The sequence below is a fragment of the Elephas maximus genome, chromosome 17, assembly GCF_024166365.1.
Source record: "Elephas maximus indicus isolate mEleMax1 chromosome 17, mEleMax1 primary haplotype, whole genome shotgun sequence".
Lineage (NCBI taxonomy): Eukaryota > Metazoa > Chordata > Mammalia > Proboscidea > Elephantidae > Elephas > Elephas maximus.
This window is the reverse complement of record NC_064835.1, coordinates 87,763,767-88,247,121: the sequence shown is the minus strand read 5'-3', so window position 1 is coordinate 88,247,121 and position 483,355 is coordinate 87,763,767. Positions and strand designations below refer to the sequence as shown.

The window sequence follows — 483,355 nt, the reverse complement described above, 5'->3', positions numbered from 1 at the left end:
GCGCTGGGGACAGAGGTGAGTGGGGACTTAGGAAAATAACTTCCTCTACTTCCTCTGGAAAGAGAGTTATCAAAACCATCCACCTGGGAAGCTTTTCCCTTCTCAGCCCCTCCCTGCCACCACCACCAAAAAGGAAGCCGGAAAACATCCGTCATCACGGCCCCGGACGTTGCTTTTCCAACGGCTTCCATCAGGATGTCCCCTGGCCTCTTCCCAGAGGTTAGGGGTCTAGAAAGGTCAAAGGCCCGGAGGGGGAAGAGGTGACATTCCCAGCACACCGTGGAGTTCTTTGTCTCCAGGAGACTGAGTTTCTAACTGGGCCCAGACTTGTTTTAGAAAATCTGGTCAGCTCCCAGGCCAGCCCCAGAGAGGGCCCATTACAGGTCCCGGGGGACATCACACACCCTTGGGTGACCTTGCAGTGCACACCTCTGTTCAGGTTACAGCAAGGCCTCTGGAGGGACTGAGTGGTTACCAACACCTCTTCTCTACTTGGTATCTATTTCTCTCCTGTGGACAAGTATGCTTAGGGAACGCGTGGGGGGAGGGGGCAAGTGTACAAGGTCCAGGAGTGGGGAGAAGGGCCCCAGATGTCTACACTGATAGACAACCTGATCGCTGCCTCAGAGCTGGGTAGGCAGCTTCGAGAACTGGAAACTCCCTGGCTCAGCCTCTCAGACCTCCCTACTCTTTCTGCCCTTGGCAGTGAGAACAAAGAAGGGAAATTTCAAAGTGATTTCCAGGTTTCCAGAGTAAACTGTATGGGTGAGGGTTAACTGTAAGGCTGTTCAGTGCCAGAAGCAGGGGCAGCCCTGAGGAAGGGTGGCCTCATTAGTGTCTCACTCTTCTATCTCAGCATCTGAGGCCAACCTCATGCCACTGAGGCCTCGGAAGTGCCTCAGCCAAGGGGCATGTGATGCAGCCAGGAACAGAAACCAGAACTCTCAGCTGAGTTGCCTGGGCACCCGTCACCTATCACTTGGCAGAGTGACATTCAGTAGGGCACCCAGCGCAGTGCTAGGTGCCCGTCAGCTCTGAATAATACATAGCCCCAGGCTGCTAGCTTTCTGGGGACCCAGAGAGGGAGGCCGTAAACCTGATGCCATCAAGTCGATTCCTACTTGTACTGACACTATAGACAAAGCAGACCTGCCCCACAGGGTTTCCAAGAAGTGGCTGGTGGATTCAAACTGCCCACCTCTTGGTTGGCAACTTGAGCTTTTAACCACTTCGCCACCAGGGCTTGAGAGAGGGAGGTGGCAGTATCTCAAACAGGCCCAGAAGTGATGGACTCAGGTCTGAAGACCGAGCTACTTGGCTTGAAGGTCCTTAACCTAACCCCCATGGCATGACAGGATCCCTGGTGGCACAGTGGCTAAAAGCTTGGCTGCTAGCCAAAAGGTCAGCAGTTTGAGTCCACCAGCTGCTCCTTGGAAACCCTATGGGGCAGTTCTTCTCTGTCCTATACGGTCGCTGTGAGTAGGAACTGACTCAACAGCAACGAGTTTGTTTTTTGGTTTCTGGCATGAAAGACTGCAAAGAAAGATGCATAAAGAAAGTTGTATGCAGCCACCGTGGTGAAGCCTAACTGGTAGACACCCAGGGCTGGGCCGAGGAGTGGGCACAGGCCAATTTGGCAAGGGTAATTCTCTGCCATTTCCTACCTCTTGTGCCCCCATGAGAAACCCTGTCCCAACCCAGAACAGTCAGGCCAGAGACCAGGACTGGATTCTTGGAGCTGGGGTGGGCAGAAAGAAAGGGATACCCAGGGATCTCCTGGGTACAGAGGTCCCACTCACTTCTCACGGGGCACAGGTTAGAGACATTCCAGCACCCACTCCCATGAGTGGTCAGGACCTGCAACAGAGCTGGGCAAGGCTGAAAGCAAAAGCAGTATCTGGGATTGCCTTTCGGCACCGCCCCCGACTCCTAAGTCTGGGAGCCGATTTCAGAGCTTGACAATAAATTGAATTAAGTGTAATTACAGCCCTGATCCTCCATCTCATTCTGTGTACCCTCCCCCTGGGGGGCGGGGCGTGGGGAGTGGCTAGAGGCTGAGTCCAAACAAATGTTTCCCATCCCTATTTCCGGGGGTTTCTGACAGCTCTCAGGCCACTGGGCTGCTCCCTCGCTCCAAGGAAGGAGAGAACAACCTCCCCTCCCTTGCTGGCTCCCTCCCTCCCCAAGCTGCACAAACAGCCCTCTGCTGCCAGGTGGGCAGGGCTTGAGCCTGTGGCAGGACCTACGGAGGTGAGAACTCAGGATACAGCACACGCAGAGATAGCAGGAAAGGAAAGCTGGGCATGTGAACACTCAGGACAGGGATTCAAGGAAGTCTTCTAAACCACTGATGCTGAAATAAGCTTTAATATGCACAAAGAAACCTCACATTAGTGACAGAGAAAGAGCAAGGAGGGTGGGGAGGATTGGGGCCTGGGCCCAGGCCCAGGCGGGCTCTCGAGGCCCAGGGAAACCAGAGCTACGGAGACAAAGGGCTTGGGAAAGAGATGACTGGGAGGGAAGGAGAGCTGAGGGGTGGGTCAGGCTGGAGAGGCCACGCTCCTTGCCAGGTGGGGGCCAGGGGCAGTGGTGGAGGCAGGCTCTTGCTTCATCAGGCTGGTCAGCATCTGGTGGGCCTCTGGCTTCTGCTTCCTCTAGTGCCCTGGGCCCTGTTCATTTCCTGCCCTAGCCAGGAGCCCTGGGCCAGCCTCCACCCTGCTTTAGATATCTTCCCAGGGGCAGAAATATTGGGCCTGCGGCAAAGAGAGAAACATAGGCCACAATGAGCTGGGGCCCCGGGTGCACCCACTTAGTCCTCAGGCGCCCTGGACTCGCCAGCATCCATCCACCTTCCACTGCAGGCCTCCTCTGGATCACAGCAGCCTGATCCGCATCCGGCTGTGGGGCTGGCAAGGGATGGGTCTGTTCCGTTATGCATGGGTCACGGTGAGTCAGGGGCCAACCTGACAGCTGCTAACAGCAACATCAACAGACCTCCTCTGTGCCAGGTGCTGGTGAGCAAGGCCCCGGGGTCTCCCAGCCCATGTGCGGACACACTAGGTCAACAGGCCACTTGACCACAGAAAGATGAGCACTCTGCTGGGGTTGCCTGCTGCTCATGACTCCCTCAGGCCCCCGGAGTGGGAAAGAAAGGTGGTGCTGGGCCACTGACCACTTTCCGTCTTTTTCGTGACAAACACACTGTTTCCCACCAGAGGCTGGTGGGAGACTGAGGTGAGGTTTGTTCAGCTTTCTCACAGACTTGCGAAATCTGAGACCCAAGCCACAGCCTGTGGTCAACATGTCAGTCCCAAGTCAGAGGTTACAGGGGGAAGGACAAGGAGAGAGGGGTCGGAGGGGAAGAAGGCAAGCCGAAGGCTGAGAAGCCCTGGGGTGCGGGATGAAGAAATGGCTCTCCCCAGACTCAGCTCCCCTCAGTCCAGGGTCAGGGGCTCAGAGAGGGAAGCTCCCTCAGGCCAGCTGGTCCAGCGGGGAGGACCAAGGCCAGAGCAGGGGTCAGAGCAGGAGCTGAGTTGTGGTTCAGCAGGCAGGCTCTGCAATCACACTGGCTTCGAGCCCTGCTTCTGTGTAACAGGGCAAGCTCCTGAGCCTCTCAGCCCCTGTTCAGCTTCCTTGTCTGTGAAGTGGGGATGATAACAATGCCGTGCGGGTTATGACAGCTTGTGCAGAAAAGGGTCTGCATTCAATAAATGTTAGCTGTGGGTTGGAACTGATGACAGCAACAAGTTTTTGGTTTATTGCTACCTAGGGAATACTGGTGGTGTAGTGGTTAAGAGCTCAGCTGCTCCCTGGAAACCCTATGGGGCAGGTCTACGCTCTCCTATAGGGTTGCTATGAGTTGGAACCGACTCAATGGCAGTGGGCTTGGCTTTGGACGTGGAGAATACTGAGGGTGTGAAGGTTGTTCTCAGAAGCGGGGTGGGACCAGGGCAGCCTGGAGTGAGAGTTTCTGTAGCAGAGTCAGAGGCCAGCCTCAGGGCTGCAGGACAAGCGGGCAGAGGGTGGACAGCTGGTGGCTCTGGTGCCCCTTCCTGGCACTGCTCACAACAAATGGGTGCTCCTGGCCCAGGCTCTTCCCTCTCCAGGGCTAAGTTTCTCTGCATTTGCTTAAGAGTGGGCTCCTCTCCGTCCCCTCACTCACCCCCATGCTGGGCATTTGATTCTTGATAAGAAAAATGAAGGTTCCCCAAGCATCTCCATCCTCCCAACTGCCCCCTCTCCCGCCAGGAGCTCAGCAGCTGCAGTGGGGGTGGACCCGCTGCCGGCTCTGGTCAGCCCTGCCTGACCACTTCCCTCCCCTCCCAGGCATGGGGACGTGGGGGAGCACCACCTGGGGCTGGCAGTGGGCCAGCAGCTCCTGCCAGCGGATGTAGGTCTGGGTGGCCAGGTCCTTGAGCTTGGTCCGGTGCATGGCCTGGGGGCTCTCCCGGATATGGGTGCTGATGTGGCGATCCAACTGCACGCCCAGCAGCTGCAGCTCCCCCTGCGGAGGCAGGGCCGTGGGGGCATGTGGCATGAGCCAGCTGCACCCGAAGTGTGGAGGGGGGACAAAGCCAGAGAAAGAAATGGATGTATCTGAGTGACCACTCAGAAGTCCGGCAAGAAGGCTGGGCAGGAAAGGGAGGGGAGGGTCAAGGCAATTGCTGGGGGCACAGGTCAGTATCCCCTGGGAACGCCTTGTGGGACCCTGGAAAGAGGGAGAGACCCTGGCTATCCTTGGCCCACTTCTTCCTCAGCCTCCCGCTCTGAAGCTCCAACAGCAGGCTTGGCACCATCCCGGGTGATCCCATGCTGCTGGTGGGGAAGACACAGCAGGTTACCTCCCCCCACACCAGTCTCTGGGAGACTCACCCACTGGTCTGGGGTGATGTCCTGGGCGCTGACCACCACCCCGGCCAGTGTCAGCAGGCTGTGGCACAGGTAGCAGGCCTGGGGAGGGAATACAGTGGGGGAGGCTTCTCTAAGTCTGCCACAGCAGAGCCATCTTCTCCTTCACCTCCAGAGTCCTCGCTCTCAGGCCTGGGGCTCACTCCACCACTGGGCTTCCAGTAACAGTTCCCTGGGAGCCACCTTCAAGGAGGGCCTGGGTACGTGGGGCTACGAGCCCCCCAGCTCAGTGGTGTGAATCCCCCACCCCTCTGATGAGTGAATGACCACCTCTTTTCCATCCAAAGACCTCTCTGCCATCCAAAACCCACACTAGCTCCTAGCCCTGGGCCTCCCCAAGAGAAGGCCCACTGGGGAGAGGAGTCCGTCCACTCTGACCCTCTGCACAGTCTCTGTGGTCTCTGTTCCGTGTGTCGCACACAGCTGTGGCCACTGTGACTGGGAGCTGCTAGCCCGTGTGGATCCTTTGTGTGACTTGAAAGAGGAGCCCCCTGTGTGGGACCATGGACCCTGAACGCACGTCTCCCAGAGTCCACAGCCCCTCAGCAGGACTCCACCTGCAGAGACGTATGCACAACCCGCTCTGGGCAGTCCAGTCACGCTGACATAAGGTGGGTGGACAGAGGGAAACAGATGGCAGGTGTTTTGCATTGAGCAGTTATACACCCTCCCTAGCTACTCGCTCATGCCCACGGGACAGGGGCAAAAACAGGACACGGGCCACCTTCACCTGATCAGAGAATGGTGTGATCCCAGGGTATCCCTGGGCTCTGTTGTTATCCGTTCATTCACAGAACACCCTCTTACTGTATAAGGAACCCTGGTAGCATGATGGTTAAGCGCTCAGTTGCTAACCAAAAGGTCCAAGGTTTGAACCCACCAGCCACTCTGCAGGAGAAAAGACCTGGTGATCTGCTCCCATAAAGATTACAGCCTAGGAAACCCTATGGAGACAGTTCTACTCTCTCGTATAGGATCACTATGAATCATAATTGACTCCACAGCACACAACTCCCACTGTATGGAGAAAATGAGGTACATGGAGTGTCCCAAAGAGAGATGGGGTACCTGATGTGAGGGTGTCAGTGCACGCTCCCCTCCCCCATTCAGAGGTTCCTGCTGCCTTGTCATACTCCTTACCTCTAAGATAGGGAGGGTAGCAGAAAACCACCCTACAATTGTGCCCGTGGCAGATAACCAGCTCTGAGGCTGAGCTGGGATAGGAGAGACAGGCTCCAGAGACCGCCAACAGGGCCCAACGTTGGTGATAATGGGGCCTGAGCTCAGAACCAGCCCCAAAACGTTCCCCACTGCCTTCCCCTGCTCTGAGGCAGGTGGTACCCCAGAAACGGCAGAAGCCTCTTTATGGAGACCCAGGAGGCTGAGCCGTTTGAGGGTACCCAGCTTGGCACTACAGAGAAGAGCTGCCTTCTTGAACCCAAATACCACAGCGCAAAGCCCTGAGGACGGAGGCCACCTGGGCCTCCCCACCAGTACCACCTGCTCTGCCTGGGATGCAGCCTGCTACTCAACACAACAGCTCAGGCCCATAGATGGCCTGACTCCACAGGCTGACCACATTGGGTGGCACTGCACACAACAGCACAGAGAAGACACGGAGGGGAGAGCCCGCCAGGATGTGCCCCAAGGGAGTGCTGACTGAGGTTGGGAAGGTCTAACCCGTCTGCAGCCCCTACTCCACCGGCCAGGTCTCCAAAGCTCAGTGACCTGGCCAGGCCGGTGTGCTAACAGGCTGCTACTGCTCTCCCCGGGGATTCTGCTCCAGGGCTCCCCTGGACTCCCCATCCCCTCAGCCTGGCCTTGCTTTGGGGAGGGTCCACAGGCTTAACGACTCACTCCGATCTTTGCAGTCCCCTTCTCATAACACAGGCTCAAGCTTGTGCTGGGACTTCACTGCACTTCCACAGGTAAGAATTATAGGTGCTCATTCAGACACTCAACAGGTCTGTATGGAGAGCCTAGGTGGACCAGGCACCATGATGAAGACACAGTCCCTCATACTCAGGCATCAGAGGGAGACAGGATGCTTTAAGAAGGCAATTACTTGGATAACACACTGAATCTTAGCTTCCTGTGGACCAAAAGGAGAAAGGGCCCACTAGCTTTGGTGGTGGTGGTGGGGGGAGTATAGCTGAGGAGGCTTTAGGGAGGAAGTGACTAAGCTAAAAACTCACTGCTGTCCAGTCGATTCCGACTCATAGTGACCCTATAGGACACAGTAGAGCTGCCCCCACTGGGTTTCTAACGCTGTAAAGCTTTATGGAACCAGACTGCCACATCTTTCTCCCATGGAGCGTCTCGTGGGTTCCAACCGCCGACCTCTCGGTTAGCAGCTGAGCACTTTAACCACTGGGTCACAGGGATCCTTTACTAAACTCAAAAAAAACCCAAACAAACCAAACCTGTTGCCGTCGAGTGATTTTGCCTCATAGCGACCCTAGAGGAGAGAGTAGAACAGGCCTCAAGGAACAGGAGGATTTGAGGCAAAGTTGGTCCTGTGAGGGTGAAGGGGAGGGTGAGGCAGATCACAACACAAGACGGATCCCAATGGTTGATGCAACAAAACAGAACAGTGGCAGGCATGTCTGGGGACGGGCAGGTGGCTGGATGGGCCAGAGCAGGAGTTAAGGGTGGGGGCACCTTGGAGACAGGGCTGACAGCACAAAGCCGGGACAGAGGGCAGTCTGGGCCCCTTAAGGCAGTCCAGCAGGGAGGCTGCGTTGTGGGGGAGGATGTGGGGGCGTTGAGGGAAACAGGTGACTGAATGTGGTCACATTGGTAGGACAGACTGCACCAGAGTAAGAAAGCAGCTCTCCTGGGAAGTAGGTATCACAGGACATCCTTCGCCTTTCTGCTTTTTAAGATTGTTTCTCTACAATGTGTGTGTTTTACTTATACAACCAGAATACAATTAAAGTTTTTTTTCTTTTTTTAATGTTTAAGGTGACACTGCCAATGACAATCAGCAGCCTGAGTTGGGGTGGGGACATGGTGAGGGGATAGTATGACCAAGCTGTGGTTACCCCAAAGAGACAGAGTACTCAAGACCAAGGCCCTTCTTTGAACAAGTTGATTGGTGGTAAGATGCAGCAGGCATGCCAAAGAAAATGTCCAAGGGCAAGGGGGTTGCTGGGCTGGAGCAGGGGGACGGCTGTGAAAGTCACCTGGGGCCAATCTGCAGAGGGCTGGTGTGAAGACCCAGGAGGAAGAGAAAGGGGTGCAAAGCCCGGCAAGGCTTGAACCTGGAATGGGCCCCAGGAGACAGACACCCAGCACCTCTTACAACTTTCACTTGTAAACACTCAGCAGAAGGGACGGTGGCTGTGTGGCCCTGGAGGCTCAGAGGTGGTGGTCTTTGCATTTCAGAGGCTGTGTGTGAGGTGCACAAAGCCAGGGGCTCAAAGGGTCTCTTCACAGGAGCCATCCTGGGATTGGTACCAAAGCCAGTCAGTGTAGGGAGGTTGCTGGCATCCCTCTCTCCCTGCCTACAGAACTTGTTTGCCTAGGAGGAGTGGGAGGCCTGGCGAGGGGGTGCTTTAGGATTTGAGGGCTGCCCTGGAGGAGTACCCTAGGGGCAAATCTGTCAGCACGTTTACCCTGTGCAGGGCCCTGAGCTGCCCGCTCTGGGGATTTACAGAGAAAAGGCTGTCTGCGTGCATGCGGGTTTCACAACCTCGTTCTTATAGTGATTCCCAGCATTGACTCTGGAGGGAAAATCCCAGGAAAACTATTCTGAGCATGTTTTATTTTTGGGGGGGGCAGGGGGTAGTGAGAAGAAAATTGTAGTCATGAACAAAAGCCCTGTTAGTGTAGTTTATAAGTTGTCTTTCCAAACGGAAAAAAAAAAAATCTGCCCGCTGCTTGGAAGAAAGGTTGTACCTTTTCCAACACATTTGTGGGTGATTCCTGGAGTTGGGGCCTCAGTAAGGGGGACCTTTAGGGAGACTCTGATTCAATTTTAGGCATTAATGGCTCTGTCTGTGGCAGACCGGGGGCTGGGTCGAAGCCAGGTCGGCAGCTGGGGACCCAGCGCGACTTCTGAAGAAAGACTTCGCTATTGGCATAGAATAGAATGTGTCCACACAAACCACTGTCCTCCCTTCCCTGAGACCCGCTGTCCTGGAGGTGACGAGAGGTCAGGGAGGATGTGACCCCTGTCCTGACTGAGGGGGACAGTCGTACCAGGCGGATGGGTGGATTCATCGGAATCCCCAACTTCCCCCAAAATCCTCTCCCCTGACCTGTTTCTGTGAAGATTTAAAAAAAACAACAAACCCGTTGCCGCTGAGTCAATTCTGACTTATAGCAACCCTATATAGGACAGAGTAGAACTGCACCATAGGGTCTCCAAGGAGCAGCTGGTGGATTTGAACTGCTGACCTTTAGTTTAGCAACTGAGCTCTTAACCACCGAGCCACCAGAACTCCTTTTGTCAAGGTTAGAAAAGCAAAAAATTAGCAGAGGTGAAGGCAGAATTGCTCCTTCCTTGGAAAATCCCAGAGGCCGGCTCGGGAGAGCCAGGGGGCTGTTCCCGGTAGCTGTAGCTCCAGGAGGTAAACTGCCAGGTGCAAGCTGCACTTCCTGCTCTAGTCCTGCTGTGACCAATTCCTGAACTCAGCAAGCCCGTTCCTGTCCCGGCTGGTACCACACAGACACCCTGCTCGGTCTTCCCTTTCAAGGCTCAGGGCAGGGAGGCCAAGCAGAAGAGACAGGGCTGATGCACGTCCACACCATGGACCCCTGGGCCGTGGGAAATGCAGGGCTGTACTTCCACAAGCCGAGGCCGCTTCAAGTCTCCCAGGGCGGCTCAGGCTGGGAGAAGGGGCAGTGCAGAGGACTCGGGACAGGACGGGACAGGAGGGGGCTAAGCTTTCCCAGGGCTCAGGATCTGCTCTGAAAGCACAGCCAGCACCGCCCAGCTCCCCTCAGCTGGGAGGCGTGCAAGTGAGGCTGGGAAGCCCCCGATGGAAAACGGGACCTGGGAAACTTCAGTCAACAACTCGGGGGAGAGGCAGAGTCTGAGGGCGAGGAACGGGACATGCCTGAACCCAATACTGACAAAATGGAACCATGCCCTGTGGCCGCTGCCAGCGACCCGCAGCCTCCATCTCTGGGACTCTCCCCAGACGTTCTGGCAGGGCTGGCCCTTCTGAGAAGCTGTGCACAGCATACCCTATTCCAGGCTCCCCGGCCGGCCCCTGGGGAAGGACAAGGAAGGCGAGAGATAAGAGATACCCTACTGAACTTGTCACCCAAAGGGATGGGGAGGGGGAAGGTCAGTATCTCCCTGTTCTGGTTCAGCTGGTTCTGACCCCAGGAACCACCAGCCAAGTCTTCTGGGTCTAGTGGGATCCATTTGCAACACTTTTGCCATGAGACAAAAGGGAGAAAGGGTGCACTCTTCCCAGGGGCTTCATCACTGAGAAATTCCCCTACATCCAATGCCAAGGGCGCTGGCTGTAGCCTGGGCTTTTTGTGATAAAAAAGGAAGGACAGGAGGAGGTGGGAGGCCTCTCCCAGGAAGCCATTTGCTCTGGCTAGAATTTTATGGGTTCTCCCACCTCAGGTCATGACCAAGAATCCACTCTCCCAAACCTGGAGGCTGCCAGGCAGGGTGGGGATGGCAGAGCTTGCAGTTGGGTTGGCGTAAGGATGCTGTGGGGATGGGCCCAGCCAGGCTCTGGCGGGGCAGCTGCTGTGGAGGGGAAGAAACAGGACCGACCCAGGACACCTGCTGGGGAGGACTGAGACTGAATCACCTCACACAAAGCTGACCCTGAATGCCTTTGGTGCCTGGACCCCATGCTCACGTGGCTCTGGGTGGTGGCCGGCCTGGAGATCACGCGTTCACCCACAACCTGGCTGGAATAAACTCAGCGCCGCCCAGAAGGCCAGCTTAGACTGACTCTCAACTCCCAGGAGAATTCTGTCCTCGTCCTGTCATGGCCACTCATGGGTCCTCTCAGGGGGCCTGTTCCCTCGGGGACACTTAGATGCAGACATGTGCTGCAAGGGGCTCCAGACCTAAGCTAGTCTGGGAAAGCCTGAAGCTGAGCTGGTCTTCCTCAGGCCACTGCAGACCAGAATTCCTAAAGCCGGCCAAGGTCACCCAGCAGGGCTCTCCTAGCTAAAGAGTAAGGGCCCACAGGTCTTGCAGAGACAGGAGAGGAAGGAGCAGAGGACCTTCACCCAGGGTGATGGGGCATGTCCTTTTCAGCCTGCACCCCAAGGGCATGGTCAAGGTACTCCATCACAGGTTGGGCAAACAACAACAATAATTAATAATGAGTAATCCCGAAGTAGGGCTACTTGCAGGCCCCAGGCCAAGAGCCTATGCCTGGTGAGAGCACCAGAGCCCTTCTGGCTGCTGTGTCAGCCAGGACACAAGATAAAAGGCGATGCATTTCAGGGTTCCACCCTGATCTGGACCCGTCCTGGGTCCACCTGCCTTCTCTAGGATGCCACTCCTTCTCTGCCTCTCTGAGCAAACTGCATGGCCTACCCCTTCACCATGCTATTCCTGTGCCCCAGGGACCCTCCTCATGCCATTCCTGTGCCCCAGGGACCCTTCTGTGTACTAAAGAAGCAAGCAGAGGGCTGCGTCCAAAATGCTAGTCCCAAAGGAAAGTGGATGTCAGAAGTGACTCTGACCAGGACAGATCATCAGGCGTGAGTCCCGGTGAATGGGAAATAATGAGGACACACGACCACTAGGACATGAGGCAGGTGACGCATATTTCTTCCTGGCCCAGGGTCCCTGAAGGCACAGGACAGAGGCCAGAGAGTGGACATCACAGACGGGGCCTGCCAGACTCAGCTTGGGGTTTACAGGGCAGGACACCCAGCTGTGACTGAAAGTGCCGGGCTGGGCACGGGGCGGGGCGGGGGGTGGGGGGGGAATCCCTAAACATGGTGCAGGGAGGAGGCCAATTTAGGGTGATGGGAAACAGGCTGGCAGTATCTGGCAGGAACAGGACTTCCGGCTCAGCTGCATGGAAAAGTTGCTATCAGGGAGGCCCCAGCTGGCAGAGAGGTAGGTGTCTCTGCTGAGGAGGGGTCCACATGCACCTACAGCCTAATCTCCTCAGGATACAGGCCCTTCCCTGCGCTTCTCCCTCCCCAGAGAGAGAGGATTTAAAGAGCCCCTTAGAGTGGAGTTCTCTGTCGGACTCTGTGGGGACTTGGGGTTGGACCCTGGGCGCTCTGGCCCCTGCTCCTGGTACTGGGGACAGGTAGGGGACTGGGAGGCCAGGGCAGAGTGGGGCTGGGTGGGGAGGAGATGGAGCTGGGACAAAGGCAGGGGAGGTTGAGGGCTTTTGCTTCTGCGGACCCACCACCCACCGCAGGGAAGTTCTCTCAGAGTGTCTGACACACTCCTGTTTGTAAAGGGTCACAGGCAAACCTTGCTGGAGAGCCTGTGCCCAACCCACCCTCGTTCTCTCCCTTCCTGCTGTGGTGGGTGAGGGGAGCAACCGGCAGGGAGGGACTGGCTGGCTCCTCCTGCTCCAACAGCTAAGACTAGAAACCCTGACCCCAGGAGGGTCTGGACTGAAAACCCAGCCCGAGGAAAACCTCTCTGCCAGCGGCCCAGAGAGGTACAGGTCCTTACCTGGTGCACCTGTGACAACCAACGTCTACGTGGGCACAGGGGCATCAGTGCGCAAGGGTGCACGCTCAGTGCCGCGTGGGGGGGCAGCTGAAGGCCAGCCAGGCTGTAAGGCAGACACCCTCCAGGGCTGAGAGGCCTCACAACAGCCTTTCCTCAAAAGCAAGGGCTTCCTCCCTCTTCCCTCTTATCTTTCTCACTCACTAAATTCTCTCCTAATGTGTTGGCATAGCTGGAGCCTGGGAAGCACTGCCCTCCTTATAATTCCCACAGGTATCAGAGTGCGGGACCACTGCCAGCGGCTGAAGAAAGGTGGTGCTGTGAGCATGTGAGGTTTCTGCGTACCCAGGACCCATTCCCTTCCTTTGTACAAGTGTCCCAACCTCCATCCTCCACACTTAGCTCAAACTGTTCCACTGTGGTGACTCCAGCCCTAACTCCTGGGGACGACACATGACCCTGGCTGGCCAATCACTGCATGCCAGCCTGGCGATGTGATTGGCTTAGAGATGGGCACGTGACCCAAGCCAAGCCAATGAGACTCAACTCTGGGACTTTGGTTAGAACTCTAGGACAGCAGCTCTTGCTGTCCCCTTGGCTAGGGCTGCTGAGGGTAGGATGTAAACCTGGAGTTTCTTATCACCATGAGGGGACAGCCTGCCTGTGAACAGTGCCAAAAGGCAGAGCGGACAGGTGAAGAGAGCAAAACTGAGGTTTCATGACACTGTTCGGCCTCTGGATGCAGCAGGGCCTGACGAGCTGCCCCCGGACATTTTAGGGTTAGGGTTTGTGATTCTGTCACTGAGAATCTGGACAGGTACAGGCTGCAGGGACAGAAAAGACAGTGAGCACAAAAGCACTTGAAAAGGCCATGGTCTGCCTGGCAACTGTTCCTCAAGACCGAGGACAGTGCCTGAGAGACTTTACACACTTGCTCCCGGTCCCCCTCAGGTGTACAGCTGGGAGCGGATGCTCAAGGTGCTCAGATGCCTCACTTGGAAGGGACTGTTCCTCTCCCCACACTCTGGGCTGGCTCAGGCCTGAAAGGAGAAGAGGCAGGGTGGGCAGAGCTGGGGGTAAGGGAGGCATTTCAATGGGGGTCATGGGGAATGGGGTCCAGCTAAGACTCTGGACCCAGCCCTCAAAGGTGACTCTGTTCAGGCGCGTGAAACAATCTGTGCACAAGCCAAGGATTGACAGTACAGGTTGCCATGACCGTAAGAATTCGGGGACAGGAGGGGAGACAGGCTAGGAACTGCCAGGAAGAGGGCCGGGCAAAGGCTGCGCCAGGCCCTGAAGTGGAGGTGATCAGAAAGGTGGGGGCCAGGGAGGAGGCACAGACATGGACATGGGGGTGGAGGGCTTCTGTGAAGGTGAACCAGGAGACTGGCTGGCCTGGAGGGGTCCCTGTGGCACAAATGCTTAAGCACTTGACTACTGGCCGCAAGGCTGGCCATTCGAACCCACCCAGAGGCACCTGTCAAGACAGGCTTGGCAATTTGCTTCCGAAAGGTCACAGCCTTGAAAACCCTACGAGGCAGTTCTACTCTGCACACATGGGATGGTCATGAGTCAGAATCGACTGGACAGCAACTAACAACAGCAGCAACAACAGCTGGCTCGGAACGGAAGGAAGGCTGAAGTGTGATTCACTAAAGCAAGGCCAGCTGACAGAGGTCTGGGATCCAGGGGCTAGGGAATAAGGATTTCACCGCAGACCGCTAGAAAAACGAACAGATCTGTCGTGGAAGAAGTACAGCCAGAATGCTCCCTAGAAGTGAGGATAGGAAGTCTTCGTCTCACATACCTTGGGCAAATGATCAGGAGCGACCAGTCCCTGGAGAAAGACAACATGACTGGCAAGGTGCAGGGTCAGTGAAAAAGAGGAAGACCCTCAATGAGATGGATTGACACAGTGGCTGCAACAATGGGCTCAAGTATAACGATTTTGAGGATGGCACAAGACCAGGCAGTGTTTCATTCCGTTGTACATGGGGTCACGATGAGTCAAAATGGACTCGATGGCACCTAATAAGAATGGGAGGAAGACAAATCCAGAGAGTTATCCGGGAGGACTGGAACGACAAAGAGATTGAGGTCCAGGGCTAAGTCAGACATACTGAGTGAGTCCATAAGGACTAACCCCTGGGGGAGGCCTGGGCTGCAGCAGGGCAGAGAGCAGGCCCAGAGGCTGGACCCTTCAGGTGGGCTGGGTTTGAACAAAAGCTGCCTGAAGAATCCAAGGCCTGTCCTCCCGTCTTTACTCTGTCACTTCAGCCCCTGCTCCTACACTCACAAAGAAGCCAGAATTCCTGGGACCCAAACAACAGTGCCCTGGGCCCTGCTTAGCCTTCGACTCCTCACAAGTTCTGGCTCTGAGGAGGCTCACCAGCTGCTCCTGTGGGTGTGATGTGAGGCCAGTTCAGAGATCTCTCTCTCCTCTCCCCTTAGGTCATCTTCCCAGAGGCGACCTCTTTGAGGTTTGTTTCAGAAGACGCCTGGTGATCCTCAGCTTTAGAGGAAGTGAGGAGGGGCCGACCAACCACAGACTAGCCAGATCTGTCAGGGGAGGAACCCAGGAGTCCTGAATAGTTTTTTTCAGTTCCTCAAAGCCAGTCCTTCTAACCTTGGCCTTACCGAGGTCCCAAGCCCTGACGTACAGAAACAGGCATGTTCGGGGGGAGGCAGAGTGGGGGCCAGGAGGGGCTGGTTCCACACAGCTTTCTGGGTGCCACAGGCCAAGGGAAGGCTCTGCATGAGCCAAATCCGAGGGAAACCCGTTCCGTTGCTGGTGAGGGTGTTGAGTGTGCTAAGGAGAGGGGGCAAAGGCAAGCGCCCAGCCACCACGGACGGCAACACCCTCCCTGCCCAGCTCCCAGGGAGAGACCTGCCTCCCCCCACAACCCATCCAAACCACACCCCAGTCACTGAACAGTGCTCTTGGCAGGGCCACCCAACAAGCACAGCGACAAGACAGCCACAGCAGGGGAAAAGCAGTAAAACTAGTCTGCCGGCTCTATGAACACACAGGGGCACACCACAAAGACACCCAGGGGATGCATGTGAGCGCTCGCACACAAACACACGGCAGACCCACGCGCTGTGAACAAAACGTGCAAAGACACCTGGGGTGAGCTTAGCAGCCTCATGGGCGGGTTTTACACCAGAGCACCACCTAAACATAGGAGCACGTGCTGCTCCCCATAAAATCAACTCTTTACAAAGACGGCTTCTCCTCCAGTAAACGAGCCATCTCCAAGCCATGGGAGTGCAGAGACCAGGGGCCAAGACACGGTGTGCACTGAGGAGAGGCTGTCTGCAGCCACTGGACAGCCGTCTGGCCTGGACTCATCGGCTGCCTGCAGCTGGAGCCCAGGTGGAACAAGTGAGCTCTCACAGAGGTTGAGACCCTCACTGACCCGCAGCCAGTGTGTCCCATCAGCATGCTTGTCTGGTTATGACGGGCAGCAGGCGGGGGAGATAGGAGCCAGGCTCCCGGCACCTCAATTCTGCCCCAACTCCAGGGCTTTCTCCCTTAGTTTTCTTTCCACATTGTGGGAGACCATCAACCTCCTCAAAGTTCCCAAATTTAACCAAGCTAGGGAAAAGCTAAACAAAAACCCACTTTTTTTTTTTTTTTTGGTTTAGGTTCCACCATAAAGATTATGGTTCTCTGTACTTTCCAAGGAGCCCTGGTGGCACCGTTGGTTAAGAGCTATGGCTGCTAACCAAAAGGATGGCAGTTCAAATCACCAGGCACTCCTTGGAAACCCTATGGGGCAGCTCTACTCTGTCCTACCAGGGTCACTATGAGTCAGAATTGACTTGACGGCAGTGGGTGTGGATTTTTTTTTCTTTTTTTTGGGTTATAGTTTCGAAATCCCTCTGGGGAAGGAGGGAGAGGGGACAAAAAAAACAGAACAAAGAAAACCCTATTAACACAGCATAAGGCAGAAGACAGTGCAAAGTAGAAAACAGCTAGAACATAAGATAAAGGACAAAATTCAGAACGACAGGTTTAACAAGAACAAAACATCAATAATACCGATAAAAGGGAATGGACTGACTTGGAGACTGGATCCAGTCTCGGTCTTGGTTGCCGTTGAGTTGATTCCAATTCGCGGCGACCCCCTATATGTATGTCAGAGTAGAGCTACCTCCATAGGGCTTTCAACGGCTGACTTTTCACAAGCAGAAAGCCAGGTCTTTCCTCCCAAGCTTCTTTGAACGGACTCCAAACTCACTGGCCACCAAGCACGTTAACCATTTGCACCAACCAGGGGCTCCCTGAGGTTGGGTAGAACATAACTGAGCAAAATCTTAGCTAAAGGAAAACAAAACGCCCCAGGAAAAGCCTGGTTCTGGGTTGGAGGGCTGAGCTGGTGGCTCTGGGGAGACGGATATGTGGAACCAAGTGTTGCAATGTTTGCCTCAATGGGGGGCGCGGTAGGGGGGCAGGCGGAGAACAGAGGCCACAAACCGAGTCCTGGGAAGGTGGTGCTGGTCTCCTGCACAGACCAAAGGGAAGCACTTGGAGGTTATCTCTCGGACTTCCTTCAGTATTAAAACATCCTCTCCCACCTCTCTCAGCCAAAAAGGGCACCTGCCCCTCCCTGGGCTGTAAGAGACATCCAGAGCTCACTCTGACCTCGATGTTTTCTCTTCTCTGAGAGCCCAGCTCAAACCTGGCAAGCACAACCACCACCATGGGGCTCATCCAACATTCTCTTTATTCAAGAGCACTTTAAGATGCTAAAAGTATTCTAAACAGCAGGAACCCTCCCTAGGAAGCAGGGTTCTTAAATTCCACAGAATTCTGCAGTGATTTGCTAGGTGGCTTTGCTGGGACAGTCAGGCCCAGGAGCCCCCCACCTCCACCTGCCCAGCTGTAGCAGGGCATTGCTGCTTCTTTTGTTAAAGTACTTGGTGGTTAGCTTTCCCAGGAAGGGATCTCCCTAGCTTATAATTACAAACAATGCGCTGTGATCGGTCTTCTTATATCCAGGTAACCTCTCTGTACTCTGGGCACCCGACTGGAGAAACCCAGGCCACACACCCTTAAGGCCTCAGCCCAACAAGGATTGGTTGGACACGGGGGAGATTTCTGGACTGGGCAGGAGAGTGGAAGGCCCCATCAGGGTGGAAGAAAGCTGCTGTTGTTGTTAGCTGCCTTCGAGTCAATTCTGGCTCATGGCGACCCCATGTGTGGAAAAAGAATGCTCCAGAGCGTTTTCAAGGCTTGTGAGTGCCAGGCCGGTCTTCCAAGGAACCTCTGGGTGGGTTCGAACTGGCAACCTTTCGGTCTGGAGTGCTTAACTGCTTTACCCAAGGACTCCCAGAGAGGGAGTAAAATTGAACTCATTCATTCACTCATGTGTTCATTCATTCAACAGTCATCAAGTGCCAAACATAAAATGCAAAGCTGAGAGACCGAGTCTGAGCCCACAGTCTGGCTGGAGGTTTACAGACAGGTAAACAGAGGACTGGGAAGGCACAGGATCAGTGAGAGAGAAAGTCCTATTCTGGGTACTGAGGAGCAGCAACCCTAGCCTGGGTGGAGCCGAGGAAAGGGGGTGGAAGGCTGGGAGCTTCCCAGGGGAGTGAAGAGATGGGAAGACAAGGAGGAGAGGAGCCTGGCAGAAGTGTTTACTGGCTGTGCAGGACTGGAGGAGGGCTGTGACCCCACAGCCTCAAGCTGAGCCGGAAATCTCCCAGACAGGAGTGAGCAGGGCCTGGGGGATGGGCGCGTGTCACAAGGCAGGTGGCCCAGTACAGCAGTCCCAAGCCTTAGAAAAGGTGTCCTTTCCTCCACGCTGGGCCACCTCAGGCTGACCTCACTCTGGCCTCAGTTTCCCCGCTGTACCTCGAGGAGAAAGAAGTCAAGAGACTGAGCTCTTGGGATGAAAGGCCGGCAGCATCCCAGACCACCGCACCCTGTAAAACAGGGCAGATGACGCCGGCCTCTCTTTTTGGCTGGTGAGTAGCCGGATCGCCTTTGAAGATGAAACATGCTCAGGCCTAACGAGGAGTCCCCCGCTGAGGTGGGAGGGGGCTGGGGTGTAGGGAGCCTGTGCTTGTACACCAAGCGCTCCCTGCCAGAGCAGAACCCAGCCCAAGGGGAAAACACGCCCCATTTCTAGCTTCTCAGGCCCCTGACTACTTTTGTGCAGACCACCCATGCACCCCACCAGCTCTCCTCCCAGGCCCTCCCTGCTCCCCAGGGGCAGTGCCCTGTCCCTTGCTCTGCTACTGGTCCAGGGTGCAGCTAAGGCGCTCTGCCTCACTTGTCCCTGTTAAATGCTCTGGGCGGTTCAGTGATAGAATTCTCGCCTTCCATGCAGGAGACCCCGGTTCGATTCCCAGCCAACACACCTCAAGCGCAGCCACCACCTGTCTGTCAGTGGAGGCTTGTGGGTTCTTGCAACGCTGAACGGGTTCCAGAGGAGCTTCACAAACTAGGAAGAAAGGCCTGGCGACCTACTTCTAAAAATCAGGCAGTGAAAACCCGCTGGGTCACCATGGTCTGAGCCGCAGCTGAGCACAGGGTGGCACGGGGCTGGGCAGCTTTCTGCTGTGTTGTGCATGGGGTCCCCACGAGTCAGGGGCCAACTCGGTAGCAGCCAGGAACAGCAACAGCCAAGACATGAGGTACCCCGGTGTTTCCATGCCAAACAGGCCATTATACGGCAGCTGAACAGGGGAGGCTTTGCATGGCCTCCTTCATGTGCATGAAAACAGTTTAAAAATGAAAGAAACGCATCTCCTGCCTGGAGGGGAGACGAGAGGGTGGAGGGGGGTAGAAGATGGCGAAATGGACATGAAAAGAGAGAGTGGAGGGAGAGAGCGGGATGTCTCATTAGGGGGAGAGTCAATTACTCCAATTGGAGTGTGTAGCAAGGTGTATATGGGTTTTTGTGTGAGAGACTGACTCGATTTGAAACTTTCACTTAAAGCACAATAAAAATTATTAAAAAAAAGATACCCTCAGCCCACTTATCCCCCTCTTTTCCCAGGGCGTTGAACAGATGTCCTCTGCCACCAGATGAGCACTGAAATGAATGACGTCTGGCTCGGTAGTAACAACACCCTGCCAGGTGAGGTCACAGGTGGGGCCCCAAGGTGCCTGGAGGTCACACTTGGCCAGGCATGAACCTCTTCTTTTCTCTCCCACCACGCCCCTTCTTCTTCCTTCTCCCCTCCCCAGGTCAAGGCCTGCTGACCTGTGCCCTGTTCAGACAGACCAGCAGCCTTGGCTTCCCTTAGCCACACCCCCCAGGGGCTGACCCCCACCCTCCTTTCTAGAGGCCTGGACGCACCAGAGTTGGCCTTCATAACTGACTCTGGTTTCCTGGGAAATGCCTGGCAAAGGAGAAGGGAGCAGGCAGACAGCTTGGCCTCCTCTGGAAGGCAGGAGCCTATAAACGCACTAATATCAGGCACAGCTGAGAGATACCCTTCCCTCCGTGTTCCAGAGAGGAGCACACACCTGGGGACCGTCCTATCTTCTTGGCGGCTCATTTGTGTTCATTAAGTAATTAATTCGTTTATCTGATCTGCGCAAGGGTGCCCAAAGGTCACACTTCCGGACCATCCACACTTACCCTCTGTGAGCTTCCTAAATTAGGAAGGTCCTTATCTCCAGTCTTCATCCCCAGTCCCCAGGGATAGGAAAACTCCCAGGCATCCAGGCTTGGGATTCCCACTCTGAGGCCCCCAGGCCGCCATCCCTGCTCTGTCACCCCAGGAACCCACGGACCACACCATTCCAAACCCCACAACCTCCAGGCGTCTCGCTGCTCCTGACTCCCTCCCACCAAAGCGTGGCTTTCAGGAACACTGGGCAGTGCCTGGGAAGTCAATTAGGAAGAGCTGGGGAAAGGCCAAGGACTTGGCCTCAGTGACAACCATGACAGAGAAACAGGGCAGTCAGACCTAGCTCCACCCTAGGAAAACGTGCATCTCACGTGGAGGCAGGCCCTTCCCCTTCCTTCAAGCACCCATCCCACACCCACACCTGCGTCCAGCTCCTGCATCCTCTCTGAACTGTGCTACGGACTAACCGAGAAAGAAGCCCAAGCAAACAGGGCTACAGCCAGTGGTAAACGATGTGTGAAACACACCAGCAGGGTGAGGCGCACATTCAACCAGCAGGCCTGTGCACCCAGCACCCACAGTGCTGCTGTGAGGGTGTGGGCATGGGTGCTAATTACAGGCTGTGGGAGATAATGAACACCTCCTTGCCACAGTGGGAAGATGGCCTGTTGGTATCTGCCTCGCGTGGCCCTGGGGCAGTTTGGAGGACTGGCAGCAGTGAGGACCTGTGTGCCTGTGAGGTGTGTGTGTCTGCTCTCCTCCGCTACTCGCTGGGTGCCCTGTGGAGGCGGGATGTGCTCACCTTGTGGTCAAGCTCGGCACCGGCCCTTGGCTGTTGCTCCTGGCAGGGTGGCGAGGTCCCAGAGCTGGCGCTCAAGTACTGCCTGAGGGATGATGGCCTCATGAGGCTCAGGAGCTGGCTGAGTGAAGACAGCTGGGAAGGAGGAGGGAGCCGTCACTCACAGAGGGCGGCAGCCAGCACTCAGGGCACCCGGGGACTCAGGTCAGAGTGCAGGCTTTGCAGCCAGATCTCCGGCTTCCAAGACCCAGAGCCACCTTGCCCTTAAGAGCTGTGACCTGGAGGAAGCTATCAGCCTGTGGGAGCCTGAATGTTCTCAGTGAAGGATGCAGCCGAGCCGAGTGGGGCACCTTCTCGCCAGGACAGGAGGGTCACTCACACACACACACTCGCACACCTCACACAACGCACACACACACTCGCACACATACAACACACACACACACATTCACACAGACACAGACACAAATACAGACACACACACACACGGGCGTGCATGGTGCCTGGCACTCCCTTGAGAGGTGAGCTATGATGTGCCCCTTTGGCTGGAGGCTTAGTTCACTTCCTGGAGTAAACGGACAAACAGAGGCCTGGTGACAGGGTCTCCCCTGCCACTGGGCAAGACCCTTCCCACCCCAGGCTGCGGTCCCACATCTGCGGGCCCACTCTCCTTCCCACCCCGACCTCTTCATTTAATGTCTTATTGTGGGGATTTTAAACAAACACGCAAGAAGAGGGAACTAAGCCCCCATCGTTCCACCTTTCCCGTTTCGTCGCTTCTCCTCCCCCCTTCACCAGCCCTCCCTCCCCCCAACTTCTCTCCAGAGTGTTTTAAAGCAAATGTAAACATCGTAACATTTCACCCCTGAAGTGCTTCTAACAGAAAAGGATAAGGATTCCCCCCTCCCCATACAACTGAAATACCATTATCACACCCAACAAAATTACCAATTCTTTATCATCACCTAACACCTGTGTTCACTTTTCTGACTGTCTCAAAAATACCTTTCTACAGGTGGTTTGTTCGAACGAGGGTTCTCCCCACAAGGTCCACACACCACATTTGGTAGATGTTACGGATTGAATTGTCTCCAAAAATGTGTTGTAAATCCTAAACTCTATGCCTGTGGTCCTAATCCCACTTGGGAATGGGTTGTCTTTGCTATGTTAATGGCCAGAATTAGCGTAAAGTGTGTTTTGAATCAATTTCTTACAAGATGTAAAATGAGCAGATGAAGCAAACAGAGATGTGGGAAGACTGATGCCAAGCCACACGGAGATCTCCAAGAAACCAGGAAACAGAAGCTGAAGAAACGAGGACCTTCCCCAGAGCTAAGAGACAGAGAAAGCCTTCCCCTGGAGCCAGCGTCCTGAATTCAGGCTTCTAGCTTCCTAAACTGGGGGAGAATAAATTTCTCTTTGTTAGAGCCATCCACTTGCGGTGGTCCTGCGATAGCAGCACTAGAGAGCTAAGACAGTGGGTATGTCACTTAATCTACAAGCTCCTTCACCTGCACTGGCCCCCCACCCTTTTTTTTTTTTGGAGAAACTGCCCACCGTCTCTGAACAAACCGGACGTGGACCTCTCGGAAGGGACTGTAGCCTGCACAAACCCAGATGTCTACAGCCTGCCGCTTCTTCCGGCCCACCCATACGCCTGGTTGGGACAGCCTTGGTCTAGCCCCTGCAAGGACTGTCCAGCTGCCTGTTAACTCGTGGCTGGGTGGGGGGGAGACAGGAAGGCTCTGGGCACCTGGCTCCTCTCAGGCCACAGGGAACCTAGGGTGGGGGAGACGCAGGAGTGAAGGCGCAGAACCAGGGGCCCTTCACAAAGGCCCCTCTCTCTTTAGATGTGGCAGGTGTGGGGCTTGCCCGAGCCCCCCATCCTGGGTGCCTGATGAAGCCCAGCCCTGCCTGGCACACCTGGCTTCCTCGCCGTGATTCACCGCAGACACCTGCTCAGCACTGTGGCCAGCTGCAGGCTCAGACAGCCCGGGTCTCACAACAACAGCTGGGCTGAGGGCTGTAAGTCAGGCCCCAGGCATCAGGCTCCTGGAAGTGAGCCAGAGCTGCTCAGCCCAGTGACTGCTCCCTTAGGACGGGAAGGAGAGGAGGTGGCAGGGGGACGAGGAAAGTTCTGGGCCAGAGAGGCACCGTCTCCAGTGTCTCTAGAACCATAGTCCTGCCTGCCTTGCTCTGGCCTCGGAAGTCTGGGGAGTACTTTCCAAAACAGCCCTGCCCGTTGAGGGCTCCCAGATGTGCGAGAGCCAGGCTCAGCAGCCCGTTCCTCCCGAGCAGGCCTCCTCCAGGGCAGGGCTCACCCCAGCTGCTGGCCTCAGACGCCCAGCTATGGGAGCTGGGGGCAGGGCCACAAAGGGCTCAGCAACCGCCCTGCCTTGCCCCCGTGCACTCCCCTCACTCCGTGCAACAGCTTCAGGGTGCCTCTCCTCATCTGCCCCGCTGTCTTCTGAGGGCTTATCTTCTTCTGTTTCCCGCTTGGAGTGACCACAGCCAGCCCCTCCCCCACAGGCACACCCTCTCAGGGATCAGGGGCCTGTGGGCCCCAGGGAGACGGGAGCCTGACCAGCACCCTCCCCAACCCTACTGCAGAGAGGTGTCAGCAAAGACTCAGCCCACTGATGAGGGCAGATGCCCCCAGGCGCTGAGGAAGTGATCACCAGGGAAAGAGGCCCTCCAGCAGCCTCTGAGCTGCTCAGCTCTGCTGACAAGAGGAAGACACTGATTCCAGCGAGGCATGTCCACTCAGCAGGCCCATTCCGGGCCTGACGCCGGCAGAGCGCCTGTTCACCCAGGGGAGAAGGCAAAAGTCTCCTGTCAGCGAGGCCCTGGGTGGTCCGGCCGTTTTAGCTCCGGGAACGTTCCTCTCCCACTGTGCCCTGGCACCCCCCACCCCAGCCACGGTGACCTGCTGCCGCTCCCTGCAGCCCTGGCCCTGACTGGGTCTTCTGACCAGATACTCTCCTTCCGCCATCTTTGCTGCAGTCCCACCTTCTCAGGGGGGCAGCCCCAGCGCCCTCTCTACCCCCGCAGCTCATACCACCCCATACGTGCCAGGCCCCTCACCCAACTCCACTCCTTGTTCTTCCTCCATAGCATTTATTGTCTTCTAACATGCTGTGTAATTTCCTTGTTTATCATGTGTGTCCTCCTTCCCTCACTGGAATGTAAACACCAGGAGGGCAGTTTTGCTTTATCCTCAGAGCCTGGCACAGTGCCTGGCACATGGTATACGTTTAATAAATATCTGTCGACTGAATGAATGAAGGAACAAATGAATGAACAGCAGGTCAGGACCGCAGTTAACCTTTCCCTAGCAGATGCAAAGCGTTATCCTCCTTGATATAGGCCATCTGGGGCCCAAGTTTTCCAAACCCCAAACTGGAAGACATGGTCTGACATGAGGTTTGCTGTGTTGCAAGAGGTGGGCTGGGATAAGTGTGTCCAGAAACCAGCTCCTGACTCCGCTCCCCGCCCCGAGCCTCCTCCACCTGCATCCTTCCTGGCTCAGTAATGGGCATCCCCACAGACCCTGCATGCTTCTTGCCTCCTCCTCTCACTGTTCACATTCTGCTGGCTGTGCTTGGGAAGTCCATCTACAATCTGTCTACTTCTCAGCACCTGCTCTGCCAGCTCCCCAGGCCAGAACGCCATGTCTCTCACCAGGATTACTGCAATGGCCTCCTAGCTGGCCTCCCAACTTCCTCCCGCCACCCACAGTCTATTCCCAGCACAGCAGCCAGAGTCTGAGCTACGCGGACTATCAGCTCTCACTAATGGGGGCTCCCAGGGTCAAAGCTTTGTGCAGAGGGAGGGGTGGGCTCTGGCCTGGGAGGAGGGCCCAGAAAAGCAGGCAGGGCTGGGGTGGGTCGTGTTGAGGAGAAGCTGGGAAAGGGAGCCTGTGGACTTATGTGGGTGGCTGTGGGGGTGAGGGCAGGCCCTTTGAAGGTGTGTCAGGAGAGATCCACCCAACAGGACAGACTGGAAAGGGGAGTGGCTGGAGCAGACACCTGTGAGGAGGCTGTGGGACAACCAGGCTCCAGGCAAGGAAGGCCTCCTGAGGGGGTAGGGGGAGGGGTGCTTTGGAAAGGCCTCCTGAAGGCCTGGGGCAGGCCCATTCCAGTCCTTCCTCACTCTCACTGCCACGTGTCCCTCAGGACTTCTCACATCCCGCATCCTCCGCCTGGAAAGCCTCTCTGTGCTGTACAAGTACCTGCTCACCCTCCCTAGCAGGCACTTCTCTGCCCTCAGGTGGGCAGTTGGTGGCTGCTTTCCTCAGCCCTTGGCTCACTCCCCACACCCTCTCTTCTGAGGGTCACTTTGGCTCTGCCTCCCCTGTGAATGGTGCCCCCTCACAGCTGTTACCAGCGCTGAGCTCCTGACCTGGCACAGAGGAGGTACTCAGTGAATGTCTAACGGACAATTGGACGGAGAAGCAGACCCACAGGCAGAGATGGATGCGTGTCCTGGAAAAGCCCTGGAGGTGGGGATCACAAAGGCAGGGGTGGGCCTGTTTCCCGCTGCCTGGCTGTGCAGTCATGCCCAGGCTTCCACCCAAGCATGTGCCCAGCAGTGCCCTTCACACTTCCTTTGGGGCAGCTGAGAGCCTCTGCAGTCAGCTCTCTGGTAGACTACTCGCCTTCCTGTCAGCTCCCTCTCCAGGCCCAAGCATCCCAGTTCTTCCTCTGTGGTCCTTCCCCTTGCCCCTGTGTGGCCTCCACCAGGAACACGGCCCCTCAAACTCCCCTACACACAGGCTCTGGCCCAGAAAAAATCAAAACCCCAGACCTTGAGCTGACCCTGACGCTCTGAGCCATCTTGTCTTTCCAGTCACTGAGTTACCCCCACCCACCCCGTGCTTCCCACCCTCCTTTTTCCTTACTGAGACTCTGGCCTCTGCCCTCCACGCTGCTGCCACTGGGCTTTGCTCTCTGCTGGGCTGGGTCCCTGCCTCTGGCTAACAATCTCTCTCAGGCTGCCTTTCTGTTACACCGGCTGCCCACTAGTCTGCCTGTCTTCTCCCCTCTCTGCATGTCTCCAGCCCCTCCCCTCCTCTGCCCCTACTCCGGGTCTCTCTTCATGGCTGAGAAGCTCTCCATCATGTGACCCTTGTACAGGATAGTTCCTCACTGGCCCCTCCAAGGCCTCTGCCTGTCCCTTGGTTGGCTTGGGGTACATTCTCCCCTGGGCAACCCGACAACTCACCCTTGGTGTTCATTCACCCCACAGATGTGCTAGGTGCCAGGGGCAGCAGTGAACAGAAAAGACGGGGTCCCTGCTCTTAAAGAGCTTGTGTTCTACTGGGGGGTGGGCTGGAGTGAAGAACACAGACACTGAACAAACAAGAAAATACCAGACGGTGGAAGCCACGGAAAATTTAAAATAGGATGATAGTGACGGGAGATAGACACTTTGGGCTGCTAGGTCAGGAGGGGCCTCCTTGAGGAGGTGACATTTCAGCTGGAATCTGAATGACAAGAAGCTCCAGCCACCGTAAGTCCTAGGGGGAAAGCATTCAAGGACAATGGGGCAGCCAGGGCAAAGGGCAGGCTGAACCCATGCTGACACCCAGCCAATCTGCTCACCTTTCTGAGCTCTCTCCCTGTTCCATGTAGTCACAATCAGGATCTCAGGCTCAGCCAGTCTACGTCCTCCTCTCCCCTGGAACCCTCCGCAGCCCAGGCAGAGGGGGATCACAGGCACCAAGCAGTAGCGAGACACGCACAACCTTGTACCCTGGAGTGCCTTGCCCCTCTGATGTCGCTGGGCCTCAGTGTTCAGTTTTACCTGGCAGCTCTTCTGAGACCCCAGAAGGTATCGGGGAAGGTGACAGCAATCTCTGAGTCTTGGTGGTGTAGTGGTTAAGAGCTTGGCTGCTAACCAAAAAGTCGGCAGTTGGACCAGGCGCTCCTTGGAAACCTTACGGGGCAGTTCTACTCTGTCCTGTAGGGTCACTATGACTCAGAATTGACTCGAGGGCAATGCGTTGAAAGCATTCTCAATCTCCCTGACATTCATCCTGGGCTGGCAGTGACCCACGCTGCCTCTGGGCCACCGAAGTGACGTTCTCTCAGCTGCAAGGTAGTTGGAGCTTCTTGGAGGGAGGAATGGGGAAGGGAGACCAAACTCCAACACTCTTGCCGCCTAAAGAATGCCTAACCCTAGGGCAGAAGGGACACCAGGAGAGTACACTTCAACTTAATAAGTTTTTTTCCTTCACTTTTATCGTTTTTCTAGTTATAGAAAAGTAACCAATGCTCCCAGCTCGCTGCGGCATGCTCAGAGGCCAGCATGCAGAAGTATTTGCTGAACGGAGGACTGTGAGTAACAAACCAAACAGCCTAGCTCTCCTGGTCCCAGGCTCCTAAGCTTTGGGAAAGGCACCAGGAGTGCGCAGGCCGTGGGGTGAGCTGTTCGCCCACTCACAGGTATGTGCTGGCCCCGTTGATGGCCAAGACTCACCTGGGTCTTCTCTTGCCAGAGAGGGAATGTCTCTTGTTGGCCCAGCATCTGGGCAATGACCACGAGGCTGAGCTGGCTTCGAAGCTGCCTGTGAGAGAGGAGGAGCAAGGAAGACTGAGGCAGTGCAGCCATCTTCGAGGAGGGAGGACAGACAGACATCAAGGCCAGGCGCTCCTGCAGGGAGCAGGGTACATGCAGAGACTGCCCCTCCACCTGCGGACCCCTGCTGAGGACCTTTTCCTTTGGTTTAGAGCAGTCATCACTTATTATGTAAAGCAGTAAAATGTTCATGACAGGAAAGTGAAAACATAAGGAAACAACAAAACTGAAATTTCAGAGATTAGCAAATTAGCATCTTTGTTTATATGCACATACATATACACATGGAGCCCTGGTGGTGCAGTCGTTAAGCGTCTGGCTGCCAACCAAAAGGTCAGCAGTTCGAATCCACCAGCTGCTCTTTGGAAATCCTATGGGGCAGTTCCACTCTGTCCTATAGGATCATTATGAGAATCAACTCCATGGCAATGGGTTTTATACACACACGCGCACACACACACACATCTAGTAGTACTCAGATGGCACAATGGATTTTATATACGTATATACACACACATACATTCATACACACACACACACATAGGAGCACCTGGATGGCACAGTGGGTTTTATACACACACACATACACATCTAGGAGTACCCAGATTGCACAATGAGTTATATGTATATATACACACATACATACACACACACACATACCTAGGAGTACCTGGATGGCACAATGGGTTATATATTGTTGTTTTTAAGTGCCGTTGAGTCGGTTCTGACTCATAGCGACCCCACGCGCAACAGAATGAAACACTGCCCAGTCCTGCGCCATCCTTACAATTGTTGTTATGCTGGAGCCCATTGTTGCAGCCACTGTGTCAATCCACCTCGTAGAGGGTCTTCCTCTTTTCCACTGACCCTGTACTTTGCCAAGCATGACGTCCTTCTCCAGAGACTGATCTCTCCCGACAACATGTCCAAGTATGTAAGACGCAGTCTCACCATCCTTGCTTCTAAGGAGCATTCTGGTTGTACTTCTTCCAAGACAGATTTATTCCTTCTTCTGGCAGTCCAACACCACAATTCAAAGGCATCAATTCTTCTTCAGTCTTCCTTATTCATTGTCCAGCTTTCACATTCCTATGATGCAATTGAAAATACCATGGCTTGGGTCAGGCACATCTTAGTCTTCAAGGTGACATCTTTGCTCTTCAACACTTTAAGGAGGTCCTTTGCAGCAGATTTACCCAGTGCAATGAGTCTTTTGATTTCTTGACTGCTGCTTCCATGGCTGTTGATTGTGGATCCAAGGAAAATGAAATCCTTGACAACTTTAATCTTTTCTCCATTTATCATGATGTTGCTCATTGGTCCAATTGTGAGGATTTTTGTTTTCTTTATGTTGAGGTGTAATCCATACTGAAGGCTGTGGTCTTTGATCTTCATTACTAAGTGCTTCAAGTCCTCTTCACTTTCAGCAAGCAAGGCTGTGTCATCTGCATAACGCAGGTTGTTAATGAGTCTTCCTCCAATCCTGATGCCCCATTCTTCTTCATATAGTCCAGCTTCTTGGATTATTTGCTCAGCATACAGATTGAATAGGTATGGTGAAAGAATACAACCCTGACTCACACCTTTCCTGACTTTAAACCAATCAGCATCCCCTTGTTCTGTTCGAACAACTGCCTCTTGATCTATGTAAAGTTTGCTCATAAGCACAATTAAGTGTTCTGGAATTCCCATTCTTTGCAATGTTATCCATAATTTGTTATGATCCACACAGTCAAATGCCTTTACATAATCAATGAAACCTAGGTAAACATCCTTCTGGTATTCTCTGCTTTCAGCCAGGATCTGCCTGACATCAGCAATGATATCCCTGGTTCCATGTCCTCTTCTGAATCCAGCCTGAATTTCTGGCAGTTCCCTGTCAATATACTGCTGCAGCCATTTCTGAATGATGTTCAGCAAAACTTTGCTTGTGTGTGATGTTAATGATATTGTTCTGTAATTTCCACATTCAGTTGGATCACCTTTCTTGGGAATAGGCATAAATATGGATCTCTTCCAGTCAGTTGGCCAGGAAGCTGTCTTCCATATTTCTTGGCATAGACAAGTGAGCACCTCCAGCGCTGTATCCATTTGTTGAAACATCTCAATTGATATTCCATCAATTCCTGGAGTCTTGTTTTTCACCAATGCCTTCAGAGCCGCTTGGACTTCTTCCTTCAGTACCATCAGAGTTCCTGATCATATGCCACCTCTTGAAATGGGTTATACACACACACACACACACACACACTTCTAGGACTACCCAGATGGCACAACGGATTTTCTGTACACACACACACACACCTACGAGTACCTGGGTGGCACAATGGGTTTTATATACACACACACACACACATACCTAGGAGTACCTGGATGGCACAATGGGTTTTATACACACACACACACACCTAGGAGTACCTGGATGGTACAATGGGTTTTATACACACACACACACACCTAGGAGTACCTGGATGGTACAATGGGTTTTACACACACACACACACACACCTAGGAGTACCTGGATGGCACAATGGGTTATACACACACACACCTAGGAGTACCTGAATGGTACAATGGGTTTTATACACACACACCTAAGAGTGCCTGGATGGTACAATGGGTTTTATACACACACACACACACACACAAACCTAGGAGTGCCTGGATGGCACAATGGGTTATACACACACACACCCCTAGGAGTACCTGGATAGCACAATGGGTTATACACACACACACACAGACACACACACACCTAGGAGTGCCTGGATGGCACAATGGGTTATACACACACACACACACACACACCCCTAGGAGTACCTGGATGGCACAATGGGTTATACACACACACACACACACACACACACCCCTAGGAGTACCTGGATGGCACAATGGGTTATACACACACACAGACACACACACACCTAGGTGTGCCTGGATGGCACAATGGGTTATACACACAGACACACACACACACCCCTAGGAGTAGCTGGATGGCACAATGGGTTATATATACACACACACACCTAAGAGTACCTGGATGGCACAATGGGTTATATATATATACATACACACACACACCTAGGAGTACCTGGATGGTACAATGGGTTATACACACACACACACACACACACACACACATACCCCTAGGAGTACCTGGATGGTACAATGGTCAATGCGCTTGACCACTAGCTGGAAGGATGGTGGCTCCAGTCCACTCGGCGCTGCATCAGAAGAAAGGCCTGGAGATCTACTTCTGAGAAACCAGCCACTGAAAACCCTACGGAGCACAGTTCTACTCTGACATACACGGGGGTCTCCGCGAGTTAGAGCTGACTCCATGCAGCTGTTTATGTCTCTTCTCCCACACACACGTGTCTTTGGATAAACAGACACATGAATATTTAACCCTGTTTAATGGGTCTTCGCCTTTTCCTTGCAGCATTAGAATCTTTCTGCCTGTGTAGACAGGTGGGTGGGTGACCTGGCTGCTGAGGCCAAGCTTTTTTTTTTTTTTTTCCAACCAGCATCTGGTAATTTTCTTTTGGGGAGATCCCCACCCAAACCCAGGCTCCAAGGGCGGGCACGCCTGAGCCACTGAGGGGCGGCCTTCGAGTTTCGGCTGGAACCATCAGGAAGGTGTCCTTTCCACCAGGGCTGTTGATCTGGCAGGATATTGTCCTACAGCTGCTGGTGCTGTCTTTGCCTCCTTGTGGGGAGAGCCTGGAGGATGAAGCAACAGGCAGGAATGTGGAGACTGAGCCCTGACAAAACCCAGAGCTGCCTGAGCCTGAAGCTATAGCCTCTGGACCGTTCGGTCAGCTGTGTGAGCCAACGGAGTCTCTTTTTGCTTTGGTCAGCTTGAGTTGGGTCTGAGTCTAGGCACCAAATCATCCTGATTACCCAGGATCAACTACTGTCTCCTCTCTTCTTCAGGAGTGAAGGCGTCAGGTCAGCTTCTCAGATGCTAATGTTTCAGGTTCTCAGTTTCCTGGGTCCTGGAGGGCTGGAGTGAGTAAAATAAAGACAGGAAGGAAGTGGAGAAACCTAGAGATGGGGCTGGAGGTGGCGGAGGCTAAGGAAAGGCTAGAGGGAGTGACGGGGAAAGGGCTGGGAGCACAGTGAGACGAGAGCCCACAAAGGGAAGCACTCTCTCATCTACCGCTGCTCCAAAGGTGCTTCCTCTCACTACTGTCTTAGTTGTCTAGTGCTACTATAACAAAAATACCACAAGTGGATGACTTTAACAAACAGAAATTTATTCTCTCACAGTCTAGGAGACTAGAAGTCCAAATTCAGGGCATCGGCTCCAGGGGGAGGCTTTCTCTTTCTGTTGGCTCTTGAGAAGGTCCTTGTCATCAATCTTCCCCAGTCAAGGAGCTTCTCTGCACTGGGACCCTGGGGTCCAAAGGATACACTATTCTCCTGGCTCTTGTTTCTTGGTGGTATGAGGTTCCCATGTCTCTCTGCTCCCTTCTCTTTTATATCTCAAAAGAGATTGATTTAAAACACAACCTAACCTTGTAGATTGAGTCCTGCCTCATTAACATCATAGAGGTAGGATTTACAACACACCGTAAAATCACATCAGATACAAAATAGTAGACAATCACATAATACTGGGCATCATGGACTAGCCAAGCTGACACACATTTTTGGGGGACACAATTCAATCAAGACAACTCCTCTGTCACAGTCTTGGCACAGCATCCTCCCAGGGCCTGGGCCTTTGCCAGGCTCACCCTCAGAGCCCAGCAAGGGCCTGGCTTACTGTTAGCTCTCAGACATTTGTAAGGAAATGGATGGAATGTCTCCACAATGAGGGCTACAACTTCCCTTGCACCTCGACACTTGTTGTCCCCCAGTGGGCAGCAGCTGTCAGCACCCAGCCGGCACGGACTGTAATGTGCCATAACCACCAGCTTCTAATCCCTGCAGAAGGCCGCTCCCAGAGGATGCAAAGGGGAGGTTTTGAAGCTGGAAGAAAAGTAAGGAAGGCAATGGAAAACACTTGGGCTGGAACTGGATTCTGAGAAGAGAAATGCCTTCACTGCTGGGGGACTCCAGCAGTGACCTCAGCCACCACCCCGCAACGACACTACAAGGGACCGAAGGACCAGACAACAGGACAGCAAGACGCTGGTGGCAGACCCTCAGTAATGATGCGGAAGAAGGGCTTCACAGCAGGCAGAACTGGGCCCGGTCACGCCCTGGCCGGTGCTGAGGGTTCCCTGAAGCCTCCTGCTGGCCAGGCCTCACATGGCGTGGAGTTGGCCATGGGATCCTTCTTCCCCCAGGTGGTGGGGAACTGAGGCAGGAATGGCTCCCTCAAAGCTCCCATGGGGTGGGCGGGCTGGGACTGGAGCCCTAAGCTGAGGAACTGGCCTGGGTCTTAGGTTGGGTGGCAGTCACCTATTTGTTTTAAGCTTCCCCTCCTGCTGCTAAGTCCTAAACTACAGCCTGAAACTCTGCGGCCTTTTAATTTTTTTTATATAGTACTTAACCAGGAAGGAAACCCTGGTGGTGTAGTGGTTAAGAACTATGGCTGCTAACCAAAAGAGCGGCCGTTTGAATCCACCAGGTGCTCCTTGTAAACTCTATGGGGCAGTTCTACTCTGTCCTGTAGGGTAGCTATGAGTCAGAATCGACTTGATGGCAGTGGATTTTTTTTTTTTTTTTTGGTTAATCAGGAAAGTCAGGAATCAAGGAAGCAAGGAGCTCTGATATTTTAAAAAAAAAAGGCCAGGAGGCAGTCCCACGACACACCAGCAGGGCTAACATGGAAAAGATGGGAAATAGGGGTGCTGCTGATGGTAGAGGGGACTGGAGCTGTCACACACAGCTGCTCTGGAAAACTGGCACGAGAAAGCTAAACATGTTGTGAGGTTGAGTGGGCCCCTGACCCATGACAACCCCACACACAATGGAACCAAATACTGCCGGGTCCTGTGCCATCTCCATGATTGACTGTGGACAGGACCCCCAGGGTGGCTGATCGTTGGCTGACTTTCGGAAGCAGATGGACAGGCCTTTCTTTCTAGTCTGTTTTAGTCGAAAGCTCCTCTGAAACCTCTTGAGCACTGTTATGGATTGAACTGTGTCCCTCCAAAATGTGCATCAATTTGGCTAGGCCATGATTCCTAGTATTGTGTGACTGTCCACCATTTTGTCATCTGATGTGATCTTCCTGTGTTATAAATCCTATCTCTATGATGTTAATGAGGCGGGATTAGATGCAGTTATGTTAATGAGGCAGGACTCAATCTACAAGGTTAGGCTGTATCTTGAGCCAATCTCATTTGAGATACAAAGGAGAGAAGCCAGGAGAGAGACAGGGGTACCTCATACCACCAAGAAAGAAGTGCCAGGAGCAGTGTGTCCTTTGGACCCAGGGTTCCTGCACTGAGAAGCTCCTAGACCAGAGGTAGGTTGATGACAAGGACCTCCCCCAGAACCGACAGAGAAAGGCTTCCCCTGGAGCTGATGCCCTGAATTTGGACTTCTAGCCTCCTCGACAGTGAGAGAATAAACTTCTGTTTGCTAAAGCCATCCACTTGCCGTATTTCTGTTACAGCAGCACCAGATGACTAAGGCAAACATCATAGCAACACGCAAGCTTCCACCGACAGATGGGTGGTGGATGGCATTAGGCACACTGGCTGAGAATCAGACCCAGACCTCTGACATGGAAGGTGAGACGTCTACCACCAAACTACCTTCTGACCCAGCAACAGCCCTTCCTAGGTCCATATGTATTAACAGAGACGGAAGCTGGGTCAGTCACAACACAGTAAGCATATAACAACCCGGAAATGGCACAAATGGCCATCAACAACAGAATGCATCAACAAATTGGCCCAGAGCCATACAATGCGATACTAAGGGCAACTATATCCAACAACACGGATGACCCTCACAAACGTGAAACAAGCCAGACACAGAAGGAAACGTGCGCATGATTCATTCACACAAGTACAAAAAAGGCAAATCTGGGCTACTGGAAGTCGGGATATTGGTGACCCTGGTGGGGCAGGTTCTGGCCATGGTTCCCTTCTTGAGGAGGGAGTGGGTTTCGAGTACGTTCAACTTGTAAAAGTTCATCAAGCCACGCTTACGGTTTGTGCACTATTCCGTCTGTAAGCTGTAGTCCAATGAAACTTTGACTATAAAAAGAAATTCAGCAGGAGGGACAGATAGGGTTACCAGATTTAGCAAATAAAAATACAGGACAGCCAGTTAAATTTGAATTTCAGATAAAGAATAATTTTTTTTTAGTGTAAGTATGCCCCATGCAGTATTTGTATTTTATCTGGCAACCCCAGGGAGGGACAAATTATCCCCACCCCTTCTTGACCAACCGGGAAGACTTGACGTTAACCAGCATGGGGCCTCCCTGACCTTGTGTACCCTCAGCGCCCTCCCTTCTTCAGAGACCGTGGTACACCCCCGGGCCTTTCCCCAGCCCTTGAAGCAGAGGGCGGGGAGAGGCTGGGTAGCTTCCAGGCGGCCTGAGTCAGAACACCACAGCTGAGTGGCCGTGGCACAGAAAACGTGAGTCTCCTATTCTCGCTCTTCCCCTCCTCACTGCCTCCAAATCAGGCCCACTGGGGGTGCAGGTCGGGCCCCCGCCCCTCACCCACAGGGCCCCACTCTGTTCAGTTTTCCTCCTCATGCTCATGGCCTTCCCGTCCACCACACACCCCGTTTCTCCAGCTAGGCCTTCGCCCCTTGTCAGCCAGGACCTGCTTTCCAGCTGTTCCCTGGAGCCTCCCACAACAGCTGGGCTGGGACACAGTGGGAGGTAGATCCCCACCCCCCCCGCCCCCCCGCCCCCCCACCCCCCCGCCCCCCCGCCCCCCCCCACCCCCGCTGGCAGCCAAGGAGCGGGTAGGCAAAGTCCTGCATCTGGGGCTCGTTAATTCCGAACCTGAGGCCCAACAGGCGGGAGGCCCAACAGGCGGGAGGCCCAACAGGCGGGAGGCCCAACAGGCGGGAGGCCCAACAGTCGGGCCGGAGGGGCCAACCTGGGGTGCTGGGAGCCTGCTGGGGGTGGTTCCAGAAGGAGAGGGAGGGAAGAGGCGGGCCTGGGTGGGTCGGGACAGGAGCAGGGCTGGGATCCAGAAATGAAGAAAAGGCAGCGAGGGGGGAGGTGGATGAAAAGAAACCCACATCTGAGGATGTGGCTCCCCGCTCGCTGTCCCCTCCTGCCCACTGCCTTTCATCCCAGTGCTTCTCCAGCCTCTTCAGCGCAGTCCCCCGCATTCTCCGTCCACTGGGACACAGGGAGAGGGGGTGGGAGGGTGGGATCACTTTCCACAGAGGGAGAACTTCACTGCAGAGGAGAAAAACAAGACTCGCCCAAACCACCGCCCAAACTGTGCAGGGGGCAGGCAGAGGGGCCTAGGTAGCCCCCGCCCAGCCTGAAGGCCAGCAGCTGGGTCCAGCTGACAATGGGCTCTTCCTCCCCCTGAAGTGGCCTTGACCCCACCCACCTAGGCCTCCCCAACCCAAACCAGGCAGAGGAGGAGGACTCAGAGCTGCTCCAGCACTCTAGCCATCTGAGACACTCTCATATAAGGCAACACAGCCCTGTGTGCTCACACCAGCCTGCTCCCCCCAACTCGGGGCCTCTGGAAGACCAGGACACTGGAATGGTACTGAGGAGGAGGCCAAAGTGCTGGGGAAAATGACTTTTCCAATCGCACAGCATGGCGTTGGGGAGTGACGTGCAGGCCCCCTGCTTCCCTGCTCCCATTCTGGGTAGGAGCCCTCCAACTGTATAAGCAGCCCTACCTGGCCCACCAGGAGCGCCCAGGAAGGCAAAGGGCCAGCCTGGCCCTGCAGGAGCACCCAGGAAGGCAAATGACCCAACCTGGCCCCCCAGGAGCACCCAGGAAGACAAAGGACCAACCTGGCCCCTCAGGAATGCCCAGGAAGGCAAAGGACCAGCCTGGCCCCCCCAGGGGCACCCAGGAAGACCAAGGACTCAACCTGGCCCCCCAGGAGCACCCAGGAAGGCAAAGGGCCAGCCTTGCCCCCCCCCCCAGGAGCGCCGAGGAAGACAAAGGACCCAACCTGGCCCCCCAGGAGTGCCCAGGAAGACAAAGGCACCGACCGTGTGGACCTAGGATTTCAGGTGATGACACGTGTCAGCGTACCCCCTGACGCCCCTTGTCTTCACTCCTGATCCCCCTGATCCTGGGGAACTAGGCCTGCCAAAGCCAAACTACCCTAAAAGGCCACCAGGCATCTGGCCAAAGGCAGGAGCTGCCTTTTCCGTTTCTCTAGGGCAGCTCAGGAAGCAACAACAGTGGCCTGTTCCACCTCGGAAATGTGTCCCAGCACCCTGCCTCGGGGCGGCTGCCCGGCCTGCATCTCTTGCTATGCTCAGCTGCTCCTGCTCGTCCTCCATTTGGAGTCTTCTATCTCATATGTTAGCGTGGGCTAGCCAGGCAGGAGGAACCTGGAACCTTGGCTGAGAAGGTGGGGGACCCCCCCCCACCGCCACCACAGTCTGCAACCCCCCAGCTGCTCACATGCCTGGTCATCCAGGCACTCACCCAGAAGGGTGGGCACGGGTATGCCCACTCCCACAACACACACCTAGACTGCAACGCAGCCACAGGGTCAACTGCCAGACCACAGTGCAAGGGACAAACAAAATGTTGGGCAAAAGCCAGACACGAGAGAGAACGCTGCGTAGTTTCGTTTATACAAATGTTCAAAAACAGGCAAAATGGATCTATGCGCTGGGAACTGGTGAAGGGCTTTCCTTGCAGAGGGAAATGCCCCAGGGGCTTGAGGAGACTTCTACCCCATAATCTAGTGGAGGTGACAGTGATGGTTTCCTTTGTAAAGTGCAATAAAGGTGCACCCAGGGTATGCGTACTTCCTGCCTGTGTATCATAATCAAATACAAAAGGGACTACAGTGGGTAAGTGCGTGGCTGCTAACTGAAAGATCAGCGGTTCAAACCCACCAGCTACTCCAAGGGAGAAAGATGTGGCAGTCTGCTTCCATAAAGATTACAGTCTTAGAAACCCTGTGGGGCAGTTCTACCCTGTCCTATAGGGCCGCTACGATTGGAATCGACTCGATGGCAACAGATGTTTACTTGGTCAATAGTTAGAGTCCATGTGGACAATCATAGCTCAGTTTTTATCCTTCTTCTCTCTTCCTTTTTGATATGTGCTCAAATCACACAACCGTAGGCTTGGAAAATGCCTTCAAAGTCACGGAGTCTGATGTCCACATAATGGTCCATTCAACTCCCTTTGTCATACCCCAAACAAAATGTTCACTTCAGCAAAGGAAGAGCCGTATCTGCCAAATAGCTCAGTCCATTTTTTTGGTTTCTTTTTTTTTGTGGGGGGGGGCGGTTGACTTTAACTGTAAGCCAGCTGTTCCCACATTATGGCAGAATCAGCCCTTCTACGGCTTCCACCCAGCGCACCAGGGTTCTGCACTATGGGGGCTCCAGCAGGAAGCCCCCAACTGGTACGGCTCTCTGTACACTTGGAAGCTGCCAGGCTGCCCATGGCCACCCCTTCTCCAGGCGCAACCGCCACACTGTTCCATCTTCCAAAATCTTCTTGCCACTTTGTGTTGGGTGCTCCGAAGGCCCAGGCGACTGCCAAGTTCCCCTTCAAGTGTGACACGCAGAGCTGAGCTGATGCTCATTTTCTTGGCAGCCCTGTGACACTTCGCAGTGAACAGATTGAATCCCGAGTCTTCCTTTCACACGTCTTGCTGTCACGTTCCATTTCCCAGATCCGGCTCTTCATTGCGCAGCTGGGTCTCTCTTCCAACTCAGCCCATCAGTGTGCTCTGCTGAGATCTTTCCGGATCTTCACTTTGCTGTCTGTTGTATTCCTGTGATCTGTGAATCTGACCATTGTTCTGTTAATACCCTCATTTAAGACGACGCTAGTTCTGCCTGGCCAGCCCTTTCCTCGTGAAGATGGAGCCCTGGTGGCCACAGCCTTGTCCCCCGTACCCCACTGACTCTGATGGTCATCACACCTCCTAATCACCTAATTCTTCCATCCCATTACTCAGCCCCAGGAGCAGATTAACCAGCAAGCAAGGTACGCACCGGCTCACTTGTATTTACTTATTCATCTCTAGTGCACATTTCATGTGGTTTTCACCACGTCTTTGATGTGATGAAAAACAGGTAAAACCGTGCACTGGGATTAGTAAGTAAGCACAAGTGAGCCCGTACATACCTTGCTTACTGGGTAACCCGTTCCTGGTCAGCCATCATTTCTTCACCTTACCCACAGGACGTGAAGACAGTTTCTATCAAATGCCCTATGCAAAACCAGACACACGTACCCTCCAGCCCTCTCCAGAGTACTACTCCAGTTAACCCGTCAAAAATAAGGCGGCTTCAAACTCATTTTGCACAGTGGGGAGCTTTCACACACCCTCCTCCAGCACCTCAGGCTTCAGGTATCCCTGGCCAACATCTGCTTCCAGATGAAAAATCATTCTCCCTGACAGAGGGGGCAGGAGCCACATCCTGTCGTCCCCTCGTCAGTGTTAACCTTTCACTGTCAGCAGGAAACAGCTTCACACAGGACCCACCAGAAGCTGCCTTCTGTCCTCAGCATTTCCCAGGAGCACTATCACTGGTCCATACTGCCTGTCTGCTTGCCTTGGTGGTGCGCCCTTCTATTTTTCCTATCTTTCAAAACCTGAAGTGACACAAGAGCTCTGGGTAAAGCCTCGAGGTGCTTCCCACCTGTGTCTTCACTGGTCCCATTTCCAATCCACATTTCAAATTCTGCTGCGGGGTCTCCCAGGCCACCTGAGCCATCTTTTTTAGAATCTGCTACTATAACACCTTGTGCCGTTCTCCATCCTTTGAGAAATCTGTCCTCCAAAAGGAACCACCCCACGTGTGAACTCACTAAGCACTTGCTCCATGCCAGGCTCCAAGGACTCAGACAGTGAAGTCACAGCTCCGGGGCTCAGAGGCCCACAGCCCACGGGGTCAGCAAAGGGAGCCAATGCTCAGGGCTGGCATGCTAGGAGGTTCCTTGGAAGAGGAGATGCCCCTGTCTGAGCCTCGTATTGAGGGTGAGAAGGGATTAACCAGGTAAAGAAGAGGAGACGGGAGAGAGGCCTCTCTAGGAAGAGGAAACGGATGTGGAGAAATTTTCCTCGAGTTTAGGTGGGTGCAAGGTTACAAAATATGGCTGGAGCATGGAGCCTTCAGGGGACACTGGGAGAAGGCAAAGTTGGCACAAAGCCCTCGAACACCAAGCTGGGCTGTCTGAATTTTAACCTGAGGATAAAAATCTGAAGGATTTTAAGCAAAGGAGCGCGTTATGGATTAAATCATATCCCCCAAAAATACCTGCTGTAAATCCTACTATGCCAGAGGTCACAATCCCATTTGGCAATATGTTTTCTTTGTTATGTTAATGAGATAGTATTAGTGAAGAGTGTGTCCTAAATTAATCTCTTTTGAGATATTAAAGAGATTAAACAAGCAAGTGAAAAAGCAGAGATGGGGGAAGATAGATGCCAAGCCACATGGAGATCTCCAAAGAACCAGGAAACAAGCTGAAGAGACAGGGACCTTCCCCCAGAGCCGACAGGCAGAGAAAGCCTTCCCTTAGAGCCAGTGCCTTGAATTCAGACTTCTAGCCTCCTAAACTGTGGGAAAATAAATTTGTTTGTTAAAGCCACCCACTTGTGGTTATTTCTGTTATAGCAGCACTAGATGACTAAGACACCTTCTGAAATCTTGAGACTGTCTGGACCTGGGCTGCCTCCTTCTAGAATGTTCTGGCCTTTTCCATCCCAAGGGGCCTGAATGTTTGCAGTTTCAGGTGACAACTCCCAACTACAGTCCTAGCTCTGAAGAATCCAACAAGCGTCCAAAGATGGGCTGGATTCAGACAAAGAGTGAGCGAGAACCAGGGGATGGGGAGCTTAGAGATGCAGCAGGAGCTAGAGGGAGATGTGGGTGGTTTTAAGACAGGAGACACATGAGTGCATTTATTTGCTGAGGAGAAAGAGCCAGCAAAGATTAAAAACCTCCAAGTATAGGGGTAAGCAGGGCCAACTGCAGAAGGAAAGGTCCTGTACTGGGGAAGACGGGTCAGGTGGAAGGGAAGAAAGTGAGAACTGCAGATGTACCTAGGTTTGTGTGGGAGGGGTGGCAATCAGACAGAGAAGGGAAACTCTTGTCTGCAGAGATGTAGAGGTTTGGTGGCACAGAAGAGTGATAAAGTTTGGAATCTGCTGAGGGGCCCAGAGGAAGCTGACCAGTAACACACAGAATGGTCCCTGTGCAGCAGTAAGGGCTGAGGTGAAGACAAGGGAAATGGATCCTGGCACCACTCCATGTGGCAGGGCAGTTTTCAGAGTAGGCAAACCTAAAGAACAAGTAGGAAGGGAGTTAACAAAGGAACAAGGGCCCAGGAAATGATGCCAGGAGAGACTGATAGACTGGGAGGAAGTAAATTGAGCAGGCCCCTCCCCAGCAGCATGAAACATGGAAAGAAACAAAGAGGGCTTTCGGGAAAGCTATGAAACATGTCCCCATCTGCTGCTCGAGTCCCCAGTGCTCAGAAGACATGAAGGTTGACCAGGTTGCTTTCTCCCAAGGTCCCAGTTTCTTCCTGTTGGCCAGAATTGGCTGAACTGGGCTAAGATGATACTGGGGAGCCTCGGAATTGATGAGAAGCTGGAGAACCTGGCTCAAAAGAGTCAGTAGCCAAGGGGTGCGAGGCAGCAGTGACCCAGGCAAGACCCCTCACCAGGAAGAGCCTGGTGAACACTGCTGCTCCTGGGAGCTAGCAGTCTCCACTCCCTGGACCCTTCCATCTTCCCTCTGAGAATCCAATTAGTTAACACTGGATCCAGCTCCACAGAAGGGGGCAGGGGCCCAGTGGCAGAACTCTTGCCTTGCATGCTGGGGACCCTTGCATGCTGGGGACCCTTGCATGCTGGGGACCAGGATTCCACTTCAAGCCAACGCTTCTCGTTGTACATTGGTGAGTTACAAAAAGACCTCACTCTCAACCTGAGGGAACTTACATTCTAATGGGGGATGGGGCAGAAGGCACAGAAACAAATTTCAGGTACTGATAAATCAATGAAAAAAGAGAAAAGCAAGGTTCTGGAGAGCCCTGCAAAAAAAACCCAAAAACCCTCTGCCGTCAAGTTGATTTCGACACATAGTGACCCTATAGAACAGAGTAGATCTGTCCCATAGGGTTTCCAAGGAAAGGCTGGTGGATTTCAACAGCGGGCCTTTTGATTAGCAGCTGAACGCTTAACCACTGCGCCACCAGGGCTCCAGAGAGCCCTGAGGTGGGAGCTAATCCAGAAAGGATGATCAGCCAAGGTTTCTGAGAGGTGACCTTTCAGCTGAGGTGGGGGAAGGAGAGAGTGTTCTAGAAAGAGCGGATGAGCATCAAGACTCAAGAGGGCAGGGGCCCCAGCAAGAGGGGCCTCAGGGCCATCCTAAAAACTCATGACATTCTTCTAGGTATTAGCCAAAGCCAAAGGATTCTGGAGCTGGGAAGTGACTGAATTGATTGATTCAATTCATCCTTCTTCTAAATGTTTTAGATGTGATGACCTTGTTGTTATGCTAAAAAACAAGAGCCTGTAAATAAATAAACAACAAGAGCCTCATCGTTTAGAGATACCTGTGGAAACATTGACAGATAAACTGATCAAATGAGCTGGGTGGGATTTGTGTCAAAATAACCTGGGCGGGGGGGGCGGTGAAGGGAGTAGGGTAAAAATAAATCACAATGGCCATAAATTAAGAACTTAATAAGCTGCCCAAGTGGAATATGGGTGCAGGGAATCCACCACACCATTCTGTACTTCTGTGCAGTAAAACGTGCAAAAGCCAGAACCTGTGTAAGGCGGAAACCTGTCGGAGAAGGAAAACCCAAATATTTTCTGCTGAAACCAAGCAATACAAAAATGGTAAGACTGCACCCTGTCAAAGGCAGAAAACTCATCAGAGCCTGAAAAACAAGGCAATCCCATCGAGCTCCGGCTCTCACAGGTTTCACTGTATATGTCTGGAATTTTCTGTAACAAAACTTATGACCCCTCTTAAATGTAAGTGATCCTGGCTGAAGGGTGGGAACAGGCTGCGGGGATTCAGAGTAGAAGCGGGGAGCTCAGGAGGGTGTTTGGGAAACAGAAAAGAGCCCAAAGAAGAGAAAAGTCACTTATGTTAATCTCAATGTCCCAGGGTTACTTTTTTTCCCCCAAACAGAATTGGAATCACACTTTACATATGGCTTTATAGCCTTTTTTTCATTTACTTTTTTTAACATTCCCCTTCTTCCATGACATCATTTTTAAGTACGGGGTGAAGTATTCTGTGGAGCTCTGGGTGGTGTGAAGGGTTAACGCTGTAGCTCGGCTGCCAACCACAAGGTTGGAGGTTTGAGTCCACTCAGAGGCACTTTGGTAGAAACGTCTGGCAATCTACCTCCAAAAAATCATCCACTGAAAACCTCTACGGAGCACAGTTCTTACTCTGACACACATGGGGTCACCATGAGCTGGTGTTGACTCAATAGCAAGTAGTTTTTCATGTATTCTGTCATATGGGCACAACTAAATTTATAGGGGGCTACTGAAGCTGTTTTCAGTTTTCGACTACCATAAACATCACTATGCTAAACACCTTGTCCGCAGATCTTGGCTAACAATCTCTCTCTCCCCAAGTTCAACTGTTTCTTGAAAGGTTTGCACATTTTAAAGTCATTTACTTGATTTTTTCCCAAGCAGTTGCAAAGGCATTCACACCACACCCTTGCCAACTCTGGGCACCATCATTCTTTTTTATCTATGCCAGTCCACGAGGTGAAGAACTCTACATTGTTGCCAGGGCCAGTTTTGTAACCCACTTTAGGAAACAACCCTTTGTTCATCCCTCCATCCGACCAGGTGGTCTGCTTAAATGGGTTTCATCTTCTCCTGGACTTCGAAGGCCACGGTAAAGGAGTGTGCACAAGATGTTCAGCAAACATTCACAGGGGGTGAAGGAAGTGGTCCCCAGAGCCTGGAGGCACCTGGCTTTCCAGGGAGGTCAGGCGGCCCTCAGGCTCAGCTGCCGTCTTCTTTCTCACAGGGCTCCTGGAACGGCTGCAGGAGTTTGCTCTGAGCATGTCCTGGAGACCACGGGCAGAGCTGGGATGGCACACTGTTCTTCCCAACCATCCCCTAGAGCCACCCCAGGGGAAAAGTCAAGATCCTGAGGCCTCCAAGAGCCTCCTCTTCCTATGGCCCCATTCCCGGTGGTTTCCTCTGTTACTTACTTGAATCTTTCATGGTTAAATTCACCTCCTGCGGTATGATGGGTTGCTTTTACATGGCCTTTCATGCCATGGTCTTGTAACTCCCACCAAATGACTGGGTGGGAGACTATGCAAATGAAGTGCTTGTGGCCCACCAAGGAGACTGACAGCTTGCCAGTAACGCAAATAATGTGGACAGCACTCTTGTGGGGGTGGAACTATGCAAATAAGGTGAATGGAACCCTAACGAGGGGATTGGTCAGTTTTGCCATCCCACTAGGCTTAAAATGAGCCATCCCAGAGGTGGACAGGGGGACCTGACTACCCCCAAAAGAAGAAGCAGGAGTAGAGTGTATCCTCTGGACCTGGGGTCCCTGCACTGAGAACTTCCTAGATCCAGGAGCCAGAGAGAGAAAGAGTAACACCAGAGATGGTGCAAGACGGCAAGAAGTTGTGGTAGAGAAATGGTGGCAGCAGGACCAGGGAACCTGTGCTAGGTGATGCAGTGGGCTTCTTGGCCCACAGAGCAAGGCTATTACAGCAGGTGTGCCAACCCATGGAGCGAGAGAGCTGACAGTCTTTGGGCAGGAGGCTTCCGGGCCGAGTGGTGTGTCTCCAGGGACTTGTCAGCGGAGCTAGGCTTGCCAAGTCACAGCACGTCACGGGGCGAGAGAGCTGAGTGACTTCAGGCCAAGGCTTACTGGCAGAGTAGAGTGCCCCTGGGCACTTATTGGCAGAACTAAAAAGCTTTGTAACACTTGCCTGAGCAGGGCAGAGGCCAGGCCGAGGGACTGAGGGCCAGGGAGAGGCCTGCCTGCAGGCACGGCAGAAAAGAGGCTGTCCTGATGGAAAAGCTGTATCCTGAGCATTTCTGATCCTGAATTGTAACCTGCTGCTTCCCTAATAAACCCCATAACTGTGAGTATATTCTGAGTTCTGTGAGGCCTTGCAATGAATTACGGAACCCAGCAGAGGAGTACAGAGTGCCGTGCGAGGGCCAGCTGGTGTCAGAATTGGTAAAAAGGTTGGAAGGTGGAGGGATGTCTGACCTCTGCCTCCTAGGAATCAGCCTCGGGCTGTTGGTGCTGATGGTAATTCTCCTTCCCCTTGTGAAGTGAGAGGAGGCGGCCAACGCCCCCATGCCACCGTTTTTTACAACTTCTCTTCCTTAAATTTGCAGCATACCCAGAACCATGAAGGCTTGATGGACGAGAGCAGGGAGGGGGTGCACTGGCAAATGTTGATGGGATGCGGAGTTCTCTTTGTGCTTAGAGTCAAGCAGACTAAATGTGTGTGACTGCCCATAGTTCAATAAACCACCCTTCTTCCTGGGGTCAGTCTGGGCACTGAGCCCAATGGGCAGCCCCAGCTGGGGTAGAACAAGGCAGCCAGCAAGCTCCTGCAACATCGCCACCACCCAAACAAACTGGGGGAGCAAGGGAGGGGAAGGCTAAAGACCCACACCGAACACAACATGCCTGTGAAAAAGAAGGACCCAGTTTACAATAATTGCCAAGATATTCCGTAAAGAGAAAAGGCGGCACAGAATAGGTAGATGTAGGGGGTGGAACCGCATATACACAGATGCTCTCTGAAGTACTCAGAGACCCACACTGGAGTACACGGCTAGGCAGCTCAGGGCCAAGTATGAGACAAATTTTCACTATATACTTCTTGGTACCCTTTCAATCCTGTACCATGTGAATGCATTATTTATTTAGAAAAACCAATAAAAGAAAATTTCCAAATAAATGAATAAAGAACACCCATCCCAATGACAAGCCCTCTTTGCTATCAAGGGTCTTATATATTACCCCTGTTGACTTAAAAGCAAGGTGAAGATTGTACAGTTTTATCCGCTCCTCAGCATTTATGGGCCGTTTATCACAGGCCCTGAAGCTGTAAGGGTAGCCTGCAAAAGGCACTGATTCTTGAAATCACAGTTTTAATACATTTGGGCTTTGGTGAAGGTAGCTTCAGATCTAGTGGAAGAAGACATTATAAATTAAACCCAAAAGACTGGTGTTGGAGCCACTAGTTCTTCAGGGGTGGAAAAACACAGGTCCTTCCCCTTCTGTTTCAATCAGATTCAAGGCAGAGATTGGCTTCCCACCTCAGGAGTGAAGTTCGGCCCACAATACTTGTACTCTTGGGATGGAAAGACTCAACTACACAGAAATTCCAGTTCAACTCTCTCTACTATCTACACAACTCTTCTGTAAGTCTGTATCTATTTCGTAATTTAAAAAATTACTGAAAAAGTAAAATAAAGAAATAAAAATTCCAGTTGCTGAAAGATGATATACAAAGGTTAAAAAGTTTTACTTTTTAAACAGGACAGTTTACAGGCGCAGGAGAAAACACAATGTTTGTAACGTATATAAAGCCAAAAAACCAAACCCACTGCCGTGAAGTCAATTCCGACTCCTAGCGGCCCTATAAGACAAAGTGGAGCTGCCCAATACAGTTTCCAAGGAGTGCCTGGCGGATATAATAAGCAGTATGTAAATCAATATGGTTAATAAGAAAAATTACCTCACAGAAAAATAGACAAGGAAAACCAACACGTAGTTTACAGTATAGGAGACCTAAAAGGCCAACAATCACAGGAACAAATGCTCAGTTTCAATGGCAATCGGGATGATGAAAATTAGAACTACAGGGTGACATTTTTCACTCACAGGATTGACTAAAACTTACCAACAAAACTGACAATACACAGTGTTAATGAGGATGGGGGACCAGGTACCTTCCCCTCCACTTGGTGGTCTGAATTATTAATTGGTAGAGCTTGTTTTTAGAGGCCAAATTTTAGGTTTACATTCTTTGGGAATGCGTTTCTACTTCAAAAAATTTATCCTACAGAAATATTTGCATAGATGCTCCAAGTTCATTTACAGAGATATTCACTGGATAAAAAAACAAACTAAACCAAACCCGTTGCCATCAAGTCAATTCCAGCTCATAGCGATCCTTTAGGACAGAGTAGAACTGCCCCATGAGGTTTCCAAGGAGCGGCTGGTAGATTCGAACTACTGATCTTTTGGTTAGCAGCCGAGCTCTTAACCATTATGCCACCAGGGCTCCATTCACTGGAAAAATGTCTGTAATTAGAGGGCTAGTTGCACGCACACTATAAATCAAAACCAAACCCACTGCCGCGGAGTCAATTCCGACTCATATCGACCCTACAGAGTAGAATTGCCCCATAGGGTTTCCAAGGCTGTAAATCTTTATGGAAGCAGACTGCCACATCTTTCTCCCGCAGAGCCACTGGGTGGGTTTGAACCTCGGACCTTTACGTTAGCAGCTGAGTGCTTCACCATTGTGCCACCAGGACTCGTGGACGCTATACTACACAGTTATTAAAAAGAATAAGGTTCATCCTATATTCTTATATATATATATATATATATATATATATATATATATATATATATATATATGTCAGAAAAACAACCATAAATAATGTGGCCTGGCTGGAAAAAAATGGGGAATTGGGGCTGAATGACACAGGGCCTTGGAGGTCTAGCTAAAGCTTGGTCAAGCAGGCAATGCGGAGCCAGGCAAAGCACACACACGGTGCTTATATGGACCCACAGAGCGGGCTGACTTCTGGGAAGGAGGATGAGACAGAATGCCACCGCATCGTCCAGGTTAAGAGAGGACAAAATGAAAGCAGGGTGGGGCCAAGAGGATGACTGAAGGTTACCCAGACAAGGTAGCTACTTTTAGGAGCTGACATGGAGAAGAAAATGGAGAGGCAACCATAAATGAGGATTTAGGAGTCTGAAGGCAGAACGGGCAGGACTTAGGGATGAACAGGGGTAACGGGGTGGGGACAGAGAAGGACAGCTGTTTCTGACTTGGGCAATGGAATGCCTGAGGTAGGAGCAGAGGTTAGCATCTGCAGATCAAATGGGGACGGGTCCTGGGTGTCTGGGCTCAGTGGGGTCCGTTCCCACTGAGGCATGTTCTGATGTTCATGCCCAGTGGCCTGAGATGGTGCTTCCGGAAGCTCAATTCTTTCAAATATCATAGAGCAAACCTTTCCTTCAGGCTGTCAAGAGGTCTCTTCTGCTTCCATCAGATTCATAAGAGAACAGATTTCTCACCTTAGGACTGAAGTTCGGCCCAGGATGGTGGGACCTGGCAAGTACGCGTTCACTCAACAAATATTTACCCCAGTGGGTCCTGGGCATGTGCAGTGAATAATACCCCAAGCCTGCTCCATAACCGCCACCAGGGAAGGGTCACAGGTGAACAGCCCCCAGGGAAGGTAACTCTGGGGGCACCTGTTGAAGGTTGGGGGGCTTCCACAGAGGGCTCCAGGGCAGGCCTGGAGAAGAAGGGTGGGAAGGGGCACTACTCTAGATGGTGCTGCACGTGGAAAAGCCTGGAGGTGAGGGGAGATATTGCCTTGTCTGCTCAGGAAAAGGCAAGGACGTCCCTGCTGCTGTGGCCTAAAATATGAGGTGGGTACTAAGACAGGAGGAGGAACAGGGACAGGTTGGGCAGGAGGGTCAGTCTTGGACTGAGCTTGTTTGTTCACCTCATTAATTTGCTCAGGAAGAATTTACAGACCACCAGCAAGCAGCGTGCCAGCACTGTTCTAGACGTGGGATGGTGCGATGGTTAAGGTTGTGTGTCCACTTGGCTGGACCTTGATTCTCAGTGGTTTGGCAGTTATATAATAACGTAGTTTGGTAGTTATGGAGTGTTGTAGTTATCTTCCATTTTGTGAAATGATGTAATCATCTCCATAATGTCATCTGATATTATCAGCCAATCAGTTGTAAGGGGAATTTCCTCAGGGGTGTGGCCTGCATCTAATATATATGGACATTCTGGCAAAGCCCACTGGCTTTTGCTTGCTTTGGATCCTGCATCTGGCTCGTCATCATCTGACCTTGGGTTCTTGGGACTTGAGCCAGTGGCTTGCTGTGCCACCTGCCAATCTTGGGATTCATCAGCCTCCGCAGCCTGTGAGCCAGCAGCCCGCCATCTGATCTGCGGATCTTGGGTTCGTCAGCCCCTGCCACTACGCGAGTCAGAAGAAGCCTCCGGCCTGACACCTGACTCACAGACTTGGCACTTGCCAGCCTCTACAACCATGTGAGCCATTTTCTTGAGAGAAGCCTCTCTCCCTGTCTGTATGTACACGCTTCACTGGTTTTGCTCTCTTGAGAACCCTGCCTAAGGCAGGTGATGTGGCCACGACCCAAACAAGTACCTGCTCTGGTAGAGCTGACACGGAGGAGAGGCAATCATAAACAAGCAAACAAGATCTGAAATTTCCAGCAGTGATAAATGCCGCTTAGAAAATCAAATAGAATGATGAACTGAGATTCTACACGTGTGTGCTCGCTGAGGGGAGAGTGTGGGGTAATCAGGGGACACAATTCAGCTGAGATCTGAATGACAAGAAGGAACTTGCCAGCCAAAGACTGGGGAGGGAGCCCCAAGGAAAGAAGGGTGGGGATACCGCAGTCAGAAGTTAATTGTGCAAAGCAATTGTTTGGCAAATAAGACCATGTTTAGCAAATTAGGCTTTTTTTTTTCATTTGTGAAGAACTCATTAGTGACTTTTATTTTTAGTTCTTTCTCCTGGGTTTTGGAAGTTGGGAGGGAGGTTTGCTGGGCAGAGGGGGGAGGGCTCTGGACCCCTCCAGGACAAGCCCTATCACAGGTGGACTTTAATCCTGACTACCACGTGCCCCTGCAGATACCCCTGGGGACATAACCCATGGAACCGTGCCCACCCCAGACCCACGGGGATGTGTGTCAGAGGGAGGAGGCACAGGCAGAGAAGTGACCCACCTGCTCCGTGCCGTCAGGTCTGGGAAGAGTTGCACAAGAGCCAGCAAGTTGTGATGGTGGTCAGACACTGAGCTGAGGGCACAGCACAGCTGCCGGAGCTGTGGAACGGGTAACGCTGAGGCGGGGCTGCGGGGAGGAAGCCGCCCTCCACTCAAACACACCACCCAGCCCACTAGTGGGCGAGATCCTAGAGGGTGAGGGGTCAGCACGGAGGCTGGGGATGGAAAGCAGCATTCTGGGTACTCAGGTGACCTCCCCAGCAACGCCGTCCCAGCAAGGGCATGCTAGGGGCGACATCTGTCCCTTGTGACAAAGCTACTCAAGGCACCCTCAGGGCCTGGTGAGGGGCGAGGTTGGTAGGGGGCAAGGTTGGTGAGGGCGAGGTCGGTGGGGGGCGAGGTGAGGGTACCTTTCTGGGCCACTCCTGGACGTTTTCCAATAACAGGAGCAGGAGTTGCTGGAGATCTGTCTTGGGCAGCAGGCGGAGCCCCACGTCCAGGCCAGCCTGGCACAACAGCTCCATTAGGCCCAGGAGGCTGTCATCGGTGTAAGCCACTGGCTGGGCTAGAGCACACAGAGTCAGGAACTGGGGGAAGAGGGAAGGCAGCGGGAGCAATGAGACAGAAAGGGGAGAGAGAACTGCCCTCCTAGGGGACAGAGTCAGGGCAGAAGGGCTCAGCACTGCGGTTCTCTTGGCAATGCTGGCTAAGAGCTGAGGAAAGCAAGCAGCAAAGCCTGGATTTAAGGCTCGGTATGTGGGTCCTTCGGGGGCAGGGCACAGTGTGGAGACTGGGTGCTTTCTGTCAGGCCAGCCCTAGTGTAAGACTGAGTACTTTCTGTAGGGCCAGCCCTGGCAGTGGAGACTGGGTGATTTCTGTAGGGCCGGCTCTAGCAGGCAGCAGGGAGCACAGGAGATTTTCAACGACAGTGGCCGACTTAACTGTGGAATGAAGTCCCTGGGTGGTGCAAATGGTTAACATGCTCAGCTACTAACTGCAAGGTTGGAGGTTCAAGTCCCCCCAGAGGCTCTTGGAAGAAAGGCCTGGCAACTGACTTTCAAAAAGTCTGCCGCTGAAACCCTGTGGAGCACAGTTCTATTCTGACACACATGCGGTTGTCGGGAGAGTCGGAACTGACGTGGAACTAGATGTGGAGTTCACGCAGCGAGCGTGCCAGGGTGAGGGAGGCATTAGACTCACCTTACAGATGTAGCTAAGGCTAACGTCCAAGGCCATCTCCTGGGGGGCAGTCTGCTGCTCATCCCAGCTGAGGCTAACTTTGCTTTTAAGCACTCTAAGGTCAGAAACAAAAAAACACAACAGAAAGCAAGACATAAGGAAATGAGACAAGGCGGATACAACAGGAGAACGGAGACAGAGGAGGCCTACACTTGCTCATGAACAGACAGCCTGCCGACAACCTGCTGACAACCTGCTTCAGCCTAGTACACTGTTGCCGTGTATCAGTCACCTACCGCTGCCTAACAAGTCACCCGATGCAGTGGCTTAAGACAACACTTACCATCTCTCACAGTTCTGAGGGCAAAGAATCCTGGAGTGGCTTGGCTGGGTGGTTCTGGCACTCATGACCTTTCTGGTGAGGTTGCTGCCAAGATGTTGGGTGGGGTGGCAGTCCTCTCAGGCTTGGCTGGACTGGAGGATCTGCTTTCAAGCTCACTCATGTGGTCGCTGGCAGGCTTCCACTTCCTGCCACACGGGCTTCTCTGCTGGGTCCCTCAACAAGGGAGCTGGCTTCTCCCAAAGCCAGTGACCCAAGGGACAGAAGGAAAATGCTGCAGCCTTTTATAACCTGACCTTGGAAGCGCCAGGTCATTACCTCTGCTGATTCCTGTTGGCCACGGTGGAGCCATAACTTAGCATGGGTGGGAGCTCCTCAAGGGTGTGGATTCTACCAGGAGGGGGAGATCATTGGGAGAGGGGGGCTCCTGAGGCCTGGTTCCCACACCCTGCTGTTCAAGTAGGCCTCTAGCTTTTTATTTCTGGGGCTTGGAAGCTAGAAGACCACACTCCCAATCCCCCAAAAGGGTCTTCCTCAAAGGGGTTCTCCTTGTCCATAAGCTTATGGTAGCTCTTTGCATGTACTAAAGAGCACACCACAGCTGTAGCTTACACTGGGGTTAGCTTCTAAAGTCAGCAACTAAGGTGACAATCACAGAGTAAAAATGAGTCTTGAACACCCCTCCAAAAGTGTCACTTCTGAGTTCACATACGGTCATGTGGTAAGTTCAGCATGGCCCGCTTTCCCCGAGTGACGACGCAGGTCTGGCTGAGCACTGAGTGAAGTCAGCGAGGCCACGGCTGTGTTAAGGGCCAGTGTCACACTCGGGGGGGGGGGGAAGAGCCTCATACTGAGTGGCATGGGTAAGAAGCTGAGTCACACCTCCCATATCATGTGCTTCCCAAGCCTAAATGCTCGCTGGGTAAAAGCTGGAGCAGGGCCGCGTGCCTTCATCCAATGGTTGTCTCTCTCTGGCTGATGTGCATTGCTGATTTCAAGTATGTCAAGGGAGTTTATGACAAGGCTCCTTTGCAGTCTACCCACTTCTTCACTCTTATCAACTAGCTCAGAGCTCCTGATATCAACGGCTCTCAATAACCGAAGATACCAGCGATGACAATACTGCCGACAATATCACAAGTGTCAGCACCCTGGCTGCTGCCACGGGAAGAGCACTGGGCCCACAGGCTCAGGTGAGAAGTCTCTGCTCCTATTTATTTCTTGGCACTGGCGCTGCTCCTCAGAGGAGAGAAAGCCGGTCTCCTAAGCACTTGGGAGGTGTGCGCCAACAGACTGAAGTTGGTGAAAGGGGGACTGGGGCTGGGTTTGGCTATTCTTCCAGATTTTAGCATTTATTAGCGCCAGGGCAAGGAGCCTGGTGACGCAGTGGTTCAGTGCTTGGCTGCTAACTAAAAGGTCGGTGGTTCGAACCCACCAGCTGTTCCACAGAAGAGACCTGGCGATCTGCTCCTGTAAAGATTACAGCTTTGGAAACCCTACCGGGCAGAACTGCCCCACAGGATTGTTAAGAGTTGGAATCGACTCGATGGCAAGGGGCTCCAGGGCCAGAGAATAGGTGAGGCTGTTGTTTGCCAGCCTGGATGGCATACCTGGGACATGCTGGGGGCCTGTGCCAGTCTGTGGGGGGTGGGGGAGCTCTGGTTGGGACCAGCCAGTGGAGGTGTGTGGGGCTAACTGACAGGGGTAGGAATGCCTTCAGACTTCCCAAGGGTGGAGGCAAGCAGAGTCGTCTTTGTGAGCCTGCTTTTCAGACAGTTTGATGCGTCTAGGCGGGGAAGCAGTGTTGGAAATGTGAGCTGCTGACAGATCTTCTCTGAATTGGGGAGAAGTGTAGAGGCGAACAGGCCGCTCTCCTCCTCCCAAGGGAATGTCGTCACAAGGTGAAGAGTGAAGCAGCTGGGACAGTGAGGAGTGCAGACAGTCTCCTGCTGAGCTCGGGAATCTCCCTGCGCCACTTCATGGGAGCAGCAGGCAGGGGGTTACACCGTGACAGGCAATATAATGGGCTCCTCTATTCCCTGCCTTCCCGAGGAATCACTTGACTGAAACGTTGGTGTCTGTGACTGCTATTCTAAGACTCAGCATCAGCTGATCCCCAGGACCCCATCATCGCTCCCAGGAAGAGACCACAGAGCACAGAAAACGCACAGCCCAAAGTTCCAGGTCCCCTGCATTCCTCAGGTTAAGAAGGAGTTGAAGGTTCCACCAACTGACTCCACGAGCATAGCGGCTCCGTCCACACCATCTCCTCCAACCCAGCCTCCTCTGCACGGGGCTGGTGGGGTGAGGTTCCCAGTCTGGCGGCCACCATCAGTGAGCTTGGCTGTGGGCCTCAGGGACACCATTCTCCCCTCACTAAAAATCTTACAAGGGGCTCATGACGGGCCCCCAGAGTCCCCGGGTGGTGCAGACAGTTAACACACTCAGCTGCTAACCAAAGGGTGGAGGTTCAAGTCCCCCCAGAGGCACCCTGGAACAAAAGGCCTGGTGATCTACCACTGATATCAGCCCCTGAAAACCCGCTGACACATGTGGGGTCGCCAGGAGGCAGAGCTGACCCCACAGCAGCTGGTTTTGTGTTTTAACTGACCTACATACACCTTAGTTTCTCTGTTTTCATCAAGGGATGAAAAAACATAATAAAATTACTACCTATATAGGGCACCAGGCATTGTCAGAGTAAATGTGGTAGACAATGTGTAAACCATCACCATGACTAAGAACAAAACAGCAGCAGCCACTGCTCTTCTAGAGGCACCCCGTGGCCAGGGCCCCCACCGCACTGGCTGCTGTTCTGCAAAACCAAACGGGACCAGACAGCTCGGCTCCACTTAGCCAAGGTCAATGCAAGGAAGGGAAACTGACCCTGAGCTAAGGCAAGGGGAGAGAGAAGCAAAGATCTCCTGGTCAAATTACACTGCCCCAAGAGCGCCAGTTGCCAGCCACCCTTCTGCTTGATGGGGTGCCCTTTCAACCTATTAATTGCCACTTACCTGTTTGACCTCTGCACCTCTCAACAGCAGCAGGCTGCTTGTCTGCAACGACCAGTCCTGCTTGCCTGCTGACTAGGGCCCTCCAGCTGCGCTTTGTAATCAGGGAGCCTGGGAGAAGCAGCCAGAGCTACCAAAGGACCCTCCCGCCGCCTCCCAGGTGAGCTGAGGGCACCGCCAGGTGCGTTCCACGGAAGGCTGGGGCCCACACCAAGCCCCTTCCACTGAGGGTGAAGCTCCTGCTCATCCTTTTCCTTCAGTGCTCACGGGGGGCGCCTCCTCTTCTGCCCTTTCACCCCCAAACGCCCTCCTGATTTCTCCCTCCCAGCCTCACCCCTGAGGAGAGGCCACTTTATTTTCAACAACGTGGACATCAACCGATCCACACAGTCCAGCCTCGGAGGGTTGTATCTTTTTTTTTTTTAATCCCCCAATTCACCTTTTTACAGGTATGCGCCTACAACGATTGGCTGTGCAGCCTTACCGATAATCAATGTGATTTTTCATCACAATAAACCAAACTCAACACTCCGAAGCAATAACCCCCTTTTCCTCTCCCTCCTGCCTGCCCGTTGTTGTTGTTAGGTGCCGACAAGTTGGTTCCAACTCATAGCAACTCTATGTACCATAGGACGAAACACTGCCCGGTCCTGCACTATCCTTACAGTCATTATGCTTGAGCCCACTGTTGCAGCCACTATGTCAATCCATCTCATTGAGGATCTTCCTCTTTTTCACTGACCCTCTACTTTACCAAGCATGATGTCCTTCTCCAGGGACTCGTCCCTCCTGACATGTCCAGAGTATGTAGGATGCAATCTCGCCATCTTTGCTTCTAAGGGGCATTCTGGTTGTACTTTTACCAAGACACATTTGTTCGTTCTTTTAACACAGTGCATGGTATATTTAATATTCTTCACCAAACACCACGATTCAAAGGCGTCAATTCTTCTTCAGTCTTCCTTATTCATTGTCCAGCTTCCACATGCAGATGACGCATTTGAAAATACCATGGCTTGGGTCAGGCACACCTTAGTCTTCAAGGTGATATCTTTGCTCTTCAACACTTTACAGAGATCTTTTGCAGCAAATGTGCCCAATGCAATGTGTGTCTTTTGATTTCTCGACTGCTGCTTCCATGGCTGTTGACTGTGGATCCAAGGAAGATGAAACCCTTGACAACTTCAATCTTTCCTTGTTTACCGTGATGTGGCTTATTGGTCCAATTATGAGAAATTTTGTTTTCCTTATGTTGCGATGTAATTCATATTGAAGGCTGTGGTCTTTGATCTTCATCAACAAGTGCTTCAAGTCCTCTTCACTTTCAGCAAGCAAGGTTGTGTCATCTGCATAACGCAGGTTAATGAGTCCTCCTCCAATCCTGATGCCTCGTTCTTCTTCATATAGTGCAGCTTCTCGGATTATTTGATCAGCATACAGATTGAATAGGTATGGTGAATGGATACGACTCTGATGCACACCTTTCCTAACTTTAAACTACTCAGTATCTCCTTGTTCTGTCCAAATAACTGCCTCTTGATCTATGTACAGGTTCCCCATGAGCAAAATTAGGTGTTCTGGAATTTCCATTCTTCGCAGTGTTATCCATAATTTGTTATTATCCACACAGTCAAATGCCTTTGTATAGTCAATAAAACACAGGTAAACGTCCTTTTGATGTTCTCTGCTTTCGGCCACGATCCATCTGACATCAACAATGATATCCTTGGTTCTACGTCCTCTTCTGAATCCGGCCTGAATTTCTGGCAGTTCCCTGTCAATATACTGCTGCAGCCGTTTTTGAATGATCTTCAGCAAAATTTTGCTTGCATGTGATATTAATGATATTGCTCTATAATTTCCACATGTGGTTGGATCACCTTTCTTGGGAATAGACATAAATACGGATCTTTTCCAGTCAGTTGGCCAGGAAGCTGTCGTCCATATTTCTCGGCATAGAGGAGTGAGCACCTCCAGCGCTGCATCTGTTTGTTGAAACATCTCAATTGATATTCCATCAATTCCTGAAGCCTTGTTTTTCGCCAATGCCTTCAGTGCAGCTTGGACTTCTTCCTTCAGTACCATCAGTTCCTGATCATACGCTACCTCCTGAAATGGTTGAACACCGACCAATTCTTTTTGGTATAAGGACTCTGTATTCCTTCCATCTTTTTTTGATGCTTCCTGTGTCGTTTAATGTTTTCCCCAAAGAATCCTTCACTATTGCAACTTGAGGCTTGAATTTTTTCTTCAGTTCTTTCAGCTTGAGAAACGCCGAGCGTGTTCATCCCTTTTGGTTTTCTAATTCCAGGTCTTTGCACATATCATTATAATATTTTATTTTGTCTTCTTGAGTCACCCTTTGAAAACTTCTGTTCAGTTCCTTTACTTCATCATTTCTTCCTTTTGCTTTAGCTGCTCGACATTTGAGCCCAAGTTTCAGAGTCTCCTCTGACATCCATCTTGGTCTTTTCTTTCTTTCCTGTCTTTTCAATGACCTCTTGCTTTTTTCACATATGGTGTCCCTGATGTCATTCCACAGCTCGTCTGGTCTTTGGTCATTAGTGTTCAATGCATAAAACCTATTCTTGGGATGGCCTCTAAATTCAGGTGGGTTGTACTCAAAGTCGTATTTTGGCTCTTGTGGACTTGTTCTAATGTTCTTCAGTTTCAACTTGAACTTGCATATGAGCAATTGGTAAGTCTGTTCCACAGTCAGCCCCTGGCCTTGTTCTGACGGATGATATTGAGCTTTTCCATCGTCTCTTCCCATAAATGTAGTCAATTTGATTCCTGTGTGTTCCATCTGGTGAGGTCCATGTGTATGGCTGCTGTTTATGTTGGTGAAAAAGAGTTATTTGCAACGAAGTCACTGGTCTTGCAAAATTCTATCATTCGATCTCCTGCATTGTTTCTATCACTAAGGCTGTATTTTCCAGCCATCAATTCTCCTTTGTTTCCAACTTTCGCATTCCAATCACCAGTAATTATCAATGCATCCTGATTGCATGTTCGGTCAATTTCAGACTGCAGCACCTGATAAAAGTCTTTTATTTCTTCATCTTTGGCCCTAGTGGTTGGTGCGTACATTTGAATAGTGGTCATATTAACTGGTCTTCCTTGTAGGCGCCTATCACTGACAGCGTTGTACTTCAGGATACATCTTGAAATGTTCTTTTTGACAATGAATGCAACACCATTCCTCTTCAAGTTGTCATTCCCAGCATAGTAGACCATATATGATTGTCTGATTCAAGATGGCCAATACCAGTCCATTTCAGTTCACTAACGCCTAGGATATCGATGTTTACACGTTCCATTTCATTCTTGATGATTTCCCATTTTCCTGGATTCATACTTTGTACATTCCAGGTTCCAATTATTAATGGATGTTTGCAGCTGTTTCTTCTCATTTTGAGTCGTGCCACATCAGCAAATGAAGGTCTTGAAAGCTTTACTCCATCCACGTCATTAAGGTCGACTCTACTTTGAGGAGGCAGCTCTTCCCCAGTTGTCTTTTGAGTGCCTCCCAACCTAGGGGGCTCATCTTCCAGCACTGTATCAGACAATGTTCCGCTGCTATTCTTAAGGCTTTCACTGGCTAATGCTTTTCAGAAGTAGACTGCCGGGTCCTTCTTCCTAGTCTGTCTTAGCCTGGAAGCTCAGCTGAAACCCGTCCTCCATGGGTGACCCTGCTGGTATCTGAATACTGGTGGCATAGCTTCCGGCATCACAGCAACACGCAAGACCCCACGCAGTATGACAAACTGACGGACATGTGAGGGTCCTGCCCCTGGTAACTACTAATGAACTTTGGTATCTATACATTTGGGAAAGATTATATCTTCTGGAAAGGAAATCTTGAAGTATATGAGAGATGGCAAAGGATTTTAAGGAAAATCTGAGATTAAAAGCAAACAGTGAAAGAACTGGCTCTCTCACAGCAACTAGAAAGGCACCAAGGATTTAAGGTCACATGCAGACATCTCAGCCCCCCGATTCTAGTCTTGTCCGTTACAAGGCTCTGTGTGTAACCTGGGGAAGCTTCCAGAAGCACCGCTTTGTCAGGGGAAACCCAAGATGGAGACATCCTTGTAAGCCGATAGAAAAGTCAGAAGTGCCTGGCGTGGAATCCAGTGGCATAGGAACGGGTTTCTGAGTTTATCAGGAGAAAGGATGAGGACCACCGTGGGGAGAAGGCAGCCCTGAAGTTCCTCTCATGGCCTGCATATCCATGAAGGATGTTGTATCCTCCGTGGAGGAGGTGCTGGAACCTTCTTGGTTCTTTCTGAATGCTCCTGGAGGGCAGAAGTCCAGAACTTCCCCAAGCAGATGAACCAGGCAATGACCCCTGAAACCTCCCCTACCCCAGGCAAGATGCCAGAAGGGTTTCCAGGACCTGTTTTTCTGCTTCTCGAAAAGAGCCTGTGTTTAGGCAGAAGGATTTCCCCAGTCCCAAGTGTCTGGGCCAGTTGTCCCCAGCCTGGCCTCACAGACTCTCTGCAGCGGCTGTGGCCCCCTAGAGCTGCAAGCAAGGAAATGACCCTCTTGCATCAGCCGGAATTCTCCAGGGCGGTTCTGAATCCTCAGAGGGGAAGGAGTGCCAAGAGCCAGCCCAGGGTGTGCGGCCCAATGGAAAGGGGTTGTGGGGTCAAAAACAGCAGGTCTGGGGGTGCAACCTTCCAGTCTGGCAGCAGGTCTGTGGGCCCTGCTGCCCTGGGATAGCACGGCTCTCCCTTTCTCCCACACGGGCCTTCACTGAGGCCAGGTAAAGCTGCAGTCTGCACACTGGGGTCCGTGTGCCAGCATGCTGAGATGACACGTTTATAGGGCTGCTCTTCTCCTGCCCACTTGCCCCGCTGCCGCCTTCAGAGACGGCCATTTGCCCTGCAGCATGAAGGGCAGGAGGCTGTCAAACTTGGAAGAAGGGGAGCGGAGGGTGGTCCTCTACAGAGTGCAGGGCCACCTCCCAATCTCCAAGTCCACCCCTGATGCACGACAGAGCAGTGGCCACCAAGGGCCCCACCAGTCCCCTCCCACCCCAACACGTATGTATTTCTTCTTTCCAGTGTGATTCTTTTCCCCACTCACCCCGAAGGTGGGATGTGAGCTCTGGGTTAGGGGCAAGGAAAGCAGCTTTACTATGCCAGGTACGGAGAGGCAAGGGGCAGGGACGCGGCAGGCTGGCACATGCGTGGGGTATTTATAGCCAGAGCTGAATGTGGTTTAGTGTGGCTTGGCAGACAGTTACCAAACACAGCTGTGGAACAGGTTCTTAAGAAAGTGCTGGCCCTCCCTGCAGAGGTACCTCATCTACCATAGCAGTGGCAAGGGCCCCCAGCACCCCCTGGGGCCCAGTAATTCCTGGCAGAGTTGGGGGCTGCGAGGTCACATCCTGTCCAGGGTTCTAAACCAGTTGCCATCAAGCCAATTCTGACTCACGGCGACCCCATGTGTTACAGAGTAGAACTGAGCTCCACAGGGTTTTCTTGGCTGTGATCCTTATGGAAGCAGACCGCCAGGCCTTTTTTCCACAGCACTGCTGGCTCAGTTTGAGCTGCCAATCTTTCAGTTGGCAGCCGAGTGTAAGCCACTTGCACCATCCAGGAACCTATGTCCAGGGTTCTATACATCCTGTTATACCTCAAACCAACTGCTCGAAGAATCCTCGAGAAGGAGTTTGGATGTGTGACAATTTGTAGAACAAGACTGTGATATGTGACACCTTTGCAAGCTGGATCCAGTCCCCGCTATGTGAGTTATTTACGTGTTGAATGGCTCTGTTCCTAGAGGGTGGGGACAATGCTTGTGCAGATTAGCATCTCTGTCTTTCCCCCGTGCACCCAGCCCTGTGCACCAAGGAGGCAGCATGGAAGCAAGACTGAGCGCTGCACACAAGTGGATTCTAGGAGATGGGGCAAATGAGAGGCTTGGAAGTAGACTGGAAATACTGGAGCATGTCTCCGAAGACGCCAGGCCGAGAAGTCTGGGTTTCACTGGAGAAGAGGGGCCAGGAGGGGTCTCTGAGTAAATGAGTGGCAGAAACAGATGTTAGGAAAAGCAGAGAATTCATCCGTTCCCGGGGATTTGGTCCACCTGAGGGTGGACGCATGGCATGAAACACCATTCATGGCGTAATACTCGTGATATTCACAGACTCCCTGGGTGGTGCAAACGGTGACCGTGTAAAAGGTTGGCAGTTTGGGTCCACTCAGAGGCACCTTGGAAGAAAGCCCTGGCAGTCTACTTCTCAAAGATCAACCACTGAAAACCCTGTGGAGCACAGTTCTGGTCTGACACACACAGGGTGGCCATGAGTCAGAGTTGACTCAATGGCAGCAGGTATGCATATTCACAGGTATTTATGTGTGGTGTCTAGACCCTGAGCTGCTCAGGTAAGGGCTAGCTTTTTGTGTCTGATTTTCAGCAAGAGCGCCAGACACCTTGTGGGCCAGAGCCTGGGTTCAGTAACTGTTGAATAAATGGGAAAACTCAGCAAGGAAGGGGAAGGACTCACCTCCCCCCATGTGGGTGGGGCCCTGCAGGGTACAGAGCAGGGCTCTGGGCTCCCAGGCTCTGAAACACCTCCATGATCTCTTGCAATGTGGGGCACCACATATGAGTGTCCTCTTCACCTGTCGGGCAGAAGTAAGGTGAGAGTTAGAGCAGAGGATGGAGACCACGCCGCTGCTGTGGGGGGTGCTGGGCTCGACAACCTTGGGATTGGACTCTTTGGTATCACAGGAGCACCTAGAGAAATGAAGCAACAACCAGTCGTCTTCTGATACCTGCTGGAGCTTTGACGACCCGGAATTTCTCTCATCTGGTCTCCAAGGTCCAGCTGCACTGAAGTGCAAGGTCCCTGGGATGACCACTACCCCCAGTGTATAGGTTAGGCAGCCGTCAGGGTGCTGCCTTCTGAGAAATACCCAGACCTAAGTGAGGTGAAAGGCCCTGAGCCAGGGGCCCCAAAACTCTGAGACTCAGAAGATGCCAGTGTCAGCACCCCCAGGCTCTGCTATGAAGGGCTGGGTCTGCCCCGACTTGCCATAGCCCGGCTGCGACACCAGGTCTGCGTCCCTCCCACAGCCTGGGAGGTGGGCTGGGGGTCCCACTCACTCTTGACTCATTTAACAAAACACAAAAAACCTTACATACTCAGGGCTTTTTCTTCCGTCAGACTATTTAAGGACCAGGGGAGTTGAAAAATAAGATGCGGCTGAGGTGTTTTTCAAAGCTGGCAGCAGCAGCAGCAGCCCCGCTCCACACGCTCTCCCATTCTGTGAGCCCCACACCCCATCCTTGTTCCTCCCCGGGATCTTGTTCATTGAATTGTGTCTTTCCCCACGAGGATGTAAGCTCCCCGAGGGCAGCGACAGCTCTGTGTGGGTTGTCTCTGGTACCCAGCGCCCAGGAAAGGGGCTGACACGCAGAGGGAGCTGAAGAGAGCCCAAAATGAAGCTGAGCAAGCAGGACATGACTAAGAGGGAAGCGGAGACCAAGTCATAAGATGAGTAAGCTGCCAGTATTGAGAATGAAAATGTTCAGTTTAACAACTGGCAAGTGATCAGGATCAGGAACTGGGAGCCCAGGGCTTAGGACATAAATAGCATACACTTGACCTTCTCCATCCTGGAGGGTCCTCGGGTCCCACCTCAATTCACCTCACCATATGCCAGTGTCTTAGTCATCTTGTTGTTGTTAGGTGCCGTCAAGTCAGCTCTGACTCACAGTGACCCCGTGTACAACAGAACGAAAGGCTGCCTGGTCCTGTGCCATCCTCACAATTCTTGCCGTGCTTGAACCCACTGTTACAGCCACTGTGTCAGTCCATCTCGTGGAGATCTTCCTCTTTTTCACTGACCCTCCCTCTACTTTACCAAGCATGATGTCCTTCTACAGGGACTGATCCCTCCTGAAAATGTGTCCAAAGTATGTGAGACGTAGTCTTGCCATCCTTGTTTCTAAGAGGCATTCTGGTTGTACTTCTTCTAAGACAGACTTGTTCGTTCTTTTGGCAGTCCACAGAATATTCTTCATCAACGCCTTAATTCACAAGTGTCGATTCTTTGGTCTTCCTTATTCATTGCTCAACTTTCCCAAGCACATGAGGCAACTGAAAACACCATGGCTTGGGTCAGGCGCACCTTAGTCTTCAAGGTGACATCTTTGCTTTTCAACACTTTAAGGAGGTCTTTTCCAGCTGATAGGCCCAATGCAACGCATCTTCTGATTTCTTCTTAGTCATCTAGGGCTGCTACAAAAGAATTATCAAAAGCGGATGGCTTTAACAAAGAGAAATTTATTCTCTCTCAGTCTACGAGGCTACAAGTCTGAATTCAGGGTGCCAACTTCAGGGGAAGGCTTTCTCTCTGTTGGCTCTGTCTGGGGGAAGGTCCTTGCCCTCGGTTGTCCCCTGGTCTAGGAGCTTCTCAGTGCAGGGGCTCCAGGTCCAAAGGATGCGCTCTGCTCCCATCTGTTTTCTTGGAGGTAGGAGCTCCCCGTTCTCTCTGCTATTTTATATCTCAAAAGAGACTGACTCAAGGTACAATCTAATCCTATAGATTGAGTCCTGCCTCATTAATGTAACTGCCTCTAGTCCTGCGTCATTAGCATCACAGAGGTTAGGGTTTATTACACACAGGAAAATCACATCAGATGACAAAATGGTGGACAACCACACCATACTGGGATACTGGGAATCATGGCCTAGCCAAGCTGACCCACATTTTTGGGGACACAGTTCAATCCATGACAGCCAGGAACCAGTCATTGTTGCCATCTGGCTGATTCTGACTCACAGTGACTCTACAGGACAGAGGAGAACTGCCTCATAGGGTTTCCAGATCGCCAGATCTTTTCTCCCTTGAAGCGGCTGGTGGGTTCAAACCACCGAACTTTCCCTTAGCAGCCGGACGCTTAACCACTGCACCACCAGGGCTCCTTACCAGGAAGTAGGCCAGGTGCTAAGGATAAAAAGGTGATACTTTGTCCTCACTGAGCTCAGAATCCATGAGGGAGAAGAGACAGGCAGATGAATAAACACAAGACAGTGTGTCTGTGCAAAAGCCAGAGGAGGCAGAAGGCACAGAGCCTGCCCTCGGGAGGGGGACACTCCACAGGCAGCAGGAAGGGAGACCACGCCTGCAGAGGGGCAGCAACCACATGGGAGGCATGTGATGGCATGGCGTGTCCTGGGCCTGAGGCTAGAACGGTCCCAGAGCAGAGAGGGCTGGCGACAGGGAGGACGCCCCAAGCCACTGAGAGAAACAGCTTCTCAAGCTCACTGAGGAGGTTTCGGCAGCAGCAGTGCACGGCTGTGGGGCCAGGGGACCCTGGAATGGCAAGCATAGGGTCTCTGAAACCCGCCCAACGACATCTTCAGTCAGCATCAAGTGTCTCTCTCCGGAAATGTATTCGGGTTGGGGCTCACCAAACAAGTAATTATAGACTCTCGGAGGAGGAAAACTTTTCTGTTTTTTTCCTTTTCGGCACCGTTAACAAGTACGAGAGCGGTAATGACACCCCTTACCCATTTCACAAGCAAGCTGGGAAGAATAGAGTCAGCTGAACACAATGAGATTCCACTCCAGGAGTGAAGTGCTGGCAGGGCCTTCAGGGGCCATCCATGTACGTGCACACACGTGTGGGCAGCAACTTCAGGGACCGTTCATGTACGTGCACACACGTGTGGGCAGCTGGAGGAGCTGGAGGGGGAAGGCCTGTGTGCACACATGTGGGCAGCTGGAGGAGCTTTCCGGGGGGGGGGGGATAAGGCCTGCGTGCACACATGTGCGGGCGGCTGGAGGAGCTTTCCGGGGAGGGGGAAGGCCTGTGTGTACACGTGGGCAGCTGGAGGAACCTTCCAGGGAGGGGGGCTAAGGCCTGCGTGCACACACGTGTGGGCGGCTGGAGGAGTTTTCCAGGGAGGGGGAAGGCCTGGTGGAAAGACAATCAACTGAGGGCAAGGCTGAGCCAGCTGGGTGCGAAGGGCCTGCCATGTCTCAGACCCCGGGGCCCTGAGTCCGGCCCCTTCCCCTGTGTCTGGCTCCCTCACCTCTCGCCACCCAGGCCCACACAGGTGCCGCTGCTGCCCCTTGGCCAGTGAGTGAGCGGCAGCTCCAACACCCCAGCTTCCTGCCCCGAGTCCAGCATTTCCCGTTTTCCTTGTTCCTACCCAGAAATTGCTCCACACCACAGTGTAACCCAGACTTCTGGGTCAGGGCCAGTTCAGAGGAGGGGGCTCAGGGGCTCGGGTGCCTCAGGATACACTGGCCCCATCAGTGGCCCTGGAGGTCGGCTAAGTGACTAAGTGACAATGGTGACAGGAAAATACCACAGACAGTCCATAATTAACACTGTCTATTTTTTTTTTTTTATAAGTAGGTCATGTGCTCAGCTTTTCCTGAGCGCCGTTTGTCCTCAGAGGGTTTTCTGGAGAGCTGACACAGGCGAAAACGCCAACCCACTGCCCGGGAGTCCCTGGAGGCCTGGCCACCCATTCTCCACACAGACAACACAGCCATCTTAGGTAACTCCCCAGGGGGTGTCCCAGGAGCACAGTGCCTTTTAAAATGCCAGCACTAGCTGCCCCAAGTATCTGGGCACCAGCTCCAGCCCCACACCGCCCACCCCTTCTGTCAGGAGGCTGTGAGTCCGGAAGCTTCCTTTTAGGTTGTTCTCCTGAGATGGAACTGATGCTTGGGGGTGGGAGGGGAGGCAGGGGTAGAAGGCGCTAGCTTTAAAGCAGATGCGACTTTTCATCTGTGCCTCAGAAGAGCTGTTACTTCACGTAAGGCCGCAGGCCCCAGCGAGGCACTCACATGGAGTGGGAAAACCACACACACCCCCGTGCCAGCCCTGGCCACTCCCACACCTGGCTCTTGTGCCTCTCCTCCTGCCTCCACTCTGCCCCTACACTTCACCCCCAGGTCTCAGCTGAAAGGGGGCTTGAGCCTTGCGGGTGAGGTTGCAGGCAGCAGCGTTCACAGGTTGCAGGCCCCTGTCTTGCAGCCCTCTCCCCGCAAATCAAGGAGCTAATAAGCATTCCAGGGCTGCTGCCATGGGAAGGACCCGTCTGCCTGGGTCCTGATTCTCTCAGAGAGGGTACGGTGCCACAGGAGCAGGACGTCACTGCGTCAGCGTCCTGTAAGCAAGCTCCCCACCCAGCAGGTTGAGAGCCCTGATCCCAAGTGGAGTGTGGGGCTCACAGCATGTGTTGTTGTTGTTGGCTGCCATCCAGTGGGACCCCAACTCATGGCGACCCCACACACTACGGAGCTAACTGCTGCCCAGTTCTGCTCCATCCTTGTGACGGGTGTGGACTGGACCACTGTGAACCATAAGGTTTTCCTTTTCATGAGGTTTTTAGTGACTGATTTTTGGAAGCAGATCACCAGGTCTTTCTTCCTAGTCTTAGTCTGGCAGCTCCACTGAAACCTGTTCAGCATCATAATGAAATGCAAGCCTCCGCCGACAGATGGGTGGTGGCTGCGTGTGAGGCACGCTGGCCGGGGACGGAACCTAGGTCTCCCACGTGGAAGATGACAACTATACCACTGCCCACATCACACTGAAAAAAAGGAGGGCTTAAAATCCCGTCGTTTCTGACCTTCCCTACTCAAACTCCTTCCTTCCTTCCGCACTTCTGAGTTGAATTTTAAACTTGTTTCTACAGAGTCCTTTGGCTTTAGCTTCAGTGGTTTAACACTGTCATTCATTTGACAAACACTGATTAATATCAGGGGTGTTCTGACAAAGTCCCTGCTCTCATGGACCAACAGTCTGGCAGGGTAAGCAGAGAACACACATACGGAGAAGACAGACACAAAATGACATCTGGAGGCACAGGTGGCATGAGAAGACGGAGGCGAGACAGCGAAGTCAGGATGCTGGGGGTGTGGGAGGTGGGGGAAAGCCCCTACGAAGCAGGGGGGATGGTGCAGGCAGAGGAATAGCTGCAGAGCCTGAGGCCAGAGTGCGTTTCCTTATTCCCCTGGGTGCTGCAAACAGCTAACACACTCAGCTGCTAACCAAAAAGTTGGCGGTTCAGGTCCACGCAGAGGCTCCTCGGAAGAAAGGCCTGGCAATCTACTTAGGAAAAACCAGCCACTGAAAAATCCTATGGAGCACAGTTCCAGGTTGGTGGAGCAGGGGCAAGGCCCAGAGAGGGGGTGAGGGCGTAGGGGCCTTGCTGACTGGGTAAGGACGGAAGTCAAAGTTAAGCAACTGGGGTCTGTGAGGAGTGATGTGACCACACAGATACATGGTCGTGGTGAAAATATGAAATCCTAGCCAATTGAATCTTTTAAAACATGCACTTTTCGTTGCCCCAACTGTGGTGTGAGCACAGAAAAAAGCCCGCCTTTCTCTCTGACACGTCTTCATCCCAGGGAGAACTGTATGCCCAGTGGGACTTTGATGAATTCTCACATGCGTGCTCTTCTTGGCTTTCCTCACCCACCGGCTTTTCCTCCAGACCTGTTCTCCTCTGTCCTACGGGGTCGCTATGAGTCAGAATCAACTCGATGGCAATGGGTTTGGGTTTTTTTTGGTTCTACCCACAGCCTTCTGGAACCTTCCTTCATCCTTCTCAGTCCTGCAGCCACCCCTGCTGATCCCCTCATTTTCCACTTTCTCCCCACTTCCCCCGAGCCTGCCCTTTGGGACCCATGAAGACCTCCCTCCCTTGCTGAAGCCCAGTCCTCACCACTCCCCTCCCCCACACACTGTGTCTACAGCTCTCCGCTCATCCGTTTGTTCAACATGAGCACGTAGGTTAGGTGACGTCATCCCCAGGGCAAACTCTCTTCTCTCCTGCCCTCTGTAACTCACACCGCTGCCTGGAGTCACCTAACACCACCGAGCACTCAAGGACCCTGAGTACAACAGAGCTGCCTTGTGTCAACGTTGTACCTGCTAGAATTAGGTTCAGCTGCACATAACAGAAAGACTAAACCAAACCACCTGGCTTAAATAAGCTAGAACATTCTTTTTCTCTGATAAAGAAGTTCAGAAGTAGACATCCACAGCAGGGTGGGGACTTCACTGCATCTGTAGGACCTTGACGGCACCGGGTTTTGGGTAGGACCTCGGGGCCTCTCTTTCAGCATGTGCCTTCGGTTCTCAAGGACCTCTTGGTCCCAGGTGGCTGCTGGAGACCCAGCTCTTATACCCAACTCCAGGCCATCACTTCCTCACTCTGACTCCTGTGTGTGCAGACCTGGGCTTATTTGTTGCGTGTGTGATAAACACACTAAAACATACCATTAAGTATGCGTCAGCTTCTACATGTATAATTCAGTGACACTGATTAAATTCTTCAAGCTAAGTAACCACTCTCATATCCCTTTCCAATTTATCCCGCTACCATTAATATACATCCAGTGCCCTCTAGGCAAAAACTCCGTCTCCCCCTCCCTCTCACCCACTAATTACTTACGGTTTCTGCGTATTTGCTTATCCTATATAAGTGATGAAGAAGGACGGGGCATCAGGATTGGAGAAAGACACATTAACAATGTGTGACATGCAGATGACACAACCTTGCTTGCTGAAAGCAAAGAGGACTTGAAGCACTTACTGATGAAGACCAAAGTCTATCGACTTTAATACGGATTACACCTCAACATAAGGAAAACAAAAGTTCCTACAATTGGACCAATAAACAACACCATGATAAACGGAGAAAGACTGAAGTTGTCAAGGATTTCATTTTATTTGGATCCACAATCAACGTCCATGGAAGCAGCAGTCAAGAAATCAAATGAAGACCAGACTTAATGGTCTAAGACTGGAGGGACCCTGGAAGACACGGCCCCCACACTCTGTTAGCCCAGAACTAAAACCATTCCCGAAGCCAACTCTTCAGACAAAGATTAGACTGGACTATAAGACATAAAATGATACTAGTGAAGAGTGTGCTTTAGCTGAAGTAGATACATGAGACTAAATGGGCAGCTCCCGTCGAGAGGCGAGATGAGAAGGCAGAAAGGGACGGGTGCTGGTTGAATGGACACAGGAAATCCAGGGTGGCAAGGAGGAGTGTGCTGTCACATTACAGGGAGAACAACTAGGGTCACATAACAAAATACGTATAAGTTTTTGTAGGAGAAACTAACTTGAACTGTAAACTTCCACTTAAAGCGCACGCGCGCACACACGCACACACAAAGAAACCAAACGATGCACTGCACTGGGCAAATCTGCTGCAAGATACCAAAAACCAAATCCATTGCTGTCTAGTTGATCTGGACTCATAGTGACCCTATAGGACAGAGGAGAACTGCCACACAGGGTTTCCAAAGAGCACCTGGTGGATTCGAACTGCCAACCTTTTGGTTAACAGCCGTAGCTCTTAACCACTGTGCCACCAGGGTTTCCCTTAAAACATTAAAAAGCAAAGATGTCATCTTGAGGACTAGGGTGCACCTGTCCCAAGCCATGGTATTTTTCAACTGCCTCATACACATGTGAAAGCTAGACAATGAATAAGGAAGAATGCAGAAGAACTGATGCCTTTGAATTATGGTATTGGCAAAGAATTGAATATTGAACGGACTGCCAGAAGTACTTCCAAAAATCAGCCAATAAAACCCTACTGAGCACAAGATCTGATCATGGGGATGGTGCAGGGCTGGGCAGCATTTTGTTCCGTTGTACGTGGGGTTGCCATACGTCAGGAGCCGACCTGACAACAGCTAAAGACAACAGCTGGCCGTACTATGATGACCCCGCCGTGGGACGCAGGGCTAAGGTCAGGTGCTGAGTGCAGGCACCCAGCTCCAGAAGGCACGGAGACCACGGACATGCTGGCTGAGCAGGGGGAAGACAGGTGCTTGTCTGCACAGTGTCTGCTCATCCTGCATCCTGACCTTGGACGACCAGAAAGCACATCCAGGAGCCTGGCCTGCATGTGTGTACAGCTCCACAGCGAAAGAACCCAACAGGAACAGAAAGTGCCATTGGGAAAAGATACTGGGAGACGCCTACTGCTGGCAATGCCCATGTGCCTGGAGCTCACCACCCACTCGTTCATTCAGTCAACAAGTAACTACCTGAGTCTTACTGTGTGCCAGGCTCTGCTGCTAGGAAACCTTCTGGTCAGCAGTACCGGAAATACTACAATGCGGGTGTCTTAGTCATTTAGTGCTGCTATAACAGAAATACCACAAGTAGATGGCTTTAACAAACTTATTTTTCACGGTCTAGGAGGCTAAAAGTCCAAATTCAGCGTGTCACCTCCAGGGGAAGGCTTTCTCTCTCTGTCTGCTCTGGAGGAAGGTCCTTGTCATTCATCTTCCCTTGGTCTGGGAGCAACTCAGTGCAGGCGTCTCAGGTCCAAAGGACATGCCCTGCTCAGAGCCCTGCTTTCTTGGTGGTATGAGGTTCCCTTCTTTCTGCTAACTTCTTTTTCCTTTTGTTTCTTGAGAGATAAAAGGTGGTGCAGGCCACACCCCATGGAAATTCCCTGCACCTTGGATCAGGGAGGTGACCTGAGTAAGGGTGGTGTTACAATCCCACCCTAATCTTCTCAACATAAAATTACAATCACAACATGGAGGACAAACACATAATACTGGGAATCATGGCCTAACCAAGTTGATACACACATTTTTTGGAGGACATAATTCAATCCATGACAGCAGGTGAACCCTCAAAACATGACATTATGCTAAGTGAAAGAAAGCCAGCCAAGAAAGGCTGTGTATTACATGATGCCATTTACATGTAACATCCAGAATAGGCAAATCCGTAGAGAAAGATTAATGGCTGGCAAAGGGGGAAGGGAAATGGGAGTGACTGGTAATGGGTATGAGGTCTGACTTAGCTTCTTAGTGCTGCTGTAACAGAAATAGCCCAAGTGGGTAGCCCGAGGGAACAGAAGTGTGTTTTCTCACAGGTTAGGAGGCTAGAAGTCTGAATTCCGGGCACTGGCTGTAGGGGAAGGCTTTCTCTGTTAGCTCTGGAGGTAGGTCCTTGTCCCTTTTCAGCTTGTTCCTCAGTGCCCTGGCGATCTTCACTCTTCCTGGCACCAACTATTCTCCATTTGCTCTTCTTTGCTTCTGCGCCTAATCTGCTCCTTTTGTATCTCAAAAGTGATTGGCTTAAAACACACCCTACACCGATGGAGCCCTAGTGGCGCAGTGGTTAAGAGCTCAGCTGCTAACCAAAAGGTCTACAGTTGGAGTCTACCAGCCGCTCCTCGGAAACTCTATGGGGCAGCTCTACTCTGTCCTCTGGGGTCACTATGGTCACAATTGACTGGACAGTAACGGTTTTAGCTTTTTTTTTTTTGGTTTCTACACCTACACCCATAGGATGTACTGTGTTCATCTATTGGGAGATGCAATAGTGTTAAGATGTCAATTTGCCCAAACTGATGTACAGAGTCAGTGCAATCCCAATAAAAATCTCAGCAGGGTTTTTTTTTTTTTTTTTTTTTGTAAAAAATGAGAGGCTTATTCTAAAACTTATATGAAAATGCAAATGACCTGGAACAGCCAAATCAGCTTCAAAGAACAAAACTGAAGAATTTAAACTGCCTGACTTCAAGGCTTATTATCAAGCTACAGTAATCAAGATAATGGGGTAAAGTTAGGCATATAAATCTGTGGCAGAGAATAGAGAGTCCAGAAACACATGTATATAATTCAACTGATTTTTTTATAAAGGTGCCAAAGTAATTCAATGGGGGAAAGGAGAATCTTTTCAACTAATGGTGCTGGAGTAACTGCATACCAATATGCAAAGAAATTACATACCTTACCTCACACCACATACAAAATTAATTTGAACTGAATCATAGACCTAAATGTAAGAGCTAAATAACAAAACTTCTAGAAGAAAACAGGAAAGGGTCTTGGTGACTCAGGCATCTTAGTTATCTAGTGCTGCTATAACAGAAATACCACAAATGGATGGCTTTAAGAGACAGAAATTTGTTTTCTCACAGGTAAGGAGCTAGAAGTCTGAATTCAGGGCACTGGCTCTACCTGAAGGCTTTCTCTCTCTGCTAGCTCTAGGGGAAGGTCCTCATCTCTTTGGCTTGTTTCCTGGTTCCTTGGAGATCTCCATGTGGCTTGGCATCAATCTTCCCCCATCTCTGCTTCTCCCCCTGCTGCTTTAGTATTTTTGATATCTCAAAAGAGATTGATTTAAGACACACTCTACACTAATCCTGCCTCATTAGCATAACAAAGACAACCCATTTCCAAATGGGATTATAACCACTGGCATAAAGGTCAGGATTTACAACACATTTTTGGGTGACACAATAGAATCTGTAACATTCCACCCTTTGGCCCCCAAAATTCATGTCCTTCCCATATGCAGAACACATTCACCCCATCACATCATCCCAAAAGTCTTAAATCACCTCCAAGTCCAAAATCTCATCTTCTGAATTATCTAAATCAAATATGGGTAAGACTTTAGACGTATTCCAGGGGCAAATTCCTCTTCATCTGTGAACCTGTGAAATCTAGACTACAGGTTATCTGCTACCAAAGTACAGTGCTGGAACTAGCACAAGGTAGACATTTCCATTACAAACGGGAGAAAGTGAAGGGAAAGAAGGGTAATAGGTAACAAGCAAGTCCAAAACCCAGCAGAACAAGTTATGTTAGCTCTCAAGGCTTGAAAATAATCCTCTGTTCTCTGAGACCCTCTGGGCAATGGCCAAACCCTCCAAATTCTGGGTGTTGGCCATGTCCTCTGGATTCTGGGTGGAGGCCCCTTAGTCCTGGGCTTTAGCTCCACCTTCCAGGCCCTTTGGGATGGTATCTCAGCTCCCTTGGCTCTAGGTAGCCCCATTCTCCTAGTCCATCTGAATGATGACCCCACCCCTCACCCCCAGTAGGCCCCATTTTTCTTCCCCTTGGGCATGGCAGCTATGCCCCCCTCAGCTTTGGGCGGTGGCCCCATCCTCTTGGCCAAACCGAATGGCAGTTCCGCATGCCAGAACTGAGCTGATGAAGATCTGACTCTTTGAACCTAGAAGGTCATGGCTCTACCCCTGGACACTCCAGAGGCCATGTCTCCACCCTTCGAGACCAAGGCAGTTTTGCTTCCTGTGCTCCTTCCAACAGTTCTATTATCTCCAACCTGCTCCAGGGATGGTTCTTTTCTTTTCTTGGTGGACAACAGATGTAGCTCCTTTACCTGTAGAATTTCAAGAGACAGACCAGTGTTCGCTCCTTTCGTCCTCTGTTCCCTTCAGTCTAAGCTGATGGGTTTTCTGCTGTGGTAGCTGGTTAGATCCCTTAGTCACAGGCTTAACCTCTTTAACAAAAGATTGTTAGCCACCTCCTTGGTGAACATTCTAGGACATGGTGTCCTTAGTTTGTACAAGAGAATTTTCCAAATCTTTAAGTTTTGTTTTCATTTTGCACCATTCATTTTCAAGTCCATCTCTTTCCTTTTGCAATTTACTATAAAGAGAAACCATGTGGGCCCTTTAAGATATTGCTTAGAAATCTCCTCAGCCAAATAGCCAAGTTCATCACTTGCAAGTTGTACCTTCCACCAAATATCTGAACACAATTCAGGAAGTTCTTTCCTACTGTGTAAAAGTGTTACCCTTCCTCCACTGTCCAATCATATGTTTGTCATTTTTTTTAAAGCCTTACCAGAAGCACCTTCAACGTCATTTTTAGCAACATTCTGTTGATGGTGTCATATGTGTTCTCTAAGACAAGAGAGACTTTCTCTATAGCTCTCACTTTCTTCTGAGCCCTCACCAGAACTGCCTTTGACGGCCATAATTCTACCAACTGTCTCTTCACGGCAATCTAGGCTTTTACTGTTAAGCACCTTAAAACTCTTCTAGCCTCTACCCATTACCCAATTCCAAAACCACTTCCCCACTGTAGTTATTTGTTAGAGCCACACCCCCACTTTTCGGTACCAAATTCCGTCTTGGTTATCCAGTGCTGCTGTAACAGAAATACCATAAGTGGATGGCTTTGATAAACAGAAATTTATTGTTTCACAATTTAGAAGGCTAGGGAGTCCGAATTCAGGGTGCCAGTTCTAGGGGAAGGCTTTCTCTCTCTGTAGGCTCTGGGGGAAGGTCCTTGTCTCTTCAGCTTGTTTCCTGGTTCCTTGGAAATCTCCATGTGGCTTGGCATCACTCTTCCATCTCTGCTTTTCTTGCTTGCTTGTTTAATCTCTTTTATATCTCAAAAGAGATTGATTTAAGACACACCCTATCTAATCCTGTCCATTAACATAACAAAACAACTCATTCCCAAATGGAATTACACCTTCTCCTCACTTATCCAACTACCTCATTAACTGACATTTTGCATTTATGACAACAGTAAAAAACTGTTATCCAACTATTTTGCTTATTAACAATGTATGTCTGGCAGTAACAAAGGTGAGAGTAATGCTGGCTGTGATGGTTAAGGTTATGTGTCAACTTGTCTGGGCCATGATTCCCAGTGGTTTGGTAGTTATGTAATGATGTAATTTGGCAGTTAAGTAATGATGTAGTCATCCTCCTTTTGTGATCTGACGTGGTCATCCTCCACTTTTGCCTAAGGCCGATTTTTGCATAACTGCCTGGTCTTTGGAACCTAGCCATATCAATAGTGAGGAATGGGTGTATAGCCATAAGCATACAGATTAGGGTTTACAACACATATTTTGGGGGGGACACAACTGAATCCATAACAGCAGGTTTGGCAAATATTTCTTAATTATGAGACAAAAAGTATAAACTATATAAATTATCAATAAAATGGTGTTCATGAAATACAAAAACTTTCATTCTTCAAAAGATACTGTCACACAAATGAAAATGAAAGCCACAGACTAGGAGACAGCATTTGCAAACATGTATCTGACAAAGGACTACAACTAGAATATATAAAGAACCGTTACTGTTCATTAACATAAACAACCCAATAAGAAAATGGGCAAAAAAAAAAAAGACACTCCACCGAAGAAGATATACAGATGCAAACAAGCTCATGAAAAGATCCCCAGTCTTTAGGGAAATGCAAATTAAAATCACAACGAGTTATCAGTCTATACCTGTTAAAAAGACTAACCATACTAAGGGTTGGTAAGGTTGTGGAGCAACTGGGAACTCTCACAAACTGTTAGTAGGCAATGGCACCACCACTTTGGCAACTTCTTAAAAACTTAAACATACATCTGGCATGACTCAGCCATCCCACTTCTAGATATCCACCCAAGGCAAATTAAAGCATACGTACGTAACTTGTCCAAGGACATTTACAGCAGCTTTATTGTAATTGCCAAAAACTGAGAACAAGCCAAATCTGTATTAACAAATGAATAAACACGTTGAAGTATATCCGTACGACAGAGCGCTACTCAGCAATGAAAAGGTATAAGCCACTGATGTATGCAACAACATGGATGAATTGAAAATAATTAAGCTGAGTGAAAGCAAACAAACAAAAAAAACCCACTGCATGATTTCATTTACGTAAAATCCAAGAAAATGGACACTAATCTACAGTTGCCAATAGTAAATCAGCGGTTTCCCACAGGCAAGATGGGAAGGAGGAATGAATTATTAAGGGGCACAGGAAACTTTTGAGGGTGATGGATACTCATCTTGATTGTGATCAGTTTTATGGGTGTAAACATATGTCAAGTATATAAATTGTACACTTTAAATGTGTACAGGTTAATAATGTATGTCAATTATACCTCAATAAAACTTTTTTTTTTTTAAAAAAAAAAAAAAAAGGAAGGAGCCAAAATGTAAATGTTAAGCGTTAACGTTTTCCTTCTGCACCTCGATGGCTCATCCCGCCTCCAGGACCCCCCACTCTGCAGACTCCTGGCCCAGAAAGTCCTGCCTTGTTCAGCCGCTCCTGAAAGCCAGGTGGAGAAGGAAGACATTTCCAGCAGAGCGACCATCCCCTGCAGGTGCTCTCAGATGAGTACCCAAGTGGCCGAGGAAACACGGTGCAAATAAACACAAAGGTAAACACGCGAGACGTGTGGGTTCGGCATTAATTTTTTTCCCCTGAAATAATCACAAGGAACTGTTAATAATGATTACTTGGGGAGAAGAAGTGGCCATGGAGTGGGTGGGCAGGAAGGCTTTCACTTTTCACTTTGCATCTTTTTCTCATATATTTGAATTTTCCAAATTTGTACAAACATCACTTTAAAAAATAACAAGAGAGGTTACCTGGGTGGTAAGATTATAGGCCACCTCTTTGTTTTATTCTTTTTACATAAAGCAAACTCATAAATATTACCTGGGAGGTAGGGAGAGAGACGGAGGGAAGCAGGGGGAGAGAATGCAAGCAAGCAATGTCAGAAAGGAAAGTGACCCACAAAATGGGGGTCCATCAAAGACAGCCCCAAAGCCTAGGCACCACTGTGTGGGAGCTCCTAGAACAAAAGAACAAGCCTGGTGGCCAAGCGTGGAAGAACAAAGTGTCCAAAGACCCTGCTCGTGACACCAGAGCTACTGTAGTTTGTCCTGAGAACTGAACTTCTCGCCCACTTCAAAAATATCCAAAGAATGTACTGGCCGAGGTCATTTCATTTTATTCTCTCTCTCCTACACACATATTACAGAAGCTGATACAGAATGAAATAGGTAGGCAAAATGTACAACGTGGTTTTGGATGCTAACAGCAAAGAGCCTACAAGTACTCTGTTCCTTTTCTAAAGTGTTTCGATCTCGCTGACAGAGCTATTTTTCTCATGGCACCACTTCCTACTCAGAATGATTGGTGCTGAGTTAATGGCCCGTTCTACACTGGCTCAGAAAACATGTTGGTTAAACAAACATGAGGTAATTTCTTTCAAACAATTAGTTGCACAAGAATACGTGTGCTTTCAAAATCAAGTCCTGCCACACACACACACAAAAAAAACTATTAAAACTAATAAACGAGTTCAGCAAGGTTGCAGGGTACAAGGTCAGTATACAAAAGTTGCCTGTATTTCAATACACTAGCAATGAACAAAACAAAAATGAAATGAAGAAAAACATTCCATCTACAACAGGATCACAAAGAAGAAAGCATCTAGGGATACACTTGACAAAGGAAGTATAACACTTGTACACTGAAAACTACAAAGACTGCTGACAGGAATGAATGACCTAAATAAACAGACATCCTATGTTCATGAGCTGGAAGACTTTATGTTGTTAAGATGGCAACACTCCCCAAATTTACTTACAGCTTCAACACTACCCCTATCAAAATCCTGGCTGCCTTTTTTTTTTTTTTTTTTTACAGAAATTGACAAGCTGATCCTAAAATTCACATGGAATTGCAAGGGACTCAGAATAGCCAAAACAATCTTGAAAAAGAAACAAAGCTGGATGACTTATACTTCCCAATTCCAAAATTTATTACAAAGCTATGGTTATCAAGACAGTGCGGTACTCACACAAGACAGACACACAGACCAATGGAACAGAACTGAGAGTCCAGAAATAAACCCTCATATTTACGGTCAACTGATTTTTGACCAAGGGTGCCCAGACAATTCAATGGTGAGAAGAATAGCCTTTTCAACAAATGGTGCTACTAAAACTGGATATCCACATGCAAAAGAGTGAAGTTGGACACCCGACCTCACATCATACACAAAAATGAACATAAAATAAACGTTAAGACCTAAATGTGAAAGTTAAAACTATAAAACTCTTAAAAGAAAACATAGGCATAAATCTTAATGACCGAAAATTAGGTAATAATTTCTTAGATATGACACCAAAAGCACAAAGGAAGAAATTGATAAACTGTATCTCATCAAAATTAAAAACCTTTGAGCTTCAAAGGGCCCTATTAAGAAAGTGAAAAGGCAACTCATGGAATGGGAGAAAATTTTAGCAAATCACACATCTGATAAGGGACTAGTATAAAGAATACTTACAACTCAATTAAATGACAAACAATCCAACTAAAAACTGGGCAAGGGATTTGAATACATATTTTTTCCAAAGAAGACACACAAGTGGCCAATAAGGATGTAAAAAAATGCATAACATGATTAGTCATCAGGGAAATGCAAATCCAAGCCACAAGATACCACTTCACACCCACAAGGATGACTATAATAAAAAAAGATAACATCAAGAGTTGGGGATGACTGGGAGAAATAGAAACTCATACATTTCCGGTAGGAATGTAAAATGGTGCAGCTGCTTTGGAAAACAGTCTGGCAATTCCTCAAAAAGTTAAGCATAAAGTTACCATATGACTCAGGCTTGAAAACAGTATGACTAAGTGAAAGAAGCCGGTCTCAAAAAGCCACATATTATACGACTCAATTTATACGAAGTGTCCAGAATAGGCAAATCCAGAGAGACAGAGAGGAGACTGGTCAGGAGGAGGTGGGAAACGAGGTGGCCGCTGAATATAGGGTTTCCTTCTGAAGTGATGAAATGTTCAGGAATTAGATAGTGGTAACGGTTGCACAACCCTGTGGCATCTTAAAAACCACTTTACAAGGGTGAATTTTACGTTATGTGAATTGTAACCTTAAAATATTCTAACCTGGTCTTGCAAGATATTAATTGAGTGTCACTATGCCTGCAGAGGCCCCCACTGTCCTCCAAGATCTGGCCCCAAACTCTCAGTCTTATCACCTGCTCTCTGCCTCTCCGGAAGCCCCACTCTTTCCACTTCATTGTCTTTGTTCCTCTACTGCTGTCTCTGCGCTCCCAAATCCATCCTCCAAGAGTGCAACCCGGTGGCCTGCAGTCAAATACAGTCTCCAGATGGTTCACAGTGATGGTGTCTGGTTGTTTTTTAAAAAACTGAGTTAGTTACTAGGAAGCGATTACACACGGGCAGCCACATCCCAGCCTGTGGCAGCCTTCGCCAGCTGCCTGCCCAAGAGCCCGGGTCGCCTTCCTCCTTGCTGAGGAAATTGCATTTTGCTCAGGCGTCCACTCAAGGAAAGTGGGTCCACCCCAGCAGATGAACCGAGTCATCCCAACTGCCTTTGCGGGGACTGGTCTACTGGTGGCTGTTGAAGCAGTCAGAGCTCTGAGCCACAGGCAACAAAAACAGGTTCTGGCTGTTTGAACAGAAGCCCATTTACCGAGAAGCTCACGATGCTTCAGTCCCAGGGCCCCTCACGGGCCCAGGGCCCCTCACGGGCACAGCGCCTGTGAGCCGTCCAGGCTGGGTAGGGAAGCCAGGCTGCAATTAGGACGCATTTCTACATAAACAGTCCCGGGAGAGAAGCACCTGAACCTCCCGAGGACTAGAACTTGGTACCATTTCTTCACTCACTCTAAATAAATGTTCACCTTTGTATTTAATTTTCCATCTAGTCAATGACCCAGATGTTAGCATTACAGACGAGGATTTCAAAGTAGCTATTTTTTTTTTAATTATAACTACTCTCCAGGTGGTAAAAGAAAAATGTGCTCATACTGAATGAACAAATAGGAAATTAGTGGAGAAACAAACTATTAAAAAGAAAAAAACTAGGAAATTGCAAAACTAAAAATGAAAATATCTGAAAGGAGGCTGGAGAACAGTCTTCTGGGTTCTACTCTGGAGAGGTGAGACTCATGAGGCTGGAAATTCCTCAGATATATAGCCAGGGTATTTAAGGAGTACCAGGTAGGCAGAAAACATGGCAAATGTCCCCTAAAGCCTGTGACCCAGTTCTGGCTAATGAAAAAGGGGAAATTCCCTAATAAAAAGAGAAAGTATGAGAAGAGATGATCTCTTACCTCCTAACCTTCCCCTTTCTGACTTGAACAACATTCTCATGAATACGTGATGATAGTTGGGGCAATGGCAGCCATTTTGCCACCATGAGGGGAAGCAGTGAGAATGACAGGCACAGAAGCTAACCAGAGCCCTGATACTGCAGATCATACATATTTTGGAACCACACACCTCTAAACTTCTTGTCATACGAGATAATAAACTGCTCTTGAGAGGATATTTGTTATTACAGTAAAAAAATAAAAAGTCCTGATTAAAATGGAGAGGTTTGGCAATACCAGATATGCATGTACCCATGGCCATCACTGGTGAGGTGCTCTAGTCTAGTTACTGGTTTCACTTGGTCCCTGTACACAACTGAATTTGCAATCCCTGCCCTACGTATTTTTTGAGAGATGGCTCAACTGCCCCTCCTTCCAAAAAGCACTTCCAGGTTATTGTCTCCCTCCACCCCAACCCTACCTACCTAGCTAGAAGTAATTTTGCTTTTCTTGGAACTACCACAGTGCTTCAATCGTATCATATGCACGTGAAAGCTGGACGATGAATACGGGAGACTGAAGAACTGATCCCTTTGAATTGTGGCGTTGGCGAAGAATACTGAATGTACCATGGACCGTGAGAATAATGAATAAATCCGTCTTGGAAGAAGTACAGCCAGAATGCTCCTTAGAAGCAAGGATAGCGAGACTATGTCTTACATACTCTGGGCATGTCTTCAGGAGGGACCAGTCCCTGGCTAGAGAAGGACATCGTGCTTGGTAATGTAGACGGTCAGCGAAAAAGAGGAAAACCCTCAACGAGATGGATTGACACAGTGGCCGCAAGGATGGGCTCAAGCATAGCAAGGACTGTGAGGATGGTGCAGGGCCAGGCAATGTTTCGTTCTGTTGTACACAGGGTCGCTGTGAGTCAGAACCGACTCGACAGCACCTAACAACAACCACTACCACCATCATTCTGGCGCTGACTCATTCTTATCTCCTACTGTAACTGCTTATCCCTCCTATCTGGCTGCACGCCTTCTGAGGGCAGGAACCCTGTCTCGGCCACCCCTTACCTGCCACATAGAGAAGTGCTTGAATACAGGAGGTACTTCATGCCTCTATCCTGAATACATCGAAGAACACTCCCTGCAGATATCCTACTGAGGCCACCGAGGAGCTTGGAGCTTTGCACCAGCGACACGTGGCGCTTCTCAATCCAGGAAAACAACACCCCATCACACGCCAATACACCAGTGTGCTGTGGGCTGCCTCAGCCTCTCGTCCAGTCACCCTGAGCAAATCCACAGCCGTGACGTCTCGGAAGCCCACCTCCTAGGCCCTGCCAGAGACCCTGGGGCAGCCTCAGTGCTCCCGACTCAGGACGCTTGCTGGGATAAAGATGATTGCGTAAGACGCTTTCCAGGAGAGTCTGGAAACAACTGTCAGTCGCCACAAACTCTAGGAAAGGACAGAAATTTACGCGCGCGCGTGCACACACACACACACACACAATCACTCCTATTTTACATACAAGAAAGGCTGGGGCACATGAACGTGAACGTGCAGATCACAGGTGGGAACGGGAGGGGGTGCAGCCCCAGGGGTCTGTGGCAGGCCCCACAAAGGGCACTCGAGCAGTCTGGTTGCCAACAAATCCTGAGGAATGCGGCTGACTTCTGTATTGGTGCCGATGCCGGATCCAATTCAGCCTCAGAAACGCCTCACACACTGGGGGGCTCGCGGAGGGATTTGCAGTCCCAGCTTTCAGTGGGTGGGCTCACTGACACGTGGCTCTTTGCTCAAGCCCAGCCTTTGACTCTGCCCTCATCAACCAACAGCCCGACCTCAGGTAGGGAATTCTCCAGGACAGGGTCTGTTCTACGGAGCAGGGGACCGAATCACATTTCACACCAGAGCCTGGGCTATCCTGGGCTGGGATCTCAGGTACTGTCCATGGGAAGCACAGGCTGGGACTCAGGGGGCCACCCCTGGGCCCTCAGCATGGACACCAGCCAGGGAGAGTGGGATGTCCCCTCTGTCTCTGCGGGGGCACTGTGGAGCAGTGCATGGAGGGAGACAGCAAAACAAGGGAGGCCTCTGTTCTCCAAAAGGGCAGGCATGCTGCAGAGGGGGCTGCAGAGGCTCCAAAGGGCAGCCTGGGCTGCGGGGGCAAAGGTTACAAAAAGGGAGAGGAGGCTGAGGCTGGTGCTGTTCAGAAGACAGCGGTTAGGGGGTTCGGGGGGGGGGGAGGGAGGAGTCTGGAGTGCTCTGATTTGACAGATGGTCCCCCAGCTCAGCCAATTCCTGAAGCAGGAGAGACACAGAAGCAGGATTCAAAGGGAGCGATTTGTGCATCATGGGCCCATAACCTTGGCCTTGAGAGCTGTGTGCTTTCACGCTCCGAGGGAGGGCAGGCTAAGCTGGGGCAGAGGCGCGTCTGGGCACGGCCGATGCCTCTCACTGTCTGCTGTAAGCAACTCTGACTGGTTACACGATAGTTTTGGTGCCAAAGTGTCTACATTCAGGTACCAAATGATGACAGACTAGGAAGGGTGCAACCACAAAGGGGAAATTAATTGCTTCTATGGAACTCTGAACATCATCAAAGAATAAAGATGACTTAAACACACCCCCTAACTGCCAAGACAAAGGTTCAGGCTCGAGGCTGTCACTCCAGTCTGACAAACCTTGGGGCTCTGCTGACCTCTCAGTGCGGAGGGCTGGCAGCTGGCAGTAGGTGGCAGCCTTGCCCCTCCCCCCCACCCCCCTCCCCCCACCCCGTGACTCCCGGCCAAGGAGCTTCCCTGATTTGACGGAGACGTTCCTGGAACCCTCCCATGCAAGCCAGGGCTCTCAGGGAGAACTTGGGAGAAATCCATCCATTTGGACCCAGAGACAGCCTCAGTCTGAACCCAGCTTCCCTGGCCTGCCCCTGGATCCCCAGATTCTGTGAGGTCAGCCTTGACCTGGCCATGGTGATCTGGATCTGAGGCCCAACCAAGGTGCCAAAGAGCCTGCTGGCTCAGCTTGTTACTAACGCTGGAGCCAGAGCCAAAGATGGCCTGATGTGGCTATGTCCCAAGTGATGCAACGTCTCTGCCAGCACATCGTCCGTGTGCTCGCCTCCCAGGGGTACCAGAGTCGCGTACCATCCAAGCTCCCAAGCCTGGGTATGCGGAGTGTCAGTCTCTACCCCACACCCCCATACTGACCGGGTGGACGGAAGAGCCTATCCGTGCTGAGATCCCACAGGAGACCAAAGGCTTCCGAAGAAGTTTCTGGAGGCCATGTCAGCAACTAGGAAGAGAAAAAATGAGTTAGCCCCATATTCCTATGGAGTAATAGTAGCAAACCTCTTCAGGGGCCACCATGGGTCAGTCAAAGTACATTATCCCATTTAACCCTCACAAATCCACGAGGTAGAAGGGTAACATTATTCCCATTTTACAGACGAGGGAACCAAACTGAGAGATGAAGAAACTTCCCCAAGGTGACACAGCTAATAAAAGCAGTCAAGCCAGAACTCAAGCCTAGGTCACTGTGATTTGACACCATCTTTGTTTCCTCCTACTCCATTCACCTCCCAGGGTGGGAGTCCTGGTCCTTCTGCCCCTCACTCTGTGCGGTCACACCATGCCTTCCGGGGCTGGGCCAGCATCGGGGGAGAGTGAGCTCACAAGTACTGACCATGGTCAGCTGACAATGGCAGGGTCAGCCCCCCTCCGTGATCCTTGCATTGTTGCCAGGGCAGCCTCTTAACTTATGGTTGTCTAACACCACCAGCTCAGGGAGGTCCCTGGGGCAGAACGCACCCCCTCACGCAACGTGGGGGCTCACCCCCTGACTCGAGATCACTGGGATCCTTGTTTGGATACCCCTTGAGGCCAGGGTCATACTGGGGATTTAGGATGTGGAAAGAATACAGCATGGCATGAGCAATGGGACAGCACCTCCCCACTACTGCCATCCCGTCGAGGGACACACAGACAAGGCCAGGCCTCAGAGGAGGGCCAAGCACCTTGGCAGCACCACTCCTGTACACAGTGGGCGATGCTATCCCAGGGTGTGCCAGCTGGGCGTATAACCACCTGTACTTCCCGCTGGGGTCAGGAGGAGTGGGAGGTTGCCGACCAGGTAGAGTGGAAGCAGTGGTCCGCACCCCTTTTCAGGTCTGAGGCTCTCATCCCCTCTCTGTGGGCATTACCCTAGGAGGAAAGGAGGTATCTTGCCCAAGGTCACGGCCCCTCCCCAAGTGCAGACTGCATCTGATAACTGGTCATTGCTAGGGTCCAAAGGCCTGGACCTCTTGCCTCACTGTGGAACAACTGTAAAGGATTCAGGTCTGATGAATGAATGAATGAAAGAATGAACAAGTATCACTGCTATTATGGCAAAACATATTCTAAGTTTCAAAAAAACCAAAACCTCAGAAGTGAACTTTTAGGGTTCATTCTTGCTAAGGCCTGTGCACAGTCACTGAGCTTGGTAGCTATCAGGCCCCTCCTCTACCCCTGCCCCAGAGACACTGGGCAGAGTCCGTCCATGAGGCTCCCAAAGCCAAGTACACCCCTTAACTGATCTGGCTTTAGTCGTGGGGGACGGAGGAACATTCGTTTCTTCTTCCTGAAGAGAGTGAACTGAAGCCTCTGTGCTAGCCCAGGCCCTGAGCAGAGCTGTGGGAGGACCACAAGGACAATTACAGGACTAGTCAGCCAACCCTTAGGTGGTACTAAGGGACCCAGTTAACAAAGTAAGAAACTGAGGTACAGTGGTGACTTTAAGGAGCTTGCCCCAGGCCACGCACAGCTAGTAAGTGGCAGAGACAAAGTTCAAACCTGGACCATCTGACTCAGAGTTCGGTCCTGGACTCCTGGTTCTACAGCAGCTTGGAGGTGGGAAGGGGCAGCAGGGAAGGCTCACCCACCCCTCACAGAGACCGACCAGCAGAGGAGGCGCCCACGCCATGTCAGGGTCAGACAAGGACTCTCTGTGGGCGAGTCTCGGCTGACCTCTGTGCCTCCCAATGCCCTATTGTGCATTCTGTCACAGACTGTGCAAGGAGCAAAGAGAAGCAGCAGTGCCGGGGACAAAGAATAATGGCTGCACTGTTCCCTGTTACTCACCCAGGACCCTGCCACGCTGAGAGGAGGGGCAAGAGCAAGAACCACGAGAGGGCCCCAAGAGCTGAGGACGCCTTCTTCCCCTGGGGCAGGGTGAGGCAGTAGGAAGGACCCCAAAGGAAGGAGGAGAGCCCCAGAGGGCTCTTCCAGAAGGCGGCCAGCCTGCCAAGGCTGACTCCCTTGAATAATCTGCCTGGGATGGTGGCTCCAATTTACAGCTGTGGTCCAGGCTCCAACTGGCAGGAACAGTACCAGCCAGGACTTGCGACTTGCCCATCCCCAGGCAGGGAGGTTCCTGGATGGGGGTCAAGGCCAGCATCCTCATGCCTTGCGTTCAAATCATAGCAGCTGGTGCCTTGGTGATCCCTGCCAGCTTCTGTCATTCTATGACAAAGGTCTCAAACCCCGGGCAGACTACGGGTTCCCCCAAGGCTAAAAGTGCCGGCAGCAACCAGGACGGAATAAACTGGGGCAAATGGTGCAGCTCTTCTAGGCTTTTCCAAATTCATGAGGGTCCCCATTCCGCCATCATTGCAGGGCTGCAGGGGCCCAGAGCACCACTCCCCTGCTCATGGGATGAGGAGTAGGGGCCAGGAACTGAGACTGTCAGAGAGATGAGCTCTGACATAAAGGAAGCACTGACAAAGTGGCAGGGATGAGATCACTGAGATTAGACTGCAAGTCTACTTGGAGTGCCAGGCCCCTTAGAAAGCTTAGAAGGCCAGCAAACCCCTCATGGCAACACGCCCTGGGGGGAAGCAGAGGCTCCTGGCTCGGTGCCAGTGCTGTGAGACCCCCCCCCTACAAGGATCAGTGCTCGGTAAGCATTACTCCTTCCGCTCAAGTCTGGGATAAGCACCCAAGGCAAGAAGAGGTGAAGTGTGCAGCCCTTCCTGCCAGCTGCCAGCGGGGACCTGCAGGGCTATCAGGCTGGAATGCCCCGCCCCCTAGTGCTGCCAGCGGGGACCTGCAGGGCTATCAGGCTGGAATGCTCCGCCCCCTGGTGCTGCCAGCGGGGACCTGCAGGGCTATCAGGCTGGAATGCTTCGCCACCTAGTGGCGGGTCTGCGCTCCTCACCTGGAACAGCCACTGGAGCAGGGGGACCGGGCAGTCGGGCCTGTGCAGGTAGAGGTTGCTCAGGAGGCCCCTGTGGAGGAAGGACAGCTGCTGGGCCGGTGGGGAGCTGTGGGGACAGAGCAGGTGAGGTTAGGGGTGGACTCCAGGCCCTGCCACCTGCCCTGCCCATGGTCAGCAGCCTCTGCTCACAGAGACCACTCTGCATCCTGGCCCCCTGAAGCTGCAGGAGATTCTCATCGTTCAGCGTCACCAGGACGCCAGGAAGCCCTTCGGGGTTAGGATTGACAAAAACGCTTTTAGGGCCTTGGAGGCCAGGCGCTGCGAGGAGAACCACCGTCCCCAGAATCAGCTGCTTTTCCCTCGTGCCTCCCACGAACGTGCTGCAAGGTGTCCTGAGCACATGACTGGGTAACACGTTTTGTCTCTTCCATTTGGCAGGGGGGAAGTGAGGTTTGTACCAGGATCACAAAAGGACCCCAGGCCAGGTGGGGAGAGCCCAGGAGTTAGCCTCTTCACAGCCGGCTCCGGGCCGCACAGGCAGGCAGGACTGCCACCTGGGCCACAGCCTGCGCCTGGGGTCTGGTTACACAGAGCATTTCTGCTGCAGCCTGTATTTTTCCAAAACAAATGGGACACCCAAGAAGATGGGGAAATAACAGAAAGGGGCCCAGAACGGGGAAGTTCTGGGAAGGAAACAGCAAATGAGGATTCCATACGGATTCTTCGGAAGCCATCTGAGCAGCAATTGTCCCAGAACCGACAGGTAGCAGGGCCTGGGCTCCTCACACAGCCGGGGCCACAAGCGGCTTTTCTGTCAGGACATCTCACTGCACCTCTCCTGTCTAACAAAGCCAACCAAACCAACCCGCTGGCGTAGAGTTGACTCCGACTCACAACAACCCTGGAGGTCAGGGTTTCCAGGGCTGAAATCTTTACAGAAGCAGACTACCACATCTTCCTCCCACAGAGTTGCTGGTGGGTTTGAGCCACCAACCTTCTGGTTAGCAGCTGGGCATTTTAACCTCCGTGCCAGGAGCCCTGGTTTCCTTCTAATAGGGGCTCTCAAAGTCAGACTGCTAAAAATTTGGGAATGGATAGTGGGGCTGGTCACACAACCAGGCAGATGTAATTAATGTCACTGAATCGTACACGTAAAAATGCATGAACTGGTAAATGTTACGTATTTTGCCACAATTAAAAAAAAAAAATCAAACTGCTGACATGGAAAGGCGCCACACTTTGATCGCCAGCTGTGGAGGACAGCCTGACTTGCAGGGTGAGGAGCTAGACTATTCCATGTGGTTTCAGGACCTCTGGTGAAAGATGCTTCGAAAGTCATTTTAGAGGGGTTTGCTGGACTTTCTCACCAACCCCCCCACCCCTGCCGGCACTCCTGGCCATCCCTGGAGCCACTGGGTTTGGGGTAGGGTTCTTCTCCTGTCTGTTTTGTGAGTACTCTTTTGCCCTCACTCTAGATCTGTCCTAAAGACAGTACGGATTCCAGGAAAGGAACAAGTAGTTTCATGTCCGTTCTTCTTTTTAATGTCCAATCCATGCAAAGAACAATTCAGATTGCAGTCATGACCCCAGATAGAAATCTCCTCTGCCAGCCCCATCATCTTCCCCTCCCTTCTTCTTTCCTTTTTTAAAGGACATCATGTTTTATTCCACCAGGGACAGAATGCTCCCAAACAGAGATTTTCCCCCAAGCCAAGCTGCTGTCTCTCTGAGGATGTCCAGGCAGTTTACAAACTGTACTTTTTTCCCCCTAAATATTTTAAGTTCAGAGAAGAAAGCAGCTTTGTTCCTGCTGCGGTGGCGTTCACTCCTCTAACACAGCCCTCTGTTTGTACATGCAAACACACGTGCGCTCCAGGGCTGCTGGCACACCCTCCTCCACCCCACGTGCCTGGACGCACGGATGTCCGCGGGGACACGTGCTCACAGGCTGACCCTGAGGGCGTGTACCAAGAAGCATGGCTAAAGCAAGCACACAGCACCCAGGAAGCAGACAATCCCCAAGCAGACAAAGTGTGGGGGACCTCTCAAACGGGCAGTGACCCTGCCAGCGGTCCTGTGGCCAGGAGGCTGGTGCTCCAGGGGTTCTACGGAGAGACGTGCTCTGGCATTCTGGTCGGAGGGCATGCAGCCAGCTTCTCGGTGGGGGAACTGATTGTACAAGCCCCTGTTGGCTCAGATCAACACACTGCCAACTGCTGCGCTCGGGGGAGAAACACCCCTCCCTGCCAGTGCCTCCCTTCTGCTATGCTGGCCTGAGAGCAGTTTCTGCCAGAGAAGGGATCTGTCTCTGAGTTCACTGTTGTGGAGTGAGATTTCGGCTGCAACACCAGGAGCAAGAGATAGGAGAAAGGGCACATCCCTGCTCTGCCTTGAAGTCACTGGCTTTCAAGGAATTCTTTGTCTAGGGCTAGAAGAGATGCGAGCAGTCTCTTCTGCAGGCTCTGTCACAAGCCAGGAGCGTCTGCTCAGCACCAGAATCGTGCTGCCTCACCTCAGCTGAACCGCGAGCGCTTTCACACGGTCCAGGGGAAGAGACAAGGCCAGCCGCATAAGGTAACCTTGGGCTTGGCCAAGAGGACGGGCCACACGTGCAGAAGCCGCTCAGTCTCTGGGGCAGGGAGGAGCGTACCCCCAGCAGCACCTAGGAGGAGGGGCCTGGTGGAAAAGTGGGCCTGGGGGCTCTGGGGGGAGGGGCTGGCGAAAACTCAAACACTTAGATTGTAGAATTAACCACTGTTTTTGTTGTCAGGTGCCATCAAGTTGGTTCCAGCTCACAGTGACTCTACGTACAAAAGAACGAAACACTGCCCAGTCCTGTGCCATTTTCACAATCGTTGCTGTGTTTGAGCCCATTGTTGCAGCCACTGTGTCAATCCATCTCGCTGAGGGTCTTCCTCCTTTTCACTGACCCTCTACTTTACCAAGCATGATGTCCTCCAGGGACTCATCCCTCCTGATAATATTAGATTTACAAAAACCGACATCAGGGCCATAAATCAACAACACTGACAAGATATCAGGGTGTGGGCCTTTTCCTGCAGTAAAGCCAGCAGGCTAAGGGTCCCTACATATCCTGGAAATGTGGTGGGGGGGGCGGGGGGGCCTGGAGTGAGACGGGAGGAGCAGAGACTTCATCAGCAGTGGGTGCCAGGCGGGCCCAGCTGTCAGCTGTCAGCCCTGATCATCCCAGCACAGGGAAGGTCTCTTTGGGAGCCTGGGTCCTTTGCTTGGGAAGGTGACTAGAGCAGCCACAATCAGACACTGCTAATCCCCAACCGTTATCACAATGACACAGGGCAGATGTCTGCTTCTACCCCTCCTACCCACAGGAGGAGAAGGAAGGGAGGGGAGGAAATGAGCCCAAAAGGGAAAACATACAAAACGAGTAGAAAACCAAAGAAGGAACTAGCTTGGTTCAGCGTGTCGGGCTTCTGGAGCAGAGCCCCGGCCTCGTCCTTGCAATGGCTGTTCCTGGCAACGTTCAAATAAAGATTCTTCTAGCCTCTACCTCCTCATCTGTCTCACGGGCAGCTGTCCCAGCAGGCAGTCTCTAAATGCCTTGGGAATCCCAAACACTGGCAGAGGCATCGGCACCCACGTAGTTACTTATACAGGATCAATTTCTGCACATTTGCCGAGTTATTCAAACGAAGGTTTCAAGAGAATGTCGGAGCAGAACAGAAACAAAGAAAGGTCAAAGCTTTCCCTGCTGCTCACCATCTTCGTTTCCTCTCTTTCCTTTGTTTAAAGACATACAAGAACCACCCCCACCGGAACCCAGGGATCCTCAGGACCTGCTCCCTGGCTAACACCTTCATCACGCCCAGCAAAACCCCACTCAGCTGCTTCCATTGGCTCACTGCTTTCAGGCCGGTTGCGGCCAGGTGGGCAGCCCAGCCCCATCCACGCTCCCTAGAGGCTGGATTTATTCCACCCCTGTTTCAAAGAGCTAAAGGGTGGCTGCTCAGTGGTTAAGAGCTACCGCTGCTAACTAAAAGGTCAGCCATTCAAATCTGCCAGCTGCTTCTTGGAAACCCTATGGGGCAGTTCTACTCTGTCCTACAGGGTCGCTATGAGTCATTTCTTGCTGACGCGGCTCTGACACACCCACCACCTGCTTTCGCCTGCCGGCTCAGTCTCCACGGGGGCGCACCTGTGCTGTGTGTGGGACTCGGGTTCCTCGGGGCACACCCAGCCCTGCACCCCAATAGTGGCAGATGCACCTGCCCGGGGCCGGGAACACAGGGTGGACAAATGTGCATTCTGACACTCCCACACAGGGGCATTTCTGCAGCCCAGCGTCTGCTGGCAGTGAGCACAGCAGGGGGCCTGGGGGCCACGAATAATTCAGCAGGCAATCTCTCCGCTTCCTGTGGAAGAGGCGGTGTGTGGGCGTTGCTCCCAAAGCTGTTCTACTCGGGAAGGTTTGGTTTCCTTCTGAGGTGCAGTCCAGGCAGGAGGAAGTCGCTGGTACCAACAGCGGTCACAAAGGCATGTGACTTGGGGCCCAGGGAACTGCTATGAGGTTACACGTGCAGTCCATGATGAATGAGAGGGGGTCCTGACCATCACCGTCACTCTCACCTCTGTGGCCCTGGGCAGAAGCATCCTCGCACAGAAAACCACCGAGGGCCATTCCAGCAAGATGCCGCCTGGAGCTCCCTCGGAACCGGGTCAGCCTCTCCCGGCTGCTCTGTGGTCTGAGACAAATGCAGCTTGCTTAATCTGTGCCAAGAATTTCCTCTTCACAAAAGGGTGAAGAGAAGTCAATCTACTTCAAGAGGTGGTTAAAAACAAACAGCGCTCACTCCTTTATTCCCTAATGATAAACACGGTATGTGTTCACTGTAGAAAATCTGGAAAATAAACTTGCCTGTGATCTCACAAAGTGTTAACTTTTTGTATGGCAGGAAACTGAATCGACTGATTTTTTTAAAAGATCTAATAACCTTTTATTCTTAATTTTCACGTTTCAGGCTGGACGCACCAGGATTATTATTCAGCAGCCAGTACTGCCTCTTGTGTCTGGACTTGTCCTTGGCACCAACAGGAAATAAAATTCTAACCTTCACAAAGTCAAAGTGGCCCTTCCCCACTGCCTGGCAGGAGTCCCCGACTGTGAGTAGCACGGAGGGCACTCTTCCAGAAAGCTGCAGGAGTCCCCAAAGCAACGGAGCTTAGGCAGGAGCACCACTACCTCCCACCGTAGTCGTTATCGTATTTGCTGGAGGAGGGTCTGAACTTCTCACTCCACGGAAGCCGGGCAGCCACCTGGCCCCTTCTGGCTGGGCCACTCTGATCCCAGGTCACCGCTCCACAGGCCACCTCGTCTGTCAAGCAGTGCCTGCTCCTCCATCAAGTCGGTAAAGGAAAATGTGCTGTTAGCACAAACCAAGAGGCCAGACCAGCGCAGAAAACGCCTTCCTTTCTCCTCTCTCTTCTCGCCTTCTTTCCAGCTCTTTCTTTGTCCCTCCCCTTCCCATTTCCACTATCTCCTTTCTTTTCCCTTCATTTATCCTCCCCACCCTTTCTATTACCTTTTGATTAGATACCTTCTCAATTTGGCAATAGTGTTGTTAGATGCTGTCAAGTTGGTCCCGACTCATAGCGACCCGATGTACGACAGACTGAAACACTGCCTGGTCCTGCGCCATCCTCATAACTGCTACTATGTCTGAGCCCACTGTTGCAGCCCCTGTGTCAATCTGTCTCGTTGAGGGTCTTTCTCTTTTTTGCTGATCCCGTACTTTACCAAGCGTGACGTCCTTCTCCAGGGACTGATCCCTCCTGATAACATGTTCGAAGTACATAAGATGAAGTCTCGCCATCCTCACTTCTAAGGAGCATCCTGGCTGTACTTCTTGCAAGACAGATTTGTTCATTCTTCTGGCAGTTTGTGGTATATTCAATATTCTTCACCAATACCATAATTCCAATGCATCGATTTGGCAACATAAGCCCTTACAACGTTCATATACTCAGACCCAATAATTTCACGTCAAGGAATATCATCTGGACCTCCAGACAAATATTTATGCATGGAACATTCTCCACCATGTTGTTTACAGCAGGGAAAGGTTGGAAATAAGCTGTATGTCAAAAAAGAATGAAGACAAGTGACAAGCGCTGAAGCACCAGAGCAGTGCGACGTTACTCTGTCAGTGACGTTATTACCGTTTGACTGCAATCTGTGGGCCTTATTTAGTTTTTTTTTTTTTTTTTCACATCACTGATAGAAAACACAGAAAGACACATGAGGAAATGTGAGCATCGGCTGCATCACTGACACTAAGGAATTGCTATTATACCATCAGCACTGATGTATCTGAAAACGGAGTCTTATCTTTCAGAGCGGCAAACTGAAATAATCACAGATTAAATCATCGAGCACGAGATTTGTTTAAAATTAATCCCGGGGGTGCGTGGGCAGGCAGATGGGGTCGGTGGGCAGGGCTACAGATGAGAAAAGACTGGCTGGGCCCTGGGTTGATCGTGGTTGAGGCTGGGTGATCGTCCATCAAAGTACATTACGCCGTCCCCTCTGCGTCTCTTCGTGTCTGAGGGTTTCCACAGTAAGTTTTAAAGGAAACACATTAAAGTGCCTAGAGTTCTCTTTATGTTACAGAACACGGTGGATTCAGAACGCATAAAAGGAGCTCTGGAGACACAACGGTAAAACGCTCAGCTGCCACCAGCTGCTCCACGGGACAGAAGACCTGGCTACCTGCTTCCGTGAAGATTACGGCCCGAAGACCCTATGGGGCAGTTCTACTCTGCCACACGGGGTTGCTATAAGTCAGAATCAGCTCAGTGGCACCCAACAACAACAAGAGAATTAATGAAGTAGACGTAAGCATGCCCTGAGTCGCTGGATGAGAGCACAACACTCCTGCACTCAAGCCCTGACGAGGCAGGAACAGACGGCAGAGGCTGCCTCCCTCTGTGCTCACCACGGGGGAGGGCAGCCCCTTCGCCATCCTCTCAGCCTGTGATCCTGGCAGAGCACTGACTTAAGCTCCCTGTGGGCAGCCATCTCATAAATAAATGATTTAATATTTGATATAACGTAGGATATTTAGTACGTGCACCTAAACTGGTAAACTAAATGCTATAAGTAGACACGTATGACTTTTTTATCTACAGCCCTAAAAGTAGACAAATGTACTCCAACTGGCCAATAACACGGTTTTGGGTTTCCTTGTGTGGGGTCGCCCTATCCCTGGGCCCATGAGCACACGTACCTGAGGAACAGCCCTTCGAGGTGGCTGCAAGGTTTTAGTTGTGAACAGTCCAGGACGTGCGGCTGAGGGTGACACGTGGGCAGAAACACGGCCTCCCCCGGGTGGACCTGTGGGATGACCTGCTGCGACACAGAGAACTTCTCCACCAGCATCCTGGCAAAGCAGAGTCAGGAGATGCCACATCAGCAGGGCTCCTGGCTTTGCAGCTTGGAAGGGGGCCCAGGAGAGGTCAGGTGGCTGCCCCTTCAGAGAGCAGTGGGCACCACATCCCCAACCCCAGAGCCAAAGGGCTTCAGAAGAGACAGGTATTGCCTGCTTGCCTGCCCTTGACAGTCCCGGTGTAGGGACGCCCAGGGCGGACAGCGCCACCTGCTGTTGGAGGAAGAGCCCATCAGACTAAGACTAAGAGGGTGCCCTCCACTGTGCCCTCATCCCTTGTCAGCACACCCCAACCCCTCCAACCAGGGCATTAGGCCAGGAGCCCAGTCCCAGACCCACTGGTTCAGTTCAAACTTCTACTGAGTGCCTACTATGTGCCAGGTGTGGGCTGCCCTTTGAAAGCTGAAATCCCTGGGATTCTGTCTGCTAAGTAAATCCACAAAGCTGCCTATAGGGTGGGGCAGGGGCACAGGAGAGAAGTGCTCAGTGCAGCCAGTGGGGGGAAGGAGGCAGCAAAGGCAGAAGCACAGACCCACAGAAGGGCAGGGTGTGTCAGGCAAGCTCAGGGAGGGCAGGGGCCAGGCTGTGGGACAGAGGGTGACAGCTCACGGGGCATCTCAAATGCCTGACCAGGGAGCCGGATGCTTCCTCTTGGCGAGCAGCCTCAGGCTTTAGTGATAATGAAGACCACCCAGGAGCTCACTAAAATGCAGATTCCCCGGCCCTTCCCTGATCAGAGAGCTGACTTAGCAGGTCTGAGTTGGGCCCACTGGCAGGAAGGAACAGGGTGAAGAAGGTACTGAGGAGCATAAAAATTTTTAGGACTCGATGGCCAATTTAGGAGGAGACAGGAAATGGGGGGCAGTGAAGATGAGTCCAAAGTACGAGGTAACTCCCATCAGGACGAGAGCCTGACATGGGCACTGGCCACGGCAGAACGCTGGCCGGAAACAGCATGTCGCAGAAGAGTACGTGTGTGTGCACACATTTGTGTGTTCCATACTCACACACAGACATATGTGCCCACTCACAACACCCACACACGTATGTGTCTGGAAAGGTACTCCCAACTATGATATGGGGTTACCCCTGGGGAACAGGATTTGGGGGAGGGAGGTGTGAAAGCAGACATTTCCTGTTTACTTCGTACAAGTGTGTTCTGCTTGATTCTGTTCAGCAGGACGTGCATTTAACAACAACAACAGCAACAAAGTCAAACAGGCTAAGCCACTGGCTGGCCTCCTCTCAGCAGAAGAGGGCCCATTTCTGCTTCCCAGCTGGGCCCACTGTCACTCAGTGAAGACAAAGGAGGAGCAGCCTTCGAGGCTCCCGTTGGGATCCGGCACCTCGAGTTCTGGGGGTGAAGCTGTGAAGCCAGCGACCCACTGGCCAGTCGGCCGGAACCTGTCTTGATCTCTGGCCAAGTGATCAAGGTAAGGCATGACTGACTTCACAGGGTGGCCAGGAGGAGTAAATGGCACAACTGGGCAGGAGGGAGAGGAAGAGGAGGACTCAATGCTTAGGGGACCCTGGGCTCCTATGGGTGATTGGAAAACTTGGGAACGGGTAAGGGTGATGGCTGAACAAGACCACAAACATGACTCATACCACTGAACCATACATCTGAAGACCACAAACATGACTATCGCCACTGAAGCATACATGTGAAGACCACAAACATGACTAGTGCCACTGAACCACACGTGTAAAGACCACAAACATGACTAGCACCACTGAACCACACATGTGAAGACCACAAACATGACTAATGCCACTGAACCATACATGTGAAGGCCACAAACATGACTAATGCCACTGAACCACACATGTAAAGACCACAAACATGACTAATGCCACTGAACCATACATGTGAAGACCACAAACCTGACTAACACCACTGAACCGTACATGTGAAGACCACAAACATGACTAACACCACTGAACCACACATGTGAAGACCACAAACATGACTAATGCCACTGAACCGCACATGTAAAGACTACAAACGTGACTAATGCCGCTGAACCATACATGTAAAGACCACAAAAATGACTAACGGCACTGAACTGCACATGTAAAGACCACAAACATGACTAACACCACTGAACCACACATGTGAAGACCACAAACGTGACCAATGCCACTGAACCGTACATGTGAAGACTGCCGAAATGGCAAATGTTATGTTACGTATATATTTACCACACACACAAAAAATGACAGAAAGCTGGGAGGTTCTGGTCCTGCAGTCCTTAGGAAGCAGCCTCAGCAAATGGCCACGTAAATGGTAAAATAATTCTTGGTTTCATTAATTTCTTTGCCATTTGAGTTCTCTGAGCATCTATTGCTTCTCATGTTGCTTTTATAATTAGGAAAAAAAATGCACAAATTATTAAAAGTCTGTAAGAACTAGGCTCATCTGTAAGGGGGCCTCAGCCCTGTTCCTCAGGCTATCCTTCAAAGGGACTCTGTGATGTTAAGTGGAATGTATGAGCTTTATTAGGAGTCCGGAGATGACTCTTACACATCTAACTGAAGAGTTCCTGTGCGGCCTGAGCTGAGGATAAGGGACGATATTGTGGTTTAAGTACCTCCTCACCGCCAGCACACACAGAAGGTCTTTCAACTTTAAGAAACAGAGAACTTAGGATGTTGTCCATTTACGGCACAAGCAAATTCCTACAGCGTGACAGATACCCTGCTTAAAATGATCGGTGGTCCTTTCTAAGACGGGCAGCTGTGGCAAACACATGACTCCCTGTCACATGTGGCTTGTCTGACCAATGGTGACCAGCTGACCCCCCAGCCTCACCCCTTCCCGGACCCACACCCCTCCCCTGGCCTCCTGCTCCATCCCTGGCATCACTCGGGGTAGAAGAGGCTGGAGGCTTTGTACAGCAGTCTGGCGTCACTTGGGGTGGAAGAGGCTGTAGGCTTTGTACATCAGTGAGCGCTTTTTTTTTCTTTAAAGCAGAAAGCTGAACAGTCCCATCAAAATGATCCCACATCAAAACAACCACCTCAAAGTGGCTAAGGAAAAAAGTCTCTGCTGTCAAAAAGGCTTTCTCAAGCTACCACTTCAAAACGTCACATGCCCAGAAGACTACCAGTGATTTCAAAGCAAGAAACGCCTTCTATCTTAACCTGGTTGCACAGATAACTCACTTTCTGTAGAGAATTTCAAAACACCCAAGCCTTGCCTTCCTGAATGTACTCAGCAGAAGAGTATAGAACTAGAATAATTATTCTTGTTACGGAGATTCTAAAGGGTTTTTAAGAAATTTAATTTCAAGGCTATCCAGTGAGTAGAGAACCTGGAAACCAAATCCCTGAGTCCCGACTTAGAAAACTGGCCTCATCACATATAATACCACTTTTGTCTAGTGAGAGGCCTTTAGCACTTAAGCCCACTGATTAAATTCAGTCTTTATGCAACCATCCAGGCTCTTCCTGAGGAATCAGATAGAAAACCAGCACTGTCTTTCCAGAATTCAATGTGGGACATCCACAGCACCCTTTCTCTGGATCTCCCCATTAGAAATTCCCAGGCTAGCCCAACCTGGGCGATGTCCAAGTAGGTTCTTTTTGCCTATCTCAGATGGCTATTCAGCCCCGGGAATCTGAATGCATTCACACACAGACCTTCACAGTCAAAACTGGTACCAGCTGGGAGGGTGGGGGACCCCTAACCTGGGCCAGGGGTTAGCAAACTCCAGTCCGTGGGCCAAATCCTGCCCACCACCTGCTTTTATCAAGAAAGCTTTACTGGAACACAGCCACGCTTATTTCTTTTTCTATCATCCATGGCTGCTTTCACATGGCAACAGCAGAGTTAAGTCACTGAGACCGAGACTGTATGGCTCTCAAAGGGACCGAGACTGTATGGCTCTCAAAGCCTAAAATATTTGCTACCTATTTGCAAAGTTCACAGAAAGTTTGCTGAGCCCTGTTCTAGTCGAGATGGTTATCAGGAAAACCTGAGAAAAAGGCAAATGTTCAGCCATACACGGCACTCAGTAAACGCTGGCTGGGTGGGCGGGGGGGTGGGCGGGCGGCTGGGTGGGCAGGGGGGTGGCTGGGTGGGCAGGGGGGTGGCTGGGTGGGCAGGGGGGTGGCTGGGTGGGCAGGGGGGTGGGCGGGTGGCTGGGTGGGTGGGTTGGGGGATGGATGGGGCGGGTGGGCGTGTGGGTGGATGGGGGTGGGCGGACGGGCGGATGGATGGCTGGGCAGGCAGGTGGGTGACAGAGTACCTTGATAATGGATTTAACTACGGTTCCCCAGCATCCCTGAGACTCTGGTACAGATGAACCCAGCCCTCTCTCCAGTCAGCGGCCCAATTAAACCAGGGCCAGCAGAGCTCTTACCTAGAACACAGCACTGACAGGAATCACCTTCACTTCCCCAGACAAGGAAGATCAAAGATGCCACATGGGCTGTATTCTCCCCTTTAATGGCAGTTTTCATTCAGACTGTGGTCTTGTGAAGTCAGTTTTCCTAGACCTGGCTCTATAAACTTGGGCAGACAATTGGGGCAGAGCAGGCCGTGGTTTACCATCTGTATGTCCTCCGTGGCTCAGACCAGATCCTGACACACAGTGATCAAATACTCCCTGAATCAATAAATGAACATGGGTTTAAGAAAAGGAGGCGGCTTTAGAATCAGAAGTGGTACCAAGGTGCTGGCTGACATTCTGTCCAAAACCAAGAGTGGGTGGACACTTCAGCCCTTCACTTTTAGATGCGTGTGCTGGGGCTCTGCCCCTGAGTTGGGGGCCCTTGTCCCCTCACCTGTGTCTGTTCCCCCCACCTGTGCTCGGGCGTGAGAGTCACATCAGCTTCATCAAGATCCAAAGAGTTGAGGTCAAGACAGTCCTGTAGAAGCAGCTTCTCCTGTTCCTGTTCCCTGTGGGGCAAACGAGAGCCAAAGCCAGGGGTTAGGGCTGCCCCTGCTTGCCCACCCCCATCAATAGGCTGCAGCGGCCCCGATGGACAGGACAAGGTCTGGGAACAGGTGGGCCAGAGGGCCCTGGCCTCCCTTCACAGAGGCTCTCAAACTCAGGTTTTTGGAGGAGGGGGTGGTGGTACTGTATTGTTTTCAAATGAGCAGAGATGACCAGACAGACCTGAAAGAAAACTATTTTCATCACACAACTTCAGACGTGCTTTTAAAAAATGTGTATACCTGGTTTTTGGCATTCTCTCATTTTCTAATACACCAATGCCTGTGCCTGGCCCTCCTGCTCCTCCCAGGCCTTGTCGTGCTGACCAGAAAAGGCCCCACTGCCTTTGACTCCTTGGAGTCCCTGGCACACTTCCTGAGTCTGTGGCCACAAGCAGCCCTACAGCTCTTGGTCATCCCCTTACTCTCCCTACCCTTTGCCCCCATCACCAGCGGAAGCCTAAAAGCCACCACTGTCAAGTTGATTCTGGCTCACAGTGACCCTAGAGGACAGAGTAGAACTGTCCCATAGGGTTTCGATGGCTATAAATCCTTACAGAAGCAGACTGCCACATTTTTCTCCCATGGAGCCACTTGGCAGGTTCAAACTGCCGACCTTTCAGTTAGCAGCCAAACACTTAACCTCTACACCATCAGGGCTCTTTAGCAGATGCCTCCATTCTCCCCCACTAGCTCCCCAAGTGCCTCACTTCCCTTTTTGTCAGGCCCACACCACAGCCTGGGGCTCCAACCATGATCTTGCCACAGCTTGGACTCTTCTGCCACTACCAGTCTGCAAATCCCCAGCCAGCATGGACCCATCCTACAGCCTCATCTGTCCTTGTCCCCTCAGGCTGCTGAGGTTCCCTCAGGCTGGCCAGCCCTTGTCTGTACCCGTTCATGGGCTGACCCAGTCTGCACCCACAGGTCCTCAGCTCTCAAATATTTCATCTCTAGTCCAGGCCTCTGCCTTGAGTTCAGATCCTTCTAGCCAGCCGCTGACTGGATGAAGTCCGCTTGCACGTGACCCACCCCTCAGATGACGCATGTCCAATTCTGAGTTTCTCTTCCCCACAGAGGCTTCTCCATCCTGGCCACATGGGCGGCGCTCTCAGGACCCAGCTCAGCCTGGGCTCCACCTCTTCCCTTCTGCCCAGCTCCAAGACCCTTGGAACCGTTCGCCTCTCTTCCTTCCCTCTTGTTCTCACCCCGTCTCCCTACGCAGTCAGACTCATCTTTTCTCAATGCATCTGAAAGCACGTCACTGCCTGTTGAAAATTCTCCCCCAAGCTGGCACGAACTGGGCAGAAAGGAGCCAAAGTGGTGCGAGGACCGGAACCAGGGCTTAGAACATGGTTGGGGGCTGGACGTGCTCTGCCTTTGAGAAGCCACCCATTGGTACAGGACGCTCCTGGAAGGTCTCTGGGTCTGGGGTGGGCAGGCTACTTTACTCTGACAGCAGTTTGCTATGAGTCTTAGAGGACGCCCCCAGAAATTACCACAAATCCCATGGAACTGACCACCCCGTGAAGGACCCTTTCCCATACACACCTCTTCTCCTGCAGTAAGTAATCTAAGCTGTTGACATAGCTTCCTGAGCCCCCAGAGGTGACCTGGAGAAACGGGACATGGAAGGGAGAAGAAAGACAAAGACAGAAAGGCAAAAAAGGAATAAAATTTATTCTCAACTAAGCCCTCAGTTTATCTTATTTTTCTGAATAGCCAATACATTTACGTGATTATAAAACCAAAAATAAGAAAGGCATGCAGTAACAGGTCTCCCCCCCGCCTCCATCCCCAGCCACTCGGCTCCCTTCCGTGGACAGTGACGGGTATTCACGCTCGGCATGCGTGCGGAGATACGGCTCCCACAGACTAGCAAACAGTAAGAGATGGTATTCCCCCCAACACAGACAGTAACACACCATTTACCCTGTCCTGCACTTTGCTCTGTTCAATTAACAAAGTATCCTGAGGATCATTCACGATCAATTCTAAAGCGATTCCTTGCTTTTTTAAAAAAAAAAAAAAAATTTCACGGCATTCTTATATATGATTAGAGCATAATTTTTTACCAGTTCCCCTGGACAGTTGGGTTATTACCAATCTTGGGCTATTACAAACAATTGAAGCCCCATTTTGGGAGTACATTTTCTGGATCTAAACCCCAAAAAACCAAACCCGTTGCTGTTGAGTCAATTCTGACTCATAGCAACCCTACAGGACAGAGTAAAACTGCCCTGCAGGGTTTCCAAGGAGTAGCTGTTGGACTTGAGCTGCTGACCTTTTGGTTAGCAGCCACAGCTCTTAACCACTGAACCACCAGGCCTCCATTTTCTAGATCTATGGGCCCTGAAATGTCCCTACCAGTCGACTTGGCAATGGTAGTTTGTTCCCAACTTGAAGCTCATTGCTGAAGTTTCCCCTGAGGAGCCTTGATGCACTGGACCAGAACTAGCCTGAGTCTCTGCCTAACCAAGCCCAGGCCCCAGTACCAAGGTCTCTCCTTGCTCCAGGGCCACAATCTCAACCTTACCCGTGAAAGTCCTGAAGGGCTCTGCACAGAAGTGCCATCAAATCTGGCGACACCCCCAAGCCATCCATTTAGCAGGATTTAGGAGCAGAAATAAAGGAAAGGGTGCAGCCCAGCCTTGGGGCCCAGGCTCCTACTCATGAGGGCCTAAGGGCCAAGAGAGGTTGGGGTGAGGATGGCCAAGGAGAGGTGGCCGAGGAGGAGGGGCCAAAAAGGGGTGGCCACTGGCTTACTGAGGTGTGGGTGTCCCACACTGGGGATGCAGCGTGCTGGCTCGGGCCTGCCATGTTCCAGCACAGCTCCTTCAGGGAGGCCAGGGCCCCTTCAGGATCCGAATCCAGGGACTTCTGCTTCCACCCCTCAGGCTGCTGGTGGGCCAGGTTCCTCAGGCCCTGGGGCCCTCTTGCACCCACCTGTGCTCCAGCCTGCGGTGCCCTTGGGTTCAGGAAGTCTACAGGTGGTGGGCTCCAGTCGATGGGGAACATGTCCCCAGATGCCTGCATCTTAGGCTTCTTTGGCGAGTCATGAGTTGGGGCTGACGGGGGGCTGCAGAGGTGTTGGGTGGGGTGGAGAAGCCCATGATGCAGGGGATGGTCAAAGACGCTGTGCTTCAGGGTGGGCAAGAGGATGGTGGTGGCTGCCTGGATACCTGCGGACAGGAAGAGTCACGCAGTCACCCATCACCCAACTGGCCACTATGCCACACTGAGCAAGGCGAGGTGGCCCCTTGGGATGGTCATGGGCAGGATGCAAGGGGCCTCCCTCACCGTGATTTTTCAATTCTCTGTGGCCTCCAACCTCAGAAGGGCTCTACCTGTGCAGGTGAGGGATGCCTACCTTCTTCCTGGGGAAGAGCTGGCAGGGTCTTCCGCGGCCTGGCCATCTCCACGTTGTTGGAAGTTTTGTCCTGGAAAGAATCATCTGTCAGGTGAACTTTCTGAAGAAAGCTACATGTTCTGAACCCCTGCTTTCCTCAGAGAAGAGGCCCTAGCCCGTCTGTCCCCAGAAAGGAATTCCTTCTTTAGGTTCACCCCCAAGGATCAAGCATTATGGCACCACAAACATCAAGCTGCTGAGGCAGCAGGGCGACTCAATATGACTTCTCATTTCAAGGAAGAGATATAGGCAAGTGTAACTGCATAAACTTTTTAAAGCTTTTATAAAACTGAAACCAGCAAAACTCAGCTGAAAAGGAGAGCAACGCTGCATTCTGAGATGTCCTGCACGCCTCGCTTGTTCAGTGCCACCCTGTAAGGCTGTTTGCTCCCAAAGGCTGGGACATGGCTGTCTAGTCCCTGACATCTCCCAGCAGCAGCACAGACTGAGCACAGAGTAAGGGTTCGGTACATTTCTGTTGAACGAATGAGTGATTAAAGAGACACGGAGGCTTGTCTAACAAGTATTCTCCAGTGTAAACCCATTGAAATGAAACTCACTGCTGTCAAGTTGATTTGACTCATCACAACCCTATAGGACAGAGTAGAAATGCCCCACAGGGTTTCCAAGGAGCAGCTGGTGGATTTGAACCACTGGTTTTTTGGTTAGCAGCTGGGCTCTTTAACCACTGAACCACCAATCCCCAGCTGGGATGAACTATTTCACATACACAGACATTTCTCATCCAATGAGCCTCAAGCTCAGATAAGCCAAAAAGTAGACAAAAGGCTAAGACCTGAAATAGGTGGAGTCTAATGGTTGAAGCTGACAACAGTTTATAAAAAACCAACACCAACTCAACCAGGTCTCACACTCAACAACAGTGAGAGAACTTCAGATCAATACAAACATGAAGTACTCTTCAACGAGAAGGAGACTGGATGGTGCAGTGGTTTGCGATCAGCTGCCAACCCAAAGGCTGGCAGTTCGAACCCACTTGGTGGCTCCACGGAAGACAGGCCTGGTGAACAGTTTCTGTGAAGATTACGGCCATGAAAACCTATTGAACAGTTCTACTCTGTAACACAGTGTCGCCATAGGTCGGGGGCCAACGCAACAGCAGCTAACAACAACACCACCTGATGATAATGAAATAACAAAAAATTAAAATTTTATAATAATGTTGACATGGCTGTGAGGAAATGTGTTTCTGTTAGCATTGTAAAATGGTTTATTATTTTTAGAGAGCAACCAAGCAATATAAAAAAAACTACAAAAATGTCCACACATGAGAATGACATGGCCCCAAATGGCGCAGTAGGCATCGCACCCCACTGGCTCAGCGCAGGAGTGGCTCTAAGGGGTGCAGGTCGGGTTCTGAAAGAGGAGGCAGTAAAAGCCATGTTGATAAGACAAGGCTTTATCAGGAACTCACACACACAGGTCGACGCCCAGACTCTCATGACAGACAACGAAGTGTTAAACATTACCAGGAAGGGGTCCACATGGCACAGTGTGGGGTGTGCATTTACGTACCTGGTGTTTACGTACAGGGAGACCAGGAAAAAACATATCTAATCTATGATGGATGAGATTGTTTTTGTAGTAGTTACTGAGTTCCAACTGACTTTACCATGAAGTCAGGTTATTTGGTATGTTTCTCCTGGTCCAGGTCACTGGCTCAGCAAGGTACTCCGGTTCTCTCTCAGAGACCTTTGGGGGCAGGGTCCATCCTGTGTTATTCATGGCCCTCACAGCAGGGAATACAAAAACCCATTCTTCCATTGAAGCAATGATGATACTGGCAAAAGGGCCAGAATCAACTTTTACAGAACACTAGAACCTAATAAAAAACTAACAACAATCGGGGAGAGGTTAAAGAAGAAGTTTTTAAATTCAGGTAAGATGCCTCATTGTGGCATTTAACTTACCCACCTATCATCCCACTTCCCAGTTCAGAAGTGGCTTTGGGGATGGTAGCCCACCTTCCTGCTATGGCTGGCTGATGCCAGAGGGGGCAATACAGAATCTCGTTCTCAAAGAATTATGGAGCGTGTTTTGACCTGTTCTCTGGTCAAAACTGAAAGATTAGCTTAGGGGCTCACTTTTCTTTTGATCCCCTCAGAAATTTATCAGGTCTGAACTGGCCTCCCAGGCAGTGTTTGTTGAAAGCATTTAAAGGAAAATGCACTAGCTACAGCCAGCTGGGGCATGGGATAACAGAGCTAGTAGCAGACAGACCAAAAAGCCTGTAAAGGAAGAGACTAAGAAGACTATACCTGGGAGAACAAGAAACCTCATGTCTGCCTAGGGCTAGATGCATGCCCAGAAAAGGCCTGAGAAGACCCTAAACTTTCACCTCTGGTTGATCTTTAAGCTCCATGCAAGCAGGAAGTAAAGGCTAAGGCAGAGTTGCAAACCGGCTGGTTAAGCACTGAAGGAGCATCTAAGCACAGAGCCAACTGTAAAGACTGAGAGAGTGTTTTTTTCCCCCTTTCCTTCCCATCCCCTCTTTTTTCTTTTTTGGTTCAAGACACTTGAAGAAATCTCTGTCAGGTCACTGTATGACTACTAAGAGAACATAAAAGAGATTTCAGAGACCACACACAATGAGGAATACAGTCTTTGCAACAAATAGCTGGGAGTCACTTTAAAAAAATGGACAATTTGCAGCCCACAACAAGTAAGAACAGCAAACGCTGGGGAGGGGGGAGGATCTAATTTCCAGAGCTACCGCATTATAATAGCCAACAAAAATTTTTCAATAAAAAATTATGACATACAAAGAAACAAGAAGTATGGCCCATTCACAGGAAAAAATTAAGGCTAACAGAAACTATCCCTAAGGTAGCCCAGACATTGGACCTACTATACAAAGACTTTAAATCAGCTGTCTTAAATATACTAAAAGAACTAAAGAAAATCAGGAAAACAACACATCAATGAACAGAGAATATTAGTAAAGATACATAAATTACAAAAAGAAACCAAATAGAAATAACTGAAATGAAAAATTCACTAGAGAGGTTCAACAACAGATTTGAGCAGACAGAAGAAAGAATACGCAAACTTGAAGATAGGTTAATTGGGATTATCCAGTCTGAGGATCAGGAAGAAGAAAAAAAAAAGAAAAATGAACATAGCCTAAGAGACTTGTAGGTCATCATCAAGCACAACCAACATACGTATAATGGGAGTCCAAGAAGGGGATGAAAGACAGAAAAGGGTATAAATTTGAAGTGGCAGTATTTGAAGAAATAATACCCAAAAACTTCTGAAATCTGATGAAATACACGAATCTACATATCCAAGAAGCTCAATGAACTCCAAGTAAGATAAACTCAAAGAGATCCACACTGAGACACATTATAATCAAACTGTTCAAAGACAAAGAGAAAATCTTGAAAGCAACAAAAGAGGCAACTTGTCATAGATGAGGGCTTCTCAATAAGATTAGCAGCCAATTTCTTATCAGAAACTATGCAGATAAAACCTTTGCGATGACATATTTAAAGTGCTGGGAAAAAAAAAAAAAGATCAACCAAGAATTCTATATTCAGCAAAACTATCTTTCAAAAATGGAGAAAAAAAAATCAAGGAGAAATAAGACATTCCCAATAAACAAATGCTGAGGGAGTTCATTGCTAGCAGACCTGCCCTACAAGAAATACTAACAGGAGCCCTTTAAACTGCAATGAAAGGACACTAGTCAGCAACTCAAAGCCATAGAAAGAAATAAAGAAAACCTGTAAAGGTAACAACATAAATAAAAGTAAAAGCCAGTATATTGTATTTTTGGTGTGTACCTCCTCTTTTTTCCTATATAACAGACAAATGCATAAAACAATAATTATAAACCTATGTTAGTTATGTTATAAAGATGTAACTTGCGACAAAAACAACACAAAGGGTCAGGGATGGAACTTTATAGGAGCAGAGTTTTATATGCTATTGAAGCCAAGTTGGTATTAATTCAAACTAGTTTATTATAAATTTAGGATGTCAGTGGTAATCTCCAGAGTGACCACTAAGAAAATAACTAAAAAATGTCAGAAAAGGAAATAAGGTAATCAAAAATAGTACACTACAAAAATTGTTTAAACACAAAAGAGGACAGTAACAGAGGAATGAGGAACAACAAAAAAGATCTTGAACACAGAGCAAAATGGCAAAACTCCTTATCAGTAATTAAATGTAAATGGATTAAATCTTCAATCAAAAGGCAGGGATTGGCAGAACTGATTTTTTTTTTAAATGATCCAATTATATGCTGTTGATAACAGACTCACTTTAGATGCAAAGACACAAACGAGCTGAAGTAAAAGGATAGAAAAAGTTATTCCATACAAATAATAGCCAAAAGAGAGATGAGGTGACAGTACAGGTAAAATAAACTTTAAGTAAAACACTATTATAAGACAAAGAAGGATATTATATATATTGATAAAAGGACCAATCCATTAAGAAGTTATAACAATTACAAACACATACACACTTAACAACAGAGCCCCAAAGTATATAAAGCAAAAATGGATAGACTTAAAGGGAAAATAGACAGTTCTCCAGCAACATTTGGACTTCAATACACCACTTTTAATAATGGATAGAACAGCTTGACAGAAAAATCAAGGATATAGAGGACTTAAATAACACTATAAACCAACTAGGTCTAAGAGACATATACAGAACACTCTACCCAGCAACAACAGAATACATATTCTTCTCAAGTGCACATGAAATACTTTCCAGGACAGACCATATATTACATCATAAAACAAGTTGAATGAATTTAAAAAGACTGAAATCATACAAGGCATTATTTCTGACCACAATGGAATGAAACAAAAAATCAGTAACAGAAGGAAAACTGGAAAATTCACAAATAAGTGAAATTAAACAACACACTCTCAACTAACTGGTGGGTCAAAGAAGAAATCCAAAGGGAAATAAGAAAATACATTGAGATGAATGAAAACAAAAACACAAGGGACCAAGGTAGAAACAACCTAAATGCCCATCAACGGATGAATCGATAAACAAAATGTGGTACATAAATCCAACGGACTACTACTCAGCCAGTAAAAGAAATAAAGTCTTGATACATGCTACAATGATAAAATGCAATGGACTACTACCCAGCCAGTAAGAGAAATGAAGTCTTGATATATGCTACAATGATAAAATACAATGGACTACTTACTACTTAGCCAGTAAGAGAAATGAAGTCTTGATACATGCTACAATGATAAAATACAATGGACTACTGCTCAGCCAGTAAGAGAAATGAAGTCTTGATACATGCTACAATAGGGATGGGTGAAATAATCCCAAAAGAACAAATATCGTATGACCTCACTTACATAAAAAGACAAAAATAGGCAAATATATAGACAAAAGTTTATTAGTGGTTACTGGGGTGGGGTTAGGTTTACTGTAATGGAAAAGTTGCACTGATTAAGGGTAAGGTTGCATGGCTGATTAATGTAATTGCTGTCAATAAGTTGTTGCAGTTGTTACTATGTGCCATCCACTTGGTTCCAAATCATAGTGACCCTATATAAAAGAACAAAGCACTGCCTGGTCCTGTGACATTCTCACAATTGTTCCATGTTTGAGCCCACTGTTGCAGCCACTGTGTCAATCCATCTCATTGAGGGTCTTCCTCTTTTTTCCTGACCCTCTCCTTTACCAAGCATGATATCCTTCTCCAGGGACTGGTCCCTTCTGATAACATGTCCAAAGTACATGAGATAAAATCTCACAATCCTTGCTTCCAAGGAGCATCCTGGCTGTACTTCTTCCAAGACAGATTTGTTCGCTCTTCTGGCAGTCCATGGTATATTCAATAATCTTCGCCAACACCACAATCCAAATGCATCAATTCTTTTTCAGTCATTATCCATCTTTCACATGCATGTGAGGTGACTGAAAATATCACGGGTTGCCTTAGGAGCACCTTAGTTTTCAAGGTTACATCTTTGCTTTTGAACATTTTAAAGAGGTCTTTTGCAGCAGGTTTGCCCAAGACAATACATCCTTTGATTTCTAGACTGCTGTCTCCATGGGCATTGATTGTGGATCCAAGTAAAACGCAATCCTTGACAACCTCAATATTTTCTCTGTTTATCATGATGTTGCTTATGGGTTCAGTTGTGAGGATTTCTGTTTTATGTTGAGATTTAACAATTTAGTCCATACTGACGGCTGTAGTCTTTGATCTCCATCAGTAAGTGCTTCAATAAATTGTACACCTCTAAAAAGTGGAATTGGCAAGACTTGTGTGATAGACATATTTACAACAATGCCAAAAAAAAAAAAAAAAAAGAGGCACTGCTGAGGCTGCTTAACCAAACACCTCATGGACTTGATTCCTTGGTTTGGAGGTTTAGGATCATGTTTTCACAGGTTAGTCTAGCTAATTGGCCTAATAACGTGTTTAGTGATTCTGTTCTGCTTCCTAATTCAGTTGCCTAGTGCCCGGGGCCTTAAAAGCTTATAAGCAGACATTCAAAGTACAACAATTGGTCTCTATTCACCTGGAGCAACAGAGGAAGAAGGAGAGTCAGGGAACAGGAGGAAATGGAATGTGTGGTGTCTTAGTCATCTAGTGCTGCTATAACAAATACCACAGTAGATGGTTTTAACAAAAGGAAATTAATTTCTTCACAGTAAAGTAGTATAAAGTCCAAATTCAGGGCATCAACTCCAAGGGAAGGCTTTCTCTGTCTGTTGGCCTTCTCATCAATCTTCCCCCGGAATTGGAGCTTCTCCGCGAGGGACCCTAGGTCCAAAGGACGTGTTCTGCTCCAGGTACTGTTTTCCCCCTTCTCCACTCACTTCCCTTTCCTTTTTATCTCTTGAGAGATAAAAGGTGGTGCAGGCCACACCCCAGGGAAACTCCCTTTACATTAGAGCAGGGATGTGACCTGGGCAAGTGTGTTACAATCCCACCCTAATCCTCTTTAACATAAAATTACAATCACAAAATGGAGGACAATTGCACAATACTGGGAATCATGGCCTAACCAAGTTGACACATATTTTTGGGGCACACGATTCAATCCATGACATGTGGCTAATTGCCTCCATGAACAACTTCTTCCTTTACGTAAGACCAGAAGAACTGGATGGTGCCTGGCTACTATTACCGAACATTTTGACCAAAGATTCTATGGAAGAATCCTGATCGAAAGGAGGAAAAATGCAAAATGAAATTTCAATAATCTTTAAATCTTAAACCAAAAATATCCCCTGAAGTCTTCTTAAAACCAAAAAATTGTTTTACATAACTAGTAAAGAATGTCTGCCTTGAGCGTTGTGCTCTTTCAAAATATATCTGTATGGGATCAAGCTGACAACAGCAAACTGGAAAGATTAGACAGGAACCTCAGAGGCAGTGAGTTTATGCTAATGGGGCAGGAACAACTTGGAAAAGGAGGGTGAGAAGAGTCTTACACCTCAAACAATGTAATCACAATGTCACTGAATTGCACACGTAGAAACCTTTGAATTGGTGTACGTTCTGCTGTGTATATTCTCAACAACAAAAATAAATTATTTTTTAAAAACCATTGAAAAAAGATAACTGAATTAAAAAATGGGCAAAGGATTTGAATAGACATTTCTCCAAAGAAGATATACATATGGCCAAGAAGCACATGAAAAGAAGCTCAACCTCATTAGTCACTAAAGAAACGCAAATCTGAACCACAACGATATGCCACTTTACACCCATTAGGAAAGCGATAATAATAGTAAAACGGAAAGTAACAAATATTGGCAAGGATTTGCAGAAACTGGAACTCTGACACATTGTTGGTGGGAACATAAAATGGTGCACCCACTGTGAAAAAGTTTGGTGGTTCCTCAGGAAGTTAAACACAGAATTACCACTGCTGCTATTGTTGTTAGGGGCCCTAGAATCAGTTCTGACTCACGGCGACCTCATATACGACAGAACACCGCCCGGTCCTGCGCCACCTCACAGTCCTCGCTGTGTCTGAGCCTACTGTTGCAGCCCCTGTGTCAATTACCATATGACCCAGTAATTCCACTCCCAGCTATACAGGAGAATTGAGAACAGGTGTTCAAACAAAAACCTGTACGTGAAGTGTTCATAGCAGCACTTTTCACAACAGCCAAAAGGTAGAAACATCACAAATGTCCATCAACTAATAGAAACATAAACAAAATGTGGTATATATCCATACAACAGAATATTACTGAGTCATAAGCAGAAATGAGACACTGATACGTGCTACAACATGAATAAAGCTGGTGAACAACTAAGGGAAAGACGCCAGATGGAAAAGGCTGCGTACCGTATGGTTGCCTTTACGTGAAATATAGAGAATAGGCAAATCCATGGAGGCGGAAAGAGATTAGCGGTTGCCGGGGGTGGGGGAGAGGAGTAATGAGGAATGGCTGCTTAATGGGTAGGGGGTTTCCTTTTGGGGTGATGAAAATGTTTTAGAGCTAGGCAGAAAGGACAGTTGCACAATACCGTGCATGGACTATACTATGTACTTTAAAATGGCTGAAAGGGTGACTTTTACGTCACGTGAATTGTTCCTCAATAAAAAAAAGCTGGAAGAAAATTAAAAAAAAAATTGTAGGACTAGAACGCACTGGGAAATACCTCTGGTTTCCAGCTGGGTAAAAACACAGATCTTACAACTGTACTTAACTGGAATCACAATGCAGTCACTGCACACTGGCAAAACTGGAAAAGAATGACAAAATTTGACAAAAGTTGGTTTGTTGGGGTGACTTTTGTTTTAACATTATGTAAGAAATAAAATGAATTTTTAAAGGAAAAAAGAGCATTGATACAAGCTGACATGGATGAACTCTGAAACCATTACATCAAGTGAGAGAAGTCAGACACAGAAGGCCACATGGTGTGTGCCTTAGTTGCCTGGTGCTGCTACGATAGAAATATTACGTGTGGGTGGCTTCAACAAACAAGTCTATCCTCTCACAGTTTCAGAGGCTAGAAGTCCAGATTCAGGGTGCTGGCTCTAAGAGAAGGCTTTCTCTGTCTGCTCTGGAGCAAGGTCCTCGTCTTCTGAACTTCTGCTCCTGGACAACCTTCTTGTGGCTTGGCATCTCTCTTCCCCAGTTTCTCTTACTCACTTGCTTGTTTAACCTCTTTTATAGCTCAAAAGAGACTGACCCAAGATGCACCCTACACTAAGAAAGACAACTCATTCCCAGATGGGATTATAACTGAACAATCCCCCTGATAAGGTTCCATATACCTTATTGGCATTATTAGCAAGCTGTCCAATCCCCTTGGTGGACCAAAAGCATCTTATTTGCATAGTCCCATCCAGTAATTTTGTGGGAGTTTTAAGACCATGCACGGCTAACCCACAAACCACCCACTGCCATCGAGTCGATCCCGACTCATAGCGACCCTATAGAACAGAATAGAACTGCCCCATAGAGTTTCCAAGGAGCGCCTGGCGGACTTGAACTGCCGACCCTTTGGTTAGCAGCCATAGCACCTAACCACTACGCCACCAGGGTTTCCATGCATGGCTAGACGGGTCCTATTTAGTAATTCACTGGAGCACAGGTTGCCAGGGACTTGGGGAGGGGGAAATGGGGAGTGACAGCTTAACAGGCACAGGATTTCCTTTTGGGGTGATGCAAATGTCCTGAAACTGAACGGTGGTGATGGCTGCACAACGCTGGGAATGTGCTACATGCTACTGAATTGTACACTTTAAACGGTTAAAATGGTAAATTTTATGCTTAATTTGCCAAGATGAAAATAAATAATGCATGCCCCCCCAAAAAAAACTGCGTGTAAAATAATGTCCAGTAAGCAGAGGACAATGCAACTAGGCAGAAATCACGAATTAAAAGAAAAAAATACTTAGAGAAATATAAAATAACCATATTGAGCATAGGATTACGGCTGTAATTCCTGCGAAGTCATTTATATAATAAAATGCTTTAAATGTGTGCCTACTTAAGCAGCAGAGGAGCAGGGCCAGAATCTCAAGGGGGCCAGGGAGATAAGAATGGCGCTGACACCCAGCCTTCCTGTTGGGCCTCTGGGGGGGTACCCCCAAGGACCCCCAGGGGCACACTACCAGTAACACCACAGGTGCTGCACTATCATAGGTCTCTGAGGACCTTTTTATTTTTTAATCGTAAAATTCACATAGCATGAAATTCACGGTTTTAACCGTTTCAACAGAAGAGGACGTGGAACCAGGGGTATCACTGCTGATGTCAGATGGATCCTGCCTGAGAGCAGAGAATACCAGAAGGATGTTTACCTGTGTTTTATTGACTATGCAAAGGCATTCGACTGTGTGGATCATAACAAATTATGGATAACATTGCAAAGAATGGGAATTCCAGAACAGTTAATTGTGCTCATGAGGAACCTTTATATAGATCGAGAGGCAGTTGTTTGGATAGAACAAGGGGATACTGATTGGTTTAAAGTCAAGAAAGGTGTGAGTCAGGGTTGTAGTCTTTCACCATACCTATTTAATCTGTATGCTGAACAAATAATACAGAAGCTGGACTATATGAAGAAGAACGGGGCATGAGGATTGGAGGAAGACTCATTAACAACCTCCAATATGCAGATGACACAACCTTGCTTGCTGAAAGTGAAGAGGACTTGAAGCACTTACTAATGAAGACCAAAGACCACAGCCTTCAGTATGGATTACACCTCAACATAAAGAAAACAAAAATCCTCACAACTGGACCAATGAGCAACATCATGATAAATGGAGAAAAGATTGAAGTTGTCAAGGATTTCATTTTACTTGGATCCACAATCAACAGCCGTGGAAGCAGCAGTCAAGAAATCAAAAGACGCATTGCATTGGGCAAATCTGCTGCAAAGGACCTCTTCAAAGTGTTGAAGAGCAAAGATGTCACCCTGAGGACTAAGGTGCGCCTGACCCAAGCCATGGTATTTTCAATCACATCACATGCATGTGAAAGCTGGACAATGAATAAGGAAGACCAAAGAAGAGTTGATGCTTTTGAATTGTGGCGTTGGCGAAGAATATTGAATATACCATGGACTGCCAAAAGAATGAACAAATCTGTCTTGGAAGAAGTGCGGCCAGAATGCTCCTTAGAGGCAAGGATGGCGAAACTGCGTCTTACATACTTTGGACATGTTGTCAGGAGGGATGAGTCCCTGGAGAAGGACAACATGCTTGGCAGAGTACAGGGTCAGCGGAAAAGAGGAAGACCCTCAACGAGGTGGATTGAAATGGTGGCTGCAACAATGAGCTCAAGCATAACAACGATTGTAAAGATGGCGCAGGACCAGGCAGTGTTTCGTTCTATTGTGCATGGGGTTGCTATGAGTCGGAACTGACTCGACAGCACCTAACAACAACAACCGTTTTAAAGTGTACAATTCAGTGGCATTGAGTACATTCAGAATGCTGTACAATTGTCACCAGTATCAAACTCCAGAACACCGTCATTACCACAAAAGGAGTTGCTTAAGTAGTCACTTCCTGTTATAGACTGAACTGCGTCCCCCCAAAATATGTGTTGTAAACCCTAACCTCTATGCCTGTGGTTATAATCCCATTTGGGAATAGGATGTCTTTCTTATATTGAGACAGGATTAGTGTAGGGTGTGTCTTGAGTCTGTTTTGAGATATAAAAGAGATTAGGTAAGGAAGCAAGCAAGCAAAGATGGGGAAGAGAGGTGCCAAGCCACACCAAGACTGTCCAGAAGCAGAAGCTCAGAAGAGACAAGAACCTTCCTCCAGAGCAGACAGAGAAAGCCTTCCCCTAGAGCCAGTGCCCTGATTTCAGACTTCTGGCCTCCTGAACTGTGAGGAAATAAACTTCTGTTCTTTAAAGCCACCCACTTGTGGCATTTGTTATAGCAGCACTGGGAGACTGAGACAGCCTCTGAAAACACAAAGAATCCTTTATGTATGTCAGAAGGGTAATATTGAAAGCCCAGGGTCCTTCTGATGCTCTTGATTCACATGTCTTGCTGTCGATATGACATCACATGGTTATAAAAGACGACCCAGACCTCAGCTCGAGCAACCACATCCTGTGAGCAACCTTCTACTCAAACTCCCAAAAGTTTCACCTGCAGGTGAGATAACAGGTAAAGATCAGGAGAAGAAATTGCTCTTTAACCAGAATTATCTGAAAACCTGTTTTGTCCATAAATCACAGTGCATCTGGTGGAAAGTGTCTCCGTTTCTAAGAGCACTGAGGATGAAGACCCAGATCCAATTGCACTCGCAGACGGAGGGGAAACGTGGAGAAAAGTGCAAACACTGTATCTTAGTCGTCCAGCACTGCTCTAACAGGAATGCCACAAGTGGGTGGCTTTAACAAGCAGAAATTTATTCTCTCACAATCTAAGAGGCTAGAAATCCAAATTCAGGGTGCCAACTCCAGGGGAAGGCTTTCTCTGTCGGCTGTGGGGGAAGGTCCTTGTCACTGATCTCCCCAGGCTGAGGAGCTTCTCAGCACAGGGACTCTGGGTCCAAAGGACCCACTCTGCTCCTGGTCCTTCTTGCTTGGTGTTGAAGTCCCTCTCCTCTCAGCTCCCTTCTCTTTCATATCTCAAGAGATTGACTAAAGATACAACCTAATTGTGTAGATTGTGTCCTGCCTCATTAACATAACTACCTCTAATCCTGCTTCATTAACACCACAGAGATTAAGACAATCGCATCAGATGACAAAATGGAAGACACTCGCACAATCCTGGGTATCCTGGCCCAGCCAAGTTGACACACGTTTTGGGGGAACACAATTCAAGCCATAACATGCACTGATAACACCTCAAACTTTTTTGTGGGGGTGTTTTTATAGACAAACTACAAAGTTTATCAATAATAAAACTCACAAAATCCTACAAAAGTTAAACAACAATAAAATATTTCCTTTGCTTACTGCTAATACAAGTTAAAGGGCTTTGGAAAACTGTCTAGCAGTTCCTCAAATGATTAAACATAGAGCTACCATATGACCCAGCAATTCTGTTCCTAAGTATGCACCCAAAAGACACAAGAACATATGTTCACATCAAAACTGGACTACGAATGTGCACAGCAGCAGTACTCCTAAGAGCCTAAAAGTGGAAACAACCCAAATGTCCATCAACTGATGAATGGACACATAAAATGTGGCATTATCCATGCAATGGAATATTACTGAGCCAGGAAAAGGAACAAAGTACTGACACATGCTACAACATGGGTGTACCTTGAAAACATTATGCTAAGTGAAAGCAGCTAGACACAAAATACCAAATATTACATGGTTCCATTTATATGAAATGCCCAGAATAGGCAAATCCAATGAGACAGCTTAGTGGTTGCTTAGGGCTAGGTGGGAGGAGAAAGTTGGGAGGCAATGGCTAAAGGGTGTGGGGTTTCCTTTTGGGGTCATAACAATGTTCTGTATTTGACTGCGGTGATGGATACATACCTATGTGAATATACTAAAAGCCACTGAATTGTACTTTTTAAATGGCATGTGAATTAGACTTTAATAATGCTTTAAAGGAAACCCTGGTGGCACAGTGGTTAAGAGCTCGGCTGCTAACCAAAAGGTTGGCAGTTCGAATCCACCAGGTGCTCCCTAGAAACCCTGTGGGGCCATTCTACTCTATCCTACAGGGTTGCCATGAGTCGGAATCAACTCGATGGCAATGGGTTTCTTAGGAATGTTTTAAAAAATATATAAAATGAAAGATCACTACTGAACATTCCAAAGGACAAGCAAGTAAAGCGACGGGAAATCAGAAAGCAAGTGAAATGCTACTCACGTTGTAGCTGCTGATCAAAACACAAGAAGGAAAAATTAAAGAATAAAAAGCAACACTAAAACCTTCTAGAAAAACTATGAGAATTTATGGGGGAAAAAATTAAAGCTACTCTTTAAGAAAACTTTTAGTTGAGGATGTTGAGGTACCAAGTTGAGTCTGGTGTATTTACCACAGACAGGAAAACTGCCCTAAGCCCAGCAAAAGTGTCAGTGCTCAAAAGTTCACAGAGATGATGAAATGAAATTAGGAAAAGCAGAAGGTCCTGATGGGCCGATTAGAGCAATTCCCTGCAGCGTGAGCCGGGTCCAGTGAGTGGGGCAGAGGAGGGAACGGCATTTTCCCCTCTTTAAATCAGTGCATTCCCTAACACAGTGCTTTCTGTGTCTTCCTAACAATGCGGAGCCCACTAAGTTCAGAAAGCACACTGTCAGCCTTTGTTCCACTCCAGGGCGGACAGTCTTGGCTGTTCCAGTTTTGGGTGTTCCTCAAGATCCCGGACAGCAGCACGCTCTACATTTCCAGGGTTCAGCAGTTCACCACCGCTCATGAAGCAAAGAAGTCAGGGGCACCTGAAGTAAATTAAACAAGTAAAAGTATACTTGCTGGCAAAGAGACCACGTCAGGTGAATGGGGCCGTATCAGTGCAAGGTGTGTCCTGAACGTAATCACTTCTGAGTTATAAAAGGCACACCTTAGACACAGTTTCTCTCAGCCTCTCCTCTGTGTCCTCACAACACTTCATTGTCTTTAATGATGAGAATGATGAGTGAGCGCTCTTGAGTCACTTGGAGACACAGATGAAGCCTTGTCTTTGTAGCCCAGCATCTAGCCCAGTGCCAGGCTCAAAATGGATTCTCAGAAAGCTGGGTGGTGCCATTTATATGCAATATACCAAACATCACTTTCCTACATGTAAATCAAGCTGATCAACTTTTTATGGAAGTATAACATACATACAGAAAACAGCAGAGTTCAAGGAATTTTCCTAAAGTGAACACACCTGTGTAACCACCACCCAAGTCAAGGAAACAGCACATTCCGAGCACCTCAGAGTCTTCCCAGAATCCCCTCCCAGTTGGTACTTCCACCCTCTGCCCCAAGGGTTAGACCTTAACACCACAGATCCATTGTGGCTGTTTTTTGAACATGACATTAATGGAATTGTACAATATGGATTCTTTTCTGTCTCCTTTTCTTGCTCAATATTACATTTGTGTTTGTTTTCATCGCTGTGCAGCATTCTGCTATGTAAATATCGACTTAGCCATTCTGGTGTTGATGGACATTTTTGTTGTTACGGACAATGCTTCCATGAACATTGCTATGCTTGTCTCCTGTACACACAATCACACACGTTTCTGCTGGAAATATGCCTAGGTGTCAAATTCATGGGTCACAGGCAATAGATATGTTCATTTATGGCAGATAAGGCCACACAGTGTCTAAGTGGTAGAACTAATCTACCCTCTTGCCAGTCATATGTAGACCTGGTGGGGCTGTGGTTAAGCACTCAGCTGCCCACCAAAAGGTCGGCAGTTCAAACCCATCAGCCACTCTGAGGGAGAAAGATGTGGCAGTCTGCTTCCATAAAGATTACGGCCTTTGAAACCCTTTGGGGCAGTTCTACTCTGTCCTACAGGGTCACTATGAGTCGGAATTGACTCCATGGTAATGGGTCTGGTTTACCAGCCATGTACAGCATTCTCCTCGTTCCCCCCCTGCCAACACTTGAGGCTGTCAGTCTTTTCCATGCTTGCCATTCTGGCAGGTTTGTATTGGTGTCTTGTGTTTTCTAACGCTCACTATCCTGATTCTAATGAGAATGCGTACCTTTTCACATGCTGCCCACTTGAAGACCCTCTTTTGTAAAGAGCCTATTCAAGACAACTGCCCATTTTTCTATTGAGTTGTCCTTTTTTAAATGTATTGATCTGCAGGCACTCTTTGTAGCTTTTGAAAGTGAACCTCCTACCAGATCTGTGTGCTGCAAATATTCTCTCCCACTGTACAGCCTGTCTTTCCACTCTCTTACTGGCATCTTTTGATACACAGAAATTCTTAAGATGGGTATCGTCCAATTTACCCACATCTTCTTCTATGGTTGGTGCTTTCAGTATCCTGTTTGAGAAATCTTTCCCTATCCCAAAGTCATGAAGATATTCTCACATGTCACCGTCAATTTTTATTTTTTTAAATTTCACATTCCGATCTATAATCCACACAAAGTAAAATTTATTTTAAAATGACGTATGAAACTCAAGGAAACCCTGGTGGCGTAGTGGTTAAGTGCTACGGCTGCTAACTAAAGGGTCGGCAGTTTGAATCTGCCAGGCGCTCCTTGGAAACTCTATGGGGCAGTTCTACTCTGGCCTATAGGGTCGCTATGAGTCGGAATCAACTTGACAGCACTGGGTTTTTTTTGGTTGTAAAACTCCAAATATAAACCTTAAGTACTGGTGCCATGATTAACATGCCTGGCTGCTAACTGAGAGGGCGGCGGCTCAAACCCATCCAGCCATTCTGGTAGAGAAAGGCCTGGTGAGCTGCTTCTGCAAAGGCTGCTGCTACGTGCTGCTGAGTCGGTTTTGATTTGTAGCGACTTTATAGGACAGAGTAGAACTGCCCCATAGGGTTTTCAAGGAGCAGCTGGTGGATTTGAACTACTGATCTTTGGTTAGCAGCTGAATGCTTAACCACTGTGCCACCACCATGCCCTATAAAGATTACAGCCTAGGAAACCCTGTGGGGCAGTTCTACTCTGTCACATGGGATCGATATGAGTCAGAATCGACTCAATGGCATACAACAAAAACAACAATTTATGAAAAATATAAATACACACACAGGCTGGGTTCTCTAGAGAAACAAAACCAGTGAAGAACACGTGTATGTATATTTATATATGCATATATATATTTATATATTTACGGGAAAGAGAGAGACAGAGGGATATTTATCTCAAGGAAACAGCTCACATGGTTGTAGAGGCTGGCAAGTCCCAAGTCCGTGGGTCAGGTGTCAGGCTGGAGGCTTCTCCTGACTCACGTAGCTGCAGGGGCTGATGAATCCAAGATTGGCAGGTCAGATGGTAGGCTGCTGACTCACAGGCTGTGAATCCCAAGATCCGGAGGAAAACGGCAGGCCACTGGCTTAAGTACCAAGAACTGGAGGTCAGATGATGATGAGCCAGATGTAGGATCCAGAGTGAGCTTTGCCAGGACGTCCATATATACTGGATGCACAACTGACTGGCTGATCACATCGGATCACATTGTGAAGGTGATCACATTATATCACAAAGTGGAGAATAACTACCATCACATTAACTGCCAAATTACAACATTCCATAACTGCGAAACCACTGAGAATCATGGCCCACCCAAGCTGACACACACCCCGAACCATCACACACACCGTGTAACCACTTCTCAGATCACACATTTCTCACATCCCAAAAGGATCTCTCATGCCTCCTCTAGTCAATGACCCCCAAACGTTAACACTATCTGGCCTCTATCACAATTGATTAGTTTTGGCTGTTCTTGTATTTCATATTCAGTAAAACCTGTGAAAGCTGGAACCTGTGTAAGGCAGAAACCTGTCAGAGAAGAAAAACTAAAATATTTTCTACTAACAAACAACACGATAGAAAAGTGGTAAGACTGACCTGGAAAAACAAGGCAGTCCTGTCGAGTTCCGGCTCTCATAGGTTTCACTGTACATGAAATCACACATTTTATACTCCTTTGTGTTTGATTATATTTTTCTCAACGTTTTGCATGTGAGATTCACCCATGTTTTTGCATTTAGCAGTAGTTTATTCATTTTCATTACTGTATAGTATTCCATTATACGAATACACCACTACTTATTTGTCCATTCTCCTGCTGATGGATATTTGGGTTGCTTCTTGTGTGAGGCTATTTTGAGCAAATCTGCTATGAACATTCTTGTACACGTCTTTTCAAGGCCACAACCACTCATTTCTGTTGGCAACCTAACAGGATACACAGATACATTTTGATGTTACCGTACTATGAAAAAGTTTTGGTGCGTCAAGATCCCTCACTCCCCACCAGATACATACGATATTTTTATCTATTCCCACATTTACAATTTTTATCTGAAAAAAAAAAACTGTGAAAACAAATGTTTTCTATTTTGAATTAATTTCAGACTTGCTAACATTTGTAAAAATAACCAATAATGGCCACGTCCTTCATTCAGATTCCTCAAATGTTAACATTTTACTATACCTGCATGATCATTAATTCTTGCTAATGTATGCAGGTGGGTAGGTGGGTGGGGAGTGTGAATATATCATCGTGACACTGTTGAAAAGTACTAGGCAGTTATTTTGCAGATTCCATCGATTTGGGTTTGTGTCATGTTTCCTTGTGATTAGATTCAGGTTTCGTGTTTTTGGCAGGAATACACAGGTGTGACACATGGCATCAGGGGGCACATGATGTCTTTAATCCGTTAGCTAAAGTGGAATCGGCCAAGTCTCTCCATGGTAATAGTATTACTCTTTCTCTTTGTAATCAATAAATACCTATGGGAAGATGCCATGAGGTTACGTGAACACCCTGTTTCTCGTCATACTTTCACTCACTAGCTTTAGTAGCCTCTGACGATTCTTCCCTGGAACAATTTTTACTGTGTTGGTGGAAAACCAGTTTTTTGTTTGTTTTTAATAGCTTCGAACTTGTTGGGAATCTTACAGCGTTAACCCGTACTTCTAACAAATCAAACTAAAATCTGAAAGACCACTGGACATTTACCATAAGAGCAACCCCAATGTTCCCTTCAAAAATTAAAAAGATAAAACTGGCAAGCTGGTGCTAGCGGTGGTCCTCGCAGCATTTTCAAGTAAGCTGTAGTGCTCCCTCTGGAGGCCTGGGAGTCAGCAAAAAGAAGATGGAGAACTCTCTCCTGAAAGTCTCCAGTTCTAGCCAAACCACCCCCAAACAATCTTAGCTGCAGGCTGAGAAAAGAAGTTTTGCATGCTCAAGGGATCCAATTCTAGAAGGGGCACATAAGGTCAGCCAGGGTGAGGAGAGGGAACAGGGGTCAAGTCCAGCAGGCAAGGATTTCTGGCCCCATGTCTCTGGGACAAGGCAGAAGGTGAACTTTGTCCTTGTGTTCCCAGGAGACCCTCACTTAGCTCTCTAGCTCTCTCCACACTGGGCCCAGACAACGGCTGTTCCGGCTGGCATTCTGGATATGCCACCATTTAACTAATGCATGAGACTTTCTGGGAGCAGAGTCACCAAGTGAGTAGATATACAGACAGGTTCCAATTTATAAGTGGACTAAGTCCGAAAAGTTCATTTTGCAAGCCAAGTGGTATAAGGATGGAGACTGGAGAGAAAAGAGGACCCCAGGTCTGCTCAGAAAACCAGTAACTCACAAAGTATCAGCATAGAGGACACAGGGCTAGGAACTGAACCTTTTGCCCACGACATGGTTTGTACAAGACATAGACTTTCCCTTAAGCACCAGGAAGACAACTTGCCTCGACTTGTCCAGTACAGTTCAGCTCAGCAAACCCTGGTTCAACATCACTCATGTGTCAGGCACTGTGCCGAGCACCAGGATGCCACAGATGAATAAAAGACTGTCTCTGCCTTTGAACAGCTTACAGAAGTGGGAGGCTTCTGCCATGGAACAGAAACCCAGGGGCCACCAAGACTCCAGTGGACGGTGGAGCTGGGGCCTTATTTGTCCCCTCCGGTGTACACATAGTGACTGGCTGGTCATGAGGCCAGCTCATGGCCAAGCCTACCTGCTCAGTGGGCAGCTAAGTCTGGCTGCCAGACAGCAAGTTTCACTCAAAGGTATTTATCTACCAGAGGTTACATGGAATTCCAACTAACCTGTAAAGGAGACACACCCAGCAGCTAGTCTTCCTTCTCCAATCCAAAAAGTAAGTTTTTCGTATTTGTGACTCTTGTTTCCAAGCTTTTGCCAATCCCCTCTACCCACCACGGTTCTTGAAAACACAAACATTTTTACCAAATCCACTGTCATGGAGCTGATTCTGACTCATAGCGACCCTACAGGACAAAGCAGAACCGACACATAGGGCTTCCAAGGCTGTAAATCTTTACTCAAGCAGACTGCCATATCCTTCTCCTGCAGGTGGGTTTGAACCACCAGCCTTCTGGTTAGCAGCTGAGCACTTTAACCACTGTGCCACCAGAATTCCTTAAACATTTTCACAGGGGAAGAAATTAACAACAATAAAAGGCTGATAACCAAAAACCCAAAACCAAATCTGTTGCCGTCGAGTCAATTCTGACTCATAGCGGCCCTGGAGGACACAGCAGAACTTCCCCATAGGGTTTCCGAGGAGCGGCTAGTGGATTTAAACTGCTGACTTTTTGGTTACCAGCCGAGCTCTTAACCACCGCACGCGACCAGGGCTCCCGAAGGTTGATAGCTGGTAATGTTTTCTGCCTGAGTCTCCAACTCTGAAAACAAACCTGCAGTTACTTGGCAGGCTCAGCAGTTTACTACCATACATCATCAGAGTTAAGGTGCCACTGGCTTGCAAGGGCACCATGATTTTCTGTGCTAAGACAAAAAAGCTGCCAAGTGAGCCATGAGACACCATCGATTGTAGAACCCAACCTAATTCCAGAGCTGTGAAAATGTGAACAAAAACACCTCCCAGAATTAATGAAAAATGGTAATTCTGGCTAGTCAGACATGCTTCAAGCACTGTGTGCTAGGTGTCCTGAACATGGGAAGGGACAAAAGCAACAATGTCAAAGTCCCTCTTCTGTCAAGTGGGGAGGAAGATACCAAAAAATGCATTTTAATAAACCATAGAAAATACCACAAATTGAGCACAAGATTATTTCTGTAGCTGGCATCATTCCCTCTCCGACCACACAGACTTAAAGTACAAACTTTACTCCTCCTTTCTCTATCTCCCAAGCCCTCAGCATCCAACCAACTTGGGACCTGATCTTCCTCAATTTCACTCATATTCTTTCCAGGATAAAGACGGGAACCACCTCGGAGCTTGTCTGGCTCGGCCATGCTCACTCCTCTCCAATTCCAGCTTGATCTCCTAACATGTCTCTCTCTCTCTGGGCTCGTGCCTTCGAAAATTTGGCAAACACAAGCCTAAAACCTTTAACTTTTAGTCTCCATCCCCTACAACTTTCCAGCGCTGTCTCACAGCGTGGTTTACACAGGTCAGCTCACTCTTTTGGTCTTTTGCTTTCCCGGCTACAAGAAAAAGTAATCTGTCTTCGTGTGTAGCTGTGAGGCCATACAATGAGGGAATCCAAAACGCTCTGAGCCTTGATGTAAAGACCCACGATTAATTCAGGATACTACAACCACCTCGTTTGAACACTTTTTCGAGATGCCTTATTCCTAACACCACGCTTTATATCTGTCTTTTTAAACAAATATTTAATATTCTAGGAACGCTGGCAACTGGCTCTGGCCAACAAGGAGTCAGCTTGCAGTTGGAAAGATAAAACAAAATGAGTAGTATCCACAAAGAAAACCAAAACAGTCGCCAACGTCATAAACTCCACATCCATCAAACTGGGCAGGGTCTGGGAACAGAAAACATTTCTGGAAAAAAAAAACTGCAGCTTTCCACGACCTTGAGGTCGAGGAGATCCCGGCTGGACCTAGATTGTCAGGCTTTATCGTCTCCGCTCCTTTGACTCTCCAGAAACTCAATAAAATGGTTGTTCCTCCCCCACCCCCCACAAAAAAAATAATCTAGCAACCCTTAGTACCCTGGAAAACATCTTAAACACAGAGACACACACATCTAGTAAACCAACTGCTGAGTTAGTCTGAAGAAAGCTCCAACCCCACAAAGCAAACCATGCCTTGCTGTGCGTGGCCCAAGGGAAGCAGGCCACCAGGTGAGCAGGGCTCCCCTGTCCTGGTCACGGCCAGCCCTGTGCCCAGCACGGTGCTCGGCTCCGACTAAGGCCAACGAGAGCGTCAACGAGCGGCCAGGCAGCCGAGCGAGAGCCGAACGACGACGCCGGGCTCGGGACAGACAAGCACCCCTGGCCGTGCGCTCCAAGGCACTGACTGCTCCCCAGCCTCGGTGTGCTCCCGTGCAAAGGGGAGCTGGCGGTCCCACCACCCGAGCTGCGAGCTGCGGCGGCACGAAGGGGGGCGGGCGGCCTGCACACCGCAGGCCTCGGGGCCCGGGGCGGGAAGGACAGGGGTCAGCAGGGCCAGAGGAGGGCGGCCCGAAGCGTGGCCCGGGCCCCCAGGACGCGGCCAGCTCAGCGGAGAGGGAGCAGGAGCAGGTGTCCAAGGAGCTGGGGCAGCGGGGACGGGCAGAGACCCGCCGAGCAGGGAAGGCGCCGACGGCTCCCTACCCTCACGGCTGCAGCTCCAGGACCGCCGGGGCCTCCAACGCGCGCCCAACGTTGCGCTCCGCAGGCGACAGGCGCTCAGCGTCCCACCTCGTGGCGGAGGCGTGGCCACAGCCTCCGCGGCCCCAGGACGCCCCGCGGCGGCAGACCTCCTCCCCGCATGCGCAGAGCCCGCCCAGCCACGTGCGCCGCCACGTGCCCGGAAGCGGCGCATGCGCTCCCTGGAGGCGAGGGCAGCTGGACCGCAGTTACCAATAGTTTGTGTTGATGGAGCCGTTGGACTGTGCCGTGTGCTTTACGCGTGTTAAACTACTAAATCAATTTATGGATGAGGACACTGAGCTATGCAGGGAAATGGATCACTCGCCAACATCACAGCGATGGAAGGGAGTTGTGTCAAGATTTCTGAACCCAGAACAGACTGTAGCTGTTATGGCGGGCAGTCCAATCAGTTAAAAAAAAAACCCAAACCAAACCCACTGCTGTCCATTTGATTCCAACTCATGGCGACCCCATAGGACAGAGTAGAAGTGCCCCACAGTATTTCCTCTTTCTCTTCACCGATCACTTAAGACCTTTCCAGAGGTGAGGCTTTACAGGTGTATGTTTAGAGCACTCCACTAGTAACCACCATCCCAGTGGTTGAGAGCTTGGCTGCTAACCAAAAGGTCAGCCGTTCGAGTCCACCAGTTGCTCTTGGAAACCCTATGGGGCAGTTCTAATTTGTCCTATAGGGTCGTTATGAGTCAGAACTGACTTGACGGCAGGTAACAAAACAACAACATGATTGTTATTCACCACGTTTTGTCTTGAGAACAGATCTGTCCTGGGCATGTGTTTATGTGTGTGAGTGTGTGCTTTTGGGGATGTCATGTTTGTTCATTCACATTCAACAAGTGCTGGTTGAGCCAATGCTGTGCCTGACAGAGCTAGGTCATTTACACACATCATCCCTTTTTATCCCCTGCCGGTCATGCCATCAGTTAAAACCTATGCCCTATGGTTTGGGAAAGGAGCCCTGGTGGCACAGTGGTTAAGGGCTCAGCTGCTAACCGAAATGTGGATGGCTCCTACCCACCAGTTGCTCTATGGGAGAAGAGACCTGGAGATCTGCTTCCCTAAAGATTATAGCCTTGGAAACTTGATGGGGCAGTTCCACGCTGCCCTGTAGGGTCGCTATGAGTTGGAATCCACTTGAAGGCCCACAGTAACAACAGTGTGAGCGCACTGATTTTTAATTAGGCATCATGAATAATTAATCCACGATCTTCTTGGTGGTTCTCCAGGCAGGAGGGTGGTGGAGCTAAGCCCAAAGCCACCCCTGGGACTCTGGAAGCACCTACTTGGGGGCACAGGAGTGATGGGTGGAAAGGCAGTGTGCTAGTGTGTTGGCATGTCTTCCCAGCAACTGTTGCTGCTCGACCTTTACTTCCTTTGAGAAATTCCTCTAGGAGGTTGGGCTGGTTAATTTACTAGAGTTCAGGTTGTCAAAAGGGATATTAAAAAGCTTGAAAGTATCCCGCCTGAACTTGTTACTGTTCTTTGGAAAACTATTGCTGTTTTAAATGTTTTAAACATATATTGGTAGACCCATTTTAATGAGCACCATTTAAAAGTTTAATATATAGAAGCAGAGGCAGAGCCAACCCCAGGCAAAATTGAGAATAATAACCAACACAAGAATAACTCTTTTTCGGTGCACAAATTGCTTCCACAAACATTACCTCATTTGATTTTCACAGCAGGCTGGAGGGAGCTATTAGGTAGATAAATACCATCGAGTTGGCTCTGACTCATGGCGACTCCCGATGAGATGGATTGGCACAATAGCCACAATGATGGACTGGAACATGCTGGCAATACAGAGGGTGATACAGGGCCAGGAGAGAGTTTCAGTAAAGCCGTGTCCGCCCTTTGCTCCCTCAGGCCTGGAATGGTCAGAGCATCCCACTGTGGCCATCCCTGGTCCTCATCATCCCTGTGGCTCCCTCAACTCTGCCCTTGTAAACCGACCTTTACTAACCGTCTGTGTGGTTCAGTGGGCCCCTGAGGACTTAGGAAAGAAGAATCCCCATGGCTGGCCCAGCAGAGGAGGGGGAGGAGGGAGGGTTGGAGGAAGGAGACGGGAAGGAAGAGGTGAACCTGGGGGAGAGGGGAATGCTAGGATTTCCCAGGTGAATCTCAAGCTCCTCTTTGGAAGAATAAATGGGACTCCAGAGGACTGGGGGGAGGGTGTCAGTGGTGACAGAGGGTCTGGAAAGGGAAGGGTGGCAATTCAGGTTGTCTCCTGTGGGATGCACCCTTTACTGACCTGCTGGTTTACCAGGCTCCTGTTGTTTCTTTAAAAAAAAAATAATTAGAAACTTCCTCTAAGCCCCAGCTCCAGCCAGGCCCCATGCTGATAGGAGTTCCAGGTGACTCATTTTGGGTTTCTTGCATTTGCATAAAAATGTTGTGTTTATTCTGACCTGGCTTTTCAGGGGCAGCCTGCCAGGCCATCCACACCCCCCCTCCCCACCCCCCCCCACCCCCCTACCCCCCAGCCAAATCTGGTGGAGGTTCAGCCACTTCCTCACATCTTCCTCAGGCCCCCATAGGGGTCTTTTGGGGCCTGGTCTGTCCTTGCTGATTCAGGGTCCAGGCAGGCCTGCATTCAGCAGCTTCCTTCCACCACTACCGGTGTCATTAAGAACTGACCCAACACACACCTTCTGGAGTGGTCAGGGCCTTTGTGGTCCAGTCAGAGCTCGGAGCTGCTCCTCTGGGTAACAAAAACACAGACGAAGTTCGTTTTTGGATACCATTATTTCAAGTTTATGTGGCCTCTGCCCCAAATAAAAAATACCACGTGCTCCCACTTTCTTGTGATAAATTCAGTCAGAAACTGCATTTTACTCTTGATTATGGACCAGCCTTGGTCCATGGCGAGAACTCAACATAATCTTCCTACTATTCAGAGTTCCTGAAAATTAAAAGATAAACAACACCCCAAAATAAGAATATGATAGCCAATTTTCAAGATACTAATTTTATTTTTGAATAAATAATACATTTACATAGTTAAACAAAACTGAAAATAATACAAAAGGTGTGCAGGGAAAGTCTTAAAGCCACCCTTGCCGTCATGGGTCTAGTTCCCTCCACCAGTTGCCGAACTTTTGGTTAGCAGCCAAGCTCTTAACCACTGTGCCACCAGGGCTCCACAGACTTGAGAGAGAGGTGTTATTCCCATTTTAAAGAAAGTGAAACAACTCAGGCAAAAAGAGGTTAAGCAGTTTGCTGAGTGGCTGAGCCAGGCAGTTCACAGCAGAGGAAATGCAAATGGCCAGTAAACGTGTGAAAAGATGCTCAACCGTCTTAGAGGTACAGGAGCTGAAAACGTAAATACCACCAGCACTGATAGCATCATTTTTCACCAAACAGGTGGGCACACTTTGCAGAAGGCAGGTAACTCTCAGTACGTGGGAGTTGGTACTGGCTCTCATGTGCCTCTGCTGGTGGAAACATGAATTGCTCCAAACGTTTGGGAAAACAATCTGGCAGATTTATTAAATGTTAAACGTGTGCACCCTTTGACTGTCCTTCAGAAAATGAAAACTCCAGAACGTAAGGATACGTGGACATGCACTGCAGTGTTGTTTGAGTGGCAAAAAACTGGAAACAATCTGAATATTTACCAAGGGGAAAACGGTCGGGTAAATTATGTCACAGTGATAATATATGCAGCAATTATTGTACGCTGTTGAGTTGATTATATATTAAATCAGTTATGTACCATTTATACACTATATGTTATATCTATATGTATCTATAACTTATGTATTGATCTGGAGAGATGTCCACAAAATATTTTGTTAAACGAAAAAAGCAACTAATAACTTACATAGTATATATTTTTGTATTTTATATGTATATATTTGTTTAAAGGTATTTATTTGAGGATAGAGCCGTGATTCTCAGCCAAGAATACTCCACTAGGTCCTTTTAAAGTATCTTCAATACCTGCATGGGACAAGGAGCCCTGGTAGTGCAATGTAAGTGCTTGGCTGCTAACCGAAAGGGTTAGCGGTTTGAACCCACAGGCCCTTCTGCAGAAGAAAAGCGCTAGCAATCTGCTCCCCTAAAGATTACACCCTAGAAAACCCTACGGGGCAGTTCTACTCTGCCTTATAGGATTGCTTTGAGTTGGAATTGGCTCGATGGCACACAGTAACAACAACCTGACAGGTGGGAATGCCTGGGACTTCAATCGTCCCCAGTTTGCCTCATATTAATCTTAGTGGGCCAAGAGAAGTCCTACAAAATTGATTCTGTATATTCCTTCCAAGTAGTACAATTTACAATTTACATGCTGTCCTACAGGGTCGCTATGAGTCGGAATGGACTCGACGGCACTGGGTACTGGGATTATCTGCGGTGGAAACTCTGGTGGCGTAGTGGTTAAGAGCTCCGGCTGCTAACCAAAAGACCAGCAGTTCGAATCCACCAGGCACTCCCTGGAAACCCTATGGGGCAGTTCTACTCTGTCCTGTAGGGTCCCTATGAGTCAATTTACTCCATGGAACGGGTTTCTTTTTTTTTTTTCTCCCACAGCTCCGCTGCTAAGCAAAAAGTTGGCAGTTGGAATCCACTAGCTGCTCCTTGGAAATCCTATAGGGTAATTGCTGAGTCTGAATTTACTGGACTGCAAGGGGTTTGGTTTGGACGTTTTTAAATCATTCTAAGTTCAGCAAGTCTTTGGACAGACGCGATCGAGCACAACTATCAGGCAAGATGCACAGTAACTCCAATGGGATTGCCTCATTCTACACATAAGGAACTGAACGACTTGGCCCAAATCTTAGCGTTAGTAAAGTGCAAACCCCGAAAGCGTACAACCGAGACCACGGAGCCGCCCCAAAGCCACACCAGATGCCCGGCGGCCACCGACACGGCGCCGAGCATGCGCGGCAGAGGGAGCGGAGACAGGCAGGGTCGGGCGTGCGCAGTCCGTCTCTTCCACACAAGTTCCGCCAAAGTCACGTGAGTGGGCGGGCCCGGGGCGGGGAGGAAGCGGAAAGCTGACAGGACCGGAAAATAAGCCCACCACCGGAAGCCCCGCCCACTTGGGAGCGCCTCACGGAAGTGCAGCTGCTTGCCGCGGGCGTCATGGCTTCAAGGTTACTTCGCGGAGCTGGAGCGCTGGCCGCCCAGGCCCTGAGGGCTCGCGGTCCCTATGGGGTCGCCGCCCTGCGCTCCATGGCATCTGGAGGTACTCGGCCCGCCGGGCGCGCCAGGGGCCAGCGCCGCTGACCACTCGGGGTGGTGCTGGGGCAGCAGAGCGGGACCGGCTGTGCGGCTCCTGGGGGCCCCAGTGATCACCCCACGGCCCCGAGTGGTTCAGGTCCCGCGGGAGCCTCCCTGTGGTCCCGGGCCTTTGCCGTCGCCCACCGAACTGACCCCGCCGCGGAAGAATCCTAAATGGAGGCGTCGGGTGACCTTGGAGGGCCGGAGCCGGGCCGCCCTTCAAACCCGTGCCCACCTCAGGCTCGATGACTAAGTAGGGCTCTTACCAGGCTCCGTTTAGAAAAAGTGTGAAAAACCTGGCCTCGGGGTTGGAGGAAGGAAAGATTCTCAGTGCTGCCGCTTTTGAGGGTGATGACTTGACGGACCTTAGAGAACCTAGGATTTCCTTTAGGAGCTTTGAGCTCTCTGCAAATCTGCAAAAATTTAAGTGTGCATTTTCCTTTTGATCATAATTCGCTGTATCTTTTTTTAGGCGGTGTACCCACTGACGACGAACAGGCGACGGGGCTGGAGAGGGAGGTGATGTTGGCTGCGCGGAAAGGACTGGTAAGCAGACTTATTTACCTTTTCTGCAGCTCACGGCTTGGATGGGATCAGAGCAGCCTCTTCTCTGGAAGCATCCGAGCCAAGAAAGCTGGCTTGTGGGAACAGCCCCCTGAGCTCCTAGAGTATAGGGATCATTTGGCATAATGGCTCAATTGTTTTTTTGTTGTTGTTGTTTAGGATCCATACAATCTCCTTCCTCCAAAGGCAGCTGCAGGCACCTTGGAAGACCCTAACTTAGTTCCCTCCATCACCAACAAGCGACTAGTGGGTTGTATCTGTAAGTAACTTGGTACTGTTTTCTTGTTTGTGTAATACATCCTACTGTACAGGGTGCGTAACCATTCGCACCACCCAAGGACTCCGCGGGACATCTGTAAGCTGCTTCAGGTCTTCGTGTGAGTGTGGAAGTGTAAAGAGGATATGTATGTGAATAAGTTGTTCTAAACATCCAGGCCCCAAGACTCCTGCCTCAGTAGGTCATCCTTACTGGAAAGGGGCATGGGACGTCAGTAATACGGGTTTCCTGGAAATGTAGCATGAAGAAGGGTTATTCGTTCAGAAGGTATTTATTGTGTCTTTTCTCTGTGTCAGGCATCATTTCAGTACTAGGGAGGCATATCCAAATGGCCCTGGCTTTGGGGTTCTACTCGGCAAGTGAAGTTAGAACCTATAGTGACTCTGACGTGAAGTCAGTATAGTCTCAGGTAAATTTAGGGCCTCAGTTCCTTCATCTGAAAAATGGGGAAGAGAGCTTGAACTGATCTCAGATGTGAACCATCATTTTTATTTGGGTCTCAGGTTTTTGAGGAAAAGAGATTAATGGAGAAAACCTCCCCTTCCAGGCTAGACAGCCTGTGACACCGTTTTCCTTTCAGGCGAAGAAGACAACAGTGTTGTCATCTGGTTCTGGCTGCACAAAGGCGAGGCCCACCGATGCCCTGGCTGTGGAACCCATTACAAGCTGGTGCCCCACCAGCTAGCCCACTGAGCCCCTGCACCCACTCACTCTAAACGTGTTGTAAAGATTTCTTCTTCCCAATAAAGACTAGCCGTTGCGTTGGCTCCTTCTCCTGTAATTGATCTTATTTCTTGCCTGTATTTTTTGGGGAGGCGTAGATGATTCTTATGTAAGGAATTAGCTATCTTTTCTAGTTTCCTATAGACTTAAAATGCCTAATCAATACTGCTTGGATTAACAATAAAACTATGCCGATAATCACAAAATGCAGCGATTGGAACCATGTGGAGTTGTTGGTGGGGGAAGCATGGGCTTGTGGCATCAAGATGACCAGATTTATAATACTGGCTCCATCATTTAGCTGTGTCACTGTCGGCGTGTTTTTTGAGGCTTGGTTACATCTCAGACAAATACCTTGTGAGGTGTTAGAAGTAGTATTAATATATGTAAAGAACCTGGGAAATAGTAGGTCCTCACAGGGTGGTCTTGTAAGAAGAGTTTTGGGGACCTTGAAGTCTGGGGAACCCAGGTTCAAAGCATAGCTTATGGGGATACCATCAGCAAAATCCAGAATATGGGACAGTCCTGGGAACCAATGACTAGGTTTCATCAACAAATAAATTGAAAGAGGAAATAAAAAAATAAAACCAGTATGGTAAAACACAAGAGACCAACCAACAGCAATGTGCTACTTCATTTGGATTTTGATTTGAAAGAACAAAAGGAATAACCTGAATTCTGGATGTTTGAAATTAAGGATTTATTAGATTTTTAGGTGTGCTAATGGAGTTAGGATTTTTTGTTTTTTTTTAACGTTTTAGAGATGTTGAAGTATTTAGGGATGAAATGATCAGTCTGAATTAGGATCAAAATAGTGGGATGAAGAGAGTGGTTTGGGCTGTGGATGAAACAAGAATAGTAGATTGACCCATTATAGCTGGGTATGTGAGGGTTCATTGTGCTATTCTATTTTTGTGTATGTTTGAACTTTATTATAATAAAAAGTAAAAGTTGAGAAGGGGAGAAACAAAAAAAGCTCAATTCAGTCACTTTATACTTGTAACCGCTTGGACAAGTTAAAATTCAAGAACTTATAAAATAGAAACAGTACCTCTCTGTTTTGTGTTGCGAGTAGCCACAGAGATAGCCTTAGTTACCACCCGTTACTTTCTCCACAAAATTGATTCCAAGTATATCTTTCAGTTTGAACTATAGTGATAGGAGAGTCAAAGAGAAAGTGCCTTTCCCCCAGTCTTGCCTTAATTCCTTTTAAGGATGTAGTCACAGCTAGGATTTCTTTTACTTGCTGTTATTATCTCTGTCTCCAGGAATGCCCTGAGCACTTACCCGCCATTCAAGGCCTTTCCCATTGGGAAGAGAAGTATCTACTCATCTATGACCCAATGCCTGCCACTCCCACCCTAAATACTGTTCTAAACGAGTGTCCCCCTAACTGTCATGAAGACTGATGGCTGCTACCAAGCACTCCTGTCTGGCCTCCTGCATTTTCCCCTTCCTTTTCCACCGTTTCCTCTTCCCAATCCAAACTGCTCAGGGTGAGCGTTTGACTTCCTACATCATTAATCTGGTTGGTCTGTGTTCTTCCTCATCTCCAAGTACCCCTTGCTTCATTTCCTTCTTTGTCTTTTTAAAACGTTAACCAATTCTCCCCTAAGGATAGAAAAAGCACCAGTATGTTTCCAGACTGTAGTAGACAGAATTTGGCCCTCCAAAGATGTCCATGTTCTCATCCCCAGAACCTATGAATATGTTAGGTTACAGGCAAAGGGTAATTAAGGTTGCAGAGGAAATTCAGGTCAAAGCTCTGGTGGTACCGTGGTTAAGAGCTTGGCTGCTAACCAAAAGGTCTGCAGTTCGAATCCCCCAGCTGCTCCTTTGAAATGGTATGGGGCATTCTACTTTGTGCTGTAGGGTTGCTAGGAGTCAGAATTGACGCAACGGGTTTGGGTTAACAAACTAAAATACGGTGATTATCCTGGATTATCCAGGTGAGCCCAGTTATCACAGGGGAGACAGAAGAGAGTCAAAGGGAGACATGGTTAGGAAAGAATGATCAGAGATGCAGCCTTGCTGGTTCTGAAGATGGAGGAAGGGACCACGAGCCAAGCAATGTGGGCAGCCTCTAGATGCTGGACGAGTTAAGAAAACATTCTCCCCTAGAGCCTCTAGAAAGGAGTGCAGCCCTGCCAACACCTGGATTTTAGCCCAGTGAAACCAGTGTTGGACTTCTACAGAACTGTAAGAATGAATTTGTGCTGTTAAGCCACCAAATTTGTCATAAATGGGTATGGCAGCAATAGGAAACATACCTAAACCCATTGTGGTTGAGTTGATTCCAACTCATAGTGACCCTGTAGGACCAGGACTTTGAAATTGTTCTTCCCGGTTCAGTCATGGCCAAGGAAGCGAAGCTGGAACAGACGTGGATTTTTAAAATTTGGGTGAACCAGAATGCAAAAAATTGCGAGTTAAGTTCTTCTAGAAACCTAATCTCCTTAGAAAACAAGGGCAGGATTTATGTGTTGCATAGCAACCAAATCTCTTGCTTTGTGTGTTGCTGTCCCCAGTTCTGTCAGTAATCCGCACTCCGGTGTTAGGCTTCTGGAAGGGCTCACTATGCCTCTCCCAAGTCTCCTGTTCAAGGGCTTTGGGCTGTAATTTTTCCACTTCTGATTATCGTCCTGGATCACCCAAATTGTAGAAATTCGGGTCTGTTCCAGTTTTGCTTTGTTGATCATGGCTGAGCTGGTTCAAAGCCCTGAGTAGGACAGAGTAGAAGTGCCCCATAGGGTTTCCAAGGCTGTAAAATTTTTTTTTTTAATTGTGATTTAGTGAAAGTTTACAGAGCAAATTAGTTTCTCATTAAGTTGTTTTGTGACCTTGGTTGCCAACCCTGCGATGTGTCAACACTCTCCCCTTCTCCACCCCAGTTTCCCTATTTCCATTCGTCCAGTTTTCCTGACCCTTCCTGCCTTCTTGTTTTTTCTTTTGGACTGGTGTGCCCACTAGTCTCGTACACACATTGAACCATGAAGTGCATCCTTCACATGTATTATTGTTGGCCCTATGTTGTTGTTAGGTGCTGTCAAGTGGGTTCCAACTCAGAGCAACCCTATGTGCCACAGAACGAAACACTGCCCGGTCCTGGGCCATCCTTACAATCATTGTTATGCTTGAGCTCATTGCTGTAGCCACTATGTCAGTCTACCTCTTTGGGGGTCTTCCTCTTCTGCTGACCCTGTACTTTACCAAGCATGATGTCCTTCTCCAGGGACTGATCCCTCCTGACAACCTGTCCAAAGTATGTAAGACACGGTCTCGCCATCCTTGCTTCTAAGGAGCATTCTGGTTGTACTTCTTCTAAGGCAGATGTGTTCGTTCTTTTGGCAGTCCATGGTATATTCAATATTCTTCGCCAACACCACAATTCAAAGGCGTCAATTCTTCTTTGGTCTTCCTTACTCATTGCCCAGCTTTCGCATGGGTATGACACAATTGAACATACCTTAGTCTTCAAGGTGACATCTTTGCTTTTCAACACTTTAAAAGAGGTCCTTTGCAGAGATTTGCCCAATGCAATGCGTCTTTTGATTTCTTAACTGCTGCTTCTATGGGTGTTGATTGTGGATCCAAGTAAAATGAAATCCTTGACAACTTCAGTCTTTTCTCCGTTTATCATGATGTGGCTTCTTGGTCCAGTTGTGAGGATTTTTGTTTTTCTTTATGTTGAGGTGCAATCCATACTGAAGGCTGTGGTCTTCGGTTTTTATCAGCAAGTGCTTCAAGTCGTCTTTACTTTCAGCAAGCAAGGTGTGTCATCTGCATATTGCAGGTCGTTAATGAGTCTTCCTCCAATCTTGATGCCTCGTTCTTCTTCATATAGTCCACCTTTTCCTTGGCCCTATGGACCTTTCTAATGTTTGCCTGAAGGGTGAACCTCAGGAGTGACTTCAGTACTGAGTTAAAAGGGTGTCTGGGGGCCATACTCTCGGGGTTTCTCCAGTCTGTCAGACCAGCAAGCCTGGTCTTTTTGTGCATGTGTGAATTTTAATTTTGTTCTACATTTTTCTTCTGCTCTGTTGGGGGACCTCTACTGTGATCCCTACCAGACCAGTTGGTGGTGGTAGCCGGGTACCATCTAGTTGTTCTGGACTCAGTCTGATAGAGGCTGTGATAGCTGTGGTCCATTAGTCCTTTGGACTCATCTTTCCCTTGTGTCTTTGGTCTTCTTCTCCTTTGCTCCAGCTGGGATGGGACCAGCAGATGTATCTCAGATGGCCGCTCGCTGGCTTTTAAGACCCCAGTCGCTACTCACCACAGTCAGATGTAGAACATTTTCTATACAGACTATGCTATGCCAGTTGAGCTAGGTGTCCCCTAAGACCCTGGTCCCCAACCTTCAGCCCAGTAGTTTGGTCTATTGCGAAGCAGGCTGCCACATCTCCCATTGGAGCAGCTGATGGGTTTGAACCACGAACCTTTTGGTTAGCAGTCAAGTGCTTAACCACTGCGCCACGGAGTTTCCTTAGAAAACATACACAGACCAATAAACTCAACTTTTGCCCCTGGGTCAGTTGTTCTCAATTTTAACTGCACATTAGAATCACCTGGAGAAATTTTCCTACTCCCAGTGCTCGGACCACACTGGGATCATTAAAGCGGGATCTCTGGAGGTGGGCCCAGGCATCAGTAAAGTTCTCCAGGTGGCTTCCTCGAGCGGCTGGGGCTGAGAACCACTGCCTCAGGCTAACCAAGGGTGCTTGAATAGCTGATTCCCTACCTCTTGGTAACTGGGAGCCCTAGGGGCAGAAAGGTATGGACACCATCTGAACCCTTGGCTATTTAGCAGCGTGGAAATTCAAATCTACCCCCCCTCACCAAGGAAGAATATAGGTTGTTCTTTAATGGTATTTATTTATTAAACAATCTCAAACTTATAGCAAAGCTTCAAGGACAGAATGAAGAACTATTTTTTTTTTTTTTCTAGAAACATTTGAAGAGTAAGTTGCTAACCTGATGCCCTATTACACTTAAGTGTGTCTATCTTACATTCTCTATATCCACAACATGACCATCAAAGTCAGGACATTAAGATTTATACATTTCTACCATCTAATCTTCAGATCACATCCAAGTTTTGCTAAGTATTCCAATCATGTCCTTTATAGCAGAACAATCCAGTTTAGAATCACATGCTGTCTTTAGTTGTCATGTCTCTTTAGTTACCTTCACTCTGGAATAGGTCCTCAGTTTTGCCGTAACTTTCATGACCTTGACTGACGCTTTTGAACATCACACCAACGATTTGGTTTTGTCTGCTGTTTCCTCATGGCTAGATAAAGGTTATGCATCTTGGGCAGGAGTTTAACACAGAAGTGATGTTGTGGTCTTCTCTGGAGACACATGATGTCAACCTGTCGCATTACTGCTGAGGTTTACTTTGGTCACTTGATTAAGCTAAGGTCTGCCCGGCTTCTCCGCTGTGAAGATACTCTTCGATTATTCGTAACTGCTTTATGGGGCAATACTTTGAGACTGTGTCAGTACTTTGAGACCCATGCTTTCCCATTTTGTTCTGTGGATTATAATCTAATTACAGTCATTATTTTTGATGCTTAATTTGTAACAAAATTGGCCCGTGGGAGCCTGTTCAAGCTATCTCTTGGGGCCTTTTGAAATGTTCCTATTACTCTCTGAGCATATCTTTTCTGGCACAGAATGTTCCAGGCTTATCTTCCAGGCTGTTAATAAACCCAGGAGGTAGGCGCTATTATTATCACCCCTCATTAGAGATGGGGAAGCCTCGGAACAGTGACATTTAAGTGACTTGCTCAGGATTGTGCAGTGATTCTGAATTGTGGCAGAATTGTGAACCCAGACCATTTGGCTCCAGAGCCTGATCTCTTTTTCATTTTAAAATAATTTTAGACTTACAGAAACATTGCCAAAATAGTCAAGTTCCTGTTTACCCTTCACCCAGTTTCCCCTGATGTCAGTATTCACATAACCATATTACAGTTATTGAAACCAGGACAGTAACACTGATAACAGTACTATTAACCGACCAACAGACCATATTTGGGTTTTGCCAACTTTCCCACTAAGGTCTTTTTCCAATCCAGGATCTCACATTGCCCTGTAAGATCTCTCTGGTCTTCTCCAGTCTGTTCTTTTCTCAGTCTTTGTCCTTCTACAGCCTTGGCACTGTTGAGTAAGAGAACTGGTCTACCAACATACAGTCTATCCCTCAGTTTGGATTTGTCTGCTGTTTACTCATGGCTACATTGAGGAAATGCAAGAAAACCACAAGTGACTTTGGGCCCTTCTCAGAGTATCCTATCAAGATACACAGTACTGATATGACTTACTACTCGAGATGCCAATTTTGATCATTTGATTAAGGTGGTGTCTCCCAGGTTTCTCCACTATAAAGCTGCTATCTTTCCTTTCGTAATTAGTAAGTATCTTACGGGAAGATAGTTTGAGTTGTGAATGTCCTAACTTTTGCCCACTAATTTTTACATCCATCCATGAGTCTTGTGACTGCAGCAATTACTGTGGTTTGTCTAATGGTTACTTCCTTTTCCCATTAGTCCTTCCACATTTATTAACTGGAATTCTAAGGAAGAGCTGTCCCTTCTCCCCCATGGATGTATTTACTGTTTGTTTACATCAGTGTAGATTCGTGAGTACTTTATTCTACGGCTTATATCCATTATAGATTTGACCATCAGGTGCTCCTTCAAATTGGTTCTTTTTGACGAGCCTCCGTCTTTTTTTGAATACTTCCTTATTTTATAGCACTGCAAGATATTCCAGGCTCATCTTTTATTTTCCTGCAGCTCTAGTTTCTCCAGGGAGCTCTGGTTCCTTTTATTTAATGGTGCTTAGAAACCAAGATCAGGACACCGTAGGTGCTCATTGCTACTGCGGTGTCACTGCTTCTGGGCTCGCTCAGTAGACAGAGCAAAGAAGTTTATTTATGCTGACCCTCACCCTCACACACAGATGTGTTTCAGTACTCATCTGCATATATATTAAAACCATGAGTTCATACTGGTATCTCTGAGTCCAATCCGACACAATTTCATTCTAGCCTTACCTAGGAAACCGTGGTGGCGTAGTGGTTAAGTGCTATGGTTGCTAACCAGAGTCAGCAGTTCAAATCCACCAGGCACGCCTTAGAAACTCTATGGGGGTGTTCCACTCTGCCCTATAGCCTTAACTTTTTTTTCCAAGTGAGAGTTCTGGCAGAGCCTGAGCCTACACACGCCATCCTGCTGGAAGAATGAGTAGGGAGGGGGCTGCAGAGTGCTTTGCCTTAAGGATGGAAATTTTGAGACAGAAGGGGTAATTTCCAGTAAAAAAGAGCAGCCTGAGTACAGGCTAGCAGGCCAATCAGGGCATGATAATGCGTAAGGCTAAAACAGGGAAGTGACAGACCCCAAACGCAACAATGTGTAGCTTATCAATGTGGTTTTAGCGGTGTTACAGCCATTAGTTATCTCAGCAGACAGTGGAAAACCAAGAGCAAGAAGTGACAGAGCCAAGGTTATCTGTGCTTTAGATCCAAAAGCAAATGTGAGAATGGAGCTGTGGTCATGAGCTAGGGTGACAGCAGTGGTCACAGAAAAGGGTGGGTGGGGAAGGTGCTGCAGAATAACCAATAAAACTTGGCAACTGACAGAATGTGGAGGTGGCAAGGTGGAGTCAAAAGAAGGTTCCAAACCTGTGTGGTTGGGAGAACATGGTACCATGAACAGAAGAACCTGGAGGAAGAGCTGGTCTGGAGGGCCCCACACGAAAGGCTGTGTAAACTGTCTCCCCTGCGAGGGCAGGCACTGGGCTAACTCCTCGGCAACCACAGAGCTTTGTACAATGCCCCATGCAGAGTAGGCCTGACTCAATATTCTCTTCTCCTCCTACCTTATTTTCTTGGTTCTGGGCCCCCCCTAGTCCCCACCAATCCCAACTGCCAGCACACAGCTTTGATCACCATCCTCCCATGGCTAGCCACCATCACAAGGGCAAAGCTAAAAACCTTCTCAAGGCCTTCCACATGCTAGTCCTAACCTATCTTTTTTGTTCTCATCTTTATTTAGCTCACACTGTAGGCGAACAAGACTACTTACCCTTCCCTGCTGACCGGGCATCACCCAGGCCCTAGCCCTTCTCTCCAGCCCCAAAGGACCCAGGCATTTACCTGAACTCTTACCTTTGCCTGGAGCACCTTCTCCCTGACTGACTCACCCCTCCTGGACCCCAGCCTACCCCGTCTGCTGAGTTAGATGCTCTTCCTCTTGGCCCCCAAACTCTGCTGAAATGGCCCGTTTCTCTTCCTCCCCTGACGTTAAAGTTTGTTGGGGAAGGACTGTAAAATGTTTACTACCACTGGCCCTACACACTTGCCACCCTCCCGAACATACCACAGAGGCTCAAATATTTACTGAAGAGCACTCTCCAAACTCTAATTTCTCACTGCACCCTCTGCCTCCCTGCCCTCTCTCCTTGCTTCTGAGTCCCTTTCATCTCTTCCCACCCTGCCCCCACCTGCCCAACCTGTCTGAATTGATGCACTGTTTGTTGAGCCTGCATCATCGGTTGTTGCCAGCCTTAGCCACCTCTGAGCTGGGTACAAAGAGGTGCTCAAACCGAACGGATGATGACACAGGTGTGCCAAGGCCCGGCACTGCCGGGAACGAGGCCCTGCCTGTCCTGCAAGGCATATGAAGGCAGCCCAATGGGGCCGAGCTCTTTGCTTTCCCTGGCGGATTTAACCAGGGAGTAATGAAGCTGGGGAATTCTGCTGCAAGGCTCAAAGCCCAGTCTCCTGGGACCTCCTGTGCCACGCTGCCCTGCCAACCACAGAAACCCACACAGTTGAGCTGAGTCAGTGCCATGCTACTTTCTCTCCAGTCCTTTCTTTGAGATCCCCAAAGATGGAGGACCAAACAGCAGCACGAAAAACTGTAAGAAAAGAGAGCCACACACCCGGCTTTGTCCATAATTATTACTATAATGATTTACAAAAAAAATTTTTTTTTACAGGCAGCTGTGTTAAATTATTGTACATATCTGGGATAGACTGGTAGAGGGTGGTGGGGGCCTGGCCACAGTGTAGTGGAGACCTCTTTGTTGCTCCCCTCATCCAGATCAGAATCCTGATTAAGTGGTTTCCCTTCAACAAATGAAGACCATTAACCCTTTCCCATCCAGGGTCGGGCGGGGGGCGGGAGGGAAGAGAGGGAGCAGCAAGTCAACGACATGCTTTGCTGAGAGAGCGCACAAGCTGTGCTGGCCTGAACCCTGGGCACCCCCTAACCTGGGTCCTCGCTGGGGACAGGAGACTGCCTGGTACACAGCCCTGCACCAGGGCAGCCACCCCTGGAAGACCCAAGGACAGAGTATGAAAGGGTCAGGAATGGCTTAGGTGGGGCCCTCAAGGCTATCCTGTTGGGCCAGGAAGAGGAGGAACACAAACAGCTCCAGAGGCCGTGAGAAGCCATGGCACGTTGTGGGGAGCTACTGTCCACCTCCTCTTCCCTGATGGTAACAGAGGTACCCACGCACTCCGGCCCTGGAGGGGATCCTGCCAGAGGAATGGGGACATTTGGGTGCCTGGTCTTGAAATGCAGAGCAGCAGTCCCCACGAGGATCAGAGCAAGGAACCACAGGCCTCATTGGCCCTGCCAAGACAGGGACCCAGGACACCCAAAGCTAGGCTCCTCTATTTCTATGCTCCAGCTAAAGAATCCCATCCACGAAGTGAAACGTTAACAGGGTGTGTGTGTGTGTGTGGAGGGAGGGTGGAGGGGCACTGCTGCACCGCTCGCCGGGGGTTCAGGCATGCAGGGGGCCCGAAGCCTAGCGTGTGCACCCAGACCAGAAAGGGCTGAAGGCACTAGCCCCCTCTCCCAGCCTCTCAACACCCTTCTTGGACACTAGAAGGTTTTGCGATGAAGAGCACGGGAGCCATCCTCTTCATACTCCTTTTTGGATACCCACATCTTCTTAAATGTGTCCAGCGAGGCCAGGATGGAGCCACTGTGAGGACGGAAGGAGGCTGCGCTTGAGGACCTGTGGTCTGAGCCAGCTGCCTCCCTGGGCACTCAGAACTCCGTTTCCCTTACCTGAGAGGGCACTTCTCCCCCCACCACCTGTCCGGGGCCAGCCCTGGGAGACGTGTCCAGGGCAAAATGCTCTCCTCCCCGAGCCCGCCCCTTGAGCCCCGTCTCACCCGATCCACGTGGAATACAGCCGCTCCTGAGGGGCTGAGATCTAGAGAAGCAAGCGTTCGCGTAACTGCCCCATCCCCAAACAGCAGCCACCCTCCCAGCCTTGGGGCACGTAGGGCACTCGGGGGCCCAGGGCGGGACAGCAAGTGTACCAGCTGGGAGGAACAGAGGAAACTGGGTGGGGAGCAGGGCGGGGCAGGCTGGGGGGAGAGCAGAAGGGAGGGTGGGCTGGGGAGAGAGCAGGAGGGGTGGGTCTGGAGGCTGCACAGCACCCCATGCCCGATGGGGGCTCTCTGGAACCTTACTTTGATTTTGACGTCTTTCGGGGCAAGCTTCTTCATTTCACTTAGTAACCGGTCGCCGAAGCCTGTGAAGACAAGGCTAGCCAAGCCCAGGGTAGACACCTACCTCCCTGTCACTAGCTCTCCCCTGCCCACCCTTTGGTGCCCCCACCCAGCCACTGCCACCCCTCTGGGCAGTTCTTTCTGGGACTGGGGGTACAGGTGAGCTGTCCATGGCAGTGGGTGGGCCCAGCTTCGGCAGGGCAATGCAACTGAAGCCCCAGTCACATGGCTCTGCCTGCACCATGACACACCTCCTCACCTAACACTCCATGAGCCAAAACCACCACCAATGTCAAAAGACCAGTCAGGAGAAAGCATTCACCATGTTTATCCACCAGACTGGCAAAGACCACACGCACACAGTGCTGGTGAGACACTGGGGAAACTCATCCAGAACGGGGAGCGTCAGGACACCACCTCTCGGGAGGGACATTCTGGCAATACCCACCGAGTTACAAACGCACGCAGCAGCACTGGTACTGGACACAAACCCCACTCCTCTGCAGTTCCACTAGCAGGAGTTTGATTTTTAGATATGTTCTCATGTGAAATGACATATATATCAGGATGTCCACTGCAACATCTTAGCGAACAGAAGCGACTGCAGCTACCTCAAAAGCCATCAACACAACCCCATTCAAGGACCCCTCCATTCAGTAAAGTACTACGCGGCCACATAAAAGAATGAGGCCGTTCATTACAAACTGACAGGGAAGGACCTTCAAGATGTACTGCTGAGCAAAGAACACACGGTGCAGAACTTGTACACTGTGCTCTGGTCTGTGTGAGAGAGAAGAGGGAAATCCACACTTGTCTGTACGCACAGACTACTGCTGAAAGGCTATGTCAAAAAGACGGGCTCCTAAGGGAAGGGGCTGGGTGGCTGAGACAACGGTGGGAGACTTTTCACTTAATAAATTTTAGAACTACTGTAAACATGTCACTCGTTCACAAACTAAAAAAAAAATAGAAGCCTACTCTTAAAACACATGCTTCTTAAACACCAAAAACCCACTAGAAACAGGTCATGTCCCAGGCTCCAAGAAGCGGGGCTTGACCTCTGAGGGTCCAGTTGCCCCTTGGACTCCAAAACCTTACCACCCCCTCCTCCCTAGACCACGGTACCTTACCCCCGCACTATGGTACCTTACCACACCTCCCTGCAGATTATGGAAACTTACCCCCTCCTCCCAGATTACGGCATGGTCATGGTGCAGTGGTTAAGAGCTACGGCTGCTAACCGAGAGGTCGGCAGTTCGAGTCCAACAGGTGCTCCTTGGTAACTCTATGGGGAAGCTCTACTCTGTCCTATACGGTTGCTGATTCAGAATCGACTCGATGACAATGGGTTTGGTTTTGGGTTTTTTGGTGCCCCACCCAAGACTACAGTACCTTACCCACCCCCCTCAGACCACAGTACCTTACCCCCTAGACCACAGTACTTTACCCCAGACCATGGTACCTTACCCTCCCTGAGACCATACCTTACCCCCGCCCCCACCACAGTACCTTTGAAAAGCGTTGAACCACCCGAGAGCACGATGTTGGCGAAGAGTGTCCGGCGAAGGTCCACGTCGGACTTGTGGATGGCAAAGGCCAGCACCTCGTGGAGCCCCTCGCTCTCATCACCCACCAGGTCTGGCTGGAATAACAACTCGGGGGCCCGGAATCGAGCTGGTCCCACCTTGGAACACAAGATTGAGGCAGACAAGCTCCCCAAAGAAGCCAGGCTTCCTCTTCCTCCCGAGCCCCCCACGCCCCAGGTCCCGGCATTACCAGGTGCCGACCCCAGTGCTGACCCTGGTGACTTACGTCAAGCATGCTGCCGTCAGGCAAGGTGTACTGCACCTTCTCCGTCTCTAGGGCCTCGTCCTTCTGTGGGTTGATGGACAGGTAGCAGGCTCTCTGTGGTGGGCAGGCACACAACCCTCAGAAGCTGCAGCTTGGAAAGCCGCACCCAAGGCTCCAGCTCATACTGGGTCCACCATCTCCCGTTCCCCACTCCACATCCCCTTCATGCTTCCCCACCCTGGGTCACCTCTTTGATGGTCCGGACCACCTCAAACTCGGCTGAGGTGTGAAAGTCGACGCCTTCCTTGCGCAGCAGCAGCCGGAGATACCGCGAGACATCGCGGCCGGCAACGTCCACGCGCATGATGGAGTGTGGCATGGCAAAGCCCTCGTAGATGGGGACGGCGTGAGTGACCCCATCCCCCGAGTCCAAAACCACTCCTGTCGTGCGTCCTGTGGCGTACCTGTCACGAAGTCAGTATCCCCTCACTTCCACTGCCGAGGCACGGGGACCTCCTCACCCCTGGAAAGATCCCTGGGACACCTACGTTGCCTAATTTGCACCATCTCCGTCATCTAGGGGCTCCCTAAACGAGCAGGCCCCACGGGGCCGTTTTGACAGAGAAGTGAGACACCTGGTCAGTGGTGCTGGGAGGATGGGGACTCCGGGGAACACAGCAGCAGGCCATTTCCAGGGCTGAGGGAGCACTCACAGGCTGAGCACGGCCTGCATGGAGATGAACAAGGCCGGCACGTTGAACGTCTCGAAGAACACCTCTGCTGCCTTCTCCCGGTTCTTGCTCGGGTTGAGTGGAGCCTCCGTTAGAAGGACAGGATGCTACAATAGATTGCAGAGCTGTACGCATGTGCAAAGACAACACATTGGTCCCTAAAAGGAATTTTTCCAGAGAGCCAACCCTTGGCTGCTAGCATATGTTGCTGCAGCCTGCTGTCTTCCCAAGACCAGCAGCCAGTGATCTGCCCACAGTTAATCTCCCGAAGGTCCAGCTGTCTCTGGAAAACCCTGCCTGATGGTCACTGAGTGTGTGCACACGTACACATGGTACAAAGGCAGTGAGGAAAGATGAAAGCTCGACTGGGAAGGAAGTGGAAGGGGGAGAGGGCCCAGCTGCGAGAGCTGAGAGCCAGGCGGGGGGCTGGCCACCGTACCTCCTCAGAGAAGGTCTGCAGCTGGTCCTTGGAGTAGGCGTACTGCCAGATGCGTTCCATGTCATTCCAGTCTCGCACCACGCCGTGCTCCATGGGGTAGCGAATGCTCAGCAGGCCCCGGTGCTCCTAGGGGAGGGAGTGGAATGGCCAGATGGGGCACTGAAACCCTCACAGAGCAACTGCCGTCCACCCTCCTGGGAGGTGCCCCTTAATAAGCCCTTCACTGTAACCAACTATTACTTATCAGACGTCACCCCGCTCTGCCAAGGGACCTGAACTCAGAGCCTTGCCAGCTCCAACTGGCTGGGGACCAGCTGGGGTGGACACGCTCCCTCCCAGCCACCTCTCCTCCTCCTCTCATGGCCACGCTCCCAGGGCTTCCCCACACTCACTGTCGACATGCTGTCCCCCACCCTCTCCTCACACAACACCGACTTCCACCTCCACCGCTTCAGCGACGCTGCTCCTCTCAGCACCAACATGGCCTCCTCCTGCTCCTCAGAGCTCATGCTCACTGGCCCTCAGGCCACCGCAGCACAGATGCTGTGACTGCCTCTGCTGGCTCTCCTCTCAGCTCACTGGTCAGTCCTCACCAGTGTCCCTCACAGACATGCTGCCTCCACCTGCCCCGAGGCCCTCCTCCCCAAGCACACTCACCCCCTCACCCACAACCTCAGCTCCTACTGACGCCATCTACCAAGAGTTCCATATCTGCACCTTTCCGGGCCCAGAACCATGCCCCCAACCCCTTCTCCCCGTGTTCCCCAGATGCCTAAAGTGCACTTGTCTCAGCTCAGCTTATCACCCACGCCCCATGTATCTGCCCCTCTCCTGAGGCCTGAGCTGGGCCGGGCAGCCTCTAGGCAGGCCACCCAGGCTACAGGGCTAGAGGCGGCCCTGGTGCTCTCATTAAGACCAGTCCTCAAGTCCAGCTGATTCGGCTCTTAAAGAGTCCTTTCCTCTGTAGCTTCTACAGGGCATGACGTAAACTGGTCTAGCGGTGCACCACCTCCACCTCACAGAGAGAGGAAACAGTGCAGGCAGGAGAGGTGACACGGTCAGCTAGAGAATGGAGAAGTCCAATGCGACACCCAGCAGACGGCCTGAAAGGACAGATGCCCAGGGACCTCTCGGGGGTGCAGCTCCAACCACCAGCTCCTATGCATATGAGGACCCCAACCCCAGGAAAGGTAGGCTCCACAGGTGTTACCTCTGCTTTTGGTCCAATGAAGAGGTCCCCCTCCAAGGCTCCAGCCATCACACGCATGTGCTTGGGACGCCCGACGCTGCAAGGACAGACACAGTCAGCGAGGTGGGGAGGGCCTGGCTGAGCTCACGTCCAGGAAAAGCACAGCCTACCTCCACCAGCCCAGAGGCGGCTATCCTCCAAAGCATTAGGGTGTAGCCCTGGGGCACAGTGGACTATGGGGCTGCAGAGTGGCCTCGATAGGGCAGGAAGCTCAGGGCAAGAAAACGGTCTCTTTCCCAGAGAGAACTGAGTGTCTGAGCTCTGGAATCACAGCCCTGCATGGCTGGCACAACCCTGGCGAGCGCCAGCCTTCCGTGGCCATAATGACTCAGCCCGTGCGATCCACTTCGGGGAGCCAGGACTTCCAGAACAGATCCAGCTCTTGGAAACTGTAAGGTCTGATGAGCGATCTTTCCAAAATTTGACCCAAGTTCCCCACACATTAACCAGATACTTTAATTACACAAAAGTGAGTTCAGAAAGGAAAGCTGAAGCCCTACTGGCTGCTGGCTCTGTCCTCAGACTGGGCGTGGGGTTCTTGGTGCAGCCCGCCACTTTGGGGGCCTTGGGACCCCTTTATGCCACCAACTCCCAAAGCCTTCAGAATTTAGAAGACACACTCCTAAGGGAAATTTCCTCAACAGGCTAGAATGGCCGAAGGGGCGCTCTAGGTTATGTATTTTTACTTTTTTTAACCTCTTATTCCTGCCACCGCTGGCATCATTCAGGGAAAGGCCTCCTTGAGCAAAATGCAACGTTTTCTACAGTCTGAAAATAAAGAAGCCCTGCAGAAAACACTCCTGGGGGAACGGGTGTGCATCTAACTGCCCTCTCCTCCTGGAACTGACGTCTTTGCTTTGGAGTTCTCAACCATTTATTCTGGCTGCTGACACCATGCCCCATCCCCGGGGAATGCTGGCTGCTTCCTCCATGCTAGATCGAGGAGAGACCAAAACGAGAGAGTCCAAAGAGGAGAAGGAAGCTCAGCTTGTCCTCAACCCTTCAGAGCCCGCACCAGCTTCACCCTTACTGATCTGTCATTCTCCCTTACGGGTGGGGTCCAGAGCTGGTCCCAGAGGAGAGAGCTGTGACATGGGGCCGGTGTTCTCCCGGGAAGCAAACAAAAGGGCAGGGCTGCTGCCTGAGCAACACTTACTAATTTGGGAAACAGTATTTGGGAATCTGGTCTCCTGCAAAGCCAGCCTTGATCACTCCTGAGCCCTGCAAGGAAAAACAACGTTTAGCCGCTGACACACTCCCCAGACGAAGGCAGGGCCCAGCAGAGGAGAGAGCTGGCCGCCCCACCAAGGCTGTAAGGAAGCCAGGGACACTGCCGAGAAGGCAAGATCATTTACAAGTGCACCGTGGTTCAAAACAGGACGAATTTGGGGGCTCCTCCATTTCCAGGGGATATCTGGCAATGTCTGCAGACATTTTTGGTTGTCAACACTCAGGATTGAGGGAGGAGTGCCACCAGCATCCAGCAGTAGAGACCAGGGATGCTGCTAAACAGCCTCAGTGCACAGGGCAGCTTCCCACAACTAAGAACTGTTCAGCCCAGAACATCAACAGTGCTAAGACTGAGACTCTGTGACACACACTGTCTCTGTTCCCTAAGGCCAGCTCCAGGAAGGAGAACTTCACAGCAAAAGTGACTCTGAGAAGCCAGCTGGAAGCTCTCAGGGCTGTTCTTCAACAGTTCCATCCCTGCCCCCTGCCCCGCAGACATCTCAGGGCCTGCTGGGAAGATCACCGGGTGCACAAAGACAACAGCCACTTCTCCTCCAGTGGCTTCCTGAGAGACCAAAGGAGAGCCTGGCCCTGCCACTATTCTGCCTGGAAGCCGGACTTAGGGTCCTAGAAGGAACCTAGCATCTAGAACTCTCCCACTCAATGAAAAAACACGCTTCTCAACACCTCTTCCCACTGATCTTCATCCCAGCCCTCTGGGACTGCAGTGCAGTTACAGCGGGGGAACCGGACCCCCCTCTAATTCAGGCTTGTTGGTTAGCCTGAGTGAGTTATTTGCCCACCAAGAAAGGAAGTAGCCGGATCCTTTCTGTGGCCTGCTGGATGGTCTGACAACACAGCCCCAAACCCAGCTCCAGCCTCCGTATTAAACCTTTCCTGTTGTTACTCAGGCCAGCCCACACCAGTGCTCCAAAGCCAGCCATTCAGGGACCCCAGGGGGTCATGTGAGAGGAGACCATTCCCAAAAGAGCATAGGTGACTTATCAAAAACTCCGAGGTTCACAAGCCAGGGTCAAGTACCTAACTAAAGATCCCAGCCTTAATCTTCTTCCACGTCACAGCTCTGTGGCCTGAGACCCTCCCAAGCAGCCTCCAAAAACAGCAGCTGGGGGAGAAGGCCACAAGGCAGCCGGGCATCTTCCCTCGGGGTGATGACCCCAAACTACTTCTTAGGCTTGGCAAGCTTGGCCCTGAACTTTCTCCACTGCCACGGGGCTGTGGGATTTCTGCTTGGGCGACTCCAGCAGAGGACCACGGTGGACAGAGGCCAGCGGGCCTGTGGAGAAGTGGCTGGACAGGGTAGCTTGCATTTTCCCCCATCCCAGGAGGGCGCAGGACCTGTGCACCCTGGAGGTCCTGCTTTGGGGTGCAGCCACCTGGAAGGTGCTTCCGAAGCGGTCACCAGGCCAACCCCTCCAAACGCTGACCAGGGCAAAAAGACCAACGCCTCCTACTCCCATCGGGAGGGCTGCCAGCGCCAGAGCCGGGGTCCGAGGGGCTGGTGACGGGGTTGGGTTCGGGGGGCCGCTCCTGTCCAGAGACCCCACTCTCAAGCCAACAAAGCTGGGGGTGCGCCCCCAGGCCTCCCGCGCAGCTGCACCCGCCCGCCCGACGCGTGGGGCCCCCGCCTCTTGAAGCCCCCGGCCCGGGGCAGGGCGACTCCGCAGCGCCGCGGGAAGCGGCCCAAGGCCGAGGCGCAGGGCCAGGTAGGCGCTGACGACGACAGAAGGGCGGGGTCCCTCCCGGCGCCGCCTCCCCCCGGCCCCGGGCCTCACGTTGTCGATCACCACCGGCTGGTTGGCGATGATGTCGTAGGCCTCCATGGCCGGCCGGGCCTGCCCTGCCCAGCGGGCGGGCTGCAGGAGGCGCCGGCGGGCGGGCGGGCGGGCGGGCGGACAGCGGCCGCGGCGACTTCAGGCTCGGCGCCGCGCCCCTCCCGCCCCGTGCGCGCAGCCTACGCCAGCCCCGCGGGGCTTTCTGGGAGGCGGCCGGGTGGCCAATCCCGTTCCGCCCGGGCTGACTGACGGCGCGCGCCAGGGGAGACTGCGGGAAGGGGGCGGGGCCTCCGGGTTCAGGCGAGCCAATTGAAGCTGCCGAGAAAAGCGACCCGTGCGCTGTCAAGGTAGGTTGCGCGCGACGGGATGATGTCATGGCTCCACTCTTAAAGGGGACGCGGGCGGTAGAAGTTGGAACTGGGCTGGTCCGCGAGCTCGGCCAATACCAGCCGGGGTGCGAGGTCGTCTGTCCGGGAAGACGTCTTTCCCGCCCCCCGGCACCTCCGACCACGCTCCTTCGTGAGCGCGCCTTCCCCAGGAGTATGGCCCTGGATATTTAACGCAAAGCGTTTCTTTATTGAGCGCTGGGGAGCGTCCTTTCCTCGTAAAAACTGCCATTTCTTGGTAATTTGGTAGCTGGCGTTTATCCTGCACCTATTGTGTGCCTGCGGGGCATCTCTGCCCTTGAAAAGATTGAATTAAATCCTCGCACCAACTCTAGGAGGTAGGGTGGCGTTGATACTGCCCTTTTACAGACGAGGGAACTCAGGAGCCTCCCGGGGGATCTTGTTAAAATGTAGATCCTGATTTAGTATATCTGGGGGGGGGGAGGCAAATTCTCAGCAGGGGTTCGAACCAGAAGGAACCGGTTTGGAGCCCAGACTCTAACACACAGGTTACTTTTGCCTGTTGCTGAACTTTATGGTGATGGGTCATAGAGTACGTATTCATTTGCATGTGACATGTATACGTTAAAAATGTGGACCAGTGTGCATCCCTTAAACGAAGTGAGAGAGCTCCTTAAAAAGTTTAACATAGAATTACTACATGACCGGGCAAATCCAGTCCTAGCTATGTACCCAAACTAATTGAAAGCAGGGACTCAGACACTTATATGCCAATATTCACAGCAGCATTATTCACAATAGCTAGAAGGTGGAGCAGTCCGAGTGCCCATCGTGCCCATCAACATGAACGGATAAATAAAATGCGGTGTATACATACAAGGAAACCCTGGTGGCTAGTGGTTAAGCGTTAAGGCTGCTAACCAAAAGGGTTGTCAGTTTGAATCCACCAAGCGCTCCTTGGAAACTGTGGAGCGGCTCTCTTCTGTACTGTAGGGTTGCTATGAGTCGGAATCGGCTGGACGACAGCGGGTTTTTTTGGCTTTTATACACGTACAATGGAATAGTATTCAGCATAAAAGGAGTGACGTTCTGATACACACTGTGACATGGATGAGCCTTGAAAACATCATGCTAATTGAAATAAGCCAGACACAAAAGGACAAATATTACCTGATTCCACTTACCTGAAACATCAAGAATTGGCAAATTAATGGAGACAGAAAGTACATTAGAGGTTGCCAGAGGGTGGGGGTTGGGATTATGGGCAATTATTGCTCAATAGGAGTCCCTGGGTGATGCAAAGTGCTAGACTACTACATTTTTATGCAAACAACTCGTGCCTTCTACATTTGTTTGCCAACCTTGCCCTCCCCGTGAAGTATTTTCATAAGCATGCTATGCTAATTTTTTTTTTTTTACACCAATGTGTTTAAAAAAATTGGCATAGTGGTTATTTGTGTAGCAGTACTGACTAGCTCAAAGGCTAGTGGTTCAAACCCACCCAGAGCCTCCTCAGAAGACAGACCTAGCGGTCTGCTGCCAAAGGTAAAAAAAAAAAAAACCCAAATCCCAAATCCGTTGCTGTTTACTCGATTCTGACTCACAGCGACCCTATTGGATGGAGCAGAACTGCCCCACAGGGTTTCCAAGGCGGTAAATCTTTATGGAAGCAGCCTGCCATATCCTTCTCCTTGAGAGCAGCTGGTAGGTTCAAACTGCCGACCTTTCAGTTAGCCTGTGGGGCTTAATTAACCGTGGTGCCACCCTTGAAAACCCTATGGAGCAATTCTCCTCTGCTCTTTTTTCTCATGGGGTCTCTGTCAGTGGGAGTTGACTCGAGGGCAGCTAACGACAACATTGTTCAATGGCTGCGGAGTTTCTGTTTGTGGTGATGAAAAAGTTTTGGAAATAAATAGTGGTGAAAACCACACAACATTATGAATGTCATTAATGCCACTGAATTGTGTACTTAAAAATTGTTAAAATGGCAAATTTTATGTTATACATCTTTTATCACCATAAATTTTTAAAAATAGAAAGTTCTTGTATTATCCAAAATAAAACACATCAGGACATAGTGCTAAGTCAAAGCAAGTAAAGGGCCAGGCAGTGTCTAGAAAGGCATGTGCGTGAGACATCTCAAAGGCATGTGCGTGAGACATCTCTGAACAGTATAGGAGGCACTATCAAGACAATTTAATATGGGCAAGGAACAGTTGGTTAATAGGGATGAATTAAAGGAGAATTCATTTTTACCATGTAAACTTTTGTACTGAATTGTTTTTAACTTGCTCGTGTATGTGTTATTTTTAAAATGAAATAAGAAACTGAAGTGAAAAGGTGTCTGCCTGACGAACATCGGGGCATTATTTACAAAAGAAGTGCAGGTCCTGCTTGGAAGAAATCCCCTAAATCCTGGGCAGCAGAGGCCACAGTGCTGGGTTGGAGGGCTGGACATACACCAGAAAAGGCCTCCAAAGTACATTCTGTAGAAAGCTACAGAGCAAAACAAGGTATAGACGCAGGAGTGGGGGCTTATTCGTTATCCCCTGAGATAACTATGAAGAGGAAGAGCTCAGAAACTTTACTTTGTGGGGAGAAAGAAGCAGAGAGATAGAAGGGTGGGTGAGAGAATAGTAAAGAGTGAGAGAGAATCCCCAAGGCCACAGGGCCATCTTGTCCCTCCCTGGCCCTAAGCATTCTCTCAGCATTCCTCCCCAAACAGCACCTCGTTTTCGAACCCGAATGTCACCCTAGCACTTGGGTTCCTTTGATCTTCTCAGTTTCAATAACTACACCCGCTTTACTAATAAAGAGAAAATGTACCAATGCAGCTAAGAACTTAGCACAGACAGAGACGACTATAAAAAACATAGGCTGCAATTTTTGGGGACTTCTAAAGTTCCCAACCATGGGAACTTCCCCATGGAAGGAACCCCAAAAGACACAAACCCCAGAAGAAAGACGGGGTGGATCCACCTCCCGCTAGATTCTACCGCAGATAACACTGCGGCCACCAGTGATTTCAGAAAAATTTGTGAGCGGCCAACAGTACAGGGAAATATGTTGTGCTGCAATTGATTATTTTTGTGTGTTTTTTTTCTTGCCATTGTCTTGTAACTCCCACCCAGGTGATTGGGTGGGACTGTGCAAATAAGGTAATTGTGGCCCACCAAAGGGATTGGTTGGTTTTGCCATCCTGCCGGGTTTGAGGTGAGCCATCCCAGGGGCAGGAAGGGGAGGATCCCACCACCACCTATGGGCCTCCAGGCTGGGATCAGCCATGGAAGTCCCCTGGGCCGATGTATGGGGTTCTGCTCCTCACCTGGCCTTGCCCCTCCTGGACCACGCTCCAAGCTCCACAGCTTCTAGATTGTCCTGTTCATGTTTGCAGCGCTCCGCTATAGCTGACTAGGTAGGGTGCCCCGAAGTGGCTGCCCTGAGCTCTGTCATCCCCAGGTTTAGGAGATGGAAGAGGGTGTGGGCTTCTGCCTGGTCTCTTAAATGACTTCACCCCCCTCCCTAGAGGAGCCAAGGTGTGAACCAGCACCTGGACCAGAAGGCGAAGACCTCAGTTCCCTCTTTCACCTTTTTCCGTTTGAACCACTGCCCCGCCTCCTTATAGGCCTCCCCCTCTCACCAGTAAGTCACATTTTTTCAAGGACCAGAGTGATGGTCCTCCGAAACAAATCTGACCAGGGCACTGTCTGCTGTAAACCTCTGAGGCCCCCTCTGCCCTCGGGATCAAGAGGACGACCCTAATACGTTCCATAAGTAGGGCTGCCAGATTTAGCCCCCAAAATACAGGATGCCTAGTTAAATTTGAGTTTCAGGTAAACAACGAATACTTTCTTGATACAAGTGTATCAAATGCAATATTTGGGACAACCATACCCACAAGGCCTGTGAGATCGGCCCCAGGCCACCCCTGTCCCACCCCACTCACTGTCTGCACCCCCTTGCACTCTAACCTACCTTGGGACCTCCTGTTCCATCTGTAGGAGTGCTCCTTTCACCCCCTGCCCACTCCTAGTCTGTCCTGGCTGTGTTAACTAGCCTGCTAGTCAGAAGGAAGCTCAGCCACCACACTCTGGGGGGCCGCCATCTGTGGGGTCTGACCACAGCTCTTCTTCCTGCAGCTGTCTTCTGTTTGCAGCTCGCTAACGCTTGCATTTAAAATTTCACTTTGCAAGTAAAGAGGTGGAGCAGTGGTTCAAATGTATTTCCACTATGAGGAGTTAGCCCCATGAAGGTGGAGGAGGTGGCATCTCAGTGGTGAGTGTGTTGCCCAGGCACCTGGCCCAGCCCAGCACACAGTAGGCCCACAGAGCAGCAACGACACTGCAGGGGAAGGGAGCACAAGACTGCAAGGGCTGGGCTGAGGGCCCGCTTTGGAGGCTGGCTCTGCCGCTCACCAGCCATGCCACCTCGGGCAGGCAATTCAACCCCTCTCTGAATCAACTTCCTCATCTGTGAATGGAAATAGTTATGGGCTATCAGCAGGGATACCTGTGGGGGTGGCTAGCACATTCATGTGATGTTCTTGGGGCAGTGTGGGTTAGTGGTCTGCTGGTCACCTGGCCCCTGTGGCTGGGCCACTTTCTCCATGTGCATCCCAGCTGGTCAGCCAGCATCAGGTCCGTGCAGTCCCGTGGTCCTGCTGGTCACCGGGCAGCTTGTGACTGGCCCACTTTCTCCATGCCATCCCAGCTGTTCACCTGGCTCTGTGTGGCTGGGCCACTTTCTCCATGTGCATTCCAGCTGGTTACCCAGCATTAGGCCTGTGTAGCCCTGTGGTCCTGTTGGTCACCTGGCCCTGCATGGCTGGGCCACTTCCTCCATGCCACCCCAGATGGTCAGCCAGCGTCAGGCCATGCCATCCTGTGGTCCTGAGGGGATCAGAGCCATCTAATCATGACAGTCTTTTTTCATCTTCAAGAAGAAGTTAACTGACAATATTTTCTCGGTATCATTTTTGTTGCTCACAGATCCTTCCTCAATGTCGGTGTCTCTTTCAGGGTACAGGGAAGGTGGCACCAGGAGCAGCGTCCTCATCACTGTCGATCACCACCTTCACAGCGTGTCCATCTGTAGGAACTTCTCCCGAAGGCCCTGCTCCCAGGCTCCTCCCCTGCACGGGGTAGGGGGGGAAGTGTATGAGCTGTGTGCCCCCTCGCAGTCCACGCTGTGGCCTGAGGGTGTGAAACTGTGTGAACTGTGTACTACAGATTAGTAAATAAGCACAATTAAGCCCATGCATACCTTGCTTACTGTAAGCCTAGGCGAAACTTGCTTACTGGTTAATCTGCCCTGGGCCTGTGCTGCACTTGTGTTGCAAAGCAGTCCCCATCCTCTACCTCGGGTGATCTAAGGAGACAGAGGGAAGGGAAGGAGTACGTGGGAGAGGAGATGGTAAAGGTTCTGCTAACGGGCACATTGAAGTTCAACAGTGGGGTGAGGAACTTCACGGTGACTTTGTGCTGGTCTGTGTTGTGGCCATGGGGTGAGGAAGTAGCCAGGTTTTGTAAAGTGTGTGAGAATAAAAGTAGAAGAATTTGCTTATGGATTGGATACGGGCAGAGAGAAAGAGACATCTAGGGTGGAGCCCTGGATTTTGGCCCAGGCAAATGGAAGGAAGGATGCTGCTGAAATAAGACAGGGGAGGTTGCAAGCGTGGGTGGTAGGGATCGGAAGTTAGGTGGTTGCGCATCTTGAGTCTGAAGATAGCCCCCATTCTGTTGGTTTCTGTTAACCCTCAGCATCAGGTGACATCTCCCCTGTAAAAGGCTCTTAAAGACCTCATCTCCACCTCATGGCCCAGCCCACTTGCCCCAGCCAGTGGAGGACCCCTGCTCTATCGCAGCCTCGTCCATTTCCTTCCAGGTCTGCAGAAACGACCAGTCCTTACCCACCTCGGGGTATTCCTTCTCATCTACCAGGACACCTTTCGGTATTTTCACTTTCTGGTGGTGATTTTAGACCACCACCGGCCTGCTGCTTTTCCAGAGAAGTGAGAGATGGTACCTGGTATAGTGCGATGGATCGCTTTTGTGTGGCCCTTCTCGACATGGTCTTGTAACTCCTGCTCAGGTGGTTGCGTAGAACTGTGAGATAGGGCAATTGAATGGGTTACTGTTTATTTTTCCATTAACTGGTAATTTATTTGAAATTGAATGTTTTCTGTCTTCTGGTTAGGCTGAGGGTGTGGCTTTTGTGTTGTTTCAACTGTTCTTTTGTTTTTTATTGAATATTTTAGGAAAATAAGATTTATTCTTCCACCATTACCTGAGCTACCCAGAATTCTAAAATATAATTTTTTTGTGTAACTTTTTGGTCCCAAATAATCTCTTCCATCCCAGCCTCTGCATATAGTAGGTAAACATGAGGCTAAAAGGCAGGCAAACTACCTAAATTGTGGGGCCCAATGTAAAATGAAAATAACAAGAAAAAAAAGTCCAGTTGAAAGTACTAAAATATAAATACTTTTTCCTTAAAAATAGCTTAATACTGATAAAAATGTAACATGGAAAATAATGGTACATAAGTAACAAAATAAACCTACAAATTTATAATATTCGTGGTATAATTTTATCTAATAAATAACTACTTTATTAATGTGAGGTCTTGATTGATTCTGAGAGGTTTCTAGTCTCGCTACTTCCAGTTTACTTAAGCTGATTTGGTTGGGTTTCTGTCACTTGCAGCTTAGAGTCTCGATTCCTGTCCTAGCATGTTCAGGCTTCAGTGTATGCAGAATTGAGGAAGCCATGAGACAGCCAAAGGAGGTTCTCTGTTTTGTCAGGGCCACCAGCATCCCCCTTCCTTCCCTGTCCAGAGACACCAGACCCCACCTTCCCACTGTAAGACAAGCCCCCACCTCACTCACTAGTATGACTTCACAGACCCTGGGGGTTCCAAAGAATCTTGCAGCCCAAGACTGTTAGGTCTGAAGGATCTTCAGGAGATTGGCCTCTTCTGGATGGTGTACAGAGTATGGCAAAGATGAGAGGAACAGTGACCCTTTTCTTTGTTGTCTTCCTTGTTTGTTCACAAGGTACTGAAATCTATCCTCTCTACCTAATCGAAGGTACAGTCACAGGTATCCTGATGTGAGGCCCCCTGTGAGCCTAACCTGGCAGGGGTGGGGTCCACCTCCCACAGGTTCTGCTACAGTGAACACAAGGTTTCACCCCACCCCTACTTTCTTTACCTCACCCAATTTATCATTAGGGATTTTTCACTGGAGAAGTTTTCCTTACTTTCTAAAATCCAGAGCTCCACAAAGGGTAGTATGTTGTTGTTGGTGTTAGGTGCCGTCGAAGTTGGTTCTGACTCATAGCGACCCTATGCACAACAGAACGAAACACTGCCTGGTCCTGCGCCATCCTTAAAATCGTTGTTATGCTTGAGCTCATTGTTGCAGCCACTGTGTCAATCCACCACGTTGAGGGTCTTCCTCTTTTCCGCTGACCCTGTATTCTGCCAAGCATGATGTCCTTCTCCAGGGACTGATCCCTCCTGACAACATGTCCAAAGTATGTAAGATGCAGTCTCGCCATCCTTGCTTCTAAGGAGCATGCTGGTTGTACTTCTTCTAAGACAAATTTGTTCGTTCATTTGGCAGTCCATGGTATATTCAATATTCTTCGCCAACACCACAATCCCAAGGCGTCAATTCTTCCTCAGTCTTCCTTATGCATTGTCCAACTTTCACATGCATATGATGCAATTGAAAATACCATGGATTGGGTCAGGCACACCTTAGTCTTCAAGGTGACATCTTTGCTCTTCAACACTTTAAGGAGGTCCTTTGCAGCAGATTTACCCAATGCAATGCGTCTTTTGATTTCTTGACTGCTGCTTCCATGGCTGTTGATTGTGGATCCAAGTAACATGAAATCCTTGACAACTTTGATCTTTTCTCCGTTTATCATGATGTTGCTCATTGGTCCAGTTGTGAGGATCTTTGTTTTCTTTATGTTGAGGTGCAATCCATACTGAAGGCTGTGGACTTTGATGTTCATTAGTAAGTGCTTCAAGTCCTTTTCACTTTCACCAAGCAAGGTTGTGTCATCTGCATGTTGCAGGTTGTTAATGAGTCTTCCTCCAATCCTGATGCCCCGTTCTTCATATAGTCCAGCTTCTCGTATTATTTGCTCAGCATACAGATTGAATAGGTATGGTGAAAGAATACAATCCTGACTCACACCTTTCCTGACTTTAAACCAATCACTATCCCCTTGTTCTGTCTGAACAACTGCCTCTCGATCTAGGTAAAGATTCCTCATGAGCAAAATTAAGTGTTCTGGAATTCCCATTCTTCGCAATGTTATCCATAATTTGTTATGATCCATACAGTTGAATGCCTTTGCATAGTCAATAAAACCCAGGTAAACATCCTTCTGGTATTCTCTGCTTTCAGCCAGGATCCATCTGACATCAGCAATGATATCCCTGGTTCCACGTCCTTTTCTGAAACCGGCCCGAATTTCTGGCACTTCCGTGTTGATATACTGCTGCAGCTGTTTTTGAATGATCCATTTTAACTTTACATCATAAACATTTTCAAACATACACAACAGCTTCCATCTACTAATCAGGCCAATCTTGTTTTATCTATTCCCTCACACTCATTACTCATACCTGTTGCTGTCGAGTTGATTCTAACTCATAATGACTTTATAGGACAGAGTAGAACTGCCTCATAGGGTTTCCAAGGAGCAGCTGGTGGATTCAAACAGCCAACCTTTTGGTTAGCAGGCAAGTTCTTAACCACTGTGCCACTAGGGCTCCTATACTTATTTTTTTTTTAAAGCTTCATTGAGATATAATTTATATACCATAAAATTCACTCTTTTAAGGTATATAATTCAGTGGTTTTTATAGTCACAGAATTATGAATCATCACTATCTGACTGTAGAAGGCTTTCATCAGTCCAAAAAGAAACCTCATACCCACTACCGGTCACTCTCCTTACGCTGCTTCCCCAAACCCCTGACAACCACTAATCTACTTTCTGTCTCTGTAGCTAGCCCTATTCTGGACATCTCATGTCAATGGAATCATACAATATGTGGTCTTTTGTGAGTGGGTTCTTTAACTGGTATAATGTTTTCAAAGTTTATCCATGTGGTAGCATGTATCATTACTTCATTCATTTTTATGAATGAATGATATTCCATTGTATATGTGTACCACATTTTGTTCATTCATTAGTTGAAGGACATTTGAGTTTTTTCTACTTTTTGGCTATTATGAATAATGCTGCAATGAACGCAGTATGTTTTCATTTCTCTTGGGCATATACCTAGGAGTGGAATTGCTGGGTCATACGGTAATATATGGAACGCGTAAGTTGGAAACAAAGAAGAAGGATAGGTAGTTGGAAAATACGGTCTTGGTGATAGAAACGATGCCAGAGATCACATGATAGAATTTTGCAAGATTTCCAGCAACTTCTTCACTGCAAATACCCTTTTTACCAACAAAAACAGCGACTATACACACAGGCCTCACCAGATGGAATGCACAGGAATCAAATCGACTACATCTGTGGAAAGAGATGATGGAAAAACTGAATATCATCAGTCATAACAAGGCCAGGGGCCAACTGTGGAACAGACTATCAATTGTTCATATGCAAGTTCCAGTTGAAACTGAAGAGAATTAGAACAAGTACACCAGAGCCAAAGTACGACCTTGAGTATATCCCACCTGAATTTAGAGACCATCTTGAAAAAAGATTTGGTGCATTGAACATTAATGACCAAAGACCAGATGAGTTGTGGAATGACGTCAAGGACATCATACGTGAAGAAAGCAAAAGGTCATTAAAAAGACAGGAAAGAAAGAGAAGGCCAAAATGGATGTCAGAAGAGACTCTGAAACTTGTTCTTGAACATCAAGTAGCTAAAGCAAAAGGAAGAAATGATGAAGTAAAAGAACTGGACAGAAGATTTCAAAGGGCAACTTGAGAAGACAGAGTAAAGTATTATAACGACATGTGCGAAGAGCTGGAGATAGAAAACCAAAAGGGAAGAACACGCTCAGTGTTTCTCAAGCTGAAAGAACTGAAGAAAAAATTCAAGCCTTGAGTTGCAACAGTGAAGGATTCTATGGGGAAAATATTAAACAACGCAGAAAGTGTCAAAAGAAGATGGAAGGAATACACAGAGCCATTATACCAAAAAAAATTGGTTGACGTTCAACCATTTCAGGAGGTTGCATATGATTAGGAACCGATGGTACTGAAAGAAGAAGTCCAAGCTGCCCTGGAGGCACTGCTGAGAAACAAGGCTTCAGGAATTGGCGGAATATCAATTGAGATGTTTCAACAAACAGTTGCAGTGCTGCAAGTGCTTTCTCGTCTATGCGAAGAGATTTAGAAGACAGCTACCTGGCCAACCGACTGGAAGAGATTCATATTTGTGCCTATTCCCAAGAAAGGTGATCCAACCAAGTGCAGAAGTTATTGTACAATATAATATGCAAGCAAAATTTTGCTGAAGATCATTCAAAAGCAGCTGTAGCGATGTATTGGCAGGGAACTGCCAGAAATTCAGGACAGATTCAGAAGAGGACGTGGAACCAGGGATATCACTGCTGATTTCAGGTGGATCGTGGCTGAAAGCAGAGAATACCAGAAGGATGTTTACCTGGGTTTTATTGACAATACAAAGGCATTTGACTGTGTGGATCATAACAAACTATGGATAACATTGCGAAGAACGGGAATTCCAGAACACTTAATTTTGCTCATGAGGAATCTTTACCTAGATCGAGAGGCAGTTGTTCAGACAGAACAAGGGGATAGTGATTGGTTTAAAGTCAGGAAAGGTGTGAGTCAGGATTGTATTCTTTCACCATACCTATTCAATCTGTATGCTGAGCAAATAATACGAGAAGCTGGACTATATGAAGAACGGGGCATCAGGATTGGAGGAAGACTCATTAACAACCTGCAACATGCAGATGACACAACCTTGCTTGGTGAAAGTGAAAAGGACTTGAAGCACTTACTAATGAACATCAAAGTCCACAGCCTTCAGTATGGATTGCACCTCAACATAAAGAAAACAAAGATCCTCACAACTGGACCAATGAGCAACATCATGATAAACGGAGAAAAGATCAAAGTTGTCAAGGATTTCATGTTACTTGGATCCACAATCAACACCCATGGAAGCAACAGTCAAGAGATCAAAAGATGCATTGCTTTGGGCAAATCTGCTGCAAATCACCTCTTAAAGTGTTGAAGAGCAAAGATGTCACCTTGAAGACTAAGGTGCGCCTGACTCAATCCATGGTATTTTCAATCGCATGATATGCATGTGAAAGCTGGACAATGAATAAGAAAGACCGAAGAAGAATTGACGCCTTGGAATTGTGGTGTTGATGAAGAATATTGAATATCCCATGGACTGCCAAAAGAATGAACAAATCTGTCTTGGAAGAAATACAACCAGAATGCTCCTTAGAAGCAAGGATGGCGAGAGTTCGTCTTACATATTTTGGACATGTTGTCAGGAGGGATCAGTCCCTGGAGAAGGACATCATGCTTCATACAGTACAGGGTCAGGGAAAAAGAGGAAGACCCTCAGCAAGATGGATTGACACAGAGGCTGCAACTGGGCTCAAGCATAACAATTGTGAGTATGGCGCAAGGCTGGGCAGTGTTTTGTTCTGTGGTGCGTAGGGAGGCTATGAGTTCAAACTGACTTGATGGCACCTGATAACAACAACAACAACAACATGGTAACTGTATGTAGACAATTCTGAGGAACTGACGTAACTGTTTTTAAGATAGATTCTTGACTGTTAGTGTTTTGAAACATTCCCAATCATCATGTCATTTCATGAAAATATTTTAGTTTTCTATCTCTAACAGATTGACTTTTTCTTTCACATATCCACAATGCCATTTTCACACCAAAAAAATTAGCAGTAATCCTTAATACCATCTAGTACCCAGTCCATATTGAAATTTTTGCAATTGCCTAAAATATGTCTGTTTTTAATTGGTTTGTTGAAATGAGAATTCAAGCGAGGTCCACATGCAGAATTTGGTTGCTGTCTTTTTTTTGTTGTTTTTAATAAAATCTTTATTGAGAAACAAATCACAGATCACACAATGTACTTAAAGTATATGACCCAATGTTTTTTAATATATCCACAGAGTTGTTCAGCTGTTACCATCCATCTTTTTCCATTATTAGGTTTATCCTTCTCTCAGGCCCTTTGATCCCCCTCCTAATTTAGACCTTTGCTGTGGACAGGTGTTGAGTAGGAGATAGCACATTTCCCTCTTCTCCAAAATAAAAAAGCAACATATTTCCAAAATAGTCAAAGCCACTCCTTGTTGGCGTCATTCCTCAAGGAGAGGAAAGCTTCTCTTTAAAACAGGAGAATGTGCGTCTGTCCTGATTTGCTCCCCTCGAAACTGAGCAATGAGCAGAACCATCCTTGGAAGCAGCGTCTTTCATTGCAGTTCATAATCGATGACAGCAGGGAGTGATGAGAACCATAGGGCGCTGCTGGGTTTACAGATCACATTGGCGATTTTATCTCCCCTCGTCCTCAGCCAACCTGTGGGTTGTAACTTCCCGCCAGTCAGGTCCCACAGGACTTGAGTGTCCAAGACCACAGGGCACTCGAGGGTGGACTGGAACTCAAATCCAGCTCTCTTTCCCCCGGAGCAGACCTATCACATGGCACGCCTCTCAAAATGGTGTGCAGCATAGGTGTGTGTTCAAGAGAATACTTGCAGATCCAGTGAAAGGTTTAATCACAGCTGAGGTTTACTTTCTCCATAGATTCAAATAATGAATTTGTGTCAAGATCAAAAAACCTAGATGAAGATTTGCCTAAAATATTTGGTAAGTAACCTCCTTATGTGAAACATTAACGTTGTATTTGAAAGGAGTTGCTTGTCCACGGTTGTGTCCCAGATACCCTGTTCCTGCTGCTTTGAAGGGAGGGAACATGCTTTGCCTTGAGGCTGGAGTTGGTTCCCCTAAGTGTCAAACCCCCAAGAAATGAAGAAAACCACAGATTATAAACACTTGGAAGGGGCCTTACTTCTTGAAGAGTGGTCCATGTGCCAGCAGCCTGAGCTTCATCTGGGAGCTTGTTAGAACTACAGTGTCCGCCCCAGCTCCAACCCACCAAGTCACATTTGTCTCCGCCAAGGTCCCGGGGAGATTTCTGTGCGTGTTGGAAATGGCGAGGCTCCTAGGCTGAGATAGCCTTCTCCCATGGTTCTCAGCTGTAATTGAGCATGAGAATCCGTAGGAGATTGTTACAGACACTCTGGGCCAGCTCCCGTAGACTCAAGATCCGGGGTGAGGTTTTTGCATTAGTGGTTTCTGAGCCCTCCAGGTGATGCCAGAGTTGGGAACCATATTGATCTAATCTAGAACCAGAAAGCCAGACCTATTGCTGTCAAGTCGATTCTGACTCATAGCGACGCTATAGGACAGAGTAGAACTGCCCCGTAGGGTTTCCAAGGCTGTAAATGTTTACAGAAGCAGACTGCCACATCTTTCTCCCACAGAGTGGCTGGTAGGTCTGAACTACCAACCTTTTGGTTAACAGCTAAGTTCTTAATCACTGTGCCACCAGGGCTCCTAAGACCCTCACTTAACATTTGAGAAAAACTAAGGTCCGGGGAAGTCCTCTTTAGCAGAAAGCTGAGACCGGGAGTGAAGGCTGGGACTCACAGTCATCTGGTCAGAGGAATGGTCCAAATTCCAGTGCAATCCCTCTTGTCTGGTGCCTGTGATATGGGTCAGGAGTTATAAACCAAGTCCTTTCCAGAGCTGACAGAGAGAAAAGCCTTCCCCTGGACCCAATGCCCTGAATTTGGACTTGTAACCTACTAGACTGTGAGAAAATAAATTTTTCTTTGTTCAAGCCATCCACTTGTGCTATTTCTGTTATAGTAGCACTAGATGACTAAGACACAGCCCTTGATTTCTTGCTCCATTGCAGCTGTATGGTCATGTCTGTGTCTAGTTCTGCCCTTCCACGTGTCTGGGTGGCTCAGGGACACAGACCAGGCATTGGGCCTTCATCCTCTTTGAGCCTCCAGCAACAAGCACAGTTTCTGTAAAGAGCTAGCGCTCAGTACAAGCTTGTTGTAGAAATGATACACAGTCCTATACTCTACCCCAATCTACACGGGCCTTTAATGTCTAGGAACTTTTACCTGTTCCTTTGCACAGTAATTGGCTATAAAAATCGACTAGCCAACAAAACAAGGATGCCTGCTTTCACCACTGCTATTAAACATTGTACTGGAATTTCTAGCCAGAGCAATTAGGCAAGAAAAAGGAATAAAAGGCATCCAAATAGGAAATGACGAAATTAAAGAAAAAAAAAACTATATTCATAAATGACATGATTCTCTGTATAGCAAATCTCAAAGAATCCACAAGAAAGTGCCTAGAGCTAATAAATGAATTCATCAAAGTTGTGGGGGACAGGATAAACACAAAAATCGGTTGTTTTTATATGCCAGCAAAAACAAGATGAAAAGGAAATCAAGAAATACAATAGCATCTGAAATAACAAAATATCTAGGAATAAATTTAACCACTGAAAATTATAAAACATTGCTGAAAGAAATGAAATAAATGGAAAGACATCTAGTGTTCATGTTTAATACTGTTAAGATGTCAATACTGCCCAAAGCAATCTACAGATTCAATGCAATCCTTATCAAAATCCCACCAGTCTTTTTTTTTGCAGAAATGGAAAAGATGATCCTCAAATTCATATGGAATTGTATGGAGCCCCAAAGCCAAAAACAGTCTTGAAAAAGAAGACTCACACTTCCTAATGAAAAACATACTGTAATGCTATAGTAATCAAAACAGTGTGGTATTGCCATAAGAATAAACATATAGGCCAGTGAATAATACAGAGATCCCAGAAATAAATTCTCATATATATTGCCAACTGATTTTCAACAAAGGTTCTAAAACTATTCAATGCAGAAAGGACAATCTTTTCAAAAAATGGTGTGGGAAAACTGGATTTCCACAAAAGAATGAAGCTGGACGTTTACCTTATACAAAACTAGCTCAAAATGGATCAAAGACCTGAATCTAAGAGTTAAAACTATAAAACATTTAGAAGAAAACTTGGAGGAAAAGCGTCATGACCTTGGCAGTTGTAATGGGTTCTTAGATGTGACACTAAAAGCACAATCAATAATAGAAAAAATAGACACATTTGTCTTCATCAAAATTAAAAACTTTTGTGCATCAAAGGACACTATCAAGAAAGTGAAAATACAACTCACAGAATTGGAGAAAATATTCGCAAATCATATATCTGATAAGGGATTAAAATCCAGAAGGTATACCAGACTCATAATTCAACAATACAAACAACCCAATTAAAAATGGGTTGAGAACCTGAGTAGATATTTCTCCGAAGAAGACATACAAATGGGCATAAGCACAAGAAAAGATGTTCAAGCTCATTACTCACTGAAAAAAAAACCCATTAATCACTAGGGAAGTGCAAATCTAAACCACAATGAGATACCACCTCACACCCACTAGGATAAAAACGATAAAACCAAACTCAGTGCCGTTGAGTCGATTGACTCATAGCGACCCTATAGGACAGAGTAGAACTTCCCCATAGAGTTACCAAGGAGCGCCTGACGGATTTGAACTGCCCACCCTTTGGTTTGCAGCCATGGCACTTAACCACTGCGCCACCGGCGTTTCCCCCACTAGGATCGGTATTATCAAAAAACCAAAAAATGACAAACGGTGAGGGTTTGGAGAAACTGGAACCCTTGTTGTCTTAGTTTCCCAGGGCTGCCATAACAAAATGCCACAAAGTGGGTGGCTTTAGAAAACAGAAATTTATTGTCTCACAGTTCTGGGGCATCAGCAGGGCCATACTCTCCCTGTCTGCTCTAGGGGAAAATCCTTCCTAGTCTCTTTGAGCTTCTGGAAGCCCCAGGTTTTCCTGGCATTCCTTGATGTGTAGATGTGTCTTCACATTGTTTTCCCCTGTGTAACTCTGTTTCTGTGCCTGTTTTCCCCTTTTTATGAGACACCACTCAGAAGAAATTAGAACCTGCCACACTCCAAGACGACCTTATTAACTTAACTGGTAACATCTTCAAAAGAAAGAACCCATTTCCAAAAAAAGTCACATTCTCTGGTATGAATGTAAAATGCTGAAGCCGCTGTGGAAGACAGTACAGTTGTGCCTCAGAAAGTTAAACATAGAATCACCACGTGACCCAGCAATTCTACTCCTAGGTATACACCCAAAAGTCTTAAAAGAAGGAACCCAGACACTTGTGCACCAATGTTCGTGGCAGCATTATTCACCATAGCCAAAAGGCAGAAACAACCCAAATGTTCATGAACAGATGAATGAATAAACAAAATGTGGTATATACGTACCATGGAATATTATTCAGCCATAAAAAAGAATGAAATTCTGAAACATTCTAAAAACTTGGGTGAACCTTGGAAACATTATGCTGAGTAAAATAAGCCAGTCACGAAAGGATGACTATTGTATGGTTGTACTTACATGAGGACTGAGAATAGGCGAATTCACAGAGACAAAGTGGAACAGAGATTACCAGGGCCTGCGGGAGAGGGAAATAGGGGGTTATTGTTTAATGGCCGTAGAGTTTCTGTTTGGGATGGCAGAAGGATCTGGAGATGATAGCAGTGATAGTTACACAACACTGACTGTCTTAATGCCACTGAATAGTACACAAAAAATGGCAAACTTTGTTATTCTTATTTTATCGCCATAAAAAAAAAAAAGGAAAAAAATATAGATTCGTGGTTACTTGGGACTGGAGGAAGGAGGAGATGAAAAAGGTGAAGTGACTTGCTGAAGATCAGGCTTTTGTAAACAGTGAAATCACACTTTCGGTCCTGGTCTGTCTGTCACTGAGTTAGGACTCACATTGCAAAAAGCATCCCGAGGAGACGTGGTAAGGTCTCAAAGGAAGAGAATCGACATTCTGGTAGAAACGGGAAAGAAGGGTGTTTGTACGCAGGGGCAGCCTGGGGAAAGTCTCTGAGGGGGGTCGCGGTGACAAGAGGGGTGGGGAAGTTAATGACACCAAATACCATAAGATTTGGGGCCAAGTTTCTAGCTGTAGATCTTTAGTGGGCCATGTTTACTATCCAAGTTATCTAGAGCGATAGCAATCTTTCAGGAAAGCTTTATGCAGGCGGAGCTCCCCTTCCCGAGACAAGGTGTTTGGAACATGAAGTCACGTACCTGTTGAGTTTGTGTCATTATTCACTGTATTCGTAGCCTTCTTCAGGCACTTACAGAGTGTCGCTGTGTTAACATGCCTTTGTTTTCTTGAGATAAAATTCTGCTGCAAGTGTTTTCCAAAGTTCCACACGATCCAGCATATGATGAAACAAGAACAGCAGCCAGATCAGCTACAAAGAGCAGCGCGAATAAAAGCGAGTATTCCTTTTAAACCTGTATTTCTGAAGGTCTATTTATTTATTGTATTCGATGCACAGCCCCATCATTTTGGTATTCGGTCAACCAGCTACTTCTGGGGCAAAACCCAGTTGAGATGTGAAAGAAAGAATTGCCCCAAATACTCTCTATACCCTTCCACCAACAGTGGAGTTCTCTGGTCTAAAGTGTACACATTCCTGTATTTGGGCTGACCCCCGACATGCGTGTGTCAGGCAGTTGCTCACTTTCTGGAGGCTGTTCAGAGGACAGGAACCGCCTTCGCCAGTGGGGTTCACCATTCCTGGCAACTCAAGCCCAGAGTAGCAGCATGCATTTCCACTCAGCACACTTGATAGTTCCATGAGCCTGAGTCACTGGCAGGGCTGGGGAAAGCCAAGCTTTCCTACATCCCTCCTCATCACCCGCCCCACTGGCATCTGCACTGAGAAGCAGAGCAGACTTCTGTATTTGCTCAAATGCCAGAGCAGAGAGGAAGTAGCTGGCCCGTATGCAAAACATATGCGTTAGCCCCCAAATGCACAGAATATCAAGGGAACTCTTTAAGGCGGACAATATGTGTATTAGAAGGATTGAAAAAGGATAGCGATTAGTTGGAGCCCTGGTGTCACAGTGGTTAAGAGCTCAGCTGCTAACCAAAAGGTTGGCAGTTTGAATCCACCAGCTGCTCCTTGGAAGCTATAAGGCAGCTCTGTCTTGTCTTAATAGGGTCGCTATGAGTCGGAATCGACTCGATGGCAACAGGTAGGGTAGAATAGGTAGTGAGCCGTGTTGCAATCATGACTATCAGCAGTAAACAAATTTTATAAGGAACTACCCTTATCAATGCATTTTATCAACCACACGATTAAGATACAACATGAACATGTCACTGCATAATCTTGGTGGCTTTGTCCCGCACAATGTCTTATTATGCTCACTTGGCTGACAGCACGACAATGTTGTCAGCAAAGTGCAGTTCCATTCAGTGTATCTGTCCCTAATGATTCACCAACGTCTTGTTAACGGAGAACTCTACGTTTATCATTTATTGGATCAAAATAGTCCTACTGGAGCTCGTTGGTCCTACTCCATACAGGCTTTTCCTCCCAATTCCTGCAGAGTTGAGACCTGCCATGTGCTCGCCTTAGTCAGTTGCGGTGCAGATTGTCCATCAGTAAAGAAGGTGAAACCCAGCTTTGTCAGTGGTTTTCTGCAGGAACTTCAGATTCTTGCAGACACTTCCTGTGACACTCAGGATGGGGAGGTGCTGTGGCCGCACCAACATCCTCAGTGGGGTAGGCTTCTCCTCCCTAGTCAGCCTGTCCACTCCCCTGAGGCGAGAAAACGGGCTGGCCTTGACATTCATCAAGAAAGTGCACCGAGACACTAAGACATAGCAGTCTTCGAGAAAAGCCTGAGAGTATAGCTAGAAACCTCCCCAGGTTGCTACAGTCATTTACACGTTATTCCTATCCAGGAGGAGCCGCATGAGGTGGCACTTCAGCCTTGAAGTGAATCCATGAGATCCTGTGGTAGATTGTTGGCCCCTTCCCTTCCCCTTTGCACCTTCGTGTTTTCATCAGTAAATGACAAAATCAGAAATGCCTTTACTTTACAAATAGACCAAGTAGGAACAGCCTCAGGCCCTCTGAGCCCCGTCCCAGTATAAACCCCTAGTATGGGTTAGTGCAGCTCTTCTCCAAAATGAGTAAGCAACAAATTTCCAAAATGGTCAAAGCCACTCCTTGTTGGCTTCATTCCTCAAGGAGAGGAAAGCTTCTCTTTAAAACAGGAGAATGTGCATCTGTCCTGATTTGCTCCCCCTTGAAACTGAGCAATGAGCAGAACCATCCTTGGAAGCAGCGTCTTTCATTGCAGTTCATAATCGATGACAGCAGGGAGTGATGAGAACCGTAGGGCGCTGCTGGGTTTACAGATCACGTTGGCGATTTTATCTCCCGTCGTCCTCAGCCAGCCTGTGGGTTGCAACTTCTCACCAGTCAGTCCCCAGATGAGAAACCCAAGTCCCACAGGACTTGAGTGTCCAAGACCACAGGGCATTCAAGGGTGGACTGGAACTCAAATCCAGCCCTCTTTACCCCAGAGCAGACCTATCACATGGCACGCCTCTCAAAATGCTGTGCAAAATAGGTGTGTGTTTAAGAGAATATTTGCAGATTCAATGAAAGATCTAATCACAGCTGAGGTTTATCTTCCCACAGGTTATTCCCAACAAAGGAGCTCGAACAATAATGAATTTGAATCAAGTTCAAATAACCCAGGCAAACATTTGGCTAAAATATTTGGTAAGTAACTTCTTCATTTGAAACGTTTAGGTTGTGTCTTAGTTATCTAGTGCTGCTACAACAGAAATACCGCAAGTGGGTGACTTTAACAAACAGGAATTTATTTTCTCACAGTTTAGAAGGCTAAAAGTCCGAAATCAGGGTGCCGGCTCTAGGAGGAGGCTTTCTCTCCCCGTGGGCTCTGGAGGAACGTCCTTGTCTCTTCTGAGCTTCTGCCCTGGACAGTATTCAAGTGGCTTGGCATCTCTCTACCCCCGTCTCTTCTTGCTTGTTTGTTGGTTTTAATCTCTTTCATATCTCAAAAGAGATTGACTCAAGACACACCCGACATCGGTCCTGTCTCATTAATGTAAGAAAACCCATCCGCACGTGGGATTATAACCGCGGGCACAAAGGTTAGGATTTACAACATGTATTTTGGGGGGACACAGTTCAATCCATAACATCCCACACTTCAGCTACATGCCCTTGCCACATGCAGAACACATTCACCCCATCCCATCACCCCGAAAGTCTTAAGTCAACTCCAAGTCCAAAGCCTCATCTTCTGAATCATCTGAATCAGATATGGGTGAGACTTTAGGTGTGTTTCATCCTGGGGCAGAATTCCTCTTCATCTGAACCTGTGAAACCTAGACTACTATTTCCAAGATACAATGGTGGAACGGGCACAAGGTAGATAGTTCCATCACAAATGGGAGAAATTGGAGGGAAAAAGGGATAAGGTGCACCAAGCAAGTCCAAAACCCAGCAGAACAATTTACATTAGCTTTCAAGTCTTGACCAGGGACAAGAAAGGGCATTATGATGATAAACACCATGAGATTCAGGGCCAGGCTTGTAGCTGCATATCTTCAGTGGGCAGTGTCTGCTGTGCAAGTTGTCTAGCACAATCAGCTTCTCAGAAACGATTCATGGAGGTGGAGTCCCCCTTCCGGAGACAAGGTATTTTATTTTTTTATTTTTTATTTGGTTTTAACAAAGAGAAGTTTATTCTCTCACAGTTTAGTAGGCTAGAAGTCCAAATTCAGGGCAGCAGCTCCAGGGGAAGGCTTTCTCTGTCTCTGTCAGCTCTGGGGGAAGGTCCTTGACATCAGTCTTCCCTTCGTCTTGGAGCTTCTCCACACAGGAACCCCAGATCCAAAGGACGTGCTCTGTGCCCAGTGGTGCTTTCTTGGTGGTATGCAGTCTTCCTGCCTCTCTGCTTGCTTCGTCCTTTTATATCTCAAAAGAGATTGGCTCAAGACACAACCCAATCCTGTAGATTGAGTACCAGCTCTTCAGCATAACTGCTGATAATCCCATCTCATCAACATCAAAGAGACAGGATTTATAACAAGTAGGAAAATCACATCAGATGACAAAATGGTGGATAATCACACAATACAGGGAATCGTGGCCTAGCCAAGTCGACAGATATTTTGGGGGGACACCATTCAACACATGACACCCCACACTAATCCAACTTCATAGAAGTTTTAGGTTATACAACACATAAAATTGAAGATAGTTACATAATATCACAAAATGCAGGGAAATCATATCAGATCACAAAATGAAGGATAATTATATACAACTGGAGCTTATGGCCTAGCCAAGTCGACAGATATTTGGGGGGACACAGGACGATCCATGACATGTACCACACCAGTCGCCATCCAGCCTACTGACTCACGGTCCCCCTGGTGTGTCAGCTGTGCTCCTTAGGGTTTTCAACGGCTGATGTTTTTTTGAACTACATCACCAGGCCTTTCTTCTGAGGCAACTCGAAGTGGACTCGAACCTCTAATCTTTCAGTTAGCAGCAAAGAATGTTAACCATTTGTACCATCCAGGAACCTCTTTCCCAGTCTACGTCATTGTTGTTGTTAGGTGCCATCGGGCCAGTTCAGACTCGTAACAACCCTGTGTACGACAGAACAAAACACTGCCCAGCTCTGCACCATTCTCACAATTCCTGTGACGCTTGAGCCAATCGTTGCAGCCCCTGTGTCAGTCCGTCTCATTGAGGGTCTTCCTCTCTTTCACTGACCCTCTACTTTACCAAGCGTGATGTCCTTCTCCAGGGACTGATCCCTCCATGATAATCCAAAGTATGTGAGACATAGTCTCGCCACCCTTGCTTTTAAGGAGCATTCTGGTTGTACTTCTTCTGAGACAGATTTGTTCATTCTTTTTTTTTTTTTTTGGAATTAAAAAAAATTTTTTTCTTTTATTGTGCTTTAAGTGAAAGTTTACAGATCAAGTCAGTCTCTCACACAAAAACCCATATACACCTTACTACACACTCCCAATTACTCTCCCCCTAATGAGACAGCCTGCTCCCTCCCTCCACTCTCTCCTTTCATGTCCATTTCGCCAGCTTCTAACCCCCTCCACCCTCTCATCTCCCCTCCAGACAGGAGATGCCGACATAGTCTCAAGTGTCCACCTGATCCAAAAAGCTCACTCCTCATCAGCATCCCTCTCCAACCCATTGTCCAGTCCAATCCCTGTCTGAAGAGTTGGCTTTAGGAATGGTTCCAGTCTTGGGCCAACAGGAGGTCTGGGGGCCATGACCACCGGGATCCTTCTAGTCTCAGTCAGACCATTAAGTCTGGTCTTTTTATGAGAATTTGGGGTCAGCATCCCACTGCTCTCCTGCTCCCTCAGGGGTTCTCTGTTGTGTTCCCTGAGACAAGGTGTTTTAGAATATAAAGTCACATATCCGTTGAGCCTCTATCATTTATTCACTGTATTAATACGCTTCCTTAGGTCCTTACAGAGCACAGTGTATCAATCCTGCATCGCTGATATTAACCCGTCTTTGTTTACTTCACTTAAGATGAAATTCTGCTGCAAGAGTTTTCCAAAATTCCCCATGACCCGGGATTTGGTGAAACAAGAGAAGCAGCAGCCAAATCAACTACAAATGGAAACATGGACGAAAGCAAGTACTGTTTTTAAACCTAATTGTGCACATGTTTCTGAAGGCCTTTTTATTGTATTCAATGCACTACCCCATCATTTTAGCATTCTGTCAACCACCTACTTCTGGGGCAAAACCAAAGTGAGATGTGAAAGAAAGAATTGTCCAAAATCTTCTTTCTAACCTTCCACCAACTATGGAGGTCTCTGGTCTAAAGTGTAAACACCCCTGTATTTGGGGTGACCCCTGATGTGCACATGTAGGGCAGTTTCTTGTGCTCTGGAGGCTGTTCAGAGGACAGGAACCACCTTTGCAGGTGGGGCTCACCCTTCCTGGCAACACAAGCCCTGAGGAGTGGCACACCTTTCCACTCCACACTATCGTTCACCCCGCAGGATCTGGTGCAGTGGATTGTCCTGATTCTTTAGGGGGCCTGGGCAGTTATTAATACCCTACTCTGTGAATGATAACCAAAAACCAAAACCATTGCCGTCCAGTCAATTCCAACTCATGGTGACCCCATGTGTTATACAGAGTAGAACTGATTTCCAGGGGGGTTTCCTGGCTGTGATCTTTATGGAAGCAGATCACCTGGCCTTTCTCCTGTGGAGCTGCAGGGTGGGTTTGAACCACCAACCTTTCAGTTAGTAGCCAAGTGCAAACTGTGGCACCCAGAGACCGCTATGAATGATGGCAAAACAAAAAACCAAGCCCGTTGCCATCGAGTCAATTCCGACTCATAGCGACCCTATAGAACAGAGTAGAACTGCCCCACAGGGTTTCCAAGGAGCAGCTGGTGGATTCGAACAGCCGACTTTTTGGTTAGCAGCCATAGCTCACCATAGCTCTTAACCACTGCGCCCCCAGGGCTTCTTGAATGACCAGACTCAGATGAAAAACAGGACATGACCTAGGCCACACATCTAGAAATGGGTGTAACTGCAGAACATACTCTGCCCCAAAGCAGTCCACGTTATTAAAAAAAAATTAACTTTGAAAATGAAGACAGGTATTCGGTCACAGGTAATAAGCATAGAGTTGTGTCTCAGAAATCTGCCTGCGTGTGTGAAAGTACATCCTATTGGTGTTTTGCACACAGGTGTGAATTCTACTTCCTCTGTTAGTTGCATCTGCCTGGGCTCCAAACACTGCAGCTGGCAGTCAGATGGTGCCTCTGTCTACACTGACGTATGAACTGTCAGATGGTGCCTCTGTCTACACTGACGTATGAACTGTTAGATGGTGCCTCTGTCTACACTGACGTATGAACTGTCAGATGGTGCCTCTGTCTACACTGACGTATGAACTGTCAGATGGTGCCTCTGTCTACAGTGATGTATTAACTGTCAGACACATATTTCCAAGTACAACTGGGATCCTGTATTCACATTCCAAGTTAAAATTTTAAAACAATATGGGCTCAGAGTGCCCGTAAATGTGTAATGAAAAAAACTTTTTCTCTCAATTTTGTTTTTCATCTGTTTCCTCAAAGAAACCAGTGTTGCCGAGAATTCTCTGGAACCAGATAGTCTTCACCGCGGCGAGAACAGAGCTGTCAATGAAGGTAAATGCAAATGGATACAATTGGAGGCGAGGGTCAATTAGTAATACCCTCTTTTCTTCTTGCCTGAGTTTAGAGCCAAATGTGAGACTGACCAGAGGGTCTGGCAGATGGAGTTGAAACCATCACCTGTATTCTGGATAAATACTTGGCTGGACAATATGGCGCTTCTCCCCGAATTAGGAAGAGTGCCCCAATCACTGGTAGGGTTTAGAACACCCCTGATTCTCCACATCCCTGCCTGTGAGTGCCTTTGTCTGTAAAAGATACAGCCTGAAGGAGCAAATCAGAATGTTTGCTCTCTGCTGGCAGACGGAAGGAGGGAAGGGGGCTGGCCATACAGGCCAAGTCCTTCTCCCAAACTTACCAGGAAGCTTGCTCTTTCCCCCGGGGGTGGTGGGGGCTAGTGAGAGCCAGAGCACATTCCTGAAGGGTGGCTCCAGAAGAGGAGTGTTCATCTACATGAGGAGTCGGGGAAGTATCCCCTGGGTGCAGGCCAGGGGTTCAGAAGCCGGTACGTGTATGTTATGGGCTGAGGGGTGGGAATGGCAAGAGCTTATAAAAATATTTTATTAAATGTTTTAATTAAAAATCTCTTCCTAGAAGCCACCAAGAATGTCTAAAAGTGGAGTCCAATAATCTGCACATTTTTTCCACAATCCCCAAATGACTCTTGTACATTATACATTCAGCTAGGTACCAGCTCCTGGTGTGTGGAGCCATTAGCTTAGACGATTTTTAATTTACTACACAGAATCTCTAAAATGAACACTTCCTGTATCCTACAATTTGTCCTACAAATTTCCTCATGTAAATGGCATGATAATCATAAATTAAGTGTAGTTGGCCATCTCTTTGGTACCTGGGTCTACACTGGGAGAGGTGAGCGGATGATTTTATACCGAGACCTGCACATGGGTTAGAATGGCCTCATCAGCACAGTCAGTCTGCATCTTTCCATTTTCCTGGGAAACTTGCTGGTTTTGTAGGTCAAAAATGGTCAAATATCTACAATTTCATATGCCTCAACCTAATAGTTTAGAAACCATCCACGGGTCTCTGCTTAGTGGTATAAGTCATGTATCTAAGACAAGGCTTCCAACAAAGAGTAAATGCCTCAGAAAGGGTGTGACTTCTTTCCATCCACAATTCTTGTCGGAATGGATGCAAGGAGAATATTTATTTTGCTCAGCTGCCTTCTATCTTAAGTTACCTAGTCCTGCTATAACAGAAATACCCCAAGTGGATGGCTTCAACAAAGAGAAATTCATTTTCTTACAGTCTGGGAGGCTGGAGTCTGAATTCAGGGTATCAGCTTCAGGGGAAGGCTTTCTCTCTGTCAGCTCTGGAGGAAGGTCCTTGTCATCAATCTTCCCCTTGTCGAGGAGCTTCTCAGTGTAGGGACCCCAGGTTCAAAGGGCTTACTTTGCTCCCGATGCTACTTTCTTGGTATGAGGTCCCCCCGTCTCTGCTTCCTTCTCTCTTTTATATCTCAAAAGAGATTGGCTCAAGACACAATCTAATCATGTAGATTGAGTCCTGCCTCATTAACATAGCCGCCACTAACCCCATCTCATCAACATCATAGAGACAGGATTTACAACACACAGGAAAATCACATCAGATGACAAAATGGTAGACAGTCCCACAATAAGGGGAATCATGGCCTAGCCAAGTTGACAGATATTTTCTGGGGACACAATTCAATCTATGACACCTTCCTTGGAATTCCATTCCTATTGTAGTTCTAAAAAATGCCCACAAATCCTTTTCTACCTCTCTCTTCAAGGAGTGGAGCTTAATTTCCCTTCCCTATAGTGTGGGCTGGACTTAGGGACCCCCTTCTAATGCATAAAATATGGCAGAAGTGGTGGTATGCTGCTTCACAGACTGGGTCATAAAAGACATGCAGTTTCTGCCTTGCTCTCCCTTGGATCACTCAGTCTGGAAAAAGCTAGCTGCCATGTTGTGAGGACACTCAAGCAATCCTAGCAGGAGGCCCTATGACGGCAAACTGAGCCTTCTTTCCGACAGCCGGTGAGGCAGTGAAGCCTTCTGCCAACAGCCGTGTGAGCGAGGCATCTTGGAAGCAGAACTTCCAGTGCCAGGCAACCTTCCAATGACTGCGTTCTTGGCCAACCAGAGCAAGCTAAGCTGGGTGGTTCTGACTTAAAGGCTTTCATGAGGCTGCAGTCAAGATTCTTGAAGATTCATTCTCTCACTCAAAATCTAGCTAGTGGTTTCCTACCTAGAGACAGGCATCATGTGCCAGGAGCTGGAGAGCCAAACCAGGCATTCTTGTGCTCCAAGAGAGTCAGTCTAGTTAGCAAGTAATTATTAGATACAAATATGCTAAAATATAAAGTGTTCTCAAAGTGATTCAGGTTGTATTTGTATGGAGCTTTGGGAGGACAGGAGAGTGGTGGGCCTGCTTGATAAGGTTTTTGAGTAGGGAGAGTGAAGAAAGAAAAGGACTGAGAAAACACTGCAGACAGTGGTGAAGATCACACCCCCCAGGAGGAGGAGGCTAACCAGGTCCATCCTCAGAGGCCAGGGGCTGCTCTGAGCTGAGACGGGTCGGAAACCCCAGTCCACCTCCTTAATCTGCACCTCCTGTCTGTACCTCCTCCCTAGCAGCAGTGACCGTTCGGAAAAAAAAAAGTAAAAAGGGCTGAGTAGGAAGAGAAAGCCAGTAAAACCAGTTGCGGTGGCGTCAGTCCCGACTCGGGGCAGCCACGTGTAGTCAGAGTAGAGCTGTGCTCCACAGGGTTTGTTTCTTTTCCTTTTTAAAGTACAGCTTTACTGAGGTATAGTTCACATAGCATGTTTGTTGTCGTTGTGAGGTGGCGTCGAGTCGGCTCCGACTCATAGCGACCCTGTGCACAACAGAACGAAACACTGCCCGGTCCTGAACCATCCTTACCATCCTTGTTATGCTTGAGCCCATTGTTGCAGCCACTGTGTCAATCCACCCCGTTGAGGGTCTTCCTCTTTTCCCCTGACCCTGTACTCTGCCAAGCATGACGTCCTTCTCCAGGGACCGATCCCTGCTGACAACATGTCCAAAGTATGTAAGACACAGTCTCTCAATCCTTGCTTCTAAGGAGCACTCTGGTTGTACTTCTTCCAAGACAGATTTATTCGTTCTTCTGACAGTCCATGGTATATTCAATATTCTTCACCAACACCACAATTCAAAGGCGTCAGCTCTTCTTCGCTCTTCCTTATTCACTGCCCAGCTTTCACATGCATATGATGTGATTGAACATACCACGGGGTGGGTCAGGTGCACCTTAGTCTTCAAGGTGACATCTTTGCTTTTCAACACTTTAAAGAGGTCCTTTGCAGCAGATTTACCCAGTGCAATGCGTCTTTTGATTTCTTGACTGCTGCTTCTATGGGTGTTGATTGTGGATCCAAGTAAAATGAAGTCCTTGACAACTTCAATCTTTTCTCCGTTTATCATGATGTGGCTTATTGGTTCAGTTGTGAGGATTTTTATTTTCTTTATGTTGAGGTGTAATCCATACTGAAGGCTGTGGTCTTTGATCTTCATCAGTAAGTGCTCCAAGTCCTCTTCACTTTCAGCAAGCAAGGTTGTGTCATCTGCATAACGCAGGTTGTTAATGAGTCTTCCTCCAATCCTGATGCCCCGTTCTTCTTCAGGTAGTCCAGCTTCCCAGATTATTTGCTCAGCATACAGATTGAATAGGTATGGTGAAAGGATACAACCCCGATGCACACCTTTCCTGACATTTAACCACTCGGTATCCCCTTGTTCTGTCCAAACAACCACCTCTTGATCTATGTATAGGTTCTTCATGAGCATAATTAAGTGTTCTGGAATTCCCATTCTTTGCAATGTTATCCATAATTTGTCATGATCCACATAGTCAAATGCCTTTGTATAGTCAATAAAACACAGGTAAACGTCCTTCTGGTATTCTCTGCTTTTGGCCAGGATCCATCTGACATCAGCAATGATATCCCTGGTTCCACGTCCTCTTCTGAATCCTGCCTGAATTTCTGGCAGTTCCCTGTGGATATACTGCTGCAGCCACTTTTGAATGATCTTCAGAAAAATTTTGCTTGCCTGTGATATTAATGAAATTGTTCAATAATTTTCACATTCTGTTGAATCACCTTTCTTGGGAATAGGCATAAATATGGATCTCTTCCAGCCAGTTGGCCAGGTAGCTGTCTTCCAAATTTCTTGGCATAGACGAGTGAGCACTCTCAGGGCTGAATCCATTTGTTGAAACACCTGAATTGATATTCTGTCAATTCTTGGAGCCTTGTTTTTCGCCAATGCCTTCAGCTACCTCTTGAAATGGTTGAACGTCAACTAATTGTTTTTGGTGTAATGACTCTGTGTATTCCTTCCATCTTCTTTTGATGCTTCCTACATTGTTTGATATTTTCCCCATAGAATCCTTCACTGTTGGAACTCGAGGCTTGAATTTTTTCTTCAGTTCTTTCAGCTTGAGAAACACTGAGCGTGTTCTTCCCTTTTGGTTTTCTATCTCCAGCTCTTTGCACATGTCATTATAATACTGTATTTTCTCTTCTGGAGTCATCTTCGAAATCTTCTCTTCAATTCTTTTACTTCATCATTTCTTCCTTTTGTTTTAGCTGCTCGACATTCAAGAGCAAGTTTCAGTCCCCTCTGACATCCAACTTGGTCTTTTCTTTCTTTCCTGTCTTTTCAGTGACCTCTTGCTTTCTTCATGTATGATGTCCTAGATGTCATTCCACAACTCGTCTGGTCTTCAGTCATTAGTGTTCAACGCGTCAAATCTATTCTTGAGATGGTCTCTAAATTCAGGTGGGATATACTCAAGATCGTATTGTGGCTCTCGTGGACTTGCTCTGATTTTCTTCACTTTCAAATTGGACTTGCATATGAGCAATTGATGGTCTGTTCCACAGTCGGACCCAGCCTTGTACTGACTGATGATATTGAGCTTTTCCATCGTCTCTTTCCACAGATGTAATCGATTTGATTCCTGTGTGTCGCATCTGGTGAGGTCCATGTGTATAGTCGCTGTTTATGTTGGTGAAAAAGGTATTTGCAATGAAGAAGTCGTTGGTCTTGCAAAATTCTATTGTTTGATCTCTGGCATGGCTTCTATCACCAAGGCCATATTTTCCAACTACCAATCTTTCTTCTTTGTTTCCAACTTTCGCATTCTAATCACCAGTAATTATCAATGCATCCTGATTGCATGTTTGATCAATTTCAGACTGCAGAAGCTGATAAAAATCTTCTATTTCTTCATCTTTGGCCTTAGTGGTTGGTGCGTAACTTCGAATAATAATCGTATTAACTGGTCTTCTTGTAGGCTTATGGATATTATCCTGTCATTGACAATGCTGTACTTCAGGATAGATCTTAAAATGTTCTTTTTGATGATGACTGCAACACCATTCCTCTTCAAGTTGTCATTCCCAGCATAGTAGACTATATGATTGTCTGATTCCAAATGGCCAATACCAGTCCATTTGAGCTCACTAATGCCTAGGATATCGATGTTTATGTGTTCCATTCATTTTTGATGATTTCCAATTTTCCGTGCTTCATACTTTGTACATTCCAGGTTCCGATTATTAATGGATGTTTGCAGCTGTTTCTTCTCATTTTGAGTCATGTCATCTCAGCAAATGAAGCTTTACTTCATCCACATCATTAAGGTCTGTGAAAACTCAGAGTAGACGAAAAACTATTGAATTGTACATTTTAAATGATGAATCACATACCATACAATTCTTTATTTAAAATGTACAGTTCAATGGTTTTTAGTCTATTCACAGAGTTGTGCGACTATCACAACATTCTAAGTTTTGAACATTGTTGTTGCCCAGCTTTCTTTTGATTGGTGTTTGTATGGTATAATATTTTTCATCCTTTTCTTTACTGAGATATTTTTAATCTTTCTATATCTATATTTAAAGTGAGTTTCTTCTAAGAGGATATAGTTGTCTTGCTTTTTTTTTTCATTAGTCAAATGTGATCATCCCTGCCCTTTAAGTGCAGTCTTAGATCTTTTACATGTAATGTGATTTCTTTTTTTATAACTTATTTAATTTTTGTTGTTGTTGAGAACATACACAGCAGAACATGCATCAATTCAGTAATTTCTACGCGTACAATTCAGCGCCATCGACCGCCGTTGTTTTTTAGTTTTGCGCAGCCATTCTCACGCCCCTTTTCCAAGTTGTTTCTAATGGCTGATTTTTTGGAAGTAGATCTCCAGACTTTCTTCTGAGGCACCTCTGGGTGGTCTTGAACCACCAACCTTTCAGTTAGCAGCTGAGTGTGTTAGCCATTTGAACCACCCAGGAACACCAAGCGAAGGTCTTATAAAAGTGTGCCCGGGTCTGTGGACAGCAGTTTAAGCTATTAGTGGTCACGGGTCCAGTTCTCACCCAGAGACATCTCGTGTTAGGGTGCAGTTACTGTATGTAATGGAAGGCTCATTTCAATGTCAACATCTCTTGAGTGTGAAAACAAAACAGAAAAGTTATAAAGATGTAAAATTTCAACTTTTCCTTGAGCACGAACCAAAATTTCTTGGTTCTGGGCTCATTTATGAAAATTTTACCAAACCCAGGATATGATTACTTTGTAACTTGAAACGAGTGTGCTTCATGGGAGATTGCTTGTCATTGCTTGCTCTTGTAATGGGCTGCTGCTTTACTCAATCATGTTGTCTAAAACTGAAAAGAAAAGAATTTTGGAAATCAAACTATAATTATTTGTCAAACTTGATACTTGTGCTTATTTTTTTCCCCACAGAAAATATCAATCCAACAAATGATCAAAATTACATTCCATCACATAAAGAAAACATTCTTCAAAGTCGCCAAAGAGCTGTAGGTAAATGATGATGATAAATATTACCAAAACCAAACCAAACGAAAAAACACCAAACCAGCTGTTGTCAAGTCAGTTCTGACTCATGGCGACCCGATGAGTTTCAGAGAACTGTGCTCCATAGGATTTTCATTGGCTGATTTTTAGAAGTAGATTGCCAGGCCTATCTTTCTTCCAAGATGCCTCTGGGTAGATTCAAACCACCAGCCTTTCAGTTAGTAGCCGATTGCTTAACTGTTTGCACCTAAATATGTATTATGGGAACTCCTAAATCGATATTACCCAAACCAAACTAAACCCGTTGCCGTTGAGTCAATTCCAACTCATAGCAACCCTATAGGACAGAGTAGAACTGCCCCATGGGGTTTCTAAGGAGCGCCTGGTGGATTTGAACTGCCCACCTTTTGGTTAGCAGCTGTAGCTCTTAACCACTATGCCACCAGGGTTTCCATAAATAAGTATTTCAGTGGTTCCAAATTCTGGGACTTTTTTTGTTTGTTTTCTTTCTTGTGGTGTACAGAGAAGGAAAGTAAAAATTTGTATTCAAGTGAAGTTTAGAACCTCTTTTTCACAGCTTTATGCAAGAGCAAGGCAAACTTAACACCTTACGGGACTAGCTGCATGTCATCCAGAGTTGTCCGTCTGCGGTTGTTAATCTGTGAACTTTGCCTTGACAAGTGACATTTCCAAAGTCAAGTTATAATGAGTTATATTTGGAGTTTTCTCTCCTTTCTAAGCTAAATTGAATAAGGAACAAATCTCTCTCTCTTCCCAGGAATGATCAGGACTTCATGAGGCTGTTATTGTCACACCCCCACACGATAGTCCTAACCATGTTGCAGTAGTTCCCTGCCCCTTTGCGAACTAGACCAAGGAACCTTCAGCCAGCTCACCCCGAAGCTGCCCCTCTAGCTCTCAGAGGTCTCCCCTCTGGGCTGGGGCATCCAGCCCAGCTTGAACTCTTCTGGGGACGCTTCCCCATTCCCTTATTGACAGCTCTGCTTTCTGCCTGCTGAGCCTCCAGACGTACCTTCCTGCAGCTTCCACCCTTCGGTTCTGGTTTTCTCCCTTAGAACTTCTCAGAACATGTCTCAGTCTCGCCCCTGGGCCAGTCCTGCATCTGACAGAGATGGCTCTAGTGTCCACGCTAAGCTCCTTCCGTCCAATGGACAGGCCTCATAAGCAAATGGGCCAGAGATAGCTGGTGGCTGAGTCGGGAGGTAAATATTCCTGATTTTCCACCTCGTCCTTTTCTACTACCCCATGGTGCAGTCCCTCTGTGGATAAAGGAATATTTTAGTGTAGCTAATTTTTCTGTTTTGTCCTTGAAATTCAAGACACTGGTGGTTAAAAGCTCTGCTGCTAACCAAAAGGTCAGCAGTTTGAATCCACCAGCTGCTCCTTGGAAACCCTATGGGGCAGTTCTCTGTCCTATAGGGTCGCTATGAGTTGGAATTGACTCAGCGGCAATGGTTTTTTTTTTTTGTGGCTTATAAATTGTTCCCATGAGCATTACACCGTCTAAGCCTCATAACAAATCTGTAAGGCAGTTCTTATCACCTCTGTTTTATACAAGTGGAGGCTGGGGCTCTGGGAGGCCCCGTGACCAATGAAAGACCCTCGCTAGGGTCCTTTTGGTTCCCAGCCAGCAGCAGCATCACTCTGGATCTGTGAAATGCTGATCCTCTGGGGCCCCACACTACTGAACCAGGGGCTCTGGGTGGGCCCAGCAGTTTATGCTTTAACAAGGCCTCCCGGGGATTCTGATGCTTGCTGCAGTTTGAGAACCGTGCCCCAGCCTATGGGTGGGCTAGCCAGGAGTTTGTTCTGTTAACAAAATAAAACCTAAGACTGATGTGGAGCCGTTCTTTGGGGTTTGCCTCTGAAAACCCTTCCTCACGCCTCACCTTGACTCTGGAGAAACTTGTCCCCACCGTGAAAACACAACTATGCAGAGCCCAGTTGCTTCTAGATGGACACATTTTCTCATTCTGTCTTTTATCTTTTTCAGAGGTAAAGAGTGATAAAAAATCCTCTCTGTTCAACAGGGATCTAAATGAGGAATCGACTACTCCAGAGAACGAATATGATTCAGGTAGTAATCTGTGTAGCATGAGCTAACTAGGAAACTTAAGTACAGTTGCCTCTGGAGTGTCTGCTTGCCTGTCATGGTATTGTAACTGAACAGATGTCAGCACCCCTTTGATTCACCCACAGAAACATACAAGCTGTAGTTAAAGTTACAAATTAAACTAACTTCAGGAATTTGGCCACCTTTTCAAAAAGATGTGACATCTGTGTTGTTTTATGTGGCAGTGCTGTTCGTAACACGGACACGAGTTTCTGAGCCCCTGCTGGCCACTGAGGCTTCCCAGTAAGCGGGGGATTAAATGCCAACGGTAACCTAGTCCCTGATTTGCGGGGCGCCTTCAGGGTTGGATTACCTGAGCCCAGGCCTGTTATCCGGAGCGTGTAGAAACGCACGCTTCTGAGCAACATGCTGGTACCAAGCCGAGCACAGCCATTCACTCAGCTGTCTGCTATCATGACGACACTGGCTCTCAGTTCCTAACTCCCAGAAACGCCTCAGGGGGCTGTTTTCCTTTCCTGTGGGGTTTTTGGTGTTACAATCCGCTGCTTGCTCTAGAAACAGGCCCGGCAGAGGATGGACCCATCTGTCTTGTGAACCAGGTGGCTTCTTAAAGCCAGGGTGTCTCTGGAGAAGAGCCTGGAAGGAAAGCAGAGAGTTTCTGCTCTAGTCTGCCTTGGCTAATGGGAACAGCACTCCAGGGTGCTGTTGTCTCTCCTGCTGGTACCTAAGGCCTATGGAGACCCTTGTTCACAAGTTGGCATAACCCTCATGTCCCAGAGAACACATGGACACACAGGCACCTGTCCACACGACCCTCCCTGCACATGATCTGTGCTTTGGTGCCTCAGGTGCGTTCAGAAGTGCCCCCCCTTGGCCTCCCGCTGCTGCTGGATCTTCACCTAGATGCTCAGGTGGGCGGCTCACAGAATGCCGGCTGGCTATGCCGCCTGTGAGGTGAGGGAGCAAGAAGAGCCCCATGTGTCCAGAGTAAGTAGGGTCTCAAAGAGGGACCCTTTTTGCCAGAAGACTTTCCATAGGATTTCTCAGAGATGGATGGTGACCACAGTGGAGCGTTCAGGAGATCAAATTGAGCTTTGCCAGCCACACAGGCAGTCCAATCTCTGCTCTGTAGTCAAGCAAAACTTTACTAGTATGTTGACTTAACTAAATTATTATGGTCCTCATTCTATTTTTAAAGTTTTGATTTATGCCTTTTACTTACAAGCTTATTTATTTGCAAAGTTAACAGGTAAACTTTGTCTTTGTTGAGCCAAAGGGATTACAGACGTGAGAAATACTAAAGACAATACTAAAAAATGATTTGGTTACTAAATTTGATTTATTAACTCTTTGTGTTGCTTCAATTTTAGAATTCAGTAGGGAAGAAAATTATTGCTGAATTACAACCCAGCTCTAGATCCTGGGTTACAGTAGAAAGGGTATGTGTTGTGGGGGGTGGGGGGTGGAGGCAGAGGGCAGGAGAAGGAGCTGGAGGAAATGAAGAGAAGAGAGATGACTCGGCCTCGGGGTACAGCTATCCTCAGGTCTAATTGTCACAAAATTTTATACGTGAAACCTAACAGCTCAAAAAAAAACCGATAGCTCTGTAAAAACATCATTGCCGCAGGTTTCCTTCTGCGGCATTATGGGATTGGAAGGTGGCAAGGAATGGAGAATGGCCGTCAATGGGCTGCCATTAGAAGAACTCAGAAGGGCTGGGGCAGCAGAAAGTGTCCCTGGGTGGTGCTCAGCTGCTCACTGAAAGGTTAGCGGTGCAAGTCCGTTCAGAGGCAGCTTGGAAGAAAGAGCTGGTGATCTATTTTTGAAAAATCAGCCTTTGAAAAACCCTGTGGAGCCCACTTCTACTCTGACACATATGGGGTTGCCATGAGTTGGAGCCGACTTGACTCAACAGCAGAGCAAACCTACTAGCTGATTTATCCCGACAGAGCAGTTAGAGCAGCTGGAGGCTGCTGCCTCCTTACACAGCGCAGAAGAAGGTGGGGGGCCGGAAGACATGCCCACTTTTCTCCCCATAACCTACGGCCGGCACACTGCTGCCTCCATCCCAAGGATCCCCTCGGCAGCTCTCCACACTAAGCCACCCTGATTCCTGTGGTCATTCCTCTCTGCCTCGTTTCCCTCATTCTTTATCCCCTTTTGGTCACATTCCAAATGGGGTGACAGAACTTGTAGGAGTCTCTGATGTCAGCTGGGGTTCCTTTCCTTTGAGATCTAGATGAGATTGCCTTGTATTTCCAAGCTCATGCTTGGTGTTCCCATTGGGTCACTTACTCATGGCGACCCCATATGTTACAGAGTAGAGCTACTCCACAGGGTTTTAAGACCATGAAGCAGATCGCCAGGCCTGTCTTTCCTGGTGCCACTGGGTGGGTTTGAACCACTAACCTTTACGTTAATAGTTCAGTGCGAATCGTTTTGGCACCTAGGAGCTCTGCAAGTCTCCAGAGGCTCCTAAATGTTCATGATCATCTCTGGGATTGTGTTTGCCTCATGTCAACACACCTGAAATTCCCCCCAACCTGCACACAGGAAGCAGGTTGTTTACACAGTAGGCTTTCCCAAAGTCGGGGGACACGGATGGTGGGTGGCCGAGAAGAAGTTTTTCCACTGCCATGAGAAAATCTTCAAACCAAATATTTGACTTTATTGTTCTGACAAGCCTTTCCAGTAGAAATTTTCCACCTGAAAAGTTTTTTTTTTTTTTTTTATAGGGCCCCAGGAAACCCTGGTAGTGTAGTGGTTAAGTGCTACGGCTGCTAACCAAAAGGTCGGCAGTTTGAATCCACCATGTGCTCCTTGGAAACTTTGTGGGGCAGTTCTCCTCTGTCCTGTAGGGCCACTATGAGCTGGGATCAACTCGATGGCAACAGATTTTTTTTTTTTTTAATAGGGACCCAGCTTCCTCTCTTCCCATCTGAGCTGTCCTCTCTTCCCCTCACCTCCCACAAACCGTGGTCTGTTGAACTTTCTTGTTTTGGTGTTTGCCAGCCCATACCTCCGCATCTCACCTCCACCCCACCACCAAACGGTTTGTGAATATGTTTTCCTCAACAAAGACAGTTCCTTCCCCAGGAGGACTTCTGGAGCCAGCAGTTCAGATGTTAACCTTTTCCTTCCCGCCACGTGCAGAAGGAACAGGTCCTCCCTGGAGGGTTTGTCACGGGTGTGGGGTACTGAGGCGGGGTCTGTATGGTGCTGCCACTCAGTGTCTACTCTGCCATGTGTCTTCTTGTTTAGATGCTCAAACTGAGAACCCGCCGTGTGCACAGACTCTGCACTTCCTCCAGAAAAATATCACCATCGCCGCTGCCATCGTGGCGGCCATTCTCGTGGCCACAGTGTCGGTGGTGCTTTTATTAATGTCATGGAGCAGGAGTAAACAGACTGTGTGAGTGGCAGTTAGTACCCGCCTTCCTTCCAAGAGCTCGTGGGTGTTTGTCTTAATATTGCCCCAAAGCTTCCTGCTGATCCTGGATTTGGGAGGAGGGCAGGGGTCACCTGGTATGCTTAGTACAAGGGCAGTTGTCCCAGCCTATAGGTTTTTAGGCATTGCCTAGGTGATCCCAATGCACAGCCAGGTTTTTTAATCCCTGGCTCAGACCATGCTTGTTCCTAAAGGCCACTGCAGGTGAGGTCAGACCTGGTCCCCAAAGACTGGCTGTTGAAAGAGGAGACAGTATAGTCTCTAGCTAAGAGATTGGAAAATAGGAATATTGACGTAGGAAAGAAATGGAAGGTACAGCTAGCTGAGGGCAGGGAAAGATGAGGCCGTGGAGGAGAGGTGTGAGCAGGGCTAGTACTCAGCCCGTCCACACTGGTGCAGCTGCACTGTCATTAAAACAGTGAAAGACGTCTCTACTTAGAAGAGGTTTACCAGCAGCCACGTTCCAGAACCCCATACTGTCCCATGACATGACCATTCAGGCCCTCCCACAGACTTCCCAGTCTTCCCTGTTACCCTGCAAATGAAGGGCTAATACCTGGCACAGGTATGTGCTAATACCCGGCTCTGCAGGACTCTGCTCCAACAGTCCATTTTGATGGGTCAGAATTCAAGCGCAGAGGCACTAAGGCTGAGCAGGCGCTAGAGGGCAAATCGTTCCTGTGATTGTATGTGTGCGGTGATTGCACCTCAACATTATGTGCCCCATTCTGCATCCACTGGGACACATCCCTGACCACAGAGGCAAGAGCAGCCCCCGTGGGCACCTCAGATCCCACCTGACGCTACGTTGGGTGCTCGACTTGTTCACAAAGAGGGCAGAGGTGTGTGATGAGGGGTGAAGTGCCCCCCACAACCACCCTCTAACTCTGAGTCTGCAGTATTTAAACTTCCCTGTAAGAGTGCCATTGATTTCACTAAAGGTGTCCTTTAAAATTGCAAAGGTTCCTGGAACTGGTAACTCGTTCAGGCCAGTCACCACCACCTCACATTCAGCTTCGTCCTCTGAGACAGAAATGGGCCCATGAAAGAAAGGAGGAGCCCTGAGTGTGGCAGAAGTCAGGTAGAGGATTTAAAGGGTTCCTGAAATTAAGCTCGACCCACTTTACAGTTCCAACTGGTGCTCATCAATTGGAGCCGCCATTTTCCCGTCATGCCACTTGGAGGTACGGAAGAAGTGGGGGAGACTGTGGCTCCATCCCATGGAGACAATGTAGGTGACCTGTGTTATAAGAAAGTGGGGAAAGGAGTGTCCCAGAGGCCCTGAGCTGTCCAGAGGCAAAATGAATTCCCTGCCCAACAAACCCTCTGGATGGGACATAGAATCCTCCCCCCTCGGGAACATCAGCCTCTATCACTGCCCCATAAATAGACAGAAGAAACCCCTATGTATTTAGCTGAGAAATAAGACTTTGTGTTTTGTTTTAGAGTGCCTCCAGCAAACATGACGTATAATATTTTTATAATGACTGGAAAGACTTGGTGGCAAAAGACTCATGAAGAAAGCAAGGATCTCAAAAAACATACAGGAAAAGAGAAACAACTGGAATGTCACTCCTGTGTCTAATCCAGGTCATGGGACCAGCCGAGTCAGGACTTAAAGCTGTGATGCCAGGATATTCTGGACCCAAACACCGTGAAGAGGCAGTTTCTGTCTGTGAGGTGCTCTGTACAGACGCGCTTCTTACCTTCTTGTGCCAATCTTGAATGGACTCCCCCCCAAAAATTTTATTTTTTACCACAAGGTGCTATGGCAATATGGCTCCAATGCCTAGTGCAGGAGACTTAATACATTTACCCAAAGACAAGCCTGAGAAACAATAGATTTATTTATGTATTAAATTATCGACTCATTCTTTCAGTCCTTTATTCCATAGACACTAATTGGACACCTAATATGTAGACAGGATCAAAATACAGGGAGGGAACCAAAGACGAACCAGGCATGGGTTCTGCCCTGAGGAAGCTCACTGGCTGGGGGGAGGAGGGTGAGAATATGACCCGTACCTAAATTAATTAAAAAAATATATTGTGGTGAAAATATACACAGCAAAACATTTGCCAACTGAACAATTTCTATGTGTATAATTCAGTGGCATTGATTACATTCTTCATGTCATGCAGCCATTATATCTATCCTTTTCCAAATTATTCCACCACCGTTAACATAAACTCAACGCCCCTTAAGCAAAGGCTCCCCCTTTCCCCTCTTTCCTACCGTTGGTAACCACTAATAATTTTTGGTTTCTATATATTTTCTTATTTCATATAAGTGAGATCATATATTATTGTCTTTTTGTGGCTGACTTATTTCACTCAGCATAATGTTTTCCAGGTTCATCCATGCTGTGGTATGCATGAGAACTTCATTTCTCTTTAGGGCTGCTGAATATTCCATCATCTGTATATACCACATTTTGTTTATCCATTCATCTGTGGATGGGCGTTTTGGTTGTTTCCACATTTTGGCTCTTGTGAAAAGTGCTTCAGTGGATACTGATGTACAGATTTCTGTTTGCATTCCTATTTTCTCCTCTTCTGCGTATATCCTAGGTTTGGGATTGCTGGGTCATATGGCAATTCTATGTTCAGCTTTTTGAGAAACTGCCAAACTGGTTTCCACAGTGGCTGCACCATTTTACACTCCCACTAGCAATGGATGAGAATTCCAATTTCTCCACAACCTTGGGTCAGGCACACCTTAGTCATCAAAGTGACATCTTTGCTTTTTAACCCTGAAAGAGATCTTTTGCAGATTTGCCCAATGCAGTGCATCCTTTGATTTCTTGACTGCTGCTTCCATGGGCATTGATTGTGGATCCAAGTGAAATGAAATCAACTGTTTAGATCATAACAAATTATGGATAACATTGTGAAGAATGGGAATTCCAAAACACTTAATTGTGCTCCTGAGGAACCTGTACATAGACTAAGAGACAGTTGTTTGAATAGAACAGTGGATACCGCGTGGCTTAAAATCAGGAAAGGTGTGCATCAGGGTTGTATCCTTTCACCATAGTTATTGATTCTGTATGCTGAGCAAATAATCTGAGGAGCTGCACTATATGAAGAAGAATGTGACATCAGGATTGGAGGAAGACTCATTAACAACCTGTGATATGCAGATGACACAACCTTGCTTGCTGAAAGTGAAGAGGACTTGAAGCACTTACTGATGTAGATCAAAGACCACAGCCTTCATATGGATTACACCTCAACATAAAGAAAATAAAAATCCTCACAACTGGACCTATAAGCCACATCATGATAAACGGAGAAAAGATTGAAGTTGTCAAGGATTTCATTTTACTTGGATCCACAATCAACGCCCATGGAAGCAGCAGTCAAGAAATCAAAAGACGCATTGCATTGGGCACATCTTCTACAAAAGACCACTTTCAGGAGTTAAAAAGCAAAGATGTCACTTAGAGGACTAAGGTGTGTTGACCCAAGCCATGGTATTTTTGATCACCTCACATGCATGTGAGAGCTGGACAATGAATAAAGAAGACCGAAGAAGAATTGATGCCTTTAGATTATGGTGTTGGAGAAAAATATTGAATGTACCATGGACTTCCAGAAGAATGAACAAATCTGTCTTGGAAGAATGACAACCAGAATGCTACTTAGAAGCAAGGATGGCGAGAGTTTGTCTCACATACTTTGGACATGTTATCAGGAGGGACCACTCCCCGGAGAAGGACTTCATGCTTGGTAGAGGGTCAGCAAAAAAGAGAAAGACCCTCAACGAGATGGATTGACACAGTGGCTGCAACAATGGGCTCAAACATGGCAACAATTGTGAGGATGGTGCAGGACCAGGCAGTGTTTCGTTCTGTTGTCCATAGGGTCACCATGAGTCAGAACTGACAACAATGGCTAATGATATTGAGCATCTTCTCATGTGCTTGCTGGCCATGTGAATCTCCTCTTTGGTGAAATATCTGTTCTGGAAATACCTTTTACCTGAGGTAGGAGTATATGAAGGAACTGATAAGAACTGAGGGAGCTCACCAGGAGAGGTTATTTCCTATGTGAGTGATCAGGACAGTCGTGACAGGAAAAAGAAAGTACAGGACAAAGAAATCAAGAGTGTAATGAAGGGGTTGTTTATAAAAGTATAAGAAGAGTGAGGAGTCCCTGGGTGGTGCAAACCATTGATGGGCTCGGCTGCCAACTGAAAGTTTGGCGGTTCAAGGTCACCCTGAGGCACCGTGGAAGAAAGCTCTAGTCATCTGCTTCTGGAAATTCAGCCTTTGAAAATCCTACAGAGCACAGTTCTGCTCTGACACACACGGGGCCACCAGGAGTCAGAACAGACGTGACAGCAACTAGTGGTTTAAACACAGTTAAGGGAAAGCCACCATGAATGGTGACGCACCCCGGGGCTAGCAGGAGTGAGAAGCTATTGCCAGGAGGGGAAGAAGGAGTCACCAGAAAAAGTGAGCGAGAGCCTCCCTATAGGCTCTGCCCTTTGGGGAAGGACCACAGTCGATGTCGGGACAGCCCACCAGGGAAGGCTCAAGGGAATAAGCACCTGCAACTTGTGCTGCCCTTCAGTCTCCTACAAGTGGCTTCTGTCGGTGAAACCTAACAGGAAGCTAGCTGGTAAGGGAGCCTGCTGATGCAGCCCCTCAGCCTTCCGGGGCACAGAGCAGGTAGAGAAGAGTAGAGAGTGGGTTAGGAAATATCCAGCACAGCGCATCACTTTTTCCCTTTTTAGGATGAAAATTTTATGTCCCCAACATACGTGACACAAGTCTCATTAGCTTCTTACCATTGCAGTTCAATCAGACTCCCACCTGAAGCTTTCTGGCTTCACTCGGCCTGTGTCCTCCTAGCTATTTGTAAAAACATGTTAGTCCATTCCTGAAAGTCCTACTTCTGACACCTCTGTAAGAGAACCTTTATCACAGCCCTGCTTCAGACCTCCGCTCCACAAGGAGGCATTGTAGTACCAGTGGGTGGGCTTTGGGCACTCCAGAAGACTTGAACTCACTTCTCCTTTCTGGGCCTCACTATCTGCGAGATGGGTGGTCTAACTCTTGCCCTGCCTACATTCTAGAGCTGTGGGGGGCAAGCGACAGAGCAGATACGCCCGGGCTTGCGTGAAGTGCCCTGTCGTTAAGTAATGATGTCATTGAGTAATAGTGACCACAGGCAGAGCAGGGACTAGGCCCAGGGCTTTACATATACCCACCAATGGGCATATAATTATTTCCCTCTTTGCCTTCAGGGACAGGAAGATGTTTCTTGTTGGGGGGCGGTGGGGAGCAGTTGTGATTGAGCCAATTCTGACTCCTGGTGACCCCATGGATGTCGGAGTAGAACTGTGCGTTGTAGAGTTTCCAATGGCTTATTTTTTAGAAGTGGATCACCGGCTCTTCCTTCCTAGGTGCTTCTGTGTGGACTCAAACAGCCAGCCTTTCAGTTGGTGGTCAAGTGCGTTACCGGCTGTACCGTTACCGGCTGTACCACCCAGGACCGCCTTCAGAAACTAAAAGTCAGTTCACGACAGAGCGAGGCCAGTTGTATGCCAAGCCTCCTGCGCTTGGTGTTCTCCATCTGAAAGAATTTTCCCTTTCTTTTCAGGATAGCCAAGCCACAGTAGATGCTCGGGGCGAGCTTCAGAATTCTTTAGAGATCCATTAAAGGGCTCCGTAGTTAACCAGCCAAGTTAGGGCAGGGATAAGAGTGGAATGTCCATTAGATATAAATTGTTTCAGGGTTTGTCTCCTTTTTTTATTTGCGTTGGTAGCCACTCAACATTTGTGAACAAAGAAAATGAAGCAGCTGCCTGTTCTCCTGCTTAGTTAACACAGCGCCAGCTTGGGCGTGGCCTATAGTGGGTTGAATGGTAGCCCCCCCAAAGGATGTGTCCGTGTCCAGACCCCTAGAACATGTGAATGTTACCTCATTTGGAAAAAGGGTCTTTGCATATGTAATTAAGGATTTTGTGTATGTGTGTGTGAAAATAATCACAAGAAAACATATGCCAATTCAACAATTTCTGCATGTACAATTCAGTGACATGGGTTACATTCTTCAAGCTGTACAGCCATTATTGCTATCCTTTTCCAAATTTTTTCAACACCATTGACATCAACTTAGTGCCCCCTAAGCAAAAACTCTTCCTTTCCCCTCCATCCCACTGCTTGTAACCACTAAGAATCTTTGATTTTTATGTTGGCTTATTTCACATAAGTGGATCATACTGTATTTGTCCCTTTGTGACTTATTTCACTCAGGATAGCATTTTCCGGGTTCGTCCATGTTGTGGCATGCATCAGGACTTAATTTCTCTTTAGGGGTGAGTAGTATTCCACTGTGTGTATAGACCACATTGCGTTTATCCTTTCATCTGTGGGTGGACATTTCGGTTAAGGATCTTGAAATGAGATCATCCTGGATTACCTGGGTGGGCCCTAAACCCAATGACAAGAGTCCTTATAATAGACAGAAGAGGAGAAGACACAGACTCACAGAAGAGAAGGCCAGGTGAAGATGGAAGCAGAGGTTGGAGTGATGTGGCCACAAGCCAAAGAAGCCAGTGATTGCCCACAGCCACCAGAACCTGGAAGAGACGAGGAAGGATTCCCCTCTGGAGCCTCTGGAGGGTGTGTGGCCCTGCTGACGCCATGATTTTGGGTATCTGGCTTCTAGAACTGTTGTGAGAATAAACTTCTGTGGTTTTAAGCCACCTAGTTTGTGGTACTTAGCTGTGGCAGTCCCAGGAAGCTAATACACGGCCACACAATGGCTGATGCTAGTACCTGGATGATATTTTGAGTCTTGAGGGTGTGGAGGATTGGGGCTGGGCCCCGGTCCACTGGGACCTGAGGCTGTGAGGAATGGGGAAGGGCTTTTAGGGAATCAAGGAAAGTGGGCAGTGGAGGGGCAGAACCTGGCTGAGCAGGTGGCCCCTGGTGTCTGTGGCAGAAAGCCAGAAGGTCTGTAGCTTCCTGGTAATGTGGGTGGCCATGAACTTTGCTGGGTCCTGGCCACATTTCTTGCAGCTGCTCCCCAAGGGTAGTGGGGTGGCGTTACTCCTCTTCCCAGCACCTAGAGGCTGGCTCCAGGTCCTCAGTGCTCAGTGCCCAAGGACGGGAGGCATGGACAGTGTTCGTGATGGCTAGCATACACTGCTCCACATCTCGGCATTGTGATGGTTGGCATTCACTGCTTCACGTCTCGGCATTGTGATGGCTGGCACACACTGCTGCACATCTTGGCACCAGTGTTGCCACTTAGTGCTCTCAGCTGACAAACACTTGGAACCTGGCTGGCCACATTTCACTTCATTCCCCAGGGGCCTGGCAGGTGGTGGCTTCAAGGGGCACAGCCAGCAGGACCACCTTTCCCATGGCTTCTTGGCTGTGGGACCCAGTGTGAGGTATACAACTGTCTGACAACTGTCTTGCACAATCCCCAGCTGTTCTAAGGTCTGTCTCTTTGCCCCTTTACCCAACAGTCAGGGGAGACCGTTGCTGGCCATCCTGCTGCCTGTTATCATTGTCCAACTACTTGTTGATGGCATGTCTACCCTACAGCATGTCAACCACCTTACTATTCTGCTATAGGGCATTCTGATTGTACCGGTGTCCAACTGCCCTGCCTCCTGAATAGCTAGTTCTGCAGTGATGGGGCTGCACCACTGCCAAGCTGGCTGAATAACAGCCTGCCCCACTGTCTGGTATTACAGCAGCTTGACCGTCTCTCTGCTGAAATGTCTGCTTCTCATACACAGCCCAGTTGTCCCTTGCCTGAATGTTTGGTGGCCCGGCAGCCTGTCTGTCCCACTACCCAAGTGTCTGATGGAGCAATTACATGGCTGTCCCACTGCCGAACTGGTTGGTGTTCCATCACCAGTCAGCACAATCATGCAACTTCCCGCCAGTTCCATTACTCGGATGCCAACTTCCCCCCAGTTCCATTACTCGGATGCCTTGGTGTATGACAAGCAGTCTCACTGTCTGTGTGATAAGCAGTCTCACTGTCTGTGACGAGCAGTCTCACTGTCTGTGTGACGAGCGGTCTCACTGTCTGCAATGTGGGAGCCTTAGGGGCACGGTGGTTAAGCGCTCGGCTGCTAACCAAAAGGTTGCAATTTGAGCCCACCGGCCACTTCCCAAGGGAAACAAGCATTTCTTAGATGCTTCCTTTGGACTGGAGCCTGGTGGGGCTGAGACACCCTGAGACACAGCTATGGGGGTGAATACATCCTGACACACCTTCCCAGAACTCTTTGCTGGAGTTTGACCTGGCCTGGCCTGCTCTTGGTGCTGTGATCTAACCTCTTCATTGTGAGGTGGGGTTCCCATTCACAGATGAGGAAACTGAGGCCAGAGAGGGGAAGGGTGAAAGACCCATGAAAGCGGGGTCCTGGTCACCTGAGGTAGCCAGCTACCCCACGGGCCTATGGGTGCCTGGTTGGGGCAGGTGCTCCAAGAGGTGGTGGGGTGTCTGCTTGTCCCAGATCTCATACCTCCAGGCATTTCCTAGGCATGGCCTAGAAGTAAAATTTTGCTAAAGGTAATTCAAAAGTGGTTGCAGCGGTACATTGACAGGGAACTGCTAGAAGTTCAACCTGGATTCAGAAGAGGACGTGGAACCAGGGATATCACTGCTGGTGTCAGATGGATCCTGGCTGAAAGCAGAGAATACCAGAAAAATGTTTACCTGTGTTTTATTGACTATGCAAAGGCCTTCGGTTGTGTGGATCATAACAAATTATGGATAACGTTGCAAAGGATGGGAATTCTAGAACACTTGATTTTGCTCATGAGAAACCTGTAGGTAGACCAAGAGGCCGTCATTGGGGCAGAACAAGGGGATGCTGTGTGACTTAAAATCGGGGAAGGTGTGTGTCGGGGTGTATCCTTTCACCATACCTATTCAATCTGTATGCTGAGCAAATAATCCGAGAAGCTGGACTATATGAAGAAGAACGGGTCATCAGAATTAGAGGAAGACTCATTAACAACCTGTGACATGCAGATGGCACAACCTTGCTTGCTGAAAGTGAAGAGGACTTGAAGCACTTACTGATGAAGTTCAAACACCACAGCCTTCAGTATGGATTGCACCTCAACACAAAGGAGACAAAAACCCTCAGAACTGGACCAATAAGCAACATCATGATAAATGGAGGAAATATTGTAAGTTGTCAAGGATTTCATTTTACTTGGATCCGCATCAGCAGCCATGGAAGCAGAAGTGAAGAAACCAAATGGCGCGTTGCATTGGGCAAATCTGCTGCAAAAGACCTTTTTAAAGTGTCAAAAAGCAAAGATGTCACTTTGACGACTGAGGTGCACCTGACCCACGCCGTGGAATTTTCAGTCACATCATATGCATGTGAAAGCTGGACAATGAATAACGAAGACCGAAGAAGAATCGATGCCTTTGAATTAAGGTGTTGGCAAAGAATATTGAATACACCATGGACTTCCAGAAGAATGAACAAATCTGTCTTGGAAGAAGTGTGGCCAGAATGCTCCTCAGAGGCAAGGATGGTGAGACCTCATTTCACGTACTTTGGACATGTGATCATGTAGAAGGACATTGTGCTTGGTTAAGTAGAGGGTCAGTGAAAAAGAGGAAGACCCTCAATGAGATGGAATGACACAGTGGCTGCGATAATGGGCTCAAGCGTAATGACAATTGTGGGGATGGCACAGGACCAGGCAGCGTTTCACTGTGTTGTACATAGGGTCTCTGTGAGTGGAACCGACTTTGGTGGCACCTAGCAACAACAACTGGGGCAAAAGAACCCTGATGGTACAGTAGTTAAAGCTCTTGGATGCTAACAGAAAGGTCGGGGATTCAAACCCACCAGCTGCTCTGAGGGAGAAAGATGTGGCAGTCTGCTTCCGTAAAGATTTACAGCCTTAGAAACCCTGTGAGGCAGTTCCACTCTGTCTTACGGGGTCGCTATGAGTCAGAATCCACCCGGTGGCAGTGGGTGGGTGAATGAGGCAAACGCACCACAACTTTCCCAGCCAGCTTCCCTCCGCTCGCCCTTTCCTCTGAACAAAGGACACACTCACCCCCCTCCGCTCTGGCACAGCACACAACCTTATCTGAGGCCAATCTCAGAACGGCCTGAGCGCCAATTCTCACTGCAGTTTCAGGACATCACCTCTGGGACCGGAAAGCGGTTGGGGCTGCTGAGCTGGCGTCTCGCAGCAGCTGGCAGTCCCCTCTCTGGACCTGGAAACCCTGGAGGCCGGAAGTTCCCGGCCCACCTGGGGGCTGCTTCACCCTACTGGCCCCAAATGCTGCTGCTCCTAGGTGCTCCCATGCAGACTCTCACTTTCCAGCTTCCTGGGGGGCTGAGCCCCTGGGGGGAGATGTTTTGTAACCAAGGCTTCCTTCTTTTATGTCTTCTGTGTGTGAGCTATGGAGCCAGACTACCTGGACTCTATCCCTCCTTGCCACTTGGCTCCTGGGCCTCAGTTACCTCTCCAAGGAAATGGGCCCAATACCAGGTTGTTTTGAGAATTCAGTGGGTTATTGATTGTAAAGTACCTGGTACACAGTAAGTGCTAGCTGCTATTATTGTCGTTGGTGACGCTGTGCTTTGTGACGCAGTCTGCCAGAGCGTTCTCTCATGACCTGCATATCCAGCACGGGAGAAGAGAGACGGAGTTTCCTCGTGCCTGTCGGGAAAGGAAAAGTTTCCAACAAAAACAGTTTTGGAGGAATCTGCATAGGAGACAAGTATCCCAGCCTGGAGCCCAGAAAAAAAATTTCCCGAATGGGAAGATTTCCAGGGTGGGAGGGTAGAGACACTGGAGAGGGGGTCTGTAGGAAAGGGACCTGGGGAGAAGGCAGGAGGGATCTGAGGCAGGCTGAGGAGCCAAGCCCGTTTCCCCTGGGAGGCAGCAGGACCCAGGAAGAAATGTTCTTGGAGTCTTCACATGTGCGCCCAGGACAGCTCACATAGGGTCTTCACAGGTGGGCCCAGGACAGCTCACACAGGCCCCTGAGGCCCCTGGGTGGGAAAGCCTCTGAAGAAATCCCTGAGTGCCCAAGGGGGCAAGGAGGTGGTGGGTGAGAGAGGGCCCCTCGAGGCCTTGGAAACACTGAAATGGGAAATGGGGGTGAAGTGGACGCAAAGGACAGGAACTGGCCACACAGCAGAGCGACGTTGTGACCCTCTGCAGGAAACAGGTGTGAGGTTTGCCCACCTGGTCAGAGATGAGGTGGGAAGGGGGGAAGGGGACGGCCTAGGCCTAGCTGCAGGTGCCCAAGTGGGAGGAGGGGTGGGAAGAGGGAGCACGAGGAAGTGGCCGTGGCCAGAGCAGGAGGTGTTCATCCCCCAGGAGCAGCTGTGCTGAGAAGCTCCGAGGTGGGGCCAGGCTGGGACAGGCTGTCTCCACGTCTTGACTTGGTGACTGATTCCCCTGAAGCCCTTTCCTGACATCTCTTAGGCACTCCTCCGGGACCCGTGGTGCTCTGACTGCCACCATCCCAGCACTGGCCTCCCCCTTGGCTCAGCTACCTTCCCTTCTAGGCTGTGGGCCTTGAGCGCAGGGGCCTAGCGGTGTCGCTGCTGTCCTGGTGCACTGAGCTGCTCTGGGCCTTTAGGGTGCCAACTGCTTGTGTGGGCCTCTCCTGCCTCCACCTTTAACCTGCCTGTGGAATAAGTAAATCCTTCAAATGGGGTAGAGACCTGGTGGCGCAGGGGTTAAGAGCTACAGTTGCTAACCGAAAGGTCGGTAGTTTGTATCCACCAGCTGCTCTTTGGAAAACATGGAGCAGTTCTACTCTGTCCTGTAGGGTCGCTGAGTTGGAATCGACTCCATGGCAACAGGTTTGATTTGGTTTGGTCTGATGGGTGCTTCAGGCAGAGGCAGGCCCTGGATTGATGCCCCTCTCAGAGGTTATGGCGGGCACTCTGGTTTCCAGCCAGCCCTGGGTTCCCCCTCCCACTGCCCCCGCCCCACCCCGATTCTGCTCACGGGTCCCCTCCTCCCAGGCAGGGGGTGTTTCAGGCTGTGGTTGGAATCATCACTGTGGCATAATCCCTGTGGCGGGTTAGCCTCAGGTCCCCACCACTGCTGGGCCCCGGAAATGCCCTTTGCCATCTCCAGAGCACATGGCCTGTGATTTTCCTTGAACACAGCACTTTGTGATGTTGACGTAAACTTCAAACGCGGCCCCCTTTCCTGTGTTCGCATTAAGGAAACAGGCTGAGTTTCAGAGAAAGCCACTGTCAGTAGCACAGGCCTTCCGGCCCAGGTCTCTGCCCTGCTTGGGCCTGGTGCTGCCTCTGGCACATCCAGGTGAGTGGCTGTCCTGGGCCTTCTGCCCCTGTCCTGCCACCACTGCCACTCCGAGGGCCTTGGGGTACCTGGCAGAGGGTGAATAAAACTCCCCCTGAATGAGAAACCCCGATGGGGCGCGATCTCCTTAGACCTCGACTATGTGTGTGAAGGGGCTGGTGGGTTACAGAGAAACTCAAGTTGGATTTTTGGGCCCCATTTCTTCATCTAGAACCAGCTGTCTGTCGCTGTTGGGGACAGAGACACCAGGTCTGCACAGGTAAGTCCTCCCCAGGCAGCACTTGGCCAGTGTCTTCAGGTATGGCTTGAGTCTGGCAGAGGTGGACAGAGTGTTCACCTGGAGTCAGGAGGCCGCTGGGGAGGGCCAGAAGGCCTCTGGGGAGGGTCAGGAGGGCTGTAGGACCGGGGTGGGAGGTGTCCAGCTGGAGAAGGAAACAGAGGCAGCTTGTGGTCACTCTGAGGGAAGCATCTCCAACTCTGGAGGCTCGGGTGAGTGGCGGTGTCCAGGGGACAGAGACCCCTGCTCACCCTCAGTCCCTGGCCTCCTGCTGGGGCCCGTCAGGGCCGCATCTTTGGCTCCAGGAAGCATAGAAAGCAGTAGTGTACTCTGGCCCCCAGGCCCCATGAGTACGAGGAGTAGCTCAACAGAGCTGTGAAGCACAAAAACACAATGCCGAAGATTTCCCTGAGGGAAACCACGGCAGGCCAGCTCAGGTTAAAGGGGGACCCAGAGAGGTGAAGGAGCAAACCACTTGAATACTGCTCAATTGCTGTGTGTCTTTGGCAAATTGCTTGGCCTCCCTGAGCCTCAGTTTGTGCATCTGTTAAATGCAGATAAAAAGATTGGCACCTGGCACCTAGTGGGTGGTCAGCTCCTTATTGCTGGGTGAGAGGCTGGGAAAGGTGTCCCAGGCAGGAAAACTGGGGTTTATGTGGTAAACGGCTTAAGACAAGCTTCGTTACTGCCCTCTTGGGTCCATGCTTAATAAAACCTTGCTGAGGGATTAGGGGCATAGCCACCTGGATGGAAGGCCCTGCGGTGCCACCTGCTAAAGCCTGTTTGCCGTGTATACAGCTTCTTTTTCCATTTCTTGACTGTCTTCTGGCCTCACCCATGAAGCCCTGGCAGGGACACTGGGCAGGCAGGGATCAGGCATGGTGTTCGAGTGGATGCTCTGGAGCCAGGCTGCCTGGGTTCGAGCCCTGGCTCTGCCACTTGGTAGCTGTGTGACCTTGGGTGAGTCACTCCACCTCAGGTTCCTTGTCTACAAATAGGTTCCATAACAATACTTCCCTCACAGGTAAGGGGCTCTCAACAGGATTAAGTGGGTGCCTAGCACATTGTACATGCTTGTCTTAGTTACCATGCGTCACAGAAAAGTTCCACAAAGCTGGTGACTTTAAAGAACAAAAGTTAATTTTTTCCCGGTCCTGGGGGCTAGAACTCTGAATTTAGGGCATCGGCTAGAGGGAAAGGCCTTTCTTTGTCTCTCTCAGCTTCTAGTAGTAGCCAGTGGTTTCTGGCTTTCTTCACCCAATGTGGACCTGTCTCTGGGTCTGGACTCCCTTTTATGAGACGCCACTCAGAAGGGGTTAGCTTTGGGACCCACTCTACTCTGGTCAGAGCCCCTGTGGCACAGTAGTTAAGAGCGACAGCTGCTAACCTAAAGGTTGGCAGTTTGAATCCACCAGCAGCTCCTTAGAAACCCTGTGGGGCAGTTCTACTCCTTCCTGTAGGGTCACTATGAGTCGGAATTGACTTGATGGCACAGGGTGTGGTTATTATTATGAGCTCTATGTTCATGTTTCAGGCTCTGGAACTCCAGCAGCGCCTGGGGACTATCCTGGACCTCTATACTGATCCCTGACCACGCCCTGCCCCACACCAAAGCTTAGGGTGAAGGCCGTGGTTCTCAATCAGAGTCAATTTTGCCTCTTTCCTGCCCCTGGGGACATTTAATAATGTCTGGCTGTTCAAATCCACCAGGCGCTCCTTGGAAACTCTGTGGGGCAGTTCTACTCGTCCTATAGGGTTGCTATGAGTCGGAATTGGCTCGATGGCAACGGGTTTGGCTTTTTTTGGGGGGAGACATCTTTCATTGCCATGACTCGGGGGTGTTATAAATACTCCACAGTGCACGGGACAGCTCCATGCTACCCCCAGGTCTGTATCAGGCACCTCCAGCCCCACTCATCTACTCTTTCCCAGCCCCCAGCCTTTCTCCTGAAGTCCCTGGGTGGTGCAAATGCTTAGTGCTCTAGGCTACAAACTAAAAGGTTGGTGGTTTGAGTCCAACCAGAGATGCCTCCAAACAAAGTCCTGGGGATCTACTTCTGAAAAATTGGCCACTGAAAGCCCTATGGAGCACAGTTCTCCTCTGACACACGTGGGGCACCATGAGCTGGAATCTACTTGATGGCAACTTTTATTATTATTATTTTTTAACCCTTTTCCCATGTCCATTTTACCATCAGAGGGACTGAGACCCAGAGAGGGAAAGCTCCTTACTGGGGTCACACAGCCATAGAACCCAGGCAGCTCTAGAACCCAGGCAGTGCAGGTCAGTTGGGGGGGGCACTCTCTGGGCCTGGACAGTTGAAGGCCGCTCAAGGTGCAGCAAAACCTGGGCCAGCTCGGGGTCTGTGGGGACATGGGGGCTCCCGGGGCCCCGGCTCAGAGCTGTGGATTCTGCTCTCCCAATGCCTCATGCATCTGATACAGCAGTTAAGTCGTGGCTGCTGGATCAGGGGGACCCAGGTTCAGTTCCCCCCTCTGCCACTCGTAGGCTGTGTGCTGCTGGGCATGACATCAATCTCTCTGAGCCTGTTTCTTTGGCTGAGGAATGGGGACAACAGTTCCCACGTGAGGGAGTGGCAGTGAGGATAGGCTAAATGGATAATGCTCGTAAGTGGCTTACTATAGTCCCTGGCATAAAAAATAAAAAATAGAGGCTACTAATTTTGCTGTTTTCCATCTGACAGACATTTACAGGGAGGAAGCAGGGGCTGCAGCAGAAAGCAAGATAGCCATGGCTCTGCCTTGGGGAGCCCTCCTGATCAGAGACAGGAACAGGCAATGATCACAGTCGGCCGTCAGGACTGTGGTATGGGGAAGGGGCTCCTGGGAGCCCAGATGAGGCACCTGACTCAGGCGTGGTGGGGTGGAGGGCATGGACCGAGTGGGAATCATGGAATACTTCCCGGAGGAGGGGCTGCTGAGCTGGGACCAGAAGCATAGAGAAGGAATGGGCACTGTTTGGGGCAGAGGGAGCAGCCTGAACGATGGCTCCTCCCGACTGGCTCTTCTGCCCCACACCATGGGCCCCTCTCAGTGTGACAGGAAGCCTCTAGGTCCACCACTCACCCCTATGTCCTAAGGAAGCCCCCAAGGCCCCTCACCCTCATCAGGCTGCTCAGATTCCAAGGACGCCAGAGGTGTCCCCAGCCACCACAAGGCTGCGTTGGCCCTTGTTGCCCCTCATCCCTGTCCCAGGACTATAACTGCTATACTAATTAAGTCACTAATTAATTGATTGATCCGCCACACATTTATTGGGCGCCAACTACGGCGATGCCCCTTATCTGCAGGGGATGCATTCCAAGACCGCCCGTGCACATACGTGCCCGTGATAAATTAGGCACAGGAAGAGATTAACAGCAATAACTAATAATGGGATGGAACGATTGTAACAATATACTGTATAAAGTTATGTGAATGATGGAGCGGCACTGCAGGAGACCTCATCCTGCTGCGGACTCGTTAAATGTTTTCAAACCGCGGTCACTAAAACCGCAGACGGGGAGGGGGCTCACTGTACGTGTCTTGGTTTATAGGCAGAGGAACGAGATAAAGTCTCCACTCTCATGGTGCTTAGATTCTAGAAGGGGAGAAAGGTACGTCAAAAAGTCAACACAAATACCATATTTTAGGTGGTGAAGAAAAATAAAGCTGGGTCGGGGATAGAGGAGGGGGGCTATTTTAGACAGGGGGTCAGGGACCGCCTCTTGGGGGAGGTGACATTTAGGCAGAGACCTGAATGCAGGGAGGGATATTAGCGGGGAGAGCATCCAGGCAGAGGGAATAGGCAGTGCAAAGGTCCTGAGGTTGGGCCAGGCCTGAGTTGGTTAAGTAACCTGAGCCAGTAGCATCAGAGGCCCTGTGTGGCTGGAGGGGAGTGAGCGAGGGCAGGGAAGTGTCGGGGCAGATGGCACAAGGCTTCGTGAGCTGCCAGGAGGACGTGGGCTTTTATTCTGGCTGAGGTGGGTGCCCTAGCCGGCTGTGAGCAGAGAAGGACGTGAGTGCACAAGGGCAGGCCAAGTCTGTGGTCTGTGCTGGGTGCACCTGTCTTGTGGAATCCCCACCATCACTCAGTGTGGGTGCTTTGCTGGCCCCCTCTTCCAGACGGAGAGCATAACTCACTGCCCAGGATCACATAGGTACTGAGCAGGAGACCCGTGATTTAAATCTGACCTCGTGCTGGGGAGTAATACAGGAAGGTGTCTGACCACCTGTGGCACATAAAACCCTTGAGTTGCCCTTGGGTGGACTCCAGCTCACGGAGACCCCACGGGAGTCATAGTCTGTGCTCCGCAGGGTTTTCGAGGGCTGATTTTCCAAAGTAGATGGCCAGGCCTTTCTTCTGAGGTGCTTCTGGGTGGGCTTCAAGCTCCACCCTTTTGATTAGCAGCGAGGCACACAGTAAATGCTAACGGGTGCCACCGTTGCTCGTAACGCACCCAAGGTGGCATTTTCACTGACAAATGCCTTGCTGCCCCCATGAAAGCTCTGTTGGTGGGCACAGGGGGCCCATCTTGGCCCGGGGATTAAGGAGCAGGACACATGGCTCCAGGGGAGACTGGGGGTCTTGGGCGGAGGACAAAGGATTCAGTCGGAGGGCCAGCAGTGGAGAACAAGGCGGGTCAGTGAGGGAGGCTCGAGCGGCCAGGGCCCGCTGCTCCAGCAGCACCCTGGGGACATGTCCAGTCTCTGAGGGGTACGCAGAGCCTCCCCCTCCTGCCGGGTCCAATCAGACGGGCTCATTCCCTCAGCATCTTGACTGCCACAGCCCCCCACTGCGGGGTGAGCATTTAATTGGCGATTTTGATGTCCCGAGCATGTTCCACAGGACAGTAGAACTTAAAAGCCCTTCGCCATAAGTGTGGGGATTGAACAAGATAAAAAGGGTCTTCTGCGCAGGTCTCTTTAATATGTTAGTATGCTTTGCACAACTGTGAAAATGTGTTTGAGCACTTGACTCTTTTTCCTTCGAAGTATTTTTAAAGCGGGGCTTCATACTGATTTATTCCAGTTCTAACCCCCGCTGAGACTTTGCATTTCCACCCCAGGTATACTGAATCAGAATCCACATTAACAAAACACGTGTATACATCAGAGCAACCCTGGGGATCTTGTTAACATGTAGATTGTGATTCTGTGATTCCATATATAGGGTGTAAATGCAGATTCCCAGCAGGGACTCAAACCAGAGTAAACCGATTCAAAGCTCTGTTTTAAAGTATAGGGAACCTCTGGTCAGACGTGAGAAAACGCTGCCTTTACCCAGAGAGGAAACGCCAGTGGGAGAATTTCTTGTCAAAGTTCAACGGCTTCTTCTTCCTCTTCCTGGGGCCTGGGCTGTGAGAACAGGGCTGGTGACCCATGGGTCTCCCTGGGGTGACCCAACAGGGCTGCAGACTCTGGGAAGGATCCCTGAAGGGCCAGCTCATGAGGGGCTGGATGGACTCAGCTCTGGCAGGTCTGGGGGCTGGGCCGGGGGGATGAACAACAAACGGTGGACTCCTAAATCCAAGCCCTGGCCCTGCCCTCTGATAAGCCCCAGGGAGGCTAGGGTGTGATGGTGTGTCTTCCGGCCAGGCCATGGAGTACTGGACACAGCTCAGGACAGAAGCATCTGATCCCCCGCCCCGAGTCTAGGGTCGCAGTGGCAGGCTCCTGATTGGCTGAGTCCTTCCAAAAGTGAACACTTCATACTGGCCGGGCTTCCGCTTTGTCCAGCTGCCAGCCCCCGGCCAGCCCCATTCAGCAGCAGCTCCAGCTTCCTGGTGCTGCCTTTTATCTTCCGCCTTGTCTTTCTGTCCACCCCTCCTGCCTCTCCAGCCTTTCTTGCCACGGGATCCCTGGGAAGTAGTCACCCCATGTTGTACTCCTGACAGTCCAGAAGGGCTCAGGGAGGCAGGAGCGGACTCAGGGCCGGCTCTCGTGGTCTGCCTGCCAGGCAGTGCGGTGGTTATCATGACTGTTGTTACTGGTAGTGAGACAGGGGAGCCTGGGATAAAACTGAGAAGGCACAGGAAACACACCTGCCTCGGGGCACTTTGGCCTCAGATCCAGGGGGCCAGTCATGGCTTGTGGCCCTGACTGGCCCCGAGGGCCAGGCCCCACCCCATCCCTGACTTCTGCCCTCACCCACCTATGGCTACCCAGGCTGCACCTGTGGCCACCGTGGGGCGGAGCTTCTCAAACTGCTACCGACAATTTCCTGCCGCAGCTTCCTGCCCCAGAGACCAGCTTAGCTTCCCCCGCACCTTACCACTGCCCCTGGACAAGCCCCCACCTGCTTCTGTGTCCTGAGCTTACTGATACTCTACCAGGGAGCGGCCATAGGAGCCTGAGAGTCAGGGCTGGCTGAGTTTGGGATGATGGAGAGGAATAGGGAGGGTGCACTGGGGGGAGGGCACCACATGGATGAAAGGATGGCCGTGAACTTGAAGGGAGGGCAGCAGCACAGCCTAGCTGGAGCAGAGGGCTGGGGAGTTTAGATTCAATGAGGGAGGCAGGAGGGAGCCACAGTAGATCCTTGAGCAAGGGAAGCCCAGAAGCATCTTGCAGTCCCTGGAGCTCAGCCCATGTGGGAAACACACCGAGGGGTTCAGTCAACCACAGGCTCAGTTGAGTTATATCTGGATCTCTGGATCTCGGGTTGTATTAACACAAACAGCCTGTGAAGTTCAGCCACAAAGCCAGCACACACCGACCTCAGAAGAGAGATCTGGACTAGGGGTAGAGATGGGCGTGGCCGTGTAGCCACAGACAGGACCACCCAGATAAGGGGAGACAGGGCTGTGGAAGGAGACAGCAGGACTGGTCAGACTGGGAGAAGTCAGAGAGCTGGTCCAGCACCCGAGAGTGCCCTGTGGCTCAAGCAGGCAGGAGGGGCCGCTGGGGGCCACCACTCAGGGGTCCTACGTGGAGGAGAGCCGTATCCATTTCCCTGGGCTCACCCACCAGGGGGAGGGCAGCCTTGGGGGCAGGGGCAGGCTTCCAGTCTGGATGAGAGGACGGGAATCAAGGAAGCAGAGACAGGGAATGTAGACAGCCCTGTCTTTCCTATTTCAGTTATGATTCACACTTCACAGTGTGTCTGTACCTCCCAGCTCCTTTTTTCCCCTTCGATGAAAAGAATTTTGAGATGGATTGACACAGTGGCTGCAACAATGGCCTCAGACTTAGCAAGGATTGTGAGGGTGGTGCAGGACTGGGCAGTGTTTCCTTCTGTTGTACACAGGGTCGCTATGGAGTCAGAACAGACTCGGCTGCACCTAGCAACAACACAAAATTCACCCACTTTAGCGAAAATTCTGTGAGGTTTGATAAATGCATAGAGCTGAGAAACTACCACCTCAGTCAAGATCTAGACTAGTGATCTTTCCTTCTATCTCCAGGCCCTGACGTTCATGCATTCTTCATTACTACAGTTCTGAGTGGAATCATATAGTTTGTAGCCTTTGGGTTGGGTTTAGCTTCTTTCATTCTGCAAAACGCCTTTGAGATTCATCCATCCATGTTGTGCTGTGTATCTGTATTTTGTTCCATTTTATTGCTGAGTAGTAGTCCATTGTACGGGGTGTACCAGTTTGTCTGTTCATCTCTTGAGAAACATGTGAGTTGTTTCTAAGTTTTGGCAATTATGAATAGAGCTGCTCTAACTGTCCCTGTGGGAGGTTCTGTGTGAATGGAAGTTTCATTTCTCTTGGGTGAATACCTAGGAGCTCTCTCGACTCTTTTTAATGCATCTCTAAACCTTCTCATGGGATGGTGTCTTTGTTATCTAGTGCTGCTATAACAGAAATACCACAAGTGGATGGCTTTAACAAACAGAAATTTATTCTCTCACAGTCTAGGAGGCTAGAAGTCTGAATTCAGGGTGTCAGCTCCAGTGGAAGGCTTTCTGTCTTGTTGGCTCTGCGGGAAGGTCCTTATCATCAGTCTTCCCCTGGACTAGGAGCTTTCTAGCACAAGGATCCCGGGTTTCCAAAGGATGTGCTCCGCTTCCGGCTCTTGTTTATTGGTAGGAGGAGGTCCCTCTTCCCTTTGCTCCATTCTCTCTTGACTCAAAATAAATCTCATCCTGTAGATTAAGTCCTGCCTCATTAACATAACTGCCACTAATCACACCTCGTTAACATCAGAGAGGTTAGGATTTACAACACACAGGATAATCACATCAGATCACAAAATGGTGGACTACCACACAATACTGGGACTCATGGCCTAGCCAAGCTGACACACATTTTTGGGGACACAATTCAATCCATGACAGATGGTCACCCATTTCTCCAGGTGGGGATACAAATGTAGTCTTACTAGTCACTGGGACTCCCATCTGCCTGTATCTGTTGTGACATCCGGGATTCCCCTCAAGCTGGTTTTCCCAACCTCAGCATCAGAAGCAATATGGTTAGAAAGCAGATTCTGACCCCTCCTCCAGGGGTCTTGTCAGGAGCGCTGGCTTCTCACTCTTCTAAGCCCCAGAGCCCATTCCTGCAGGTCCTGGGACACCCAGGAGAGGTGGCCTTTTGCAATCCATAGCCACTTTTATTACACCTCCTGCTGCATTTGCATAACCAAGTAGGGCTTCCCAGAACACAGGCCCATGTCTCCTGGCCATGCTGGGCCCCACCTTCGTAGAGGAACAACTGCTGCGGGGAGACAAAGTTTCAACCTTATAGCATTTAAAACATACAGAAAAATGGAAAGAACCATACACTGTATATCTACCCACCCTAGATTCTACAATGAACATTTTGCTGTATTTGCTTTATCATCTATCTGTCTGTCCGTCCATTCGTCCATCCGTCCATTCACCCACTCACCCACCCTCCCATCTATCTTTCCCTCTTCTCTATCCATCTGTCAGTCTGTGTTATTTTTTGGATGCATTTCAAAGCAAAGTGCAGTACCCGTCACCCCGAAACACTTCTGTGTGCACACCATTAACTGGGGTTCAATATTTTAGTTATTTTTTTTTGATGGGGGAATAAAATTTATATACAATGAAATGAACGAATCTTATATGTACATTCTGAGTCTTGAGAATTGCAGGCACCTCATAACTCAATCCCTCAGCAGACACCTTATAACCCAGAAAGCTGAGAACAGACAATTTTATCTGGCTTACAATCTATCCACCCTCTGCTGCTGAGTCGATTCTGACTCAGAGCGACTAAAGGACAGAGTAGAACTGCCCCGTAGGGTTTCCAAGGAGCACCTGGTGGATTTGAACTGCCGACCTTTGGTTAGCAGCCAAGCTCTTTAACCACTGTGCCACCAGGGCTCCAGACTATCCAAATATCCTTAATTCTCTCTCCCCAAATAGAAACATGCTTTCTGTTTTTCTTCTACCAGTAGGTTCAATCTCACATCTCATTTTGTTTAATGGCTGGCTGTATCAAGGTTTATGTTGGGGTTAAACCCTACCGTATTTAACCAATCTCTGTGGACGGATATTCAGATTAGCTTACAGGTCCAGAAACTTGTCTGTGAAAACAGAGAGGCAGGGCGAGGAAGGAGTTTCCAGGATGAGGGGGATTTCTAAGGCTTAGGGGAGAGTTAGTGGAAAGGGGGAGGGAAGGCTGACGAGAACTTTCCTTTGATGAGCAAAGCTTCTTCCAGCTCCAGTCTTTACCTTGCTGATCCCCCACCTGATGTGATCTAGGCTTTTCGACAAATCGGCTCCTCATCCTTCAAATCTTAGCTCGGAGACCATCCCGGCAACCAAAAAACCAAACCAAACCTGTTGCTATCCACTCAATTCCGACTCATGGAGACCCTGTAGGACACAGTAGAACTGTCTCACAGGGTTTCCAAGGTGGATTCGAACTGCTGACCTTTCGGGCTCAGCAGCCTCTTAATAAATATTACTCTATTTCCTTTATAACACTTGCCTCAACCTGTAATTATTATTTTCTGTCTCTTTGCTTTTTTTTTTTTTTGCATTCCCTTGCTTCCCTTAGAACATCATCTTCACGGGGCAGGGGCCACGTTTGCCTTATGCCCCTATGTTCCCGGTACTGGGCCTGAAATGCAGTAATAACTCGTGTTTGTGAAGTGAATGCACGTGTCTCAGTCACCTAGAGCTGCTGTAACAGAAACACCACAAGTGGATGGCTTTAACAAAGAGAAGTTTATTCTCTCACAGTTTAGGCTAGAAGTCCAAATTCAGGATGCCAGTTCCACAGCAAGGCTTTCTCTCTCTGTCAGCTATGGGGGAAGGTCCTTGTCATCAACCTTCACCTGGTCTAGGAGCTTCTCAGCACAGGGAACACAGGTCCAAAGGACTTGCTCTGCTCCCAGTGCTTCTTTTTTGGTGGTATGAGGTCCCTCTCCTCTCTGCTCCATTCTCTGTTTTATATCTCAGAAGAAATTAACTCAAAATACAACCTTATCCTGTAGATGGAGCCGTATCTCATGAACGAACGTAACTGCCTCTAATCCTGCCTCATTAACATCATAGAGGTTAGGATTTACAACACACAGGATAATTACTTCAGATCATAAAATGGGGGACAACCACACAATGCTGGGAATTATGGCCTAGCCAAGGTGACAAACATTTTCTGGGGACCAATACAATCCATAACAGCATGGTTCTGGGTTCTGGTGTGTGTGGGCCAGTGGGGGTGTTTGGGCGCTCCGCACACGGTCTCTGAAAAGTTAGAGGTGGGTTTTGGACTTCTCCATATGAGCGAGCAGGCTGGAGCTCCTCTCCACGTTCACTGGCACAAAGCAGGCTCTCCACAATGGCACTCTGAGCAGACAGGTCGTGCTACCTCTGGGTCCAACCCACCGGGTTCAGGTAGGGGAGCCCAGGCCCCGATGTACCCAAGCCCCCTCTGAACCCGCAGGCTCTACGAGGCGCAGGGCGCGCCCCATGGACGGGGTTCAGGTAGGCGAGCGAGGCCCCGGTGTACCCCAAGTCCCCCTCTGAACCTGCAGGCTCTACGAGGCGCAGGGCGCGCCCCATGGACGGGGTTCAGGTAAGCGAGCGAGGCCCCGGTGTACCCCAAGTCCCCCTCTGAACCCGCAGGCTCTACGAGGCTCAGGGCCACCCTGCGCGCGGCTGCGGCGGCGATGCCCGACCCTGCGGCGCACCTGCCCTTCTTCTACGGCAGCATCTCGCGCGCCGAGGCCGAGGACCACCTGAAGCTGGCGGGCATGTCGGACGGGCTGTTCCTGCTGCGCCAGTGCCTGCGCTCGCTGGGCGGCTACGTGCTCTCGGTGGTGCACGACGTGCGCTTCCACCACTTCCCGGTGGAGCGCCAGCTCAACGGCACCTACGCCATCGCGGGCGGCAAGGCGCACTGCGGGCCCGCCGAGCTCTGCGAGTTCTACTCGCGCGACGCCGACGGGCTGCCCTGCAACCTGCGCAAGCCGTGCAACCGGCCGCCGGGCCTCGAGCCCCAGCCCGGGGTCTTCGACAGTCTGCGCGACGCCATGGTGCGCGACTACGTGCGCCAGACCTGGAAGCTGGAGGTGAGCGCGCGGGCGGCGCGGGGCGGGGCCTGGCCGGGGGGGCGGGGCCAGGCCGGGAGGGGCGGGCCCAGGCCGGGAGGGGCGGGCCAGGCCGGGGCGGGCGGGCCAGGCCGGGGCGGGGTCAGGTCGGGGAGGGCGGGGTCATGTCAGAGGGGGGCGGGGCCTGGCCGAAGAGGGGCGGGGCCATGCCGGGGAGGGGCGGGGCCAGGTCAGGGAGGGGCGGGGGACGAGGCGGGGCGGGGTCTGAAGGCGACAGGGTGGGTCCTAGACGGGGCGGGGCCTGGACAGGGTGGGGCAGGGCAGGGACGGGGCCTTGTGGGCGGGGCCTTGTGGGGCAGGGGCGGGCCCTGGATGGGCGGGGCTTGCGCAGGGCAGGACGGGGCTTGTATGTGGCCAGACCCATAAAGGATGGGTTGCGACCGAGGAGGGATAGAGGGGACCGATGGAGCTTTGGGGTCTGGGGGAGAGGGATCGTTTTCGCCAGGCTGAGCAATGCTAAGTGCTCCCGGCTTGGCAGCTGAAGGAATGGGGCTGTGGTTGTGGGTGGCACCTGGGAGGAGACCTTGGAGGCAGGGCCTGTGACGGTGGGGGGGGTCGTCTCCCACAGCCTGAGCGGTGCTAGAGTGCTCCACCACGCTAGACGGGAAGGTGGAGGTGCACACGGCCGGGAGGGGCCGAGGCTTGGCTGGGGGCGGGCCTGAGAGCGTGAGAGGGCCTGGGGTGGGGAGGTCAACGGGGGCGGAGGGCACTGTGGTGCCCGACTCCCTGCGTCGGGTGGAAGCTGGAGAGGCACTTGAGACCAGGCTGGAAGGTGGGGTCTGGGGGCCGGGACACGGATGGGCGTGGCCTGTAGGAGTTGGCGGGGGTTCCGTACCTTTAGGTGCCCAGAGTGGGGGTGCGTGTCGTGGGGTTACAGCGATTGGGAGGGTCCAGGAGTTGGAAAGGGGCTCCTGTGGCCGCACAGTCGGCCACACCTACAAGCCCTCCCTCCCTCCCTAGGGCGAGGCGCTGGAGCAGGCCATCATCAGCCAGGCCCCGCAGGTGGAGAAGCTCATCGCCACCACGGCCCACGAGCGGATGCCCTGGTACCACACCAATCTGACGCGTGAAGAGGCCGAGCGCAAACTCTACTCGGGGGCTCAGACCGACGGCAAGTTCCTGTACGTGGGGGCTGGAGTCTGGGGTTTGGGGGCTGTGAGGACTGGGGTCTGGGGGCCAGGATCCTAGGGCTGGGGGAGACCTGAGTGTGCCGGGTGGGCTGTAAGGGGTGCGCCTGTGGATGAGCCCGCGTGGGTGCACACATGTGCCTTTCTGCGTGTGCAGAGGGATTTTTCTATGGAAAAGTAGTGGTTAGGAAGCCCCCTCCTCCTCCAGCTGGACTGCTGGGTTGGAATCCGGCTTCTGCCACTTACTGACTGTAGGCCTCTGGCAAGTAGCAAGTGGAATGTCTCCCTGCCTCAGTTTCCTCTTTCTACGTGGACTCATGTATGCAACAAATATTTCCTGAATACCTATTGAGTGCCAGGCACTGAGGACAGACACAAACCCCTGCCCCGTGCCACAGGTAGGCAAAGACAGTGAATAAATACAATTTAAGGCATAACAGATGGTGGCAAACGCTACACGTGTGTACATGGGGGCAGGGGGCTTGCTGTTGGGATTAGGTGGTCAGAGGAGGCTTCTCTGCAGGGGTGTCACTGGGGTTGGTGTCAGCCAGTGGGGTAGCTCATGGTGTCACCCCCTCCCTGTGGACTTCTTCCCATACCAAACCATACAGAATCCTTAGTAATGTTTGTTTTCAATTTTAATCACGGAATAATATGTGATAAATAGAGTTGTAAATTGCTTATATGTAATATTTCTTAGATTATATGAATACTAACAAAGTTGTTTTGTAAATTTTTTCTACATTGAATTACATTATCAGTTACAACATTATTGCCGAGTGGAACCCTTTTTTCATTTTTCTTCTTTCACTTTAATTACTGCCTCATTCTCAAAAAAGGTAGTGATACGGGTTCACAAACACTACTTACCACAATATTGTACCTAAAACATCAGAAAATTTCACAAAATCAGCGGCCGTGAAAACACCGGCAGGAACGAAAACCACAGCGCCTGCTTGTAGCGTGCAGACGGCCCCATGTGATTCAAGGCGTCCTTATGCTGGGTGATAAAGACAGCTCTGACCTGAGCGCATTCCCAGTGCCGTCGAGGCGGTTCCGACTCACAGCGACCCTACAGGACAGAGCAGAACTGCCCACAGAGCTTCCGAGGAGCGCCTGGCGGACGCCAACTGCCGACCCTTCGGCTGGCAGCCGCGGCACTTAACCACTACGCCGCCTTAGACGGTTTGAAAGTAAGCAAGCGTAGGGTTTTAGGCTTGTAGGTATACTGATATGTGCACGCCGGGATTAAGAAAACGTTTCGTTGTAACGAACTACAGGGATATCCTTATAAAAAATAATAAATTCCTGCTGAAACACTGTGCAAAAGTTTTAGAGACCGCCATTTTGGTGTCACCCCCTCTGACATTGTCACTGATGCGGCCCGCACCCCCCGTGCCCCCCCAGTGACACCACTGCCTCCCTGAGAAGGGGATGCTAAGTAAGGAAAGGAGGTGAGAAGTGAGCTGAGCAGCTTTCTGAGGAAGTGAGTGTCCCTGCAAAGGGGGCAGCAGGGCAGAGGCAGGAGGCAGGCCTTTACTCCGTGTGTCCAGGGCACACAGGGGGCTCCAGCGTGACTGCAGCCCCGTAAGCAAGGGGGAGGGCGGGAGGAGGTAAGAGCGGGGAGGTGGCAGGTGGACTGCAGCGAGTGACTTTTACCTGAGTGAGGTGGGAGGCCTCCGAGAGTGCTGAAGGAACCCCTCTAACTGCTCTTGGATGGTAGCAGTACCTACCCCAAGGCTCCGTTATAAGGATTATATGAATTAATACGTGTGCTGAGAGTGCAGGCAGTGGTGGGTCAGTGGTAGGACCCTCACCTTCCATGTGGGAGACCTGGCTTGACTCCCAGCCAGTGCACCTCATGTGTGGCCGCTGCCCGTCTGTCAGTGGAGGCCCGCCTGTCGCTGTGATGCTGAAACAGGTTTCAGCAGGGCTTCCAGACTAAGATGGACTAGGAAGAAGGGCCCGGTGATCCACTTCTGAAAACCGACCAATGAAAACCCTACAGACCACAATGGTCTGATCCCGTTGTACATGGGGTCACCAAGAGCAAACTGTAACCCGTTGCTGTCAAGTCAATTCCGACTCATAGCGACCCTATAGGACACCCTATAGGACAGAGTAGAACTGCCCCATAGAGTTTCCAAGGAGCGCCTGGTGGATTTGAACTGCTGACTTTTTAGTTAGCAGCTGTAGCTCTTAACCACTGTGCCACCAGGGTTCCCAAGAGCAGGGGGCCAAAAAGTGATGGTACAGCATCATGCCGGAGATGTGTCACAGTTAGCTGTCACCGTGTGTGGGTGAACGTGTGTGTCCGAGCCTCAGCTGAGACATGGGACAGTCTGCACGTTTTTTTTTTTATTGTGAAATAATTTCTCCAAAGGTATTTTAGAACGCTGATGAGTTTGAAAGCCCTGTTTGAGACTGTCGCTTTCTGGACATGGGCTCTTTTGTATAACCAGTCTTGCCCAGATGTCAGCCAAAGTCACTCAGGCCTTGAGATATGGAGGAACTTGGTGCCTGTGTCTCTGCCATGACCTCCTGGAAGTCCAGCACCTTTCCTGAGGTGCCTGTGAATTCCCGGAGGTGGGGGCTGTCTGTTCTCAGGGGCGCTTCTTGGCCTGAGTTCCTGCCCGCTGAACCCTTCCTTTCACCTACCTCCCCTAGAGCTGTCCCCTCTGCTGGGCCAACCCATTTGGGGGGACGGATCCCTTTTTCTTGATTTTCCTCACCCATGGGAGGTCACACACGTGTGGTGGATTGCCTGGGCGTCTCCGGCTGGACGCAGTTCCCTCCCCAAATTCTGCTGTCGGCTGATAAAATCATTCTTTTTCCACTTTACCTTACAGATTTAGCCTGTGAATTGAAGTTTCCAGAGTTTCTGAAGGAACTCTTGAATGGTGTGCTCCAGTGCTCAGCGGCAAGGGTTGCTTTTGAACAACTTAAGATAGGGCTGCTTTCCCTAAGAGGGTAAACTTAGCTTTGCATTGGTATCAGTTAGCTTTTGCCACGTAACAGACCACCCTAAGACTTAGTGGCTCAAAACAACAGTTTTTAAAAAACTTTCCACGATTCTGTGGGCAGTTCTTCTGGTTTGGGTCAGTTGGGCTGGGACTGAATAGCTCCCCTGCGTGGCTACTGGCTCAGGGTCTCCTGGGGTAATGCAGGGTCGCCTGGTGGTGTCTGCGGGGTTCCCAAGAACAGCCAGAGAGGGCAGATCCCAGTACACAGTGTTTTCAAGCCTGTGCTGTGTAATGTTACTTACTGATGTCGCATTGTCCAAAGCAAGTCACAGGGTCAGACCCAGTATTACCCTGGGAGAGGAGACTCCCCAGGGGAAAGGAATGAAGGCAGCCATTTTCACAAAGTCTGGATTAGGGCTGAAGTAAGGTCACCGTGAAGGTGATGGGCAGCTCTAACATGGGCATTTGGGGCTGCACCTGGTGCATCTGGGGACCCCCATCTTCTCGTACACCTGGTGCTTGTTCAGAAGTTAGCCATCTTTGCCCAGATGCTGTACACTCCCACTCCTGGGGTGACACTAAGATGTTACCCGTAATTGGCCATACATCTCACACACATTTCTACCTCACTGGCTTATGAAGACGTGACCCCGCATCCTCCCCAAGTCTCCACAACGAAGTGAGAGCCTGTGACTCTTCCCATTGCCGTAAGGAGATTCTTCCTCCTGGTTTCCACTTTCCCCTCCACAAAATGTAATGTCATCTTTCTTTGTTTTGAGGTTTGCGTTTCCCTCTGTGGCTTCATCTCCAGTCCTTAACGCAGCTTTTCCTTACCGCACAGTCTGCCTGTCTCCTGTTTTTCTTTCTTCTCCCCTCCCCTGTTCATCACCTCTCCTCCTCGCCCTTGCACCCACACACGCAGATAATGACCCTGCCATTCCACTGGTTTAAAATCGTTCCTCCGATTCCTTAAACTCACTGCCACCGAGTCACTCCCGACTCACAGCGACCCTACAGGACAGAGCAGAACTGCCCGATAGGGTTTCCGAGGCTGTATCTTTACAGAAGCAGACGGCCACATCTTTCTCCCGCGGAGCAGCTGGTAGGTTCTAACTGCTGACCTTACAGTTAGCAGCCGAGCTCTTTAACCACCGTGCCACCAGGACTCCTTCAGATTCCTTAAGCCCCCCCAAAAGTACCAGAGGATTCTGGGATGTGGAAGACATGAGTGGAGAGTTGAGCAGATGGGATTTTGTGCCCCCAACCCAGTTTCAACCGGAACAGCTGCTCAGCTTTGATCTGTTCTGTCATAAGCTTTGAGAAAACGTTTGCAGACTTTTATATAATAGAGCAGAATTTATGACAGGCTAAGACTTAATTAACCAGCCTGTTGAGCTAGGAAGAATCTCACTAGTGGTTTTTTGGTGAATAAAGTAGGATTTGCGGCACTGAAGTATGTATGGTTGACCACAGCAATGTAAGCTTTTGCCTACGTGGCTGTTGCTCAGGGATTACTGACTGTTCTTTCAGGAGCTTACATGTCTTTTTCCGAAGAGAGCATATCAGTCGGGGACGCAGGGCCAGTGGCTTTGAGCAGCCGCAGGTGCTTTGGATACTAGGCTCGCTCGAAGCCTTAGAGGCAGGCAGGGCCAGCGCTGGCTGTGGAGCGGTGAGGCTGGGGAGCTGGGACCCGGACCCAGTAGAGAGACTGAGGCTGGTGGCGAGGTCCAGAGGCACGATGAAGGACAGTGACTCACACTGAGATGTCCAGAAGCAGCTGCAAGGAGCCAGACACCTGGAAAATGAAGCAAGGCGTGCTTTGGATAGCTTTGCTGTTATAGATTCTGCCTGCGGTCCCTGTGGTCAGTACGTGCTTTCTCAGGTTGTGGAGAGTCACGGGATGAAGATCAAAATGGTGGCAACGAAACCTGGCGCGGGGCAGGGCTGGGGAATATCCCAGGCCGGTGACCGCACGCGGGACAAGCCCAGAACTGGTCTCGTTCTGTAGGAGAGTGGGGGTGTACTAGAAAGCCCCATTCACCTCAAGCCTGGAACTGAGACCGGGGCCGTGCTTAGCGCTGAGCACAGTTCACGGTTGCTGAAGAATGGACGCCATGGCACCTAAGACTATTTGCTGCAGAGACTTGCTTTGTTTCTGCATAATTGCGGCATCTTGTGGTTCTGGTTGAGTCAACTTGAAACTTGACCCTGGAAGGGGCCTGTGAGAGCGTATGGTCCAGTGATTCTTAGTCTTTACGGCTCTCACACCCACTCGGGGATCCCACTCAGGCTAAGCTCCCCCGGCCCTCCCCGGAACGTTTACCCGGAAGATTTTGCAGAGTTATACGAGGTCATAGCTGCTCCCAAACCTCATCCACGGAGTCCACTTCGGGTTAAGATGCTCCGACTTGGTCTGGTTCTCCCATTTTGCAGGAGTCACTGGATGATGCTAATGGTTAAGCGCTGGCCTACCAACTGAAAGGTTGATGGTTTGAACCTACCCAGGGGTGCTTCGGAAGATAGGCCTGTCAGTCTGCTTCCGAAAGGTTACAGCCATGAAAACCCTATGGAGTGCTGTTCTACTCTGCACGCACAGGGTCACCATGCGTTGGAATCAACTCGACAGCAACTGGTTTGGTCTGGTTCTCATTTTACACATGAGGAAACTGAGGCACAGAAAAGGCAAACAACTTACTCAGGGTTACACAGTTAATCCGTGACAGAGCGGGGTGTCATTCCAACGTAGCAAATTAACTGTAGCATCCAGAACTGGGTTTTAATCCAACTCCACCTCTTACCAGCTGTATGATTTGGGCAGGAGATGTAATCTCACTGTGCCTCAGTTTCCTCATTTGGAAAATGGGGGCAATAGTAGTACCTACCTTGTGGGGATGCTGTGAAGATTAAATGACAAATATGTGAAGAATTTAGAACCAATACCTTAATAAATGAGAGCTTCTTTGTTTGTCATCATTATCAGGTTCTTTTTCTTTTCTTTTTTAAGAATGGAGATACATTTATTTCTTAGCCTTTACCTCAACCTCAGGTGGAAGTTTGCACTGCAAGGATAGGTAATTTCCACCACCTAGTGATTTTTTGGTGAATAAAGTAAAATTTGAGGTGCTGAAATGTATCTATGTATATATGGTCAACCACACCATATATGTCTTTGCCTGTGTGGCTATTACTCAGGAATTAGTGGCTGCTCACCTATCTTTTTCCAAAGAAAGTGTATTAGTTACTTTTGCTGTGTAACAAACTATGCTAAAATGTAGTGGCTTAAATAACAGTCATTTATTGACTCTTGATTCTGTGGCTTAGCAATTTAGGCTGAGTTCATTTGGCCTTGCTTGAGATCGCTCATGTGGCTGCCTGGGGCTGGATGATCCAGGGTGGCCTCACTCACACGTCTGGCACCTGGCAGGCTGAGTGCCTTGGTTCTCCTCCGTGTGGCTTCGCCAACAGCCTAGCTCGGACTCGTTCCCATGGTGGCTGCAGGGTTGCCAGGAAAAGTAAGGGAGGGAGAGCCCCGGCGCACAAGCACTTTTTAAGCCTCTGCTTGTGTCATGTTTTCTAATGTCTTATTGGCTGAATCAAGTCACATAGTCAAGCCTGGACTCGGGAGACAGAGAAAGAGGCTTCATCTATTGATGGGAAGAGCAGCCAGGTGTTGTGGCTGTTTTCTCCATCTACCACACACATACTTGCTGGTGAGTGGCTGGGCATCGAGCTTCTGTTGTCAGCTTAAAACTTAAGGTTCTGACCCATAAGAAATGTTTTCACTTCTCAAGAGAATTAGTAATGAGAGATCATAACCTCCAGGCTAGCCCACCAGTCTAGTCATGAAAGTAACATCCTCTGTGTGCACGTTTGCATTTCTTAGTTTGTTGTGGGGTTCTCTTCCTTGGCCTTCAGTGCTCCCTATTACCCACACCCCAGTTTCCTACTTCGACCTGTTTCCCCAGACTGTTGTAGGCTAGCCTGGGAACCCTACCGTCATTCACTCCATTGTTCTCTGGGGAGTGTGCCATGTAGGAATGGGTGGGATGGTAGCTGTCATCCCTCTGTCCCTCACTCAGGTCCCACCATAGTGATTTAGGGGACATGTGTCTGTTCTTTGGGTGAACAGATGGCCCAAATGCAAGGCTGGCTTACATCTGTCTTGTCACCACCATGTCCTTGCCTTTAGAACGGTGCCTGGCCCATGGCTGGCACCTGGTAAATGAGTGTCCGGTGAATGAGTACCCATGGGTGAGGCCCGAGCCCACACCTCTGAGGGTGCCCACTCTCATGCCATCCCCATGGCTATTTCCTGCTGCCTTTTGCCAGCCAGCTGCTCTTTAACTCTGTGCACCTCCTTAGTGGTGACTGGTCAGCTGCCTGCAACTCCCACCAGCGCCTGCTGAGACCCGCAGACTGTCCCCTGCCCCCTCTGGTGGAAATCTACACTGAGCCCAGGAGACCTTGTGCCAATGATTCAAACAAAGCTGTTTTGTGGGTGATGTTGACTGGTTTCACCGTGGGATGTGAGGATGCAGCCTTCTGACTCTTCATTGGCCTGTGTGTGTCTTTACTCTGGGCCGTGTATGTGGGTGGGCAGTTTTTACCTGCACAGGGCCACCATCTTTGAGGGGCACAATTCCCAACCTAGACCTGGAAGATTTGTATTTTTATTTTGACAAATTTCCAGCAGAGGGCAGTCAAGACTCATTCTATCAAAGTCAGCCTGTCAAGCTAGCTGGTCAGTCTGCTGGGACGGCAGGCAGCCTGTTCGAATCTGCACAAAGGAGCCCTGTGCTCTAGTCACGGAGCTGTGCTTACCCAGATGGGTGTCCGGGTGGAAATGACTTTCTATCCCTGAGAGAATCCTTTGAAATCTCCCCGTTGAAGGCTGTGTCTGCTGTAGATGGCCAGGTACCCTCCTATTGTATGACTGTGGATGACTGAGTGTGCCCCCGGAGGACTGGGTGTGCCCCTGGATGACTCGGTGTGCCCCTGGATGACTGAGTCCCCAGATATGTGAGTGTGCCTCTGGATGACTGAGTGTGTCCCTGGATAATTGAGTGAGCCCCCAGATACCTGGGTGTGCCCCCGGAGGACTGGGTGTGCCCCCAGATAACTGAGACCCCAGATACCTGAGTGTGCCCCAGATGACTGGGTGTGTCCCTGGATAATTGAGTGAGCCCCCAGATACCTGGGTGTGCCCCGGAGGACTGGGTGTGCCCCCAGATAACTGAGACCCCAGATACCTGAGTGTGCCCCAGATGACTGGGTGTGTCCCTGGATGACTGAGTGTGCCTCTGGATGGCTGTGTCCCCAGATAATTGAGTGTGCTCCCAGATGACTGAGTGTGCCCCAGGGGATGCTGAGTTCTGGCTGAAGGTGGCTAAGTGCTCAGCTGGGAGGACCAGGTGTTCCTTTGGTGGCTGAGTGTCTGTTCCTGGATGGTAGCGTGTCTGACCACAGGTGGTGGGATGTCTGCAGTGAGTGGCCAAGTGTTCACTTATGGGTGGCTGAGTGTCCAGCTGTGCAGGGCCAAATGTCTGCCATGGGGGCCAGTATTCCCCTGGCCTTGGACATGTGTTTTCCTGTGGACTCTCATACCCCTCTCCCCCCACTGACCCATTACCAGTGGGTCTGGAAGTCCAGTGGGGCCTGGCCTTGGTTCCCCATCCCTGCTGCTTCTCCATGAGGCTCTGGGGTATAGGGCCCACTTTGTGTGGGGGAAACTGAGGCCCAGAAGGGGGACACACAGAAAGGGACCAGGTGGCTGTAAGAAGTGACACCCCCTCCCTGCCCCCTCCAGGCTGAGGCCCCGGAAGGAGCAGGGCACGTATGCGCTGTCCCTGATCTACGGGAAAACCGTGTACCACTACCTCATCAGCCAGGACAAGGCCGGCAAGTACTGCATTCCTGAGGGAACCAAGTTTGACACTCTCTGGCAGGTAGGCTGCCCACCCACCCTGTTCTGGGGGGATGCTGTGATGGGGTCTTCAGGCTCCTGGGAAGGAGAGGAGCCTGCCTTACACCCCCTCCCTGCAGCTGGTAGAGTACCTGAAGCTGAAGGCTGATGGGCTCATCTACTGCCTCAAGGAGGCCTGTCCTAACTCCAGTGCCAGTGCTGCCTCAGGTGGGTGCGGGCCGTGGGGGTAGGCGGTGGGAGTCCCCATCCCTCCATGTCCCTCACTGTCCCTTCTGCTCTCCCAGGGGCCGCTGCTCCCACACTCCCAGCCCATCCATCCACGCTCACCCAGGTGAGTCAGCCAGGCTTCTCGGAGTTAGGGACTTGGGGGTGGAGCTGGGGGGGGGCGGCAGGTGATAGGTCCTATTCCGGGGAGCCTGGGAAGAAGAGTGGGAGCTTCTGTAGACCAGGAGAGGCCCCCCAATCTGGGCACTGTCCCTGGGGAGTCCTCTCATGTGTCTCATAAGAGGGGCTATGCCCTGCTGACCCTTGCTGACCACATGACATTTAGCCTCAGAGACGGATGGACACCCTCAACTCAGATGGATACACCCCTGAGCCAGGTGAGCTGGCAGAGGTGGAGGTGGGGTGGGGCCCATGCCAGGCTGAGAGTGGGGTCCCCAAATGAGCTTTGGGACTGGGTGAGGGGGGAGAGGTGAGCCAGGCCAAGCCTGTGGGTGGTTTGCTGGGTTGGCCCCTGTACACACACCATGTCCACAAATGTTCACACGGTGCCTGCGGACACGCACGTCGAGGTGTATGCTGACACTCAAGAAGTATAGCTGGCTGTGCTTGGGGTGCCCTGTACACAGACACGCATTTATTGAGCACCTACTGTGTGCCAGTGATGTTCCAAGCTCACTGTGTGTATGAACTCATTGAGCCCGCCCAACAGTCTTTATGAAGTAGTTCCTGTACTTCTGCCCATTTTACAGATGAGAAAGGGGAGGCCCAGGGAGGACAAGTCACCTTCTAAGGTCCCATAGGTAGGCAGTGGTAGAGCCGGGATTTGAACCAGGTGGGTGGGCTCCAGAGCCATGTTCCTAAAACAGTCTGCTGAAAATGTTCATATGCTTCATGTGTAGATGCAAACCTGTTCATGTGTGCAGGACGAAGGGCGTGTGCAGTTACATGTACACACAGATGCTCACCTTCAGAGTCCTCATAAACATGGCTGCATGGTACATGCATGGGTAGGCATGTAGATTGGTGTCCACACTTTTCATGTATGCAGCAGTGTGTGCATGCCAGCTGGTGCACACTGGTTCCATATGCACACAGGTGTGCACACCTTTGGTCCCGTGTTCACACACACACCAACATGGACAGCACTGTACATGGGCATGTACATAACACGTGTGCACACTCAGAGGGTGCACACGTGGTCACACATTCCTGCAGATGCACAGGCCTTCAGAGCCCTTTGCTGGTGGCCTCAGTGCACATAGATGCAGCTGAGCGTGTACACAAGTGCACACGTACCCACACGCATGCTCTGGACGGCACACTCTTGTCCCAGGCACGCGTGTCCTGGGGGCTGAAGCTGCCTCCCTTTCCCCTTCCTGCTTCCCTTCCCCTCCGGACCTGGGAGTGTGTGCCCAGCACGCCCAGTGTCCTCGGAGAAAACGGAGAAAAAGCGACCGCTGCCCATGGACACGAGTGTGTACGAGAGCCCCTACAGCGACCCCGAGGAGCTCAAGGACAAGAAGCTCTTCCTGAAGCGCGAGAACCTCCTCGTGGCTGACCTCGAACTCGGCTGCGGCAACTTCGGCTCAGTCCGCCAGGGAGTCTACCGCATGCGCAAGTATGGGGGCCCTGCCCGGGTGGGGGCCGTGGGGTGCAGGCGCGGGCGTGGCCTCACGTCAGTTTGTCCGACACGGGCTCGGGGATAGGAAATTGCACACAATTATCCAAGGGGCAGCGCTGAGGGAGGGAGGACGCGGTCAGCCGAGGGAGAGGTTGGGCTCCAGCGGAGACCTGAGCCGAGCCCAGGGGAGCTCAGCGGGCGCCCCTTGTGCCTGCATCGACCGTCACTGGACGCAGGCTGCCTCTGCGAGGGTGTGACTGGGCCAGGCGGTTCTTTCAGCCACAGCCATGCCTGGGGAGGGCCGGGGTTGTGGGCGTCTGCAGCCTGCGCTCCTAGAGGCCAGGTAATGAGCGCCTTGGTCCTGAAGGGAGACTGGAGGGCCGACCACAGCATCCACCCTACGAGTGGGCTGGGAACGGGGGGCCAGGCCAGGTGGGAGGTGGGAGTGGGGGGGCCAGGCGGGGTGAGATTGGGGAGCCGGGCCGGGCGGGAACAGGGGCCAGTCCGGGCGGGAATGGGGAGCCGAGCCTGGTGGGAGTGGGGTGGTCGGGCTGGGCGGGAACGGGGGGCAGGGCGGGAACGGGGGGCCGGGCGGGAACGGGGGGCCGGGCCTGGTGGGAGTTGGGTGGCAGGGCAGGGCGGGAACGGGGGGCAGGGCGGGAACGGGGGGCCGGGCCTGGTGGGACTGGTGGGGGCCAGGCGGGGCGGGAACGGGGAGCCGGGCCGGGCGGGAACGGGGGACTGGGCCGGGTGGGAGGTGGGAGTGGGGGGGCCAGGCGGGGTGGGAATGGGGGGCCGGGCCTGGTGGGAGTGGGGTGGCCAGGCGGGGCAGGAACAGGGAGTCGGGCCGGGTGGGAGTGGGGGGGCCGGGCGGGGTGGGAATGGGGTGGCCGGCCCGGCGGGAGCGAGGGGCTGGGCTGGCTCACGCACGCTCTACGGTGGGTGTGCGCCGGCAGGAAGGAGATCGACGTGGCCATCAAGGTGCTGAAGCAGAGCACGGAGAAGGCCGACAAGGACGAGATGATGCGGGAGGCACACATCATGCACCAGCTGGACAACCCCTACATCGTGCGGCTCATCGGCGTCTGCCAGGCCGAGGCGCTCATGCTGGTCATGGAGCTGGCGGGCGGCGGGCCCCTGCACAAGTTCCTGGCCGGAAAGAAGTGAGACCCCCGGGTGGGCGGAGCTGGAGGGGCTCACCCCACTGCCCACCGAGTCACTGGGGCAGGTGGACAGGACCTGTGCTCCCGGGGTGGGTGCATTCTTACTCCCCGTGGACCTGTACACCCACCGGTGAGCGCGCACCGTTTCCACACGTTCAGGGCACAGGCAGGCCCAGGGCGGATTAACCTGAACCACCCTATACACCCGCTTGCGTTGGCCAAGCACGCCCTGGCTTAATAGTATTAACTTGCTCATTTGTGGTGAACAATTTCACATGGGTTTCACCACGTCGTTGAGGTGGTGGGGACAGGTGAAATTGTGCCTGCAGATTGGTAGGAAGGCACAGCTGGGCCCGTAAATACCTTGTTTATTGGGTAACCCGGCCCTGGTCAGGCCCACCTTCTCAGGTCGGAAAGGCAGAGCTGTGAACAGCACCTTCTCTGGAGCCTGACCACAGGTTTGGAGACCCAGCTCTGCCACAGACTAGCTGTGACCTCAGGCAGGTTTCTTAACCTGTCTGTGCCTCAGTTTCCTCATCTGTAACTTGGGGAGGGGGATGGTTTCTACCTCAAGGGGCTCTTAAGAGGATTAAATAATACTTATAAAGTGCTTGGAACACAGTCTGGCACCGTTAGCAAGAGCTTTCTCAGTACCTATTAGCGCTATCGCTGTTGCTACCCCAATCCAAAAAGACAACCAAACCCATTGCCGTCCAGTCGATTCTGACTCATAGCAACCCTATAGGACAGAGTACAACTGCTCCATAGGGCTCCATAGGGCTGGTGGATTCAAACTGCCAACTCTTTGGTTAGCAGCCAAGCTCTAAACACTGCCAGCCAGCGGGGCTCCACTACCCAAATACATGGGGCCAAATTCACCAACCACGCGATGCTGCTGATATTTCATTGTCTTTGACCTAAAGCTGTGGTCAGAAAACTATAGCCTATAACCTGTTTTTGTGCAGCATGAGAGCTAAGTATGGTTTTACATTTTTTAAGGGCTGTGAAAACAAAGCAGAATATCTGACAGAGACCATATGTGTCCTCAAAGACTAAAATGCTATCTACTATCTGGTCCTGGAATCCCTGGTGGCGAAGTGGTTAAGTGCTAGAGCTGCTAACCAAAAGGTCAGCAGTTTGAATCCACCAGGTGCTCCTTGGAAACTCTATGGCAGTTCTACTGTCCTGTAGGGTCGCTATGAGTCGGAATTGATTCGACGGCAGTGGGTGGGTTTTTTTTTTTTTACCTGGTCCTTTACAGAAAAAGGTTTGCTTACCCCTGGCCTAAAGAAGTAGGTGCTCTGGTGGCACAGTGGTTAAAGCACTCAGCTGCTAACTGAAGGGTCGGCAGTTCAAACCCACCAGCCACTCCATGGGAGAAAGATGTGGCAGTCTGTGTCCACAAAGATTATAGCCTTGGAAACCCTATAGGGCAGTTCTACTCTGTCCTGTAGGGTCACACTGAGTTGGAATTAACTCAACGACAATAGGTTTTGTATGGGGCCTAAAGAAGTGCCAATTTTACGTGTCCCTCATGCTCAGACTCCTACCCTCACAGACACAGTTTCACCCTCACTGAGGCAGGTCGTCGCCAAGCCACACACTTGGGCTGGTAGGGGCACCGTCATGCATTCAGCCACTCAGCAGGCATTCACTGGGCAATGACTACGTAGGAGGGGTTGTTACAAGCACCTGGGATTTATCTGTGAACAAAAGAGACAGAGATGTCTGCCCTGTATTCTGGCTGGGAAAGAGGCGACAAATCATGATTATTATCACAAAGTAGAGAGTACATGGGAAGAGAAACAACAAGCCACCCACTGGTGTGAGTCGACGCTGACTCACAGTGACCCACAGGGTACCAGGGCTGTACATCTCCACAGGAGCACACTTAGGTTTTTCTCCTGTGGAGCCGCTGGTGGTGTGAACCGCCTGACCTTTCGGCTAACAGTCGAGCACTTTAACGACTGCGCCACCAGGGCTCCTTCATGGGAAGCTAAGTGCTGTGGAAAAATAGGGGAGTGGGCAAGGGAATCAGGAATGTCAGTGAGAAGATGAAGTTTGCGTAACCTGAGGGCAGAGAGTCCCAGGAGGAGAGCTGGGGGGGAGGGTTCCGGGAGGAGACCTGAGAGAGGGTTCCAGAAGGAGATCTGTGGGGCAAGGGTCCCGGGAGGAGATCTGGGGGCAAGGGTCCCGGGAGGAGATCTGGGGGCAAGGGTCCCGGGAGGAGATCTGGGGGAGGGTTCCAGCGGGAGACCTGAGAGAGGGTCCCGGGAGGAGATCTGGGGGAGGGTTCCGGGGGGGGGCATTCCAGGTAGGGGACATGGCCAGGGCAGAGGCCCTGAGGTGGATTTGTACCTGGTGTGTTGGAGAAGCAGTGAGGGCCCTGTGGCTGGAGCAGAGTGAGTGAGTGAGTGAGGGGGGAGCGGGAAGGGGGGCAGATGGCGCAGGGCCTTGTCAGCTGCAGGGAGGACATGGGCTTTTACCCTTTGTGAGGTGGGAGGTTGGGTGGCTGTGAGCAGAGGAGGGCCGTGGTCTGACTCAGGCTCCCCTCGTAGCTTCAGGACCTTGGGGTGGGGGGAAGCCTGGGTGGAGGTGACTCAGTCCAGGGAAGTGATGACAATGATGATGGTGATGATGATGGGGGCTGGGCCAGGTGGCAGAACAAAGGTGGGGAGAAGAGAGTGGGTTCTGGATGGATTCTGAAGGCAGAGCTGCTGGGGTTTGCTGCAGGATTGGATGTGGGTGGCTGAGGCAGCCCCAGTGCTTCTGGGCGGAGTAAATAGAAGGATGGAACTGCTGTTTACTGAGCTGTAGAAGATGGAGGGAGAAACTGGTCGTGTGTGTGCCTGTGTGTGCACACGGGTGTGTGTATTTGTGTGTGTGTGCGTGTGCCCACAATTGGGAACTTGGCTTTGGCCATGTTATCATTGAGATGCCCATGAGACAGAGCCCCATGAGGGGACATGGAGGATGCAGGTGGGGGTATAAGTTAGGGAACAGTAGCATATGGGTGATATTTAAAGCCACGAGACTGGAGGAGGGCAGGGATTTTGCCTGTTTTTTTCACAGCTGTGCCTGGCATACAGCAGGTGCCCAGTTAGCATACAGTGGTGTCCAGTACGCATCCAGCAGGTGCCCAGTACACATCCAGCAGGTGCCCAGTACACATACAGCAGGTGCCCAGTATGCATCTGTTGAACACATGGTAATCTGGCCCATGGGCAGCTGGGTCTGAGAAATGGGTCTTTGCTTCCTTGGGAACTTGGGCTGCCCCCTCCCAGGTGACCCCCTTTCCCCTCCTCCCAGGGAGGAGATCCCTGTCAGCAACGTGGCAGAGCTGCTGCACCAGGTGACCATGGGGATGAGATACCTGGAGGAGAAGAACTTCGTACATCGTGACCTGGCGGCCCGCAACGTCCTGCTGGTCAACCGGCACTATGCAAAGATCAGCGACTTTGGCCTCTCCAAGGCGCTGGGTGCCGACGACAGCTACTACACTGTGAGCTCCCACCCCTGCAGTGCCCAGGTGGACGGAGTTAGCAGGTGGAGGGTCCCTAAGCCCTGCTCAAGCAGCATCTCCTTCTCTTCAGGCTCGCTCAGCGGGGAAGTGGCCGCTCAAGTGGTACGCGCCCGAGTGCATCAACTTCCGCAAGTTCTCCAGCCGCAGTGACGTCTGGAGCTTCGGGGTCACCATGTGGGAAGCCTTCTCCTATGGACAGAAGCCCTACAAGGCAGGCAGAGGCAGGTGGGTGGGCGGCGGGGCAGGAAGTGGGGGTAAGGGCCCAGTCACTCACATGTGCCGTCCGCCTGGCTTGAGCAGAAGATGAAGGGCCCCGAGGTCATCACCTTCATCGAGCAGGGCAAGCGGATGGAGTGCCCAGCAGAGTGTCCGCCTGAGATGTACACACTCATGAGAGACTGCTGGACCTACAAGTGAGTGTTGACCGGCCCCTGGGCCTGGGGGTCCTGGTGCCCAATTGGCCAGGGACCCAACATAACTCTCCCCAATGCCATCCCACCCAAAGATGCTCACCCAGTTCATGGCCTTTACAACACTCAGTACCTTTAGTCCCCTACATTCGTGCTCAATTCTCCGACACATCAGTGCACCCAGAGCACCCCAATTCAATACCTCAGTGCCCTACTGTGGCTGCTGAGTGCTCTAGCATCTAAAACCTCAGCCCCCATCAGCCAACACTAGACACACCGATTGTGCAATACTCAAGCAAGTCACTACCATATTACCCAACAGGATACCGACACTCAAGGCTTTGAATAATGCTCTAGTATCTAACACCTCAGTCCTACATCAGCTGACACTCAGCACCTAATTACCCAGACAGGCCAACACTGAGACACTCAAACAAGTAAGATATTCAAACCCCGCCCTTGTCTGATAGAAGCCCAACACACCAACAACTTAACTCCCAACACCATTAATATTCCAGCTTCCCATCAGACAACAGGCAACATGCACCCAAACGCTCGGTACTTTTTGTACCCCAACACCCATTACCCCACTGGCCAACACCCATGACATTGACAGCAAAAAACCCAAGCAATGCAACAAATAGATACCACATGGTATCCATCCTACCATTTATTAACCCATCCTCCCCAGGAAACACCCTGTACCAACCCAACCCATTGCTGTCAAATTGGTTCCGATTCACAGTGACCCTATAGGACAGAGTAGAACTCCCCATAGAGTTTCCAAGGTGGAAATCTTTACGGGAGCAAACTGCCACATCTTTCTCTCGTGAAGCAGGTGGTGGGTTCGAACTGCTGACCTTTTGGTTAGCAGCCAAGCGCTTTCACCACTGCACCAACAGGGCTCCTGAAACACCCTGTACATCAACATCCAAATACCTGAAGAGGCCAGCACCTAACATTCCCAACACAACGCGTGAATATCCCATACATGGTGCCGTTAATACCCAACTCTCTACTGGCCCAAACTACCCTCAGGACTCCAGCCTTCTATTCAGTGATGGGTAACACATTGTGTGCCACCAAGCTGATTACAACTCACAGCGACCCTATAAGGCAGAGTAGAACTGCCCCATAGGGTTTCCTAGGCTGGAATCTTTACTGGAACAGACCACCAGGTCTTTTCTTCCACAGAGCTGCTGGTGGGTTGGAAATGCTGACCTTTCAGTTAGCAGCTGAGTGCTTAACCACTGTGCCACCAGGGCTCCTTATGGGCAATATACTTGCATGCATAAGCCTGTGCCTCGCACATGGATCCCCCAACCCTTAGTACGTAGTACTCCAGCCATCAATATCCCAGCTCCCCATGGCCAACAGTTGTCATCCCAACATCCAATGAATTCAATTCCCAAGTCCTCACCAGTCAACACTCAACATATGGCTACCCTGACATCCTATATGGCAGCAGCTCTATGTCTACTAGGCAGATAAAGCAGCACCTCAACTCCAGCACCCACACCCACGGGCCACTCCATCATCCAATACCCACCAGCCCAACAGGTCCACACCTGAGTCTCTGAGCCCTGAAAGCACAACTAGCTGTGCCCCATCCCTGCCCACCCTCGGCTCTAGTCGGGTTCTGGGGGTGTGGTCAGTGGCCTGGATCTACCTGCCCCCACAGGTGGGAGGACCGCCCAGACTTCCTGACCGTGGAGCAGCGCATGCGGACCTACTACTACAGCTTGGCCAGCAGGGCTGAGGGGCCTGAGGGATGTGGGCAGGGGGCCCAGGCTGCATGTGGCTGAGCTCCAGCCTGCCCCAGGGCCTGCAGACCCCTACCTCGGACCCCCATGCCCCAGCTTTGTCTCCCCTGCCAGCCCCCAGCCTTATCCCAGGACCTTCAGTCTGGCTGGGGCTGGCTCAGTTCCTCTCCCTCCCCAGCTGGGCCATGGTAAGAGGGCACCTAAGGCCTCAGGCCCACACCAGCCTACCATCCCCCAGCTGGCCATCTGTCCTCTCCAGCTAAGGATTTGGAGGAGGGAAGACCCTGAGAGGGTGGGGCTCTCTGGAGCTGAGGGCGTTGCTTACACCAAGGACCCTCCCCGGGCTTCAAATAGGCTCACTCCAGTTCAAACCCCTGCTGAGGGTTTGCATTTCTAACAAGTTCCCGGGAAACTATAGGTAAGAATCACCTGGGGACCTTGTTAACGTGTATTTTGATTCAGTATATTTGGGAGAAAAGGCAAATTCTCAGCAGGGGTTCGAACTGGAATGAACCATTCTAAGCCGTGGACCCTTCTCCTCTGGGCTCTGAAGGGGAAGCCTTGGAATTCTCAGGTAGCAAGCCCTCAGTCATTGGAATAAACTCGGCTTCTCTCTGGTTTGCGTGCCCTCATCTTTTCTGGGGTGAGGGTGGAAGCTGGGAAAGGGAACTTGGTCGTTGGGAGGGGCTGATGAGAAGAAATGCCTGAACACGTTGCCCAGCCTGAAGGCCCCCCGGGAGGATGGGACTGGCTTCCCCACTTCTCCACCCAGGAAGTATCTTCACGTTCAGTGGGGGCTGGGGCAGAGTGGCAAATGTCATGTCCTCAGGGAAGGATTCCCTGACCCCCCTCCCCACCCCAGCCTGGGCCAATAGAGCACAGGCGGCCTGGGTTCTAATCCTGTCTCCATCACTTTTTGCTCTGTGACCTTGGGCCAATTACTTGGTCTCTCTCTGCCTCAGGTGGGTGGGGGCCTGAGCCCCCTTCCTGTGTGAAGTGTGTGAGATGGGTGGTGCTCACGCCTCACCTCCCAGCCAAGTGGAATACATTGGTGCATTTTAAAGTCTCTTCAGGTGATGCTATCAGCCAGACACTCCACTCCTCGGCTCGCCCCTTCCTCTGGGCCCAGTCACGGAAGGGGCCTTCTCCACTCCGTGCCCCAGATACCTGATGCCTTCGTTTCCCCACATGGCAAGTTGGGGTGTTGGGGTGCAGGACCCAGCAGGTCAGGTGAAAGGGCGCTAGGGCCCTGCATTTCTGTCCTGAACTTGCTCCCCGCTATCCTCAGCTGTGGCTGGTGCCATCCCCAGGTCCCAGACCTCTTGGCCAGAGTGATTGGCTCAGAGGTAAGAATATCTCAGAGCCAATGAGAGGCAAGGAGGTTGGCTCTGTTTCTGGGAAGGCAGGAGCCCTGGTGACAGTGGTTAAGAGCTCAGCTGCTCACAAAATGTCAGCAGTTCATATCCACCAGCCGCCCCTTGGAAACCCTATGGGGCAGTTCTGCTCTGTCCTATAGGGTTGCTGTAAGTTGGAATTGACTTGATGGCAATGGGTCTGGTTGTTTTCTGGGAAGGCAAATCTTTTTTCTTTTTATTTGGGGGAAACTGGAAAAGACCCCTTCCCCCCGTCTAACCCTAGATGGTGTGGTGTGAAGACAGGTTATCTGGAGTGGCTGTCTTGTGGGACCATGGGGGAGGGACTGGGCCTCCCTCTGTGGACTAGGAGCATGAAGCCCAGGTGGCTGATGGCAGAGAAGAGACACCAGAGCCTTGGTGACATCATGTGAGCACCTGGATCAAGCCTCACCTGAAACTGTTCTGGGCTTTGCAGGTATGCAAACCCCTATTCATTGCGTAATACCAGTGACACTGAATGTGGTAATATGGATGTAACACTCAGGGAGTCTTTCCTACTTGCCAGGCCCTTATTCTAAGTACTTACATTAACCCATTTTATATGTCACCCCACTTAACTCTCCTAACAGCCCTAAGGTAGGCTCAATTATTATTCCCATTGCAGAGATGAGGAAACTGAGGCACGGAGAGGTTAAATAATTCGCCCAAGGCCACACAGCTGGGCAGGCATTCAGGCTTCCCCCCTGACTCCAGAGCCTAGGCTCCTCACCCTATGTGAGGTTTACCATCTACCTTCTGTAACTTACACCCAAAGGAGCCCAGCTGATTTCAGGTGAGGCCAGAGGCTGCACATTCTTTTTGAGGAAACCAGGACCTACCCCTCTCCTGCCTAGAGCCTTCAGTGGCTCCCCGAGGACCCCAGGCTAAAGTAAGTCCCCAGTGAGGGCAGCAAGCCCTGTATGATCCAACTCCTAGTGTCACTGTCACCTCATCTCCCACGACTGTCCTCTCCTCATTTGGCTCCAGCCCCACGAGGCTCCATGCTGTCCTTCTGACTGGCCAAGCCCACCATGTCACAGGGCCTTTACTGCTGCTGCTCCCTCTGCCGGGGACTCCCTTTCTCTGCTCCTCCTGGATAACCTTGTCCGTCTCCATGGTTCACAGAACACACCCATTTCTCCAAATACTTCGCTTCTGTATTGGGGATGCCTGTTCTGGAGAGGTCTGTCATGCGAGAGACAGACAAGAGCAATCACTGCTGTGATGGTGGAAGCCCACAGTGTCCTGGGAGCCCAGAAAAGGCTTCTGACCTAGCTGAGAGGGAATAAATCTGGTGGGCTTCCTGTAGGAGGGGACATCTAAGCTGAGTGCTGAAGGTGAGTGAGGTTTGGCTGGGGAAGAGGTGAGGCAAGAGTGTTTCAGCCAGAAGGAATAGCGTGTGGGTGAGAGAACATTCTTTTCGGGACCAAAAGAGGTGTTGAGTGACTGTAGTGTTGTGTTTGAGGGGGGCTGCTGAGGGCAGGAAGGGAATAATGAGAAGACTGGCCTAGGGTCCTAGGGGGGCATTGACACCCCTTTGTTTCCCATGTCCTCATTGCTTTGCCAGGAAGCAATTCACACCCCACCTTCTGGGTACTTGACTACTTCCTTCCTAGCACTGGCTCTGAATTCTGGCTATTTCATTCTCAAAACATCTGTGTATGATGGGGGCCCTAGCCCATTTTACAGGTGAGGAAACTGAGGCTCAGAGAAGTTAAGACATAAACCCAGCATCCCATGGCAGATGTCTAAGAGGCATTTTTATTGGCTGCTTTTCTGCACTTCACTTAACTAACTCCTCTTGGACATTAAAATTCTGTTTAATATAATTCAAGTTCCAGAGGAGAAGGGTTGCTGGCTGTTCATATCAAAGAGAAACCCACTGTTCCACCCTGTCCTGTCAAGAAATCCAAACTAAAACCAAACCTGTTGCCATCACTTCCAACTCACAGTGACCCTATAGGACAGAGAACTGCCCCGTAGAGTTTCCAAGGCTGTAAATCTTTACGGAAGCAGACTGCCGCATCTTTCCCCTGCAGAGCGGCTCTGGGGTTCAAACTGCTGACCTTTCAGTTAACAGCTGAGCGTTTAACCACTGCACCACCAGGGCTCCTTATAGAAGCCCCATCTCTCATCTACGAGGGGGCTGTGGAGTTAAGCTCAGCATCAACCTTCCATGTCAGAGAAAGAAAAGAAAAACAAGGAAGAGGGAGAGGGGGTCCCTGAGCATCTGCCCCCTCGGGAGAACTTAACTCCTATGTGAGGCCTTGGTTCTGGACTGCTAAACTCTGGGCGCCAAGTTCTAGTTCCATGTCTGTTACTTCAACCCAGGTGACCTTGTTAAGTCCCTTTCCCACTCGTGGTCCACATTTCTCCACCCTTGAGTCAGCTCATCTGTTGAGTTGTTAATCTAGCAACTATATTTTTCTTACCCGAGCTCTAACTGGTTGTTTTATGTCTGCCTATTTTTGTTTCACATCCTCCCGTTCTTGTTTTATGGCTGTTCTTCCCTTTATCTCAGAGTCATTTAATATATTCATTGTAAGCCCTTTGAACAGTGCACTGTTCTTTATTTCTTCAGATGTAAATTCTTTCCTTTGGGGAGCCGGTGGGAACTTCACGATGTGTCCTGGATCCATCACCTCATCAGGATATTTCTCCCACGTGCAGCTGGTCAGGGCCTTGTGCACGTGTTCTGGGCCTCATATATTTGGGGGCCCTGCACTGGCCCTAGTTTCCCATGGGGTCTTCAAACCTTGTCATTGGGCACCTCTGCTTTGGTTTCTTGTTTTTGTCAGTGTTTTTCTGTCATATCTAGGTATTTGAAGAGGTTTCAGTATGTACTTGGTCTGCTATCTTGAACACAAGCCCAATTTCATCACCTGTAAACACTTCACAGATGAGGCATTAAGCCCTCAGAGAGATGACCTGACTTACCCAAACACACACAGCTAGGAAGGATAATTTGAACCTGGCTAAACGCTATCCACTCCACTGCATCCTGGCAGCCCAGCACTAATCCCAGGGCTGATCCATTGCTGGCTGTGAGGTCTGTGGATACTCTTTTCCCTCTGAGCTGGGGAGACTGCTCTCTGCACTTCAGACATGCTAATGAAACTAGAAACTCTGTCCCCACCAAAAGAAGTGAAAAAGGCCGGCAAGGTTGATCTGCTGTATTAGAAAGAGTGTAGGCTCTGAATTCTGGCTGCATGGCCTCAGGCAGGTCACTTGACCTCTTGGAGACTCAGTTTTCTCATCTGTAAAATGGGGGTAAGAATCATCCTTCTTTCACCGGGGATGATGAGTGTGAAGTGAGAAAACACTTGAGCCTGGCACATAGGAGGTGCTCATTAAATATCATTTCCTTCCTTGGAGGAAAGCAGACTGTAGGGTAGGGGGCATGTGATAACCCACCCATGAAACTCCTGAAGGGTTTTGGGGGACAGAGGGATAAGGGGATCTCCTTGGACCCAAAGAGAATGGGTTATAAGAGGGATGGATCCAGGCAAGGCAGATTTTAGCTCCATTACAGGAAAACCAGGGAGCTTACCCAGCCTGGCAGGAGCTGACTTCAGAAGGGATGAGCTCCTCATCACTCAAGGGGACCAAGGAGAGCCTCGACTGCCACTGATGAGGGAGGCTGTGGAGGCTGAGGGGACTGGGGTGGGGTTGGCCTGGGAAATCTCTGAGGAAGACATTCCAGTTTCTTCATCCCTCTCATCCCTTGCCACCCCCCATGAAGAGCCCCTGTTTCGCTGCCCCCCCCGACGAGGAGCCCCCGTGCTGCTGCCCCTCACAAAAGTGCCCCGTCTTGCTGCCCCTCACAAGAGTGCCCCATCTCATCACCCCTACAAGAAGGGTCCCCCTTTTGTCTTCCATTAGCGCTTCTTCTGTGATCACAGGAAAGCCCAGCCCAGCTCTCAGTGATCCTCCCTGAATAAATGTGTGCCTCCCTGCTCCCTCCGGGTTCCCGTACAGGTGTGTGTGTGTGAGGTGAGGTGTGGGGTGTGTGTACGAGAGGGGTGTGCGTACATGGGGGTGCGCGTACGAGAGGGCGGTGTGTGTGAGGTGTGTGCGAGGTGGGGGTGTGTGTGGGGTGTGTGCGTGTGACGTGTGAGGTGTGTGTGAGAAGCATGTGTGAGGGGTGTGAGAGGCGTGTGTGAGGGGTGTGAGAGGTGTGTGTGAGGGGTTGTGTGTGAGGAGTTGTGTGTGAGGGGTTGTGTAAGAGGCATGTGTGTAAGGTGTGTGTGTGACGTATGCGAGAGGCACATGTGTGAGGTGTCTGTGTGTGAGGTGTAAGTGAGGCATGTGTGTGGGGTGTGTGTGTGAGGTATTTGTGTGGGGGTGTGAGGGGTGTGTGTGTGAGGCGAGGTGTGTGAGAGGTGTGTGAGGTGAGGTGTGTGTGAGGGGTTGTGTGAGACACGTGTGTAAGGTGTGTGTGTGTGGGGTGTGAGAGGCATGTGTGTGAGGGGTGTGTGCGTATGTGTGAGGGGTGTGTGTGTGAGGGGTGTGTGTGAAGTGTTTGTGTGTGTGTGAGGTTGGGGAAGTGCAGGTCGAGCCATGGTGAGGATGAGGAGACGTTCCAGCAGGGAGCCCCAAATCTAAGCTCACCCCTCCTCCTGTCACTGGCTTGCCATGAGAACCGCCGGCGGAAAGATGCTCTGCTGGTCCCTCTTCCATCTGTCTGCCAGCCCAGACCCGGCTTGCTTCCTTGGGCATCTTGACCCTGGCTTGGCTGTGGTCCCCTTCCTGTCCAGCCTGGCTGTTCCAGTTGTTTCGTGGTTGGCCTGCCATCCTGTCCTCTCTCAGAGCCAGGCAGTGCTAAGAGCTGAGGTGACAACTGCCTATGGGATGCTGGCCTCAGGGCACTAGGATGTGTCCCTGGCCTCCATGTCCCCACCTGCAGGTAGTGGTGCTAAGTGATCTCCTGATTTGCCTCTTTACAAGCCTCTTGGCCCTGGCCACTGAGGAGCCTGATATCCTGACCTCTTCTTTATGAGCCAGCTGAACACAAGTTCCTAATAGGTTTGGCTTTTTGCAGCCTCCACCAGGAAGCCCTCCCTGACCACTCACCTGGTGTCTGAGTCCACAAGACTGGGATTAGGGTGTGGCGAGTGAATCACTCTTCTGGGTGCAAAATTTAAGGGGCTGCCAAAAAGCTCAGTTATCAAAGTAAACAGTATTTGAATGCAATATTTAAAAAGGTCAAAACACTGCAAAAAAAAAAAAAAATCCACAGTGGAGTAATAGGCAAGGTTAGCAGAAGAGAGACAGGACAGGTGTTGAGGAATTGGAAGTGAGCAACTTCTAGAGGATTGCCAAAATTTCTCAATCTGAGATTTCCCGAGGGAATGGACGTCCAGTGGTCAGGAGACAGTGATGCGTGTCTTTTGGTCTGGGAAACACGAGCCTAAGGATCAATGCTTTGAAACTGAACTGCTGTGTCCATCGTTAACAGCACTGGAGATCAGGGAGAGGCGGATGAGCTCAGAATGCACTTTGATCTGTTGAGATAAAGCCAGAGGTGTTGTCTGAGCCCTTAGGGTAATTCATTGTATCTGTTTTTAATAGGGTAGGACCCAAGATTTGGGCTGTTACTAATTTATAAGGAAAATATTTACTCACGATGCCGCTGACGGGCCAACTCTGTCTTGGCGGGGGAGACCAGTCCACCTGTCGTGCCGCATTTTGCTAAAGGCTAAAAGCTCGGAACCCGCTTGGCCAGTGAAAGGCTGATTTCATGTGATCAAGAAGAGGCTTTTTATACAACCACACACTCACCTAAATGTTAGCCCTTTCTTCTTCCTCTCACTAATTTCTTTGCTTTTCTTACTGTTGGGAATTTCCTGTGTTTAGGAGAAAAGTCATGAGTACCCCATGATCTTGCTTCTCCCTGGCCATGGGCAGGTCTAGGGCACTGCAGGGGTACCTCATCTGCGAAGCAGAAATTGTGGTCAGTTCCTGTTGAGTTGGCTGCAGCTCGTGACGACCCCACGGACCACGGAACAGATCCTGCACCACCTCCACGGTCGTCGGTATGCACGGATCCATTGTTCAACTGCCGGGGTGTCTTTCAGTCTAGTGAGCCACATCCGCCAGCACTGTATCGAGCAACGTTCTGTTGGGATCCACAGAATTTTCATTGGCTAGTTTTAGGAAGTAGGTCACCCGGCCTTTCTTCCTAGTCTTGATCCAGAGCCTCCACTGAAACTTGTCCAACATGGATGACCCTGCTGGTACTTGAAATACCGGTGGCATAGCTCCCAGCATCACGGCAACACGCAAGCCGCCACAGGATGACAGACCGACAGGGTGGTGGTGTGAAGCAGAAATAGTGATGCCTCTTTTATTAATGATTATACTAGACTTGTTTTGGGTTACACTAGACTGACCCCTTGTGGACACAGTGCCCTGGGCTGTGCTGGGCACTAGGACGTTCTGAGGGCATTTCCGCTATTAAAACTAGTTTTGTGGGATTTTCTCGTAAGGAAGTTCACAATGGAGGCTGTATCCAGCATGTTCTTTCCAAGGTTCACGCCAACTCTTCAGGAAATGTCTGATTCTAGTTTTAGAAGACGTACAGCTTCACAGCACTGCAATGCCAAGTTTTTATATATATAAATAGCTTCATCTAACATTTCTCCTGGAACAGAACCACGTTTCCTGCCTCTGGAAGGCCATGGAATGTGCTGATTGTCAATCTCGTTTGCTCCTGTTACACAGGACCGCTGTGACTACAATCCATCGCTGTGGGAGTGTTTGCAGGGCAAGTATTGCCTGTAGTTGTCGCAATACTTCTTGTTAGAAAAGTGGGGCGTGCAGGCTAAGAGGAGCCTGAGCTGTGTGTAGTAGGGGGACAGAGGTGGTGGTGCTTTTCCCTAAGGGACAGATATAGGGCAGGCACAAGGGGGTGACAGCAGCGGGTCTTTCTCAGCAGTAGCAGGCCATGCCTGCCCGGGGGCTCTGGGTGGCCATGGCCGGCAGGGACTCAGCCTGCAGGAATGGCAGTGACCCTGTGCGTGGAAGCGTGCATCAGAAGGGGAGGGAGGGGGCAGGGCGCGGTGACTTAGCCCAAAAGAACTAAGCTGAGAAGGAGGCTGATGCCTTAGAGCTTGCAATCCCACACTGGCCAACTGGAAAAGGAGCTGGGGGTTTGTGGACCCGCAAATCTGGTGCAGCCTCCTCTGTGCCCACAGAGGGGGATCTGGCCAGAAGGACTGGCCACATGTAGATCCCTGATCTGAACACCAGTACCTCTAGAGACTCACCCCTGGGCTTGCCGCTAACAGGGTGAGCTGACAGCTGGGTGCTGAGACAAAGGGGTGTTCAGTGCCTGCAGTGGGCCCAGGGGTGTGGACTGGGGTGGGGGCAGGGGCTCCCCAGCCCTGTGGCCCAGTGCCCCGTCACAATTAGTTCAACTTCCTGGGGAGCTTTGTATTTCTACAGGCTTAACTTTTGAAATGCCCTTGGAATATTTATCAGTAAGAATCCCAATGTTGTTGATGGAGTCGTCGAGTTGATGTCACTGAGAGTGACCCCATGTGACAGAGTAGAACGGCCCCATAGGGTTCCCTGGGCTGTAACCTTTGCAGGAGCTAAGGCCAGGCCTGTTAGAACACTGTCAGAGGAGTGTCTACTGAACAGTGTCGTAGTTACACCAGGGCCTATCTTTTCTTCCACGGTTTAGGATGAGTTATTGAACCACATGGCATCAGAGGCGCTGCACAGCTGCATTTAAAACTTGAGACAGGGAACCCTGGCTGACTGTTTTATAGGCGGCTGTTACTATCTTGTGCTGTCCAGTAGATGCCAGCTCCACAGGGTTTTCTTGGCTATAATCTTTACAGAAGCAGATCTCCAGACCTTTTCTTCCTCGGTGCTGCCGGGTGGGTTCAAATCATCCACCTTTGGGTTACCAGCCAAGTGCAAACCATTTGCAACACGCAGGGACCTCTCCTTATAGGCAATTAGTAGAAACAAATCCACTATTAGTCCTTGTAAGGGTCTCCAAGCCATGGCCCCAGGGAATGGAAACACGGCCCAGGCTCCAGCTGAGACAGTCAAGGGGCTTTCTCTTCTAGCTTAGTCGCAGGCTATTCTATTTCCCCTCCAGTATTTATTTAGGGGTAATAAGAAGTATTACCCCTAAATAACCTGCCCCCTGGCTGGTGAAGGGGAAAATAAGGCCGTATGATTGTCTGAGGCAGTTGTACAAACCGAGCTTAGACGGCCGCACCTCCAGAGCAGCATTGCTTTCATTTACGGCTTCAGCTACGACGACCAGGGAGCTTTGGATCATTGTCTGTAGCTGTTTACCCCACTCGAGGGAATGGAGTCTGCACGGCACACGTGAAGAGTGAACCAGGGATACCTTCCGGAAGCTTTTTTGTTTTTTAAATCATGCTTTAGATGAAGGTTTACAGAGCAAATTAGTTTCTCATTAAACAATACACATATTGTTTTGTGACATTGGTTGCCAACCCTGTGATGTGTCAACACTCGTCTCTTCTCGACCATGGGTTCCCCATTTCCATTCATCCAGCTTTCCTGTCCCCTCCTTGTCCTTCTGGAGGCTTTTGACTAGCCTGTGATGATTTTATTCTAGATTACTGAATATTCTTTTTAAGGACGTTTGCCTTAAGTATCTGGAAATATTCCTGTTACACAGGATAAGTGTGTGGTAGACAGATACAGGCCTGATACCCAATAAGAAGTGGTGCCCCGGTGAGGTACAGCTTGTATGTGGAGTGTAAGTATTATTACTGTAATAAGAGTAAACTTCACTGGCCTTTGCGTGCCTCCTGGAGAAGTGTGCCCCATGGTGATCTGGGTACACAGTTTCTATCTGCTGAGATGGAAGCCCTGGTGGTGTAGTGGGTAAGAACTACGGCTGCTAATGATAAAGGTCAGCAGTTTCAGTCTGCTAGGCTCTCCCTGGAAACCCTATGGGGCAGTTCTACTCTATCCTATAGGGTCACTATGAGTTGGAATCAACTCCATGGCAATGGACTTGGATTTTTTTTTTTTTTTATCTGTTGAGATAAAGTGGGGTGGGGTGGGGTGGGGCGGGGGGAGTCTTCTGTGAATCTCTTGTAATTAAGGAAACCCTGGTGGCGTAGTGGTTAAGTGCTACGGCTGTTAACCATAGAGGCTGGCAGTTCGAATCCACCAGGCACTCCTTGGAAACGCTATGGGGGCAGTTCTACCCTATCCTATAGGGTCACTATGAGTCAGAATCGACTCAACAGCAATGGATTTGTTTTTTTTCTGTTTTGGAGTAATTAACGGTATGTTTATAATCATAAAGAATCTGGTCACTATAAGTCGAAACTGGCTCCACAGCAATGGTTTTTTTTTTTTTTTTTGCTTTTGGAGTAATTAATGGTATCTTTATAATCAAGAAGAATCTGGATTGGGGGTGAAATTTTTAAGTGCAGGGGGTGGCATGTCATTAACTCCTTCTAAAGAGATTACACCTGGGACCTGGAGGGGGTTGGTCTTACAACATTAATGCTGATGGTAATCTTCAAGCCACAGAATTTCAAAGGTTTGCTAATTTTAGTTTTGGAATCCATTAGTTGTTTTTCTGGAGGGCAGTTTCCAGATAAAAGGCAGAAATTTACAGGTTTCTTCATAACAGCGTTAGAGAAAAAAATAACTGTTGATAGAGAGAAAAGCGGGACTCTCCACATTGGAAAACAACATCGACCAAAACAGAATTCTTTTCCTTTGCCTCAGTGGGGTCTGTAGCTCTCTAGCAAGGAAGTTTTTAATCCACTATGGGGTTAAACACTCTCACCAGACGTGTCCTTAATTCATGGCAGGAGGTGTCTGTATAAAGCCATTTGGAGGTGGATGTGTGACAGGCCTTCAAGACTGGCCTCCGACTGTCTTGTCACGACTGTTTTGTTGGCAGTAGCAGGTATTTTGGAAACACCCTTGGTGATATCTCTAAAATTGTCCCGTGAACGCTGGTTGACTATTGTTGCCAATTTCTCTCTGCAGTTATGGGTGGTAGATGCCACTGTACTTCTGCGGTGGTATCAGTTGACCACCTGGAGATATAATGGGAATCTTGACTTTCCCCATTTCCCTTTTTTCCAAAGCACAGGCTTGTTTCTGACAGTTCATAACAGCCTCTCTGAACTTCTCCAAGACACTCCTCATCGGTGTGATTAAAGGAGCATTTATCTACGTGGATCTTGTTTCCTTAGCATGTCGTTGTCGACAGTTGCTGTCAGGTTGATTTTGACTCATGGCGACCCTGTGTGTCAGAGTAGAATTGCTCCATAGGGTTTTTAAGGCTGTGGCCTCTGGGAAGCAGACTGCCAGGCCTGATTGTCAGGCCTTCCTTTCAAAGTGCCTCTAGGTGGGTTTGAACCACCAAACTTTTGGCAAGTAATCCAGTGCTTAATTGTTTGATTCCTTAACATACCCACTGCTGCTGAGTCGATTCCGACTCACAGCGAAACTACAGGACAGAGTAGAACTGCCCACAGAGTTTCCAAGGAGCACCTGGTGGACTCAGACTGCCAGCCTTTTGGTTACCAGCTGTAGCTCTTAACCTCTACGCCACCAGGGTTTTTAAGAGATTAGCAAAATCATTAGCATTAGTCTGGATCTTTGTGTTCTATTGTCATTATAGTTATTTTCTTAGAAAATGGCAAATCATCTAGAACGTCTTTGTCACTCAGCTTTTGTAGGTTTTTGTCAAGGTTATAAGCCTATTTGTTGCTAAAGCATTTAAATTTTGTGGACTGCCCCCAAAACACATGTATTTATTCTACCAGCATATTAGTGTTTTTTTTTTTCTTTCTAGAAACCATACAAGCACTTAAAAATTATTCATAAATTAAGTCTAAATTTTTAAAGTTAAATCTGGAAATTACAATTTAGTTAATTTCCAGATTAACTTTTTAATCTCTGAACCTGTGAGTCATTCTTTACCAGCTAGGGGATGGATGCTTTTACGAACTATAATAAGTTTTAAAAAGTTAAACTATTTAAGAAGACATCCATTATTATTTTATTTAAACACAATTATATATACATAAAGGAGCTCTGGTGGCACAATGGTTAAGCGCTTAGCTGCTAACCAGAGGGTTGGCAGTTTGAACCCACCCAGCAGCTGCATGGGAGAAAAGACCTGGCCACCTGCTCCCGTAAAGATTACAGCTGTCATAGAGGGTGGCTAGGAGTTGACTCAAAGGCACACAAGTTATTCAGAAAACCCAGGTAACAGCGGAAACCCTTCTTTTGTTTTTGTTTTTTTCCCCTTTTAAAGTGTACGGTATTTCTCAAGCCTGGTGATGAGATTTTTGTGGGGTGAAATTAGAACTTGAAAAAGGAAGGTGTTTGGGAGTTGCAAGTTTGGAACCTCCGAGATCCCTGCGCTGAAGTTGGCCAATTAAAATTTCTTCTTTTGTAAATGGGTGTTTATATGAAGCTCACCTATTTTAACAGCTTCACAGCACAGTCTTTGCTTGGGTGTAGACAGAGAATCCTGAGCCTTAAATCTGTCCTGATTTCGCACATGCACGTGAGACCCTGCTGGCGAGATTTCTCAAGGCCTGACGTCAACCCAGTTCACCGGTGCTGAGTGTCCAGGACCCTAGTAACAAGGCACAGGCTGCAGAAGCGATGTGGCTGTTCTATGAACTCCGGTGCAGTGCGGAAAGGTCAGTTCAAGCCTCTGATTCCACACAATGTCGCAACTGAATGACCTGGCTTTCCGGGGACGGCAGGGTTACTTCACGACGTAACTGACCTCAAACAGCAGAGCACTCATATTCAGCGTCTCCCGGTCATCCAGTAAAGGCTGTGTCCAAAAACCAGCTTTAAAATGGGCTGGATGCAGGAGGAGAAAAGCAAGTTGGAGCAGGCCAGACTTCTTGGAAGATTAAACCCAATCCATGCACCGTGGCGTCCTGAAATGTGCCTGGAAGTAGAGGCCATTTTGGCAGGGTTGTGGGAGTCTTAAAATTGGAAAAAGGTCAAGGCACCTCTGCTTAAAGGAAACATGAATGCTAGGTGTGTACGCTGAACTTCCACAACTTACAGCCTTGGGCGAGTCACTTCCAGGCTGTACTGAGGGGCTGGCTTCAACTCCAGGAAGACTCCGCCTGATGCTCCCCTGTGGGACTCGGCCTTCACCACCTACCTGGGGCGGCACCCCTCACCTTCTTGTGGGCTGTCTTCCATCCAGCCTGAATGCAGGCCACTGCTGTCTGGTGGTTAAATTAGTGAAAAATTTTTTTCTATACTAGTTGGCAAATAGCTGCTACCTAGTCCCTGCCTCCCAGCCCCTGATGTCCCAGCCCAGGTTATCCTCCGTTAAGACTACTCCCAACCCAGCAGCTAAGCCATAACCTGGGCACTGGCACTATGGGGCCACCATTAGGCCCCACCACACAATACTTGGGGCCCTTTCCCCAGAGTCCTTTGGTTCTCTGCCACTCCTTCTCTCCATCCTCTGCTGACTTCTCCAACTCCGTCCTGCTCCTCCACTTGGCAACCTGTCTCCCCGTCACCATAAAATCTCAGAGTTAAGTCTGATACACGATGGCTGATCTCAGAGCACACAGTTGAGCAGGACACAGAGCTGTTCCCTCAGAATGGCAGCTGTGACCACAGGGAAATGTCATTCCTGAGGCACGGCGCAGCAGCCAATGGGGATCTGTGCCAGCCTGCATCTGAATCTGTGAGTCATCCTTTACCAGCTAGGGGATGCCTTTATCAACCATTCAAAGACTGGGTTTCCTCAGCTGTAGAATAGAATGGAAATGACACAGTTCCAAGACCTCTGAGGGCTGCTGAGTTTGATGAGTCAAGGTTTTAGTGAGGCGTCTGACAGAGTAAGTATTCAACACTGTTGTTGTTGTTGGGTGCCATCGATGCCAACTCATAGCAACCTGTGTGACAGCGGAGGAGTGCCCCATAGGGTTTTCTTGGCTATAATCTTTAGGGGAGCATAACACCAGGTCTTTCTCTGGTAGAGCTGCTGAATGGGTTCAAACTGCTGACCTTTGGTTAGCAGCTGGATACTTAACCATTGTGCCACCAGGGCTCCTTAAGTATTCAATAAAAGCTAGCAATTATTGTTTTCTTGAGGCCTTTATGTTTATGATAGAAGCAGAGGAAAAACTATCACCAGATAAAGACAGACTTTCAAGTAATTTTCTACCAAGGACCATCAGTGACTGTCAGAGGAATACATGAATCTAATTAGACCTCAGGGGTTCCAGCTTCGAGAAATCCAATACCACCTTTACCAGTCAGCTCTACAGAATAAGCAATAACAGGATGGCTTACTTTGGTGTGAAAGAATCCAAAGAAATGTATCTTGCATGTAAAAATACACAACTCAAGGCTTTTGAAAAAAGCATCATTTATTTCAAAGTACAACGCAAAGTTGTATTTTTAAGAAACACACATTCAATCTTGTATCTCAAGACTTGGCTATGTGCATTTCAGTTCGTCTTTAAAATAAATTCAGGTATACAAATGTTACATACCTCAAGTACAAACAGCACAGAAAATGCCTATGGTCTCCACTGAATGTGTGGACATCCATTCACTGGTCTTTAGGTTGACTTACATTCCTGTAATCTGCTTTTAAACCATGACAGCCTTACTTTAAAAAAATACTCTGTAATTTTCAGCACAAAGTCCTTTACATTTTTAAAATTAGAGCTTGGCGCATATTGGGAAATTATTAAAAACCAAACTTGGTAATTTAATAAAACTGTCACATGCCAGGACTTCTGAATTAACGCAAATGATCTCCTTAGCTGTAATGTCAAATTTGTGTTTTTATGAAGAATGGGAAAAAAAAGACAGGTGGTGAAAACTTGATAACAGTTAGGGTTTTCAGATGTACAGGTCTTAAGTCCAGACTTTTCTCTAAAAGCACAACAGCACATCTCGTATTATCATAATTGCAAGAAAGATCTGAGAGAAGCGGTGGTACAAGCCTGCCCTGCCGGAGTCTGCTCTGCAAAGACGAGGAGGGAGGAAGTGGGCAGCTACAGCCTACGGTCCTGAAACAGATGTCTCAAAAACCGGCATATCATGATCTATCAGGGGCTCCGACTTCTTAGTTTATTGTTTTTGCCTAATTTCAATTCTCATGAGGGAAGTTCGAATTAGACCAAGGGTCAGAGCTTCTTCTCCCAATTGTGGGGCTCCATATCCGCCATGGGTTGTAGGTCTGTCCCAAGTCATCGGCTGGGCTGGAGGTGGAAGGGACAGGAGGAGCCGGGGAGGCTTCTGTACCCATGAGGCCAATACTGGACAGGGTGTTGGCTGGAGTCGTGAAGGGGAGAGCACTGCTGAGGTTGCTGGACCAGATGGAGCTGCTGAACGGAGTGGTGGACCACAGGCCACTGGTGCTGCCGAGAACTGACTGTTAAAAACAGAAAATACAGTGAGCACTGCGGCTGAGCGGGTGGTAAGTGGTCAGATCATGCTAAATACAGAAGCCAGGCCATAGATTGCTTTATTTACTTAAAAACAAGTGCGTATATATATGTACAGTTACCCCAGAGTCTGAGCAGATAGTTTGGAAAGAGCTGGAAACTACAGCCAGTGGGCCAAATCCAGTCCTGGCCATTTTCTGAATGAAGTTTTATTGGACACAGCCACGCCCATTCGTTTACATAGCATTTACGGCAACTTTTGCCCTCGAAAGCAGAGGTGAGCAGCAACTAAAGAAATTGTGTGACCTGCAAAGCCTCAGATATTTACTTCCTGGCTCTTCATAGACTGCTGACCCCTGTTCTAAAGAATAGTTACGGTGCTTCCAGAACAGAAGCCAGGATGATTACAAGTGAAGACCAAACTCTGAAATCTAAGCTATCTGCTGCTAAACCTTGAATGTCTCATTTAGTTTTCCTGAGAGCGAAGAAGTAATCACAGCAGGTTCTTTTTAGGATATTTTTCTGTCAAAATTTTGTGAAAGCTGAAACCATGTGTTAGTTTCCTTGGTAAGAGTACTTGTTTTTTGAGTACAACCTTTGCAGAAAAATTTAGCTGAGAAACAAAATAAATACACACCAGAAAAGCTCAGGCTGAGGGACAGGTGCTTCTCAGAAGCCAAATAAACAAAAGTCCCTGGTCTGCTTCTGGGGGCCAGGGGCTGCGCTATGCGGAAGGTTATCCCAGCACTCAGTACCACCCGACTCTGTACATGGGAGAAACCTGAGAGACCCATATGCCCAGAGCCGCACTGTGATCTAAATTCCAGGTCAGGTCATTCTGGCAGAATACAAAGACGCAGCAATGTAGACAGTAAGAGCACCAGTCCTCTCACACCACCATCTGTTGTTTATAACATGCCCAGTGCCACCAGTGACAGTGGTGGCAGTCAATGATGGCGTCGGGCACCGTGTACTCACTGCAGCCGTGGTGGTCGGGGAGCCTGAGCTGGCTGGCCAGGAAGGGCTGGGATCCATTGCTGGAGACTCCCAAAGGTACGAAGGGCCACTGCTGAACTCATTCCAGCTCCTCTGGGGAGCTGGATTGCACGATCGAGATAGCCCGAGTTTGCTGAAAACTTCTGCAAACAGAAAGGATAATCACGCCCGTGTTTTACCTGGCCGTGACCACCTAGAGCGAGGTGGAGATGTCACTTGGTGGTACACATCCCACCGGTGCTCACTCCCACTGTGTCAGCGCCCACCACACCAGGGGCTCGGGGGACAGACGGTCCCCGGAATTCAAGCATACAGCCCTGATTTGCATGCTTCACCCACTTATCATGGGATGACGTCAAAACGCGGGCACTGCCCAACTCTAGCTTAACTATGATGCTTGCTAATGAAAAACTCACATTGTCGTCTCTAGCTCTGGATGTTGGTGGTGGTAGGTGGCGTCGAGTCGATTTTCAACTCATAGCGACCTTGTGAGACAGAGCAAAGCTGCCCCAGCAAGGACAGAATAAAAAAAAAATAACAAAGAGGAGGAAGCCCAGCACACCCGGGCACGTTTCAGGCATAGAATCCTTTCTGGAAGCTCTTCTAAGTGAGTGTTGTTGTGGGGCGCTCACACCACCATCAGACCTGCTCCACTGGCCCTCTGGGTGGCCATGCAGGTATGATGGAGAAGGCCGCTGGGCAGGGTCCTATACAGATTGGCACAGAGGTGCTATGTGGGCCAGGGCACTCGAGAACCCGCCAAGAGAGCAAGAGCCAAACCTGCTTCCGTAAAGCCAGCCCTTCTGCCTGGCATCTACCAGGGCTGGACGGCCAAGTACAAAGAGGGGCGTCTTTTAAAAACGTCTGCTAGAACACTAACACACTTTCTTCTGCTCGGTGCGCTTCTCCGACACATGAAGCTACACCTTCCCTTCCCTGCTTCTTTTTTTCCACAGGCTTATTTGCTACAGGTCCAGCGTTGAACACTCACCACCAGTCAGATTAAAGGAATTTCCAAAGGCCGAGAACGAATTGAGGGGCGTGAAGTCGGGGCTGCTTGGGTTGCTGGTGGGACTCCACAAACCTGAGCTAAAGATCACAAGAGGAAAACGCAACATACAGAATACGTGATGGTTAGTGAAAACAGATCCACTCTGCACACCTTCACAAACAGAACTACAAAGACAAAGGAAGACCTGAAGATGGCTTCGATGCCACAAAGCACTAAGTCACAGAGAACTTCTGAGCTCTCAGTACTATCGCTAGGGGAGACCCTGGTTCAGACCAAGTATTTGCAGAGAAAACACGAATTTTTTCCTCATGTTTACTCTTTGGTAATGGAAGATTTAGTCAAAACCTTTCTCAAATCTAAGACTCATTTCCTATTCGTGCCTCCAAAAAAACAAACAAACAAACAAACAAACCATTGCCACAGAGCTGATTCCGACTCATAGGAACCATACAGAACAGGGCTGAACTGCCCTGTAGGGTTTCCAAGGCGGAGACAGCTACATCTTTCTCCCTTGGAGCAGGTGGTGGGTTCGAATTGCCAACCTTTCCATTAGCAGCTGAGTGCTTAACTACTGTGCCACTAGGGCTCTTATTAGTGCAAAGTAGGTAAAATTGAGGCTTCACTGACTGTCTTCATTATAATTTCTGTTATTATGTATCTAGGAAAATCAACCGAGGCCATCACTGCACACCGTCATGCCTCTGGATGGAAAACAAGCAGTTGCCGTTGGTCAAGAAAGTGGCCTGTCCAACAATGAACTATAAACCTTCTAGGACTTGTTCTAGCTTCCTTCCTCTCATAGACATTTTTGTTCTTCTAATGACCGGATCACACCCTCTCTTACCCTCTCTTACGATAAGGGCAGAGGAGGAGACTAGCCTTACAGGGTGGGGCACACGCCTCCCTCCTCCGTGGGGTGGGCCTCCTTTACTGCTGTCTGAGGGCCACCAGGAGCAGAGCAGAGCACCCAGGCTTTATGCTTCTACCCAACACACAAGATTTCCTTTGTGGAGGGCGAGAAAATGGTTTTTCTTTCCCTCAGAAAATAAGCATCTTAGGGGTGCTTGACCATTTCTGACAAACGCCTCCTTGTAATTTAGGGAAAAACGTCTTGAGACACGTCTAGAGACAGAAGGTGTTAACCTGGCTGGAGAAGACTTTTCTACCTTCCCCGTTAATTAATGGTCTACTGTACCTGTCTGAGCCATCGCTGTCAACAGGAGTGTGTGAAATGCCCAGGCTGCTGGAAAAATCTGTTTTGTTTGAAGAAACTTTAGCAAAGCCATTCCCACCTGTAAGAGTGGAATCTGAATCAATCAAAGGCAGCTCAGGCCACGCACAGAGGTGTGACAGGTCTTCCTGAGGCAAAGCCACTCACCCGGGCTCTTGTCGTAACCCGCCGTGACTGCAGCAAAAGTGGGGTTGCCGTTCTTTCCAGGGAGCGAGGCTGCTTTCGTCAGTTTGTGTTTGCTTCCACTTGGCTGCTTTGTTTTGGGGTCACTTGAGGGCAGAAGCAAAGAAGATGGCGCTTAGGTCAGGGACCATGGGCCTGCCACCTGAGCGCCACACAGCCTTGCTGGGGCCAGACAGGTTTTCCTGATGGGGCACCGGGCACAGCCCGGCCTCATACGGACAATGCTCTGGGACCTAAAACTGTTTAGTCACACAGAAAATAAGAGATTTCTGGGGAAAGGAGAATAAAAGTCTATTATAAAATTAATGCGGGCAGGGATGACCATCTGGGGAAACAGGAAGGGCCACCTGGGGCCACGCAGCAGGGCAGCCCCCTCCTTAGCCTCTTCTATTGTTAAAAACTGGGCCAGCTCGCTGTAGGTTCCTGTAGGCTGCAGGTTCTGGGGGCCAGGTGCTTTCCCCAACTGTAAAGCAGGGTTCCTGGTAGTGCCTACACAAGTGTCTGCTGGGAGACTGAAATGAGGCCTCACGCAAACTGCCCAGACTGGCACCGGGTAAGGCCTCAAGGGGTGTTCCCCACGCGAACTGCCTAGACCAGCACCGGGTAAGGCCTCAAGGGGTGTTCCTAATTATAACTGAGGTTATCGTTATGATGGTAAAAATTCTGGCACACAAGAGCGGCCTCTGCCTCCAGGGGGTAACTCTTGCTGTTTCCTTAGGCCCTCTGGCCCCAGCGCTCACTGCGTCAGGTGGCCTCTTCCCACAGTGCCTTGGCCACCAGGACTGGCACCTGCACCAGTAACTGAAGGTCACTGAGCCTTACTGAATGCCAGGAACTGCTCTAAGCACGTGTCACGTTTTCACTCATTTGAGTCCTCATAACCTCCATAAAACAATAACCCCGTCATCTTCACCTTAGAGAAGATGAGGCACAAGGAAGAAGAGTAACTTGAAAGTAAGTGGTGAGCCAGGATTCAACCCCAGCAGTGCTGTTCCAGGTCCTGCCCTTTGAACTGCCAGGCTAAGGTGAAAACTAACGTCCTGTAAATGCATAGCCTCCACTCTCAGACCATCCCGTCATGTCCCCACTTAACACTTCCTGACACTTGAATTAAAACAGAATTCTAACATGTTAAGCTATGGGTCCCTCAGTGCATGGGGAGTAAAACCAGTGTATGAGAACAGGAACTGCCTGAGTCAGGCTCCAGCGTGGTGGCAGGAAGGGAGAGGACTCCAGGGAAAGGGGCAGAACAACTCCGAAAGGGAAACGGGAAGTGGGAGAAGGGAGACACGGCAACAATCGGTGGCCATCAGTGTTTCTGCTCAAAGGCAGCAAGCACCTGGCTGATGGGAACCCACCTGTGCAGGGAGCTTCGCCTCAAAGGCAGCGAGCACCTGGTTGATGGAAGCCTACCTGTGCAGGGGTGGGGCGCCCCACCCCCCGCCAGCCTACCTGGTGCAGCTGCTGTTGACGATGCTGCTGTAGCTGCCCCGGGACACGAAGGGGCACGGCGCGGTGGGGGGCGAGGGCGACGTGGGTGTTGGTGAGGTCTGGCGTTGTTTCAAGAAAACGTCTGCGTTGAGGGTTTGCAGAGAAAGTTTATAAAGACTATCGGCGGCTGGAAATCAGAAAGAACAGGCTGCATTAAAGTGCTGTCTTGATTTTCACTTTTCAAAATCAGTTACTTTTTGAGGTCAAACCTGAGACTACTCAGAATTCAAGCGCTTCTAACAAAGAAAAACACAAATTAAAGCTTTTATGTGTTCTAAGTTTTAAAGGCAGAAAGGGAAGCCAAGTGTGCAGTATGGGGCTTGCATTTTCCATGTGTCCAGGGATGGGCAGCCAAAGGCCCTGCTGGGGGACCCCAGAGTCTGGCTGCCACCCAAGTCTACACCTGTGGCGGGTGCCCAAGTTCTGCAAAAAGGCCACCCCGTTGCTCCTCGGCGTGCCTGATACGGTGCTGCTCTCCGCTCCTGTCTTACAAGGATACAGGCTCCTAATATATCTTTGCTGCCCTTATAGGTAAACTTCCACACAGCTGCTTTAAAAATTTAAAATGGAAAAATTTCAGCGTCATAAAATAACACTTATTCTGCGCTCATAAAATGCAAACATGTGTAACTTCCATCAGAACAATGTACCATTCCATCATTCTGCATGTAGGGTGCTGTGACACCTAGAAGGGTGAGCGAAGGCTCTGCCCTCGGGAGCTCAGTCTTTACGGCTCCAGGTCTGGGAGGTCGCCCAGTTAAAAAAAATTATCCTGGCACAATTTCTCAGACCGACCCTCTACTGTGTTTCATACCCCTGCTGAGCTCGGTTCTGCCCGGACTTGGCACATTCCCAGCTCTGCTCCACTCCTTGTGCCTTCATTTCCCGTGTGATCCCTACTTCACAATGAAGAAAATCTGCTTTACGTTTGGGGCTCCTGTGAGTGGTCTGCGCCACCTCACGCCCCAAGCTCCGGCTGGTTTGCATGGTGATTCCGCTTCCTTGCAGTCCCCTCCAGCACTAGCTGCTTCTCCCAGTGTCCTGGGTTCAGGGCCTGGTGAGTCTATGGACTGTGTCAAGACTCCAGTATGGCCCTGCCAATCAGAGTTTCCTTTTGGTTCGTGAAGCCTGTGCCATCCCTTCCCCACCCTCAGCACCACCTTCTACCTACCCCTGGAATTCTCTCCTGCCTTCCTCGTGGCGCCGCACCTGATTCCCTGTCCTTGTCTTTGATCCACCTCACGCTCCTCTTGATTTTATGAACAATCTCTTCCTCATCTGCTTTGTTTTGTTGACCTGACACCCATATTTGGGGCCCATCTCCAAGCCATCTCCTGTATGGGCCCTGCTCTTACCTCTACATCCACGCTCACCCTCCAAAGCACAGTCGGTGTGTCTATGGTATTAGAGCTACATTGCAGGGTAATTATTTGTACCACTGTCCTGGTCCTTCACATCCACCTCTTGTATGACGCCTTCTTTGACACCTACCGCCCCCCAGAAGTGACCTGTCCCTCGGTGAACTGTCCCACTTTGCCTGCTTGCCTGGCTCCAACCGTGCTCGTCACAGGTGGTGTGTGCTATGCTCTCTGGGCCCTGCTGTGAGCTTGCCCACTGGGGGAGGTGTGCCCTGAGGTCTCTGGGTCTCGCTCCGAGCTTGCCTGTCACCGAAGGTGTGCCCTGTGCTCTCTGGGCCCTGCTCTGAGCTTGCCTATCACGGAAGGTGTGCACTGCGCTCTCTGGGTCTGCTCTTCTCCACCTGGGTTTGTTTCACAGACCCAGTGCTGAAGAAGCACTCGGTAAATGCTGATGGGATGAAATTGGGCAAGTTAAGGAACGTGAGAAAGACCAATGGAACAACGCTTGAAGTAGGAGGAAAAGACGGGGCATGTGCAGTCAGAGAACTTTTTGTTCAATATTATTAAAGCTCTCCTCTGTGGCTTTCTACCTGCCTCACCTTTTAACAACCCCATGTGTTTTTAGTTTTCTTAAATTAGGAAATTAAACAAGGAGAATTTTCTCAGTACCTCCTACTGTACAGGGCACCACAGTATGTGGGATGGCTGGATCTGCATGCACAGGCTGAAAAACCGCTGTGACTACAGTGACCCAGTTTTGAGTGGGACAATGCTTAGTCTTTGGGGAACAGCAGTAAGCTCAGCACTGCTATCAGGTGCTTGGGGGGCTTGAGAAGGTCTAAGCAAGATGAGTATCAAAGGGAGGAGATGGGAGAAAAGGAGATGAGAAAGCGGGGGCAGTGAAGCCAAAGAGCTGCCATGACACAGCGCACAGGACTGACCCTCACTGACTCCACACAGACGTATTATATACTTGGTGGAGCCCGGCTTGAACTGTCCAGTAAGCCCGGAGGTGAAAACAGCAATTACAGGGCATGGGGCCAGTGTGAAGTGTTTCTTGGCTGGAGAAACACAAAAGAACTCTGCAGACATGGGCCTCCGAGAACAGTGCACTGAGTCCAGTTGGCCAAGCTGTCTCAACACGTGACATGAACACGGGCCTGAGGCACCATGCTCTCAGCTGGCCTTGCCGGGTGAACCTACAGCACTGTGCTCTTCCAGCGTTTTCTCCTCCAGACCATCTGCCAACTGTTCCGTGTGTTTCTCTCCTCCTGAGGCTGGAGCTCAAGTCCCATGGGGCTGTATGCTGCCTTTCTTCTCTCCACCCCAAAGGAGTGGTCCCAACACGTGCCTTGGGTGCCGCCGGGGGCAACACTGCCAGAGCCAGCTCTGTCTCGTCTTGAAGGCTGTCTGGCTGACACCCCTTCTTTCCCAGTACACTAGTTCCGGGGTCTTCTGTTGATACTCACTCCAGCAAAGCCTCACAACAGACCATGAAACCCGTCCCTGGAACGCTGTATTCCCGATGCGGAAACGCAGCTCTTTGGTGGGGTACGCGGCGTGTGGTTAATGGGGAACTTCCCAAATTACCAAGTAGAAGCCAAAGCCCAGATGAAGCCTCAGAGGGGACCTAAGGAGCCAAAAGGTGCTTGTCACTGGTATTCAGCCTGGGCAAGCGACTACTCAGAGATTCGCACGAGATTTCTTGAATGACCATGGATGTAGGATTATATCTCACTCCAGGCAAAGATAGTTCTAAAAGGTGCCCGAAAGTCTCATGGCAAATAGGGGGCTACAGGCTTTTAACAGAGAACTTTCTCTCCCCAGTCTGTATTTACACAGGTGAAAAAGTAAAACAAGGCCATTTAACAGACACTTCACCTGAATTTCAGCTTCTTTGCCCTCATTCAACTTACTGAGTGCTTTAACTGCCCCTCCTTCATGTCCATCTCACCTTCACCTTAAGGGATCTTGCTGTTCACCCATGACTTTGTCACTGATTATCTCCTTTGCTCATTTTCCCCTCAGTATAAGCAGGCCGAATGTAAGCCCAACCTTACACAGCAGCGAGTGTAGACAAACGTCCTAAGGCCTGCACCTCTCCTGACCCCCAGTCCCTGCAATTAGGCCCTTGTCTGCTCCTGTCTCTGCTAGTCTTCTACGAAGGTCAGGAGTGTTTCCAACGTAACCACTTCTCTCTTATTTTAGAGGACTCTACTTACTGTCTTGATTCTCGGCAGACCATATCTGAGAAAGGAAGCTGAGAAAAGTAGTGGGAAGAATTCTACGAGGAACTAGGAAGGTTAAGGATCGCTGAGCTAACGTCTTTAAAAACCAAACAATTCTCTGCCTAAGTAGCTCCTCCAAACAGATGGTTCCATCTGTCCATGGGGCAGTGGCGTGCTGGCACCCTGGCTCCCTGGTGTGCACGGGGCAGTGGCGTGCTGGCACCCTGGCTCCCTGGTGTGCACGGGGCAGTGGCGTGCTGGCACCCTGGCTCCCTGGTGTGCACGGGGCAGTGGCGTGCTGGTACCTTGGCTCCCTGGTGTGCATGGGGCAGTGGCATGCTGGCACCCTGGCTCCCTGGTATGCATGGTTGCATTTCTGTGGCGTAAACAATTGGGACCTTGGTGATCTGAAGCTATCAACGGTTTAGCTAGACCATTCAACAACGGGCTCCAGCATACCACTGATGCTGGGCCTCCGTTTTTTTAATTTTTATTGTGCTTTAAGTGAAAGTTTGGGTCTCCTTTTGAAGATATATCCCTCCTGCAGAGTTTTCAGGTCCAGAGGGTGGGTGGGCTACGGTAGGTGGGGCACCTGGCTTTCTTAATCACCGTACTTACAGCTGCCAGGCTTGTGAACGGGCACACAATCCCACTCTGGTGGAGGAGAGTCCTTTTCGCCCTCTGAGCTGCTTGTGTTGCCTAGTTCTTGACTGCTCGGGAGGAATTTGGCTAGGGCAGGTGGCCTGTTATCCAGTAACTTATTTGTACCTGTACAAAAATCAGAAAAGAAATTGTTAATTGAGGATGGTTCCTTTCTTTCAGTCCTATTCCAATGAACATTCTAATGGGAATGAGAACATGGCCTCAGCCTTCTGTGATTTATACCTATTAACTGATGAGTATTAATTCACAGTTAATAATTATTAATATAGTCAGCCATGCAAATATCTGTATCACCAAAACAACAATACCTTTTGTTTTCTGGGAATTTCGTGATTTGGATCCACTTGTCAGTGTGGTTGGAAGAGGAATCTTGGTGTGGAGATTTCTGCGTTGCTTACCTTCCAATGGGGGTGTATATGGCAGCTCTAAAGAACTGAAAGGCAATCATGATGGAAAATTCACATTTATTCCTTTGTTTTTGGAGCAGAGGCAAGAAGTCATTAGCACTGTAATTATAATTTCAATTGCCTGCTTTACTGATTTGGCTTTGGTGTTATCTAACCCAGGTCTTGAGGACTGGTTGCATTCCAAACATTTCTAAGACTGCTAGGGAGGCACTCTGCTCTCGCAGATTTAACCCTGTTTTTTTTTTTCTTCTGAGTGCTGACAATGAACTCAGGCCCGTTATCTGATAATACATAACAGGCCAGAGCACTTACCTCAGGAGTGTGCATAGAGTCCCTAACACAAACCTGCCATTCTGGTGTTTCTGGAGTAAGGGCAGTCATTTTGCTTGTGGGTAAGTCTCTCTCAGCATCTAGACTACCAGTGGGATTCTTGAATATGGAAATTCTAAAAAAGTCTCAGACTCAAGAACATCAAAGGTTCTGCTGTTGTTCAAAGCACTGAACACATTTTTCTCACAGAAACTATAACATGAATCAGGGCTAAGTTCCTGGGTTGCCTACAAAAACCCACTGACCCCACTGCAGCTGCAGGATGGAGTTCTTTGCCTAAGGTCTAGAGGACTGGGGTGAGATGGATTTTCTTTCTTATTCTTGAACTAATTCCAGACAAAAATTTTAAATATTTTATTTATTTAGAGTGTACATGCCTTCTAAAAGATTTTGAGGTAAGCTTAAAATAGTAAACGTATATAAATAAGACAATGAATTGTCTGAACTTCCTGTCAACCAAGGCAAAATGGAGGCAGGAAGGGACAATTTAAGATTCCACAGCCTGGTAAGTAAACATTAACACTGGCCTGGAGAAGAGCGGTTTTTCTGTTAGCAATCCCTGAGAGATATTCACTGTGTTGATGCTTAATAAAAAACCGAAACCTGTTGCTGTCAAGTCGATTTTGATTCATAGCGACCCTATAATGATTAACAGAAGCTAAAACTGCCAGCAATATAGGCTACAAAGACAGTCTTTATAAAACTTCTTGTAATGCCCACCAAGACCAGGTCATGGTTTTAGGAAGACCTCTGCTAAGCTAACTGGTCCAAGAAGTGCATTTTTCAGTGAAGGCTGAGAAGAATTCTCCTAAAACTCATTAGTGATCTCCCCCGTAAACCTGGTGACAGCTGAAAAGCTGTCAGTCTGAGACTGCACTGACAGCTTGCTTTTCATTAATCTACAGTTTACAGTCTGACGTAGATGTTCTAAAACGGATGTCGGGCATTTTTCACCTTTTCGTGCACTTCCTGTCTCTAACACACCATTCAGGCCTCTCCCAACCCCATCCTCCAGGTTCCTTATGCATCAAATCACCTTCCTTCTGTCGCCACCCAAGTCCTTGCTCCTACACAGCAGCCGATCTCGGCCAGGTGTCAGGACAGGGACAAGCCAAGGTACTAACTTACGACAGAGATCCAATGGCATCACTGCAGACATCCCCCAACACCCACCCCCATGAAACAAACAACAAAATAGGCTATAGAATAACATGCAAAGTGCAATCTCATAAATAAATCCTTTGAAATGAAGGCTATTTCTAAACATTTTCATTCTTTTATTTCTCTATAGTTCACAAATTTTCTATAATAGGTATTATTATATAGGGTCTGGGTATTATATTTGGAATTAGTAAAAGAGCTAACCAAAAAAACCCAAAGGGTCTTTGTTAACTCAAATAGAGTTTTAAGCAAGAAAGCAAACAAGTGAAAAACATGTACTGCTAGGGGAGAGACCACAAACGCGACAGCTTTATAAGTCTTCCGTTCCACTTCGGACTTCCAGGGTTATTTTAAAAACTCCAGCTTTTAAAATAACCAGGCGACCATGACATGGACAGCCAGCCCTCTGGTGTGGAGGTGGTATGTGTGTGTGAGTTGTTTTTAAGTAAGTCATTTGTAAGTGGGGGAGAATGTCTATTTATACAAAGCTTAAATCTGTGCCACTGTAAAATTAATTGGTTTTTGAGAAAGAAGGTGCCAGCCAACTGTCCTGTCTTACTTTTGATCATTCGTGTTTCTCCTAAATTAAGCCAGAAGATCTCTATCGAGAAACATTTCTTTAATTTTCTGAATAAAATGGGTAAGAGCCAACTTAAGTGATTCTTGCTAAAGGGAAACAGGAAAGAGGTCCAGACGCCCGGCTTTATTTTCACTCTGTAACACACGAGACGTGCTCTGCCAGGGAAAAGAGGAGGCAGAGAGCTTAGGGCAAGGTTGGGGATGTGACCAGGACAGAGCAGGGGTCTCCCTGTGCTGATGGGTCTGAAGGAACCATAATTCGGGGGGTGCATGACCCGTGGCCCTGACCTGATGCATGCTATTCGAGCAAATTGTTACAGAGTTTGAGGACTCTGTCTACTGAACTGCCCTGGCTTCTTTTAGAGGATGACATTTAAATTCTATAAACACATAAAATATTAATTCAAATAAACAGGAAAAGGATGGATGGAGAGCTCATGTATAAACAAGGGCTGCCCGGGCCCTTCCTGGTTCTGAGAAGCCTGTGCAGTTCCTGAGATCTAACCCCCATCTTCTGGCATGTTACACCTGAAATACGGCCTCTGGGGGTCTATGGTGGTCTCTGCCACTGCAGCTCCATGCTACACACTCCCAGGAAATGGCTTTTTATTTGTTTGGAAATGATTTTTCTGAAGTCAACTCTTGGGAGTGGGACAGGATGGGGCTGGGAAGGCAGATGACCTTGTCTAAGCCACTCCTCTGGCTTTGTCAGCATCTTTATAAAAAGGAATTCTTCAACCTTTAAGGATTTAGGCCTTTTCTCACTTAGTCTTCTGGCCTCGAGATGGCACAACATAACCCCATTGCTGTCGAGGTGATTCCGACTCATAGCAACCCTACAGGACAGCACTCCAATAATATTGATAATATTTTAAAACTAATATTTGATGAAGTAAATGTGAGCCAAGCCCATACATTTTATTAATATTAGAATACCTTTTTGGCTAACTGACATAAAACATAAAAATTTATTTCCAGTCAGATAAAGCTTTCAAAAGAAAAGTGATGTCTTATTAATGCTGTCTTTTTTTTTTTTAAAAAAAAGTGCATATATTTCCTTAGATATATGGAATCAGGTACCACATATATTTCCCTCAGATATATGGAATCAGGTACCACATATATTTCCTCAGATACATGGAATCGGGTACCACATGGATTTCCTCAGATATATGGAATCGGATGCCACAGAAATTTCCCTCAGATATACGCAATCAGGTACCACATATATTTCCTCAGATACATGCAATCAGGTACCACATATGTTTCCTCAGATATATGGCATCAGGTACCACATATGTTTCCTCAGATATATGGCATCAGGTACCACATATCTTTCCTCAGATATATGGAATCAGGTACTACATATATTTCCTCAGATATATGGAATTGGATACCACATATATTTCCTCAGATACATGCAATCAGGTACCACATATATTTCCTCAGATACATGCAATCAGGTACCACATATATTTCCTCAGATATATGCAATCAGGTACCACATATATTTCCTCAGATACATGCAATCAGGTACAAGCATACAGAAGGCACCCATCATTGACTGACAGTAATTTCCTGGATCACTAATGCTGGAACTGGCAATGAGTCTACCTAAACACAGCCACAAGGCATTTGCTATCATAACTCAGTGGTAGACAAGGAATCAACCTTTTCAGAGAGAAATCCTTCTGATTGTTTTTAAAAAAAAAAAAAAAATCAGTTCTTGTTTTATTCCATACTTGATTGATGCACTAATGAATTTTGACTCCCAATACTTTTAGCCCTGAGTTCAGAAAAACACAACATCAGTGAGACTAGAGGTCAGGTGAAGGAGATGAGGAGACTAAGGATGCACGTGGATTTCTCCAGCTGCAATTTAATAAGACGATTTAGAGCACACTACTTAACTACATATCCAGAGAACACAGGTTATCAGCCTTAATTGTCCTCTGGTTAGATAGTAAGGTGGGGAGCCCTGGTGGCACTGTGGTTAAGTGCTTGGCTGCTAACTGAAAGGTCGGTGGTTTGAATCCATCAGCTTCTTCAAGGGAGAAAGATGTGGAAGTTTGCTTCCATAAAGATTACAGCTCTGGAAACCGTATGAGGCAGTTCTATCTGGTTTCCGGATAAACATATACTGTCTGTGAGAAAATATTATGTCTCAGCTACTGAGCTCAGCCATCAGAAACAATAAACAAGGCAAATTTGGTGGCACTGTCATCTATGGGGAAACCCTGGTGGCACAGTGGTTAAGAGGTATGGCTGCTAACCAAAAGGTTGGCAGTTCAAATCCACCAGCCGATCCTTGGAAACTCTATGGGCAGTTCTACTCTGTCCTAAACAACGGGTTGTCCAACGGCAAAAGATTTTGGTTTTGGGTCATCTATGGAATGGTTTTTCTAATTCTTAGAAGCATAAAACCAAACCAACCAGCCCACTGCTGCTGAGTCAATTCCAACTCACAGCAACCCTATAGGACAGAGTAGAACTGCCCCAGAGGGTTTCCAAAGAGTAGCTGGTGGATTTGAACTGCCAACCTTTTGGCTGGCAGCTGAGCTCTTAACCACTACGCCACCAAGGCTCCTCTTAGAAGCAAATGTTTTTAAATTTATGATCATAAGAGTTATTGCATGACTGTCTCTTCCCACAAGATCTCTGCAGATGTAAAAACTAAGTTTTTTCATAATTTGGATTCATTAGCCCCATATACCTTATAATATCTGATCAAGCACCTAAGCCCAAAAAGGCCTAGAAAAATAATTCCTGTCTCTGAACAGTGTTATTCCCTCAGGGATGCCAGAATACCAACATCAATTAGTACCGCAGGTTTATTTCTCAGGAGAGGTCCAAGTCCCACCAACCTTCGCTTCCAAAAGAGGCTGCCTTCTCTTCTTTCCTTCCCTATCACCCCATTCGACAGCCCTTCAAACTATGCCACATTTGTTAACAAACTGTGGGACTAAATCACTCAAACTAACAATCTGTGCAAAAGAGTAAATTTAGGTACCAACACACCACTGCTGTTCACTGCCACCTGCTGTGTTTTCATTAAGAACAAGTTCAGGGACGGGGTGAAAGCCTGCCGCAGCTGTCACTGATGTCTTCTAAGCTGTGGTTCCTTGGAGCAGGACTGCTCCTGCTGTGAGTTAAAGCTGTGTAATCTAGGGACAGGGTCTAGGTTGTTGGTGTTTTGTCAAAGCTCAAGTATTATTTCCAGAATCAGCAAGGGCAGACCCTCCCCAAATCTAAGGCCAATTCTAATGACAATTAAGCTCTGTCTTCCTTCTGAATTTATACCTAGTTCCTTAGATTTACTGGGTCAGTGCTCACTTATCACAAAGAAGGCAAACGCTGGCTTCCATACTGTTTTATGTCATGAGCTAGGAAGGGCATTATCACTATGCTAATGCTAAAATTGGTTTATTAGGTAGACAATGACCCAAGGCTTAATGAAAATAAAGTAACCTTAGTCAACAACACAATACTTCAACTCATTCACTTACTTGGGAAAACATTTTACAGTAAACCTTTCCTATGGGGCCCACCAGAATCCCAACCCATGGGGTCTGAACAGAAGTCACTTTATGGCAAAAAGGTCTGAAAGGTAATACCTGCCCTGAAAATTTTTCAGTTGAAAACAATCTCTTCTGCATCTTAAGATGCAGAAGCAGCTCTGGGTTAGTGACTCGACAGATTCAAAGCTCTTTTTTAGAAAAGTTACATTAGTACGTATAGCTAAACCATCAAGGCCACGTCATATGTCAGCCCACGTGCTCGGCTTGAGAACAAATGACCAACCTGAATTTTCCTCCTCAAATTCCCAGAGGGTTGACCCTGCCTGCCACACGTCTGACCCAGAAGCACATGGCTGTCTCTAATCAAGGACAGTGAACATTAGACCTTGTTAGAAAATCCAGACCCCAGAGGGCCGTGACGCAGCATGCACACAGTTTTTGCTGCAAAAAACAAGCAAGCAAACATTACCTGGCTTTTACCAGTAACTTCTTTTATATACCTTATTCTCTGTACTCATTTATTTTCCTTACCTGGGTTTCACATCTGTTGGGATTTCTTTCTTAATGTTTAAAAGTTTTTTGCTTTTTTGCTTTACTTGAGACATTTCGTTTTCATGTTTTTCAGGCATGGCTTGTTTTCCCTTTTGCTTCTCTGTATCCTGCAAGAAATTTACACTTAATTGCTGGGCAGGATTAATAAATATGACGAAATTAGTTTCATTTGAAGGTGTATACACCAAATCAGAAGCCCTGGAGGTACAGTGGTTAAGAGCTCGGCTGCTAACCAAAAGGTCGGCAGTTCATATCCACCAGCTCCTCCTTGGAAACCCTATGGGCAGTTCTACTCTGTCCTGTTGGGTCGCTGGCAGTCAGATATACATGTCATGTGTAAAAATAACTAACACCTTTTTGCAGATCTTTCTTTAATTACTGTGGTCCTGTCAATTTTTCTGCCTTCTTGAATTTATTATGAAGGCCGCACCTAAGCCCCAGCGTGCTGACAGAGTTGAGCAGCAGTGCAGCTGGTGCTCCCCAACTGGCCTGCCAACGGCTGTTTCTGGTCCACAACGGGGTGAGCACAGAAACTGCACTTACACGTTTTTATGGTAACTTGATGTTGTGGTATCTGAGCATGAGCTCAGTGACCTGTCTCATGAACAGGGCATATGGCAGCCCAGGTGCGCTGAACTCACCTGGCAAGCTGCATGTACAGTGGGCTGCGCAGAACACATACATGACAGAGTGGGGAAAAAAAGGGCAAATAACCATTCTGGTTGTTCACCGCAGACAGTATGAGTGGCACTGTGTTCAAGGATACACAGGGACTAACTGGGGGATAAAGGGGCGAAGGGCATACTCAGCAAAGGGAACAGCTGCGGGCACCTGGGGAGTTCCAACCATGTGGTAATTAGTCTGTCAAACAGCTGTCCAGCCTCACAGTTTACAGTGATTAAGGCAGCCTGGAGTTCAGTAGGTCACGGTTACCTTGCATACCATGCCAGGTCAATCTATTTAACTGTCAAGAGTGACTGGCCAGAAATAGGGCTAACACATCCTCTCTGCGCACATACCTTTTGAGGTTATTTTGAGTTATTCAGGAAGTAGCTCCTGACCACCTGACATATAAAGTACTTTGTGAAATGTCTGCAGGCAAAGACATGGTGTTTTGTTCACTGCTGTTTCTCAAGCCCCTAGCACAAGGCCAGGCACTCATGTACTTAAAAAAGAATTGGTGAATGAATGGGTAGAACAGGGCTGGAAAAGACATATAAGACAAAGTAACCCTTCAAGTTTATAATCTAGTTGGGAAGAACATACATAACGCATACAACCAGTCACCAAGAAACACAAACACACGGCCTGTATGCAAGAGGGCTACGGAGAAGGAATGAAAGCAGATCGGATGGCGGCAGGAGAGCCGGCGTGGAGGCTTCACAGAGGACGCGAGGTCTGAGCTGTGTCTGGAAGGACGCAGATGTCACAGGAGGAGACACGGGGGAAATGGACAGCAGCAGAGAGGTGAGAGAGTGAGCACACAGAATGCTGGCAGGTGGGCGCAGAGGGAGAAAGGGCCACTGGGGACTGACAGGAAGCTGGAAAGGCAGAGAGGTAAGCAAGGGAAAGCTTGAAGAAAGCTCAGGCTAAAAATTTTCACGTGCTTATTCCTCAGGAGGGACCAGGCCCTGGAGAAGGACATCAAGCTTGGTGAAGTGGAGGGGAGGCGAAAAAGAGCAAGACCCTCAGCAAGATGGACTGACACAGTGGCTGCAGCAATGGGCAATGTTTGTGAGGATGGAGCAGGACCGGACAGCGTTTCCGTCTGTGGTACACGGGGTCGCTAGGAGTCGGGCCGACTCGACAGCACCTAACAACGACATTCGCATAACCGCTGAGATTACAATCAGGTTACTGAATGGCAACCTGCTTCTCTGAAGTAACCGATCAAAAAAGTAATCTATACAGCACAGCACTCCACAGCTAGTTGTGAATTGTACGAAGGCCATACAGTGCCCCACAGCAAATGCGAGGGAATGTGAAAGGCAAGGCAGCTGGAATGAAACTAAGTTACATATAGATTTTATTTAAGAGTTAATGTCTGCAGATGGCACTGTGGGATATCCATCAGGAAATAACTCCTTAGGTCACTAGGCTAAAACTGAAATCCTGGGCTGTAACAGAAAAGGCTGTATATACTAGGATCATTTTAAGCTTGAAATATGTTCATCTATACATAAAAATGCCAAAGCAGAATCAACTATCACTTATAACTCACAGCCTGAGACAGGCTCCCAGAGTCTATCGCCCTCCATTCACCTAACACCTGCTGTGTGCCAGGCATTCTGCAGTGTCTGATGCCAACAGCCACCCTGCAAGCTGAGGACTGGGGAGCGAGGGAGCATTCTCCATGTGCTGAAGTGTGCAGGGCAGGGCTGGGCCCCCAGGTCAGTGACCACTGAGGCCCGGGCCCTTTCCCTGGCCCTTTTTTTTTCCCCAGGACAGTCACTGCTAGACCCACGTGGGCAGTGAGCCCTGCTTCAACCGGTGCTGGCGGTGATGTGACGGAAAAGCCCAGTATAATTAAAATAGGATATAACCTCCTTCTCATCCCCTTTTGATACCTATGTTTTGGAAACAAATTTCAGGAGCTGGAACACAAGTGCTGTTCCAGGTAGTCCCCAACTTCCAAGCAGTGTTTCCAACTTCTAGCTGTTTTATTTTATTAACATGTTCCCAAATGTCCTCCTGGGGGGAAATGAAGACTTTTGAACCCAGAGCTGTGACTGGGTTCTGCAGGATGGTGGCCGAGCTGGGACACCATCAGGTACCCCTGTGCACCATGAAAACTCAGCCTGAGAACACTGTACACGTTAACTAAAACCCACTGCCGTCAAGTTGATTCTGACTCACGGTGACCCTATTAGGACAGAGTAGAACTACCCCGTGAGGTTTCTAAGGAATGGCTGGTGGACTAGCAGCTGAGCTCTTAACCGCTGCACCACCAGGGCTCCCGTATGCTAACTAGAAAACATTAATTTGTATTTAAAAACATTATCTATGGTCCTGTGCTCAGCAGGAGACATTTCTTTCTGGTTTTGTTTTAACGTCAGCTTCATACCTCTTTGAGAAGCGGCTCTGTGTCTGGGTTGGAGGTCTCTGTGGTGGTGGAGGAGCTGTCGTCCTCAGCCAAGGAGTCTTTCAGCTCATCTTCCTGTGGCTTTCCCTTTCCTTTCTTCTCCTTTTCTTCTTGCTTCTTAGGTGTTTTCACCTTGCGTTGAAGAGGTTTTCCTTTCCCTAGGGGTGAAAATCAAACTAAAATAACTCGATTTTTAAACAGCTTAGAAAACAAGCCCATTAGAAAAAACAGGGCTCTGGAGTGGCTCGACTCTTTTCTGATTAATCAAGGTTTCTTTTCTACTTTCTTTTCCCTCTAATTAAAGCTTTCCAAACCAGGTCTGACTTTTTGATTAAAATATTTTTAAAAATCTACTTTGCTGAGGCATAATTTATGTATAAAATGCACCCAGTTTAAGCGTATAGGTCAATGAGTTCTGACAAGCCTGTATGTCTCTCAGAATATATTCCTCAGAGGGTGATGCAGCTTTGAGAAGTCACAGGAGTGAAAACCAACAGATCCCTTCAAGTCTGTTAGGGGACGGGAGCCTGGTGGTGACACCTGTGATCAACTACCTATGTGCTTCGCTGCGGTGGGGAGGGGGTCCTCAGAGCCCTGGCAGTGGAGCCAGGATGGCTGGGTTGGAATCCTGGTTCCTCCCCTACTAGCTGTGTGATCTTGGCCTCTCCTCTGTAAAATGGTGTAAGACCTCACAGGGTTGCAGTGTGGGATCAGAGGAAGCCCTTAGAGCAGCGCCTGACACATACCATGTCAATGTTACACATGTAGAGTAAAATGGAGCTACAAAAAGCCTTTTGATTCAAAACATCCAGACGCTACCAAGAAAAATGACACGCAAAGCCCAATACATGTGAATGCCTATTTCCCAGGCAGTGTTCCATGTGCTGAGAACACGTCAGCGAACCACAAGGAAATAATCCTTGCCCCCAAGGAGCTCACATTCTAGTGGCACTAGACAGCAGCGTCACAATCCCAGGATTCCGGCAGCTCAGACTGCACCTGCACAAACCACCTGGACGGCCAGCAGGGAAAGGCTGCAGAAGTCCCACAAGTCCCACATCCTCTCCGTCATTTTAAAGACATCCTTCTGATAACGGCGACTTAAAGCAGCTTAAAGCCCGATGCTTTAATGCCTCATCCTCAAGAACGCTGGCGTTAATGGGCAGAGAGACCCAACTCTGAGCATCTAGAAAAGCGGTCAGCAACCTGGGGCCCGAGAGCCAAATCTGACCTGTGGCCCGTTTTTGTAGCAGCCTGTACGGTAAGAATGATTTTACATTTTTAGGAAGCTGAAAAAAAGAAACAAAGAAGAACATGATGGAGACAGTTTGTGGCCAACAATATTTACTATCTGGCCCTTTACAGAAAAAGTTTGCTGACCCTGATCTAGAAAAAGAACAAGAGAAGCTCTGACTAATTTGCAAGAGTGTGATTTCATCATTTCATTTACACTAATTTCAAGGGCTGTGAGATTTGAAACCAAAACTAGGATATTTTGGCAGAAGACCAGCTAGCTGATTTAATTCTAACAGCCCTGGCCCCATCCTGAATGCCCAGAGCTCTGCTCCACACCTGGAGAAGGAAAGTGGTGACCTGCTCCAGCCCACAAGACCCAGGTCTTCCCAGCTTCCGTGACCTCAACAGCCAGTGTTCAGAGTACCTTAAATCCTCCAACACGGCCAAGATCAATCCCCATTTAATGAATTTCTCACCTGCAAACATACAATTTTATGATGCTTAGGTTCACTGGTGAGAGGCAGTACATCTGTATAAATAACCTACATTTACAATAACCTGAAACCCCCATCATAAAATGGGCAAGAGACAGTACATCTGTATAAATAATCTGTATTTACAATAACCTGAGGCCTCTTGGAGTGAATCTTTTAAAATGAGAATCTGAAGCCATGGATAAAAAGAAATGCTTAAGGAAGCAAAAGTTAAAGTTACAAAGTTGGGTAAAAGGAGTTAGTTTCATAGAAGAGTCGTTTACACTTTTGCCTCCAAGTCCTCAACTCTCATTTACGTCTCAGTTTTTTTTTTTACGCTGCACTTGGATTTCTGTCCCAGTGCCTTAAGGAATGGGATTCTGAAACGGTCATCAATAACCCTTTAATGTCAAAGCCAATGGCCTCTTATCACTCCTCATTGGACATGACCTCTCTATTCTCCTGGACGCTGAGATTTCCCTTCCCCACCGCTGGGCCTCAACATTCTCATTCTCTTTGCTACTTCCATTCTTCAGACAATTGTTTTGTTCTTCCCTGGTGTAGTCTTTAGATCTACCCTTGGGAAATCTCTTTTCCCTTTTATATTGTCCCTGGGAACTCACTTTAATTAACACAAGCAATTCAAACCCAAAGTGTCCAAAGCTGAGTTAAACATCATACGAACATCTTTGGGTTCTCATGCTCAGTAATAACTAAACCGCTAGAGGATCACCAACGGTGGTAGGAATCTGTTCTTCCTCCTCGTTTGATTGCTTACTAGGTCTCGAATGAAGCCGATAAATTGGACTAACGCACAATTTACTTGAGCCAGTACCGGTAAAAAAACAAGCTCGTTGCCATGGAGTTGATCCTGACTCATAGCGACCCTATAGGACAGGGTAGAACTTGCCCCATAGGGTTTCTATGGAGTGGCTGGTGGATTCGAACTGCCAACTTTTTGCTTCGCAGCCGAGCTCTTAACCTCTGCACCACCAGGGCTCCAGCACAGGTCATGTAAATTTATTTCCCTTTATCTGTTCCAAAATGACACTATGACATGGATATGTTAAACTAAAACATGCTAAAAAATGCTTAGGAAGAAACCTCTCCAGGAACTTTTTAAAACTAGAGTAAATCTTGTTTGCGAGTACAGTCATTATCATATATATTATCTAATGAAGCTCCATGCTTATATATGTAAGATACCTGCTCAGTACAAGAGACATTAGAAAAGAATTCCTATTGAGAAATTTTACTCCTATCCATGGAAGTAATTAATCCCAAATTTGCAAGAAGACCCATACTCTGCTTAGTTCTAGTTTTTCCTGTATCTTTTGATTGCTGTACAGATGATCTAGTACACAGGATTAGGAAAAAAAGAGGCTGTACACTCAAAACTTTACAGCATACAGAACTCAATCACTTAGGGCTTTCATAAAATTATTATGAGAATTTAGATTCTGGGTTTGTTTATACTAGAAGTAAAACACCGTGGACATTCAAAAGCAAACATTAAGATGTAAGGTTTGGAGAGGACAGCTCTGTCTCTTTGGGCATTCTTCACTCTCTCGTGTAACCCTTTGCCTGCCCAAATAAGCACTGGATGGGACCAGTGCCCTGCCTCCCAAGGATGTTCACTGGGTTACATCTCATTGGTGGTGGGGTTCTAATGCCCTAACACAACGTATCCAAATCACTGTGGATCTTGTCAAAAGCAGATTCTGACTGAGCAGCCTGGTATAGGACCCAAGAGCCTACATTTCTGACAAGCTCTCCAGTGGTGATGCTGCTGCTAGTTCTACCGCTGGTCCCTAGACCAGAATCTGAGGAGCGAGGCCTGCCTTACCCTACACCTTCTCCTCCAAGGGAGGACGCCGCTGTATGGGTTAGCCACGTACACTTCCTGCTCCCAGATGGGAAGCTGACCAGGGAGGGCCTGCTTCCCTAAGACCAGCACTAGCCCTGCTCTTTGCACACTCTCGCCCAGCTTCTCCGCCTGTCTGGCAAATCAGGTTGGATCTACTCCAACGACTGGTTTCTTTGACTGTGGGCTACACATTGCAGTGGAGGAGGGTGTGGGAGGCCCATCTCAAGCTTCAGGCTTCACAAGTGCTTACCAGGTGCTCTGCTTCTGGTGGAGGGAGCTGGGATGGGTTTGGTACTTTTAGCTCCGCATCTTGTCTGTTCCTTGTAGGCAGGCTTGGAAGGCAGGAGGGGTGACCAGTCAGATCTCTGCACCTAGAACCCCCTTCATTTAGGACAATTACATCACTCACTATATTCTTCCACACTCTACGTGGTCTCACCATTGCAGCCTACCAAGCCAATCAAACCCAGGGCCATCGAGTCGATTCCGACTCATAGCGACCCTATAGGACAGAGTAGAACTGCCCCATAGAGTTTCCAAAGAGCACCTGGCAGATTCGAACTGCCGACCCTTTGGTTAGCAGCCGTAGCACTTAACCACTACACCACCAGGGTTTCCACTGCAGCCTACAGATCTGCCTAATGCTCACTGAGGGGACTGGCATCAGACTCGTGGACTTCCTATCACCCTCGAGCTCCCTTCATCTGGACACTAGGCCTTATTAGGTTGACCATCTCTTATTTGTGACTCTGAAGTCTGAAAACCTCTCTAAGCCCCCCTCCCCAACCCCACCTCTTTTAGGGAGCCCTGATGGCACAGTGGTTAAGAGCTCGGCTGCTAACCAAAAGATTGGCAGTTTGAATCCAGCAGTCGCTCCCTGCAAACCCTACGGGGCAGTTATGCTCTGTCTTATAGGGTTACTATGAGTTGGAATTGACTTGATGGCAATGGGTTTTTTGGTTTGACTCATTTAGAAACAAAATGCTGTATGACTAAACTCATTTGGTGGCATAACCTAAGCTGAACCAAGGGTACTTTTATGGTCTTATGAATCATCCAGTATGTGAGCTATAAATCCTTCCAAAATCCTGAACTCCCAAACAACGTGGCTCCAAGAGTGCTGGGGAAGCGACTGTGGACTTCTAGATCCATGGTCTCTCCATTGTCAATGACTGTTATTTCCATTATACTTTAGCATCCCATTTCAGGTTAATTTCGACTCATAGTGGCCGTATAGGACAGTGCAGAACTGCCCCATAGGGTTTCCAAGGAGTGACTGGTGGATTTAAACTGCTGACCTTTTGGTTAGCAGCCTGAGCTCTTAACCACTGTGCCACCAGGGCTCCAAGGCTACACCTAAGAACCTGCTATTGTCCAGGCTACTTTTTTTCCCAAAACCTTAAGCTCTCACATCTCATTTTCGGACTACAGGACCCTATTGTCCCCTTGGCTCCTACCGCACCTGTTCTTGGACTTGTTGAGACCGCTCATCCCTTGACATGTCCACCTTCTCCCTGTCTGTAAGGTTCCTCCGGCTTCAGGCCCTTCCCTATCTTGGTAACTGCACACACTCCGGTTCTGCCAACACCCTCTTGGCATCCTCAGCCCTGTCTCTTTGCTGTCTGTCCTGCAGAGCTCTAATGAAGTCTCTCTCCACCTCTCCAGCATTCACTCTCACCCTTGGGTTCCAGAGCACATTGCTGAACACGGCACCAGTGCAAGGCGGTGTCACGGTGACCCTCGGGGGGCCTGAGGGGCCACTCTGCAATTCCAAGTCTCATTTTCCACAGAAGCCCAGTCCATGGAGTTTTAAGCTATGTGGAATCGTACTATTCCAAACTTTCTCTGATTTCTGTTGCTACCCTACCACTTCCCCCTTCAGTCTCAGCAGATGCCTGACTCTTAATTTAGTTCAAGTGAAAACTCCCCTAATGTCCCCCGGGCTGCTCTTCATCTCTGCCAACTCATCTGTACCCATGCTCTATAATCTACTAAACTGGGTCTCGTCCCACTCCACCTCCTTGGGTGCTGTTTCACCAATTATCTCTTCGTTTGCTTCTCTTCTTTTTGGAGATGGGAGCATGAGTTTTAAGTTGAGGGGCTGAAGTCAGACAGACCTGGGCCTGGCTCCACAGCTGCCTGATGTAACCTTTCTTAGACTGAGTTCCTCACTAGAACAAGAGGGTAACAGCAATGCCAATCACCACAGTACTAAGCTCTCTTAGACTGAGTTCCTCTCTAGGAAAACAGGGTAGCAGCACTGCCAATCTCTGTGGTACTAAGCTTTCTTGGACTGAGTTCTCTACTAGAAAAACAGGGTAACAGCAATGCCAATCTCCATGGTGCTAAGCTTTCTTAGACTGAGTTCTTCACTTGAAAAACAGGTTAGCAGCAATGCCAATCTCCGTGGTACTAAGCTTTCTTAGACTGAGTTCCTCACTAGAAAAACAGGGTAACAGCAATGCCAATCTCCATGGTGCTAAGCTTTCTTAGACTGAGTTCTTCACTTGAAAAACAGGTTAGCAGCAATGCCAGTCTCCGTGGTACTAAGCTTTCTTAGACTGAGTTCCTCACTAGAAAAACAGGGTAACAGCAATGCCAATCTCTGCTGTACTAAGCTTTCTTAGACTGAGTTCCTCACTAGAAAAGCAGGGTAACAGCAATGCCAATCACCGTGGTATGTTACATACCCGGAGCTGCGGCAGGAACCTGCTGACCAACACACTGCTCTCAGCTCCATGGGCCCTCTGTCCTTGGCCCATAGATATTTTCAGGAGTCATGTTCGTTTGTTATTTTTAAAATTATAAATCCTTTTTTTCTCGTGAAAAGCTGAACAACATGGCAAGTACAGGTTAAGGCTCCCTGTCACTCATCCTCCCCTCTGCTCAACACACTAAGAAGTGGCCACGGTGAACAGTGAGGTATGAATTACTCTCTAAGCCACGGTAACCTGGTTTTCGGTCCTATCGTCTCACGGAAACTGCTGTTTTGAGGTCATAAATAGTGTCCTCACTGCTAGACTCTGTGGAGTACTTTCTGACCTTGCTGGGACATGCTAACCACACCTTCCACCTGCTTTCTGCCTTGCTGTCTGCTGGGCTTCCTGTCAACCTGGCCCTCAGGATTCTGCCTTTAGCCCTTTGCTTGTCCTAGTTCTCACACTCAGACCAAGCACCAAGCAGACATTTCTGCTGGAACGTTCCACAGCCACATTATGTGGCATTTTCTGCCACACCCCAGCCCTGTTCCTAATAATAAACATGGCGGTAGCTACTGTCTACACACCTAGCAACAAACATGGCAGTAGCTACAGCCTACGATGTAGCTGGTAGTTATCCTCTCCATTTTAAAGGTAAGCAAATGGGGGCTGACAGAGGTAGTTTTCTCCAAAGTTACACAGTTAGTATGTGCTAAAGCTGGGATTTGATCTGGAACTGCCTGATAGTGGAGCCTGGCTTCTTCACCGCGCATGACACGGCCTCTCTCTACCAGAAACAGTGGCCCATCATGTTGCTTAAGCCAGAAACAGGAATGGGTGCAGACGCTACCTTTTCTTCAGTTAATGCAGATATTGGGAACGGACTACACTAGGCCCAGCTTCACAGGTTTTAACGCTCAATGTAGCAATGCCTCTGCCCAGCCCACAGGGTTTATGTGTTACAGGTAGGAGAAACCATAAAAGAACAGGATTTAATGCTTATCCAGCTGGACGAGTCCCTATTCAGGCCAACCATGAACCAACGGAATTTCTGGGCGCCATTTTCTACTACGGATGTGACTAGGGGGATGGCTACGGACATGGCTGGTGGATGGCCTGCAAGACGTCCAACCCAGAGAAAGCAAGATTCAGAGAGCTCGCATCCATTTGAAGAGAGGTCATTCTGAATAGTCTCCAAATGCTAGAAGTTACATAAGCTGATAACAAGGAAGAATTTTTTGTTTGAAATATAAAAGGAAAAAAAAAAAAAAGAATGGGTTGCTTCTAAAATGAGAATGCTGAATTAAATGTGAACACAATGACTATTTGCAGGGGTGCTAGGGTAAGCTTTTGAGAGATTATAAAGGCTCTGCCCAGCTGAAAGCCTATGGTTTTATGACATACTGCTATTCCGCAATACTGAGATCAATAAAGACATTTATTGAAGGAAAAAAATAAAGATTTCAGCTCCCTCCTTCTTTCCAAACAGCAGCAGCAGGAAGGAGAACAAGCAGAGCGGCCGCTCACTTGAAGCCTACAATCACTGTCCCCTCAGGGGCTCATCATGAATCACTAATAAAGTGGTAACCATGCTCCGTCACTGAGTATCTTTCAGTAGGTAGATTCTAGGACCATCGCAAAAATTAGAACGTTTTCTTTTTTTATTTTAAAATTTAAGTTCTAGATGAATGACTCTAAAAACCAAAATGGACCTATCATACTGAACGGGATGGGTATTTATACACAAGAGGTGAGGTATTTAACTTCACTGCCAGATTCTTTCTTTGTAATAAGGACAATATATGTTCATTTTACTCATGCCCCCAACGTGGCAAAAACACATACATAACTTGATCTAACAAAAAAGAGGAACTTCAAGCATTCGTTTTATATTACTATAGAAAATACCCTAAAACATGTAAGCTCTATTAATAATAACTTCTGTAGGAATTAATACATAACATTCAAGATGTTTTACAAATCCAAACACACGTAATTCTAAGAGAAGTCTACATAACTAGTCCTCGTATCACTGGGACTAGGAAATTCTCTGAAAGAAAACACCTGAACTCTGGGATGGCAGGTTTCTTCAGGCCAGGTTTCCTGTGTAAACTAAAAGCACAAACCCTGTGGTAGGTCAGCGAGGGAGCTATTTAAACAGACTTGGGATAATACGCATTAGCACGGCTGCCGCAGAAGAGAAAGGCAGACGCAAAAAGTTTAGGCTGTAAAGGGATAAAGCTGAAATACAACTAGAGGCCATTTCCTGGTGTTTACACCTTGATTCTGGAAGTTACAAATTAGCCTACCCATGTATGGGTGGTATGTAGACTTCTAAGGTGGCTCCCAGTGGTATCCATGCCCCTGTGAACTTCTGAGTGTGGGCTGAGACACACTTTTAATGAACAGAATACTGCAGAAGTGATAGGACGTCACTTCCAAGGTTAGGTTATGGAAGACTGTGGCTTCTGCCCTGCTACCTCTCTCTCGCCTCTTCATTCTGATGATGCCAACCGCCATGTTGTGAGCTACCTTACAGAGAGGAAAGCAGACAGGCCTCTAGCTGACAGCCAGCAAGGAGCTGAAGTTCTCAGTCCAATAACAGTGAGCGGAGAACTGAACCCTGCCAACAACCACTGGAATGAGCTTGAAGGCGGATCCACCTCCAGCTGAATGTTAAGGTGACTTCTGCCCTGACCAACACCTTGACGGTAGCCGTGTGAGAGCCAGAGGACCCACTAAACATCATCTACGTTCCCGGCTGCGGAAACTGTGAGACAGTAAATGTTACTCTTTTAAGTCACACGATCTTGGTGTAATTTGTTACTCAGAAATAGATTATACAGTATATAGAAATCTAAAGCAGAGATCAGCAAACTCTTTCTGTAAAGCGTCATGTGATAAATACTTTTCAGCTTCGAGAACCGTATGGTCTCTGTTGTAACTACTCAACTCTGGCATTGTTTCATGAAAGCAGCCAGGCAATATGTAAACAAATGAACGTGGCTGAGTTCCAACAAACTTTACTTAGAAAAACAGGCGGCATTCTGGCCTGCTGGCTGCAGTTTGCCCGTCTCTGCTCTAAAGTAAAGGTTGTGCAGAAATCCTGTTTTTGAGATGAAAGGCAGGCAATCTCTATCTTACCACCGTGTTCAAAATTAACAATTTAAAAAAAAAGCTTAACCTATCAGCAAGGCAATAATCACAGGCAGTTGAAAAGAAAAACAGTAGATGCCCGACAAATTGATGACAAATGGGTGCCTGTGTTTGTGTTTTGATATGGAGACGTCAAAGCCCAACACTGGAGGCAAGTCTGAACCAGAAGAACATCTAAAACACATCAGCTGTTTATCACAACTGCGACCACAACGGCACCCGGGGCCATGTTTTGGTGACAGCGTGAACAGATGGTTACCTTTGTTTTTTGACAATGGTGATGGAGGCTGCTCTGTAAACACTTCCAGGGCTGGGGAGTCATGGCGGTCGAAGTCTTTGTCCATGGCTTCTATGAGACTGGTGAAGTCTGAGTCCTCTGAGCTGTGCCTTGTGCCGCTGGCACGTTCTGGGTGGGGAGGGTGTGCGAAGGGGGCGGGAGACAGCCTCTCAGGCTGTGGCTCCTGGTGCTGAGGCACTGTTGGTGCTGGTGGAGGCGAAGAGTGCTGCTCCAGCGTGCTGTGGACATGGTGCTGGCTGCTCTGCTGGTTCTGTCTGGCCCCTTTGGGCTTCCTGCCTGCCGTGTGGCTCTGGGGCACGACGTGTGAATCTAGAACAAGGGGGCTGGTTTTGCCAGCAGACTGCGAGGAAGCTGCTTGGGCAGAAGTCCTGCTAGGGGTACTGGAACTGTTTTTGGGTCTGACGCTTTCCACATCAGCTGAGTTTCTACTGCTGTGGCTGTTGTGTGGATGGACTGATGTACCACACTGCTTATGACTCCCTGTGGGTCTGGACGACGAGCCGCCGGCTCCACAGAAACCCCTGCTGTGACCAGGGTCACAGCCGAGTGTGTTCAAGCTGAAAAAGGACCAACTGCAGGTCAGTAAGCAGCAATCTACAGAATCTATGTTAAACAATCTTTCATTTCATCCATATACCCATCACAGGTATTAACTACTTTAAGAAAAGCAGCAGCAGGAAACAGAGACAATTTTCATAATTCTACAGGGTCTGTCTGAAAATTTATGCATCAAGTCAGTGATCTCTAACTAGGAGTATTTTAACTCTCACTGATATTAAAAAACATGGTATCTGGTAGGAGTACTTGGTAACTGAGTGCCATACACAGGTATTAAGTAATTACAGATCAGATTTTTTTCCCCCTGAGCAAAGACGAAAAGAAGAACCCGATTTTTTAATTACATCAGGCAAATCTATATATACTAGAGAATTTATCTTGGGTGTGTGAACATACTTTCCTTCAGATGAAATACCAACGATTCTCCTGAGATCAAATGGCCTTCCCACATCAAAGGGCGGGTTTGAGGCCTCAAAGGACAGTCGCCTCCGAAATGGCTCCCAAATTCCTTGAGCTTCCAAATAGGCCGTCCCAATTACCAGAAGAAAGAGGGCACTGCGGGGTGCAGAGGTTGGAGAACCAAGATCCGTTTGTTAGTGCAAAGTGACAACATTTGATACTTGATTCAAGATTTGACATCATAGCCTCTCGGTAAAGTACCATTGATACATTGAAAAAAAAAGATGCCTGGGATAACTTTTAATGGAGAAGACAAAAACATGCTTTATGGATGAAAGTCTGCACGCTAAGTTGTAAAGCCCGTCATCGTACACGGAGGCTTATGCAGCATGGATAATTATTTGTGTCAGAAGAGAAACCTACAGGGTGATTTTCTTTGACCGAGAAGCAGCTTCTTCTGTTTTTTTTTTTTTAGTTTTAACTCTCTAAGGCCAACTCTCTTCCCTCAAAGGATGCGTAAGGTAATTATGGAAATTAATTTAAAGGTGAGTATATCTGATTCTCAAACTACATAAAGAAATACATTGAAAAATAAAGAGAGAAGGGTGCTGAGGATTAAAAAGTATTTCTAAGCAGCTTCACATTCCTCAGGTACCATTCAAGAGGAATATACTATTATGCTGGGTAGATTTTACATGCCAAGTCAAGTCACTTTCTCTGGTAAATTAGGAGTGTTTTTTCCTTTAAGAAATTAACATGTACTTAATTTGCATAATAAACTTCAAAAGTCTTTGGCTGTCTATACCACCCAAGAATGGTGGTTGTTTCCACCAGTATATACGCTAGATGAAGGTGGACGCGGTTTGGTTCCTTGGCGTACGGCCAGCGCTTTGAACAGTGACTGGCCATGGTGGGCACTGGATAAAAAATGACTGCTGAACACCGGCCTCTAAGAAGACACAGTACCTCATTATTCCTGAGATGATGATGTACAGAGCCAGTTCCCAGTTGGGTCTGGGCAGGGCTTCTGCACAGGTTGCTAGCATATGGTAAGGAAGAGATGCATTCAATATAAACACAAATTCAGAGCCGCTCGTCGTTATAAACTTCAGTTCGCGAATAACTCTAGAAGCTGTGAAATCAGGAGTAAACCTAAAACAGAATGAGGGCACTAAGGCTAAGTATTAAACATAGGCACAAGCAGTTTAAATATAGTACTAGTCCTACGAACCTTTGGGACAGAACACAGAATTTTAGAGTTTGATGCTTTTATTTAACTTCCTCATAAAGTTAGTAACAAGAACAACTACACTCGTGAGTAACGAGAGATTATATAAAAGAACAATGATAAGTTCTGCAGAATTACTAATTCAGAAAGAGGTTTCTGAGCTTCTTCCCCTTCCCTCCTCCTTTCTCCTTTCCCTAAGTCCACACTCCTCTCCAGGCTACCTTCCCTGTCACCCTTCTTTTTTCAAAAAACCAGCCTAGCCCTGGTGATCTTTTCTCCGTCTTCTGTAGTACTGCTTATTGACTTATTTCATTTTCATTTTATGACTGTGCTCCCCAACTAGATGATACCCTTGAGGAAAGCTGTCTCATTGCTCATTGTTTCTTTAAGTGGCAAGGACAGTGCCCTGCCTACGATAATGTAGTTATTTATTAAGTAAATATCCACTGAAGATCATGAAATTATTATTCAATTAAGGGGTAGGGATCATATTTATGACACAAGCCTTAATAAATAAAGCAAATTACCAATAAATTGTTAAATATGCTGCAACCACCACTGATACAGAGCCCTGGTGGTGCAGTGGTTAAAGAGCTCGGCCGCTAAGAGGTCAGAAGTTCAAATCCACCAGTCATTCCCTGGAAACCTTATGGGGCCATTCTTTGTCCAAAAGGGTTGCTGTGAGTTGGAATCGACTTGACAGCAACTGGTTTATCACTGATACAGGCTTTCTGTTTTCTCACCAAAATAGTACACGTTGTTATAAAGCACAATGTGGAAAAACTGTACACGTATGATGCAAAGTCTCTGGCCTGTTGCTGAGACACTGTGAATTTACAGTCAATTTCCTTACCAACATTCTATGCTTTGACAGAACTCTGAAAATAATTCTGAAACTGGTTTCTAAGATGATCTGATCCACTTTGGAAACAGGGAAAGTTTCACAACTTTTATATGAAGAAGTATCTTAACCAAACATGAAGTAAAAAAATAGTTAAATGAATACGCTTATGGATAAAGACCTTTTTGTTTTGTAAACATGAAAATTTATCTTTACATAGAGCTTGAACAACTCCCATAAAAGTTAATGACATGCCAGTGATTCAGTCAAAAAGAAAATACTTACAATATGATTATGTCTTTAGAAGTGTTGGCACTTAGTGCAAACTCTTGACAATTGACAACTTTAAAGCCATACCCCTCGCAGGCGTACCCACTGATTTCAATGGCCTCTACGTGAATTTGCAGCGGTCCCGTATTTTCTACTTTAAACGTTCTTCTCAGCGTGAAATTTGGCTCTCTTAGTTTCAAAGCTAAAGGAAAACAACGAGGGCTCAGTATAAATCTTGGCATCATGTGATCCCACTCCAAATGATTAATTCATTATTCATGGACAACTGTACACCAGAGATTAAGAAGCACCCCGCATGGTAAACAGATCAGCTATTACCCAGATTTCATCAGGAAAACTTCACTTTTTTACGTCATTTGAGAGAACAGAAGTTTAATCGTTTCACACACAGGGCAAATCAGCTACGGTGTGTGCAGTGAGCACTGACACTTTACACCTTTTTAACATCTAAATCAGACCGTCCTACTGGGTCTGAAAGCAAGGCAGGGGCTTTCCTTAAAATCTTAGGCACTCGTCACTAACATAAACGCGTGCATGTATGAAAATATTATTGTTTTCAGGATTATTAACTGCTGAAAGCAAATGCTGAGATCTGTGCTCTTGGAGCTGTGTGGAATACTCACTATCTGTACAATCTTTTAACAATGCTTCTGTGATTTTAAAGCGTAAGGAGCCTCCGGGACCCGGAAGCTTGCCTGCCACCCTCAGGTTCTCAGTTGTCCCGTGGCCTTGGACCATCACAGCATCCATCACGGTCAGGTTGTTTCTACACAGGAACAAGAATTACAGATTTTTCCTCCCGTTAAATCTGGGCCATCTTTTGATCTATAATTTCTATGGTAATTTTATAGACCGCCATGTAGAAATTAACAAATTGCAGACAGAAATTTACATTTTAAGACTTTAAAAATATATCCACAGAGAAAAAGAAGAATTTTTCATTTTTAAGAGTCATATACGGCTGTAAGATACTATTCATATTTTTTAGCTATAAATGTAATCAGAAAGGTTCTTTCGCTAAGCGTGAGGGGTGTGTGTGTGTGCGTTTTTGACAAAGTGGATACCCTATTTTACAAATTAAGTATGCAAACTCATCTTGAAACAAATCAAGGACTGCTACGTAAATACTAAAAATGAACTCCTGCCTGAATCACAGAACCTACCTGAGTATGATTAGCGAAGACACAGTTCTGTTGTGAACTGGAGTAAACTTTACTTTGACAGATTTCTTTTCTCCAGGTTTTAAAATTAGGTTTAAAATGAAATGTCGAGAGAGTCCTTCCGTAAATCCCGTTGAACTCTGCAGTGGAAGGGCCTTGAATCATTGGGTAAATAAACAAGAGCCATTAACAGTGTTCTCGGAAAAAAGGTTTCTTCTTTCCCCATCTACAATTCAATAGAGTTTCCCAAACTGATCAAGTGTGTAAGCAATTTTATTTCTTGTGATTTCGTCACTGGCCAGGTTGGCAAGCAGAACCAGGCAACCAGTGATGACCTTCCATATTCTGCATTAAGACCAAAAAGGGGTTCTGCTGTTCTGCCCCCAAAGTCTTCATGCTACGCTAGACATTTAAAAAAAAAAAAAAAGACATTGGTGTTGGTATAAAGATATTTTTATTTTTGACCTTTTAAGTTTTGAAATATACTACACATACAGAAAAGTAGACAACCTCAAGAAGAACAGCTCAATGTTTCAGCACAAAGTACCCGTAGAACCAGCAGCCAGCACCCCAACTCCTACTTACACTGCCCTTCCCCGCGAAGGTAACCAGCTGAAGTTTCTGAAGGTTGCATCTGAGAAACCGTTTTAATTCTCCTGGAATGCAGATATTTGGCTTTCAAGGAAGTTGGGGTAACCCACAGGCATTGTCTTTAGGTGTCCTTTCGAACCTTGAGGCTTTAACAAACTGGTTCCTTCAAGCCACTTTCAAGTCAAACAACAGTCTAGGTAAACCAGTAAGACTGTTTTGCTTTGGGCATTGTGCTCTTTTGAAGAATTCAGTCAGTTTTGGGAAACAGACTCCCAGGGTCTGACTGGGAGCTAAGTTTAGGCTAAATCAGTAATTATTTTAATTGTTCTTCAAGACAATGCTGCCTGAAAATCCTTCCTGACCACAAATTTATCAGTTCTGTTCTGACCCTTTTTTCATGGCAATGCTGACAAGATTTGGTACGAAAGAGCGTTTCGAGGCTCTCATCTTCGGAACAATTTTGACACTCTAGTCAAAATGTTGGAGCCCTGGTGGCGCAGTAATTAAGAGCATGGCTGCTACCCAAAAGGTAGACAGTTTGAATTCAACAGCTGCTCCCTGGAAACCCTACGGGGCAGTACCAGTCTGTCCGACAGGGTTGCTATGAGCCAGAACTGACTCAATGGCAACGGGTTTGGTTTTTGGCTTAGTCAGTGTTACCTCAATTAATGAATGGTATATTCAATAAACTTCAATCAATTTCCATTACTGGCTAATGTCTATGATTTTTGTTTTCACATTATCATACTTCTTAATTATAGAACCATTTCTAGTTCATACCAATCTCTCCCTGAATTTCATTTTGAAGGCTAAGCACATGATTACTGTTTTATAAATACTTGATAATTTAAAGTTTAAAAAATAGCTTAGTTTAATAAGTCATGTTTTACAACTTCTTTACAGTTAAAGAGTGTATTAAAAATATTTGTTTTTTATCTTTAAAAAATCATAATTCACATTTAAGGATACACTGTTCTGATTTTTAGGCATCACTAAGTGGAAGCTTTTTTGGGCGAAGGCTCAGCAACATTTGGCTACCAATGCCCACGGCCCTTCAGGCTCTGCTGACATGCAGGAGGAGAGTGGGTTTTGTACCATTTTCTGCTCTATTTGCTACTGAGGTTTAATACAGATAGGCGTAATGAAGCACATGACTTCTAATTCTCACTTTTGAGGTTAGTATTTTTTTCTGCACCTAACATTCCTATCTGTCAAAGTCAAGTAGGACAAGAGAATATTCTGATGGCTCCAAAATGGCTGACGAGTAAGTTCCCATTTAAATAAAGTATTCTGAGTAACTGATGGACACAGCTACATACCACACATAACCCGTTGCTGTTGAGCCGATTCTGACTCTTAGCGACCCTATAAGGCAGAGCAGAACTGCCCCATAGGGTTATCATGGACTACCTGGTAGATTCGAACTGCTGACCTTTTGGTTAATACCCATAGCTCTTAACCACTATGGCACCAGGGTTTCCAAATACACATATACCACACATACGTACACACATACCACACGTACGTACACATACCACACGTACGTACACACGTACGTACACACATACCACACGTATGTACACATATACCACACGTACGTACACACACCACACATAGATACCACACATACACATACCACACATACATACCACACATACGTACACATATACCACACATACACACATACCACACATACATACCACACATACGTACACACATACCACACATACATACACACATACCACACATACATACACATACACTGCACACACATACATACCATACGTACATACCACACATACACACATACCACACATACATATATACCACACATACATATATACCACATACATACACACATACCACACATATATACCACACATACATACACACATACCACACATATATACCACACATACATACACACATACCACACATACGTACACACATACCACACTACATACACAGCACACATACGTACACACATACCACGCATACGTACACACATACCACGCATACGTACACATACCACGTATACGTACACACATACCACGCATACGTACACACCACACATACGTACACACACCACACATACGTACACACATACCACACATACGTACACACACACCACACATACGAACACACATACCACACATACGTACACATATACCACACACACATACCACACATACATACACATATATTCCCAACAAACACTAGCTCCTTTAAACTCTGATGGCTTGGGAAACACTTAAGCATACCGTGATGCTTCAGGTGTATCACCTAGCGCCTCATAGCTTTACTATGGTGGTTCTCAAAGAGTGACCCAGGGTCCCCTGGGGACATCAGGGATCCTTCCAAGGAATCCAAGATGTCAAAACTTGAAGGACAAAGAACTTGGTTTGGCCTTTGTCTCTGGTTTTCTGAAAATAATCCTTGGAATCTGTCAGTATTTGAGGTGTCTTTGTTTTGTAAAATAGCCAAACAACACTTAAACATGTGCAAATGTAGTGCAAGCCCCAAAGACCACACTTGGCAAATAACTTCAGAAAGGGAAGGTGGCGTGATGCAATCTATTGTGCGTATTCACTGACGTGATTGGCCACGCACATGCAATGTGGCACCAATCACAACTACGCACTGAGGCCCCAATGACTGTTATAAAGGACCCTGGACCTTGAAACTTCTTGGAGCTCCATGACTGATGGCATAAGGTAGCTATAACTCCGAATTGACTCAATGGCGATGGGTTTTTTTTTTTTTTTTTAGGGGAGGGCCACACCCCTTCCTAGGCCTCGCTCTTCTGGTGTGTGCATCCCTTCTCTGCTGAATTAAAGACAGCCCTTTTCCAAGAGTTGGTGAGTCACTGCACCAAATTATCAGACCTAAAGGAGTAGTGGCCTATGGAAGCACCCTACCAACACCCTATAGGACAGAGTAGAACTGCCCCCTAGGGTTTCTAAGGAGGGACTGGTGGATTCAAACAGCCAGCCTTTTAACCACATGGTATTTTCAATCACCTCATATTCATATGCACACAAAAGATGGACAATGAATAAGGAAGACTGAAGAAGAACTGATGCATTTAAATTATGGTGTTGGCGAAGAACACTTAATATACCATGAAATACCAGAAGAATGAACAAATCTGTCTCGGAAGAAGTACAGCCAGAATGCTCTTTAGAAGTGAGGATGGCGAGACTACGTCACACATACTTTGGACATGTTATCAGGGAGGACCAGTCCCTTGAGAAGGACATCATGGTTGGTAAAGTAGAGGTCAGTGAAAAAGGGAAAGACCCTCAGTGAGATGGACTGACACAGTGGCTGCAACGATGAGCTCAAGCATAACGATCATGAGGATGGTGCAGGACCGGGCAGTGTTGTTTTTTGCACGCAGTGTAGCTATGAGTTGGGACCGATTTGACAGCATCTGACAACAACGCAGCAAGAAGAGAGTAGTGGGGCTGGCTGTTCTGAAGTGGGGGAGTCGTGTGGACTTCCTGGCTTGCTGCTGGTACCCTAGAGGAAAACCCCAAAGTTGGAGATGGCTGTTCTGAAGTGGGGGGAGTTGTGTAGATTCCCTGGCTTGCTTGCTGGTACCCTAGAGGAAAACCCCAAAGTTGGAGATGGCTGTTCTGAAGTGGGGGGAGTCATGTGGATTTCCTGGCTTGCTTGCTGGTACCCTAGAGAAAAACCCCAAAGTTAGAGATGGCGGTTTTGAAGTGGGGGAGGGGTGTCGTGTGGGCTTCCTAGCTTGCCGTTGGTACCCTAGAGGAAAACCCCAAAGTTGGAGACGGCTCTTCTGAAGTGGGGGGAGTCATGTGGACTCTCTAGCTTCTGCCAGCACCTGATGACTTAGCCCAGGCCGAGAGAAGGGCTGTGTGGAGAGCCTGGTTCTGGGAAGGCAAGCTGAGATCTTCCTGGACTGGTCTGATACCACACATTGGTGTCAGCAGAAGAAGGATCCAATACAACGACTCCTGACTCAGCGAAGCACGGGGTTTTGGAGAAGAAAGGATAAATGGGCGAGGGATTCGGATGTTTACTTTGGTATTGGATTTCCGGATGGTTACTCTGGTTGATGTTATCTGTAAATAAACATAAGCTGCTTTCTGTAAGTGGTAAACAGCTCTCACTACTGCGGACACTGTGTAAGTATCGCAGGTGCGTGGCTTGACAGTACAGGATGCACATCCCTGGGGGGACTACGGCCACTGCTGGGGTTGGGCTCCTCATGCTAGTAGTCTTGTGGCTCAAGACAGCCTGCGTGTGCAACGCAAAAGTATTCTCATAATAATAAACATATCTTATCTGCCTTTTCACTGTGCTGCCATTTGTACTGACGGTCAGCAAAGGCAATGGTGGGCAGGACAGCTGACTCCTCATCAACGGCAGACCCCGTCCTTGATAAGGAGCGTATTCTTCACCGCCGTGCACAAACAGTTCTCCATTAAGCAGTAATCAATCTTTTTAAATGTTATTACATCTCCACTCTTGAGCATGTCTTTGCAATATTCCATGTGACGATATGAGAATCACCCATCAAGCACGCTGTCCTGAGAAGCTGTTCTCTGAGAGGCGAGCTGAGCTAGCTGCTTTTTCCACAGAACACGTTTACATTTGAAAGAATGACCGACAGCCCATCTATGGTGACTCAGACTTGGGCATCTGGCAGACATTTTCACGAAAATGAAGTGAGTCTCTCTTCAAGGAAAATAACAAGTATTTGTTGCCAATGGTAAAATTTGAGCTTTTGCATGTACGTTTTTGAAAATTCACATTCATTGCTGTGAGCCTGACAGCTTCCCAATACTTAAATAATATTCTGATGAGCTTGGCAGTTATAATAATGAATATTATTATAACTGGTGAATTCTGTCAACATTTGGAAAATCTACTATCTCAGTGAGCCACTATTTTCCAAACGACTGACGCACGGTGTTACAAAATCACACAGGGTACAAGACAGGCGAATGGATTTTAATGTAATAATGTAGCAAAATTCATTGCTATGATTTTAGATCCCACACTGCAGCTAACTTAACAAACTGGCACTTGGTATAGTGCCAGAATAAATATCCATAATTAACTGAAAGCTAATTAAAACACTCCTCCTTTTTCCAACTACATGTCTGCATCAGGGCAGATTTTCTTTAATTTGCCTCAACCAAAACATCTCATGATCGACTGAATGCAGAGCAAGTATGAGGCAGAGGGCCACTAAAGAGATTTGCAAAAAGGTGAAACAGTGCCACTCTTCTTGCAAAAGCTTTTTTTTGGAAAATATAGTTATTTCTCATAAAAATGTTATCTGTGTTAAGTGGAAGGGGTTTACTATTTTAAGTGAATGAAATAATCAATACTCTAAAGATCTCACTTTTTATTTCTAGTATGGTAAATACTGGTAGATGTTATCCACATAAGCAAACTCTTTGGAGTCCTTAATAATTGTTAAGACTGTGAGTCCTGAGACCAGATACTTTCCTTTTTTTTTAATTGTGCTTTAAGTGAAATTTACAGATCAAGCCAGTCTCTCACATAAAAATTTATATACACCTTGCTATGTACTCCTAGTTGCTCTCCCCCTAATGAGACAGCATACTCCTCTCCACCCCGTATTCCCTGGTGTCCATTCAGCCAGCTTCTGTCCCCCTCTGCTTTCTCATTTTTGCTATTGTAGACAGTGCTGCAATGAACATGGGTGTGCATATATCTGTTCGTGTAAAGGCTCTTACTTCTCTAGGATGTAGTCCAAGGAGTGGATTGCTGGATCGTATGGTAGTTCTATTTCTAGCTTTTTAAGGAAGTGCCAAATCGATTTCCAAAGTGGCTGTACCATTTTACATTCCCATTAGCAGTGTATAAGTGTTCCAGTCTCTCTACAACCTCTCCAACATTTATTATTTTCAGTTTTTTGGATTAATGCCAGCCTTGTTGGAGTGAGATGGAATCTCATTGTAGTTTTGATTCCCATTTCTCTAACGGCTAATGATCGAGAGCATTTCCTCATGTATGTGTTAGCAGTCTGAACGTCTTCTTTAGTGAAGTGCCTGTTCATATCCTTTGCCCATTTTTTAACTGGGTTATTTGTCTTTTTGTAGTTGAGTTTTTGCAGTATCATGTAGATTTTAGAAATCAGATGCTGATTGGAAATGTCATAGTTAAAAACTTTTTCCCAGTCTGTAGGTAATCTTTTTACTCTTTTGGTGAAGACTTTGGATGAGCATAGGTGTTTGATTTTTAGGAGCTCCCAGTTATCTAGTTTCTCTTCTGCGTTGTTAGTAATGTTTTATATATTGTTTATGCCACGTATTAGGGCTCCTAGTGTTGTCCCTATTTTTTCTTCTATGATCTTTATCATTTTATATTTAGGTCTTTGATCCATTTTGAGTTAGTTTTTGTGCATGGTGTGAGGTATGGGTCTTGTTTCATTTTTTTGCAGATGGATATTCAGTTATGCCAACACCATTTGTTAAAAAGACTGTCTTTTCCCCATTTAATGAGCTTTGGGCCTTTGTCAAATATCAGCTGCTCATATGTGGACAGATGTATGTCTGGATTCTCAATCCTGTTCCATTGGAGACCAGATACTTTGAGAACCAGTTCTCCAGCGCTGTAGGGGGCTGGGATGGAATGTATCCTAAGCTCACCCTAGGGCCTCCTCCAGGATTTCTCATTTAGAGTAAATCTCTGAGGTCTGGAGTGTTCTTACTCATCCTCCTATCTCACAGTGTCAGTGTTTTACATTGTGTGACTAACACTAAAGTACTTGTATTCAAAATAATAAAAGGGAAATATTAGCCCTTTTACTTACATGTATTTTCAAAGTCCCTTATCAAAGTAGAGTGAAAAGAAGTTCTGATCATTTAGCTTTCTAGTTATTCTGAGTCACGATCACTCAGCTTGTTACATTTGCTTTTTATGGATGGAAACAACAAAGTACACAAAAGAGTCCCTCCAAGAGAAGAGCAAGAGATTAGAATACACGGCCGTCTCAAGTTCAGTCTGGTCCCTGTCACACACCCCACACTATTTTCTGTACAGGTCAGATCATACTCAAAATGGCCCTATGGCTCCCCAAGGGCATTCACAATCAAGTGCCAGCTCTTTCCTGTAGCCCGAGGGGCCTCGCAGGTCTGGCTCCTGCTGCTTCTCCCTACCAGCCACTCTTCCCTCCCTCCCTACGGTCCAACTTCACCACTTTCTGTTTCTTCTTCAGGTGAACCAAGCCTGACGAATCCTAGCTCAGGGTCTTTACACTTGCAGCATCTCTTAGTAGTTAAAGAGGTCTCAGTGCAATGACAGTCCTCAAAGGGGACTTCCTGAACACTCCACTTAAATTAGGTTATTACTGTCACGTGGCCTCGTTTTTCCTCACTCTCCCTGAAGTCAGCCTGTTAGCTCACTGGTTCCCTTGTACATTGTGTCACTGCCCGGTTACAGCATTAGTGTCTGAGAGTGGGGGTCTCTTGCCTGGCTTGCTCACCACTGTATCCCCTGTGCCTAGACCAGTGACTAGCATATACTGGGTGTTCAAAAAGTATGAAAAACAGATTACAGCAATCTTGTCTACAGCCACATTTGTGCATGTATCTTTAAAATCAAGAAGCGAAACCCACTGCTGTCAAGTCAATTCTGACTAAGAGTGACCCTGCAGGACAGAGCAGACCTGCCCCACAGGGTTTCCAAGGCTGTAATCTTTACGGAAGCAGACTGCCACATTTTTCTCCCATGGAGCAGCTGGTGGGTTTGAACTGCTAACCTTTTGGTTAGCAGCCAAGAGTTTTAACCACTTCGTAACCAAAACAAACAAAAAAAACCCAAACCTTTTCCTTTGAGTTGATTCTGACTCATAGTGACCCTACAGGACAGAGCAGAATTACCCCATAGGATTTCCAAGGCTGTAAATCTTTACAGAAGCAGACTGCCACATCTTTGTCCCATGGAGCAGCTGGTGAGTCTGAACTGCCGACCTTCCCATTAGCAGCCTACCACTTTAACCACTGTGCCACCAGGGCTCCTTACTGTGCCACCAGGACTCCTATAACTGTAAATTACCAAAATTAGATATTTGGCAGAAAAAATACATTGAAAATTGTTTTGTTATATAAGACTGACTTATAAAAACTATTCTATAAAGGCTTGGCTGACGTACACCTTACGGATTAAAACACAAAGCTACGGAAAAGAACACAAATGCTTTAATCAGTATAAAACCTCTGCTTCCACAAGGCTAACTAGCAATTCCTAATCAGCAACAAAGGAGCCCTGGTAGGACAGCTAAGTGCTTGGCTGCTAACTGAAAGGTTGGCGGCTCAAACCCACCCAGCAGCTCTGTGGAAGAAAAGACCTGGCCGTCTGCTCCTGTAAAGATTACAGCCTAGAAAACCCTATGGGGCAGTCCTACTTTGTCACACTGGGTCACTATGAGTCGAAACTGATTAGATGGCACCCAACAAAATCAGCAACAAGGAGTGCCCGGGTGGCACAAACCATTAAGCAATTACTGGCCTAAAGGTTGGCGGTTTGAACCCACCCAGAGGAGCCTCGGCAATGGGTATAGAACAAGGAAAATACTTATCTCTTAGGGTAGTTAGCGACTGCTCAGCCTGGCTGCTGTAACGATTACATGAAATTATAACTGTAAGTACACCTGGCAGAATTTTGACACCTGGAAGGTTCTCATGGAATACTGACAGGGGTTCTGCATTACGGCCCTAAATACTGAAAACCCTTCCCGTTGCCCTTCTCTTCCCATCCCACTCTGCTCCTTGCCTAACTGGCCACAGGCCGACTGATCAAGTCTACTCTCACTGAGGGCTTCCCGTATGCCAGGGAACCAAGTTACAACTTTTGTGTGATTTTGTTTAATTTGCTAAACAGCTCGGAAAGAGGTGTTATTTTTTACTGTTTCTAGGCATTATTAAGGAGCCCTGGTGGTGTAACAGTTAAGCACTTGGCTGCTAACTGAAAGGCTGGCAGCTCGACCCCGCCTAGCAGCTTCACAGCAGAAAGGCCTGGTGATTTCCTCCCGTAAAGATTACGGCCTAGAAAACCCCATGGAACGTTCTACTCTGTGCTGCCGGGTCACTATGAGTCGGTATCGACTCGACAGCACACAACAACAATGACAGGCATCATTAATATCACACTACAAGAAGGGAAGCTGGAGTTCAGAAAGGTTTGTTCTCTTGCTCAAGGTGACAAAGCTGGTAGGTACAAAGCCATGATTATTCTGGGAGCCAACCTTCCTTGTTCCATGTGGAAAGCGGCAAACCGCAGCGCGACTCTACTGTGACCTGTGCTCGGCTCAGGAGCCGCAAGGAACGGAAGGAGATGACCATTCACTGCTTTCATTCGAAGTAATTCAGGTGGTGGAGGACTAACCAGGTTCTTATTCTCGTTCATTCAATGCCTCCATATCAGAGAAAAACAAAGTAAGCAGAAGACAGACCCTCAAGGAGCTTATAGCCAAATTTGGGAAACAAGACATCACATATCAAAAAGAAAACAAAAGATGAAGTTAATGTGGGTGTGAATGAAGAGTCAGAGAGATCAAGACAGCCTAGTCAGTGAAGGCTTCACAGTGAGCAGGGCTGGCCCCAGGAGCAGGGTGTTTAAGGATGGGTGGGACATGGCTGAGCAGAAAGGGCATGGGGGGCAGTCTGTAGGGGGCTCTAGCTCTAAGCGTTAACCTCCTGACGGATACACAGCCTGCATGAAGGCCTCACGTAATAACGAGTTGTCAGTGGTTGCTCAGCCTGGCCTGTAGGATAGAGAACAGTTCTGTTCCTAAAACAAACCAGTTTACGTACACGTTTATGAATTCGAGAATATTTACAGAGTAGAGAGCGTACACGGTACTGTGCTAGGTGACCTGGAGCACGGGACAGAGATGAATGCAGCCAGCCCTGGGTCTGGCATTCACGGAGTGTACACTTTTATTAGAAAGTATCCTGAATTTACATTTCAATGACCAAGCTCAATATTCTGATGCTTAACAAAAATACCTTATCTATATGTTTTCAGAATCTCTGACAGCTATTATATAAAGCAGCGTGTGCTTAACAACGAATGCCTGCAAACGGGGACAGACAGCCTCTGACTCAGTTTGCCTCACTTCGATCTAAATCTCATCCGTTCTTTCTGGTTTCTTTGTCTCAAATAATTACGGACCACTCTGACTTCTTCCAGCTACTCAGCCTTCAGCCAAATTTACAGGTAGCCAAGAGCTTTCTTTCACATTTGCATCGATCACATCATATCACAATTTTTTTTGAATAGTAAGAATTTTGAATACTTACACTATTTCTGAAGACTTGGAATTCTAGTGTTCTGAAATCTATCTTTGCCACCTTACTCAAGTTAAACCTAAAATTAAAAATGTACATTTATTTCTTTGTAAAGACATTGTAATTAAAGGCGTTACAGGGTAATTAGCAAGTCTGTGCTTTTTTCCACAAATTATCTTTTGGCATACTGCCAGATTAATAATCCTCAAAAAATTAAAAGCCACAATTTACAATGAATACTTTGTTCATTTTTTTTTTTTTAACCAAAATGTTTGAAAGGTCCCACCTCCTTTCTCCTCATAAATTATTTGGGAAAGAGTTCCATGTTACTTTTTTTGTCTTGAGCTGAAAACTCTTCTAGATGCTTAACATAACATCAACCTCCCTCCCCAGAACCTTCTCTTAACTTCAATTACGGATACAGAATTTCTCTAAGCCAAATCCATTACTGTTGAGCTGTAGTAAAGATTTAAACGTGTAAAATAAAAACGTAATGCTAATACATGAACGGAAATATTTGGATTGTCTAAAGCAAAGCTCACCTTGATATTAACTTATCTACAAAGACAGAAGGGCTGGAATATAAAGCCAGAGGGATAAACTGAATATAGATAGGAACGTCTGCAGGATTTTCCACAGTAATCTCTTCTTCCTGAAACAAAGTAAGAAAATATTAAATGAAAGATTGCTATAATTAAAAGCAAGACTAAATACTTTATAACTCCAAAAACCAATGATACTTTGAATACTTACTGAAGAGCAGTTTGTATTAGTAAGTGGAAATTTCAAGTGCCGGGGTGAGCTAAGAATGGAAGGCCAGGTGAGCTCAGCAGTGATTTTTGATATTATGTTCTTTTGGAGGTCTGTATTTACTTCAAATATAGCGCTCAATCTAGAAAAAACAATTTATAAGTCACTGCATCAAAATGAGATGAGTTTTCTGAATACAAGGGATGCTATTAGACTTGTGTACTTGAGAAATTTTATTCTGGGCCAGAAAAAACAGGTCTACTGTGCTAATATTTTACTATGCTTTTTTAATGTTATATGATGGCGTCTCTGTTTGGCACAAAGAGCTACCAAAATATTTCAGCCGTGTTGTTTTCTTACTGAATATGTAAAGGACGACAAGTCTTAGAACTAGTACCAGTAGCATTAATGCAATCCTTTGTAAGTTTTGAAAAACTTTTTAATGTATAAATTCAACGAAGACCACAGCTGAAACCTGGGCTAGATTAGGTAATGTATTTTAAAAAGGCTGACTTGTACAGAGATGCTATAAACCCTGTATTCACAAACATACGACACTATGGGGAGATTCCTAAAGCATCTTGGATGCCTGGTGGCAAGATGGAGACACCAGCAGCAGAGTGCTACTCATATTTTCAGCAGAACTTGAGAGAGGCCAGTGGATCTCTTGGCAGACGGCCTTTTCTTCCCCGAGACAAAAAGCAAAACAAAATCCTGACATGCAGTGAACACTTCAGCTGAAGACGCTGTATGTATGAGGGTTTTGCTCAGACTTATGTGAAGTTTCCAGCAATACTCAGGACCCAGTTTGAATGTTCCGCTAGTGTTTCTAAGCCAGATGTTTAGAACTCAGAGCACATTCCCTAAGGAGACAGTATTGTAAATGGGGTTAAGGTCCCTGGGCCCAATCACAGAAGCCCAATTTGACTCGCCCCACTACTGAATTATGATGCTGTGATACTGGTAAGAGTACGGGCTTTATAAGAGCAGGGCAGGAGTGACAATTCTCTGCCACGTGCACATTCATAAGGCAGGAACAGGGAGAATGTCACATTCACTGTGCCAATGGGACACGGGGGCCCGGGGCAGACAGGAAGTCCAGGTCTTCAGCATCGGGGTGCTGGGTACACAGACAGAAGGCAGGGTTTTGGTGGGTGGGAGGTGAGGAGGTCCCTGACAGCTGAGCCTAGGGCAGCACGACACATTATTTATTCATAATTGGGTGTTAAAATCTGAAGATTCTCTGTTCTTTATGACGTCCACTATGGAAATATAAGGGGCCAAGGAATTTTAATTAGTGTTTTCTTACTGAGCCCATTAGAGGAAGTGTCTTTGTCCTTATTTTCACCATTTTAAGGTAAAAATTTAACTCTTTTGCTTTATGAAAACTTCCACAGTGGATAAGGCAGTTTAGATAAAAGAAGCCCTTCAGATTCAACCACGGGGGGTTTGACAAATTTTACATTTTTATAGATCGGGAGAGCCTTGGGAGCAGAATACTCTTAAGCATTCAGCTGCTAACCAAAAGGTCGGCAGTTCAAATCCACCAGCTGCTCCTTGGAAACCCTATGGGGCAGTTCTCCTCTGTCCTACAGGGTCGCTATGAGTAGGAACTGACGGCAATGGGTTTTGGGATAATTTGGAATATCTCAATGATGCTGGCAAACACATGGCTAACGAGCCAGCTGAGAAGAGCAGCTTTCATCAGCTGTCATACCCTCATCGTCCTCATCACAGTCTCCTCTGAACTACCTGAAAAGGCCAGCTCTCTACACCGCCAAATAAACACGTCTTTGCGTTTGAGTCCAGCTACAGTACTGATCTGTCACTAGGACATTTTCTACCTGCCAAAGACACATGGTACTGCCCGTCTGAACTGTGCCCATGTGCCCTTTAACAGCTCAGCACTTGGAAAGAGACACAGATGTTGGAGCAGGTAGCTCTTTCCACAATGAGCAAATACGCGCTCTGTCCCTGTGGGATTAAACCGAGAAAATGTTTTCCTTTAACAGAGGTCAATGGTAGGCAAAAATGTGCTTCCTTATGCAGATGGCTGTGTCTAAGAAGAACACTGTAGTTGTCCCACATGAAGACAACTTCCAATGGCCTGAACTTAAGGAAGTGCCTAGAGGAGAAACAGAAAAACGGGAGTGTGTACACTGCTGAGTAATATGTGGTTAAAATGGCCACCGATATGACGACTCATTAATAAATTTCTCAAGGTTAGGGTGATTTTCTTAGCTATAAACCCTAACCAAATGTGCTACAGTCAAGTCGATTCCAACTCGTAGCGGCCCTACAGGACAGAGCAGAGCTGCCCCATAGGGTTTCCAAGGAGTGCCTGGTGGATTCTACCTGCCGATCTTTTAGTTAGCAGCAGAGTTCCTAACCGCTGCGCCATCAGGGCTCCTTAGCTATAAAGAAGTAAAATAACCGAGTATAAGAACAGCATGTAGAAAGTAACATTAACTGAGAAGTTTCAAACTTATAAAGCGAGCTAAAAAGCAAGAGCACTCACTTATGCCCTGAACTCTCCTTTATCCGCGTCCACCCTCTGAACAGGCTCTGATGCAAATCCCAGTCGGCCTCCCACAGGTCCTCCTGCATGGCTACACCAGGCTGCACTTTGGGATCCACTGTAACAAGAAAGCAAAGAGGCGTACACTGCCCTGTAACCCTACATCTTATCCACTAGTCAAGTTTCCTTCAAATGACTCTGTGTTCCCAAGAGATACGGGTGGAATTCAAAAGTGGCAGCCTTTTATTAAAAAACATTTAGGGGGCTGAAGGACATGAGAGACGCATATACGGGTGGAATTCAAAAGTGGCAGCCTTTTATTAAAAAACATTTAGGGGGCTGAAGGACATGAGAGACGCAGCAAGGTGACTTACATTTGGATAGAAAAGGCAAGCCGACGTAGCAGTGGTCCCCACACTGCAGTCCAGGATCGAAATAAACGTTTGCAATCTGTAAGGAGGTACGGGAGAACCATGAGTCCCGAAGACACGAAGGCCACGATAGCAAACTATTAAGAGACGGGAATTCCCAGATATAACATGTTCAAACCTTTGATTTTTTTCCTGGCTCCAAGTCTTCCTTGTTGCCCCGTAATCGTTTGTAGTAAAATCGTACATCTTCTGACAAAGAACGTATCTGCTGTATCTTTACCTTCTGTGAGAAGGAATTCATAATATTTAAACTCTGATGAACGACTTTCCCCTGCAGGAAAAAAAAAAAAAACTTGTTTGCACATGGTTGAATTTTTTAACACACATACTTTAGAGCTGACAGGCATATTTCTAGGACACTAGAGCCAAAACTGGGTTCACTGGGTAGAGCCAAAAGAACATTTAGGCTTTTCATCAGTTGATAATCTCTAAATTTGTAATCAGAGCCCAACCTGCCTCACCCCTGCCCATTATATGTATTTTTGTTGTGGTGGCATGTTACAGAAAAATTAGCAGGAAAAAGCTTTGCAATTTTGTGAAAATACAGTAAATATGTTCACAGTTTCCCATTAAAATATTGAGACTGTCAACAAGGTACAGAGATAGCTTTAAATAAAGGACACGGTCACTTTCAGTTTGTTGAGCAAGGTTTGTTTATACCAAGGCAAGACTGTACATGTGATTTCTAGCCATTTGAAGAGATCTATAAAATGATCAAACCCACTGGTCTAATGTCATTGTTAGGTGCCGCCGAGTCAGTTACGACTCACGGTGACCCTATGTACAACAAAACACTGCCTGGTCCTGCGCCATCCTCAAAATCGTGGCTATGCTTGAGCTCACTGTTGCAGCCACTGTGTCAATCCATCTCGTTGGGAGTCTTCCTCTTTTTCACTGATCCTCTATGTTACCAAGCATGATCTCCTTCTCCAGGGACTGAGTCCTCCTGATAACGTGTCCAAAGTGTTGCTTCTAAAGAGCATTCTGGTTGTACTTCTTTCAAGACAGATTTGTTCGTTCTTTTGGCAGTCCATGCTATATCCAATATTCTTCACCAACACCACAATTCAAAAGCATCAATTTTTCTTTGGTCTTCCTTATTCATCGTTCAGCTTTCACATGCATATGAGGTGACTGAGAACACCACGGCTTGGGTCAGGCACACCTTAGTCTTCAAGGTGACATTTTTGCTTTTCAACACTTTAAAGAGGTTTTTCACAGCAGATTTGCCCAATGCAATGCATCATTTCATTTCTTGACTGCGGCTTCCATGGGTGTTGATTGTGGATCCAAGTATAATGAAATCCTTGACAACTTCAATCTTTTCTTTGTTTATCATGATGTTGCTTACTGATACAGTTGTGAGGATTTCTGTTTTCTTTATATTGAGGTGTAATCCATACTGAAGACTGTGGCCTTTGATCTTCATCAGTAAGTGCTTCAAGTCCTCTTCACTTTCAGGGAACAAGGTTAAAGAAACGCACAGAAAAAAGACAGTTGAATAACAGGTTAAGGCTAACACTCAACCATTTACAGCCTAGTGGGTGACAGCCAAACAGGAGAAATACATGAGAGGGCAGATAAGCTGTGGAATAGGAAGGACAGGAAGGCCTGTGCTGAGTTCCGGTCTGACCTCCAATCAGCTATGTCATCCTGTGACACCCGGTCCTTATACACCTTTAGTTACTACTTCCCTCAGGCCTCTGTCTCTCAGGGGTGTGGTGGGATCAAAAGAGGTAACAGATATAAAAGTTCGTTTTACAATTTCTATTTAAGTATTAAGTATTAAACTACAAGTTATCTGACTATCTGATAAAACAGATTTTACATAATTTGGTAATATAAGGTTAATTTGTAATTCGAAGCAAATACTTGATTTGGAAAGGCATGTAAAGATACTGGAAAGCTTACTCTGAAGTAGTTCAAAACCCATTGTGTTCTAGTCATTTCTGACTCATGGCGGCTCCAGGTGTTAAGGCGTAGAACAGCTCTATAGGGTTTTCTCGGTTATAATTTTTACACAAGCACATTGCCAGTCCCGATTTTTATACAGGTGGTTTCTCCTCTGCTCCACCTATGGGCTCTTTTACTGTGTCACCTACTGTCTTCTCAACTGCACTCTTCCCTTCCAGGATTTACACAGTGATTTAGGAGATCACTGACTGAGAAAATAAGAAATAGAATAAGGTCCTTTCGGAAGAATAAGGAAGTCAAGAACTCTGTAGGGTCAATACAAAGCAGAATGACAAGGAGATGAAGATTTAATTAAGACCTAAACTTAAATGCGCTGAACCTGTTAATTAAAAATTTCTGTTTTTAGGGAGTTAAATTTTAAATTGAGATTTTATTCTGTATAGCATTAAGATTTCTGGAATGGGTTGTTTGTCCTAACTCACCATGCCTCCTACCATGGGATAAAGGGGCTCCTATACTGTGAGCTGAATTAGCCACAAAAGGCAGGACTGACTCCTGCTTTTTCTACTTTTTTCCTTCTTGTTTCACAGCCTCAAACCCAGGTCAGAACTTTGACGCCCCGATCTACCTGCCTCCTCATACCATCTTCAATTAGTACGACCTCCTCAGGATGCTCAGGTACAGGTCAAATGACACACCTGAAATGTCCCTGGCATCATTTTGTTCCTTCATCCATCCATCATCTAGTGGGGATACAAAGACCCCTCCTTGGGGTGATCAGCATACGAAGAAATAATGGTGGCATAATGAGAGGCCTGCTACAAGAGAGGTATTCTCATACTATGAGACTGACGTGCTGTCTACTGCAGTAAGAAGGCACTCGCTGGAGAGGTATTTTCAAAGTGGCCCAGGATCACACAGGCAAAAACAAGCACTGTCTAGAGGACTCAGAAATCTTCAGAGAGATGACGACTTAACTGAATTTGGAAAATGTGTTCTTTGAAGGAAGGAGAGGAGGAGGGGCGTTCACGGGAAGCAGCAGCAAAGGCTTGGGCGTGTAAAGGGTTTTACTGCTTCCGCCAAGGAGCCCCGGTGATGCAGCGGTTAAGCAATCGGTTGTTACCCAGAAGGTCTGCGGTTTGAACCCGCCAGCCACTCTGCAGGAGAAAGGTGTGGCAGTCTGCTTCCATAGAGATTACCGCCTTGGAAACCCTACTCTGTCCTGCAGGGTCGCTGCGACTCAGAGTTGACTCGAGGGCAATGGGTTTGATTTTTGGTTTACTGCCTGTGCCACGGTCCCAAGTTCAAACCTCCCCTCGTCACTTCTCATGTGGACTCTGGCCAGAGGTTCTGGGCTGGCGTCCCTGCTTCCAGCACTCTATTGCTACTTCCAGGTGCTTCCTGTATTTACTTCTGCCAGCATGCCAAACTTTAAAGCTGAGCTCTGACGATGTCAAGCCTCGGCTTGCAAACTGTGGATCTCCATGGCTTTAAATGATTTTATTTTTTTCATGCTTTCACCACAACACACTATTCCATCTTCTCTCTTAAAACTTCCCTCCATTCTTGCCAACTGGACAACTCACTAGTGCCTGAACCTACATCTGGCTTTATTGCTTCTGTGTCTTTATTCAGGTTGTTCCCTGGGCCCTGAATGCAAGTGCTTCCCACACCTTACCTATCCCTGCCAGAAGAGAAGTCTAAGCTGCTCACACGGCACCTTTGTCAACCAGACACTCAGCGCTTTTATCTTTACTCCTCTTCGGGCAATTTCTATACCCTGCTTTACACGGGTCCATCGGCCAGTACAGGTAGAAAAATTTTTGAGAGATAGGACTATTTTTTATTCCTCTTTCTACCTTCTTAGGAACCTCATACAGTGTCTTGCCTTATAATAAATGATTAATAAAGAAAAAACCAACTTTACTGGTGAATTCTAGGAGGACAAAGGTAAAGTCAAAAAAGAAACTAGTCAGAAAAAGTCTGTAAATTGTCTTACTGGAAAGGTAGGTGGAAGAGCCATGTGCTTGGGGAGGCAGGTAAGTGAGCCCACCGCGATCACAGCCTTCACAGGAATTGTTAGGATCTGTGGGGTGAAGAAGCGGACCGTGAAGAAACAAGTGGTTAACTCTGACTTTGAGCCCAACGATTATTGCATTATTTTCCTGAAATAAAAAAATACTCACCTTGGGATTTTTATTGGCAATGACCACCTCATAACCAATACTGAAATCACCCGCAGATACTGTTTAATCTAGCTGTCCAATGTATTTCATAAAATGCATTGAAATACAGTCAATTTCTCAGTGATTCATTGAAAACACAGTAAACAGGAGGGAATGGGGAGGGAATGAAGACAGATTTTGCACAAGTACCGTGTAGATAATTAACTTAAAAAGGAAAGTCAACTTGTACTCATAAAACGTGAAAAATCCAGAATTTTCTGGAGTTACGCAGATCTCTATTCTTTTCTATCTAGAAAACAAGTAACATCAACCTAATTAAAAAAAAAGAGTTGAGTATTCTATATTTAGAATCTCAACTCAAGCCCAATTAGTAACTCACAAAGATATTTCTCTAGGATACTTTCTCTTAATTTTTATTTTTATCCATGCTAACAAAGACTCACCCTAACTCTGAAATGTACTCATTTTGACCATGAGTGATAAATATGAATTCCTCATTTTTGGAGGGCATTAATTTGACAGACGCCCAATAGATTGTTATTAAACGGGAAATTCTGTTTACTCTGTGTTAGTTTTCTTTCATGCGAGAGTTGTGTATGCTGAAAACAGGGCAGCAACTTGTTAAATTTAGCAGTATTCAACTTCCCAAAGAGTTTTAAATATTAAATAAAAAATATTTTGGCTTGGAAGAAATTTAGCCATTCAAAATCTTACTGAATACAACACGTCAAACTCTACAAAGAGTCTTTAAAAAGCTTGATCTTTTTTTTTGTCCCTTGAATTTGATTGAATCATAGAAATACAAACATGAGAACTCAAATTAAGACAAGATTCCTCAACTTTATCCTCCTTTGTGGAAATGTTACACAGGTGGATATTTACAGTTGCGGAAAGAATCAGAAAGAACTAGCTTAGGGCAGTTCCCGCCAGGCTCTGTGCGACACTGTCACCACCTGTACGCAGGGTTCTAACAAGGAAAATTCTAAGTGTGCTACAGGCATTCTCCCGAAGCCACTTCCTTAGTTCAGGAGGTTTGGGTTTTATCAGAAAACTGGGCGCTGATGAACATCCATCTTCTGTAAGTCTATACTCTAATTTCCCAAAATCTAAGGAACTACAGAAGACCAACTACATGAAAGTGTAGCTTTGTGAGTAGACTTGTCTGCTTCTATAAAAATGAAAAAGGACTGAATCACTCTGAAAAACCCCACGAAGTCCTTACCTCATAATCTGTTGTGATCTGTATGGCTCCATCATGAATCCCTTCTAGTTTCTTTGCAGTAAGTTTGACTCTGAACACCGCAAAATAGCCTGAAGCTAGTATTACCTACATGTGACAGAAATAACGTCATTTCATTACCCTTGCTTGTTGAAGTTCCTAATTAAAATGGAAGTCAAGGCTATAGTGATAAACTGACTTTCGTACCCCAACCCAGTACAGTATGACACTCAATTACTGTATCAGGGAACAAACGCCTCAAGATAACGCCCATGCCGGGATGCCTGTCTACCACACTTACTACATGGGCCATCGAGAAAGCAGGCTCCAAGAGGCACAGTCAGGCTCCCAGCTGCTAAGCTGGGGAGGGGGTATGATTCTCGGCCAGCAGAGTTCCTCACTCATCACGCATGTATCTACAGGGCCAAAGGGGGTGAGGGTGGAGCAGAGGGACACAGCCCTTCAATGACATGAGGGCACGGGTACATAAAAAGTTGGCTCTGCTTCAAGTTTTGAAAGTTACTCTGTAATGTTAAGAGCCATGTCTTCACAGCAACTGAGGCTAGGTCCTGTTAAAACACCGAAGTTCATGGAAAGAAGGAAGAGTTAAGCAGCAAACATCTGAAAGAAGAGTGGGGACTTATCTGTTTTCTCAAGCTATTTAGTGATTTTTTTGCACTTGTTCTCTTCAATCATCTCTAATAAACATGAACTTCATTTTGTGAAGTCGAACCCTAATTGTTAGTGTTGCTGTTGTTGTTTGGTGCTGTCGAGTCAGTTTTGACTCACTGTGACCCTACGTACAACAGAATGAAATGCCGCCTGGTCCTGCACCACCTCATGAACGCTGTTATGCTTGAGCCCACTGTTGCAGCCACTGTGTCAATCTATCTCGTTGAGGGTCTTCCTCTTTTAAAGGAGTTCTATTCCCATCCTCCCATGAGAAACGTGAGGCTCCTTCTCACACGAGGTGACTCTATGAATCCTCTCTCTGTAGGTGTGAACTCCAGGCTTCCATCTCAGCAGTGGCGAGGGCTTGCACAGGCATACTTGTTTTGCTCGGGGCTTGCTTAACGACCAACAGCACATACTTGTGACAGAGTACAAGGACACGGGCAGAGTCACGGAGGGGTCAAATAAATAACACTGGCCTCAGGGAGATGCTTTTCTAATCAGTACAGAAAGTCTGCCAAAAATATTACTGTATAATTGGACACACTTTCTATCAATGTTCAGGGCAATGTCATCTACCCCATAAACTCAATGAACTTGGGGTTAGCGTGATACCTGTAAGACTTCTCCTGCATTGACACTTGTGTAATAAAAAGACAATTTTTGCTTGTTATGGATATTTTTACAACAAAGTAGAAATTAACCCCTTTGGATTTTAGTGCCCTTGTTATAAAAGGAGGAGGTTGATTTACCCATAAGATCCTTTCAAGAGCAAATAATGGGTGCTATTATGAATCACACAAAACTATTAGTCAAGGTACTCAATTTTTATTTGGGGTTTAGAAATAGAGATTAATTTAAAGAAACGATCAAGTTGACTTACTGATGACTGGTCTGATAAAGAGGACTTTTCTAACTCTGGAAGTCTTGAAATAATCGTAGTTCTGTTGCCTCTTTCTGTAGCTACAAGTTCTATGGATAAGCCTTCTCCTATGATATGCCAACTTTTTACAGCCAACTTAAAAAAGAAAAGATATAAAAGTGATTATCACAACACTCGCATAAAATTCTTAAATGTGATTTAAAATGAAGATGAATTTTGTTTTTACCTCAATTGGATTGCTGTTTATAATTGCAAATAGAACATTACTTGCTTCTGTAGCACTCAGTATGCCAAAATCTATGAAGCGTTCTTCTACTTTGGGGGGCAACACAAAGTACTGAAAGATATAAAAGAACAGGATTAAAATTAAAATCACGAAAAAAAAAATGTAAAAATAAAAAACATAACAGAATGTTACCAGAAGAAAGCAACCATATTAAAATATACTAAGGCTTCTATCTTTCATGCACGTATATATAAATGGATATATATACACATATGTAAAACGTAAGTAAGGACTTTGTACAAAAAAAGCATTTTCATTAATCATGAGACAGGCCTAGGCTGGAGCAGGGCTGGTTGCCCACCCTGCCTTTGCACAGAGGCCAGGAAAAAGGGGAGCAGGGCAGAGTGCGGAATAAACAACCTGGTACAACCATAACCCACCTCCTGGAGAGTAGAACAGAACACACAGGCCCTATGGGGCAAACTGCTTCGGCTAAGGGGCGGGACGAACTGAATGGTCCAAGATGTTGCAAATAAACTGTCAATATAGTTCTTGCAGGACTCCAAAGGAGCAGAGTGTGTGCAAAAGGACTGAAAGTGACCACTGTTTGTCCTACCTGTGCCAGCCGAAAGGGGCAATGTGACAAAGGGACCCAGTGTGCCTGCGTCACATCCCGTAATGAGTTATGTCGAGAGGAACCGAAGGACTTCCATCTTGAACTGCGTGCGCACCAACAGTTGCATAACCCAACTCAGGAATCTCCCCCTTCCCCCAGAACCTCATGAATAAACATCAAAACCCCAACTCCACTCCTTGTTGAAACCCTTGAATACATGGCTCGTAGGTGAATCAGTGAAACAGTCTTTTTGAAGGTTCTAGCCCTTATTGTCTCCTTTTACTAGCTGCTGGCAAAATAAATTTGCTTATATGACTCCAGGCTGCCTCAATAGTCTTATTGTGTGGCACAAATCCAGTTGGGTTCAACTAAGGAAGGGGCCCTTGGTAACAATCAGAAATGAAAGCACTCGTGGTCTCTGCTGAAATTTGCCCTCTAAAGCCACACAGGAGAAGAAGCTGAAGTATTAATATAAAAAATAAAGCTCAAGTAGTAAAAAAATATCATGAGTTCGTGAAAACAGCTAAAAATTAGTAATCACGTCAGCGGGATCAATAAAGGAGGTGTGGGATGACACTGGAGGTCCTCCAGCTCGATTCTGACTTTTGGAGGACCACATTTCTGGATCTTCTACTTCGCCCTTTGTTCTCCATCTCTTTCTATCAGTTTTACATCTGATCTAAGTTTCTGTCTTTGAATACTCTAAGAACCGCTTTGTTCGCATTTTTTGGGCTTGTTTTCTGAGCCAGAAAGCCCTGTATGCTTTCTTCCCATGTCGCCTTCTGGTTACTCCTTCCACCATGTGTCTCCACCACCCTTCCTCTCTTCTCCACAATCTGGTTCTTCTGGGCAGGCTGGCAGTCCCTGGGTTTAGTCAGCTCTTCTCTACACAGCTCCCTCTTCATTCTCTTTGTATTACTGTTTTTTTTGTTTCCTGCCTGTTATTTTTCTTCCATTTAGTTCCTTTTTAGCTTTTTCATCCTCAGAGCAGTTTAAAAGTAGAATGTGGAGAAGATCTCAGCAGAGACCAGTTAGAGGGTTCAGCTGTGTTATGATGAGAGGTGGCCACTGGGAAGGGTAAAAATGGGTTATCTTGGATGAAGTGACTAGGAAGGGATGAGGCCAATCTGTACAGAAAATGGCGAAATATAAGATTGTCTAATCATATCTGAAAACACAAAAGATAGAAAACCCAAACCAAACCCACTCATAGCGACCCTGTGGACAGAAGAGAACTGCCCCATAGGGTTTCCAAGGCTGTAATCTTTATGGGCGCACACTGCCACATCTTTCTCCCTCAGAGTGGCTGGTGGGTTTGAACTGCCAACCTTTTGGTTAGCAACTGAAAGCTTAACCACTGTTCCACTAGGGCTCCTATAAAAAATGGACACAGAGTTTAAATTCCAAAGGTGGAGAACATACTTACGTCTAAAAAGCCTGTGTACACCCGCACAGGTAAATGAAATTTAGATGCATTGGTAATGAGTAAAATATTATTGTCTATGTGCACGGATGATGTGGACGGCATAAAAAACAGGGTAAAAATGTACCCTGATTCATTTGGAAGAATTAAGACTGGTTTGCTGAAGTTGTGAACCTAAGAAATGATGGGAGAGAAAAAAAAACACAAAAAACAATGTGTCAGTACCATCTAGTCTGCAGACCAATAAAATTAAAAGCAGGAGTGTTCCCAGACATACTTTAAACATCGTTTTGGCTTCTTCTGGTAGCAAAACATCATGAATGAGGATCGCAAAATTGAAAGTGTTGGTCAGATGAACCGGCCTTTCCACTGGGTCAGCAGGACTGTCTCCAATGTGAAACAATGTTGCAGTATGATCAAATCCCAAATAACTGTGTGGGGGGGGGCGACAAAACCAAAACAAACCACTTTTATTTCCGAGTGCCTTTAAAATCCAAGGCCTTTTGTTGTATATAATAATTTGTATTTAGCACTGAGGACTGTATTAGACAACTAGGACAATAATGTTTTAGTGACTGATCACATAATTGAAAATAAAAATTAGCGTTTTTTGCAAACACTGAAATGTAATATAAAGGACAGTTTTCTACTGAGCTTATATGTAAACAAACAAGACAAAACGTAGTAACTGCAAAAGCTCTAAGTTACTCTTTTAAAAACCATGTTTATCATTCAATTGCAACCACCTTTGTTAAAATGCACTATTACCAAGATGAATACTGAACTCTTATTGGTTAAACTACAATTAGAAAATGAACTACATGTTATCATTTGTTTTAAAAAAGTTGTAATTCTAGAACCATGTTTATGAGACTATAAAAGAATATAAATTTTGTTTCAAGTGACAAAATAACAAGCCACAACCACTTACGTGTCACAACAGGAATAAGAGCAGAGAGGTGGTTCAAGTGACTTATACTGTTAAAAAAATGCAATTCCTTTTCATATTGGATTATTGAATCAAGACTTTAAGCCCAGATCACGTAACATTTACTTTTTTAAGCTTGCTCTTTTCAACAATAATTTCGTAGAATTTATGGGACCTTGACTACTAGTTTTGGTATTTCTGATGACTAGGACAGCAGAATTTACTGACGAACAAAAATTTGGAAAGCTGATTTGAAAGAGAAACTCACCCATCCAGAACTTCCGCCTGATAGGGTATTTCCAGTTTGGAGTAACTCTTTTCCTTTGCTTTAACAGTTATTTTCCCAGAACACTGAGACGCTTTTTTGGCCTTTGACGCTGAAAAGAAACGTAACAAATGCCCTGTAGCCTTTTGCAACCAAAGGGTTCATGCAGGAGAGTGAGTTACTTTGTATGAACTGACAAAACCTTAAAAAATTTGACCTTTAAACTGACAAACAGAACACTTTCGCAACATTTTAAATAAAATCAAACATTTTTGTAACATTTTAAATCACATTTGTCATACCAAAAAAAATTAAAAAAGAAAATAATTTTTCTGTAATGGGATGAACAAATAAACTAGCAAATAAATGTGGCTGAGGAAAAAAACAAACCATATTTGAACTACTTCTCTAAAGCTGCATGCTTTGGCTTTACCTGAACCAAACCCATTTCTCCACCTCCTCACTAGTGACATCTGTGTCTGGACAATTCTTTGTGGGGTTGGCCCGTGTGCTGTAGGACGGTTAGCAGCACCCCTGGCCTCTATCCGCTGGAGGCCAGAGCATCCCTTGAGCTGGGACAACCAAAAATATTTCCCCGGGAGACGAAACTGTTCCCCGTTAAGAACCAGTGGTTCATAGTCATACTGAGAGAGAAACAGCGCTCCGGAGTTCTGCTGACAATTATCAGTAGCGCGCTGCAAGAAAATCCAGAGCTGTGAGCTCTGAGCTATTCTGGCCAACCCTGACTCGCGGTCTCAGAAGAAGCAAGTCCCCTCCTCACATACCATCCTCACAGATGAAAAAAATCTGTAGATTTTGTAGCAGTTCTGAATAACTCCACCTGGGGTTACAAAGAAACCCTAGTGGTACAGTGGTTAAGAACTTGGCTGCTAACCAAAAGGTCGGCAGTTCGAATCCACCAGCTGCTCCCTGGGAACCCTATGGTGCAGCACTACTCCGTCCTCGAGGGTCGCTGTGAGTCAGAATTGACTTGATGACAATGGGTTTGGTTTTTTTTTTGGGAGGGGGTTTATAGAAACTCACTCAGGGGGTCCTGGATACCCATTAGATGTTTCCTTTCAAAGTGAATAAAGTGCTTGCCCCCTCGAAAGCACTTATGTAACACTTCTACTCAGAGCCACATGTATGTGAGTGCTGCAAACATGTTATCTAACTTCAGCAGAAAAACAGAGCAGCGAAGAAATGTCATGACGTTTAGTGTATGGCTATGTATAGATGGTGGCTTTAGATTTTTAAAACTCCTACTAAACCTCTTATCTCTTTCTACTTGCTAGTTAGCCTTTCACCACTCTTCTCAACCAAGGCTGATCAGAGTGGCCACAGTATTTAGGCATTTCATGGTATCTTATAAAGTTGTATTTTAGCAAATGAAGCAGTCAAAAATTGCTTAAAACATCATAAACAACAGTGACTTTTGATGAGAAAGATGCCTGCTTGGCAAGTCAGCACTGTAGAACATGCATGAGTGCGTTCTGAAAACACGAGAAGTTAAATGTGACACATTTCCTGACTGATTTTCACAGCAATCTCAGGCATTCTGTGTTGGCATCTAGGACACTGGAAGGTGGAGGGGTATTCCCATGGCAGTAAGAGCCACTTACAAGAATGTGGGATTTGCTTTAAGGGGCATTTTCCTTTGTCTTTGTAATTTAATTCTACATGATTCATTTAAGGAACACTTACTTTAAAGTCTATGGTCTCAGAAGAGCCAACAGCAACGACACTGCATTTATGTTCAGAACAGGAAAATTCACTATGCCACCGATACAGGGGATGGACTCGGGACAGCTACAGCACAACTCCCCACTCCCTATCCCCCTACTCTGCGGATTTTACCGAAGAAACCCGCTGTCATCTAGTCGGTTCTGACTCATAGTAACCCATCAGGACAGAGTAGAACTGCCCCATAGTTTCCAAAGAGCGCCTGGTGGATTTGAACTGCCGACCTCTGGGTTAGCAGCCATAGCTCTAACTGCTGCACCACCAGTGTTTCCTTCAACAGAAGGGTGGGTCCTAAATGCCCCCCTGACGTCCCACTGGCTGTTCTCCTTCTCTGTAAAGAGAATTTATACCTGCTGGTGCTGATAGTGATGGTTGGGAATGTGGTATCTTAGCACCGAGGAAGACCATTTATCTCAGACCTGAAATAACTGTTATCAGTAGCTTCTATAATACTGGCTATTTTTTTTTTTTAACTTTTATTGTGCTTTAAGTGAAAGTTTATAAATCAAGTCAGTCTCTCATACAAAAATTTATATACACCTTGCTATGCACTCCTAATTGCTCCCCCCCTAATGAGACAGCGCACCTCCTCCCTCCACTCTCTCTTTTCGTGTCCATTCCGCCAGCTTCTGACACCCTCTGCCCTCTCATCTCCCCTCCAGATAGGAGATGCCAACACAGTCTCATGTGCCCACTTGATCCAAGAAGCTCATTCTTTACCAGCATCATTTTCTACCCCATTGACCAGTCCAATCCCTGTCTGAAGAGTTGGCTTTGGGAATGGTTCCTGTCTTGGGCTAACAGAAGGTCTGGGGACCATGACCTCCGGGGTCCTTCTAGTCTCAGTCAGACCATTAAGTCTGGTCTTTTTATGAGAATTTGGGGTCTGCATCCCACTGCTCTCCTGCTCCCTGAGGGGTTCTCTGTTGTGTTCCCTGTCAGGGCAGTCATCGGTTGTAGCCAGGCACCATCTAGTTCTTCTGGTCTCAGGCTGATGTAGTCTCTGGTTTATGTGGCTCTTTCTGTCTCTTCGGCTCATAATTACCTTGTGTCCTTGGTGTTCTTCATTCTCCTTTGCTCCAAGTGGGTTGAGACCAATTGATGCATCTTAGATGGCCACTTGCTACTGTTTAAGACCCCAGATGAATACTGGCTATTTCTTGACAGTTGTATTATGAAAGCATGCCTCATATTTAAATTTTATTTCCTTAGAGTTTTCACTGACCCTATGGGAATGAATACTTAAGCCTGCACCCAGCCAGTGTACTTGCTCCAGACCCTCCCCAGAACTCTCCATGTGCAAGGACTAAGCAAAGATGCTCACACACACTGTTCACTTTATCAATAAATTATTACCAAACCAAAACCAAACCCGTTGTCATCAAGCTGATTTTGACTCATGGTGATCCCATGGGTTAAAGAGACGACCTGCTCCATAGGGTTTTCTTGTCTGTAGTCTTTATGGAAGCAGATCAGGAGGTCTTCCTCCCATGGTGCCATGGGATGGGTCTGAACCGCCAACTTTTTGGTCAGTAGGTCAGTGCAACCCGTAGGTGCCGCCCAGGGACCTTCACCTAGCGTGCTCTATCAAATACGTCACCTGGTGGTGAGCTCGGCTGTAAAATGTGAAGTGTGAGCAGAGGAGGCACTGTCATAAAGCCAAAATTCACGCCTTAGGGCTCCTCACTCGCGTGGGCCCTTGGGGGAAAAGCCCCCACCCAGGGTTTCAGTTTGCATTAAACACATGGTCAAGCAGTCATTACGTCACTATTTGAAAATTTTTGTGACAACAAATTCAACAGATGTTCTATCAAAATGGGCAAAAATAAATAAAAACATGCTACGAAACTATTTTCAGAGCCTCGGGCGAGCTAGCACTCCCAAAGACAAAACGCGTAACTCATTGGTCAGAAAGAACAGTTGGCCAATTTGACAGCTCTGTCACACAGGGTATTATTTCAGCTAAAACTGGAACCTCTGCCTTGCTTTTAAAAGTCAATATTTGAAAATGTTAAGAGAGATTATTTCTGCTTCTAAATTCAAACATACTTCTGAAATTCAAATACATTATCACAGAATTAAAAAAAGTGATGACTTTATATGTAAAGCAAAGCATAACTTGTATATATAGGGGCTGATTAGCAGAGTTTAATCAGAACACCAAATTCATCGTCACTTCTGACTCCCAGTGAGCCCAGGTTACAGGAACGGAAGGCCAGTCCTGGTGTATCTGCTGAATGTTCATCTATTGCTAGTAGTAATTTAGCTTTACGCAGTATTTTCTTTCAAGAATAAATAGTGTGTGATGGTTAACAGGAAAGATAAACTGAGGCAGCAGTATAAAATCTGACCACGAGTAGTCTGAATTTCTATATTAAGATGTCAAGATAGATTTTTTTTTAGTTTATAAGAATACCACCACTCTGTTAGAGAGAAAAAGGTGAATACTCACCGTCAAAACTAATACTTGCTACCTTAGTGTATTTACTTTCTGAAGCTTTTAATGTAACTGGTTTAAAGTGTACCGTCACAGCGTCATTTTGTGGTGTAGGTCGAACACTCTGCAAGAGAAAAACGGCTCAGTTGCGTTACACTGGAAAGCAAACTGGAAAATAAAGTAGAATCAAAATTTGAGAAGTTTAACTCATGTGGTCCCTTTTAAAGGGAGTAGGTCAAACTGGTAAAACTTAAAATTAATTTTATTAAAATATCTTTATGAAATAAAATGAAGACCGGAGTATAAAAATAAAACAAATCAGTGAATGTAGGAATCTAAAGAAAAACTTGTACGCTGGATGTGGGTACACAAGATATTTAAAAAGCTATTTATTTTCCAAATGAGTGCCTAATTCATACATAAGAGGAGGCAACATCAAGATTTATGATAGGATCCCTCCTAAAGAAATGACAATACTATATACAACGTCTTGACTACACAAAGATGAAGAGCGAACATGCATTTGGGAGCTGGCGTCCCTCCATCAAGGTAGCTCTGCAGATTCCACGGCTAGCGATATTTTCTTCTGCTTCTCTAAGGCCTGGCTGTGCAAGTCAGCCACACTGCTAGAAAGGCAGGGCTGCAATACTAGTTATGGGACTGAGCAGCGGGGAAGACTGTAGGGATGGTGGATTTGGAAGAGGTCAGGATGCTTTAAACTTAAAAAAGCAGATTCTTCTATTCAAACAACTATACTTACAATAACTAAAAACAGTAAAAGCGCACACTTTCAGAACAAACTTAAAACATAAAAACATTTTAAGATACAGTCAGCTTTTACTGGTGATCCTCACAGACACAAATCACATTTAAACCAGGAAGGACTTTAACAATCCCGACACCCCGCCCTGTTTTACAGATGAGGAGGAGAACCTGACGACACTGAGTGATGCTTTGGCAGCCAGCCAGCACGAGGCAGGACTGGAAGCCAGGTTTCCTGACTCCGCCCAGTGTCTTCACTTGGCTTCTTACTGCACAAATGTGTGCTGATGAAATTTTGGTACTGGACACAGATCTTGATAAAAAATATTGTTTTGCAATCCACTCTGAATCTCACCTTGGTCTCAAAACCCTTCTGGGGTTTTTGTTGAATTTCTAGGGGCTCTATGAACTCGGGGGCCTGGTGACACAGTGCTTAAGAGCTAGGCTGCTAACCAAAAGGCTGGCAGTTCAAATCCATCAGCTGCTCCTTGGAAACCCTATGGGGCGGTTCTACTCTGTCCTATAGGGTTGCTATGAATAGGAATCAACGCGACAGCACCAGGTTTTTTTTTTTTGTATATGAACTTGCTGTCAAAGCCTGTCATTTTCTGTAGAAAAGAACATCTTTCTATTCTATGAAACTCATCAGGTGCGTCTACCAACAAGGTGCAGAGGGGGTCTCTGCTCCGCTCTGAGGATGCCAGTCAGAGATGAAGTCACAGCTCTCTCTTGGGCTCCCGGCTACCCTTTCAGCTCATCTTATAAAGGTGAAAGCTGCCTACACAGAACATCAAAGGCCAGACCCTTGAAGGCAGAAGAAGCACCTGAGAAGAGTGTGAAAAAGAGAAGCGTCCCTTTTGCTTTGTGCTTGCGATCACAGGGAACCAAGCTGAACACAGGCATAATGATTACAGGTAATGATTTTTAGCTCCAGGCGGCAGGGGTGTCCCTTCCCACGTCTGGGTAGTCTCCCTAGAGGGCCTGGAATGATGATGGCCCCAAGAAAGGCTCTGCAGTTTTCTGGGTTGAAAATCATAAGCAGCTTTAGCTCTTGGCCTTGGGTTCTCTCAGGATTTTAACTCTTTTATTCCCTCTTTTTTCTTCTTTGGGGACAACTTCTCAACTGCTGTGAATCTCTAACTAGGCTGGGAGTTGAATGATTTACTTGTATCAACATATTTACTTATCCACAAGCTTTCTGTTATTAGTAACCACTGAAAATACAAGTTTCTTCATTCCTTGAAGGGTGTGTGTGTGTGTGTGTGTGTGTGTGTGTGTCTATTTTTCTTTAAACAATAAAACACAGCAGTTTGAACTATAAGGTTCAAACTGCGGAATGTTTCTTCAGGTTTCATTTTATTTCCATACTAATAATACCCTTTTCCAAAGAAAAGGAAAGTGTTACAGATCTGGTAGGAATCAGTTTATGCAACAAAATAATATTAACTAGAGGAGCCTTAGTGGCGCAGTGGTTAAGAGCTCGGCTGCTAACCAAAAGGTCAGCAGTTCGAATCTACCAGAGGCTCCCTGGAAACCCTATGGGGCAGTTCTGCTCTGTCCTATAGGGTCGCTATGAGTCAGAATCAACTCGATGGCAACGGGTTTATGGTTATTTAACGAAAAGTGTGAGAACAGGTCAACTGCCCACCTACTCTGGGCCTCATTTTTTCCACCTATGAAATCCTAGGGCATTAGGCTAGATATTTTCTAAGATCCACCTATCTACCAAATTTAGCAATTCTATTAATTTTGCTATTTTTTCCAAATTAGCCACTTTTATCTTGAGATTAAGATTTGTTAGAGATGATCTTAAAAAGCTAAAGTTAGCAAAGAACTTTAACAGATGTGGTTCTTAATTCTTTCACTTGCTCTGTGAATATGATGCAGCAACGATGGACTCCTGACTGTTTTCAAACAGGCTTATAGATTTTAAGTGATAGTTTACCAGTAATCACCCGAACACTCTTTAAGTGCCATCAGCCTGCACACCACCATGCCCGAAATAGCTAAGTGATGGAATCTGTAAAATATCATCACTAGAAGTGGCACTAGCTTAGAACAGTTGATGAAAAACAAGTTTTGTGGTGGGGCTGTAAAATGGTACAACGACTATAGAAAACGGTATGGTGTGTCCTCAAGAAGCTAGGAATAGAAATATCTCATGATCCAACAATCCCATTCCTGGTACAGATCCCAGAGTTCTAACAGCAATGGCACAAACAGACAGACACACACCTACGTTCATTGCATTGTGCACAACAGCAAACAGATGGAAACAGTCTCAGTGCCCATCAACGATGCATGGATAAACAACCTGTGGTACACACATACAATGGAATACTATGCAGCCATAAAGAATAACAATGAGTTCTCGAAACCTAACGTGGATGAATCTGGACGGCATAATGCTGAGTGAAATGAGTCAATCACAAAAGGACAAATGTTGTATCATCTCATTATTATTTTATTAAAAAAGATAAGAGAAAGCAAGGTTCTTTGGTGGTTACCAGAGGTGGGAGGGGGAGGGAGAGATAATCACTTTCTAGATAGCGATTGTTATTTTTGGTGATGTGAAAGGCAATACCCAATGTGGGTGAAGTGTGTACGATCTGACCACGGTAAATGATGACACTAAGAAGTACACAAGAATGAGAGATGATTTTGGTAAATGCTATAACATATACAATTGTGCAATGACAATAATAACAACCAAAAAATATGTGTGTGGTTACACAGGTAGACATGTATGCATACATGTGTACAGGAGGGCACGTGTGAATCCATGGGTATGCGTATATGGGTGTATCTGTAAGCATATGTATATACATGTTTGTGTTGTACATATATATATATATATATATAAAATAAAGCACACAGGGGCACAGTTATGGATACTTCCTAGACATAACCAAACATCTTGTGGGACTGGTTTGCTAGGTTTGAAGCTTTAGGACCATAGTATCGTGGGATAAGTGAGACAACTGGCATACTACAGTTCATAAAGATATTGTTCTACGTCCCAGTTGGTGAGTAGTGTCTGGGGTCTTAAAAGCTTGTGAGTGATCATCTAAGATACAACTATTGGTCTCTACTAGACTTGATCAAAAGAGAAAGAAGGAAAACAAACACTCAAAGAAGAAACTAGTCTATAAGACTAACAGCCCACATGAACCATGGCCTTATCTATCCTGAGACCAGAAGAACTAGATGGTGCCCAGCTACCACTACCCACTGTTCTTACCAGGCACACAAGAGATGGTCCGGGATAGAATGGGAGAAAAATGTAGTACAAAACCCAAATTCCTAAAAAAGGCCAGACTTACTGGACCAGTAGAGACTTCAGGAACCCCCAAAACTGCTGTGCTGTGATGCCCTTTAAATACTCCTGGAGGTCACCTTTCAGTCAAATAACAGATTAGCTCATAAAATAAACACATCACCCATGAGTACTGAGCTCCTTTAAATAATCATCTGTATGAGATCAAATGGTCAACATTTACCCTAAAGCAAAGATAAGAATGAGATCGACGGAAACAGAACAATCAGAACGGAAATAATGAGAATGCTGACACGCTGTGAAAAATGTAACCAACGTCACCGAAGAATACGCACAGAAAATGTTAAGTAGAAGCCTAATTTGCTGTGTAAACTTTCACCAAAAATGCAATGCATTAAAAAAGTCAAGCCACACACACACACATACACACACACAGAGTTTTTCTTACATGAAATATACGACTTTAATTAATTCCTTACCAGAGAAAAATTTAAAAATCAGTATATTACAGTAAGATTTTATAGTAAACAAATATTCACATAACTCATGCTTTACACAAATGGCCTGAATTAGTCAACATCAGAAAAACAAACAAAAATCATACCTCAGTCAGTTAAAACCCATTTTCCAAGGAAACAAACACGATGTTAAAAAAAAAAAAAACCCAAAACACTTAAACAACTGGCTCACCTTGGGGCTTTAAAATGAAAAATAATGCACAACCATTAACTTATATGAAAGCATATTTATTCTACTAACCGGTTTCTATACTAGTCACTAACTGTTGCTTACTCAAAGATAACCAACAAGAGGGAAAAACATGGCAAGTTTCCCGGGAAGGGGAGCTTACATACATTCTAAATATAGCTCCAGCCTTTTCTCACAACATTCAGGCCCAACTAAGGCCTCAGTAACTCTCTAGTACGACTCGGGGCTCCAGGACATTCTGAAACTATCTACGAAAGCTTTGAGCAAACAAGGAGAATAATCTTTCAGTATGTAAAAATTATAATTAAAAAATTTATAGACAAGTTCCCTAATGTACACATCAAGTTGATACCGTGACAAGTTTTTGATTCTTATTCATTAATTAGAAAGGAAGCTTCATGCTAACGTTCGTCTTAAAGACAACCCAGGCAAACTTATTTCTTCATTTACATAGTGTCTTAGTGATCTAGTGCTGCTATAACAGAAATACCACAAGTAGGTGGTTTTAACAAACAAGTTTATTCTCTCACAGTCTAGAAGGCTAGAAGTCCAAATATAATGCATCAGCTCCAGGCGAAGTCTTTCTCTCTCTGTTGGTTCTGGAAAAAGGTCCTTGTCATCAATCTTTCCCTGGTCTAGGAACTTCTCTGCACAGGAAACCTGGGTCCAAAGGATGCACGCTCCTGGCTCTACTTTCTTGGTTCTATGACGTCCCCGTCTCTCTACTCGCTTCTCTCTTTTGTCTCTTCAAAGAGATGGGCTTAAGACACAACCCAATCTTGTAGACTGGGTATCATCAACACAACTGCCGATAATCCCACCTCATTACATCATAAAGGATTTACAACACAGGAAAGTCACATCAGATGACAAAATCATGGACAACCACACAGTACTGGGAATCATGGCCTAGCCAAGTTGACACACATTTTGGGGGGACACAATTCATGACACATGGCATTAATGTTTTGTAAGGGGTCCTGGTGGCACAGTGGTTAAGAGCTTGGCTACTAACCAAAAGGCTGGCAGTTCGAATCCACCAGCCACTCCCTGGAAACCCTATGGGGCAGTTCTACTCTGTCCTATAGGGCTATTATGAGTGGGAACTGACCTGACGGCAATGTTTTGTAAAAGGTCCCTAGATGATGCAAATGGTTCGCACTCAACTGTTAACCTAAAGATTGGCAGTTTGAACCCACCTAACAGTGATGTGGAAGAAAAGGCTTGGCGATCTGCTTCTGTTAAGATTATAGCCAAGAAAACCCTATGGAGCAGTTCTACTCTATAAGACATCGGGTCACCAGGAGTCGAAATCAACTCAACAGCAACTAACAACAACTATATTTTGTAAACGTTGCAAAGAAAAACTCTCAAACTTGCACTATGAACAATCAGTGCTATGAGGTTCCCATCTGAGCATCCTGCCCACTAACAGGTGAGGAACTGGTATCTGGGACTGCCTGTCAGGAGTCCTTAAATACCTAGCACTGCCTGCCCCATCCTAGTAATTACATCTATTTGCGAATTGGAGGGACTCTTTTGAAAATGCACTGGTCTCTAAGTCTGCACATTATGTATAAAATGCTGGAACAAACAGCAAAAGCCTTAGGGAGCAGCTCTCTTCAAACTAGTTTCCTTGGTAGATGGGCTCACCCCTTGGCTGAAAAGGGGAGTTGTCTAAGCTATCATCACCCCTCAAGTGGACCACTGCAAAGATTTCAAACTCACCACCTTGTTTTCCGCCCTGGCCACTGTGGAGTAGCCACCAAAAAACCAAACCAAACCTGTTGCCGTTGGGTCAATTCCGACTCATAGTGACCCTATAGGACAGAGTAGAACTGCCCCATAGAGTTTCCAAGGATTCAAACTGCTGTTAGCAGCCGTAGCACTTAACCACTACGCCAAGAGGGTTTCCTGGGGTAGCCACTGTGATCCCTAATACCACATAATCAGACAACATCACTCCCTTGCTTAAAATAGCTCCTCAATGCATTTAGAAAAAAAAACCCAAATACCTCCGAGAGCCCCAGGAGGTCCTGCTTGACTCACTAGCCTCACCCCCTTCACACTCACCCCCTTCCGGTCCCCCAGAGCCTCCCTTCTGTTCCTTAGACTATTCAAAGCTGCTCCTGCTTCAGGCCTTGGCACCTGCTGTTCCCTGTCCCAGGAACACTCCTTCCTAGCTCTTCTTGTGGCTGCCTACTACCTCAGTTCTCACCTCAGATGTCAGCTCTACATCTAAGCCACCTCCCTCCACCTGCATTGTATGCCATTATGGTTAGTCCTTCAGAGAACCTGCCTCTACCTACAACTGTGCTATATACCTGCTGGATGTCTGCCTCCCACTAGACAGTGAGCTCCGTCGGGCAGGGCCCTCACTGGTCTGCTTCTCTGCAGTACTCTCCCCACTTAGCCGATGGCACAGCGTTGATGTTCATTAAGTATTTATCGAATCAATGCGTGAATGGATGAATGAATGAGAAAGTAAGACACAACTACCAAAACACTCAAAAGCTTTGTCACCTTGAGAATTAAGGTGCACCTGACCCAAGCCATGGTTTTTGAAGTCGCCTCACATGCATGTGAAAGCCAGATGATGAATAAGGAAGACCGAAGAATTGACACCTTTGAATTATGGTGTTGGCAAAGAATATTGAATATACCACAGACTGCCAGAAGAATGAACACATTTGCCTCACAAGAAGTATAGCCAGAATGCTCCTTAGAAGCAAGGATGCCAAGACTTCGTCTCATTTACTTTGGACATGTTATCAGGAGGGACCAGTCCCTAGAGAAGGACATCATGTTTGGTAAAGTAGAGGGTCAGCGAAAAAGAGTAAGACCTTCAATGAGATGGACTGACACAGAGGCTTCAACAATGGGCTCAAACACAGCAACGACTGTGAGGATGGTATGGGACCCACAGAGTTTCGTTCTGTTGTAAGTGGGGTCGTTATGGGTCAGCATCTGATACCACCACCACCAAAACACTGACACAGTGAAGCCTTTGGATGTTAACAAAAAATGCTCATAGGTAGATACAGATGTAGGTATCATCCAAAGGCTACACACTATGTCAGCATTTTTGTGGTGGTGTTAGGCGCTGTCAGGTTGGTTCCAACTCATAGCGACCCTATGCACAACAGAACGAAGCACTGCCTGGTCCTGCGCCATCCTCACAGTCGCTGTTATGCTTGAGCCCATTGTTCCAGCCACTGTGTCAGTCCATCTCGTTGAGGGCTAGGACCTGTGCCATCCTAACAATCGTTGTTATGCTTAAGCTCACTGTCGCAGCCTCTGGGTCAGTCAATCTATCTGCCTATATCTCTGTGTATATATAAATAAGTTTTGAAGAGAAACACTGACCATGAAATTAAAATATGTTCATAAAGACTTGATTGAGTTATTCTATACTTAATATACTCTCATGTAACTTTTGAGTTTTTATATTTAGGTAAGTTATTATTATTTTTTTAAATAAAGGTCTGATTCAGTTTCCCTATTTGGAAAACCGAGATGTGTACATCTTATAGAGTTGTTCTATTAAATAAAGTGATCCACGTAAAACACTTAGCATGTGTCTGGCCTATAGTAAGAGCAAGAAATGCTTATTCACAATGTATTCTAATTACTTAACACAAGAGAAAAGGAGGAACACAGGCCTGTTTAATTTTCTATCTGAGTGAATTGACTACTATATTTTTCTTCACTCACATTCTTAGAATTGCAAATTATATTTTTCTATATTTTTTATATAATGTTTAGCCAAAAAGACATTTGTCTGAGCCCATTTATTGTATAAAGCGAGGCCAGTTTGCCTGGGAAGTAAAGGCGTTACCCATCAAAGGCCTAAACCTCCAATTAGAAGAGACTGCAGGTCTGAAGCCTGCCCAAGGCACACAGAAGTTCCCTTCTGATCCCGCCTGTGCAGTGGCATCCCACAGACTCACAGTGGCATCCCACAGACTCACAGTGGCATCCCACAGACTCACAGTGGCATCCCACAGACTCACAGTGGCAACAGCACACACAGCATGGAGAACAACTACGTGGCATCTCCAACAGTGAGGCAATGGCAGACTGACCCACCAAGAGTCAGTGTCTGCCCTGTGGACAGGTGAGCTGGGTCTACTGCTAATGGGCATCTGGGGAGCACAAGGACTGGAAGGTGTGCTTTAAGATGCTTCCTCTGCAGGGTCAGTGACCTGAGCATAAGAGAAGGGAAGGGCCGGGGAGGAAGGTGTAAATCCATCGCCACTATGCTCCGTTTAACCAACTGGGTTAGAGAAGAAATTCAGCGTCAAGAAGTTTAAAGAAGGTAAGTAGGTTACAGTCAAAACAACCCATAAAAATCCAGCAGAAGTAATTACACTCTATGGTAGAGAAAGCCCTGATATACCAAACCAAAAAATTATGTACAAAAAAAAAAAAAATCACAATTTTAGATAAGCAAGATTTGAAAATATTAATATAGAACTTCTCCATCTGAAAAATATAGGGGGGTGTGTGTTTATGTTTCTGGAGGAAGTCTAACAGCAAGTTTGTTTTTTTTACAAAAGTGAGGATGTTGGCAGTGGGTGGCCTCCTATCATCTACTACTATTTTGAAAAAAAGTGTGTTTTAACATCAAAAAAAGAAAAAGTACATTATCTCAGAATAGTCCTTCCCCAGAAAGGGTGGTTATAACTTTTTACTAACATACAGCCTAACCCACTGCCATCAAGTCGATTCCAACTAGTAGTGACCCTACAGAACAGGGTAGAACTGCCCCATAGGGCTTCCAAGGCAATAATCTTTATGGAAGCAGACTGCCATATCTTTCCACCACAGAGCTGCTGGTGCGTTTGAACTGCCGACCTTTTTGGTTAGCAGCTGAGAGCTTTAACCACTGTGCCACCAGGGCCTCTATACTAACATATACACATTCATATTTTCATAAACATTTATGCTATTCTTATTTTGCTCATTTTCCTACAGACTCATGACAATTTCAACACAGATTAAAGAGCCAAAACCAATCACTAACCTCTCAATATCGTGGAGGCAATCCGCATTATGAATTTTTTAAGGAAAATTAATTATTACTATAAACAGGCATTACCAAGAAACTACAACAGAAATATTTGCTGTAATGTTTTTGAAAGGCCAGTGCTGGAAGACATCTGCCATTTTCATTCCACAGAGATTTTAATGATAATCGTTCAAAATACTGAACTAAAAATTTACAGGAATCAAGCAAAAGTCACCGAGTCAAGACAAAATTTTTGAAAGAAAGTCTGCATTAGCATGCATTAAGGTTGTTATTCAAGAAGAGAAATAATAAAAACAAGAGACATAATGCCGCTGGTTCTCTGCTTCGGTGTTTTTGTTTAAATGGTATTAGGGTGGCTGCATTAAAGGAGCCATTTCCTGTTACCCTTGGAGGCCTCCTTGGGGTGCAAGGGTATGAATCACAGCACACCCAGGAACCTGCATCAGTGGGTCCTTCCTCAGCCCACCGAATACTGGAGCATAGGAACTCCAGGTGGTTTCAGCCCCACTGCAGAGTGGGGGAAGCGCTCTGGCAGTACCTATTCCCCAGTCCTTCTACCCAGGAAGAAGCAGCGTCAGGTCAGGTATCAGGACGTTGCCTGGACCACGATCCTACTAGTGAGCAAGGTCACTGTGCATTAAAACGTGGCTATTTGGGATGACCATCTCCTGCTTCCTCACTTGTAGTTTGTCGGTACTTCTTTCTCTGGTATCTACTCCATAAGCTGATGGTAAAATTAGGCTTCGTCCTAGATGGACAGAGGCCCCTTAAGTCTTAAACTCATTTTATCAAAGTTCCTTGCATTTAGGTTTCTGGCATAAGCACCAACCAACCAACCAACCAGTTGCTGGATTACAATAAAAATATACTGCTTTCATTTTCTATTAGCCCCTGTACGATGTATGTATTTTGAGGACCTCATGAGGAGGTGAGGTTGCTGGGCAAGGCAAATTTGGACATTCCTGTCTTTTTTTTTTTTTTGCCTAAAACTAATGTCATCCCAAGTCCACTTACAAAGCATTAAAACCACTTGCTCTGTGTGTATGCATGAGGGGCAGGGAGGACTCTAGTTTATAGCAGGTTAATCTGGGGTAATTAAAAACCCACCTACTGCTATTAAGTCTATTCCGTCTCATGGTGACCCCACAGGACAGAGTAGAACTGCCCCATAGGGTTTCCAAGACTGAAAATCTTTCCAGAAGCAGACTGCTACATCTTCCTCCCGCAGAGCAGCTACTGGGTTCAAATCATTGACCTTCTGGTTGGCAGCCGACTGCTTAACTACTGTGTCACCAGGGCTCCCAAACAAAAAAACCAAACCTGTGGCCATCAAGTTGATTCTGAATCATAGCGACCCTATAGGACAGAGTTGAACTGCCCCGTAGGGTTTCCAAGGAGTGGTTGGTAGATTCGAACTGACAACCTTTTGGTTAGCAGCCTAGCTCTTAACCACTGTGCCACCAGGACTCCACCATGGCTCCAGCAGGGCTCCAGGGTAAATAAAACAGCTGCCAGTTAGAAAAGGTGCCTATGGCAAATGTTCGCAGCACTCCGCCATTATCTTCTGTATTCCTTTGCTTCATTATTTCTCTTCTCGACTCGTCTGCGCCTTCTCCCTTCACCTGACTTACCCACGCCTTTAGGCTGACCACCGCACCTGACTTACCCATGCCTTTAGGCTGACCACTGCACCTGACCTACCCACGCCTTTAGGCTGACCACCGCACCCACTGCACCTGACCTACCCACGCCTTCAGGCTGACCACCGCACCTGACCTACCCACGCCTTCAGGCTGACCACCGCACCTGACCTACCCACGTCTTCAGGCTGACCACCGCACCTGACCTACCCACGCCTTCAGGCTGACCACCGCACCTGACCTACCCACGCCTTCAGGCTGACCACCGCACCTGACCTACCCACGCCTTCAGGCTGACCACCGCACCTGACCTACCCACGCCTTCAGGCTGACCACCGCACCTGACCTACCCACGCCTTTAGGCTGACCACCGCACCCGACGGAATCCTCATAATCTGCTCCTCCTTCCACAGGCACATAGGTCCCGGGATTTATCAGAATCCACCAACCTCTTACACAACTGTACCTGAATAGGAGCCTCGTGACCTTTGGTTCAAGCTTAATTTCGAAAAGATTGTCCACTTTCCTCCTTAACCTTACAATCTGGGGTAGCGAGAGGCAGAGCAGGGTTCTCAAGTCACGTATCGACCAAAGTGTCACCAAAAACCCAAAAAACCACACCTGTTGCCGTCAAGTCGATTCCGACTCACAGTGACCCTATATGAGATGAGAGTGTCACCAGGCCATCACAAAAGGGAATTCCTTTAGAGCAAGGGTTTTATTATTTTTAACTTTGTCATAAATCAAAGACATAAAAGAAAAAAATAAGCAAAAACTTACTGTTATTGGGACATCTTTTGTTCCTGAATTTAATAAATGAAGATTTAAAACTTTTGGCAGATCTGTCAAAATTGAGGAAAAGAAATATTTCTTAAAAAGATGTTGTTTATAGAAAGTTAGAATCTTTACCTTATTAGACATCAAATTAAATCTAGAATGTGCAACGAAATGACAATCACTTAGAAAAAAAAGTTAGGGGTAATGAACTCACAAGGACACTGTACATTACAAGAATTGCCCACTGCTAACCAAAAACAAACAAACAAAAAACCCCCCAAAAGTTCCAAAATCTTTTAGGGAGATCAGGTGTCATTCCTAATCGTAGAGTTTTCCAGTGATGCACAGTGAAACAAATTAACAATGTACGATATGAAATTATTGTATTAAAACCAAACCTAATTTTTAAAAATGTAGCCTTCAATCTTCAACAACCAAATTTTAATTACATATGGCCCACGCAGACCCCAAATTTCAGGTACTCTTTAATAAATTTCAGGTACTCCTCAAGAAAAAACTCTACTTGGTTATTTTTAATTTTAAAATTTGCTGAATTTTGTCTTTCACTATCTGGGACAAATTTTTAGTAGTATGTTACTATAATGCAATAATCTATTTCTAAATAAAAAGGTCTAAGTAAATCTTTTGGTTTCTTTTAGTTTACTATTTAAAAAAAGAATCAGCATTACTGAATAGCTGAGGAACCGGATTAAGAAACTTGGGAACTACTTCTGCCTTAATCTTCCATTTGGAAAATGTCACTGGAATTATCCCATGACCTTGTTTTCCCACATGGTAAACAGGGAGTCCCGGGTGGTGCAAACTTGCGCACTTGACTACTCGCCGAAAGGTTGGCCATTCAAACCCGCCCAGAGGCACCTTGGAAGAGAGGCTGGCGATCTGTTTCCAAAAGGTCACAGCCTTGAAAACCCTATGGAGCGGTCCTACTCTGCACACACCGGGTCCTTGTGAATCAGAAGTGACTTGATGACAATTAACAACAACAAGCAATGGTACCTCTCAGAGAAACAGTTGTAAACCTGTAAAGGCTCTGAGTTTCCAAAAGTCAATTTCTAGATCATGAAACCCACAGAGAAATAACTTTTAAAGCTGAATTACAAAGTAACTAAAATAGACCCAACTCAGCACTGAGTACAGGATTTTTTTTTTTTTTAACTCCTAAAAAACTGTATTTTCTTTTTTTTACCTTGTGTTCGTAGTGTACCAAAATCTAACATTTCAGTTGAAGAATAAATTCCAGGAGCTTGGAAAAAAGAAAAGTAAACAATTACATCTCTCTTTGCCAGATGAAGATGTACTAAAAAAGAAAGAAAGATACTCCTGCAGGTACTTCAGCTTTCCACGAACCTGTGGTAACTTCAACCTCCACAGGGAGAATGATAAACTCCGTGCTGTCTGAGGCGTTGGTCTTTATTCGTATGAAGGCTGTGTGATTATCTGCTTCTCTAGATGAAAAACTGGCTCTCATCACTCCTTTGGTTTCATAAGGTGGTATTTCCTGACAATAAACACATCTGTTGTAATGCTGCATAATATGCTCAATAATATGACATGGATTAAACACGCATTATTATTTTATGCAGTGGTTAAGGGCTTGGCTGCTAACCAAATGGTCAGCAGTTCGAATCCATCAGTCGCTCCTTGGAAACCCTATGGGGCAGCTCTACTCTGTCCTATAGGTTCGCTATGAGTCGGAATCCACTTGACAGCAATGGGGTTTTTTTTTTTTTTTTTAAAGCCAGTTAAACAGATACATCCCACTGATTGTAACATGAACTCCAATTCTAGAGAACGTTAAAATGTGAAAAACTGTACATCTTGGAAGTGATGAAATATGGTATATAAAGTAAGCAAAGTAAAGGAATCAAATTATCTGAAAACGAAATGTCAGTTGCAAAATCACCATTAAAAGTTAGGGCCAATCTACAGAATCGGCTATTTGACGTGCTGGTGGTGCCTGGGTATACGATTCAGTCCCCAGAGTCTCTAACCAACAGGAATGTCGCCACTGGAGGGAAATGTTTTGCAGCGGTCCACAGGAGCCTCTCTAAGTGATAACTAAATGGGTTTACATTCTGCTTTTGTTACGATCTAACCTAAGAAAAGAAGACAATGCCTTCTAAGCAAATCTACAGCCAATTGCATCCAGCGAGGCTCCTAGCATGTCATTTAGTCTACATTCTCAGGCCTGTAATGAGGGCACACCTACACACACTCTAGAAGGAAAACTCTCTGAATCTTTTAAAAGTTGTAAACATACAGGTAACACAACATTTGTCAGTTCAACACCTTCCCGTGTGTAATTCAACAAAACCAGCCGAGTCACTCATATGCGACCATCACTACCACCTGCTGCTGTATTTTCCATCCCATAAACAGAAACTCACTGCTAGCTAAACAAAGAGGTGTAATTCTAGGTTTCAGAATCACCTGGATTCTTTGGGACCACCAGAATCTCTCTGTACACATCTTTCTGGCATAGTTTAGGAAATTCCTGTGTTCTGTAACTTACTGTCTTCACTCATCTCTGTTCTAACTTCTTAGTCTCAGAGGAGGAAATGGGCAGTTGGAATTCTCCCCGGTGGTGCAGTGGTTAAAGGGATTGACTGCTAACTGAAAGGTTAGTGATTTGAAGCCACCAGCAGCTCCTCGGGAGAAACACATGGCAGTCTGCTTCCATAAAGATTTACAGCCTTGGAAACCCTACGGGGTCGCTATGTGTCAGTATTGACTCCACAGCAGTGGGTTCCTTGGTGTTTTGGTTTTGGGATCTCCAGAGCTGGACCATCCATTTTCCTGACTCTAGGGAGCTAACAGTCTCTGGAGTTTTCTCATGTACACTGAAATGGGCTAAGGGTAAGATCAAAGGCCAACTGATTTTTTTTTTTCCATGCTAGGTTTATAGGAATAAAAATTACTATACCTTTTTTTTTTTTTAGCCACTGGGAGTATTAAAATATTATGCCACTCTCTGTATAGTTCATTACAGTTCTTAATTGTCTAGAATTTTGAATTCTCTGTTTATGAGATGCCAATTGTATTTCACAGTAAATTCTTAGCTCTCATTTCTAGAATTTTAATACAAATTTAATAGCTTATGTTTAATCCACTTAATATACTATTTCTCCCAAAGGCTTTTCAAATAAGAATATAGCTTTGAGGTAAGACAAGTAAGAAAATAGCTTCAAGGCAAGACAAATAAGAAAACAGCTTCAAGGTATGACAAAACAAAACAAAGAACATTTCTGTGAAAGGCTATAAATGGATCGTTCATGACATACTTCTACCTGCGAGTGTATTTTTGTGTCTTGGGAATTAACCAAATCACTGACAAATTTGTCTGTAAATGTTCACATCAACATCCTAGCAGTGTCACGTCCACATAATCCTTTCCTAGTTGGGGCTGGTCAGAAGACAGAGTCAGTGTGCGTGTGTGGATGTGTGTGCATGTGTGTGCGTGTGTGTGTGTGACAGACCAATTGATAAAGCAGCTCCTATCCTCACAGTTTATTCCTAGTGGTAAAGCCAGTGTCTCTTCTCCCAATGATCGGTGAGCAGTGATCTGAGTGACCCTGGTTCAAGACTTGTATTTACCACAACTGCCTTTCCCCTCTGATTAAAGCATGGTTGACAACATTAAAAAAATCCTCTCAGACGGCAGGGATCTTCACAAGGAAGGTGTTGCTACATATTCATTAATTTAGTTAATATTTGCTCACATTCTCCAAGAGAAAATGGTTCTCTAATCACTGACACGGACTGTTCTTAAGTACTCAACAGTGTTTAAGGTGGATGTTTTTCCTGTGATGCCGATCACCTAAGAATTTAAAATTTTCTAAGTCATCACGGATGCCTGACTAGGTTCCCTCTGCAAATACCTTCTCTAATGACAACGAATCTTAACTTTCAATTCTCTACCTTAAAAAATATAATACATCCGTCATCTTAAAACCAAACAATAGTTTAGCTTTTCTAGTAAAAAAGGCCTGCCTTCAGCATTATGCTCTTTTAAGAACTACCTATAGGGATCAAATTGGTAACAGTAACTTGCAATATTAGACAGGAACCTTAGGGAGCGGTGGGCGTGTGTTAACGGGAGGAACGGTTCGGAAGGGCGGTGAGAACGGTGGCACTAGAAGGGGGGTGAGAATGGTGGCACTACTCGAGGGGCCGTGAGCGTGTTTTAACGCGAGGAACGGTTCGGAAGGGGGTGAGAACGGTGGCACAACTCGAAGAACGTGATCAAGATCGCTGAATCGCACGTGCAGGAACCGTTGAACTGGCATATGTTTCGCTGTGTATATTCTCAACAACGACAAAATAAACAAAATTTAGAAAAAAAGTATAACAGACCCTTTCAACAGTTAAAAAATTTTTTAGTATCAAGCACATTATGATTAGGTTCCGAGACAACTTTGGGGATATAATTCAGAAAACGCAGATGAAATGGCTTCCTTTCCACATAGTGGGTTAAAGCTCCTGCTAGTTTTGATTACTGCTAGTTTTGATTACTGCTCGTTCCAAGAATTACTCCTCATACATCTCTTACTCTCTCATTCGACTTCCAAAAATACTTAATGTAAGTTTAACATTAAGACAGTAATTACAGAAAAAGCCATCCATATTTCTTTAGGAGTAAGCAGTTAGGTATTTTCCGGTATATGACAGAAAGCAATTAGCTTCCGTGACCACACGAGAGAGACACATCTGACCATACTCACCCACAGTTTTCTGGTACCTCCTTGCTGACCTGTGGGAAGTTCTAGGTGAAGATCTCCTCCACTAGAGTACATTTCTACAACCTGTGACAAAAGAGGGTATGATGGTTAAGTTCAAAATCACACCCTCAATGCAAGGGATCTGATGTTATGCTGGACACCGTAATCGTAAATATTAAAAATGTTTACAGATGCAAAGGATTATCATGTCATATCACTAGATTCTGTGCCCCACGTGTGTAAGCAATTGTGGTATTTTTAATTAAAACAAGGTAGCTTTAAAATACTAAACTTAGGGACTTCTGGCCAACATGGTGCCATAGACAGAAGCACCACACTGTCTCTCCGCAGCAAAGACCCAAAAAACTAAGTTTAAGAGAAACAAATGTCAATCCTGGAGCCCGAAGTGCCAAATGAAGAAATAAAGAACTCAAACACTGAATGGAATAAGAAACTGACAGAGAACAGGGAGTGAGAAGGGATTCACGCGAAGGTCCCCTATCAGCTAATGCAGCACGGATTCGCCATCCCGGACTCCTGTCATAGATTGGCGGACAGGGAGCATGGGGAAGCAGCTTCACGGAGCTCCCGGCAGGAGACAGAGCACCCGGTAACCAGTGAGACACGCTTTCCCACCCCCATCTCTTCCCTGCTGCTCTACTTCCACGCTTCCTGGCTGGCAGCAGTGACTTGGCTGGCCAGGAAGTGCAGCGTTCATGCTGCTTGGATTCGCCCCACCCACGTCTGAGGTCGGTGGACAGGGAGTACAGGAAAGCAGCTTCATTAAGTTCCCAGCAGGAGACAGAGCACACAGTAACCAGTGATATACACTTTCTTAACTCACACCCTTCTTCCCCCCCTGCCCTCAGCCTCCTCTGCTTCCTACCACCTGCTGTCTCTTGGCTGGGAGACAACTGCTTCAGCCCTGGGCCTTTTGGATTCACCCCGGCCACAACGGCCGGCTCCCTGAGTGCCATCTGTCTGTTGCTTGTGTTGCTTTTTTTCATTTCTTTTGGTTTCTTCCATGCCTTCCACCACCTCCCTGCCTCCCTTCTTTCAAACATCTGGCTCTGTGTGCCATCTTTCCTTCTTCTTGAAAGGCTGTAAAGCCCTGTTCGACTGGGGAACCACTCCCCTGGCCCAAGACACCATGCTGGTGGTATCCCCACGGCTTTGTTTTGTTCTGTTTTATTTTGTTTTCCTTTTCTTTTCATGGCTTGGGGGCCTCTTCTGGCTGGGCTGCACTGCACGGCTTATGAGCTACTTCCCAGTCTGCACAGCTGCATCAGTGGGATCCCTGGGGGCATTTCTTTTTTCCTTTCTTTCTTCATTTCTCAGTTCTTGTATCTCTATACTAACCTTCTTTTCCTGCCTCCTGAATACCTCATGCTGTGTGACATCTATACCACCTCTAGCCAGGCTATACTGTGCAGCCAGGGAACTACTTCCCCATTCTTCACAGTTGCACCAGTGGGACGCCTGGGGGTTTTTCTTTTTTTCCTAAATTTTTTATCTAGTTATTTTTTTCTTTTTCCCTTTTTCTCCATTTCTCAGTTTCTCATCTCTCCACTCCAACGGCAAGCTCCCTTAGCATTCTTTGTTTTGTTTGTTTTTGGTTCCTGTTTCTCTCTTCTTTCTCTCCTCTTGCCCATATCCATATTAGCTCCACACATCACAACCTCTCCCCTCCTTCCTGCCTACCTGCACTAGGCACTGGACATCACACCCCTGAGCAGCACAGGCACGGCCTACCAGAAGCTGCCCAACACTGATTCCTTTCCCACCCTGTTGGCCCTAGTATAGCCACAAACAACTCATTCCAGCCCCTACCCTTCAGCTGGACCTGCCCTGCTGCTGAGTGACTCGCTCTGCCCACTGGACAAGGTGAAAAGTATAGTGACGTCAGACGAGTAAACAACACAGAATGCACAGCCTGCCTGCTCAGACATAACCAAATAAAACAAAAAAGCAGGAAGAAACAACCAGATCTACAATCAAAAAATAAAGAAAATAACTACTGAACGTCCCAAAGACAGCAGACAATATCAAAACATTAAAAAAAAAAAAAAAAAAAGAACAGGATGGTTCCAGTAGGTGTTCAAAAGAAAACACCAGATGACTTTCCAGTAGAAAAAAAGGCACTAGAACTACCTGATACGGAATTCAGAGCTATCCAAGAGTTGAAGCAAAAAGCAGATGAAAATGAGGAAAAAACAGTCAAATTCATGGAAAAGACAGATAAATTCATGGAAAATACAGCCAAAAAAAAAATGAAAGAATTCAGGAAAATAATACAGGAACAAAATGCCAAAATAAATTCACAGCTAGAAATCATACAAAAACAACAATTAGAAATCCAAAAGGTAAACAACAAGATTTCGGAAATGGACAATGTCATAGAAGGGCTGAGGAGCGGTTTGGGATGATGGAAGACAGGATTAACCAAAGACAAACACTTGGATACAATTCTGTTTGAGGAAAAATCAGAAAAAAGAATGAAGAAACCCTGAGAATTATGTGGGATACAATCAAAAGCAAAAATTGCGATTGACTGGAGTTCTAGAATGTGGGATAAATTAGAAAACACAGAGAGGATCGTTGAAGAATTGCTGACAGAAATCATCCCGAAAATACTAAACTCAGAAACAGCATTTCAGAGTGGTTTCAGAGACTAGATTTTAGAAAACCCATCTATAGGACATTTGTTTTTCTCTTCTCCAAAGGAAACGATTCATGGAAATTATCAAATATTAGATTAACATCTGTATTATTTATAGTAATACAAGTGCTTCATTATTCACATTTATAACAAGATCTATAGGAATGAGTCTAGTAACTTACAGTAATTCTGAAATAGTGATGAACATAAACATTATTCTGAGATATATGCAATGATTATAACACGGTATGAAAATACCCGGTTTCCACTGGTGGCAAAAATCACGGGTACTGTTAATACCTCTGTGGTTTGTGCCTAAACTTACGATTTTTAAAACAATTTTATTGAGGCATAATTGATGTATAAGAAACTACACACATTTAAAATTTACAACTTGACAAGTTCTGATTCAACCAAGATTAAAATAATTAAGATATAATTAAGGTAATGAATATATCCATGACCCCCAGAAGTGTCCTCATGTAATCCACCTGTCCTCCTTCCAGCCCAGGCAACCACTGGTCTGCTCTCTGCCATTACACATTAGTATGTATATAAGTGGAATTTTATATAAGTAGGACCAGATGGTATGTATTCTTTTTGTCTGGCTTCTTTCACTCACCATGATTATTTTTAGCTGCATCCATGTTGTATGTATTTAATAGTTCATTCTTATGCTATTTTATGGCTATACCACAATTTTTTTTCCCATTCACCTAATGATGGGCATTTGGGTTGATTCCAGTTTTGGGCTATTATAAATAATAGCTGAGAACACTGTGTACAAGTCTTCGTGTGAACAGCTTTCATTTTTCTTGGGTAAGTACCTAGGAACAGAATGGGTCATATCGCAAAGGAGACTTTCTTTTTAAGGCAGGTAACCCCATCTCTTAAAAAGAAATAATATATTCAATTAAGTGCAAATATGTGGGGAAGTCAGAGAATAGATGGAAAACCTTCACTTGTTTTATCACAAAGGGACTCCAGGAGCAAATAAGAAAGGGCGAAGTAGAAAAATGGCAATACTTTGCAGCACAGGCTTAAAGAGTTTGTGTGTGTTCTTGTTAATGTATTTAGCAAAGAATCTGAGCATGACTACTTGCTCACCAATTTATTATAGTGCTCTTCTCCATTACCTATTGTATTAACAATAATAACACCCTAAACTGGAAAGTATCACGTTATTTCATCTAATCTTTCAAGATATCAAAGAAACAAGCATAACAATGCTTGGAAACAAAAGGTTAAAAAGTAGGCTACTGATAACAGAAAAAAAGAAAAAGGAAATAGGGACAGAAAAAGGCTAAATTATAAAATCAAAAGAAAGGTTATATTAAAACCAGAAGTATGACATGGTGTTAATTTTTAGTGTGGTGTTATTTGTTCTAATTTAAAATGCTTTAGAGAAAAATAAAAAGGAAGCCATACAATGGAATACACAGAATATCACTTGTGTAAAAAATATTCCCATAAGATGAAATGTCTATTTCTGTGTGCATACACACATGCAAGCACAGAAAAAAGTCTGCAGTGACACACACCAAGTACTATCTATGAAAAAAAGGCTTGGAATTGAAGTGTGTTGTCTAATACAACAGTCAACATCTGTATGTGGTTATTTAAATTTAAATAAATTGGAATAAAACTAAAACTTCATTTCCTCAGCCACCATAGCCACATTTCAAGTGCTCAGTGGCCACGTGTGCCTAGTGGCTACCGTATCAGACAGCACAGATAGGGAACATTTCCACCACTGCAGAACGTTCTGCCGGGCAGCACTGGAGGGGAAATAGGGAGCTCAAGGGGATTTTGCTTCATGCATGCTTGAATCGCTAACATTTTTTTCAATGAGAACATACTCATGTGCTTGTGCTGCAGAAATCAAATAAATTGAAGGAAACATCACAAAGCAAGAAAACATAAGGAAAAGCAAAACTGACAATAGTGTAACTCTAACAGTGCCTTCAAGATGAACATCTATATTGGTTCTAAGACGGCAACTTTGGTCTTCCTTTTTCTACTGTGGTAAATCTTCTGCAATAAAAATGATATAAATGGAAAAAGACTTGAAGAACAAAAGAAAAAAAAATTGAATTCAAGGAGATAGCTTTATTCTGGACGATGGCTTGATAACTCCCAAGGCTGAGGAGAAAAGGCAGGCTGGAAGTCTTCAACATGTGTGCAATGACCAGCAGCGTGGAGTCCTGAACCTTCATTCTTCCACGCAGGAAGCAAGCTTCCTGGGCATCCCACAGGGTGCTTCATAACACCCCTCTATAGCAGTTTGTGGCCAGTCACTCAGCAGGCTCTGGTAGAATGAAAGGATGTTTTTTTTTTTTTTAAATTTCTTTTACTGAAAATAGTCAAGGAAAGAAAGCAGCAAGAACCTGTAAAGCTTCTATACAGCTTTGTAACAAAGGTTACCCAGAGCAGGGAAAATGTACCATTACCTAAAGTAGCAAAAAGACATAAATGACAAAGTGATGATGAAGAAAAGAGGAAACACAAAACGAGCTTATGTAAAAATCCTGTCACTTATAAAAGCCTCCTCTGTGGTGAAGACAGCTGAAGAAATTAGAGTTTGGACAGAATATTTTTATGAGCAGTTATCCTTTAAGGTAAAGATGTGCTATTGTTTTATTTCCCACCCAGCTCCTCATCTACCCATACAAAGCTGTGACTCAGAAAAAACCACACTCTCAAATTGTAGATCCTTGTTTTATATTTTATTAACTTACATGTGCTTATACAGAAGCTGGGTCCCTGGTGGTGCAGTGGTTAAGAGCTCAGCTGCTAACCAAAAGGTCGGCAGATCAAATCCACCAGCCGCTTCTTGGAAGTTCTATAGGGCAGTTTTACTCTGTCCTCTAGGGTTGCTATGAGTCAGAATTGACTCGGCAGCAACAGGTTTTTTTATACTCTTCCAACGTCTGCCAACTATTGAGGAGAATCCCAAGATTGGGTGAGGTAAGGAGTTGGATAAAAAAAAGTTTGCTTTTTAACCACGATTCTATAATACCTCTCCTTTGGATTTTAATTTCTATGCTGCCATCATGAAAAATTTATTACTATAAGAAAAAAAAAAAAAAAGAACTGCTTGTATTTACACTGGGCCAGGAGGAGCTTATAGGTTAGAAAACTAGCAGTCTTTGCAGCTGAGTACTGTTCTTAAATTAAATGCAGAGCTGCCTAAACTGAGACACCAGAAAAGCTAAAGGCATTTTAAAAATCATTCCAAAAACAAGCCCAAAATTCAGACTACAGTAAGCTGTACCGAAATTAATACCGCTCTGTAATACAGCTATTGTACACTGCCTTAAAACTCATTTTAAATAGTGTTGAAAACTATAACAAACTGAGGTTTCATACCAAGTATTGCTTTCCACCAAAATTCAGCTCATTCAAAGTCGCAATCAGAAGCTCACCTGCAAAGGCTCACTGTGAGGATTGTGTATGTTTATTACGGGTGAAAAGCTGCCGTTCACAGGAACTCTGGCCCCAAGAAACGGCCTCAGTCGGTAGGGATTTGGAACTCCAACACCAAATACCTGTTTCAATGGAGGAAAAAAATGCAGTTTGAGTTGCTTTTACAACTAATACTTTTACAGTTACAACGCTGATTGATCTAGGGAGACTGGCAATCTAACTTAGATGGAAAAATCTTATCAACCGTTCTCCAAAAAAGCCCATCCATCCAGCTTCTATACTTGATTTCGCTACGCATTTGATTTGCTACATCTATTTGCATCTGCAGCGAATTCTTTAAGACACTGAAAATCAGAACGACTGTAGCCCTTCGTGAAGTCATGCAACAGACAAAAGAAAAAACAAGAGGGAGGGGATCAAAAGATGGTTTCCCTACACCAACCGTCAGGAGATGGGACCTCTGGCCCAGGTGACCTCTCCGAAACCCCGAGCCCAGCCCCGGTCACTTCCACAGGAAGGCTCTAAGGAGACTGACCGGGACAGTGTGAACTCGTTACACACGTGGTCAGCATTCACGTGCCTACAGTATGCTAAGCACAAGTACACAGAGCAGTGAGCAACAGTCAGTCAGACAGGAAATGTGCCTGCTCTAGGGGATTTACAGAATAGACCAGCTACCAAGAAAAATGCAGAGAAGAAAGGATAACGTGGCTAGAGTGAGGCTGTGGATACTACTGTAGGTAAGGTGGTCAGGGTAGTTTTCTCTGAGGTGATGATATGAGCTGATATCACCTGAAGGATGACAAAAAGCCGGCCCTGGAGTGTGTTCGGGCAGTAGAGAGGTTAAGGGTACGATCATTGTAGTTACAAAGACTGAGAATTCAGGACCCACTCAGCAATCTACTACTAGCATGATCTGGGCTTTCTTATCTTAAAAAAAAAAAAGAATAACAGTATCTATAACTCAGACAGCAGTTGTGAGAATTAAATGCATATAAAGGGCTTAGCATAGTGCCAGACAAATATAAATAATAATTCTTAATGATACTGACAATCTTGATATAGAAAAGTCCTGATCCATAAAACAGAAAGATGGCTGATACATAAAAAGATTTAGTCTATGATTCCTATAAACATCAACTTCCTTTATTACTCTAAACAATGATTCTGTGTAAAAACATAGGTTTATCCAAAATTTTAAAACGGTATTTCCTCAAGAAACACATGCACGTACATTTTAACTCTGAAATCATTATCAAGTATGCTTCCTAAGTGTGTAAAAAGTGAAATGGAAAACACTTCGAAAGTCAGTGAAAAAAAGTTTTTACTATTCTTTTGCCAACCTAACCTATGTTAGCACTTTAGCTATAGCTTTAATATCATTTGTTCAGACTCTGATGTGAACAGGGGTGTTCACAGCCACAGCCGCCAGCACGAGAATGCTCTCAGTCTAAACGCTCAGATGTTCTATTATCTCCTGAGTTTCTGAAGTGAGTTCCTACAAGACTGCCCCACGGCAGGTCTGAGATGATGACTACATTTTATAAAATAAACAAATGTTTTTATCCTGCTTCTTACCTGGTAAGTAAATACCCCATGATTAGATGTGTTAATAAATAAAGTATTTTCTACATTCCCCACTACTCTCGCAAGAAAAACGACATCAAATGATGTATTTCCTCCTGGAAGAATTTTCTGGAAAAGAAAAACAATAAATTACAAAGTCAAATTGACAGCCAAAAAATCAGATCATGTTCACCAAAATTAGACAGCCAAAGCTCTCTAAAACAAACACTGAAATCATTTTCATAAACCGGTCATTTTCCCCTAAAGGTTTAAGTTTAAATCAGCCAAACTATTGTGCAATGGGGACTAATAAAAGAGATGTAGGTCTTCATAGTGTATGTCCACAGTCACATATCTTCGTCAATTACCAGCTAAAACCCTGTACGACAGATGGTATCTTTGGACTCTGTTCATTCAACAATTTCTAGGCTCGAACGAAACGCCTAATTATAGGCTATTTCATCATGAAACAATCAAGTCTGAGTTGAGCTGAAGGTGAGCTTTTCATACAGACTCGCTCATCTACTACCACGCAGCTCCTTGTACAAAGCAAATAAGCCCAGACCTCAACCTGTGCTCACATCTGCACAGGAAACATGACACAAAATGTCCCAGCAACTTAAATTAGGAAAGAAGGCAGGGGTGACGATACATGTGGGAACCCACCCCTGTTATCTTGTGCAGACTGAGAATGCTGCTGTGGTCATGAAATAAAGTTTTATTACGGTAAGACAACAGGAGTGCTCTATGCAGTTTGAGAGATGCCGATTTTACCTGTCATAGAGAGTTCTGCCTTCAATGAAGCCTTAAAATGCATTTTAATATATAAGGTCATTGACCTCTCTCCTTCTGCCTCCACAGCGAGAACTCTAAAATGATCCCCAAATTGTAGCACAAAATACACAGCATTCAGACCAGGGCTTAGAACCGGTTCTGCCCGGTTTAGTCATGGCTGAGGAAGCGTCACCAGAACAGATTCAAATTTTTAAAAGTTGTGTGAGCTGGAATGATAATTGGAACAGGAAGTTATGGGTTGAAGCGCTGCCAGAAACTTAATGTCATCTGAGAAAGCAAGGGCAGCATATGTGTTGCAGAGCAGCCAAATCTCTTGCCTGTTGGATCGTGAACAAGGAGGAAACAGTGGCACTCTGCTCAAAGACGGCAGCGCCCCACTCAAAATGGTGGCCAACCACACTGCTTTGACTGTGGGTAACTCCCCGCCGTCCTGCCAATAATCCAGCGTCCCATATCCGGCTCCAGAAAGGGCTCACTACGCCTCTTCCAAGGCTCCCATTCCAGGGCTTTGACCTGTGAGTTTTTCCGTTCCAGTTACTGTGGTGAATCACCCAAACTGTAAACATTCAGGTCTGTTCGTGTTTGTATCATTGACCATGACTGAACTGGTTCGAACCAGTTCAAAGCCCTGATTGAGACTTCTGGCTTCATCTTAGGATGCAGAAAGCTAAAAAAGTACATTCCTTCCACCTTATCAACCACAAAAAATAGAATAATTCACAAAATAACTTCTTGAATCTGTTAGACAGCTTGGTTACCAACTAGTCTGAAATGTAAGGAAAGACAAATGCCTCCAAGGAGAGACGGAGTGTGAGTACTGGTTCACCTGTAGCAGAGCATGGAAAGAAGATAGGGCCATCACACAAGAGGGTAAAAGGAATTTGGTTAAAATTTTTACACATTGCTAATGGCCAAATAGTCCCTGAGTGGCACAAACGTTAAGCACTTGACTACTGGCTGAGAGGCTGGCAGTTTGAACCCGTCCAGAGGTGTTTCAGAAGACAGGTCTGGCTACAGGCTGTAAGAGGTCACAGCCTTGAAAACTCCACGGAGCAGTTCTACTCTACAACACATGGGGTTGCTATGAGTCAGAACTGACTCAACGGCAACTAACAACGACAATAACAACAAAGGCCAAGTGTGGGCTAGTATGAGAGTACAGAACCATTAGAAGCTGTAGACCTGTGGGGAATTCACACTCACTCAGAAGTTACTCTTTGCAGATCCCACTGTGTGGTTGCGGGAAAGATGGGGCAGAAGATGAGAGAATGCTTCCCTTGGTGGCGTAGGTGTGGGAGACGGAGTAGCTGCTGTTATGAAAAACACATGAAGAACCTATGCCCAAATGCTTTTCTCTTACGGAACAAGAGTCTTAAGTCACTAAGTAAGGTCAATAAACAGAACTGCCCTCTTCAGGGCACAGGAGGAAATCTACCACCACCCTGGGGTTAGGGCTGAGGGGACAAAACTCATATATGACCCACCAAAGGAACATGGCAGAGCTTGTCTGCCATGGGAATGAGGGTGGGATCAGTAAAAAAGCCCCACCACAGAGCTGAAATGGACTGATATTGGCCATTTTGAGTCAGACAATCTTATCTTATACTATGCCAGGAATGACAAATTGAAGAAGGATGGTGTTGCATTCATTGTCGAAAAGAACATTTCAAGATCTATCCTGAAGTACAACGCTGTCAGTGACAGGATGATATCCAGATGCTTACAAGGAAGGCCAGCTAATACAACTATTATTCAAATTTATGCACCAACCACTAAGGTCAAAGATGAAGAAGCAAGATTTTTACCAACTTCTGTAGTCTGATATTGATCAAACATGCAATTCAGATGCATTGATAATTAGTGGTGACTGGAATGCAAAAGATGGAAACAAAGAAGGATCAAAAAATCAGTAGTTGTAAAATATGGCCTTGGTGAAAGAAATGAGGCAGGAGATCGCATCATGGAATTTTACAAGACTAATGACTTCTTCACTGCAAATACCTTTTTTCAACAACATGAACAGTGACTATACATGTGGACCTTTCCGGATGGAATACAAAGGAATCAAATCAGCTATATCTATGGAAAGAGATGCTAGAGAAGCTCAGTATCATCAGCCAAAACAAGGCCAGAGGCCGACTGCAGAACAGACCATCAACTGCTCATATGCAAGTTCAAGCTCAAGAAAATTAAAACAAGTCCATGAGAGCCAAAGTGGGATTTTGAGTATATCCCACCTGAATTTGGAGACCATCTCAAGAATAGATTTGATGTGTTGAACACTAATGATCGAACACTAGGTGAGTTGTGGGATGACATCCAGGACGTCATACATGAAGAAAACAAGAGGTCATTAAAAAGACAGAAAAGAAAAAAAGACCAAAATGGATGTCAGAAGAAACTGTGAATTTGCTCTTGAACACAGAGTAGCTAAAGCAAAAGAAATGGTGATGAAAGATTTCAAAAAGCAGCTTGAGAAGGCAAAGTATTACAATGAAATGTGCAAGGGCCTGGAGTTAGAAAACCACCAGGGAAGAACACGTTCAGCTTTTCTCAAGCTGAAAGAACTGAAGAAAAAACTGAAGCCTCAAGTTGCAATACTGAAGGATTCTACAGGGAAAATATTCAAGGACGCAGGAAGCATCAAAACAAGATGGAAGGAATACTGTAGGAGCCACTGTACCAAAAAGTCGACATCCAACCATTTCAGAAGGCAACATATGATCAAGAATTGATGGTGCTGAAGGAAGAAGTCCAAGCTGCACTGAAAGCACTGGCAAAAAACACACAAAAAAAAGGCTCAAGGAATTGATGGAATACCAACTGAGATATTTCATCAAATGGATGCAATACTGGAATTGCTCACTTATCTATGCCAACAAATTTAGAAGACAGATACCTCATCAATCGACTGAAGGAGATCCATATTTGTGCCCATTCCAAAGAAAGGTGATCCAATGGAACGGGGAAATTATCAAAGAATATCATTAATATCACATACAAGTAATAATTTGCTGAAGATAATTCAAAAGCGGTTGCAGCAATACACCAACAGGAAATTGTCAGAAATTAAAGGCAGACTTAGAAGAGGCCATGGAATTAGGGATATCATTGCTGATGTCAGATGGATCTTGGCTACAAGCAGAGAATAACAGAAGGATGTTTACCTGTTTTATTAACTATTGACTACTGGCATTTGGCTTTGTGGATCATAACACATTATGGATAACATTGTGAAGACTGGGAATTCCAGAACACTTAATTGTGCTCATGTGGAACTTGTGTATAGGCCAAGAGGCAGTCATTCAAACAGAACAAGGGGACAGTGCATGGTTTAAAATCAGGAAAGGTGTGTGTCAGGGTTGTATCCTTTCACTATACTTATTCAATCTTTACACTCAGCAAATAAGCCAAGAAGCTGGACTATACGAAGAAGAACAGGGCATTAGGACTGGAGGAAGACCCGTTAACAACCTGTATTATGCCTATGACACAACCTTGCTTGGTGAAAGTGAGGAAGACTTGTAGCACTTACTGATGAAGATCAAAGACCACAGCCTTCAGTATGGATTACACCTCAACACAGAGAAAACAAAAATCCTCACAACTGGACCAATAAGCATCATCATGACAAATGGAGAAAATACCAAAGTTGTCAAGGATTTCATTTTATTTGGATGCATAATCAGCGCCCATGGAAGCTGCAGTCAAAAAATCAAATGATGTATTGCGTTGGGCTAATCTGCTGCAAAAGACCTCTTTAAAGTGTTAAAAAGCAACGACGTCACCTTGAGGACTAAGGTGTACCTGACCTAACCCCTGGTGTTGTTAATCACCTTGTATGTATGCAAAAGCTGGACAATGAATAAAGAAGACTGAATAACTGATCCATTTGAATTATGGTGTTGGCAAAGAATATTGAAAATACCATGGATTACCACAAGAGCAAACAAATCTGTCTTAGAAGAAGTACAGCCAGAATGCTTCTCAGAAGGGAGAATGGTGACACTTTGTCTCATAGACTCTGGTCATGTTATCAGGAGGGACCAGTTCCTGGAGAAGGACATCATGCTTGGTGAAGTACAGGCTCAGTGAGAAAAGGAAGCCCTCAACAAGATGGATTGACACGGGGGCTGCAACAATGGGCTCAAACACAGCAGCGGTTGTGAGGACAGTGCAAGACCCGGTGGTGTTTTGTTCTGTTGTATACAGGGTTGCTATGAGATGAAAGGGACTCCACAGCACCTAACATAAGATGTAAAAACATTCTTAGTTTATGGGCTGTATGAGAACAGGCTGAGGACCAGATGTCACCTGTGCTGTATGAGAACAGGCTGAGGACCAGATGCCACCTGTGCTGTATGAGAACAGGCTGAGGACCAGATGCCACCTGTGCTGTATGAGAACAGGCTGAGGAACAGATGCCACCTGTGCTGTATGAGAACAGGCTGAGGACCAGATGCCACCTGTGCTGTATGAGAACAGGCTGAGGACCAGATGCCACCTGTGCTGTATGAGAACAGGCTGAGGACCAGATGCCACCTGTGCTGTATGAGAACAGGCTGAGGACCAGATGTCACCTGTGCTGTATGAGAACAGGCTGAGGACCAGATGTCACCTGTGCTGTATGAGAACAGGCTGAGGACCAGATGCCACCTGTGCTGTATGAGAACAGGCTGAGGACCAGATGCCACCTGTGCTGTATGAGAACAGGCTGAGGACCAGATGCCACCTGTGCTGTATGAGAACAGGCTGAGGACCAGATGTCACCTGTGGTCTGCAGTCTGCTGGTCTCTTGATATAAAAAACCTAAAGTATACTATCAACCAACTTGATCTAATTAACATTTATAGAACACCCTATACAACAAAGAACGCACGGGGTTTCTCAAGAGCACATGGAGCTCTGACCAAGACAGATCCTTTTCTAGGCCATGAAATTAACCTTAACAAATTCAAAAGAACTGAAATTATACAAAGTATCTTCTCTGAGCATAATAAAATTAAGACAGAAAATGAAGAAAAAGAGATAAACAACAAATGGAGCAAATAGAAAACAATTATTAATAACAGAAAGATACATTGAAAATCCCCAAATAGTACTTTTAAATTAAACAATACACTTTCAAATAGACTTTGGGTCAAAGAAGTAGTCACGAGGGAAATTAGAAAATATTTTTAAGTGACTAAAAATGAAAACATACCATTAAAATTTGTGGACTGCAGCAAAAGCAATAGGTAGAGGGAAATTTACAGCATTAAATGTGTATTTAGAAAAGAAAATGTCTCAAATCAATAATCTGCATTTCCAGTTTAAGAAACTAGAAAAAGAGTAAATTAAAACCAAAGGAAGAAAATAAAAAAGATCAGAACAGAAATGAATGAAATAGAAAGCAGAAAAATAATAAAACCAAAAAGCTGGTACTTCAAAAAGGTCTATTCCATCAAACCAAACCCATTGCTGTCGAGTCAATTCCAACTCACAGTGACCCCACAGGACAGAGCAGAACCACCCCATGGGGTTCCCAGGCTGTAAACCTTTATGGAAGCAGACCGCCGCATCCTTCGTAGAACCACCCCCATGGGGTTTCCCAGGCTGTAAACCTTTATGGAAGCAGACCACCGCATCCTTCTCGCACAGAGTGGCTGGTGACTTGAACTTTTGGTTAGCAGCCGAATGCTTTAACCACTATGTCACTAGGGCCCAAAAAGGTCTATAAAGTTGATAAAATCCACCCATACCTCACACCATATGTAAGAAATGCCATCAAAGACCTAAATATAAAACCTAAAACTATAAAGATCATGTAGGAAAAAGTAGGGACAACTCTAACCCACTGCCATTGCGTCAATTCTGACTCATAGTGACCCTATAGGACAGAGCAGAACTGCCCCATAGGATTTCCAAGGAGCAGCTGGCAGATTTGAACTGCTGACCTTTTGGTTAGCAGCCAAGCTCTTAACCACCAGGGCTTCACAGGGACAATGCTAGGGGCCCTAATACGTGGCATAAATAGAATACCAAACATAACTAAAAATGCAGATACAACATAAGAGGAACTAGATAAATGTGACCTCCTTTAAAAAAAAAAAAAATTGTGCTCAGCAAAAGACTTCTCCAAAAGACTTAAAAGAGAACTTACAGACCAGGAAAAAAATTTTGGCTATGACATATTCGACAAGTGACTAACCCCTAAAATTTATGGAAAGCTTCAATATTTCAACAATAAAAAAGACAAACAATCCGATTAAAAAATGGGCAAAGGAAATGAACAGCCACTTCACTGAAGACGACATTCAGAGGGCTAACAAACATATGAACAAATGTTCACAGTCATTAGCTATTAGAGAGATGAAAATCAAAACCATCTTACTCCGACATTACTGGCAGTAATAAAAAACAGAAAATAACAAATGTTAGTGTAGTTGTGGGGAGATTCGAACTCTTATGTACTGCTGGTGGGAATGTAAAATGGGATGGTGCGTCCTCAAAAAGCTAGAAATAGAAATAACCATATGATCCAGCAATCCCACTCTTAGGTATCACCCTAAAGAAATAAGAGCTGTGACATGAATAGATACATGCACACCCACGTTCACTGCAGCATTATTCACAACAGCAAAAAGACAGAAACAACCTAAGTGCCCATCAACAGTTGAATAGATTAACAAACTGTGGTGCATACACAACGATAAAGAAAAAAAAAAATCTGCTAAACATTTTACAACATGGATGAATCTGGAGGACACTATGCTGAGTGAAATAAGTCAATCACAAAAAGACAAATATTGCATGAGACCACTATTATAAAGTAACAAGAAAAGGTTTGCACACAGGAAAAAATGAAAAAAAAAATTCTATGATGGTTACAAGGGATGAGAGGGGGAGAGAGGGAAAATTATCAATTAGATACAAGACATGAGTTAATACTGGTGAAGGGAAAAGCAATACATAACATGGGGGAAGTCAGCACAACATGACCAAGGCCGGAGAGGACACTGAGAGGAACCAAGAGTAAAGGGCAGCTATGCTAACTACTACAGCTTAGACAATCCTGCAGCAATAGTATCAACAAACAATAATTTATGAATGGACAAACAGGTAGACAGATGGACATTTACACATAGTTGGCGATAGGTATGGCTATACAGACCACACAAGCGGTATAGTCCGGGAAATCTCTTGGACATAACCAAACAGCTTGTGGGATGAACTTCCTAAGATCAAAGACAAAGGACCATAGATTCGGGTGACATCTACATCAACTGGCACAACGTAATACGTAAGGTCAACATTCTGCATCCTACTTTGGTGCGTAACATCTGGGGTCTTAAAAGCTTGCAAGGGACTGTCTAAGATACAACTAACTACTGGTCTCTTCCTGTTTGGAGCAAGGGATGGTGAAGGAGACCAAAGACTCAAGGGAGCAATTAGTCCAAAGGACTAAGGGACCACAAGAACCACAGCCTACATGATCCTCAGACCAGAAGAAACAGACGGTGCCCAGCTACCACTACCAAATACTCTGACTGGGATCACAACAGAGGGTCCTGGACAGAGCAGGAGAAAACTGTAGAACAAAAAATCAAATTCACAAAAAACACCAAGCTTGCTGGTCTGAAAGAGACTGGAGGAACCCCTGAGCCTATGACCCTAAGACACCCTCTGACTTGGAAAGGAAGTCATTCCCAGAGATCACTTTCCAGCCAAACAACAGGCAAGCACATACGATAAACAATATCGAGGAACGTACTCTTTAGAACAATCAATTATATGAGATCAAAAGGGCATTCTCTGCCCAAAAGCAAACATGAGAAGGCAGAAGGGGTAGAGAATCAGGATGAAAGAAAATGGGGAAACCAGGGAGGAAACGGGGAGAGTGCTAAAACATTGAGGGGAATGAAACCAAGGTCATGAAACACTTTATGTACAAACTACTGAATGAGAAACTAATTTGCCCTGTAAACTTTCACCTGAAGCACAATTAAACAAAAAAAACTGGTAAAATCCTAGCCAGAATGACCAAGAAAAAAAAGACAAAAATATGAAGAACAAAATGTGGCTATCGTTAACACACAAATGAACGTAAAACCCCTCAATCCACACCTCAGAGCATAAACAAAGTTTATCCCAAAATGCACCACAGAATTAAATGTAAAATCTATTAAACTTCTAGAAAAAAAATTAGAGGAAATCTTTGTGATCTTGGGTTAGGAAAGAGTTCTTAACTATAACATCATAAACATGACAACACGAAGTGTAGTAAGGACACGGAGTGACTGCGGCTCACACGTTTTTGGAAGGAACACAAAATGGTACCGTCTCTGGAAAGCACACTTAGCCGAAGGCGCAGCAACCCCATTTCAAAGTATTTACTCAAAGGAAATGAAAATTTATGTGCCCACAAAAATCTGTATGTGAATGTTTATAGGGGCTTAGTTATAATCATCCCAAACTGGATCCTATTCTGCAATAAAGTGGTACAAAGCACCGACACACCTAACTGCAACAAAAAAACCACCAGTGCCATGGAGTCGACTCAGACGTACGGCAACTCGACGTGGGTCAGGGTACAACTGTGCTCCACAGGGTTTTCAATGGCTGACTTCTGGGAAGTAGGTTGCCAGGCCTTTCTTCGGAGGCTCCTCTGGGTGGACTCGAACCTCCAACCTTTCTGTGAGTAGCGAGTGTGTTACTAACTGTAACACCCAAGGCCTTGGAATCAACTCAGTGGCAGCTAGATATACTTAACTATCTGGACGAACACAAAATGCATGAGGCTAAATGAAAAGACTTGGGACACACAGAACCATGTGCTCATCAACGGGCATTGTTTTAAGCCATTAAGTCTGTGGTAGTTTGTTACACAGCAATAGCAAATGAATACAATGCTGAAGAATCACCTGCTCTTAGGAAGGAAAAGAAAATAAACTGAATATAAGAATGTTATATTTTTCAGAGCGTTTAAGGTCTCACAGCTGCAAATGTGATTCTTCAAAGCTGTTTCATGCTCAGAAAAACAACGTGTGTTTACGGTTAGAACAGTTCTTATAAGGTGGGACAAAGTGAAATATAAGAACATATATGAAACATTCCAACAGATCCTGACTAGAGCAAAATAATCAATAAAGATGTTGCTGTTAGGTGCCATTGAGTTGGCTCCGACTCAGAGCGACCCTCCGTGCAACAGGGTGACAAGACACTGCCTAGTTCTGTGCCACCCTCACAATCATTGCTGTGTTTGAGCCTATTGCTGCAGACAATAAAAGTGTAGACATTTTGATTCAATTTCAAACCCAAGAGAAATTATTCATAGCAGAGAAACTTACCCTATTTTGAAAAAATGATGCATGGAAATGCGATGTGGTAGCAGATATGGATACTAAGGTAATTGTTTCTTCAGAGCTAGGGTTATGTAAGTAAACTTTTTCCATTTTTGGCATTCCAACTGGCCTGTGGAAACAAACGAAAATTGTCACAAGTACTTCAAAGATAATTTCTAGCCGTTGAGAGAGAACCTGAAACATTAAAAAAAAAAAAAAAAATCAGAGTTATTAGGCAAACACATATTCAAACACATAAAAAGGTATTTGCTAAACAGGTTCGTATTTAAAATCACACATAGAAAGGCACTTAGCTATTCAACAAATATTTACTGAGGGCCAATTATGTCACATACTGTGTCAGGTGCTGGGGATATAATGAAACAAGACAGTCTCAGGCATGAAACAAAATGGCTGGATCTTTATATTTCTTTCTTTCTATAAATACCACTCGCCCCCTTCCCACAAATAATTCTCAATCTTGCCCTCTTACTTCTATATTGCACTGACGCCTGCTTACATGACTTTCAGTTTAGGAGCCAAAACTGGGTGCCAACGTCACGTGAGAAGATCTGCCTTAAGAGCTAGGGGCTGTTATCCCCCTTTATAGAGGGGGAAACTGACACACACAACAGTCAATTAACCTGGAGCCGGGCTCTGAATCTAGGTCATCTAGCACTAGCCCGCACTCACACCCACTGGACTAAACTGCCTCCTCTCCAATGAACAACGTGACACACACACTCAATGGTCTGACACCCACCGACCCGTTTTAATGTCCCCTTGGCAGCCACATCATAGTATGCCTTAAAAGGAAAATCTCATTATTACGTAGCCCACTTAGTACTTCAGTAGCTGATCTTTTTTGCACAGGCTTCTTAACTCCTACAGCATCAGAATTTTATTTATAAATCACACTTTTCCTTAGTGCTCTCTAATTAGCATCAGTCTGATTATTTTCCCCAACATGATTATCAGCTTGAGAAAGGTTACATTATATATTTACTGTGTATTCCTCATATCGGAAACCCTGGTGGCGTAGTGGTTAAGAGCTACGGCTGCTAACCAAAACGCTGGCAGTTCAAATCTACCAGGCACTCCTTTGAAACCCTATGGGGTAGTTCTACTCTGTCCTATAGGGTCGCTGGGACGAATTGACTCAACGGCAATGGTTTTTTTTGTTTTGGTTCCCTGTATTATCTAGCACAAAGCCAGGAAGATGGAAAGAGTGTGCGTGAGCGCTCTCGTGCACTTTCTCTCTACACACACACACACTCTCACGCACACACACTCACTCAATGGTTACAAAGCTGGAAAAGCTGGATCAAGAATTTAAAATAAGCATAATAAAATGTACTTAAGGAGATACAGCAACATGAAGCAAGAAAACAAGGGAAAATATTAGGCATAAAATATAATGCAGAAAGGTAACAGGGTTAGTAGAAAAAGATATTGCAGATAAAAATTTAGTGAGTTGGAAGTTCAGATTGACAGTTTATTTCAGAATTTAGCAAGAAAGAATATTTAGAGAAATAGAGCTACAGAAAATATAAAAAGAAATGGAGAGCTACATAGAGGTTACAATATTTGGAAAATGGAAAGGAATATTTGAAGAATATGGACAAAAATAATGGATAAAATAAACCAGAATTTAAAGGAAGATGAAATAATTCTTGAATAAAATGGTTTATAGACTGTCAACAAGGAAAAATAAGGAAACCCTATACTCAGGTATAAACAACAACAACAACAACAAAGCCTGTCACTGCTGATTCCAACTCACAGCAATCCTATAGGACAGAGCAGAGCTGCCCCATGGGGTGTCCTAGGAGCGACTGGTGGATTCAAACTGAGGACCTTTTGGTTAGCACCTGAGCTGTACACAATAAAATTTAAGGAGTTGCAAAATCCCTTATATACTATGGATACAGGTCCCGTATGGTTTTCAAATATTTTCTCTCATTCTGTAGGTTATCTTTTCGCTTTCTTGATGATATCATTTACAGCATAAAAGCTTTTAATTCTTAGGTAATTTGGTACTTTTCTGGAGTCACATCTAAAGAAACTATACAACTCCAGGTAATGAAGGTTTACTCCAATGTTTTCTTCAAAAGGCTTTGTAGTTCTTATGTTTATGTCTATGACACATTTTCAGTTAATTTTTGTGCATGGTGTGAGGTAGGGGTTCAATGTAATTCTTTTCCATGTGAAGATCCAGTTGTCCCAGCACCAATTACTAAAAAGGTTATTCTTTGTCCATTCAACTGTCTTGGCAATGTTGAGATCAATTGAAAATAAGTATAAAAGTATTTTTGGAATCTAAATTGTATCCCATTTACCTAGATGTCTATCATTAAGACAGTATCACATTGTCTTGACTCCTACAAATTTGCAGAAAGTTTTGAAATTGGGAGGTGTGAGTCCTCCAACTTTGGTCTCCTTTTTAAAGATTGTTTTGGCTATTCTAAATTTCTATAATTTTAAGTTCAGCTTGTCAATTTCTGCAAAAAGGCAAGCAGGGATTTTGACAGGGATTGCAATAAATCTGTAGATCAATTTGGAGACTACTGTCTTCATAATCTGTCTTCTGATCCATGAACATGGGATGTCTACCTATTTAGTTCTGTAATTTCTTTTGACAGTGTTTCTGTAGTTTCCATTATATAAGTCTTAAACTTGTCGAATTTACATATAAACATTTTATTATTTATGATGCTAATGTAAATAGAATTATTTTCTTAATTTCATTTTTGGTTACTTCATTGCTACTATGTAGTAATAAGTTGATTTTTTTTTTATATTGGCTTTGTATTCTGTAACCTTGCTGAACTCACTTAATAGTTCTTATAGTTTTTTAGTGGATTCCTTAGGATTTTCTATATACAGAGCATATCATCTACAAATAGAGATGGTTTTACTTCTTCCTTTCCAATCTAGGTGCCTTTTATTTCTTTTTTCTTTCCTTATTGTACTGGCCAGGCCTACAGTACAATGTTGAATGGAAGCTGCAAAAGTGGACACCCTTGACTTTTTCTTGATGTAGGGGGAAATCTTTCAGTCTTTTACCATAAGTATGATGTAAGTTGTGGTTTTTTTCCACAGATGCCCTTTGTCAGTGGAAGAAACTCCTTCCTATTACTAGTTTGTTGAGAGTTACTAAAATGAAAGGATGTTGAAGTTTTTCAAATGCTTTTTCTTTGTCTATTGACATGATTGAACAGATGGTTTCTGTCCTTTATTCTACTGATGTGGTTGGTGTATTGTATTAACTCCTTTTCAGATGCTAAACCTGGGACAAATGCCACTTGGGCATGGTATACAATCCTTTCTGTGTAATTTGCTAGATTTCATTTGTTAGTACTTTGTTGAGGTTTTTTTATGTCGACATTCATTCATAAAGGATACTGCTCTGTAGTTGTCTTTCCTTGGGACGCCTGTGTGGTTTTGGCATCTGTGAGGTCTAACAGAGTGAGCTGGGGAGTGTTACTGCTTCTACTTTTTGGAAAAGCTTGTAAAGGATTGGCATTAATTCTTCTCTAAAAGTATGGTACGATTCACTGGTGAAGCTATCCGGGCCTAGACTTCATCTGTGGAAAATTTTTTTTTTTAAATTACTAGTTCAATCTCTTTATATGTTATAGATCTATTCAGCTTTTCTCTTTCTTCTTGACACATTTCCATAATTTGCCAATTTCAACTGCACTACTAAATTTGTTGCTATATAGTTGTTCACAGTATTCCCTTATGATCTTTTTTACTTCTGTGAGGTTGGTGGTAATGTCCCCCTCTTCGACTGTTGATTTTTAAAATCTGAGTCCTCTTTTTTCTTGGTCTAGCTAAGACCGTCAATTTTGTAGATATTTTTGAAGAACCAACTTTTAGTTTCATTAATTTTCTCTGTTGTTTTTCTATGCTCTATGCCATTTATTCCACCCTAGTCTTTATTGTTTCTTTCTGCCTACTTGGTTAGTTGCTCATCTTTTTCTAGTTTCTTAAGATGGATGGTTAGGTTTCTGATTTGAGGTCTTTTTTCTTTAATATAGATATTCACAGCTATAAATTCCTTCTACAGCTGCTTTAGCTGCAGCCCGTAAGTTTTAGTACGCTGGTTTTCTTTTTCATTCATTTCAAAAGTATTTTCCAATTTCCCTTGTGATTTCTTTTTTGATCCACTGATCATTTAGGAGTATGTTGTTTAATTTCCATGTATTTAGAAATATTCCTAAGATTTTTTCTGTTCCTGATCTCTATTTTATTTCATTAGAGAATGAAGGTGTCAGAAAATACGCTTTACATAATTTCAATCTTCTAAGTTTATCGAGGCTTATTTTATGGCCAAGCACATGGTGTATCCTAGAGAATGTTCTATGTGTGTCTGAACAGAAAAGATATTCCTCTACGGTTGGGTGAAGTGTTCTACAGATATCTGTTAGGTCTACTTGGTTTACAGAGTTGCTGATGTCTTCTAGTTCCTTGTTCACCTTCTGCTTCCATGTTCTATCCATAACTGAAAGTGATGTATTGAAGTCTCCAATTATTATATTGAATTGTCTATTTTTCCCTCTAGTTGTCTTTTTGCTTCATGTATTTTCAGGTTCTGTTGTTAGCTGCATATAAAGTTTATAAATGTTAAATCTTTGAGATGATTTGACCCTTTTATCATTTAAAAATATCCCTCTTGACCTCTAATGAATTGACTTAACGGTAACTTTATTTTTACCTCTAGTAAAGTTTTTTTTTTAAAGTCTATTTTGTCTAATATTAATATAGCCACTCAGCAATCTTATGGTTGTTGTTTGCATGGTATATCTTATTCTGCTCTTTTACTTTCAACATACTTGCATCTTTAGATCTGAAGAGGGTTTCCTATAACAGCATATAGTTGAGTCTTGTATTTTTATCCGATCAGACAATCTCTGCCTTTTGACTGGACTGTTTAATCCATTCATATATGATGTTACTGACACGGCTGGATTTACTTTTACCATCTTACTATATGTCTCATGTCTTCTTTTGTTCCTCTATTTCTCCTTTATTGTCTTCTTTTATATTAAGTGGATAGTTTCTAGAAAACTAAATAATTTTCTAATTATCTTTTTGAGTTATCTTCCCTGTGGTTGTTCTAGTACATCTCATCGGAATTTACTTCAGGTTTCTACTGACTAGTTGTTAGCTGCTGTCTAGTCGGCTCCCAACTCACAGCGACGCCATGCATGACAGAAGGAAACAATGCCTGGTCCTGTGCCATCCTCATGATTGGTGGTGGGTCAGATGGCTATGATCAGCACAGTTCTCATAGGTGGATCTTTTTGGAGGTAGATCGTTAGGCCTTTCTTCTGAGGAATTCTGGCTAGACTTGGATCTCCAACCTTTCAGAAGCCTGGAAACATAGACTGGACAGAATGCTTGATCTACAAAGCTGCTGAGGCTGGCCTTGGCCCTTCTAGGGATCAAAGAGCAAAGGCCCTGAGCTATATGCTACAAATGAACCCTTGCTCAGAGGAGAAAGGCCACATGCTTATGCTGTTCCAAGAGTCTGGAGTAACAGGGACGGAGGGAAGGTCTCCAAAGGGTGTCAGCAGGCTACTCTGGTCGGGCATGTTGTCACAGAGCCACTGCCCCTAGCTCAGGGCAGTCCTCACCACAGGAAGCAGAAGCGGTCACTCCTTGGACATACCCACTTACGGACTTCATATGAACACTTCCCCTGCCCCACTCCTTCTCCCTTTCCTTGATGATGTGAGCAGAATCCATGATAAGATGAGAGACTGAAGAGAGAAGTCATTCACGCTACCAGTGCCAAAACCACGGAGAGCCACAGTCAAGTACTAAAGCATGCTTGCTTGCACATAACCAGTGCATTAGTTTTCTATGCTGTATAACAAATTACGAAAAACTCAGCAGCTTCAAGCAATGCCCATTTATTACCTTACAGTTCTGTAAGTCAGTATTCAGGCAGAGCATGGCTGGATTCTCTGTTTAGGGTCTCATAAGGCCAAAATCCTCAATAGGCTGCCTTCTCACCTGAAGTTCTGAGATCTTGTCCAAACTCATTCTGGTTGTTGGCAGAATTCAGCTCCTTGGGGCTGTATGACTGAGGTCCTGTGTTCTCGCTAGCTTTCAGCTCCCATGGCTGCTGTCAATCCTTTGCCATGTGGCCCCCTCCATCTTTAAAACTATTAACAAGTTACGCTTTCATGTCCCATGCCTCTCATCTCCAAGCATCTGGCTTTTCTGTCTCTGACTGCTAGGCCAGAATTAAAGGGACTGTGTGATTAAGGCAGGTCCGCTCAGATAATCTCCCTATCTTAAAGGTCAATTGATTTGGGGCCTTAATTATATTTGCAAAACCCCTTACAGCAACACCAGATCAGCGTTTGATTAGATACTTGGGAGAATGTCTGTGTATATACACTAAAACCAACCGAAACCCACTGCCGTCGAGTCGCTCTCGACTCATAGCAACTCAATAGGACAAACCAAAGGGTTTCCAAGGAGCGGCTGGTGGATATACACTAGAAGCCAGAAATTTGGCGGACCACCTTAGAATTCTGTTTACCACAGCAGCACGTGCGACTGTTTGTCTGAACAGGAAAGATTGAAAAATAAAGGTTTTCAAATGCCTGCCAGTGCCGGTCCTGTTTGCTGCCATTATTGGTTGCTCGGAAGACAGAAGTAGGGCCAAAAGAGAAAGCGTGAATTATTTACAGATAAAGCAAGTTGAAGCAAATATACAGCTGATCTCTGTGCTGCCGTGGCAGAACTAACCTAGCTGTCCGTATTTTAGAAAAGTCTAAGATTCAAAACAACTAGGAAGAAGCAGCTACACATCAGAGACTAGCTTAGAGGGCATGCTGCAATTTTGTGGTCAGTGGCAAGTTTCCTAGGCTGTTGCCATTGGAGTGGCCCACAGAAAGATGACACTACAATGACAGGAAACAGCTGAAGAAATGGCCAAGCAGTTGCCCTCAGACAAACCTTATGAATGACAGTGACACAGCTTTCTGCAAAACACAACCTTTGGCAGGAAGTTGGGCCAAATCAATATGTAGTACTTGCACCACTAAATGCCACGACATCCTATTGTCCTCTCAAAACACGTCTAGATTGCAGCTGACCTGGGGTGTTGATGGAAAGACTGAACAACCAAGAAGGGGAAAGCTTAAAGGCATCAAATGTCCGTTTAGAAAAGAGGGTCTGCTTGATTTCCTTGGAATACCAGAATGTCATCAGAGCAACGCCTTTCAGGAACGGAACTCGACAATAAAGACTTCTACTTTTAGCGATAGTCTATCCAATATCAAATTTTTTAAGCCATTAACTCCCCACTTAAACACTTTTATTTAAAGCAAAGATTTTCTGCATTTAATTATATCAACCAAAGAATTCAGTAAGCCAAGTTTCCACCCAAAGCAACTTTTACAGTTTGCAATAAACCCTTTCAAAAAGGAGTTGTTATAGAAACAGAACAACATTTAACAACACTGGGATAAACAACTGAGGGGTGTGGGGGTGCTCAGATTGCTCCAACCTATCGCTGTTACACAGAGACAGGGGAAAGGAAAGGGGAGGGGGAAAGTGGAAAGGAGTGAAATAAAGGTGAAGACGAAAAATTATAAACAAAATTATTAAACAAAAAGGATGGAAATAAAGAAGAGGTTATTTCTGAAGAAAGCAATCTGATCAGTTTAATGTGAAATAAATTCTAAAAGGCAGTAGGGATGACAAGGGTGGTGAGAGGGGTCAAGTACATGGAGGTCTAGAAAGCGGTCAGAGAAATCCTAGGCTAAGATTCTGCATCCTTGCTCACGGGCCTGAAGCCACTCTTGGTGGCCCTGGATGGCGGTCTGATACAACTTGGAGTGGTAAGTTCCACTCAACTTAAAGTTCTTACAGAACTGGCAAAGGGTGTTTTAAAATTAAGAGTGGCTTCTGGTTTGGCAAAAATAGTCCACAGAAAACATAAGGCAAAACTCTTCAGGGCACAAGTCAAGCTAGTAAGTGATGATGACTCTAATGACAATTTCTGGAAAAAATAGTATAAAGTGTTAGGTTATGGATGTTTTTTCAAATCCTAAACTACTGCTATGCATATTAAGTCAATGAAAACACATGGGCATTAAATCAGTACACTGCTGGATCACGAGGTAAAGGGATGGTGTCATAGACTGAACTATGTCCCCCCCAAAATGTATATATTAATTGGGCTGGGCCATGACTTCCAGTATTGTGTGATTTTCCTGTATGTTGTAAATCCTGCCTCTACGATGTTAATGAGGGAGGATGGTGGCAGTTGTGTTAGTGAGGCAGGACTCAACCTACAGGACTGGACTGTGTCTTGAGGCAATCTCTTGAGATATAAAAGACAGAAGTGAGCAGAGAGACAGGGGGACCTCATACCACCAAGAAAGCAGTGCCAGGAGCACAGCGTGTCCTTTGGGGTCCCTGCATCTGAGAAGCTCCTTGACCAGGGGAAGATTGAGGATAAGGAACTTCCTCCAGAGCAGAGAGCACCTTCCCCTGGAGCCGATGCCCTGAATTTGGACTTGTAACGTACTAGAGTGTGAGAAAACAAATTTCTCTTTGTTAAAGCCATCCACTTGTGGTATTTCTGTTATAGCAGCACTAGATAACTAAGACAAATGGCAAACGTTTAATGCAGTCTTGCAAAAACAGTTGAGAATATAAAACTAAGTTAACTACAGTGGAAGAAATAAACAGAAAATTCTGTTGGACTTAAAGAAAATGGACAACATATAGGGTCAGGAGTGAGACGTGCTAGAGACACAAAGACAAACAGTATGGTTTGTAGGGGAGGTGTCTTAGGCTGGGTTCTCTAGAGAAGTAAAACATATATATATATATTCATATCAAGGAAATGGCTCACATGGTTGTAGAGGCTGAAACGTCCCAAGTCTGTGTATCAGGATAGAGGCTTCTCTCAATTCATGTAGCTGCAGGGGCTGGCAAGCCCAAGATTGGCAGGTCGGAGAGCGGGGCTGCTGCTCTCAGGCTGTGAAGATCAACGAATCCCAAAATCTGCAGATAAGCTGATAGCTCAACTCCCAGGGGCCGGAGGTCAGATGAACAGGAGGTGGCGCAGGATCCAGAATGAGCAAAAGAGCCAAAACGTCTGCTTATATTTGGATGCAGGCCACACCCTCAAGGAAAATCCCTTTCAACTGACTGGCTACTCACAGCAGATTCAGTCATGGGAGTGATCACACATAAGCACTGAGAATTATGACCCAGCCAAGGTGACACACAATCTTAACCACTGCAGGAGGTAAGACATCAAAACAAACAATTGTGGGCAGGCCGATGACAAGTGCGCTGACAGCAGTGAGTAGAGGATGCCGTGTGTAAGAAAAAACATGACTCCATTTGTTTTTTTATTGTACTTTAGATGAAGGTTTACAGAGCAAACTGGCTTCTCATTAAACAATACACAGATTGTGTTGTGACATTGGCTGCCAACCCCAGGACATGTCAACGCTCTCCACTTCTTGACCTTAGGTTTCCCGTTACCAGCTTTCCTGTCCTCTCTTGCCTTCTCATCCTTGAGCCCATTTAATCTCGTTTTGTTTTATGGGCCTGTCATGGATTGAATTATGTCCCCCCAAAAATGTATCAACTTGGTTAGGCCATGATTCTGAGTATCGTGTGGTTGTCCTCCATTTTGTGATTGTAATTTTATGTTGAGAGGATTAAGGTGGGATTGTAACACCACTCTTACTCAGGTCACCTCCCTGATCCAAGGTAAAGGGGGTTTCCCTGGGGTGTGGCTTGCAAAGAGTTGGGGACCTCGTACCACCAAGAAAGTAGCACCAGGAGCATAGCACGCCCTTTGGACCCAGGGTCCCTGCGCCTGAGAAGCTCCTTGACCAGGGGAAGGTTGAAGACAAGGACCTTCTTCCAGAGCCGACAAAGAGAAAAAGCCTTCTTCTGGATCTGACGCCCTGAAACTGGACTTTTAGCCTTCTCTACTGTGAGGAAATAAATTTCTCTTTGTTAAAGCCATCCATTTGTGGTATTTCTGTTACAGGAGCACTAGATGACTAAGACAGGGCCTGTCTAATCTTTGGCTGAAGGATGAACCTCAGGAGTGACTTTATTACTGAGCTAAAAGGATGTCTGGGGGGCCATACTCTCCGGGTTTCTCCAGTCTCTGTCAGGCCACTAAGTCTGGTCTTTTTTTTGAGTTAGAATTTTATTCTACAGTTTCCTCCAGCTCTGTCCGGGACCCTCTGCTATGATCCCTGTTAGAGCAGTGACTCCATTTTTGATGTCTGACAGCTGGCGGATTTCAGGCCTCACAATGCCCCTTTGCCTTACGCCCCACACCTGGGCAAGCCAATGAGAAAGGCTGCAGTCTCTCTTCCAGCTTGAGTGAGAAGTCCAAACCATGCAAACTACCCTGGCCCCACCCTCCAGCCACAATAAAAGCAAACTCCTTTCTCCGATTTCTCAAACTGCTTTTGGACCTTTGTGGGAGCAGCCCTGCAATCCCCGCAAAGTCTCATCGTGAGTCATAGTACTTTCACATCCTCTTTTTTCATGCGTGGTGTCATTAGTTTCAACAGTGGAACTAAACTTTGGGTGGGGGACCACGTCTGTGGCTGGGCTACATACAGAGAAGGCAGTTTCTCCCTCTGCTGGGCTGGTGGGGAAGGCTGGCTTTACAGCGGGGGCTAAAGTCTAAACTACTGGAAGGCAACGAGGTTCCACAGGTCAAGGAGGCTGTAGCAGACACAGATGGAATACCTTCCCATCTCATGGCTCCTCTTTCTCTGGGTGCAACCTTGATTCAAAAAGGGACGGCCGCGGGAAGACACATGTAATACCAAATCCCCTGTTTGTCTGACAGGTAGAACAGACACCTGACCAAGGCCAGGCTCATCATTTGTTCTACTCTAATATCTTTCAAACTAAAACTAGAGGAACTAAGGCCGTTCCTCCCTGATGGAAGGTGACTTAACCTGTGGCCTCAAAATTACAAGCAGTGATAAGATGGCTGGGATGAACACTCTACTATTTGATCCGACTGGGTCACACATACAAGACACACAGACTGGCAACTGGAAGCTGTTATTATTATTTATAGGAGGTAAACAGCACACAAGAACAAATGACGGATAGAAAGCAAACAGTAAACAACAGGAACAGATTCGAGGTGAACTGGTCCCTTCCACTCCTACGAGTACCCCACTTAGCGTCATAGGGAAGGAACCCACTTACGTCTAAAAGGGGACCTGCTCACCCTTCCCAAGTTACCCATGTCCATTTCTACATCACCAGGAGGGCACACAGTGGACCAGGTGTCTAGTCTCTCTCTCAGCAGGTGTGTTGTCAGCTCAGGTTGGATGTAGTGTGGCTGTGTCCATTCTCTCAATCTGTCTCTCTCCGTGGCTTTCCTTTGTTTGGTCTGGACCCTGTGCTTGCTGGCCTAGCTCTCAACCAGCAGCTTTGGGACAACCCTGGGCCAGTGCCAGGGCAGGCTGGCATTATGACAGCTCTCTAGGCAAAGCTTGTACAGGCAACCCCTATACAGTGTATGCCTAAGGCTCTGCTCCATTGGTGACCTCCAGGCCGGAGGCACCCAGGTCTGCTGGCAACCTCCTACCTTAAGGTGCCCAGCTCCGTGGGCTGCCTGCCCGCCATAACCACCTGCTGGTCTCGTGGTTCCCGCTGTTCTCACTGCTGCCGCAATTTCTCCTGGTCTGTAGTGTTATCAGCTCAGGGATACAGCCCCTGACCTTATTATAGCTCTTCTAGGAGATTCTCAGCACAGAGCTCTCAGTCCAAAGGACATACTGCCCTCGAGGCTGTCATCAATCAGGAGGCCCCCAAGATCTCTGTGAGATTGGCCACTTATACAGGAACACTTGTAAACCGACCAAGCCCTTAGGCAGACTGTAAACCAACCAATCCTACTGGGTGGATGTGCAAGCCCCTTATACGGATAGTAAGCCAACCAATCCCTTGCAAGATTGCAGCCCGAACAATCATTTTGGGTGGATTACGAATGAGGGCCAGGAGGGTCACATGACAGAAAACCCAAAGCACAAGGTGACCGGATGTAATGCTGCAGGGCAGTCAGTGGACTTGTTCCTACCATGAAGGCAAAGGGCATGGGTGATGGGATGGAGTCATCAATACAGAATGCAGCAGCGATAAGAGAAAAGAGTCCTGGTGTTTGATATCGTGAGTTCTGTTGTCCCTGGGTCCCAGCTGCACCTCTGGCCTTTCTGCAGACATGCTGCTGTCCTCAGCATTCCTTCCAAAATAGCCTCATTTTTGCCTGAACTAGTTTCAGTTACATTTCTATTTTCTTAAAACCAAACCTGTTGCTACTGAGTTGATTCCGACTCAAAGCGACCCTATAGGACAGAATAGAACTGTTCCATAGGGTTTCCAAGGAGCAACTGGTGGATTTGAACTACTGACCTTTTGATAAGCCGCCGATGATCTTAGCCACTGTGCCACCAGGGCTCCAAACAACTAGAATACTTGCCAAAACAAAAGGATTAAAGGCACTCTGTGTTGTTGTTGTTAGGAGCCGTCGAGTCGGTTCCGACTCATAGCAACCCTATGGACAACAGAGCTAAACACTGCCTGGTCCTGAGCCATCCTCACAGTCGTTGTTATGCTTGAGCTCGTTGTTGCAGCCACTGTGTCAATCCACCGCGTTGAGGGTCTTCTTCTTTCCCACTGACCCTGTACTTCGCCAAGCATGATGTCCTTCTCCAGAGACTCATCCCTCCTGACAACATGTCCAAAGTATGTAAGATGCAGTCTCACCATCCTTGCTTCTAAGGAGCATTCTGGTTGTACTTCTTCCAAGACAGATCTGTTCGCTCTTTTTGCAGTCCATAGTATCTTCAATATTTTTCGCCAAAACCACAATTTGAAGGTGTCAATTCTTCTTCAGTCTCCCTTATTAATTGTCCAGCTTTCGCATGCATATGATGCGACTGAAAATACCATGGCTTGGGTCAGGCGTATCTTAGTCTTCAAGGTGACATCTTTGCTCTTCAACACTTTAAGAGGTGATTTGCAGCAGATTTGCCCAAAGCAATGCATCTTTTGATCTCTTGACTGTTGCTTCCATGGCTGTGGATTGTGGATCCAAGTAAAATGAAATCCTTGACAACTTCAATCTTTTCTCTGTTTATCATGATGTTGCTTATTGGTGCAGCTGTGAGAATTTTTGTTTTCTTTATGTTGAGGTGTAATCCATTCTGAAGGCTGTGGTCTTTGATCTTCATTAGTAAGTGCTTCAAGTCCTCTTCACTTTCAGCAAGCAAGGTTGTGTCATCTGCATAAGGCAGGTTGCTAATGAGTCTTCCTCCAATCCTGAATGCCCCGTTTTTCTTCATATAGTCCAGCTTCTTGGATTATTTGCTCAGCACACAGATTGAATAGGTATGGTGAAAGAATACAACGCTGACACACATCTTTCCTGACTTTAAACCAATCAGTATCCCCTTGTTCTGTCTAAACAACTGCCTCTTGATCTATGTAAAGGTTCCTCATGAGCACAATTAAGTGTTCTGGAATTCCCATTCTTTGCAATGTTTGGGTTTTTTTTTTGCTTTGTCCTCAGGCTAGCACCCCTCATTGATTTCAAGATTGTTGCCATAGTTACCCAACGCACCACATGCAGACCAGACAACATCCAGGATAGAAGGGGGTTGTTTTTTTCCTGTGTCTCTTTTTGGAGTGAAAAAAAAAAAAAAAATCCTTTCCGAGAAATTTCCCAGCAGACCTGCCCTGACATTACTGGCTAGAGTTGGGTCACACTTAACCCTGCACTGATCACAAACAAGAATGGGATTATCACACGTGATTCAGATTAATCAGGGTTTACTGCTGAGCTGGGAACAGAGTCATCTTCCCTAAGGACTAGATAACCAACCAAACAAAAAAAACCCAGAGGTTGTAGTAACAAAAAAGGAGGTGGTGGTAACGATATTGAATAAGTAACTAACAGGTATGAAGAATGGTCATTCTGTTAATGAAAAACCAAATCTGTTGCCGTCGACTCAATTTCAACTCATAGTGACCCTACAGGACAGAACAGAATAAGCTGTGAACTCTGATCGAAGGAGATTGCCACATCTTTCTCCCCTGGCATGACTGGTGGGTTCAAACTGCCAAGCTTTCAGTTAGCAGCCAAGTGCTTAACCATTGTGCCACCAGGGCTCCTTTTTCACTAAATACAATCATTTAAAAGGGGCAAGGATTTTTGGAGTCAGAAAAGTAGTCAATGCAGGACACAATTTCAATCAACTAACAAGTTTTGTTTCTCAAAGTGAAAAAAAGAAGATACATGTAAAACATTTCTTATTTCCTTTAGCAACCTATTACTTCCTGAACCCACTACAATGTACCCTCTGCAGTGGAAATGTACAACTTCACTTTCTTTGTCCTAAAATTACTTTTAAGTTTCATGAAAAGAAAGTTAACTCTAAAATTGCTAAGATAATTCTTTCAACCACATCTCCTCTGTTTAGAGCCTTTTTTGTTTACATCCATGTGATGGCTTGGTGATGTATCAACTTGGATAAGCTGAACTTAAAGTCCCCAGAATTCTTTCTAGTACGTTTCAGGTTAGGGTGGGCCACAAATGATACTCTCTTGTGAGAGAAAGTCTGATGATGGAAGGGAGGCAGCAGCAACTTTGAAGCAAATACACATCTCCTGGTTATTCAATCAAACACTAATCTAGGTGTTGCCAGGACGGGATACTGCAGGTGTAATTAAAGCCCCGAATCAGGTGACTTTAATCAAAAGGGAGAGTATTCTAAGTGGGCCCATCTTAGTCAGCTGGCAGTCCTCCTGACAGCAGCTGGATCTACAATTGCTCTCCCTTTCCCTGAATCCTTCCTGAATGCCTGCTTGTGGACAACAAACTTCAGCCTGTGTCCTCGGGGTTCCAGCCTATTTGTGATCTTCACTTTCTGACTCCCTGCCCCTGCAGACTTTGGGCTTGTGTAACTAGCCCTACAATTACATAAGCCAATTTCTCATGATAAATACACACACACACACGTGCGCACGCACACACATGATCTTCTAGTGGTTTTACTTCTCTGGTCGAACCCTAATAAACTCACATGTTCACATGTGCTCCCACCCCTACTTCCACAGCTCCACTTCCACATCTGCATTTCAGTGACAAGTTATTAATGTGACAGGGTTAAGAACGCTACATCATGATCCTTGAAATCTCAACACTGTACCTAAACCTTTTTTATACGACAGAAGTAATAGTGGTTTATTTCCTATCTGAATATTACAGTATTTGAAGTATACCACCACACAGGTCAGTTTTACTTAAATAATGCCTTATTCCCAACGATGATTCCATCCAGAAGTGCACAAGAGAGCCAGGCAAAATTCTCTCTGCATTCTCATCCCCAAAGTCCATGATTTTTATAACATGATCTCCTGAAAAGACTGAGTTATCAATACCTCTTAATTATTGCACTAATAACCCTGCTGTGGTTCTGCAAAAACATAATTGATTATTCTAGGTTTGAGATTATAAATTATTTCAACTTAATGTGTTTATTATGGTAAAAAATGGATCACTACAACTTTGACAGCATTCAAGAAAACCACAATTACCACCTGTTGAATCAAAATCTGATTCAACTGCAGTGAAACAAGTGCAACCATAGTAGGGGAATAAACAACTTGAAAATGTGTATCAACAACCTAAAAAATGCTCAGACCCTTGGGCTCAGTAATTTTACTCCTGGAAATCTAGCCTAATAGTTCAATCAATCAGTCTGTCTATCTATCTATAAAACAAAAAGCAAAACAAACCTCAGTCTTTATGCAGAGACATTCATTACAGCATTAGCATAAAAAAGGAAAGAAAAGGAAATGATGTACATGCCCTAGAACAGAGAAATAATTAAATAAAAACACTGGGACACTATGGAGCATGTAAGATTTTGTTTGGGAAAAGTTTATACCAGAAAATATAACTGTGGTGTGTTAGGCGGGAAAAAAACAAGTTATAAAATAATCAGCCTGATCATATTTGAGTAAAAACACACCACCAAATACAGATATTTAAAATAAAGAAACAAACAAGCCTTCTACACTTGCATTTGAAAAAGACTGTTGGTCCTCTTCCTGTTAGGAATTCTCATCTGCGGTGCTGTACATCTGCCTACCCCCTTCCTTTCAGATTATTCTCTCCTGCTAACTTCCCGGAGTGGCATTAGTTACATCATGTAAGATGCTCTCCTCATGCACCTGCTGAACTGGGTTGGAGCCAACTACTGGTGAAGGCTTTTTTCCTATGAGTGTACCTGGGATGTGAGAAGCCTGAAACTGTGAGGCAGAAAACCAGGCAGCGTGGTCTGAGGGCACAATTCTGGGGTTGAAGCAGGTATTTTCTGTAGGATTTGCTCCTGTTTGCCCTTCTGGGCTGGTGATGGTATCATTCATCTGGAGATGCATAAAAGCCTGTACTTTAGAAGCATATGCACCAAGCTATCCTTCTATAAAAAAAATCCTTCTACAGTCACGAGAAATTTTTTAAAATATAAAAATGGAAACAAAGTGCTCGTCAGAAAAGGTAACTAATCTGTAAGTTTTATGCTGCTTCTAGAGATAAACTCCTCTAAACCAGAGACTGTAACATGTGTGTAGTTTTCAAACATTAAAAGCTAATATATGTTATGCTCATAATAAATACGTACTTCCCATTTTTGAATTGCATTCAACATAAGTTGCTTTTCTGCGGAATTTAACATGTAACTTTATCACATAGATGGCATAGGTAAAAAAAAAAGGGGGGGGGGAGATAAATGCATATAAAAAAGTACCTAACGGTTTATGGGAAAATGCAGTTAGGAAAAACGAAAACTCACTGTTCACGGAAATCCAGCATCGGTGGCTCGAATCGTATGGGCCTGCAGTTACCCCGGTACAGAGAGATGCTGCCAGGAGAGGGAAAAACAGCGTCAGAAGCAGCTCTTCAAAACACACACTTCCTCAGCCTCCTCAGACGACTCTGCTTCTGTTGCGAAAAGTATCTTTAAGAAAAGTTAGGTTTCATCTTCTACTAGGAATGTGGGTTACTTTGTTTATTTGTGGAAACCAATGAATGTTGCATGTTAGAAAAAATGAAAAGAAAAAGTGGGAATGATTTTTCTCCTATTCAAGGACCTGTGAAAACAGTAAATGCTCAGGTGGACTGAACACTGAAATTTATTTGGTTGATACATATTTTAGTTCTCTTGATTTTTTTTATTTCATTTTCTAATGGGTAACAGTACAACTACACATGCTTGGCAGACTATGTATATTAAAAAAACCCAAATCCACTGCCATTGGGTCAATTCTGACTCATAGTGACCCTACAGGACAGAGTAGAACTGCTCCCATAGAATTTCCAAGGAGTGCCTGGTGGATTTGAACTGCCGACCTCTTGGTTAATAGCTATAGCACCTAACCATTACGTCACCAGGATTTCCAGACTATATGTAGAGACAAAAAAATTATGATCACAATGCAACTAGAGTGACAAAGGACTAAACAAAAACGAATTTGGGGATAGAGATTTCCAGGACCTGAAATATCTATTTAATCTGAGAGTTTGGAACACACTGGTCCATGATGTCTTGGCCTAAACATTTAAGTATGATTTCTAACTACCTCATCTGTTATTAGAAGCTCTCACTAAACCGATCTCTGAAGAGCGAACCTCCTAGACAGCACCTCAACCTAAGGCTGATGCGAAGTATAAATGACCCTGTCTGCATACCTACAGTCATCTGTTTATAAACTGAGAAAGTCAGAAGTTCAGCCAGTGAATTAAAATTGCAAAACAGTAGATTTTGGTATTTTTATTTTAAGAAGTAACGTTAGGGCAAAACCTGTTTTGCAAGACTACTTTATTTCCATCCCCACCCAGTCTGCAAGAACATAAGCTTATGCATGATATAGTAATTTCACCCAGGAGACATTAGACAGACAAGAACATTGAGAACATACAGGGAATTTAGCTTTAATTCAATTCTATAACGATTGAACAGTCAGAGCAGTGTAATAATTGAGCTTAAGTACAAATGTGGTTTTAGCCCCATCGGTTAAGAGTGTTCTTCTGTACTGCTTGATAACTCCTTTACATATGCTGAACAGAAAACATGACACACACCGTCATGGACTGAACTGTGTCTCTCCAAAATGTGTGTCAACTTGGCTAGGCCATGATTCCCAGAATTGTGTGATTGTCCAACATCTTGTCATCTGATGTGATTTTCCTATGTGTTGTAGATTCTCTCTCTATAGTGTTGAGGTGGGATTAGTGGCAGTTATGTTAATGAGCCAGGACTCAATCTACAAGATCAGGTTGTGTCTTAAATCATCTCTTTTGAGATATAAAAGAGAGAAGCAGGCAGAGAGATGGGGGGCCTTATGCCACCAAGAAATAAGAGCCAGGAAAATGGTGCATCCTTTGGACCCAGGGTCCCTGTGCTGAGAAGCTCCTTGACCAGGGAAGATTGATGGCAAGGACTTTTCCCCATAACCGACAAAGGGAGAAAGCCTTCCCCTGGAGCTGACACCTCGAATGCAGACTACTAGACTGTGAAAGAACCAACTCTTGTTTGTTAAAGCCATCCACTTGTGTATTCTGTCACAGCAGCACTAGATGACTAAGACACATACACACACAGAGAGAAAACACCAAACATCAGATTATACTTTACTAAAACACAAAACTAAAGACACTGGGTCCAAGAAGGAACAATTCCTCATGAGGCAGGCACCATACGCAGCCAGAGTACGGAATCTCAGACACGATATAACAAGGACACTCTTTGGCTCCTTTGAAATGAGAGATGCCATTCAGCTCATCAGTTGCTTTAGTGCAAAACCCAAATTTATATAGAATTTTAATCCAATCAAGGAAAAAATAAAATATAATGCCTGAAATAAATGCTTGTAAGTCACTGATTTCATACATAAGAACATGGATATGTTAGATGCTGGAGATACAAAGGGGATTAAGATATAGCTTTTTGTCCTTCCTTACAGAACTAAGAGTCTATTCCCCAAGGTGTGAATGGAAATGTCTAAAGCAGCCAGACAGGGTAAGAAAGCACATGCTCTACTCACTCAACACAACTGTACTGGATACGTACTCTGTGCTGTGGCTGGGTCTCCACAGGAGAGCAAGCAAAGTGCCTGCTCTGTGGCACTAACACGCCAGGAAGGGAGACAAACATGGAACGCACAGGTGATGGTGAGTGACAGACAGATAAATCAGACACACTGGGGGCAGGGTTACAACCGGGAAGCCTCTCTAAGAGGAGAGACACTGTAGGAGTGTAGATTTTATTCGAAGTGTAACAAAAAGTCTCGAAAGAATTTTAAGCAAGGAAGTAACATGATGCGACACATTTTAAAAGGTGAGTTCTGGCTGGTATGGAAAGAACAGACTGTAAGCCGAGGGTGAAGCAGGAAGCACGGCAGTGGCCCAGACAATAGGAGACAGCAAAGGAGAGGGGAGGCAGAGACAAGAGGTCAAGCCGAGGGGCTGACTTTAGACTGTGAGAGAAGGAAGAAGGGGAGTCAAGGGTGACCTAATTCCAGGACTCTGGCCGGAGAAACTATGTCCATAGTAATGATACAGCAAGAGATGCGGGGCGGGGAGGCTTCTGAGCGGGGAGGGGAGATGTTCAGACACATTGTGTTGGACATTTTTAATGTGAGATGTCTCATCTAGATGGGGAAACCCTGGTGGCGTAGTGGTTAAGAGTCTGGCTGTTAACCAAAAGGTCAGGAGTTCAAATCCACCAGATGCTTCTTGGAAACCCCATGGGGCAGTTCCGTTCTGTCCTATAGGGGTGCTGTGAGTCAGAGTCGACTTGACGGCAGCAGGTTCGGTTTTGGTTTGTATCTAGATGGAGACGCCTAGTAGGCAGCGAGATGTACCATTTGTTGTTGGTTTTGGTTTGTATCTAGATGGAGACGCCTAGTAGGCAGCGAGATGTACCATTTGTTGTTGGTTTTGGTTTGTATCTAGATGGAGACGCCTAGTAGGCAGCGAGATGTACCATTTGTTGTTGGTTTCGGTTTGTATCTAGATGGAGACGCCTAGTAGGCAGCGAGATGTACCATTTGTTGTTGGTTTCGGTTTGTATCTAGATGGAGACGCCTAGTAGGCAGCGAGATGTACCATTTGTTGTTGGTTTCGGTTTGTATCTAGATGGAGACGCCTAGTAGGCAGCGAGATGTACCATTTGTTGTTGGTTTCGGTTTGTATCTAGATGGAGACGCCTAGTAGGCAGCGAGATGTACCATTTGTTGTTGGTTTTGGTTTGTATCTAGATGGAGACGCCTAGTAGGCAGCGAGATGTACCATTTGTTGTTGGTTTCGGTTTGTATCTAGATGGAGACGCCTAGTAGGCAGCGAGATGCACCATTTGTTGCTATTCATTGCTGTTGAGTCAGCTCTGATTCAGGATGACCCCGTGTACAAGTGAATGGAACTCTGCCTAGTCCTCTTCCATCTACACGATCACTGGTGTGTCTGAGTCCACGCTGTGGTGTCTCCGTCAGTTCATCTCATTAAGGGTTTCCCTTTCCTTCACTGGTCCTCCACTATACCAAACATGATGTCTTCTGGGGATTGGTCCCTCCTGATGACACATCCAAAGCAAGCAAGTTGAAGTCTCAGACAATATTCTGTGATCCACAGGGTTTTCACTGGATGACTTCTGGAAGCAGATTGCCAAGTTTTTCTTCTTAGACTTTCTTAGTCTGCAAGCTCCACTGAAATCTATTTGAAATACCAGTGGCATACCTTCCAGCATCATAACAACATGCAAGCCACCACAGTATGGCAAACTGACAGACGGGTAGTGGGGATATACATAGTCATTATATAAAAAGGGTACTGATTTTTCAACCAACTTCACCTCATAGACAAATATGGAACACTCCACCCAACAGCAGGAAAGTACACATTCTTTTCCAATGCACATGCAACGCTCTCCAGAATAGACCACATCTTAGGCCACAAAGTAACTCTCAACAAAATCCAAAACACTGAGATAATACAAAGTATCTTCTCTGATCATAACACTATCAAAGCAGAAATTAATAACAGGAAGAGCAAGGAAAAAAAATCAAACACATGAAAACTGAGTAACACTTTGCTTAAAAACCACTGAGTAATAGAAGAAATCAAAGATGGAATAAAAAAATTCCTAGAATCAAACGGGAATGAAAACACATCATACCAAAACCTTTGGGACACAGCAAAGGCAGCGCTCAGAGGTCAATTTATAGCAATAGATGTAGGCATTAGAAAAGAAGGAATAAAATCAAAACATTAGCTACACAACTTGAACGAATAGAAAGAAAACAGCAAAAGAAGCCCACAGCCACCAGAAGAAAGGAAATAATAAATATCAGAGCAGAAATAAATGAAATAGAGAATAGAAAAACAATAGAAAGAATCAACAAAACCAAAAGTTGGTTCTTTGAAAGGATCAACAAAATCAACAAACCGCTGGACAAACTGACAAAAGAAAAACAGGAGAGAATGCAAATAACCCAAATAAGAAACAAAATGGGGGACATTACAACAGGCCCAAATGAAATAAAAAGGATCATAACAGAGTACTATGAAAAACTACACTCTAACAAATTTGAAAACCTAGAAGAAATGGACAAATTTCTAGAAACACATTACCTACCCAAACTAACACAAGATGATGTCGAAAATCTGAACAGAGCCGTAACAAGAGAAGAAACTGAAAAAGTAAACAAAAAAAAAAAAAACTTCTAACAACAACAACAAAAAACCCTGGCCCAGATGGCTTCACTGGAGAATTCTACCATTCGGAGGAGAGCTCACACCAGTACAACTCAAACTATTTCAGAACACAGAAAAGGGATACTGTCAAATTAAAGCCAGCATACCCCTGATACCAAAACTAGCAACCAACCAAACCAAACCCACTGCTGTCAAGTATATTCTAATTTATAATGACCCTACAGGACAGAGTAGAACTGCCCCACAGAGTTTCCAAAGAGTGTCTGGTGGATTTGAACTGCCGACCTTTTTGTTAGCAGCCAAACTCTTAACCACTATGCCACCCGGATTTCCAAGCCAGACAAAGGCACCACAAAAAAAAAAAAAGAAAATGACAGACCAGTATCTCTCATGAATATAGATGCAAAAATTCTAGCCAAGAGAATTCAGCATCTAAATATATACTACAACCAAGTGGGATTCACACCAGGTATACCGGGGTGGCTCAACATTACGCAACCCACCACATAAACAAAAGAATCACATGATCATCTCAATCGACGCAGAAAAGGCATTCGACAAAGTCCAACACCCATTCCTATAAAAACTCTCTATAAAGTAGATATAGAAGGGAAATAAAGGGCATCTGTAGAAAACCAACAGCCAACATCATTCTTAGTGGAGAGAGGCTGAAAACATTTCCCCTGAGAACATAAACAAGACAAGGATGCCCCTTATCACCACTCCTACTTAACACTGGGCTGGGGCATCCAAATTGGTAAGGAAGAAGTAAAATTGTCCCTGTTTGCGGGTGATATGATACTATACAGAGAAAACCCAAAAGACTCTATAAGAAAACTACTGGAACTAATAGATTCAGCAGAATAGAGGATACAAGATAAACACAGAAAAATCAGTTGGATTCCTATACACCAATAAAGAGAACGACGAAAAGGAAACCAGGAAAACGATTCCATTTGTAATAGCCTCTAAAAAAATAAAATTCTTAGGAATAAATCTAACCAGGGATGTAAAAGACTTATACAAAGAACTACAAGACACTACTGCACGAAACCAAGAGTCCTACGTAAATGGGAAAACATACCATGCTCATGGGTAGTAGACTAAACATTGTGAAAATGTCAATTCTATTCAAAGCAGTCTACAAATACAGTGCAATCTCGATCCAAATACCAACGACATTCTTTAAAGAGATGGAGAAACTAATCATTAACTTTATACAGAAAGAGAAGAGGCCCCGGTAAGTAAAGCACTATTGAAGGAGAATAAAGTAGGAGGAGTCCCACTATCTGACCTCAGAACCTACTATACAGCTATCGTAGTCAGAAGAGCCTGGTGCTGGCACAACGACAGACACATTGACCAGTGGAAAAGAGTCAAGAACCCAGATGTAAATCCATCCACCTACGGTCACTTGATCCTCGACAAGTGCCCAAAGTCTGTCAGGTGGTGAAAAGACCGTCTTTTTAACAAATGGTGCTGGCAAAACTGGATGGCCATCTGCAAAAAAATGAAACAGAACCCATACCTCATACCATACACAAAAACTAATTTATAGTGGATGAAAGACCTAAACATAAAACCAAAAACTATAAAGCTCATCGAAGAAAAAATAGGGTCAATGCTATAGGTCCTAATACACAGCATTAAAGGGATACAAACCCTAACTTAACAATACATAAACACCAGAAGATAAGCTAGATAATTGGGATCTTCTAAAAATTAAACACTTACACTCATCAGAAGAATTTACCAAAAGAGTAAAGGGAGAACCCACAGACTGGGAAAATATTTTGGCTATGACATAATCCGACAAAAGTCTAATCTCTAAAATCTAAGGGAAAATCCAACACCTCTACAACAAAATGACAAATAACCCATTTTAAAAATGTGTAAAAGTTATCAACAGACTCTTCACCAAAGAAGACATTCAAGCAGCTAACAGACACATGAGGAATTGCTCGCGATCACGAGCCATTAGAGAAATGCAAATAAAAACCACAATGAGATACCATCTCATTCTGACACTGGCATGAATCAAAAAACAAAAGAAAATAAATGTTGGAGAGGCTGCGGGAGACTGGAGCTCTTAAGCACTGCTGGTGAGAATGTGAAACGGTACACCCGTTGTGCTAGAAATAGAAATACCGTATGATTCAGCAATCCCACCCCAGGAATATATCCTAGAGGAATGAGTCGTCACAGGAGTAGACATATGCACACCCGTTTGAGCATTTTCACTGCAGCATTGTTTACAAGAGCAAAAAGATGGAAACAACCTAGATGCCCATTAACAGATGAACGGATAAACAAACTATGGTACATACACACAAGGACCATGCATCTCACAACATGGATGAATCTGGACGGCATTATAATGAATGAAATAAGTCAGTCACAAAAGGACAAATATTTTATGAGACTAGATGAGACTACTATCATAAAACCTCATGAAAAGTTTTACAAAAAAAGAAACAATCTTTGATGGCTATGAGGGAGAGGAGAGGTGGGGAGAGAAACACTAAATAGACAATAGGTAAGTGGTAACTTTGGTGAAGGGTAAGACAGTACACAACGCTGGGGAAGTCAGCACGACTTGGCCAAGGCAAGGTCATGGAAGCTCCACAGACACATCCAAACTCCCTGAGGGACCGAATTACTGGGCTGAGGGCTGTGGGGACCATGGTCCCAGGGAACACCTAGCTCAACTGGCATAACATAGTTTATAAAGAAAACGTTCTATATTCTACTTTGGTGAGTAGCGTCTGAGGTCTTAAAAGCCTGTGAGCAGCCATCTAAGATGCTCCACCGGTCTCACCTCATCTGGAGCAAGGGAGAATGAAGAAAGCCAAAGACACAAGGGAAAGATTAGACCAAAAGACTAATGGACCACAACTACCACAGCCTCCACCAAACTGAGTCCAACACAACTAGACGGTGTCCGGCCACCACCACCAACTGCCCTGACAGGGATCACGATAGAGGGTCCCAGAGAGAACTGAAGAAAAATTCAGAACAAAATTCAGACTCACCAAAAGAAAAAAAAAAGACCAGGCTTACAGATCTGACGGAGACTGGAGAAACCCCGAGAATATGGCCCCCGTACACCCTTTTTAACTCAGTACTGAAGTTACTTCTGAGGTTCACCTTTCAGCCAAAGATTAGACAGACCCATAATGCAAAACAAGAATAAATGGGCACACCAGGACAGAGCAAGGACGAGAAGGCAGGAGGGGACAGGAAACTTGGTAATGGGAAACCCAGGGTTGAGAAGGGGAGAATGTTGACATGCTGTGGGGGTGGCAACCAATGTCACAAAACAGTGCATGTATTGTTTAATGGGAAGCTAGTTTACTCTGTAAACCCTCATCTAAAGTACAATAAAAAAAAAAAAAAAAGTTACTGATTTTTATTTACTGATCTTATAGCCAGTCACCTTGGTGAGTTTAATTCTAATAGTTTGTCTATAGATTTTCTTGGATTTTCCGGTGTCAGCGTATAGGCTGCCAGTATGAGCACTATCTATGTCTATAGACAAATCATTTGCAAGTAACAATTCTGTCTTCCATTCAAATCCTTATACCTCATTTTTCTTTTTATGCCTGAGGCTAAGACCTCAGAAGTGGCGTCCTGCAATTGTTATTGTGATATTTACAGGAGCCCTGGTGGTGCAGTGGCTGAGAGCTACAACTGCTAATCAAAAGGTCGGCAGTTTGGCTCCTTGAAAACCCTACCGGGCAGTTCTACCCTGTCCTATAGGGTTGCTATGAGTCAGAATCGACTAGAAGGTAACGGGTCTGGTTTTTTTAAAATGGTAATTCCACATGCTAAACTGTCCTCCACACAGTCCCACCTGTAATGAATGAGGGTTTCAGTTTCTGTACACTTCCCCAACACATGTTTTCTGTTTTTTCTGATAACAGTCAATCCCAGTGGATGTGAAAATTCCTCGGTGGCGCTAAGCTCAACTACTGGAACCCATCCAGTGGCACTGTGGAAGACAGGCCTGGAAATCTGCTTCTATAAAGATTATGGCCAGAAAAGTCTATGAAGTAGTTCTATTCTGTAACACATGGGGTTGTCATGAGTCACAGCTGACCTGACAGTTCTGAGTGGGCAAAAAGTAGTGCCTTATTGTGATTCCGATTTGTATTTCCCTAGTGACTAATGGGGCAGTTCTACCCTGTCCTATAGGGTTGCTATGAGTTGGAATCAACTCGATGGCACTGGGTTTTTTGGGTTCTGGGAGTGACTAATGATGTTGAGCATCTTTTCATGTGCTTATTGGCCATTTGTATATTTTCTACTAGGTTTGGTTAAAGTGCTTGGCTGCTAACCGAAAGATTGGCGGTTTGAACCCACCAGCCGCTCTGCGGAAGAAAGAGGTGGCAGTCTGTTTCTGCAGATTTACACCCTTGGAAACCCCGGGGGCAGCTCTACTCTGTCCTATAGTGTTGCTAAGAGTAGGAACTGACTAGAGAGCAGTGGGTTTTGGCTTTGGCTAGGTTTTTTTTTTGTACAGTCCTTAGGATTTTTCTATATACACAATTATTATTTGTGGATAAAGACCCTTTTCTTCTTCTTTTCTAATCCGATGCATTTTATTTCTATCTCTTGCCTGAATGCAGTGATTAGAACACCTAGTAGAATACCGAAGAGAAGTGATAAAAGTGGACATCTTTGCCTTGTTCCTAATCTTAGAAAGAAAACATTCAATCTTTCGCCATAAAATACGTTAGCTGTAATTTTTCACTGATGCTCTTTTCTATTCCTAGTTTGCTGAGAGTTTTCAATCATAAACAGATGTTGAATTTTGTCACATGCTTTTTCTACAACTATTGAAAGAAGTATGTTTCAAATTTTAATTCTGTTAACAAGATGAAGTATATTGATTGATATTTCAAATGTTAATCAAACTTGTATTCCTAGGATAAACCTCATTTGGTCATGATGCTGTTGTTAACTGCCACTGAGTAAGCTGACTCATGGCTGCGTTATGTGTAACAGAATGAAACACTGCCCAGTCCTGTGCTGTATTCGTGATTGTTGGTATATCTGAGTTCACTGTTGTGCCTATTATGGTTATGATGTACTTGTCTTATATACTTCTGGATTCAATTTGCTAACATTTTGTTAAGGGTTTTTGGATACATGTTCATAACAGATATTGGTGTCTAGTTTTCTTGTAATGCCTGCAATGGTCACCTCATAAAACATGTTTCTAAAGAGTCTGCATAAAAAAAAAAGAGTTTGCATAAGATTGGTATTATTACTACCTTAGGTGTCCGACAGAATTCACAAGTAGTATCGGTCTGCAGTTTTCTTTGTTAAGAGGTTTAAAATTGTGAGCTCTATGTCTTTGATAGATATGGAGTAATTAATATTTTCTGATTCTCCCTTGGTTAGTTTTGAAAAATTTGTATTTTTCAAAGAATCTGTCCACTGCCTCTCACTTGTAGAATTTATTGGAATAAAGTGGTTCATAATAGTTCCCTATTATCCTCTGAATGTCTAAAACATCTATGGTGATGGCTCCTCTTTGATTACTGATACGTTGTGTGTGTGTTTTCTCCATCTTCTTAACCTGTCTAACTAGAAGTTTATCCATTTTATCATGCTTTTCAAAGAATCAGCTTTTGGGATTACACCGATGTTCTCTATTGCTTTTCCATGTTCAATTTCACTGATTTCTGTTTTATCCTTTACTGTCTTCTTTCTACTTAGTTCCAGTTGCTGTTCTTTTTCTCTCTTAAGGTGGAAATGTACACCACTGATTGCTAAAACTTTTTTCTTGCCTTTTAAAGCTATACATTTCCTTTTATGCCCTACTTTAGCTGAATCCCAGAAAATATGATAGGCTATATTTTCATTTCAAAGTATTTTCTAATTTCCCTTGTGGTTTCTTCTTTAATCCATGAGTATTTAGAGGTTTCTAATTTAAGAAATTTCTTTTTTTTAAAATTTATTACTTACTTCTGGTGGGAGTGGAGAACCTAATCAACACAGTCTGCTGTTGGGGCCCAGTGCAAGTTCTCTATGAACTGACAGAGTGATTCACAAGGTATATTTTAAAGTAGATAAAAATACAAAGGAGAATCCACAGTATGTTCCCTTTTATGTGAAGAAGAAGGGAGAAAAGAAAATATCATGTATTTGTACACAAAGGAACATGGGAAGGAAAGCCAGACCTCAGTGCGATTAGCAATCTGTAAGAGGCAGGTGCACGCAGTACCAGAGGACTGAAGAGTGGGTTGCACTTCTCGGAGGAAGGCTTTCTATATAGTCCTAACTTTCTGAACTCAGGTAATGCTTCACATATTTAAACTAAGTAAACAACAACAACAAAATGGGTAATAATTCCAGATGGAACACAGACAGAAACGATAAGCTTTATTGAGAATGAACAACATAACTACAATCAAGGCAGGGGGTCAAAGGAAGAACTCCTGTAAATTTTGAATACAGTTTTTGAGGACACACACTTAGGGTAAAAAACAAGCTCTAAGCTGACACTGTACCCTGATTAGTAGGTTCAATTTTCACAGTGGTATGGGTTAGAAATTCTGAACTACTTTGTCTGGGTTCTAGGATTGAGCAAATCAGTATACATATTGCAGACAACTGGAGCCAAGTATCTCATTGTTGGAGAATGGAATTACAGAACTGGAAAAAGAAGGGCAGAGTAGACACTGTGGTGCTGTATTAAAACTGGACGTATCAGTATGAACTCATGTCTTTTAACATACAGAGATAGAAGATACATGTTTGTGTCTACATATACACACGTGCGCACACATTTTCTTCCTTACTCTTTTCTCTGAGAGGGCATAAGAGCAGCGACACCTCAGCAGCCGTGACACGTCAGCACCAACGTGTACACGTGGCATTCAGATCTCGGTTTCTAAATACCATCCTCCATGAAAATGAAGCAAGGATCCTTGGAGAAATGGGTTGTTTCAGAGCTGGGCAAAAAAGTCATGACATAAGCCTAGGACACCTTGATATGCCAGAAAGTAAGGAAGTGCTCAGTGAATGATGAGGACATGTTACAATGGTGCAACGATAGTTTTTTCAACAAATGGTGCTGAAGTAACTGGATATCAATATGTAAAAAAACGAACCTTGACTGTTACCCTCACATCTTACTTCCATTAGAATGTCAACTAATAGACGTAGAACGAATGATGGAATTAAAGTAAAAAAAAAAAAAAAAAAAAGCCCCACCATTTGGCAACCATCAGAGTTACAGTGCCAGGCAAGAACCATTCATGGATGCAAAAACTAGTGGGTGAGAGTACTAGGAAAGACACGACGTTCACGCTGTCTCAAAATACTTCTCTGCAAGAGGCTTAGGAAGGACAAGAGGAAAATGGAACAGACATTGTGTGCTTCTGGAATGGTGCACTGAGGACACACACTGCAGTAACATGCCTGCCAAAAATGCATAACACAAATCTAACCATGAGGGAACATCGGAAAACCCAAACTGTGCAATATTCTACAAAATATATGGCCTCTACTCTCCAAAACGTCAGTCATAAAATATAAGACTCTCCAAAACGTCAAAGTCATAAAATATAAGACAGACAAATCAATCACAATTTGTGAATCACAATGACTGATCACAGACTGAGCCCCGGACCAAACATTTCCTTTGTGTGAAAGACGTTAGTGGAGTAATTGGAAAAATCTGAATAATGCCTATAGATTAAATAATACTATGTATCACTCTTGGAGCCCTGGTCACACGGCGGGTAAGCATTCAGCTGCTGATGAAAAGGTCACCGGTTTAAACCCACCAACTGCTCCTTGGGGCGGTTCTCCTCTGTCCTCTAGGGCCGCTAATGAGTTGGAACACACTCTACGGCAACGGGGTTGGTTTGGTTTGTGTCCAGATGGCGACGTGCTTTGGCGTTTTTGGTCTCAGTGTTACTTTCCTGACTTTGGTTAAGTGTACTGTGGTTTTACAAAGCAGTGCCCTTCTTTACAGGAAGTATACACTGAAGTATTCAGGCATGGAAGAGCATCATGTCTGCAATTAATCCTCAAATACTTCAGAAAAATAATTATATATATATATATACATGTATATACACACAGATGCACATATGTACACACACACGTGATGAGAGGAAGGGAGGGAGGGGAGGAGTATAAATGATAAAGCGAACATGATAAAATGTTAACAAATGGGGAATCGGGGTCAGAGGCATACAGGAATTCTTTGTGATATTCTTGTATCTAAATCTGAATTTATTTTAAAACAAAGGTAAAAACTTTTAAATATCACCTTTAAAATAAAGTGCATTTATTGTAGATAGCATATACTTGGATCTTGCTTTTTTATTCCAGTTTGCCTGCTGGCATTGAAATTGTTAACATTTGGTGTGGTTATTGATATGGCTGGGTTTAAGTCAACCATCTTGCCTTTTGTTTTCCATTTGTCCCATCTCTTTTTGATTCCTTTTGCCATTTTTCTGCCTTCTTTTAGGTCAACTGAGTATTTTTTAGTACTGCATCTTATCTCCAAGATTGGCTCACTGTGTATGTATCTTTGTTTTGTTTTTAAAATGGTTTTAATGGCTGCTCTAGGATTTATTTCATCTTATCACAGACTAACTTTACATAATACTATACCACTTTGCATGTAAGAACTTTATAACTCTAGTTTTCCATTCATTCTTCTTTTGTGGTAGCACTGTCGTACACTTTATATACATTATAAATCTCATAAAACATTGTAATTATTTTGTTTTAAAAAAATCAATTATCTTTTAAAGTGTTTTAAAAATCAGAAAAAAAGTCTTTTATATTTATCCACACATTTTATTTTTCTGATGATCTTCGTTCTTTTGCTTAGACTTGAGTTTTCATCTAAGAATGGTTTACTACCTTCAGCCTGAAGAATTTCCTTTAATTATTTCTTATAATGCCATTTTGCTGGCCACAAATTTTCTCAGCTTTTGTTTGGAAATGTCTTTATCTTTAAAGGATACTTCTGCTGGATACAGTGCTGTAGCTGTTTGTTTGGGAACTTGAAAGATGTTGTTTCATCGGTTTTTAGTTTACACTGCTTTTGATGAAGAGCCAGTAGTCATTCCTACCTTTGTATTCCCATATGGAATATGGTGTCCACCCAACCTAGCTACTTGTATGATTTTTCATTTATCACTGGTTTTCAGCAATTTAAATATTATATGACTTGATGTGGTCTGTTGTGTTAATCGTTTTTGAGGTTTGCTGAATCCTCCCCCGTCCTGGGACTTCAATTACACATGTGTTAGATTGGCTGGCTACTGCACCACAGGCCACCAAGAGTTTGTTCATTCTTTTCCCCCATCATTTTTCTCTGTGCTTCAGTATGATTGCTTCTCTTTCTCTGTTTTTAAATTCATGGAGCTTTCCTTTAGCAATGTCTAATCTGTTGTTAAGCCTATCCAGTGAAATTTTCATTTCAGAAACTGTATTTTTCAGCTCTAGAAGTTACACTTGGTACTTTTTCAGTATTGTTCATTTTCCTCTTATGTTCATGCTTTTCTTTAAATCCTTGAATGTGTAAATAGATATACTAAATCCCATCTGCTACTTCCACCATCTCTGTCATTTTTAGGTCTGTTTCTATTAATTGCTTTTTTCCTCTTGGTTATGGGTCACATTTTCTTGCTTCTTTACATGTTCAATAATTTTTGATAAGGTGCTGGACATTGATTATTACATTGTTGTTTTGACTTTTCTAGGTTATTTGCATTTTCATAGGAATTTTAAAATCAGCTAAATAGTAGGTAATTTCTATAAAAAAAAAAAAAGGCCTGCTAGTATTTTGATTGGGACTGGGTTCAATCTATAGGACAAACTAGGGAGAAGTGACATCTTAATGATATTGATCTTCTGATCCATGAACACAGTATTACTACTCTATTTATTTAAGTTTTCTTTAATTCCTCTCAGCAATGTTTGGAGGTTTCAGTGTACAGGTCGTACACAACTTTTGTCAGATGTAGCCTTATGTTAATCAGCTTTCAACGTCCACCAGCTGCCAAATCTACTCAGAACAGATCTGCTGCCCTATGACGCTGGGGGATACAGGATCTACCACTCAGCTGCTGAGCCCACCAGAGCAGTTCTCCTGCAACACAGAGCTGTGCAGGAAAGAAGGGCTGTTCTTTCAATAAGCTGTCTGCCTGGATCCTCCATACACAGTGGGAGTTGGTGGGGGAATGAGCACCACCTAGCAGTTGCCAGCAACAAATGAATATAAGGCTTTGGAGCATGAGCCTCTAAGAAGTAGAATACAGCAATGTTCTCTAGTTGATGATATCTGGAGGAGCTCTTCTACCCCAGGGAGGTGGGAGAGATGGGAACAGTTATACCACAAAGCAGAGCTGTGGAGTGAATGGGTGCGGTCCCTACCCTGGATACCACAGACGCCTCCTGTTCTGTTCTTACCAAGTTTCCACAGCTTTTGTTGAACAAATGCTTCTCAATTGGTTGTAAGCCCTTTGATCAATTTCCACAGATTCTGACTGATTGTTTTTGCTATTTTTGATTAGCTTAATAGATACCTCTCTGGGAAAGAGGTTCCTGAGCTCCTCACACCACCATTCTGGACTCTCAACTCTGCCACACTCATTTTTTTAAAGTAAGAGTAATTTGTTGTCTTTTTTAAATCTTAAACTAAGTGAGGTAAACCACTCTGCTCAAAGAAGCTTACCAACATCTGTTTCTGCAGTTTAATGCAAAGAAAACCATGTCTTTATCTAAACTCACTTTTGATAAGCCGCCTTGCCTATCATCGATTTACTGCAGTCTTCAAGATTAATGCAAAGTAGCAATATCCTTTTACATACATGATTTTTCAGGTGTTCTAAAAGCTCTGGAGCTAAATCCAGAGGAAATAAAATTACAAGCCCAAATGAAATGTTAAAAAACAATTTAAGCACATTCCCTTAGTTTTTTTTTCAAAATTTAAGATAGATATTAGTCAAATTGCAACTGTTAGCAGACTTTATCTGCCATTAAAGTACTATCAAGTTTTAGATCTAACTATAATTTCCCAGATATTGAGGGTTAATTGCATGCAAAAGTAAATGTTATATTTACTAATGTAATTACACACAGATACAAATTCTTCATCATAAAAGGAAAATAATTTAAAGGCCAGATCTTAATTGTAGATGAACGATATCATCTTCTTAAATGTTGCTGTTACTTTTAGCTGCTGTTGAGCTGTTTCTGACTCATGGTGACCCCATGTATATGTAAACGTAGACCAGGACAGTTCTATTACTAAAATCCTAACTGCTGAAATAAAGGATCAAGGAAGAAGTATGAGATAACAAATGCGATTTTCTTCCCAGCATTTTGGCTCCAGGTCCATGAGAATGTTCTAGGATTCTTAGATGGCCCAGCTGAGGAATCATTAGGCTAGATTCACAGTGTCCTAAAGACAACCCACCCCAGGAGTGACGTTTTGCTTCATAAACATCACAGCAGAGAAGTCTATGCCTTACTGGAGGCAATGGTTGTGTCTTTTGGGCAGGGTTCACAGGTAGGGTAGCTCCCAATAGGGCATATATGATCAGGGAGAACGACAAAGCAATCAGGAAGTAGGTCTATGTTATTACGGATATGGGAAAACTGAAGACCAAATACAGTGAATACAAAAAATTTTAAATTATATTTATGAAACAAAGCTTTAAGTGGCCTACGCTTAATCTGAGTAACTGATATTTCTCATTCAAAACAAAATTCTGTGTCGATGCAGTCTGTGTTTCAGTAGTCTGAGGATACTGACAGATGTACTTGAAGCATCAAGATCTATGAAAAGAGAATGTTTCCTTACTTCTGCTAATCCAGATGGGAGCTCGGGTCCTTCTAGTGCCAACAACAAGGGCAGGGGCAGCTAGTGTTACTGTTACAGCCACTTTAGTAGTTGACTGTCTGATTTCATCAGATAATTGACCTACTGATCATTTCAAAAAATAAATTTGGTTTGAAAATGGTGGCACAGGCAGTTCCATGCTCCCAATCCACCGAAGAAACCCCCAAACACAAGCAGAAACTGGCAGAACCAACTCTGTCAGAACTCTGGGAGCCAGGCAGAGGCTTACAATACTAAATACAGACTCAACTGAGAAAAAGGCAACGTCCAAACGGTAGGAAAGCTCTGGTTTTCTGTGGGCTTGTGACCCATTCCCTCCCAGGCTCAGCTGCTGTCTTTAAGCTCTGCTGGCTAACATTTCCAGAAAGGGAGGCTGGCCTCTGGCTCCAGGGGAGCAAAGCAGACTTATCACAAGTTATTATGTGTGTCTGTTCCAAACTGTGTGGGTGCTAGCTGAAGGCCGGAAGCAAGATGCCTGTCTCTGTTTGGCATATTTCAGAGCTCACACAGGAAGAATGGCTGGCAGACCCTGAAAACTGCAACTGCTTGTGGCTAGTGTGATTTGAGACTTACAGTAGAAGCTTAAGGATTTAGAGAAGCCCAGGAGAAAGATCTGCTGGAAAATTACGGCGTTCAAAAGCACCATGTATATACTGAAAATGCCACATGCATGCACAGGTCAAGATGTATGCTCAGAAAATACCTGCACTTTTACCTACACTTTTACCTCAGTCTGATCCCTAGGCTAGTGCAAGCCTACATAAGTGCTGAAGGGGTGTCCTGGCACCACAGAGTTAATCTGCAAAGACTGGGAGAGGTGACTGTTTTTCTCCCTTGGAATTCAAGGAAACCTTGGTCAAAACACTAGCTGAACACAACCTAAAGGACAGATTCCTCCACGTCCACACACAACCAGGCAAGCAGTCTCTGCAAAAAGAGCTATGGAAAGTCAACAAATAAACTACTACAGCTTTCAACAATTAAAAAAAATCCAGCAAACTCTGAGGAAGGAGAGAACGTAATATCCAGAGTTATAATATTATAATATTCAAATGCCCAGTTTTCAATAAAAATCACAAGGCATACGAAGAAACAGCAAAGGATGGCCCATTTGAAAGAACACAGTCAAGCAACAAAAACCCTGTGATAACCACACACACACACACAAAATCAAAAATAAAGACATAAAAGGAAATGAGAAATGAATCAAAATGGTTCACTACAAAAATATCAACTAATAACAAAAGAAGACAGCATTAGAAGAACAAAAAAGGTATAAGACACACAGACAACAAATAGCAAAACGGCAGAAGTCCTTCCTTATCAGTCATTAGTTAAAATATAAATGGATTAAATTTTCCTATCAAATGGCAGAGATTGGCAGAATGAATTAAAAAAAACAAAAACAAAAAAAATTCAGTATGCTCCAACTATACATCTACAAGAAATTCACTTTAAATCCAAGGATACAAATCAGTGAAAGTGAAAAAGAATGGCAAACAATATTCCACGCAATAGTGACCAAAAGAGAGTTGGAATGGCTAAATTAGTTTCAGACAAAATAGCCTTTCAGACACAAACTGTTACAGGAGAAAGCCAAGTCCATTATATAATTAAAAAACGGTCAATTCATTAAGGTATAGCAATTATAAATATATACACATCTAACACCAGAGCCCCAAAATTGATGAAGCAAACATAGATGGAAGGAAAGGAAGAAGTAAAATTATCTCTATTCCCAGATGACATGAAGCAAACATAGAAAGACTGAAGAAAAGGAAGAAATAAAATTATTCCCAGATGACATGAACCTATACATAAAAAATCCCAGCTACTACAGTTAACACACAAATTAAGCAAAGTTTCAGGGTACTAGATCAACACAAAAAAATAAGTTCTATTTCTATACGTCAGCAATGAATACCAAAGTAGATGGAAAGATATCTCATGTTCATGGATTGTAAGATTTAAAACTGTTAAAATGTCAATACTACCCAAAGCTATTTATAGATTCAATGTAATCCCTATCAAAATTCTAACAGCTTTTATTGCAGAAATGGAAAAGCCTATTCTCAAACTCATATGGGAATGGAAGGGGCCTCAAATGGCCAAAACAATCTTGAAAAAGAACAACACAGGAGGGCTTGGATTTGCCAATTTTGAAACCTGATACAAAGTTACAGTAATCAAAACAGTGTGGTACTGGTACACAGACGGACAAACATACGGACCAACAGAATAGAATCGAGAGTCCAGAAATAAATCTGGACCTCTGCATTTACTTGATTTTTTGACAAGAGGGCTAAGTTCACTTAACAGGGAAAGAATAACTTCTTCAAAGATGGTGCTGGGACAACTGGATTTCCACATGCACATGGGTTGGAATCGACTTGACGGCATAGGGTTTGGTTTTGGTTTGAAGTATGAAGCTGGACCCATAACTCACACCATATTAAAAAATTAACTCAAAATGAATCAACAATCAAAATATAAGAGCTAAAACCATAAAACTCTTATAAGATATAACACAAGGGTAAATCTTCAGGGCATTATTTTTGTCAGTGGATTCTTCCATTTGACCCCAAAGGCACGAACAACAAAAGAAAAAAAATAAGCTAATTAGATTTCATCAAAATTAAAACTTGTATGCAAAAACACTATCAAGAAAGTGAAAAGGCAACCTACAGAACTGAAGATAATATTTGGAAATCATCCATCTTGAGAAGGATTTAATATACAGAACATATAAAGAAAGAGTTGATGCCTCTGAATTACAGTGCTGGCGAAGAATAGTGAACATACCATGGACTGCCAGAAGAACAAACAAGTCTCTCTTGGAAGAAGTACAACCAGAGTGCTCCTTGGAAGCAAGGATGGCGAGACTTTGTCTCATGTACTTTGGACGTGTTATCAAGAGGGAACAGTCCCTGGAGAAGGTAGAGGGTCAGAAAAAAAAAGAAAGACGCTCGACTAGATTGATTAACACAGTGGCTGCAGCAATGGGTTCAGATACAGCAATGACTGTGAGGATGGCACAGGACCGGACAGTTTTTCGTTTTGTTGTACATGGGGTTGCTATGAGTTGGAACCAACTAGACAGCACCTAACAACAACAACATAAACTGCTACAACTCAACAGCAAAAAGACAAACAATTCAATTAAAAAATGGGCAAAGGACTTGAATAGATACTTTTCCAAAGAAGATATACGAATAACCAATAAGCACATAAAAAGATGCTCAATATCATGAGTCATTAGGGAAATGCAAGTCAAAACCACATTTGAGATACCACTTCACACCCACTACAAGGAAAATAATGGAAACTCACTGGCAAGAATGTGGGGACACTGAAACCCTCACCCACTGTTAGTACGAATGTAAAGTGATGCAGTTGCTATGAAAAAGTTTGGCAGATCCTCAAAAAGTTAAACAGAATTATCACATAAACTAGCGATTCCACTCCTAGGTACATACCGAAGAGATCTGAAAGGCAGGGACTCAACCAGATCCGTGTACGCCAACGTTCACCGCTGTACTTTTTCACAACAGCCAAAGATGGAAACAACCAAGTGTCCACGAACAGATGAATGGATAAACAAAACGTGGTATATCCTCACAACAGAGTATTGTTCAGTCACAAAGAGAAATGAAGCTCTGATACACGCCACAACGTGGATGGACCATGAAAACATCGCACTGAGCTAAGTAAGTCAGACACAAAGGGACAAATACTGTATGATTCCACTTATGTGAAAGACTTAGAACAGGTAAATCACAGAGCCAAAGTAGATTACCAGACACTAGGGGCTGAGGGAGAGAGAGTTTCTGTTTGGGATGATGAAAAAGTTTTGGAGACAGACAGTGTTAATGGTTGCACCAAACTGTTAATGTAACTGACGTCACTGAATTGTACACTTAAGAATAGTTAATATGGGAAATTTTGTGTTACATATATTTTACCACCATAAAATAAAACTGGTTTGCTCTTGTTTCAAGAATAAATACAAGACAAAATAAAATGTACTCTTTGAAAACACAGTATAAAAAAGTTGAATTCTTAAATCTGTGAATTAGATTCATTATCTGGGAACTCCAGTGATACCACTTCCAGGATTCCAATTATTAGTAAAGAAGTCAGTAGAACAGGTTTGGGGTGCTTGACCAGTAGTTCCCAGCAAAGAGGAGTTGCTACTACACAATCCTCTAAATTAAGCCAGGAAAAAAAAAAAAAAATCATCGCCATCCAATTGGTTCCAACTCATAGCGACTCTCCAGGACAGAGTAGAGCCATTCCACAGGGTTTCCTAGGCTGTGATCTTTACCGGAGCAGACTGCTGGTGTGTTCAAACCACCCACCTTTCAGTCAGCAGCCAAGTGCTTAACCACTACACCACCAGGGCTCCTTTTTAAGCTGAAATGCTTTAAAATCTATGGTTCCCTAGGGAAGCAGTAAATATAACACGGAACATAAAAATGTTGCTGGAGGGACTAGTTGTCTAATTCCCAGATACCCCTCACTGCCCTTTAGACACCAAGAGTAGTATTATCAGAGGCTATGGATCAGGGGGAAACCCTGGTAGCATTGTGGTTAAGAGCTATGGCTGCTAACCAAAAGGTCGGCAGTTCAAATCCACCAGGCGCTCCTTGGAAACCGTATGTGGCAGTTCTACTCTGTCCTATAGGGTTGCTATGAGTTGGAATCGACTCGATGGCAATGGGTTTGGTTTTGGTTTGGTATGGATGGGGGAATCTGGCCAGTGTCTTTCTTTCATACTGGCTCTCTAAGAGATACGAGAAGCTACTAAAGGTGGGGGTGAGGGCAGGGTAGAAAAGGTATCTTCAAATTCACATGCATGCATATATTTTCACAGTATCTGAGTGTAAAATAACTCTCAGATTATCATAGAAAATCTGTGTTTTAAAGGGTCTTTCAGTCAGAAGACTGGGTTGCAACTGCTCTGAGTTCTTCCTCCAGGTGCCTGCAGGCAGACCTCTGGTGATAATTGATGACAGCCATGGTCAGTCCCTAAAAGGTACGAGATAGTGACAAAAGAAGTCACTAGAGAGTTACAAAAGTAACCTTCTTACAAAGCAAGGGGATTCTAAGCTAAGTAAACCCAGTATTTGGAGCCCTGGTGGCAGTTAGGGTTTAGCGCTCGGCAGTTGGAACCCACCGAGAAGCTCTGTGGGAGAAAGACTTGACGGTAAGCTTCTGTGAAGATTAAAGTCTAGGAAACCTTATGGGGCCGTACTTCTCTGTCACATGGGGTCACTATCACTTGGAATCTGCTCCGCAGCACCTAACAATAACAAACCCCATACACGATTGCTGTTGTTGTTAGGTGCCATCAAGTGGATTCCAACGCATGTCAACCTCACGTGTGAGGAACTCCACACAACGTGTTAAACACAAACTCAGAATTAAAGCTGTTTTGCCACACACGCTGCTTAGAAATACATGATACAATGTTATTTATGGTTTGCTATTCCCTCTTCACTAAAGAAGTGGGGCAAAGAGAAGGGGAAAACCGTAGGGCTTCCCAAAAGAAAGTGAAGGTATGCTAATGCCTTACTAAATACGCAAGCCTCACCTTTTCTGCTGGTAAGAACTGAGTCCAAGTGTTGTCTCAGTCTGTAAAAGAAAGAAAAAATGGTTAAAATACCGAAACCAAATCTTGACACAACAGGCACACAGAATATCCAAAATGTTTTATTCTAGACTGAACTTTGATCTTATACCTACCTGATTTCCAAGTTAAACCTTGTCCAAAAACCATGTGAAATGACTTGCCACAGTATGTAATTCAAATGAGAGAATAATTCCGATAATTTTTAAACACATACGGTAGTAAATACAGTCCTGTGACTGATTTTTAAGTTTGTCAAACCAATAAATCCTGTGAGAGCTGTCCCTTTTACGGTAACTTTCCGAGGCTGCTCTGGACTGAATTGTAACTCCCAAAATACATGTTGCAATATTAACTCCTACAGGGTCAGTATGAGCAGGAATGGATTCTACGGCACACAACAACAACGTACCTATGGATGTAATCCTACTTGTGATAGTTTTTCTTTGTTAATGAGGCCATTAATGGTGTAGACTGTGTCCTAAGCCAATCATTCTTGAGCTATAAGAGAGGCAGACCAGGCAGAGAAGCAAGCAAGCACAGATGAGAGAAGACAGGTGCCACAGAGCTGAGGAACCGAAGCTGAAAGGAGATAATGACCTTCCCCCAGAGCTGGGGCTCTGAAATCAGACTCCTAGTCTCCTAAACTGTGAGAAAATAAATTTGTTAAAGCCACCCACTTGTGGTATTTGTTGTAGCAGCACTAGATAGCTAAGACAGAGGATATGCCTGTCTCTCACTGATTCACTGCTTACCAACTGTGTGCCAAGTGCTAGTGTATAATGGTCCTCGCCATAAAAAAAAAAAAAAAAAAGCCCAGTGCCGTCAAGTCGATTCCGACTCACAGCGACCCTATAGGACAGAGTAGAACTACCCCATAGAGTTTCCGAGGAGCACCTGGTGGATTTGAACTGCCAACCCTCTGGTTAGCGGCCGTAGCACTTAACCACTACGCCATAGTGGAACTTAAAATACAGTGTGGGGAAATGGTCTTTAAAAAAGTAAATAAATATGTGTTTATACACTGAATAAAGGATTATGAAGATGCTAAGAAAGTGCTGTGAGAAAGAACCAATAGGTGACATGCCTAAATACATCCTGGGGGAAGGCCTGTCTGAAGAAGTGACACTTAAGTTGCAGAATAAAAAAAGACTGAAGCATAAAGAGTCGGGTTGTGGCGGTGGCGCGGGAATAGCACCGGCAAAGGCCCTGACACAGGCAGTCCTCAACTTAGCGTGGGGCTCCCTTCCGGCAGCTCCGCGGAAAGTCAGTTCTGTCTGATGTAAGTCAAATATCTTTTTTTTTTTTTTAGTTTTCACTATTGCTGGCTACATGGTGGTGTTTTGACAGTAAATCATAATGCTGAACGTCTTCGAGTGAATATCTGAGAATGATGTTGCTGCTGTTAGGTGGCATCGAGTCAGTTCCGACTCATAGTGACCCTACGCACAACAGAGCAGAACACTGCCCGGTCCTGCGCTATCCTCACAGTCGTTGTTACGCTTGAGCTCACTGTGTCAGTCCACCTTGTTGAGGTTCTTCCTTTGTTCTGCTGACCCTGTACTTTGCCAAGCATGATGTCCCTCCCCAGGGACTGATCCCTCCTGACAACATGTCCAAAGTATATAAGACGCAGTCTCGCCATCCTTGCTTCTAAGGAGTATTCTGGTTGTGCTTCTTCTAAGACAGATTTGTTCATTCTTTTGGCAGTCCATTCTTCGCCAACACCACAATTCAAAGGTGTCAATTCTTCTTCGGTCTTCCTTATTCATTGCCCAGCTTTCACACGCACATGATGCGATTGAAAATACCATGGCCTGGGTCAAGCGCACCTTAGTCTTCAAGGCGACATCTTTGCTCTTCAACTCTTTAAAGAGGTCCTTTGCCGCAGGTTTGCCCAGTGCAATGTGTCTTTTGATTTCTTGACTGCTGCTTCCATAGTTGTTGATTGTGGATCCAACTAAAATCAAATCTTGACAACTTCAATCTTTTCTCCGTTTATCATGATGTTGCTCATTGGTCCGGTTGTAAGGATTTTTGTTTTCTTTATGTTGAGGTGCAATCCATACTGAAGGCTGTGGTCTTTGATCTTCATTAGTAAACGCTTCAAGTCCTCTTCACTTTTTAGCAAGCAAGGTTGTGTTATCTGCATAACGCAGGTTGTTAACGAGTCTTCCTCCAATCCTTAGGCCCCGTTTTTCTTCATATAGTCCAGCTTCTTGGATTATTTGCTCAGCATACAGATTGAATAGGTATGATTAAAGGATACAACCCTGACACACACCTTTCCTGACTTTAAACCAATCAGCATCCCCTTGTTCTGTTCGAACAACTGCCTCTTGATCTATGTAAAGGTTCCTCATGAGCACAATTAAGTGTTCTGGAATTCCCATTCTTCGCAATGTTATCCATAATTTGTTATGATCCACACAGTCAAATGCCTTTGCATAGTCAATAAAATACAGGTAAATATCCTTCTGGTATTCTCTGCTTTCAGCCAGGATCCATCTGACATCAGCAATGATGTCCCTGGTTCCACATCCTCTTCTGAATCCAGCCTGAATTTCTGGCAGTTCCCTGTCAATATACTGCTGCAGCTGTTTTTGAACGATCTTCAGCAAAATTCTGCTTGTGTGTGATATTAATGATATTGTTGTATAATTTCCACATTCAGTTGGATCACCTTTCTTGGGAACAGGCATAAATATGGATCTCTTCCAGTCAGCTGGCCAGGAAGCTGTCTTCCGTATTTCTTGGCATAGACGAGTGAGCACCTCCAGCGCTGCATCCGTTTGCTGAAACATCTCAATTGATATTCCGTCAGTTCCTGGACCCTTGTTTTTCGCCAATGCCTTCAGAGCAGCTTGGACTCCTTCCTTCAGTACCATCGGTTCCTGATCATATGCTACCTCTTGAAAATGGCTGAACACTGACTAGTTCTTTTTGGTATAATGACTCTGTGTATTCCTTCCATCTTCTTCTGATGCTTCCTGCGTCGTTTAATAATTTTCGCATAGAATCCTTTACTACTGCAACTTGAGGACTGAATTTTTTCCTCAGTTCTTTCAGCTTGAGAAACGGTCTTTCCTTTTATCTGAGAATGATAACATCAGCAAAGTATGCACTACAATACTGCATGTGTTACATATTACTAACAGTAAGATGAAAACCCTGGTGGCGTAGTGGTTAAGTGCTATGGCTGCTAACCAAAGGTTGGGAGTTCGAATCCGCCAGGCGCTCCTTGGAAACTCTATGGGGCAGCTCTACTCTGTCCTATAGGGTCGCTATGAATCGGAATCAACTAGACGGCAGTGGGGGGGTAACAATAAGATATACAAAAAAGTGGATGGTCATAGTGTGATTCATCATAACTTGAATATGTCTTAAGTTGGGACTATCTGTACAGAGAAGAGCTTGGCATGTGCAAGAAAAAGACAGTACTATTCTTCTAGAACTTAAAGAAAAGAGGGAAAAAAATAGAAAATGAGGTTGAAAGGGTGGGCAGGAACCAGATTGTGCTGCACCCTACAAAGCACACTAAGGGGCCTGGATCACACTCTGAACACAAGGGGTCTGAGGGGGAGGAGAGTGAGGCAGAGACGGACACGGTCTGACTGCTGGTTAAAAAGACATCGTTCTGGTTTCACTGTGGAGGATGGATTAGAGAAGGCCAAGAGAGAAAACAGGAGGTTGGAACACAAGTGCTCAGGTGATGCAAGAAATGAAGGCCTGAACAACAGTGTCTAAGAAACACCAGAACCCTAAGGAGTAAGATCAGTGAACATATCCCAAGAGCTTAGCTATTATGTTATAATTAGAGAAGTCAGTAGAGTTGGGGTATTCTTTTTTATCATTAGTATAATATATTGTAATGGGGTTGTGGAAAATTCAGTATATGTGGGAAAATGCCCTTTTTTTTAACGGTGCATGCTGGGATGAAGTGTGTTTTAGTCATCTAGTGCTGCTACAATAGAAATACAAGTGGATGCCTTTAACAAAGAGAAGTGTATTCTCTCACAGTCCAGGAGGCCAGAAGTCTGAATTCAGGGCACCAGCTCCAGGGGCAGGCTTTCTCTCTCTGTTGGCTCTGGAGGAAGGTCCTTGTCATCTTCCCGTGGCCTAGGAGCTTCTCAGCACAGGCACCTCAGCTCCAAAGGATGCACTATTCTCCTGGCTCTTGCTTCTTCGTGGTATGAGGCCCCCAGATCTCTTTGCTTGCTTCTCTCTTTTATATCTCAAAAGAGACAGGCTCAAGATACAATCCGATCTTGCAGATTTAGTCCTGCTTCCCTAGCATAACTGCCCCAATCTCCCTCATCAACTTCACAGCGACAGGATTTACAACACATAGGAAAATCACATCAGATGATAAAATGGTGGACAATCACACAATACTGGGAACCATGGCCCAGCCAACCTGACAGATATTTTTGGGAGATATAATTCACTCCATGACAAAGTGTCAGGATATCTATAATTTTCTTTAAAATGTTTTAGCAATACAGTGTGTGTGTGTGGGGGGGGTCATCAGGCATGTCTGAGTTGTTCTATTTGAGTTGTAGGTGAATGAGTACTCACTGGACTCATATTTTCTGTAATAAAGAAAAATTTCCTTAACTTTTTATTATGAAAATGATATCCATTCCTTTAAAATTATTAGTTAAGCAGCTATCTTACAAAAATCAATTGCTTGAAGCAACACTACAAATAGCAGAGGTCCTAAACCATTCCACGAAACCAGTGATGTTAATGCCATAGTAAAGGTCAAGGTTACACTGTGTAATACCAGCTCTGAGTTCTGGGAGAATAAAGAAAAAGCAATAGGCAAAGAGGGCACTCTCACAGTATAAGTAAGTACAAATGCCGATATACAACTGTAGAAATCAAGTGAAATCACACAGATATACAATAACGCAAATACAGCACAGTGTTAAATGAGGAGTGTATGTGGTAGATATAAAAATGTTCACTGTAAAACTTTCAATTTTTCTGTAGGTTTGAAATTTTCATAATAGAATTCTTTTTGTTATAAATAAATGATACAAAAGACATAAATACAAGGCACAACAAATTCTTGCTAAAATTAAACTTGGTGCAGCATGAACAAAAATCTGCTCATTACCTAGACTTAAAAAATTATAAACTATAGGACAGAAAAGAACTGCCCTATCGGGTTTCCGAGAAGCGGCTGGCAGATTTCAACTGCTGATGTTTTAGTTAGCAGCCAGGCTCTTAACCACTGTGCCACCAGGGCATCAAGACATGGAGGAACTTTACATGCATACTGCTAAGGGAAAGAAGCCAGTGTGAAAAAGCTACATGCTACATGATTCCAATTATGAGACGTTCCAGAAAAGACAAAACTAAAGGAAACAGTGAACGGTTGGTGGTTGCCAGGGATTTGGGGAGAGGGAGGGGGCCGTGCAACTATTTTGATGATACTGTACTGGTGGGTACATTATGCATTTGTCAAAACCCACAGATGCTGTGACATAAAGTGTGACCCCTGCTGTAAACTACAGACTTCAATTAATAATAATGTATTAATATTGGCTGATAAATTCTAACAAATGTACCATACCACTGCAGGATGTTAATAGGGGAAACTTGGGGGGAGGGAGGAGGTCAGAGTATACGGGCACTCTGTACTCTTTGCTCAATTTCTCTGTAAACCTAAAACGGGTCTAAAAGATACAGTCTAGTATTAGTCACAAGAGCCAAGAGGTAGAAACAACTGAAGTCTCTACCAGCAGATGAACAGGTAAATGAAATGTGATGCACACATACAACTGAGTGTGATTCGGCTACAAGAGAAACGAAGCTCTGATATATGTTATGACACTGATGAACCTGAGAGCTGTGTGCTGAGTAAAGCAGTCAGACTCTAAAGGGCAAATATATAAAATACCTACAACGGGCAAAATACATACAGTTTATTAGTGGTTAACAGGGGAGGGGGGAGCGAGGAGGTATCACTCAAGGGGTACTAAGTTTCTGTTAAGGGTGATCAAAAAAACCGGAACAGACAGAGGTGACGGCTGTGCAAAATGGTGAACATAATCAACGTCACTGAATTATACATGTAAAAATGGCTGAAACGGCAAATTATCCTGTTACATGAATTTCATCACAATAAAAATTAAAAATAGTCTTACAAAAAAAGTTACAGGAAATGGTTTAATAAAATGACAGAATCGGTTATTTCCTTCTAAGAAGAATATTACTAGACGGTTCCTTTATATAGAATTCTGTATTTTATCTATATTGAGAATTTCTGAACAGTGCCCAGGGTTGGATTTTGTCTGATAAGTTAGTAAACTCTTAAGAAATCTTAAATGATTAGAGGCCTGGTTTTTAGACAAAAGAAAGGAAAAGAGTAAATACTGCGTGGTTTTCCTGGAATAAACAGGTCCAAAATAAGGTGAAAAAATGCGAAGCGTTAAAAATGCTTAAAATGCTTAGAAAAGGCAAAAAGGGGAGTATTTAAAACATGTTTTAAAAATATAAACATATACGCTAGCAAGCAGCCATCTAAGATGCATCAATTGGTCTCAACCCACCTACATCAAAGGAGAATGAAGAACACCAAGGACACATGGCGATTACGAGCCCAAGAGACAGAAAGGGCCACATGAACCAGAGGCTACATCAGCCTGAGACCAGAAGAACTAGATGGTACCTGGCTACAACCGATGACTGCCCTGACAGGGAACACAACAGAGAACCCCTGAGGGAGCAGGAGAGCAGTGGGATGCTGACCCCAAATTCTCATAAGACCAGACTTAATGGTCTGACTGAGACTAGAAGGATCCCGGTGCTCACGGCCAACAGACCTTCTGTTGCCCCAGGACAGGAACCATTCCCGAAGCCAACTCTTCAGACATGGATTGGACTGGACAATGGGTTGGAGAGGGATGCTGGTGAGGAGTGAGCTTTTTGGATCAGGTGGACACTTGAGACTATGTTGGCATCTCCTGCCTGGAGGGGAGATGAGAGGGTGGAGGGGGTTAGAAGCTGGTGAAATGGACACAAAAAGAGAGAGTGGAGGGAGAGAGCGGGCTGTCTCATTAGGCGGAGAGCAATTGGGAGTGTGTAGCAAGGTAATTTTTTTTTTTTTATTTAGCAAGGTATATATGGGTTTTTGTGTGAGAGACTGACTTAATTTGTAAACCTTCACTTAAAGCAAAATAAAAATTATAAAAAAAAATACATAAACATACAATAGGAAATGTAGTCAGCCCTCAGAAAACTGTAAAGGCTATGAAGTCATTTCTTTACGTATTTTTAACAGATAATAAGAATAAAAAAAAAACCTCCCTCTATCCAGGGCTGAAAACAGACAACATAACTAAACACCATCATAACAAAGTTTACACATGTATCACAATGCTAATGTCTTTGGGGTGAGGCAGGACAGGCAGCTTGAAGCCACCCACCACCCCCCCCCCCGCCAAATTTTTCCCACCCAGTGCCCACGGGCCCCTCCTACAGCAGTGCCCAGCAGCTCTGCCTGTACTGGAGAGCAACCACTGCTCCTCCCATTACCAGCCCAGGTGCTTCAGGTGAAATCCAGAACCGAGTATGGAGCCTGCTCCCTCCAGCAGCGAGATGGCTAAAGGGAGAGTCTAGGACTCCAGTCAGACCAATCCTGGCCAGCAGTCAATTCCAGGATTTCTCTTGACCCACTGGGCTAGAGGCTGCTCTTTCTCCTATGATAAAATCAGCCTGAAGATTGGGGGCGGGGGGGTTTGGAGGCGGTTAGAAACAGGCCAGAGGACCATATAAAGCTAAGAAGGGAAGTACCCAGAGGAAGCCAATCCCAGAGTTAGACTCTCCTCATATGTTCAATCTGCCCTGAATAAGGAGCTGCATCGGACCCAGTCCTTGGACTGCTCAGAAACACGGACCTATAGGTTTCTTTTTTTTGCTTAAGCTAGCTTAAGTTGGTTTAATTCATAACAGAGAGCCTTTCCCTAACTTTATATAAATCAACAGAAGACATACAATTAAAAAAACATTTAAATACTATGCTAGCAAAAGCAACAAAAACATATTTGGTTATCAAATCATTTCCCCAAAACATGTTACTTCCTAAAAAAAATTCAGCCTACTATTTTCCAGAAACTGTGACAGATTATTTCATACACACCGTCTCAGATCTGACCTATGTCAATTCTATTAGGCAATACCAGAATGTTAAGAGGCTTTATTCATACATTTAATTTCCAGAGCAACCTTCCCTTTTTAAGTACGAAAGGAGGAAAAAGATTCTTTATTCTAAAGTCAAAGGCCTAAGAATAGCATCCTTGGCTAAAAATGATGTAAGCTCCAAGATAACCAACAAAAGCTAAGAAAAAATGGAAAAGCGAATTTATTAGAGAGTGAAATTTTGGTGACAACGTCAACTTTTTACTTTCCAGAACACTGTACCATATTTAAGGAAAATTATACGTATCAGCAGGTCTGAATATGGAAAAATACTTGCCATGGATTGAACTCCCCCCCCCACCCCCCCAAAATGTGTGTATCAATTGGGCTGGGCCATGATTCCCAGTCTTGTGTGATTTTCCTATCTGTTGTAAATCCTGCCTCTATGATGTTAATGAGGGAGGGTGGGTGGCAGTTGTGTTAGTGAGGCAGGACTCAATCTACAGGACTGGATAAAGAAAGACATGAGCAGAGAGACAGGGGGGCCTCGTACCACCAAGAAAGTGGTGCCAGGAGCAGAGCACATCCTTTGGACCCAGGGTTCCTGCGCAAAGAAGTTCCTAGTCCGGAGAAATATTGAGGAGAAGGCTGACAGAGAAAGAAAGCCTTCCGCTGGAGCTGACACCCTGAATTTGGACTTTTAGTCTACTTTAATGCGAAGAAATAAATTTCTCTTTGTTAAAGCCATCCACTTGTGGTATTTTTGTTATAATAATAATAGCATTAGATAACTAAGATAATACTTCTATGAACTGATTAACTTACCAAATCCCCAACTAATAATTAATATAAATACTAAAACTCAGAGCTTTATGCACACACTCCTCCTGCAATAGCTGAAGTCCATCATGGTGCCCCAGATCAAGCATCTCTTGCAAGGTAGCAACTTGCTAACTGGTCTTCCTCCACCAAGTCTCTGACTACACAGAAGCTAGCGGGAACTCTTTAAAATCATAAATCACTTCATGCCGCCCTCCTGATTGTTCTTAGGTGCTCATATCGATTCTGACACATAGTGATCTCATGTGACAAAGAAGAGCTGCCCCTTGGGTTTTCTAGGCTGTAATCTTTATGGGAACAGACTGCCAGGTCTTTCTCCCATGGAGCCTCTGGGTGGGTTCTAGCCGCTGACGTTTTGGTTAGCAGCCAAGTGCCAACTGTTGTACAACCAGGGCTTCTGCTCTGCTGATTCACACCCTTCAACAGCTTCCATTACTTCTGGAATGAAATTCCAAGTGCTTATCATGGTGTAGAAGGTCAAGGCCTACAACATCTGGCAGCCACTTATCCTCTCAGCCTTGTCACCAACTACTTTCTCCCTCACTCGTTGCTCCCTAGGCACACTGATCACCCATTAGTTACCCCCAAAGCCAAGCCGCTTCCCACGTGGCGCCTGTGTATGAGTTCATCAGCCTGGAATGAGTTCTCTGCTTGGACAGTTCTCTGTCATTCTTTGTGTTTCAACTGCCCACCGGAAGAAAGGCCTTCCCTGCCATCTGATCTCACGCTGGTCCCCATGTGCTCCACCCCCCATTATTCTCTATGTTGTTTATTTTTTTTTTGTAGCACTCAACACAACCCCTAATAATCTTCCTTACTTAACCCCGTCTTAGTCATCTAGTGCTGCTATAACAGAAACACCACAAGTGGGTGGCTTTAACAAAAAGAAATCTATTTTCTCACAGTTTAGGAGGCTAGAAGTCCTAACTCAGGGTGCTGGCTCTAAGGGAAGCTCTCTGTCGGCTCTGGAGGAAGGTCCTTGACTCTTCAGTTTCTGTACTTGGCTCCCTGGTGATCTTCACGTGGCATGGCAGCTACCTTCCCCCATCTCTGCTTGCTTCCCTGTGCCTTATCTGCTCTTTTATATCTCAAAGGTGACTGGCTTAAAACACACCCTACATTGATATGGCCTCTTAACAAAGGAAACCCATTCTCAAATGGGATTATAGCCATCTGTATATATATACACCAGTTGTCATCGAGTTGATTCCAACTCACAGTGACCCTACAGAACAGAGTAGAGCTGCCCCATAGAGCTTCCAAAGAGTGCGTGGTGGATTTGAACTGCCAACCTTTTGGTTAGCAGCTGTAGCACTTAACCAACTAAGCCACCAGGGTTTCCACATGTATAGGGGTTGGAAACCCTGGTGGTGTAGTACTTAAGAGCTACGGCTGCTAACCAGAAGGTCAGCAGTTCGAATCCATCAGGCACTCCTTGGAAACCGTATGGGGCTGTTCTACTCTGTCCTACAGGGTCGCTGTGAGTGTGAACTGGCTCTACGGCAATGGGTTTGGCTTTCTGGCTTTTTCACTGCTGAGCAGCATTCCACGGTATGGAGGTACCAGCTTCTTTAACCATCCACCCACAGAAGGACACTTGGGTTTTTCCAGTCTTTGGCTCTGAAGAATAAAGCTTTCATGAACATTTGTATACAGGCTTTTGTGTGAACACAAATTTCTATTTCTCGGGGATAAACACCCATGAGTTCAGTTGCTGGGTCATACAGTAATCACGTTTGATTTTATAAGACACTGCCAAGCTGTCTTCCATATTATGTACCCAGCAATACCTAAATGATATGGACCCTCCCTTGGCCAATAAAGAATGGCTCAGTGGTTAAGTGCTCAGCAGCTAACCAAAAGGTCAGCCGTTTGAATTCACCAGCTGCTCTGTGGAAACCCTACGGGGCAGTTCTACTCTGTCCTACAGGCTGCTGTGAGTTGGATCAGCTTGATGGCAGCAGGCTTTTTTTTTACATGCTTTGGGAATTTTCCAGAAATTTAGTCCTGAATGGCCTACCATCCAGATTCTGTCAAAAACTGGAAAGATTGAGAAAAACAACCAACTAAAGGGAGATATTAAAACATTCATTTCTATAGGTTCTCTGAAGTTTTGACCTTGAAACAGACAAAAGCACTAGGAAAAAGAGATTAGGATTTTAGCAAGAAGGCTTTATAAAAGCAGAGATTACATTATCCTAAGTTTTCATTAGGCTTTGATAGCTACAAAGCTGTATGGAAACTCTCTGCGAGTGTCATGAAGCCTCCGCCTGCTGTGCTGCTTGGCTTCACTTTTGTGAAAACACGAATGACAAATTTACTTAAAAATTTAGAACCAGGGAAGTTTGTCTTCCATAACACATACTGGCTTCAATGTCAGAGAAAAAAAAGAACCTTAGAAAGTCTTCTCTTCCTCTTTCTCTCTTTTTTAGCCTAGTGACAGAAGTTTAAATCTAAATTTATGCTAAAATGCAAGGAAAAATCTTATTCCAGGTCCTGAGAACTATTTTCTCTACTGTGCTGAAAAAATTTTAATTTTTACTTTCCTGCCTTTGTTATAAATTACAGCAAACCCTTTTCAGAATTATTTCAGTTGTGTATTTAGTTATAAATAAGGAAAAATATACATCATAGGCAGCGTCATGTAACAGAAACACTAACAGCCACACCTGGAGTGAGGAGACCAGGATTCTAGTACCAGTCCCGTCACCACAAGTCATAGGATCTTAGGCTGCTTTCTTAGTCTCTAAACCTTGGTTTCCCTTGAATATCAAATGAAAATAAAAACATCAGTCATGCTACCAATCAGCATGACACCTGAAAAACAAGTAGTTATGACAATGTGGTAAGTACTAGAGGACAAGCTTATGGCCAGAGTCTGGAAGGGAAGGGAAAACACCTCAGCCATCGAAGTCAAAGGGTTGGCTAAGATGGCTTTTCTGTCTCTTTCAGCTTTGAAATTCTACAACTGAGTTTTAGCTGGGAAGACTGGAAACAGCTAGATGTGAAAGTGAGGACAGAATTTGATCAGCTCACACATTCTAATTTTATGTATACCATATTTAAAGACGTGACTTAGGATGGCAAGTGAAGAGATGATACAGATGTCAGTCGACAGTGTTTATACTCTCCTGAGAAGTCCTCTTCCAGGTAAATAGTCTGAGAGCCAGCATCCAGGGTTCAGCATGTTACCCACTGGCTCCCAACCTGGACAGACTCCATTGCTTCCTGATCTGACCATGTCGCTGATATCCTCCTACTCCCCACTTCCCCACATTCCCCAAGTCCACAGCCACATACACTAGCCACAGAGTAATGATTTGCTACTTAATCTAAAAGACAATCCACATTACTAGGGAGGTTTTTATTAGTACTAATGACTCTACTGATCTACTTATAAATTTGTTGTTATTGCTGTTGGGTGCTGCCTAGTTGATTTTCAACTCATAGTGACCCCACATGACAGAGTAGAACTGCCCCATAGGGTTTTCTAGGCTGTAATCTTTATGGGATCAGATTGCTAGGCCTTTCTCCCGCGGAGCCACTGGGTGGGCTCAAACCGTCAGCCTTTCAGGTGAGCAGCCAAGCACTTAAACGTTGTGCCACCAGGGCTCCTTTGCTTATAAATAAAGCTCATAAAATATATCTCAGAGAAATCAGTGACTTTTTTAAAAGAAAAAATAATAATCAGTATTCAATTTCTGACACCGAAATAATTCAACTGAAAACAAAATTACCTGTAGTAACCCTCCTTCATCAAAACGCAGTACTTCTATTATGTTCTCTGACTGAATGAATGCTGCAAAGGAAACAGAACATAGTATCACTTAGAGAAACAAATTCGATTTTAATAAAATCTTTTATCTTAAAGCTAATGAATACAATTCTATAATTTTAAAATATACTGCTAGGTGGTTAAAAAGAAAAAATATGACTAATACTTTAGGATTTTAGCAACTATGAAATGCTTTTAAAATAAAACAATATAATCTCAATTATAAAGTAGTTTTAACGACCTACAGGCTGTGTAACTCACCTTTGAAATACCTATCCCTGCTATATGACCAGAAAACACAAAACAGTCCAATTTAACCAGATGCAGTTCATTCTTTCATGGATAGGCTAAAAAGCAAGGATGTCACTTTGATGACTAAGGTGGGTCTGACTCACTACTACCTACCCACTGCCAATGAATCGATTCCAACTCATAGCAACCCTGTAGGGCAGAGAACTGCCCCATAGGGTTTCCAAGGCTGTAATCCTTACAGAAGCAGACTGCCAGGTCTTTCTCCTGTGGAGCAGCCAGCCAATGAGTTTGAGCCGCTGACCTTCCAGTTGAACACTTAAACCACTGCACCACCTTTGTCTGACTCTAGCTATGGTCTTTCAGTTGCCTCATATATATGTGAAAGCTGGATAATGAAAAAGAGGAAGAATTGTTGCCTTTGAACTGTGGAGTTGGTGAAGAATAGCGAATATACCATAAACTGTCAGAAAAACGAACAAACCAGTCTTAGAAGAGATACAACCAAGGATGGTGTGACTTGGACACATCACCAGGAAAGATCAATCACTAGAAAAGGACATCATGAGTCCACGGCTATGGCTACTGATTGTGTCAATCCATCTTATGGAGGGTTTCCCTCATTTTTGCTGGTACTCAACTTAACCAAACATGATGTCCTTTTCTAGCCAATGAAAGCCCTGTGGATCACAACAGAATATTGTTTGATACAGTGCTGGGAGATGAGCACCCTAGGTTGGAAGTCACTTAAAATACACAGTGGCCACAACAATGGACTTGAGCATACCAACGACTGTAAAGATGCTGCAGGACCGGGCGAGATTTCCTTCTGCTGTACACAGGGTGGCCCTGAGTCAGAGCCAACTCGATGGCAACTAACAACTATTCATAATCACCACAAACTGGACATAACCAAGATGTGCCTCAGTAGGTGAGTGGATCAACTGTGGCACATCCACACCTGGAATGTTATTCATAATAAACAGAAAACGAAAAGCCTACATTCTATATTTTGGGAAAGGCAAAACTACAGAGACAGTAAAAAGATTAGCAGTTGCCAGGGATTCAGGGGGAGGGAAAAAGGTCCAAATAGGCAAAGCACAGGAAATTTTGGGGGCGGTGAAACTATACTGTATAATACTGTAACTGTGGACACATAACACTTCGCATTTGTCAAAACCTACAGAACTTTACAGCACAAAGAGTGAACCTTAGCATATGCAAATTAAAAAAAATCATTTAGGAGGTCAAAGGATCCAAAGATGGAATGCAGGACATGACAAAACAATCTAACTGTATTACAAACATATTGTCATGGATTGAATTATGTCCCCCCACCCCCCAAAAATGTGTGTATCAATTGGGCTGGGCCATGATTCCTGGTATTGTGTCATTTTCCTGTATGTTGTAAATCCTGTCTCTATGACGTTAATGAGGGAGGATGGGTGGCAGTTGTGTTAGTGAGACAGGGCTCAATCTGCAAGATTGGATTGTGTCTTGAGACAATCTCTTGAGATATAAAAGAGAGAAGCAAGCAGAGAGACAGGGGGACCTCATACCACCAAGAAAGCAGCGCTGGGAGCACAGCGCGTCCTTTGGACTCAGGGTCCCTGCGTGGAGAAGCTCCTAGTCTGGGGGAGCACTGATGAGAAGGCCAACAGAGAGAGAAAGACTTCCCCCGGAGCTGACACCCTGAATTTGGACTTTTAGCCTACTTTACTGTGAGAAAACAAACGTCTTTTTGTTAAAGCCATCCACTTGTGGTATTTCTGTTATAGCAGCACTAGGTAACTAAGACATGTATGAAACCACCTCATGAAGAATCAGGAAAAGGTGCTGAATTAAGTAACTCTGGAAATGAGTATGAATCCTGAGGCTAAAGGCAAAAAACCGTATCTAAGCACTGTGCCATGTATCTAGTTACTATCATGACTTCCCACAGGTGTTCAGGTGAACAACCCTGATGAGCTGTACGCGTACACTGGGATCGAACGGGTGAGTAAACGGACGGTAGCTGTGGGAGTCAGGCTCTTCACTGTGGGAGGGGGAATTCACACACTGGCCAGGGGAGGCGGCTAGAACCTCCATGTGGCAACGGACGAGAACTGGAGACACCACTACAACTCAAGTCTAAACATAGGTACAAACTGTTACATATGGAAATATTTATAGACAAGTGTATGTTGTTGTCAGACGCCATCAGTGTCAACTCACAGTGACCCCACGGGACATGGCAGAACTGCCCCATACAGTGACCCCACGGGACACGGCAGAACTGCCCCATACAGTGACCCCACGGGGCGGGGCAGAACTGCCCCATACAGTGACCCCACGGGACGGGGCAGAACTGCCCCATACAGTGACCCCACGGGACGGGGCAGAACTGCCCCATACAGTGACCCCACGGGACGGGGCAGAACTGCCCCATAGGATTTTCTAGGCTGTAACCTTTACAGGAGCAAGGCATCCAGTCTTTCTCCCAAGGAGCCACTGAGTGGGTTCGAACCACCAACCTTTTGATAAGCAGCCAAGTGCTTAACCACTGTGCCACCAGGGCTCCTCAGATACGAATATACACATGGGTTAACATACACACATGTATTTTCTTTCTCTGTCAGCTGAGGGAGCCTAGAAGCGATGACACTCCATTAGCAACAAGCACATTTTGCACCGAGACCTTGGTACGTCCTACTATTCTCCTCTCCCACAACAGGAACTGGGGCTCCTTGGAGAAATGATTGATGCCAGGACTGGAGCAGGAAAATATAAGATGAGCCTGGGGCATCTTGTCATGCCAGAAAGTCAGAAAGTGCTCAAAAAAATAAAAGAAAACCTACACTGATGACAGTATGTCAAAGGGATGTAAGAGCCAAAAAAAGAGCTCCCAAAACTGTAACAATCTGAGGAAAAAAGAAAGTAGTACTGGATTATAACCCAAAATATAAACAGCTATGAACCTATACTGATATAAATGACTGAATAAGGAAATAAATGGGGGAGAAGAGACAAATATCCCATGCAAAAGAATTCCAAATACTTAATACAGATACTCTGCTATCAAAGAGCTGGGGCGTAATCCCCACCCCTTAGGTGTGGGCTCTGCATAGTGACTTCCACCCTGAGAGTATAGTACGAAAGGAGGAAAAAAGGAGTGACCACGGTGGGGAAAGCTGGCATACACCACCTCGGCCAGGTGGTCAAGGTCAACACCAACAGTGAAGTCATGCTGACAGTATGTACTCTCCGTATGATGTCATCAGAATAGCATTTTCCTGTTTGATCTTCTTCCCCTAATCATATAACCTCAATCTAATCTGAGAAAAACATCAGAAAAACCCCAATTAAGAGATATTCTCCAAAATACCTAACCAGTAGTCTTCAAAACTGTCAAGGTCATCAAAAACAAGGCAAATCTGAGAAACCCTTACAGCCAAGAAGAGTCTAAGGAGACAGGACAACTAAATACAATATGATGTCCTGGATGGCATCCTAGAACATAAAAAAGACATTACTAAGAAAATATGAATAAAATATGGACTTTAGCTAACATACTGTATCAATAACCAAAAACCAAACCCAGTGCCGTCGAGTTGATTCCAACTCATAGCGACCCTGTAGGACAGAGCAGAACTGACCCAGAGTTTCCAAGGAGCGCCTGGCGGATTCAAACTGCCGACCTTTTCTGGTTAGCAGCCATAGCACTTAACCACTACGCCACCAGGGTTTCCACCGTATCGATAAAATACAGGTCATTAATTACATAAGAATGTACTTCACTAACCTAAGATAAATAGCAGGGGAAACTGGGCGTGAGATACATGGGAACTCTCGCAACTATCTTTGCAATTTTTCTGTAACTATAAAAATTTTATTTAAAAAACATGAAACAGTGACATTTCATTTGGTCAGTACAGCAATCATCAATTCTCTGCACATCTTCAGAAACTCCGGGAAGAATCCTGTTATTCCGGGGTCCCCGGCTTTTCTGTAGGAATGTGGTAGAAAGTCACCAGCAGAGCGCGAGAGCTGCTAAGTAGATTGCTTTACCCAATTAGGTGGTGTTTTCCTGCTTAATAAGCACCCTTTCCCCCTTATTCTAGTAACGACATCCTGATTTTATTTTGGGAAACCCCTTTCCCCCATCTCCCATGTTTCTCTGTCAACCACATCACCCACCTGCCCCACTTCTCCCTACCCCCTCACCAGTTCTTAATATATAGAAAACATTCAATGAATACTGAATGCATGAATGAAATACTACCTTTTTGCTCAAATATGCAACGGTATTTGCATTCATTGATGCAAACTACTCTGTGGTTATGTTATCTCTAGTCCTAGTTTGTAGCTGGATTTCAAAACGGATCAGAGCCAAGGGCTCCAACAGAAATTTTCGGCAGAGTACACCTGGAGACTACAAGAATGTCTCCAAATAAAGCGACAAACAGTTCAGAAGAACAGGCTATGAAGGTGAAAGGCTCTGCGCCTCCAGCCCAGTTCGCCCACCCCACTCGTCGTCTCTCTCCCTCCTTTAATATAAACTGAAATTTCTGAGGACCCAGAAAATCTCTTTATACTCCTATTGACGACAACTTTATTGACGTAAGAACACAATTAACTAACAATAATTAATTGAGCATTAATTAAATGTTCACAAAGCAAGAGTCAAAAAGTAGGAATCCCTACTTCAATTCAGGCAGAAGAGACCAACAAGACCAAACTGAGAAAGTGCCATATTTGGTGGTTGCTAGGATTTTAGGAGACTTAAGGAAACCCAGGTGGCGTAGTAGTTAAGAGCTACAGCTGCTAACCAAAAGGTCAGCAGTTCAAATCCACCAGGTGCTCCTTGGAAACTCTATGGGGCAGTTACCCTGTCCTATAGGGTTGCTATAAGTCGGAATACACTCGATGGCAACAGGATTTTTTTTTTTTATGAGTGTCAAACATAATGCCTATCACCTGGGCTAATATCATCACGCTAGATCTGATCTTTAACTGATGAGAACCTAACTAAGGATAAAAAAAAACAACAGTAAAATAACGTGGTATGCATTATATTTTTAACAAGGATTTTTTTTTAAAAAACGTGAATTATTTTAATTTAAAAAATTTAATAGCAGCAGCTGATTTATAAGATCCTAAAAAGCAAATAAGGTGTTACATATCAACTTTCCTTAAAAGATGTAGAAATGAATAGGATTCAACTCTGGCATGAAGCAAATTAGGATATTTTGCTTTAGATGGCCAATTACAATAACTTGAAATTATAAACCCAGAAAAACAGAACTGATAAGCATTTAATCATTTAATGTGTTAACAGTTATTAGGCTATAAAACAAAACAAAACACGAAATATCAAAGAAGTTCCCACATCACCACATCTCTCTATTCAAAACCACAACTGACAGCTACTTCCTTTCACAGTAATTTTCCCCTAATTTATACTCCTAATAAATCCAAAAGTGCCCCAATGTTCCCTAGATTATTTAAGCAACAACCGGATGCAAAACAAATAAAAATAGCATCTAACAATAACTGATCACTATTCACAGTCAAAAGAGCCCTGGTGGTACAGTACTTAAGCACTTCGTTGCTAAACAAAAGGGTGGCAGTTGGAACCCACCAGCTGTTCTACAGGAGAAAGACGAGGCAGTTTGCTTCCATAAAGATTTACAGTCTTGGAAACTCTATGGAGCAGTTCTACTCTGTCCTATAGAGTTGCTATGAGCTGGAATCAACTCGATAGCAGTGGCTTTGGTTTGGGTTTATTCACAGCCAACAGGCCTTAAGCCAGCCACTCCTTGTCAGTGGACGCTTGTGGGCTGCTGTAATGCTGAACAGGTTTCAGCAGAGATTCCACACTAAGACTAGGAGGAAAGGCCTGGCAACTTATGTCTGAAAATCAGCCAATGAAACCTGAGGAATCACAAGGGTCAGATCCCATTGTGCATGGAGTCACCATGAGTCAGGGGCTGACTCGACAGCTGCTAACAACAAATGTCATTAAACTTCAAACTAATTTATAAAGTAGACATTACTGATCCCATTTTAAGGTAACAGGCAAAGTGAGATTATGTTTGAGGTCACACAGCAAGAAAGTTGCTAGAGACAGGCTATGAATTTTGGCAAGGGGACCCTAGAGTCTACGATTCTAAGCCCGTCAGTATTTCCAAGTACATTTGTATTGATGTTCATGACTAATAGCACCCTCAAACCACCTAATTTTTAAAATTAGGCATGTATTTCCAACGACAACTAAGAAAAGGAGGCTATATGAACAAAAAGGATTTCTATTTCTGGCTTCCGTGATCTGTTGGCATTTACTGCTTGTGAAGCTGGGTTCAGAAGATCTACCTCGAGCTCCTTATACACACTCACTCAGGTGTCGGAGAGAAATGCAACAAAAGCCACTCATAATTAGTGAAAAAATTTGAATGTGTCAGTTGCATACATGACTCACTCTCAAAACAGAAGTTCAGAAATAGCTGTTTACTTCCCTATTTCCTTTAGTAACGAAAGGCATTTATAAAAGGAGACCTGGTGGCACAGCGGTTAAGTGCTCGGCTGCTAGCTGAAAAGTTGGCAGTTGGAACCCACCAACCGATCCGAGGCAGAGAGATGTGGCAGTCTGCTTTTGTAAAGATTACAGCCTTGGAAACCCTATGGGGCAGTTCTACCCTGTCCTATAGGGTCATTGTGAGTCGGACTCAACTCAAAGAAAACGGGTTTGGGGGCACTTAGATAAAAGTATCTTCACTCTAAAGGCCAAACTTCATCATAAATAATTGTTTATTTTTCAGGTAAAGATTTTTTTTCCTGAATATTGCAATTTAAGACTAGATACAATTTGCCTGTTTGTATGTATTTTTAAAAATAATTTGTGCAAATAAAAAATGTTGTAAACAACTAGTAGAAATACACGCCATCTGGGGGGCTCTTACCATTAAGTCTTTTTTTTTTTTTTTTTAATTTTTATTAAGCTTCAAGTGAACATTTACCATTCCAATCAGTCTGTCACATGTAGGTTTACATACATCTTACTCCCTTCTCCCACTTGCCCTCCCCCTATTGAGTCAGCCCTTACAGTCTCTCGTTTCGTGCCAATTTTACCATCTTCCCTCTCTCTCTATCTTTACCGTGTAGCCTTCAAGGACCCCTCAGCTGTAAAGGAAGGAAGCTAAACTAGTCAGATTAGTGGTTTTTACACCTTCCTCTACAAAAACCTGGAAGAGAGGGCTATGCAGGCAGGCCTTGGTGTGGCCCCAAATTTTGTCTCAAAGACCAACTGCCTAAGACCATGGAAGCTAATTTATTTCAATGCTAGATTATTAAGCACAACTACATATGTAAGGGAGCCCTCATAGCGCGGTGGTGAAAGCAGCTGACTGCTAACAGAAAGGTCGGCAGTTCAAAATCACCAGCGGCTCCGTGAGAGAAAGACCTGGCAGTCTGTGTCTGTAAAGATGTACAGCTCTGGGAACCCTACGGGATCGCTACGAGTCGGAACTGACTCGACGGCAGTGGGTTTTGCGTGTGCATGTACGTGTGCGTGTGCGTGTGTGTGTGTGTAAAAACAAACACGGGGTACTGATGCCGACACTTTACAGGATTAGTTTTCCTGGTTTGAAGACTCAGGGTTATCACCTCGTGAGACAATTCAGTCAATGGGCATAATATCATCTACGAAGTTTATGTCCTACATCCTAGTTTGTGAGCAGCATATGGGGCTCTCAAAAGCTTGTGAGCAGCCATCTAAGATACAACTACTGGTTTCTATTCAACTGGAGCAAAAGAGAAAAAAGGAAACCCAGGAATCAGAGAAGAAGCCAGACTATACAACTACCTGTCTCCATGAACCACACCTTCTCTACCTTGAGAGCAGAAGGCCTAGATGGTGCCAGGTTACCACTACTGAACAGTCTGATCAGGCTTACAATAGATGGGGAGACAGAAGGGGAGAAAAACGTGGAACGGAACTTTCTCAAATAATCCAGACTTTCTGGACTCACTGAGACTGGAGAAGTTCCCGAGACTACTGCCCTCAGGTACTCTTTAAACTTTGAATTGAAACTATCCTCTGAAGTCACCTTTTAACTAATTAGCAGCAGGTTAGCTCACAAGTAACGAATGTCACCCTTCAGTACTGCACTCTGCTAAATTATCAATATTTTGCCAAGTGGACGACGGTTACTCTGAAGCATAGATGAGAAGGTTGGGGGCAGTGAGACTAAGTTAATGGAATGGAGTAACAATAACGGAAATAATGAGAACGCTGACACACCGTGAAGAACGTAACCAATGTCACGTTCATTATTATGTGTAGAAATTGTTGCATGGGAACCTATTTTGCTGTGTATACCTTTCAGCAAAAGTATAGTAAAAATAAAATGAATTAATTTAAAAAAGACCAGTTGACTGGTGCCTTCTTCAAGTCTCAGCCTAAATGCCATTCTCACAGAGAAGCTCTCCCTGACGCCTCTAGGCAGCCCCCTATTATTCTCTACTTTCTCACATCTAATAAAAAGGGCCATATTTATAAAAATGGAGCATACTGCTCCAGTCCCACCTGACTGTCCCATTGTCCCAAGGGCTGACGAGATCAGTAACCACATACAGCTGGGACCCACTACTGGGCCCTCGTGAAGCAGGACGTTTGAAAATCTGCTTTCAGGTAAAAAGCAAACAACAGGTAGATTCCAGTAATTGGGAACTGTCGGATTACAGGGGATTCCTACTAACTTCATGCCAGATAACTGCCAAACTGCTTTCTAAAATCTTTACACCAATTCCCATTCTCGTCTGCAGCATTTGAGAGTTTCTACCGCTCCACATCTTTGCCAACATTCAGTAACATTAAAATTTACAGTTTCTGTCAATCCAGGGTCTGTGAAGTGGTATCTCATGCTGGCTTTAACCTGCAGTACTCTGATTACTAAGGACGTTGAGCATCTTTTCATTTTTTACTGGTCGCTGTACATTTTCTCTAGTGTGAGAAGCCTGTAAAATTTTTGATCATTTTTTTCTCTGGATCGTCTTTTTTTGACTAATATTCAGATAGTTTTCTAAATACCATATTTTTATGTAAATAATACGTGCCTTCCACCTTTGTTTGCCAAGTGTGTTCTCCCCCCATGAAGTATTTTCATAAGTGTGCTCTGCTAATTTCTTTTTTTTTTTTTTTTTACAGCAATGTGTAAAAAAAAAAACTGGCATAGCAGCGCTTATGAAAACATCTCAGGGAGGAAACGGGGGCGCAGTTGGCAAATGCAGAAGGTACACCTTATTGTGCAAAAATATGGTAAATGAATAAAAGAAAAAGCAAACACTTGAAAGCTTATTGTAAAATAAACATCTACAATTAAACTGGAGAATCTGTATTTTGGAAAGTGATTTTTGCTACAGTGTATGGGGAAAATACTTGCCTCCACTAATGTAGTTCTATTTCTAAAGCGCATGATTTCTGACTCCCTTTACTCGACATGTGAGAAAACAAGGATGCATATTTTAAAATTTTATTACTTTGGTTATAAGTGTGGCTATTTTGTAGGCAATTTTAGAAACAAATAATAAAAAAAAAAACAAGTAGAAATTAGAAAGAAACATTAAATATAACTAAATCTCTATTCCCATTTACAGTACTTTTTAAAGGAAGAACACAGCTACCTTGTCAACATCCAAGAAAAATTTTACGTTAGAATTAAGGGAAGGAAATATTATTTTTATACCTTTGAAAAACTAATTACACGGGCCTAAGACTACCTCGGAAACTCTGGTGGCATAGTGGTTAAGAGCCATGGCTACTAACCAAAACGTCAGCAGTTCAAATACACCAGGCGCTCCTTGGAAACTCTATGAGGCAGTTCTACTCTGTCCTATAGGGTTGCTATGAGTCGGAATCAACTTCATGGCAAAAGGCTTTTGGTTTTAAGACTACCTTCTCCCTCAAGCAGAGGCACTGGGGCAGCCAGGCAGCAGCGACAAGGGGAATTCAGCCACATGAGCAGCCTAGCCCAGGAAACCTATCTGTCCCTGCAGGCCTAAGACTCCTCTCTCTCACTGGGAGACATTGGAGTGGCCAGGCAGTAGAGGCAAGGAGGACCCTACCACATGGAGCAGTCCAGGCTGGTAAGCCTTTGTGTTGGCAAACCTAAGACTCTCCTCTCTCTCACTGGGAGACACCAGGTGGCTGAGCACCCCCGGTGAAGGCATTCTGCCACAAGTGACCTGGCCCAGGAGGCCTCTTTGCGTTCACAGGCCTAAATCTCTTCCTCCACCCAAAGATACAGGAGAGGCCCCGCCACAGGAAACAGCACGGGGTTCCTTGCAACAAGCAACACCTGGCAAGGGGTGCCTCTTTGGCCCCACAAACACGAGGCTCCCCTTCCCAACTGAGACACTGGGCAGCTGGCCTGGGAAAGCCGAGACCAGTGGGAGCGCCAGCAGCACCATGTAAACAATTGGACCAAAATCACACTGCAAAAGCTCTAAAAATTAAACTGTTATAGAATCACAGCCCACTGACTGCCTGCTAAAATAAAAAATTTAAATAGTACCCAAAATCTCCAAACACAGTAGACAAAATATCAAAAAAACAATAAAAAATCACCTGTGAACTTAGGACCAGGAAAATCACTTGAATAAGAAGTGATAAATGACTGAAGCCAGAACTAAGATGAATCACATGCCGTAATTACCTGACAAGGATTCTAAAGCTGCCACCATAAAAACATCTCAACACTCAATTACAAAAACTCTCAGCAGAGAACATAAGTTGTAAAAACGAACAACAGGCGGAGAACAGAACTGAAGAAGACAATAACTCAAGTGAAAAATACTCACGGCATGAGCTCAACAGTAAAGATGACAAAGGAAAGGATCACTAAACTGGAAGACGGAACAATAGGTAGTGCTCAATATGAACAACAGACAGAAAATGTGCTGACAGAAGAACAGAGCCGTAGGTAACTATCTTAGCTATCTCTTGCTGCTATAACAGCAATACCCCAAGTGGATGGCTTTAACAAACAGAAGTTTATTCTCCCACAGTTTAGGAGGCTAGAAGTCCAAATTCAGGGTGCTGGCTCCAAGGAAAGGCTTTCTCCCTCTGTCAGCTCTAAGGGAAGGTCCTTGTCATCAATCTTCCTCTGGTCTAGGAGCTTCTCAGTATAGGCAACCTGGGTTCAAAGGATAAGCTCTGTTCTGGCTCTTCTTGCTTGGTCATAATGAGGTCCCTCTGTCTCTCTGCTCACTTCTCTCTTTTATATCTCAAAAGAGACTGACTCAAGATACAACTTATTCTTATAGATTGAGTCCTGCCTCATTACGATAACTACATCTAATCCTGCCTCATTAACATCATGGAGGTAGAATTTACAACACATACGAAAACCACATCAGATGACAAAATGGTGGACAATCACACAATACTGGGAATCATGGCCTAGTCAAGTTGACACACATTTTGGGGGGACACAATTCAATCCACAACAGTTAACTAGAGACTGCAACAGAAGATCTCTAATACTCATGTTGTCGAAGTCCAAGAAAGAAAGGTAAAAGAGGACATGGCTGAAAAAATACTCCAAGAAATAATGGCTGAAAACTTCATAAATTTGGCAAAGGATGCAACCCTACAGATTCAAGAAGATGAGTGAACCCTAAACAGGATAAACCCAAAGAAATCCATGCCAAGACATCATAATTAAATTCTGAAAACTAAAGACAAAGCTTGAACGCACCAAGAAGAAATGAGAGGAACACCCAATTCAAATACCAGCAGATGTCTTATCTGACAAGATAGAGGCAAAAAGGAAGCTGCACATTTTTTTTTCAAGTGTTGAAAGAAAAAAATGTCAACTAGAATTCTATATTAGGTGAAAGTATCTTTAAGGAATAAAAAGGAAATAAAGGAATTCTCAGAAAAAGTGAAACAAAAAAATTCGTCACCTGCACAAGACAGGAAAAGAATAAAACAACCTCAACACACAGGTAACATCTTATTTAGTGGTGAAGATCTGAAAAGGAGATTGGGAACATGGCAAGGATGTCTGCTCTTACCACTCTTGTCAACATAGTACTAGAAATTCTAGCCACTGCAACAAGGCAAGAAAAATAAATGAGAGACACACAGATTGGAGAGGAAGAAATAAAACTGTCCTCATTTGCAGATGACATTATTGACTAAGTAGAAATCCCAAGGAATCTACCAAAAAATAAAAAACTCTCCTCGAACAAGTAAGTGAGTCCAGCGAGATAGGATCAACACTCAAAAATTCAGTTGCATTTCTATACACTAACAATGAACATGAAGAAATTAAAATTAAAAACACAATACCATTTACAATTACTCCAAAAAAGATTAAATACTCAGATACAAATCTAAGAAAATATGTACAGAATATATATATATTGAAATACATAAAATGTTGATGAAAGAAATCAAAGGACACCAAAACAAATGGAGAAGCATACTGTGTTCATGGAGAGAAGGTTCATAATTGTAAAGATGCCAGTTCGCCCCAAGTTGATCTATAGGTTTAACGCACATCCTATGAAAATCCAGGCAATGTTTCTCAGACATAGGCAAGCTTATTCTAAAAACCAGGTGGAGACCACAAACCCTAGGACTGCTAAACCTATCTTGAAAAATAAGAATACAGTGGGAAGAATCACCCCACCAGATATTCTGGCTTACTACATAGCTACAGGAATGAAGACAGTGTAGAACTGGAGTACGGACAGACACACATCAAGGGGACAGAACAGAGACACTGGAAACAGACCCACACACGTCTGTCCAACTAGTTTTGACAAAGGTGCAAAAGCAAGTCACTGCAGAGAGAAGAGCTTTGCCAACAAGTGATGCTGAAGCAAGAGGACACCCACAGGCAAATGAAAAACAAAACCTTCAACCCAAGCATCACGCCTTATACAGAAACGGGGCACAGAGCTAGAGGCGGATGAAGAACTATAAAAACTAAGAAACATAGTAAAATAAAAACTCTCACGCCTTATACAGAAACGGGTCACAGAGCTAGAGGCGGATGAAAAACTATAAAAACTAAGAAACATAGTAAAATAAAAACTCTCACGCCTTATACAGAAACGGGGCACAGAGCTAGAGGCGGATGAAGAACTATAAAAACTAAGAAACATAGTAAAATAAAAACTCTCACGCCTTATACAGAAACGGGGCACAGAGCTAGAGGCGGATGAAGAACTATAAAAACTAAAAAACATAGTAAAATAAAAACTCTCACGCCTTATACAGAAACGGGGCACAGAGCTAGAGGCGGATGAAGAACTATAAAAACTAAGAAACATAGTAAAATAAAAACTCTCACGCCTTATACAGAAACGGGTCACAGAGCTAGAGGTGAATGAAAAAATATGAAAACTAAAAAACATAGTAAAATAAAAAGAGAAGGAAATCTAATTTAAAGGTATGCCAACAGTTCTTATATCTGATAATAAAAGCACAATCCAGAAGAGAGAAACTGTATGCTAACAAAACGAAAAACTCTCACTTTGCAAATAATCCCATTAGGAGAATGAAAAGACAAACTACTGATTCATAAAAAATATTTGCAAACTACATGTCCAACAAAGGCCTCAGACCTAGAACACGTAAAGAGGCCTCAATTCCCCCCTCAAAGAGACCCCAAGCAATCCAATAACAAAACACACAAAAGATATAAACAGAAAAAGATGTTTAACATCACTAGCTATTAGGGAAATGCAAATTAAGAGCACAAGATGAGAACGGGTTCAGTGGCAGAATCCTCACCTTCCATGCGGGAGACCTGGGTTCGATTCCCAGCCAAGGCACCTCACGTGCAGCCCCCACCCGCCTGCCAGTGGAGGCTTGCGTGTTGCTATGGTGCTGAACAGGTTCAGTGGAGCTTCCAGACTAAGATGGACTAGGAAGAAAGGCCTGGCAATTTACTTCCGAAAATCAGCCAGTGAAAGCCCTATGGACCACAACGGTGTGATCTGATTAGGCAGCATTTTGTTCTATTGTGCATGGGGTCACCGTTTGAGTCAGGGGCTGGCTGGACAGCAGCTAACAACATCAAAATGGCTAAATTTTAAAAAATAATGACAACGGCAAATGCTGCTGAGGATGAGGGGAAACATGGGCACTTATACGTTGCTGGTAGGAATGTAAATGGTAAAGCAACTACGGTAAACAACTGGGAAACTAAGCAAGTAATTGCCATACAACCCAGCCATTGTATTCATGGGGATGGATCCCTGTGAAATGGAAATTTATGTTCACCCAAATCCCTATACGTGAACGTTCACAGAAGCATAATCATAACAGATCAGAGCAAAAAATAGCTCAGATGTCCTTAAATGAGTAAACTGTTTTAACAACTGTGGCATTCAGATTTCCTGGAAAACTGCTCAGCAATAAAAAGGAGCAATCTATTTATGCATGCAGCAACTTGTCTGTATCTCCAGGGAGTCACGCTGAGTGAAAAAAGTCATAAGGTTCCACGCAGTATAACTTATATAAATTTTTTAAACGGCAAAATTACAGAAATGAAGAACAAATCAGTGGTTGTCAGAGGTTAGGTACAGGGGCTGACTGAGTGGTAAATGGATATAATTATAAAATGTAACATGAAGGATCCTTGTTCTGTATCTAGAATTGTTCTGTACCTGGATGGCGGTAGTGGGTAACAAATGTACACATGTATTAAAATGGAACAGAATACACACAAACACACAAACGAATTCAAGTAAAAACTGAAAAAGTCTAAGATTGGTGAATTGCACCAACACCGATATTATAGTTGTGATACTGTAGTATTCTCTGGCAAGATGTTGTCACTGGGTGAAACTAGATAAAGGGTATATGAGATCTCCCTGTAACAGTTCTTAAAATTGTATGTGATTATAGAAGGAGAGTATTATTGACTATGCAAAGGCATTCAACTGTGTGGATCATAACAAACTATGGATAACACCGCGAAGAATGGGAAGTCCAGAACACTTAATTGTGCTCATGAGGAACCTTTACGTAGATCAAGAGGCAGTTGTTTGGACAGAACAAAGGGATACTGATTGGCTTAAAGTCAGGGAAAGTGTGCGTCAGGGTTGTATTCTTTCACCATACCTATTCGATCTGTATGCTGAACAAATAATACGAGAAGCGGGACTATATGAAGAAGAACAGGGCATCAGAATTGGAGGAAGACTCATTAACAACCTGCATTATGCAGATGACACAACCTTGCTTGCTGAAAGTGAAGAGGACTTGAATCACTTCCTAATGAAGATCAAAGACCACAGCCTTCAGTATGGGTCACACCTCAACATAAAACCTCAACATAAAGAAAACAAAAATCCTCACAACTGGACCAATGAGCAAGATAATGATAAACGAAGAAAAGATTGAAGTTGTCAAGGATTTCATTTTCCTTGGATCCACAATCAACAGCCATGGAAGCAGCAGTCAAGAAATCAAAAGACGCAGTGCACTGGGCAAATCTGCTGCAAAGGACCTCTTTAAAGTGTTGAAGAGCAAAGATGTCACCCTGAAGACTAAGGTGCGCCTGACCCAGGCCATGGTATTTTCAATCACATCATATGCATATGAAAGCTGGACAATTAATAAAGAGGACCGAAGAAGAGTTGACGCCTTTGAACTGTGGTGCTGGTGAAGAACACTGAATATACCATGGACTGCCAAAACAACGAACAAATCTGTCTTGGAAGAAGTGCGGCCAGAATGTTCCTTAGAGGCAAGGATGGCGAGACTGCATCTTACATACTTCGGACGTTGTCAGGAGGGATCAGTCCCTGGAGAAGGACATCATGCTTGGCAGAGTATAGGGTCAGCGGAAAAGAGGAAGACCCTCAATAAGGTGGACTGACACAGTGGCTGCAACAATGAGCTCAAACATAACAAGGATTGTAAGGATGGCGCAGGACCAGGTAGTGTTTCGTTCTGTTGCGCACAGGGTCGCTATGAGCCGGAACCGACTGGACGGCACCTAACAACATAACAACAACAGATGGGGAATGTGTGGCTAAGTGCCTCCATGAACAATTGCCTCCTCTGTCATTAGGCCAGAAGAACTAGATGGTGCCCAGCTACCATTACTGAACATTTTGATTAAAGATTCTATAGAAGAACCTGATCAAAAGGGGGGAAATGCAGAACAGAACTGAATATTCCCATGGACTCCAGACTTCATGTAGCCATGAAGGTTGAATTAACCCCTGAAGCAATTGCCCTGAGATAATCTTTAAATGAAAAATAACCCCTGAAGTCTTCTTAAAACCCAAATAGTAGTTTAGCTTAACTAGTAAAAAATGTTTGCCTTGAGCATTATGCTCTTTTAAGAACTATCTATATGGGATCTAATTGACAACAGCAACTTGAAAGATAAGATAGAAACCTCAGGGGGCAGTGAGCTTATGTTAATGGGGGAGGAACAACTCAGCAAAGAACGGCCAGAATGGCTGCACAGCTCAAAGAATGTAATCAATGTCACTAAATGGTACACGTACAAACTGTTGAATGGTGCATGTTTTGCTGTGTGTATTCTCAACAACAACAAAATAAATAAACTTAAAAAACTGCATGTGATTTTTAAATTATCTTGATTAAAATTTTCATTAAAAAAAACCTTACATTCAAATAGTGATAAATACTGGCTCAATAATATACCTTTCAAAATTTTGTATGGGTGGCTCTTAAATAGTTTATTACTCTCTGCAAAATTAATTAAGACTATGAAGAATAACGTCAGGACCTACACACCATTATGAATGTTAATTTAATAGTTAAGGGCTGATTCTGAAACTGAGAATTGAGAATAATGCCTTGAAAAAAAAAAACAGTGCAGGAAAGTCTCTTCTCTATGAAAGCAATGAGAAAACTGGCAAAATTTGTCAGGATCAATTTTCAGAGCTCTGGGAATTAAAAAAGCTTGGAGCCTGCAGCAATTGGGGCACGTTTATTCAAGAAAAACGGCTGAATTTAATAAGGGCAGTGAGAAAATGAAAATGACGTAGTGTCTTAACTTTTCCTACTCCTGTTCCCTGCTCTGCAGCTCTGTATAGGAATGAAAATGAACAACACACAATCACAATTAAAGCCAGTAGCCTGAGAGTTGATCGAGTGGCCTAGCAGGGTTGGAGCTCTTTCAAAGTCTCATATCTCCGGAGAACTGGCATAATTTGGCCTGTTTAGTGATTCCCTAGAAGAACCCGTTTGCAAAGCTGTCTATATTTAACCTGAATCAGGCCTTGCCCGCTGTAAAAAGCGTTGCCCCATGCACATCTATCAAAATCATTTTGAGAAAATTTTTTATTTTGCTGCAGCCTGAGGTGATGGGTAACAGGTATGGCAAACAATAAGCTAACCCAAAACTTAAAAAGGAGAAGTTGGGAATGAAATGTTTATGTCCACAAGCCAGACTCAAACACGTTGCTGCCGAGTCAATTCTAATAGTGACCCTCTAGGAAAAAACAGAACTGCCCTATCGAGTTTCCAAGGAGCAGCTGCTGGATTAAAACCGCTAATCTTTTGGTTAGCAGTCATACTCTTAAACACTGCATCACCAGGGCTCCTCCAGCTCTGAAAAGCTCTAATACACTCATGGCAATCTAGAAGGTCATGCTCATGCATGAGGCTAGGAATGACCTAAGCTCTCTACCTCTGCCTGACCCTGAGGTTCTGTGTGAGCAGGAAGCAGAGGCTGAAGCACACTTTGTCAACTTCCCGGCTCAGGGTTGAAGGCATGCCCCAACACACACACAGGGCCCCTTGTCACAGACTGGGAGAATTACTGGTTCCAGGTGTTTAAGGAAACCTCTATTTGACCATTAGTTGGCCACTAAGCTAACTAAGCAAAGACTTCAGTGGCCTTGTCTTCACATAAGACAAAGAACACAGACTTCACAGAATTAGTCCAGAAAACTCACTAAACAAACAAAGAGCAATAATAACAACAAACCAGGGGAGAATCTGTCTTCCAGAGTTGCCACATTATTTAATATGTTCAGGTTTCAACAAAAAATTAGAAGATATGCATAGAAACAAAGAATTATGGCCAATATAAAGGAAGGAAAAAAAAAAGCAATCAATAGAAACTACCTATGAGGAAGCCTAGACATAGAACTTACTAGACAAAAACTATTAGCTATTTTAAATATGTTCAAAGAAGCAAAGGAAACCATGTCTAAAACACCAAGGGAAAGTATGAGAATGATGTCTCATCAAACAGAAAATATCAATAAAGAAACAGGAATTAGGAAAAAGAACCAAATCAAAATTCTGGAGTATAAAAAAGTACAATGACTAAAATAAAAAATTAACCACAGGGGCTCAATAGCAAATTCAAGGAGATGGAAGAAAGAAAAGTGAACTTGAAGACAGGTCAACTGAGATTATGCAGTCTGAGGAAGAAAAAGAAAAAAGAAGAAAAACAAACAGAGCCCCCAGGGACCTGTGGAACACTAGCAAGCGTACCAACATACGCATAACGGGAATCCTGGAAGAAAAAGACAAGAGCGAAAACAGGACAGGAAGAATACTAGAATAGTTGGTATTAATGCAAGCTAAATTGTTATAAATTACCATGTTACTTATAATTCCCACAACAACTATTAAGAAAATAAATTATAGAAAATAGACCTTAAGGCAAAAAATGTTACTAGAGAAAGACATCTTGCAAATAAAAACTTCAATAAAAAGAGAGGGACATTTTATAATGATAAAACGGTCAATTTAACAGGAAGATGTAACAATGATAAATATGTATGTACCTAACAGAGACCTGGAAACCCTGGCGGCATAGTGGTTAAGTGCTACAGCTGCTAACCAAGAGGTCAGCAGTTCAAATCCACCAGGTGCTCCTTGGAAACCCTATGGGGCAGTTCTACTCTGTCCTATAGGGTCTCTATGAGTCAGAATCGACTCGGCAGCAGTGTGTTTTTGGGTTTAACAGAGTCCCAAAATACATGAAGCAAAAACCGTCATTTCCCTTTAAGTACTGCAGCAAAAACAATGCTTAGACGGAAACTTATAGCTGCAAATTTCTATACTAAAAAAGAAGCAAATATCTAAAATCAATAACCCAAGAATCTATAAAAAAGAAGAGCAAACTAAACCTGAAGCAAGCATCAAAACCCAGTAGCATAAGAAAGGAAACAATAAAGATTAGACTAGAAGTATACAATATAGAGTAATGGAAAAACAATAGAAAAAACCAATGAAACCAAAAGTTGGTTCTTTGAAAATATCAACAAGATTTACAAACTTTTAGATAGATGGCCGAGAAAAAAAGATCTCAAATTAATAAAAATAGGAATGAAATATTACTACTGACCTTACAGAAATACAATGAATTATAAGGGTATACTACGAACAACCGTATGCCAACAAATTAGATAGCCCAAATTCAATGGACGAATACCTATAAGCATACAAACTACTAAAACTGACTTAAGAAGAAACAGAGAATCTGAATAACTACATAACGAGACCGAACTAGTAATCAAAAAACTTCCCGCAAAGAAAAGCCCAGAACCAGACAGCTTCCCCCAAAGAATTCTACCAAGTGTTTGAAGAAAAATTACCACCAGTCCTTCACAAATGCTTCCAAAAAATAGAAGCAGAAGAAACACTTCTTATTCTATGAGGACAGTATTACCCTGATACCAAATCAAAGACAGCACGAGAAAAGGAACGACAAATCAATATCCTTTATGAACATGGAGGCAGAAATCCTCAATAAAATACAAGAAGACCACATTCGGCAACATATAAAATGGATTTTACCTACGCCAAGCAAGATCTGTCCTAGGAATGAAGGTTGACCCAACATCCTAAAACCAATCAGTGTAATACATATTAATAGAGTAGGGGGAAAAAAGTTATCTCAATACATGCAGAAAAAATCATTTGACACAATCAAACAGTTCATTATGAAAAACACTCAACAAACTAGGACTAGTATGAAACTTCCTCAACCTGATGAAGAGCATCTATGAAAAACCTACAGCTAACGTCATATTTCATGGTGGAAGACTGAAAAGCTTTCCTCCTAAGATGGTAACAGGACAGAAATACCCATTCTTGCCAGTTCTAGTCGACAATGTACTTGAGGTTCCAGAAAAGGCAACTAGTCAAGAAAAATAAATAAATAAAATGCATCTAGATTGGAAAAGAAGAAGAAAAACTACCTCTGTTTCCAGATAACATAATCGTGTGTCTAGAAAATCCTAAGGAATTCACTAATACTGGAACTCATGTGTTCAACTTAAGTGCAAAATGCAAGATCAATATGCAAAGATGAACTGTATTCCTATACACTAGCAATGAAAACTCTGAAAGTAATTTAAGAAAAGAACTCCAGTTATAACAGCATCAAAGAGAATAAAATAGTGAGGAAAAAAAATTAACAAAGGAAATGTAAGACTTGTACACTTAATTAAAAAAAAAAAATTTTTTTATTGTCCTTTAGATGAAGGTTCCAGAACTAGTTTCTCATTAAACACTCAGTACCCACATTGTTCTATGACACTGGTTAACAACCCCATGAAATGCCAACACTCTCCCTTTTCAAACTTGGATTCCCTATTACCAGCTTTCCTGTTCTCTCCTGCCTCCTAGTAACTGCCCCTGGGCTGGTATGCCCTTTTAGTCTCGTTTTGTTTTATGGGCCTGCCCAACCTTTGGCTAAAGGGTGAACCTCAGGAATGACTTCGTGACTGAGCTGAAAGGGTGACTGGGGGCCGTACTCTCAGGACTTCTCTAGTCTCTGTCAGGCCAGCAAGTCTTGTCATTCTTTTTGAATTAGAATTTTGACCTACATTTTTTTTTTTTTTTCCGGTTCTGTCCAAAACCTTCTATTGTGATCCTTGTCAAAGCAGTCAGTGGTAGTGGCCGGGCACCACTGAGTTGTACTGGATTCAGTCTGGTGGAGGCCGTGGTAGGTGTGGTCCATTAGTCCTTTGGACTAATCTTTGCCTTGTATCTTTAGTTTTCTTCATTATTCCTTGCTCCCGAATGGGTGAGACCAGTGGAGTATCTTAGACGGCCGCTCACAGGCTTTTAAGGCCCCAGGCGCTACTCACCACAGAAGAATGTAGAACATATTCTTTATAAACTATGTTATGCAAACTGAGCTAGTTGTCCCCCGAGACCACGGTCCTGACAGCCCTCAGCCCAGTAATTCTGTCCCTCAGGGAGTTTGGATGTGTCTATGGGGCTTCCATGACCTTGCCTTGGACAAGTTATGCTGGCTTCCCCAGTATTGTGTACTGTCAGCCCTTCACTAAAGTTACCGCTTATCTATAGTCTATTTAGTATTTTTTCATCCCCACCCCTCCCCTCCTTCTTAACCATCAAAGATTGTTTCTTTTTTATAAACCTTCTCATGAGCTTTTACAGTAGTGGTCTCATACAATATTTGTTCTTTTGTGATTGACTTAATTCACTCAGCATAATGTCCTCCAGATTCATCCATGTTATGAGATGCTGCACAGATTCATCGTTGCTCTTTATCGTTGAGTAACACTCCGTTGTGTGTATGTACCAGAGTTTGACCATTCATCTGGTGATGGGCATCTAGGTTGTTTCCACCTTTTGCTATTGTGAACAAATGCTGCATTGAACATGGGTGTGCATATGTCTATATGTGTGACAACTCTTAGTTCTCTAGGATGTATTCCTAGGAGTGGGATTGCTGGATCACATGGTATTTCTATTTCTAGCTTTCTAAGGAAGCACCACATCATTTTCCAAAATGGCTGTATCATTTTCCATTCCCACCAGCAGCGCATGAGAGTTCAGATCTCGCCGCAGCCTCTCCAACATTTGTCATTTCCTGTTTTTTTTTTGTTGTTGTTGTTTGTGCCAGTAATGCCAGGGGTGAGATGGTATCGCACTGTGGTTTTGATTTGCATTTCTTTTTTTTAAATGGCTAGTGATTGCGAGCATTTCCTCACCATCTGAATGTCTTCTTTGGTAGAGTGTCCATTTCCTTTGCCCATTTTTAATTGCATTATTTGTCTTTTTGCTGTAAAGGTACTGGATTTTCTTACAGATTTTAGAGATTAGACCTTTGTCTGATTTGTAACAGCCAATTTTTTTTTTTTTTTTCCCCAGTCTGTAGGTTGTCTTTTTACTTTTTTGGTGAAGTCTTTTGATGACCATTTAAGCGTCTAATTTTCAGAAGATCCCAGTTATCTAGCTTATCTTCTAGAGTTTGTGTGTTGCTGGTTGTGATCTGTATCTTGTTAATGCTGTGTATTGGTGCCTCTAGCATTGATCCTGTTTTTTCTTCTGTGAACTCCATAGTTTTTGGCTTCATACTTAGGCCTTTGATCTATTTTGAGTTACTTTTTGTATATGGTGTCAGGTATGGGTCCTGTAACACTGTATTGCAGATAGACATCCAGTTTTGCCAGCACCATTTGTTAAAAAGTCAGTCTTTTCCCCATGTGATGGACATTGGGTCCTTGTCAAAGATCAGGTGGCCACAGGTGGATGGATCTGTATCTGGGTTTTCAGTTCTGTTCCATTGGTCAATGTATCTGTCATTGTACCAGATATGACTACCGTAGCTGCATAGTAGGTTCTGAGGTTTTTTAGTGTGAGTCCTTCTACACTTTATTCTTCTTCTTCAATAGCGCTTTACTTATCTGGGGCTTCTTCCCTTTCCAAATAAAGTTAATGGCAAGTTTTTCCATCTCTTTAAAGAATGTTGTTGGCATTTGGATCAGGATTGCATTGTATTTGTAAATCATTTTGGGTAGGATTCACAATGTTGAGTCTACCTATCCATGAGAATGGTATGTTTTTCCATTTACGTAGGTTTCTTTTGGTTTCTCGCAGTAGTGCCTTGTACTTTTCTTTGTATAGTTCTTTTACATCCCTGGTTAGATTTATTCCTAAGTATTTTCTTTTTTTAGGGGCTATATATTATAAATGGTATTGTTTCTGTGATTTCCTTTTCATCGTTCTCTTTATTGGTGCGTAAGAATCCAACTGATTTTTTTATGTCAATCTTGTATCCTGCTACTCTGCTGAATCTTTCTATTAGTTCCAGTAGTTTTCTCGTGGAGTCTTTTGGGTTTTCTATGTATAGTATCATATCGTCTGCAAATAGGGACAGTTTAACTTCTTCATTACCAATTTCGACGGACTTTATTTTTCTTGCCTTACTGCTCTAGATAGAACTTCCAGCACAATGGTGAACAGGGGTGGTGATAAAGGGCATCCTTGTCTTGTTCCTGTTCTCAGGGGGAATGTTTTCAGGCTCTCTCCGTTAAGAATGATGTGGCCATTGGTTTTGCATAGATGCCCTTTATTATGTTGAGAAATGTCCCTTGTATACCTATTTTATTGAGAGTTTTTATCAGAAATGGGTGTTGGACTTTGTCAAATACCTTCTCTGCATCTATTGAGATGATCATGTGATTCTTTTCTTTCCTTTTATTTACGTGGTGGATTACACTGATTGATTTTCTAATGTTGAACCATCCTTGCATACCTGGTATGAATCCTTCTTGGTCATGGTGTATTATTTTTTTGATATGCTTAATTTATTGGCTAGAATTTTGTTGAGAATTTTTGCATCTGTATTCATGAGGGAAACACTAGCAGCATGGTGGTTAAGTGCTACAGCTGCTAACCAAAAGGTTGGCAGTTCAAATCCACCAGGTGTTGGAAATTCAGTGGGGCAGTTCTGCTCTGTCCTATGGGGTCGGGATGAGTTGGAATCGACTTGACGTCAGTTTTTTTTTTTTTTTTTTATGGGAGATATTGGTCTGTAATTTTCTTTTTTGGTAATGTCTTTGCCTGGTTTTGCTATCATGGTTATGCTGGCTTCGCAGAATGAATTCAGCAGTACTGCTTCCTTTTCTATGTTCTGAAATAGTTTGAGCAGTACTGGCATAAGCTCTTCTCAGAATGTTTGGTAGAACTCCCTAGTGAAGCCATCTGGGCCAGGGATTTTTTTGGTTGACAGTTTTTTTTTTTTTTTAAATTACCTTTTCAATCTCTTGTTATGGGTCTGTTCAAATTTTCAGTAACATTTTGTGTTAGTTTGGGTAGGTAGTGTGTTTCTAGAAATTTTTCCATTTCCTCTAGGTTTTCAAATTTGTTGGAGTATAGTTTTTCATAGTACTCTGTCATGATCCTTTTTATTTTAGTTGGGTCTGTTGTAATGTCCCTCATTTCATTTTTTATTTGGGTTATTTGCGTCCTCACATGTTTCTCTTTTGTCAGTTTGGCCAGTGGTTTGTCAATTTTGTCAGTTGATCCCTTCTACTGTTTCTCTATTGCAAATTTTGGTTTTGTTGATCCCTTCTACTGTTTCTCTATTCTTTATTTCATTTATTTCTGCTCTGATCTTTACTACATCCTTTCTTCTGGTGGCTGTGGGCTTCTTTTGCTGCTCTCTTTCCATTTGTTCAAGTTGTGTAGCTAATGTTTTGATTTTGTCCCTTTTTTCTTTTTCTGATGTATGCATCTATCGCTACAAATTGACCTCTGAGCGCTGCCTTTGCTGTGTCCCAAAGATTTTGGTATGATGTGTTTTCATTCTCACTTGATTCTAAGAATTTTTTTTATTCCGTCTCTGATTTCTTCTATTACCTAGTGGTTTTTAAGCAGGGTGTTATTCAGTTTCCATGTAATTGACTCTTTTTCTTTGCTCTTCCTGTTGTTAATTTCTACTTTGATGGAATTGTGGTCAGAGAAGATACTTTGTATTATCTCAGTGTTTCGGATTTTGTAGAGGGTAGCTCTGTGGCCTAAGACGTAGTCTATTCTGGAGAACATTTTGTGTACATTGGAAAAGAATGTGTACTTCGCACCTTTTGGGTGGAGTGTAATATATATGTCTATGAGGTCAAGTTGGTTGATTGTACCCTTTAGCTCTTCTGTATCTTTGCTGAGTTTCTTTCTAGATGTTCTGTCCTTTACCGAGAGTGGTGTATTGAAGTCTCTTACTATTATTGTGGAACTGTCAATTTCTCTTTTCAGTGCTGTTAGAGTTTGTTTTATGTATTTTGGAGCCCTGTCATTGGGTTTGTAGATGTTTATTATGGTTAAGTCTTCATGATGGATTGCCCCTTTAATTATTATATAGTGCCCTTCTTTGTCTTTTATGGTAGATTTTGTTTTAAAGTCTGTTTCATCTAAGATTAGTATTATAATTCCTGCTCTCTTTTGGTAGTTATTTGCTTGATATATTTTTTCCATCCTTTGATTTTTAATAAATTTAGATCTTTGTTTCTAAGGTGTGTCTGTTGTGGACAGCATATTGATGGATCTTTTTTTTTTTTTTTTACCCATTCTGTCACTCTCCATCTCTTCATGGGTGCATTTAAGCTATTTACATTCAGTGTAATTATTGATAGGTATGAATTTGTTGCTGTCATTTTGTAGAGCTTTTTTTTTGTGGTGCTAACATTTTCTTTGTTCCTTACTCTCCTTGCTGAATTCCTTTTGTTTGTGGATTTTTTTTTCTTTCTTTTGTTTTTGTAGATTTTGTTTTTATTAAGACTTTATGTTTTTCTTCTGTATTTTGATGAGTAGGTTTGTTAACTTTCTTTGTGGTTACCTTGAAATTTACCCTTATCTTCCTAGGTTTGAACCAGTCTATTATTACTTCGTATTCCCTTGCCTTCCTCTGCATTAGAAAGTTCTATACCTACACCATTTATTCCCTCTTTTATTGTTCTGACATTGCTGTCATTTACAGATTACCTCTGTGGTTCTCTGTTGTAATTCTTTTGGTTTTGGATAGTCCTTGAGAGTTCATTTCCTAGGCTGGTATCTGGCTGGTACAATCTTGTATCCTAGATTCAGGCTGTGGTCTGATGTTGTTTGTTTTGAGACCGAAGGACTCCCTTTAATAATTCTTTTAAGTTTTGGTTTGGTTTTTACATATTCCCTTAATTTCTGTTTATCTGGAAATATCCTAATTTTACCATCATATTTGAATGAAAGTTTTGCAGGATATTATTCTTGGTTGGCAATTTTTTCTTTCAAGGTTTTATGCATGTCATCCCATTGCCTTCTTGCCTGCATGGCTTCCACTGAACGATGAGAGCTTAGTCTTGTTGTTTCTCCTCTGTATGTAACTTTTTGTTTTTCTCGAGCTGCTCTCAGGACTTTTTCTTTGTCTTTGGTTTTAGCAAGTGTGATTATGACATGCTTTGGTGATTTTGTTTAGGGGTCTATCCTATATGGGGTTTGTTAAGCTTCTTGGGATGGTCGGCTTTTCATCTTTCATGATATTAGGGCAGTTTTCTGTCAGCAATTCTTCAACAATCCTCTCTATGTTTTCCGTCCCCCGCCCCTGCCCTGCACTCTGGAACTCTGATCACTTGCAGATTTTTGCTTTTGATGTATCCCACATAATTCTCAGGGTATCTTCATTTTCCTTCATTCTTTTTTCTGATTTTTCCTCAGAGTTGTATCCAAGTGTTTGTTTTCAATTTCGCTGACCCTGTCTTCCATCATTTCAAACTTGTTCCTCGGCCCTTCTATGACAGTGTCCACTTCTGAAATCTTGTTATCTTTCAGATTTCTAATTGTTGTTTTTGTATGATTTCTAGTTGTGAATTTATTTTGGCATTTTGTTCCTGTATTATTTCCTGAACTCAATTTTTTTGTCTGTATTTTCCATGAATTTGTCTGTTTTTTCCTCATTTTGGTCTGCTTTTTTGCTTCAACTCTTAGATAGCTCTGCATATTAGAGATCTGAATTCCCTATCTGGTAGTTCTAGTGCCTTTTCTTCTACTGTAAAGTCATCTGGTGTTTTATTTTGGGATGTCTACTGGAAGCCACCCTCTCCCGTTTTTTTATATGTTTTGAAATTGTCTGCTGTCTTTGGGACATTCAGTAGTTATTTTCCTCATTTATTGACTGTAGTTCTATTTGTTTTGTCCTCCTTTTTTATTTGGTTATGTCTGAGCAGGCAGGCTGTGTGTTCTCTGTTGTTTACTCATCTGTGGTCACAATACTTTTCACCTCCTTGTCCGGTGTGCAGGGCCAGTCATTCAGCAGCATGGCAGGTCCAGCTGAAGGGGAAGGGCTGGAATGAGTTGTTTGTGGCCATACTAGGGCCGACGGGGCAGGCAAGGAATCAGTGCTGGGCAGGTTCTGATAGGTCGTGTCTGTGCTGCTTGGGGGTGTGATGTTCAGCACACAGGGCAGGGAGGTGGGGGAGGTTGTGATGTGTGGAGCTAATATGGGTATGGGCAAGAGGAGAGAGAAACAGGAGCCAAAAACAAAGAAACAAACAAAAGAAGAGTGCTAAAGGAGCTTGACTTTGAAGTGGAGAGATGAGAAACTGAGAAATGGAGAAAAACAAAAAGGAAAAAAAATATACATAAACTAGATAAAAATTTGGAAGAACGAAAAAAAAAGCCCCCAGGGGTCCCACTGGCGTGGCTGCATAAACTGGGGAAGTGGCTCGCAGGCTGTGCAATATAGCCTGGCTAAAGGGGGTGTAGATGTCACACAGTACCAGGTATTCAGGAGACAGGAAAAGAAGGTAAGTATACAGAGACGAGAACTGAGAAATGAAGAAAGACAGAAAGGAAAAAAGAGAGCAAAAAAAGAGAAAGAAAAAAGAAACGCCCCCAGGGATACCACTGACGTGTCTGTGTAAACTAGGGAGGTGGCTCCTAAGCTGTGCAGTGCAGCCGGGCTAGAAGGGGCTCTCAAGCCGCAAAAAGAAGAAAACAAACAAATACAAGAGAACTAAGCAAAACAAAGCAAAAAAAAAAAAAGCCTCAGGGATCCCACCAGCATGGTGTTGTGGGCTGGCGGAGTGGTTCCCCAGTCGAGCCTTGCTTCATAGTCTTTCAAAAGGAAGCAACGATGGCTCATGGAGCCAGGTGTTCAAGAGAAAGGAGGGGAAGGTGGTGGGAGGCACAGAAGAAAGCAAAAGAAACGGGAAGATGCAATACCAGCAATGGACAAATGGCACTCAGTGCAAGTGCGGTGAATCCAAGTGGCCTGGTGCCAAAGAAGTTGCCTCTGGGCCGAGAGTCTGTGGCTGTCAGAAAGCAGGAGGCTAAGGTGGGGTAAGGAAGAAGGGTGGGGGTAGGGGAAGCATATTTTGCTGGTTACTGGGTGCTCTCTCCTGCTGGGAAGTTTGCGAAGCTGCTTTCCCGTACTCCCTGTCCCGCTCATCTCCGATGTGGGTGGGGCGTATACAAGAGGCACAGACGCTGTGCTTCCCGGCTGGCCGAGCCATTGCTGCCAGCCAGGAAGCATGGAGGTAGAGCGGGGGGAGAGGATGGAGGGTGGGAAAGCATGTATCGCTGGTTACTGGGTGCTCTGTCTCCTGCTGCGAGCTCCATGAAGCTGCTTCCCCACGCTCCCTGTCTACCTATCTCTGACAGGAGTCCAGGATGGCGAATCCGTGCTGCATTAGCTGACAGGGGACCTCCGCACTCTCTGTTCTCTGTCAGTTTCTTATTCCATTCGGCGTTTGGCTGAGTTCTTTATCTCTTCATCTGACACTTCGGGTTCCAGGACCGAAGTTTGTCTTTGTTTCGCTTAGTTTTTCAGGTCTTTGCTTTGGAGGGACAGCATGGTGCTTCTGTCTATGGTGCCATGTTGGCTGGAAGTCAGACTTGTACACTTTAAATGTAAACACATCTTTAAAGAAATTATAGACCTAGATAAATGAAGACATCTATGTTCACAACCTGGAAGACGTAACAATGTTAACATGGCAATACTTCCCAAATTGATCTTCAGATTTAACACAATCCCTATAAAAATCCCTCCCTGCTTTTTTTAAAACTGACAAGCTAATCCTAAAATTCACGGGAAAATGCAAAGGACTAGAATAGCCAAAACAAGCGTGAAAAAAAGAACAGAGCTGGAGGACTCACACTTCCCAGTTTCAAAACTTATTACAAAGCTACAGCAATCAAAACTGTGTGGTAATGACATAGGACAGTCATAGTGATCAACAGGATAGAACTGAGAGTCCAGAAATAAACACTTTTATCTATGGTCAACTGATTTTTGACAAAGGTGCCAAGACCACTCAATGGAGGAAAGAATAGTCTTTTCCACAAATAGTGCTTGGAAAATTGGAAATGCACACATAAAAAAATAATGTGTACTCCTGTCTCACACCATATACAAAAATTAACTCAAAATGATTAAAAACCTCAGTGTAAAAGCTAAAACTATCAAACTCTTAGAAGACAATATAGGTGTAAATCTTCATGACCTTGAATTAGGCAATGGTTTCTTAGCTAGGACAGGTAAAGCACAAGCAATCCAAGAAAAAAAAAAAATGGCTTTCATCAAAATTTTCAAAATTTGTGTTTCATGGGACACTATCAATAAAGTCGCTATGGGTCGGAATCGACTTGACGACAACAGGTTTGGTTTTGTTTGCTTTTATCGAGACAGTAAAAAGAAAACCTACTGAATGAGAGAGAATTTTTACAAATCACGTATCTGATAAGAATCTGCTGTTGTTAGGTGCCACTGAGTTGGCTCTGCCTCACAGCAACCCTATGTACCACAGAACGAAAAACTGCTGGGTTCTGTGCCATGCTCACAATCGTTGTTATGCTTGAGCCCACTGCTGCTGCCACTGTGTCAATTTCACTGAGGGTCTTCTTTTTTGCTGACCTTCTATTTTACCAAGCATGACCCTTCTCCAAGATTTGGTCCCTCCTGATAACATGTCCAAAGTAAGCAAGATAAAGTCTCGCCATCCTTGCTTCTAACAAGCATTCTGGTTGTACTTCTTCCAAGACAGATTTGTTCATTCTTTTGGCAGTCCATGGTATATTCAATATTCTTCACCAACACCACAATTCAAAGGCGTCATTTCTTCTTCGGTCTTCCTTATTCATTGTCCAGCTTTCACATGCACATGATGTGACTGAAAATACCATGGCTTGGGTCAGGCACACCTTAGTCTTCAAGATGGCACCTTTTCTTTTCCATACTTTAAAGAGGTCTTTCACAGCAGATTTACTCAATGCAATGCATCTTTTGATTTCAAAGCATCTTTTGATTTTTTGACTGTTGCTTTCATGGGTGTTGATTGATAAGAATCTAGTATACAGAAAATATAAAGAACTCTTACAGCTCAACAATAAAAAGACAAACAACTCAATTTAAAAATGGTCAAAGGATCTGAATAGGCATTTCTCCAAAGAAGATATGCAAATGACCAAAAACCACATGAAAAGAAGCTCAACATAATTAGTCTTCAGAGAAATTAACATCCAGACCACAATGCAATACCAGTTCACACCCACTAAGATGGCTACAATAAAAAAGACAGATAATAGCAAGTGTTGACAAGGATGTGGAGAAGCTAGAGTCTCATAAATTGCTGGGGGGAATGTAAAACATAAAGAAGTGAATATAACCTTACTGTGCATCCCAGCAATTCCACTCTTAGGTATATACCCAAGAGAATTAAAAACTATTTTCAAACACAAACTGGTACACAAATGTTCATAACAGCACCATTCATAATAGCCAAAACATGGAAACAACGCAAATGTCCACCAACAGACGAATGATAAGCAAAATGTGGTAGCCATACAATGCATTATTTTTTTTTTATTAACTTTTATTGAGCTTCAAGTGAACGTTTACAAATCCAATCAGTCTGTCACATATAAGTTTACATACATCTCATTCCCTACTCCCACTTGCTCTCCCCCTCTTGAGTCAGCCCTTTCAGTCTCTCCTTTCGTGACAATTTTGCCAGCTTCCCTCTCTCTCTATCCTCCCATCCCCCCTCCAGACAAGAGATGCCAACACAATCTCAAGTGTCCACCTGATATAATTAGCTCACTCTTCATCAGCATCTCTCTCCCACCCACTGACCAGTCCCTTTCATGTCTGATGAGTTGTCTTCGGGGATGGTTCCTGTCCTGTGCCAACAGAAGGTTTGGGGACCATGACCGCCGGGATTCCTCTAGTCTCAGTCAGACCATTAAGTATGGTCTTTTTATGAGAATTTGGGGTCTGCATCCCACTGATCTCCTGCTCCCTCTGGAGTTCTCTGTTGTGTTCCCTGTCAGGGCAGTCATCGATTGTGGCCAGGCACCAACTAGTTCTTCTGGTCTCAGGATGATGTAGGTCTCTGGTTCATGTGGCCCTTTCTGTCTCTTGGGCTCTTAGTTGTCGTGTGGCCTTGGTGTTCTTCATTTTCCTTTGCTCCAGGTGGGTTGAGACCAATTGATGCATCTTAAATGGCCGCCTGTTAGCATTTAAGACCCCAGACGCCACAGTTCAAAGTGGGATGCAGAATGTTTTCATAATAGAATTATTTTGCCAATTGACTTAGAAGTCCCCTCAAACCATGGTCCCCACACCCCCGCCCTTGCTCCGCTGACCTTTGAAGCATTCATTTTATCCCGGAAACTTCTTTGCTTTTGGTCCAGTCCAATTGAGCTGACCTTCCATGTATTGAGTGTTGTCCTTCCCTTCACCTAAAGCAGTTCTTAACTACTAATTAATCAATAAAAAACCCTCTCCCACCCCCCTTCCCTCCCCCCCTCGTAACCACAAAAGTATGTGTTCTTCTCAGGTTTTACTATTTCTCAAGATCTTATAATAGTGGTCTTATACAATATTTGTCCTTTTGCCTCTGACTGATTTCGCTTAGCATAATGCCTTCCAGGTTCCTCCATGTTATGAAATGTTTCACAGATTCGTCACTGTTCTTTATCGATGCGTAGTATTCCATTGTGTGAATATACCACAATTTATTTACCCATTCATCCGTTGATGGACACCTTGGTTGCTTCCAGCTTTTTGCTATTGTAAACAGAGCTGCAATAAACATGGGTGTGCATATATCTGTTTGTATGAAGGCTCTTGTTTCTCTAGGGTATATTCCGAGGAGTGGGATTTCTGGGTTGTATGGTAGTTCTATTTCTAACCGTTTAAGATAACGCCAGATAGATTTCCAAAGTGGCTGTACCATTTTACATTCCCACCAGCAGTGTATGAGGGTTCCAATCTCTCCGCAGCCTCTCCAACATTTATTATTTTGTGTTTTTTGGATTAATGCCAGCCTTGTTGGTGTGAGATGGAATCTCATCCTAGTTTTAATTTGCATTTCTCTAACGGCTAATGATCGAGAGCATTTTCTCATGTATCTGTTAGCTGCCTGAATATCTTCTTTAGTGAAGTGTGTGTTCATATCCTTTGCCCACTTCTTGATTGGGTTGTTTGTCTTTTTGTGGTTGAGTTTTGACAGAATCATGTAGACTTTAGAGATCAGGCGCTGGTCTGAGATGTCATAGCTGAAAATTCTTTCCCAGTCTGTAGGTGGTCTTTTCACTCTTTTGGTGAAGTCTTTAGATGAGCATAGGTGTTTGATTTTTAGAAGCTCCCAGTTATCGGGTTTCTCTTCATCATTTTTGGACAATGCATTATTTTTCAGCCATAAAAGAGAGATGAAGTACTCATGTTAAAACCTGGATGAGACTTGAAAACAACAGGGAAAGTAAAAGGAAAGAGACGCAAAGGGCTACATATTTCATGATTTCATTTGTGTAAAATGCCCAGAATAGACAAATCCGTAGAAACTAAAGTAGATTAGCAGTTGCCAGGGGAAATGAGGAGTGATGGCGAAAATATACTTGATTTCTTTTTAAGGTGATGTAAATATCCTGGAATTCGACTGTCACGATAGCTGCGCAACCTTGTGAATACACTAAAAAAATCACCGCATCATTTTCTGAAAGTTAGAAGATATTTGCAAATAAAAAGTTTACAAAAAGAAAATCATTTATACAAGATATCGAACTACAAAAAATCTCAATGCTTAAACACACGTTTTCATTGGCTCCTTTTAAAAGCCACATATATATTAAAAAAAAGAGTAAATCTACTTATTTGCTTATACGAAGTTGGAATGCTGCTTACAGAGCTGGCCGGTGTCCCTGCCGCCGCCGCAGGCTGACTGCGAGAGCAGGAACAAAGTGCGGACGTGTCCGTGGTTACAGGGTGCTGTCATCGCCAGAGAAGCCACTTGCGATGATGAGCTGCTGCCGCCCCAGCGACTGTGCAGGGGTGTCATCTGTGCTGACTTCTAGCACGTGATCATACAGTATAAGGTTACACTGTGTATAATGTGCATTTAGTATAAAATATATAAAATGCAAATATTAGGTAATCATCATAGCTTATTAATATAGTTCTTTCCCACATGCCCAAAGTGGCTAATGTAAAAAACCAGAAAATGAAAAGCAAATTAAACCTAAAGCAAGCAGAAGGAAATTAAGAGCATAAATCAATGAAATAGAAAGCAGAAAACAGAGAAAAATCAAAGAAAAAAAGTGTTTACTTTGAGAAGATTGATAAACCTCTAGGCAGACTAATCAGGAAAAAGAGATAGAAGCCACATATTATTAACATAAAAAAATGAAACACTGGGTATGACTACACATGCTATAGACATGAAAAGGCTAATACGGAAATATTCTTTGTCAACATGTTCAGTCTGATAATTCAGATAATAGGAACAAATTCCTTCAAAGACTCAAAATAGCAAAGGCCATTCAAGAAAAAAGTTATCTTGAATCGACCTCTATGTATTAAAGAAACTTATTTTGTTTAAAATCCTTATCACAAAGAAACCTCCTGGGCTGGATCAATTCACTGACGAATTTTCTCAAACATTTAAGGAAAAAATACCAATTCTACACGAACTGTCCCAGAAAACAGAAGAGGAAGGAAAACTTTCCAATGTGTTTTATGAAGCCAGCATTACTCTGACATAAAAACACAGATATTAAAAGAAAACTACAGATCAATATCCCACATGAATACAGATGCAAAAATTCGTATTAGAATTTTAGCAAATCTAATCCATCAACATATAATAAACATAACACGACCAAGTGGGGTTTATGGCAGGGATGCAATGTTGGTCTAACATTCCAAAAAAATCAGTGTAATTCATGTATATGGCTAAAGAAAAAACAAATCATCCCAAAAGATACAGAAAAAGCATTAGACAAATTATCATCCATTCATGATAAAAAGTCTTGGCAAAGATAGGAACAAAAGGGAGCTTCCTTAAGCTGATAAAAGCCATGTTAAAAAAAAAAAATACAGCAAATTTCATACCTAATGGTAAAAGACTGAATGCCTTCTCCCTTAAGATCAGGAAAAAGGTAAGGATGCCCTCTCTCATTACCCCTGTTCAACATCATATTGAAAATCCTAGCCAATGCAAGATATAAGACTGTACCAGGTGACTGAGATTATTTTTTTTTTTTTAACAGAGCTATGGTTTGAACTAAACACTAACCCAGGGCCTCTAAATATATCATTAAATAATGATACCAATGAACTTCACAAAAGACAGCATCCAGAGTAACTTAGAGTATAACTCTAGAACTTTAGTGGCTTGACTGAATTCCCTTTTATAAACAATTCCAATACGCCACATAACAATTCCTACAGTAGCTTGATCCTACACAGTGACACAAAATAGAGGACCTATTTATAACCCATGGTCAAACTGAAAAAAATACCACAAGCAAGCTCACAGGCCGTTCTAGCCCCCTGCTCCCTGAATTTGCTTTTCACTTTCCAGTCTCTTATATTATTCACTTCTTTGGGCATTGGGCCAGCCTGTGGGCAAGACATCTGGACAGATGGGAACAGGCAGGTGGGGCTTCTGCCTTCCTGCTCCCACTCTGCCAAATGGAACCTTTCTCTCAGAAGGGCGCGGTAGAACAAGGTCATCTGGGACAGCACAGATCACTCCTCAGTGTGTAAGGTTTTACAAGATGGCCGTGGAGTCCCTGGGTAGCACCACAAAGGTGTCTGATATAAAACTTGGGCTGAAAAAGCAGTGGGATGGGCTGCAAAGGATCTGTACGGCTCCTTATTACAGTGATCCTGGCCTTTGTTTCATTGCTCTAGCAGGTGCAGTACTGTCCTAGAAACTGGTCAACATGGTTGAGGGACAGAGAAAAGGAGCTAAAGAAAAAACAAATATCAAGAAAATGTCGCAAAAGCAAATGAATAAATAAGGATAGATAGAAAAACCAGACTCTGCAGGTCAAAGAAAAATTACCCTGCCTTTGAAAGGACCACTAAAATTGTTTATTTGGATTTTACGACAGTATTATGACCATATGGAAGAATCACTTTAGTTCTGACCAGAGTACTGTGAAGTAACTTTTAGACTGGGGTATAGAAATTTGTTGGTGTTTACTGAAAGTTAAACAAACACTCCACTGCTGTGGAGTCAATTCCGACCTACAAAGACCTGATACTACAGAGTAGAACTGCCCCATAGGGTTTTTCAAAGAGCAGCTGGTGGATTCAAACTGCTGACCTTCTGGTCAGCAGCCGAGCTCTTAACCACCACACCACCAGGGCTCCGTAACTAAGAGTTACGGTCAATTAGCTTTTATTATGCTACAGACTCTTTATAACTGACTTGTCAGTTGCCATTTTGCAGCCTATGTACTAAAATGAAAACATCCTAGAGAGAAAAATGAGTATCTGAGTATAAACTTAAATAAAATAATGACTTAAGTTGGGGAATTGTTCTCTCTGGGGTGAAAACTGCTCTAGCTTCCACAGGATATGGCATATTAATTATAACTTACCATTATTGCTTATTTCTTAGAATAGAAATATTTCTGGCTTTATCAAAGCAAAATAATGTTAATGAGTGCTTTTAATTTCTGCACTGTTATGATTTATGTCTTTGGGATGCTCCTGATAACACGATTATCAGACATTCTGCACTCTTTATTTGATTTTATACTGAGTCCTTTTATTATCTTGACTGTGTAGAATACCACCTACTAGACATACAATTCTATACATATGAGTAATGCCATTTTCATGGAGATGACTTGCTGAGAAGAATAAAACTATAATCTAAAGCTTGAAGTAGAAATACCAAACACTGCAGTACCCTGGAACAAGTTTATTCTTGCTTATGTTAAGTAGAAATGTGAAATACTTAAAATGTCTCCTCAGATAATTTGCTGACTATATAGATAACACCTTTATTTTTTATTCCATTCTTTGTTTTAACTCATGTAGTAGTGATCAATTTGGTCAAACAATTTTAAGATGAAAATTTTAAATTTCAAGTTTCTTTCAAGAAATTCTTACAACAGTTAAGTCATATTTCTTAAGTGGCAAAAGAAAAAAGGCTTAGAGTTTAGAAAAATTTTCTCGAGCGCAGTAGTATCTGGTGTGAACACAGATAAATTATGTCAAAGTGAAAATGTTTTATAACTAGAAGTAAAGAGTTAAAGGATCTCTCCTTTCTTCAGTAAGTAGTTTAAACAGGAATTGTTTACCATGAAGTGTGACTTTTGTAAATGCAGAGCACAATAATTTCATTCACTATCAATCTTTAATAGCTCACTGATACACACTTTAAATTTAAAAAAATTGTCAAGCAGCGTTAAAGCAGGTGTTCATATAAATGTGATATTTTTTATAAAGAGAAAAAAAATTAAAAGATGTCAAAATTTCTGGCTACAAACCCAGTCATGTTTTAAAAAACAAACAAAACCCCCCAAAAATCCTGTTGTGCCCAGGTACTTAATGTTTCATGTTAAGTATGAATTTTTAGCATTACAATAAATTTTAATGTATGTAAGACATCTTTTTTTAAAAATTTATATCATTTAAACATACGGTTATATGAATATGAAAGTGTCATTTATATTCCCCCCCACTTAGTAAAAATAGGCATAAATCCAAATTTACCTCTATTCTGCCTTGGTTTGCTTCAAAGCACTAGGGATACCATTTTTGGCACTGACCAACGGCTATAAACAGAAAGTGCCAGCTAACTCATAGAAGAGGCTGGAAAGAGGTTATTTTATGATCTCATTGTGAAGTGAGTCAATTTCAAACATAAACTGAAAAAAAGAAACATGTTACCTCTCTAGACATTAGGAAAAAAATGTGTTGAAGCGTTAAATCTTCTACAGTAAGTCCCGGGTTACGAACGTCCAACTTACGGACGACTCACACTTAAGAACGGACTGCCATAAAACCTATGACACTAAAATTTCGAGTTACAATCAACGGTTTGTAATGATGAAGATACCGGGCCCGTCCTCTTCAACAGGAGCCATCTCTCCACCACCTTCTCCTGCATCATCCAAATGTTACCACGGGAATGCCCCTTCTGGGAGGCAAGACAACGATGGAACGAGTGTTAACCTTTAATCGTGATCCTCTTTCTCTTATTTCTACCTCGATGGCTTTAACAACGGCTTCTTTACAGTCTTTTATTTTTTTTCCTACGGTACTACATACCTAAACAGAGCCCTGGTGGCTCAGTGGTTAAGAGCTCAGCTGCTAACCAAAAGGTTGACAGTTTGAATCCACCAGCCTCTCCCTAGAAACCCTATAGGGCAGTTCTGTTGTGTCCTATAGGATTGCTATGAATTGGAATCAACTCAACAGTAACGGGTTTGGGTTTTTTTTTTTTGTATACACACACACACAGATTCTCTTTTTCTTCAGTAGAGTACCTTATGTAGTTACTTTTATTATTACTGTATTATCATCTACTGTATTATTATGTTTAAGATGTTTTAGTGTACTTGGAAGTGTTTCTTAAGTGTTTTACATGCATAAAAAGGTAAGATACATAGTATATACCCATTGCCATCAAGTCGATTCCGACTCATAGTGACCCTATAGGTCAGGGTAGAACTGCCCCATAGAGTTTCCAAGATATATATAGTATATACCAAGTATATATATAGTAAGATATATAGTATCTTACTGGGTGGGACTGGGTATATATAGTACATACTAACACAAACATTTGACTGACACTAAATAAGAACGGTATGTACCTGTTCTGACTTACTTAAAAATTCCACTTAAAGACAGATTTAGGAACAGATCTCGTTTGTAAGCCGGGGACTACCTGACTCCCGAAAGGAAATACATTCCTATTCTGGAGGTGTGCTGGAAAGTTTACCACTTGTTGACATGGTTGCAAGTATACTGACAAACAAACGAGGAACAAAGTTTCAAAACTAGGCTTCCAAAACGTTGTTGTTGTTGTTGTCCGGTGCAGTGGAAACGATTCTGACGCATAGCGACTCTACGTATGACAGAACGGGACACTGCCCGGTCCTGCACCATACTAGAAATGATCGCTATGCTTGTACCCACTGTTGCACCCACTGTGTCAATCCATCTGGTTGAGGGTCTTCATCTTTTTCCCTGACCCTCTACTTTACCAAGCATGATGTTCTTCTCCAGGGACTGGTTCCTCCTGACAACATGTCCAAAGTATTTGAGACAAAGTCCCACCATCCTTGCTTCTAAGAAGCATTCTGGCTGGACTTCTTCCAAGACAAATTTGTTGATTCTTCTGGCAGTCCATGATATAGTCAATACTCTTCACCAACAGCATAATTCAAAGGCATCAATTCTTCTTCGGTCTTCCTTATTCACTGTCCAGCTTTTATGTGCATATGAGGTGACCGAAAACAGGTCGAGTGCACCTTAGTCCTTAAAGTGACACCCTTGCTTTCTAACACTTCAAAGAGATCTCTTACAGCAGATTTGCCCAAGGCAATGCATCATCTGATTTCTTGACTGCTGCTTCCATGGGCACTGATTGTGGATCCAAGCAAAATGAAATCCCTGGCAACTTCAATTTTTTCTCCATTTATCATGATGTTGCTTATTAGCCCAGTTGTGAGTATTTCTGTTTTCTTTATGTTGAGGTATAATCCATACTGAAGATTGTGGTCTTTGATCTTCATCAACAAGTGCTTCAAGTCCTCTTCACTTTCAGCAAGCAAGCAAGGTTGTGTCATCTGCAATAAGCAGGTTGTTAATGAGTCTTCTTCCAAACCTGATGTTACGTTCTTCTTCATATAATCCACCTCCTCAGATTATTTGCTCAGCATACAGACTGAATATGTATGGTGAAAGGATACAACCCTGACGGACACTTTTCCTGACTTTAAACCACACAATATCCCCTTGTTCTGTCTGAATGGCTGCCTCTTGGTCTAAATAGAGGTTCCTCATGAGTACAATTAAAAACCCATCGCCATAAACAATTAAGCTTTCTGGAATTCCCATTCTTTGCAATATTATCCATAATTTGTTATGATTCACACAGTCAAATGCCTTTGCATAGTCAATAAAACACATGTAAACATCTTTCTGGTATTCTTTGCTTTCAGCCAGGATCCATCTGACATCGGCATTGATATCCCTGGTTCCACGTCCTCTTCTGAATCCAGTTTGAATTTCAGGCAGTTCCTTGTCCATGTACTGTTGTAACCACTTTTGGGTGACTGTCAGCAAAATTTTACTTGTGTGCGGTATTAATGATATTGTTCAATAATTTCAGCATTCAGTTGGATCACCTTTCTTTGGAATGGGTACAAATACGGATCTCTTCCAGTCATTTGGCCAGGTAGCTGCCTCCAAATTTCTTGGCATAGACAAGTGAGCACTTTCAGGGCTGGACCCATCTGTTCAAACAGCTCAGGTGATAATTCTGTCAATTCCTGGAGCCTTGTCTTTTGCCAAAGCCTTCAGTGCAGATTGGACCTCTTCCTTCAGCACCATTCATTCTTGATCACGTGCTACCTCCGGAAATGGCTGAATGCTGACCAATCCTTTCTGGTATAGTGACTCTGTGTATTTCTTCCATCCTCTTTTGATGTTTCCTGGGTCATTTAATATTTTCCCCCTAGAATCCTTCAATATTGCAACTCAAGGGTTGAATTTTTTCTTCAGTTCTTTCAGCATGAGAAATGCCAAGTGGGTTGTTCCCTCGCGGTTTTCTAACTCCACGTTTCTGTACATTTTATTCTAATACTTTGCCTCCAAAATATCATTACAATGTATGGGGCCAGTGGTGATTCAGTGGCAGTACAATGTATGGGGCGAGCGGTGGTTCAGTAGCAGTACAATGTATGGGGCGAGCATATGGGGCCAGCGGTGGTTCAGTGGTAGTATAACGTATGGGGCCAGCGTATGCGGCCAGCGTATGGGGCCAGCGTATGGGGCCAGCGGTGGTTCAGTGGTAGTATAACGTACGGGGCCAGCAGTGGTTCAGTGGTAGTATAATGTACGGGGCCAGCGGTGGTTCAGTGGTAGTATTATGTATGGGGCCAGCGTATGCGGCCAGCGTATGCGGCCAGCGTATGGGGCCAGCGGTGGTTCAGTGGTAGTATAACGTATGGGGCCAGTGTATGCGGCCAGCGTATGCGGCCAGCGTATGGGGCCAGCTGTGGTTCAGTGGTAGTATAACGTACGGGGCCAGCGGTGGTTCAGTGGTAGTATAACGTACGGGGCCAGCGGTGGTTCAGTGGCAGTATAACGTACGGGGCCAGCGGTGGTTCAGTGGCAGTACAATGCATGGGGCCAGCATATGGGGCCAGCAGTGATTCAGTGGAAGTACAATGCATGGGGCCAGCGTATGGGGCCAGCGGTGGTTCAGTGGTAGTATAACGTATGGGGCCAGTGTATGCGGCCAGCGTATGCGGCCAGCGTATGGGGCCAGCTGTGGTTCAGTGGTAGTATAACGTACGGGGCCAGCGGTGGTTCAGTGGTAGTATAACGTACGGGGCCAGCGGTGGTTCAGTGGTAGTATAACGTACGGGGCCAGCGGTGGTTCAGTGGTAGTATAACGTACGGGGCCAGCGGTGGTTCAGTGGTAGTATAACGTACGGGGCCAGCGGTGGTTCAGTGGCAGTACAATGCATGGGGCCAGCATATGGGGCCAGCAGTGATTCAGTGGAAGTACAATGCATGGGGCCAGCGTATGGGGCCAGCGGTGGTTCTGTGGCAGTACAATGTACGGGGCCACCGGTGGTTCTGCGGCAGTACAATGTATGGGGCCAGCGGTGGTTCTGTGGCAGTACAATGTGTGGGGCCAGCAGTGCTTCAGTAGAATCCTCACCTTCCATGCAGGAGACCCCACAGTGTAGCTGTGATGCTGAACAGGTGTCAGCAGAGCTTCCAGACTCAGAGAGACTAGGAAGAAAGGCCTGGGGATGTACTTCCAACAGTTAGTGAAAACCCTCTGGATCACAAGGATCAGATCTGCAACCAATCACAGGGATGACAAAGGGCCAGGCAGCATTTCAGCCTGTTGTGCACGGGGCTGCCCTGGGTCAGCGGCTGACTTAACAGCAGCTAACAACAACACCACCACAGCAGGCATTGTGACCGTTGACTAAGAAACAAACGAGAACTTTTAACTGAAAGCTACTTCATGTAGGCACTGGGCTAGAGGTTAAAGCTGGACACGGTGCCTATCCTCATGGAGCTCACAGACTAAGATGGGAGACAGAGAAGTTGATGAACCACTGGGGCCTCCAGGTACACTGATGCCACCAAATTCAGTCACAGGGGCTTGGGGATGTCTCCAAGCAGTGGTTCCACCTGGAGGACAAGCAGAAGTCAGTCAAGGTGAGTAGGAGGGTAAGGCAGGGCATTCCTGCCAGAAAGCATGAGAGCACGAAAGAATGAGAGATATGAGATGTTTGGCGCTGTCAGACAATAAAAGGCATTTATAGGCCTGAAATTTAGGAAGCACTGAGAGTCGTCAGAGAAGAGGCTGGAGAGGGAAGCAAAGGCTGAGCCCCACCTCTTGCTGCACTCAGGAAACTAAGTTGCCACGGTTCCCATTCCCAGTAACTTGCCCAAGGCTACACAGATGGTGAACGGCAAGGTCAAGATGGGAGCTCAGGCTAAAAAAGCTGCCTCTCAATAATCCTCAGGAGATTCAATCCAGCAGAACTCCCTCACCCAAGCTTGTGGGGGGAAAGGGTGTCCCCCAACAAAACCAGCTTCTTGAAAGCAGAGGCAGTCCACGGTGAACCAGTCCAGTACCCAATCCTGAAAGTGATTAATTAAAATGGGAATGCTCCAAGTGTGGGGTGCTGGGGCCCCTGCATCAAAACCGCCTCTGTACGCAGTAGAACAACAAGCTGTCGTGGTGCAGCAGTTAAAGCACTCAGCTGCTAACCAAAAGGTCAGCAGTTCAAACTCACCAGCTGCTTTGTGGGAGAAAGACGTGGCTGTCTGCTTCCGTAAAGATTTACAGCCTTGGAAACACTATGGTGCACATCTACTCTACTACAGGGTTGCTCTGAGTTGGAATTGACTCCGCAGCAATAGGTGTGGGGTACTAAGTAAAATACGGGTTTTTGTATTTTACTAATGAAGTAATGAATCATACTCTCTAGGACTGGGCCTGGGAATCTGCATTTCTGTACACAATAGCTTTGAAGGCCACAGATATAAATGCTTATTAAACTGAAGCCAGTTGGATGATGAGATCTGAAAGGGAGGGTCGCTAGGAGTCTGAATCCCTCGACAGCAATGGGCTATAAAGAAAGGAAGGGCTTAATTCAAGTAGGATTCGAGAAGACAGTGGAATATGCAAGAGAAAATTCTGATGCAAGCAGTCCCAAAACAGGATTTTAACTTGGGGAAGAGATCAGAGTTGGAGAAATCCACAGAAAAATGAAAAGTGAAGCTCTAAGCGTTAAAAAGTCACAAGGAAGGACGGGTGGAGAGCTGAAGTCTATGGTTTAACACAGGCAGAACCTCCCTGGGCCAGCACCACTGAAAGCAGAGGTGTCTTCCAGAAAGAGGAACACAGAAGCAGGCCCCATGCTGTGGAAACCAAGAGGCGGAGGTTCAACAGGGTCAAAGGTTACCATGTAGAAAGAATTCACCAAAGGAGGAAAAAGAGAGCCTACAGGCTGGGAAGAAATTTTTGGCTGTGACAAATCAGACAAAGGTCTAATCTCTAAAATCTACAAGAAAATCCAACACCTCTACAACAAAAAGACAATAATCCAATTTAAAAAAGGGCAAAGGACGCTTCACCAAAGAAGACCTTCAAGTGGCCAACAGACACATGAGGAAATGCAAATCAAAAGCACAATGACATGCCATCTCACCCCAGCATTACTGGCATGAAATTAAAAAAAAAAAACAGAAAATAACAACTGCTGGAGAGGTGGCAGGGAGACTGGAACTCTTGTGCACTGCTGGCAGGAATGCAAAATGGTGTAACCATTTTGGACGATATGGAGCTTCCTTAGAAAGTTAGGAACAGAAATACCATATGATTCCACAAACCTACTTCTAGAAATATAACCCAGAGAAATAAGAGCCGTTGCACAATTAGACATATGCACACCTGTGTTCATTGCAGCATTGTTCACAACAGCAAAAAGATGGAAACAACCTAGATGGCCGTTAACAGATGAATGGATAAACTATGGTACGCACACACAATGGAATACTACACAACAATAAAGAGCAATGATGAATATGTGAAGCATCTCACAAGAATGGACGAATCTGGAGGGCTGAGTGAAATACGTCAATCACAAAAGGACAAATATTGTATGAGACCATTATTATAAAACCTCATGAAAAGGTTTACACACAAAAAGAAACAATCTCTGATGGTTATAAGGGAGAGGAGGGGTGGGGAGGAAAAAACACTAAATAGACAATAGGTAAGTGGTAACTTTGGCGAAGGGTAAGGCAGTACACAACGCTGGGGAAGTCAGCACGACTTGGCCAAGGCAAGGTCATGGAAGCTCCACAGACACATCCAAACTCCCTGAGGGACCGAATTACTGGGCTGAGGGCTGTGGGGACCATGGTCCCAGGGAACACCTAGCTCAACTGGCATAACATAGTTTATAAAGAAAATGTTCTATATTCTACTTTGGTGAGTAGCGTCTGAGGTCTTAAAAGCCTGTGAGCAGCCATCTAAGATACTCCACTGGAGTCACCCTGTCTGGAGCAAGGGAGAATGAAGAAAACCAAAGACACAAGGGAAAGATCAGACCAATGGACAAATGGATCACAACTACCACAGCCTCCACGAGACTGAGTCCAGCACAACTAGATGGTGCCCGGCTACCACCACTGAGTGCCCTCACAGGGATCACAACAGAGGGTCCCAGACAGCACTGGAAAAAAATGTAGAACAAAATTCAAACTAACAACAACAAAAAAAAAATATCAGACTTACTGGTCTGACAGAGACTGGAGAAACCCCAAGAGTATGGTCGCTGGACACCCTTTTAGCTCAGTAATGAAGTCACTCCTGAAGTTCACCCTTCAGCCAAAGATTAGACAGGCCCATAAAACGAAACGAGACTAAATGGGCACACCAACCCAGGGGCAAGGACGAGAAGGCAGAGTAGACAGGAAAGCTAGTAATGGGAAACCCAAGGTTGAGATGAGAAGAGTGTTGACATGTTGTGGGGTTGACAACCAATGTCACAAAACAGTATGTGTACTAACGTTTAATGAGAAATTGGCTTATTCTGTAAACCTTCATCTAATGTACAATAAAAATTTATTATACATTAAAAAAAATCAGGATGGAATTATTTGAAAAAAAATTGCTCTTCAAAAAACAAGTTTAAAAAGTATTTAAAAACATGGAAAAGGCTATTTTAGAAATGAAAAGGCAAGCTATACACTGAAAAAAGCACTAGCTACATTAAAAAAAAATTTTCCATTTTACTTTTGTAAAATGTTCTAACCATTTCAAAGTGTATAATTCAGTGACATTACTTACGTGCGCCATGTTGTGCTGCCATCACCACTATCCATTTCCAGAAGGTTTACGTCACCCCAAACCGAAGCTCAGTACCTCTTCAGCAATAACTCCCGTTCCCTCCTCCCCTCAGGTCCGGGTAACCAGGGATACAAACCAGTTCACCCGCGGTCGACGAAGCAAAACTGGAAGGGACTCGAATTGTTACAAGTTGGGGGATCCAGAATGATAACCAAAGTAGAAAATATTACGGGTTGAAGCCCTGGAAGGGGAGATTCAGAAGTGGTGCGGTGAGCCCTTTCAGGAACCTGATGCATGAGACTGGATTACTGGCAGCACTGCAGAGAGTGGCACACATTCAGAGTGGCACGGTCAGCTCCGACCTTCGAGCAGGGCACCGCTGTTTCCGACTCTGCTCAAAATCTGACAGGCAAGAGATTTTGTTGCTACGCAATGCACATGCTGACCTTGTTTTCTAAGAGGGAGATTAAGGTTCTGGCAGGGGTCTGACCTGTAATCTTTCCTGTTCCGGTTCACCAAAATTTTTAAAATTCAGATCACTTCCAGTTTTGCTTCCTCAGCCGTGACTGAACTGGACAGGACCAGTTCAAAGTCCTGCGGGTAACCGCTAATAAACTTTGGTCTCTATATATGTGCCTATTTCATGTGAGTACAATCATACAGTATTTGTCTTTTTGTGACTGACTTATTTCATTTAATATAATGTTTTCAAGATTCATCCGTGTTGTAGCATGTATCAGGACTTCATTCTCTTCAGAGCAGAGTAATATTCCACTGTATGTATGTACCACACTTTGTTGTTGATGGACATTTAGGTTGTTTCTACCTTTTGGGTATTTTGAACAATGCTGTACACTGTCAACACACTGGTGTACAAGTGTCTGTTCTTGCTTTCAATTCTTTTGAGTACAGGATTTTGAGTGGGATTGGGACTGCCGGGTCATATGGTAGTTCCTATGCAAGGGAAAGTTGGACCAAGAAAAAGGAAGACAAAAGAAGAACTGATGCATTCAAATCGTGCTGCTAGTGAAGCATACTGACTATACCATGGATTGCCAAAAGATCAAACAAATCATGCTTAGAAGAAATACAACCAGAATGTTCCTTAGAACCAAGAATGCGAAGACTCTGATTCACTTACTTTGGGCACATCATCAAGAAAGACCAATTGCTTGAAAAGGACATCATGTTTGGTAGAGCAGCAGGCCAGCGAAAACAAGGGACACCCTCAGTGAGAGGGACTGACACACCAGCTGCCGACAACGGATTCAAACATACCAGCGATCACGAAGAGGGCACGGGACCCGGCAGCGCCTTATCCTGTTACACGGAAGGTCTTCATGAGTCGGAGCCAGCTTTACAACGACAACACAGTAACTCCGTGTTTAACCTCTCGACGAACCATCAAACTACTCTCCACAAAGGCTGCACCATTTTGCATTCCCACCAGCAATGGATGCGGGTTCCAATTTCTCCACACCCTCATCAACCCGTGTTATTTTCCATTTTGTTGATCGGAGCTATTGCAGTGTGGTGAAGGGGTATCTCATTGTGGTTTTGAGTTGCATTTCTCTAATGGCTAATGATGCCGAGCATCCTTTTATGTGCTTACTGGCCATTTGTATATCTTTGGAGAAATGTCTATTCAAGTCCTTTGTCCATGTTTTGATTGGGTTGTCTTTGTGTTAAGTCGTAGAAGATCTTTATATATTCTGGATACTAAACCCTTATCAGATATATGGTTCCCAAACATTTTATCCCAACCTGTAGGTTACCTCTTCACTTTGCTGATCCAGTTCGTTGATGCACAAAGGTTTTAATTTTGATGAAGTCCAATTTATCTGTTTTGGCTTTTGGTGTCATATCTAACAATCCACCGTTAAAAACTAGGTTCCAAAGTATTACCTCTACGTTTTCTTCTAAGAGTTTTACGGTTTTAGTTTTCACATATAGGTCCTTGATCCATTTTGAGTTAATTTTTGTATATGGTGTGAGTCAACAACGTCAAAAAAAAAAAAAAAAAAAAAGTCCTGGGAACTAGTCAGCTTTAGAAATGTTTGAGTTTGCTAGAACAATTTAATTTTCACTTTAAAAACCAGATGTTTGTATTATATCTGGTCATAAAGAAAGCTTTTCTTCTATGCAAATGTACAGCGGTAAATTTCTGTTGTAAGTTCAAAGTATTTGGATACTGAATTAATTAATATATGAAAGAATGATATGTTGTCTCAAACATAAATGTTCTCCTGAATTGAGTTCTCTGACCCACAAGTTTACATAAAAATGGCATAGATACACCAATGCTCTACAATTCTCCAACTTACTTCCAAGAAAAGTGGCAGACCAAGCCTTCACGTTCCTGAATGTTCTGCCAATATGACGGCAGCAATCACTGCACTCCCCTTACTACATACAGTTGTGACCAAAGGTCTCTTTTCTTTCTCAGTCAGGAGAACTTCTATTTCTCTAGACAAAATTTCTATTTCTCTGGACAAAAGAAAATTAAGACCACCACCTACAAGTTCAAAAGTACTACTGTTGAATTATGAAAATTAGGAGAATTGCTATAGAATTCCACTCTTCTACTGGATTTATTCAAGGCTGACCTCTGACATCTACTTCCTTGCCATTTTCATGTCGCCTCCTATTACTGAGATTGGTATGCCACCCACACATCGCCCCTTTAGAGTAAATTCAGCCCTGCAAAAACAACATCAGAGGGGAATACAATGAGGGGAGAACTCAACACTTTCCATCATTTCCTTAAAACAGTCAAATAGATGTTGCTGAGGAAAGCAAAAGGCACAGGCACTAAGCACAGATCTATTTTTATCAGACCATGCTTTTTAAATACATACTGAAGATAGACTGCCCTTGACTAAGTCAATCCTACTGCAATCAGACTGCTTTCCCTTAAACCATACCTTCATTTCCAGACAGAAGAACACATACGAATAAATAAGTAAATGACTGGAGTAAAATTGCTAACAACATCTGCTGAAGCCCTCCTATATGCCTAATGCTGTGTTAGGCAAGTTTCATTCACTATTCTCATCTAATCCCAACAAATCCTGGGAAGGAAGATAATCATCTCTACAACAGAGATCAATTATCAAATAGTGGAATTATTAAATGTATACTCTTAACTATTACCAGAAAAGTTAGGGAACCACTGACTCACGGTCTTTAAGCGCCAGTTCCCTCATCTATAAAATGTTTGTTAAAATGGTCACATTTCTTGTTAAAACAACGGTCACATTTCTTGTTAAAACGACGGTCACTGATGTGATGCCAGGCATGGAAAGGCCATCACTATCGCTGAAGCACCTGCTATCACGGCCATTTACGGAGCCACTCTGCTAAGCATCTAGTGGAAACCAGGAATGATGAATCTGGACGTCTGGGACAAGGTCTACATCTAGGCCCCAACTCATCCAGTGTCACCAACAGCACACATTTTTTTTAAAACCCCCTAGCGTAATAAAAGGAGCCTTAGTGGCACGGTGGTTAAGTGCTTGGTGGCTAAGCAAAAGGTCTATAGTTTGAACCCACCAGTTGCCCCAAGGGAGAAAGATGTGGCAGTCTGCATCCATAAAGATTACAGCCTGGGAAACCCTATGGGGCAGTTCTACTGTGTCCTACAGAGTTGCTACGAGTCAGGATCGACTCAATGTCAACGGATTTTTTGGTTTTGAGGGTAAAGAAAATTGCTACTTCTAAAAATCTGAAGAAATTTTCCAGTGAATTTAGCTTGTTTAAGCTGGCCTATCCCCAGACAGGCTTACTTCAAAAGCTAGCTTATACCTTTCTTCAGTCTGCCCATTAAGAAATAACCTAACCATAATTCTGAAATTCACATGAAGGTAAAATAGGATGGCATTAGCCAAGTTTCCTAGGATAGCACTTTCAGCCAGACTTCAAATTTAAACGAGCAGAAAAGGACATCAGTGGAAGGGTAATTCAGGAAAAGAAAATGGGTGGAACCTAAAGAAAAATTAAATCAAAAGGATAGCTGGAAATTAAAGAAAAATTTAAACGTGCAATTACCAAATTTCATTCCTTTGCCACCATTAATCTGATAGGGGTATCTACATATTTTCCCTTGTCATAAAGCAAACGTCAATCATCAATATCTTAGCTTGTCCGACTGCCATAGCCGGAAGAACACATACACTGAACGCGTCAACCTCACAGAGTAAGCTGGCTGTTCTCTGTGCACAGCAACTTAACTCAACACTAGTTAAACCAGCACATGGTCTGGCATCCAATTCAGTTAGATTAACTCCTTCTGGGGTGTTTAGTAGGGTCTGGAATGGGTAACGGAGTCTCCGGGTGGCGCACAAACAGTTAAGTACTTGGCTACTAACCGAAAGGCTGGAGGTTCAAATTCACCCACAGGCGTCTTGGACGAAAGGCCTGGTGATCTACTTCCGACAGACCACAGCCATCGAAAACCCGATGGAGTGCAGTTCTACTCTGCAACACACGGACTCACCGTGAGCCGGAGCTGAGTCAACAGCAACTGGGAGAAGGGGGCACTTCCCTCAAACACCTGATCTATTACTTGAAAAGAGAGAGAACCCTTTTCTTCCTTTTGTTAAACATTCTTGAAATCTAATTCTCTGAGTGTCCTGATCTTAAAAGTACTTTGGGAAACCAAAGAAAACAAACAAACAAAAAAACCAAACCCACTGCTGTCGAGTCGATTCCAACTCATAGCGACCCTGCAGGACAGAGCAGAACTGCCCCGTAGGGTTTCCAAGGAGCGGCTGGTGGATTCAGTTAGCAGCTGTAGCGCTTTACCACCACGCCACCAGGGCAGGAACCAAGAGTACAGTACAGACAAAAAATACAATAAGCTACTTGAGGACAGGAATCACCTCTTAGTCATCTCTGAAGCCTCAATGGCCAACCCAGTGTCTGACACAGTGACCCTGCGGAAATGTCTGTCACCTGGATACACGGAATACTCTGACCAAGGAGCTGCGTTGTCCAAGTGAAAATAACCGCCATCTGGTTTGCCTAGCGTGATGCAAGCAGTCCAGGCTGAAACATCACGTGGATATAACACAGGAGTCACCGCTAATCTGCCATTTACTCCACGCCCAGCCACACGGGTGACCGAATGTGGTCCTGGAAGGGAGGCACTCCTACTGTCCCCGTTTAAAAAAGATCAGGAAGCTGAAGTACGAAGGTCAGAAAACCTGCAAGCCGCACAGTGGTGGAGCTGGTTTCCCCGTCAGCTTCATGTCTGCTCTACCCAGACAGAGGCCGCCAGGCGCCCCGTGCAAGACGACGGGAGGCCTGTTTGCCTGTCTTGACAAACTTTTTCCAGGGGTGCTCACAGGTCTGAATTTAGCCACGCCTGCCCACCACTCGAAAAAAACAAAAAACACGGTGGGTGAGAGCAGCCTGGAACAGTGTTTTGACTGTGAACTAACTGGGTTCTGTGGATCCAGACTTAACCCCTCACTACTGTTCTCTCCACTACTATAAACTGACCGATAAGCCATCAAGCTAACTCCCTCCAGCAGCATACACGACGCTGATGTGCACCTTTAACCCTGGCTGTAATTATTTGTTCATGCTCGTCTCTAACAAGACATTCTGGAAGCCGATGATTATATCTGAGTTCAATGTATTTCGAGGGCCTAGAAGTGTGCTCAGTAAATATCAGCTGCATGAAAGATGTACACTGATAGGGAACAGGAAACAAAACTGAAAACAGTACAGTGTGTTAACTTACTCATATGGAACTACAGGGTGGGATGTTGAGTTTCATTTACACAAATCCTCTGGGTATTCGCCAACTGAGAAATGGAGAAGGGAATCAAGAATCAAAGTGTAAAGATCAAACGGAAGTAAGAAATTGTATATTCATGCATGTGAAAACTAGACTTTGAATAAGAGAGAATTGATGCCTTTCAATTATGGTGTTGGCGAAGAATACCGACTACCAGAAGAATGAGCAAATCTGTCTTGGAAGAAGTACAGCCAGAATGCTCCTTAGAAGCAAGGATGACGAGACCGCATCTCACATACTTTGGACATGTTGTCAGGAGGGATCAGTTCCTGGAGAAGGACATCATGTTTGGTAAATTAGAGGGTCAGCGAAAAAGAGGAAGACCCTCAATGAGGTGAATTGATACAGTGGCTGCAACAATGGCCTCAAACCCGGCAACGACTGTGAGCGTGGCCCAGGGAGGGGTGGTGTTTCATTTTGTTGTACACAGGGTCACTGTGAGTTTTAACAGACTCGACAGCACCTAACAACATACTCACTAATCCAAAGCTTATAAGAGGAAATTTTTCAAGAGGGTTGCTATTAGGGGAGGAGAAAATAATGACAGATTTATTAAGCTTCCTCAAATCAGAATTTAGCCCCCTCAACACTCCATAAAATACTTTTATTCCCATGGAGCATAAGAGGAAACAGACTTTCAAGGGTGAGTAACTTGCCCAAGGTCACAGAGCTAGTAAGTACCAGAGTCAACATTTGAATCCATGTCTGTATGATTCCAAATCAATGTTTGTCTTTTTATTACACCATGCTGTCTTCCCACATAGACATCCTGTTGGCATGCCTTGCATCATTTTTCTGTCGGTTTTTGTAGGTTTTCATGGTAAGGGGGGAAAAGAAAAAAAAAGAAAAGAAAGAAACCCTAAACTCCTTTTTGGAGACACAGGCACATTATGACAAAGCTACAGATTCCAAGCTAAGAAAGACTACGAAGAAAGGCCTGGAGATCTACTTCTGAAAAATCGGCCAATAAAAACTTCACTGATCACAACAGTCTAATCCATTACACACGGGGTCACCACGAGTGGAGGGGGGAGAAACTTGACAGCAGCTAACAACAACATAGTATCTTACTACGTAAAACCTCACGGTGGGCTACTTATTCTAACCAAGGTCAGCTGAAAATGTGTGTGCTTACTTACAGACCCCAAGAGCTTTATTTGAAGCTGAACTTTCTGTGTATTAGAAAAAAATGGTCCTGATAAGAGACCTAAACTGGACCACACCGAACACATCATCTGCGTGGTTCTCATGCAGAGGTCTTGCCCCTCCCCCAATGCCCCCCGTACACTCAGGTACCCCTGCCCACAGCACCTGGCCCACCCTGGTAACCACTTGTAACCTGTAACTCAGGTCTGCCTGCAAGTCTGTTCGCCCAACAGACTGGAGACTCTTGTAGGGGGGCTGTGTTATGAATTGAATTGTGTCCCCCAAAAACGTGTTGGAACACCACTCCCTATACATGTGGATATAATCCCATGCGGGAATAGGTTTTCTTTTTACATTAATGAGGCCGTATCAGAGTAATCACTTAAGTCAATCACTTTTGAGACAGAAAAGGGGCAGAACAGGCACAGAGGCAAGCAAGCAAGCACGAATGCAGGAAAGACAGACACCACATGGAGATCTCCACGGAAGACAGAAAAGAAAGGATTTTCCCCAGAGCAGACAGAGAGCCTTCCCTGGATCCACCCACCCCAAACCCACTGCCTTCGAGTCGATTCCGACTCACAGGGACCCTACAGGACAGAGTAGAACTGCCCCATGGAGTTTCCAAAGAGCACCTGGCGGATTCAAACTGCCGACCTTCTGGTTAGCAGCTGTAGCACTTAGCCACTACGCCACCAGGGTTTCCTCCCCTGGAGCCAGCACCCTGAATTTGGGCGTCTAGCCTCCTGAGAGAAAATAAATTTGTTTGTTAAAGCCCCCACTTATGGCATTTCTGCTACAGCAGCGCTAGGAGAGGGAGAGAGGTCCAAACTGCATCTTTATCTTTCCAGGCCCAGCCTGGGATGTGGCAGCCACTGAAGAAAAATTGATGAATTAATTTGCTGGTGTTCATTCCAGCCTGGTGGCCAGGTAAGAACTGAGGTGTGACTACTAGATAGAGGTTAGAGGGTCTCTGTTTTTTTTAAAAAAAAAAAGACTAACAAACGATGTGGCATTTAAGTATTTCCATTTCAAGAAACCAACACAGAACTTCTGAGATAAAGGCAGGGATGGCCTTGAGCCAGCCCACGGGTGTGTAGCTGATAACACAGACATCAGATTGCACAGAGGGCACTTGTACCTCTCTTCAGTGAGTCCTCTGAGAGGGATCTCGCCCTCAGAAGGGAGAAGTTCAGACAGGAACATAAATCTTCAGAAAGTACACCAAGCAGTGTGGCCTGTGCTCACAGAGGGCTTGCACAAAGCAAGAGTGACTCTCAACGGTTCCACTTGACTGGGAGTTGTGAGGACACAGACCTGACCATAGCATGTCTCCTGCTACCGTGGTCTGGGGGATTACACCTCTCCCCCAACTCACGACCCCAGCAAGTTTTCTGAAGCACATCCTTCCCGTCGGAATGAGAAGGACATCAAAACCTTTGTTTGTGTTAATTGGTTTAGTTCACACTAAAATGCAATTTGTTGCTGTATCGTGACTACCAGACAGGCATAAGTGAAGCCTTTTCCCTTCAGTTGTACAAAGGCTCTGAGGAGAAATACAGCATGCATCTTAATTAAGGGCAACCCCATAAAGATGCTCTGGGGTGGGAGGGGTTAGGCAGGAGGGGTTCCCCCGGGGACAACTGCTGTTTTATCACCAGTTTCTTCTGGTCTTAGGCCAAGCCCACTTTGTTCAGCTCTTTCTGCTCACAGCCTTTGCCCAATTTGTTCAGCTCTTTCTGCTCACAGCCTTTTGCCTGCAGCCTTCTCTGCCAGCCTCTTGCCTCTTTCTTCCCCTAGCTCTGTCTGCAGACAAATGCCTAGCTTTTATTTTCAAGAGCATTTCCTTTTCACATCCTACTAATGACACTTATGGGCCTTCCCTGATATCCTGGAGTATATCCCTCTGTGCTGACACTCCTTTACCCAGGCTGTTATTCCAGGGTCTCAGAGCACTCATTCTGCAATGAGTCAGAAACATGTCTATGCACCCATTTGGTGACTCACATTCCATACCTCACTGTATACCACCTGTGCAAATAAAACAAGCTGATGCAGTAAAAATCTGCAGGAAAGGAACCACAAAACCGAGGGCAGAACCCTCCTCCCGCAAGTTGACTGTAGCCACTACGCGCTCTCACTTCCAAAGCTGTCTTTCTTGTGACGCTGTACCGTCTGGCGTTACCGCAAGCAAAGCAAGACTGTCCTCGTCTCTAAGTTTTATTTGACACCTTTCAGAACAACCTGTTTGATGCCGACTTCTGCAGGGACCAGGAGGGGCCAGGTAAGTCCTACCTCTGTTAACCAAGACACTGGCAACTTTCCATTTCATTCTTTGTTGAGGGAATGACTGCAACGGTGCTGCTGAAACACACGTAAGTTTCCAGGACTCACTGCTGAGAACGAGAAGTTCTAAAGTACCGAGTGTGAGACACGTCTTTTAGAAGTGTCTCCTTGGAAAAAAATTTTTTTTCTATTGGTAACAGCATGGATGGATCTTGGAATGGAACGCAAAATTTGCATTATTAAAATAAAACACAACACCTTAAAGAAATTTCTGCCTGTTTGGGATAAGTCCTTAGGTTCCTCTTGACCCCAAGAACTGTTTAGTGGGGAGCGTGAGGGTATTCAGGGCTGAGTGAAGACAAGAGCTCCATGCAGTCTCTTTAAATAGGTAAAAGGGGTGAGAAAATCTAAATAGAGACACAGGCCAAAGGAAACAGCATAGAGCAGGAAAACAAAACAAAACAAAACAAAAAACAGTGAAGAGATCAGAAAACTAACATTTGAGCACCTACGTAAAGTGTCTAACAACTCTATTACACATGTTTATATCCATTTTATAGCTGAAAAAGTCCACAATTAAATAATTTGCCCCAAGGACACACACAGCTAGTAAATGATGAACTAAGAAAGCTTTGACCTCAGCTACTCCCTAAGCAACAGACCCCACGCAGGAACCTGCCAAGTGGAAGTACAGGTGCTCAACTGACCCTCCCGCTCCAGGTCCTAGGAGTGTGGCCAATAGCACGTGACAGCCCCAGGCCTCTCTCTGTACCGAGGACAAAGTGCTGAGTGCTTTGGCCAACTTCTTGCTGGTCTGCCATGTTGAGCAGATCTAATTCACTTCTACCAGGGTTGTGCCAGTGGCAGAACAGAAAATGAAGGCACAGAAGAGGGACGACACTGCTACCGGCCTGACAGGACATGGACACACTCAGGAGTGACCTGCTGCAACATGTGATAAAAGGTGACACAGAGCACAAGAAGTTCACTGTGATGGGGGGAAAGCCATTACATGATTTTAGAAGAAAAGAAATACTGAAACATAAAGTAGGTTGACTCTTGCCTAAAACGACCCTTGTAGCAGGAAGTCAAACTTGGCGAGCTTGAAAAGCTTCTACAGGATACCTAATGCCAGCAGGTTAAAGGATTCAACTCACAGCTCTGTGCAATAATACACAAAAATGAATTTCTGAATTGTATCAGAAATTGAAATATGCTACTTCTAAGTGAGTCCCTGGATGGTGCCAACGGTTAACACGCTCAGCTGCTAACCAAAAGGTTGGGGGTTTGAGTCCACCCAGAGGAGCCTCAGAGGAAAAGCCTGGGGTCTACTTTCAAAAAATCAACCACTAAAAACCCTATGGAGCACAGCTCTACTCTGAGACACGTGATGTCGCCATAAGTTGGAATCAACTCAACGACAACCGGTGCTAGTTTAAACGTTTTATATATAAGAGAGAAAAACCAAACCCATTGCTGTCCAGTCTATTCTGACTCATAACGACCCTAGTTTCACTTTTTTAATAACACTCCTCAGTGTGTGTAGGCTAAGTGTGTGTAAGAAGAAAGAAAGATGTGTCAGGCAGAGCAAAGATGGTGAAAGCCACCTGGCCGGCAGACTGACGCCCCCCTAACGATGTTCACGTCCTAATCCCAGGAACCTGTGAAGATGTGAGGTCACATGGCCAAAGGGAATTAAAGTTGCTAATCAGGTGGGAGATTATCCTGGATTATCTGGGTGGGCCCAGCATAATCACAAATCAAACCAAGCCCACTGCTGCTGAGTCCATTCCAACTCACAGTGACCCTACAGGACAGAGAAGAACTGCCCCACAGGGTTTCCACGGCTGTCATCTTTACGGAAGCAGACTGCCACATCTTCCTCCCGTGGAGCAGCTGGTGGGTTCAATCTGCCGACCTTCTGTTTAGCAGCTGAGTGTTTAAGCACTGTGCCACCAAACCAAAAACCAAACCCAGTGCCGTCGAGTCGATTCCGACTCAGAGTGACTGTGCCACCAGAGCTCGTTAAATGTCCTTAAAACCGGAAGAGGGAGGAGGAAGACGGGAACAAGGGATGCCGCTGGTTATAACGTGGAGAAAGGGGGCTGTGGGCAGCATCTAGAAGCTGGAAGAGGCAGGAGATGGATTCTCCCCAAGAGCCCCCCAGAAAGGAAGGCACCTCTACCAATACCTGGATCTCACTTAGCCCCCAAAACCAAATGCACTTACATCAAGTCGATTCCGACTCACAGCAGCCCTGCAGGGCAGGGCAGAGCGGCTGTAGGGTCTCTAAGGTGCACTGGTGGATTTGAACCGCTGACCTATCAGTCAGCAGGCTGAGCTCTTAACTGCTGGGCCACCAGGGCTCCTCACTTAGCCAAGTAAGATGCATTTCAGATTCTGACCTCTAGAACTGTAAGAAGAAAAATTTGTGTTGTTTCAAGCCACAGAGTTTGTGGTAATTTCTTTCAGAAGCAATAGGAAAACTAACATACCAGCCTTTTTTTCTGTAGCAAGAGGATGACGACTAATACCACGACCTGAAAACTGCAACGTGATTTCTCGCCTACCATCCGCCCTTCATGCGTCATGTGGATGGGTGTTACAGTGCATTCTATGGGAAGCGGTCCTTACTTAAGGAGCCCTGGTGGCACAGTGAGTAAGCGCTCCGCTGCTAACAGAAAGGTCAGTGGTTCCAACCCACCAGGAGAAAGATATGGCAGCCTGCTTCCATAAAATTTACGGCCTTGGAAGCTCTATGGGGTGGTTCTATTCTGTCCTACAGGGTCACTACGAGTTGGAATCAAATTGACTCGATGGCAAAGCGTTAGTCCTTGCTTAGTTACACGTTAATCTGTTAATTAAAAACTAATATTTGAGTTGGACTCTTGGCTCCCGCGTGAAGGCATCACCTTTGCTGCCTTTCCATCCTCAACATGACATTCTGACAATAAATGAACAATACACAGAACATTCTGCCTCCTTTCAAAAGCACTGGAAAAAGCACAAAGCTTAGATTTTAGGCAAGAGAGGAGTATCTGTTAATATCATTATACCCAAACTTTAAATTAAGACAGTATTAAACTGAATGCTTTGAAGGCCAGCGTAGCAGGGGCAGGGGTCTGGGGACCATGGCTTCAGGGGACATCTAAGTCAATTGGCATAATAAAATCTATTAAGAAAATATTCTGCATCCCACTTTCAAGAGTGGCATCTGGGGTCTTAAACGCTAGCAAGCAGCCATCTAAGATGCATCAATTGGTCTCAACCCACCTGGATCAAAGGAGAATGAAGAACACCAAGGACACAAGGCAATTACAAGCCCAAGAGACAGAAAGGGCCCCGTGAACCAGAGACTACATCATTCAGAGACCAGAAGAACTAGATGGTGCCCGGCTACAACCGATGACTGCCCTGACAGGGAACACAACAGAGAACCCCTGAGGGAGCAGGAGAGCAGTGGGATGCAGACCCCAAATTCTCTTAAGACCAGACTTAATGGTCTGAGACTAGAAGGACCCTGGTGCTCATGGTCCCCAGACCTTCTGTTGGCCCAGGACAGGAACCACTCCCAAAGCCAACTCTTCAGACACAGATTGGACTGGACAGTGGGTTGGAGAGGGATGCTGGTGAGGGGTGAGCTTCTTGGATCAGGTGGACACTTGAGACTATGTTGGCATCTCCTGCCTGGAGGGGAGATGAGAGGGTGGAGGGGGTTAGAAGCTGGAGACATGGACAGGAAAAGAGAGAGTGGAGGGAGAGAGTGGGCTGTCTTGATTTGTAAACTTTCACTTAAGGCACAATAAAAATTATTTTTTAAAAAAGACAGTATTATGAAACCATGTGAAATAAACTGTTTTAGACTGTCACAAACGAAAAATGGCTTCTATATGCAAGAAGGTAAACCACAGCCTAGTCAGCAGTTTTTTACGTCTCCAGCTACAGCAAGGAAATTCAGCGCTCCTCCACAAACATGCCGCACAGAAGTCAAATCTCCTGTATCTAATTTAAGTCTGAAATCTTAAAAACTGACAAGACCATTATGAGCAGTCTGTATAAAATAACATCAGCCAAAAAAGAAAAAAGGCATAGATCACCTAACTTCAGTAGTAGCATTAAAAAAAAAAATCCTGAGTGAGAAATAATTCACATAAATATAATTCACAATGTTAAGTGGATACTATGATGACTTTTTCGCCAATTCGCCCCTCCCGCCATTCCCTGGTAACCACTAATCTTCCTTTGTCTCAATGGATTTACCTAGCCATTTCACATAAGTGGGATCACACAATATCTGTGCTTTTGTGTCTGGCTTACTTCACTTAGGATAATTTTTTAAGGTTCATCCCTGTGGTGACATGTATTAGAACTTCATTTTTCCTCATAGCTGAATAATACACATTTTTCTTTATAGCTAAATAAATAACAATTTGTTTATCCATTCATCTGTTAATGGGCACTTGGGTTGTTTCCACCTCCTAGCTGTTGGTGAATGATGCTACAATGAACACTGGTGTACACGTGTCTTTTTAAGTTGCCGCTTTCAATTCTTTTGGGTCATGAATGTGTCCCCCCCATAATACCTGTCACCTGGCTGGGTCATGATTCCCTTGTACAACTGCATGATTGCCTACCATTTTATCTTCTGATGTGATTTCCCTATATGTCATAAATCCTATCACTCTGATGTAATAAGATGGATTAGCGGCAGTTATATCGATGAGGTCTGCTGGATTGGGTGGTGTCTTGGGCCAATCTCTTTTGAGACATGGAAGAGAGGGGCGAGCAGAGGGACATGGGAACCTCATACCACCAAGAAAGCAGTGCTGGGGGCAAAGCACGTCCTTTGGACCTGAGGTTCCTGCGCTGAGATGCTCCCAGACCAAGGGAAGACTGATGATGAGGACCTTCCTCCAAAGCCAACAGAGAGAGAAAGCCTTCTCCTGGAGCTGACACCCTGAATTTGGACTTCTAGCTTACTGGACTGTGAGAGAATAAACTTCTCTTTGTTAAAGCTATCCACTTGTGGTATTTCTGTTACAACAGCACTACATGACTAACCCAGTTAAAAACTACATGACTAAAATAGGTATATATCTAGGAGTGGAATTGCTGGGTCATTTGTTTTTTTTCTGTTTTTAACTTTTTTAGAAACTGCCAAACTATTTTTTTCCACAGTGACTGTCCCATTTTATGTTCTACCAGCAATTTCTCCACAGCCTCATCAACACTTGTTTTCCATTTTTCTGACAGTAGCCATTCTAGTGGGTAGGAATTGTTTATTTTTAATAACTGGTTAATTATATAGTATTTTACAGCTCACAAAAATAAATTTTGTAATTTTTCAACTGTATTTCATAACCCAGAGGAAATTATTATTCCATTTTCAAAGAACAAGTTCACAAAGCAAACTATTCTAGGAGACAATATGATTTAGAGCAGGGGTTGGCAAGCTTTTTCTGTAACGAGCCAGACAGTAAATATTTTAGGCTTTGTAGGCCATATGGTCTCAGTTACAACTACTCAACTCTGCCACTGTAGTGTGAAAGCAGTCATAGGTAATATGCAAACAAATGAGTGCGGCTGTGTTCCAATAAAACTTTATATACAAACACAAGGGGTGGGCCAAATTTGGCCCACAGGCCATAGTCTGCCAACCTCAGATACATACAGTAGTCAGAATGCCTAAATTTGTACCCAGTCTCTATCACGTATGTACTGTGTAACCTTATGCTGGTTACTTAACCTCTCTGACATTCAATTTGCTCATGTGTAAAATGGGGATTATAGGGTGGTTTTGAGGATTAAATGAGATAATGGATGTGAGCTCCTGGCCCACACACATTTATCACCTGCTTGACCAAAGAAACAAAAGGGCTTATGTGCCTGGATTAGGCCCACCCTTGTTGCCACAGCGCAGCAATCATGGAGTATTATCATACTTAGAGCTTCCACCATGCTTACAGGGGAGGGAATCCTAGGAGGGCAATGTCACTGAGGTGATTCTTAGGATTGCACCTACCACAGAAGAAGAGGGCATAAAATTAATACGAAGAAAAGGGTAAAGAAAAACTAAAAGAGAAGCAAAAAATTAAAGAATTGGAAAGCGATTAAGTACAATCAGCAAATAAATCCACAAAATAGTTCTTTCAAAAAGAATAATAAACCTTTCAATTCAGAGGAAAAAACAGACACACAGGCCATTAGGGATGTACAACAATAATGCTGATACATTCCAAGATCTGAGTGGAATTAATTAGCTTTTTAAGAAAACAAATTACCAAAACTGGGGACACAGAAAACCTGGACAGAAAATAACTGCAATATACAAGAATATATATGAAAAATATTGGGCCCAGTCATCAAGTTTACTACAAGAAAAATATGACTGAAATGGTCCCAGAATACAGAAGAGGATGAAAGGCTTTCAAATTTATTTGCAAGAAACTAGCACTTGACAGAGTGCTAGATACCAAACACTTGACAGAGATGACAACCACTCAAACAATAAATAAATAAAATGGAGAATTAATCTTTTCACAAAAAAGATATAAAAATCCAAATTAAAGCCACTGATCAATCAGTTGAAAGAAATTATAATCTATAAGCACACAGCGTTTCTTCTGGAATGCAAGGATGATTTAACATTAGGAAATATATTAATATTCAATTAGAAACCCTTCCTTTTATCTGACACAATCAAATTGGCTCCATTAATCAAAAAAGTTGACTGTATGAGAATAATAACTGATGTAGATGTCTAGACTTCTGCTTCTGGACATGATGGAGCAACAGGGAGTAGGTGTACCCTCCCACCTGAAACAACTAAAAACCCGGTCAAAATACACGAAACAATGGTTTTTGAGACCTTAAACTCCAGGCAAAAAAGGACAGCAATCCCAGGGAAATGGGAAACAAACAAGGTGAGCCCCACAATTGCCCCAGCTTACCGCCTTGAGACAGTTACTAGGCCACAGCACGGGGTGAAGAAATCGTGGTGGAGCCTGGTGAACCGAGTTGATGAGATGGAGCTGAGAGTCCAGAGAAACCAAGGCAGTGAGAGTTCAACGGACAAGATACCAGAAAGGAGAAAACTGCACGTGGAGGACCCTGAAGAACTACAGAGGGTCCCCCTTGGGTGTTCAAGTACTTATCAGCACGTATGTGAAGTAACGAGTTGAGTCTGGGGAAAGAACTATCTCAACAGATTACAGGGCATGATGTCCGGCACTCACACAGGGCCAGGAATATGCCTATTCCCACTGGTCAAACTGGAAAAACCCATAACTCACAGAATACTGTATACTCAGGAAGGTCTTGGCTCATTAAAAAAACTGAAACCAAACTCACTGCCACTGAGTCGATTCCAATTCATAGCGACCCTACAGGATAGAGTAAAACTGCCCCGTAGGGTTTCCACCGAGTGGCAAATGGATTCAAACTGTCAACCTTCTGGATAGCAACTAAGCTCTGAACCACTGCGCCACCAGGGCTAGTGAGGAATAGTTAGACTAAGCACTGCTCCAGACCCACCTAACAAATCTTAAAAGCAAGACCTGAAAGACAAACTATTTCCTACTAACTTAACTGCATCCTGGAACAAAGCTCAAGAATATTTATAAGACTACAAAAATATCCAGCACCCAACAAGGTAGAATTTAAAATGCCTGGCATCTAATCAAAGATTACCAGGCATACAAAGAGGTAAGAAAACATGACTATGATGAGAACAATCAATTGAAACCAACTCGGAACGTACAGAGATGTCAGGATTAGCAGATGATACAATAAAACCTTTATTATAGATGTATTCCAAATGTTTTTAAAAAGTTAAGCAGAGAAATGGAAAGTATAAAAGACTGTGAGCTTGAAGGCACAAAAATAAAACGTACCCAAAATGAAACAAAAAGATTAAGAAAAAAAAAATAGCTGTGAGACAACTTCAAGTTGCCCAAGTTGAGAGGGAGGAGAGACAGAAAAAAAAAATTTTTTTTTAAAGAAATAATGGCTGAAATTTCCAAACTTGATGAAAACTATAAACCCACAGATTCAAGAAGCTCAAAAAACCCCAAGCACAAAAAACATGATACCAAGAGACAACAAAAGCAAATTGTTCAACACCAGGGATAAAGTCCTAAAAGCTTCAAGAGGATGTTGTGACCAGAAGCTCTCAGAAACCCAGCCCTATATTTCCCCTAGAGCAACAGTTCAACCAAAAAAGAAACCAAACTCACTGCTGTCAAGTCGATTCCAACTCATAGCGATCCTACAGGACAGAGTAGAACTGCCCCATAGAGTTTCCAAGGAGTGCCTGGTGGATTTGAACTGCTGACCTCTTGGTTAACAGCCGTAGTGCTTAACCACTACGCCACCAGGGTTTCCTAGCAATGGTTCAGTGTTTGCTAATTCAGTGTTGATGACAACTTTATAGGACATAACCACCATGAATACCAAGAATCCACTGTACCATACTGTCTTAGTCATCTTGTGCTGCTATAACAGAAATACTGTCACAAGTGGATGGCTTTATCAAACAGAAGTTTATTCTCGCACAGTCTAGGATACTAGAAGTCCAAATTCAGGACATCAGCTCAAGGGGAAGTCTTTCTCTTCTCTGTCGGCTCTGGAGGGAGGTCCTTGTCATCATGTTTCCTCTGGTCTAAGAGCTTGGCGCAGGAATCCCAGGTCTAAGACACGCTCTGCTCTCCGCGCTCCCTTCTTGGTGGTATGAGATTCCCCTGTCTCTCTGCTGGCTTCTCTTTTACGTCCCAAAAGAGCTTGGCTTAAATTGTAGATTAATCTTGTACATTGAGGCTACATAACAGCTGCTAATCCCATATTATTAACATCATAGACAAAAAAAAATTTTTTTTTTCTATCATAGAGATAGGATTTATAACACACAGGAAAATCACATCCGATAACAAAATAGCGGATAATCACACAATACTGGGAATAATGACCCTGCCAAGTTGACAGATATTTCTGGGGGACACAATTCAATCTATGACACGTACTAACACTAGTCAAAAGAAAGTGGCTAAGTTAATGTCAGACGAAGCACACCTCATGGCAAAGAATATGACCGGGGATAAAGAAAGTCATTTCAAAATGATAAAGGGTTTGATTTATCACAAGGATAAAGAATCCTACATATCTGTACACCTAAAAAAAAAAAAAAAAAAATTTTTTTTTTTTTTAATAGTAGTCTCCAAATACATGAAGCAAAAACCAATAGAACTGCAAGGAGGACTAGACAAATACACAATTATGGTCAGAAATGTTTCTATCCTTCTCTCAATAAATCATAAAGCAGCAGACGGAAAATCCACAAGCTTACAGTACATCTGAATAATACTATTGACCAGCTGGACCTGACTAACATTCACAGAACACTCCAACAACAATGCTCCAACAAAAGCAGAACACACATTCTTCTCAAGTGCACACACAACATTTACCACAACTGCCCATATTCTATACCATAAAACAAATCTCAAATTCAGGGACTCAAGTCATATAACTACGGTCTCTGCCCAGGACTGTTTGAAACTACCGTAACAAAAAGATCCTTGGTAAATACCTAAAGGCCTCAAATCAGAGACCTTAGTTTCTACCTTAAAAAACTAGGAAAAGAAGAGCAAATTAAAGCCAAAGTAAGCAGATTAAGGTGTGCCTGGCCCAAGGGATGGTGCTTTCAATCGCCTCAGATGCATGCAAAAGCTGGACAACGAATAAGGAAGACTGAGGAACTGATGCCTTTGAATTGCGGTGTTGGCAAAGAATACTGAATATATCGTGGGCTGCCAAAAGAACAAACAAATCTGTCTTGGAAGAAGTACAGTCAGAATGCTCCTTAGAAGCATGGATGGCAAGACTTCATCTCACATACTTTGGACATGTTATCAGGAAGGATCAGTCCCTGGAGAAGGACATCGTGCTCGGTAAAGAAAAGGGTCACGGAAAAAGAGGAACAATGGACTCAAGTATAACAACGATTATGAGGATGGCACAGGACTGGGCAGTGTTTTGTTCTGTCGCACACAGGGTCGCTATGAGTTGGAACAGACTCGATGGCACCTAAAAACAACAACAACAAGCAGAAGAAAGAAACTAATAAAGATCCAAGTGGAACTCAACGAAGAAAAACAAGATACAGATAAAGCAATAAAAATAAAGGCTGCTTCTTTTGAGAAGATTAATAAACCTCCAGCCACAATGATCCGGAAAAAAGAGAGAAGACACAAATTATAAATATCAGGAACGAGAGAAGTGTATCACCATTACAGGTTCTACAAATACTAAAAAGATAGTAAGGGAGTATTATGAACAACTTTATGCCAGCAAATCTGACAATGAAACACGTAAATTCTTTGAAAGACACATTACCAAAGTTCTTTCAGGAAGAAGTAGATGACCTGAATCGCCCTATCATCTTTAAATGTTAAAATTGTGGTTAAAAGACTTCCCACAAAGAAAACTCCAGGCTCTGATGCTCCGAGGGTAACTCTGACCACACGTTAATGGAAGAGTTAACACCAGTTCTAAACAAACTTTGCAAAACATTAAATAGGAGGAAATACCTCTCAATTCATTTCGTGAGGCCAGCATTACCCTAATAACAAAAGCAGACATTACTAGAAAACAGATCAATATCCGTCATGACCATAGAGACAAATATTTTCAATAAAATTTCAGCGTAACATACTAAAAGGATAATATATCTTGACCAAGTAAGAAACGTAGGGCTGGTAATTCACCGTATTAACGGCCATTAAAAGGAAAAAAAAAAAAAAAGATAACCTTGATTGACACAGAAAATTTACTTAAATTCAGCATTCATTTCCTGTTAAAAACTCTCATCAAACCAGAAATAGAACAAAACTTCCTCAACCTGATAAGGGCATCTATGAAAAACCTACAGCTGACAACATACTCAGTGGTGAAAGGGTGAATGCTTTGCACCTAAGGTTATGAACAAGACAGGGCTGTCCCCTCTCACTACTTCCTAGCTCACTACTCTGCAGGCTGTAGTCAGTGCAATGAAGCAGGAAAAATAAAAGGCGCCCATTTTTTAGATGGTAAAAGAAGTAAAGCTGTCTGTATTTGCAGACGACATGATAGTCTATGTAGAAAATCCAAAGGAATCTACAGAAAAGCTACTAGAACTAATAAATCAGCTTCGCAAGATCAGAGAATATAAAATCGACATGCAAAAACGTCAATCTATTTCTACATACTAGCGATGAACAACTGAAAACTAAAATTTTAAAAATAATACCTTTTAGAACAGTATCAAAAAATGAAGTACTCAGGGATAAATATGATGAAAGATATAATCTATACACTGAAAACTACAAAATATTGCTGAGAGAACTAAATATGACCTAAATAAATGGAGAAAATACACCTTGTCCACTTGTCAGAAAACTTAGTATTATTAAGCTGTCAAGTGTTCCCCAATTGATTTACGTATTCAACACAATCACAACCAATATTTGAGCAGGTTTTGTTGCAGAAATTGATAGGGTGATTCTAAAATTCACTAGGAAATGCAAGGGACCTAGACTCTGAAAAAGAACAACAAAGCTGGAGGACTAATACCATCTGTTTTAATAATTACTACAAAGCTACAGTTATCAAAACAGTGTAGTATTGGCATCAAGACAGACAGATTAGTGAAACAGAAGAGACACTCCAGAAATAAACTCACACATGCATGGGCAACTGATTCTCAACAAAGGTGCAAAGGTAATGCAGCAGGGAGAGGATGGCCTTTTCAACAAATGACACTAGAATAACTGGATATCCATATGTAAAAAAATTAATTTGGGTCCGTATCTCCATCATATACAAAAATTAACTCAAAATTGATCACAGTTCTAAGTAGAAAACCTAAACTCTAAAACTTCTAGAAGGTAACACAGGAGAAAATCTTTGTGACCTTGAGTTATCAGACATGATACCAAAAACAAAATCCATAAAAGAACAAAACTGATAAATTTAACTTCATGAATTAAAAATTTCTGCTCTTCAAAAGACACTGCTAAGAGAATGAACAGACAAGCCACAGCCTGGCAGGAAATCTTTAGAAACATATCTCACAGAGGACTTGTATCCAGACATATACAGAACTTTCAAATTTCAATAACCCAATAAAAACATGGGAGAAGATCTGAAGAGACACTACACAAAGATATGGATAGCAAATGTGCATATGAGAAGACGCCAAACATCATTAGTTATTAGGGAAATACAAATTAAAATAACAATGGCTGCCGCTACACACCTGTTAAAATGGCTAAAATGAAGAAGACAGATCCTGTCAAGTGTTGGCAAGGATACGGACGGGCTGGAACTCTCATTAACTGCCGGTGGGAATATAAAATGGTACAACCACTTTGGAAAACAGGTTAGTGGTTTCTTAAAAAGGTAAATATACACCTATCATACGATCCAAGCACTCTACTCCTAAGTATTCACCCAAGAGAAACGGAAATGTATGGGCATACAAAGACTTGTATGCAAATGCTCATAGAAGCTTTATTTGTAAGAGCCAAAAGGTGGAAACAACCCAAATTCCCATCAACGAATGAATGGATAAACAAATTGTGGTATATCCATACAACGGAACACCACCCAGCAATGAAAAGGAATAAAGTACTGATACATGCAATAAGCTGAATGAACCGCAAAGACCTTATGCTGAGTAAAAGAAACCAGTCTCAAAAACCATACGGTTTTAAAACTATACATCTTGTTTGATTTCATTTATACGACATTCTCGAAAGAGAAAACTACAATGATGGAGAACAGATCAGCAGCTTCCAGGGGTCAGAGGCAGACTGAGGGTATGACTGTTAGGGGACAGCACGAGGGAATTTTTTTGAATGACAGACTGTTCTGAGTCCTGATCATGGTGGTAGTTACACAAACCTATATATGTGTTAAAATCCATAAAACTATTGTTGGTAGTTGCCATCAAGTCAATTCTGACTCATGGCAATCCCGTGAAACCATACACCCTCCCCCCAAAAAAATCAATAAAATTTACAATACTATATGTATGTACTATATACACTCTTTAACACTATGTTCCCATGTTGCAATAACCCTAGTCAAGAAATCACTGAGTATCAGATTCTAGAGATTTTCCTCATCTTTTTTTCACAGGTACATAATAATAATCCACTATGTGGATGTAACATAGTTCATTCAACTATATATGGGTATTCAGGCAGTTCCCAAATATTTTATAATTACAAATAACCATGCAATGAATAACCTTGGGTTTTTATGCATTCATACTGTGAGAAATTTATCTACGGGGTCAATTCCTAGAGATGGCATTGCTAAACCAAAATTGTAAACACACACACACAAAAACCACAATCACATATGTAGTTCTGTTAGATACTGTGCCAAATTTCTATTGAATAAGGTTATATCCTTTTGCATTCTCAACAGCAAGGTATGAGAGTAAGTACTTTCCCACGACCTTGAGAAGAGTATATTGTCAAGCTTTTAACACTTTGGTCAATTTGATAAGTGAAAAATGGTATCTCATTTCTCTTCTTAAACAAACAGAATATCAACTTTTTAATAAACTTTCTACTGAAATATAATTCACATGTCATATAATTCACTCATTTAAAGTGTTCGATGCAACAGAACTTAGTATACTATTCATAGAGTTGTGCGACCATTACCGCTAACTCCAGAAGGTTTTCATAATCCCAAATAGAAACCTCATACCCATTAGTAGTCACCCCCCCCCTTTCTTCTCCCCCAGCTCTAGAAAACCAGTAATCCACTTTCTGTCTCTATGGGTCTGCCTATTCTAGACATTTCCTATGTCTTTTGTGGTTATATATGGTCTTTTATGGCTGACTTTGTTCACTTGGCATAATGTTTTCAAGACATTACTGTGCAAGTTTTTTTGTGGACAGATGTTTTCATTTCTCTTGGATATATGCCTAGGAGTGGAATTGCTGGGTCATGTGGTAACTCTATATTTAGCATTTTAAAGAACTACCAGACTGTTTTCCAAAGTGGCTGCACCATTTCACATTCCCACAAGCAATTTATGAGGTTCCAGTTTCTCCACATGCTCACACTTGTTATCATCTGTTTTTTGCTTCTAGCCTTCCTAGCGGGTGTGAAGCGGTGTCTCACTGTGGTTTAGATTTACATTTCTATGATGCCCAGTGAGACTGACCATCTTTTCCTATGCTTATTGGCTATTTGTATATAATTCGTGAAAAAAAATGTTTATTCAGATCCTTGCCTATTTTTAAATTTGGTTATTTGTCTTTTCTTATTGAGTTGTAAGAGTTCTTTATAGCCTCTAAATACATGCCTCTTATCAGATACATGATTAACAAATTTTTCTTCTATTCTGTGGGTTGTCTTTCCACTTTCTTGGTAGTATTCTTTGAACCACAAAAACTTTTAATTTTGATGATGTCCAATTTACCCATTTTTGCTTGTGTTGCTTATGTGTTTGGCATTGTTTCTACCAGGGAAGCTCATTAGAGACTCCATGTCTATGATAGGCTGAATAACGGCTCCTCAAATGTCTTTGTAATCCCTAGAACCTGTGAGTGTTACCTTATGTAGTAAATGGGGCTTTAGATGTAATTAAGATCCTGAGATGGGGAGATTATCTGGGTTGGCCCAATGTCATCACAGGGATCCTTATAAGCGAGAAGTAGGAGATCAGAGGGACAAGTAAGGTGACAAGAGAAGCAGGAAGTCAGGGAGAGGCATGGAGATAAAATAAAGGCACATGTATAATCTTCATGCACAGGGCCTTCCAGGCATGACAACAAAGGTAGATCCCATAAAGAAAAAGAGTGACAGATCTGGCCACAGAAATTTAAACACTAATAATAGTAACAGAAAATTTTAAATACAAAAAATTCAGATGTGAATGGAAAACTTGGAAAATGCCTAATTAAGCATTCTTTTAGGTTTTTTTAGGTTAAAAAATTCAAACATCAACGGGAGAAATATTATCAAACGATACAAAAGAAATACAAATGGCCAGCAAACATGTAAAAGTGTCAGTTTTACTGGTAATTTTTAAAAATCAACTAAAACAATGTGATGACTTTTTTTTTTTTTAAACAAATTGTAAAGATTTAGAAGAATGTTAACAGCCAACCTGAGGAAGTGGGCACCATCATACTGAACTCATGAAATGGAAACCGATAGAGCTTTCTTCAAAGTCAACTGGGCAATATCTATTTTAAACGGGGAGCTGGGGAAGGGAGAAGGGAAGGCAAGAGAGACCAAAACATTGACAGTGGTTCTTTCTACTTGATTGGTTACAGAAGTTTCCTCCATTTACTCTTCTGAGTTTTATAATTTGTTGTTTTATTTTTGTAATCAACATGAATTTTCCATATTTTAAAAAAATAATTCCCAAAATCAACCTCTAAGTTGTATGTACAGGAAGTAAAGAATTATTATACTGTCCCACCTTACTGGAGGTTAAAACCCACATACTATACTGTAAAAACCAAGCACCCCACAGCAGAACTGACAGCCACAGGGGAACTGCGGCCAAGGACAAACAGATGGTTGGGGATGGGGGCAGGTGGAGAGAAGTACTGCCCCACATAGGGCTGATGTGAGGATTAAATGAGAGAGGCCATGCAAGGCGCTGAGCACCGAGCTTGACATCAGGTAACTGCAGACACTGACAGCCACAGGCACGTACTGCTTACTTACACGGTAAATATAGTCCTGAAACGGTAAAAATCAAATTTGTATACCCTACTGCCATTGAGTGGATTCTGATTCCTAATGACCTCAAAGAACAGTGCAGAACTGCCCCACAGGGTTTCCAAGGCTGTATGTCTTTACAGAGGCAGACTGCCACATCTTCCTCCCACAGAGCAGCTGGTGGGTTCGAACCACCGACCTTCTGGTTGGCAGCAGAGCGCTTTAACCACTGCACAACCAGCAATCCTTCAAAGTTGTATAAATATCATTTCAGAAATACTTCTTCTTCATTCTGGTTCATCTTTAATTGGTAATGGTTTCAGTGCTCCTCCCACCAATACAGAACTCAAGGTACTGAGCCCATGTAAAACGTTAGGTCCAGGGGTAATGTGACCCAGCTCCTACCCTCCAGGAGCTCCGGATCCTATACAATATAGATAAACCCAGATGCAGTCAGAAAGAAACTGACAAAATTCAGAAATGGTTTTCTATTTACAAGACTTTCTAGGATTACGTTACAACTGGATCTAATCTTGCAGCCTGCTTCTTCCTTTTAACATCTGTCTCCCTTCAGGACGATTCTCAGTAGCCTATTCTCGTGTCCAGCCACAACCCAAGAGAAGACCCCCAGCAGAGTGAGGGAAACCCGTAAATATGCAGTAACTGCCCTCCATCTGAATCCTAACTACTGCAGCTCTGGTTCTGAAAACAGTAGTGACCCTCCCCCGCCAGCGCTGACCACTGCTTCAACCATCCCTTGCTAATCAGGAAGCAATGCTTCAGTCGAGCCATGCCACCAAGCCACAGAAGCTTTTTTTTAAAGTGGTCCAATTTCACCCAACTGGTGTCTGAAAGCACGCTGCCCTCTCTTACACATTGCTCCACCAAACAGCTTTTGCAAAACAAGCTTAAACCATTATCTCAAAGTTCTTTACAGTAGAGTGCCAGAGGGCACCTTTATACAATAATTCCCTAGGAATTCTTCTTCCAATTTAATCGCTCCAAAGAAAATCCACACAGGTCACTGCCATACCATGAATACAAACTGCTAGTTAATCTCAATCAATAAATTTGGCTTCAGTTATTTCTTCAACTTCACTGCTGAGACAGTTTTCAACTAGTTTGTGTGTTGATCCAAACATAGTGCTATAACTATATACAAAAAATTAGTTTTTAAGAACCAAAGTTTAAACTGCCATTATCATTTTGCAGTCACTGTAAAAGATTTAGAAAGTAGTCACAAATTGTTAGAACCAAAGAGGGCTTAAAATACATTTCATTTTACAGGCAAGTAATCTAAGGAAACACTTTAAGCATGCAGTATTTTTTTCTAGCAGTGAATACAGAGTATGTTTCTTCTATGTAAAAAAAAAAAAAAAACTATGCTTATGCACAACTACCAATTATATAAAAATTAAAATCATTACTTCAAAAATGCAGTTTTGATACTTATACTATCATGACAATGTCACTGAGCCCCTTAGCCTTCAGGCATTTTTCAGGCCTCTGTCCTTCCCATGTGCCATATGCAACCAAATGAATCGAGCAAAGAGCTAAGGCTTTCTAGAATTCTTCTTTCATCTGTGGTTTTAAAATAATCACACGGGGATGAAAGAAAAATGGATCTAGTACTACAGATGAAACTAATGATCACCTAATCCAAAAAGGCTTTTATAAAGAAAGAACAAAGCACCAGAAATGAACTTCTGGAGCCCTTAGACCTTCAACCAAAGTCTGAAAAGTATTTTCCCCACTGTCAAAAGCAGATGCAGCTACTAACCAAAGCAGCTACTGGCCCTTGGATTATTCCCAGTTCCTTTAATCCAGGGCCCATTTCTGAGAATATTCTACATTTCTGGACTAAACTGCAATGCAAATCTAGAGCTAAGCAATATTTACAGAAAGCAGTATTGTTTAATGCAAACCTGAACAATATCATCAGATACATAATGAAGAGCAAAGAGTCAGTAGCTTCTAATACCAACTATTTGTCGCCCTGGGTTCCCCATTTATTGGTTTCCTTTTAAGAACATGCTTGATCCAGAATGGCCTGTGATCACTTATTTCAAAGCTTAACAAGTCGATGGAAACTGATCATGGAAGATGACAGTTCTAAAAGAAAAAGGCACGCTTCACTGGAATACTCTGCTTTCTCAGCAAACTCAAACCTGGTGCCCTCGAGTGGATTCCAACCTATAACGCCCCTACAGGACAGAGTAGAACTGCCCCATAGGGTTTCCAAGGAGCGGCTGGTAGATTCGAACTGCCTACCTTTTATTTAGCAGATGAGCTCTTAAACATCACAACACCAGGGCTACTTTCTCAGCTGGTACACAATATAACAAAATCTACTTCCGTAAGTACTTACTCAGTATTACACAGCTTGCCTCTGGGTCCAGATAGCTTGGGCTGGAATCCTGGCTCCACCACCTACCAGCTCTGTTATCTAGGGACTATTATTAGCTTTTTGGTGCCTCAGTTTCATGATCTATAAATTGCGGTTTATGAGTATGTTAAAATCCTCAATTTAAAAGTTACCAAAGTGATGGTGTAGGTAAGTGTATTTTCCTCATTTTAGTTACAAGAAGTAAGATGTGGGCAAGAACAAGTGAGGTCAGCCTGTGTGTGATTCACGCAGATTTCCTACAACATCTGCATCAGAATTCCGAGTCTCACCTGTACTCCTGACTCTCAACCCAGGCCTCAGACAGGAGAGGGGGTTGGATGAGGCCATTTCAGGGAAGTCTTCCCGTCCAACAACGCGCTGCAGGTGCTGGACCAAGTTCTGCCCCACAGCAATTCCAGTCGGGATGAAGAATGACACCCGTGAAATAAGTACTAAACAAGGCAGTACATGATTAAGTGTCAAAATGAATGATAAATGAGTACCCAAGACAACGCAGATTCAGGAGGGAGATCACAGGACTGAAGAGAAACGGACAAGGTGGGAGCTAAGAGTCTACTGTGGTCTCCCTGGCTGGAGGCTGAGGGCTGGGTGCGTGGATCAGGAGATGGTGTCCAAGCACTGACCCCACCTGGTAACTGACTAGACATCAAGGACAGAGAGGAAAGGATCAGAAGGCAGTTCAGTGTGGCAGGGAGCATAATCATGTCATTAACAAAATAGAAAACCGTACCATTAATAAAAATGACGTTCGTAAAAGCTGGGAACTGGAAGCAGGGACAGAGCATTCTGGACATACCCAGTGCGGCCTGGTGACTGGACCCGCACACGAGGGGGCCCATGGGCAGCTGGGGGGCAGAGGCTGACAACCGGGGCAGGGTGATAACCAAGAAAGACAAAGTCACAGAAACCAAAGGAGAAAAGGTTCCAAGAAGCAGCTATCAACAGTACCTGATGCTGCTTACAACAGATAGTACATGGGACATAAGCGGTATAAACGAGGCTGCTCCATCTGGCAAGGACGACAAAACACTCAGGTCACACACAGGTGGGAGAAAACTGCTGAAATATCAAGCACCCAGCAAAGATTTTCTTTTCCCCCAGGGTACTGGCTTATTGCTATTCCAGATGATAACAAATTAGATGATTTTATATCCGCTCCCAAAGCTAATGTTTTGGATAGGCGACTATCAAGATTCGCCACAAAGATAAGAAAGAGGAAAACAGTCATGAGCAAAAGAAAGAAAGGACTCACTTATTCCAACTCTGGGGCGCCAACGCTCTGGACAGTACTGGGCAACTTTCAACAAAAGCAACTAAAGCACAGCCAACAGTTCCTTCACGAGGCAATTACAGGGTAGCCAGTTTACCTCACACGAAGGTTAAAACGTCTCACTCTTAAGAAAATTACCTTTGAAGACACTTTCACATGATAATCAGCTGATTAAGAAAAGGTAAACACCACTCCTAATCAATGCCACCCTCCTAAGATGATCACTACTAGTCTGTATGTCTCTCCTCTGGCTCTTACCCCTAAGCACCCTGCGCACACGCCCCATAGGTGTGACACTCTGCAGCCCCCTTCAGCGTTTCTCTCACAGATACAGCTTTAAAAAAACTCTGTGCACAAAACTAAGGCCTTGCTGTTGGCGCACGCCACGGCCGAGTCAGCCCCAGCTCACGGCGACCCGACGGGCCGCAGAGCAGAGCTGCCCCACGGGGTCTCTGTCATCTTCTCGGAAGCAGCTCAGCAGGTCTTTCTTCTGTACAGCCACTGGGTGGGTTTGAACCACTGACCTTTTGTTTAGCAGCCAAGTGCTTTAACCAGAATGCCACCAGGGCTCCTAAAATTCCTAATAAAGACTGTCAAACTTTACCCTGCCATCAATTGTCAACTAATGATAATATATGAGTTACCGAAATTTAGGTTGTCAGGGCCTGAAACAATCATATTCCTAAAAATTTATCCAAAGCTATTTTTTTTATATTTACTAGATAATAGAAACTGCAGCTTTTCATTTATAATAAATTAAAAGACATCATGCCTTCCAAAACCCATTTCTCAATGAAAATATATTGTGATTACATGATGCTTTTTAAAAAAAAAACAAAAACTAATTTGCTGCAAAATGGACTGGTTTACAATTCAAAAAGCTACCTAAAAATTAAATGTTTAATGGATGTGTATGTGTGTTTTCACTACATATGTGTTGTTTTGCTATACACACACACATTTACACGCATATAGTTTAACTATTCTCAAAATCTAGACCTTAGCCTCAGGAAAAATCTCGATATCAATCCAGAATAAGCTACTTATTTGTAGTAATTACAGTAACTTCTACCTCTGGCAACGTTTTTAAAGTACTTACAAAGTTCAGTGCCCGGCTAAGACTGCCTCAAAGTGCCTTTCCTTGGGAACAGTGCAACACAACTCCCCAGATCAGTTAAGATGGATGTTAGGATACAGGAATGCTCAGACAGGCTGTTATGACAAGAAATAGCTCATCCTTCTCACCCATGGAAATCAATAGCATAAAGTCTAAATAAGAAAAACTGCACTGGCTAATCTAGCTACTTCTGCCACTTTTCTTCAGGGGACGACAAGTTTTATGTTGTTCTCAAGATTTTCTAATGAAATTCTGCTGCAATGGTGGAAAAATATGCAAACACACAAGACACAGGATCATTACAGCTGCAGGTAAATCTCTAAAAAATTAAGCCAGTTTACACTCTTTAAGTACACAGAGAGAGAGAGAGAGAGAATCTCAAGGTTTAAATGGACAAGCTGAACTTGGTCATTTTCAGAAATCTGCCCCAGATGTGCTGAAAAAATCAACAGCACTTTTTCGGGGCAAATGTTGTATTGTGCCCCATCATATACCAAACCTGTGGTGTAACAAACATGCAAAAAAAAAAAAAAAAAAATTGACTTCAGTTCACCTACTTACTCAAAACAAAAGCAGTACCAGGATTTGATCAGCAAGAAGGTTGAACACACAGGCCATTTTTGGAAATACCTTGGTGGAAAGTTTGATTAGAATCAGATCCACGGATAAACTATGACAGGCAGAAGTCTACGTTCTGTCATAGAACAACTACCACCAACATCTTGAATAACTAGCTTGGACATACATACTGTTCACAGAGACACAGCACGGGCCACAAAGGAAGCCTGGTTTGGCAACAACCATGGATACAGTCAGCCCCATTTCTTCACACTTCATACCCCGGTAGCTCTTCTCCCCTAGCCCTTACACATGTCTGTGGGTACTGGAGAAGTACACTAAAACTTACAAACTATGCAAATGGAAAATTAGCAAATATATTTTAGGCTCAGGCAGGGGGTTTGTTCACTCAACTGTACTCAGAGAATTAGCATATACGACAGCTGTTGGAAACATAAGCAGCAGCAGAATGTACTATAAACTTAATGACACAACCAAAAACCTCACGGGATTTGGTTCCTTGGTTTGAAGGTTTAGGATCATGGCCATCCCAGTTAACTGGCCTAATATCATGTTTGTGCTTCCGTCCTACTTCCCAGCCGGATGTGTAGTGCCTAGCATCTTAAAAGCTTGCAAGCAACCATCCAACGCACAAACCAAACCCACTGCCCGTCAAGCTGATTCCGACTCACAGCGACCCCATAGGGCAGAGTAGAACTGCCTTATACAGCTTCCGAGACTGTCAATCTTTATGGAAACAGACCGAAACATCTTTCTCCCGAAGAGCAGCCGCGCGGCAGAGCAGCTGGTGGGTTCGAACTGCGGACCTTTTGGTTAGCAGCCGAGCTCTTTAACCACTGCGCCACCAGGGCTCTTTCCAATGCACAATTGGTCTCTATTCCCCTACAGCAACAGAAGAAGGAAAGTCAGGCACAAGAGGAGGAAATGAAAACATGTAGCTGCTTCCACGAACAACTGCCCCCTTTGCCTTAGACCAAGAGAACTGGATGGGGCCCAGCTACCACTAACGAACATTTTGATCAAAGATTCTCTAGAGGGATCTTCATCAAAAGACGGACAATACAGGACAGAATTTCAAAATCTCATGGAATCCAGACTTTCTAGAGCCAGGGAGGCTGGATGAACCCCTGAAACTACTGCCCTGAGATAATCTTTAAACCTTAAACCAAAAACATCACCTGAAGTCTTCTTAAAACCAAACAACCGTACAGCTTAACTAGTAAAGACTGTCTGCCTTGAGCACTGTGGTCTTTTAAGAGCTATCTATGAGATCAAATTGACAACAGCAACTCGAAAGATAGGAAACTTAGGGGCCAGTGAGTTATGTTAACGGGGAAAGAACACCTCAGAAAAGGGAAGGTGAGAACGGTCACACAACTTGAAGAGTGTAACCAACGTCACTGAATTATACATGTAGAAATAGTCGAATTGGTATATGTTCTGCTGCATATATTCTCAACAAAAACAAAAATAAAAAAATTTTAAAACAACAACAAATAAACTTAATGCTTTACTAGTCTGAATCAGTAGCTCTGTTGGCACGGCGGTTAAGAGTTTGGCTGCTAACCAAAAGGCTGGCAGTTCAAATCCACCAGCCACTCCTTGGAAACCCTATGAGGCAATTCTACTCTGACCTACAGGGTCACTATGAGTTCGAATCACTCGACGGCAGTGGGAGTCTGAATCATTTCATTTCCTGGTGCCCGTGAAAACAGTCATTAACTCAAACAGATGTTTACTGCCTACTGTGTGCCTGGCACTGGCAAGGTAAACACAGGAACAGAGAAAACCAAGGACCCGGCCAAGGACTACTTTAAGCTCACAGAAACCTGCCCATTAAATTATTCCACTATTTTAGGTTCTTGAACACCAACTCCATGCTGGACTGCACTGGGCACCATGGTCACAGTTAAGAACATTCAACTAACTGCAGATCACCAAGGATGAGGTGTGACAACCCCAGGCCTGACTAGACCTAGACCTAAAGCAGCCATACTTTACTCTGGAAATAATGTTGCCGCTACCAATGACTCCTTAATACAGACAGCAATTCTTCGAATAGCTTCCACCTGTGTCAACCCACATGACGGTTACTTGGGGTGTTAAAGGATGTACTGTCTTGAACAGAAACGAACAGTGAACTGAAGGACATCTGCACTTTCGCACTAAGTTGGTTTGCACTTGCTGTTGCCTTCAATAACAATAAAAACCAAGTGACTTTAACCCTAAAGCAGAACATCACTCTTAGATTACCGTGGTGAGAAATTATCTTCTTATAGTGAGAGTTTGATGAGAAATTGGAAGCTAAACTAACAAGCTTTTCCTTGGCTTTTTAAAAAACCGTTGACTATTAGCGATTTCTCCACGAAGGCTCTGTGATCACTCATATTTCCCCAAGCTCAAAAACAGGTAGCATCCACAGACCCACACAGATTTGGTCTTCTAGGTTACAACATAATTTCTGACCCGGCCAAAGTACCAGTTCTGCAGCCATACAACACTGATGAGGATTTTTAAAACAGGGGCCAGTCCTTAACTGTAAATTATAAAGGTTTTCGAATGAGAAACTCAACATCTGTTTTTAAAGTCTTTCGCAGCTAAAGTAAAGGCACCAAAGTAGGTGAGGACCTTAAAATACAGTTTAAAATGTAAACAGGGTTCCTACAGCTTAGTACAGAGCCAAATGCGACCGTATTTGGGGTTAATAATAAACGAAACCATCACCAGCGCTGCAGAGCGATGCTGTAAGGGGGAAGCCCAAGGAACAAGACGACTCCCCCCTCCGAGAAATGCCTGAGTAAATTCAAAGTAACATTTCGGAAGCTGTGTTCTGAAGCCCTTCCACCAGGGTCGGTATTTTCACTCCCACATCTGGGAACGGGTTCTGTCTGCGCGCCGTTATTAAAACCGCACCCGGGGAAACGTGTCCGAAATGAGCCCATTAACACCCATCAAGCCCCTGAGGCGCCCCCCGTGTGCGCTGGCCCGAGCGCCGGGGACAGGGGAGGCTCAGGAAGTTCTGAAATGGCAGTGACAGGGCTCCGTGGGGCCGCCGCGAGTAGGCACCGGGCTCGGGTGGGCACCGCGCTAGTGCGCACCGGCCTAGTGGGCAACCGGGCAGCTTTGGTGGGCACCGGGCTAGGGGGCACCGGGCAAGTGGGCAACCGGGCAGCTGCGGTGGGCACCGGGCTAGTGGGCACCGGGCAAGTGGGCAACCGGGCTGGGGTGGGCACCGGGCTAGTGGGCACCGGGCTGGGGTGGGCACCGGGCTAGTGGGCACAGAGCTGCGGTGGGCACCGGGCTGGGCACCGGGCTGCTAGGGTGGGGACGCGGCTGCGGTGGGCACCGGGCTAGTGGGGTGGGCACGCGGCTGCGGTGGGCACCGGGTTAATGGGCACCGGACTGGGGTGGGCACCGGGCTAGTGGGCACAGAGCTGTGATGGGCACAGAGCTGCAGTAGGCACCGGGCGGCTGCGGTGGACACCGGGCTAGTGGGGTGGGCACGCGGCTGCGGTGGGCACCGGGCTAGTGGGCACCGGGCCGCACCCCGCGCTCCGCCGCCCCGACCCCGGCCGCGGCCCTTCCTCCCGTCCCGCCCCGCAGCGCCGTCCGCGGGGCGCGGTGACAGCAGCGGCCGGGCCCGGGCGACGCCGGGCGGCTGGCACCCACCTTCCTTCTCGGCCCGCGCCGCGGCCACGACGACGCTCAGCACCAGGTGCAGCGCTCCCAGCAGGCCGGCGGCCGTGCCCCGCGGGCCCCCGCCTCGGCCGGTCGCGGGCTCCACAGCGGCCACGGCGGACGCGGAGGCGGCGGCGGCGGCTCCTCCCGGCCGCTTCCCCATCCCTGCCGGCCGGGGGCCGACGCGCTCCAGGCCCAGCGCGGCCCTTGTCGGCGAGGCGGCGGCGGCCGAGCGGGAGCCGTGCTGTGGGCCCCGGCCCGGCTCGGTGCGTGCGCGCGAGCGGAGAGCGTCAGTCACGGCCTCGGCCTCGGCATCGCCGACCAGGAGCCGGAGCGGAGGCCTCGGGTCAGGCGCGGCGGGCGGCCATACTGGAAGCGGGCAGGGGCGGGGCGCCGGGCTCGGGCCGCCCCGCCTTCCCGACACCTGCGCGCCCGGCCGGCCGGCCGCCTGTCCGCCCCGGGGTGCCTGGGCCTGCGCCCCTCGTCCTGCTGTCGGAGGCCCGCGGTTCCACCGGCCAGGCGGGACGGGGAGAGCTCGACACCGGCCCGTCGCCGATGCCCCGATGGCGGGGAGAGGGGAGGCCGGCCTGCGCTCGGTTGCCAGGACTTACGATGGCCGCGCCGGCTTCGCGAAGGCAGTGACCTCGCCGCGCAGCCGCCGTGTAGCGTGGGCGGGGCCGCCAGGCGCACAGGGAGGCTCGGCGCTCGAACCCGGGGAGAAGGAAGCCCCCGCGCCTCCTGCGCTGCCCTGCGGGCGCCTTCCAGGGAGCTGAGTGTGCGTCCGGAGGGCGAGGCCGAGCGCGGGAAGTCCACTGCCGTGGCTCCTGGGCTGGCTCCTGGGCTGGCTCCTGGGGTGCCTCCTGGGCTGGCTCCCGGGCTGGCTCCCGGGCTGGCTCCTGGGGTGCCTCCCGGGGTGCCTCCTGGGCTGGCTTCTGGGGTGCCTCCTGGGCTGGCTCCTGGGGTGCCTCCTGGGCTGGCTCCGCCTGTCGGCCGCCCGCCGCCAACAATGTCCGGGTGTGATTCCGTTCCCGGCGGCGCTGCCCGGAGGGGGACCCGCTGTCTTCCTCTCTGCACCCCCAGACGTAGCATCCGGGAGGCACCTCCTGGGACCCTCGTGTCCCTGACTGCCGCTTTGCCGTGTGTGCAGAAAACAGCAGCGGCCTTTTGGTCTCCTCCGTGAACCCTTTTCAGCTCAGATGGAGGTTCTTGGTGTGCGTGGCTCTTCTGCCCTACAAGACTAGAAGCTCCTTGTAGGGTCCGTCGTACTCATTTTAGTGACTTCCCCTAACTCCTAGTCCAGGGCCATTTTACTTTGCTCAGCAGTATTTGTTGAGTGAGTCTATTTTTAAAGCCAAGTCTGCCCATAATACATTTTAGAATAAACTGCATGGGAAAACAAGGTTCCAGAAAGACTTGCAAAAGCAATGCAAAGTGCCACTCTTCTTTGTCAAGCAAGCACTTATATTTATGCATTTGAAAACAGCTTTACCCTGATGCTTTTGAAAAGCAGTTTTATTTTTCTGGGTATTAGTGTTAAAATTGATTAATCAAATTTTGTTCTTGATGCAATGAAGTCTAAAAATCCTAATATTACCTCTAAATTGGCTTTTCCGCAATCGTATATGCCTAAGGTAAGAGATTTTCAGAAAGCGTTTAACTCATTTAGAAGAAATCAAGCCCGAGGATATGAGTAACTGAGTGCCTTAGCTGGGTCAGAATTGAGTCCCCAACGAGCAGCACAAGGAGCCCGCAGTGCTTCCTCGTTGCGGAGCTCAGGGCAGACAAGCCTCTCCAACCATGACACGCTTAGGTTCTCACACAAGAATCAGCCACAGACCCTGATTTGCCGGAGGCTCACAAGCCCCATGGGAGTAAGGTGCATCTGTCTATAATTGGAGCTTGGACATATACAGACATGTTTGATCAAAAGGTGATTTCCCATGAAGTTAATGAGGCTTAGGCTTCAGGGCCTCTCCCTTACACACTGTCCTTCCAAGGCCCAGCACCTAATTGTGTGTTTATAACCTGGTGTTCTTGTTCTTAAAGGAGACCCCAATAATTGTGTAAATTTTTAGGCCTCACAATATGTGAATCCTCTCCTGTGCCTGATGGATGTTGGGAGCAGGAGTGGTGGTGATGGAAGCTTGTTTCCAAAAAAGCATGATGAGACTGCTGGGAGATGGCTAATAAAAGAGGGGATCTTTCTGGACAGCTTTGTAAACTGTGTTGGAGAGTATCTGCAGCTGAACCACCAACATCCCCATCGTTCCGTCTCCCTGACACCCATGGGTCCTGAAAGCATTACGAGTTAAAACTGGAGGAACTATCACCAAGAACCCTTCCGCAGCTCTGATTAGCTGCGAACCTTCCTTCTCCCCTTTTGGGAATTGAAGACTACCGCTGCCACTGGAGACCTGGTGGTGCAGTGGTTAAGAGCTTAGCTGCTAACCAAAATGTTGGCAGTTCAGATCCACCAGCCACTCCTTGGAAACCCTATGGGGCAGTTCTACTCTGTCCTGTAGACTTGCTATGAGTCGGAACCAGCTCAATGGCACATGACCATTACCAGCACCGGTTGCCGTCAAGTAAATTCCAGCTCACGAAGACCCCATGTGTGTCACAGTACTGTGCCCCATAGGGTTTTCAGTGGCTGATTTTTCAGAAGTAGATTCCCAAGCCTTTCTTTTGAACCTTCAACCTTTCGGGCAGCAGCTGAGCAAGTTAACAGTTCGCACCACGTAGAGACTCTAATGAGAGCCTAGGTGGAATCTATTTAGCTGGTCAACTCAGGAAAAACCCACCAAACCTGCAGTTATCTCCAGACCAACAGCATCAGCATTGCCGGGGAACTTGTTAGAAGTGCAGATATTAGGCCACATCCCAGACCTGCTAATTCAGAAACGCTGGGTTGAGGTCCAGCAATCTGTTTTAACAAGCCAGGTGATTCCGATGCATGCCCAGATTTAAAAACGACTGCATTAAACTGATATGTCAGGAGCTGTGAGCTGTTGGGCATCCTTGTCTGCTCTTGACTTCACTCTCAGATTAAGGAACTACTGCCAGGAAGCAGAGTGGTAAGGGACGCAGACAAATTTAGGCTAAAATCCTAGCCCTGCGTAGCTGTATGATCCTGGGCAAATCACTCAACCTTTTTGGCCTGTTTCCTTACCTGTAAAATGAGGATGAGGTCCCAGGTGGCACAAACGGTTTGTGCTCAGCTGCTAACCTCAAGGTTGGAGGTTTAAACCCACCAAGAGGTACTGGGGAAGAAAAGGCCCGATGATCTGCTTCTGTTAAGATTTCAGTCAAGACTTGCATTACTGAACATTTTTATCAAGGACTCAATAGATGAATCCTGATCATAAGGGGAAAAATGTGGGACGGAATCTCAAATTCTTATGGAATCCAGATTTATTGGATCCATTGAGACTAGAGAATCTTTAAACCTTGGACCAAAAGTATCCCCTGAAGTCATCCAAACGACAGTTTAGCTAAGTTGGTAAAGAACGTTCTCCTTGAGCACTGTGCTCTATTAAAGAATTATCTATCTGAGATCAAATTGACAGCAATAACTCTAAAGCATAAATAAGTTTTAAAAAAAGCCCATTGCTGTCAAGTCAATTCTGACTCATAGCAACCCCATAGGACAGAGTAGAACTGCCCCATAGGGTTTCCAAGGAGCGACTGGTGGATTTGAACTGCCGACTTTTTGGAAAGCAACCAAGCTCTTAACCACTGCTCCACCAGGGCTCCTCAGCACTTGCCTAGGAGATTTCAAAATGGAATGCTGGTTGTAACCAACTGAAGCTGATAAAGGACCGTGAGCCTTGAGGACCCCTGTTGGACCTAACTGAAGACTCCTACCTGCCCAGGAAATAGTAGGACCTGGACTTGTTTTACCCAACAGTGCTCCTTTCTATCCAGAGCACTAATTTTCAGCCCTAAATTATCAGAACCACCATGAACCCGCTTCCTCTTTCTAGTACTTAAAAAACCCTCACTTTCCTTATACATGAATTACTGAGAGAACTTTTTCACTGGTGTGTCTTCTTGCCTGGCAGGTAATAAACTCAGCTTTGTACCCCTATAATCTATTCTCAACACAGCAGCTAGAACAGTCTATTTAAAATGTTAGATGTTACCCTGAAATGGTTCCCATCTAGGGTAAAAGCCATAGTTCTCACAATGGCCCGTGTGCTTTATAAAAATCTGGCTCCCGTGATTTTTAAATTCCTTTCCTACTGTGCTCCTGGTGCTCAGTCCATTTGAGCCACACTGACCGCCATTTCTATTCCTCAGACGCGCCAGGTCTGCTTCTGCTCCAGGGCACGTGCATCAGCTACTCCCTCTACCCGAAGTGCTCTCCTCCCCTAGTTCTTGGCTAAGCTCGTTTTCTCACCTCCTTCAAGTCTCGGCTCAGCCGTTAATTCCTTCAAAAAGCATACCCTAATCACCATCATTACTGCAGCTTCATAAGTCCCAAGGAGCCCTGGTGCCACAGTGGCTAAAGCGCTCGGCAGCACCGCAGGAGAAAGATGTGACAGTCTGCTTCCATAAAGATTACAGCCTTGGAAACCCTATTGGACAAAACTAAAACCAAATTTGTTGCCGTCGGGTGGAATTCTGACGGCAGTGGGTTTGGTTTTGGCTTTGTTCAGTATTTTCCTTCCAAGCTGATTGACACATTTTACAAGCCTCTCAATCTTTCTAGCATTCTTAAGAAATATTTTCACGGCAAACATCCTAGTTAGAAATTAATTAAAACCTTAGCCTGCTGTTCCAAATTCTCCAGTACCTCTCTAACTTTCTCTCCAATGACACTTATTAATTTTGTGGCCTCTAGTATTTTTCTTGTTTTTCCCACCTCCCCTACCATTGCCCTCTCTAAACCAAAAAACCTACTGCCATCAAGATGACTCCAACTCCTAGCGACCTGACAGGACGGAGTGGAACTGCCCCGTAGGGCTTCCAAGGCTGCAATCTTACAGAAGCAGCCTGCTGCATCTTTCTCCCACGGAGCAGCTGGTGGGTCTGAACCACCGACCTTTTGATTAGCAGCCAAGTGCTTAACCACTGCACCACCAGGGCCCCCCTTGCCCTCTCCAGTACTCAAAAAGCACTTTGAAATCGATTTTTAGGCTACTCTGAGTGTCTCAGCTTTCCTAAACACTATTATTAAGGAGATACGCTTCAAGCACCATTCAATTGTGCTTAAAATTTCATGGTTTGGTTGTAATTAACAGCCTTGGAAAGCCATTCGGGGCGGGGGGCGGGGGGGAAGGATGTTGAACAATGTGAGGGACTGCTGTATTACTACTTCTCCTTATTATTATAGTTTAACCATTTGTAACTGTAAAAATTCCAGGAATATTCAGTAAACAGAAGGACCAACACATCCAAGGTGCTGAGATGGAGGCCAGAAACAATAAAACACAAAAGAAAAGCATGAATGTAAGACTGTAGAATAATGACAACTGTTGACACAAAGATAAGGTAGAAAAGACACAGCTCTCTTGGCAAAGTCCCGTGTGAATTCCCTAAATGCAGAACCAAGAACTGGCCCCTTTGTGTGGAGCCTGTGGTTGTGACCTGAGACCAGGTGTCTCAGCTATCACACACACCTGGTGTGAAGCCTTGTTATTAAGTGTCAAAGAGCCGATGCCCACTCCTAGTGACCATACAAACAGAATCAAACGCTGCCTGGTCCTACACTGTCCTCACAATTGTTGCTGTGCGTGAGCCCGTTGCCGTAGCCACTGTGTCCATCCATCTCATTGAGGGTCTACTTTTTCTAAATGTCATTACTTTAATTTGTTTTTTTTTTTTTTAATCACAAGACACTGATACTCCCATTTACTTGAATAACGAGAAAGGAATGAAAGTAGATTTTATTTTGTAAAACCACTTAAAAGGGCTCATAGGATGTCTTTATGACCATGAATTAACAAGTCTTCGAATTATTCTTAAAAGAAAAATGTTAGCAAAGAAAAAGTTTGTGCAAATTCTCAAGTGGAATGTATTTTTTCATATTTAGCTTACATGTGGTTAGCATCTGTGTTCTATCATGAAGATTTGCTGCTCTGAGTCCTTTGACAGTACATAGGCAAAAGAGTATTGATAGCCGAGTCTATGACCCCCATAAAATGTGTTCTGTCAGTTTAAGGAAAAAATGATTCCAAATGAAAGAACTGTTCTTTTTTGTTGGAGAAGATATTATTTTCTGTCTTGACAGTGTGATTTTCCTTGTTGTGAAAACCTCACACCAAAAAAGCCAGAGAATTTTAGAGCAAGAAATGGACCTTAAATATTTGGTTGAGTGTAGCTTTGGAAGTATCTCCTCTACTTGTAGCTGTTGTTTGGCAAATTACTCAGCCTCTCTAAGCTTCATTTTCCAAAGTTCTGTGTAAAAAATGATAAAAGTAACCGCTGAAGCCTGGTTGTAAGGATTGGCTGGACTAAGTTACATGGAGCTGCCTAATACATGGCAGATACTTGATAATGTCAATGTTGCAACAGTAATTCTTATTACGGAAAATGAAACTGAGGCCCAGAGATGAAGGGACCTGTCCAAGATAATGGCAGGCCAGAGACGTGACTCCCAGGCCGTGGTTCCATTTTTTATTTCTTCTTCAGGGCCATTTAATTTAATGTTTTATGTGTCTACAGCTTTTTATTTGGCAGAGTGCTCTTATAATTATTGTATTAATCTCATAATAATGTCAAAGGCTAAAGAACTAAAATTTCACTCTTCTACCCAAATGATCAAAAAAAACAAAAACAAAAACAAAATAGCACAGATCAATTCAGTAATAAGAAGTGAATCAAATGATGACTCAAGAGGAATCTCACTGATATGCCACTAGCCATTGCTTAAAAGCCAGGTTGTGCTGTGACAGCAAACAACCCCAAAATCTCAATGACAGAAACGACAGATTTGTTTCTCCCACTACATGTTCATATAAGACCCCAGCTGATGGAGCAACCTGGGTCACTGCGGCAGAGGGAGAAGAGGGCTCTGGCAATTAAATTTTCTGAAGAGAATCGTCATTTCATTACTTTCACTCTTAACTCGTTGTGCAGAACAAGTCATATGCCCATACCTAACTTCAAGGGCCACCCCTGGTCTGTCAGTTTGTCGTAACTGTGGTGACTTGTGTGTTGCTGTGATACTGGAAGCTATTCTACCTGTATTCAAATACCAGCAGGGTCTCCCATGGTGCACAGGTTTCATCAGAGCCTCCAGTCCAAGACAGACTAGGAAGAAGGACCTGGTGATCTGCTTCTAAAAAAATTGGTCAGTGAAATGAATAGGAGCAGAGCATTGGCTGATATAATGCCGGGAAATGAGCCCCTCAAGTTGTAAGACACTCAAAATAGAACTGGAGAAGAGCTGCCTCCTCAAAGTAGAGTTGACCTTTATGACATGGATGGAGTAAAGCTTTTGGGGCCTTCATTTTCTGATGTGGCACAACTCAAAATGAGAAGAAACAGTTGCAAACATCCATTAATAATTGGAATGTGTTGTGTACAAAGTATGAATCAAGGAAAATTGGGAGTCATCAAAAATGAAACGGAACACATAAAGATTGATGTCCTAGGCATTACTGAACTGAAATGGACAGGTACTGGCCATGTTGAATTGGGCAATCATGTCGTCTGCTGCACCAGGAATGACAAATGGAAGAAGAATGGCATTGAATTCATTATCAAAAGGAACATTTCAAGATCTATCCTGAAGTACAATGTTGTCAGTGATAGGATAATATCCATATGTTTACAGGGAAGACTAGTTAATAGGACTAGTATTATTCAGATTTACAAACCAACCACTAGGGCCAAAGATGGAGAAACTGCAGATTTTTACCAACTTCTGTAGTCTGAAACGGATTGAACATGCAATCAAGATGCATTGATAGCTCTGACAGGGATCAAAATAGAGGGTCCTGGACAGAGTGGGAGAAAAATCTAGAACAAAATCCAAATTCACACACACAAAAAAACAGACTTACTGCTCTGATATAGACTGGAAGAACTCCTGGACTATGGCCCCCGGACACCCTGCTGGCTCCGAACCGAAGCCACTCCTGAAGTCCACCTTTTAGCCAAAGATTAGACAGGCCTATAAAACAAACAATAACACGTGTGAGGAACGTGCTTCTTAGTTCTATCAACCATACAAGACCAAATGGGTAACATGTGCCCAAAAGCAAAGACGAGAAGGCAGGAAGGAACAGGAAAGCCGGACAAATGGACATGGAGAACCCAGGATGGAAAGGAGAAAGGGGCAAGTGTTGACACATTGCAGGGCTTGCAACCAATGTCACCAAACAATTTGTGTATAAATTTTTGAATGAAAAACTAATTTGCTCTGTAAACTTTCACCTAAAACACAATAAATTAAAAAAAAAAAGAGATGTATTAATAATTATTGGGGATTGGAATGTGAAAATTGGAAACAAAGAAGAAGTTCGATAGTTGGAAAATATGGCCTTGATGATAGAAACAACACCAGAGATGGCATGGCAGAATTTTGTAAGACCAATAACTTATTCCTTGCAAATACCTTTTTTCAACAACATAAACGGTGATGGAATGAATGGGAATCAGATCGACTACATCTGTGGAAAGAGATGGTGGAAAAGCTCAATATCATCAGTCCGAACAAGGCAGGGCCTGACTCTGGAACAGACCATCAGTTGCTCATATGCAAGTTCGAGTTGCAGCTGATGAAAATTTAAACAAGTTCCCAAAAGCCAAAGCATGACCTTTAGTATATTCCACCTGAATTTAGAGACCATCTCAAGAATGACGCATTGAACACAAATGACTGAAGACCAGACGAACTATGGGATGACATCAAGGACATCATACATAAAGAAAACAAACGGTCATTAAAAAGTCAGGAAATGCCCATTCCAAACAAAGGCGATCCAAAAGAATGTGGAAATTACCAAACAATATCATTAATATCACATAAAATTTTGCTGAAGATCATTCAAAAATGGTTATAGTGGTACATTGACTGGGAATTGCCAGAAATTCAAACTGGATTCAGAAGAGAACATGGAATAAAGGATGTCATTGCTGATTGCTGATGTCAGATGGCTCTTGGCTGAAAGCAGAGAATACCTAAAAGATGTTTACCTGTGTTTTATTGACTATGCAAAGGCATTTGAGTGTGTGGATCATAACAAATTATGGATAACATTACAAAGAATGGTAATTCCAGAACATGTAATCGTGCTCGGGAGGAACGTGTACATACATCAAGAGGCAGTTGTTTGGCTAGAACAAGGGGATACTGATTGGTTTAAAGTCAGGAAAGGTGTGCGTCAGGGTTGTATCCCTTCACAATACCTATTCAATCTGTATGCTGAGCAAATAATCCGAGAAGCTGGACTGCATGACGAAGAATGGGGCATCAGGATTGGAGGAAGACTCATTAACAACCTGCGTTATGCAGATGACACAACCTTGCTTGCTGAAAGTGAAGAGGACTTGGAGCAGTTACTGATGAAGATCAAAGACCACAGTCTTCAGTTTGGATTGCACCTCAACATAAAGAAAACAAAAATCTTCACAACTGAACCAATAAGCAACATCATGATAAACAGAAAAGATTAAAGTCGTCAAGTATTTCATTTTATTTGGATCCACAATCAACGCCCATGGAAGCAGCAGTCAAGAAATCAAATGATATATTGCATTGTGCAAATCTGCTGCAAAAGACCTCTTTAAAGTGTTAAAAACCAAAGATGTCACTTTGAGGACTAAGGTGCACCTGATCCAAGCCATGGTATTTTCACTTGCCTCATATGCATGTGAGCGCTGAGCAATGAATAATAAAGAAGACCAAAGAAGAACTGATGAATTGTGATGTCGGCAAAGAATATTGAATATACCATGGATTGCCAGAAGAATGAACAAATCTGTGTTGGAAGAAGTGCAGCCAGAATGCTCCTTAGAAGTGATGATGATGAGACTTTGTCTCAAGTACTTTGGCCATGTGATCAGGAGGGACAAGTCCCTGGAGAAGGAAGTCATACTTAATAGAGGTTCAGTGAAAAAGAGGAAAACCTTCAATAAGATGGATTGATACAATGGCTGTGACAATGGGCCCAAACATAGCAATGATTGTGAGGGTGGTGTGGGACTAGGCAGTGTTTCATTCTGTTGTACATAGGGGTGCTATGAGTTAGAACTGACTCAACGGTACCTAACAACAACAACTTCAAGGGACTGAGGAGGTGCAGTCCTTCCACATGCCTGGAAGGAGAAAGAGCTGGAATATTTGTTCTTAGCTCTAATGACTACCCTAGACTTTAATTTTTTTTTTCTTTCTTGGGAAAATAAGAAACAGTAGCCTGAGAAAAGATGATGGAAACGGATTTCAGTTTCTTATGGATTATCAAAATGCAAAGAGAAGTTTTACTTTTCAGTTTTTAGAGTTTTCACAATAAAACAGCAACACTGTTGGCTGTTTGATGACAAATTGTTATCTTAGGTGTGAGCATGGTTATTAAGGGTTTTTATAAAAAGAGACTTAAGCTTTTAGAAATACATACTGAAATATTTATGAAAGAAATGATAGGATGAAATTTGCCCTATGGGTGGTCCATACTAGTCAAGAACATCTCCCGCCAGCAGCTAGGGGCTCTGAGGTCAGCCAGCAGCAATGTGAGGGAACTAACTTGGAGGCTAATGGAATCGTGAGATGACTGCTGGCCCAGCTGACACTGTGAGCACAGACTTGTGAGAGATCCTGAGCCTGAGGCACCTAGCTAAGCCATACTCTGATTCCTGATGGTAAATCGTTGTTGTTTAAGCTGTTAAATGTTGGGGTAATTTGTTACACAGCAGTAGGTAACTAATACAAAAACCAAACCAAACCAAACCCATTGCCATTGAGTTGATTCCTACTTATAGCAATCTTATAGAACAGAGTAGAGCTGTCCCATAGGGTTTCCAAGGAGCACCTGGTGGATTTGAACAGCTGACCTTTTGGTTAGCAGCTGTAGCTCTTAGCCACTAAGCCACCAGGGTTTCCAACTAATACAAGGAGTTGTAAATAATTAAAGAGAAAATCTTAAAAACAAACACTGACAAACGTAGGAGAACTAGACAAATCCAAAACTCTAGAGACAATTGTGATATTCTCAGTATTGAATAGAAAAAGTGGACAGAAATCAGTAAGAACACAGAACACATAAACGACACTTACAAACAACTTGACCTAATTGATGTCTATAGAACACTTCACCCAAGAAAAGCAGAATACACAACCTTCTTAAGAACACATGAGCGCATCAAGATACACCATACACTGGGACGTTAAACAATTCTCCGTGAATGCGCAAGGATTAAAATCACCCAGAGTCCGCTCTCTGACCACAGCAGTGTTAGAATAGAAATGCAGACTGGAAAGATAGGAAAATCCCCACATGTTTGGAAATTAAACATTGCGTTTTTAATTGTGCGTCTTTCACAGAAGGAATCACCAAAGAAATTGGAAAATATTTCTAAATGAATGATAAAGAAAACCCAACATATCCAAATTTCTGGGCTAAATCTAAAGCCATTCTTAGAGGGAAATGGATAGCGTACTTCAGGGTTTAAAATCAATGATCTAAGCTTCCACCTACGAAGCTACAAAAATCAGCAAGTTAAACTCAGATAAATAGGAAAAAGGGAATAATAACAACAGGAGTGTAAGTCAATGAAATAGGAAACAGGCAAACAATAGAGAAAAAAATCCAAAGTTGGTGTTTGAAGAGATACTTCTGGCTTCCTGCTTCACTCACAATTAATTCTTTCATTTTGGGTCTAAACTTGCCTACTGGACATGATGTACAGCTCAGTCCTCATGACCACAACTTCAGTTTCTATAATCTTGTTGTTGTTGTTAGGTGCCATTCAATCGATTCCGACTCATAGCGACCCCATGTGACAGAATAGAACTGCACCATAGGGTTTTCTAGGCTGTAATCTTTATGAGAACAGATTACCAGATCTTTTCTCCCATGGAGCCCCTGGGTGGGTTCAAACTGCCAACTTTTTGGTTAACAGCCGAGTGCTTAGCTGTTGAGCTACCAGGCCCCTTTGTATCTGCCCTAAACCAAAAACTAAACCCATTGCTGTTGATTTCATTCCGACTCATCATATCTGCTCTGAAAAAGACCCGTTGCTGTCTAGTCGATTCCAACCCATAGTGACCCTATAGGACAGAGTAGAACTGTTCCATAGGATGTCCAAGGAGTGGCTGGTGGATTCAAACTGCCAAACTTTTGTTTAGCAGCCATAGCTCTTAACCACTGCACTGTCCACTCTAGCTGGTTTAAAGTGGAAGGAGTTATTAAGAGGCATTAGGAAAA

At 46.0% G+C, this 483,355-nt stretch overlaps 6 protein-coding genes across 15 annotated transcripts; 3 read left to right on the top strand and 3 right to left on the bottom strand.

Moving 5' to 3' along the window:
• Positions 1–2,713: 2,713 nt before the first annotated feature.
• FAM178B (family with sequence similarity 178 member B) lies at positions 2,714–100,806 on the bottom strand. Its single transcript, XM_049856375.1, has 16 exons — positions 100,761–100,806; positions 100,178–100,572; positions 98,875–99,003; positions 97,259–97,452; positions 92,293–92,445; positions 85,031–85,136; positions 82,045–82,129; positions 60,662–60,773; positions 50,815–50,908; positions 50,025–50,201; positions 49,616–49,713; positions 27,408–27,495; positions 20,931–21,062; positions 4,873–4,950; positions 4,352–4,504; positions 2,714–2,753 (listed from the first exon to the last, which is right to left on the bottom strand). The coding sequence occupies exons 1-16, from the start codon at positions 100,804–100,806 to the stop codon at positions 2,721–2,723; spliced, it is 2,073 nt and encodes a 690-aa protein (XP_049712332.1). The 3' UTR covers positions 2,714–2,720.
• Positions 100,807–128,050: 27,244 nt separating this feature from the next.
• LOC126061174 (cytochrome c oxidase subunit 5B, mitochondrial) lies at positions 128,051–129,878 on the top strand. The gene is made up of 4 exons (XM_049857506.1): positions 128,051–128,217; positions 128,725–128,798; positions 128,976–129,075; positions 129,674–129,878. The coding sequence occupies exons 1-4, from the start codon at positions 128,115–128,117 to the stop codon at positions 129,784–129,786; spliced, it is 390 nt and encodes a 129-aa protein (XP_049713463.1). The 5' UTR covers positions 128,051–128,114; the 3' UTR covers positions 129,787–129,878.
• Positions 129,879–138,347: 8,469 nt separating this feature from the next.
• ACTR1B (actin related protein 1B) lies at positions 138,348–147,716 on the bottom strand. 4 transcript variants are annotated; one of them, XM_049856949.1, is made up of 11 exons: positions 147,194–147,583; positions 145,723–145,787; positions 144,528–144,603; positions 143,318–143,443; positions 142,861–142,985; positions 142,395–142,611; positions 142,169–142,261; positions 141,866–142,040; positions 140,318–140,379; positions 140,015–140,055; positions 138,348–139,821 (listed from the first exon to the last, which is right to left on the bottom strand). In XM_049856949.1, exons 1-11 carry the CDS (start codon positions 147,275–147,277, stop codon positions 139,719–139,721), a joined length of 1,167 nt encoding a protein of 388 aa, XP_049712906.1. In that variant the 5' UTR covers positions 147,278–147,583; the 3' UTR covers positions 138,348–139,718. The 4 variants fall into 4 exon arrangements, with proteins under 4 accessions (XP_049712906.1, XP_049712908.1, XP_049712907.1 ...); XM_049856951.1 differs by having other exon boundaries at positions 147,245–147,583; XM_049856950.1 differs by lacking the exon at positions 147,194–147,583 and adding an exon at positions 147,593–147,716 and having other exon boundaries at positions 138,748–139,821.
• Positions 147,717–147,919: 203 nt separating this feature from the next.
• On the top strand, positions 147,920–186,427 carry C17H2orf92 (chromosome 17 C2orf92 homolog). The gene is made up of 10 exons (XM_049856953.1): positions 147,920–147,939; positions 160,753–160,815; positions 165,307–165,408; positions 167,635–167,718; positions 170,542–170,646; positions 172,118–172,189; positions 178,983–179,063; positions 181,072–181,155; positions 184,414–184,564; positions 186,047–186,427. Exons 5-10 carry the CDS (start codon positions 170,637–170,639, stop codon positions 186,183–186,185), a joined length of 537 nt encoding a protein of 178 aa, XP_049712910.1. The 5' UTR covers positions 147,920–147,939; positions 160,753–160,815; positions 165,307–165,408; positions 167,635–167,718; positions 170,542–170,636; the 3' UTR covers positions 186,186–186,427.
• A 10,258-nt stretch (positions 186,428–196,685) lies between these two features.
• LOC126060770 (tyrosine-protein kinase ZAP-70) lies at positions 196,686–228,096 on the top strand. Of its 5 annotated transcripts, XM_049857042.1 has the most exons (16): positions 196,856–196,908; positions 197,120–197,167; positions 208,054–208,094; positions 208,145–208,185; positions 208,236–208,681; positions 209,681–209,841; positions 218,617–218,755; positions 218,853–218,940; positions 219,018–219,064; positions 219,284–219,335; positions 220,375–220,576; positions 221,536–221,742; positions 225,052–225,244; positions 225,336–225,476; positions 225,566–225,678; positions 227,357–228,096. In XM_049857042.1, the coding sequence occupies exons 5-16, from the start codon at positions 208,280–208,282 to the stop codon at positions 227,478–227,480; spliced, it is 1,869 nt and encodes a 622-aa protein (XP_049712999.1). In that variant the 5' UTR covers positions 196,856–196,908; positions 197,120–197,167; positions 208,054–208,094; positions 208,145–208,185; positions 208,236–208,279; the 3' UTR covers positions 227,481–228,096. The 5 variants fall into 5 exon arrangements, with proteins under 5 accessions (XP_049712998.1, XP_049713002.1, XP_049713001.1 ...); XM_049857044.1 differs by lacking the exon at positions 208,054–208,094 and having other exon boundaries at positions 196,826–196,908; XM_049857043.1 differs by lacking the exon at positions 208,145–208,185 and having other exon boundaries at positions 196,826–196,908.
• A 14,123-nt stretch (positions 228,097–242,219) lies between these two features.
• TMEM131 (transmembrane protein 131) lies at positions 242,220–471,352 on the bottom strand. Of its 3 annotated transcripts, none has more exons than XM_049857244.1 (41): positions 470,976–471,350; positions 392,094–392,155; positions 379,333–379,373; positions 356,940–357,008; positions 340,054–340,177; positions 329,942–330,058; positions 328,363–328,485; positions 322,282–322,362; positions 318,908–319,058; positions 318,747–318,803; positions 317,543–317,604; positions 305,359–305,467; positions 301,167–301,275; positions 300,248–300,401; positions 299,974–300,144; positions 297,932–298,042; positions 297,706–297,840; positions 296,154–296,258; positions 294,745–294,831; positions 290,950–291,102; positions 290,775–290,850; positions 290,401–290,518; positions 287,886–288,024; positions 287,675–287,784; positions 287,145–287,211; positions 276,250–276,401; positions 275,710–275,852; positions 275,081–275,267; positions 273,693–273,878; positions 272,724–272,882; positions 271,731–272,326; positions 262,023–262,198; positions 258,938–259,065; positions 252,720–252,844; positions 252,367–252,516; positions 248,124–248,289; positions 246,636–246,757; positions 246,453–246,549; positions 245,237–245,334; positions 244,228–244,388; positions 242,220–243,236 (listed from the first exon to the last, which is right to left on the bottom strand). In XM_049857244.1, the coding sequence occupies exons 1-41, from the start codon at positions 471,145–471,147 to the stop codon at positions 242,952–242,954; spliced, it is 5,634 nt and encodes a 1,877-aa protein (XP_049713201.1). In that variant the 5' UTR covers positions 471,148–471,350; the 3' UTR covers positions 242,220–242,951. The 3 variants fall into 3 exon arrangements, with proteins under 3 accessions (XP_049713201.1, XP_049713202.1, XP_049713203.1); XM_049857245.1 differs by having other exon boundaries at positions 244,228–244,385; XM_049857246.1 differs by lacking the exons at positions 317,543–317,604; positions 318,747–318,803; positions 318,908–319,058 and having other exon boundaries at positions 470,976–471,352.
• Between the last annotated feature and the right edge of the window lie 12,003 nt (positions 471,353–483,355).

What these genes read in the sequence shown, in the direction of transcription:
- FAM178B (XM_049856375.1), bottom strand. Translation starts at nt 100,806, where the DNA reads ATGGCCAGGCCGCGGAAGACCCTGCCAGCTCTTCCCCAGGAAGAAG. An exon ending in AGCTCTTCCCCAGGAAGAAG is followed by an intron (nt 100,573 to 100,760) that starts GTAGGCATCCCT and finishes TCCTGTCCGCAG; the next exon opens with GTATCCAGGCAGCCACCACC. An exon ending in GCCTTAGCTACATCTGTAAG is followed by an intron (nt 50,202 to 50,814) that starts GTGAGTCTAATG and finishes CTCTTCCCCCAG; the next exon opens with TTCCTGACTCTGTGTGCTCT.
- LOC126061174 (XM_049857506.1), top strand. Translation starts at nt 128,115, where the DNA reads ATGGCTTCAAGGTTACTTCGCGGAGCTGGAGCGCTGGCCGCCCAGGCC. An exon ending in GCGCTCCATGGCATCTGGAG is followed by an intron (nt 128,218 to 128,724) that starts GTACTCGGCCCG and finishes ATCTTTTTTTAG; the next exon opens with GCGGTGTACCCACTGACGAC. An exon ending in GCGACTAGTGGGTTGTATCT is followed by an intron (nt 129,076 to 129,673) that starts GTAAGTAACTTG and finishes TTTTCCTTTCAG; the next exon opens with GCGAAGAAGACAACAGTGTT.
- ACTR1B (XM_049856949.1), bottom strand. Translation starts at nt 147,277, where the DNA reads ATGGGAGTAGGAGGCGTTGGTCTTTTTGCCCTGGTCAGCGTTTGGAGG. An exon ending in AAATACTGTTTCCCAAATTA is followed by an intron (nt 144,604 to 145,722) that starts GTAAGTGTTGCT and finishes CTGTCCTTGCAG; the next exon opens with CGTCGGGCGTCCCAAGCACA. An exon ending in CTGACGGCAGCATGCTTGAC is followed by an intron (nt 142,041 to 142,168) that starts GTAAGTCACCAG and finishes TTGTGTTCCAAG; the next exon opens with GTGGGACCAGCTCGATTCCG.
- C17H2orf92 (XM_049856953.1), top strand. An exon ending in GAACAGAGCTGTCAATGAAG is followed by an intron (nt 172,190 to 178,982) that starts GTAAATGCAAAT and finishes TTTTCCCCACAG; the next exon opens with AAAATATCAATCCAACAAAT. An exon ending in AGAGAACGAATATGATTCAG is followed by an intron (nt 181,156 to 184,413) that starts GTAGTAATCTGT and finishes CTTCTTGTTTAG; the next exon opens with ATGCTCAAACTGAGAACCCG.
- LOC126060770 (XM_049857041.1), top strand. Translation starts at nt 208,280, where the DNA reads ATGCCCGACCCTGCGGCGCACCTGCCCTTCTTCTACGGCAGCATCTCG. An exon ending in TGGATACACCCCTGAGCCAG is followed by an intron (nt 219,336 to 220,374) that starts GTGAGCTGGCAG and finishes GTGTGTGCCCAG; the next exon opens with CACGCCCAGTGTCCTCGGAG. An exon ending in AAGTTCCTGGCCGGAAAGAA is followed by an intron (nt 221,743 to 225,051) that starts GTGAGACCCCCG and finishes CCCTCCTCCCAG; the next exon opens with GGAGGAGATCCCTGTCAGCA.
- TMEM131 (XM_049857244.1), bottom strand. Translation starts at nt 471,147, where the DNA reads ATGGGGAAGCGGCCGGGAGGAGCCGCCGCCGCCGCCTCCGCGTCCGCC. An exon ending in CAGAGCCGCTTCTCAAAGAG is followed by an intron (nt 259,066 to 262,022) that starts GTATGAAGCTGA and finishes AATTTCTTGCAG; the next exon opens with GATACAGAGAAGCAAAAGGG. An exon ending in GACAGCGATGGCTCAGACAG is followed by an intron (nt 245,335 to 246,452) that starts GTACAGTAGACC and finishes TGTGATCTTTAG; the next exon opens with CTCAGGTTTGTGGAGTCCCA.